At 41.8% G+C, this 576,716-nt stretch overlaps 2 protein-coding genes and 1 long non-coding RNA gene across 10 annotated transcripts; 1 reads left to right on the top strand and 2 right to left on the bottom strand.

Annotated features, from left to right (window-relative positions):
* Nucleotides 1-65,006: 65,006 nt before the first annotated feature.
* scml4 (Scm polycomb group protein like 4) lies at nucleotides 65,007-197,410 on the top strand. Of its 2 annotated transcripts, none has more exons than XM_043687078.2 (8): nucleotides 65,007-65,197; nucleotides 65,558-65,805; nucleotides 91,191-91,320; nucleotides 136,173-136,373; nucleotides 153,379-153,567; nucleotides 167,022-167,288; nucleotides 176,398-176,561; nucleotides 197,109-197,410. In XM_043687078.2, exons 2-8 carry the CDS (start codon nucleotides 65,614-65,616, stop codon nucleotides 197,115-197,117), a joined length of 1,152 nt encoding a protein of 383 aa, XP_043543013.2. In that variant the 5' UTR covers nucleotides 65,007-65,197; nucleotides 65,558-65,613; the 3' UTR covers nucleotides 197,118-197,410. The 2 variants fall into 2 exon arrangements, with proteins under 2 accessions (XP_043543013.2, XP_043543011.1); XM_043687076.2 differs by lacking the exon at nucleotides 197,109-197,410 and adding an exon at nucleotides 180,042-189,900.
* A 14,044-nt stretch (nucleotides 197,411-211,454) lies between these two features.
* On the bottom strand, nucleotides 211,455-566,034 carry sobpa (sine oculis binding protein homolog (Drosophila) a). 7 transcript variants are annotated; one of them, XM_043687068.2, is made up of 9 exons: nucleotides 565,491-566,034; nucleotides 460,642-460,780; nucleotides 417,121-417,309; nucleotides 357,490-357,641; nucleotides 341,616-341,681; nucleotides 301,579-301,653; nucleotides 301,217-301,237; nucleotides 257,635-259,354; nucleotides 211,455-212,245 (listed from the first exon to the last, which is right to left on the bottom strand). In XM_043687068.2, the coding sequence occupies exons 1-9, from the start codon at nucleotides 565,584-565,586 to the stop codon at nucleotides 212,037-212,039; spliced, it is 2,667 nt and encodes an 888-aa protein (XP_043543003.1). In that variant the 5' UTR covers nucleotides 565,587-566,034; the 3' UTR covers nucleotides 211,455-212,036. The 7 variants fall into 7 exon arrangements, with proteins under 7 accessions (XP_043543003.1, XP_043543002.1, XP_043543001.1 ...); XM_043687067.2 differs by having other exon boundaries at nucleotides 212,112-212,245; nucleotides 257,373-259,354; nucleotides 565,491-566,033; XM_043687066.2 differs by lacking the exon at nucleotides 211,455-212,245 and having other exon boundaries at nucleotides 257,222-259,354; nucleotides 565,491-566,032.
* LOC148150651 (uncharacterized) lies at nucleotides 496,528-542,397 on the bottom strand. Its single transcript, XR_015751951.1, has 3 exons — nucleotides 541,974-542,397; nucleotides 517,593-517,730; nucleotides 496,528-496,947 (listed from the first exon to the last, which is right to left on the bottom strand). It is a non-coding gene; the product is annotated as an uncharacterized LOC148150651 (long non-coding RNA).
* Nucleotides 566,035-576,716: the final 10,682 nt, after the last annotated feature.

Raw genomic sequence — 576,716 nt, 5'->3', positions numbered from 1 at the left:
ACTGAGTGTGGTATCAAGGAGCCCTAACAAAACTGGAACCAGTGAGGAATGAGTATCTCTGCTGTTTGGAGTCATATCTGCCACATTGGAAGATGGTTGTGGTTGTTGGAGGTCAGTCATCTCAGCTCGAGGACGTCTCTGCAGGAGTTCCTCAGAGTAGAGTCCTAAGTCCAACCATCTTCAGCTGCTTCATCAATGACCTTCCCTCCATCAGAAGGTCAAAAGTGGGGATGTTCACTGATGACTGCACAATGTTCAGCACCATTCATGAATCCTCACATACTGAACCAGTCCATGTTCAAATGGCTGAATTTGTAAGCTACCAGAAGGATATCCTCTCTAACTATACATTTTAAATAATTGCATTTAATAATGATTTGGAGATGCCGTGTTGAACTGGGATGTACAAGGTTGAAAATCACATAACACCAAGTTATAGTCCAACAGGTTTATTTGGAAGCACTAGCTTTTGGAGCTCTCCATCAGGTGGTTGTGGAGTATAAGATTCTAAAATACAGAACTTATAGCAAAAGTTTACAGTGTGATGTAACTGAAATTTTATAATGAAAAAGAGCTGGATTGTTTGTTAAGTGTCCCATCTTTTCGAATGACCATGTTGGTTTCAGATCTGAAACCAACAAGGTCATTCGAAAAGATGAGAGACTTAACAAGCAATCTTGGTCTTTTTCAAAATAGTTAAAAATCACACAACACCAGGTTGTAGTCCAACAGGTTTATTTGGAAGCACTAGCTTTCAGTGCACTGCTCCTGATGAAGAACACCCACCTGATGAAGGAGCAGTGCTCTGAAAGCTAGTGCTTCCAAATAAACCTGTTGGACTATAACCTGGCATTGTGTGATTTTTAACTTTGTACTTAATAAAGTCTGCTAATCACTTACAAAATTGTAGCTCTCACATTACTCACAGATACCACACTAAGGAACTCCTGCAGTGATGCCCATGGATTGAGTTGGCCAACTTCCAACAATCAGTGCCCTCTTTCCTTTTTCTCGGGAGGACTCCAGCAAGAATTTTCCCTGATTAACTCTAATTTGCTGGGACTTCTTGATGCTACACTCAGTCAAATGCTGCTTTGATATCACTTTCACCTCACCTCAATTACTTCATAGAAAGATTAACTCATAGAATGTAAGTTCTTTTGGTGAGAAGAGGCTTGAATACTGCTGGATATAGATCTTTTAAATGAGGGGACCTAGAATAAACATCTATCGGAGTAAGCTGAGAACTATTAGACGCATAATTAAAGTTGCCATCTTAAATGAGATTAGATATTAGAAGAAAACGTTTTGTATCATCCAAGTTTTAATGTGTGGCAAAATGTCTCAACAAAAACAGTGAATAATCTATTAATTAACTCACTCAAAGAGTTGGACGACTATCTGCTTGACAATAAATTTGATTGCTTTGAAGGTATGTCTTTTGAAGGAAGGTTGAATCACGTTGAATTTTTAAGTGTTTGGTATGGTACCACACATCCAGCTACTTAATAATCTAAGAGTCCATGATGTCAGAAGCAGTAAATTAACATGGATAGAGAGTTGGCTAACTAATAGAAACTAAAGACTTGGGATAAGGAGGCCATTTTCTGAATGGCAACCTAGAACTCATGGAATACCACAGAGATCAATGGCTGGGGCCACAATTATTCCTGATATGTGTTAATGACTTGGATAAGGAAAGTGAATGCACTATAGTCAAGTTTGATGCAAAATAGGTGGGAAGGCAAATGGTGAGAATGATACAATGAGTCTACAGAGGGATATACACAGATTAAGTGAGTGAGCAAAAACTGGGCAGATGGAATATAATGTGGGGAAATGTAAGGTTATGCATATTGACAAGAAGAAAAGAGAAACTGAATGTTTAGGGTGTAGGTTTGCTCGCTGAGCTGTAGGTTTGATATCCAGATATTACATTACCTGGCTTGGTAACATTATCAGTGGCGACCTCCAAGTGAAGCGAAGCTGTTGTCTCCTTCTTTCTATTTATATCTGTCTCCTGGATGGGGTTCCTGGGGTTTGTGGTGATGTCATTTCCTGTTCGTTTTCTGAGGGGTTGATAGATGGCATCTAGATCTATGCGTTTGTTTATGGTGTTGTGGTTGGAATGCCAGGCCTCTAGGAATTCTCTGGCATGTCTTTGCTTGGCCTGTCCCAGGATAGATGTGTTGTCCCAGTCGAAATGGTGGTTTTTTTCATCCGTGTGTAGGGCTACGAGGGAGGGAGGTTAACAAACTTAAAAGACCCAGTACAACCCATGGACAAAACCAACGTCATCTACAAAATTCCATGCAAGGATTGCCACCAACACTACGTAGGACAAACAGGAAGAAAGTTAGCCACCAGGATACATGAACACCAGCTAGCCACAAAAAGACACGACCCTCTCTCCCTCGTAGCCCTACACACAGATGAAAAAAACACCATTTCGACTGGGACAACACATCTATCCTGGGACAGGCTAAGCAAAGACATGCCAGAGAATTCCTAGAAGCCTGGCATTCCAACCACAACACCATAAACAAACGCATAGATCTAGATGCCATCTATCAACCCCTCAGAAAACGAACAGGAAATGACATCACCACAAACCCCAGGAACCCCATCCAGGAGAAAGATATAAATAGAAAGCAGGAGACAACAGCTTCGCTTCACTTGGAGGTCGCCACTGATGATGTTACCTAGCCAGGTAATGAAATGTCTGGATATCAAGTCTACAGCTCAGCGAGCAAACCTACGCCCTAAACCTCAACCTGAGCTACAAACCTTCACAAACCTTGCAAACTGAATGTTATTTAAATGTAGAAAGACTGCAGAAAGGTACAAAATTGCTGACTTTGGAGACCTTGTGCATGAATCACAAAAATCACTAGTATCCACTTTCAGCGGGTAATAGAGGAAATCCTATTGTATGTTGATCTTCATTTCAAAGGGAATAAAGTGTAAACGTAGGGACACTTTGCTAAAATTATACAAGATCATGGTCAGACCAAGCTGAAAATACTGAGGAAAAGCTTTGGGTCCCTTATCTGAGGAAACATATATTGGCATTGGAGGCAGTCCAGAGAAGATTCACTAGGCTAATAAGGAGTGAGTGTCTTATGAGGAGAGGTTCAGCAGATTGGATCTGTACTCGTAGGAATATAGAACAATGAGAAACAACCTTATTGAAACACACAAGACATGACAAGGTAGATGCAGAAAGATTATTTCTACTTGTGATAGTGTTGAAGGGCATAATCTCATAGTAAAGGATCTCACAAAGACAGAGATGAGGATAAATTTCTTCTCCCAGTGGGTAGTCAGTCTATGGAATTCCTCCCCTTAGAGGGTAGTTGAGGTGGGTCATTAAGTATATTCAAGGCTGAGATAGACAGATTTTTAATCAATGAAGGAGTCAAGGGTTGCAGGGAAAAGGCTGAAAAGGAGATTTGAGGATTTCCAAATCATCTATGATCTCATGGGATGGTGGAGCAGACTCAATGTCCTCCTCCTTCTCCTTTGTTTCAAGGCTTTAATGTATAGACAGAGATAACTAAAATGTCCGTCTCTCCAAATGGTTTTTAGGCTGATGGGCAGTGAACAATGCTTATAATCTAAAAATCAACAAATGCTGTCCTTGGCAGCAACATGCACAGTTCAACAAAGAAGGATAAAAAGAAAGTTGGGTTGTTTATGTCTGGAAATATGTGAATGCTTTGACCACTGGCTTCATCACCTTCAGTGTTGTGGATCTATTTTATGTGGGAAGTCTCTTTTCAAGTTTAATGAAATGGTGTAGAGAACCTGATTGTTTGAAAGGGGTGTCTGATCTACTCATCCACGTTTCCTTATGTTTCAGCTTAAATAATGAGGTGACTCCTGGAACTCACTCAAATGAACGTGTCTTCGACATAACTGGCTCTTGCACCATCCTTTAGCAGTAAAATGGAAAAAGCGTCAAACGCTTTAATATTATTTTTATTTGTTGCACAAAAATATTACCACTCTAGATTACTTAGTTGTCCATCCCTTATAAACTCCTAAGCCCATGAACTCTGTACATATGAACATAGATACATAAACACAAATCAAGTGTAGGCCATTCAACCCCATGAGGAGAAAGTGAGGACTGCAGATGCTGGAGATCAGGGCTGAAAAATGTGTTGCTGGAAAAGCGCAGCAGGTCAGGCAGCATCCAAGGAGCAGGAAAATCGACGTTTCAGGCATAAGCCCTTCTCAACCCCATGAGCCTGCTCCACCATTCAATAAGATGATGTTGATCAGACGAGAGCCCCAAATTTGAGTTCCTGCCTATACCTAATAATCTTTCACCCCTTTGCATAACAAGATTCCATCTCTCCCTGCTTTCAAAACTTTTAAAGACTCTGCTTCCACCATCCTTTCAAGAAATGAGTTCCAAACACTCACAACCCCACGAAAGAACACATTTGTCTCATCTCTGTTTTAAATGGGAGACCCTTGATTTTAAAATAGTGATCCCTAGTTAAGGATACGTCTACCATGTCAAGACCCCCGTTTCAATCAAATTTAATCTAATAAACTCCAACATGTACAAGCCTAGCTTGTGCAATCTTTCCTAATAACACAATTTTCTTATACCCTGTATTAGTCTGGTAAAACTCTTTGAAGTGCCTTCAATGTATTTACATCGTCCTCAAATAAATGTGAACGACACCCCAAATGTGGAGTCACCAGTACCCAGTTCGAAACTGGGTTCCAACAAACGTGGCTATCAAAGATGACCCCACAAGCTATGCATGCAGATGACCCCCTTGGTATCAGTCAGCCATGACTAAATGTCAGTTGCCAGTAGATGTCTTTACATGTGCGGATGAGATCAACACCCACGCACGCACAGATAGGTAAATTCTGATTAACACGTCTACATGCACAAATGATATATCATCAGGAGTTCACAATCTGTCTTTTTTTATCAACTACACAAGACATTTATTTCCATCAAACCAAAAAACAGAAGTGGTCCTGTAAATATTCTTGGATTTGAAAAATTCAAGCAAAATTTTAGCTGGATTGTTAACAGAATAAGGCACAAGCTTTCCTGCCTGGTAACATTTACATGCAAGACAAGACTAGACAACAAACACTTACAATTCTTCTCAGAACAAGTTTAAGGAAATCCTTGAATTTAATTGTGCATCAAATACAACCAATCTCTTTGTTCTGTTTTTGTGAATTATTCTGTAACTCCATTCCCTGCATCAGATTGGATCTTTGGCTTTAATCTCTAGCTTCTGACAGTCAGGAGTTTGTCTTCACCCTGTCCTGTGATTACGTAGGTAGCACAATCTGCATGATAGGCAGCCTCCATTCCACTGCTTTCCAGTGACATAACACTGCCACACTGTGTTTCTGTGCCTGTGCAGTCAGTTGACAATAAACACAGTCATTCATAAATAGTAAACGTACATAAAATAAATATATATTCTGCGTACAAAGCAGACAGAAGATCCCAGTCTTGAAAACATTGAATGAGTCACCTTGAAGTATCCTTAAGATAGTGCTGTCTTGGAATGTAAGCCTTACTCTTTTCAGCAAAATAAATTTACCTGTCAAATATATTCCTGCTTTGTCCTCAATCCCCTGAAGCTGATGCCTTGTTAAGTCTTAGTCTGACATTCCAGGACTGGTGCCACTTCTTATGCTTCTTGCATTGATTATTTAAATCTAGCCATGACCTTTAAGAAAGGAAAAGAAAAATGAACAAGCATGCTGAGGTTTGCTTAAAAATCCAATGTCTGAACTTAATTCCTGAATTTAAACCAATGGAAATTATTTATGTAACATTTTCTGCCCTACGTAAGGTACAGTCACATTACCATGGTAAGCTTTTGCTCTGAAGCTATAATGCACCCTGTTTTACACAATGTTAGCCTGTGACAAATAAAGAATACCCTGGATTAATAGGAACTTTTATCCCAAAGGCTGAATGGTTTGAATAGTGAAGGTTTTTCATGTAGATCCAAACAAACTTCAGAACAGCAATGAGTGACCAGCAGGGGCCCACACTGAATGAGTAAACATAGCTAAATGTTCCTTCTTGATTTAATGCAGTCCGTTGCTATGATATGGAATGCAGTGCCTGAAAGGGTAATGGACTTGATTTCAATAACGACTTCCAAAAGGGGGATTGGGTACATACTTGAAAAGGAAAAAAAAATCCAGGCTATGGGTAAAAAACAGAGGAGCTGAACTAATTGGATACTCTATCAAAAATGGCACTCATTAATTTTACCTTAATGCCTCAGCACCCTAGACAAGGAGAAAATGGGAGGCTAAGTACCAATAAGGATCCTTTCTGACTTGCACTGATCGTCCATTAACTTTGCAAAAACAGCATCTCGAAAACCTAGCTAACCCAACCTTGAAAAAAACCAATCAACTATCCTCCATCACTTTCTGGGGAAGAGACTCGTTAGAATGACGACCCTCAGAGATTAGTTTGTTCTAATCTCCATCTTTAAAGTGACATTTCTTATTCTTAAAATATATCCCCTGGTTCTAGGCTTCTCCACAAGAGGAAACATCAATCTAGTATCAACCGTTTCTGGACCACTCAAGATCTTACATGTTTCAAGTAAATAAGCTTTCATTCATTCCAATAGGTAAAAGCCCAACCTGTTCAACCTTTTCTAGTGAGATAAGCCCTTCAAAATGAATTGAGTCAACCTTCTCTGAACAACGTTGAATGCAAGTATATCCTTTTCCAAATAAGGAGTCTAAAACTGTTCAGAGTACTTCAGACATGGCCTCACTAAGGCCCTGCACACTTCCCTGCCTTCATTTTCCATTTTCCTTCTAATAAACACAAACTTTCCATTGTTTCTCCTAATCACTTGCTCAACCTGCACATCAATATTTTGTGATTCATGAAAGTAGACATGCCGATTTCTCTATGCCACCAAATTTTGAAATCTCTCATGATTTAAATAATATGCTGTTTTACTAATTTTTCTGTCCAAGTGGAAAAGTTCATATTTTCCTACATTACACTCTATCTGCCAAACCTTTGCCCACTCACATGATATGTTTATATTCCTTTTCAGACTCTCTACCTCATTTTGACCAGCTAATTTCTTGATGTCATCAACAAAGTTAGATATCATGCTTCATCAAAAGCTTCATCAAAAGCATTGAAAAAATTACAAGTGTATGAGTCCCAAGCTCTCACCCCTGTGGTACACCACAAGTTACACCTTACTAACCCAAAAAGATCTATTTAGCCTTCCTATTTTTTTCCTTTTAGCAAATCAATCCTTTATCCATGTATAGCTCAGGCCATGAGATTTTATTTTGTGAGGTGTGTGTGTATATATTTATATATATATATATATATATTCAATATCACTCATTTTGCAGTTTGGATTTTTGAATTTGGACTAGTGGCATATGGATATTCTGTGTATCTGAAGGAGTTTAATTATTACCTTGCAAGCATTTTTGTTGATCTGGTGATGTCTTTTAAAAATCAATCTAAGAGAGAGAATTTTAGAGGTTAATGGCGATTTGTTTATGTCGGGAGAATTTATCACGAATAAAGTAAATAGTATAGTGCATTAAGTTTTGAAATAGAATATCTGGAATCAGGGAAACACCTATATCTTGGAAACAATTTATTTTAGTTTCAATTTCCCTGTCATTGGTTCCCTCATCATCTACTACCTGGATCCAGCCAGAGTTATGTTCTTCAGATCTTGGCCAGTTCAGTCAATCGAGATGGACCATTGGTGATGGACCCAACTGGAATGCATTCTGAGCCCTTGCCAATCTCAGTGCTTCCTTTAACTGGCTTTCAAGTTGGAAGAATACTGAGACATCAGCCAAAATTTGTCGGCGGCACGGTGGCTCAGTGGTTAGCACTGCTTCCTCAGAGCGCCAGAGACCCGGGTTCAGTTCTCACCTCAGGCGACTGTCTGTGTGGAGTTTGCACATTCTCCCCGTGTCTGCGTGGGTTTCCTCCGGGTGCTCCGGTTTCCTCCCACAGTCCAAAAATGTGCAGGTTAGGTGAATTGGCCATGCTAAATTGCCCGTAGTCTTAGGTGAAGGGGTAAATGTAGGGGAATGGGTCTGGGTGGGTTGTGCTTCGACGGGTCGGTGTGGACTTGTTGGACTGAAGGACCTGTTTCCACACTGTAAGTAATCTAATCTAAAGTTGGGAGGTGTAAGTGATAATTAGCAGAAGGTTGACTTGCCTTTATGTTTGACCTGATGCCTTGAGATTTCATGGGGTCCAAAGGACTCCCAGGGTAACTCCCTCCTGACTGTATACCACTGTGTCATCAGTTCTAGTGAGTCTAATGTGCCAATGAAACAGCCATACCTAGAGATGGTGCTGGTGGTGTCAGGACATTGTCTGTAAAGTATGAATCTGTCAGGCTATTGTTTGACTAGGCTGTGGGATTCTGTCTCCCTCCATTCTTGAGTAAAGTTGTTACATTAGCAATTATCCAATGCACTAGGATCCTTCCAGAATCTAAGGGGTTTTGGAAAATTATACTAAATGCATGTATTGTCTCTGCAGCTACTTATTTACAGGGTTGAGGTGTCAGCCGGTTTTAAGGACCTGTCAGATTTTATGTCCAATAGTTCTCTCAACACCTTTTCTGGGTTGCTGCGCAGTTGAGAGGGAACAGTGGTCGCTGTAATTATGACATGCACTCTGCCACATTTTAGTTTTGTTAATAATGAAGCAAATGATAATTCTTTATCTATCCTTCCAAATGCCCTGCGTAATGCCCAGACAGAAATTTAAATTATTCTTTTTGTCAAGAAATAGTTCAGCATCAGTCAAAGGTAGACATGCACACGATTGTATACCTCCAGCAAATATTGTATTAATGATATTCTAAAGATAATATTGGAGCAGTGAACTGGCCCAGTCAACAATAATGGAAATTATATCGCATTTATATAATATCTTACATTGCCTCAAGATCCTCCAAAACATTGTGCAACCAAAGAAATACTATTATAAAATACAAAAAAAGATAGCTCATTTGTGAGCAGCAAGGTCCTATAAATATTAATATGATAATGACCAGCTCATTTTTGCTGCTGATGGTTTTGGATAAATGTTGCTCAAGGCAGAATGAAAATTCCTCTAATCTTGACTATTGCTGAAAATGATCTATTTCTCACATTTGCAACTTTTTGCTTTTATTCCTTGCAGGAGAAGAGAGCACAACGTTCTGGGAGGGGCAGAGTACTGGGGATCCTCTATTGATAATCACCCCGATGGTCATGGGTGACGTGTACTCACCTGGTCCATTAAGGAGGACATCTTATTCTTGGAGGATGCTACTGTCAGAGTCCAAGTCTCCTGAGGTACTGGTGCTCGCCTGTGCAGAGAACTGAACCTCCACCTGTCAAGCCAGCACTGGCAGTCTCGCCTAGTTGAAACTGGATCTCTGCAATGATTCTCTGAATTTTATGGAGCCGAATGTGGCTGAGGGAAAGGTCACTTGCTGTTGGTCCTGAAACTGTTAATGTTATTGATGTTAGTGCTGCTGTTTCTCTCATCCCACATCACAGTTGTACTGGCTTCCCAGTCTGCTTGTTTGACTGAACACTCCCTGGTTGGTCCTGATGGAGTCCACACATTGGCTGGTAAAATCAGAATGCTGCATTCAAATCTGTATTGATTTCTAACAAACCAGCCAGGGTTAAACCTGGAAGTGGGCAAGATCCAGCTGGGTGCCCAATCGGACGTCTCTTTTTAGGATTTTAATCTTCACCCACAGTCAAGCTTGCCTCACTTTGAAAGTTAAAATTGCACTAAAAATTTAAAATGCATGTACGGCAATCAAGTAAAGAAGATGTTTGTCTTTATTACAAGGGCTTTGGAGTATAATAACATGAAAGCCTCAATTACAATTGCAGGACTTCAGTGAGGCCATGTCTAGACTATTGTGTATGGTTCTGGTTTCTGTCCCTAAGGGAGAATGGTCTTGCATTGGAGACAGTGCAAAGATGATTCTTGAGACTGATAAAAGAGTTGCCATGAGGGATTGAGTAGAATGGACATACATTAACAGGGGGATCGAGTTTAAGAGCCATGACATTTTGCTGCAGCTCTACAAGTACCTGGTGAGACCACACTTGGAATATTGTGTCCAGTTCTGGTCGCACTATTATAAGAAAGATACAGAGACTTTGGAGAGGTTGCAAAGAAGATTTACCAGGATGTTGCCTGGACTGGAGGGCTTGCCTTATGAAGAAAGGTTGAATAAGCTCGGACTTTTCTCTCTGGAGAGAAGGAGGAAGAGAGATAACCTGATCAAGATGTACAACATAATGAGTGGAATAGTTAGAGTCAATAACCAGAGACTTTTCCCCAGGGCAGGATTGACTGATACGAGGAGTCAAAGTTTGAAGATATTAGGAGAAAGGTATAAAGGAGATGTCAGAGGTAGGTTCTTTACGCAGAGAGTTGTGAATGCATGGAATGCATTGCCAGCTGTGGTGGTGGAAGCAGAGTTACTGGGGACATTTAAGCGACTGCTAGACATGTACATGGATAGTAGTGAGTTAAGTGTTGTGTAGGTTAAGTTACTATATTTTACATTAGAATTAAACCTCGGCACAACATCATGGGCCAAAGGGCCTGTTCTGTGCTGTACTTTCCTATGTTCTATGCTCTATGTTCTATTCTCTGCAGTTTAGAAGACTGAGAGGTGCTGAGAGCACTTGACAGGATGGATGCTGAGAATTTGTTTCCCTGACCGAAGAATCTAGAGTACAGGGGCTTTATCTCAGGATGAAGGGTCGACCATTTAGGATTGAGATGTGGAGAAAGCTCTTTAATCAGGATTGTGAATGATGGAGTTCTGTGCCCAGAGAGCTGTGGGGGCTTAGTGGTGAGGAACAAGGAGTTCAAACTGAACTTGGTCTGATAGTCTGTTGTCATTCAACACCCACACACATGTATTGTCAGTTATAACCCTGGCTGCTCCCCCTGGTTCCTAATGGAGGAGCAATTTGATGAATGTTAACACCCGAATGCTTTCTGTGCTCGTGTTTAAAAGCAAGTGACAGAACAGGGGACAAGTATTCATTAAAGCTTGGAATAATTCAAAATACATGCTGTTTAGCTACCTGGGAACCAATCAGAGAGTTGGGTTCAGGCCACAACTGCACAAACCAATCAGCTACTTGTTGCTGGCCACATTTCACTCAGCATAAACACCCTGGTATTGTGCCATCGAGAAACAGCTTCCCCACTGCTGTTGGAGCCTGGTGAAAGGAGATGGTGCTCCCATTGCAATTTTCACAAAGCCGATTCACAAGGGAGAAAAGCAAATGGTCTTTTGTTGAAGTGATCTTTTTTCCTGGGTTCAATAAATTGAGGTCAGAAGTCACACAACACCAGGTCATAGTCCAACAGGTTTATTTGAAATCACAAACTTTTATAGTGCTACTCCTTCGTCAGGTGAAGTGAAGAAAAACGTTCAGGCACAGAATTTATAGGCAGAGAGGTTAATGGACAAGACATCAAAAGATTGTACAAATGATGTTAAGTGGAGTCTCTGCAGTTGATCAAAACTGTTAGACTGTGTGAGTAAAGTGTCAACAGCTGAATAGTAAGTAAAGGGGATGATCTATAATCCAATTAATTGAGGCAGAGAGATAATTACAGAAAATTAAAAGTATGGTGGTGCTGGAGACAAACCAAACGGCTGGAATAACATGCTAGGTATAAGAGTTGCATGCTGAGGGTCTAACCGAAGTAATAAGTAATCCCAAACTGTACAAACTAATTAAGGTAAAGAGCTCATAGCAAGTTATCAAGGTAATGGTGTTAAAACAGGATAATAAGGAAAATTTTACAAATAAAGAACAGTATGATGGGGTTATATGTAATGTGGCATGAACCCAAAATCACAGATGAGGCCTTCTTCATGGGTACAGAACTTGCCTATCAGTTTCTGCTTGACAATTCTGCACTGTTGTGTATCTCAAAGGCCACCTTGGAGGACATTTACCTGAAGATCAGAGGTGTAGGGGTGATCTTGGCAAGATGTTCATCGTCGTTGATGATATATTGAATTCTGTGAAGAACATGGTGTAGTCTCTTCACTCTGGGGAAGTACTGGATGATGAAGATCACGTCCTGTGTCTGTCTTCTGAGGACGACATTGCAGTTACTCGCTGTGGTACGTCGGAACTGGTGATTGATGAGTTGAGCACTATATCCCGTTCTTATGAGGATCTTCAGGTGTCCGTCACGCTCCTTCTTATCTGAGCAGATCCTGTGTATGGGCAGGGCTTGTCCATAGGGGATGGCTTCGTTAATATGTTTAGGGTGGAAGCTAGAGAAGTGCCACATCGTGAGATTACTTGTGGGCTTGTGGTAGAGTGAGGTACTAAGGTGTCTGCCCTTAATGGACAAAGTTAAAAATCACACAGCACCAGGTTATAGTCCAACAGGTTTCTTTGGAAGCACTAGCTTTCCGAGCTAGTGCTTGGAATACACAACCACCTGATGAAGGAGCAGTGCTCCAAAAGCTAGTGCTTCCAATTAAACCTGTTGGACTATAACCTGGTGTTGTGTGATTTTTAACTTTGTACACTCCAGTCCAACGCCGGCATCTCCAAATCATGTTCTTGATGGAGTTGCGTGTGTCCAAGAATGAGACTGATTCTGAAAAGTAGTCCATGGTAGGTCTGATGGCGGGATGAAACTTGTTGATATTGTTGTATAGTTGTTTCAATGATTCCTCACCATGAGTCCAGACGAAGAAAATGTCATTGATATATCTGGTGTAAAGTGTTGGTCTGAGATCCTGTGCAGTGACAAAGTCTTGTTTAAACATGTGGCTGAAAATGTTGGCATACTGGAATGCAAATTTGGTCCTCATTGTTGTTCCATGTGTCTATGTAAAGAACTGGTTGTCAAAGGTGAAAACGTTGTGGTCGAGGATGAAGTGGATGAATTGTAGAATGGTGCCCAGAGATTTGGCAGGTTTTGGTATTGAGTACTGAGGCTGTTGCAGTGATGCCTTTGTCATGGGGGATGCTGGTGTAGAGTGCCGAAACATCCGTTGTGATAAGGAATGTTCCTGGTTCGACTGGTCCGTGGTGCTGAGTTTCTGTAAGAAATCTGTACTGTCGTGACAGACACTGGGGCCCCCCATACAATGGGTTTTGACACAGCCAGAGAGATTCTTACACAGGGTCACTTTGTCTGATATGATGGGACATCCAGCTCTGCTGGCTTTGTGTACCTTGAGAAGGCAGTAGAAGGCTCCTATGTGAGAGGTACACAGGATGAGAGTGCATAGGATACTCTGAAGGTCTGGATCAAAGGTCTCAATAAGTCTCTTGAGATGATGGGTGTGTTTTTGGTCAGATTGGCAGGTAGTTGTCAGTAGCGTCCTGGTTGTTCCGTTTGCCAGTATGCTTCTTTTTGAGAGTCCATTCTATTCTGTATAACATGGCTCCTCCGTTGTCTGCTGGTTTGATGACGATATTGTGATTAGTCACGAGAGCATGCGATGTGCTTGGGTGATGTTCCGTGCTATCTCGTGAGTGCGGCTGATGAATCTGGTGTTGATGCATCTGACAGCTTTAGCATACATGTCCAGCCTAAGGGGTGTTCAATTTGACTCTTTCTTCTTTGGTAGCTGCACTACAATTTGTACAGTTTTGGATTATTTGTTACTTAGATTAGAACCTTGGCACGTGACTCTTATGTCTATCACTGTTTGGTTTGGTTTGGTTTGGTATGGCTGTTTGGTTTGTCTCCAGCACCACCTTATTTTTAATTTTTTATAATTATTTCTCTGGCTCAATTAATTGGATTATAGATCAGCTTCTTCACTTACTAATCTTTACTCACACCGTCTGACACTTTTGATCACCTGCAGAGACTTATTATTCCCACTCACACCAGTTGAATGATCTTTTGATCTCTCTGCCCTTGATCTCTCTGCTTGTAAATTCTGTGTCTAAATGTTTTTCTTTACTTCAGCTGACGAAGGGGCAGCACTATAAAAGCTTGTGATATCAAATAAACCTGTTGGACAATAACCTGGTGTCATGTGACTTCTGACCTCGTCCATACCAGGCCAACACCAGCATCTTCACATCATCAATAAATTGATTTCGCATTCAGCCTAATACCTGCCCCTTGGGCAGCCATTCCTTTCCAGCGCCAGTAAGATTGAGTGGTCCGTGTGCACTAATATTGGGAACAAAACACTTGACTCTTTCAGTCTGGTGATTTCCCAATTCTCTCCTGTACACCACTTGCCCAAAGACATGCTACTGAAAATATTGGAAATCCATTAACTTCCTCCCACTTTTCCAAACAAAATTTGGTCAAATTATGGTTGTAACTTGGGTGATCCTGGCTGTAAAACCTATCCCACTGTCTTGTAGGCTGATGGCTGAACATCTAATCTAATCTGAACAAACTGTAACTTCACTGTATGACATTAATATATTCATATTCCATGACGCTGACTGCAGCACTTAATCAGGAGCTTGTAACATATTTTTTACAAGCAAATAACGTGGCAGAATATTTAATTAATGCTGTAATTAATCAGTAAGCTACTTGGCCAGAACAGTTGGTGGACCATCTCCTTTCAATTTTACAACTTCAAGGCAATATTATGAGTGCTGTGTGCTCCTTGCTGCACCCAGGACATAAAGGGGTTGGTATTGTGCATTCAATTCAGTATCCAACTACTCATTTGAATGTTGTTGGAAACGTCACGTCAATATCAGAAATTGCGACTCACACCAGCTAAATCAATTGCAATCCTTTTATCATCCTTTCTAAATTAATATTACATGCATCCATCCTTAAATTTAATTCTAGGCATTGTATGGCTGGATGCAAACACATTAATCTGTCTTTGATTGGTTTACTAAATTAAATTCAACTTGTTCCTTATTTTGCACTGATCATGAAGAGAAGTTAAATAATAATGCAACCAATATTTGCCCAGATATCCACAAGGATCTTTGTTAGACTCTGATATGTCTACTCTCCCAGGAACTATTACATTACAGTTACATTACTGAATTAATTACCTGAAACACAAAATCCCATCATTGCAGTTTACACATTTGATTCAGTTTTAAAAATGAATGCATTTGGAAATACAACTCTTTTACCAGTGAATGTGACCATGAACCTGTTAGATTGCTGCAAAATCCAACGGTTCATTACCGTATTTTCAGGAAGGAGACATTAACTGACTTGATCTAAATGTGACTCCAGTCTCACATTAAAATAGTAATTCTTAATTGTCCGGATAAGTAGGAATATGCAATAATTGCTGGCCTTAACTTTAATGTTCCTGATGAAGGGCTTTTGCCTGAAACGTCGATTTTACTGCTTCACGGATGCTGCCTGAACTGCTGTGCTCTTCCAGCACCACTAATCCAGAATCTGGTTTCCAGCATCTGCAGTCATTGTTTTTACCTACTTAACTTTAATGTGAATATCTAAAGAGCAAAGACAACAATATCTGCGGTCAGATCACTGATACCTTTGTATTCTCTAATTCAAAGGGACACCATCTCTGAATCATAGAATCATCGAATCCCTACAGTGTGGAACTTGGCCACTTAGCCCATCGAGTCCACACCAATCCACCAAAGAGTATCCCACCCAGACCCATCCCTCCTATCCAAATATGAATAAGGGAGTTCCTAAACAGTCTGAGGTCCTGAAACAATGACACCAGTTAACAAACCAGTGTGATGTGTAACTTTTACATAAGAACATAAGTACAAGGAGTGGGAGTGGACCGTCTGGCCCTTTGAGCCTGCTCCACTACTCAATAAGGTAATGGCTGATCTTTTCACGGCCTCAGCTCCACTTACTGACCCTCTCACCGTGACCCTTAATTTCTTTATTGCTCAAAAAAAAGCTATCTTTGCTTTAAAAACAATTACTGATGTAGCGTCAACTACTTCACTGGGCAGAAAATTCCAAAGATTTACAATCCTCTGGGTGAAGAAGTTCTTTCTCAATTCAGTCCTAAGTCTGCTGCCCCTAATCTTGAGGCTATACCCTCTTGTCCCAGATTCACCTGCTAGTGGATTCATCCTCTCTACTTCTATCTTATTTATTCCCTTCATAATTTTATATGTTTCTATAAGACTCACCCTCATTCTTCTGAATTCCATTGAATATAATATAATATATTCTCCTCATAAGCCAACCCTCTCAACTCCGGAATCAACCTAGTGAACCTCCTCTGCACCCCCTCTAGTGCCACTACATCCTTTCTCAAGTAAGGAGACCAAGCCTGCAGACTGTCCTCCAGGTGTGGCCTCACCAACACCCTGTATAACTGCAACATAACTTCCCTTCTTTTAAACTCAATCCCTTCAGCAATGAAGGACAAAATTCCATTTGCCTTCCGAATTACCTGTTGTACCTTTAGACCAACCTTCTGTGAATGATGCACAAGGACACCCAGGTCCCTCTGCGTAACAGCATGCTGCAACGTTTTACCATTCAAGTAATAGATGATCACACAACACTGGGTTGTAGTCCAACAGGTTTATTTGAAACCACAAGCATTTGGAGGCCCTGCTCTTTCCTCAGACAACTCAGGAGCAGAGGCTCTGAAAGCTTCCAGTTTCAAATAAATCTGTTGCACTATAACCTGATGTTGTGTGATTTTTGACTTGAAAATGTGTTGCTGGAAAAGCGCAGCAGGTCAGGCAGCATCCAAGGAGCAGGAGAATTGACGTAAGGGCTCATGCCCGAAACGTCAATTCTCCTGCTCCTTGGGTGCTGCCTGATCTGCTGCGCTTTTCCAGCAACACATTTTCAGCTCCGATCTCCAGCATCTGCAGTCCTCACTTTCTCCTAGTTGATTTTTGACTTTGTCAACACCAGTCCAACACCGGCACCTCCACACCATACTTTTAATGAGCCCACATGTTGCTACCTAACTATATTGTATTCCATAACACTTTGGTCTCCTTATTTGAAGAAGTAATTCAGCGAAAGTTTATTAGAAAGAATTCTTGGAATAAAGGGACTGCTTTATAAGAAAGGATTGAGTGGGTTTACTGACCCTGTACTCATTGGAGTGAAAAGAATGTGAGATTTTGATGGGGCTTGATCATATGGATGGTAAGAGGATGTTTCCCCTTGTGGGGTATCTGGAACTAAGGGAACGGTTTTTAAATAGAGGTTCCCCATTTGAGATGGAAAAGAGATTTTTTTTTTCTCAGCGCACTGTTAATCTTTGAGATTCAAAAAAATGGTGAGGTCATTAAATATGTACTTGGCTGAGTTAGATAGACTTTTGATCTACAAAACAGTCATGGAGTGATGTGGGCAGGCAATGTCTTAGCCCACTTTCAATGTAAATTTCTTATTTTAATTTGAGTTATCAGAGCTGAAATACAATTACTTTCATCATGTTATTGCAAATATTATGTATTAGCACAATCACTTAGTTGGATCACTGCACCACACATTAACTTTGTGTATTAATATGTTGTAAAGTGAATGAAATAGAGATTGCTTCATCTCAAAAATAATGTCACACATTCAGCTAATGTTTGCTGCCGTTTTTGAATCTGACTTTAGTATTTGCTGTGTTTTTTGTCTCATTAATACTATTCAGATTTCTATTTCTTGCTGGTAATTTTAACGAGGACAAATACTTATGTGGTGTTCCTGCAAATAACACAATGGAGGGTAGCCTCAGTGTGAAGACAGGACTTTTGTTAAAGGACTGTACGGTGGTCAGTTGTACCAACACTGTCATGGACAGAAGCATCTGAGACAGAGGTTGGTGAGGAAAAGATCAATTAGTGGGTGGCACGGTGACACAGTGGTTAGCACTGCTGCCTCACAGTGGCAGAGACCCAGGTCAATTCCCTCCTCAGGCAACTGTCTGTGTGGAGTTTGCACATTCTCCCCGTGTCTGCGTGGGTTTGCTCCAGTTTTCTCCCATAGTCCCAAAATGTGCAGGTTAGGTGACTTGCCCGTAGTGTTAGGAGAAGAGTTAAATGTAGGGGAATGGGTCTGGGTGGGTTGCGTTTCAGCGGGTCGGTGTGGACTTGTTGGGCCGAAGGGCCTGTTTCCACACTGTAAGTAATCTAATTCTCCAAAAAAAAGTAATCTAATTCTCGAAATAGTTTTTTCACTCATTTTAGTTCTCTCATCACTTGCCTTGAGTTGAGTCCAACAGATGTGGCTTTCAGGATTCAGCAGCACATACTTAATGCTATTAAAGTACTCTCAGTGCTGGACATTGATGTCTTCCGCCCAGCATGCATTCTGAAATCGTCAGTGTTTCTGCCAAGTGGTGTTCAACATGTTGTAGTCATTGTACACTTAATGGGAAGGATCATAGATGGTCATCGGCAGGACTTTTGATTTGATTTGATTTGATTTATTATTGTCACATGTACCGGGTTACAGAGGAAAGTGTTGTTTTGCATGCTATCCAGACATATCATACCTTACATAAGTACATCAGGGTAATAGAACAAAATGCAGAATATAGTGTTCCAGCCACAGAGAAAATGCAGAGAAAGATCAACTCTAATATCAATTACAGAAACATGGCTCAGGAATGGGCAGGATTGGCAGCTTAATGTTCCAGGATACAAATGCTGCAGGAAGGATAGAAAGCGAGGCAAGAGAGGAGGGGGGTGAGGTGGCATTTTTGATAAGGGATAGCATTACAGCTGTGCTGAGGGAGGGTATTCCATGAAATACATCCAGGGAAGTTATTTGGGTGGAACTGAGAAATAAGAAAGGGATGACCACCTTATTGGGATTGTATTATAGACCCCGTAATAATCAGAGGGAAATTGAGAAACAAACTTGTAAGGAGATCTCAGCTATCTGTAAGAATAATAGGGTGGTTATGGTAGGGAATATTAACTTTCCAAACATAGACTGGGACTGCCATAATGTTAAGGGTTTAGATGGAGAGGAATTTAAGTGCGTGCAAGAAAGATTTCTGATTCAGTATATGGATGTACCTACTAGGGTAGGTGCAAAACTTAACCTACTCTTGGGAAATAAGGCAGGGAAGGTGACTGAGGTGCGAGTGGGAGAGCACTTTGGGGCCAGTGACCATAATTCTATTCGATTTAAAATAATGATGGAAAAGGATGGACCAGATCTAAAAGTTGAAGTGCTAAATTGGAGAAAGGCCAATTTTGACAGTATTAGGTAAGAAATTTCAAAAGATTGGAGGCAGATGTTCGCAGGTAAAGTGATGGCTGGAAAATGGGAAGCCTTCAGAAATGAGATAACAAGAACCCAGAGAAAGTCAATTCCTGTCAGGGTGAAAGGGAAGGCTAGTAGTTATAGGGAATGCTGGATGACTAAAGAAATAGAGGGTTTGGTTAAGAAAAAGAAGGAAGCATATGTAAGGTATAGACAGGAGAGATCGAGTGAATCCTTAGAAGAGTATAAAGGCAGTAGGAGTATACTTAAGAGGGAAATCAGGAGGGCAAAAAGGGGACATGAGATAGCTTTGGCAAATAGAATTAAGGAGAATCCAAAGAGTTTTTACAAATACATTAAGGACAAAAGGATAGCTAGGGAGAGAATAGGGCCACTCAAAGGCGGCCTTTGTTTGGAGCCACAGAAAATGGGGGAGATACTAAATGAGTATTTTGCATCAGTATTTACTGTGGAAAAGGATATGGAAGATATAGAGTGTAGGGAAATAGTTGGTGAATTCTTGCAAAATGTCCAGATTACAGAGGAGGAAGTGCTGGATGTCTTGAAACGGGTAAAGGTGGATAAATCCCCAGGACCTGATCAGATGTACCCAAGAACTCTGTGGGAAGCTAGAGAAGTGATTGCTGGGCCTCTTGCTGAGAGATTTGTATCATCGATAGTCACAGGTGAGGTGCCAGAAGACTGGAGGTTGGAAAACATGGTGCCAGCGTTTAAGAAGGGTGGTAAGGACAAGACAGGGAACTATCGACCAGTGAACCTGACGTTGGTGGTGGGCAAGTTGTTGGAGGGAACCCTGAGGGACAGGATGTACATGTATTTGGAAAGGCAAGGACTGATTAGGGATAGTCAACATGGCTTTGTGCGTGGGAAATCATGTCTCACAAACTTGATTGAGTTTTTTGAAGAAGTAACAAAGAAGGTTGATGAGGGCAGAGCGGTAGATGTGATCTATATGGACTTCAGTAAGGCTTTCGACAAGGTTCCCCATGGGACATGGATTAGCAAGGTTAGATCTCACGGAATATAGGGAGAACTAGCCATTTAGATACAGAACTGGCTCAAAGGTAGAAGACAGAGGGTGGTGGTGGAGGGTTGTTTTTTAGACTGGAGGCCTGTGACCAGTGGAGGGCCACAAGGATTGGTGCTGGGTCCTCTACTTTTTGTCATTTATATAAATGATTTGGATGCGAGCGAAAGGGGTATAGTTATTAAGTTTGCAGACGACACCAAAATTGGAGGTGTAATGGACAGCGAAGAGGGTTACCTCAGATTACAACAGGATCTTGACCAGATGAGCCAATGGGCTGAGAAGTGGCAGATGGAGCTTAATTCAGATAAGTGTGAGGTGCTGCATTTTGGGAAAGCAAATCTTAGCAGGACTTACACACTTAATGGTTAGGTCCTAGAGAGTGTTGCTGAACAAAGAGACCTTGGAGTGCAGGTTCATAGCTCCTCGAAAGTGGAGTCGCAGGTAGATAGGATAGTGAAGAAGGCGTTTGGTATGCCTTCTTTTATTGGTCAGAGTATTGAGTACAGGAGTTGGGAGGTCATGTTGCGACTGTACAGGACATTGGTTAGGCCACTTTTGGAATTTTGCATGTAATTCTGGTCTCCTTCCTATCGGAAAGATGTTGTGAAACTTGAAAGGGTTCAGAAAAGATTTACAAAGATGTTGTCGGGTTGGAGGATTTTAACTATAGGGAGAGGCTGAACAGGCTGGGGCTCTTTTCCCTGGAGCGTCAGATGCTGAGGGGTGACCTTATAGAGTTTACAAAATTATGAGGGGCATGGATAGGGTAAATAGGCAAAGTCTTTACCCTGGGGTCAGGGAGTTCAGAACTAGAGGGTATAGGTTTAGGGTGAGAGGGGAAAGATACAAAAGAGACCTAAGGCGCAACTTTTTCATGCAGAGGGTGGTACGTGTATGGAATGAGCTGCCAGAGGACGTGGTGGAGGCTGGTACAACTGCAACCTTTAAGAGGCATTTGGATAGGTATATGAATAGGAAGGGTTTGGAGGGATATGGGCCGGGTGCTGGCAGGTGGGACTAGATTGGGTTGGGATATCTGGTCAGCATGGACGGGTTGGACCGAAGGGTTTGTTTCCCTGCTGTACGTCACTATGACTCTATGACTCTATGACTCTCATATATAAGAGGCCATTCCCATGTTCAAGTGGGATATGATGTCATGTGAATCCATAGGATTGGGAGTTATTGCTGACCCTCAGAGCTGCTCTGTCCTAATTGTCTACCAGTGTACCATTACCTCTGATAGGTTTGTCCTCATCAAGATGTGTCAGGATGGTGGTGGAGGAGTCTTGGAAATTGACTCTAAGCTATGATGCATTGAATATCAGTAAATCAGGATGTCATTGACTGGCTTATGGGACAGCTAGCTTGGTTTTGGCAAATTTCCCCAAAAACATCTCAGGTTCAACAGGACCAAGTGTGCCATTTTTAATAATCACTCTCTAGGTTGATGCCAAGGTGGCCTGTCTAACTTTTATTCTGAAGCAGTGTGATTAATGGAATAGTTTCCGGGTTATTTCAGTTAACAATATCACCGAAGATCCAGAATCATATGTGGGCCAGACTGAATAGGTCTGGCGGATTTCCTTATCTCAAGGTCATCATGAGCTTTTAACAACACCCTTGAGGTTTCAGAGTAATAATTACTGATTCTAATGTTTTAATTTGGATTTATTTCACTGAATTTAAACTTCACTGCAATTTAAATTCTAGCTACACTCAAGAAACATTTACACAGGATAAAACTGGCCATCTGATTGGCACCACACCCACAAACACTCAGTCCCCTCCACTGCCAACACTCAGTAGCAGCAATGCATATGATCTACAAGATGCTCTGCAGAAACTCACCAGGACTCCTTAGACAGAATCTTCCAAATTCATGATGCTGAGGATCTGAAAGGACAAGGGCAGAAGATACATGGGAAGGTCACCATCTACAGGCTCCTTTCCACGATACTCACCATCCTGGCTTAGAGTCATAGAGATGTACAGCTTGGAAACAGACCCTTCAGTCCACCTTGCCCATGCCGACCAGATATCCAACCTAATCTAGTCCAATTTTTGCCAGCACTTTGCTCATGTCCCTCTAAACTCTTCTTATTCATACACCGATTCAGATGCCTTTTAAATGCTGTAATTGTACCAGCCTCCACCATTTCCTCTGGTAGCTCATTCCATACTTGCACCAGCTTCTGCGTGAAATATCTGCCCCTCAGGTCTCTTTTAAATTTCCCCCCTCATCCAAACCTATGCCCTGTAGTTCTCAACTCCCCAACCCCAAGGGAAAGACTTTAGTATTTATCCCATCCATGCCCCTCAACATTTTATAAACCTCTGTAAGGTCACCCCTTAGCCTCCAATGCTCCAGGGAAAGCAGCCCCAGCCTATTCAGCTTTTCCCTATAGCTCAAATCCTCTAACTCGGCAACATCCTTGTAATTCTTTTCTGAACCCTTTCAAGTTTCACAATTTCCTTCTGATAGGAAGGAGTCCAGAATTGCACACAATATTCCAAATGTGGCCTAACCAATGTCCTGTACAGCCGCAACATGACCTCCCAACTCCTATACTCAATGCTCTGTCCAATAAAGGAAAGCATACTAAAAGCCACCTTCACTATCCTATCCACTTGTGACTCTACTTTGAAGGAACTATGAACCTGCACTCTAAGGTTCAACAACACTCCCTTGGACCTTACCATTACGTGTACAAGTCCTGCCCTGATTTGCCTTTGCAAATTGCAGCACTTTGCATTTATGTAATTTAAACTCCATCTGCCACTCAGCCCACTGGCCCATCTGATCAAGAGCCTTTTGTACTGATGTAACCTTTGCTGTCTACTACACCTCCAGTTTAACTAGGTCAAATCTAGTCGGCCAATCACTATCCCACTAGTTGTCTCCATTTCAAAGGCATAAAAATGTCCACTCAGCAGTAAACAGTTTGGATTTCACTCGGGCCAATTGGACCCTGAATACATCCTAGCTGCGGTAGGAAGGCAGTGTGCCAAATTCAACAGGTGAGTGAGTGTGTGCACTTCAGATCCAGTCAGCATCTTACTGGCATCAAGGAACCCCGGCAAAATTGAAATCAGAGGCAAACACTCCAGTGGTGTAGCACAAGCAAGTCTTTACTAGTACAAAGGAAGAATGGCTCGCCTCAACTACCACAATTAGTCCCAGGGAGTGTTTGCAAAAGTTCCTCAATCTCTTCACTTAGCTTCCTACTAAGGAAAGCTAAGGGCGTGCATTCATCCTTGCATGATGTTCAGCACCATTTGAATCACCCTATTGAAGTATGCAGCAAGATTTATACAGCATTTATACAGTGTCTAAATATGATTACATCCACCAACTGCTTGGAACGTGCTGTTCTAAGAGAAGCAGCTTCACTGCAGTCAAGAGGAAAGCAGCCCACTTGATTGTTGCAAATTATGGGGCAAGTGCCATTCTGTTCCACTGCACTTGAGAAATGAGATTATATTAACACCCTGCAAACCCAACAGCCCTAACACCCAGGAAGTGGGCAATGAGTGCCCCTTAAATATGCTGGTTTACTTGCATAGGAAAAGCCAGAGCCAACTTGCACTCTGGCAAGAGTCAACAAGGGTAATGGGTCTCACAGGAAAATTGTAAAATGGGGAAGTATATGTTACAAGTGTAGTAAGGATTTGTGTACACTGGTTGGGAAAATCAAATGATGCAAAAACTCAAAGTAATCTGTACAATGAAACAACAGGAGATCAAAGAAATGCTTTTGTTGAATTTCTCTTAATTTTTTTCCCTTTGATTTGTAATTTGAATCTCAATCATGAAATGCAAGTGGCTGGTGTTACATCTTTTAACAATTGTATTTTGGACGTTTGTTTTTCAGTGTTGTAGGTGCCTGAATGATCTGGGCGAGGAGAGAAATGTGGCAGAATTGCATCAGGCCTAATTCGCTAGCAGCAGCAAATTGCTGCACCTTTTAAATAAATTCCAAGCGAAATGCTAAGGTTCTCATTAGGCAGTGGCAAGTTGCCCATTACCAGGGATTATTGCTTGTTAACGACCTTATTAACTGCACATCACACCTCATTAATATGTGGCTTCCTATCCTGCCACCGGACAGGAGAAAAACTAGATACTGAAAATCCTCGACATGGAGGTTAGCATGGGCACCTGACAACTTCAGCTCACCTCTCACTTCAAAGGATTTCCATATAGGGGGCACTGTGCACCATCTCAGGGCACAATCCAAGTGCACCAGCCGTGCACACCCCTCACCCACGGACATTAGCATCCTATAATTACCAAATGCTCAGGATCCTCAAGGCATCTCTCTGACCCATCTTGCAGTTTTTTTCGAATGTACAGAGTTGTTCTGAGAACATCAGGTTGTAGAATAAGGCTAGAATTGGTTGTGAGGGGCTCCATAGGGACAGGATGGGTAGTTATTGATGTGAGTTTGAATCTGACAACAAATTTATAGGTACTGATAGCTTCTAGTGAATTACAAAATTCTAAATGTCTCTGAAAAATAATCAGCTCTAGTCTATTGGCCTGTGATTTTAGCTCCTATTTTATTAGAGTATTGAATGACAGAACAAAACTCATTGTCTCTTTGAATGTTATAAGTATTGCTGAGTAACTGTACTTATTTAATGAGGGTTAGTGGCAGAATGGCATTGTCATAAGATGCCGGATTGGTAATCAATAGGTCAGGATAATGCACTGGGACATGTGTTCAAATCCCACCATAGCAGCAAGTAGAAATTAAAATCCATCAATTATTCTGGAATCAAACGTGGTTACAGTGACTATTGAAACTATTGGCTTAAAAGTTCAGCTGATTCATTAATGCCCTTTACAGTAGAAGGTCTACTGTCCTTACCTGGTCTGGCTTGTTTGTAATTCCAGACGCACAGCAATGTGGCTGGCTCTTAACCTCCCTCTGGCAAGCTACTTAGTTTAAGGGCAAATAGTATTGGGCATCAAATGCTACCCTTGCCAGTAATGCCCACGCCTCTTTGAAAGAATTGATGAAGAATAAAGTACATGGATCTGTAGGCTATGCATTAGACAGAGATGATGCCCTTCTGTGTATCAGTGTAATTGTAGCTGATTGGATCACCAAGGTGTTCAGTTTGTGTTGGTTGGAAGAATTATACCTTCTGGTCACTGGCATCCGTTCAAGTCTGCAGATTTTCACAGGATAGGTAAAGACCTATTGTGCCTCCAAACTGGAGGCCTTTTTACTGTATATACCTATTAGCTGTGGCTCAGTAGTAGCACCCTGTTTCTGTGTTTGGAAAACATTAGTTATAGCCCCACACCAGAGATATGTTGCGAACTCATCAATACGGGGCAGTAGTGAGGCAGTATTATGCTGTCCGAGCCTCTATCTTTCACAAGAATGTTTTAAGATAAGGCCTTGTCTGCCCTGCCTGGCTGAAGAAATTCCTCCTCATCTCAGTGTTCCCTTCACACTGAGGCTGTGCCCTCATGACTTAGTCTCTCCTCCTAGGGGAAAAATCTTCTCCACATCCACTACATCCAGGCCTCTCAGTATTCTGTAAATTTCAATCAGATCCCTCCTCATCCTTCTAAATTCTATCTGGTGCAGACCCAGGGTCCTCAACCGCTCTTCATATGTCAAACACTTCATCCCGGGATCATTTTTGTAAGCCTCACTGGACCCCTTCCAAGGCCAACACATCCTTCCTTAGATATGGGGCCTAAAGCTGCCCACAATATTCTGAATGTCGTTTGACCAGAGCCAACAGGCAGATCCCCTGGAAAATGGGAGTGAATAGTTATCTCCAGGACTCCTATCTACTCCTTTTAAGGATCGGACTTTTCAGTTATCCTGGTGTCCTGACTGAGTGCTACTGTGTACATTCCTGTTTCAGCAAACTTGGGTTCCACCCCATGGTATCCAGGTTATACAAGCTGTTTGGTTATTCTCACCCAATCCCACCAAAACAGTTAGCAGCTCAAAAAACATTGAAAACTGACCATGTTGAAAATCGGTAGAAAATTCAGGCAGGGCAAGAAAATGATCCTGCTCAAAAGTTCATACCCGCTCCCATATTTATTTTTGAATGGCCTTTGGATTCTAAGCAACACAACTTATTGCCAGCAAAAATGTCAGTTAGTATTCAGCTTTCTTTCCCCATCATCATGAAACCTACCCCAGTGCAACTGTGAAACACAATGTATATTCTGCAGTCTGACTAAAATGGTTTTTCTCCCAATTAGGTGATGTGATGATACATGGCTTGAAGAGATGTATTTTATCCTGTTTTTTTAATGACAAGAGGTAGAGACAGAGGTGTCAAATAGTCTGGGGTTTGGAAGCCACCAAGGGGAGTTGATGGCCTAGTGGTATTATTCCTAAATTGTTAATCCAGAGACTCATGTAATATTCTGGGCACTAAGGCTCTATATTGGAGAACTGCATGTGAGACAGTCTGTTTTACTGAATTTGCCTTTGCCAAGGGTTTGTGCATGGGATATTACTGTATGAGAACAGTTGGTATATAGTAGTCAAATAGTCTATTACTCCATTAAGTTTCCCCTTAGAGTTAAGTTATTCCAATTTTTCTTCCTTCTGTTTGCATTTTAACAATAGTGTAAGAATAAAGTGTATTTTGCTTAAAGTTTGGCAATTTGACCAATCAAATTGCATTCGAAAACAATGCCTTGCACTTGCCTTTAAAAAGAAGAAAAAGTTAGGGTTAGGCTACTTTCTTAATATATTTTCAGGCAGGTTAGATCTGGCCCATAACCTATGTTGGCTTTTTGAGATTTAAGTATGAAGACTCCTAAATCCTCTGTGAGGCACCTTTCTGCAATCATTCTCCATTTAAATAATATTCAGCTCCTTTATTCTTCTTGCCACAGTACATGACTTCACAATTTCCCACATTATTTTGGAAAGAGAAGAAGGTGTTTGGTATGCTTTCCTTTATTGGTTAGAGTATTGAGTATAGGAGAGAAAATGAGGGCTGCAGATGCTGGAGATCAGAGCTGAAAATGTGTTGCTGGAAAAGCGCAGCAGGTCAGGCAGCATCCAAGGAACAGGAGAATCAACGTTTCGGGCATAAGCCCTTCTTCCTGAAGAAGGGCTTATGCCCGAAACGTCGATTCTCCTGTTCCTTGGACGCTGCCTGACCTGCTGCACTTTTCCAGCAACACATATTGAGTATAGGAGTTGGGAGGTCATGTTGCGGCTGTACAGGACATTGGTTAGGCCACTTTTGAAATATTGTATGCAATTCTGGTCTCTTTCTTATTGGAAGGATGTTGTGAAACTTGAAAGGGTTTAGAAAAGATTTACAAGGATATTGCTAGGGTTGGAGGATTTGAGCTATAGGGAGAGGCTGAATAGGCTGGGGCTATTTTTCCTGGAGCATCAGACGCTGAGCAGTGATGTGAAAGAGGTTTATAAAATCATGAGGGGTATGGATAGGGTAGGTAGCCGAGGTATTTTCCCCAGGGTAGGGGAGTCCAAAACTAGAGGGATAGGTTTAAGTTGAGAGGAGAAAGCTTTAAAAAGGACCTAGGGGCAACGTTTTCATGCAGAGGGCGGTGTATATATGGAATGAGGTGCCAGAGGAAGTTGTGGAGGCTGGTACAATTACAACATTTAGAGTCATAGAGTCATAGAGATGTACAGCAACCCGTCCATGCCTACCAGATATCCCAAACCAATTTAGTCCCACCTGCAGGCACCCGGCCCATATCCCTCCAAACCCTTCCTATTCATATACTCATCCAAATGCCTCTTAAATGTTGCAATTGTACCAGTCTCCACTACTGCTTCTGGCAGCTCATTCCATACATGTACCACCCTCTGTGTGAAAAGGTTGCCCCTTAGGTCTCTTTTATATCTTTCCCGTCTCACACTAAACCTATACCCTCTAGATCTGGACTCCCCGACCCCAGGGAAAAGACTTTGTCTATTTACCCTATCCATGTCCGTCATAATTTTGTAAACCTCTATAAGGTCACCCCTCAGCCTCCGATGCTCCAGGGAAAATAGCCCCAGCCTGTTCAGCCTCTCCCTATAGTTCAGATCTTCCAACCCTGGCAACATCCTTTTAAATCTTTTTTGAACCCTTTCAAGTTTCACAACATCTTTCTGATAGGAAGGAGACCAGAATTACATGCAATATTCCAAAAGTGGCCTAACCAATGTCCTGTACAGCTGCAACATGACCTCCCAACTCCTGTACTCAATACTCTGACCAATAAAAGAAAGCATACCAAACGCCTTCTTCACTATCCTATCTACCTGCGACTCCACTTTCAAGGAACTATGAACCTGCACTCCAAGGTCTCTGTTCAGCAGCACTCCCTAGGACCCTACCATTAAGTGTATAAGTCCTGCTAAGATTTGCTTTCCCAAAATGCAGCACCTCGTATTTATCTGAATTAAACCCCATCTGCTACTTCTCAGCCCATTGGCCCATCTGGTCAAGATCCTGTTTTAATCTGAGGTAACCCTCTTCGCTGTCCACTACACCTCCACTTTTGGTGTCATCTGCAAACTTACTAACTGTAGCTCTTATGCTCGCATCTAAATCATTTATGTAAATGACAAAACATAGAGGACCCAGCACCGATCCTTGTGGCACTCCACTGGTCACAGGCCTCCAGTCTGTAAAACAACCCTCCACCACCACCACCCTCTGTCTTCTACCTATGAGCCAGTTCTGTATCCAAATAGCTGGTTCTCCCTGTATTCCATGAGATCTAACCTTGCTAATCAGTCTCCCATGGGGAACCTTGTTGAACGCCTTACTGAAGTCCATATAGATCACATCTACCGCTCTGCCCTCATCAATCCTCTTTGTTACTTCTTCAAAAAACTCAATCAAGTTTGTGAGACATGATTTCTCACACACAAAGCCATGTTGACTATCCCTAATCAGTCCTTGCCTTTCCAAATACATGTATATCCTGTCCCTCAGGATTCCCTCCAACAACTTGCCCACTGCCGACGTCAGGCTCACTGGTCTATAGTTCCCTGGCTTGTCTTTACCACCCTTCTTAAACAGTGGCACCACGTTTGCCAACCTCTAGTCTTCCAGCACCTCATCTGTGACTATCAATGATACAAATATCTCAGCAAGAGGCCCAGCAATCACTTCTCTAGCTTCCCACAGAGTTGTTGGGTGCACCTGATCAGGTCCTAGGGATTTATCCACCTTTACCCATTTCAAGACATGTAGCACTTCCTCCTCTGTAATCTGGACATTTGAAAGGCATTTGGGTGAGTATATGAATAGGAAAAGTTTAGAGGGATTTGGGCCAAGTGCTGGAAAATGGGATTATATTAATTTATGTTCTCTGGTCAGTATGGACAAGTTGGACTGAAGGGTCTGTTTCCATGCTGTACATCTCTCTGACTCTATGACTCTACCTCATTCCTGATGAAGGGCATTTGCCCGAAACGTCGATTTTCCTGCTCCTCAGATGCTGTGCTCCTGCTGTGCTTTTCCAGCACCACTCTAAAGTGATCCTGATCTCCAGAATCTGGAGTTCTCACCCTCGCCTCTATGACTCTATTTGTCTGGTTTTAGCCCACTTGCTTTCCCTTTCTATACTCTTCTGTAGACTATTTGTGTCATCTTCACCACTTGCCTTTTCACCTAATAGTGTGTCACCTGCAAATTTGACTGTACTACATTTACTTTACTCATCCAAGTCATTGATATATATTGTAAATAACTGGAGAATAAAAATAGTAATCCTGCAATGCGCGACAACTGAAAGTGAAAATAAATTAGCAATATATGGTCCAATTACTATAGTAAGTCACTTGAATGAAAATTCTTAAATCCATTGTATTTTTAGTCTTCTCTGACCATATTGTCTTCAGAATGGTAATAGTTTATTAAATATTATGTTGATTTGTGGTTTTAATCTATGCAAAAATTTTCAGTAAGCATTTGTTTATATTTATTTTCAGTTATGTTTTTATTGACGTGTTGGCGCCATGTGTTGGGGATGTTTGCATGTTATTTATGGAAACCTCCAACGTAATTGCTTCATAGTGCAGTTCTCAAGGGAGCTGTGGGAATACAGTGTTTGTATACTTAAGGGCTACAGTTACATACCTCATATGTTGTAAAGGAGCGAGTATTTGCTATGTTTTCTGGTCCATAGTCCTGCTGAGGAACTGGTCCTGACAAAATCATGAATTATGGAATTTAACATGTGCATCTGTGATTTATTGTGCATTAGTTTTAATTCAGAACAAAAAAAAAGTCTGCTTTGGCATTGTTTCCCAATAAATGCTCCAGATCATGTAGTTGTGCACCATAAGTGCAAAACGTACTCCCATGTTTTCCCCATTTGCAAACTGCCATGCAAAATGTGCAGTGTCTGAGCTTTTGAGGAGATTTTATTAAAACTGCATTTTTATTGCATTGTCCAAAGTTGATTTTTTTTTGTGCTGATGAAGCGCTGATTTTTTAAAAGAAGAGAAATCTTGGTAATCTAGATAGAATGTTTGTTGAATAGTTTTGCAAGAATGAAAATAAGAGTTGGTGCTCAATTCAGGATCAAGAAAGTAAGGCCATCATCTTCTAGAATTAATTTCTTTGCACAGGTTTGTTGTTTGTGGAAAACTAAAGAAAACAAATTTTCACTAAATTGTAATGAAAATAAAAATGTTAGTATCTAATTCAAATAATGGACAGAGGAACGCCGTATGAAGCAGATTTGTTTTTTTGGTAAGAGAATTACAAACATTTATACCACGTGCTGGATTAGTGATGCTGGAAGAGCACAGCAGTTCATGCAGCATCCGAGCAGCAGTAAAATCGACGTTTCAGACAAAAGCCCTTCATCAGGAATGCTTCTCCGATGCTGCCTGAACTGCTGTGCTCTTCCAGCACCACTAATCCAGAATCTGAAACGTCAATTTTCCTGCTCCTCGGATGCTGCCTGACCTGCTGTGCTTTTCCAGCACCACTCTAATCTAAACTCTGGTTTCCAGCATCTGTCCTCACCTTTGCCTAGGAATTACTGTGCTGTCTTGCATGTTTTTGCATTTCTTATGCACTTTATGCTGCCCTCCGTATGATCATGTAGTTTGTCCTGTCCATGTAGCACCTTGGTCCTGGAAGAACTCTGTCTTGTTTTTACTATGTCAGTTGTATACCGTTGAAATGACAAATAAAGCTACTCTTGACTCTCTCGATTCTTGACTCTTTAATTCACATCAAAAGGTGTCATCAAAATGATTAACCATGATATCGTTAGTTACAGAGTCACAGAGCATGGAAGCAGGCCATTCAGCCCACAATGTCAATGCCAACCAACAAACACCAAACTTAACTAATCCCATTTACCTGTACTTGGTCCATTGCCCACTGTGCCTTGGCATTTTAAGTGCCGTTCAGATGCTTCTTAAAAGTTGCATGAGTACCTACCTGTGGTTGAAAGAAAGGTTTCCTCCAATCCTTTGTAAGCTATTTAGTCCTCACTTAAACCCTCAGTTTTTAAACATACCTGCCATGGGGAAGAGATTCCCTCAATCTATCTATGCCTCTCCTAATTTTGCCTACCTCAATCAGATCCCCTGGTATCTGAAAGAACAGAATTAGATGGGGAGGATTGGGGTGAGAGATATTGAAGGAAGTTTGTAAAGCAGGGTATCCATGGTAACACCATCTGCAGCTTGCACTTCATATTGGATAGCGCATAATGGTGAGATGGGAGTTGGGGAATGGCCACTAGGCCTTATCATCATCATGTAGGGATCAGGTTAGATATGGAGAGATGTATCCTCTAACGGAGGAATATAGCACACTCTTCAAAAAAAAGGGAGTTACTAATTTTAAACAGGATGAGAAATGTTTTTCACTTAGAGTCATGAGTCTTTGGAACTCACTTCCTTAGAAGGCAGTGAAATCAGAGTCCTTGAATCTTTATTAAAGCAATGGTGGGTAGATTTTTGCTAAATAAAGGTTATGTATGGTTATGTAAATTTGAAGTTACAATCAGATCAACAATAGATCCTATTAAATGACAGATCAGGTTGAAGGACTAGTCCCTGTTCCTTGTTTGCATATACTCATCATCATGATGAGTGCACTTGGTGATGCATCAGATTCCATTGCAACTGGCACCATGATAGGAGCACCATCTCCCTTAATCAGATTCAACAGATGAATGTGGGCTCAGCCCATTATCATCTCTTCTGCTCCCTAGTATTTGGTGCCAACTTGCCCTGAAAGTGAATGGGCAGTATGCCAGTGATGTGCCTGGCATCATTGAATAGTAGGAGGTTTATGATCACAAATGTAAGAGGTTATTGGTGAGATTGGTAGAAGATGTCATGTCTGAAAATGTGTTGCTGGAAAAGCGCAACAGGTCAGGCAGCATCCAAGGAGCAGGAGAATCAACGTTTCGGGCATGAGCCCTTCTTCAGGAATGAGGAGAGTGTGCCAAGCAGGCTAAGATAAAAGGTAGGGAGGAGGGACTTGGAGGGGTGTTGGAAATGCGATAGGTGGAAGGAGGTTAAGGTGAGGGTGATAGGCCGGAGTGGGGGTGGGGGCGGAGAGGTCAGGAAGAAGATTGCAGGTTAAGAAGGTGGTGCTGAGTTCGAGGGTTGGGACTGAGACAAGGTGGGGGGAGGGGAAATGAGGAAACTGGAGAAATCTGAATTCATCCCTTGTGGTTGGAGGGTTCCTAGGCGGAAGATGAGGCGCTCTTCCTCCAGTCGTCATGTTGCTATGGTCTGGCGATGGAGGAGTCCAAGGACCTGCATGTCCTTGGTGGAGTGGGAGAGGGAATTGAAGTGTTGAGCCACGGGGTGGTTGGGTTGGTTGGTCCAGGTGTCCCAGAGGTGTTCTCTGAAACATTCCGCAAGTAGGCGGCCTGTCTCCCCAATATAGAGGAAGCCACATCGGGTGCAGCGGATACAGTAAATGATGTGTGTGTGGAGATGCAGGTGAATTTGTGGTGGATATGGAAGGATCCCTTGGGGCCTTGGAGGGAAGTAAGGGGGGAGGTGTGGGCGCAAGTTTTGCATTTCTTGCGGTTGCAGGGTAAGGTGCCGGGAGTGGAGGTTGGGTTGGTGAGGGGTGTGGACCTGACAAGGGAGTCACGGAGGAAGTGGTCTTTTCGGAACACTGATAGGGGAGGGGAGGGAAATATATCCCTGGTGGTGGGGTCATGTGCCAATGCAATCACAGGACTTCACCATCCACGTGAGGTTATTAAACTTCTTCCACGCCTGTTTACATGGAAACATAGGAACAGGAGTACACATAGGCATAGGTCATGGAGCACTTGCATGTCTTAACCCCAGGGCTGAATTCCAGGAATTGGTTTCTGTAGTAACCTACTCTTTTGAGAGAGTGTTCTCTGCAAAAATATTGTTTCCCTTCCTTCCTTCACCCTGTGACATTGGCATCCAGTATTGCATCTATGAAGTGCGGATCTCTCCCTCTCCCTCTCTGCCCTGCACGCGGGGGCAGGGTCCGCCCTCCAAGGCGAGACCGTCGGCAGAACCGCCGGGTCAAATCCGGCTGGGCCAACCGGCCCCGGAGTCTCAAAGTCGGTATGAGCAGTCACATTCGCTCCCATCACAATTTGGACCACTTGCCACCCACTTTGATTGCAGTTGTATCAGTTATACTCAGCAGCAGCTTCCTGTGACTTAGTGCAGGTTGCTTTTAAACACGGACGACTTTTTTGGAGTAAGTTAGAGTGCATGCTGGTTGGCTGCACACTGTTAGGCCCCCCTGTTGTGCTCATATCCAGTCAGGCAGCAGCATGGGGTGTATGGGGCTGTACAGAAAATCATTTCAATGCAGAGACAAGGGAAAGTTTATGCGCTGCTTTTCTCAACATGAGAAGGTCATGAATGATTACCCTCTCATCCCAAATACATATGCAGAACAGCTTGTCTCTCTCCTTCTCTGTTTACTGTAGCATAATTTTAAAGGCATCAACTGGGCCACCGATCAGCTGTTCCATTTCACGTGTACAGGAGCTCAGTCTGTTTCTCCAATCCTGGTGGGGTATTAATTGTGGCTTGGCAGTGTGGACATTTGCAATTAGTTTGCGTAATTTTTTTTCCCTATTTTGAAATGGGTAGATGAGTTAAGAAGTTTTTTTTGCACACTAAATTTTTTTAGAATGCCAGTGAGAAAGTCCCAGATAGATCACTGGGATTCCTCTAAAGTTAAGGCGGACCATGGGTGAAGAAGATTCTTGATTTCAAAGATAGCAGCCTCGTGAATGGCTAAACATGAAATATTTGTGCACAGAATCTCGAGAGCTAACCTTAACGCTTTTGTTCATCTTGCTCTTTTAAAAAAAATCACGGCTCATTTTATCACTGTTTAGATTAGATTAGATTACATTACAGAGTGGAAACAGTCCCTTCGGCCCAACAAGTCCACACCGACCCGCCGAAGCGAAACCCACCCATACTCCTACATTTACCCCTTACCTAACACTACGGGCAATTTAGTATGGCCAATTCACCTGACCTGCACATCTTTGTGACTGTGGGAGGAAACCGGAGCACCCGGAGGAAACCCACGCAGACACGGGAGGAACGTGCAAACTCCACACAGTCAGTCGCCTGAGGTGGGAATTGAACCCGGGTCTCTAGCGCTGTGAGGCAGCAGTGCTAACCACTGTGCCACCGTGCCGCCCATTTTCAGTTATTTTCACAGTATGCGCACTGTTATTGGTTTCTGTCCTGTACTCAACTTATCAATGACTTTAAGATCAGAATAAAACTCAAAGCAAAAGACCCTCGATTCAGTTTTCAATGCCAGTGTTATATGTGCCATTGGAATGAGTCTGAAGTAACAGTTTTATGGAGGGGGCAATAAAAAATAACTTCCGGAGAATTTTTCAGATATTCAAGCCAAGTGCCAAAACGTTGCAGCCTCCCTCAGATCGCAAGAGTTGGATGTGACCAAGGTTCCTTAGTGCCTTGTTATTCATTTGCTTTCTTTAATTACTTTTATTCACTATCTATGCGCAAAGAAATCATTGTGCTGTGTATCTCACAAACATCTGGGGCAGGATTTTCCACTTTGGGGAGCATCCGGACGTTGGGATTAAATACAAATCCCGACACTACACTGCATTGGGAAGCCGAGAATGATTTTTACTCAATTGGCTTCTTTAATAGCTGCACACTATCCAACTGAGCACGGTTGGTTCTCCAAGCTGGAGGGCCAGTGGGAGTTTGCAGGTTGGTATTACAAATAAGGGAAAGAGTGAGAAATGTTTCCATCTTCTGGTGCCATCACAGCACTTACAGCATCACAATAAAGTGTAAACAGAGCTGTCAGACCACCATTGTGAAGGCGAACATCCTCCAGGGGACACTGTAACTGTAGCCTGGTTAAATTCTAACTCTTGAGCTGTGTTGAAGACCAATAATACATTTGCCTTACTTATTGATTATTGTACCTGCAGTGTTGTCTTGTTGTGAATTGTGAACAAGGAGACCCAGGTCACTTTGGACATCAACATTTAAGCAACATCTAACCATTTAAAAAATAATCCATCTTTCTGATTTTTCTTGACCAAAGTGCATAATTTTACATATTTTTCATATTATATTCTATCTGCCATGTTCTTGCTAATCTCTTAAACTATCCAAGCCCCTGCATCTTTCATACCGACTTACTTTTGTGTTTGAAAATGTTACAAATTGTTCGCAAAATCCAAAACACTTGTGAAGTCCTAGCACCAACTTGTCACCTGTTCATAACAGCCTGCCACCCTGAGAATGACCCATTTATTTCTAGTCCCTGCTTTCTGCCTGTTAACTAATTCTCAGTCCATACTAATAGATTGCTGATAATCCCATGCATTTTAATTTAAGTTAGTCATTTCCTCTGTGGAGCTTCTTTAAAAATCTTCTGAAAATCCACATCTGATGAATCTCCTTCAGCTGTGTCACATGCAACATCCTCAAAAATCTTCAACAAGTTTGTCAAACATGATTTCCCTTGCAAAAAATACAATGGATAAATATTTCCCTTGCATAAATATAATGGATTCTAATATTATCACCATTACTCACGTCAAACTAATAAGTCTGTGGTTCTCCATTCTTCTCCTCCTCCTCCCTCCCTCCCTTCCGAGATAGACGGGTTATATTTGCTACTTTCTGGTTTGTAGGAACCTCGCTGGAATCTAAATAATTTTGAAAGATAACAAGCAGTGCAAGCTCTATCTCTCTAGTCGCCTTATTTATCACTCTGGCTGGTGTCTTATCTAGTCAAGGCAATTTATCTCTCTTCAATTCGGTTAACTTTTCAATTACTGCCTTTTTACTAATGCTAATTTCTCTCAGTTTCTCAGTTTCACAAGTACCTTTTCTGGTATTTCTTCCTGACAACAAAAAGTAACCCTTTGATTCTCCAACGTTTCCCTGTTCTCCACTATAAATTCTTCCCAGTCCATCTATAATTATTCTCAGCCTTTTTCTTTTCGTGCATCCAAAGACGTTAAAGGGGAATGCATTCTCACTATCTTGCATTCATATTCTCTTTCCCTTTTCTTTCTGCTTTTGGCAAGGTCTTTCATAAGAGGTTCCTGGACAAAGTTAAAGCACACGGGATGGGGTAATATATTGGCATGGATTGATAATTAGTTGATAGACAGGCGATGGAGCATGAGAATAAATGGGTCTTCTGGCTGACAATGACTAGTGGGATATCGTAACAGTGATTGCTTGGGTTTAAGCTCTCCTCGATATTTATAAATGACAAGGATGAAACAACCAAATGCAACATTTTTGAATGAAAACTGAAAGAATTGTGGATGCTGGAAATCAGAAACAAAAACAGAAATTGCTGGAAAGACTCTGCAGGTCTGGCAACATCTGTGGAGAGAAATCAAAGTTAATATTTCAGGTTCAGTGACCCTTCCTCAGAACTTGATGGTAGCTAGCTGATGTTTTAATGCATAAGAATGTTCAAGGTGTAAATGATAGGTGGAGATAAAGCCCAAAGAGAGAGAGGAACTCATACTTGTGATGTTTATGATATACATAAATGATTTGGAGGTATATGTAAGTTGCCTCATTAGCAAGTTTGTAGATGACACTAAGATTGATGGAGTAGCAGATAGTGAAGGGGACTGTCAAAGAATACAGCAGAATATAGATAGATTGAAGAGTTGGGCAGAGAAATGGCTAATGGAGTTCAATCTGGACAAATGTGAGGTGATGCATTTTGGAAGATCCAAATCATACAGTAAATGGAAAAGTCCTGGGGAAGTTGATGTACAGAGAGATCTGAGTGTTCAAGTCCATTGTTCTCTGAAGGTGGCAATGCAGGTCAGTAGAGTGGTCAAGAAAGCATACGACATGCTTTCCTTCATCGGACGGGGTATTGAATACAAGAGTTGGTAGGTCATGTTACAGTTGTATAAGACTTTGGTTTGACTACATTTGAATACTGCGTACAGTTCTGGTTGCCACATTACCAAAAGGATGTGGATGCTTTGGAGAGGGTGCAGAGGAGGTTCACCAGGACGTTGCCTGGTATGGAGGGTGCTAGCTGTGAGGAGAGGTTGAGTAGAGTAGGATTATTTTCATTGGAAAGAAGGAGGTTGAGGGGCGACCTGATTGAGGCCTACAAAATCATGAGAGGTGTAGACAGGGTGGATAACAAGAAGCTTTTTCCCAGAGTGGAGGACTCAATTACTCGGGGTCACGTGTTCAAAGTTAGGGGAGATATGCTTGGAAAGTTCTTCACGCAGAAGGTGGTGGGTGCCTGGAATGCATTGCTAGCGGTGGTGGTAGGGGCAAGAAGATTAGTGTCATTTAAGATGTATCTAGACAGATACATGAATGGGCAGGGAGCAAAAGGATACAGATCCTTAGAAAATAGGCAGCAGGCTTAGATAGAGGATTTGGATCGGCGCAGGCTTAGAGGGCCAAAGGGCCTGTTCCTGTGCTGTAAGGTTCTTTGTTCTTTGTTCTTAGATGGACAGACAAATTTCCAAGTTTGCTGATAACACGAAACTGAATGGGATTGTGAGTTGTGAGGAGGATATAAGAAGGCTTCCAAATGAATTAAAGTGGGTAAACACATAGCAGATGGAGTATAACATGACTAAATATAGTTTGGTGTGAAAAACAGAAAGAAGAGTATTATTTAAATGAGATATTGAGAAATGTGAATGTACAAAGTGATCTGGGTGTCCTTGTATATCAGTCAATGAAAGTAAACAGTCAGGTGCAGCAAGTAAGTCGGAAGGCAAATAGTATATTGGCCTTGATTGCTGGGGGGCTTGATCCAAAAGTAGGGACGTGCCTTACTGCACTTATAGAGGGCCTTGATGAAACCAGACCTGGAATATTGTGTATAGTTTTTTTATGCGTGTACCCAAGAGAGGACATTATTGCCATGGAGGGAGGGCAGTGGAGGTTCAATAAGCTGATACTGGGAATGGCAAGACTGTCCTAGAAGGAGAGACTGTAATCACTAGAGTTTAGAATGATAAGAGGGGATATGACTGAAACATATAACATTCTAAAAGGGTTGGTCAGACTAGATGCAGAGAGGAGTGAATGAGGACCAGGGGAACACCGTCTCAAGGTACAAGATAGACCATTTAGGATTAAGGTGAGGAAAAATTTCTACAGTCAAAGGGTGAGGAAGCTGTGGAATTATCTACCACAGAAGGCTGTGGAGGCCAAGTCTCTGAATATATTCAGAAAAGTAACAAATCAAGTTCCAAATGTTAAAGGCGCCAAGAGAAAGCAGGAATATGACTTTGAGATAGAGGATCAGCCAAGAAATTATTAATGACAGAACAGGTATGCAGGTCCAAATGGCCTACTCCTGTTCCTATTTTTAATATTTTTATGTTAATCAATTTCTTGGAATGTGGCCTAGGGGGTGTGCCATAAAGTGATTATGCAGCACTGTCCACTCTGCCCTCAGTCTGCTCCTCCGACACTGCCTTCAGGCATTTATCAAGGTCCTGCATTAGTCTCTGATCAATGGCATTAATTCACCATTCAGTTAGCTTCCCAAGCTAAGTGGTGCTTTGCATTTTTTACTTGATCTATCCCCCAGTAAAATGGCTTTGATTTGGGACCATGGCAGGGGACTGGCACATCAGTTTTTGGCAGGAAATTCCACACTTGCCCTCTTCATTACACTCTCATATTGGAGCCAAAATCTCCATTATTTTCAGCTCATTTCATAACAGGGTCCAGTTGCACTTTTTGTGATCATGAATTGAGGGCTTGCTTTAGATTTCCCCACATTTGAGTTTCCATATACTTTAACAAAAATGGAGACATATAAAGTGGGCTGTGATATGCTATGGATTATTTTACACTTGCATAAAGTCAAAGGTGCCCCCTGCAACCAGTCACATAAATCTGTATTAATATCACACTCTCACATTGATATACAATTCTACAGGAGCTCATTGCCTGGCACTGTGCCCAGATGGAAATTTTATATCTACAAGTCTAGACCAGACATAGATATTTTCTCGGTAAAAACAATGACTGCAGATGCTGGAAACCAGATTCTGGATTAGTGGTGCTGGAAGAGCACAGCAGTTCAGGCAGCATCCGAAGAGCAGTAAAATCTTCGTTTTGGGCAAAAGCCCTTCATTAGGAATACAGGCAGAGAGCCTGAAACGTGGAGAGATAAGTGAGAGGAGGGTGGGGGTGGGGAGAAAGTAGCATAGAGTACAATAGGTGAGTGGGGGAGGGGATGAAGGTGATAGAGAAAGTGAGGGCTGCAGATGCTGGAGATCAGAGCTGAAAATGTGTTGCTGGAAACACGCAGCAGGTCAGGCAGATCCAAGGAACAGGAGAATCGACGTTTCGGGCATAAGCCCTTCTTCAGGAAGGGCTTATGCCCGAAACATCGATTCTCCTGTTCCTTGGATGCTGCCTGACCTGCTGCGCTTTTCCAGCAACACATTTTCAGCGATGAAGGTGATAGGTCAGGGGGTGGGGGAGGGTGGAGTGGATAGGTGGAAAAGAAGATAGGCAGGTTGGACAAGTCATGGGGACAGTGCTGAGCTGGAAGTTGGGTTCTAATCAATGTATTCAGAGATGTTGTTACGTATTTCTGGAGCAAGTGGGACTTGAACCAAAACTTCCTGGTTCAGAGATAGAGGCACTACCACTGTATCACAAGAGCCACACCCACCCCTTCCCTCATTCCCCCACTCTGCCCCCCACCCAAGATCATGTACAATGTCTGCAATTGTGACCTAATGAACCTCTGATTTAGCATTTGTCTGATCGAAGCAAGTCACACTGTTCTCCTCTGCATTCTGTTCTTCCTGCGGTTACAATTTCTGTTTTTCACTCAAAAGAAAAGGGCAAGATGATTAAACTGCTGCTATCTGTTTCGATGCGTCCAATTGGATTTTTGTTGATTGGAGTTTTAACTAATTCATCCTTTTGTACCTATTATGCTTTTTTAAATGCCATATTAGTCTTTGTGGCTAAGTAAAATTGCATACATGTTATTGCTTCAGGTGTGATATGCCACGCCTGCCATTTCCCTCATTATTTAATTGCTGTCATTGCTCCAATATGTGCAACAAACATTGTTTTAATCAGCACCTTTTAAACCAGCACTTTTGGTAAAGCAGCCAAAATTATATATCTAAAATATCACAAAGTTTACTGTGTTATTTTATCCAGTTATTAAAGGTTTTAAATTTATTTACGTCAATATAACTATATTTGTTGTTCGATCAAATAGCCACACAAAATATCACAATTGAATAAATCTCGAGTCAATTTCTCCTCAATTGCTGTGATCTATCACCATGTCTGAGGAGCTAAGGATATGAGTGAGAAGGCTTTCTGCTGGTAAGTTTTATTGCATTATTATGTAAATAATTTGTGCTGTAAATAAAAATGTAATAGTGACATATATAGCACCTGCTTTATGGAATATTTTATCAACAAGTGCACTCCTGGTCCCATAGGTGCCAGTTAACAAAAGGTTTGCTGTACTTGCATTCAGTAATATGAATAATGTAATTCCTAGCCTGATTGAGTGAAACAATGGCCCAAATCCGGATGAATACTCAGCCCAATGCCATCTGAAGGGGACCTGTAGCTTTCATAAGTAGGCTATAACAACAAGGCTCTTCAGTCAGTGAAACTGAACAATCCTCTCTGAAACACAGAGTCTAAACCAGCAACTACATAAATCTGCCATTTTAAGTTAGGTTTAAACCAAGTGCAGAATGCAGAATAAAGATCGGAAAAAAATTGAGTGGAATTACAAAAGAAAGATAAATAGGAGAAAAGAAGTAAATAAAACTTCTTTTGAAATCTCCAACACTAAAAACATCTGAAGGAATAAAATTGCACAGCTGTATTGTTAGACTTTCAGATTCAGATAAGTTCTTTGGAATAATTATGATTGATCATGATGTTAAAATTGATCTCACATCTAAACACACCATCCCTAACCTGAAACTTAGGTTACTCTAAGCAACCTGTTCAGAGATGTTATTACACACCTGTGGAGCAGGGTGAACTTGAACCTGGGTCCCCCGGGCCTTGGGTAGGGACACTACCACTACCACTACCACTACCCTGTCTAGTGATTTACGTAATGACAGGAATACATTTTAATGTTGTCTTCCTGCTTCCTGCTTAGTTACTGGCCACGTTAACACACGACTGGCTGCCAATGGCAGGACCTCTAACAAGGAGTGGCGAGGGACATTGAGGGTTGGTCTGCGGAAAATCGGGAAGGGAGTGAGAAATCCGAACCCTTGGGAGGGCAAAAGTAGGAAATTGGGTCTCGGGGTGGGAGGTTGTTGATTGCTCATCAGGGTGGGAGATGTGATCAAATGGAAGTGAGGCTCAAGGTTTCCATGGGAGGCAGCTACACTGCTGCTCCTCCTGGTCAACATGAGGAGCTGAGAAATCTACTCATACACTCCATTGCCAGCTACTCTTTCACTGCCAGTTTCCTAGGGGGCAGTTGTTAAATGTGGACTGAGCTCTCAATTTCACTGTTCGCATCTGATCTAAATAGGTAACTGACGTGTCCCACCTCTCCTTGCATGAAACAAACATTGCTGCTTTTAAAACCTGCAATGGTTGCATACATGAGATGTTGGTGATGCTCGTCACCCAGCCCCCTAACCCCCTTCACCCACTGGCTGTTAATAATAAAGCCAAAACCTCATTTTACGCTCAGGATCACATCAAACTAATGGCTACAGGGCAATGTAAAGGTTGAGATTTCCGAGCAGTGTAATTATTCCCTCGTGACAGTGTTGTTAGCAGAACAAGGAGGAATGGAGTGCATAAATCATAAACATATTACCCAAAGCATATTACACCTGGTGCATTTTCTACCTTAAGGCGCAGTGTTTCTGTAACACAGAATATTCAGAAAGCGACTCTCAGTCAGAGGTCGTTGAGCTGAGGCAACTGAGTGGAGTGACAGGTTAATCCCGCACTGCATTTCTGTCCAAAGTTAAAAATCACACAACACCAGATTATAGTCCAACAGGTTTAATTGGAAGCACTAGCTTTCAGAGCGCCACTCCTTCATCGGGTGGTTGTGGAGAACATAATTGTAAGACATAGAATTTATAGCAAAAGTTTACAGTGTGATATAACTGAAATTATACATTGAAAAATACCTTGATTGTTTGTTGGGTCTTTCATCTGTTCGAATACCATGATAGTTTCACTTCTTTCATATGTAAATCACAAAACTGTTTTTTAAAAGTTACATTCTCAGGTTAACTGTAACAGTTGGTGTTAGCCAGACAATATGTTGAAGGTGTTAGCCCCCTGCGTTCTCTGTCTGTGAGATAACAGAGTCTTACATGAATTCATGCAGTGTTTGAGCAAAGTAGAATGTAACTCTGCAAATTCACCCTACAAATGTATATCTATGTGTGTGCATGTGGGTGTATGTGTCTGTCTGTCTGTCTGGGATGGGGGGTGGTGAGTGTGAGAGAGAGTGTATATGTGTGTATATGTATGTGAGTGTAGAGTGTCTAAGTCTGTGAGGGGGTGCATGTGTGAGTGTGGGAGTGTGTTTAATTGTTAATGTTGTCCCCTTGTTTAAGAAGGGTAGAAGGGATAATCAAAGTAATTATAGACTAGTGAGCCTGACTCACTGGTCTATAATTACTTGGATTATCCCTGCTGGAGAAGATACTGAAGGGCCTGATCCTGTGCTGTAATTTTCTTTGTTCTTGTTCTTTGCATAGTTTTAGCAAGACTTCACTTTTATAAACTCCATTGTCTTTGTAATAAAGGCTAATGTTCCATTTGCTTTCCTTATTACCCTCCGAACTTGGATACTAGCTCCTTGTGATTTATGCATGTGGATTATCAAATCTCTCTGTGCTGTAGCTTTCTGCAGTCTTTCTCCATTTAAATAATTTCAGTTCCTGCATTCCTCCTGCAAAAGTGCATGGTTATGAGGTCTACACCACCTCAAACATGCTGGAGGGTGTTGGCCATTGTTTTCAAACAAATCCAAGAACAATGTCTCTTCATTGCAGTCATCAAATTGTTAGAACCCTGCCACAGAATTTGATTTCTCTGTGGAGAAAATGCTGGAAAATCTCAGCAGGTCTGGCAGCATCTGTAAGGAGAGAAAAGAGCTGACCTTTCGAGTCTAACTGACCCTTTGTCAAAGCTTTGACAAAGGGTCAGTTAGACTCGAAACGTCAGCTCTTTTTCTCCTTACAGATGCCGCCAGACCTGCTGAGATTTTCCAGCATTTTTTCTTTTGGTTTCAGATGCCAGCATCCGCAGTAATTTGCTTTTATTTTGATTTCTCTGCGTTCTTTGCCTTTCTTTTGAAATTAGCTTTGCTGGAGTTTGTATACATTCTAATGGATGGAGCAAATATTGATGTGCCTAATACGTTTTTCTCACTTTACTTTGTGTGCATTCCTTCTTTCTGTCTCCATGAAACATTCCAAAGGGAGCACACTGCACTGTACTAATATGTGGCTTGCAGATAATGATGCTTTTGTACAGTAGAAAGGCATTTCTCTAATATCTGTTTCCATTACTTTTTCATGCTTTAAACTTGACCAAACGAATTGCAAGTCATTGCATTTGTTACTGTGCTCTTGATCTTTCATGGAAGTTAATTTTCCAAATTTAGTTGATTTTAATGCACTTATTTCATTTCAGTACAAGAGAGGTGTATGCAATGTGTATGAACAGAACCCATCTCAGTGATAACTTGCAATCCTTAGGCCTCATTTTAAGAATGTTCTGTGCTTGAAATCTCAGTTGATACAGTATCCACAATATAATTAACCTTCCACCCAAGTAATTGGAGAAAACTCAATGCATCAATATCTCACTGCTACCAGACAATATTCAAACTTCTTTGCCAGCAGCTCACGGTTGCTCACACACTTGAACAAATTAAATGCATGAAATCCACTCAACGGGAGAAATGACCATTGAATGCTATCACTGAGATGGCTGCTGTATTTAAACAATGTCGAGGATATGAAGCTTTTATCTATTCCTTTTTGAGGTGGCTCACTTTTTCTATCCCTTTCTTCATTTCCTTCATCATTGTCTCTCGCTCTTGGTAAATTTATGCAGTTTTGATAATGATCTTCAAACAAACATGGCATCAATGTCAATATCTTATATTCAATTGCAGGTTATTTTCGGCCTCTGCGAAAAAGACATCGGAAATGTAACTTCAGCATCCTGTTTCATATAAACCTTCAAAATATTCACACACAGATTGAGTGATGTGAGTGATATTTTGCTCTGGTCTACTCCGAGTTAAATGCTATTTATTCATAGGCTTCAATGATACAAATTAACTTGGTAGGTACACTTGTTAGTACTAAATCTAAATTCATGCAACATGATCTTGGTATTGTAAATAGGAGCAAACTTGCCAGTCTCAAAGCAGCTGTGATGATCTGTAAGGAGTTATCATGGCGGTTAAGAGCTGTTTATTCTGATCTAACTGATGAAAAGTTTTTCTTATTGCAGTTGTGGTGCATATAACATTTTGGACAGATGGTTTTGTGACACTGTAATAACATTTGCTTCTCTGAGACGTCCAGATTGGATCTTTGTAGATTACGTCATGGAGAGAACATGAGATTCCTCTTTGCTCTGATGCATTACTGCAAGTGTGCATTGGAGGGAAGCAGGATTTCACCTTCAGGTTAGCTCCTGTAACTGCATCAACTGAGCAGGACATTGGGAAAAGCATTAACAGAATTAAAGTCTGTACCTCAGAAATCCAATAGATCATTTGCCTCAACAATGTTCATTTATAATCCACAGGAACCTGCCCCCTTTCTTCATCTGACACTACCAGTGTCGTCCTCTGTTCAGAAATCAGAATTAATGTAAGGCAGCAAAAATCAAATATAGATATTAAATCTTTTTAAAAATTCATTAATGGGATTTGGGCACTACTGTTTAGGTCAGCTCTTAGGTTAAGAACTAACTACAGACCAGTAAGGATGGCAGATTTGCTTCACTACAGAGCATTTGTGAACAAGATAGTTACATTGTCATCATTAAACCCACTCCTTATTCAGTTTTCACTGTCTGCCATGGTGCTATCAAACCCATGTCCCCAGAACATAGGCCTGTGAGGTGTTCTGAAATGCTGGTCCAGTGACATTACCACTGGTGCCCCAGTGACAGAGCTGTGCAACAGAACCAGTCCACACAGAATAAGTATTGAGAAAGAAGTAACATGGAGAGAAGTACAAATGAAAATACCCTCACAAGGCAGAAGAACTGACTGTAATTGTGGGGAAGAATTTATAAGAAGGGACATTGTCAAATGCATGAAGTTCTTGGATAATTGTCCAGACCAGGTGATAAGAATATTCAATGAATTGCACCATATGGTATATCAACATGTCCAGACACACTGTCCAGTTCTTCATGTTCTCATGTTATGACAATAAAATGCTTAAATGAATAAGCATGCTAATGTACTCTTAATGTCCCATCTGCTGTTTTCACAGATCAAGAAGAACACAGTAATATTCAGTAGATAGCAGCAGAGGAACAACTAGCAGAAAATCATTAGCCCCAACCTGCGTGAATGAAGGAATACAGATAAGGGAATTTAGTGACAAATAAATAGTTATATAGATGAGGCAACAGAGGTAGAAGGAGTCCCTGGTGATGAAGGTGTTGCAGTCAAATGAAATGTAGTAGGACTAGAGCAATGGTCCAATATTCCATTCAGCTCTCTTGAGCTGTCTAGATATGGAACCTTAATCACCCGCTTTCTAATGGAGGATGTTCTAAAACTATACTCAATACTCAAAGCGAGTTTTGAGAAGATTTGTAGCTCAGGTTGAGGTTTTGGATGTAGGTTTGCTCGCTGAACTTGGAGGTTCATTTCCAGATGTTTCGTTACCTTACTAGGTAACATCTTCAGTGGGGCTCATGCGAAGCAATGCTGAAAGTTCCTGCTTTCTATTTATACGTTTGGGTTTCTTTGGGTTCCAAGCTAAGCGAGCAAACCTACATCCAAAACCTCAACCTGAGCTACAAATCTTCTCAAAACTCACTAAGACCTATGGGCGCAAAATGCTAAAACTGGCCTGAAAATGGGGAACAAATGCCATCCGACAGATTGCCACCCTCTAATAGCTGTACTTGCTGCACAAATGCCGAAGGAAACAGGTACTACCTAAATGTCTTCAATACAAACCTCCCCTTAACACCCCACTAGCCATAAGAATAACAGAGCAAAACGGCCACAGAATGCTTCGAGAAATGATTAATGATGCCCACAACAGACTTCATAAATACAACCGGGAAATTTTGCATCAAAAATCTTTACTCAGTCATGCAACAGACCATGAGTGGACAGACACAGTACAACAAGCCGTAGATATCAGACAGCGACAAACACAGAAAATGAAAAAACTAGACCTGCAGAAAAACCTAGAGTAACTTACACAAAGTAACAACAATGACAACACAGAAGCATGGATAAAAAACTTATCTGACCGACCCTTAACAGACACTGAAATAGCCGTCTTAGTAAGAGGATTAAATTACAACTGTCAGGATGCGGACAAGAAAGATTTCTTAGCAACACTAGAAATAACACTAAAAGACAACCAACTCACAGTAGAAACCCAACAAACCATCAGACAGGTAGTCACACCAACATTAAGTAGAAAAAAAAAGGAAACACACTCAATACACAAGAAAGGAAAGCACTGGAAAGACTAAAAAAACGAGAAAAACATTGTTATCCTACCTGCAGACAAAGGACGCTTGACAGTCATTCTAAATCGAAGAGACTACATTGAAAAAGCAAACGCACTACTTACAGATATCAACACTTACCAACAAGTGGTGATAGACCCCACCCCACAACTAGAGAACTGAATCACAGCCCTACTCAAAAAACGTCAGAAATCTGAACAAATAAATAAGACCGACTTCCAAAAAATGAAACCAGACGGATCCAACATACCACGCTTCCACGGATTACCCAAAATCCACAAACCAGGAGCCCCCCTCAGACCCATAGTCTCACTACCTGGAACACCAACTTACAGATTGTCCAAGGAGTTACACCAAAGACTAAAACCCTTAGTAGAAGACTCACACCACTCCATCCACTCCACCCAAGAATTCCTGAAGACCATCAAAGACAGAACCCAAAGAAACCCAAACATATTAATAGAAAGCACCAATTTTCAGCATTGCTTCACATGAGGCCCACTGAAGATGTTAGCTAGTAATGTAACGAAATGTCTGGAAATGAACCTCCAAGCTCAGCAAGCACACCTACATCCACAATACTCCAAGTGTGGTCTTACCAAGCCCAGGACAGCTACAGTTAGACTTCCTTGCTCCTGTACTCAAACGCTCCTGCAAGAAAGGCTAACATACTATTTGCCTCCCTAACTACTTGCTGCACCTGCAAGCTTGGAGTCCCAGTTACATTTCACTCCACTGAATGCTTTAACATCCCAAGATGGACAGGTATTACAGATTGTGTTAGGGTTACCAGGCCCCCAGTCTATCATCATTTAAATAACACCCTCAGTCTGCCTTTCTTACTGAACTGAATAACTTTACCCTTATCCATGTTATATTTCACCTGCCACATGTTTGCTGACTCACTCAACTTGTGTAAGTCACCCAAATCCCTCTTCACATCTTCCTTACTACTTACAATACATTTTATGTCATCAGCAAACTTGGAAATGTTGCATTTGATTTCCTTGTCCAAGTTGTTGATATACGTATTGTGGATAACTGGGACTCATCCCTTGATCCCTACAGTGTCCCACTAGGCACTGCCTTCCACTTTGAAAAAGACCCATTTATTCCTACCCTATTTGCTGTTTGCTCCCTCACCTTAGCAGCTGTTCTGCACCAAAACGTTCTCCTGTATCAGTGATCATTGATGCCGCATCCAAAAGCAATGATTTCTCACTGAGTACAGCAAAGCAAAACTCTAGCATTGAACCAAGTACAACAATATCATCATATAAGTTTGTTCGCTGAGCTGAAAGGTTCGTTTTCAGACATTTCATCACCATACTAGGTAAGATCATCAGTGAAGCACTGATGTTATGTCCCGCTTTCTATTTATGTGTTTTGGGTTTCCATGGATTGGTGGTATCATTTCCGGTTCTTTTTCTTAGGGGGTGGTAGAGGGAGTCCAAATCGATGTGTTTGCTGATAGATTTCCAGTTGGAATGCCATGTGTCTAGGAATTCTTGTGTGTGTCTCTGTTTGGCTTGTCCTAGGATGGATGTGTTGTCCAAGTTGTAGTAGTGTCCTTCCTCATCTGTATGTAGGTTGGCATCTGGGCTTGATGGCAGTCTTTTCCTATCGTGCAGCAGGTAAGGTGGAAGTGGGTACCACTGGCAGGACCTTCCATTGACGCTATATTTGGTGCTCAACTTTGGACACTGAAAGACAGGGACAGGTCCTTGCGCTATGCTCCTTGACAATGATAATTCAGGACATGGTGTGGAAAGGGGAGCTGGGCTTCTCCTTGCTGATAGGAACCTGGAGGTGTTGGTGAAGACCAGGTCAGTGATTTATTCTGCCGACTGTCAAAGGGGCCAATGCCTCTAGACTCAGATCTGAGATAGCAGTCTGCATCACTGGTGAAGGGGAGCACACAGCAGTGCAGGAAGAAGATAAGCGATCATCTGTGCTCTGTATGTGTAAGTGCTACCACTCACTCTATCTCTGTCACTGCACACACCTTTGAGCAAGGTTCATTGACTGTGACTCTTACTGTTGCACTCACCGTACCTCCCCGCCACCTCATTCTCCTGACCTGTGAACCTTCCTGTTCCCAAACTCACAGGGCACACTTCACCATCTCTTCTGCTCCTGCGGCACCACCAATTGCTATTCCTTCCACTTCATCGAATGTAAAACATTACAGCATAGGGACAGGCCCTCCAGCCTGCCATGTCTGCACCGACCATGATGCCATTCTGAACTAATCCCACCATGATCTGTATCTCTTCATTCTCTTCCTGTTCATGTATGTTTAAATGCCACTTAAACATTGCTATCATGTCTCCTTCTACCACCTTCCCTGGCAGCATATTCCAGGCTCATACCATCCTCTGCATTAAAAACTTTCTTTACTCACCTCCTTTAGAATTTTCCCCCTCACCTTAAACCTATATCCCCCTAGTATTTGACATTTTCACCCTGATAAAAAGACTCTGACTCTCATTAGTTTTATATACTTCCATCAGATTGCCCCTCAGCCTCAGACACTGCAATGCAGGCACTCCAAGTTTATCTCCTTATAGCTAATTCATCCATCCAGACAACATCCTGGTAAGCCTCTTCTGCACCCTCTCCAAAGTTTCCATATCCTTCCTAAAATATGGTGACCTCACTGTACACAACACTCTAAAGTTTTATACAGCTGCAAAATGATTTGCCAACTTTTATCCACAATGTCCCAATTGATGAAGGCTAGCACGCCATATACCTTCTTTACCACCTTATTGCCACTTTCTGGGACTTGCACCCAATATCCCTCTGTATATCAGTGCTGCTAAGGGTCCTGCCACTTACTGTCTACTTTCCTCTTGACCTCCCAAAATGCATCACCTCGCACTTCAATCTGACTCATTTCCTTCCCTTTTGTCTCACTGCATTAAAACAGGGCCCACAACTGATCCAGGAGGTACAAGACCAGCAAGGACAGTGATGGACTTTCAGCTCCTCACTCCATATGAAGAGAAAACTTTGAGTTAGATGGCTGCTAATGGGGGAATACGGAAACCTCAAAGTCCAACTAACCCAGCAAGTTTCATTGTGCTGTGTTGTGTAATGCTCCTATCTTGGATCATCTCTGCATTCTTCCCCAACCCTCGTCCTCACGATCCTGAGTCCTTCCCCCTCCAGCCCTCATTCACTCACTCTTTCCCCCTCCCACCCGCTGAGTCCCATTTCAATATCGTGTTTCTCTGTGCTGCCTAACCTTTGAGTCTGTTGTGATGATCTGGAACTGTGCATGTGCATGTTTCCAGATGTGAGCACCTGCTCAGTTACTCACAGTTGTGGATATCAGCTGATACTGCCAATTAATAAACTCATTTATTTTTGGTTGGTTAAATTTGATTCTTTTTAAAATACAAGTTCACTGGGGGCTGGGAGAAAACTATCTTCTTCAGATTTGAGGCAAGGCCAAACACAGCAAGGCCCATGTCAAAGTGAGGGAAGATAATCCGTGGGGAAGGTCAGAAAGATAATGCGATTTTATTGAATGAAATAGCAGAGCCCCCACATCTATCACAATGAAGTTTCGTGCTAGGACCTCACAGTAAAGCATGGAGGCTTCCCGAGGAGCTCACTGTTGTATGGATGAAGAAAGAGTCTGCAGAGAAAATGATCAAACTGACCACTGCTCTGTGGTACAGGACGCCATTCAAGATGGGGAAGCATAAAGAAAGGTGATAACAGCATGGGATTCTATAAACAGGGAGACAGATAGCGTCCTCTGTGAACAGGATGGCAACTCTTGCTTGGTGGCTTGCCCACCTAGTTCCAAGGTAAAGGAAATCCCATATCGACTTGAACGAGTATTGGAGAGAGAGGGGGGGGATCCAGTTGTTGTGATCCATGTTGGCACCAGCAACATAGGCAAGAGGTCCTGTTTGGGGAATATCAGCAATTAGGAAGAAATATTTTTAGAAAAAGGACCTCAAAGTTTATAACCTCTGGATTATTACATGAGCCATGTGCAAATTAGCAAAAGAGATAAGAAGATTAAGGAGGAAAACATGTGGCGAAAGGAGTGGTGTGAGAAAGAGGGGTTCCATTTCATTGTGCTGTGTTGTGTAATGCTCCTATCTTGGGTCATCTCTGCATCTCTTGGGTCAGTATTGGAACAGAAGGGAACTGTATCATTGAGATGGACTCCATTGGAACTGATCTGGGTCCGGGATCCTAGTGGAAACGCAAAACAGGGTGGTCTTTAAACTAGTTAAAAAGGTTGGGGGGAGGCCACAGGACAAGTTAGTAAAATTTCCAAAACAAGTAATAGGACAAAGAGTATGGAAAGGGTCAGCAGACAAGAGAACATTTGTGAGAAGAGAGATAGTCAATGCAGAAACTATACAAACATGATAGAGCACTGAATGGAGCCATTGGGTCTGTCTTGTTCACGTTGACCCCAAAACACCCACACGTCCTTTCTAATCCCATCTTCCTGCACAAGGCTCATAGCCCTGCAGCCTACCGCTCTTAAGGTGCAGATCCAGGTACTTTTTAAAAAGTGTTCAGGACCTCTGCCTCCACTACCAAGTCAGACACTGAGTTCCAGACACTCGACACTCTGCATTAAAAACATTTTTCTTACATCCCTCTAGTCCTTCTGGCACTGAGCTTGGATCTCTGACCTCTGCTTTTTGAACTTTCTGCCAAGGGAAACAGGTTCCTCCTATCTATGCGATCTCTCCTGCTCACAATTTTGAATACCTCAATCATGCCACCCCTCAGCCTTCTCTGTTGCAAGAACAATCCCAACCTCTCCAAACTCTCCTCGTAGCTACTATTCTTCAGCCCTAGCAACATTCTGGTAAATCCTCTCTGCTGGTACTTTAATGCACACAGTGTATGAAACAAGGTAAATGAGCTTGCAGTCTTCATTCTTGCAATTGGCCCCAACTGGCTGTCAAATTCCAAATGTTTATTCTACCCTGACAAAAGTAAATTACTCCTCCCACTTTGCACAAGACACCACCCGTTCTGTGCAGTTGACCTTCGATCTAAAAAGGTAGGGTTCTTATGCTGTGATCCAATAAGTGAAAATGTAGGCTCTGCCTGAGGCACAGGATGATTCTGCCATCCTTTGTGTTCTCTTTTGCGTTGTGTGGTGTGGATGAACATTCAATTTCCCCCATTTTCTGCTGAGCCCGTTTATATAGCAGTTAATGCCTCCACTTTACCCCCAGTGCCTATGGATTAGTGAATTCCCGAGTGCTTGCTGGCCATACAGTCTCCCCATGCGGTGGCTCGAGTGACTGTGACAACCCCAGCTCCTCGACCTCCCAGCCCCTTCCTATACTGTGCAAGATCCCAGCATTCCATTTTGAATTGCCCCTTTTCACTTCGAATCATTCCCTCACTGACCCAGGAGGAGGATCATTTCCGTGGAATGCTTGCTGATGGTGTTGTGAAGACAGAGTGGAATGAAAGCTGGGACTTTCAGTCGGTGAGCAGCAGCCCCGCCAAGCACCATTCTGACTTTCATGTCGAGAATTTGTACTGTCTAGTTTCTTGAGGAAAATGAGGAGAATTGTGAAATGAGGAAATGGTGTAGAAATGAGGCACATTGGGCTATTAATAAGATAAAAGTACCTGGAAGATGTTACTCAAAAGCTTAAAGAGAAAATTGAGACTTTCTTGACATCAAGATTTCCAATTTTTTCAATTCTTCCCATATTTTCCCCAAACCATTCACTCCCAATGTCGCTGCAGGGATGGGGAGAATTTCACCCGAAGCATGCCATCAGTCTCAAAGAAATTCCTGCCACTTGACTGGATTTTTCAACATGCAGTTATGTGCAGTTGCTAAAGTTGTTCATGCATTAAAGTTTCACTTCCCACTGTTGAATCTGCAAGCATTGAGCATGTTGTAAACATCAATGGGTTTTTTTTTGTCTGCCGACCAGATCCTTGGGTTGGTTGATTGGCTACTTTTCAAGGTCTTTTGAAGCTTGCTGCTTATTCTGAGAAATTTCAAACCGTACTGTGCATGTGGGTTCACACACCAGCTAAAACAACCCAATGAGGGAGGAAGCTAAACTTGAATCAAGACTGTGGGATAGTGAGGACTGCAGATTAGATTAGATTACTTACAGTGTGGAAACAGGCCCTTCGGCCCATCAAGTCCACACAAACCCGCCAAAGCACAACCCACCCAGAACCGTTCCCCTACATTCACCCCTGCCCCTAACACTGCGGGCAATTTAGCACGGCCAATTCACCTAACCTGCACATTTTTGGACTGTGGGAGGAAACCGGAGCACCCGGAGGAAACCCACGCAGACACAGGGAGAATGTGCAAACTCCACACAGTCAGTCGCCTGAGGCGGGAATTGAACCCGGGTCTCTGGCGCTGTGAGGCAGCAGTGCTAACCACTGTGCCACCGTGCTGGAGAAGTCAGAGTCAAATCCAAACTATACTTTATTGGTTCTTGAATGAAGACTGTGATGACTCTCCATTATTTGGAATTTCACTAAAAGAAACCTTAAGATGTTAAAAAGAGACGTAAGGAACTACAACTCATACAGGACTTGTCTATTCATTTTCTGGTTTACTTGAATTATTCAGTTCTAACAGATGATTGAGTCAGTGGGTTAAATGAAAAGAATACTGAGAATGCACTGTAATAAATCTCAGACAGGACGCCAGTGATAAAGGGTGCCTGCCAGCAATTATGTACAAGGTGATGCATAAATCGATCTGTACAGGTGATTCCACAAACCACGAGAACCAATTACGCTGGCCCCAAAAGAACAAGCAATCGATTTCAAGCATATATTTAAATAAAAAGAATAATTGCCTTCAATTTCCTGAGGGGCCATAATTGGCAAATTGTGTGTGAATGTTCTATTCCCTGTTACTCCTGTTCTGCCGACAGCTGCTTTCACCTACCAATTTGTGCCAAGCTTATTTGCATATACCAGAGGTTAAAACTTTGCATAATGCAGTAAGTAACATTAACAATCATGGGCCCGAGGACTGAGCAGAAACTACATCATACTTTTTTTTTCCTTAAGAATGAAATTTGAAGTTTGAAGCCATCTAGCCATAATTTGTTCACATTAGGTACAGCAATATTAAGCAATGATGATAGCTTTTAAAATTATAGCAATACTTAACACTAATGCCATGAAAATCTACTCAAAGAAAGAGAGAATTCTGTGCTGGAAGGCTAGGTAGCAGAATGAAACAGCTTGCTTAACTGCATGTCCAAAGTTTGAAATAATTTGTCTTCCAGGGTAATCTAGAGGAAAACTAGCACTTTTAGTGTGCTACATAATTGACCAGGCCTGCTGCATGATGGTGTATGAATTTCAGTGCCAGTGCAATGCTAGGCTGCACACTCTGACCATTGGCTGATTGAATCAAACAACCCGTTCCTACAGTTTTTTGTAATAGGCCGGATACAGACCAAACTCAAACAGTCCGTCCTGACAAAACTCACGAAAAAATGTCTGCTGTAGATGTGATTCTGTGATCAGGCAGTATTTGCTGAACAGTTCAGGGTGTGCTAATAGCCACACTAACAATCAAGTTAAGATAATTAGCTTGTCATGTGGGTCATTGTTGGAAGTGCCAAACATTCATATGCAGGCACAATGAATATACTCATTCCTTGTGCTTTTTATGAATTATTTAGAATGTTGGGGACTTTGTAATTCCTGTCGCTTTCGCCAAAGTCACACCTCAGCCAAGCAGAGTTGACTTCTACCAATCAATATGCTTTTTTCTAGTGGTATAAATGGCTATGATTATTTGAAATTTAACATTCTTGCTTTTGAGCAGTATTCAAGGTCCCTAGATCCCGAAGCTCCATCCCACCATAACACTATAAGACATACGAATGGAAGTAAGGCCATTTGGCCCATCGAATCCAGTCCGCCATTTAATCATGGCTGATGGTATTTCAGCTCCAATTACTGCACTCTCCCTGTAGCCCTTAATTCCTTGCGAGATCAAGAATTTATCAATATTTGCCTTGAAGACTTTTAACGTCCCAGCCTCCACTGTGCTCCATGGCATGGAATTCCATAGGTGCACCACTCTCTGGCTGAAGAAATGTCTCCTCATTTCCGTTCTAAATTGACCCCTTCTAATTCTAAGGCTGTGCTCACGGGTCCTAGTCTCCCCGCCTAACGGAAACAACATCCCAGCGTCCATCCTTTCTAAGCCATGCATTATCTTGTAAGTTTCTATGAGATCTCCCCTCAACCTTCTAAACATTAATGAATACAATCCCAGGATCCTCGGTCGTTCATTGTATGCTAGGCCTACCATTCCAGGATCATCCCTATGAATCTGTGCTGGACACACACTAGTGCCAGTATATCCTTCCTGACATATGGGGTCCAAAATTGGACATAGTATTCCAATGGGGCCTAACCAGAGCTTTATAAAGACTCAGAATCACGTCACTGTTTTTATATTCCAACCTACTTGAGATAAATGACAACATTACATTTGCTTTCTTAATCACGGACTCAACCTACAAGTTAACCTTTAGAGAATCCTGGTCTAGCGGTCCCAGATCTCTTTGTACTTCAGCCTAATTAATTTTCTTACCGTTTAGAAAATAGTCCATGCCTGTATTCTTTTTTCCAAAGTGCAAGTCTTTGCATTTGCTCACATTGAATTTCATCAGCCATTTTCTGGACCGCTCTCCTAAACTGTCTAAATCTTTCTGCAGCCTCCCTACCTCCTCAGTACTACCAGCCTGTCCATCTAACTTTATATCATTGGCAATCTTTTCCTCCAGTCCCTTCATCCAGATCATTAATATGTAAAGTGAACAGCTGTGGCCCTAACACTGCCCTACTGGGCACCACTTTTGGCTGCCATTCTGAAAAAGAAATTTTCATCCCACCTCCCAGTCTCCTGTCAGACAGTCAATCCTCAATCCATGCCAATAGCTCAACTTGAACACCACTTACCTATTCAGTTTCTTAGTTTCTAAGGTGTGCTTCTATTTCTTCCCTACCAAAGTGAATCACCCCAAATTTCTTAGGAGGTATTTGTTCTTAAATCCAAATGATTGGTAATATTTCTTTTGGTTCTCATGAGTATGGCTAACAGGTCAGATTGCTAAACTCACTGCCTCTGTGCATCTACTTCTTGCTTACCAACAGTGGGCTAGATGTCAAATGGATTACCCACTTGGCCAGAACCAATGAAGGCCACTCAGTTGCCAATTGCAGGGTCCCCTGTCACCATGGCTTATATCTTACCAGGTAAACACAGGCAGCCGGGCTCTAAACTTTGAGACCTCCACCCGCGCACCCCCCCCCCTCCTCCCAGCCCCAAAGCAGTAATCACTGACCCAACTTGTTCTCCACCCCCAGGACATTCAATGACGGCTCTATATTCTGGTCACTGGGTAACCATCACTGGAGAAGCAACATTCACATACTCCCCTCCAATCATAGAGATGTACAGCACAGAAACAAACCCTTCAGTCCAACTCATCCATGCCAACCAGATATTCTAAATTAATCTAGTCTCATTTTCCAGCACTTGGTGTTTTAAAAAATTCTCAAGGTCAGGTTCGTAGGAGAGTAGTCTGACACAGAACAAACGACCAAGAGGCGAGTCTGCTAGAATATGGGCATTTTATTCCCCGCAGCGTCGCCACAACCAGGTCTCATACAACGGGTCTGGCTTATACTCACTCTACATGTTACCGGAACTGGGAGCCGTCAGTTCTCGTAGAGCGGTTGCCAACAACCCACGCTCGGCGGTTAAACGTAACCCCGGAGCAGACTCACCGAACTGGAGACTTTTCCAGCTGATATACTCTTTTCCAGATATAAACATTCATGTGAACAGCAGAGCAAGGCTAAAAAACACATTCCATTCTGGTTACATACAGATAAGAAGATTCACACGGGGAGGTGTGTAATAAGATTCACACGGGACTAAGCAACACCTCCATTCCGGTTAGATTCACACATGTATTGGGACATAATTTTTAACCGTTTCACCACACTTGGTCCATATCCCTCTAAACCCTTCCTATTCATATACCCATCCAGATGCCTTTTACATGTTGCAATTGTACCAGCCACCACCACTTTCTCTGGCAGCTCATTCTATACATGCACCACCCTCTGCATGAAAAAGTTGCCCCTTAGATCTCTTTTATATCTTACCTCTGTCACGCTAAATCTATGCCCTTTAGTTCTAGACTCCCCATCCCAGAGAAAAGACCTTGTCTATTTATCCTATCCATGAACCTCATGATTTTATAAATCTCTTCCCTCAGCCTCCGATGCTCCAGGGAAAACAGGCCCGGCCTATTCAGCCTCTCCCTATAGCTCAAAACCTCCAACCCTGACAACATTCTTGTAAATCTTTTCTGAACCCTTTCAAATTTGGGAATCTGACTACAGTCCTAGTTTCTGGGGCTGAGAGAGGTGCCAGTCATTCCAACTCTAGCCATGAATTCCAATTCTGAATAATAGTGGTCTCAACACTGATCCTTTGGTACACTGCTTTCTACCTTCCTCCAATTGGAATAATTGCACTTTAGCCTTTTTTAAAATTTTAGTCAGTTTGCTAACTGTTCAACTACTTATCTTTTGGCTCCACAAGCCTGAATCTTTGTTGACAGTATATCAGGCAAATAATGATTTATAAAGAGGGTGCAAATATAATGCTTGAATGTCCACATAGAACAACGCAGTCTAGGTGCTTCGGCCCTCAATGTTGCACTGACCTACGGCCCATCTAAACTGATCTAAAGCCCATCTAACCTACACTATTCTATTATCATCCATATATTTATCCAATGACCATTTAAATGCCCTTAAAGTTGGTGGGAGCCGAATAAATTGGTGTAGCTTCCCACTGTCACTGGGGTTTGGGGAAGAGGGGTTGGAGGGGGGATGGAAATTAATGCAGCTTTATGTCAAGGAAGGTATGTTTGGTCTGCGGAATGAAAACCAGAAAATGATTGCTTTTCATTAATTTCAAATGCACTGGTTTTGATGAATGCTTGATCCCTTTGCAAAGCAGCCTTTACATCAAGCACCCTCCATGGCTGGTAAGAGAATAAATAATTCTAGGCTGACAGGTCAATTTATTACATGGAAAATTGGGCATTCTCCCACACTAGTCATTCCAATACAGAGTGGCAGCTGACAGAAAAAGATGATACCTTATGTAGAGATTGCTCCTCTGGATTGGATTTGGTAAACATAGGACTTGACATAAACGAGAATACATCAATTGATTCTCATTCAAAAGATGCAATATGATGGTGGGAAAGGAAGACAACCAGAACATTACCTCAGAAAGAAAGGTTTTTCAATATCGAAAAGATTCTCCATAGAATTTAGATGCATGCAATATTAATTTAATTTGTGATGAATGAGTTCTCAAGCCTACAGTGTTTCTGAATTATTGACTAATGGGTACTAATCAGGAATCCATGATAGCTGGTAGTACATGTAAAAGAAGATTCATAGTTTCTCTCTTAAAATGGAAGAACATTGAATTTTAATTCATCAAAAGCAAGTGATAAAATGAGGACTGTTTGCTGCCGAAACATTTGTAATGTTGCAATTGATTTTCACTTCTTGCAATTTTCAGCCAGGATGTTCTGTAGTAAAAAATCTGGCTTTTCTTTAATTGATTAGACTCCCATTTGCTGCGATAAATATGAAAATGAACAGTATTCTTTTGCAAATATCTTGCACAAATTGCTGATTACTTGAATATGGTTGCACCAGGTTATATTTCACTTTTTCAAATTTTTGTCCCAGTTACACTTTGTAATTGTGCATAGATTCTGCTTTCATTACTTGTTTCTGTTAGACCATTCCAGGTCTTAACAATATTCTGCATTTTATAATTACATAATTTTAACCTTTTCCTTTGGTAAAGGTCAGTGGAACTAGATTTTCTTGCTTATAAAAGCACAAAAAGTAGGATCAGGAGTGGGCCATTTGGCCCTTCGAACATGTTCCGCCCATTCAATATGATCATGGTCGATACTTAACCTCCTGATTCCTGTTTATATTCCTTAAAAAAACTTTAACATCTAAAAATATATCAATCTCTTTCTTCAATCTACTCAGTGGCCTGGACTCCACTGCATTTCCTCATCTCAGTCCTAAATGCTCTACCACAAATCTTAGCACTTTGACCCCTGGTGCTAGACTCAAACCAGGGGAAACAGCCTCCCTGTAACCAGTTTGTCGAGCTCTGTTAGAATTCTATACAGTTCAATCAGGTCCTCTTTCATTCTTCTAAACTGCAGAGAATACAGACCCAGTCGGTTCAGAAAAGACTTACAAGGATGTTGCCAGGGTTAGAGGGATTGAGCTACAGGGAGAAGCTGAATAGGCTGGGATTATTTTCCCTGGAGGGTTTGTGGCTGAATGGTGACCTTTTGGAGGTTTATAAAATCATGAGGGGAATGGCAAGGGTGAATAGCGAAAGTCTTTTCCCCAGGGTGGGTGAGTCCAAAACTAGAGGGCACAGGTTTAAGGTAAGAGGGGAAGGATATAAAAGGGGCATCAGCGGAAGTTTGGTTTATGTCTGTTAGTACGGTATTTTAGCAAAATCATTGCAGCAGAATGGGAGCGATCCCTGATGAACTTTTCAGACAAGGAATTTACACTCCTTTTAACAAAGATTTTCATGCTTTCTTCCTTTCATCAACCTGTGTATCTGATGTCTGTTCCTCTGCCCTTTTAAAGGTATAACCCATATGGTAAGATGCAGGAGCGAACAGTGTATCCGTCTAAAGGAGCAGTGAGCCATTTTATTCCTTTGATCAAGCTCTGCTGTGGAGTTTCATATTTTCTTTTACATCTTCCCTGTCCATGTAGAACTCCCCCATTGAGAGGACAGACTACTTTTAGGCCCCTGCCAATCATAAAATCGCAGAGTAATAAAATACAGAAAGAAGTCTTTTGGGTCATTGTGCCTGTGCTGCTGGCTTGTGGAAAGAGCCATTCAGTTATTCCCACTCAGCTGTCCTTTCCCTACTGTCTGGAAAACATTTCCTTTTCAAGGATTCATCTTATTATTTTTTGAATGCACTGTCATCCCAAATCAACAAAATTCATTATGCATTTGTTTTTCCTCATCTGGCCTCTGTTTCTTTCACTTATCACCTCAAATATGTGCAGTGTTGTTACTGACCCTTCTGCTAATGGAAATCAGCTGCTTTAATTTTCTGTTTATCAAAAGTACATGCTTCATTGCCTCTCTGCAGTTTGATTTGAGAACTGTGAATGCGAGATATGACAGATAAGTAACATCCAATTCTACCTCATACAAAAGCAAAATACTGCAGATGCTGAAAATCTGAAATAAGGTCAAAATAGGCTGGAAATTTTCGGCAGGTCAGGCAGTGTCAGTGGAAGAAAACAGAGTTTGTATTTCAGGTTAACATTTCCTTTTATCAGATACAGATGAATGCTCTCCGGAATGTCTATCTACCTGAACTGTTAATAATTCCCAGTGATTGAAGTTTCTGCCAGTGAGAAGTAGCAGCTTCATTGTAACATTAGCATGTGAGGAAATGGTGCCATTTAACAGTCTGAATGGCAGAAGTGCACACAAGTTTCATTTTGTCTATACATGATGTTGCTGAGCTGTACTTTGCAATTCAAAGGAATTTAAAGGCACAATCAGTAAAACGCAGTTGAAATTTGAAATTACTTCATCCCACAAACATTTGCTGAGCTTCTGCAATTTTAAATGTTGTGTGAACATAGAACATAGAACATAGAACATAGAACATAGAAAAGTACAGCACAGAACAGGCCCTTTGGCCCACGATGTTGTGCCAAGGTTTAATCCTAATGTAAAATATAGTAACAACCTACGCACCCCTCAACTCACTACTATCCATGTGCATGTCTAGCAGTGGCTTAAATGTCCCCAATGACTCTGCTTCCACCACCACAGCTGGCAACACAATCCATGCATTCATGACTCTCTGCATAAAGGACCTACCTCTGATATCTCTTTCATGCCTTCCTCCTAATATCTTCAAACTATGACTCCTTGTACCAGTCAATCCTGCCCTGGGGAAAAGTCTCTGGCTATTGACTCTATCTATTCCACTCATTATTTTGTACACTTCTATCAGGTCTCCTCTCTTCCTCCTTCTCTCCAGAGAGAAAAGTCCGAGCTTATTCAACCTTTCTTCATTAGGCTGCCTCCAGTCCAGGCAGCATCCTGGTAAACCCTCTTTGCACCCTCTACAAAGCCTCTGTATCTTTTCGATAGTAGGGTGACCAGAACTGGACACAATATTCCAAGTGTGGCCTCACCAGGGACTTGTAGAGCTGCAGCAAAACCTTGCGGCTCTTAAACTTGATCCCCCTGTTAATGAAAGCCAAAACACCATATGCTTTCTTAACACCCCTATCCACTTGAGTGTCAACTTTGAGGGATCTATGTACTTGCACATCCAGATCCCTCTGCTCCTCCACACTGCCAAGAAACCTGTCTTTAATCCTATATTCAACATTCGTGTTTGACCTTCCAAAATGCATCACTTCGCATTTATCCAGGTGGAACTCCATCTGCCATTTCTCAGCCCAGCTCTGCATCCTGTCTATGTCGAGCTGCAGCCTATACGATCGACGACACCTCCAACCTTTGTGTCATCTGCAAATTTACTAACCCACCTCTCAACTTCCTCATCCAAGTCATTTCTAAAAACTACAAAGAGCAGAGGCCCAAGAACAGAGCCTTGCGGGACTCCACTCAGTACGGACATCCAAGCAGAATACTTCCCATATGGGTGAGATGGGTGTTTTTTCTAATTTAGATAAAGGAAAGGGGGAAGAATGAAGTATATAATGAACACATTTTGCTGTCTCTTTGTCTGATGTGTAAGTGAACATTCCTGGATTTGGGTTGGGCAGGAGCGATGCACACGGTAGTTATGGTGCACACATTGCAAACTGACCTGCAGCCAAACCATAGAGTAGGTGCAGCATTGCTTGTCACCACTTCAGGCATGTTCCAAGCTGGCATATGGGATATAAGTGACATCAGTTTGTCTTTAGTCTGTACATGAGTAAAGCATTGCATCATACTCCCAATGAAAACCGGCAAGAGCAAGAGTTATTCTCAAATGGCAAATTTTTTCAGAGTGCAGATTCTACATGCAATCCTCCATTCCTTGGAATGATAGTGCACAGGAAGAGACCATTGTGCTATCGCTGGGCTCCCTATAAGAGCTTCCATTCTCTTTACCACTCTCCATATTCTTTGAGACCTTACTTTTAAAAATATTTACCTGTTTCTGGTTTAAAACCTCTTCTGGATTCTGTTTTCATTGCTGTTTCCAGCCTAGTATTCCATATCCTAATAGCTATCTGTGCATTAAACATTATTTTGGTCTCTTCTTTCGGCCATTTGGTGAAGATTTTAAATTTATGAACCTCAGTTACCATCATCAATGAATAGGGATAGTTTTTTGTTTCCCTGATAGTGGAAGGTCATACATTGTAAAGAGTTCAGGAAGAAAATGGAGAGTCATACATTGTAAAGGTGACCAGTTGGTTTGTGATCAGGCCAATGCATGTGAATTCCCATGTTCCTGAAAATGTCTTTATTTTATGGCAATCCACAGATCTTGTGTTACTTTAATATGCTAAATTGAAGCACATTAGAAAATGTGCTAAATTGAAGCTTTGATGGTACAGGCTGCAATGCTGGCTTGTGCCAACCTTACAGAAGCTATGAATGCCTCGAATAGGTATTGCTGAAATGGGAGCAATAGTTGCTGCCACTAACTGTGCTGAAGCTGTAATTCAGAAACTCTCACTGCGGATAACCTCACATGGTCTCAACTACATCCATAGAGGGCCATCACGTATATTGTTTTTCCTTCTGACTGAACAACTAAATGGACTACTTTTATACTTGAACAGTGTCTGCATACAATACAACTCAACTGACAGTAAATTCTATGTCATTGTATTCAATCATTTGGTTCTGCTACTGCTTGTTACTCTTTGCTGACATTGTGTGACTCATGTTTATGTTCTTGTGTTCATTCTTCTTGCTCCTCCTGTGGCTATAGTACATGAAGCTGTTGCTTGCTCTGCAGTTGGCCCCACTGTCCCTATTCTAGGAAGGAGAGCTACAGTTTTTGTTTTTAAATGCTCTTCTCCAGTCCTGACTGCCAATGCAATGTATATACAAACATTGATCACTAGCTTGGACTCTGTACTGAAGTCCTCTATAGTTCATCACGGTACCTGTGGAACTGCTCCCTGTGGAACAACTTGCACCCATCAACATGGGTTATTCAGAAATCCAGACATTTAGGAGATAAAATTAGAAGGAACTTAGCATAACTTTTTATTTGTACGGCACTGACACAGGATTCTATACCGTTCAGGCCAGGAGTCAAGCATTAGTAGTAATACACTGGTTCTGATGTTACAACCACCTTCCTATCTAAAGCTACATACCTCATTTAAAACAAAACATCTTAATTAAATAGCATAATTTGGAATGGTGCAAAGTTGCAGTCATGTTATATTTTAAAAATATTGAATTTATAGATTTCAATGTAACAGAATCCCTGAACTTATTTTATGAATAATACAGTGCTCTGCGTTCGACACTGAGATTATTTACATTTGTAGTGCCATTTGTAGCATTAAAATGGTCCTGTTGAAGTTCACAAGGTCAATATATAGTCAGCATTAATGTCTTTTTCTTCCCATGCAGTATAGCTACCTCAGATGAGTTGATTTTCATCTTATCTTGGTTACTCTGAGACAACAATCTGACAGGCATTGGGCTCAGCCACATCACTTGTAACTTTCTGTGAACCTTCGAGGGAATCTTGTCATTCATTTAGCCCCGTAGCACTGCCCACTGTTGTGTGAGCTGGTGAAGATGTGTTGCCACACATTAAGCTTCCCATATGTGAATGGGAGGGCGAGTTTTGTTAGTGACAGACGGTGGAGTGCTGACTTGACATTTTCAGTGTGGTTTCCATGGAAACAATGGAGGAGGGCCAAATAGGGTAGCCTAAAAGAGTAACACTAGAAAAATGCCTGATTGAGAACCATTGTATTTCAAGTAGCATGAAACAGCATGCTTCTGCAAATGATAAAACAATAGGGGAGAGTTGCAGAGAGAGAAAAAAAATACAATAATTTAGAATTCTGTGCTATTCCATCTCAAATCACAGGGAAATAAAGAATGGGCAATACATTACATTTTATTTTCATAGTTGTAAATCTGATTTATTTTTGTAGATTGTATTCTATGTTTGTTATATTTATTTGACATTTAAAAGAATATATTTTCTCTCTCCTCTCTCTTGACAGCACATTTCCTTGTTGAGCTGATTGAGAGGAAGGAAGATATACCACATACAGGCTTCATTTTCTGTATGTAATATGTATTTTTTTTCTTTTCTGAATGCACAGGGTTGGTTGGTTTCCGGACATGATGTGGTTTAAGCTGTCATCGTAATGGAAATTCACTGTTGTAGCCATGGCAAATCGAGTTTCTGCTCTGCCCTGAATGCATTAGTTTAATGAGATGTTTGCAGCTGGAACACTAGGCTGCTGGAGTCTTAGTTTACAAGGAGAAGCGTTGCAAAGATGGGCTTTGCCAGTTTATTGTGCCTGTGCAATAAATGTGTTCCTGCCTTGACTACCTTAGAGGTTTAATATTATAGTCTAGCTAACCAGGTAATAAGAACGAGTGAATGGTTTGTCTGCATGGCTGCAATCGTTAATTTAAGAAGTGTTGGTTTAGTAGCATAAGTCAATACAAACAGATTTTATCCTGGTGTATATAATTTAAGTACATACGTTATTAAGATGTACAGATAATTACATTATGAAGGTGGCTTGTTTCATGGCTATACATCTATGTATTGTATATATAATAGTTTAAACTGGCACGAGAAGTCTCAATGTGAAAAGAGAATAAAAATTTATTGCAAAAATAATTGAGAAATTCGCAGCAATTTTTTTAGATCATCTTTACCCTGTCATTTAATTTCCTCTCTCTCTCTCTCACTCTCTTTTTGTCATTTGTTCTTCTAGTTGCTATCCTGAAAAGCATTGCTACTCCCTCGCCACTACAATCTGAAGAGAGTGAAATGCAGTCTGCAATGAAAGTGGCTTCAGAGCATACACCAGGGCGACGAGGGAGGAAACCAGGAAGAAAACGGAGACAGGAGCTCCTTCAGTCAGCTTTCAAACTAGCTGTGCAAAATGTTGTGGCAGCTCCATCTAAAATTGTTTTACCGCTGAAAATACCCAAAAAGAGAGGACCAAAGCCGGGAAGCAAGGTAAATATGGTTGCATCCCTGTGACTTTATGTTATCTCTGTAGTATGAAGGATGCACTGTGCATTTGCAAATTGGCTAAGTATATAAAGTCACTCAGGCATGTATCAATAAGCACTGTCATCTAAGCTTACAAGTTCCAATCTCCTTTTTAAACAAACTAAAAAAGACACAAAAATGACAACAGAAATGCCGTTGTGCTGAGACACAGAATCTAAATAAGTTTTCAAGTAAACACCTATCTATTACTTTTACTATTCGGTAAGATCAGGATGTAATTGGTGATTTGCATGCATTACATAAGGGATTATATATGCACATCATAAGCTGAACTCTGATTCAAAATCTGTGATGAAATGTTGTTGCTAAAGTGTAATCAATTGCCTGTCTTGTTCTTCGCCAAATGACATCAGTAATTCGGGGAAAGATAATGAACCCCATTATGATTGAATGGCATTGTTATAATAAATTTCTAAATATTGTTTAACACTGAAATAGAGAGTATTACTTGGAATGCACTGAGTTGCACATCAGATCCCCTTTCCCACCCTCCAGTAAAGATTTCAGTAACTAAATTTCTCATACAACATGGAATAAATAACTGCAAAAGCAGTTTCCTAATAACTTCAATTCACAAGAACTCCAAATTAAAAGAAAATGTGAAAGTGGACAGCAGAGATTGCCAGGATTAGCACTGACTCTTGTAAACCTGTTAATATCTTTTTCTCCAGTCTGTGTTTGCATATTAATGATCTCTCTCATACTTGTTACTAAGGAAACAGGGTATTTTAATTTTCAGAGATTGTCAGCCTTAATCATTTCACTGTGTTTCTGCAACTACCTTAAAATGTGAAAGCTATCAGTCCAAGGTTTAGATTTTGATTATTATTGCGACTTACTAGAAAAATCCCTTACTGTATCACCTTGTGTTATGAACTTCATTGATAGAATAGATGAGGGAAACAGCTTGCCTTTGATGTCAGTGGCACACATTGCTTTTACAAAGCAGTAATTTTCCTAAGTGCTTTTAATAAACAACATATTTGTATGTTTGTTACAAAAAACAAATGCACGAAATTTTCCCAAGGTATTTACTCTGTTTAACATCAGGGTTAGGTTTACATCCAGGTTAAAAAAATCATTTTTGAGAATGGTCCTTTTTTATTTTAGCAACTTAAACATTAATCCCAGATTATTTTTATTAATGGTGACCCCCAGCCTTCCTTAATTCTGAAATTAATGAGAAAAGAAATTGACACGAGTACCTTATGGATCTATGAAAACATCTGGATAAAGCATCGTACAGATTTTTTACTAACAAAGGTTTATTTTTCTATAATTAACTGTTGACTGCTAAATTATTTTCCACTAATTTTCATGAATTCAAAAACCAGTTAACAGCCAACACTGAAATGAAGATAGAGAACTAACGTAATATCGCAGTTGCCTCACAGTATAGCACTCTGCTTCCCTAATCTAATAACAATGACTGTCGTGAAAAATATTGCAGTAGTTAGCCATTTTTTAAAAAAAAAATCATTGATTTTTAAACTAATGGTGTAAAAAAGAAGTTCGAACTGAAGTGGACCTGTCCGTTGTCCAGGAAACGGTTTTACCCTGACATATTTAAAAACAGCACACATGTTGCAATAGCCATTTCTAAAAACAGCTTCTACTTAACATTTAGAGCACAGCTAACGTGTAGTTTGTGGAAGAATATTCTTTGTATCTAACAGAAGTAGGTTGTAAAGCTTTAGTAAACAATCAAAGCATTGCTATGTTTTTCATACTATTAATTAAAACAATATATTTTTCTACTGCTTATTTCTCTTTCTCACTTTATTATGCTGCTCTTTTTTACCACCTTCTGTCAACACCAGATCTGTCAACGTAAAGTGAATCCTAGTCATGATATTCCAGTTGCAAGTCGATTGTGCACATGAAGTTCCACTTCATACCTAAAAGCAGCACATCAGTCACAGGAGACAGTCAGCCTATGATCCAGACTAGCTGCACTTTCCTACTACTGCTGTCATGGCTGCCATGAAAAAGCAGATTTGCTTCAGTTGTTGTTAGAGTTGGGGTTCCCAAACTATGGGCCATGATTCCCACGGGGGGTCATGGGATGGGAGTTTGGGGTCATGAGCTTCGAGGCAGCAAAGAGGGACATGGAGCTTGGACTGAACTTTCACATCTGGGATGTCCCTTTAGTTTGCAGGGTTTTTTCTGTTGGTTGGGGAGGCTTACACATCTGTTCTGTGACGTCCAATTGCTACATCTGTAAAAAATGTGACGCTTCAACATTTTAAAATAGTTTTCCCCTCTGTATACAAATATCCCTCCCTCCCCACGTTCCTTATTGATGTCTTACTTGGGATTTTATCAAAAATGTTCTGAAAATCCAAATGCACCACATCTACTGATGTACCCTCGTCTATTCTACAAGGTACATCCTCAAAAATCAGTAATGGGCCTGTCAAACAACATTTCCCTTTCATAACTCCACGTTGACACTGTATAATGCCATCAGTATTGGGAACAGTATCCTGTTCCCAAATCCTTTAGAATATATTCCAGCATTTTCCTGTCTATTGATATTAGGCAAATTGGTCTAGAATTCTTATATTTTTCCTCCCTCCATTTCTAAACAGTGGGTTTACATTTGACACCCTCTAATCTGCTGGGATTGTTCCAGAATCTACAGAAGTTTGGAAAATGACAATGAAGGCATCCACTGTCTCCATGACAATCTCCTTTAGCACTCGGGGATGTAAATTATCAGGTCATAGGAATTTATCAGCTTTCAGTCCCATTAATTTCTCCACTCCTATTTTCTTACTAAGTTTCTTCAATTCCTCCTTTCAAATAGATTTTTGCTTCCCAAGCATTTCTGGGGAAAAAAAATTGTCTTCTTCAATGAGGACAGAACAAAATGTTATTTTATTGCTCTGCCATTTCCCTGATCAGTTCTCCCATTTCAGTCTATGAGGACCTACATTTGTCTTCACTGATCTTTTCCTTTATACATTCTTCGAGAAGTTCTTGCAGTTAAATGGGTTAGAATGGGTTGGCAGATGGGCTATAATTTAGGAAAATGTGGAGTTGTTCACTTTGGCTGGAAGAATTTAAAAAAGAGTTTTATGCAAATGAGGAACAAATAGAGAATTCCAGGGTGCAGAAGCATCTGAATATGAGTGCATGTGTCTTAAAAAGTTATAATGCAGGTACAACAAATAATTAAGAAGGCTAATGGGATGTTATCCTTTATTATGATTGAAATTGAACATAAAAGAAAGGTTGTCATGCTGAAGTACAGTGCATTGGCACGAGCAGTACTATGTGCAGTTTTGGTCTCCTTATTTAAGGAAGGGTGTAAATTCTTTGAAGGTGCTTCAGAAGAGGTTTGCTAGATTTGTACCTGGAATCAGTGGGTGGTCCTGTGAGGATAGGTTGGTGAGGCTGGCTTGTTTCCAATGGAGTTTATAAGAGTGAGGGGTGAATTGATTGAAATGTATAAGATTACAAAATTATCTTGACAGAGTGGAGGTTGAAAGAATGTTTTCTCTTGTTGGTGAGGCTAGAAGTAGGGAGCACTGTATAACAATTAGGTTTCACCCTTTATGACAGCGATAAGGAGAATGTCTTTTCTGTCAGGTGATTGTGCGACTTTGGGATTCTCTACTTCAGAAGGTAGTGGAGATGGAATCATTGACTACTGTTAACATAGAGGTGATTAAATTCTTGTTAAACAAGAGAATCAAAGGTTAGTGGCAAAGGTTGGAAAATGAAATGTGAAACATGAACAAATCAGCCATGGTCTTATTGATTAGTGGAGCAGCCTTGAAGAACCCCAGGTTTGTGTTTTGTAGGTGGAGGACGGGCTTTACCAAGTCAGGAGTCAGTTACACATTGCAAAATGTTTATTCTGTTATCTGCTCTTGTAGCCACAGAATTTAAATAGCTAGTCCAGTTATGTATCTGGTCAGCGGTAACCCCCAGGCATTGATAATGACAAAGTTGATTGCAATGCCACTAAATGTCTAGGGGAAGTGGTTAGATTCCTTCTTCCTGGAGAAGGCCGTTGCCTGGCATTTGTGTAGTGAGGCTGTTACTTGCCACACATCAATCCAAGCCTGGATATTGTCCGAGTCTCACTACATATGGACATGGACTGCTTCAGTATCTGAGGGATCGCAAATTGTAGTGACCAGTCTGCAATCATCTGCAAACATAACCATTTCAGAACTTGTGATTGAGGGGAGGTCATTGATGAAGCAGCTATAGATGTTTGGGCCTAGGACACTACCCTGGGGAACTCCTGCAGAGTTGTTGTGGGGCTGAGATGACTAACCTTGCACCACCACAGCCATCTTCCTTATGTGCCAGGTATATCTCCAACCAGCAGAGAGTTTAACCCCTGATTCCCATTGACTTGTTTTATGAGGGTTATCGCACTTGCTGAGTTGTTGCCTTGATACTGTCAAGGTCATCTCACCGCAACTCTGACGTTCTTGTTAATTGATGTTTGATCCAAGGCTCTAATGTGGTCAGGAATTGAATGGCTCTGGCAGAACCCAAACAGTTTGCAAGTTAGCATGTTATTGCTGTGAAAGTGAGGCAGTAGCTACATCTTCCATCACTTTACTGGTGATCAAGACTAAAGCTGATGTTTGGCCAGAATGAATTTGCCCTGCTTTTTGTAATTAGAACACACGTGGGCAATTTTCCTCATTGTTTGGTCGATGTCAATACAGTAGAAGAGCTTGGCTAGCGTACAGTTCATTCTGGAGCATAAGTCTTCAGTTCTATTGCTGAATCACTGTCAGAGCCTGTAGCTTTTGCAGTATCCAGTGCTTTCAGTCATTTTTTTGTATAATGTAGAGTGAATTGAATTGCCTGAAGACCTCAGGAGGAGGCCAAGACATATCATCCATTTGGCATTTCAGGCTGCAAATGTTTAGCCGCCTGATCCTTCATAATAAAGTAGTGAACACATGAACGTTGAAAGGCTTGCAGATAGCTGGAAATCAGAAACGAAGACAGAAGTTGCTGGAAAAGCTCGGCAGGTCTGGCATCATCTGTGGAGAGAAAGGTTTCGGGTCCAGTGACCCTTCTTCAGAACTCAATACATGACTGGCACTGCATTATTATAGAAATTGAGCCAATTGCCCATCCTCCACCAGAATACAATGATGGTATTAATAGATAATGATTTTTTCTTACTGTGTATTTTCAGACTTTCAGTCCTTTCACAAAACATTTTGAAAGAACTTGATTTTCTATCTTTTGTCATTGGATAAAATCAAGCTCAAATTTATGTGTTATGTCTTCAGTATGTTTTATTCTCTTAATCCAACTATCTTTACCTTTGGAGAACTGTGATACAAAAAAATTCTGTGGAAACAGACCTTTTCCAGTGCTTATAGAACAAATGAAAACTGCACGAGTCATAGAGAACTACAGCCTATAGAAAGAGGAGGACTTTCAGCCCATCACATCCACACCATTCAAAAGCTATTCTAATCACATTTTCTCGCACTTGGTCCATTGCCTTCTACGGAGAGAAAGTGAGGTCTGCAGATGCTGGAAATCAGAGCTGAAAATGTGTTGCTGGAAAAGTGCAGCAGGTCAGGCAGCATCCAAGGAACAGGAGTATTGACGTTTCGGGCATAAGCCCTGAAGAAGGGCTTATGCCCGAAACGTTGCTTCTCCTGTTCCTTGGATGCTGCCTGACCTGCTGTGCTTTTCCAGCAACACGTTTTCAGCCATTGCCTTCTATGACTTGCCATCACAAGTGCATATCTAAATACTTTTCAAAAATATTATGAAGGTTTCTGACCCTCCCAGGCAGTCAGTTCCAGATTCCCACCACCCTCTGGAGTAAGAGACTTTTCCTCACATTCATCTTCTGCCCCTCTGGTCAGTAATCCCTCCATCAAGGGGAAAAGTTCCTTCTATCTATGCGCCTCATAATTTAGTACATCTCAATCACCTCCTCCCTCAGTTTTCTCTTCCCAGCCTCAGAATGAGGTGGCATTGGTGGGAATATTGGGATTATTGGGTGAAATTGGCATGAATGAGGTCCTTAACATTGAGAGCAAATGTGCCATTCTCCAACCAAGTGTTAAACAGCAAGATGCGTATGTCTTTACAGAGTGACCAAGGATCTATTTCCATCCGTCACATTTTAATATCTCATAAAGTTAATCTCACCTCATTGATGTACAGTTTCCCATTCTCCCACCTGCTGAGTAGAAACTGAGTGGAAACAATTCCTGATTTGAGTGGCTATCTGGTGACTCCTGATTGCTCATCCAACCATCCATCTTGGATACCAGTCACCAACATCTCACACTGCACTATCAGTGACTGCACGTATCCACTGTACACAGACATTGGCACAGGTTACCTACCAGCCTCACTGCATCATCATGGCACATCTCTGACGCATTTCAGCACTGCATTATAGAAGACACTGGCACCTCTCATTGCAATTCTGCTGGCAGGATATTTTACACACAGGGACAGGTATCCTCCAGTTCATGGACTGCATCAGAATGCTATTCACAGCTCATCACTTGTTCTCTGAACACTCTTTCACTTTGCACCTACTTCTTTGCTCATAGAATCTCTGCCTTGACTTCCATCACCCCCTGCTGTCCCCCACCTCCCCCTCCACCCCACCATATCACCCAAGATTAAAGGTCAGGGCATCTGTAACTCTATAGTCTGGGAGTAGGCCACAGTCCACCCTATGGGTTCATTGCAAACCATCTAAACAGTCACGGTGAGCCAGTCAGGGAGCTGCACAGAGATTAGTCAGGGGTCTGGACACACATCATTCAGGGCTGGCTGTCTAAATCGGTCAAAGGGGTGGGCCATTACTAGTCCCACAGTCCATTTGTATGTGTGCCCATGTGCCTGTGTGTGTGTGTCTGTGTGATTCCCCTCTGACTGGGGGTTGCCTCTTGGATGTGTCCTGTCTTCTTTTGAGAAAACGCATCTGAAGTGATACCTGTTTCTTTGCTGTTTATGCTGAGCACAAGTGGCTGGATGGCTGTGTGTATATCAAGTCGGCAATGCCCATGGAGGCAGTCAGACCTAATATGCCAGAGGCAGCACCATGTAACAAGCCTGCCCACTGCTCCTGTACCTCCACGTGCATTTGGGTGATGTTCTGAATGGTGAACACCATGTGCTCCTCTCCTGCCTGGGACTGAGTTGGCATTTGATCTCTGGCAGTTGTCCAAGTGCCACTGGCCTGGGGCATTTCTTCCTTGGGCAACTGTGGAAATGTGACAGTCCTGATGTTCATGCAACATGTCCTCCTAACTGTATTGTAGCTAAAACACACCCTGAGGTGTCTTTGTCTGAACTGAAGGAGGGTGCATTCTCTGAGAGATCTGCAACTTCTTCCTCAGGGGTGGATGTGGAGATGTCTGTTTGGTCTGCTCTCTTAACTGTGGACATCATCCTCTGGTACATGCAGGAGGCAAGCGAGAAAATGTAAAAATGGATGGAAGATCAGGCTTGTTAAGAATACATTCACATTGGCTGTACTGGGAGCACAGCCCAGCTCAGCGCAGCCCAGCAATGGACAACAGTTCTTGCTTGGTTACCAGGAAATGCACATTTTGGCATCATCACAATCCTGGTCATGGTCCTCACCAGTCAGAACCAGGATTCATGCCTTGAAGTGGGGTAAAGAGCTAAATGTTGGACTCCTCACTCCACCTCTATCATGGTCCTCTCCACCTTATTTTGGGCCATTTCTCCTGGAATGAGACAAAGGGAGGCATTGAGTGAGATGAAAGTGCCTGGCACAGTTGCTGATGCCAGTATAAGAACAGAAAAGGTGGTGAAGTATCTGAATTAGCAGGTGAGCTGGCAGTGAAGAGGAAATTCAGGTTTGGGAGCCTTAGTGGGGAACTAGTGCGGGTGGGGGGAGGATGGGTTAGTGAGTGAGCGAAGATGTTGAGGTTGATGTGGAAGTGCAAACAGTAAACCTTGGTGGGGGGTGGGTGCAGTAGAAGAGAATGAGTGAGTGTGAGGTAACAGAAAGAGGAGAAGGTACACTGCTGGATATGCCTCCAGACCATGGGAATAAAACTGACCCAGGATCAGGCTGGTAGGTATAGTGCCCTCGGCATGTCCTGAGGGAAGAGGACAATCTTCCTCCATGCCACCCTGTCCACCAGCACCTCCAGGTCCCTGCCAGCAAAGCAGGCTATTAATGTTCCTCTATCCATCAGGGCCTGGGCTGCCCACACTAACTGTGCAGAGGGCTGTGACAGCAGGAGCATTGCTGTTCTTTGACCGTGGTGCTGCCAGAAGGCCAGGATGTCCTGAGGAGTTCTGCCTGTGGCAAGAGGGAAGATATCTGAGTGGGGTGTCAGAGGCTTATGTGGAAGTAATGAGGCAAGTTACGGAAAATAGTGTGAGCTCATCAGATCCCACAGAGGGAAACCCTCCATGAAACTTGCTAAAGTTAACACTTAGACAATTTCTGATAAAATGCAGCCATTGGTTTTTATACAGGTCTTTCACTTGTCAATGAATGTTGCAAAAGGACTGTCCTTGGTTTATTCTTATGTTTTCACCAGAGTACAGGCTCTTTCTCAGCAGGAGGAAGCAATTAATCACCCCAAAAACTTGGATTTACCAACATGATGGAAGCATAATTAAGAGGTAACCTTAGTTGAGAGGGTTGGAAATTCATAATCCCTATAAAGAAATTCTGATGAATATGGAAGTCACAGTGAGAGTATCGCATTCACCACACCAGTCTATAGATTGTAAAGATATGCAATAGTTAGGTTACTGTTAGATTTATATCTAACTTCATAGTTCACGTGTTTGGGCATACAGTTTTATAGTTTTAGGAAAGGAATTTGACACATAAATTCAGTTCGGTAAAAAGCTAGAAACATGACGTTTGCAGTGATTCCTGTTCGAGGTCTACGTAAAACTTTGGAACTGAAAGGTAGTTAATTTGCTATTCTACACAGGAACAGGGTGCATGTGGAACATTGCCATGGAGATGGGTGGAGCTTAGTGAGATGCTTTGTTTTCAGTTTATTATAGTGAATTCAGTGAGTGCTAAGCTAGCTTGGGAGAAGTTTAGAAGCAGCTAAGAGACTGTGTCAGCTTTGGATCTAAAGAAGCTTGAAGAAAGTGAGGACTGTAGATGCTGAAGGGTCAGAGTAGAAACATATGGCGCTGGAAAAGCACAGCAGGTTAGGTAGCATCCGAGGAGCAGGAGAGTTGACATTTTGGCCATAAGCTCTTCATCAGGAATGTCTAAAGTAGCTTGTCGATCTTAGGAAGCTGAAAGATAAAGCTGGGGATTCACCAGACATAGAACAAGTGTCAAATCTATCATCTATGATGGAACCTGTGTTTGGGAGCTGACATTTACAATTAAGCAAAGTGCAAAACATAAAATTGACTGGAAGATTTGTTCAAATGGGCGCTAAAGGAAGAAACCAACACTCATAGTGCAAAGCCGTGAAACTAGATAGAGCTGGAACTCTGGAAATAACACAGCACTTGGCTGTTTAAACCAAGAGGGATTGCTAATGTTCGAAGCCACTCCATGAGAGTACCATTTAAAATAGAAATTAGGAGGAAGTTATTCTCTCAGGTAGTAGTGAATCTGTGGAATTCTTTTCCACAGAAGGCTGTAAAGGTTGGATTGTTAAGTATATTCAAGGCTGGGGGGAAACAGAGAGATTTTTAATCAGTAAGAGAATCGAGGGTTATGGGGAAAAGGCAGGAAATTGGGGTTGAGGACTACGAGATCAGATATGAACGCCTTGAATGTTGGGATGGATCCGATGGGGTGTATGGCCTACTTCTGCTCCTCCATCTTATGGACTTACAGAGTCACAGAGAGACCTGTCAAATTGTGGAATCCAGAGCCGTGAGGTTTTAGAAAGCACAGTTGTGAAAAGCTAATGGAAGGAGCCACATACTGGGAGAGAAATCCTGGATTTTGGTGTTTCTCCTTTTTCTAGGCACCCTTGTCCTCCCAGAGATTTCTCACTCAAAGTTATTACGTTACTCAACAAGCCAAATCCATTGTTTGGCCAATAGCATTACTTCAGGCCAGTAACGCCTACAAAGTCTTGGTGGTTTTTTTGGGTTGCTGGGTGGCTCAGTGGTTAGCACTGCTGCCACATAGCACCAGGCAATGGGGTTCGATTCCAGCCTTGTGTGACTGTCTGTATGGAGATTGCACGTTCTCCCTGTGTCTGTGTTGGTTTTCTTCGGTTTCCTCCCACAGTCCAAAGATGTGCAGGTTAGGTGAATGGGCCATGCTAAATTGCCCATAGTGTTCAGGCATGTGTAGGTTAGGTACATTAGTCAGGAGTAAATGTAGAGTAATAGGGTAGGGGAATGTGTCTGGGTGGGTCACTCTTCAGGGGGTCAGTGTGGACTTGTTGGGCCAAATGGCCTGTTTCCACACTGTAGAGGATTCTGTGATTCTATGAAAAGCCCGTTATCAAAAATAAACATCAATAGAATCCCCCAATCTTCTGAATATTTCAATTATAAACATGTCAATTGCAGTTACAATCTTTGCATTGGAAGTATTATTACTTACAAGATGCTTCAATAAAGAACACGACATAATTCTGGCAGGATCTGCAACCTCCCATCTATAGAATCCATCTACTAGGCTCCGTTGTCAAGGAAAGGCCGCCAGCATTCTCAAAGATCCATCCCACTCTTGCAATGCTTTTCTACAACCTCTACCATTGGGGAGAAGGTACAGAAGCCTGAACACACGCACCTGCTAGGTTGGAAACAGTTTCTACCCTACTGTTGTTAGAATACTGAATGGACTCACAAACTCCTAGCATTCGCCTGTACCTGTGTTTTTGTTTTTGCCGCTGTTTTCCTATTATTTACTTATCTATGCGACTTAACTCTGTGATCTGCCTGTATTGCTCACAAGACAAAGCTCTTCGTACATGTGACAATAAGTTCAATTCAATTCAATTCAACTAAAAACTACATACCACCTTAAAGTTCCCAGATTCACTAGAAGGAGCACAAATCATTAAAACATTTCAGGATATGTCATAGGAACAAAGGAACAGGAACAGGCCACACAGCCCCTCACATCTGCTTCACCATTCAACGAGATCATGGAGAATTTGTGGCCTAACTCCATATCTCTGCCTTGGGCCAGTATCCTTTGATATTCTTATTAAATAAAAAATTGTCTATCTCAGATCTAAAGTTAACAATTGAATTAACAGTGACTGCTGTCTGATGTAGAGAGTTCCAAACCTCCACTAACTCCTCTTTCTATGTAGAAATGTTTCTAACCTTGGTGGTCCTGAATGTCCTCGACTTAATTCTTAGTCTATGCCCCCAACTCTAGAAACATGAAACAGTGGAAATAGTTTATCTTAATCTACTCTTTCTTTCTCAGTTAATGTCCTGAAGACCTTGATTAGATCAGCCCTAACCTTCTAAATTCTAGAGAACAAAAGGCCTAATTAGTAATCTCTGTTCATCACCTAACCCCTGAAGTTCAGGGATCATCCTTGTAAACCTGTGATGAACTGCCTCCCAGACCAAAACCTTCTTTCTAACATATAGTGGTGCCTAGATCTGCTTGCAGTACACCAGTGGTGCCGAACTAGGATTTTGTAAAACTAAAGTATAACTTCTGTATCCCTACACTCCAGCCTTTCAGATAAGAAGGGCAGCATTCCATTAGCTTTCTTGACTATTTTCTGCACATGTTCATGTCATTTTAAAAAACCTGAAACCTCCAAACCTCGTTGGACATCCACTGTATTTAACTTTGTGCCTTTTTAAAAAATACCCTGATCTATCCATTTTCTGTCCAAAATGGATAACTTCATACTTGATAATAGTAAATTCCATCTGCAACGGCTTTGCTCATTCACCTAAATGATCAACATCCTGTTGTAATTTTACGCTGTCCTCAGCACTGTCTGCGATGCTGCCCAATTTTGTGCTGTCAGCAAATTTGGATATTTGATTTTTTTAATGTGATTCTCCAAGTCATTAATGAATATTGGGAATAATCGAGGCCCCAACATAGATCTCTGTGGAACCCCACTCGTCACGTCCTACCCATTATTCCAACCCTGTTTCCTGCCACTCAAGCAATTTCCCACACATGTCAGTAATTTGTCCTCAATCCCATAAGCTTCCACTTCAGCCAACAGTCTTGTGCAGGATTTTATCCTATAAACACCATCCATTGACTTACCTTGAAAATTCTATAAGGTTTGTCAGACATGACCTTACCGAACCCTTCATGAAAAAATGCTGACTCTCCCAGATTAGTTGAAATGTGTTGATGTGAACAGTTCCCTAACCTTGCTTATGCACTGTCCGCTCCAGATATCATCTAAACTGATCCATAATTCCCTGGCTTCCCTTTGTCATCCTTCTTAAAGAGTAGAGTGACATAAGCAAATTTCCATTCGAGAGTGTGGTGCTGGAAAAACACCGCAGGTCAGGCAGCATCCGAGGATCAGGAAAATCGACATTTCGGGCAAAAGCCAGAGGTACAACTCCTGAATCCAAGGAACCCTGAAAGATTATGGTTAGGGCATCAGCAATGTGTTCTGCTACCTCCTTTAATACTCGTAGATGGAAACCTTCAGGTCCTGGGGATTTGTCACTCTTCACTTTCATTCATTTGACCATTATTGATGATTTACCGAAACTAATTTCATTTAGACCCTGGCCCTGATCCTCTCTTAATTTCTTGTGGCAAGGCATCCTTTTCTTTCTGCTGTCAATACTGAAGCAAAATAGTCATTCAACACATCTGTCATTTCCCCATAGTCAGAGAGTCATGGTGTCATACAACATGGAAACAGACCCTTCAGACCAACTTGTCCATGCTGACCAGGTTTCTCAAAATATACTAGACCCACCGTGGGCCTGTGTTTGGCCCACATCCCTCTAAATCTTTCCTATTTGTGCAGCTTGTTAAAAGGCTTTTCAAATGCTTTAACAGTATCTGCATCTACCACTTCTTTGGCAGTTCATTCCACACACCCTCTGTGTGAAGAAGTTGCCCCTCAGGTCTCCTTAAATCTTTCTCCACTCACCTTAAAAATATGCTCCCTAGTTTTGAACTCCCTCTCCCTGGGTAAAAGATCTTTGCTAATCACCTTACCTTTGTCCCTCATGATTTTATAAACCTCTATATGTTCACCCCTCAACCTCCTATGCTCCAGTGAAAAAAGTCCCAGTCTATCTAGCTTATTCTTATAACTCAAACTCTCCAGTCCCAGCAATATCTTAGTAAATGTTTTCTGAACCCTCTCCAAGTTGAGAATATCCTTCCTATAACAGGTGACCAGAACTGGACACAGTATTCCAGAAGAGGCATTACCAATATCCTGTACAACCTCAAGATGATGTCATTGACAATATCTCCATCACAGTCCTTAGTAGACCAATATGAATTCAGCCACTTTTCCTTTCCATAACTATAAAATCTCTTATTTTTTTAATGTCCTTTGTAAGTTTCCTTTCATAATCCTTTTTAGCCATTCTTATAAGCTGCATTATCTCCCTTTATATTTATCCCATTCTGTGGGATCTATCCTGCATTTATAGGACCTTTCTTTCAATTTCATGCTGCTTCGTCCCTTCTTAGTTGTCCATGGCTGTTTTCTTATGCGAGCTTGTGCTTTCCTCTCATGGGTACATATGCTTCTGAATGGCATTAAATGTTTCCTCGAACACCCTCCACTGTTTATCTGCTGTATTAGCAGAGCTTCCAAGTTTATTGTAGATAGGCTCTACCTCAGCACTTTAAAGTCTGCCTTACTTAAATCCAAAATGGCTTATCTTCTACACACGCTTCATGGAACTCGATCATGCTATGTTCACTATTTGACAAATGCTCACAAGGTCACTAATTAAGTCAGACTCATTGCTCGAACCAACATTGCTTGTTCTCTTGTTGCATCGAAGACAAATTGTCCCAGACACAGTCTAGAAATTTACAACCTTTCTCTTGTCTGTCTCTCCCAATCTATGTTAAGATTAAAATCAATCACAAATACTACTCTGCCTTTGCTACATAAGTGCCTAATTTTAGCATTTATACAATCTAGCACTTCTGAGCTTCTACCAGGTAGTGAGATATAACACTTGTGGTTTTAATTCCTTTGCAGTTCCTCAGTGCCACTCATAAGGTCTCCATTGAGTACTTTTCGCCCATTACAGCCTGCCTCACCACAGAAGTGATTGTGTTTCTGATCAGTAATGCTAATTCTCCCCCTTTGCCATTTTCTTTATCTCTCCTGTGCACATTATAACAGGGTATGTTTAGTTCCCAGTCCTGACCATCCTGTAGCCCTGTCTCTGTAATGGCTACTATATCATAATTTTCCATTTGAATCTGTGCCTGCACCTCATTAATTTGTTCCTTACATTTTGTGCATTTGCATAAAGGACCCTAATTTTGGCTGTACACTCTATCTTATCCTTCAACATGTTTTTATTATTTCTCCCCTGGTTTACTCAATACAGGTCGCACTGCTGTAACGCGTGTATTGTTAAAGGAAATTTGCCAGTGATGAATTGGGGACACTGTTTCTAAAGCATGAACTTTTAAAGCATGTTTTGGTTATAATATGATTCTGGCCCCATTATTTTAAATGGTGCTGTGATGACATAATTTTCTTATAACAGGGGATTGCACAAGAATGGAACTACCGTGACATAGCAGAATCGATTGGACGTGCTTTGTAGTCTTGCCTTGCTCATTAAACTGGTCCTAGTTGATCATCCTATTAACGTGTACCTTCTTTTCACATCCTCATATTTTATACTTGTTCCAAAGTGGACAAAATTTGAAAGGTGATATCATAATCTTAACATTCAATAGCTTGATTTGCTAATCCTGAGACACTATAACATGGTTACTTCATTGATGCATTACAGCAAGTAATCCTCTTGTAGGCGGCACAGTGGCACACTGCTGCCTCACAGCGCCAGAGACCGAGGTTCAATTCCCGCCTCAGGCGACTGACTGTGTGGAGTTTGCACATTCTCCCCGTGTCTGCGTGGGTTTCCTCCGGGTGCTCCAGTTTCCTCCCACAGTCCAAAAATGTGCAGGTCAGGTGAATTGGCCATGCTAAATTGCCCGTAATGTTAGGCGAAGGGGTAAATGTAGGAGAATGGGTCTGGGTGGGTCGTGCTTCGGCGGGTCGGTGTGGACTTGTTGGGCTGAAGGGCCTGTTTCCACACTGTAAATAATCTAATCTAAACCAGCTGCAAAAACATCAGGGAAGTCTCCACTGAACCAGTCACAGTAAGATCTATTGCTGGTTGGTACATGCACCTCTGTTACACTTCCAGTTGGTTATTTGTAGATATTTCAAATCAACATTTTCAGTGATGTTATCACACACCTCTGGAGGAGGAAGGACTTGTAGGTAGGCCTCCTGGCTCAGAGGTAGGGACACTGCCACCACACCACAAAAACACTACCTCGTACACTGTCAGCTTTCAAAAAGTGTATTGATTGCTGAAGCTTTGAGATAAGGAGCAGCGCACTACAAAGGGTTTATTTTTGAATTTCCTGCATTGATGATTAGATACTGGTGCCATGTTCTGTTTCATTTTAGAACAGAAGCAATTATCTTTAAAAAACATCTTTAACACTATCTTTGCTCAACACCTTAAGCTATTTCTTTTCATTTCTATTTTGCCCTGGCTAGAATTTGACTTCTAGTTGTTGAAGATTTTCCATGCTAAATGTACTGTGCATGTATTACTTGCTGAAGAAAGTAAGTTGTATTTTAATGGATTTAATTTGAATTGAGTGGTTTGAACAGATAGTGCCTTCAATTGCTTACATTCCGAAATGGAAGTAAAGCTTTGAATGCTACAAGTATGCAGCATGACTGTCAGAGAAAGTAAGATCAACAGTGGGGCCACAAAACATCATCAAGGTCACTCGAAAAATTGGCCTTTCCTTTTGGCTCAGGTGCTGATCAAAAGCTGTACATTTCCCACATGAAATCGCCCATAAGACCAGAAGAACAGAATTAGGCCATTTAGCCCATTGGGTCTACTCTTCCAGTCAATCATGGCTATTATGTTTCTCAATGTCATTCTCTTATCTTCTTTCTATTACCATTGGTCCCCTTACCAATTAAGAACCTATCTATCTTTGTCTTAAATTCAAGCAATGACTTGGCTTACAGAGCCCTCTGCAGCATTCTGTTCCACAGATTGAGTTGTGTCTGACTGAATAAATTCTTCCTCATCTTAGTCCTTCACTCTGAGGTTGTGCCCTCAGTCCTAGTCTCTCCTACTAGTGAAAACATTTTCTCCACCTCCTCTCTCTTCAGGGCTGTCAGTATTTTGTAAGCTTCAATGAGATCCCTCCTTATCCTTCAAAACCCCATTGAGTACAGATCAGAGTGCTCAACTTTTCCTCATATGACAAGTCCTTCATCCCTGGGATCATTCCTGTAAACTTCCTCTGAACCCTCTCCAGCACCAACACATCCTTCCCTAGATATGGTGCCCAAAACTGCTTACAGTATTCCAAACGTGGTCTGATCAGATTCTTTTACAGCCTCAGCAGTACATTTCTGCTATTGTATTCTAGCCCTCTTGAAATGAACACTAATGTTGCATTTGTCACTCTAACTACCAAATGATTTGCATGTAAACCTTCAGAGAATCCTGAGCTAGGACTCTCAAGTCCCTTTGTGCTTCTAATTTCCAAAGCCTTTCCCCATTTAGAAAATAGTCTATGCCTCTATTCTTCCTACCAAAGTGCATGATCTCTCACTTTCCCACATTGTATTCCATCTGCCACTTCTTTGTCCACTCTGCTAGCCTGTCCAAGTCCTTCTGCAACCTCCCTGCTTTGTCAAAATTATCTGTCCCTCCGTCTATCTTTGTGTCATCTGCAAACTTAGCAACAATGTTCCTAGTTCCTTCATCCATAATATTATTAAAAAACGCGAGTCATTGTGATCCCAGCACTGATCTCTGCTGAACTCCACTAGTCACTGGCTGCCTTCCTGAATAAGACATCCTGAATTAGCAACAATGCTCCTAGTTCCTTAATCCAGAACATTAATACATAACATGAATAGTTATGGTCACAACACTGACCCCTGCTGAACTCCACTAGTTACTGGTTGCCATCCTGAAAAACATTCCTTTGTCCTCACACTCTGCCAGTCAGGCAGTAAAGTTTGTTTTTGCTTAAAAACGCAGTAGGGGGATCCAAGATGGCGGCGACCCAGTAAGACTGAGTCTATAGTGCTCCTCCCAAGACTTGGGCACAGTGGGTCACCTACCCCCTACCAAGCTTACCAAATCATTTATAAATCATTTATAATAGTTTAGTAACTGAATTAGTGGTGTAATATTATATTTAAGCAACTTTATCCTAAGTTAAAATGACTAAAGGGAAGGGAGCCCGCAGCTCTCAGCAAGCAGGAACCCCTCCCCCACACTCTCCAGCTGCAGCAGAGGCGTCCACAGCCGCCCCGGGGGACTTACCAACAGTAACAAGCCTTGTGGAAATGCTTTCCAAGCTTGACTCGAAGATTGATGCCTTTATCGTCGAATCCAGGAATCGTTGGGAGTCGCTCTCGGCCGCGCTGAAGAAGCACGACCGTGAAATTGATGAAATTCAACGCCGAGTCGGAGGGGCGGAGCTAAAGGCCGCGACCTCGGAGACAACCGCTCAATCGACCGTGGATCAGGTCCGGACTCTCGAGCAGCGAGTCCGGACCTTGGAAAATCATATTGACGACCTCGATAATCGAGGTCGTCGAAAAAATATTCGTTTGCTGGGCCTTCCCGAGCAGGAAGAGGAAGGCCAGCTTACAGCATTCCTGGAGCAGTGGCTGCCACAACTTTTAAATCTGCAAGCTGGATCAGGCCAGGTAAGGGTGGAATGGGCCTACCGGGTAGCAATACGCGGGCCCGGCTCGAACCAGCGCCCGCGCCCGGTCCTGTTCCGGCTGCAGAGCTACAGGGAGAGGCAGATACTCCTAGAAGCCTCTAGAAATCTCGGAAAAGACCCCCAAGCTATGATCTACAAAGGATCCAAGATCATGCTATTTCAGGACTTTTCCCCGGCTCTGGTTCGAAAGAGGAAGGCATTCGATGAGGCGAAGAAGCGTTTAAGGGACTTAAATGTACAGTACTCCTTACGCTACCCAGCGATGTTACGCTTTAACCATGAAGGATCTGTATATAACTTTGGATCACCAGAAAAGGCTAAGGAATTCTTGGACTCTCTTAGATAAACTGTAGGACATAATGGATGTTGGTCTGCCTTCCCCCCCCCGTTTTGGTTTATATCCCCTCCCTTTTTTTTTCTTTTCTTACCTTATTGCTTAATATTATTATGGGGGGTGGGGAGAGGGATTTGATTTTCTCCCCCCCCCCCCCTTGGAGTTGTTTTCTGTTATTATTTTATGTATATATGAGGGGTGTATGTATATGTGTGTGTGTGTATGTATGTATATATATATATATATATATATATATGTATGTGTATGTATATATATGTATATATAAGCTGGGGGATTTGGTTAATGTGGGTGGGGGGAGGTGGTTACCTTATTCGATTTTACCTCTGTCTTTAGGAGCGGGGTTGTTTTTCCCTTCGTTATTTTGTATTATCATATTTAATTATTATTTGTTGAACTGGTAATTTTATAGTTATATGTTTATATGTGGTATTAACATTACCAAATATACCCAGGTGTTGGTAGGGGTGGGGGTGGGGTGCTCACTGTTAACTCTAGCTTTGTATTATATTTGAATTTTCCTCACTTTATTGAGGAGTGCCTGGGTCAAGGGTGGGGCATTGGTTGGGAGAGGATATGAGGGATTTTTGGAGAGGAAGTGATGCCCCCTGGGAACAAGGGGGAAAGTCTCCACTTAGATACGTTTTATATTTTTTTTATTTAGAAATAGTTTTTTACTGTATTGTTGTGGGTGTATTAAAGAGGGTTTATTTTTGTAAATTTTACATGTTCCATGCCCGGGATGTTCAGGATGGGGTTCCCCCTCCCGAGGGGTCTCGGATTGGCCCAGAGGATTATGGTTGATCAATCGGTTAAGTGGTGCACCTGGAATGTCAAAGGGAGTAATTCGCCACTTAAAAGGAAGAAAATATTATCAAATCTTAAGAAGGAAAGAGTTGATATAGCTCTCCTACAGGAGACGCATCTGTCAGATAAAGAACACTTGAAATTACGACAGGGCGGATTTGATCAGGCCTTTTTTTCTTCTTTTAGCTCAAAAAGCAGGGGAGTTGTTATTCTTGTTCGGAAGAATTTCCCTTTCAAAATCCTAAAGCAGATAAAAGACGAATCTGGACGATATATCTTGATTAAAGCTCTCATAAATGGAGAGGAATATGGGATTTTAAATTTGTACTGCCCCCCGGCACACCCCTTTAAATTTATAACGGAAGCCTTCTCAAAATTGATGGCTTTTGATGCCCGTCATATAATTATAGGGGGAGACTTTAATTGTATTATGGATCCGGAAATAGACAGGATTCCCAAGAGTACTGCAGGAGTATCTCCCAGATCTAGACAATTGATGGATCTGAACAAAGAATTAGGATTAGTAGATGTATGGAGATGTCTTCATCCACAGGGTAGAGATTTTTCTTTCTACTCTAATCCACATAAATGTCATACCAGAATTGATATGTTTTTTGCCCCCTCAATTTTTTTAAATTCCATATCATCCTGTAAAATAGGTAATATAGCAATTTCTGACCACGCTGCTGTATATATGGAAACTAAGGCGAAGAACAGTGGGACATCCCCTCGGCATTGGCGTATGGACCCCTTCTTAATGAAAGATAGTAAATTTGTAAAGTACTTCTCTCAAGAATTTAAAACTTTTTTAGAAATTAATTCAGGTACAGCTAGCAACCCGTCAATGATGTGGGAGACCATCAAAGCTTACACGCGAGGCTTGATCATCTCCTACTCAGCGACCCAGAAGAAATTAAAAGGAGAACAACAGCGTTTGCTTGAAACCCGCTTAAAAGCGGCTGAAACAGCATACATTGATAGACCCTCTATTATTAAATTGCAAAGGATTACAGCTCTTAGGACAGCTCTAAATACTACACTTACTCAAACGGCTAAGAGGGAAATATTATTTGCAAAGCAAAGATTATATGAATATGGCGACAAACCGGGTAGATACTTAGCATTTCTTGCAAAGAAAAAAAAGGCCCCTCAGACTATTATGTCTATCAAGGAAAGTACGGGTATTTTGACTCATGATCATAAAAAGATTAATGCGACCTTTAGAAAATTCTATTCTGAGTTATATAAATCACAGGATTGTGAAGATAGGGCGAAGAGGATGCAGTCATTTTTTAAAAATTTGACTTTTCCAGACCTAACTCCGGAACAAGTATCGGTCCTAAATGCTCCTCTTACACCCCAAGAAATAGTTGATGCAATTAGGCACCTTCAAAATGGTAAGACGCCGGGCCCAGATGGCTTTCAAGCTGAATTCTATAAAGAATTTACAGAAATACTGGTTGGTCCACTTATGGACATGTATAACTATGCATATAGTCAGGGCTGTCTCCCGCCTTCGCTGAAAGAGGCAAATATCTCTCTTATCCTCAAAAAAGGAAAGGACCCAGAAGATTGTACATCATACAGACCAATATCCTTGCTAAATGTAGATTTTAAAATCCTCTCTAAAACATTAGCACTGAGATTAGAAAGGATACTGCCACATATTATAAAGGAGGATCAGACGGGGTTTATTAAGGGCCGTAGATCATCCAATAATGTTAGAAGGGCTCTGAATATGATTCAAGCTTGTCATCAGGGAAAGATACCAGGAGTAGTGGTTTCATTAGACGCGGAAAAGGCATTTGATAGGGTCGAATGGTCATATTTGTTTTACACATTGGAGAGGTTTGGTGTTGGACAGGTGTTTACCAAATGGATCTCAACATTGTATAGTGATCCCAAAGCAGTTGTGGTTACCAATGGATTAGGCTCGGATAGCTTCAGTGTGGGTAGGGGCTGCCGTCAGGGATGTCCCCTCTCACCATTGTTATTCACGCTAATAATTGAACCACTAGCAGAAGCTATACGAGCTGATCCTAATATAGTGGCCCCAAGGATTGGTACAGGTAAACATAAAATTACCCTTTATGCAGATGATGTTCTTCTATTCCTCAGTAACCCTTTGATGTCCATACCCCGCTTAATCCAAGTTATTAATACATTTAGTGCATTCTCAGGCTATAAAATTAATTTTTCAAAATCGGAGGCTATGCCAATGGGTGGCCTTGCTGTGATACCCCGCTTAGCGGACGGTTCCCTTTTTCCCTTTCGCTGGTCCCTGGAGGGTTTCTTATATTTAGGCATTTTTATTACTCCAGTATTTGGTCAGTTGTATAAGGCTAATTTTGTGAATTTATTGGAAAGGATAAGGCAGGACCTCCAGCGATGGGGAGACCTGCCAATTTCCTGGCTGGGTAGAATAGCATTAATCAAAATGAATATCCTGCCCCGTCTCCTATATCCTATGAGAATGCTTCCGGTGATGCTGCCGAGGACAGCTTTATGTAAATTATACGGCTGGCTGAGTTCCTTTATCTGGAACCATAGGCGGCCCCTCATTAAGCTGAAGAAGCTACAGCTTCCACAGGCAAGGGGTGGATTGGACTTCCCAGATTTTAGGAAATATCAATTAAGTTCCCTATTAAGTTATATAGCTGATTGGGTCTTGTCTGATCCACAATCAATCTGGTTGGACATCGAGGCTTCTCAAGTAAAATACCCACTTATTAACCTTTTATTCTCAGACAAGAGGAAAATCATTACAGATCACTGTAAAAACCCTATAATACTGAATACAATCAAGGCTTGGAATATAATGCGGCAAAATGAGGGTAATTCACATAAAACAACCCCCTATGCACCGATAGTGGGAGCATGGGGATTCCAACCGGGGTTAACAGATGCCACTTTTAAACTCTGGAGAGCCAGGGGTATCTCATGTCTCGGGGATTTATTTAAAGATGGGGTCCTGATGTCTTTCGGACAGCTGCGTCAGAAATTCGGATTACCCAATGGAGACCTCTTTCGATACTTCCAAATTCGAGATTTTATACAGAAGAAGACTACATTATTAGATAGTCTTTATAAATCCGATAGAGAATGTAGTGTCCTACGACCAGTGGGGGTATCTTCCGTCAGTAATATTTATCATTTGCTACATGATGAAGTATCGGGAGATATGGATAATCTGCTTAAAACATGGGATCAGGATCTGGGACTAGAAATCTCCACAGAAACGTGGAATGATATCTGGGAAAATGCTAGAAGAATTACTATTTGTAACAGAACCCAGGCTATCCAGCTGAAGATACTTCATAGGGCCCATATAGCACCAGTTCGATTGGCAAAATTTAAGGCAGGAGCATCTCCAATGTGTCCTAAATGCAAAATAGAGGTGGGCACTCTTGTACATTGCTTATGGACCTGTCATAAGATCCGTGGATATTGGACTAAAGTAGCAAGTACCCTGACAGAAATTTTAGGAACGGAAATAAAAGTGGACCCCGTATCTCTCCTATTGGGCTTTTCGAACTTTCCCTCCCTGGACACGTACGGGAAGAGACTATTTTCTATTCTTTCTTTCTGTGCAAGGAAAAATATTTTGATGAATTGGGTGGCGGAGGGCCCCCCTGGACTTTCAAATTGGCACAGACTAATTATGGAATGTATTCCCCTTGACTTCCTTACAAACATGGTGCACCGAAAGACCGAATTATTTTATAAAATATGGCAGCCCTTTTTGAATTACATAAATACAGATATTTCGGCTATCCTAACAAGGGCTTTTATTTAATTGAGACTACAGACCTGGCTGGTCCGCGGCCCCTCGGGGGAGGAATCCCGCACGAATACGGGTTTATCATATCTGATGTTAACACATCCCGAGCATGTAAGAGACTTAAATATACACCCTGGTTAGTTGTAGGTTAGATTAGTAGATAGTTGAGTTTTGTCTGTTTGTTCTTTTTTGTTGTTTTTTTTTTGGCTTTTTTTTTTGTTGTTTTGTTTTTTTTTTGTCAAATTTTGGCTATTGTATATTTGAGCTAATTGTATATCAATGTTTATATCTGAGAGTTTTGTTTATTTTTGTAAACTTGTAAAAATGTTAAATTTCTAATAAAAATATCTATAAAAAAAAAACGCAGTAGGGCAGGACTTATACAGTTAGTATTAGAGCCCTGAGTAGTGTTGTCAAACAGAGAGAGATCTAAGGGTGAAAGTTGCATCGCAGGTAGAAAGGATTGTTAAGAAAGTGTTTAACACACTTGCCTTCATTGCTGAGACCATTGTGTAGAGGAGCTGGGACATCATGTTGATGTTGTACAGGATGTTGGTGAGGCCACATTTGGAGTACTGTGTCCAGTTCTGGTCACCCAGTAAAGGATATTATCTTATTGGAGATGGTTCAGAAAAGATTTACCAGAATGCTGTCAGGACTGGAGGGCTTGAGCTATAAGGAGAGGTTGGCTAGGCTGGGTTCTATTTTCACTGGAGTGTTGGAGGCTGGAACCTCTTATAGAGGTTTGTAAAATCGTTAGGGGCATAGATAAGTAAACAGACAAGGTCTTTTCCCTGGGGTGGGGGAGTCCAGAACTAGGGGGCATTGGTTTAGGGTCAGATGGGAAAAGTTTAAAAGGAATCCATGAGCAACTTTTTCACGCAGAGGGTGGTGCATGTATGGAATGAGCTGCCAGAGGAAGTGATGGAGGTTGGTACAATTACAACATTTAAAAGACATTTGGATGGGAATATGAATAGAAAGGTTCAGAGGGATATGGGCCAAGTGCTGGCAAATGGGAGTAGATTAATTTAGGATATCTTGTTGGCATGGAAGAGTTGGACCAAAGGGTCTGCTTCTGTGCTGTACATCTCCATGATTCTATGGTAGATACAGGTCAGCTACAACGATTAAAAGATAGGTGCATGAACAGGAAAAGTTTAGAGCAATCTGGGCCAAATGCAGACAAGTGGGATTAGGTTAGTTTGGGAAATTTGGTCTGCATGTGCGAGTTAGACCAAAAGGTCTGTATCCGTGCTGTATGACTCTATGACTCTATGATTCTATTCTTCAGAATTACTGAAGCAAGTCACCTTCAGGCAAGTGGAGATTATAGGCTTCAATTCATCATGATGCTTGCTTCAGTTAACTTCTCGTTTTCTACACAGTAAAGTTTGTTTTTGCTTAAAAATGTGAAATCTTGTGGTGCAGGTCTGTTAATTGGATGGGCATTTAGATTTCTTCTTTCAGTGTTAACAGTCCCTAACAGGATCATAACACCACTTCAAGTCGTGAATTAGACACGACACTTCCTGTTTTGTATTGGTTTTTCTCTTCGTTCCACATCAACATTTTAGCAAATGGATTTGGATCTGTTAAGAGTTTTAAATTGCGAGTGTAGTACAGGTTAACTGCTAACTGCTCCATTTGCACATCCTTACAGATCTCTGGGGAACATCCCTTGTCACATTCCACCAATGTTTTATTCCTGCCTTTCCTATCTTACTTCTCCAAACATTCCCGAATGATAGAAATCTTTTAAAACTGAGTTGCACAACAGTAGGTTGAGAATTTTGGTTTAAATGTCCATTTTCTGACATTACATCACATTCCAGTTTGCTGGTTATCTTTAGGGCCAAACTAGTGTAGAATATACATTATCACCAAATAATTCCTTTTAATCCTTACACAATATTATAACCATGAAGTCTGACATACAATTTCTATCCCAAATAAATGATAAGCATAACTTATGCTTTGTGACCTGTTAGGGTGCATATGTTAGGTACAAAATAAGTGAATCTAAGTTGCAGCTCACTATCCCTTATAATGTACCTTCTGGAGTCAGTAAACTATTCAGAGTGAAGGGTCTTTTTTGGGCTTCCCACTCTCTAGAAGTGGCCCCTGGCTCTGAAGTATCCTGTTTTTCACAATCAATGGTGAAATTCTGCCCCTATCATCAAATCCAGGCCAATCCATTGAATTTGTTAGAGTTCTGCAGCTGGCCACAATGGTTAAATGTCAACAAAAAATGCAATACATAGTTTATTTAATATTTCTAAAATGCATTTTGGAAGTGCGTCATTGGCTATGAAATGCTTGATTATGCCCTGCAGTTGTGGAAGGTGCTTTATTGATGTAAGTTCTTTTAACTGATCTGCTTCCTCACAAGTCAATGAAGAAGTCTTCTTGAAAGTAATGATCGCAGGCAAAAGTAAGCTGGATATTTTTTGGAAGTTTCACCGGTACTTTCAAATTCTCTCTTGTTATGGCAGAGGAAGCCTCGCATTCCACCAAATCCTCCACCCATCTCGCCCACCTTAAGCACTCCAGAGCCAGATACCAGCACCATCCCCCAGGATGCAGCGACCGTTCCCAGCTCAGCGATTTCGCAAGCATTGACAGGTAGGAGGGGAAACAAACTGCTAACTATGGGTTGCCAGGGGCAGTTTAAGGAAAGGTATCAAATTCAGATGAAATTGCGATTAACGTGGCAGTCAAAGTTCAGGATTTAAACTAAAACAAAGAACTGTAGGTGCTGGAGGTCTGAAACAAACACAGAAATTGCTGGAGAAACTCAGCAGGTCTGGCAGCATCTGTGCAGAGAAAACAGAGTTAACGTTTCAAGTCTGGTGACTCTTCATCAGAAGTCTGAGTTTATCTGAGCAATTTTTGTTTTTATTTCAAGATTTAATCCATGGCAGCACAAAATGGACCTGTTAGGTATAACTGATATAGTCAATGCGTTAAACTAGTTACAGTTGACTTGGTGCAAAGAATTTGGATGAGTTTTATGATCTTGATCTGTTTACTAATTCATTCCATTTTGGTTCTTTAAATGAAAGTTTGACTCTCTACTTTGGGGGAGTTAGTAGAATAATCACTCAATAGTACAGTTGCGTCTGTTTATGACATAGAGATCGGAGTTCATGTTTTTAAACAATTTGTCTTGAGACCTGGACGATGCTAGCAAGGTATTACACATTGTCCATCCTTTGGTGCTTTAAGAGTAGTGGTTTGACACAATCAAGTGGTGTGCTAGACCATTTTTGAGGGCAGTGGACTTGGAGTACCAGGTGGGCCAGACTGGGTAAGGATGGCAGGTATCCATCTGAAAAGACACCAGCAAACCAAGTGAGGTTTTCTGATAATTACCAAAAATCTCACGGTCACCATTACTGACACCAACTCATCTTTAGAGATTTGTTAATTCATTCAATTCAAGTTCTATCAGCTGCCAAAATGTAGCACTGCAGTAATTCACCAAAGCTACTTCAAAGACATCTTCCAAGCTCAGAACTGAGACCAAGGAGTCTGCCCAGCAACTGTAAAGTATCCATAGGAGAGACCAAAGCTGGGTACAACTGTAATAGCATTTAATTAGATGCCGAACTGCCATACCATCCCTGAGTGAATGGGACTGAACAGTTTACATTCTCGTCCCCTTGTTTGAGATAATATTCAGGCTTCAGCCGATGAGTGGCAAGGAATATTCACACAACTGAAGTGCATGGATTTACCATCTTTAATAAGAGAGATTGTAACCCTTTTCCCTTGACATTCAATGGCGTTGCTGTTATTTAATCCCACACTGTTAACATTTTAGGGGTTATCATTGACCAGAAACTGAGCTGCATCAGCTATATGAATACTGCAGCTAAAGAAGCAGGTCAGAGGCTAGAAATCCTGTAGCAAGTAAATCCTACACCTCCTGACTCCTCAAAGCCTGTTCACTGTCAACAAGACACAAGCCAGGAATACTCTGTACTTAGCTGGATTGGTGCAATACTCAAAAGCATGATACCATCCAGGTTAAAGTGTCCCCTTGATTGGCACCACATCCACCAGCATCATCAACAATCACTTACTTCATTGTCAATATACAGTGGCAGAGGTGTGTACCATCTACAAGATGCACTACTGTAACTCACCAAAATCCCTTTGGCAATGCTTAATAACACATGGCTTCTGTTATCTAGAAGAAAAACAGCAGCAGATATAGTGACATCACCTCCCCACTCCCAAAGCCACTCATATAGGAATATAGGAATTAGGAATGGGAATAGGCAGTTCAGCCCTTCGACCCCCTCGGCCATTTAACATGATTGTGGCTGATCTTATCCCATTCTCAACTCCACTCTCCTGCCTGCTCCCCCTAGCCCTTTATTCTGCTTCTCATCAGAAATCCATCTTTTTTTTTCTTGATTCTGCCTCTGCTGCTCTCTGGGGCAGGGAGTTTCACCGATTCACAACTCTCTGAGAGAAATTGTATCTTCTCATTTCAGTTTCCAACCTTCGCCCTTGCACTCTATATCAATAACTTCTTGTGACTGCCCCACAAGGGAGAACATATGTTCAACACCCACCTTATCAATCTCCTTAAGCCTTTTAATTCCTTTCATCCCTGGAATCAATCTGACAAACTTCCTTTGAACTGCTTCCTGTGCAACCACTTCCTTCCTTAAGGGGGCCAAAAACAGATCACAATATTCCTGGTGTGGTCTCACCAATTCCTTTTAACAACACTTTTTTACTTTTATAATCCAGTCCTTTTGGAATAAATACTAGGATTCCATTTGCCTTCCCTATGTTATGCTGCATCTACATACCCACTTTCTGCAATGCATGTACAAAAGATGCCCAGATCCCTCTGCACTGATGTGTTTTGAATCTGCTTCCCATTTAAGTAATAATTTGCCCTTTTACTTTTCTGGTCAAAATGGGCAAAATCCACATTAAACTCCATCTGCCAGATTCTGGCCGAATCTCGTCGCTGAACAATATCTATCTATAATACACTTTATCTTTTCATCACTGCCTGCTTTTCTACCTATTTTAGTATCATCTGTGAACTTTGCAATGTTATACTGCTTGCAGATCATTTATTATAGGTTGTAAATAGTTCAAGTCCGAGATCTGAACCCTGTGGCACACCAATAGTACAGTTTGCCATCCAGGGAATGATCTGATTATCTCAACCCTCTGTTTTCTGTCAGTCAGCCAATCCTCTACCCAAGCCAATACACTACCCTTAACCCTCCGGGACCTAACCTTCTGGGTCAGTCTTTTATGCAACACCCTGTTAATTGCCTTCTGGAAGGCATCCTGACTAGGAACTTCATTGTCACAGGGTAAAATCCTGAAACTCTTTTTCTAACAGCTGCATGGGCTGCAGTGGTTAAAGAAAGTGACTTAACACCTCTTTCTCAAGAGCAGTTAGAAACAGTATTGTTTTTGCCAGTAATGCCCTCAACCTGTGCAACAATTAAAAGAGAATACCAGTTTTTGCCTTTTAAGAAGCAAGGGAAAAGAAGAGAAAGCAAATAATTGCTAAGTTTCATTTTTTTTTCTGGTGATTGCTTAGCAATGGGCTGAGGCTTACTGGCTAAGTGTTAATCTCAGGGAGTTTCATGGAGCTGAGTGAGTTCAATTCACACAATTCTCCTCTGCTCACCTTATAATGTAAGTACAAGGTCTCTGGGATAAACTGGCCATGGCTAACCATGTTAAGGATAGTATTAAATTGAAAACAAAAGATATATAATGCAACAATGATAATTGGTGAACTCGATGGTTGGGAAGGTTTTAAGTGCCAACTAAAGAAGACCAAAAAGTAATACAGAGTGAGAAAATAAGCCATGAGAGTAAACTGGCAAGCTTTTGGTTGAGAGAGGAACAAGACTGGCAGTTAAATGTTCCAGGATTTAGATGTTTCAGACATTATAGAGAGAGATGTAAAAGATGGATGGGAGCTGCATTATTGATAAGGGAGAGTATCACAGCTGTACTGAGGGATGACACCTTGCAGGGCCCATCCAGCCAGGCCACATGGGTAGAGTATGGTTTCATAAAGAGGATATCATACCTGACAAATTCATTGGAATAGATATTTGTGGGGCCCTGTGTTCTAGATTTGGCTCATAAATGTTCAGTTCAAAAATGTATTGTCTATGATTTTGCTGGTTATGTGAGCTGATAATGGCATAGCCAAAGGAATGGAGCCTATGGACTCACACTAGGACAGAGATGAGTGAAATAGAATTCAGTGCTAAATAAGACCATAGGAAGAAGGAGCAGAAGTAGACCATTAAGCCAATCAGGTCTGGCCTGCCATTCAATGAGATCATTGGTGATCTGATAATCCTCAACACTACATTCTAACCCTTTCCCCCAACCCTCAATTCCCTTACTGATTAAAAATCTGTCTGTCTCAACCTTGAATATATTTAATGACCCAACTTCAGCAGCCCTTTGTCGTAAAAAATTCCACAGGTTCAGCACCCTCTGAGGGGAAAAAATCCTTCTTTCTGCCTTAAATGGCTGACTCCTTACTGTGAGATTATGCCCTCTAGTCCTGGACTTTCCCACAAGGGTAAACAACCTTTCTGCATCTACCCTGTAAAGTCCCCTGGGAGTCTTGCATGCTTCAGTAAGGTTGTCTCTCACCCTTCTATATTCTAAATTGTACAGGGCTAATCGACTCAAACTTTCCTCACAAGGCGGTCACTCCACACCCGGTATCAGCCCAGTGAACCTTCTGTTGTCTGCCTCCAAAGCCAGTTAATGTTTCCTTCCAGAAGAGGCCCAAAAATATCCCAGCTGTGATCTGACTAGTGCCTTGTATAGTTTTCACAAAACCTCCCTATTCCCTTAAAACAGCTTTTCCTTTGGAAGAAACGTCAGCGTTCCAATTGTCTTCTCTATTACCCGCTCAACTTGGATGCTAGCTTTTTTGAGATTCATACATGAGTACTTCCAAATACCTCAGGATTTCTGCAGTCTTTCTCCATTTAAATAGTATTCAGTACTTCTGTTCTTCCTGCCAAAGAGCATAACTTCATAATTTCCTACATAATATTCCATCTGCCAAGTTATTGCTCACCCACTTATACCTGCCTAACTCCCTCTGTAAACTCTTTGCATCAACCTCACTTTGCCTTCCCACCTGCTTTAATGTCATCCAACTTGTTACATATTGTAAATAATTGTGGCCCTAACACTAATACCTGTGGCACTTCACTTGTTTCAGGTTGCCATCCTGAAAGTGCCTGCTTTATCCCAACTCTATGTCTTCTATTATTTAACCAATCCTCTAACAGTGCTAATATATATCCACAATACCATAGGCTCTTATTTTATTAAGTAGCTTTCAGTGATCAGAAAGACAAATAAACATAAGGGAACTCAGATTAGATTGAGAGGGTGAAAATAGAAAGGTTAAGTAGCAAAAATAATTTACGTTGAAAGTTTGCTATTTTTAAAACCTCCAACATCAATTTAAAACCACAAGGAATGAGAACCCACACTCTTAATTGTACACTGCCTGAGCATTAAAATCGGATAAGTCAACATTAAAGAATATTGCACTGCGGAAAGGGTTTGTATATTATTAATTGCTGTGTTTAACCTTCTGCACTGAACAACCTCAAGAATATCGCTAAGAAGTTAAGAATGAATTGCTGTTTTTGTAAATCTGATGGTGGTTTTGTGCAAATCAGTTGGTAACTGGTAGCAATTGGCAAATCATGGAACATGCCTTGCTTACCAGAAGTTGTCAGCAAATTAGCACTCATATTATTACTTTCTTAGCAAATTCTGGGCTACAGTTTTCAATGTGTTTGGTATGGAAACATTTCTTGTTTAAAATATAAAATGCTCTACAACTCAGGATTTATATAAATAGTTCATTTTGTTATAATACCACAAAAAATGACATGAAAATGTTATTTTTTCAAGGCTAAGCAAAGCTGCTAATATATAAATCAGGTTTTACTCTTGGTTTAATGATTTTCTGACCTTAGAGAGATTAGTTAGTGTCAAATTCCACAGAAAATGACTGAATGAGCAATGAGTTGGAGAAGTTTTAAATATAATTATAAATCTATATGTTCATACTATTCATATATTAATAGTCTATTCTTTTTGGAATGTCTTTCTCTCTTCATGGTCCCAGCAATGGTTCTTACAGAGCAAGAAGACATTTGATAAAACCACTATCCGTAATTTATAATCATTTAATTTAAATAGATTAAATATTCTGTCCAACTGGGGAGATTTGAATGTCCAATATAGATTCCAGCCAGCTGAATCTCCCTGCCAATAATGTTAAGGTAGGAAAAATTACCTGTACTATTTATCCATCATTATGATAGTGTGTTCTTTGCTAAATATTCATTTAGTAAATGTATATCAAAACAAATCAGAAATGGACCACATACTTGCTCATGCTTTAGTTTGCACATCATCTGCAATTCCAATGTAAGATACAGAAACCATACATTAATTTGTCAATCTTAATTTTCATAACTTCACACGATAAAATTTGGAAAAATTAAAAACACCAATGCTTTAAATTTCATTGTGATGGCATCAGATTTTGGGCTAAATCTTATCGGGACCTGAGTGACGTCTTTGGACAGGGAAATATTAGCCCAAATATTTTAGCCCAAAATCTGATGCCATCACAATGAAATTTAAAGCATTAGGCTGTAGTGAGGTGGCAGAAAAGAATGAAAAATCTGGTGAAGCCTATCTCAACATGGTGAGCATTTCACTGCTTCGTTTACGTTTTTGACAAGTAGTGGGGCGAGTTTCTCATTTGGCAGTGGTGGGGTGCCAATTAGGTGGGAATTATCGCTTGTTAAACACCTTTTGAATGGCCCAACTAGCTTTGTTCATAATACTTCCCTGTCCAAAGATGTCAAACAAATTAGATGTCAGCTTACCACTGGCTGTGAGGCACTTTCGTGTTGCTCAGCACCAAACAGCACATCAGGGCACAACCCATGGCCACAAGCTGCTCATAGCCCTCATCCGCAGACACCGACATCTGACATTTTCCAATTCCTCATGCCAATCGTGACACCTCCCCAATACATTTCAGGAAGCACAGGCCTGCATTGAACAATGGAAAAGCGTTGACCAATGGAAAAGCGTTGACCAGTTGCTGTAAGGGGTCTTAGCGAGCAGAGGTAGACAACCAATGCAGGGATTGGATCAGGCTGTATCTCAGGGCTACTCCCTTACTTTCTTGGTGCTCCATTGGACCTGTGCATAGAAACATGGGAAAATGGGATTGGAGGCACAGGAAGGGAAGAAAGGGAAACTCAAGTACCCATTCTTTAGAATTAGGTGCTGTAAGCTGGGAGGAAGGGACATGACAATCGTAAAGGGAGGCAACTGTATTTGTACGAGGATATACAGGCATCAATGGGAAGGAGGTAATGCAGGAGGATAGGTTTGTCCAGTCAGGAGCAGTATGTTTCAAGGCGGGGATAGTGTATGACCATAGTTGACACAGTCACCCTCATATGCCAGGGTCTGGTTGGAGGGAAAGGAGCACAGGTGAAGGTCCATGTAGATGGCTTGGGTGGGGACAAGCAAAGGTGCAAATCCATTGAGCTTCATGGGAAGGGCTACCAGAAAAGCAGCCTGGATATCAAGGACCTCACTGACACATAGAGGTGGAGGCCAGGAGCCACTGCCTGAAGAACACTCACTGTTGCTTTCCATCTTGCTGGGGACCCAGGTTCAATTATAACCTCAGGTGACTGATTGGGTGGAGTTTGCATGTTCTCCCTGTGTCTGTGCGGGTTTCCTCAGGGTGCTGTAGTTTCCTTCCACAGTCCAAAGATTTGCAAGCCATGCCAAATTGCCCATAGTGTCCCGGGATTTGTAGGTTAGGTGGATTTGTGGTAGTAAATGACCTCAAAGAGCTCTTATTCTGGAAAACATGCTGAGAGGAATGGCAGATATCATGAGGTGCCAGTTCAGGCAAGCAAGCTAATACCACAATTAATAGCTAATATCCTGGTCTTATCTGAGCAGTTGTAAATGAATCTCAAAGGAAACAACTCTTCTAACAGTAGTTATCAGTTGCTATAATACAGTACACATTGTACTCAGACCAAACTCTAGTCACTGGGCTGCAGTTTTATGATGCTGCTCAGGATTTAGAACATATGACACAGGAGCAAAAGTCGGACATTTAGCCAATCAAATCTGATCACCATTCAATGAGATCATGGCTGATCTCCAATCCACTTTCTTGCCTTATCCCTTTAACTTTCATTGCCTTAATTACTAGAAGTTGCTGAGCCACCCAGCCTTGACAGTCCTCTGTCATAAAGAATTCCACAGATTGACAAATGTCAGACAAAAATTCCTCCTCATCTCTGTCTTAAATGGAGACTATATTACGACACGGGGCAAAGAATTATCCCAGAGGTTACTATTTAAAGTAAAAATTAATGATTTTATTCTTTAAGTCCAACAGAGAATATTAAAATCAACAATGATTAACAACTCCTTTCTCTTAAACCTATCTTTTACCTCCTACTCCACAGTACCGGTCCAATAAAAACCCCAATATGGATTTACAAAAAAAATTCAAATTTCAAAACCAGCCAGCTGTCGAATCTTCTCTTTGTTTCTTCCTCTGTAGATTTTGCTCTGTCGTATTTTCTTTGGTATTTTGCATCACAGGTCTTTCATATGAACAGGTACCTTTCAGAGAACAATTTGGCTAGCATCAAGACTTGGTGGTTTTCTTGGCAGTTCTGCTCCTAATTGTTCAAAATGTTTAATTTTATACCCCAAACGTCGAATCATTTCATTGGTTTGATGTCCTCCCAAACTGTAAAATTCTGATTTGATTGGATTTTTGTACCTGGAGCATAATTTAAACATTGGCTGAATTTGAATTTGAATTTGTTCCTTGGCACCAGCTATTTGTGTCAACCAAGCATTACATTTTTACCTTATTCAGTGCACTCTGTGATTTCAGAAAGTCCTTGCTAGCTTCCTCTCTCTCGAAGGTATAGTACACCTCGACAGCTTCATAACAACTAACTGAGATTAAGCTCTCTGGTAGTAGACTCTCTCAATAAAAAAAAACTTTCCACATCAAGCCCCTAACCTTCTTGTGTGCTTCAAGAAGATCTTCTCTCATTCTTCTAAATTCCAAAGAGTAGAAGCCCAAACATAAAGGGGAATCCCTAATGTCTTCTACAGGCATATAAACAGTAAGAGAATGGTTAAAGGAGGAGTTGGTTAGAGACCACAAAGGGGATTTACCGGTGGTGGCAGGAGATGTAGCTGAGGTATTAAATAAATACTTTGCATCTACTTCCTCAACCGAACCTGACCAGGCCATGGTGACAGAAAGGGAAACTCTGTCACTAGAAGCAATCAAATTTAATAAGGAAACAAAGCCTTAGATAGACTGTTGGTGGTTAAAGTTGTCAAAGCACTGGAACCGGATGAGATGCATCGAAGAATTTAGACTATAGAACATTACAGCACAGTACAGGCCCTTCGGCCCTCGATGTTGCGCCGACCTGTCATACCAATCTGAAGCCCATCTAACCTACACTATTCCATGTATGTCCATATGCTTGTCCAATGATGACTTAAATGTTTTTAAAGTTGGCGAATCTACTACCGTTGCAGGCAAAGCATTCCATATCCTTACAACTATCTGAGTAAAGAAACTGCCTCTGACATCTGTCCTGTATCTATCACCCCTCAATTTAAAGCTATGCCCCCTTGTGCTCGCCGTCACCATACTTGGAAAAAGGCTCTCCCTGTCCACCCTATCTAACCCTCTGATTATCTTATATGTCTCTATTAAGTCACCTCTCAACCTTCTTCTCTCTAACGAAAACAGCCTCAAGTCTCTTAGCCTTTCCTTGTAAGACCTTCCCTCCATACCAGGCAACATCCTAGTAAATCTCCTCTGCACCCTTTCCAAAGCTTCCACATCCTTCTTATAATGTGGTGACCAGAACTGTACACAATACTCCAAGTGCGGCTGCACCAGAGTTTTGTACAGCTGCAGCATAACTTCGTGGTTCTGGAACTCGATTCCTCTATTAATAAAAGCTAAAACACTCTATGCCTTCTTAACAAACCTGTCAACCTGGGTGGCAACTTTCAAGAATCTGTGTACCTGGACACTGAGATCTCTGCTCATCTACACTCCCAAGAATCTTACCATTAGCCCAGTACTTTGCATTCCGGTTACTCCGACCAAAGTGAATCACCTCACACTTGTTCGCATTAAACTCCATTTGCCACCTCTTAGTCCAGCTCTGCAGCTTATCTATGTCTCTCTGTAACCTACAACATCCTTCGTCACTATCCACAACTCCACTGACCTTAGTGTCGTTTGCAAATTTACTAACCCACCCTTCTACGCCCTCATCCAGGGCGTTTATAAAAATGACAAACAGCAGTGGACCCAACACCGACCCTTGCGGTACACCACTGGTAACTGGACTCCAGGATGAACATTTCCCATCAACCACCACCTATCTTCTTTCAGCAAGCCAATTACTGATCCAAATGGCTATATCTCCTGAAGAAGGGCTTATGCCCGAAACGTTGATTCTCCTGTTCCCTGGATGCTGCCTGACCTGCTGCGCTTTTCCAGCAACACATTTTCAGCTCTATATCTCCTGCAATTCCATTCTTCCGCATTTTGTACAAATGCCTACTGTGGGGAACCTTATTGAACGCCTTGCTGAAATCCATATATGCCACATCGACCAGTTTACTCTCATCTACCTGTTTGGTCACCTTCTCAAAGAACTCAATAAGGTTTGTGAGGCACGACCTACCCTTCACAAAACCGTGCTGACTATCCCTAATCAAATTATTCTTTTCTAGTTGATTATAAATCCTATCTCTTATAACCTTTTCCAACACTTTACCAACAACTGAAGTAAGGCTCACTGGTCTATAATTACCAGGGTTGTCTCTACTCCCCTTCTTGAACAGGGGAACCACATTTGCTATCCTCCAGTCCTCGGGCACTATTCCTGTAGACAATGATGATTTAAAGATCAATGCCAAAGGCTCGGCAATCTCCTCCCTGGCTTCCCAGAGGATCCTAGGATAAATCCCATCTGGCCCAGGGGACTTATCTATTTTCACACTCTGCAGGATTTCTAATACCTCTTCCTTGTGAACCTCAATCCCACCTAGTCTAGTAGCCTGTATCTCAGTATTCTCCTCGACAACATTGTCGTTTTCTAGAGTGAATACTGTCGAAAAATAGTGCTTCCCCTATCTCCTCTGACTCCACACATAACTTCCCACTACTATCCTTGATTGGCCCTAATCTTACTCTCGTCATTCTTTTATTCCTTAAATACCGATAGAAAGCCTTAGGGTTTACCCTGATCCTATCCGCCAACAACTAGTCATGTCTCCTCCTGGCTCCTCTGAGCTCTCTCTTTAGGTCTTTCCCGGCTACCTTGTAACCCTCAAGCGTCCTAACTGAGCCTTCACATCTCTTCCTAACATAAGCCGCCTTCTTCCTCTTGACCAGAAATTCCACTTCCTTTGTAAAACACGGCTCCCGCAGCTTCCTCCTTGCCTGACAGGTATATACTTATCTAGGACACTCAGGAGCTTTTCCTTGAATAAGCTCCATCCCCTGCAGTTTCCTTCCCCATCCTATGCTTCCTAAATTTTGCCTAATCGCATCGTAATTGCCTTTCCCCCAGCTGTAACTCTTGCCCAGTGGTATAAATCTATCCCTTTCTATCACTAAAGTAAACATAACAGAATTGTGATCGCTATCACCAAAGTGCTCACCTACTTCCAAGTCTAACACCTGGCCGGGCTCATTACCCAGTACCAAATCTAATGTGGTTTCACCCCTTGTTGGCCTGTCTACATACTGTGTCAGGAAGCCCTCCTGCACACACTGGACAAAAACTGACCCATCTATAGTACTCGTACTATAGTGTTCCCAGTCAATATTTGGAAAGTTGAAGTCCCCCATGACAACTACCCTGTCTCTCTCACTTCTATCGAGAATCATCTTTGTTATCCTTTCCTCTACATCTCTGGAACTATTCGGAGGCCTATAGAAAACTCCCAACAGGGTGACCTCTCCTTTCCTGTTTCTAACCTCAGCCCATACTACCTCAGTTGACGAGTCCCCAAACATCCTTTCTGCAACTGCAATACTGTCCTTGACCAACAATGCCACACACCACCCCCCACTTTTACCATCGTCTCAGTTCTTACTGAAACGTCTAAATCCTGGAACCTGCAACAACCATTCCTGTCCCTGCTCTATCCATGTCTCCGAAATGCCCACAACATTGAAGTCCCAGGTACCAACCCATGCTACAAGTTCATCCGCCTTATTTCGGATGTCCCTGGTGTTGAAGTAGACACACTTCAAACCAACTTCTTGCTTGCCGGTGCCATCTTGCATCCCTGAAACTTGATTTCGGACCTCCCTACTCTCAACCTTTTTATACTCGAACTACAATTTTGGTTCCCATTCCCCTGCTGGATTAGTTTAAACCCACCCCCAATAGCCTTAGCGAATTATCCCCCCAGGATATTGGTACCCCTCTGGTTCAGATGCGGACCATCCTGCTTGTAGAGGTCTCACCTACCCCAGAAAGAGCCCCAATTATCCAAGACTCCAAAACCCTCCCTCCTGCACCATCCCTGTTCAACTCCTCTCTCTCCCTATTCCTCGCCTCACTAGCACGTGGCACAGGCAACAAACCAGAGACAATAACTCTGTTCGTCCTCGCTCTAAGCTTCCATCCTAGTTCCCTGAATTTCTGCCTTAAATCCCCATCTCTCTTCCTACCCATGTCGTTGGTGCCTATGTGGACCACGATTTGGGGCTGCTCCCCCTCCTCCTTAAGGATCCCAAAAACACAATCAGAGACAACACGAACCCTGGGACATAGGAGGCAACATACAACCGTGAGTCTCTCTCGTCCCTTCAGAACCTCCTATCTGTCCCCCTAACTATGGAGTCCCCAATGACTACTGCTCTGCTCCTCTTAGAAGGAAATGAGGGTAGAAACTGCAGGTGCATTGGCCAAAATCTTACAGTTATCCCTGGACTTGGATGAGGTGCCAGAAGACTTGAAAATTTCAAATGTTACAGCCTTGTCAGAGGAAAGCTGTAAGAATAGCCCCAGCAATTACAGACCAGTCAGTTTAACTTCCATGGTAGGGAAACAATGATTCAGGCTAGAATTAGTAGCCACATTGAGAAGAATGGGTTGATTAGGAAGAGTCAGCAAAGAATTCTGAAGAGAAAATCATGTTTAACTAACTTCCTGAAGTTGTTTTGAAGAGGTAACAGAAAGGGTTGATGAGGAAAACACTGATGATGTGGTGTAGATGTAATTGTGAGGAAACTTATTGTCATGGCATAACAGAGGCATAGCAACATGGATAAAAAATTGGCTGAGTGATATAAAACAGAGATAATGGTCAATGGACATTTTTCCAACTGGAGAAAGGTTTGTAGTGGCGTTCCTCAAGAGTTGATATTGAGCCACTTGCTTTTCCTGATGTATTGTATATTAATAATCTGGACCTTGGCATGTAATGGCAATTTCAAACTTTGCAGATGACATGGAACTTGGACAAATTGTAAACTGTGAGGAGGATAGTGTCGAACTCCAAAAGGAAATTGACAAGTTGTGGATTGGGTCGCTAGGTAGGAAATAAGGCTCAGTGCAGAGAAATGCAAGGTGATGCATTTTGGTAGGAGGAACAATATAAAATAGGAGGCACAATTCTAAAGGGGATGCAGGATCAGAGAGATTTGGGTGTTTATGTGCACAGATTACTGAAAGTGGCAGGACAGGTGGAGAGTGCAGTAATAAATCAAATAATTCTTGACTTTATAAATACGGACATAGGGTACAAGAGCAAACAATGATGTTGAACTTGTGCAAGACACTAGTTAGACCTCAGCTGGAGTACTGTGTACAGTTGTAGGCACCACACTGTAGGACAGATGTTAATGCATTGGAGTGAGTGCAGAAACGATTCACAAGAATGGTTCGAGTAATGAGAAATTCCAGTTATGAGAATGGATTGAAGAAGTTGGAACTCTTTTTCCATGGAGAGAAGAAGGCTGAGAAGAGGTTTGATTGGGGTTATCAAAATCATAAGTGTGCTGGATAGAATAGACAAGAAAAAACTGTTCACTATCAGAAAAAAGAACAAAAATGAAAGAGCTTTGATTTAAAGTGACATGCAAAAGAAGCAAGGGTGATGTGAGAAAATGCTTGCTCATTCTGCGAGTAGAATGCACTGTCTGGAAATATGATAGAGGCAGGTTCAACTGAGGCATTCAAGAGGGTATTGGATGATTATTTGGAAATAAATAGTGTAGTGTGAAAGGGCACAGAGTCAAAGTAGATTGACACGATGTAATGATGCTTCTTTGAGGAGCCAGTGCAGGCATGATGGGCCAAATGGTCTCCTTCTGCACTGTTACAATCCTGTGATTCTGTGAATGTTGTTGAACTGCACTAGTTAGAATTTGTGAACCTGAGGCCGACAGACACAGTGCCTTCCTTGGGACAATCAGAAACTGACAGCTCTTGGCAGATTATCAGAGCAGTTTGGAGGTAAGATTGTCAATATTTATAGCATTATAAGTTTGCTTGCTGGCAAAGGTTGCGATTGTGTTGCTGACTGTGTAACAATGACGAATTGTGAGGCAGAAAGTTGGTCCAAAGCAACAGACTTGTTTGATATAGCCCTGTGATTGATTAAGAGGTTATTTAGGATGAAGGTTAGCATGCCTGCTGTGCAGTTTGTGAGTGGAAAATCAAGTGAATTACAACTTAGGACAGAACCTTAGCGACTGATATTCAGATCAACGCTCGTGTGTGTACAGTTTCACACCATATCAAAATTTGTCGTGGTTTCTCGTCTCTGCTTGCAAATTTACAGCACAGTCACTGCTCAATGACCAACTTCAACACAAAATTCCACCCCTTAGAAAGTGACAAATAAAAGCTGTCAATATTTTATATCATGCATATATAAAGTAACCCACATTAGAATGCTGAAAACACATCACATGAGATATTCAAACATAATATATGAAACATAGCATGTATTATCTGCAATTTGATCTTCGGGTCACACTGCAAAATAAGCTTTAAAAATATCCTGTTGTGAAAAACATTTAGTTCAAAGCTACAATAACACAAACCCAGATGTCCCATTACATTCCAGGTCTGTCCTTAGTTATATGACAATGTAATCATAAGCTCTTAAAGACTGAGATGTTTGTGTGGTCTGTAGTTTATTGCTGCTTTCTGCTGACTCCATTCAAGATTTGCGTGATGACTGCGTAATTTTCTTTTTACACCCTGCTGCTGCTGCTTGATCCAAAAGATTGGTTTGATACAAATGACAAACTTTCCAAACGTTGCTGATTTAGTAACTTTGTAAATAAGGCACTGGGCAAATGCCCTCTGTGGTTTCATATGGATTTACAAACTGGGAAGATCCTAGCTTCAGTCTTACTCTGTGCTGTGTAGAGTTAGGTGTGAGAATACAGATATCTATATTGACCTCAGTGGACTGCAGTCTAAGAAGAAATGACCATGATAAAAGAATACATCTGGACATTCAGAATCAGACCTAGCCTTAGGATGGCATGGTGGCACATTGGTTAGGACTCCTGCCTCACAGTGTCAGGGACCGAGTTTGATTCCACTCTCGGACAACTGTCTTTGGAGCTTGCACATTCTCCCTGTTTCTATGCAGGTTCTCTCCAGGTGCTCCCTTTTCCTTCCACTGTCCAAAGACTTGAAGCTTAGATGGATTGGCCATGAGCAGTGGGATGTTCTTCAGAGGATCAGTATGGACTTGTTGGGCCAATTGGCCTGCTTCCACACTGTAGGGATTCTATGTTCTATTTAATCACATGAAAGACCACATCCAATCCATCCCGGCTCATCCCTCCAGAAGAAGCAACAGTTACTCATCACAGCCTCTGCTTCCTTGATGATCTCAGACCTCACTCCTTACCTAGAAGTCCATTCCTTGTGATTGGTCTTTGGGAAGAATATTATTTTTTCCTTTAGATTTAAATTTGCCTTCTACTGGTCTGTTCTGTAATAGTTTAATATCATCGTTTGGTTTGGAGTAGCAGTCCAGATTGACAATTTCTGCCTTATCACTATTTTAGATTTCCTCTTTTTGTGACAGAAAAGCCCAGGCATTTCATAGTTTCCTAGTATCTGTTGCTAAGGTCAGCCTTGCAGTGTTTTCTCTGTAACATTTTATGCGGTGTGAAAGTCTCCATTAAATTTTGATAACCAATTGTTCCCTGTGGTTGCAAAATATGATGAGACATCCTGAAAATGGTCATGTAAGCAAACTACTGGATTGTCATGGACTCCTGTTTGACTATACCTCAATACAGTCATTACTTTGACAAGAGAGAAAAAAAAGGTGGGTAGTGGAAGGAAAGCACTTAAAATTTTAAAACAAAAATATACCCATATTTATGTTGCCCAGTATCCCCAAGTACACAGCATGGAAAGGATGTAAATGTAGAAAGTTCTCAAACAGAGATTTACTGCCCATCTCCTACTGTCTGACTAAATGGAAACAACACTGTTGGATTTCTCACAGGATCGGCAATAAAAATGAATGTTGGCAAAATGTTACAATTGGAAAATAAAAATGAAGAGTACGGATTTATTGTGAATTTGGGAACACGACTGATTGGTTTGGCATGCAAGACCGTTCCCTCCGTGACTGCCTGGTCAGGTCCACGCCCCCCTACAACTCACCCTGTCCTGGCACCTTCCCCTGCCACCGCAGGAATTGCAAAACCTGTGCCCACACCTCCTCCCTCACCTCCATCCAAGGCCCCAAAGGAGCCTTATACATCGATCAAAGTTTTAGCTGCACATCCACCAATATCATTTATTGTATCCGTTGCTCCCGATGCTGTCCTTTACATTGGGGAGACTGGACGCCTCCTAGCAGAGCGCTTTAGGGAACATCTCTGGGACACCTGCACCAATCAACTACACCGCCCTGTGGCCCAACATTTCAACTCCCCCTCCTACTCAGCTAAGGACATGGAGGACCTGGGCCTCCTTCACCGCCAATCCCTCACCACCAGACACCTGGAGGAAGAAGGCCTCATCTTCCACCTCAGAACATTTCAACCCCAGGGCATCAATATGGACTTCAACAGTTTCCTCATTTCTCCTTCCCCCACCTCACCCCAATTCCAAACTTCCAGCTCAGCACTGTCCCCATGACTTGTCCTACCTGCCTATCTTCCTTTCCACCTATCCACTCCACCCTCCCCCGACCTATCACCTTCATCCCCTCCCCCACTCACCTATTGTACTCTATGCTACTTTCTCCCCACCCCCCACCCTCCTCTCATTTATCTCTCCACCCTTCAGGCTCTCTGCCTGTATTCCTGCTGAAGGGCTTTTGCCTGAAACATCGATTTTCCTGCTCCTCAGATGCTGCCTGAACTTCTGTGCTTTTCCAGCACCACTCTAATATGCAAGGAGTGAAGCAGAGCGCTGGATAATGAAATTGAGAGGAATGGAGGTAATTGAACTTATTAATGATTTGGAAGTGCCGGTGTTTGACTGGGGTGGACAAAGTTAAAAATCACACAACATCAGGTTATAGTTCAACAGCTTTATTTGGAAGCACTAGCTTTTGGAGCGCTGCTCCTTCATTAGGTGGTTGTGGAGTATAAGACTGTAAGACACAGAATTTATAGCAAAAGTTTATAGTGTGACGTAACTGAAATTACATATTGAAAAAGACCTGGATTGTTCGTTAAGTCTCTCATCTTTTAGAATGACCATGTCTGTTTCAGTTCTTTCGTATGTAAATCGCAGAACATTCAAAAGTTACATTCTCAAGTGAACTTTAACAATAGGTGCGATGTCGGCCTGATAGTACGTGTGTGTGTGTGTGAATGTCTGTGTGTCTGTGTGTGTGTGTATAGTGCAACCGGGTCACCTGTAGTGTGACATCAACCCAAGATCCCGGTTGAGGCCATCCCCATGGATACCGAACTTGACTATCAGCCCCTGCTTGGCCACTGTGCATTGTTGCGTGACCTGAAGCCCACCTTGGAGGATGGTCACCCGAAGGTCTGAGGTCGAATGTCCTGGAATGCTGAAGTGTTCTCAGACTGCGAGGGAACACACCAGTCTATTGATTGTTGTACGGTGTTCGTTCATCCATTGCTGTAGCCTCTGCTTGGTCTCGCCAATGTACCATGCCTCAGGGCATCCTTGCCTGCAGCGTATGAGATAGATAATGTTGGCTGAGTCGCATGAGTACCTGCCACATACATGGTGGGAGGTGTCCCTACGCATAATGGTGGTATCCTGACACGTCTTGCAGCGTCCACAATGACAAGGTTACATGGTGTTGTCCTGAAAGCCGGGCAGTTTTCCAAAAGCAATAATCTGTTTGAGGTTTGGCGGTTCTTTAAAGGCGAGAAGTGGAGGTGTGGGGAAGGTCTTGGCGAGTGCTCAAGATAATATGTTGCAGGCTGCAAAGAATGTGGCGTAGTTTTTCATCCCCTGGGATGTACTGGACAACGAAGGGTACCCTGTCAGTTGCAGCTCGTGTCTGTCTCCTGAGGAGGTCATTATGGTTTCTTGCTGTGACACGTTGGAACTGGTGGTCGATGAGTTGAGCATTAGAACCCCGTTCTTATGAGGGCATCCTTGAGTAATTCCAGGTGCCGGTCAAGTTTCTTCTCATCTGAACAGATCCTGTATATGCATACGGCTTATCCATAGCGGATGGCTGTTTTAATATGTTTCTGGTGGAAGCTGGAGAAGTGTAACATCGTGAGGATATCCGTGGGTTTGCAGTAAAGTGTGGTGCTGAGGTGCCCATCCTTGATGGCGATGCATGTGTCCAAGAATGAGACAGATAGTAGAGAGAAGTCCATGGTGAGTTTGATGGTGGGATGAAACCCGTTGATATCACTTAATGTGTTTCCATCAGGATGATATGTAAACCATGTCTCCTTTTTTTCTACCAATAGTCTTGCATATCTAGTACTTTGTTGATGAAACTTTGGGCTAGTGGATTTTTGCAACTTCTAAGTGCAGTTATCTAACTCTCTTACCTTCTTATAGTGGGTGAGGAGCCTCATGTTGATAACCTTTTACCCATTATGGCCCTTTTTGCCCTGTTCTGGGCTGTTTTCTCCTGAAATGAGAGCAAGGGGAGGAATTGAGCAAGATGAAAGTGGGTGGCACAGCCATAGAATCCCTACAGTGTGGAAGCAAGCCAATCAGCTTTTCGAGTCCACACTGACTCTCTGAAGGGCATTCCCACCTAGACCCACCCTGTCCCTGTAACCCTGCATTTCCCATGGCTCATCCACCTAACCTACATATCCATGGATTCTTTAAGCATGGCCATTCCACCTAAGTTGCATATCTTTGAATTATGGGAGGAACACACAAGGACAGAAGGAGAATGTGTAAACTCCACACAGACAGTCACCTGAGGTGAGAATTGGACTTGGATCCCTAGTGCTATGAGGCAGCAGCGCTAACCACTGAGCCACTACATCACGCGCTGGTACTAGATAGTGGTGATAAGGTATCGGGACTGAGTGATTGACAGTGCAGAGGCCTTGCAGAGTTGGTATGGGGGAAGGGCTAATAGAATGAGTGAGTAAAGATGTTGTGGGAAACACTGAGAGAGTGGTAGAACGTAAGTCTTGCTGGGAAATGGATGCAGTGACAGGGATACAGTCAGTGTGAGGTAGCAGAGAGAAGAGTGTGGCACTTACTGTGGCAGAAGTGAGATGGTCATTTATGGTCACTCTGGACAATAGAAATGGGACTGAACTGGATGGCGACCTCAGAGCAAACTGCCGGGGTCCGGTGGCGTGGCCGCCTTTGCCAGAAAGAGGATGGTCCTCCTCTGAATTGCCATAACAACCAGGATATCTTGATCTATGCTGGAGAATTGTGGTGCCATTTCCTCTCCTCTGATGTCTTCCAAATGAATATCTGTCTTCGGCAGGACAGTTTCAGAATGCAGCTGCTTGTCGCGGTGTATTGCAGTCTTTTAAAGATGGCATGGTCGCCAGGAATGATGGTCTTTTGGTGGCTATCTGGTGAGTGGCAAGTCATCTTGTGAGTGGTGAGTGGCAGGATGAAGCTAGAATCAGGCCAGAGGGATATCACAGGTTTAGGGGCAGGAGTTAGTGAGTTGTCTTTGTCAAGCTATTACGAGAGATCTTGCCAGGCCTCAGGGAGAGAAACCCTCTGTGAAACTCAACAGAACTGACACTCAATCAGAAAATCAATCTTCAGATTCAGACCTGTAGCCTCATTGGTCATAATTCCATCTTTTATAAAAGTAACACAATGAACCTAAGGATTATTCTTACAAAAATAACTTATAAATGGCAGCTAGGGTGGATTCAGAAGGAATTGTTGATTTGGTTTGAATTTGAATTACATTTATTGTCACATACCCTCACATGAGTACAGTGAAAAGTTTACAAGTTACCACTTATGGCATCATTTTAGGTACAAAATTGATAAGGACAGATTCATGCAAGCATTGAACAAGCCAAGCATGTACTGAAGCAGTGGCAAACAGCAGGATTCAAACCCATGTATGTCAAACTCAAAAAAAGCAGCAGTTCATCACCTTAACCATTTGGCCTTCTCAACTAAGCCTAACCCATTTGCATCTTTAAGGAAACAAGAGTGTTCAGTTTGCAGTATAAAGTCTAACAATGAATAAGAAGTTAGTTGAAGAATAGAAGATGATGATCTCGCAGAGTAATGTCCAGGGGAAAGAACAAATCACCGGTAGGTTTTGGGTGACTTCAGTTTCTCACTGTCATACGGAATATAGACTTAGTTGAATACAAAATGTTCAAATTTGTAGGGAACACCAAACTGAGAAAGAACTGGCCTTGCTTTAATGTAATATCCTTCACACCATTCGACCAAAGTGCCTCTAGCCAAAAGAATGGGGAGATGAATAATAAGACATGCAGTTAATTTCAGACAAAAACAAGGCACTCGATGTAGGAAGCGATGGTGGTAGGAGATCCACTAGCAATGGTAAGAGGCATTTAGACAAGCACATGAACAGGCAGGGTATAGGGGGATATGGACCATGTGCAAGCAGATGGGATTAGTTTAGAACGTCATCATGGTTGACAGAGGGGGATCATTTTGCGACAGCAATCATAATACCATTAGATACAAGATTGTTATGGAAATGGATAAGAATGGGCCTGAAATTAAGGTTCAAAACTGGGGAAGGCTGATTTTAGTAAGATCAGATATAACTTGACCAATGTGGACTGGGAGGAGAAATGTTTCAATAAATCTGTGTAAGAACAGTGAGAAACCTTCAAGAAGGAAATAGGGAGAGTACAGGGCCAATATGTTCCAACAAACATAAAATGTGGGACCAAAATATCCTAGATACCAAGGGAGATACAAGATTGGAAAAAGAGAAAATGGGAGACTTATGGCAGATACCAAGGGTTCAAAACAGCAGAAGCCCTAGAGGAGTAGAGAATGTGAATATAGAACATTACAACACAAGAACAGGCCCTTTGGCCCATTATGTCTACACCAACCATGATGACATTCTAAACTAATCCCATCTGCCAGCACATGGTCCATATCCCCCTATACCCTGCCTATTCATGTGCTTGTCTAAGTGCCTCTAACCATTGCTAGTGGATCTCCTACCACCTCTGCTAGCAGTATATTCCAGGCACCTACCACCCTCTGTGCAAAACATCTTACCTTGCACATCTCCTTTAAACTTTCCCTCTCTCACCTTAAACCTATATCCCCTAGTATTTGACATTTCGATCCTGGGGAACAGACTCCACCCTATCCATGCCATTCATTAATTTTTTTATACTTCTATCAGGTCACCCCCTCAGCCTCTGACACTAGTGAAATCAATCCAAGTTTGTCCAACTTCTCCTTGTAGCTGATGCACTCTAATCCAGGCAACACCCAGGAAAAACTTCTCTGCACCGTCTCCAAAGTCTCCATACCCTTCCTATAGTGTGGCAATTAGAACTGAATACAATGCTGCAAATATGGCTGAACTAAAGTTTTATGAAACTGCAACATGACTTGCCAACTTTTGTACTTATTCCCTGATTGATGAAGGCAAGCATGCTGTATGCCTTTTTTATTACCGTATTAACTTGTGCTGCCACTTTTAGGGAGCTATAGGCTTAATATATACTTTCCTTTTACATTTGACTTCCTAAAATGCATCACCTCACACTTGTCCAGATTAAACTCCATCTGCCATTTGTCCACACAACTTTCCAATTGATCTATATCCTGGTGTATCTTTTGACAAGTTTCCTCAGTATCCACAACTCCACTCATTTTTATGTCATCTGCAAACTTACCAATCAAACCACTTACATTTCCACTTACATTTTCGTCTAAGTCATTTATATACATTTATATAACAACAGAAGTCCCTGCATTGATCTTTGCGGAACACTACTGGTCACAGACCTCCAGTCAGAAAAACACATCTCCACAACTACCTTCAGTCTTCTATGGCCAATTTGGCATCCAATTTATCAATTCACAGTGGATCCCATGTGACTTAATATTCTGGACCAGCCTACCATGAGGGACCTTGTTAAATGCTTTAGAAAAGTCCATGTAGACACCATTCACAGCCCTATCCTCATCAGTCATCTTCGTCACTTCCTCAAAAAACTCAATTAAGTGTGAGAGACAAGACTTCCCCCACACAAAGCCATGCTGATAGTTCATAACAAGTCTATTCTTTTCCAAATGCGAGTAAATCTTCTCCAATAATTTTTCTATCACTGATATAAGGCTGACCAGTCTACAATTTCCTGGATTATCCCTGTTACCATTCTGGAAAAAAGGAGCAGCATTGACTATTCTCAGTCTTCTGGGACCTCACCTGTGGCTAAAGGGAACACAAACAATCTCTGTCAAAGCTCCAGAAATCTCCTCCCTCACCTCCTTCAATATCCTGGAATAGATCCCATCAGGGCCTGGGGGCTTAGCTGTCTTAACATTTTCAAGATAACCAACACCTCCTCCTTCTTAATATTTTCACATCTTGGAAAATTAACATACCCATTCCTTGTCTTACCATCATCCATGTCCTTCTCCTTGGTGAATACTGATGCAAAAAAGTACTCATTAACTTCCTCTGGCTCCATGCATAACTTCTCTTTGTCCTTGAGTGGATCAACATTTTCCCTAACTACCCTCTTGCTCCTAATGTACTAAATGCCTTGGGATTTTCCTTAAATCTACTTGCCAAGAACATTTCATGGACCCTTTTAGCCCTCCTAATTCCTTGTTTAAGTTCTTTCCATTTGCATGAAGGAACTAAGGATACTGTTGCTAAGTTTGCAAAGTACAAAGTTAGGTGGAGGAACAGGTAGTGTTGAGGAAGTGGGAAGGCTACAGAAGGACTTGGACAAGATGGGAGAGCAGGCAAAGTATGTGGAAAAGTGTGAGGTTATGTATTTTGGTGGGAAGAATACAGATGTTAATTATTTTCTAAATGTGGAAAGCCAAAGCACAAAGGACTTAGGAATCTTAGTTAAGGATTCTCTAAAAATTAACACACAGGTTCAGTTGACAGTTCGGAAGGCAAATTAAATGTCAGCATTCATTTCAAGAGGGATGGAATATAAAGACAGAGGTTTACTGCTGAGGCTATGCAAGGCTTTGGTCAGACTGCATTTGGAATATTGTGAGCAATTTTGAGTCTTGTATCTAAGGAAGGATGTGATGGTGATATAGGAGGTTTACAAGAATGATCCTGGGGATAAAGGTCTTGTCATATACAGAGCGGATGAGGAGTCTGGGGCTGTACTCGATTGAGTTTAGAAGGATGAAGGGGGAGCTGACTGAAACTTACAGAGTTCTGAGAAGTCTGGATTGAGTGAATGTGGAGAAGATGATTCTATTCATAGAAGAGACTAGGACCAAACAGCATAGCCTCAGTGGGAAGGGAGGACCCTTTAGAACTGAGATGAGGAAGGATTCCTTCAGCCAGAAGGTGCTGAATCTGTGGAACTCATTGCTGCAGAAGACGATGGAGGCCAAGTCATTGAATGTATTTAAGACAGAGATAGATAGGTCTTAATGAGTAAAGGGATCAAGGTTTACAAAGTGAGGGCAGGAGAAGGCACGCTCATGTATACTGGCCCTGAAAGTATTTAAAGTGATTAAGAAGGCATATTGATACTTGCCTTTATTTATCAAGATATCGGGTTTAAGAGCAGGCAGTTCACTGGAATTGTAAAAGGTTTATTAGGTCACAGCTAGAGTATTGTGTGTAGTTCTGGAATCCACATTATCAGAGGGATATGACTACACTGGAAAGAGTGCAAATGAGATTTACCAGGATGTTACCTGGGCTGGAGAGTTTTAGTTAAGAAAAGAGAATGGATAGACTTGGGTTTGAGCAGAGGAGACAGAGGGGGGACATGGTTGACAAGGTAAAATTATGAGAGGCACAGACATGGTATATAGGAACTTTTCCCCTTGGTGAGGGATCAATGACCTGGGAGCATGGATTTCAGGTAAAAGGCAGGAGGTGTAGAGGGAATGTAAGAAAAACCAGAGGGTCGTGTGTGTCTGAAACTCACTGCCTATACTGGTGGTAGAGGCAGGAACCCTCCCAACATTGAGGTAGTATCTCGATGTACATTGACAAAGCCAAACCATACAAGGCTATGGGCTGAAAGCTGGGAAACGGGATTAGAATATTTAAATGGCTATTTTTGAGTCGTGGACTTTTTGGGTCGATGGGCCTGTTCCCATGTTGTAGACCTCCATTTGTGTACGACCACATAAAGACAATTCAATTAAGAGTGGGAGAGCTGTTTAGCAGGGAAAAGCAGGCAGTGGATGTTGGAGAAGAGGGGTACTAGGAGTGATAATACTTATATATGGATTAGATAGCCAAAATGCCGAATGTCATTGTGAAATATATTGGCATATATACAACTCCTATCAGTTAATTACAATTTCAATTTGGCTTTAAATATTTTATTTGACATAACTGTGCAAATCACTCTTCTGCGTCAATATTTGTGAGTATATTTGAACTAGATATTTAAGTCTTTCACATAGGGCACTGCACATGCAAAGGTGGACGGAGAAAATAATGAATAATAGAACATAGAACATAGAACAATACAGCACAGAACAGGCCCTTCGGCCCACGATGTTGTGCCGAACTTCTAACCTAGATTAAGTACCCATCCATGTACCTATCCAAATGCCGCTTAAATGTATGATATCATTGGTTAAAATGTCTTGATCTACAACAAATGAATGGACACAATGTTTTCTATTCTGTTGGTACAACTTACCTTTTCAAGGTAAGAGAAAATAGCGAACACGCTGCACTTCCCCATGGCTATCAATAGATTTGTTCTCCTCAAATAAAATAATATTTATCTACTTTCCTGCTTTCAAACCTTCTTGGTCTAATCAAAACTTGTTCTTGCTGCTTTGTGTTTATAGATGCACCGAATGTCTCTGTCTCTGTTTTTACCTCATGAGAAATGTCATATGTCAGACAAAGCGCCTCTGAACACTTGGCGCCAGAGATCTCCCAACGTCTTGGTGTTTATCAAACAGTCAAGGCATGACAATGAATCATTTGTATTTACAGTCCGAGGAAATGACTTTAGTGCCCTATTAACATTGTGACCACACTTTGTCTTTTTCTGAAACTCTGTTTCACTTAAATATTATGATGAAGAATTAACAAAAAACAAATCTGAAGCATGACCGTGGCTACATTTTTGTTTTCAGCCCCTTAACATATGTAGAGGGTTATAAAGCTATTGAAATTCAGCAAGGGTTAGTCATAAAGTACAGGAGCCATCAAATGGAGAAGTTCAAATGGATTGTGGTATGGTATATTAGAACCATAGACATTCATCAGGAGACTGGCAAGTGGGATAACTACTTGCAGAAAATCCAATGTTGCATTTGTCAAGCCAGTTAATGGTGACCTCACTGCCTGATCTTTTTGAGTTGATGAGGAAATTTCACAAACTTTTAGCATCACTCTATAACTCTCAGGTCATTCGCAACAAAAAACAGTTACACATACGCAGAAGTATTTTGCTATGTTTGACTATTTTCCATTCTGTTAACCTCAATCAGAGAAGGTTGTTGATATTTGTAATTTTAATTATTTGCACAAACTGAAATATTGCAAATATGTACATTTCAACCCCTTTCTGGGCAAGGACGGTGACTGCATGAGAATATAACACTTCCACCATCAGTATAATCACAAGGACGTGAAAGTGAAGGAAGGACTTGACATGAGTCACTGACGTGTTGGGTGAATATTTAAAGAAATAAAAAAACTGAAGAGATATACTGCTTACTCGATATCTACTTGCCTTGAGATTGCCCCAAAATGTACGTAGCTAATGATGTTTTGTTGAAGTCTATTCACTTTTAGATTAGATTACTTACAGTGTGGAAACAGGCCCTTCGGCCCAACACGTCCACACCGACCCTCCAAACAGCAACCCACCCAGACCCATTCTCCTAACACTACGGGCAATTTAGCATGGCTAATTCACCTAACCTGAATTTCCTGAAGAAGGGCCTGTGCCCGAAACGTCGAATCTCCTGTTCCCTGGATGCTGCCTGACCTGCTGTGCTGTTCCAGCAATAAAGTTTCAACTAATTCACCTAACCTGCACATTTTTGGACTGTGGGAGGAAACCGGAGCACCCGGAGGAAACCCACGCAGACACGGGGAGAATGTGCAAACTCCACACAGCCAGGTGCCTGAGGCAGGAATTGAACCCGGGTCACTGGTGCTGTGAAACAGCAGTGCTAACCATTGTGCCACCGTGCTGCCCAATAGCAATGGAACAATGAAACAATGGAATTAAGTTGTGCACACCAAATTCCCACAAACAGTAATGTAATGAATAACAGGTTTTTTGCTTTTAATTGATGAATGTTGGCCAGGACAGTTTTTAAAAACTCCCTGTTCTACAAATAAAGCTATGCTATTTTTAATACATTGGTTCAATATCTTGTTGATTGAGGGCACTTCAAGCATTTGTCAAATTGTCTTCGATGCTCTTTCAAAGTATGGAGAGGTGTCTGCACCACCTTCCCTTGATTTGACGGTGAGATCTGTTTAGGCTTGTAGGTTTCAGTTACAGATCTCCCTGTGACTGGACAGGTCAATTCCGTACTCATAGCTATTAGGGAATCCCAAGAGGTCACGGATGTGGAATACGGGAATTGCTTTTCTCTGCTGCTACTCTGTCTCATTATTAAGATGTTCTAACGCAAAATTGATGGACAAGTTGTTTTGAATGAATTGAAGCAAGACTCCGCCCCCAGTCATTCATCATAGTGTTCCAGTACTTCATTGGAGAACTTCAGAGTGTCGTTGGAGGGATTTCTTTGTCCTTTTTAGAAAGTTGACTATTTGTGGATGAGGCATCTCCTAGCCATTTGGACACTGACCAGTCTGTTGTTATTGATTTTGCAGGAGTTTTGCTTGAATGCTCAAAGATGTGGCTTCAGTAAAGGCAATGGCGTTTGTTTGACTGTGTTCCTGTTGGATCTGGGGAAATACAGCAGATGCGTTGCTTGTGGAATTTCTCAAGTGCTCTTATGTGTGACTGATACACAGTCCAGCTCTCACGGCAGTCCAAGATTGTGGTGACAACTGCTCTGTGAAGCTGTTTGTTGTCAAACACACATCGCTGTAGTTTCTACAAGAGTGACCTGGTGCAGCTGACTGGGCATTGGATTTTCTCATTAACGAGGGCCTTTTGAGAGAGGTGGCTGTCAGGGTCTGCGAAGTGCTCAACACCTTCCAGGGTTTTTCCTTCAACACATATGGCAGGTAGAATATTTCTCTGGCCAGCAGTGGGTTGATAAATGAGTTCTGTTTTTGACAGTCTTCATGGACTGAAACTTGTGCATGCACAATTGAGAAGGCTGACAGTATCTTGCAAATCCTGCAAATGCAGAGTGAGCAGTGATACCACAGCTATCCACAGGCTGTCGATTATGTATATGTTCACTTCAGTTTTGATTTAGAGATATCAGATGCTAAAGAGATTTCCATTGAGGTAATATTTAATTCTTACACCATGAAGTGAATAATAAAATAATTAAGTTCATTAATTCTGAAAAACTCTTTCTCCCCATGCATTTTGTTTCTTTCAATGCCGCCTTGCCACTGTACAGCTGAATATTCTTTGCTGAAGGAATGACCTGACATTGAGTGTTATTAGGCTGGAGTTTAAAATGGTGATCTGTATTGGCCAGGTTCTCCGATATTCCTGACATTGTCTAAACACTGTTTCGTATTTTTGTTTGATTGCATACTATTCATAAATTGGTAACTTCTTGTCACAGACAATACTTTGAGATGCTGGATGAGTCTGAAGCAAGGGAGCAAGACCTGAGAAAGGAAAACTAGGCCATTTGGAATTGATGTGAGGAATTACTTCCTGACAATAAAAACAGTAGTGAAAATCTTTACTCCTCTTTCCCCATAAAGTTATTGAATACAGATCAGTTGAAAGTCACCAAACTTAAGATTGATTAGTTAAAGTATTGAAGCCCTCAGAGGTTTTAATGGAGTTACGATGCAGATCAGGCATTACCAATGTTGGAACAGGCTTGAACATGGCATATCCACCTTTTCAATCTTGTGTAACCACAATGACAGATTGTAAAAGCTAAACTGTAGTTGTTCTACACCTTAAAATTATTTTTACCACATCCTAATCTACCTCTGTATCACACAGTATCTGTTTTCTTTTATCTACTTCTGTATTCACTACATCTAGCACAGCCTTGTGATAAAACTGTTAAACAAAACAAGCCGAGAGAGAGAGAGAGAGAGAGAGAGAGAGTTACTTGTGAAGGGTCACCCCAAAGCATGTATTGCAACATTAACAGTCTCCTTGTGAGGTCATCTCAACAGTGCCCTTGACGTGGCTTAACATTTTAATTGTAACATATTGTGTATTTGGGGTTGAAACAAGCTATACTTGTCTGCTACAAATAAATGGAAGAAAAAAATATTTATGGTGGAAATTTGCCCAAATTAAATACTTGCTTAGTTAAATCGAGCATTAGAGTTGGAGGAAAACCGTATTGAGATGAAAGGAATCTAACATTTGTCCTGTAAGCGGTAACTATCGTGAGATACATAGGATATCAGAATAACACAGGAGTAGGCCATTTAGCCTTAAGCCTGTTTTGCCACTCAGTAAGATCATGACTGACCCAAAATCTAATTCCAGACTTGCTTTTCCCCATATTCCTGAATACCTTCAGAACTGTCATAAACTGTGCAGTTCTTCTGATGATGATGCCAACAATAATGATAGTGTCCAATGCTAATAGAAGTGTGTTAACACAGTTTGTCCACTGGAAGAAGTGAACAATGAAATACTTTATTGCAATAGTTAATGACAGCACTCTAGGAGCTATGTATGGGCACGGAGTTCACTGTGTGATGTCAAAAGTAGGGAGGCAACAAAAGGAAACTGGTGCTGACACAAAGGTTAAATGGACTATTCCTCTTTAAAGATTGATTACATAGCTTGATTACATAAAGATTTTACAGGCCAGTTAGTCTTACTTCGGTGGTAGGCAAAGTAATGGAAAGGGTACTGAGGGATAGGATTTATGAGTATCTGGAAAGACACTGCTTGATTAGGGACAACCAGCACGGATTTGTGAAGGGTAGGTCTTGCCTTACAAGTCTTATTGAATTCTTTGAGGAGGTGACCAAGCATGTGGATGAGGGTAGAGCAGTGGATGTAGTATACATGGATTTTAGTAAGGCATTTGATAAGGTTCCCCATGGTAGGCTATGCGGAAAGTCAGGAGGGATGGGATAGAGGGAAATTTGGCCAATTGGATAGAAAACTGGCTAACCGGTCGAAGTCAGAGAGTGGTGGTAGATGGCAAATATTCAGCCTGGAGCCCATTTACAAGTGGAGTTCTGCAGGGATCAGTTCTGGGTCCTCTGCTGTTTGTAATTTTTATTAATGACTTGGATGAGGGAGTCGAAGGGTGGGTCAGTAAATTTGCAGATGATACGAAGATTGGTGGAGTTGTGGATAGTGAGGAGGGCTGTTTTTGGCTGCAAAGAGACTTAGATATGATGCAGAGCTGGGCTGAGGAGTGGCAGATGGAGTTCAACCCTGCCAAGTGTGAGGTTGTCCATTTTGGAAAGACAAATAAGAATGCGGAATACAGGGTTAACGGTAGGGTTCTTAGTGAGGTGGAGGAACAGAGGGATCTTGGGGTCTATGTTCATAGATCTTTGAAAGTTGCCACTCAGGTGGATAGAGCTTGTAAGAAGGCCTATGGTGTATTAGCGTTCATCAGCAGAGGGATTGAATTCAAGAGTTGTGAAGTGATGTTGCAACTGTACAGGACTTTGGTTAGGCCACATTTGGAGTACTGTGTGCAGTTCTGGTCGCCTCACTTTAGGAAAGATGTGGAAGCTTTGGAGAGGGTGCAGAGAAGATTTACCAGGATGTTGCCTGGAATGGAGAATAGGTCATACGAGGATAGGTTGAGAGTGCTAGGCCTTTTCTCGTTGGAATGGCGAAGGATGAGGAGTGACTTGATAGAGGTTTATAAGATGATCAGAGGAATAGATAGAGTAGACAGTCAGAAACTTTTTCCCCGGGTGCAACAGAGTGTTACAAGGGGACATAAATTTAAGGTGAAGGGTGGAAGGTATAGGGGAGATGTCAGGGGTGGGTTCTTTACCCAGAGAGTGGTGGGGGCATGGAATGCGCTGCCCGTGGGAGTGGTAGAGTCAGAATCTTTGGTGACCTTTAAGCGGCAATTGAATAGGTACATGGATGGGTGCTTAAGCTAGGACAAATGTTCGGCACAACATCGTGGGCCGAAGGGCCTGTTCTGTGCTGTATTGTTCTATGTTCTATGTTCTATGTTCTAAGGACTCCCCCTGAAGACAGTGAGCTGACGTTTTAACCAAAAATTGGCTAAGAGTCAATGTCGCCAAGGGTTTCATGGAGGGTTTCTTTCCCTGAGCTCGAGCTAATTATCGCTTGCCCCATTATGTATGCACTATGCCTCTATGATTCCCTGTTCAAGCTATCATCCACTTAGCAATGGCAAATGCCCTCACCACTGTTGGGAATCCTAGCGTTGGTGCCATATTTAGATCCTAATGGTCGTTAGGTCAAGTGCTGTCAGCAGGAGCTGCCCTTCACAATGTACATTGTGGGAGGGCAATGAAAAGGAAAAGCTTCCAAGAGTAAATGGGGAAAAGGGGGGGACATTTCATTGCAAAAACAAGCTTGTGTTTGTAAATGTACTGCTGTTTCACGTCACCAGTTGTCTGAGTGAATGTCATAGTAATTGCAGTTAGAATAAACAAGGCTTAGCACCATATCGCATTAGAACCTGGACTAAGGGAGTGCTACTCTTTCCTTAACATTCCCCCAGCATGACATCTTATCCTTGTTCAATGTGAGAACATCACATGTTATAAGGCCTTCTCTATGTAGAGAAGAAAAAACACCAAAAACAAAGTATATGCTCCAAGAACTTCTTACCTTTCAAGCAGCAACAAATGCATACTGATGGATCATCATTGCTCCCTGTTCTATTGGAAGTGGGTGCCAGTTAAGTCCTTGGCTTGTTGACCTAATACTGCACCCAATACTGCACTGCTCAATCATGTTTAAGTGATAGTCCTTCTGCTCAATATCCTCACCTTCATCCTGAATATTGTCGCCACTCTCCCTACTCTTCAATTCCATCATATCTCCTCTTTGCTTGCTCCAATCATGTAGAGCACAGCATGCTAAGATTATTTGGACACTCTATCTGGACTGGACTGCAAGGTAACCCTCAACACTACCTCACACACCCCCAACTCCTCATCAGATCCATTATTCTGACTTTCAGCCGGCCTATTGTCTGCTCCACAATGGCCCCAGTGGGCTGCATTTTGTTCAGACCAAGAATAAAACACTTACTCCAGGTGTGGTGGCTGCCATTTTCCATTTCTATTGCACATTTCTGATTCGTATGACAATGGAAGGCAATGCCTCACACACATTGTTCAGGCGCTGGGAAAATTCAACCCAGTGTGTCAGAGCACATAGAGTCACAAGCAACAGCAAATCATTCAAATTCTCTTCTGATTTAACTCTTCTAAGATTCATGGCCCAGATGTGACCCATTGTCCCACCTCTGCCAGGGAATCCCAGCAACACCTCCCACTGCCCAGTCCCATGTAGTACTGGGATAATAGCAGCAGTGGTGGGAGTGGCCCTTAAGTAGGCATTGAATTCTCTCTTAAAGCCTTAAATTGGCAGCAGGGCAGGAAGGCTATCTACCCCAGATTTGATCAGGCTGGAGTTGGGAAGGACACAGAGTCCCTAGCTGCCACCCTCCCACTTGATGAAATGCTGCCCCTTCAGCAAATTCCCAATGGGAAGATCATTGAATTCAGTTTAATAGATCAATTTCACCAATACTCAAAATAGCAGGTGTATTTAAGATGTTTTCAGGCACCTTCAAAATTTATATCCTTGGAACTGATTAATGAATAATATTACTTGCTGAATTAAAGTAGGAACATAGGAACAGGGGTAGGCCATTTGGCCCTTGAGCCTGCTCCACCATTCAGTGAGATCGTGAGATGTCAACAATCACTTACGGGGGACTTTATAAAGTGCCTTCTGGAAATCTATGTGAACAACAAACATAAACATTGCCTGTCAACTACCTTAGTCACCTTTTCAAGAAAGTTCAATGAGGTTTGGCAGGCAAAACCTACCTGACATTAATCCATGCTGACTCTTCCTACTTAACTGAAAGTTTTTGGGATTTTCAGTTACTCCATCCTTGAATATAGATGCCAACAATTTCCCCACCACAAATGTTAGGTGAGCTGGTCCGTAATTCCCTAGCTTTCCTCTTTCACCTTTCTTAAAAAGCGGAGTGACGTACATTTTCCAACACAGCAGGATGACTTGTGTATCTAGGAAAGTCTGAAAGATTATCATTATTGCATCTACAATGTGCTCCCCTACTTCCTTTAATACCCTCGGATGGAAACCATCAGGTCCTGGGAATTTGTTACTTTTTTTCCATTAATTTCCTCATTTTCAATATACTACTCACCTAAACTTTAATCTTGACTTGGAGGTGCCAGTGTTGGACTGGGTAGACAAAGTTAAAAATCACACAACACCAGGTTATAGTCCAACAGGTTTATTTGGAAACCCTAGCTTTCGGAGCGCTGCTCCTTCATCGGGTGTTTGAAGGAATAGCGCTCTGAAAGCTAGTCTTCCAAATAAACCTATTGGACTATAACCTGGTGCTGTGTGATTTTTTGAAAAAAACTCTAACTTTAATCAGTCCATGTCTACAATCTACAAGAGGCAAAGAAGCACATTTGGAGGAGTGACAAGATGTTGGTGAATGAGACTAATTTTAAGGCAGCTTTTAAAGGAGGAGAGTTTAGAACATGAGAAATAGGAGCATGACTATGCCATTCAGCCACTCAAGCCTGACCTGCCATTTTATAAGTTCATGGCTGACCTGCCATATCCCTCAACTCCTCGATATTTTAAAAATATATCGACTTCCTCTTGAAATAATTTCAGTGATCAAGCCGCCATAATACTCTAGGGTAGAGAATTCCAGACACTTGCAAAATAAATTTCTTTGCATCTCAGTTTTAAATGAGTATTCTCTTATTCTGTAACACTTGTCCCTAATTTGAGATTGTCCCATTAGGGTGAAATAACTCCACAGAGGTCAGTGTCCCATCAGCAAATCACCCTTTAGTTGCATTATACTGGTCATTGGTCTGGCTTCCTCAGAGCGAGCTCTGAGTGAACACAACCCCTGATACTCCTGTTTATATCTGTCAGCCATGGCTCCCTGATTGGACCAGCTTAGCAGCCCCAGTCAGAGGGACTGTTATATTCTATGAGGTCCATCTGGCTGAGCTCATTACAATCACCACATGGGGAAATATTTTCTCAACATCTACACTGTTAGCCCTCTCAGAATCTTGCAGGTTCAGGAAGTTCATCCTTCATTCTTCTTAACACCAATGAAATGGTTAGTTGAAAGATTTAGGGAGGAAACTCTGGGTATAGTCTAAATGGCTGAAGGTACGGCTGTCAATGATGGGATAAAGAGATAAAGTTAAAAATCACACAACACCAGGTTATAATCCAACAGGTTTAATTGGAAGCCCAACTTTTGGAGCGCCGCTCCTTCATCAGGTGATTATGGGATAAAGGGAGCAAGAAAAATAAATAAGAGACCAAGACTATAAAATATTTAGTTCAATTAATGGGGTCCGTAGATCTCAAGAGTACGTTATTGAGACAGGGAAGGCCACTGAGGGACCTATAAGCCTTCAAATGTTAATATTAAAGTTTTGGAGTCACTGGAGCCCATCACATCAGCAAGGCCAGGGGTAAAAGATAGCTGTTTTGTAACAGTCAGGTTTTACAGGAAGCTATTTGGGTTTATTGAATCTGCAGATCACAAAGATATGGATGAGGATGTTAGAGGTTGATGGGTTCACATAGATGGGTTCATGTAGAGGCTGAGGTGAGTGATATTCCAGAGCTGGAAGTGGGTAAAATTTATGCTGGCAAAGTTACAGTGTCAGACTGTCTGCTCAGTGAGAAGTCTAGTTCGCCCCATGAAAGAGATGGCTGTCACTGATTTTGTGATAGGGATTATAGACAATTCATTTAGTCTTCTTAATGTTTGGTTTGTTGGACATTGTACATCACCCACAGACCTGTGTGACATCATAGGAGCAATAAACGGCAGTGATGGCAGAGCTGAGCTGGATATCATCAAAATTACATCTGGAAACTAATACCCCATCTTCAGATGATAAAGATAAATGGAAGTGTACTGAGAAGCCATGGATAAAGATGCTAACGCTATGATCAGACACATAATAGTATAATGAGCTGAAGAAAGCTCATATCTAAACAAGCTCATATCTAAGTCAAAAGTTGCAGAGAGCAGGTCAGAGAATGTCATTTGTGATGATTGGAAATGTGAAAGGGACAGAAACCTGATTAACAATATTCAAACAATGAGTTGCAGGAGAGATAATTATGAAATTAAGAGGTGACAACTTTTCAAAATAATTTGGAGAATAAAGGAAGTTTAAAGATGGGGCAGCAGTTTTCAAGGAGCTAGATTCTAATCAATTGTACACCTCAGAAGCAGGTGAGAATTGAACTGAGGTGTCCTGGCTCAGAGGAAGGGATACTACCACTGCACCACAAGAACCCTAATAGTTTTCAAAGATGGCAGAGTCAATGTTATTTTCAAAGACGGGCAGTAATAGCAGCAGCATGGAGTGGGGCAGGAGATTATTAGTGGTATTAGGAGAGAGACCTAGTTACAATGTTACATTGGAAGAAAGGAACTTGATTGGTCAAATCAATAAATTTTACATCATTAATATGAGAGTTTTTAATATGCTGGTTGAGAAATCTCTTCTTGTAAAGTTCTATTAATCTACGTTTGCCAGCTCGTCTGCCTCTCCTTATTTGACTGTATACCCATTTATCTCTCAATTTTAGGAAGCATCCATCATACTATGTACCTGAATTTATAAAGAGAAAACATTTCAAAGACTGCAGTCGATAAGCAAAATTGATGACACAACCCACACGCGCGCGCGCGCACACACACACACATACACACACACACACAAAAAGTTATCCTCTGGGTAGATATAAAAGGTTCCATGACACTATTTTGAAGAGCATCAGAGGAATTATAGCCCATGTCCTGGCCTATACATATCCTTCAATCAATATTACACAAGTCACTACCCCTGGTTATTAACACACTGAGGACGTCACATATTGGCTGCTGTGTATTGTATATCATGACAGTGAAAAATTGTTTGTTATTTGAATAGTGCTTTCAAATAACATGCAGTCATAGAGTCATAGAGTCCTACAGCACAGAGACAGGCTCTTTGGCCCAAACTGGTCCATGCCGACCAAATGAAGTCGAGAAACATGCTACAGCAAGTCTTTTATTTATTTACACATGTAATTTTACATATTTTACCCATGTCATTTTCAGAGAAAAGTTAATTGTGGGGAGTCTTTCTAAAGCATATCTTTAGGCTAACAGGTGTTATATGACTCTAATGTAGCTAATGTAGACTCCCCTTCAGGTTCAGGATGTGGTACTGAGGTTAACGTATGTGGCAACATGCGCCATGTTGTCAGGAGTGAAGCTTAAATGACTGCTACAGTTTTTGCAGTCCACCCACACTGATTGTATCAGGGTGGCAGGTGTATATTTTTTAAACAGAAAATATTCTTATGTTACTTCTAATCCATTTACAAAAAGAAATTTCAGTTATCTCTCTGTTCCTTCCTCTCTCTCAAGACACGAGGTAAAATTTGGATCAGTATCAGTGCCTTTTAAGGTCCCAATATGGTCTAAGTGAACTCTCCCTACAGTGTCCTATACACTGTTGAGGGCATTAATGCAGTGTGAATGCATGCCAGAAGTAGGTAGACTAGGGAAAGTATGATATCAGTCAATGTGTGCTCTGATATGATGTTAGCACCACTATTCTGGAATGCAGCTAATGGTGTCCCAATCACTCATAGGTCAACACGGACAGACAGTAGAAGGACACCCCAACAGGGCTACTTAATGGGACCATTCACTATTATCAGCATAGCTGCAGAGTGTTTCTTTTGTGAATATTGTAGTACAAATGTTTGGGACTCTCCACAATTGTTGCAAAACATGCGTCAGGATTGGTGTGACAAGTGTTGTGGAATCCCTTCTGCTGTACCATGCTTTTGTGAATTCATATGGGGACTGATCCTAGGACCATGCCAGTGCCTATTGCTTGGCAGCTTAGTCAATATACTCACTGGAAAGCCTTTGACTATGAATAAACCATTATAGAAGCGGTAAGCTGGAATAAACATTCAGCAATGCTTACATTGGGCTAGAAATTTTGATCTTACACAACCCTCCAGCTATCATAATTTTTCTGAATTAACTTCATTACTATTTCTAAAAACATGATTAGGCAGTGGGATCAGGGCCATAGGCGGGAAAACCCATTCCTCAGTCCAGCTCGTGGTTTCTCGTTCAGGTGGCAGATGAGGATAAAGATGATGTTACTTCACATTTCTGAATTCCACAAGGTAGATATTACTGGGGTGTATCAGCAGAAATATGTACCAGCAAGCTTTTACCTTCAAGGAGTAAAATCAAGTTGACAATCTGCCTCTTAACATTTTTAAATGCAGAACATAGTTTGTGAATTGTTTGGAAGGTATCACGTATATTGCAGACATAATCAGGCCACACACAATGAACTGATGTTTCCCAAAAATTGGCTAAGTGTCAATTTCAGGAGGGTATCCCTCCTTTTGAGCCTGGGGTATTTTCTCAAGAAATTCATGCTGTTTACCCTCACAGAGTAAGTACCACTCCTCTCTGCTGCTGCATCCAAGGTTTTTGCACTCGCCAACAGATGAACTACTCACCACAGCCAAGGCCTTCTGGTATTTTCCCTGCTGCCATATTTAAACACCAGCTGTGCACAAAGTCAATCCCAGCAGCTGCCATTGATAGTTATAACGTGGGATGAATCATACCAGAGATGACTAACAGAGGCACATTGCCACCCTGAATACCTACCAGGCGTCTTGAGGTCCTGGTGCTGTGGGAAGTGCAAGGTCCTCTTTCTCAGAACTGTCAGAGGAGACCATTGCACCAGAACTTGTTCTGAAGTTGCAGTGCAGTGTGCAGGGCCTGCCCAGCAATGCAGGAAAAAGATGAATGACTTCTTGCACTTGCAAATGTAAGCTGCACCACCCTCTCTCTGCTACCTCACCCTCACTGTCTCACACTGCTACTTTCACGAGAAGTAACTTCTCCTCATGCAGTTTTAGGTCTATAATCCCTTATCCTAAAACTATGACCTCACAGTCTAGATTTCCCCATGTGTCGACCATCCCTATCCTGTCTACCTCTGCTTTGTTAATCCCCTCTAGAATATTATACACCTCAATTAGATCTCTCATTCTTCTCAACTCCAGAGACTATTGGCCTAAATTGCTCAACCTCTCTTCATAAGACGAGCTCCCGATCTCTGGAATCAGCCTCCATTGAACTGCCTCCAGGAGACAGAGTGATGCCAGTCAGCACTGAGACTGAGTATGGATTACATTCAGGTCCTCTCAGGACATCCAGGAAGTGGCCATCCCCTCCATTACTTGCAATGCCCCCACCCGATGACAGTTCAAGCAGAGAAGGGTGCAGCTACTGCTGGACAGGAAACTGCAGGATGCCTCGGTCTTTGAGCTGCAAACACTCTGAGGATCACTTGCCCAAAATTCCAAGACCAACAGGTTTCACTCTAGAACAGGACCCTTCCACCCCCAAGCTATGGATCCCGGGACTGCAACTTGATAGAATGGGTGAGTAAGGAAAGTGAAACCTCCTCAGTGCACCCACATGGTATGGATGAAACTTCATTGGAAATACATCATCCCATCTTTAAAATATGGTCACTTTTCATCATCAGCTGCACATGAGGCTGTCACTGTAGCTGCAGTTGCAAGAGTGAAGGTTTTTCTATCCTTAATATTACATGATGCTCTGTCCCAGTCTGAGTGATAACTGTCCTTTCCCTGGTGCCCACACCCTCGCCTGAAACTTTGTCATAATTGAATGAGGGAGCATTGGATCTTGTGAATATTTCCATCCATTTGTAAACCTTAATTTCTTTATTAAACAACAGGAAAAGCTCGAGAAAGATCTAAGCGATTAACGGCATTTGTGGTTGAGGTTACACAGGGGATTCTGGCCTCTGCAGCATCAAAACATTTCCCCTCAGTGAGAGATGACCTCATTCAATGAGACTCCGAGTTGTTGTGGCTGCCGCTATAGTGCTGTAGGATGGTGAACAACATCCTCATTGTCTTACTTGGCACAAGGCTTGTAGCTGCCCTGGATCCTTATTGGCTATCACACAGCCTCAGTGGATCCTCCAGTTGTCTCGAGCAGAGAACCTGCTGGATTGAACCCCCAGACAAGACCTGGATGGGAACCTGATGTGTGGGAGAGAACTTACAGCACTTCCAATGGAAGAAGGAGCTATGTTGCAGATACACTGGAGAACACGATGTAGCATTCTAAGCACCGCCTCAAAATAGAGTATCATCTGCATCTCATCAGCATGGCATTCCATAGAAGACATGAGACTGTAGCTTTTCTGCTCTATCGATGAATGAGCATGAAGAAAGCCAATGGAGAGACCCGAGATGCAGTCTGCTCCAGTCTGCGACATACATGTGTGGGTGCTTGTCCCTTCACACAGAGTGGCCTACTAGCAGCACCAGAATGCAAAGCCAGTCTGCTCCAAAGGCCAGTACACAAGTGGATAACTGTATTTTAAGTGCATCAGCGATATGCCATGATGAGATGGTGAGGCTGGTACATGCCCGATGCCAACCTCTGTGGAGTGCCAGTGCCCGCTGCCAGTAGAGTGTACTCTGAGATGTTGGGGAATGCTGGACACACTGACACCCATGGGAGCAAAGCTGGAGCTGCCAGGTTGCCACTGTCAATTTCACATCACCGACCAGTTTCTCTCTGCTGCTTGGAGAAAAGCAAACTTCATACAAAAGGTTAGATATAATGATGTAACTGCATGCAGACACACTTCATACTGCTCACTAACATGGTTCTCATTTCACCATTCAAACCTTGGGTGGGCAGCCAGACTTCTTTCACTCAAAGTTGAGAATCTCAATTTTCCAAACTCACCATCTTTTCCCAATGGTCTTGGCATTGCTCACATTGTTCAGGAGGTCAGAGATTTCTGGGTAAGTATGTTTACGTGTTTTCCAATGTTTGTTAGATGGTGCTTTGTTAGTCAATATATTAATTTCTCTCACTTTTAGAGTCATATTCATAGAGATGTACAACATGGAAACTAACCTTTCAGTTCAACTTGTCCATTTTTGTTTGACAATTTTGACTCAGGAATAAAAATCAATGTTTAGAGAGAAAGTGAAAACTATCGAGATAACCCTTGCCTATTTATAATGATTACACATACTTTAGGAACAAAGTTTATTTTCTGTATGGTTCCTGTGTGCATAAATCTTGAATGCATGATATAAGCATAAGAAATCTTAGGAATTAGAAAGCAGCATTAAACCAATGGGCCTCTTGCTTTTACAAGGTCAATCTTACCTTTCCATTACTCATAAAATTCCTGAAGCCCTTCTCTTTTTCAAGAAAGCATCAAATCTTTCTTGAAGCGACCGATATCGGGCTTCCCTGGTTACCTACCTATGACTGTTTTGAGCTTTGGAAGAAAATATTTTATCTGACTTCCCTGAATTTGTCATTGTAAATTCATAAACCTTGCTTCTTTACCTAAACTGAAGGCCTTTGAGCCTGTCCTCGAACACAATTTGTCTGGATCAATTTTAATCCTCTTCATAATCTGCAAAGCTTCAACTCGATTAATTCTGGCTTTTCTCTAAAACTAAAAAAAATCAAATTTCTCATAAAGCATTTATTGGGTATGAGACATGTCAGTGGGAGGAAAATTCTTCATATTACATAAGAACATAAGAAATGGGATCGGGGTAGTCCATATAGTACATCGAAACTGCTCCACCATTCCAAATGGTCTTGGGCTCCAACTTCACTTTGCTGTTTGCTCTTCATAATGTTTGATTTCATGAGAGAGCAGAAAATGTATCTGTCTATCTCTGTCTTAAATAAATTATGTTGCATTCGTAACCAAAGGGATAGTGAATTCGAAGGTTTACAACCCTTTCAGTGGAGAAATTTCTGCTCATCTCTGTTCCGAATGGTTGGTCCTTTATTCTGATACCAGACCACTGCAGAAATAAGTTGCTTTTCCAGCAGAAAACTGTGTCAATACATCACATTCCAATTTACACCACCACTGGGAGATCAAAAACAAGCTGAAAATATTTATTCAGCATTTCTGCCATTTCTTCACTTCCATGCTATTTTCTCCTGTCTCTTATTTGTAAGGCATTAATGTTTACTTTATCTACTGTCTTCCTTGTTATCTATTCATAAAAGTTTTTATAATCTCTTTTTATACGCTTGGCTAGTTCACCCTTATTGTTTTTCTTTCAGTTTTATCAACATTTTTGTTGGTCTCAAGAACAGGCCAAAATGGAGGACTACAGATGCTGGAAGTCAGAGTCAAAATACGCAGCACTGGAAAAGCGGAGAAGGTCAGACAGCATCCAAGGAGCAGGAGAGGCGACGTTTTAGACATAAGCCCTTCATCAGGAATGTCCACTCCTGATGAAGGGCTTATGCCCGATAAGTCGATTCATCTGCTCCTCAGATGCTGCCTGACCTGCTGCGCTTTTCCAACGCCACACTGTCAGACTTCTATTCTTTGCAATGTTCTTTGGAAGCTGTGGATGGATCTGTCTTGCTGCATTTTTGTTTTTAAATAGAGCATATTTTATCAGACTTACTGAATTTTTTTTTAGTTATTTTCTATTGCTTGTTTACCATTGAATCCTGTATTTATCCAGTCAACTTTACTGAGTTCTAAGATCAGAGAAACTAAAAGCACTTTTGGAAACCAAGGAGTTCGTTGGTGAAACTCGTGAGTCTGGAGAAAGGCTGTTTAACGCTGTTGGAGATGTAAATATTATTCATGTTGGTCCCAGAAACAAACATTTGGCTGTGAAGATAAAAGATAATTGCTTTTCATTTCTGTTTAGCATATCCCAAGTATGCCACATTGCAAGGAAGATGAATGGTGTGTTTGAAGGGCAGTGGGTGAATGCAATGAATTAGGGAAGTTCGACTTCTTATTTATCGGTGTGTTTCACTCACTGAAGATCACAGTATGCCATTCACTTTGGGAACAGATAGAGACAGTTGCATTTAAAGAGCTGAAAGAACAAGGAAGATAAATGTTACCTCAAAGAATAGCTGGATCTCTGAGGAAATTATAAAGTAAATCCTAGGATTTTTCCAAAAGGAATAATGACACTGTTGGGTATAATTAGGAAATAAAAAGCGAGTAAGTAATCTAATCTATCTAAAAAAAACAGATATTTCTTGAGAAGCCCAACAGGTCTGGTGGCATCTGTGGTGAGAAAAGCAGAGTTCACATTTCAAGTCCAGTGACCTTTTTTCAGAACTTCTGCACTTGAAACGTTAACTCTGCTTTTCTCTCCACAGATGCTGCCAGACCTTCTGAGTGTCTATAGAAATTTCTGTTTTCATTCCAGATATTCAGCATCGACAGTTCTTTTTTTGTTTAAAAGTAAAAAAGGGAATTAGATTAATCACTCAGTCTTGACAAAGCATAGTTAATAATGCTTGCTTTCTTAATATACTCTAAAGGTTGTTTTGTCTGAAAACATGAAATCTTGCAGCATAATTTATTTTGGTTAACCACCGCATGTTCAAGGTAGACAAGCAGGAGGCTGGAAGAACAAAGCAAACTAGGCAGCATCAGGAGGTTGAGAAGTCAATGCCTTGGGTGTGACCCTTCTTCAGGACTGGGGGTAGGTGTAGGGGGAACTGCAGATAAAGGGGGAGTTGGGGGAGGGTTTTAGGGTGGGGAGAGGGGCGGAGTGGTAAGGTAGGAATAGATGAACACAAGAGGAGGTTGCGACCTGGTTGGTTGATGGGAGGAATGAATCCGGTTGGTAGCTGGAAGGTAGGGTCAATCAAAAGGATGGAAGGGAGAAGGAGGGGATGGGAAGTGAGTCGAGGGATGGGAAGGGAGGTTATTTGAAATTAGAGACCTCAATGTTGAGTCCTCTGTGCTGTAGGCTGCCCAGGCAGAAGATGAGGTGTTGTTTCTCTGGGAGGTCCAGTTGGCCCCTGCGAGCCTGGCTGAGATGCTCAGTGAAACGTGCCCTGAGTTTATGTTTGGTCCCCCCCCCCGATGTAGAGAACACCACAATGGGAGCACCGGATACAGTAAAACTAGATTGGAGGAGATGGAGGTTAACCTCTGTCTCACCCTGAAGGACTGTATGGGGCCCTGGATGGAGGTGAGGGAGGCAGGTCTTGCATCTTTTCCGGTTGCAGGGGAAGGTACCTAGGTGTTGGGGATTGGGGGAGGTGGGTGGTGGCAGGGAGTTGGTGGGGAGAGTTGCGCAAACCAAAGACTGTCGAAGGGAACAGTCCTTGCGGAAGACAGAGAGGGGTGGGGAAGGGTAGATGTTCTTGGTGGTGGGGTCTAATTGGAATTGGCAGAAGTGTTTAAGGATGATACATTGGATGTGGAGACTAGTTGAGGTGGTAGGTGAGGACAAGTGGCACCCTGCCTTTACTGAGTTTAGATGGGGTGAGCTTAGAGCAGTGGAGCGGGGAATTGAAGAGGTGCATAGGAAGGCTGTTTGGATGACAGAGGGCGGAAAAGCACATTGTTCAAAATAGGTGGACATCTGGGTTGCTTGGGAGTGGAATGTCTCCTCTTCCGAGCAGATGTGGTGAAGGCAGAGGAATTGGGAAATTAGATTAGATTCCCTACAGTGTGGAAACAGGCCCTTTGGCCCCACAAGTCCACACCGACCCTCTGAAGAGTAACCCAGCCAGACCCATTTCTCTCTGACTAATGCACCTAACACTGTGGGCAATTTAGCATGGCCAATTCACCTGACCTGCACATCTTTGGAGGAGGAAACCAGAGCACCCAGAGGAAACCCACGCAGACACGGGAGAATGTGCAAACTCCACACAGACAGTCGCCTGAGGCTGGAATTCAACCTGGGTCCCTGGTGCTGTCAGGCAGCGCTGCTAACCACTGAGCCACCATGCCACCCAAATTCTTGCAGTTCTTGCAGGATACTGGGTGAACAAGATGTCATCTAGGTAGTTATGGGAGTCTGTGGATTTACAATAAACGTCCATCTGGAGACTGTCACTGGAAATGGAAAAGGAGAGGTCAATAAGGGAAAGGAGGTGTCCAAGATAGACCAAGTGAATTTAAGGGCGGGATGGAACTTATGGGCAAAGTCGATGAACTGCTTTAGTTCAGCCTGGATGCAGGATGCTGCACTGATGCAGTCATCGATGTAACGACAGGAGAGTTGGGGCATGGTGCCTGTAGGTACTGAAGGGGGACTGTTTGTCGTAACCAACAAACAGGCAGGCCTAACTGGGGCCCATCTGTGTGCTCTAAATCAAAGCCCGCTTTGGAAGTTAATAGTCCCTACAGAGACCATAGGAGCATGCTTGAGAATTACCTTTGTACAGATATGCTCGGGGGCCTATAACACCTAGCATGTTTTTTGATTCCTGCTATTCCTCATCTCCACTTATACTGATTCTACACCATGATATTCTGAGCCAAGATTCTTTCTCACAAATAACCCTAAGCCATCCTTTCCTATCAGGCTACCCTTCTTTTCCATTTTGCCTGATTTATGTTTTGCACTGGAGTATTTATTTTTCAAACTTGTAACCATTTCTTGTAATGGTGGTTTAATCTAAACAAATCTAAGAAATCTTATTCTTATTTGTGCCACTAGTTCACCTATATTATTCAGGATGCGCTGTAGGTTCAAAGTGTCTTTAATGTTATTTTGCTTTGATTATATTTGACTTATTGTTGTCACATGTAATGGGATACAGTGAAAAGTGTTGTTTTGTGTGCTATACTGGCAGACTGTACCATACAAAAGTGCATCAGGGTAGCAGCAGAGCAGATTGTAGAACACAATGTTACAGCTGCAGAGAAGGTGCAAAGATAGAGAGAAAGAGAGAGAGGTCAACATTAACATTTGAGAGGATAATTCAAAAGTCTGATAACAATGGGGAACAAGTTGCTCTTGAATCTATACATACGTATATTTAAACGGTTATATCTTCTGGCCAATGGAAGAGAGTATAACCATTACAACTATTGTTGCAACTATTCCCTGGATGGATCTTGCCCTCTGTTCCACCATGGCAGCTGGACACTCACTCCATTTCTGACCACTCTGCTTTTCTTTGCCCATATCACGTCAGTGCTGTTTTTAACACCGTGATACCAAACAATTTTGGCAAGATTTCCCCTTTTATAGCACCATCAACATGTTATTGCAAATAATCGAATACAGGAAATCTTTGGCCACACATTTGAGATGTGGCTACTCCACAAGCTCAAGGGGAATTCAGATAATAACATCACTTACTGAAGCTGAAGATTGAAAATTCTGCTAGACGTGTTCATTATTGGGAATGTCGAATAATAATTTCTCCAGGAAATTTTTCAAAAATTTGGAGTTTTATTTGAGCTAATTGTATTGCAATATGCTGCCACGCATGCTTAACATAGCTGATCTTTCCATGTTGCAGTTTGCATATATGTCAACAAACATGCCTGTGCTGGGCCACATCTTGATAAGAAGAAGTTGCAGCAGCTACCAGACCATTTTGGCCCTGCCAGAGCATCCATGGTCCTTCAGCAGGCTGTCCAAGCATGCATTGACTGCGCCTATCAACAAAAGGCAGTATTTTCATGTCTGAAGCAAGGCCACGGAGGAGAGCTGATATCAGGTATGGGATTGAACATTCTTAAGATCACTTATACAAGTTAGCAACAAAAATAAAGTAGTTCTGCTGTAAAAACAAACTGTTCTGATCTTCTAAAAGTGATGACACATTATCACATGGTCTTAGTAGGAATGCTTAGAAGTCGATATCCATTTAGCATCAACTGCTACATCGTCTGTGTTGTTGCACCTTAAACTTATTTGTGTTTTTAATGTAAGCATTTATCTGTAAAAGTAGAGTGTTTTGCATATTATTTGTGAATACATACAATATCTGGTCTTAGTGGCTGCACATGTGCTTTAAAACAGGAGATCATTGAATGCATTTGCAAAATATTACAGAAATTTGATTGACTCAGATATTACATCCGTAGTCTCCTATGTTGATTATAATGGTTGTGAATGAAAAATAATTCCTTTCACAAATCCTTTTGCATCCTTTTGCAAGAAAGCTATAGAATAAAAGTACAGATTAATAACTAACATATTATTTACAACTAAATTATGCAATGATGAACCTCAATACAACCTCTGAATTTCTACATTTGACTCCAAAGGCTGATGACAGAGTTGTCAGTTCCAGAGAATATTGATGGTGGCTGCTGTCAATTGCACTGTCGGGATAACAACAAATTTTGGATCATTTATGAATCAAGGTTGATGAGGATCATAAAGTTACCAATTTGATGGCTGTTTGTGTTGAGATTACTTTGGGCATTAGAGATACTTTAAATGTTTCCTTACACTAATGAGTACAGGAACAGCAAATAACTAGTGACTGTAAATTATAAAAAAACACCTTGCAGTAAATACTCAATTTAGCTACTCCTGAGCACACAATAATTTAACTGATGCAAACCCATGACTTCTCCAATTGATTCTCACAATTATTACAAAGCAGTGAAACATGACGCAAGAAAGTAGGTCTCGAATTGAGTTTCCAATATTGAGTCACTGTTTTCAGTATGAATCAAGTGCAAAAGACAGGGTGTGGTAAGGCCAGCCATTCTTATCCAGGAAATCAGGGGTTAACAGAGGACAAATCAGTAAAGTCTCCTGCAAGTCAACAGGGCATTGGCAAAATCCTGGGCTCAACTTCCCAGTCAGCTCTCTCAGCAAGTGAATTGGGTTGGCTTGTTATGTCCTAACAGGGAGCTAGCTATATTTCCAGTGCTGTGCAGATTGTTTACATGACCCATTTTCTTGTTTCATGTTTCTTCACTTTAACATAATTGTATTAATCAATTTGAGAAGTCATGGGTATGCTTACGATTAGATTAGATTATCTACAGTGTGGAAACAGGCTATTCGACCCAACAAGTCCACATCAACCCTGCAAAGAGTAAATCACCCTGATTTGCATCAGATAAGTTATTGTATGCTCAATAGTAACTAATTTGAGTATTTACTGCAAACATTTTTGATGTTATTTAGCATCACTATTCATTTGCTGATTACTCTGCTCACTAGTGTAAGGAAACATTTAAAGCATCTTCCAATGACCAAAGTAATCCCAATGCAATCAGCCACCAAATTGGGAACTTCGGGATCTCTATCAACCCATGATTCACAAATGACCCGGAATTTGTTGTTATCTTGACAGTGAAATTGTCATCAGTCACCATCAATATTCCCTGAAACAAAAACCAAAATTACTGGAAAAACACAGCAGGTCTGGCAGCAACTAGGAAGAGAAATCAGAGTTAATGTTTCGCGTCTAGTGACACTTCCTCAAAATTGTCTCTGAAACTGACAGCTTCCACCAGTGAGGACTGCAGATGCTGGAGAGTCAGAGTGTCAGAGTCGAAAGATGTGGTGCTGGAAAAACACAGCAGGTCAGGCAGCATCCGAAGAGTAGGAGAATCAACGCTTCAGGTGTAAACCCTTCATCAGGAATGTGTGTGTGTGTGAGAGAGAGAGAGAAAGCTTCTACCATCTGCCCATATAGTTAAAAGTGGGCATTCAGAAGTTGTTGTCAGCAATTCCTGCTTCACTGTAGGGTTCAATGTTGCAGTCTTGTCATAGAATCACAGAAATCACCAATTTGACTTAAACTCCAAATTATTATACTCTATTCTCACCAAGAAAAGTATTGAAAATGTTAAGCCATTTTGAAGAGCATAAAATTGAGTTTTTGTCACATGCTGAGTCATACTAGTGATTGTCGAATCTCTCTGACCCTGAAAAAAATCTAATTTTAAAAACTTAGAGTATCATTCCTTCATTTCATGATTTTAAAAAAATCTACAGATTATTAAAGTAATAAAACTGAATTTTTATTTTATATTTGCTTAGATTTCAGCCTCTACCTTAAGCCCATTGTAAACAATGAGAGCATAAAGTTACAAAGGGATATTGATAGACAAGATGAATGGGCAAAGATGTAGATCAACGTAAGGAAGTGTAAGGTTTTCCATTTTTGACCAATAAAGAAGAGATAAGGGTATTTCCTAGACGGTATGAAATTAAACACAGTGGACGCCCAAAGATACTTGGAGATTTAGGTGTATAGATCCTTAATATGCCATGGACCTGGGCAGAAAATATTTAAGAAAGCAAATAGAATGCTGGTCTTTATATCTAGAAGATTGGAATAAAATGATGCAGAAGTTATGCTGCAGTTATACAAAGCCCTGTTAGTCCTCACTTGAAGGACTGTGAGCAGATCTGGTCACTACACCTTAGGAAGGATATATCAGCCTTGGAAGGAGTACAATGTAGGTTTACAAGAATGATATCCAGACTTCAGCAGTTTATTTAGGAGGAGAGATTATATAAAGTAGGCCTGTTTTCTCTAGAATTTAGATCTTATTGAAGTCTTCAAGATATTAATAAGGAAAAACAGGTTGGATAAGGATAAACTATTTCCACTGGTTGGGGATTCCACTGGTTGGGTCATAATTGGAGAATTAGGGCCAGACCATTCAGGAGGGATGTTAGGAAGCACATTTACTTCCCAATGATGGGAGAGGTTTGGAACTCTCTTCCACAAACAGCAGTGGATGCTGGATCAGTTGATAATTTTAATCCCAAATATATAAATTTTTGTTAAGGAAAAGTGCCACAGATCAGCCATGATCTTATTGATGATGGAATAGCCTTGAGGACCTGAACGGCCTATTCTTATTTCAGCTTTCCATCCGTATGTGCCAACTTTGTTTTACTCTCTGTAAAAATATTAAAGCAAGCGAATAATCAACTGTTTTAAAACTTCCTGGTTTACAGCCTGTAAGAATTTTACAATCCGATTGAGTTCTCAGTTTGCCTATCCTGTTTGTTGTTAGTCATGAACGTACTCCTATAGCTGGTGCTGAAATGAAATGAATGTTGTCATTAGAGGAAACTGAGCCTGCCAAATCCTTGTGGGCAGCTTTCTTTGAGGTCAGAGGTAATCACTGTTCCTTCATCATTGACCACAGAATCTCAGCCATTTAATTGGTATTTGACTAATGTGTCAAAAAAGTGAATTAAAACAAGTAGTCAAACTCACTTGTAATAAAGATCAAATTTGTATTTCCCTCCTAATTGCTTGGCTGTTTACGTTTGGTGACTCATGGACACCAAAGTACTGTAAAATGTCACCATTGCAAAATACATTTCACCATTCCAAACCATTGAAAACACACACATAGAGCTCTATCTAGTGGCAAAGTTAAAAATCACACAACACCAGGTTATAGTCCAACAGGTTTAATTGGAAGCACACTAGCTTTTGGAGCGACGCTCCTTCATCAGGTGGTACTGGAGAGCTCAATCCCAACACACAGAATTTATAGCAAAAATTTACAGCGTGATGTAACTGAAATTATACATTGAACAATCGATTGTCTGTTAAGCCTTTCATCTGTTAGAATACAGTGATAGTTTCACTTCTTTCATGTGTAAATCACAAAACCTTTTTTTATAAAAAAGTTGCATTCTCGGGTTAGCTGTTAACAATGGTGATAGCTAGACAATATGTTGAAGGTGTTGGCCCCCTGTGTTCTCTGTCTATGACCTGATGTTTAGATTGATTCTAATCTAAAAAGTGAGATAACGGATTTTACATAAATTCATGCAGTTTTTGAACACAGAGTTCTACATGAATGCATGCAGTTTTTGAGCAAAGTACAATGTAACCCTGAAAGTACAAATTCACCCACAAAGTATGTGTGTGCATGTGGGTCTTTGTCTGTCTGTGTGTGTCTGTCTGTTTGGGTTGAGGGTTGTGAGTGTGAGAAAGTGTATGTGTGTGTGTAGTGAGTGCAGAGTGTTTTAAGTCTGTGAGGGGGTGGATGTGTGAGTGTGGGAGTGTGTGTGTCTGTAAGGGTGTGTGTGGGTGTCGGTGTGCGCGTCTGTGTGTATGTGTGTATAGGAGTGCCTGTGTGTGTGTATAGTGCAATGGTGGTCACCTGTAATGTGACATGAACCCAAGGTCCCGGTTGAGGCCCTCCCTATGGGTACCGAACTTAGCTATCAGCCTCTGCTCGGCCACATTTCTCTGCTGCCTGTCCCGAAGTCCACCTTGGAGGATGGTCACCTGAAGGTCCGAGGCTGAATGTCCTGCACTACTGAAGTGTTCCCCAACTGGGAGGGAACCCTCCTGTCTGTTGAGACAGATACCCACACACACCCTTACAGACACACACACTCCCACACTCACACATGCACCCCCTCACAGACTTAAGACCTCTGCACTCACTACACACATACACACTTTCTCACACTCACAACCCCCAATCCAGACAGACTGACAGACACAGACAGACAAAGACCCACATGCACACATATATTTTGTGGGGTGAATTTGTACTTGCAGGGTTACATTGTACTTTGCTCAAAAACTGCATGCATTCATATAGAACTCTGAGCTCAAAAACTGTATGAATTTATGTAAAACTCCATTATCTCACTTTTTAGATTAGAATCAATCTAAACACATTGGAATAGACAGAGAACACAGGGGGCCAACACCTTCAACATATTGTCTAGCTATCACCATTGTTAACAGCTAACCCGAGAATGCAACTTTTTTAAAAAAAGGTTTTGTGATTTACACATGAAAGAAGTGAAACTATCACTGTATTCTAACAGATGAAAGGCTTAACAGACAATCGATTGTTCAATGTATAATTTCAGTTACATCACGCTGTAAAGTTTTGCTATAAATTCTGTGTGTTAGGATTGAGCCCTTCACTACCACCTGATGAAGGAGTGTCGCTCCAAAAGCTAGTGTGCTTCCAATTAAACCTGTTGGACTATAACCTGGTGTTGTGTGATTCTTAACTTTGTACATCCCAGTCCAACACCGGCATCTCCAAATCATATCTAGTGGCAGTTTGTGAAAGTAATCTCAAACAGTAATGCAATCCACATAGAAACACTTTAGAGATCTGGGTTGACCATTACAGTTCAATAAGTTATGAAATGGAAGTGAACAAACATAGCAATTTTAATTTTTCCCCTTTATTATCAATTACTAGTTATTAATTTACTTAAAAGAAGTTGTTATGATTGTTATACATGCATCCTCTTCACAATCTATATCAATGTTTCAGATGTGGCCATGAAATGTAATATTTTAAAGTTTGTAGATGACACAAAATTAGATGGGAGTGTAAGCTGTGAGGAGAATGCAAAATTGCTTCAAGGAGATTTTAAGAGAGTAAGTGAATTGGCAAAAATGTGGGCAGATGGAATACAGTGTGAAGAGATGTGAGGTTATCCTGTTTGGTAGGAAAAGCAGAAACAGAAGATATGAGTATCCCCTTTCTGGAGGTGGTGAGAAAGATGGCAAAAACAGCTTCTTAATTGGATGAGTTTGCAATGTACACAACTGCTTCCTCCTCACCACGTCAGCAATTAAGTGCTCGCCACAAGTTAAGTTGACAATTAACAGCTGCTTAAGGGCCTCAACTCACTGCCAGCCTTTGATAGCCCTTTGAGCCTGCTCTACTACTCATTATAGCTGTGGCTGATTATCCAACTCAGTACCCTGTTCCCTCTTTTCCCCCATACCTTGTGATCCCCTTATCCCCAAGTGTTATATCCAATTCCTTTTTGAAACCACACAATGTTTTGGCCTTGACTGTTTTCTGTGGTAGCAAATTCCACAGGGTCACCACTCTCTGCATGATAAAATTTCTCCTCACCTCGGTCTTAATTACCCTTTTGGTAGACAATAAAAGTGACTGGCTTCCTAATAGGACAACCTGCCACTCAAGTCAGGGACATGCCAATTTGACCAGTTATGGACTAGGGGACAAAAGGGTGGCCACTTCTTGCTGTCTCATCCCTGAAGCTTAGGTCTCCATCAATGATCACTCATGCACAGTAATTGCTGGTCTCTGATTAGCTTGAAGCTTCTGGCAATTTGGGACATCAGCATTGAGGCCCACGAATGGCCGAACAGCTCACTGGTTCAGCTCCTAACTACCTGATTGGTGTTTAATCTAACTCTCCTCTTGTGGGAGAACCTGGAATGTGGGGCTTGCTTTAAAAATGAGGGGTTTACCTATTTAAGACAGACATGAGCAATTTGTTTTTTTATCTCTGAGGTCTGTGAGTCTGTGGAATTCCTTCCTCAAAAGGCAACGGATGTAGAATCTTTAAATACTTTTAAGGCCGAGCTTGACAAATTCTTGATGATCAAGGCTTGAAAGGTTATGGGAGGAAGCAGGAATGTAGAGTTTAGTTTAAAATCAGATCATCCATGATCCAATTGAATGGCAGAGCAGGCTCAAAGGGCCTACTCCTATTCTTTGTTGAGATGATCATAAGGTTTCCCCTTGGTGGGGTCAGGGAATCAAACACCACTGCAGACACCGCCCCCATACTTATTACATGGAGCAATACATTTCAGTCACAAAGTATTTCTTAAAGAGCAGGAGGATAGGCAATGGTGAAATTTCACGGCACTTTGGTGTCCATGAGTGACCCAAAGTTAACAGCCAAATAATTAGGAGGGAAATACTATTTTGGTCTTTATTACAAGTGAGTTTGACTATTTTCTTTAATTCACTCTTGGGATTGTGGGCTGGCCGGTATTTATTGCCCATCCCTTGTCTAAAATATTTGATTGATTTTTTTGAGGTGGTTACCAGGTGTATAAATGAGAGTAGTGCCATTGCTGTAATCTACATGGACTTCAGTAAGACTTGTGACCAGGTCTCATATGGTGGACTGGGTAGGAGCTAAGAGCCCATGGGATCCAGAGAAATTTGACAAATTTGGATCCAAACAGCCAAGTGACAGGAAGCAGAGGGTGATGGTTGAAGGGTTTGTTAGTGACTGGAAATCTGTATCCAGTGTCGTACAACAGGGTTAGATGTTGAGTACCTTGTATACATTAATGATCTAGATATGATTGTAAATGTTATATTCAGTAAGTTTTACTATGTTATGAAATTTAGTCATGTAGTTAATATTGAGGAGGAAAGCTTTAAATTACTGAATGCTGCAGATAGGCTGATCAGATAGGTTGAATGGTGACAAGTGGAATTTAATTTGAAAAGAGTGAAGTGATGCCTGACTAACAAGGCAAGGAAGTCCACAATGAATGGTAGTCTCTAGGAAGTACAGAGGATCAGAAGAATTTTGATATGCATGTCCATATATCATTGAAGGCAACATGTCAGGCTGATGAGATGGATAAGAAGGCATATGGCACAACTATCTTTATTAATCAAGACAACGAGCACAGGGGAAGATAGGTTACAATTGAGCTTTACATGATATTAGTTAGGCTATAGCTGGAGTACTGTGTGCAGTATTGGCTGCCACACTATAGGAAGAATATGATTGCACTAGAAATGTTTCAGAGGAGATTGTAGAATGTGGCCTCGGCTAAAGGATTCAGCCTGGATAAGCTTGGGTTATCTTCCTCAGAACAGAGTTCAAAGTTCTGACAGGCTTGGACAGGGAAGGTAGGGGAGAACCTTATCGCTTTAATGGAAGGGTCAATAAGCAGGGGGGAGCACAGTTTTAAGGTAGGGAGCAGGAGGTTTAGAGGGAATTTGAGGACGTTTTTTCACCCAGAGGCATATAGGCATCTGGAATTCACTACCTGAAAGGGTGACATAGGTGGAAATCTGTAATAATTTTGAGAACTATTTAGATGAGCACTTGAAACACCATAGCACACAATGCTATGGGCCAAGAGCTGAAAAATGAGCTTAGAATAGATGAATATTTGATGACCAGCATGGACCCGATGTGCTGAAGGATCTCTTTCCGTGCTGTTAAAAACTCTCTGTCTCTAAATCCCATCATGACAGCTGCTGAAATCTAAATTACAAATAGATTTTTAAAAAATCGGGAATTGAACATTAGTTATCAATAATGGTGACCATGAAAGTATCATTGATTGTGGTAAAAACCCATCAGAATTGCTAAGGCCTTTTAGAGAAGGCAATGTTCTACGCTAACCTGGTCTGGCCTAAGTGTGACTTATTATAAGACGTGATCCCATTGAAGTCGACAATGTAAAGAAAGGAATAGGTAGGATAGATGCAGTTAAGATGTTTCCCCTTATTGGGGAGTCTGTGACCATGGAACACAGTTTTAAAATCAGAAGGAAATCATTTAGGAAAAAAGATGAGGAGGTTTTTACTCAGAAGGTTTTGAACCTTTGGAATCTTCTACTATATACACCAGGAAAAGCTCTATCATTGAACATGTTCAATGTCAATACTGGTGTTTTGAAATCTGTCAGGGATATAATTGGACAAAGGGACAGTGTGGGGGTGTGGCAGAGCTTACTGAATGGGCTGAATGGTCTACTCTGTTCTAATGTTTTTATGTTCCAGACCTACAGTAATGTGACTGACTTGAAATGGCCTAAAGCCACCATGTTCAAGGTAAGTAAGGCCAGACCACAAAATACTGGCCTTACCAGCAATACTCGCATCCCACAAAATAGTTCTAAAAAAGGCAGACCAATCAAAAGATGTGCAGGTTAGACTGATTGGCTATGCTAAAATTGTCCACAGTGTTCAGGGATGTGTAGGCTAGTTGGATTAGCCATGGAAAGTGTGAGATTACGGGTATATGATAGGAGTCTAGGTCTGAATGGGATGCTGTTCAGAGGGTTTGGTTCGGACTCAATGAGCCAGATGGCCTCCTTCCACACTGCAGGGATTCTATGATTCCATGCTGTCTCTTAAATGTATTTCAACAGGCAGGCAATAGGAATTGTGCCAGATGTTAGAGACATCTGTAGCCAAAATTGCACTGTTCAATCTATGAACCTAAGAGAGCAATGGAGCTTAATATATTCAAAGTTCAGATAAAATGATTTTTGGACTTCAGGAGAATCAAGGGATGTGGGGACTTGATGATCCCTCCCAATTTTGACCTTGCATTTTACTCTAAGGCACCTCATGGATTTTGTCATTTTGTTTAATTTCAGAAATTTTGGCAGCTTTGACCCCCTGCTTCTTTTTATATACTCACTCAATCTCTTTCAGTAACATTTATTAATAATGTAGCTATTCTCCTTCTCCTAGTCTGCCAGGAAAAATAAAGGCACAGATGACAGTTGTTAGCCAGGGTACTTGATTAGGGATGAAATTGCATCCAATTATTTAATAAATGGGCATGGATTTGATACATATGACAAGTGACAGCTTTGACCTGATGATTCCAAGGAAGCCAAGCCTGTCAATTGTTAAAAATGAGAGAATTCCAAAAGAATGGAAGTTGCAGCTGTTTCATACATTGGAACTACTTTGCTTTATAGAAAAGGCGAGACAATGAATGTTAAATATTGACTTCTAACTTGCTTTGTCTAATTCATAATTAAGATCTTGCACAGAGACTGAATGAATTTTCCTTGCAAGGCTAATAAAAGGTAGAAGACCCTTGAGGTTCAATAACTTATTTGATAAGGCACACTTAGCAAAATGAAATGGCACAAAATACTTCACAGCAGCACTAAAAAAAAGCAAATATGTATTTGTTGCAGTATGGTATGGGTTTATTACTATACCTGTACTGTACCTTTAAAAGTGTCACATGACATCACAGCCTGTGCCATTTTGGTTAAAAGATATCAGATCACCTTAGTCTCTCTCTCTCTCTCTCTCTCTCTCTCTATCTGTGTGTGTCATGGAGTCAGCATAGTGGCTTCAGTCAGTCAGTCAGCTTCACAGTGTGTAATGTTCAGTAACATGAGAACAAGTCAGAAGTCACATGTGACACCGGGTTATAGTCCAACGGGTTTATTTGATATCACAAGCTTTCAGAGCACTGCTCCTTCATCAGGTGAAGTGACTTGAGGAAGCACAGAACTCAGACTTTGGGTATCAGTGTTTGTTATTGTAATGTAATATAAATGAACTTCAAGGATTCTAATCGAACATTACCCAGTCTTTATTGTATATGTTACAAGAACTAATACATAGAAAACCATAAACCACATCATAATGACAGTAAGCTGGCACTAAAAGCTAGTCACGGTTGGTAGCTAGTGCCAGTAAGTGGATACTACAGGCTGAACCTGTTATATAATCACAACAGGTGGACCTTCTATTGGTTTATCAGTCTGCACAAGTGGTAACATGTTTGTCAGTTGCAACACCAAATGTCAAGATGGCAATGTGGATCGCATTCATTTTGGTCACAGCCGAGCGGAGCAGATTCAGTGAGCTCCATCAAATAATGACCAGAAGCAACATCTGAAAAAGATCATCATTGGTGGGTGGTCTGAACACTTCGAACAGGTTCACAAGCAAATAGCTTCAGCCTGCTCATTCCAAGATGTTTTAGGAATCTCCAAGAATGTAATCTTCAAGTGAAAGCCAATCATAATTCCACAAGTGCTACATCAAAACATACCAGACCACATGCATATAGGTCACATGGACACAAAGAAACCTTGAGATCGGTATCTGACTCTATGTTTTACCTTATTAATAAGATCTTTGATAATTTAATCAAGTCATATGGAACATCTATTGCATCACCCTCAAATATTGAGAGAAGCTCTTCATCCACGCACGATTCCTTTGGTGCCACTGTGCAAAATTGTTACTGATATTTTCATGAACAGGGACATTATTATATTCTGAAAACTGACCATTTCACCAAATTCCTTTTTCTACAAAAAATCAAGGATATCACCAGTGCAATGGTTGTTGACACATTCACTGCCATATTCACTATGTTCAGTGCTCCTCAACAAATTGTGTCTGACAATATTCCACAGTACATTAGTGATGTACATGTATAGGAAATGAGGCATTTATTAATATATTATCTCACTATCATCAGTCAACTGGTTTCTCAGAAAGCACTGTTCATATTGTAAAACCCATGACCATGAAATGTAGAGCTATTTGCCAAGATTTTCAGATAATTATGTTAAATCCACATGCTGTTTCTTCAGATAAGTTTACCCTCACCAACATGTTTAGGACACATATCAACATGGGTCTTCTGTCCCACACATGCTCACCAGCCAACCACACATGAACAACATATTGTTGGAATGAAGGGAGAAAATGATATAAGACATGATAAGCAAGCACACTGACAGTCTTGAATCAGGACAAAGCTTCAAAGTTCGAGATTTTGTCTCCTGTCTTGGTCATATACATTGTAATGAGTAATGGTCAAATTCTGCAAAGACACAGGTGACATGTCTCAACAGTACATCATTATCCACCCATCACACGCAGGTGATTCAGATTCTGAGGATATCATGCCAGAAAATGACCACGCATCAATGAGAAATAGTACATCTCCATCCATGATGGCAGATAGCACACCGCAAAGTGCAGCTAAACCATCAAGTCATGTAAACTGCATAGGACTACATGTGGTCATGCTGTAAATCTACCAAGGTGTTATCTGAATATACAGAAAATACACAATGTATCGAGACAATATATCTACGTGCATCATTGTATATGTTTATTGAGTAAAATGTTCCCATTCATTAAGGGAAAACGGGAGATATTGTACTATGTTGCTACATCCTGATCTCCTGAACCAAGGTCATCTCTACTGATTGCACAACACCATCCTTGATGAACAGTGCATAGGCAGTTTAGCTTTAGGACAGTTACAGGACATCAATACATGTGACATTCCAGTATAAAGATACTTGCCTCACCTTCCGTCGCTTCCTCTGTATCATGAAGACAAGGCAATATATTTAGTCAGTCAACTATGTGTGTGTGTAATGTATCAGTGAGTACAGAACCCAGGAAGGAAGAGGGTACTTTTTTTGACGATATCTCCCGATAAGTAGCAAACCCAAAAACAAAACCCTAATATTTCTCACTGTTTAAATGCCTTTTTTGTAAAAAATGAGAATGCCACTTGTGCTTACCTGCCCACAACAGCCACTTTACGGCATGGCTGTGTGATATCGGCGTCAACTGAGCTTTAAACAAGCTAAGTTGACCCTAAATCATTTTGGTGCTTGCTCACCCACTGTATTGTGGAGGTGAGCTCAGGAGAGGGTGGGAAGGTGGTTGATTAACTACCCAGCCTATATTACATGCTCCTGCCAGGTATGTTTTTGGTGGGGGGGGGCATGTAACATCCAGACTATTAGCTCTATTTCTCTCCACAGATATTGCCTGATTTTTTGTACTTTCCCCAATATATCTTGTTTGCAAATAATGGTGTGGGAGAAATGAGTTCCAGGTGGAGGGGCATTTAGATGAGAACTGGGGAAAGTGGGCATTGTATAATTGGGATGGTCTGCACCTAAACTGTGCTGGGACCTAGTATTCTAGTAAGCTGTATCGCTAGGGAAGTAGAGAGGCCTTTACACTACCAAGAATCTTACACTACACTACCAAGAATCTTACCATTAGCCCAGTACTTTGCATTCCGGTTACTCCGACCAAAGTGAATCACCTCACACTTGTCCGCATTAAACTCCATAAATTGTGATTTCTATTTCTATACTGTGCCTCTAAACTCCCACAAGTCACTTATTTTCCTGAGCGTTCCTCATCTTCACTGAAAAGGATTCCACATTCTAAACTCCTGAACCAAGATCGTCTCTAATTATTGCATCTTTGAGTAGTAATGCTACTCCTCTGCCTTTACATAGCTTCCTGTTCTTCTTGAATATCATATACCCCATAATATTTAGATTGCAAATAATGGTGTGGCTCTTCCACCCAGGGAAAAGACCTTGTCTATTTACTCTATCCATATCCCTCATGATTTTATAAACCTCTATAAGGTCACCCCTCAGCCTCTGACGCTCCAGGGAAAGCAGCCCCAGCCTATTCAGCTTCTCCCTGTAGCCTCAAACCCTCCAACCCTGGCATCTCACAGCATGTTCTCCAGCCCAAAGCAGTTATCCTAAACTCTGGCACTGGCAAACAACACTGTTGCTTGCACTCTTTGCTGCAAAGAACAGTCAATCAGCCTCACTATACTGTCCCGTACTACCACCATATTCCTTCTTGCTGCTCTATGTAAATGATTTCCTGTACCATAGTGCCATGCTTGGTTAGATCATCTGCCTTACAGTTCTCACTTCCATTCAAAAAAGGCTGAGGAAACCTCTTACTTGTTGGACATTTGGAAAGGCTGCTTTGGTGCACCTGTCCTCTGGGTGCCCTTACCTGCTCCACTCGTAGACACATTCTCCACTCGTAGACACATAACCAAATCAGAAAGTCCTGTCCTAAGGTGTCTGAGCACCTCCTGAAATAAAGTATCCAGGTAACTTTGCCCCTTCCTGTTGTTAAAAATGATGTTAGAGTTAAAATGTTTCAGTTTTACTTCTATGTCTTGCAGACAGTGAAGAGGGTTACCTCAGATTACAACAGGATCTTGACCAGATGGGCCAATGGGCTGAGAAGTGACAAATGGAGTTTAATTCAGATAAATGTGAGAAGCAGCATTTTCGGAAAGCAAATCTTAGCAGGACTTACACACTTAATGGTAAAGTCCTAGGGAGTGTTGCTGAACAAAGAGACCTTGGAGTGCAGGTTCATAGCTCCTTGAAAATGGAGTCGCAGGTAGATACGATAGTGAAGAAGGCATTTGGTATGCTTTCCTTCATTGGTCAGAGTATTGAGTATAGGAGTTGGGAGGTCATGTTGCAGCAGTTCAGGACATTGGTTAGGCCACTGTTGGAATATTGCGTGCAATTCTGGTCTCCTTCCTATCGGTGAGATGTTGTGAAACGTGAAAGGGTTCAGAAAAGATTTACAAGGATGTTGCCAGGGTTGGAGAATTTGAACGAGAGGGAGATGCTGAACAGGCTGGGGCTGTTTTCCCTGGAGCGTCGGAGGCTGAGGGGTGACCTTATAGAGGTTCACAAAATTATGAGGGGCATGGATAGGGTAAATAGGCAAAGTCTTTTCCCTGAGGGTGGGGAGTCCAGAACTAGAGGGCATAGGTTTAGGGTGAGAGGGGATAGATATAAAAGAGACATAAGGGCGGCACGATGACTCAGTGGTTAGCACTGCTGCTTCACAGCACCAGTGTCCGAGGTTCGATTCCAGCCTCGGGTGGCTGATTGTGTGGAGTTTGCACATTCTCCCCATGTCCTCCGGGTGCTCCGGTTTCCTCCCACAGTCCAAAGATGTGCAGGTCAGGTGAATTGGCCATGCTAAATTGCCCATAATGCTAGGTGCATTATTCAAAGGGAAATGGGTCTGGATGGCTTGTTCTTCAGAGGGTCAGTGTGGGCTGGTTGGGTCAAAGGGCCTGTTTCCATACTGTAGGGAATCTAAGGGGCAACTTTTTCACGCAGAGGGTGGTACGGGTATGGAATGAGCTGCCAGAGGAAGTGGTGGAGGCTAATACAATTGCAACATTTAAGAGGCAGTTGGATGGGTATATGAATAGGAAAGGTTTGGAGTGATATGGGCCAAACTCAGTCTTCTTTCAACTGTGCAGTGCAGGCAGCTTTCATGTTTCTTTCTAACAGGGATATGGCAGGTGGGACTAGATTGGTTGGGATATCTGGTCGGCATGGACGAGTTGAACCGATGGTCTGTTTCTATGCTGTACATCTCTATGACTCTATGAGCTCCTGATGCCTAGGAATATTGTCCCATCACACACTCTCTGGAAAAGACATAATATAAGTAAGTTACAGAATGTGGAGCACATTATTCATTAGTGTTGTCAAATTCCCCTCCAGTATCCCATCAGATCAGCAAAGTGTTTTTTACTGGAGCATTAGAGCCACATCTTGAAATAGTTCATTCTGAAATTTAGCTCATATTCCATCCACACTCACGCAGTAATTATCTGATACTTGATCTGCTTAAGTATTACCATTTTTATTTAAGAAGAGACAAGTCTTGTTTTGTTAACAACAAAGGGTACAGCATTGTTCGTAGTTTCTAATTCAGAGTTTAATTTTCTTTTTACTGAGACCTAATAATCAAATAGCAAAACAGAGCATTTAACACAAAGAGAACTATAATCACTGTTTCTGTTTGAGTCCAAAAAGATTAACATAATTACTTCATTTCCCCCTTGAGAATTGAAACCTCACTCTGTAATCTGGCAGAACCTCTCTTTCCCTTTTCCTGTGATTGTTAGGTCTGTGCCACCTTTGACGCAGGCAGGTGCTGACTTTGATGTTACAGGCATCGCAACCTTATGTAAGGCAAATGTGCCCTCACCAGTTGTGGGATTACCAAACTCAGTCTTCTTTCAACTGTGCAGTGCAGGCAGCTTTCATGTTTCTTTCTAACAGTCAACATGATCAGCATTAATCTGTGAAGCATTCCACAAAGAATCTGCCCAGCATTAATATCAACTTGCTCACTTTGTTTACCCTGCAATGTACACTCCCAAATGGTCATGCATGAAATCAGTTAAATATGTTTTTATAATGGGAATGCAATGTTTTCATCATAAACAACAGCTTTTGTGTGGTTGACACAAATAGGATTGAGTATGGGAAGAGTCATGAAAAGTAACCCATTTAACATAGGCCAGACCAGGAAACAATCTCAGATATCCTTCTTAAAGGACATTAGTGAACCAGATGTGCTTTTATGACAATCCAATAGCTTCATGGTCAGCATCACTGATGCTCACTTTTTATTCCTGATCTGTTTGTTTTGCTGAGTTTGCTGAATCCAGCTGCTGTTGTGAGATTGGAATTCATTTTTGTGGTTTAATAGTCCAGATTGGTTCATACATTCAGTGACATAACCTCTGTGCTAATGTTACCTCATTTAGAAACAATAAGGAAGAAATTAATTCATGATGAGGAGGTGCTGGTGTTGGACTGGGGTGGACAAGGACAGAAGTCACATGACACCAGGTTACAATCCATCAGATTTATTTGAAACCACAAACTTTTGAAGAGCTGCCCTTTCGTCAAGTGGACTAACACGAGACGAAGGGGCAGCGCTCTGAAAGCTTGTGATTTCAAATAAACGTGTTGGATTATAACCTTGTGTCATGTGACTTCTGAGATTAATTCATGCAATAATAGAGTACATAGGAGGTCCTTAAGCTCATCAAGTCTACATTGTCGAAGCTACACAATTCAAATATCATATTGTGATCTCATCACCAACATCAGCACCAACATTAGAAGCTTTAATGATGTGTGACTCTAAAATATTGCAATGTATATTGGTTCTGCTTAATTGGTGTCATCAACTGAGCAAATAAAAGATTAAGTAAACTAAACAAATGTAAATCACTGTTTGAAAGCTCATGGTCATCATATATCCTTTAACAACCTTCAGGCTGCATTTTCAGTTTAGTTCAGGGGCTGTGTCTTGACTGCTAGCTCATCAGTCACACATTATAACCTGTGGACAGCATTTGGAAGGGGAGCAATTTCATAATTTCCACAAACTTATCGCTTCTTTTTCATTGTATTTTCCTAAGTGAGTTTGAATTTGTAATCTTGACCAATGTGTGAAAAGACCATTTAAAAAAAAACTCAGCCAACAAGATCATGGAAATATATAAATCCTGTTTTGCTTTTGGAAAGGGACTGGTGCAGTGGGTTACACACTGGTGTCTCTAGTTTGGAATCCAGCCCAACTATGACTCTGAAAATCTCTTTGTTCTAGCATCGTTTGATGGAGAACAGCACACATTGAGTCTGCCAGCAGTCAACAGTATTGTCTTCATTCTGCGCTTCCTGGAGAATCTGTGCCACAGTTTACACTGTGACAATCTGTTCAGCAGTCAACCATTCACCATGTACAATGCAACTTCTCAGACACCTGTGGAATATGTACACGAGAGAATGCACACAGGTATCTCACTGTAAATGTGCTTTTAATGGTTATTGATTAATCTGTCCCTTGTTGGACCTCACAGTTTTTGATGCACTGATGCATTTCCAAATGTTACTTAAAAATGTTAGAAAAAATTATCTGTGTCAAATTAATATCCTGAGGAAGGGGGGGATACCTTGGGGGTGCTTTGTGCTCTGATTTGCAATCATCGTCAACAATAATTCACTGCCTGTCCATTGTTATTCCAGATTTCTTGGTGCTCAGTTTAGCTGACAAACAGAAAAGCTGCTACTGTGGTTTGGGTATCTATGGAGCTTTTAAAACTCAGTTGATGAGAATAATTTCCTGTAGTACAATTTATTAAATTAGGAAGTGTTTAAATCAAATTGTGGCTTTCTACTGTGCAACTGGGGTATACAGTCCAGAAAAAAAATATTAACTGAATCAATAGTTTGTGGTTTGCAAAGAGTGAATTTATCACTATCAGAGTCTGACAGTGGATTGTGTGCTTGTGCGTGTGTGTGTGCGTGTTTGTGTGTGGGTGGAGGGGGGGTAGGAGGCAAGTGGGGTGGAAGGAGAAGGAATGAAGTCAGGGTGGGGGTCTGTTACTGCTTCCAGATTTTTTTAATATGCTAAGGGAGAATAAGGCTATGCTAGCATTCAGATGAACAGTGTGTTCTCCCTAATTACCTTCATCACGAAAAATAGCTGCATGAACATTGGACTGGTGGCCTCTGGTACTGACAGAATGTAGTTTCTTCAGGAAATGGGGAGGGGAGAAAATTTGGGAGGTAGTGGAAGTAAGTTTTAACATACGGGCATATTAGTGAAACATGTAAAATGATTTTGTGATCCAGTTAAGCTTTCTTCTTATATTGTCATAGACTCCTGTAGATGTATGTGTTCTGGCTATATATGTATGAATACATGATGACCCCAGGTCGGACTGAAATCAAGAGCTTAAAATTGCTTGGTCTAGATTTGAAGTGAGGTTGATGGATGATTAGATTAGATTCCCTACAGTGTGGAAACAGGCCCTTCGGCCCAACAAGTCCACACCGACCCTCCGAACAGCAACCCACCCAGATCCATTCCCCTACATTTACGCCTGCACCTAACACTACTGGCAATTTGGCATGGCCAGTTCACCTGACCTGCATATCTTTGGACTGTGGGAGGAAACCGGAGCACCCAGAGGAAACCCACGCAGACACAGGGATAATGTGCAAACTCCACAGAGACAGTTGCCCAAGGCGGGAATTGAACCCGGGTCCCTGGCGCTGTGAGGCAGCGGTGCTAACCACTGAACCACCGTGCCACCCGTTGATGGATAGTGATATCCTCCAATGATCAGAGACATTTAGTCAGAGAGAATTGTTAGAGCTTTATTCTCTTAAGGGTTTCCTTGAGCTTATTCACCTCCATTAAGTGGGGCAGTGCTCATGTTATGACCATAAAAAAAGGAAAAGGTGAAGACCATTCAGCCCCTCGAATCTGCTCCATCATTCAATAGGATCGTGACTGCTCTGACATTTCTATTGTTCCCTTTTCTGCCCTTTCCCCGTGACCCTTGATTCTCCTACTGATGTGGTGGTGAGACAACGATGACCAGAAATAGGAACATGCTCGGTCCTCCAATTGGTTTTTCAATGGGCTCTTAAGTCGCTTGCTTTCTTGTAATTCTGTTGAAGCTGCCATTGTGTCTAATAGTCAGAACTTGGAGTTATCTGAACGGATTTGATTTATTTATTGTCACATATATCTTGTTACAAAACGCAGTGAAAAGTGTTTTATAGTGTTGCCACTCTAGCACCATAATAAGACACAGAAAAGTAAATCAAAACACAGAATATAAGGGCATAAAAATGAAGAAATAAAGAAACTGCTGAGAACAAATATCTGACAGTTCTGTACTAAAGCAGTATTAGGACTGAGGATGAAGAAATCATTTTAACTATTAGGACAGAAAGGGAGTTAAGGGAGGAGGGGGAAGTGGCATTTTTGATAAAGGATAGCATTACAGCTGTACTCAGGGAGGATATTTCTGGAAATACATCCAGGAAGTTATTTGGGTTGAACTGAGGAATACAGGGAGAACTAGACATTTGGATACAGAACTGTCTCAAAGGTAGAAGACAGAGGGTGGTGGTGGAGGGTGTTTTTCAGACTAGAGGCTTGTGACCAGTGGAGTGCCACAAGAATCAGTGCTGGGTCCTCTACTTTTTGTCATTTACATAAATGATTTGGATGCGAGCATTAAGAGGTATAGTTAGTAGGTTTGCAGGTGACACCAAAATTGGAGGTGTAGTGGAAAGCGAAGAAGGTTACCTCAGATTACAATGGGATGTTGATCAGATGGGCCAATAGGCCGAGAAATGGCAGATGGAGTTTAATTGAGATAAATGCGAGGTGCTGCATTTTGGGAAAGCGAATTTTAGAAGGACTTATACACTTAATGGTAAGGTCCTAGGGAGTGTTGCTGAACAAAGAGACCTTGGAGTGCAGGTTCATAGCTCCTTAAAAGTGGAGTTGCAGGTAGATAGGATAGTGAAGAAGGCGTTTGGTATGCTTTCCTTTATTGGTCAGAGTATTGAGTACAGGAGTTGGGAAGTCATGTTGTGGACATTGGTTAGGCCACTGTTGAAATATTGTGTGCAATTCTGGCCTCCTTCCTATTGGAAAGATGTTGTGAAACTTGAAAGGGTTCAGAAAAGATTTACAAGGCTGTTGCTAGGGTTGGAGGATTTGAGCTATAGGGAGAGGCTGAACAGGCTGGGGCTGTTTTCCCTGGAGCGTCACAGGCTGAGGAATGACCCCAAAGAGGTTTATAAAATCATGAGGTGCATGGATAGGATAAATAGACAAAATGTTTTCCCTAAATTGGGGGAGTCCAGAACTAGACGGCGTAGGTTTAGGGTGAGAGGGGAAAGATATTAAAGAGACCTAAGGGGCAACTTTTTCACGCAGATGCGTGTATGGAATGAGCTACCAGAAGAAGTGGTGGAGGCTGATACAATTGCAACATTTAAGAGGCTTTTGGATGGGTATATGAATAGGAAGGGTTTGGAGAGATATGGGCCAGGTGCTGGCAGGTGGGACTAGATTGGGTTGGGGTACCTGGTCGGCATGGACGAATTGGACTGAAGAGTCTGTTTCCATGTTGTACATCTCTATGACTCTATGACTGTAAGTATTATTCTCAAATTGGGCGGATAATTTAAAAGTGCTAGTTTGCGCCAGCCACAATCCACAAATTCTAACTATCTATTTGTATTTCTTCTGTTGATATGTAAATTAGTTAAGGTAATATTACAACTACGTCAGTTTCCCTACCAATAAGATTTAAATGGATGCTCTCTTGAGGCAATAAATAAAAATAAAGCTGGAAGACTAAAGTAGAAATAATTGTTGCAAACACGGAAAAGACGGGTTAATGTTTCAAATCAGGGTTGGTTCATTACTAATGAACTTACAGGATATCAAAGTTTTATTTTGTTTTAAATTTAAGAATCATAAAACAATTGGACATTGATAGAACGGGTTCAGGATACCAGTATTTGACTCACACATTTAATAGTCGAGATAAGAATTAATACAATTCAGTGCAACTCTAACTAGCGTGCAAGGCGTAGGTCATTGAGTTCTGACCAGAATTAGGATTGAAGAAGAAAAATATAATCATCTTCATAAGGCTCTTTCCCTTCTCTCTGCTTCCTCTCGACAACCTACTTTCCTTGTTATCTTGGTGTCATTGGCAAATTCAGCTACCATACATTCATCAAAATCATTGGCATAGATAGTAAATAGTTGAAGACTCAGTACTGATTCTTGAGTTACCCTATTATTCACTGTTTGCCAACCTGAAAAAGACACATTTATCTCTATCCTCTGCTTCCCACTAGCTAGCCAATCCTTGATACAAGGCAACATGTTAACCCCAATACAATGTGTTCTTATCTTGTGAAATTGCCCTCGATATGGCACCTTATCAAATAAATGCTGGCAATCCTAATATACCCCATCTATTGGTTCAGTAGATACACCTTTACTTACTGTGAATATTATGTTGTCAGAAAACTCTAATAGATGTGCTAATTTCCCATTTCACAAAGCCATATTAGCTCTGCCTCATCATGTGTGATTTTCTAAGGATGATGCTACAGGCTCCTTAATACAGCCCTCCAGCCCTTCCCTGTGACAGATGTTAGGCTAAATGGAGTACAGTGTTCCACTTTCTGCCTCCCTTTTTTTCTTACATGAAGGTGTTATATTAACTATTTTCCAATATGCTGGGACCTTTCTTCAAACTGAGCAGTTTATAACATGCATTTACCACATGAGCTACCATTTCTGCTAAGGCCTCAGGGGGTGCAGGCCGTTTGCTCCTGTGGACATTTCAGTCTTTAACCCCAATAATTTTTCCAGCACCATTTCCCTTGTGCTGATAATTGCTTAAAGTTCATTCCTCCCAATCATTTCTTGATTTTCAATTATCTTTGGATGTTTTCTGAGTCTACGACTGTAAAGAGAAAGACGAAGTCTGGATTCACAATCTCCAACATTTCTTTGTTTTCCATTATAAATTCCCTAGACTTGCTCTCCAAAGAACAAACACTAGATTTCCCTATTCAAATACTTCAAGAGACTCTTAGTTGTTTTTATATTACTGGGTAGTTTTCTCCCATACTCTGCTGTCTCCCTTTTTATCAGCATTTTAGTTATTTTTGCTATTTCTTAAATTCAGCCCAATCTTTTGGCTACCACTCATATTTCTGATTTGTACAGTGTTTCTTTCAATTTACTCCTAACCTTAACTTTCCTATTTAGCCAATCCTCCTTCCTTCTCACTGCATAACTCTTTACTGAGTTAAATATCTCCTTCAATATTTTCCACTGCAAATTTACTGTTCTATATTCTAACCTTGTTTCACAATTCACCTTATTTAGTCCTGCCTTCATAAACTCATGATTAACTTCATTTAGGTTTTAAAAAAATGGACCCACATTCATCTCATTAAAGCCGAACATGAAATTCTGTCATGTTGTGATCATTGTCACCCAATGTGAGGTTATTGACTAATCTTGTCTTTTGTTCATTACCAAATCCATGTAGGTGGTAAAAACAATTACTGCAGATGCTGGAAACCAGATCCTGGATCAGTGGTGCTGGAAGAGCACAGCAATTCAGGCAGTATCCGACGAGCAGCAAAATCGACGTTTCGGGCAAAAGCCCTTCATCAGGAATCCTGATGAAGGGCTTTTGCCCGAAACGTCGATTTTGCTGCTCGTCGGATGCTGCCTGAATTGCTGTGCTCTTCCAGCACCACTGATCCAGAACCAAATCCATGTAGCCTGGTGGCTCTAGCATGCTATTTATCTAAGAAATTGTTCTGAAAGCACTCTTTCATTTAATCTTCCGTGTCTCACTGTCCACATGTAGATTGAAGTCACACAGAATTATCGTGGTACATTTTTATATGCTCCATTGATTTCTCCCTGTATTTTCTATCCTACAGTGTAACAATGGTAAAGTAGGGGTGGGGCGGTCTACAAAACTACACTCACAAGTGGCCCCTCTCCATTCCCCCCTTATCTCAAACCAAACTGATTTGATAACATAATCTTTTGAGTTAAGGCTTGTCTCAATCCTGAACTAATGCCATCCTGAATTAGCAGTGGTATCCCGCAGCGTTTCCTAGCTTCCTATCATTCTGATATGTCACATGTTGTTCAACAATCAGGTCCCAGATAGTTGCCTTAGAACCATGTCTCTGAAATGACTATAGATCATACACATTTATTTCTTTCTGTGCTGACAATTCATTCCTTTTGTTACAAATGTTGTGTGTGTTTAGACCATACAATTTTTTTTAACCATTTTTGCAACCTCTGCCATTGCAGTCTAACATTTCGATGTGCTGTCTCTTTCTGTCACACTTTGGTACCCATTATCCAAATTACTGCCCTTCTCTATTGTTTTGTTGTATCCCTTTCCTTTACCACATCTCTGCGCACTTGACCTTCCCGACTTTTTACTGTAAAACTCTCCTGTTAAAATACAGGGTAAACCTTCCCCCATCCCCCGCTAATTTAAAGCCAGCAACGCAGAAATAATTTAACCTGTTCTGTAATCTGTTAAAATCCAAGAGGCAAGAAACTATTCCCAAAAATCACAATTTAAAGTAAAAATTAACAATTTTAGTTTTTAAAGTCTAACAGAGAATAGTTAATTAACAACTATTTAAAACTCCTTTCTCTAACCTATCTTTTACTTTCTCCTTGACAATACTGGTCTGATAAAATCCCTGATTAAGATTTACTAAAAAAATTCAAATTTCAAAACCAGCCAGCTGTTGAATCTTCTCTTTGTATCTTCCTCTGTAGATTTGCTCTCCAGGTCCGTGTTGATGTTTTTTTCTCTGTGCAACCTCCTTCTCAAGACAAGTACCCCTCAGAGAGTTCTCACTAGCAGCCTACATTTGTTGGTCTTTTGGCCATTCTCCTCCAACTGTTCAATTTGTTTTCGGTATTATACCCCAAAGCATCGGATCATTCCATTGGTGTTAATATTGTCAAAATACTAAATTCAAACTTGACTTGAGTTTGGTATTTTGGGGCATAATTTAAACTGGCCGAATTTGAATTTGTTTTTGTTTCCAGGCAACCCAGCTAATCTAGCTGTTTGACCAAATGTTACATTTAAAATTTTCCAGTACACTGTGTGCTTCTCTAAGTCCTCGCTAGCTTTCAACTCTCTTAAAGGTACAGTACCTCTTTACACCTCCATAACATTCCCTAGTTATATACAATGTGCCAGAATACTGGTCCCAGCACAGTTCAGGTGTAGGCCATCTCAATAGTACAGCGCCTACTTTCCTCAGTTTCCTGGGGATTTATCTTTGTCTTTGTTAATCTCTTTCTCTTCACATACCTGTTGAACCTTTTACTATTAACTTGTATGCAAGCCTACTCTCATACTACAATTTTGGCTGTATTAGTCAGTCACCTTGCCTCCCTTTGCTGGAATCTGATCAGCTCCTAATCTTCAGGTATCTGCTTTGTTTGGCCAATTTGTATGCCTTATCCTTGGATTTTAATCCATCCCAAATGTCCGTTGTTAGCCATGGTTTGACCATGTTTCCCATTTCATTTTTATGTCAGACCGAGATGAATAGTTTCTGCAGATTGTCCACGTTTTTTCTTTAAATGTTTGTCAGTGCCTATCTACTGTCATCCCTTTAAATAAAAATATCCGATTTATCATCACTAGCTCATGCCTCATACCATTGTAATTTCTGTTATTTAAATTCCTATATATCACTGCCACTTAAATGGCTTCCTATATCTCAGTGCCATGGTCACTTGGTGCATCTCCCTTGTGACAGCCATCCGTATCTAAAACCCTCCAACCTCAAACATTGATAAGCTCTTTTACAGTACATTCCTCCGGTCAGAGAGAGCTATCATGGAGCAGCAGGTTACTGCTAACCAACCAGAAGACGTTTCAGCAGAGTATCATTTCACCTATCCTCTGCTGCACTTCACATTCCAGTCTGTCTCAGAGATAAGAATAGCTTGTACAGTTGTACCAATCTCCTCCACTCAGGCATCCCACTATGTAGTGCTCCAACAGATGCAGCACCATCTGCCTTCTCAGCCCCACATCTTTCCACAGGGTAGATGGAAGTTCCACTGAGACCCAGGTGGAAGGAGACCAGATCCCCATTGCAGACTTGACAGGTGGACAAGGATCAGCCATCTTGACACTTGTGAATATCAGTGCCTCAGGGGACTCTGGCCCTCAAGGCAGGTCATTGCTCATGGTGGAAGACCAAGTGCATCAGGCAAACTCACATTCCCAGTGGCTGACATAGCTAGAATTTAGAATTGGAGGCATTAGCTTCCTGCCTCCCCCAGATGAGCCAAGTTGTGTGTGTGTGTGTGTGTGTGGGCACAATGGTTTGAGGAATGACTCTTTGAGAGGATTGCTGCGAGACATAATTGTGTCAGGCAACAGGCTATGTAAGCACTGACTGTTCAGGTGGCCGGCCATGTGAGCTGCCAACACAGAGCTGACTGAGTGCAGCTGCAAGTGTGTTTGCCTGGGGCATGCTATGTTAGGCATGGTTAATGTGCAGGGATTTGGCACTTGAAGGTGCTATTCCATTCATCTGTCATGCCCTTTTTGTGCCTGGTCTCCCAGTTGGAGGGGAAACACATGTCTGTTTAGATGCAGAGGTTGTTATCATCTGCCTATATTTGTTCATAAAATCTGCAGCTCTTCAGACAAAACCTCCAGGTAAGAGGGATCTGGGCAGCAGTAAGATTGGAACCAGGTGGATCTTGTTAACTACAAGATTCCCCTGCTCCTTTGATGCTGCCTAACCTGCTGCGCTTTTCCAGCAACACATTTTTAAGTACAAGATCCTTGACAGAGGTTGTTAACTTGGGCCAGTCAGGATGCCCCTGATGAAGTTCAGCCAATATCTGGCAGTGACCTTTAATCAGGATAATCAACCTTGCTCCCCATAATAATATGACAACCTCTTCGGTGATCTGGTCTCTCCCGGTCCAGAAAAGGTTCGATCTGGTATCTCCGGGTCCAGAAAAGGTTCGGTCTGGTTTGAGGAATGACTCTTTGTGATGGTCCTTCTGTTTCCCCCATTCCCACCGGTTGTTTTAGTTTAGCCAGGACAGCATCCTTTTGTGTCCACAGTTGGATATTGTCCAGTGGTGACAGGAAGGGTATCCAGGAAACCAGAACGGACTCTTCCAGGGGAGGCACCTTCAGTGAAGTACTTGCCAGTAAGTGGCAACTCAAGGCATCCACATTAGCCACTTGGTTTTCTGGACGGAGTTCTAACTTGAGAATAAGGGCCCAACACTGAATTCTACTGGAAGCTATAGGCAGCACCACCTTGTCTTCCTTCAGTAGCTCTAGCAGGGGTTTGTGATCTGTTAATATGATAAATTCCCATCCATGAAGGTACTGATGGAACTTCCTCACACCAAAGATGACCGTCAAACCTTTCTTCTCTATCTGGGCATATTTGAGTTTGGCATGAGCCGAAATCCAGGAAGCATACACTATTAGGCGTTCCTCTCCGTTGGGCCACCAGTGAGCCAACACTCCTCTGATACCGAGCAGGAATGCATTGCATGTCAGCACTATCTCTCAATTCGGACTGTAGTGGGCTAGCACCTTAGATGACAAAATAAAAGGCTAATGTTTGGCTTTGTGACCATTTCCAATGCTGACAATTTCCAATTTTTCAATAGCAGGTGTAAGGTTGCCAAGGTGGAGGCCAGGTTACATATGAATTTTCAGTAATAATTCACCAACCCGAGGAAAAGTCTGAGTTCCGTATGCAAGAGGTGGGCTATGGTCTGGTACATCCGCCGTGTTAGAGTCCAAGTTAGACTTGGGGAGAAAACATCACAGGAAAAGCTACCTGAGAAAGAGCAGGCCTACATCTCTGGATTTGGGGGGAGAGGGGTGTAGTGATTCGAACTTGGTGGAGCTTGTTGACTATGAGATCCTTGATTGGAGTTGTTACCCTGGCCAGGCAGGAAACCCTGGCTGACCTATATAAACAGGGGATTTAGAACTTCCTCAGTTTAGGGACTGACTCTGAACTGGCTGTCCACAGCCGGTGTATTGTACATTTGCAAATAAAGGATGGCTTGGTGATAGGATACAAGCCTCTGTGCAGTTATTTCACTCACTAACCCTACGGCTGCAACAGCCCAAAAACATCCATGTGCTGCTGAGGTCCTCTACAACATGTTGCTGTCCCTTTAAACAGAAATCATTCCTCTGACTAACTGGCCAAACCATCCCAACCTGTCCTCCCTCATTGGTCACAGAGCCCAAGGCGGGATCTTGATTGCTCACTTTCAGGAAAAAGCAATAGCAGGGCAGGGAATAATAATGCTCAAGTTCCTGACCAGACTCTCGGCCAAAATCTAGGATGGTAAGATTCTGCCTGCATGCCATTATTCATGTGAAGAATGATTGTGACAGTACTTTGGTCTCTGGCTGAGCCAGCAGATGTCTGCAGGGGGCAGTGTGCTGACTAGATAAAAGCCAATGTTTGTATCAGTTCTCTGTAATCCTCTTTCCATTTTATCCTCCTTTAACACAAGACCAGAGTGCCAGTGCATTCAGAGTAGCAGTGACTCAGCAAGTGTCGTTAATTTCCTTGACAGTTCTTGAACACTGTTTAATTGTTATCCTTTTTCAATGACTATGACAACAGGTATTGCAACCCGTGTGAATAGATCTTTTATTCTATCTGTAGTTTGCGGTTCTCTTCGCAATTAAAGACTTGCTTGTTGTATATTTAATTGTTTTCAACAAGCTCAATATTTTAGAATGCTGTTAATTTTATATTAGCAGGTCAAGGAGATGAAAGAGTTCAGAAAAGATTGACAAATATGTTGGGGGGTTTGAGCCATAGGGAGAGGTTGAATGGGCTGGGCTGTTTTCCCTGGAGTGGCAAAAGCTGAGGGGGTGACCTTATAGAGGTTTATAAAATCATGAGGCGATGGATAGGGTAAATAGACAAGATCTCTTCCTTGGGGTGGGGGAGTCCAGAACGACAGGGTATAGAGTTTAAGTTGAGAGGGGAAAGATTTAAAAGGGACCTAAGGGACAACGTTTTCAGGCACATGGGATGTGTATATGGGATGAGCTGCCAGAGGAAGTGGTGAAGACTGGTACAAATACAACATTTAAAAGGCATCTGGATGGGTATATGAATAGGGGAGGTTTTGAGGGATATTGGGTTAATGTGACAAGATTTATTTCGGGTGTCTGGTCGGCATGGACGAGTTGGATCGAAGGGTCTGTTTCTGTGCTGTACATCTCTATGATTCTAAATGTCATTCTTTATTAAAGCGATTGAATTAGGTAAAGGTAAATTTATAATCTTTGATGTTTTGTCATTTTTTTTCCTTCGGAGGATGTATTGGTCGTGACAGTTGTTGACTGACTATATTTGTAAATATTTAATGCTATTAATTTGAGAATATTCTACTTCTGTTCTAGTTTCCATATTTTCTTTGAGCATGGGTTTGCTCTTTTACGCCCGAGTGTAGCCACCCTGATCAGCAAGCTCAGGAGAGAAACAAATTTCTTACTACATTGACCCCACAACCAGTCACATATGTCCCCCATCCCCACAAATACCATTCCCACAACCCCACCTAGCCTGCACATCCCTGGACACTATGGCCAATTTAGCACGGCCAATCCATCTAACTTGTACATCTTTGGACTGTGGGAGGAAACTGGAGCACCTGAAGGAAAGCCTCACATTGGCAGGGAGAATTTGCAAATTCCACACAGTCACCCATGGCTGGAATTGAACCCAGCTCCCTGGCCCTGTGAGGCCACCATGCTAACCACAGAACCACCGTGCCCCATGACTCTTTAGGTACTGAAACAGTCCATGTTCAAATGTGGCAAGCCCTGAAACATATCCAGTGTCTCAGCTGTCGGAATATTAGCTCAAAGTTGATGAGTTAGAATCTGAACTTCAGACACTGTGGCACACCCGTGGAGAAGAATGTTACCTTGATGCTGTGTTCCAGGCAGTTACATCGTGGAGCTTAAATATTTCTCTTGTCAGCGATAGGAGGGTGGGACAACGTGAGGCAGGTAGTGGGATCCTGAACATGGCATTGGAGAAGCCTCACTCTTGACCTTGTCCAATCGATATGAAGTACTTGCTTCCTATGTGGATGAGGAAAGAGTCTGTAGGAGGATGGTCAAACAGGCAAAGTAAAAGAAAAAGCATACAATGATGACGAAGGCTTTAAACTTGTAAATGCTGATGTGTACATGGACTTGAGTGCACTTGTACAAGAAATGCAGAAAATTAGCAAGAAGGTACAGCAGTCAGTTGTGAAGATAAATGGCATGTTAGCATGGATTGACATACAAGAAAAAAAGAAAGTCATCTAATAAATAGGGTTTTGGTGAGACCACAGCTGGAATACTGCCTGTAGCTTCGGTCTCCATGTCTCAGGAAAAATATACAGGTAGTTATTCGATAACGCAATTGTTGTGTTCATGTGCAATTCTGCATAAGAGAAAAATTGTGTTTTAGAATCAGCCCTTAAAATGTTGGCAATGTAATCGTGTTATAGCCAACACACGTTCTAAAAGTTTGCGCTTTGGAAACTGTGTCTCCAATCTGTCCATCGCGTTACAGCGAAGTTGTGCTAATGAAACGCGCGTTATAGCAGAACAACCTGTACTTTCATTGGAGGTGGTATGGCAGAAGTTGACTGGATTGGATGGGAGGGCTGAATTGTGATGAAAGGCTGAGTAATTTCAGTCTGTACTCTCTGAAGACTGACAACTGAGCTCATTGAAATATACAAGGTTCTGAAGAAGCTGAACAGGGTTTGTACTGAGGGGCTGGATAGAAAATCTTGAAAATGGGAATGCAGTCTCAGGTGAAGAGGCCAATATTTAGGACTGAGATTAAGAGTAATTTCTTCACTCTGAGAATTATGAATCCTTTCAATTTGCTGTTACATAGGGCAGAGGTGCTTCGTCATTAAGTATATTTAAGACTAAAATAGCTTTTTGATCTCCCAGGAATCAAGGATATAGAGAAAGTGGAGTTGAGACCATTGGTCAGCTTTGAATTCACGGTTGGTGCAGGCTTGAGAATCTGTATGGTCTATCCATACTGTTAATTATTATGTCATAACATACATTAAAAAAGGTATAAAGTAGCTGCCCTTTTTTTACATGGCAGACTTTGTGGATGTACAATATCTTAATCAAAACAATACCGAAGCAATAATTTTTAAAATGGAATTACATAAGCTGAAGATTTCCATTTTGTACCCATCAGAACTAGCACACAAGACACAGACTTGAAAGAAAGCGACACTATTTTATATTGCACCATCTGTGGCACAGAGATGCAGTAAGAACAGTTAACCATTATTGCCCTGATCAATCAGAATCTACATTCCTGGTCTGGGAATTAAACTGCTAAAGTGAATGTCTAGTTTTAAGGCTGTTGCTTACTTCCTAGCTCTGATGAATGCAAGATAAAAAGCTTCAATTTCTAGTTTCCTTTTAGAAAGGTTCAGTTTCTCTACTATAAAACATTTACAGGCCATCCCTGAGTTGCGAATGGGTACTGTTCTGGAGTCTGTTTGCAAGTCGATTTGTACGCAAATGGGAATGTAATGTAGGCCAATATCAAATCGCCGTTTGTAAATACAGGAAATGTTCATAGTTGAGTCTTTAAAATTACACTCCTGCATGGATTGCGTGCTTAAGTGTTTGCGTACGTAAGTTGGAAGTTATAAAGGGGGGACCCCTGCAATTGGATGAGAATTTGATAATGGCCCTTGTTCCACGCTGGGATAACAGCTAAATAAAAAGTGCACGTTTAATGATAAGGCCTTAGTATAGTGTCCTTTGTATATGTTTTTCGCTGCAGAATCTGTGATACCAGAGGATGACCTCATTGGAACTATAGAAACCAGGTATAGTGTGGACTCAATGGATTCTCCTGTGCACTTGATGAATCCCTCTAGCCCATCAAGGCGTAACTCTGGAGAATACAGGAGTGCAGGGTCCGCACTCTATAACTACCGCTCATCCTATCAGTCTTCCAATGGACCGCCTTCAGCAGGCCTGCGGCGACTCTCCTCCAGCCCAGGTACAGGAGGGACCTTTTATGAATCAAAAGGAAGAAGTAATCCAGGTATGTTTCAAACTGCCACTGCCTGTTTTAGAGATATGTTTAACTTTGTTGTTAGTAATGTGAAATTTGTGCCTTAAGTACCCACAATTCGCATGAGCATGAGGGTAATAAGAACATAAGAACTAGGTGTAGGAATAGGCAATTCAGCCCCTTGAATCTGTTCCAACATTTAATATGATCATGGCTGATCTCATCTCGGCCTCAACTCCACTTTCCTACCCAATCTCCATAACACTTTAACCCATTACTAATTAAAAATCTGTCTATCTCCTCCTTAAATTTACTCAATGTCCTGAGATCCAACCTACTCTGGAGTAGTGAATTTCACAGAGTCACAACCCCTTGTGAAAGGTAATTCCACCTTCTCTCTGATTTAAATCTGCTAACCCTTATCCTAAAACTATGACTTCTCATTCTAGATTGTCCCACAGGAGGAAATATCCTCTCTATGTCTGCTTTGTCAATCCCCTTTAGCATCTTACATCCTCAATTAGATGTCCTCTTATTCTTCTCAACTCCAGAGAATATATGACCAATCTGTTCCTCATTAGATAAATCCCTCATCTCTGGATTCAATCTAGTGAACTTCCTCTCAACTGCCTCCATTACAACTACATCCCTCCTCAAGTAAGGGGACCAAAATTGTACACAGTACTCCGGGTGCGGTCTCACTAATGCCTTGTACAATTGCAGCAATACTTCCTTGTCTTTATATTCTATTCATTTAGCAATAAATGCCAAAATCTATTTGTCTTCCATATTACTGGCTGTACTGACATATTAGTTTCCTGTGATTCATACACAAGGATTCCCAGATCGCTCTGCACTGAAGCACTCGAAAGATAATAAGTTGTCTTTTGATTCCTCCAAACAAAATGAATTAACCCACACTTATCTATGTTGAAATTCCATCTATCAAATTTTGGCTCATTCATCTAACCTATCCATACATGTTTGTGAATTTCTTATTTCTTCATTGCAATATTTCCCACCTATTTTATTGTCATCTGCAAGTTTGGCTATAATAACTTTTATCACCACATCCAAGTCATTAATAGAGTGTGGGAAAAGATTTGCTAACCCACGATTGGCCAAATTGTACCAGGACACCCAGAATTCCTGAACAGCTCACGAACTGAGTCAGATGATATGCAGACAATGGAATCCGCTTTCAAGCTCCCATGACAGAGGCTCAAAGCCCTCAGGGCAGTTTCACAACCCAGCAGCAGCAAAGCCACACAAAGAGTAGGACAGACAGATAGGCACCACAGGACAATGGAAGCACCTCACCACTCCTAGGTAGGTGTTACTCCTAGTAACACCTACCTAGGAAGATAAATGGAACCATGATACTGTCAGGATGTTGCATTGTGTGAAGGAACAGGACATTCATCTATAAACTGTTTTCCAATTAGCACCCTTGCAACTAAATTACTCCATTTTCAGAAACATTGTATTTTCCCATTTCTTAATCAGTGTCATTGTGCAGCATTACTATAAAACTGGTCTCATCCTCAGCTCTGGGAGGAGAAATCAAATTCTCTGTGCAAACTGTCAGTTCTGTGTCAGCCAGTCTGTTTTCTCCTCCTAGCGATATCGCCTGCAATAAACTTTTTGTCAGTTTCACTTCAAGCTGTGTTTTGTGATCTCTAACCTTTGGGCAAATTTCTCCGACATGGAGTTTCTGAATATTTGGGACCGGAGGACCGAACCCTCTGACACCTCACTAGTTACATCTTGCTAACCAACTCTCTGCTTTCTGTTGGGTATCTAATCCTTTATTTAAACTCACAAATTACCCCTAACCTCAACTGATCTTACCTCTACATTACCATGTATTCAGCAACTCATCAAATGCCTTCTGGAACTCCAGATATACTACATCTCCAGGTTCCCCACTCTTCAACCTGCTTGTTACATCTTCATTGAACGCTACCAATTAGTCAAACACGATTTATCCCTCATTAAATCGTGATGAATCTGATGGATTGTACTTTAGCTTTCCAAATATCCTGTTATTACTTCCTTAATAATGGATACTAACAATGTTGAGTGAATCCTTAGAAGAGTATAAAGGAAGTAGGAGTATACTTAAGAGGGAGATCAGGAGGGCAAAAAGGGGACATGAGTTAGCTTTGGCAAATAGAATTAAGGAGAATCCAAAGAGTTTTTACAGTACATTAAGGACAAAAGAGTAACTAGGGAGAGAATAGGGCCCCTCAAAGATCAGCAAGGTGGCCTTTGTGTGGAGCCGCAGAAAATGGGGGAGGTACTAAATGAGTATTTTGCATCAGTATTTACTGTGGAAAAGGATATGGAAGATATACTCTGTAGGGAAATAGATGGTCACATCTTGCAGAATGTCCATATTACAGAGGAGGAAGTGCTGGATGTTTTGAAACAGTTAAAGGTGGATAATCCCCAGGACCTGATCAGGTGTACCCGAGAACTCTATGGGAAGCTAGAGAAGTGATTGCTGGGCCTCTTGCTGAGATATTTGTATCATTGATAGTCACAGATGAGGTGCCGGAAGACTGGAGGTTGGCAAACGTGGTGCCACTGTTTAAGAAGGGTGGTAAGGACAAGCCAGGGAACTATAGACCAGTGAGCCTGACATCGGTGGTAGGCAAGTTGTTGGAGGGAATCCTCAGGGACAGGATGTGCATGCATTTGGAAAGGCAAGGACTGCTTAGGGATAGTCAACATGGTTTTGTGCGCGGGAAATCATGTCTCACAAACTTGATTGAGTTTTTTGAGGAAGTAACAAAGAGGATTGATGAGGGTAGAGCGGTAGATGTAATCTATATGGGCTTCAGTAAGGCAATCGACAAGGTTCCCCATGGGAGACTGGTTAGCAAGGTTAGATCTCAAAGAATGCAGGGAGAACTAGCCAATTGGATACAGAACTGGCTCAAAGGTAGAAGACAGAGGGTGGTAGTGGAGAGTTGTTCTTCAGACTGGAGGCCTGTGACCAGTAAAGTGCCAGAAGGATCGGTGCTGGGTCCTCTACTTTTCATCATTTATATAAATGATTTGAATATGAGCATAAGAGGTATGGTTAGTAAGTTTACAGATGGCACCAAAATTGGAGGTGTGGTGGACAGTGAAGAAGGTTACCTCAGATTACAACAGGATCTTGATCAGATGGTCCAATGGGCTGAGAAGTGGTAGTTGGAATTTAATTCAGATAAATGTGAAGTGCTGCATTTTGGGAAAGCAAATCTTAAGCAGGACTTATATGCTTAATGGTAAGGTCCTAGGGAGTGTTGCTGAACAAAGAGACCTTGGAGTGCAGGTTCATAGCTCCTTGAAAGTGGATTTGCAGGTAGATAGGATGGTGAAGAAGGTGTTTGGTATGCTTTCCTTTATTGTTCAGACTACTGAGTACAGGAGTTGGGAAGTCATGTTGTGCCTGTCCAGGATATTGGTTAGGCCACTGTTGGAATATTGCATGCAATTCTGGTCTCCTTCCTATCAGAGAGATGATGTGAAATTTGAAAAGGTTCAGAAAAGATTTACAAGGATGTTGCCAGGGTTGGAGGATTTGAGCTATAAGGAGAAGCTGAACAGGCTGGGGCTGTTTTCCCTGGAGCGTTTGAGGCTGAGGGGTGACCTTATAGAGGTTTACAAAATTATGAGGGGCATGGATCGGGTAAATAGACAAAGTCTTTTCCCTGGGGTGGGGGAGTCCAGAACTAGAGGAGTCCACACTAGTTCTCTCACTAGTGTGAGAGGGGAAAGATATAAAAAAGACCTAAGGGACAACTTTTTCACAGAGGGTGGTACGTGTATGAAATGAGCTGCCAGAGGAAGTGATGGAGGCTGGTATAATTGCAACATTTAAGAGGCATTTGGATGGGTATATGAATAGGAAGGGTTTAGAGAGATATGGGCCGGGTGCTGGCAGGTGGGACTAGATTGGTTTGGGATATCTGGTCAGCATTGATGGGTTGGACCAAAGGGTCTGTTTCCAGACTGTACATCTCTATGACTCTGTGACTCTATGACTCTTCAGTGCAGAATGGAGGGAGTGCTACACTGTCGTAGGTACCACCTAATTAGATGAACCCTTAAACCAAAGTCCCACCTGCCTTTTTGGATGGTGCCATAGATCCCATTGCACTATTTGAAGTGCAGGAAGAGGGATATAGTCAGAGTGCCATCTTCCAGGGGAGACATCAAGCAGAGCTCCTGTCTGCCCACTTAAATCTTATGACACTCTTTTAAAATGGAGCTGGGAAGATCTTCTCATGTCCTGATTACTATTTATTCTTCAACCAATTTTAGCCAAATAGATTATTTCTGAGTTATCTCATTGCTGATTGTGGAGCCTGGCTGTGTGTACATTCACTACTGCATTTCCCAACATTAGACCAATGGTCTGAAGATTGCTGCTACTTCAGGAGGGCAGTGTTGGGAAAATTCCTGATTCCACATACTAGACTTGGGGAAAAATGCCCCATACAGCCTGGTTTACACTCCCAGGGGAGGGGTGGGGAGAAGTCAGTATTTTTGAGAATCGGCCAAACGCCTCTGGGTGAGGGTGCAGGCTGAAAACACCCTACACTTTGCCCAAAAGACAAACAATGAAACAAAAGCAGCACTTGTCTCACATTCTTCACTTCCCACATACATCTCATGTATCATCCATGCCAACCCATGCCACATCCACCCACCTCCTATGGCCTTCATGCCCTTCTACCCACTCCTCATAGCTCTTTATAACCCCATGACCCTCAACACATTACCAATGGTACCACCTGCCTTCCATGCCAACCTGTGTCCTGCACCCACCTTAATATGACCCTTTATAGCTCATGTGCCAGTTTAGTGCAAATTGCCAACCCGTTATATCACTCAACATCTGTGGTCCTCCCTCCATACCAACTTACTTATGTCCACCATTGCCAGACTCTGATCTGTGCTACATTTCAGTGAAATAAAGTTCTAAATATCTCTTGATCAATTCACGTTTTTATATTTATTTTAAAAAGCACATTCATAGTAAGAATAATGAAAACAAATATTCATAGCCCCACTTCAAGGCATCATAAGCACTTGGCGCTGTCCATCAAACAAGAACTGACAGCTACCCCGCTGTGATATTATTGGTTGTAAAATCAATTATGAATTTCCTATTTTGTTATCCCTCAGGTTTATGTTAAACACACAAAGTTATGTAGGATGCACTAAAACTGCAGACAGTTTTAATAACTTTAAGGGATACGGCATTTAAATTCCTCAAGAGTTTGACACTTCTAAAGAACTTGATAGTTCCCTGGACAACTTGATCATTTCAGTGAATTTATTCACTTTTTACATCTACTTTAACATTCCCAAAGATGACTTTAACCTCTCCCATTGAGCACTTTGTTCCAACTCTCACCTGACATTTCCAAAAAATGTTCGTGGCCCTGTTTAAAATGATGCTCTTCCATTCCAAATAACTCAGCCAGCTTTAGACCTTACCCAGTAAAGTGCAAAACCCACAAGTTGTGTTTTAGAAATCCTACTCCTGAAAATTGGATACCAATGATTGTTATGGACCAGACCAAATCCCCTCAAAATATATTAAGAAGATAGTCTAGATGCTAACATTTTTCTTATTTTAAAGCATTGTTTTCCAGTTGTAATTCAATTAGCCAAACTACTTGACTTTAAGCAAAACACACTTTATTTTTACACGAGAGTTAAAATACAGACAAAATAAAAGAATTGGCTTAACCGTAACTCTATGGAAATGTGTAACAAAATGATAGATATATTAATTACTACTAATTAACTGCTCCAGTATAGTAACACTCCTTAACCACATGCTTCACAAAGGCAAATTCAGTAAAATAGATTGTGTCACATGCAATTCTGGCAGCAATAAGAAAACCCCAGCTTTTCTCTGTAATAGAGGAACAAGGGCTTCCACATCCAGGTTCAAGATCCCGGCAACTGCTGACAGTTCAAGCAAAAAGTCCTGGTTCTGCGGAGCTTGACCTCACCCATTCAGGGCTGTTCCAACTTTTAAAAAAAGTTCCCGATGGCTTCACAAGCTGTTTACTGGCTTTGAGCAGATTGCTCGGTATCTCTGTCTCAACCTTGCTCCATAAAAAGAACAGGACAAAATACATTTCTTAAAGCCATATATCGTCACATACTTTGATATGTACAGTTCCCACCGTAATCCAAGATGTATAAAATACAACTCGCACCCATTCTCAACCTAGTTGGAGTCTAGGGTTGTGAATGGGACTTCCTGAATTGGGTCACAAATGCTTATTCGACTAAGCTGGATATGCCTCTGTTGTTCAGGCCAGTTCATTTCAAATACACTTGATTCGCTGTAAACTATTTTCAGAATCCTTAACTTTTTATTTTACGTGATTTTTGCTTGGAATGGCTTGATGGACGAAATGCTCTATTCTTGTTTTATCTATGAAGTGGAACGACTTGGTCCAACTTTGTTTATGGCCTCTGAAGCCTTACAATGATAGAAACCTGATGGCACAGAAAGAGAACATTTGACACATTATATCCGTGGAGAAAGTGAGGGCTGCAGATGCTGGAGATCAGAGCTGAAAATGTGTTGCTGGAAAAGTGCAGCAGGTCAGGCAGCATCCAGGGAACAGGAGAATCGACGTTTCGGGCATAAACCCTTTTTCATTATATCCGTGCCTGCCAAAATACAGCATTCTAGTCTCATCCCAGGTGGCACGGTGGCTCAGTGGTTAGCACTGCTGCCTCACAGTGCCTGGGAACTCAGTTCGATTCCACTCCCGGGTGACTGTGTGATGTTTGCACATTCTCCCTGTGTCTGCATGGGTTTCCTCTGGATGCTCCAGTTTCCTCCCACAATCCAAAGATGTGCAAGTTAGGGGAATTGGCCATGCTAAATTGCCCATAGTTTTCAGGAATGTGTGGGTTAGGTGCATTAGTCAGGGGTAAATGTAGTGTAGTAGGGGAATGGGTTTGGGTGCGTTACTATTTGGAGGGTCAGTGTGTACTTATTGGACCAAATGACCTGTTTCCACACTGTAAGGTTTCTGTGATCACATTTTCCAGTTTTTGGTCTTTTGTGCTGTAGGTTGCTGCACTTTAAACACATATTTAAATAGTTTTTAAATGCTTTAAGACTTTCTGCCACAATCATTCTTTCAGGCAGTGAACTCCACATGCTGGGTGGGAAAAAGAATTCAACTCCTCCCTATTATTTCCATCGTCTACTTCAAATCTATATTCCCTGATTATTGACTTATCAACAAAACACAAATCACTCATTCCTCTCAATTTTACCCTCAACCATTGTTTTTAACCCTATGTTTGCTACTTTCCTCAGGTTTAATGTGCTTGGACTAAATGCCGAAATGTTATAGAATCATACAGAATGGAAAAAGACCCTTTGGTCCAACCAGTCCATGCCAAGTTAAATCCCAAACTGAACTAGTCCCACCTGCCTGCGCTTGGACCATATCCCTCCAACATTTCTTACTCAAGTACTTATCCAAGTATCTTTTAAATGTTGTAACTGTACCTGTATCCATCACTTTCTCTGGTAGGTCCTTCCACATGAGAACCACTCTATAAAAAAGTTGCCCCTCATGTCTTTTTAAATTATTTCTCCTCTCATCTTAAAACTATGCGCTTTAGTCTTGAAATCCCCCACTCTGTTATGTCCCTCATGCATTTATAAACCTCTATAAGGTCACCCCTCAACCTCCCATGCTCCAGTGAAAAACCTCCCAGCATATCTGGCCTTCCTTAAACTCAAACGCTTCACTCCTGGCAACTTCCTGATAAATCTTTTCTGAAGTTTCTCGAGTTTAATAATATCTTTCCTATTAATAGGGTGACCAAAACTGGACAGGGTACTCCAGAAGAGGCCTCACTTCACGCCCTGTAAAACCTCAATTTGAATCATCTCCTTTCTCAGCAGCTGTCCTTGACTCTGACACATTCCATATAGATTCCACCTTAACGCCTGCCCTGCTGTGTGCATTCAGCATTTTCACTTTCTATTACAGCACCAAACTGACTGTGTGCTGTCATGTGACGGTGCTCCATCGTTGATTCGCTTTCTCAAATGGATTTCTGATAATACCCCAGGCTCCCTAACACCTTGGCAGCTGAGATCACCTGCTGCCCACCACCAGCATGAGAGTCCACCCGTTGCCCTATTGAAACGTTGAAAGCTTCTGTGAAAATGAGTTAAAGTTCAGTGATGATATTCCTTCCACTATCTGAGCCCTTGTCTTCCACTCTTTTAAAAATAGTCAATGTGTTTTTAGATCGGTACTTGTATTCACAAGAAGAGTGACCTTGTTTGGTTCTGATTACAGAAAGCAGGAAGTGTGTTTTCTTGAGGTTTTCATTGGCACTGCCAAGAACAAGGCTTCAGTGTGTCAGCTTGGTTCTGGTTACTGGGAGGGAAGTGGAGAAACAGGATGTGGAGGGAGGCGGTGCTGGAGGAACAGGTCAGCTTATTGCGGTGTTATCAGATTAGAGGAAGTCAGCATTTGCATTTCAGACAGCCTTGGTAGACTTGACTTGTGGTCTCTATCATTGAATCTTAGAATGTCTGCTAATGAAGAGAGAAATGAAATATTTCTGGTTACCCATTAAATTGGAGGTGGAGCTGGAGAGACAGAGGCAGAAGAAACTCTTTGGGGCTTGGGGTGAGGTGGCAGGGAGTGGGTTGTATGTGTTGGGAGGAGGGGGTCTGCAAACTTGGACATATTTTGAAGCTTTGAGTCATTCCCAAGCCCAAACATTGAAGAATTGGCTAAGAAATTTATGTCAACTCAAACAATAGCCACTACATATGTGTCTACTTTTATTGGACACAAAGTCTGCTACCTAAATGTGTTTATTACATGGGAAATAAGGGTTCGTCCATAGCAGACCACAGCAATAGATAACACTGATAGTTCTTCAGAGTGAAGGATTAGCAAAGAGCATAATATTCAAAATACCATGAATAAAATGTAGAATGGACCTAGAATTCATGTTATTTGGATGTGTTGTTTGGTTTTGATTTTTGCTAAAATATAATAATTTGCTTCATGGACACTGAAAGGTTTTTTTTGCTGTTTCTTTAAATTTCTTCCCTGCATTGTATTAGCATCCAGTCCTGCCTCAGGCTCTGAACGACACATGCTTTCTCAGGACTCCCTACGGTCATTGAGCAGGCATCCATCTACCTGGACTGTGGAAGATGTGATGCGTTTTGTCAGAGAATCTGACCCTCAGGCTTTGGGTCCACATGCCGAGCTTTTCAGAAAACATGTAAGTGTTAATCTATGAGGTGACATAAAAATGAGGATGCTGTTACTCAGTGGTTATGTTACTGAACTTGTAATCCTCACATTCCTTCTTTCTCCACAGAATCTTTCTGAACTGCTGAGTATTTCCAGCATTTTCTAATTTTATTTTAGATTTTGTGTTTTAGCCTTTTAGATCTTAGTATTTTGCATTTGCACTAATCCAGAGACCAAGACGAATTACCCAAAGACCAGAGTTCAAATCCCTCCGCAATCACTAAGGATTTTAAATGCAATTACTTGAAAAAAAAATTAGGACCAACATTGATGACCATTAAAGTGCTGAATTGTCATTAAAAAATTATCTGGTTCACTAATGCTCTGATTTCCTCCCACAGTCCAAAGATGTGCAGTTTAGGTGGATTGACCATGCTAAATTGCCCCATTGCATCCAATGATGTGCAGTTAGGTAGATTGGCCATGAAAGATTTGGGGATAGTGTTTGGGTGGGATGCTCTTCGGTGTGTCAGCGCAGACTCAATGGGCCAAATGGCCTCTTTCCACACTGTATAGATTTTATGATTCTGTGAATGCATTTTAAAAAAGTAAATATGTCATCCTGACCTGGTCTAATCTATATGTAACTCCAGGCCTGTAGAGATATTATTGACTTCTAACTAGCCTCTGAAGTTGCCTAGCAAGCCACCCAGCTGCATTCAAGAAGGTGGTAGACTGTCATCTTCTCAAAGGCAACTAGGCTGGGTCGTAAATGTTGGCCTTGCCAATAATACCCATACCCCACCAATGAATTGTTTCAAAGATCTTTGACTCTGCTTCTGTAATTATACATCAAGGCTGGGTTTATTTTCTAATCAGGCAAAAGACAAGGACTGCCAATTTCACTTGTTATCCTCCAGACGTCAAATAGGTTTGAACATTTGTGTGTGTTAATCTCACACTGCTGTTTAATCCTTTGCAAGCGAAGTACAGTTCAGGGGATTAGGATGCTGGATCAGTTTGGCTGGAGCTTGGAAAGAGCTAAAGGCAGTAAACATTGATGGGAGTTGTATATAAGCTGTCAAACAGTATTGATGATGTACAGCGTGGTATCATTTAGGAAATTAGAGATGCATGTGACAAAGGTAAGACAGTAACCACAAAGAACGTCAAGCTACTCATAGACTGGATGAACCGAATGAGCACGTAATGCTGTGGAGGATGAATTCCTGGAAAGTGTTCATGATGTTTTTCTGAACAGTATGATGAGGAACTAACTAGAGAATGGGTTATTTTAGATCCGGTATTTTGCAGTGAGAAAGGGCTAATTAATAATCTTGTCATAAAGTTGTTTTTACATTATGTTTGAAAATTATGCCATTCGATCCAAAACTCAAACTTTAAATCTAAACAAAAGAAACTGTGAAGGTACAAGTTGACATTGGTAGGTTGGGAAGCTATATTAAAAGACCTGATAGTTCTGGGACAATGGTTGGCAATTGAAAAAAAGATATATCGTTTTACAACAAATATACAATTCTTTGAGGTACTAACACCCAACAGAAAAAGTGATCTACTGTGGTTAATAAAAAGAAATTAAAGGTTGAATTAGATCAAGGAAAGATGTTTCTAAAGTTGTCAAAAAATATTAAGCACAAGGACTGTGGAGCTCTGTGCTGCAGAGCAATCTATGTAACCTCATGATGAATTGCAAAATGTTAGTCACAGAATCATAATCTAGGCACAACAAGTAACTAAGAAAGCTAGAGGCATAACATGTAAGAGGTGATGCAACTGAAACATGTGGGATCCTGAGGCTCTTGACCAGGTTGATGCGGAGAGGATGTCTTCTTTTGTGGAAGAATTGAGATCCAGGGGTCATTGTTTAAAAATCAGACTTTGTCCATTTAAATCAGAGATGAGGCCAAATATTTTCTTTCAGAGGGTAATGGAACTCTCTTCCTCTAAAGCTGGTGGAAGCAGAGTCATTGAGTATTTCTAAGGAAGAGGTAGATTCTGGTCCAGCAAAAAGTTAAAAGGTTATAAAGGGCAGGCAATAGTGTGGATATGATGTTGTGATCAGATCAGTCATGATTTGATTGAATACTGGAGAAGACTTGAACAGCTGAATGGCCTATTTTTGATCCTAATTTGTGTGCTTGTGTGCTAGTTCAGGAAAGATTGAGGGGGCAGAGCCTGAATTTGCCAGAAATTAGAAAAATAAGGCAACTTCATTGAAACTTACAAAATTCTTCCAAGGTGGATGCATGTAAGATGTATGTCCTGGTCAGGAGGAGGGATTGAGGATCAAGACCAGTGGACCTAGTATCAGAATAGAGGGTAGGTGGTTTAGCACTGAAATTATTTCTTCACTCATAAAATAATAAATCTTTGGACCTTCCTACTCTAGAGGACTGCCGGCTCAGTCATTAAGTATATTCAAGACTGAGATCAATAGATTTCTAGATACTAAAGATATTAAGAGATATGGGAATACTATGAGAAAATGGTGTTGAACATATCTAATTGAATAAAAGAGCAGGCTCTTGGGCTCAAATCGCCTACTCCTACTCTGATTTCCAATGTTCATTTGCTACTTGGCTTAACTGACATTTAGTGAGGTAGCATTGAAATTTTGAAGTGAAATGATGAAATTTGCAATTTCATTTATAGGATGCACTGCAATATGAATGGATAGTATCAAACATGTACTATTACTGGCTAGTCATGTTTGGTAAAAGTTGACCTAGGTTGACACTTAGGTTGAAGTGAGAAGTCAGCACTTCCTTTCCTGATGATTAAACCATCGGAACTTAACATGCTCCTACCCTTGCTCTGGATGCCAGTGTGTGTGTGTGTGCATCTGTATGTTAAATACAGGATGTGCACCAGCCTTAGGCTTTCTTGTGAGCACACCACTACAGATGCTCCAAAGACTGTAGGTACCTGGTGGCAATAACATACAATAAGCAATAATACCAGTTGCTGCTATAAGATTAGGCCAACACGAAGTGATTCTATTGCCAGACTACCATCATGATTCTCTTTCGAGAAGATTGTGTAGGAATACAAAGTTAAAAATTACACAACACCAGGTTATAGTCCAACAGGTTTAATTGGAAGTACACTAGCTTTCGGAGCGACGCTCCTTCATCAGGTGTAGGAATACAGTGCTAACAGATCTATACTCAATGTTATTAGCAACCTGCTGGGGCATTGAAAATATTCAAATAGCCCAGGGAAGAGAAAAAAACTGCAAATGTTGGGAATCTGAATAAAACCCACATTTATTTGACTCTGAGAAATGAAATGACAGGTTAATGTTTTAGGTTCCTCACTGTCCATTAAATTTCAAAGTTAAGATGTTAGTCTGTGATTTCTTTCGCACCTGCCTTACACTCATAAACATCTTTTTTTTGCCTCAGCAATTTTTTTGTCACATTTGGTCAAAGTAAGCCACCTTTTCATGAGTTGATGTGCTTCTCTTCCACTCCACATTTTTTCCCAGGAGATTGATGGCAATGCTTTGATCTTGCTGAAGAGTGACATGATAATGAAGTACATGGGACTGAAGCTGGGCCCAGCCCTGAAGCTCTGCTACCACATTGATAAACTGAAACAGAGCAAATACTAAACCAAGATGTAAACGGGAGCAGAACGAGCAGATGACAAGTCATTGTTTTCTTTTATTTTTATTTTCTTTCTGTGAAAGTGCACCAGCACTCTGAAATACTTCCTACTATACTTGCTCAGTAATCTCCTGATACGTGTGATGAAGAGGAGCTGGAAGTAATTTGATGCCTTGCAGCAATACCACACACAAGGGCTGGTTTGTGGGTGATCTCATTTGTTGGTTCCATCTCAGCACAAACGTATCTAACTCATGTCAGCAGTGCATGCATTTTGATTTTTCACACGCAGGATTTGAGTGAAAATACCCGAGGTACGGTCTGTGCAGTCCTTTTTGTCTCACTGTTTTCCTTGTTGTTGACTCAATTATCTGGAGGTAGCATTTGAGTAAGTGGTTGTACAAATGTCAGATTGGGTGAAGCAATTACCTAAATGTAACATGTACAGTACAAGTATAATCTAATTTTAGTTTTAAGGTGAATGAAATTGCCTTTATGAAGTTATATTGAAATGTGTAAATAAGTATATAATTCTCCCCTGCTACTGAAAGGTTAATGTTTACTGAACAGATGTCACAGAACTCTATATGTGATAAAGTCAGAAGCTCGCAGAAAGCATTATCTATGGCACTCTGATATATGTTGTGCACAGTACATGATGTGTGGATGTAGGTTTTATTTCTGTTGAATTGAAGGATTTGTTTGGGGTTGAATCCTGGAGAGATGAAACGTGCTTGAGCTAAAAGCGTCACCATACTTGCATCTGTATACAGCGAAAGCTTGAACTGAAACTGATGTACTTAGGTTTTTTTGTGATTTTTTTTTAATGGAGTAATTCTCTATAATATTCAACAGAACAGGTCAGTGAACCTGTCAGGCTGAACTTAAACATTAACAGGCAATAGGGAACTCAAAATTGAACCAGGAATAAAAAACACTTGTGTAATCTGGTGGGAGGTTCGTTGCTCTTGACATCTCAGGCTTTAAGGAGGAGGTAGAGGGGCAACTATATATTCAAATGTAGGTTTAACAAACAAATGCACACACAGAGCCAGGTTTAAGCAGGAACTCCACACTCGGATAGATTCAATTGGTCAGTTTATACTGGTGAATCTAAGCTATCAGGTAAATGTTGGAACAGGGTGTAATTAGTGAGGTTATATATGAGATACTGGTGTCAAACGAGTGGCCATTCTATACCACAACAGTTGGTAACCGGAGTTGATTTATTGCTTGTAGGTGTGTTATATTTCTGCCAACCATAAGCCAGGTGCCCATTACAGATCCACCTGATGTTTGTTCCATTACAGTCAATACAAGGGGGTACATAACTGACATCTGATTTGTTAAGCCCATTTTAAATCCACATCTGAGGCTGAAAGGTGTGCTCATACAATTCTGCAGCAATTCACAAGTTTCCTTTCTGCCTGCCAGAGTTTTTGAATGGCCATGTTATAAAGAAAATCCCAGCATTTAAAAATAAAACCTGGCAATAAAAAAGTCCTTTAGCTTGTGAACACTGATACACCTTGTGTGTGCTGTACACACTATTTAATTAAAAACGATCATATTTCAGGATGTGGGGGAGTAACTCTAGTGAGAAAAAAATCAACAGAGAGCATTAATCAGAAAGTCATACAGGAAGCACTTTACATACATTCATTGGGAATGGGTAAGGCACAGTAGATTTTTAAACAATGCAATATTTTAAACTGCTGCTTGATTGAAGATCTCAGTCAATACATTTTCCAAACGCACAGCTGGATTATTCAATTCATGATGCAGAGCTTAGATGCTGCTCAAAATTGAACAGGAGATGCCCCTCTACCTCCTCCTTAAAGCCTGAGATGTCAAGAGCAACGAACCTCCCACCAGAAGATTACACAGGTTTTCTGACACAAAACAGACCTTTTGGAACCAACCTGTCCTGCCAGTGTTCATGCACCGCGTAAGCTTTTTTTTTGCATCCTTCTTCATCTAAATCCATTATCATAATGATCTAGTCCCTTCTCCACCTCAGGCTGCCGAGCTTCCCCTTATATCCTCTTCAACTGTTTCTTAGGAGCTGCACAGCTGCATCTCCCCTTGAGGCCATTGTCTATGCCACCTTTAGCAAAAATCACAACGGGAAGGAGGAAGATGGTTCAGGCAAGACTGCAATTTTTACTGCCCAACAGGCAGAGAGTTCAAGTTAGTCCTTGCCAGTCAGATTCATGCTGCAATATTGATGCAGCACTTGGCAATATGAAGGGAATGTCTCTATATTGGGCTCAAGTTAATATAACATTTCACAGGCTTCTCGTCAGAGACAATTAGGTACCAATTCTGTAGTGCTTTGCTTAAGTTTTTTTTTCATTACATATTGCCAGTAAGAAGAAAGGGCATATGGTTGAGTTGCTCCTTGATTACTGGATCACACAGCACACAACAAAGCCACTGCGTTCAGCTACTCCATTCGTGCATTAATACACTCAAGCCTTCTCCAGTTTTTGCTTATCTATCAGCATTAGCTTCTATTCCCTTCGCCCACAAATGCCTCTCTAGTCTCTCCTTAAATGCATCAGTTGCCTATTTGAGTGCTTGGTGGTGATTATTTTATAAATATATTTTATGTTTGTTTGGTTATTCAGCTTTCAGTGAAGTGCAGTACATTATCAATGATCCTATCACATAAAGGTGAGATTTTGTGCTTATTTCAGCAAGGGATGTTAGCATTAGTTCTGAAAAACATTTTTCCATTTTATATTCACTGTTCTCTTGTTTGGTTTGAACAATTCTGATGGAAGATAAAAATTTTGGATGAGTGGAATCTGTGGAATGCTCACCTTGCCCTCTCTCCTCCCCCTAATTCCCCCTGCCCCACACAGCCAATTTAACTGTCTGGATTCAGGCAACAGGAAGGGGAGGGTCTAATTCAACTTGAAACATTGCGCATAGTTATTTCTTCATATCCAACAATGCAAATTTATCTCAAAATCACAGGCTGTCAAATATGGCTGCAAAAATTCCATTAAACACCAATTTATCATCAACTAGAGTATTATGTCCAATCTAGGCACCATATTTTTAAGAAGATTGTGGAGGTGATTGTGGAGGGACAGAAAAGATCATGGGAATAGCTCCAGGCATGAAGGGTAACAGTTGCATGGATAGATCACAGAAGGAAAGGTTAAGAGAAGATTTGATAGAGGTTTTCAACATCATGAGGGGAAGGGGCAGAGTGGATGAGGTGAAACAGTTCTATATGATGGAAGGTCATGAGCCAATGGGCACTGATCCAAGAGGCATGGCAAAAAAAAAAGGGCACGATGAGGTAAACCAGGTTTACACACTGAATTGTAAGGATCTGGAATACTTACGAACATAACACGGTGGGGAGAAATTCAATCATGGCTTTCAAACAGGAATTCAACAAATATCTGAAGAGAAAGAAATTGCAGGGATATGAGGAAAAGGGTAGTGAATGGAACAGAAAAATAGCATGGATACATCAGCATGAATGGCCTCCTTTGGTGCTGCAGTGATTCTATGAAGATGAGCGGGAAGTAATAGAATGGTCAGAAAAAGCCAGAATCAGACATTTTTATGAAGATTCTCTATGGGTCAAGAGAGGCCGGAGTGTTTCACTGGATGTTCCGAATAATCCTTGGATTATTTATATTGTCATCGTTTCCTCTCTCGCTAGTGTCGGCTTTTGAACCTCCCTATTTGCACAAAGTCCTTGCTTCCAGTTCTCTCCCCAGGTTCAGTTTTCCACTCTGGTTGTCAGTTCCAGACATTCCTGCCAGCTTTGAACAACACAGACTGCAGGATTTGTAAAAGTAGGTAATATATATTTTGTTTCAAAGGAATAGTTCATTGAGATTGGGTGGGAATAGGATTCCTGTTGTCAGCACAATATAGTAGTGGCATTACTGACTGGGTCCAGTAAGTCATTGAGATTCCAACTTGAACACAAACAGTTCTAATGAAAGATCAGTGACCTGTTTTAACTTGTCACCATGTGACTTGAGCAAAGCAGAAAATCCTGCCAAACTCTTAATGAATCATTGCGAAGTGGTACAATATATTTTTATTTTTCTGTGGTTATAATTCACCACAAGTGGCTTACACTCGAGCGATATCAGAGAGTGATAATGACAAGGTGATTTTCTGAGTTTCTGAATTGCTCAGTTTACTCTCGTTAAATGCCATTCTTATGTAAACTACTTATATAACCAGCATCTGGATTCTCCAGTACATGGGATCTGTTGTACTGGACACAGGTAGCACTGATGGTGGAGGCTAATGTCCAAAATACTGTATCTGCTGTGAATTATTAACACTCACTATAATGAATAAGCAGCAAGTCAATCCAAGGGCAACAATTATACAATCAACATGTTGCTTGTAATCATCTGTATTATCAACATAAACCAACAGATGTATGCATTCAATGAACTGGCTGCCAAAGATTTAAATGCTAGAAATACATTCATATGAGGTGCTGTATATTTTCATTTCAGACTATTATTTCTTAAAACCTAATGGAAAAGTCTTGAGGGAACATTTTATGTATTAAATGTCTCCCCAATAACTATGAAAATATATACTATAAATATTCATTTTAAAAATTTAAGTTTCTATTCTCAACAGGAATTTGCCTTTATTTGGTCACCTACAGCTTTTACTAATGAATTCTTAGTAAGCGAGTATCACTGAAAACACTTCATTAATTGCCCATCCTTGACTGAACTGGGAAGTTAGTGGCAGTTCAATGACATGCAGTAACTTACAAGAGCAGCTCCTTAATCCTGGAGATGTTTATTCAATTTAAAGAGGGAAACACCCACAGAACACCCTGGGAGTCCATTTGCAGCCACCTGTAAATAACATTTAAAAAGAAAATCCCCCAAGACTTCGCCACCCCTTCAATTATCACTGAACACTGACTCTGTGTCTTGTGCAAAAGTAAATACATTTTGGATCCACCTTGACAAATCACTGCTGTGAATTTCCTCGGAGCTTCTTCCAGTCCATTGCTGGTGAAAACTCTGGTGGAGGTAGTCATATTTGAGGTTTTTGTTAGCGTTTACAGTGACCAATTACAAACACCATACCCCTCAAAGCAAGAGTCTCATTCCTTAAATAAATGTTCTGGTTTATACAGGTATTAATCAAATATACTCTGCGATATTGAAAGAATAATCAGATAATCAGATTTTCTTTAATACGAAGGAGCATTTTAACTTTTGCTGATAGTGTATGTACTGTACATGAGAAATATTAGATTGTCCACCCACACACCTTGTCTAACTATTACAGTCAAAGTGTTTAAAAGGAGGCCAGTCCAATATTATCTCACTTTCACTATTACTTAAAGTTGAAATTACCCCCATGGTGTGTATATGGGATTTACAATATTTCACAACTCTACTTATATTTGGTTTAATAGCTGCATAAGTCCATAAATACACCAGCACCAATGCCAATGGTGCACATTTGGCACTTTGTACGTTTGTATTGAAGTATATTTTACTAGTTGCAACAATTCTTTGCCTGTAGTATATCAGACAATCCAAGTATTTCTCAGAGAAGTGTTAAGATGCAAGACTACAGAACTTTAACAAACCAATATCCACATCTGTGTTTCTCCTGGTCATTTACAGTCTGACTAAATGAGTGAACCTTTGTGTTAAATTGTGATATAATTGTCCTTATCATCTGTTTTATAAACTATCTTGTGATATATTATGTATATTTACTCTGTGAAGTGTATAGTACCTTGTGAAATATGCCTGTAATGTATAATGTGTGTATTGCTTGGTGATGTGTACATTAACCTGTGATGTGTACATTGTTTGGTGACATATCTACATATCACCCTGTGATGTGTACATAATTCTGTGATATATGTACTCATTATTCGATCGTGTCACACATCCCTTAATTCATCCAACTTTGTTTCCTTTGTTTTTCTTTTTCTCTTTTATGTATTTCCCTGTCTCTGCCCCAAATGTTTGTGGTATTACATTTTTTAAAGAGTAATTTATTGTTATTCCAGACATTTGCTAAGAGCAATCAGTTAACCTGCCATTGCACTAAAGGAACAAAAAATGGAAAATATTTGACAGAGAATAGAGTGCAGCTAACCTAAAGGAAGGTTCATATGCCGCATGAACCAAGCACAAGAATCTAAAATATTATTTATGAACACATACAAACACATGTAGCTCTTCGACAAATTTGCTGATTTTATTTAGAGATGCCTCCAATTTTTCTCATGTTCTCCCACTAGTCATCTCCAATTATATATTAATAAACAGGCCAATATTTTATGTCGTGAGATAAATCATATGCATAGCACACATGTCAAAACTGGCATCAGTTACTCAGACTACATAATCTTACAGTTTGCAGGTCACTCCAGAATATGCAAGTATATGTTCACATTTTCCTTACACATAAAGGTACATCGATAGACACATGTATGCATGCACCTGTATACAAGTATACACCTGTGCATACACATACATGCAAAGCCAATCAAAGATTTATTCTATTTTAGGGCCTATTGCATTTTTACAGCTGAAATGCATGATGTCGTGTGACACTGAAGGGTTAACAGTTGTGATGTTTCTACAACTATATTGACTAATATCCACCAGAAAATTCTTCACTCAGTACTTATGATGTTGAATCACTTTATTTTATCATCTTTCAAATCTTTCACATTGGTTAGCAAGAGCATCACTGATTTATCATGCCTAATAACCCAGATTGGGAGGAAAGCTGTTTTCTTCTGCTGCACAAATGATACGGATATCCATATTGAACGATATTTATGACTGTCAAGATGTGGGACTAATTGGAACTTGGGTACTAAATTGTAATTTTTAAATCAAATGAGAATCTCTAATCTGCTGGAAATCAGATTCTGGATCAGTGGTGCTGGAAGAGCTCAGCAATTCCTGATGAAGGGCTTTTGCCTGAAACGTCGATTTCGAAGCTCCTCGGATGCTGCCTGAATTGCTGTGCTCTTCCAGCACCACTGATCCAGAATCAGAAAGACCCCAACAGTGTAACCTGCTAAAAAAGGAAGAAATTCAAATACTTATCTCTTTAGAGTCATAGAGATGTGCAGCATGGAAACAGACTCTTCGGTCCAACCCATCCATGCCGACCAGATATCCCAACCCAATCTAGTCCCATCTGCCAGCACCTGGCCCATATCCCTCCAAACCCTTCCTATTCATATACTCATCCAAATGCCTCTTAAAGGTTGCAATTGTACCAGCCTGCACCACTTCCTCTGGCAGCTCATTCCATACACGTACCACCCTCTGCGTGAAAAATTTGCCCCTTAGTTCTCTTTTATATCTTTCCCCTCTCATCCTAAACCTATGCCCTCTAGTTCAGGACTCGCCGACCCCAGGGAAAAGACATTGTCTATTTATCCTATCCATGCCCCTCATAATTTTGCAAACCCTCTATAAGGTCACCCCCCAGCCTCCGACGCTCCAGAGAAAACAGCCCCAGCCTGTTCAGCCTCTCCCTGTAGCTCAGATCCTCCAATCCTGGCAACATCCTTGTAAATCTTTTCTGAACACTTTCAAGTTTCACAACATCTTTCCGATAGGAAGGAGACCAGAATTGCATGCAATATTCCAACAGTGGCCTAACCAATGTCTCTACAGCCGCAACATGACCTCCCAACGTCTGTACTCAATACTCTGACCAATAAAGGAAAGCATACCAAACGCCTTCTTCACTATCCTATCTACCTGCGACTCCACTTTCAAGGAGCTATGAACTTGCACTCCAAGGTCTCTTTGTTCAGCAACACTCCCTAGGACCTTACCATTAAGTGTATAAATCCTGCTAAGATTTGCTTTCCCAAAATGCAGCACTTCGCATTTATCTGAATTAAACTCCATCTGCCACCTCTTTGCCCATTGGCCCGTCTGATCAAGTTCCTGTTGTAATCTGAGGTAACCGTCTTCGCTATCCACGCCTTGCTGAAATCGAACGCCTTGCTGAAGTCCATATAGATCACATCTACTCCTCATCAATCTTCTTTGTTACTTCATCAAAAAACTCAATCAAGTTTGTGAGACATGATTTGGCTCATGTTGCATGCACCTTCCACCAATTCCTATCGAATATTCAACAGAATTTTACCTGTTTTGTTGGAATTTCTAGTAGCTTTTTCATGAATGCTGCAGTGATGGTGACAAAGCACAAAATATCAACCCAATAGTTGTACTGCCATGAAGTATGAGGGGTAATTGTAGAATAAACCGCTGCTCACATATGCTCAAGTTCTGTTACAATGAATAGTTTCTGTTTATAAAAGTCACCTGCAGCTGCAATCTATCAAATTAATAGCAGCCTGGAATGTGACATAGACAACAGAGGGAGGTTTCACCAATAGATCTTTTATCCTCTGGTTGGTATCTTGTCCTATACTAGAAGCATATATAGATTTCAACCTTAGATTATTGTCAGTGCTGGTGTGAGATAAATTCATTTTACCAAATGCTTTTGCTGTGTGTACAACCTTTCCTCCAGCTATACCAAATCCAAGAACACATAATATTCCCCACTGTCCTTCATTGGAAGCAGTGCGTCTCACTGCTAAGATGGGCATCCTTGGACGGAGATTGGCTTTTCCAAATTAATCCAAACAATTTATAAAAAAATGGAAAATATCCAAATAGCTCTGGAAACTTTAAAAATGAAATTTTTTAAGGTAAGCAAATTGATGACATTTTGTATGGAATAGATTGCTGGGAATAATGAACGGAAGTGATATCAGACGAGAAAATTATTGCTTCCATTATTTTCCAAACAACATCTTGCCTGTAACCTTGAACCTGGCAAATGTAACCACGATGAGCAGTATTTTCCAGATTACTTACCTTTGTTTAAAAGAATTTGTCTATATGTTCATCTGTGCAGTCAGATATGGGAAGCATTAAGGAAATAACTACAACTGAAACTGCCTTACAATTCAGTTTACTTCACTTTTGGGACCTTGGGTCATTTGCAATTGTTTATCTTCATTGTTATACAATCATATTTTGTAAATTGTACATTTATATAACTTCACCATCCTTCATCTCTGAAGGAGAAACCTCCAATATTTTCAAATCAATGTTCAACACCATGGCATTACATCTGTTATCATATCTCTGTTTTCCTCTTCTGTTATTACCTTAATCCATCACTACCTCCTGCCATTATATGTGACTTCCATCTAAATGGTGTGAATGGGAATGATGATGGAATGGCAATGACGTCTCTGTCTCAATATGAATGCATGCAATGCTATCACTGCCTCCGTAGCAATGACTGACAAGATCACTTAAAATAATGGTGATGGTATGACTGCCTGTATATAATGCCAATTAAATGCATCTCTTTATTGCAATCAGTAACAATGGTATTATTATCTCTAAAGTAATGGATGTCACTATTATTGTCACTAGTTGCAGTACTGGAAATGATACCATTGCACTGGTATTTGCCTCTTCAAAAACCATTATCACTGGCATCACTGCTAATGTGGTAATCAATGGCACTGGCATCTCTATATATAGGAGTCTATATCAGTGGAAATTGCCTAATCCTCTTCATTCCTTTGGAATAAAATATGGTGCAAAAATTTGTTTGTGTAGCTTTTTACTGTATTTCTGAGAGAACTGACAATCATTTAATGTATTTGTTACCAAGTTTAAATAAAAAAATGTAAATGCACACGAATGGTTAGTTGTGGTCCTTAATATTAGTATTTGCTGCCTGTTAGTAAGTAACTCATTGGGGTTGAGTTTTTATACTCAACATTAAGGAGGCCAAGATTGGAACACTTCTCCTGTGTTCTATCACAATTTATTCCAGCTAAACACTGATTTAACTACAAAGCGATTCTCTTCAGCACCTGCAGTAAATTCCATAGTAGGACCTCAGACTCCATTGGCCCTGGCTGTATCAAATTGTTTGCAATCTCAACAGCTTTTACAATCCTGGGCTCTATCTCCATCACAAAGAATGTCTTCTTTCACTTTTGTAACATTCTTCCCTCCGCCTTGCCAGCTGCTGGAACTGTCCTCTGTGTCACTTCTAGAGTTGAGTTCCTGTTTGGCCTCACACTGCTGTACATTTCAGTGCACCCAAAACTCTACTGCCTGTATCTTTTCATACACCAAATCTTGTTCCCGTACCCCACCCAATGTATGATCACTGATGAACATCAATTCATGGAGCCCAACTATCAGTGCTGTGGCCTCAGACCTCTGTCTCTATAAACTCCTCTATACCTAAAACAATGTCTGTTACCCTATTCACAGATGTTGTCTGCCCTATTCAGTGTTTCGAAAGATATAGGAGTAGATGAAGGCCATTCCATCCATCAGTCTCCTTCTCCATTCAAGGGCTGATCCAATAACCTGTAACACCACTATCCAGCCTGTTCCCCATAACCTTTGATTCCCTTACTGTTTAAAAACCTTGAATACACTTAATACCTAGCCTCAACAGCACTCTGCAGTAAAGAATTCTACAAATCCACTACCCTCTGATAGAAGATATTATTTCTCAACTGTCTAAAATAGACCATTTATTCTGAGATTGTGTCTTTTACTGCTAGATTCTCCCACAACCTTTCCATATCTACCATGCCACGTCCCCTAAGAACCTTGCATATTTCAAGATGGTCATCCCTCATTTTTTTCTAAACTCTATTGAGTAAAGGCCAAAACTACTTAACCTTTCCTCATTAGACAGTCCCTCTATACTTGGAATCAGCCCAGTGAATCTTCGCTGGATAGGAGACTCAAAACTGTTTACTCTATTCCAGCTGTGGTCTGACTAGTGCCTTATATACTTCCCTACTTTGATAACAATTTCCTTTAAAATAAAGGCCAACATTCCACCTGCCTTCCCTATTTCCCAATTCATGTACACAATGTCCAAATCCCTCTATTGTGTAGCTTTCCAGAGGAGAAAGTGAGGTCTGCAGATGCTGGAGATCAGAGCTGAAAATGCGTTGCTGGAAAAGCGCAGCAGGTCAGGCAGCATCCAGGGAACAGGAGAATCGACGTTTCGGGCATAAGCCCTTCTTCAGGATTCTCTCCATGTAAATCATTGTCTGCTTCTGCATTCTTCCTGCCAAAGTATAATCTCACACAACCTTACATTATATTCCATTTGCCAAGCTTTGCCCACTTAAGCTTTCTATATACCTCTGCAGACTCTTTGTGTATCCTCGGCACTTGCCTTCCCACCTATTTTTGTGTCATCTACAAACTTGCTTATAGTACATTCACTTTTCTCATGCAAGTCATTAATATATATTGTAAACAATTGTGGCCCCAGCACCAATCCCTGTGCCACTCACTAGTTACGAATTGTCACCCAGAAAATGTCTTCTATTAGTTAGCCAGTCCTCTATCCAGGCTAATATTTTACCTCCAATACCATGGGTGTGAATCTTAGAAAATAGTTTAATGTATGTTATCTTATGAAATGCCTTCTTAAAATCCAAATATATTCAAGGATTCCCCTTTATTTATTCTGAATGTTTCCTCCGAAAATAATTGTAGTAAATTTGTCAGGCACGTTTTCCCTCCGTGAAGCCATGCTGACTCTACTTGATCATACTATTATCCTTTATTACAGAATCTAACATTTGGGTGGCACAGTGGCTCAGTGGTTAGCACTGCTGCCTCACAGCACCAGGGTCCCAGGTTTGATTCCAGCATCGGGCAACTATCTGTGTGGAGTTTGCATGTTCTCCCTGTGTCTGCGTGGGTTTCCTCTGGGTGCTTTGGTTTCCTCCCACAATCCAAAGATGTGCAGATCAGGCAAATTGGCAATGCTAAATTTCCCATAGCATTACTCAGAGGGAAATGGGTCTGGGTGGGTTACTCTTCGGAGGGTTGGTGTGGACTTGTTGGGCTGAAGGGTCTGTTTCCACACTGTAGAGAATCTAATCTAATTTTCCCAATAATGGATGCTAAGCATCCAAGATGGAGGATGGGAAAAATTTCTGGCTGTAACAGGCCGCTCCTTTTTTGAGGCATTTTAGGTGTTGGAGGTGATTTCCTCCCATTCCAGGTGCAGCAATTACTGTGTTATATGCTGTTGCATTGTTTTGGAACTTTGGAGGAAAAAAAATCGAAACAACAGCACTTTTAAAAGGGAGAGGACAAACAAAGGCAGCACATGGTCAGGTAGTGCAGGAGAGAAAGGAAGGAAGGAAGGGAGGAAAGAAAGAGAGAAAGAAAGAAAGAGTGGGTTATTTCTTGTTTTGTTGAGATATGTCTCTTGATTAAACTTACAAATATAAGCCATAAGTATTAAGTTAGCCTGGAGCAATGTTTTGTAGATGAATAAGACAATGGTATTTTGTGGGTCTGTAGATTGAAAGAAGCAAAAATGGCCTTTAGTAGATTGATATGCTCTTCTTGTCGGATGTGCGAGTTTAGGGAGAGCTTATGTTTACTGAGGATTATATCTGCAATGAGTGCCGTTGGTTGTGAATCCTATCAGATTGAATAAATCGGTTGGTGAGACAGTTAGAGGCAATGAGAAATTTACAAGAGCCAGGGGATGTGATAGATGGCAGTTGTAGCAAGGGAGAAAAGTTGCAGATACAGTCACATAGATGGTTTAATTCCAGGAAATATAAGAGAGATAGGCAGGTAGTGCAGGAATCTTCTGTGGCTATCCCCATTTCAAACAAGTATGCTGTTTTAGTAAATGTAGGGTGTGGTAGATTCTCAGGGAGCTGATACCGAGACTGGCTCTAATGCAATGAGGGGTACATTGAGTTCCAAGCGATTGATTGCGTTAGGGGACTCTCTAGCCCGAGGCACAGACAGACATTTCTGTGACCAGCAGCAAAAAATCTGAATGGTGTGTTGCCTCCTGGTGCCAGGATCAAAAATGTCTCAGAGAGGGTGCAGAATGTTCTCAAGGGGGTGAGGGACCAGCAAGAGGCCCTTGTACACATTGGAACCAATGGCACAGGAAGGGAAAAGGATGAGATTCTGAAGGGAGAATATAGAGAGTTAAGCAGGAATTTAAAAAGGAGATCCTTGAGAGTAGTGATATCTGGATTACTCCCAGTGCTGTGAGCTAGTGAGGGTGGGAATAGGAGGATAGAGCAGATGAATGTATGGCTGAGGAGCTGGTGTGTAGGAGAAGGATTCACATTTTTGGATCATTGGAATCTCTTCTGGGGGTAGAAGCGACCTGTACAAGAAAGACGGATTGCATCTGAATTGGAAGGGGACTAATATCCTGCCAGGGAGATTTGCTAGAGCAGCTCAGGATGATTTAAACAATTAAGATGTGAGGTGGTGGTGGTGGTGGTGGTGGGACCCAGGGAGATAGTGAGGAAAGATTTCAATCTGAGACTGGTGCAGTTGAGAACAAAGGCGAGTCAAGCAGTCAGGGCAGGAAGGGACAAAGCAGAGAACAATGTAGGACTGATAAATTAAACTGCATTTATTTCAATGCAAGAAGCCTAACAGGGAAGGCAGATGTACTCAGGGCATGGTTAGGAACATGGGACTGGGATATCATAGCAATTACAGAAACGTGGTTCAGGGACGGACAGGACTGGCAGCTTAATGTTCCAGGATACAAATGCTACAGGGAAGTACAGAAAGGGAGGCAAGAGAGGAGGGGGAGTGGCGTTTTTGATAAGGGACAGCATTACAGCTGTACTGAGGGAGGACATTCTTGGAAATACATCCAGAGAAGTAATTTGGTTGAATTTAGAAGAAAGGGATGATCACCTTATTGGGATTGTATTGTAGCCTCCCTAATAGTCAGCAGGAAATTGAGAAACAAATTTGTAGGGAGATCTTGGTTATCTGTGAGACTAATAGGTTGGTTATGGTGTGGGATTTTAACTTTCCAAACATAGACTAGGACTGCCTTAGTGTTAAGGGTTTAGATAAAGAGGAATTTGTTAAGTGTATACAAGAAATTTTCTGATTCAATTTGTGGATGTACCTACTAGAGAAGGTGCGAAACTTGACCTACTCTTGGGAAATAAGGTAGGGCAGGTGACTGAGGTGTTAGTGGGGGACCACTTTGGAGCCAGCGACCATAATTCTATTAGTTTAAAAATAGTAATAGAAAAGGATAGACCAGATCTAAAGTTGAAGTTCTAAATTGGAGGAAGACAAGGACTTTCAAAAGCTAATTGGGGACAGATGCTCGCAGGTAAAATGACGGCTGGAAAGTGGGAAGCCTTCAAAAATGAGATAACAAGAGGCCAGAGACAGTACATTCCTGAGATATTTGTATCATCGATAAGCACAGGTGAGGTGTTGGAAGACTGGAGGTTGACTAACATGGTGCCACTGTTTAAGAAGGTGGTAAGGACAAGCCAGGGAACTATAGACCAGTGAGCCTGACATTGGTGGTGGGAAAGTTGTTGGAGGGAATCCTAAGGGACAGGGTGTACATGTATTTGGAAAGGCAAGGACTGATTAGGGATAGTCAACATGGCTTTGTGCATGGGAAATGAGGTCTCACAAATTTGATTGAGTTTTTTGAAAAAGTAACAAAGAGGATTGATGAGGGCAGAGTTATGGACGTGATCTATACGGACTTCAGTAAGATGTTCGACAAGGTTCCCCATGGGAGACTGGTTAGCAAGGTTAGATCTCATGGAATACAGAGAGAACTAGCCATTTGGATACAGAACTGGCTCAAAGGTACAAGACATAGGGTGGTGGTGGAGGGTTGTTTTTCAGACTGGAGGCCTGTGACCAGTGGAATGCCACAGAGATCGGTGCTGGGCCCTCTACTTTTTGTCATATATATAAATGTTTTGGATGTGAGTGCAAGAGGTATAGTTAGTAAGTTTGCAGATGACACCAAAATTGGAGGTGTAGTGGACAGTGAAGAGGGTTACCTCAGATTACAACAGGATCTTGACCAGGTGGGCCAATGGGCTGAGAAGTGGCAGATGGAGTTTAATTTAGATAAATGCGAGGTGCTGCATTTTGGGAAAGCAAATCTTAGCAAGACTTATATATTTAATGGTAAGGTCATAGGGAGTGTTGCTGAAAAGAGACCTTGGAGTGCAGGTTCATAGCTCCTTGGAAGTGGAGTCGAAGGTAAATAGGTGTTTGGTATGCTTTCCCTTATTGGTCAGTTCATTGAGTACAGGAGTTGGGAGGTCATGTTGCAGCTGTACAGGACATTGGTTAGGGCACTTTTGGAATATTGTGTGCAATTCTGGTCTCCTTCCTATCAGAAAGATGTTGTGAAACTTGAAAGGGTTCAGAAAAGGTTGATGCCAGGGTTGGAGGATTTGAGCTATAGGGAGAGATTGAATAGACTGGGGCTGTTTTCCCTGGAATGTCAGAGGCTGAGGAGTGACCTTATAGTGGTTTATAAAATCATGAGGGGCATAGATAGGATGAATAGACAAAGTCTCTTCCCTGGGGTGGGGAAATCTAGAACTAGAGGGCACAGGTTTAGGGTGAGAGGGAAAGATAAAAAGGGACCTAAGGGGCAACTTTTTCACACAGAGAGTGGTATGTGTGTGGAATGAGCTGCCAGAGGAAGTGGTGGAGGCTGGTACAATTGCAACATTTAAAAGGCATCTGGATGGGTATATGATTAGGAAGGTTTTGGAGGGATATGGGCTGGGTGCTGGCAGGTGGGACTAGATTGAGTTGGAATATGTGGTCGGCGTGGACGGGTTGGACTGAAGGGTCTGTTTCCACGCTGTACGTCTCTATGACTCTCAGCTAACCTGTTTGTAGTTACATGGTTTTTGTCTCCTTCCCTTTTTTGAATAAAGGTGGTATGTTGAAAGTTTTCCAATCCTCTGGGACTTTTCCAGAATTTAAGTGTTCTCCAACAATTTCTGTTTTTCTTTCAGATCTTCAATGTTCACAGTAATCCCTTGTATGCCCTCCCTTCACTCCATTATTGGTGGCTATGCTTTAGCTACCGAAGCCCTGCACTCTTGAATTCATTCCACTCAAATCCTTCCAACTTTTCATCACTCATTTCATTATTCTTCCTAAAGATAATAGTTTTCAGCTGAGCATCCATTTTCTTTAATATGCATTTCCTGTGATACGCTTTGGGATGTTTTATTCCCAGTTAAAAAGTGTGAGATGAATATGAATTGTTGGATTAGTTCAAATTAACAATTGACACAGGCTGATCAAATCCATCATGTAAGATCCTCACAAGGTAGCGCTACAATGGAGAGGATTCATGTGTATGGTTTTAACAACCAAACAGATGTATACTCCTGTGCCTATAAACAGACTTGGATAATTTCCGTGATGCCTACTGAGTGACATAGCGAAATGTGGAGCAACACTACATCCACCCACTGTTGTAGGAATGTACAGCACACTGAAATTTCAAGCATTTATTTTTTTGGCTTCGTATGCAATACATGGAGGGGAAAAAAGTCACAAATACATTTTTTACATTACAAGGAAAGAAACACCCCATGACGTTCTGCTTTCAGGAATTGAATGGCACGCTTAATCTGAAAATTAAATTAATGGCACATTATGCTTGTCTACAGATAATCTTGTTCGAGGTTCTTGTGACTGCACGGCCCACCATTACAAAGAGCTGGAATATCACTCAATATCTTGGTTCTGTGTATATGGACTGAAGGATTCCGTTTCTTTTATGCAATCAATTTCTTTTATTTATTTAACTTTTTAATAAATAATACTATAGAATGTTTAGGAAGCATACTGAAATGAGATATAAAAACATTGTTTACATTACATAACTACATTTGAATATACAAGTAACGCTCTGTTAAAATCGGACACGCAAATGTTCTGGAACCATTTAACACTAGGATGATAACTTTAGGATGATAAGTGACACTGAAGCAGGCAGTCACAAAATAATACAATTACACAAGCAGTAAATTAAGGCAGCTGTTTTCTTCATTTCAGAAAAAATAAACTAGGAAGGAGAAAGTTAATGTAGCCCAATGCAAATTGAAGTGTTTGCCAGCAGACTAAAGAATATCGTTGCAGACAAAGAAAGGAAAGACCCACAGGGCTCACTGAATTTGTCTTTCTTCCTTGCAGACATTTCATTGGAGATCTATGCTTTATCCTTTTGAATTTAAAATCAAACTTAAAATTAAGAGTGTAAGTTATTCTGTTGTGGCATTTTTGGCAGTTATTGATGTAGAAACTAAGATTCGCAACATGCTCTAATTTACAGGAATTTACTGGCTAATAAAATTCATGTTTGGAAAAAATGCTGAGATTAGCGTGTGTTTTTCTATACAGTATACCTATGTATACAACACCAGTATACAAGTATACATCTGAATACACGGTACAGATAACAGGATTTGAAATTTGGTCTTTCAGCTATTTCTATTCAAACACTGCAGCTGTGAGAAATCTCCGCATCTTCTGGTTTGATGAGATTTCAGTTTTATTTTAACACAGTGGGTAAATCAAAAAGTGCTGGCGAAACTCAGCCGGTCCCACAGCCGCTGAATTCATCCAACACGTTCTGTTTTTATTTCACATCTTCAGCACCTGCAGATCTTTGCTCTTATTTTAGTGCCTAACTTAAGTTTCTTATGCTAAAAATCAAATTCCAAGGCCAGTGTGTACACATATACAAAGTGGCACAATTTTCCTCTATGTGTAAGCTGGGTGTGATGAGCTGAGTAAAACATTTTTCTTTCATTTCACACACACACGGAAATAATTTTAATGTTTGCCAATAGTGTAAAGTGGGTAATGTCGGCCACTCAATATTCACAGAAAGTTGGGAGAAATAGCTAATCAGTTTTACACAGTTGCCAAAAATTGTAGTTATTCTGCATTTTGGCTGCAGTAATTATATCTGTCTATTGTACATATAGATATGTTCAGTGAAAATTCACAGATATTGTATAGAAGTTTTAAAATATCTATAATTGCAAATGCTTTCAAGGGAATGAAAAGATGGGAATATGTTATTATATAGATGTCTCAGAGCATAGGTCATGTGTCTACCTGAATGAATATCCCGTTTTTCTCGACGAGCTCCATGTATCTTTGCCAGCCACTAATCCACACTGTAGGAGGTTAAAGAATTGTTGAGATTTTTCAATCATGGGTCTGGTTAACTTTTAAAATCACAAAGTTCAGAATTTAAAGACAGTAATGCAAAGACAGATTTGGACCTGAAAGGGAACTTGGCACCTAATAACAAAGTCCATCCAGCGGGTGGGTTGGGCAGACTGCCTTCTACTCCTGATGTTGCCCTTGGTTGAGGTATCCAGAACCAAGCAAAATCTTAAAATACGAAGGGGAATGCCACCTTGGTCCAAGATTAGGAGAGTTTTATTTATTGAGAGGGATATGCACCTTTGGCATTCTCTAGATTGAGAAACTCAGTCTTTTGAGTATGTTTTAGAGATTGATAGGTTTCTGATTACCAGTGATACACAGAGTTATGGTGATGGGGTGGGTAAAAGACATTGAAATGGGTAATCAGCCATGATTGGACTGAATGGTGGGGCAGGCTGGGTGGGGCGCAAATGGTCTCCTCCTCCTCCCAATATCCTAGAAACAGAGTTGAACGATTTATTCTTTGCAAACTGTGTCTGATCTTATCTGAGGTGATTTCTTCAACCGAAACCTCAAAGGAGTCGAGATGCGTACAAGTTTTGCATACACTTTTGTTCATACATGATCAATTTTATCAGCATTAGGAGATTTACACAATTTGATGTCTATTGTTGAGAATCCCATGCAAGTAACATTCCATTCAGTCTCTGTACATACATCTATTTGGTGAAAATAGATAAGTCCCCTGGGCCTGATGGCATTTATCCTAGGATTCTCTGGGAAGCAAGGGAGGAGATTGCAGAGCCATTGGCCTTGATTTTTATGTCCTCTTTGTCTACAGGAATAGTCCCAGAAGACTGGAGGATAGCAAATGTGGTTCCCTTGTTCAAAAAGGGGAGTGGGGATAGCCCTAGTAACTATAGGCCGGTGAGTCTCACTTCTGTTGTGGGCAAAGTCTTAGAGAGAATTGTAAGGGATAGGATTTATGCACATCTGGATAGGAATAATGTGATCAAGGATAGTCAGCATGGTTTTGTGAAGGGCAAGTCGTGCCTCACAAACCTTATTGAATTCTTTGAAAAGGTGACGAAGGAGGTTGATGAGGGGAAAGCGGTAGATGTGGTATATATGGATTTTAGTAAGGCGTTTGATAAGGTTCCCCATGGTAGGCTACTGCAGAAAATATGGAGATATGGCATTGAGGGTGAGTTCGAGGTTTGGATTAGGAATTGGCTGGATGGAAGAAGACAGAGGGTAGTAGTTGATGGCAAAGTTTCTTCATGGAGTGCCGTCACTAGCGGTGTTCCGCAAGGATCTGTTTTGGGACCATTGCTGTTTGTCATTTTTATAAATGACCTGGAAGAGGGGTTAGAAGGTTGGGTGAGCAAGTTTGCGGATGATACGAAAGTCGGAGGAGTTGTTGACAGTGAGGAAGCATGTGGCAGGTTACAGCAGGATATAGAGAAGCTGCAGAGCTGGGCAGAAAGGTGGCAGATGGAATTCAATGTAGCTAAGTGCGAGGTGATTCACTTTGGGAAGAATAACAAAAAGATGGGGTACTGGGCTAATGGTCGGATACTTGGTAGTGTGGATGAGCAGAGGGATCTTGGTGTCCATGTACACAGATCTCTGAAAGTTGCCACCCAGGTAAATAGTGCGGTGAGGAAGGCATATGGCGTACTGGCTTTTATTGGTAGAGGAATTGAGTTCCGGAGTCCTGAGGTCATGATGCAGTTGTATAAGACTCTGGTACGGCCGCATCTGGAATATTGTGTGCAGTTTTGGTCGCCATACTATAGGAAGGATGTGGAGGCATTGGAACGGGTGCAGAGGAGGTTTACCAGGATGTTGCCTGGTATGGAAGGAAAATCGTATGAGGAAAGACTGAGGCACTTGGGGCTGTTTTCACTAGAGAAAAGAAGGTTTAGGGGTGACTTGATTGAGGTGTACAAGATGATTAAGGGGTTAGATAGGGTCGACAGTATGAACCTTTTCCCGCGTATTGAGTCGGGTATTACAAGGGGGCATAGCTTTAAATTAAGGGGGGGTAGATATAGGACTGATGTTAGGGGTAGGTTCTTCACTCAGCGAGTCGTTAGTTCATGGAATGCCCTGCCAGTAACAGTGGTGGACTCTCCCTCTTTATGGGCATTTAAGAGGGCATTGGATAGGTATATGGAGGATAGTGGGTTAGTGTAGTTTAGGTGGGCTTGGATCGGCGCAACATCGAGGGCCCAAGGGCCTGTACTGCGCTGTATTCTTCTATGTTCTATGTTCTATAAATGGAAAGTAACACAGTTGCGTCAAGAAGAATTATTCAACTCTTTGCCTTTTCAAATCTCTGGGGGATGGGCAGCATTTGATCTCAGACGAGCGGTAGGGGAGGATTTTCCAAGTTCAAGGCCCAGACAAACACTGCCAGTGACTTTCTGACCACTCACATCAATGTGTACCCTACTTTCCATCTTTGTACTCTCAATAATGTGAGCTTTGCTACTGGAAGTCTCAATGATACCTTCTATATTTGTAAGATGGAAGAGCACAAAATTCAAACCACAGTGTGCAATTTTCCAAGCATTAACTGTCACTGGTTAGAAAGGAAGAATTTCTCATTTTTTTGCATGAAGCAAAACAAAACAGTTAACATATGGACAGGAGTAGGTTACAGAAAACAATTAGGAGCACAGAATTTAGGAGCAGGGCTAGACCATTTGTCAAGGAAGTGGCTGATCTAATTGAGGTCCTAATGGTATATTCCTGTCTGCCACCATAAATCTTAACTCCCTATTTCTATCAACTATCTATCTAATTCAGCCTTGAATAAATTCAGTAACACAGCCTGACTGCTTTTCTGGGAACAGAAGTCCACTAGTGAACCTTCAAGACAAAACATTCTCCTCATGTGCCTTAAAAGGTAGACCTCTTATTCTTGAACAGGTTTCCCTAGCTCTAATCTTCCACAGAGATGGAATTGAAGGCATCTTGGTTGAAAGGTCAGTAACAAGGGGACATAATTTTAAGTTGCAAGGCAGGAGATTTAGAGGGATGTGGAATGCACTGCCTGGGAAGGTAGTTAGAGTCATCAAGATGTACAGCATGGAAACAGACGCTTCGGTCCAACCCGTCCATGCCGATCAGATATCCCAACCCAATCTAGTCCCACCTGCCAGCACCCGGCCCATATCCCTCCAAACCCTTCCTATTCATATACCTATCCAAATGCCTCTTAAATGTTGCAGTTGTACCAGCCTCCACCACATCCTCTGGCAGCTCATTCCATACACGTACCACCCTCTGCGTGAAAAAGTTGCACCTTAGGTCTCTTTTATATCTTTCCCCTCTCACCCTAAACCTACGCCCTCTAGCTCTGGACTCCCCAACCTTAGGAAAAAGACTTTGCCTATTTATCCTATCCACGCCCCTCATAATTTTGTAAACCTCTATAAGGTCACCCTTCAGCCTCCGATGTTCCAGGGAAAACAGCCCCAGCCTGTTCAGCCTCTCCCTGTAGATCAGATCCTCCAACCCTGGCAATACCCTTGTAAATCTTTTCTGAACCCTTTCAAGTTTCACAACATCTTTCCAATAGGAAGGAGACCAGAATTGTACGCAATATTCCAACAGTGGCCTAACCAATGTCCTGTACAGCCACAACATGACCTCTCAACTCCTGTACTCAATATTCTGACCAATAAAGGAAAGCATACCAAACGCCTTCTTCACTATCCTATCTACCTGCGACTCCACTTTCAAGGAGCTATGAACCTGCACTCCAAGGTATCTCTGTTCAGCAACACTCCCTAGGACCTTACCATTAAATGTGTACGTCCTGCTAAGATTTGCTTTCCCAAAATGCAGCACCTCGCATTTATCTGAATTAAACTTCATTTGCCACTTCTCAGCCCATTAGCCCATCTGGTCAAGATCCTGTTGTAATCTGAGGTAACCCTCTTCGCTGTCCACTACACCTCCAATTTTGGTGTCATCTGCAAACTTACTAACTGTACCTCATGCTCGCATCCAAATCATTTATGTAAATGACAAAGAGTAGAGGGCCCAGCACCGATCCTTGTGGCACTCCACTGGTCACAGGCCTCCAGTCTGAAAAACAACTCTCCACCACCACCCTCTGTCTTCTACCTTTGAGCCAGTCCTGTATCCAAATGGATAGTTCTCCCAGTATTCCATGAAATCTAACCTTGCTAATCAGTCTCCCATGGGGAACCTTGTCGAAGGCCTTACTGAAGTCCATATAGATCACATCTATTGCTCTGCCCTCATCAATCCTCTTTGTTACTTCTTCAAAAAACTCAATCAAGTTTGTGAGACATGATTTCCCATGCATAAAGCCATGTTGACTATCCCAAATCAGTCCTTGCCTTTCCAAATACATGTACATCCTGTCCCTCCAACAACTTGCCCACCACCGAGGTCAGGCTCACTGGTCTATAGTTCCCTGGCTTGTCGTTATTACCCTTCTTAAAAGGTGACACCACATTTTCCAACCTCCAGTCTTCCGGCACTTCACCTGTGACTATTGATGATACAAATATCTCAGCAAGAGGCCCAGCAATCACTTCTCTAGCTTCCCATAGAGTTCTCGGGAACACCTGATCAGGTCCTGGAGATTTATCCACCTTTAACCATTTCAAGACATCCAGCACTTCTTCCTCTGTAATCTGGACATTTTGCAAGATGTCACCATCTATTTCCCTACAATCTATATCTTCCATATCCTTTTCCACAGTAAATACTGATGCAAAATATTCATTTTGTGTCTCCCCCATTTTCTGTGGCTCCACACAAAGGCCGCCTTGCTAGTTACCCTTTTGTTCTTAATATATTTGTAAAAACCCTTTGGATTTTCCTTAATTCTATTTGATAAGCTATCTCATGTCCCTGTTTTGCCCTCCTGATTTCCCTCTTAAGTATACTCCTACTTTCTTTATACTCTTCTAAGGATTCACTCAATCTATTCTGTCTGTACCTGACATATATTTCCTTCTTTTTCTTAACCAAACCCTCAATTTCTTTAGTCATCCAGCATTCCCTACACCTACCAGCCTTCCCTTTCACCCTGACAGGAATATACTTTCTCTGGATTCTTGCTATCTCATTTCTGATGGCTTCCCATTTTCCAGCCGTCCCTTTATCTGCGAACAACTGCCTCCAATAATCTTTTGAAAGTTCTTGCCTAATACCGTCAAAATTGGCCTTTCTCCAATTTAGAACTTCAACTTTTAGATCTGGTCTATCCTTTCCCATCCCTATTTTAAAACGAATAGAATTATGGTCGCTGGCCCCAAAGTGCTCCCCCACTGACACCTCAGTCACCTGCCCTGCCTTATTTCCCAACACTAGGTCAAGTTTTGCACCTTCTCTAGTAGGTACATCCAGATACTGAATCAGAAAATTGTCTTGTACACACTTAAGAAATTCCTCTCCATCTAAACCTTTAACACTATGGCAGTCCCAGTCGATGTCTGGAAAGTTAAAATTCCCTACCATAACCACCATATCATTCTTACAAATAGCTGCGATCTCCTTACAAGTTTGTTTCTCAATTTCCCTCTGACTATTGGGGGGGTCTATAATACAATCCCAATAAGGTGATCATCCCTTTCTTATTTCTCAGTTCCACCCAATTAATTTCCCTCGATGTATTTCCAGAAATATCCTCCCTTAGCACAGCTGTAATGCTAGCCCTTATCAAAAATGCCACTCCCCCTCATCATTTGCCTCCCTTTCTATCCTTCCTGTAGCATTTGTATCCTGGAACATTCAGCTGCCAGTCCTGCCCATCCCTGAGCCATGTTTCTGTAATTGCTATGATATCCCAGTCCCATGTTCCTAACCATGCCCTGAGGTCTTCTGCCTTCCCTGTTAGGCTCCTTGCATTGAAATAAATGCAGTTTAATTTATTAGTCCTACATTGTCCCTGCCTGCCCTGACTGTTTGACTCACGTCTGTTCTCAGCTGGACCCATCTCAGATCATCTCTTTCCTCACTATCTTCCTGGGTCCCCCTCCCACCTTACTTGTTTAAATCCTCCCAAGCAGTTCTAGCAAATTTCCCTGCCAGTATATTAGTCCCCTTCCAATTTAGGTGCAATCCGTCCTTCTTGTACAGATCAGTTCTACCCCAAAAGAGATTCCAATGATCCAAAAATGTGAATCCTTCTCCCATACACCAGCTCCTCAGCCATGCATTCATCTGCTCTATCCTCCTATTCCTGCTCTCGCCAGCTCATAGCACTGGGAGTAATCCACATGTTACTACCCTTGAGGACCTCCTTTTTGAATTTCTACCTAACTCTCTGTAATCTCCCTTCAAAGTCTCAACCTTTTCCCTTCCAATGTCGTTGGTTCCAATGTGGACAATGACCTCTTGCTGGCCCCTCTCCCCCGTGAGAACATTCTGCACCCTCTCTGAGACATCCTTGATCCTGGCACCAGGGAAACAACACACCATTCAGCTTTTTCTCTGCTGGCCACAGAAACGTCTGTCTGTACCTCTGACTACAGAATCCCCTAACACAATTGATCTCTTGGAAGCCGATGTATCCCTTGTTGCATTACAGCCAGTCTCAATACCAGAAACTTGGCTGTTTGTGCTACGTTCCCCTGAGAATCCATCACCCCCTACATTTTCCAAAACAGCATACCTGTTTGAAATGGGTTGAGGCGGATAACCTTTTAAAAGTACGTGGATGAGCACTTGAAAATGTCATAATATTCAAAGCTATGGGCCTAGTGCTGGACAGTGGGACCAGTATAGAATCAGTGTGACTTTGGCAACATGAACTTGATGGGTCAAAGGGCTTCCTCTATACTGTATGATTCCATGATCTTATTTCAATATTCTTTTAAACTCCAAAGTTTCTTTTTCTTAAACGATAAGTCCTTCATCCTAGAAACTGAGCTGAGAGACTTTTCTCTGAATTATTTCCAGCATAATTCCTTCATTTTTCAAGTACGGACACCAAAACTGTGCAGAGTACTCCAGATGTGATTTCATCAGCGCACTCCACAGCTTCAGCAAAACATCCCTATTTTTATATTTAATTCCTCTTACAATAAATGTCAACATTCCATTTACCTTCCCAATCAGTTGCGGTGTTTGCACACTAACTCTCTGTAATTCATATGTCGGGACACACAGATTTCAACATACCACTGGGTTCTGCAATCTTTCTCCAATAAATAACTTGTCAAAGTGGACAAGTTCACATATTCCCACATTAAACCCCATCTACCAAGTTCTTGCCCACTTACATAACCTCGCTGCACTTATAGGTTTATATGTCGATATATCATTGGAGTCTGAAACACCCTAGAGAATTGCAAACATAGTTGTGGTGAAGTATCTGTATCCTGTTTTTATTGGACTAACACATGGATTTATGTCATTGCAATTTCAATTCAGTTGTTTAATGGCCATACTAAACAGGCTAATAACTGTGTTGTAACAGCATTGGAAACAATTCACAGAAGAGCATCAATCATCATATATAGCTCAGCCTAAAATAAATCTCCAGCTTGCTGGTTAGATAACATTGAGAACTAAGGGAAATAACTCTTATGAGGAATAGGAGAGGTGAACAACGCTGCATATTTTCCATATCATTCAGATTATTTCTCACTTAAAACCTTTTGTTATTAGGCACATACGTCCAGATAACTATCAATGGCAAATTAATCTGCATAAGGACCAGCAGCGAGTAGGAAGTGGCAGAGTTTGACTGCAGTGTGTCACTGGGCCAGAGTGATTGCAGCCCTCCAGCTTGTACATGGTCACATAACGCTAACATGCAGGTACAGCGGCCAATGAAATACAGTAAACAAAGGCAGAAAGTGTTAAAAAAAACTCAGCAAGTCTGGCAGCATCTGTGAAGAGAAAAAAAAATGACCAGTAACCCTTCAGAACTGAAGATGGAAGATGGTAATATTAATGCATATGACCAAGGAGGGGGGAGGAGTGTGAGACAAATAGGTGGAGATGCGTGTGTTGCTGGAAAAGCACAGCAGGTCAGGCAGCGTCTGAGGAGCAGGAGAGTCGATGTTTTGGGTAAAAGTCCTTCATCAGGAAGATGAAGAGACAGTGGCCAGAGAGAGAGAAAGAGACAGAGAAAAAAAAGGGAAAGCAGACAAATGGATTGCTGATAGGAGTAAATGCTAAATGTGTGCTAACAAGGAGTGTAAATAGTTGAAAATGGATTGACTGTGCTGGGAGCAATCTGTGCAGAACAGGACCTGAGGCTGTGGGAGCAGGTAAAGAAAATGGAAAAGAGCATTCACATTCCAAAATTGTTAAACTCAATCTAGAGTTCTGAGTGTTGAAAGATACCTGGTGGAAAATGAGGTACTGTTCCTCCAGGTGGAGCCTTGCTGGGCCACTGCAGCAGACCTGAGACAGAAATGCTAGTGAGGGAACATGGTATTGTGTCACGGTCACAGGCAACAGGAAGCTCAGGGTCATTCTTAACAGACAGAGCGTAAGGTGTTCCACAAAGTGGTCACCCAGTCTGAGTCTCACCTCCCCTATGTAAAGGGGACCACATTGTAAGCAGCGAATACAGTTAACTAGTTTGAATGAAATGCGGGGAATCACTGCTTCAGTCTGAAGGTCTCTCTGGGGCCTTGGACAGTGAGTAGAGAGAAAGTAAACAGTTATACTTTCTGCAATTGCATGGGAAGGCACCATGGGGGCTTGGGAGGTGTTGGGAGTGGAGGAGAAGTGAACCAGGGTGTCACAGAGAGAAGAATGACAAGGGAGGAGAGATTGAATGTGTGTCTGGTGGTGGCCTTCTGCTGGACGTCACAGAAATGGTGGCTTATCATCCCTCACAGACTGGTGTAATGGAAAGTGAGGACAAGGGGACCCTGTCATTGTTGTGGATGGGAAGGGATGGGATGAGGGCAGATGTATAGCTAAGGGCCCAGTCAACCATGAGAGCAGGGAATTTGAGAAAAAAGATGGACATGTCTGAAACCCCATTCCCACTCCAAAGAAGTAACAGAGATGGAGAGGCTGGGAGAATAGAATGGAGCCCTTACGGCAAGCAAGGTGTGGGGAATGTATTGTTGAGATAACTGGAGTGGGTTTGTAATGGATACTGGTGACTAGCCTACCTTCAAACATGGAATCAGACATGTCAAGGAAGGGAAAGTAGGAGTCAGAGATAGACCAGATGAAGGTGAGGGAAGGCTGGAAATTAGAAACAAAACCCATGTGAGTACTCACAGCCATACACTTGACCTGAAGAAAGTTTTTGTTTCAGACCTCCAATATCTGCAGTTCTTTGTTTAACTTTTGGAATACAATAAAGTTTGTTGAGGATGCATTTCCAAATAATGTTGTAGTTGGTGAATGATAGAAGATGCCAGATGACATACAGAGGGTAGGACTTTACTCTCCCTTACATCCATCCCTTTTTCAAAAATTTGAGAAGCCGTGATTTAACTAAACAAGGCACTGTTGGGGTCACATTTGAATAACTTTGTAAAGATCTAGTCTCCCTGCTTAAGGAGGGATATACTTTCACTGGAAACAGATCAGAGAAAGTTCACTAGGTTGACTTCAGGGATGAAGCGGTTGGTAAATGAGGAAACGTCAATCAGGTTGGGGCTATACTCAATGGAATTTAGAAGCGTGTGGCATGATCTTACTGGAGCATACATTCTGAAGGTAGTTGAAGGGTGGATGTGGAGAGATGCTCAATATTCAGAACATTGAAGAACAATGCTGGGGGAATATAGAACTAGGAATCAATGTCAAAATAAGAAGTTTCCTATTTAAATGGAGATGAGGAATATTTTTCTCTTACAGTAACTCAAGTCTTATAATTCCCTTCCACAGAGGGCAGTGGGAGGTGGGCCATTGAATGTTTTCATGGCTGAGTTAGATAGATGTTTGATCTACAAGGGAGTGAAAGACTGGAGAGTTCTGGAAGGAAAGTAGAATTGAGGCCACAATCAGATCAGCCACAAACATACTGAATAGCAGGTTCGGCTCTATGTCAGAATGGCTTACTCCTATTTCTTGCGATTTATGATGAAAGTGCTGAGCACTCATTTACCCATGCTCAAGACCTCTGCAGACATCCATTAGAAAGTAGTAATGTTTTTGCAGTGGAAAGATTCTAGTGCTGTCGAACTGCAAAATCATTAGAAGCATTGAATCCTCGCTAGCCATATTAACCCAGACCATATACTGTTTATGGCCATCATTTACATACCCAACATATCTAAATTCATAAATAATCAACACATTCTAGGGGGAAGAAACATACAAACTGGAGTAAAGCAAATATCTCATTTAATCCAGAAATTCTAACAGTTCAATACAGTTGTGTATGTAACAAAAGCAAGGAAATTGAGACAGTACAGTGACTAAGCAAAGAGCATCCCTGGTATTTGCACGATCCTGCAGGAAGCAACATAAAGCAATTCAACTTTGTAGGGATGGGTTGGAAAGTGAGGGAAATTTATATTGCAGCCTGGCTGAAATCAAATTCAGAAAATAAATTCTCCCATTGCCATTAGAACAAGAATAACCATGTATGTTTAAACCCATCTAAAACTATAAGTATTAATGTTAGGCAGTCTAATCAAGCAATCCCCTGGTCAGATACAACAGTTTGACAGAGTAAAGCTTCTTCTTCGTCAATCTGAGACACAAACTTGGTTTCCACACCAACCTGCAATCTCTCACAGGCATGGATTTCCATCCCATTGATCTGAATTCAAGGACAGGCATTTCTTTGGGAGGGGTTTCTTATGAGTAGTTGGCATAAAGTTGGCAGCAATTGCAAGATCGGAGATTCTGCTAAAGTCTTTGCCAATCAGGCACCAAAGGCAGACATGCTTACTGAGCAGAAGGAACCCTGCAAGGAAATGCTCAATGCAAGTCTCAGAGTGACATAGTGTGACAATGCAGCCAGAGCCTTTTGGTCACTTCAATTCTTTTAAAACAGCCACATGCCATCAGGGAGGTCCTTTCCTTCAAAATCTTTTGTTTTTGGCTATAGTTTGCAAACTAGGTACTGGTGTGTGAGACCAGAATTGTTACTTGTGTCTCATTCACCAGCCTTCAATTAGCTCATTGGGGAGATGTTGGTTGAGTTACTGGCATTATCACTGGACATGTAATGCAGAACCCCAGGCTAATGTTCTGACAGCATAGACTGGAAACCCCCATGGCAGCACTGTCAAACCTTGTGAACCAGATGAGTTTTTACTAATGGCCTTTAGGGAAGGAAATCTTACATCTTCATCTGGTCTGGCTACAGATGACTCCAGACTCACAGCAATGCGATTAATTCTTAACTGTCCTTTGGGCAGTTATGAATGGGCAATAAATGCTGGCCAATGTTCATAAATCCATACACGAATAAAGTAAAAAGTAGCTATACTCTGGGTCTTTGTTTTGAGTATGGGCATCTTAGGGACTGAGGAATAAAGAGAAAGGAGATGGAGGAAAGGGGTGGGAACCAATAAAACAGTTGTAAACCCTAACCTCATATAAGGCTGAGAGACCAGGGAGTGGTGTTTATTCCTGAAAATAAGCCATGTTGGGTGAAATGGAGAAAGCAATTCGTTGCTCAGACATGTAATCTCCCTCTCTGGGCCTACATACTTTATACAGCTCCTCTCAGGCACTCCGCCATCAGCTTCATATTTCAGCATCAAATCTATGACTCAACAATTTCCAATCTGGAGGCGGACTTCACATTACCATTCAGAGCTGAGAGAAGAAAAAAATGCTTTCTATTTTTTTTCGGGGATCTGTGATATTTCTGGGCAGGGCTGAAAGCCACCAGCCTCTCTGCAGTCTGAAGCAAAACGTCTGGGAGAAACGTGGGGAGAATTTGGGGCGGGGGTAAAGTAGCTAGCAGCTCGGCTTTGCTTTTTTCCTTGAAACTTTCTGTCACCCGATCCCATACATCAGCAGGCTGCAACCAGTTGCTAGGCAGTTCTAATATTTCTGAAAAGTTACACCAGGAAAAATAAAACCTGGATTGGTGTTTAGGGAAAAAAAAGAGAAAGAGAGAGATGGATAAACATGTAATAATTAGATTCGAAAAGATTAAAAACAAGTGAATTATACATCCATAAAACAAAACTTATTGAAAGGATCAATATTTACTTACAGAACTCAGATTACATCGCCCCTTCCCCTCCCCAAATCATCATGTTTGCTCTGGTCTCAAGTGGTGCAGAAAATGGCATTTTTGCCAGGGAACAGAATGAGAGGCTGTGCCTGCTCTTTGCTGCACAGTTTGCAACGACTCTATGAGATCCAGACACTAAAGTGCCTGCAGTGCTTTGCAATTCCAGCTCGTGTGAACATTACTGGCTTAACTAGACCGCAAGGGGTGGAAGTGGGGGAGCTGTAAAGATGCCATACCGCTGTAGATGACTACAATTAAACAAAAAAAAAGTTGATATGGTAATATTTATCTGACTTTTAAAAAAAATTACATGAAACATCGAAACAAACTGTTTGATTGCACAACGTAAGTCACCATGCAAAATGAGACACCTACATCAAGACACCCATAGTCTTTCAGGGCAAGCCCGCACCAGGTCCTGTGGGCTGCACTGTGCACTCCGGGCTGGGCCTACTGTAGTGCAGACAAATATATCCTACCCTGTTTCCTCCACCAGCATCCGCGGATTCAATTGCACATTTCTCTTTTGAACTCAAGACAGGAGAAAGCAAACGGAGGAATAACAATAACGACAAAATAATACGAGACGCTCATTCCCACTCTACTTTTGCAGTTACTTTGTCCTTTTGCCACGCTGTTCTTCGTACAGGGGCTGTGTGCATGGGGAGGGGGGCGGAAAATTGGATGGCAAGGGGGTAAGTCTGTCTCTCACCAATTTCCTTTAACACTGCAAGAATCCTCAGGATTTGAGATTTCACTTGAGGCCTACCAATTGGTCCTCCTCTGCGATGACATTTCCCCCTTTCAGGGGACGAATCTTAATGCTCCTGTGCTCCCTGAAGGGGAAAGGAGACTGAAAAAAAAAGTCTAAACACGACGCCCAGAGTATACTGAACAGAACAGCTCAGCTTTCCTTTGGCAAAGTACTGAACAGCCACAATACATATCAGAGAGAGAAAAAAACAGTGCAGCTTTCCTATAATCAAACAACATGGAAATGAAGGACCATTACTGAGCATTTAACACAGAAAGGGTTTTTTTTTGGGGGGGGGGGGGGGAAGAAAGAGGACAAAAAAGCTGCAGAGAGCAGCAACAAAGACGCGTGAGAGGAAGGCGGCTGCTAACACTGACCGGGACGTCTGCATCTAGCTTGGCGAAGACAAAGTTCGTCAATTTGACAACGGTTCGATTAAAACAAATTTTTATAAAAGTGCCTTGTTCTCCTCCCTGAAGGGGGATCAAGCCGCTGATCAGGAGGTAAGCTCAGCACCTCACCTTCACACACACAGCTGCTGGTTCTTATTCCAGGTCAGTCATAGGAGGGAAAATAAAAGTTTAATTAACTAATAATCACTCAACGGAAAGACAAAACACACCTAAAATTGGTCCGTGCATCCTTTGACAGAAAGAGGGAGTGTGTTTTTTTTAAAGGGGGGGGAGGAACTTAAGAAACAAAAGTAGGTGAGCAAGTTAAATTGCCTGGAGGGCCATAGGTGCAGGGAGAGGTCACAAGAGCCTAAAGTTGGGATGGGGTAGAAGTAGGAATGCCAAACGTTTCTGTTCTGATGGCTGAAGATGCTGCTGTAGACCCACTAGTGGGACGTGGAGGAGACACTGGAGTCAGTTCTCTCCTAGACGGAGTTGTTCCAGATGGTTTCTTTCAGCTCTGAACACTGGAAGTAGTGCCGCTTGCGGTGGGAGGTCACCTGGCTGCTCGCCCCCTGCCGGTCCGGGCGGCTGCTGTCTGGGGAGCTGCCGGCTGCCGGCGTCTTGGTGGACGGGAAGTTGACTGCACTGCTCCATTTCTCCAGGCTGCTCAGCGGATTGTCAACCGAGATTCCTGGAGAGGAAGAGAACGCAACGGTGGGTAAATCAGTCCCGGTTCTTTAATTTCCCTTGTTCAGCTGAATTTAGAGCACGACAGTACTGCCTGTCCCGTTAACTCACTGTTCACATGGCAAGAACCAAGACCAATTAATTAATAATCACTCAAAAGAAGGACAAAACACAACTTCCTCTAACACTGAGAGGAGGGTATTGGTCTTCCAGTTACTATCCCTATCCCTATAATTCAAAGCCGTTTTCACACAAAAGAACCCCAACGTTTGAGTTAAACAGGGTAATTACCACAGCGACATGGGAATTCAATGGGAACTGACATTTTATTCTGAAGAGCGTAGCTAGGTTGAGGAACCTCAAGAGGAAAGTGGACCCAGTAAACAAAGAAGGGAAGTTGGAAAGGGATAAACTGGATTAAAAGAAACAAGATTACTAGAACTTTCATGGAAAATGTATGACACAAATGGAGGCCATTCAGTCCATCATATCCATTCCAGTGTTTCTGTAAAGCAGAAACACTGGCACAGACTTGTTGGACTGACCAGTCTATTTCTGTGTTGTAAGTACTAAGCAATTCTATTAAATGATTTAAAAAGATAAATTACCAGAGGACTTGAATGAAGTGACTTTGAACTGAGAAGAGCAGATCATACAGGAAAAATGTGTGAGTCACATAGTCCACCTGCTCCAGCACACATCCCATCAACTTCAAACCAAACGGGGGACCTATCATTTATACAAACTTGCATCTGATACATTACAAATTAATCTGCGATACCGATACACATAAGAAGGTTAACACTTTATGTCAAAATACTGAACAAACATAACATGTGCAGATTCATGCATGCCTCAAAGACCCACTCTATAATACTCACCATTAGAAAGCTAAAGAAAGAAATATTTGAAAAAAGAACATGCACATATTTCAACAATACCAAAAAAGAGAAGAATCAAATGTAAAGGTAATTAACAATTTCATCAAACCAGTTTTAAAAGCATAAAATAATTCACATATCACAGCATATTAATGCCTTACCTTTTTATTTGAGTTGGGAGATGGGGAATACATGATGTTGCAGTATTCCTTGCCCAATCTTGGTTGCCTTGAGACAACCACATAATGTGGGATTGATGCCATATATAGTCCTAGTAGGAGTGGCAAATTCCCTTCCCAAAAGTGTATTCATGAATTCATGAACCAGTTGCAATTTTATAATAATCCAGCAGGTTTTATGTTTTTTTCTGGTGTGACAAATTACTAGATATCAATTCCATAATTTGTCATTGCGGTATTTTAACAAACAACTTATGTGTCACTAGCACAGTACTGTAATGACCATGCTGTCATATCTGACTTCCATTCTATTGAAGATCAATAAAAGTTGGTTATGTCACCTATATATTAATCCTCATTTACTAAGGTTCAATGCTGATAGTACAAAGCCTATTTTGGTTGCGGGTTACTTATCTTCAGACACAAAGTATTTTCCAACGTTTATCTAACATGATGCAATGGAATACTGGAAACCTGAAAGAATGAAATATAGAATGAAAAATGGCCTTTTACCCCATCGAGTCACAGTCCTCTATAGATTATAAACAATCTACTCCACCTCTGTAATTCTCAGAATGAAGATATTGTCTGATCCCCAATAGCCATCAAATATGACTCCTGAATATTCATGCATTCCCATATATCCACTATTCAATATTTTTTCTGAGGGTCCAACAGGATTGAGTTTCATTCTGTGGAGTGTTTGATCATCTGTGTCCTCATTCAAATGCCTCTATTAATGAATTTATAAAAGTGTTGCTTATAGATGTCTTTATTAATTCATTAAAGCCAATACAATGAGGGAAACATCATACCAGATATTGAGACAGATTCATTTTGACAGGATTAATTGACAATACCAACTGGGAGCCTGTTCCACATTTCAATTGTTCTGTGGGAAAATTTGTAGTGAAAATACATGAATGTGGACACTGTAATGAGTTTAGCCAGGTGGACATCATAGAACATGAAATTAAAATGAAAGAACTGTGGATACTGTAAATCAGAAACAACTCAGAACTTCTGAGAGGATCACCAGACCTGAAACTTTAACTCTGATTTCTCTTCACAGATGCTGCCAGACCTGCTATGCTTTTCCTGCAATTTTTGTTTTTGTATCATAGAATATGAGTTCCCTGATTGGGGTTGTTAGCCTGGTCCAATTAGGGAGCCTTGGCTGACTGATATAAACAGGAGCGTCAGAGGTTCTGTTCATGCTGAGCGTTGGCTTTGAGGAAACTGGACCAGAGTCAAATATTATGCAAATGTAAATAAAGGGTGACTTGCTGACAGGATACTGGCACCAGTGGAGTTAGTGAGTTGGGATTTTCTGTTTATATAAGGTATCAACTTAATAGAATGGAGATGGGAATGGATGGTTAAATCCCTGCAATACTGCACTGCTTGGCAGCTCCTTCATACAAATTAATGAAAACAGGCATTTGCCGTCCAGGTATACTATTCTGCATACAGTCTTCATATCTGGTATTTTAGGCACAAGTGCTAAAATCCAAAATCTGTCACTGATGCTTGAATGTACAGCAAAACATTGCTTTAAAAAGGTAGCAAGCAGGATAGATAAAGAGGAAGCAGTAGATTTAATATATTTGCATTTCCAGAAGGTATTTGATAAGATAGCACATGTCAGTCTATTTAATAAAACAGTGCCCATGCTGTTGGGAATAGTATTTTAGCATGGATAGAATATTGACTAACCAATAGAAGTTTAAAAATCACAACACCAGGTTATAGTCCGACAGGTTTATTTGGAAGTACTAGCTTTCAGAGACCTGCTTCTTCATCATGCAGCTGTGGAGTAGGATATAAGACACAGAATTTATGGCAAAAGATCAGTGTCATGCTACTGAAATGATATATTGAACAAACCCAGATTGCTGTTAAGTCTTTCATCTTTTAGAATGGGTTGCAGGTTTCGGTTCATTAATACATAATTCCCAGAACTTCTTTCTAGTCATATTTTTGAGATAACTTAAGGTTTTATAAATAAAAGTGACATCTCAGCTCAGACATTGCATTCAAGGTGTGAGCTTAGAGCCTTTCTATCTCAACCTTGAGCCAGAGTGGTTCCATTTCCAAAGTAGCAATTTATAAAATGTTACATGGATTGACTGCCTGCATACATTTTACCTCGACATCATAACTAATAGAAGAAAGCATGTTGGGATAAAATGGGTATTTTCAGGATATTAGTGAAGTGCTACAGGGATCAGTGCTGGGACCACAATTATTTACAATATATATTGTATTACTTGGATGGGGGAGTGAATGAACTGTCACCAAGTTTGTGGAAGACACATAAATAGGTAGTAAGGCAAATGCTGAGGATGACATGAAGAGTCAGAGTGGGCAATAAATTGGCAGATTGAGTATAATGTGGGAAAGTGTGAGGTTCAGCACTTTGCCAGGATGAACAGAGGATCTGAGTATTATATTTAAATGAAGAGAAACAAAGGATTTGCAAGCCTTCATTATAAATCACAAATAGCTAGCGTATGAGGTCAGTGGCAAGGCAAATGGAATGGTGGCCTTTATTTCAAAGGAATAGAGTACAAAAATATTGAGGTTTTGTGAAAACTAACCAAGGCACTAGCTGGACTGGACCTAGTATTTTATGAATAGCTTTGGGCCTCTTTTTGAAAGAACGATATACTGGCTTTTGATTTCTCTTTTGCTGTTACATTCTCTCCATGTGTTTCTTCCTGGTGTGGAGAGACTTCTGTACACAATGGTGCAAAATTATGTCTCAGATGCCTTCTGCAGCAGTATAGAATGACTCTGTCATAAACTTTTAAAGCCATACGCAGTGGTCTGAGGCAGGAAATTTATCTGTAGATGGTGACGTAACTTGGCAACAGCCACCATGTAACACAAAGGTGACTCGTCCATTGCTCCTCTGTGGAGCTGAGGAACGTGAAGTGCTTTTTGAAGATTTGGCCTCATGTGAAGGGCTGTCTCCCTTCCAATTGCTCTAGTTCTCTCCCATCAATTTCTGGAAGCATTCCAGCATTACTGGAATAAATTAGTTCCAAAGTTGATCAAAGTAGAAATAGCAATGTCTTCTCTGAAGTCAGAACTCATTTGTCACGTACAGGAAAGTAATCAAACAATGGCCCTCTCACTCAGATCCCCTCTCACTCTTCTAAACTCCACTTAGTACAGGCTCAGATGAACCAACCTTTCTAATACATCAGCCATAGGTCATGGCTGATCATCAAACTCAATGCCATTTTCTCACACTATCTCCATGTCCATTGATGCGTTGAACATATTTAATGACTGAACTCCCAAAAACCTCTGAAGTGCAGAATTCCCTCTGAATGAAGACATCCATTGATATCATAGTCCAAGATGACTTGACAGTTATCCCAAGACAGTTTTGCAGACAAGGGAAACAGCCTTTCTGCATCCACTTTTTTCCCAGCTCTAGAGAGGTCCAGTTTCCTCGTTCTCTCTTTACAGGAAAATCCCAACATCCCAGGCAATATCAGCTGAACCTTTGCTGCCAAACGACCATGAAAGGTACAAGGAGACAAAATCCATCTTCACATTGAGGATACCCTCCATGGAGTTGTCTGAGACTACCCCTGTGTTAAGTGGGAGAGATTTTGAAAAGACATGGCCTCTCAAAACTGAGCATCCACGAGATGCTGTGGGCCATCAGCAACAATAAAATTGTATTCAACCATACTCTGCAATCTAATAGTCCAGCATCAAACTAATGGCCCAACCATGGTTCAATGAAGAGTACAGGAAAGACATGGCCAGGAGTAGAACCGGGGATACCTAAAGACCAAGAGTTAACCTGGTGAAGTTAGAACCCAGGACTGCTCGCATACCAAACAGCAGGAGCAGCATTCACAAACAGGGATAAGCAATCCCACACAATTGGATCAGATTGGAGCTCTGCATTCCTGCCATATCTAATTGTGCATTTTTTGGACAAAATCTATCAGGGGGGAGGAAGCTGCATAGATATCCCTGTCCTCAATGATGTGGTATCCCAGAACATAAAAGATAAGGTTGAAGTATTTGCATCCTTCTTTAGGTTGAACTGCCAAGTAGTTGATCCACTTTCATCTCCTCCAGACGTCCCCAGCAACACAGATGTCAGTCGTCAGCCAAACTGATTCACTCCATGAAATATCAAGAAACGGTGGAAGGTACCAGATTCTGTGAAGACTATGTGTCCTGACAACGTTTCGGCAATAGCACTAAAGACATGTTCTTCTGAAGTAGCCTGCTTCTATTTGGGCTGTGAATGTACAGCTCCAATTCTGGCATCTGCTTGGCAATGCAGAGGATTGTCCAGGACAAGTCCAACTTGACCACTACTGTCCCATCAATCTACTCTAAACCATCAGCAGAGTGATGGAATGGGTCAGGAATGGTGCTGTCAAGCAGAACATGCTCCACAGTAAAATACCCTCTAACGCTTGGTTTGGGATCTGTCAGAGCCACTTCGCTCCTGACTTGCTCCAAACATGGACAAAAGAACCAAACTCTGAGGTAAGTGCAAGTGACTACCCTTGACATAAAGGTGGAATTTAACAGAGTATGGCATCAAAGACCAGAAACAGAATTGGACCAGCCATAGAAATATTATTTCTACAAGATCAGGTCAGAAGCTAAGAATTCTGTGGTGAGTAACTCACTGTTTTACTCTTCAAAGCCTGTCTACTATCTACAAGGCACATGTCAGGAGTGTCATGGAATACTCTCCACTTTCCTGGATAGATGTTGCTTCAATAAAACTCAAAATTCGAAACCATTCAGGGCAAGGAAATATCTACCTCCTTCAGTTACTCCTTTTCGTCACCAAGATAGAATGGCAGCATTGTGTACCACCTACTAAATGCACTGCAGCATCTCACCAAGTCTCTTTCAACAACATCTTCCAATTTCATAGCTTCTACTACCTAGAAGGACTAATACAAGGGAACACCATTTGCAAATTCCTCTCCAAGCTATACAGTATCCTGTCTTGAAACTATATTGTCACTCCTTGAGGTCAAAATCCTGGATTTTCCTTTTTAACAGCACTGTGGGTGTTCCTACACCTCAAGGACCGCAATAGTTTAAGAAGGGAACTCCAGAGAAATTAACAAATGCTGTTCAAATCAGCAACACTCTCATCCCATGAACAAACATGTTTTTAAAAAATCCTTCCTTTGTTAAGGAAACTAAAACTGCACACAATACTCTAGGTCTCACCAAGGCACTATACAATGAGAATCGTAGAGATGTACAGCATAGAAACAGACCCTTCGGTCCAATCCATCCATACCGACCAGATATCCCAACCCAATCTAGTCCCACCTGCCAGCACCCAGCCCATATTCCTCCAAACCCTCCCTATTCATAAACCCATCCAAATGCCTCTTAAATGTTGCAATTGTACCAGCCTCCACCACATCCTCTGGCAGCTCATTCCATACACGCACCACCCTCTGCGTGAAAAGGTTGCCCCTTATGTCTCTTTTATATCTTTCCCCTCTCACCCTAAACCTATGCCCTCTAGTTCTGGACTCCCCAACCCCAGGGAAAAGACTTTGCCTATTTATCCTATCCATGCCCCTCATAATTTTGTAAACCTCTATACGGTCACCCCATAGCCTCCGACGCTCCAGTGAAAACAGCCTTAGCCTGTTCAGCCTCTCCCTGTAGCTCAGATCCTCCAACCCTGGCAACATCCTTGTAAATCTTTTCTGAACCCTTTCTAGTTTCACAACATCTTTCTGATAGGAACGAGACCAGAATTGCACGCAATATTCCAACAGTGGCCTAACCAACGTCCTGTACAGCCACAACATGACCTCCCAACTCCTGTACTCAATACTCTGACCAATAAAGGAAAGCATACCAAACACCTTCTTCACTATCCTATCTACTTGCAATTCTACTTTCAAGGAGCTATGAACCTGCACTCCAAGGTCTCTTTGTTCAGCAACACTCCCTAGGACCTTACCATTAAGTGTATAAGTCCTGCTAAGATTTGCTTTCCCAAAATGCAGCACCTTGCATTTATCTGAATTAAACGCCATCTGCCAATCCTCAGCCCATTGGCCCATCTGGTCCAGATCCTGTTGTAATATGAGGTAATCCTCTTCGCTGTCCACTACACCTCCAATTTTGGTGTCATCTGCAAACTTACTAACCATACCTCTTATGCTCGCATCCAAATCATTTATGTAAATGACAAAACGTAGAGGACCCAGCACCGAGCCTTGTGGCACTCCACTGGTCACAGGCCTCCAGTCTGAAAAACAACCCTCCACCACCACCACCCTCTGTCTTCTACCTTTGAGCCAGTCCTGTATCCAAATGGCTAGTTTTCCCTGTATTCCATGAGATCTAACCTTGCTAATCAGTCTCCCATGGGGAACCTTGTCGAATGCCTTACTGAAGTCCATATAGATCACATCTACTACTCTGCCCTCATCAATCTTCTTTGTTACTTCTTCAAAAAACTCAATCAAGTTTGTGAGACATGATTTCCCATGCATAAAGCCATGTTGACTATCCCAAATTAGTCCTTGCCTTTCCAAATACATGTACATCCTGTCCCTCAGGATTCCCTCCAACAACTTGCCCACCACCGAGGTCAGGCTCACTGGTCTATAGTTCCCTGGCTTGTCTTTACCGCCCTTCTTAAACAGTGGCACCACGTTTGCCAACCTCCAGTCTTCTGGCACCTCACCTGTGACTATCAATGATACAAATATCTCAGCAAGAGGCCCAGCAATCACTTCTCTAGCTTCCCACAGAGTTCTCGGGTACACCTGATCAGGTCCTGGGGATTTATCCACCTTTAACCGTTTCAAGACATCAGCACTTCCTCCTCTGTAATCTGGACATTTTGCAAGATGTCACCATCTTGTCCTTAGTATTTTGTCCTTAATATATTTGTAAAACCCCTTTGATTTTTCCTTAATTCTATTTGCCAAAGCTATCTCATGTCCCCATTTGCCAGTCCTGCCCATCCCTGAGCCATGTTTCCGTAATTGCTATGATATCCCAGTCCCATGTTCCTCACCATGCCCTGAGTTCATCTGCCTTCCCTGTTCGGCACCTTGCATTGAAATAAATGCAGTTTAATTTATTAGTCCTACCTTGTCCCTGCCTGCCCTGACTGTTTGACTAACGTCTGTACTCAGCTGTCTTACCGTCTCAGATCGATCTCTTTCCTCATTATCTCCCTGGGTCCCAACCCCCCACCTTACTAGTTTAAATCCTCCCAAGCAGTTCTAGCAAATTTCCCTGCCAGTATATTAGTCCCCTTCCAATTTAAGTGCAATCCTTCCTTCTTGTACAGGTCACTTCTACTCCAAAAGAGATTCCAATGATCCAAAAATGTGAATCCTTCTCCCATACACCAGCTCCTCAGCCATGCATTCATCTGCTCTATCCTCCTATTCCTGCCCTCACTAGCTCGTAGCACTGGGAGTAATCCAGATATTACTACCCTTGAGGACCTCCTTTTTAAATTTCTACCTAACTCTCTGTAATCTCCCTTCAGAGTCTCAACCTTTTCCCTTCCAATGTCGTTGGTTCCAATGTGGACAATGACCTCCTGCTGGCCCCTCTCCCCCGTGAGAATATTCTGCACCCTCTCTGAGACATCATTGATCCTGGCACCAGGGAAATAACACACCATTCTGCTTTTTCTCTGCTGGCCATAGAAACATCTGTCTGTACCTCTGACTACAGAATCCCCTAACACAATTGATCTCTTGGAAGCTGACGTACCCCTCATTGCATTAGAGCCAGTCTCAACACCAGAAACTTGGCTCTTCATGCTACGTTCCCCTGAGAATCCATCACCCCCTACATTTTCCAAAACAGCATACCTGTTTGAAATCGGTATATCCACAAAAGACTCCTGCCCTAGGTGCTGACCTCTCTCACCCTTCCTGGAGTTAACCCATCTATGTGACTGTATCTGAGACTTTCCCCCCTTCTTATAACTGCCATCCATCATATATTGTTGCTGTTGCAAATTCCTCATCGCTTCTATCTGTCTCTCCAACCGATTCACTCGATATGATAAGATTCGCATCCAACAGCATTAGAAGAAAAACACCTTCATTCCTCAACTTAAATCCTCTTGCAATACAGGCCAACATACCACTTAGCTTCCTAATTACTTCCTGTACCTACATATTAGCTTCCCTTGACATACAAAGAAGGACATCCAAGTCTTTTTGGACATCAACACTTCCCAAATTTTCACCATTTAAATAATACTCTGCACCTCCATTCCTCCTACAAAAGTAGATGACCTTGCACTTAGGCACATATTAGCGTGGACAGAGGATTGGTTAGCTAACAGGAAACCGAGGCTGGTCATAAACAAGTCATTTTCAGATTGACAAGTGAGTGTCACAGGAATTAGTTCTGAGGCATCAACTATTTACAACTTATCTTGATTATTTAGATAGCAGGAGAACAATTATGGTAGCTAAATTTCTAATCGGTGAGGATAGGTAGGTAGGTAAGTTGTGAAGAGGGCATTAAAAAGTCCACAAAGGGTACAACTAGATTAAGTGAGTAGGCAAAAAAAAAGCATATGTAATATAATCTGGGTAAAATTGAACTTGCCTACTTTGGCAGGAGAAAAATAGAAAAGTAACCAATTATTCAATTAGAGAGAAATTGCAGAAATTCAAGGTACAGAGGAATCTGAGTGTCCTGGCAGGTGAATCACAAAATGTCCACATGCAGGTATAGCAAGAGATTAGGATGGCAAGGAAAATGGAGCGTAAAGGTTTGGATGTTTGCTACATATAAAAGGGGCAATAGTGAGACCACATTTGGATTAGTGTGCATGGCTTTGGTCTCTTCATTTTAGAAAGCATATAAATGTGTTCGAATTAGTTCAGAGAAGGTTCACTTGATGGACACCCTGGGATGGGGATGTTATAAGACATAGGAGCAAAATTAGGCCATTCAGCCCATCAAGTCTTTTTTGCCATTCAATGCGATCTGATAATCATCAACTCCACTTTCCTGTCATATTCCCCATACTCCTTAGTGATTAGAAATCTATCTCAGCCTTGAGTATACTTATTAACACGGCATTGACAGCCTCTTGCAGTCAACCCTTCTCATAGAGACAGACCCTTCATGCCTGGGATCAGCCTTGTGCACTTTCTCTGGACTGCCTCCAATGCCAGCATATTTTTCTTTTGAGACAGAGACCAAAACTGTTCACAGTATTCCAGAATGGTCTCACGAGTGTCTTGTGTATTTTTGGCAAGACCTCCTTCTTTTTGTACTTCATTCCACTTTTAATAAAGGCCAACATTCCATTTGTCTTCCCTAATACCTGTTGAACTTGGATACTAGCTTTTTGGATTAGTGGTGCTGGAAAAGCACAGCAGTTCAGGCGGCATCCGAGGAACAGTAAAATCGACGCTTCGGGCAAAAGCCCTTCATCAGGAATACCTTACTAGCTTTTTGGGATTGGTGCATTAGAAATACCCAAATCTCTCTGCAGTTTTTCCCAATTTAAATAATATTCATATCTTCTATTCTTCCTGCCAAAGTATATTACCTTATTTTTTTCCCAGTTTATTCCATCTGCCAAGTTTTTGCTCACTCACTTAATCGGTTTGAATCCCTCTACAGACTCATTGTGTCATCCTCACAACTTCACTTTCCACCTATTTTTGTGTCATCTATGCACTTAGCCATAGTATATTCCCTTCTGTCATCCAAATTTTTTATATTGTAAATAATTGCAGACCTAACACTGATTCCTAAAGCAGTCCATTCGTCAGAGATTGAATCCTGAAAATACCCTCTTTATTCCAACTCTCTGTGTTCTGTCATGATGAAAGATTGGGCCAGGATCCATTGGCATTTGAAATGAGAGGTGATCTTGTTAGGTGAAGATCCTCAAAGGGCTTGACGGGGTGAATACTGGAAGGGTGGGCTAAATTTTACACTCCTTTGGCCACGTCTGAGTTGCGGTGATTTTTCTGGAATATCTGTCACTGTGGGGCCAGATATTCCAGAACTGGCCAGCATCCCTAGCACCATCTTGAAAAGGACATTGTGCTCCCAGACAAGACTGGAGCTGCCCTGCATGTTACTGATATTTGTCCTGGAGGTGGCAAAGTCCTGAAGGTCAAACTAGATGGGTTAGTGCTGATGTAGGACATCCTCATCCGCCAGGACCAGCAGTAGAGACCATGCCATCAGACCATGCTAGCTTGATGTAAGGCTGCCACCCAGTTTAGAGCTGAAAATGTGTTGCTGGAAAAGCGCAGCAGGTCAGGCAGCATCCAGGGAACAGGAGAATCGATGTTTCGGGCATAAGCCCTTCTTCAGGCTTATGCCCGAAACGTCGATTCTCCTGTTCCCTGGATGCTGCCTGACCTGCTGCGCTTTTCCAGCAACACATTTTCAGCTCTGATCTCCAGCATCTGCAGACCTCACTTTCTCCACCCAGTTTAGAGCACTTTCAGCAATCTGGAAGAATGCCCTGCTATGGCAGGATCACCACCTCCTCTCTGATAAATCACGCAAACTCTGTCTCTGTTCCTGTACTCACCTCCCACCAAGTCTCCTGCTTGAGCATTCTCTCATAAATGGCTGCACTCCCATTTCCACTCCTTCTCCTCACCACCTCGCCCCCGGCACCCCCAACCCCAACATCACAAACCCTGCATTGCCCTCTGCATTACTTACTGTGGGAGAAAACCCGCTTCCCTGTCCACCCACAGAATGGCCACAAAGAACATAAAGAACCATGTCTGCCTAAGCTGCAACAGAAACTACCCAGAGTGCCTCAGCCTTGACTAAACAGGCTAACTAAGACACTAGGCAGCAAACAGGAGATGACTCAAGCCACTTCCAGACTGGGGAGTACACTTCCTGAGACAGCCTAACAATAGACTTCCTAGCCCTCAGTAAACACAACTGCTCCTGAAGCATTAGGGGCAGCCTCGCTCCTCACACATACTAGAACTCCACAAAGGCTACTTAGACTGAAAGGCACCAAGGTAACTTGCTTGCAGACAAACCTCAATGTAAACCCATTGATACCAGAATGAGAAACATTAGCACCTACTCTCACAGAGGATTGGAATCTCCTAACTCAGTCATGGACTGATTGCTGTTATCAGACGGCTGATTGTCCTCCCATTGATTGTTCTGTAATTCCCACCACATTACCCCGTACCCCTATTAACCTGCCTGTGCCCACTGCTCGAAGAAGGGAACCCTTGATCTACGCGTACAGAATGTCAGTTCTGTGTCAGCCCAGTCAATTTCTGCTCCAGCGATACCACTTGTAATAAACAGCTGGTCAATTTCAACTGGTCCACGCTTGTACAGTCTCTGTTCAATTGGGTAATTTCTCTAACACTTACTCATTTATTTGGGAATACCTGTCCCATCCTCACTCCAAGAGGAAAACAGCCCAACAGTAGGCAGACAATGTCATGATGGGCAAGATGGGGTGACGTGAAACATAAACAAGAAATTGTTGGAGAAACTCAGCAGGTCTGGTAGCACCTGTGGAGATAAAACAGAGTTAACGTTTCAAGTCAGGTGACCTTTCTTCAGATGTTTAGATGGATGATGTTCTGCCCGTCATTTGGCTGTTCACTCGTTATGAGGGGATCCTAACTGGACCACCCTGAGACTGGCATTAGAGGCTGCCTTTAGCTGGAATCCCTGAGCGCAACCTATCCCCTTGACTTGACTGAGGCCTGTTGACAATGATGTCAAACTTTGTGTCTGTGCGAAATGGCACAGCAAAACAGCAGTAACATTAGCCTCATCTCTCAATGGCAAAACACACAAAAAAAGGCAAAGCCATGCAAGGCAGGGATGCCGTGAGCATTCACGTAGGCTCAGAGGAAAGGAGCACTCTGTCAGCAAGTGAAGAGCTCAGAAGGAGATGCAGCCTGTCCCAGTGTTGGGTGAGTGTCCCTGAATGCACTGTGACCCCGCTGCACAATACAATCATGCTGACGCAGCCTGAGGAACAGCATTAAGTGCAGAAATGTGCTATATGTAGAGCAGAGAAGTGCCATGAGGGTTCATAGAGTCTATTTCATGTCAGATGTCAATGCCAATGTCCAAACCTATTGCCAGTGCCCATGGAACGTTCCCAGAGATGTTGGTGTCTGGATTCCAAGAGAGAGGTCATTTAAAGCAAGTGACTAAAGCACTAAATCCACCAGGTATTTACTTCTCAACGACGAGCTTGTTTGGCGAGGTGGTAAGATGGAAGGCTCAATATTAATGATGTCCTGATGAAGGGCTTTTGCCCGAAACGTTGATTTTCCTGCCTGACCTGCTGTGCTTTTCCAGCACCACACTAATCTAGACTCTGATTTCCAGCATCTGCAGTCCTCACTTTTGCCTCAATATTAATGAGGTCAACTGGGCTGTTAACAAGACATTTGACAACTGGTAATGACCATCAATTGGCATCCCGTTACTATTGAATGAAAATCTCATTACGTTGTTCCCTGTGTTGAGTGGGCCTCACTGCCCACACATCTTGATATTGTCCACTTTGCTCAGACCCTGATAAGATTCTGCCCAATGTTTCCCCTTGTGGGAAACAACAGAACTTGGGGACAGAATTTAAAAATAAGGCGTCTCCCACTTAACAAGGACATTTGTTTTTTCCCCCACTCAGAGGATTGAGCGCCTTTGGAACTCTTTCCCAGAGAGCACAGGGGATTGGATCATTAAATATGTTTATGGTAGGGGTAGACAGCTTCTTGACTAACAAGGGAGTCATTGATTATATGAGTTAGGTGGAAATGAGAAGTTGAGGCTACAAATAGATCAGCAATGACCTGATTGAATGCCAAGACAGGCTCCAGGGCCTGAATGGCTTATTCCAGCTCCTATTTTATCTGTTCTATGTGACTCTACGGAAAAGTCCAAATACACCACAGCCACTTGTTCTCCCATATCTACTCTACCAGCAACATCCTCAAAAATCTTTGCCAAATATAACTTCCCTAAATCTATGTTCACTCTGATCAATATTTGCTAAATGTCCAGGTGTCATGTCCTTTTGTAAAATATTTGAGTATTTTCTGCACTGCTGAAATCAGGCTAAAAGATGTTTTCTCTATCCCTTCTTTCCAAATAGCGGGATTACACTTGCAACCTTCCAATCAGCACACACCATTCCAGAATCTACAGGATATTAAAACAGCCATATAAGATGTTTAGGATTGGTCGTTATAAACCGGACCTATTATTTTTGCTATTCACTAGCACCAAATGTTGCCAGATGGGTTTATTATGTGACAAGCTGGACAGAAGTGCCATAAAAATAGCATTGGGTTCACTTAAATATGATAACAAGATTCCTGAGAGTGAGAATGAATGGATAATTACAACATAGTATTTGGAGCAGCCCTTCCCAATGTGGAGAGGACTCACCATAGGCATGAGGTGGGCTTGGAAGAGCCTGGTTGGTAAATAAGTCCCTGAGGAACCTGTTTATGATATAAAAAATAGGCCCAGTACAATCACATTTCTCAGGCCATTCCCCTTCTGCTGTACTCATACTCTTGTGGCACTGGGTTAGGGAATAAATCAGTATCCCTGAGAAGAAAGGCTCATGTCACCGGATTTTGAAACAATGATATCTGCCACATCTGACCTCTATCTCCTCTGGAACACTGGGCAGCACCTCGAGTATCAGGAAGTCTGCTGAATATTTGATTTGTCTTGAATTTCTTTGACTCAAAACAAAATTGATGGATGCATAAATGGGAAGTATTTCCGTTTACTATGCTTCCTCCAGCATCATTTCCATTTTTAGTGACTTTGGAGGAATTCAACTAATGGACTATAACTGGAGGTACAAGACCTAGAGTTAAACCTGTGATGTCCCACGTACTGAATTCGTGAATTTATTAATCCACTGAAGCATCAAAAAATAAGAATGAATCTGGGAATATTCTCCTTTGCAGTGAATAGAAACATTAATGGCAGCCTGGCTGCTTGCCCATCACTGGTAATCAGTGTGTGGTTGGGTAGATAAACCTTTATCAAAAAACATTCTTGTGCAGGATGCAATGTTGAGGCCAAGGAGAACATGGCCCATGCTTCTATGTTCCTAACATCAGAGGCTACCTCTATGACAATCCAACACAATCAAGGAAACAAGTAGCCAACATAATAAATGTGATGTGAGCTGCTGAATATACTGTGCAAAAGGGGAAAAGTAAAGCAGTTGCAGCAGGAGTCACGTGAATGCAACAACAGTTTGCTTTGACATAATGTCTTTGATGTTTTTAAACATCCTAAGGGATTTCAAGTGAGTGTTATGTCAATATGCCTTACACATGGCACCAAGCCACACTAGGAGATATTATGACAGATAACCAGAAGTTGATCAAAGAGGGTGGGGTTTACAGAGCATGTCAAAGGAGAAAAGAGCAGGACAGTGTAAGAAAGTTGAGGAAATAAATTTCAGCACCTGTAGCCAAGGCAGATGAAAGCATGGTCACCAATAGCGAAGAGATTAAAATCAGAGTCGCACAAGAGAGCAGACTTTGAGAAATGCAAGCATCTCGGGGTAGGATGAGGTGGGATTGGATGGAGGCAGTTTGGGTGAGGCTTGAAGGTTACCTTGGAATGGACATAAGGTAGAGCCTTGTACTAAATGTGATTCTTCTAGATCAAAGACTAGAGCACATTTAAGATTCCCATTGACAGCCATGGCATTGTTAACAGACAGAATTACTGGATGGCGGACCCACAGTTGTAAACCACTACATTTTTCAGGAGAAGTGACAAACTGTTCACCAGGAACCTGAGGAAAAGCCGCTTCATCAGAGGAGTAAAATACTTCAGAACAGGAACATGGTAGTAAACAAAGACAGAAATTGCTAGAAAAGCTCAGCAGGTCTGGCTCCACATGTAAAAGAGAAATCAGAGTTAATGTTTCAGCTCCAGTTCTGAGGAAGGGTCACTGGAACCAAAACATTAATTCTGATTTCTCTTCACAGATGCTGAGCTTTTCCAGCAATTTCTGTTTTCGTTTCTGATTTACAGCATCCACAGTTCTTTCGGTTTTTAACTTGATCTTAACACTCATTCATTACTTCATATATAGTCTATAGAGTCTATTTTCAGTAGGCTGCATGATGTAGACATTTAATGCTGCACCTTCACCTTTAGGATGTGGATTGGATTGAGAGTTAAGGCCAACGTGTTTGGATTGTTTAAGAAGCAGATGAATATCTCAGCAAAAGAGGCTGGCTGAATGTTCCCAAAGAGAATACCTCATTGATGTATGGCATATTCATCAGACCACATTGATAATTGTACATACCTACACTCAAATCAGAACATTATCCACTTGACTATTCATGCTATCAGGCTGTTCAACAACATATCACTTCTATGACAAATATAGCATTTAGCTAAGGTAAATGTCACCATTAGATCAAAGTTAGCACTTTAATCTCTGAATTACAAGTTTGTGAGCTCAAGTCCCCATCCAGGAAAGAATAAGAAAATAAATGTGGCTCAAAATCCAGTGCAGGAGAGAACAAATGCCACATTGCCAGCGGCACTTTCTTTCAGATGAGATGTTAACTTGAAGTACTGTTTACCTTCTCAAATGGACATAGAGTCAAAGAGATGTACAGCACTGAAACAGACCCTCAGTCCAACTCGTCCATGCTGATCAGATATCCTAAATTAATCTCGTCCTATTTGCCAACATTTGGCCCTTATCCCTCGAAACCCTTCCTATTCAAATACCCATCTAGATGCTTTTTAAATGTCTAATTGTAACAGCCTCTACCATACATGCACCACAGTCTGCATGAAAAAATTGCCTCTTAGGTCCTTTTTAAATCTTTTCCCTGTCACACTAAATCTATGCCCTCCAGTCCTGGACTCCCCTGCCCTGAGGAAAAGACCTTGACTATTTATCCTATCCATGCCCCTCATGATTTTAGAAACCTCTATAAGGTCACCCCTCAGCCTCTGACACTCCAGAGAAAACAGCCACACCCTATTCAGCCTCTCTCTATAGCTCAAACCCTCCAACCCTGGCAACATCCTTGTAAATCTTTTCTGAACCCTCTCAAGTTTCACAAAATCCTTCCTTTGGCAAGGAGACCAGAATTGCACGCAATATTCCAACAGTGGCCTAACCAATGTTCTCTACAGCCACAACATGACCTCCCAACTTCTAGACCCAATGCACTGACCAATAAAGGACAGGAAATGCTTTCTTCACTATCCTATCTACCTGTGACTCCACTTTCAAGGAATTATGAACCTGCACCTCAAGTTCTCTTTGTTCGGCAACACTCCAGGACCTTAGCATTCGGTGTTTAAGTCCTGCCCTAATTTGCTTTTCCAAAATGTAGCAACTCGCATTTACCTAAATTCAACTCCATCTGCCACTCCTCAGCCCACTGGTCCATCTGATCAAGATCCCGTTGCAATCTGAGGTAACCTTCTTTGCTGTCCAATTTTGGTGTCATCTGCAAATTTACTCAGTATACTTCCTATGCTCACATCCAAGTGATTTATATAAATGATGAAACACAGTGGACCCAGCACCGATCCTTGTGGCTTTCGATTGGTCACAGGCCTCCATTCTGAAAAACAACCCTCCACCACCACCCTCTGTCTTCCGACCTTGAGCCAGTTCTGTATCGAAATGGCTAGTTCCCCCTGTCTTCCAGGTGATCGAACCTTGCTAACCAGTCTACCACAAGGAACCTTGTTGAATGCCTTACTGAAGTCCATGAAAGATCTCATGGTACTGTTCAAAAAGAATTGAGTGTTGTCCTGGTTAACATTTAAGTCATTGCTGATTGAGGCTTGTTGCCCTGATACAAGTTGGCTCCTGCCTTTGTCTACATCACAATAATCACTTCAAAATTACTTGTGCTCATCTGAAGATGTGTGGCTTTCTTATCTGGTGCCTAATTTTTTTAAATGACTTAGTGATGGGGAATGAAGACCATTGCAAGATACCAGGTGAGAATCCATGTGATTTTGATCAAGAAAAGTGAGGAGTTCAGTTGAACATGGAAATGATTTATTTTAAATGCAACTTAATAAGATGTTGGAACATCCACAGAAATGTAGTTTGAACTGCCACGTTCTAATTTGTGCAGACCATTATTACTGAAAATGATTTATTAAAAAAAAATTAAATTAAGAATGATTTTGAACTTTGTTGCTGCTGTAAGAACTCTGCAAAGCTATTGTAAACATTATGGATGGCATCTTGTTTTCAGTAATGCAGAGGACGTTGGATGCCTCTGAGTATATTACAAATAGTAATCCAACCGAGGGGTTCAGATAACAATATAAACCACCAGAGCAAAGCATGAGTACTTTATATTTGTCATCTGAACCCCCTCGATCAGATTACCGCCATATTTCACTGACAGGCATCTGGTATTATTTATAATGTATGGTGGATAGGGAATATTTTTCATATAAAATAGAGATTTTATTGCAGTGTAGGTTGTTAATAGGAATATTTCTGGTGTTTATAATACTCCTAGCAACCGATTAAGTAAAGCCTTATGACTTAACACTTCACAATTTATGACTTTTTCCATTATTAGCAGATTTGAGATAGTAAATTGTACAAAATCACTACATATTAAAGGGAAGGAAATATCATTATGCAGAAAATTAAATGTATTTTGATAATATAAAATATACATTTCTTTCAGACATCTAGCAAGAAGCAGTTTGTAAAGTATTTAACACCCTTCTCTCATCTCTATATTCCCTCAGGTAAATTAAATACAGCACTTAAATCAATCTCTGGTAAACCTGCTCAGTTGGATGCAGAAGATTACAGAACTTTTAAAAAGCACATTTTCCTAACAATCCTGTCAATATTTATATCTGAACATTAAGCCTCATGACTGGGCATTTATATAATTGCTGGATGTGAAATCTTGTATGTGAAAACTGATCATAATGCTTGATTGCCAAACAGGCAATGTTTTCTGTCATTGTCCATGTGGTACAATTCTAAGCCACATCAAGAATTGGATTCCTCAATACAAATATTTGTGCTGTAACTGAACTGAGACTTTTTTTTGAGAAAACAGAAATCAAAATTGTTCTTGATGAACCCCATTATTCATATAGGTTTCTGACAATGAATGACATCAGCCTATTACTGGGATTGATGAAAAACCTAAAAAATAAATAACACACAGAAATAACGACATAAGTCAGACATTGTGATCACTATGATGTGGAGGTGCCAGTGTTGGACTGGGGTGGACAAAGTTAAAAATCACACAACACCAGGTTTAAGTCCAACAGGTTTATTTGGAAGCACTAGCTTTCGGAGCGTCGCTCCATCATCAGGTGGTTGTGATGAGCTGATGAACCACCTGATGATGGAGCGACGCTCCGAAAGCTAGTGCTTCCAAATAAACCTGTTGGACTTAAACCTGGTGTTGTGTGATTTTTAACTTTGTGATCACTGTCATCCTGTCGTCAAACCATGCATTGTGCGTAACAGTCATGTCATCATTCATATATTGTCTCCTCAATCTGAGATATTTGTATCATCTTGGTGCCACTGTTTAAGAAGGGTGGTAAGGACAAGCCAAGGAACTATAGACCAGTGAGCCTGACATCGGTGGTGGGCAAGTTGTGGGAGGGAATCCTGAGGGATAGGATGTACATGAATTTGGAAAGGCAAGGATTGATTCGGGATAGTCAACATGGGTTTGTGTGTGGGAAATCATGTCTCACAAACTTGATTGAGTTTTTTGAAGAAGTAACAAAGAAGATTGATGAGGGTAGAGCGGTGGACGTGATCTATATGGACTTCAGTAAGGCATTCAACAAGGTTCCGCATGGGAGACTGGTTAGCAAGGTTAGATCTCATGGAATACAGGGAGAACTAGCCATTTGGATACAGAACTGGCTCAAAGGTAGAAGACAGAGGGTAGTGGTGGAGAGAAAGTGAGGGCTGCAGAAGCTGGAGATCAGAGCTGAAAATGTGTTGCTGGAAAAGCGCAGCAGGTCAGGCAGCAAACAAGGAACAGGAGAATCAACGTTTCGGGCATAAGCCCTTCTTCAGGAATGAGGAAAGTGTGTCCAGCAGACTAAGATAAAAGGTAGGGAGGAGGGACTTGGGGGAGGGGCTTTGGAAATGCGATAGGTGGAGGGAGTTCAAGGTGAGGGTGATAGGCCGGAGTGGGGTGGGGGCGGAGAGGTCAGGAAGATGATTGCAGGTTAGGAAGGCGGTGCTGAGTTCGAGGGATTTGACTGAGACAAGGTGGGGGGAGGGGAAATGAGGAAACTGGAGAAATCCGAGTTCATCCCTTGTGTTTGGAGGGTTCCCAGGCAGAAGATGAGGTGGTGGAGAGTTGTTTTTCAGACTGGAGGCCTGTGACCAGTGGAGTGCCACAAGGATTGACGCGGGGTCCACTACTTTTTGTCATTTATATAAAAGATTTGGATGTGAGATTGATGTGAGATTAAGAGGTATAGTTAATAAGTTTGCAGATGACACCATAATTGGAGGTGTAGTGGACAGCGAAGAGGGTTACCTCAGATTACAACGGGATCTTGATCAGATGGGCCAATGGGCTCAGAAGTGGTAGATGGAATTTAATTTAGATAAGTGCAAGGTGCTGCATTTTGGGAGAGCAAATCTTAGCAGGACTTAGACATTTAATGTTAAGGTCCTAGGGAGTGATGCTGAACAAAGAGACCTTGGAGTGCAAGTTCATAGCTCCTTGAAAGTGGAGTTGCAGGTAGATAGGAAAGTGAAGAAGGCATTTGGTATGCTTTCCTTTATTGGTCAGAGTATTGAGTACAGGAGTTGGGAGGTCATGTTGCGCTGTCCAAGACATTGGTTCGGCCATTTTTGGAATAGTGCATGCAATCCTGGTCTCCTTCCTATCGGAAGGATTTTGTGAAATTTGAAAGGGTTTAGAAAAGATTTACAAGGATGTTGCCAGGCTTGGAAGATTTGAGCTATATGGAGAGGTTAAATAGGCTGGGGCTGTTTTCCCTGGAGCGTCGGAGGCTGAGGGGTGACCTTATAGAGGTTTATAAAATCATAAGCGGCATGGATAGGGTAAGTAGACAAAGTCTCTTTCCTGGTTGGAGGAGTCCAGAACTAGAGAACATAGGTTTAGGGTGAGAGGGGAAAGAGACCTAAGGGGTAACCTTTTCACGCAGAAGGTGGTACTTGTATGGAATGAACTGCCAAAGGAAGTGGTGGAGGCTAGTACAATTACAACATTTAAAAGGCATTTGGATGGGTATATGAATAGGAAGGGTTTGGAGAGATATAGGTCAGGTGCTGGCAGGTGGGACTAGTTTGGGTTGGGATATCTGGTCGGCATGGATGGGTTGGACCAAAGGGTCGGTTTCCATGCTGTACATCTCTATGACTCTATGACTAAGCCCCGGCATGAAGGGTTCCCCTTGACATGTGCAATTTCCTATGGCTTCATGAAGGAGAAATCTTTCCAGACAAATTTACTGGAATTCTTTGAGGAGGTAACAAGCAGAATAGATAAAGAGAAGGGGTAGAGCTGAGTCCACTTACAACATTTAAAAGACATTCAGACAGGTACACGGAAAGGAAAATTCTAGAGGGATATGGGCCAAATGCAGGTGAATGGGACTAGTTCAATTTTGGAAATCTGGTTGGCAAGGGTGAGTTGGGCAAAAGGGTCAGTTTCTGTGCTGTATGACTCTATTGGAATGGATTTAAATGTATTTTGGGTGGCAGCAGTTGGCATAGGGCTCTAATAGGCACAGGGAGTGGGTGTATGAGGGGCCAAGGTTGGAAGCCTATATTTAAGAGCACAGCTTGATAAAGTTCCAGTGAACTGGAGTGTGAAATTTAAATAGTTCACCTCAGCACGTGACAGCCTGTGCCTGTCTCTGATCTTTGTCTCAGAATGGCAGGCAAGACACTAGCATGTTACCATAGCAAAGATCCTGGCATTTAGGGTACTTTCACCCTGAGACAGTGCAGCTAGCTGAAAATTTCCCAATTCAGGAGTGAAAATCCATGTGGATGTCATAGTCCTGATTACTAATGAAGAGGAGCTAAAATATGGATAGTGAGTTTTTTGGGTTGGATTTTGAGGTTAAAAAATACTGAGAATATCAATGTTCACTTTTCTTAAAGTAATTCTGATAACAATTTCCAGCAACTGCACACATGATTACAAATATGGAAGTTCCTCCCGAGTTGCTCTGCTCGTCCAGAAATATCTCACCTACCAACTCGGAATTCGAATTCATGCAATAATATGGAGTTGCTGCACTTACAAGGCAGCTGGACACTAATTGTGCCAGAAAAAAGTTAGGTCTGGTACATTCAAATGCTAAAGTGAAGTGAATTTTTAAATGGTGTTCTAGGTTTAATAACTGTCAAACCACCTCTCTAACATTGGACATTGCACAGTTATCATTGTGGAGTTTCATTCCTTTAAATGTTAAGTATTGAAGATGCTAAAAAAGTAAAAACAATTTGTTAAATTGTCTTTTTGCCTTAATTTCATTTCTTTCTGCTTGACTTTATTTTGTTTTGCGAACATGGCATTTGATTTGAGTATTGTCACATGCACTTCCTCGTTCAGTATACTTTGCTCAGTAAAAATCTTTCAGTCTGATTGTTTGAGGAGACACATGGTTGTTTGCACTATTCACACAGTCTGAGAGTTCCTGTAGAAGGTGTTACTCTGTTTTAGATTTCTAATCATTCTTAATATTCAGTGCAAAAGCATAGAAGGTCTTAGTAAGTGCGGTGAATGGTGTGTGCTGTTTGTTTGCTGCTGGTCAGGAATTCTAGGTCATAGCAAAAAAAATTGTCAGATTATTCCTAATTGTTTGGCAAAATTCTTCTTCAGTTAAGTCAACAGTTTGGTTTAGAAGGAAGTAATCTCAACCTTCGAACCAACAAAATCTCCCCACGCACTTTTCTACATTGTTGCTGTATAGTTAAATATAACCTGAATGTTTGCCAAGAAATCAGCACTACAGAATGGCTTCCTCAGCTACCTGCCAGTCTATTCAGCTGATAGAAAGGATGTTTAATTATTGGTATTTTCTCTCCAGTTTATTTTGAGCACATGGATTTGTGGGTAGTGAGTAGGGATTGGGGGTGTTGGTGGACGTGGATGGAAGAAGCCATATTCCCTTGTGCAGGAACTTCATTATCGGGGTTCTGTGAAGCAATAAGATTTTAAACTGGAATATCTTGACTGTATTTCACAAGAGGCTCAGCAGCTCCTTATTAAAGTGCTAAACTATGATCATCACTGCTGAGGTCTGACCAGGGGCTTTCCATTATCCAAGTATCTTGCTGCAGGTTATCAGAAGCTGCTCTGCTTGCATGCACTTTGAATGTTGTAAACTTTACAGGAGGATGTGTTCTGTTAAGATCCCAAATGAGCAATACTGGGAACATGAACGCGGATTGTCTAAACAGCTGCACTTTAATTGGAATCGAGAGAAATATAAATTATGAACATTTGTAACTTTAACTCAAAAGCAGTGTTAGTGAGGAAAGTGTAAAATCTCAGTGAGGTCAGAAGGATAGGAAAGAGAGACATGAGCGATGGGAATGTGGGCAATTATAATTCTGGCTCTTTTGTTAAACATTGTGATTTCCCTGCTGAAAAGAAATAATGTAGATATTCAGACATGATGATCTAATTTAACCTGCCCTGTGTTAAGCTGCGTTGAGTGCAATGGGGTGTACTGTTGAGACTCTACTGAATGTGATGTGCAACATTGGCCATGACTTGGTTGTATCCACTGTTAACTGGCTTTCCTTATGCCCTAACATTTATTTTAGATGTAACTGCGGCCAGCTTTCTATCTGAAGTTAGTAAGAGGTTGCTTGAAGATAAACAAAGCCCCGTAGCCACAAGCGCCCTTTGGTTTAGATTAAGCACGTGAACCCTGAACTCATGGGCATTAAGTTCTCTGACAGTTCTATGCATCTAGCATGTCTTAATGCCATGTGGAAAGGGCATGCAGTGGCTTTGAAATGGTGTTGGCACACTTGCCTCTGAGTGAGAAAGCCCCATTCCAGAAACCATAACTTCGGCTGATATCTAAGTGCAGTGGAGGGAGGGCTGCACTCTCAGAGAAGTGATGCACCAAATGAGAAATTAAGTTAATATCTGCTCTTTCATGCCCATCTGCAAGGAAGAGCACAAAGGGCTACCCTGGTGATTAGACAATAACCTTCCCTTGCCGAAACCAACAAAATGAATTATCTGTATTGTTCTTAGCGTTGTTTGTAGGATCTTGGTGTCAACAAATTGGCCAGTACATTCCCCTACATCACAAAAGTTTTAAAAATATCTAATTGGCTGTGAAGTGTCAATAGTAACCCTCGGGTCATGAAAGATGCTACTGAAATCCAAATTCTTTTTCTGATACAGTATTAAAATGGCAATCATATTCACCTATTGTGGTCAGCATTTCCAGGTTGCTGCTTTTGCTTAATTACTTCTCAAATTTGAATCTTAAGAAAATGCATTTCATGAATATTAACGCATACATAAAAGAGGTATGTCAGACATCAACTCAGTTACAATTAGAACTAACTTACTTCTGCTCAGGACAGTAATACTAATGAGTGAATTCAACAGGTACAAACTTACTTCAAAAATTAAACAATGGTCAGATCTAGACTGCACTGAAGCATAATACTTGTTAATTGAGTATACAACTTGCATTCATCCAGGACAGAGTCCATATACATAAAGCTGTTATCCATATATGGAGAATTTTGCCAAGAAATGGCATTTCAAAACTATTTCATATGATTTAATTCTAGATCACTGGCATACACAGATGGGAGAAATAGATGATTATGATTTAGGCATTGTGAACATAATTAAAATTTACTGCTGGCACAGAAGTTCGGGGATTTGGCTATCAGAAAAGATGATTTGCAAAAAAATGTGGGAATGCTGGTAAGCAGAGTCATACAGCACAAACACAGATGGTTTGGCCCAAATCTTCCATGACAACGAGGTTTCCTAAACTGATCTAGTCCCATTTGCCTGCATTTGGCCCATAACCCTCTAAACCTTTCCCATCCATGTACCTGTCCAAATGTCTTTTAAATGTTGTGATTGTATTCACCCCTACCACTTCGTCTGGCAACTCGTTCCATATAAACACCACCCTCTGTGTGAAAAAGTTGTCTCTCTGGACCTTTTTAAATCTTTCCCCTCTCATCTTAATCCTATGCTCTCCAGTTTTGGACTCCCCTACCCTGGGGAAAAGACTTTGTCTATTCACCTTTTCTGTGCCTCTCATGATTTTATAGATCTCTATAAGATCACCCCTCAGCCTCCTACTCTCCAGTGAAAAAGGTCCCAGCCTAACCAGCCTCTCCTTATAACTCATGCCCTCCATTGTCGATAACATCCTTGGAAATTGTCTTTGCACCCTTTCCAGTTTAATAACATCCTCCCTATAGCAGGAAGACCAGAATTGTACAAAGTACCCAAATGTGGCCTTACTAACATTCTGTACAGCGGTAAAATAACGTTCCAATTCTTGTACTCAATGCCTTGACCAATTGCTAATTGCCTTCACCATTCTGCCTACCTGTGCCAGCACTTCAAGGAGCTATGTATCCCTATGTCTCTGTTTGACAACATACCCCGAAGCCCTATCATTAATTGTGAAAGTCCTGCCCTAGTTTGTCTTACCAAAGTGCAACGCCTCGCATTTATCCAAATTAGACTTCATCTGCCATTCCTCAGCCCACTGGCCCAGTTGATCAAGAACTCATTGTAGAATTGATAACCTTCTTCACTGTCCACTACACCACCAATTTTGGTGTCATCCACAAACTTACTAACCATGCCTCCCATATTCTCATCCAAATTGATTACTTAAATGATGAACCATAGTGGACCCAGCACTGATCCTTGCGGCACACCGCTGGTCATAGGCCTCCAGTCTGAACAACAACCCTCTATCACCACCCTCTGTCTCCAACCATTAAGCCAATTTTGCATTCAGTTGGGTAGCTCTCCCTGGATCCCATGTGATCTAACCTTACTATCCAATCTATCATACAGAACCTTATTGAAGGCCATGTTAAAGTCCTCATAGACAACGTCTACCACTCTGCCTTCATCTATCTTCTTGGTCACCTCTTCAAAAATCTCAAACAAATTTGTGAAATGTGCTTTCCAAGCAAAAAGCTATGCTGACTATCCCTAATCAGTCTTTGCCTTTCTAAATGCACATAGATTCTGTCTCTCAGAATCCCGTCTAACAACCTACCACCACTGATGTCATGCTCACGGGTCTATGGTCCCCTGGCTTTTCCACATAGCATTTCTCAAATAAAGGGCACAACATTAGCCACACCCCAGTCTTCCAGCAGCTCACCTGTAGCTATCAATAATACAATTAGCATCGTTGCTGCAGGGCCCACAATTTCTTTCCTAGCATCCCACAGTTTGCTGGGATAGACTTGATTAAGTCAGTGCATTTATCTACCTATATGCATTTTGAGATGTCCAGCATCTCCTGTTTTGTAATATGAACTCTTTTCAAGACATCACTACTTATTTCCCTGAGTATCCTTATTTCCATGTCTTTCTCCACAATAAATACTGATGCCTAGTATTCATTTAGTATCTTGTCATCTTCTGTGCTTTCACACATAGATGGCCTTGTTGATCTTTAAGGGGCCCTACTCTCTACCAGTTACTCTTTAGACCTTAATTTTATTGTAAAAACTCTTTGGATTTTTCTTAACCTTAAATGCCAAAGCTATCTCATGTTTCCTTTTGCCATCCTGATTTTCCTCTTAAGTGTACTCATGCACCCCCATTCTCCTCAAATGATTCATTTGATCCCAGCTGCCTATACCTGATATATGCCTCCTTCTTTTTCTTGACCAGAACCTCAATATCTCCAGTCCCTCGGTGTTCCCTACACCTGATAGCCTGCCCTTCACACTAACAGGAATATACTATCCTGCACTATGGCTATCTCACTTTTGAAAGCCTCCCACGTGTCAGATGTCCCTTTACCTGCAAACCACCTCCCCCATAACTTTCTAAAGTTCTTGTCTAACACCATCAAAATGGGCCTTGCTCCAATTTAAAACTTTAACTTGTGGAGTAGACAGACAGGTGATTCTATAAATCAGTGTTGCTCATTGCAATGCCATGGGAAGGGAAAGAATTTTACAGGGGTGCGAGTGACTAGATTTCTCGTATGATCAAGTGACAAGTGTGGCAATGCCCAGCTTGACATTGAGGTCATCTCAGTCCGCCTTTTACATATTTCACAAGCGACATGGTGAAATTCTCTCCAAGCAGTGTAAGTTGCCAATGGATAAACTCAGACCAGGCTGGAACACTCTAGTGTCATAGCCTCCACTGCTGGTCCTGGGGGAGGACAATGTCCCTACCTAGCAGGATCTCTAGGACCCTGCCTGTAACGCAGGGTGCCAACTTTCCCCTGCCTGCTATGTCTGATGCAAAGGACAACTGTGCAGGGTGGCTCCGGCCTGACAGTGCTTGTCCAGGTGCAGGATGGACTTTTAAACATGACATAATTATAACAGACGATGCTTAATTCCTGGATATCTGCTGAGTGATGATTTATTCTGGGAGTAGCATGTGGTAAGATGGAGCAGAAATCAGCTATGAACGAAGACATAGGGACTTAGTAGGTCATTAATGAGGTAAAAACAATGACTGCAGATGCTGGAAACCAGATTCTGGATTAGTGATGCTGGAAGAGCACAGCAGTTCAGGCAGCATCCGAGGAGCAGTAATGAGGCAAGTTTTGTCAGATACAGCAAGGGAACCTTCTGGGCCTCCAGGCTGCAAGCCTTTCAAAACTTTAATACAACTTGGACTCGGGCCAAAAACCAAAATAAGATTCAGAGCTATGAATGTTGAAAAGTATGGATGAACAGCAACATTTTGAAGTCCAGGTATGTAACTCCCTCAGGTGGAAGAGAAAATAAATGGAATCAGAAAATGTTTACAATATTTTGGGTACGAGCTGATGTACGAGCATTACTGATGTACGAGCATTACTGAAGAATGACATTTTGTTGAAACTTTTTATTGTGCACGCATCAGAATAATTGATTCATTTTACTAACGTAAAAAAAACCATTTATGGTGTATGAAGGGACAATGCTCACTGGTTGACAAGTGAATTGTAATTGGCAGAGGCACTGCCATGGGGAACATAAAAAGTTAGGTAATGACTGACAATTAACTGCCAAGCTTTGTTTAAATTTTAAATCATGCAAGTTGACTATGTTATTCAAAGCATTGATTTGAAAAAATGCAATAGAGAATTGCAGTCACCTATTTTATTGTGTGTGCCGCACAGCTGTTCAGTTTGCAAAGAACGGGGCCTTTGTGAACTTACAGTCTAAACACACGCACCATATTATGAACCCAACTAACCATCTGAAGTTGGTTGTGAGCATAATTCTTCATATATTCGGGATTATTTTGTAAATGTTGTCTAATCACAGAATCACAGTTAACTTAGTTTGTCATTAACAGAGTGCTGTCAACAATCCAAACAGATATTCTGCCGTTCACACAGGTGAGTAATGAAATATATGAATTTAATTGCAGTTGTGATGCTAGCATACAGTCTGTCATTCCAATGACTGGTCGTTCACATCAAGTAACATGTCCCAAGTAACAAGTAACAAGAAGCAGGACGTTCATTGTGCCCCATCAGTTCTCACATGCAAAGTACAAAACATAGCGTCCAACATTAGATGTGATTCTGTTATTGAGTAACTTGAGCTAAATAACCATTAGTATACACTGTACCAAGAATTATGCTGACAATCAATCAATTTAGAACTCATGCACACTGTCCTTTACAGAAAGAATATGTACAGATACTGCACCTGTTCCAACTTCCCAAAATCTGGTTCATTTTTCAGGGTAATTCCTTTATCAATGAGAGTCAAACTACCTGGTTTAAAGTTTAAATGAGCTCAGTAGCTACTATCAGCTTGCTGGTGTATTGCCACTGTCAAAGTGTGGCACTGGAAAAGCACAGCCGGTCAGGCACCATCCGAGGAGCCGGAGAATCGACGTTTCGAGCATTAGCCCTTTCTGATGAAGGGCTTATGCCCGAAACATTGATTTCCCTGTTCCTCAGATGCTACCTGACTTGCTGTGCTTTTCCAGTGCCACACTTTTCAATCCTGATCTCCAGCATCTGCAGTCCTCACTTTCTCATATCCCCAATAGTATTGTCATGACAAACAGAGTCCACTTGTCAAATTCTACACAAAAACAGAAGTTGCTGGAAAAGCTCAGCAGGTCTGGCAGCATCTGTGAAGAGAAATCAAAGTTAACGTTTCGGGTGCAGTGAATCTTCCTCAATATGTTAACTTTGATTTCTCTTCACAAATGCTGCCAGACCTGTTGAGCTTTTCCAGCAACATCTGTTTTTGTTTCTGATTAACAGAATCCTCAGTTCTTTTGGGGATTTTTGGCAACTTCTCCTGTCGTTTTCCCAATACACTGGTAATTCTGGCAATTGTCCCGATGAGTGCACAACAAAACGTTTCAATGAAATGTGTATTTTTACAGAAGTACTTGATGCATATGACATCAAGGAATTTGACATTAAAGATGTTTGTGGAAAACACTAATTAGGTCAAGCTAGGAGTGAGGTTTTGGGAACCCCAGTATAGAATCCACATTAAATCAATAAAATGTGGACAGCACAGATTTATCAAGATGATAGGAAGATTAGAAAACAATTGTTGAGGATAGATTTGGGCATAAGACTGAGAATAATGAGGAACTTTTAATGAGAGTAAATAAGGAAAAACATTTCTCTGGTTTCTGAGTCCATAGCAAGGGGTCATTTATTTTAAATTGTTGCTGCAAGTCAGAGAGATGTTAACGAAATTGTGATGCAGAGGTGTGTTGGTGTATGGAGTACTTTGACACAGGGAAACGCTGAGTTGGAAACTATTGCATCACTTTACTTTGAAGACCTTTAAAACTCCTTAATGCAACCGTACATTTTCCAATCATCTCCACAGAGGCAATACTAACTTAGTGAAGGGAAAAGGCAGGGTAGATAAGGGCAGGTTATTTCAAGTAGTTATGGGACTAAGAATGAGGAGCAATCAATACAAGCTTAAATATAAGAGATTTGAAACAGGTTGTGGGAAAAGCTTTGTGGAATTGCTAGGCTACGGAATTAACTTCCAAAGTTAATGACAGAAATTATGTAAACATTCAAGATTAGATTAGACTGATGGATAAAAGAAAAAGAGCAAACTCAAATCCAAATAAGGTGGATAAATGTGATCAATTCATTTGCCCGAGTGCTGTGTAAACAATGTCAGAAAATGGGTGGGTCAAATTATCTGTTGGAATTGTAACTTCTATGGACTTGTAGGTGCACACATATATGCGTGGGTCACTACATGACACAGGGCTATTGTAAATTATTTGCTTAATATTGTTTCTTCTGAGTTTTGAGATACATCTGGTAATTCACCTTCATTGAGATCCTTTGCTCTATTTCTCCATGTGGCAGGAAATGTCAAGAATGCTGGAAATTATGGTCACAAATTGTAACCTTGAAATAACTACACACACCATATTGTGTATACCCAGCTCTTGTTCAGTTGTGGCTACTGCTATGTAACTTGTTTTGCCATCTAAATGTGTTGGATTTCACAGTTCTCCAGATTACTGTTCAGAATTCAGGCAAAAAGACATTAAGGCACTGGTGAAGGTCCAAACAAATTTACAAATACGATACCACAACTCTGAGGTTATACCTACTAGAAAAGACTGAAGACACAGTTGCTTTTAAGAGAAGGCTTGTTAACTAGAAAGAGTGCAAGGAAGCTCATGAGAAGCTTAAACACTGGCATAGATTAGTTTGGTAAATGGCCTGTTTCCATATTGCAAATCCAATACAACAATTTTCAGTACATTGCTGTGTAATATAAGCAGATAATATAAGTAGATCATTCGATCTCACTTCACTCAGTAAAATAGCCATTTGCTACAACAGTGAAATATTAGTTAACAGCAGTCACAAAAATCACATTTAGCAAGTGGAAGCTGAAAGATAGCAATTGGAGATACTATTACACATACAGTCAAACCACAGGAGACACCAAACCTGCCTGTTTAATACAACTTACTGTAATAGTAGGCAGTGGAATCAAATGCTGGGTTGTGGGGTGAGGATTGAGGAAAACCCTTAAGTTGTGTATTATGTAGATTTACCAAAGAAAATTCCCTATGCAATTTTTTGATTCTAATACTTGTGTATAAGCTTTGGTCTCAGAACTGATGTTGGAAGAAGAATAGGTGACATAACCTCAATTCAGTTGAATCATAGAATGATACAGCACAGATGGTGCACACATAGAATGATACAGGCCATTCTACCCATCAAGTCAATGTCTGTTTGATAGAGAGATCCAACTCAACCCATTCCCCTTACCTTTGAACACAACCCTGTAATTTTCTTTCCTTTCAAATTTTTGTGTGGCACAAAATGGAATAGTTGATGTTATGGAAGGAAGAGCATGAGCAAGGGCCAAGAAAGAAGAGCAAGGACATGTCTTTCTTCCTCACATAAACAATAGATGGTTGACAACTTAGAGTCAGTTTTAGACTCCCACATTGTTGAACGTTAATCTGTTTTGATGCAGAGGATGGAATCTCATCCTCTCTTCGATCATGAAACCTTCCTCCAAAAAAAGCAGTTTCCACTTACTGGCCAATTCCTTTCCACACAGTACAGTTATTGGGGATGTGATGGCATAGTGGTTGGCATTGCCGCTGGACGAGTGATCTAGAGGCTCAGTCAATGTCCGAGGGCCCCAGGTCCAAATGCAACCTCAAAGGATTGTGGAAATTGCATTCAATTTTTCAGAAGAGCAAGACTTAAACGTTTAATGGTGACCGTGAAAATCACTATCAATTGTTGTAAAAACCCAGATTGGTCTGTGGAAGGAAATTGGCCATCCTTACCTCTTCTGGCTTACATGCAACTCCAGGCTAAAAGCAATGTGGTTGACACTTAATCACCCTTTGAAATGGTCTAATACTTGGGAAAAGGGATTGTCAACAAATGCTGGCCCAATAAACAACACCCATATCTATGACTGAATAAAAAATAATTGAAGCTACATTGAGACTTTAGCACTGCTGAACAAACATGGCTTGATATCCTCCTCAACAAAAGGAAATAAAACCTGTCATCTGATAACTGATCTTTTCTCATCATGAATCATCACACTCTCTCTCTTGTGTTGAACTCTTTGACTGGGTCTATTATGATAATCAGAGGTCCTTTCTTTCTTGGACAGAATGCAGAGGAGTCTTACAGAAATGAAGGACTTCAGTTATTGTGGATAAACTAGAGAAGCTTCCTCTTAAAACAAACAACTTTAAGGGGAGATTGACTAGAGTAATTCAATATTCTGGAAGTTATGCACAATGTCAATGGGGAGAAACTATTTCCATTGGTAGAAGAATCAATAATCAGGCTGAGAATAATTAATAAAAGTTGAAAAAGAGAAAGGGGGTGAAAAACTGTTTTGCAGTGAATTTTCATAACTGGAAGACACTACCTTGAAAGAATGGAAGTGGAGCCAATAACAAAAAGGAATTAGGTATCGATTTGGAAAGGAGTAACATTTACATGGGCCTATGGGAAACGAACAGAGGGAAAGAGCTGAAGAATGGGATTAACTGGATAGCCCTGCCAAAGAGACACCATGCTGTAAGATAGTATGATTTCTACTAAGTTGAAAATGTAAGGTCCTAAGCATTCTTCAGGTCAAAGTTGAAGTTCTAAATTGGAGAAAGGCCAATTTTGATGGTATTAGGCAAGAACTTTCGAAAGCTGATTGGGGGCAAATGTTTGCAGGTAAAGGGACGGCTGGAAAATGGGAAGCCTTCAGAAATGAGACAACAAGAATCCAGAGAAAGTATATTCCTGTTAGGGTGAAAGTAAAGGCTGGTAGGGAATGCTGGATGACTAAAGAAATTGAGGGTTTGGTTAAGAAAAGAAGGAAGCGTATGTAAGATATAGACAGGATAGATCGAGTGAATCCTTAGAAGAGTATAAAGGAAGTAGGAGTATACTTAAGAGGGAAATCAGGAAGGCAAAAAGAAGACATGAGATAGCTTTGGCAAACAGAGTTAAGGAGACTCCAAAGGGTTTTTACAAATATATTAAGGACAAAAGGGTAACGAGGGAGAGAATAGGGCTCCTCAAAGATCAGCAAGGTGGTCTTTGTGTGGAGCTGCAGAAAATGGGGGAGATACTAAATGAGTATTTTGCATCAGTATTTACTGTGGAAAAGGATATGGAAGATATAGACTGTAGAGAAATAGATGGTGACACCTTGCAAAATGTCCAGATTACACAGGAGGAAGTGTTGGATGTCTTGAAACGGGTAAAGATGGATAAATCTCCAGGACCTGATCAGGTGTACCCTAGAACTCTTTGGGAAGCTAGAGAAGTGAATGCTGGGCCTCTTGCTGAGATATTTGTATCATCGATAGTCACAGGTGAGGTGCCGGAAGACTGGAGGTTGGCTCATGTGGTGCCACTGTTTAAGAAGAGTGGTAAGGACAAGCCAGGGAACTATAGACCGGTGAGCCTGACATCGGTCGTGGGCAATGTGTTGGAGGGAATCCTGAGGGACAGGATGTATATGTATTTAGAAAGGCAAGGACTGATTAGGGATAGTCAACATGGCTTTGTGCATGGGAAGTCATGTCTCACAAACTTGATTGTGTTTTTTGAGTAAGTAACAAAGAGGATTGATGAGGGAAGAGTGGTAGATGTGATCTATATGGACTTCAGTAAAGCGTTCGACAAGGTTCCCCATGGGAGACTGATTAGCAAGGTTAGATCTCATGGAATACAGGGAGAACTAGCCATTTAGATACAGAATTGGTTTAAAGGTAGAAGACAGAGGGTGATGGAGGGTTGTTTTTCAGACTGGAGGCCTGTGACCAGTTGAAAGCCACAAGGATCGGTGCTGGAACCTCTACGTTTTGTCATTTATATAAATGATTTGGATGTGAGCATAAGAGGTATGGTTAGTAAGTTTGCAGATGACACCAAAATTGGAGGTGTAGTGGACTGCGAAGAGGGTTACCTCAGATTACAACAGGATCTGGATCAGATGGGCCAATCGGCTGAGAAGTGGCAGATGGAATTTAATTCAGATAAATGCAAGGTGCTGCATTTTGGGAAAGCAAATCTTAGCAGGACTTATACACTTAATGGTAAGGTCCTAGGGAGTCCTGAACAAAGAGAACTTGGAGTGCAGGTTCATAGCTCCTCGAAAGTGGAGTTGCAGGTAGATAGAATAGTGAAGAAGGCGTTTGGTATGCTTTCCTTTATTGGTCAGAGTATTGAGTACAGGAGTTGGGAGGTCATGTTGTAGCTGTGCAGGACATTGGTTAGGCCACTATTAGAATATTGCGTGCAGTTCTGGTCTCCTTCCAATCGGAAAGATGTTGTGAAACTTGAAAGGGTTCAGAAAAGATTTACAAGGATGTTGCCAGGGTTGGAGGATCTGAGCTATAGGGAGAGGTTGAACAGGCTGGGGCTGTTTTCCCTGGAGCATCAGAAGCTGAGGGGTGACCTTATAGAAGTTTACAAAATTATGATGGGCACGAATAGGGTAAATAGGCAAAGTCTTTTCCCTGGGGCCAGGGAGTCCAGAACTAGAGGACATAGGTTTAGGGGGAGAGGGGAAAGATATAAAAGAGACCTAAGGGGGCAACTTTTTCACGCAGAGGGTAGTATGTGTATGGAATGAGCTGCCAGAGGAAGTGGTGGAGGGGTACAATTGCAACATTTAAGAGGCATTTGATGGGTATATGAATAGGAAGGGTTTGGAGGGATATGGGCCGGGTGCTGGCAGGTGGAACTAGATTGGGTTGGGATATCTGGTTGGCATGGACGGGTTGGACCGAAGGGTCTGTTTCCCTGCTGTACATCTCTATGACTCTACGACTCAATTCTGAACCTATGCTTTCCAGGACCCTGGAACCTCAGATTTACCACAATCCTATCCCATTTCACTAATCTGCAGATTTTTTTCAAAAATGAAGCTTAGTCTGATGCAACAATTATTTCTCAACACACAGTGGTGTGATCCCAAGACTATTATCACCAAGTATATTGAAGAATTTCCACATCACCTTCATCGTGTTCTCAGTTTATGGGATCTGCAAGGATTGCTGAAACAGACATATGTACAACTAGAATTTGCAGCAATAAAGACTTGAATAAAGTATTGTCTCCTTTTAAAGCATGCTGAAATATCACATCATAATTTGCTTCTCGGATTAAAAAAAAAGGTATGGACTGGAGAACCATGCATTTTCTCTTCAGGGAGAAGTCATGGAGGGAGGATAATGTGAGACAGCCTATTACTTCCTCTGTCCTAAACAGCATATATAAAATGTAAACATTGTGCCTTTTTATGGTGACTTAAATAGGAAAAGGAACAAATTAACAACCAAAAATGATGCAAAGATTATTGCCTGTTTTGAAAGCTGGTATCCTGACACTCATTATATTGCACAGACCAATCAGCTATTTGTAGCAGTCTGAATATCCATGTGTACACACCCTTGGCTTCAGCTCATCTACAGCTTCTTCTACTAGTGCTTGAACCAGCAGCTCTGTAAACAGTGCTTACAATGAGACCACCAGACAAACAAATTGGATGGGCAAAGTCACTGCAACAGATGCCATTTGAAGTGGGAACAACAATGCAAACATGGAATTCCTTCAATATTGCAATATTCATGTTTACAGAACTTCCCTGTACAAATAATCATACAGTAGAAGAGGCCCTTCAGCCCATCAAGTCTGCATAATGACAAAAATTATTCAAAACCTATACAAATCCAACTTTTAATCACTAGGCCATAACCTTGAGTGTTATGACATGTCAAGTACTCATCCAAGTAGTTTTTAAAGGTTATGAGATTTTCTGCTTTAATTACCCTCCCAGGCCATGTGTTGCAGATTCCCACCACCCTCTGGGTGAAAAGAAAATCCCCCAAATGTCTTTAAACCTCCTGCCTTTAATCTTACCATTAAACCCAAGTTATTGAACGTTCAAATAAGGGGAATAGTTGCTTGCTATCTGCCTGTTCATTCCTTCATAATCTTATACACCTCAGTGAGGCTCCCTCTCAGCCTTCTCTGCTCTGAAGAAAACAATTCAAACTTATCCAGCCTCACTCCTAGCTAAACCGCTCCATCCCAGGCTACATCCTGGTGAACCTCCTCTGCACACCTTCCAGTGCTATCACATCTTTCCAATAGTGAGATGAGCAGAACTGCACACAAGTACTCCAGTTGTGTCTTGAATAAAGTTTTGTGCATCTGTAACATTACCTGTAGCAATTCCAGCAACTTCTGCTTTTGTTTCTAATTTCAAGCATCCATAATTCTTTGGTTTTTGTAGTTTTTATCCATCATAACCTCCTCTGCTCTTTTAATCTATTCCATGACTGGTAAAGCCCATATGCCTTCTTTTGATTTCGTTTGATTTGATTTATTCTTGTCACTTGTATCAAGATAAAGTGAAAAGTATTGTTTTGTGTGCTATCCAGACAAATCATACCTTACTGAAGTACATCAGAGTAATAAAACAGAATGCAGAATGTAGTGTTACAGCTACAGAGAAGGCGCAGAGAAAGACCAACTCTAATATAGGAGAGGTCCGTTCATAAGTCTGATAACAGTGGGAAGAAGCTCTTCTTGAATCTGTTCGTATGTGTTTTGAAACTTTTGTATCTACTGCCCGATGGAAGAGGGTGAAAGAAAGGAAAACCAGGGTGGGAGGTGTCTTTGAGTATGTTGGCTGCTTTCCCAAGGCAGCAGGAAGGGTAGACAGAGTAAATGGATGGAAGGCTGGTTTATGTGATGGATCGGGCTGCATTCACACAACTCTGTAATTTCTTGCAGTCTTGGGCAGAACGGTTGCCATATCAAGCTGGGACATATTTATTCTATTAACCTCTCTGGCCACCTTTAGGGATCCGAAGACAAGTACCCTAAAATCTCTCCATTCTCGGAGCTTCCTGGTGTCCTGCCATTCACTGAGTACTCCCTTGTCTTGTTAGGCTTCTTCCAAAGTGCATCGCCTACTCATTTAGTTTTCAGATGTACTAAAACTTCATACAATTACATGGAATGCACAGAATTGAATAGGTCATTTGACCTCAAAAAAGAAATCATGCCAGTTTTCATGCTCGATGCATGTTTCTTCTGCTCCTTTTCGCCTAATCCACTCAGCATATCACGTAATGCAGTAAAGCTATTGGGGGTTTTACACATTGGGCCACCTGAACAGTTTAAAATCCTTTAATCGGTTCTTTGAAGTAATGCAGGACAAGGAAGCGCTCATAAATGTGAACATCTCCAAAGTAATTTATTTTCATCGAGACAAAATCACAATGTGATTTAGATAATGCATTACTTACTCCTAGCTGATATTACTCCTTTATCTTGACTCTGCCACACAAGTTCTGCACTACGTTCAAATGGACGTTTGGGTTTCTGCTGATTTCAGGCCTCTGACATGCACAAACAATCCCCGAGAACACATCAGCACATGGAGACTGATCTTAGTAGGTTGTTAAAACAATACCATTTATGTCACAAAATTTGAAACCCTATAAACAAGAAGAGTATTGAGTTTGGAAAATCTCTGATGCAATATACCTGGTTTCAGAACTGGCTATGACAACTGTGCTCAGAGTAATCAAAGCAACTCAGAATTTTAACTAAATTCAACCCTGAAAAATGAAGGATGGGGAGGAGCAAGGTACAGTATTTTTTTACATGGCTTGAGTCACCAAAGTAATGAAATTATTAAATTTAAATGTACTTCAGGATCTCTAACATAGGAATGGTTGTTTTTTTTTTAAAAATACAATTTTCATTCAATACTGCACTTTTTTTAATAACAGTCTGTCATTTTCCTATTTCCTGAATATGTTATCTATTTTTGTTATTATATGATTATTATGTGCTTATAACCAGATTACTAAGTATATACAGAAACGTTTTGATGCACGTTAAGCTAACTGGCTTATTCAGCCTTGGTGCTGTGAAATGTTTCTTGTTTTCATTATTATCAAAACCACAAGTGATTGAAACACGCTTCTTTTAATTTAATTTAACTTCTTTAGTTCAAATTATCCAAAGAAGGTGTAGTGATTGGAACGAGGTTGGCCAATTGGATGTCATTGAGTCTGAGTTCCTTGTTTGGGCTGTTAACCTGATCCGATCAGGGAGTCCTGGCTGGAGTCACAGGGATTCTCCTGTCTCTAGGGACTGGCTCTGAGCTCGCTGGTCAGAGTCCTTGTATTGTGCATGTGTAAGTAAAGGGTGACTCGGTAATAGATACTGGCTCCCATGGAGTTATTTCAGAAGTGAATGTTTCTTACCCATATAAAGAGCACAATTTCTTAACAATAAATTTCTACATGACTTTGTTATTCATGCCACTTAATTAAAGTTATTCAATAATTCAAATCATTTCAAAAGACAAACTGTAAATTTCAAAAGTACAAGAGATGGTACCAACTTCTGACCCTTAATTACAAGCCATTATATAAAGTTTCGCCAAACGTAACGCTACAACGCTCTCACATTAACAGATCTTTTGGATAGTTGTTTGTAATTTATTTAAATAATGTAATGTAATTAGATTTTATGCTTATGATACTGGTAAAAATTTCAGTTTGTTGGAAATACAAAAAGGTCTCCACCAGAGGAAATAAACACAATAACCATAACTAAAGACAATGAAAATTCCATGAAGCCAAATAGGTCTACAAGACAATCCATCTCCTGGACCTGATGGAATAGATCCTAGAACATTAATGAAAGTAAAAAACAAATGACAGTGATAGTTGATGCATTGGTAGTTACCTTCCAGAATCCCCAGATTCTGGAAAAGTTCCAGAGGATTGGAAAACTGCCAAGGTAAACATCTTTATTCAAAAAGGGACGAAGACAAAAACCTGGTAACTGTAAACCAGTCAGCTTAATGTCCTATACTATGAAAATGTTAGATGGATGTAATTATATATACGTTATATGGATGTAATAGCATGTAATATTTAGAAGTACATAATATAATCACACAGGGTCAACATGGTTTCATGAAGAGAAAATCAGGCTTGACAAATTTATTCCTTGAGGTAACAAACAGGATAGATAAAGGGGAAACAGTAGATGTAATATATTTGGATTTCTAAAAGCTGTTTGATAAGGTAGTACAAATAGGCTACTTAATAAGTTAGCAGTCCATTGTGTTTAGGGTAATACTTCAGAATGGAAAGACAATTTGCTAACTAATCAAAGACAGTTGCGATAAAGGAGATATTTTCAGGGTGACAATCTGTATCTAGTAGTGTACAATGCCTCATGGATCAGTACTGAGGCAACTATTATTTACAATATATATAAATGATTTGGATGAGAGAAGAGAATGTGTCATAGCCAGGTTTGTAGCAAGTGGAGAGCTAAATGGTGAGGAAGACAAAGAATCTACAGACAGATTAAAATAATGGGCAAAAAATATGCCTTTTGGAATATACTGTTGGAAAATGTGATGTTATACACTTTGGCCGGAATAATAGAAGATCTGAAAGTTATTCAAATGGAGGAAGACTGCAGAAAGCTGCACCACACAGCAATTTGGGAGTCCTTGTACATAAATCACAAAAAGGTAGTGTAAAAGTTCAGCAGGTAACAGGGAAGGCAAATGCAATATAGGCTAAATTTCAAAGGAAATACAGTATAAAAACAGGGAAGTCTTGCTAAAGCTGTACAGCACTGGTCAGACTATACCAAGAACATTGTGAACAGTATTGGTCCCCTTATCTAAGGGGAGAGATACTGGCAGTGGAAGCAGGATAAAAATCCCAGGTATGATGGAATTTTCTGATAAGGAGAGGTTGAGTAGGCTAGGTCTGTACTCAATGGTGCAAAGGCTTTCATTATTGAGCTATAAAATGGAAAATGGGAAAAGGCCTGATTTAAAAGCCAAGAATTGTGGGAAGGATGACATGTACTTTTTAAAGGTTACCTGACACTTATTATGAATGCTGATTACACAGTTGCTGGTTAAAGCAACGAGAGAAAGTTTACTGCAGATGAACTGCAGCCTTGGAGTTTATACAATGGAGATTCAGCCAGCAACAAGTAGCTGACTGATCTGGGGACCTGTTACTAGTTTTCAATGGCAAAGGCCTCCTACCTGCCAACAACTATGTGAATGTCTCCCAGGTAGCTGAACAGCTTGTGGGTGTGAATAATCAGTCAGAAGCCATCGGACCTCCGGAAAGGGGGGAGTCGTTTTCCTATTTGCAGTTAAAAAACACCTCAAGCCAATAGAAAGCCAGTTTATTTCCCCTCATCAGCTGTTGTACAGTGCATGCCCTTAATCAATAAATCAGAGACTTTATAAGTGTGAACCAGTTACCTCGTGCCTCTGTAAGTAAGTGAAAGTACCTGGAGAAGGAAAATCAAGGAGCAATCTGTCCAGACATGCCAAAAGGCTCATCTCCATGAACCAAGGACCACTGAACTGCCTTCTGGCCTTTCACTCTACCCATGGGAATAGTAGGGCATGATTTCCAGCAAGCTACACTAGGGCAGAACAACATGAGTTTAGAAGCATGAGAGATTAGGTTCAAAAGGATTTCACAGGGTTGAGGCTGAGAGATTGCTTCCCCTCGTGGGACAGTTTAGGACCAGTGAACATAATCTCAGAGTAATGGGTTACCCAGGAATGACAAGGATGAGGAAACATTTCCTCTGTTATAAGGTAGCGATTCTGGGAATTCTTTCCTGCAGTGGGCTGTAAAGGCTGCATTCGGTGTACGCACATCTGAGATAGACATTTTTAGTCCATTTGTAAATTTCTTAGATTAGATTAGATTACATTACAGTGTGGAAACAGGCCCTTCGGCCCAACAAGTCCACACCGACCCGCCGAAGCGCAACCCACCCACACCCCTACATTTACCCCTTACCTAACACTACGGGCAATTTAGTATGGCCAATTCACCTGACCTGCACATCTTTGGACTGTGGGAGGAAACCGGAGCACCCGGAGGAAACCCACGCAGACACGGGGAGAACGTGCAAACTCCACACAGTCAGTCGCCTGAGGCGGGAATTGAACCCGGGTCTCTGGCGCTGTGAGGCAGCAGTGCTAACTGCTGTGCCACCATGCCGCCCACTAAGTCATTAAGGGAATCAAAGGAAAAGGTGATACAGCAGGAAAGTGAATTTGAGGATTATCAGATCAGTCAGCAACTTAGAGATGTGCAGCATGGAAACAGACCCTTCGGTCTAATTTGTCTATGCTGTCCAGATATGCTAAATAAATCTAGTCCCATACCATCCAGATGCCTTTTAAATATTGTAATTCTACCAGCCTCCACCACTTCCTCTGGCAGCTCATTCCATCCAGATATGCTAAATAAATCTAGTCCCATACCATCCAGATGCCTTTTAAATATTGTAATTCTACCAGCCTCCACCACTTCCTCTGGCAGCTCATTCCATCCACACAACATCCTCTGCATGAAAAGGTTGCCCCTTAGGTCCCTTTTAAATGTTTCCCCTCTCACTTTATGCCTATGCCCTCTAGGTTTGGACTCCCCCAAAGAAATGACCTTGTCTATTTACCCTATCCATGCCCCTCTTCTTAGCCTCCAACACTCCAAGGAAATTGCCTCGGCCTGTTCAGGCTTGCCCGATAGCTCAAACCCTCCAACACTGGCAACATCCTTGTAAGTCTTTTCTGAATCCTTTCAAGTTTCACAACATCCTTTCTATAGCAGGGGGACCAGAACTGCATGCAGTATTCCAAAAGTGACCTAACCAATGTCCTGTACAGCCGCAACATGACCACCCAACTCCTATACTCAATGCACAGACCAATCAAGGCAAGCATACCAAACACCTTCTTCACTATCTTGTCTACCGGCGACTCCACTTTCAAGGAACTATAAACCTGCACTCCAAGGTCTCTTTGTTCATGATCTCATTGAATGCTGGAACAGACTTAATGGACCGAATAGTCTACTTAAGCATCTATGTCCTATGATCAGAGCCCATCTAATTTATGCCACAAGAACAGTTCAACTAATTTGTAATACATTTATTCCACATTTCCATTGCACAATGCTTTCAGATATTTGACTAAAACAACTTCCTCATCCCATGTGTGCAGCTTTAATCATCACAATAATAAAATTATTACTGTAACTTGTCATAGTCTCCGTTCACATCCCAAAAAAGTTCTCTCATCAAGGTCCATTCACAATCTACAAAATCCTGCATATTGTACAGAAGATAATTTTGTAATTTTAGTTGTTTGAAAGCTCTCCGTTCTACTTTCTGTGTCCTCATGTAGGAGCTTAAATTCCTGTCTCCATTAAGGTAGCAAGCTAGTCCTCCAGTGCAACAAGAGACTTTCAGATGTGTAGCTGTAATGCTCTTCAAAGATGCTCTGTGTAAAATTATGGGAATGTTAACACACTCAGAAGAATTATAATAGTCCTCATTGGAATTAAATGCAAGAATGTGCAATTTGTACTGCTAATTACTTTAAGGTTGTCATTTATACTACCATTCTGTCTTGTACATGGCACATTTCCTATACACAGACAGCACCTGACTTAAGTCACTTTTACTCACTATTCAGTCCCCTCAATTAGGCAGCCAGTTTGTTCAATCCATTATCCCTTTAGCATTCAATTAATTGTTCTGGAATTTATGCATTCAGTCATAGCAAAGCTGTCAGAATTCTCTGTCATTATAGCAATAAAACTGACAGGAAAATCTGGTGTCTTTTCACAGATAGTTTAAAGTGAAACTCAGTGATTCTCAGCCCATTCATGAGTGCACAGTTAAAACCTTGGAAAAAAGAGAGTGTTGGAGAAACACAGCAGGTCTGACAGCATCTGTTAAGAGAAAAACAGAGTTAATGCTTCGAATCCACTGAGCCAATGTTGAAATGTCAGTTGAGTCAAAATATTAGCCTTGCTTTTCTATCAACAGACCTGCTGTGTTTCTCCAGCTCACTCTGTTTTGTTCCAGATTTCCAGGGTCTGTAGTTCTTTGAGTTTATTTTAGAAATAACTTGACAGGGACTTGCACCTTTTACACTGCTAGCCCCAGTACAAAGATCATCAAAACTAAAATTGTGCCTTACTGCAAGAGATGTAACTGAGTTTTTGAGTGTACTTAGTCATAATTATTGACAACAACCTCTCTCACTCATTAAACTTTATTTGTAAAGAGTAATCTTTCCATTTATAATATTTCTTCAGCTTCTAATTCAATCTCCATTTTTAAAATTCATTCTTTCATGGGTTGTAAGCATCATTGGCAAGATCAGCATTTGTTGCCTATTCCCATTGACTGAATGGCTTCCTAGGTAATTTCAGAGGGCAATTCAGAGTCCAGCACATGCCAGGGGTCTGGAGTAACAAGGATGGCAGATTTCCTTCCCTAAAGGACATTATTGAACCAGATGGTAGTTTCGTGGTCAATATTAGTCTAATTAGCTTTCAATTCTAATTTAAAAAAAAGAAATTAAATTCCACCAGTTACCATGGTGGAATTGGAATCTATTTTCCCGGTATATTAGTTTAGGTCTTTAGATCGTGAGTCCGGTGAAATTATTAGTACACCACCATCTCCACCACGTGTATAGTTCCAATTATTATTTCACTCATTGTGAAATGATTCAAAAGTAAATAACAATCTGTGCTCAGTGATTTGCTGTCTTTGAGAATTCTTTAATATAATTGGCTACATTACCTGCTCAGTGACATTATTGCTAGATTTCGCTACAGCCACTGTTGGAAGAAAATTAAGGCAAGAATATCCATGCCACAGCAATCACTAGATCGTTCCAGACTTTCTTTGAAATCACCTGAGACTATTGCTAGCTCATCACTGATGACAAAATCCGCACAATCTCAAAAGGAGCCTATTGTAGTCAAAGTGCTACTTTAGTAAAAAGTCTTTATTTTTCGTGATGAGAGTTTAAAGAAGACAACATTTTTTCATTTCAATGTGGGCAGAAAACAAAATGTAATTATACCAAAGAATTTGCAACTTTTATTTTTTTTCCTGATGGACACCTGCTGACCAACAAAAAAATTCCCATTTGTTTTTCTCGTTGACAGACCGGATTTGTCCCTGGGAGGCCCCAAACTGTGCAGTTACTTAAAGGGGGAAAAACTGTCTTCAGAAATGTGGATGTTTATGATTGCTAGCATATTCACTCAGAGCCCTTTCTGAATCCAGTGATAAATAAACATTCAGTAACTTTTTTCGTTAGGGCAGTATTATTGCTATTCTCAGTTTTCAAATACTGATTTAAAGGAAATCGCTGTCTTCTTTATATAAGAACAAGGACTCATTTTTCTCCACCACCAGCCACCCATGACCACAACAGTCTTAAACCTGCCAAGTAAAAGTAGCTGTATGACAAGTTCATTATGTGTACAACTTGTGCCCTGTCAGAATTGTAACACGGAAGACATCTAAATATAATTAATGCACTTAAAATGGAATGATTATCTCATTTTTTTATCAGGTGAATAAAAGAGAACATTTCTTTGAATTCTCGGCTTTAAAATGACATACACCAAACTTTTGATTAATCAACATACCCAGGAGAGTGAAATATCACAGAGTGTTGCCCCCATGGAAGGCATGTTTTGGATCCCTTGATATTAGCACCATCAAGCTATCCGAAAAACTCCAAAAATCACTGCCAATTTGAATGTATAAAGCCTTATTGGAGGAAACATGTTGTGCTAATTGGCCTAAAATATTTATTTTTTTTTGTTAACATTACAATTAACCATTTTTGAAATGCTCATTGCCATAAGGTCAGATGTGACTGTATCTTCTTTTGTATTGCAAATGTGTTGCCTTCAGGTTTTTGTAAACGCATTTCAAAACAAACCTTTACTTGTTCTGGTTTCGAATCCGGAGACATCTGCGTTTCAGTGGCGGTTCACTGTCCTCGGGCCCTGTGTTGAGTACTGGCGTTGAGGTTATGCAGGGTGCTATAGCAGTCTTTTCAGTCGCTTTTGGCACAGGCTGAATCAAGCAGCCCGTCTTGGGTACTACTCTCAAGGCATATGCATGGTCCTCATCTGCAGGATTATGATTTACCTCCTGCTTGTCCACCCCACCCAGGGGTGATTCAATTGAGGCCTTCTTACCTGCCTCTAACTCCAGTTGACAGTTTGGTGTGCAGTTGTTTTCTTTGACTGACTCCAGCTCGTTGACAGCGATCTCCTCCTGTTGTTGTTGTTGCTGCTGCTGCTGCTGCTGCTGCTGCTGTTGTGGTTGTAGCTGCTGCTGCTGGTCTGGTCTTTCTTCTGAGCAGTGGGAACCATCCACGTTTTTTGTGCCATTCACAACCAGATTACAAGGTGTTAAATCAGAGTCACCTCCTGAATTTAGCTGGATAGTGCTGCAGTGGGAGGAATCACTACATGATAACACCTTTGATTCAATAGGGTTCAAATCAGGAAAATCCCTACAGTCAAGACAGTTCCGTTTATCTGGACTAGAAACAGTCAAATCTACAACACTTCTGCCTTCATTCTCAAGTTTCACAGAAGGATGCAAAGGCCTATGACCGATGTGATTAAGTCTGCTTCTATGGCTCATGGTCAAGTCTATGACTCCATCTTGCGGAAAGTCTACCATGTCAGCATAAGAAAAATCACTTTTAATTGGACCATTAGGCTTGACCGTTAGATCGACAACCTCACTCCTGCTGGTGTCGAGAAGTATGGCTGGCTGGTTCAAAGAATGGCTTGAGCAGTTAGCTGAGGCTTTAGTGGACTTGGAAGGCCTCGGCTGCATATGATCTGATGTCAATGAACTACTTGGCTCTTTTGTGTCATCTTCATCGTTAGAAGTGCTTGGAATGAGACTCTCAGCATTGCTGGAAATACCATTGGTGGATTTGGAGTCAATTGTGTGTGGAATTGGAATGGGAATGGGAATCGGCACAGGCAGTGGAACGATTACAGGATAGGGGACCAGGAGCGTTGGAGGGGGGACCAAAGGAGCAAGTGATGGCACCCCAAAGTTTAAAAGGTGTGGGATATGCATGTGGCCATTTGGCATCATGTTTATGTGTGGAAAGGAAACATTTGGCAGGGGTGCTCCTGAGGGGAGTAACCCTTGATGGTTTCCTGGCACTGTGGGTGTAGATGGATGATGAAGATGTGGCGAGAGCATCGGCCTGTGCATGGGGCTGGAATTAGGACCTATAGTTCGGGAACCCCCTGTTGGAGGACCAAGCCCTGAAATCATGTGGTTCGACAGAGGGCTGTTAGGGCTTGGAGTGTGAGGTCCCCGGATAAATGATGGGCGAATCTGATGCATCATCTGCTGCTCCATGAATATTGGCAGAGGCACAGGACCTCGGTTTGTCATGACCATAGAGGGATTACCTGGAGGGACACCCACTGGAGGCACTAAATTGGCTGGCTGTTGAAGCTGCATTGATGCAATATTGGAACTTTCATTTGCAGCCACTGCCTTCGAGATGGGGGTGTGAATTTTGGCAGTAGAACTACTGGCAGGATCGGATGGGGACAGAGTAGCTGATGCAGAATGGATGGGGACTTGAGTCTGCGAGGAAGGTGCCACAGGAGATGGGGCCTTTCTCCGAGCATCTGACAGTGGCATGTTCCAAGACTCTGGAGTCAGTAGTTGCACGCCTGGGTTATCAGATTTATTTTCCACTGGAGGATGCCCAGCATTACACAACCCAGCAGGAAGGTTGGCTTGGGTCTCTTTGTAAAATATGTCCATTTTGTACTGATTGAGGCATTTTGCACTGCAGAATTGTAGCCGTCGTTCTCCATCTCCAAAGTCTAGGTACTCTTTTGTGTGCCGAATGTGCTTGCACCAGTCACATACCTGTGGTCAGAACAATTGAAAGCACATTAGAAAGTGTAGCTACTCCAAAACAAACATGATGTTTGGTGTAAGTATGAAGTTATTTAATATTATTTAATTGCCTAAACAGATTAATCACTCAAAGACACTACATTGTTTTCATTGAAAATAGAGTGAATTTGATAGCCATCCAAATTACATGACATTAATATAAAATAGTTGATTATGGGCCTTTATCTTACTGACTTAGATTTATAATAACAACAGCTTGCCTTGATATAGCACCTTTAATGTAGCAACGTGTTGTAAGGCTTATAACTTTCCAACTGTATTGCCAAAGTTTTCTCGATGGTATAAATAACTGAAAAATAGAGGCTACTGTTTCTTGAAGGGATAGGCCTACAGAAAGGGTAGAAGCATCAGGGTTTTGAGTTTTGAGTGGAATGGGGAGATGAGGGAGTAACTGAAGTAGCCAGCAGTTGCATCAGGCTGATCTCTCCCTTTTCCAAAATCGAGAACTTAGCTTTGGCAAACAGAGATAAGCTGAGGTTGTGGCTAAGGGGAGAGGTGGAAATCTTATAATACCAAGAGCAATAGTTGCCAAAAACAGGAGTGATTCATATATCACAGTAAGCTACCGTTTAGTCCCCATTTCCACATTCATCCCCTCTGGTAGGTTCCAAAATGATAATATTGAGTAAGTTATATTTAATGAATTTAATCGGTTATGATCCCAGATAATGATAGTACTGGACAAGCCACATCCTAGATTGAAACCTGTCTTGATAGATCCTTACTTAGTTATTTCACATGGTGGTTAGTCACAGACGTTTTCATATGATGCTGCAGATTTCCTTAACAAAAGTACAGCAGTTTACTACACAAAAGAAGAACTTTGAAAAAAAGCTGTCTAAATATGGATGGCATTCATCAAGATCTCAAGCACACAACAAATAAAAGTTTCAACGTACTTCCTCCTGACACTATGCATCATGGAGACTCAAGTCCAGAAAAATTACACCCCATCTCATCTCTACATTTCTATTTAGCTAACTCCTTACATTTTAATTTCCATGGACTGTGGAGACAATTCAATGAGTCCATTCAAAGTCTGCTGAGATCAACGTTTCACAAGCCTGAGACACTAACCCTTGTCAGCTTTAATAACCTGCAGATTTCTAACCAAATTCTCTAAGTTTGGAAGCTTTATAAACTAAACCCTTCTTCTCAGGTGACTGGTTCTTTTAACTACCCTGAACTCTTTTGAGGAGTGAAACAAAATGTGTTTCTGAATTCAACCCTAAATTAAATTAAAAACTTGTTCAATCCAACATTCATCTGATCTGAAAAGAAAGCTAATAACCTTTAATGTTCATGCTACCTACCATAAGCCCCACGGTATAAACATCTTTCCATTAACACCACAGGGGTCAGCAGTCATCTTTTCTGACAAATGCTAAATTTAGTCACTGGTCAGAAAAGACATGACTTTTTTTGAAGAAAACCTTTCATAGAAATAAACAACACCCACCTGCCTCTGTTTGAAATCCAAATTAAAATAAAAACCTTTTTTACATAATTTACACAGCTTCATTACTACAAAGAGACTACACAATTTTACTGCTTCACATAACCCTCTTTGCAAATACCTGCTGAATTTGCACTATAGAAATAACACATCACAGGCTCTGACAATATCATTACAGCTCACTTCTCAATATAGCATTCAGGACAAACCAATCAATGTGTGTGTCGAAATGGAGATGGTTAGACAGCTTAGATTACATAATTCACCCTCTTCATTTCTATATTATTTCTCAGTGGAAATTGTTCTCATATTTCATTAGTCAGCAGGCACTTGCTCCTCACTGTTGTTAGGACAGACGGGAGAAACAGGATGAGATGGTGAAATGAGAGCAATAGAAATGGGGCAATCAGCCATATTTCTGGCTGCCTTGAAGGAAATGCCACGAACACCTTGGATATGCCCTCTCACTTTGGGTTGTTCCCTTCTTTCTTCCTACAGTCGGACGCAGCAATTTCTATGGGTTGCTCTCCACAATATATCTAACAGTGTTACTGAAGAAGATCAATTACTACAATGCTCAATGCCAAGGATCAATCACTACCAAATGCAATAACTACCAAGGATTACCACAACTTTATGAACTTGCAACTTTGGAGCTTTGAAAGTTCATTTACTAATGCAATCACTGCTTGCAACTTAATGTGAAAAAAAAGGTCCTACCCCTTTATTGGTCATAGTTTATAAATCTGTTTAATACACTATGATGACATGCATAGACCCCTATCATTATTTAATTCTTTGCAAAACACTGTTCTCCATAAATAAATGAAGCAAATAAACAAAGTCCACATATAGCTGGATCACAGAGATGTAGAAATGGACTTATCATTTATGAAATTGGTACACATTATCCACCAAAAATACAAATTCATAAATGCGGTTGCTTCTTGTCAATGAAAGCTTATGCAACTGCCCAAATTTAAGTATTAATTGGGTGGTTAATTGAGTATAAGGCCTAATTAATATTCACTTCCACATGTACATACACACTGCTCTACATTCTGTTTAGAGGGATAAGGAGGGAGGAAGAGTGACTGTTGCTTGAAAGATACGTATAGACAGACAGGTGAGGAGGGCCAATCAGCAAACCGGAGTTCATAAATTAAGATAAAAGTCCACATTTTCCCAAAACAACTTCCAACAGCTTCTTAACTGTTAGTTGAGTTTATGCCCTCGTGGCCAGACATAGGCCTTGGCTGCAGATGACAGGTGTCATAGAGTCATACAGCATGGAAAGAGACCCTTCAGTCCAACTCATCTGCGCTGACCACATACCCTAAACTGATCCAGTCCAATATGCCAGCAATTTGCCCAAATCCCTTCAAACCTTCAGTATTGTTGTACCCATCCAGATGCCTTTTAAATGTTGTATTTGTACCCACCTCCACCACTTCCTCTGGAAACTCATTCCATACTCACACCACCCTCTGCATGAAAAAATTACTCCTCAGGTCCCTTTTAAATCTTTCCCCTCTCACCTTAAACCTGTACCCTCTAGTTTTGGACTCCTCTGCACAAGGGAAAAGACCTTAGCTATTCACCCTATCCATGCCCGCATGATTTTAAAAGCTTCTATAAGGTCACCCTTCAGTCTCGGATGTTCCAGGGAACTCAGCCCCAGTGTATTCAGCCTCTCCCTATAGCTCAAACCCTCAATGCCTGGCAACATCCTTGTAAATCTTTTCTGAACCCTTTCGTGTTTAACTACTTCCTTCCTATGGCAAGGAGACCATAACTGGAATTCCTTATTTCACTAACATGCATCATGAGTATTGCTGACAAAAATAGATGTTTGATAGAAGCTTTTGAAAAGAGGAACGACAACATTTGTTACTATTTGAGAAGACAGCGCAGATGGGTTGGCATGGGCTCTGATTGGTAGATACATTGTCATAGAGGATGCATCAGTTCGAACAAAAATATTTTTAAATTAATCTGTTTATACCTGTTATGACTCACATTTGGAAACCTGAAATGTGGAACTTCAAGCCCTGATGTAGAGACACTACCACTGCACCACAAGACCACTATTCATCAGTTAGGTGATGACTGACAGTTAACTGCCAAGCTTTTGTTTAAATTTAAACTAGGCAGGCTGTCTCTGATTGATCAAGACATTTCCTTAAGGATGAACCAGAGAATGGCTATCACCCAATTTGTTAGGTTGAAACAGACTCAATGTGGGAATGAGTGACATTAGCAGTGTGGATGAAAGCAGCACGGAGGTGGCATGAACATGGAGGAGGAGCAGGCATCGCCACTTCCACCAGGAGCCAACCTGAGGTGTGACAGTACAGGGAAGCAGGTAGATGATCGGTTGGTTGAAAGACTGTGTGGAAAAAGGCTGACTCAGCCACATAACACAGCCAGGGGCGGGGGGAGGGAAGTGGGGAAGGGGGGCGGGGAGCAGGGACAGCAGCTTCAGAGTTTGATACAGTGGGTGGGGTGGGGTGGGGGAGTGAATGGAACCATGAGTGGGGAACAGAGGCTCAAAGGCTGTAGCTTGGAACCTGACAACAAGAGTAAAAGGTGCAAGGGATATTGAAGTGCAGTCAGAAAAAGAGGGTGGGTGTGACTGGCCAATTGTGGCCTGTTGATGGGACAGCAACAAGTCTTTACTAGTATTCCAGACACTGTCCATATGGAGCACCGTCTCTGCTTCAACTCTGATCCACAGGCAAGCAGGATGTGGGCTCAGGTTTGGGGGCACAGGGCTTCAGGGGAAACAATATTTGTGTACATCTATCTCTTACCTTGTAGTGGAACGTGGACCATCCCTGCAGTTGGACAGAAACTGCACTCCCCCAGGACTGCGTGGTAGTCAGTGTGCAGCAGCTACCCCATGTTAAAAGATCCTGTTAAAATGGAGCTTGGGACCTGCGACAAAAGCAAACTCATGGACAACCCCAGCAGGACCCGAACTGAACAACAGCATGGCTATCACAGCTGCCTTGTGAACCAAGACACAGATGCCCTGAGTTATATCCATCAGACAATAATAGATCAGCTCAGACAATAATGGATCAGTTGGTGACACTCACTTCTGGAAGAGTAACCCTGAGGGAGAATGTTGTTGACTCCATGGAGTTGGGCTTTGTCAGAAAATATAAACCAATAGACTGTCTCTATGAACCCCACTGTGAGATAAGAAAATACTTCATGACCCTTTGACTCATCCTAACTCAGAAACAGTAGACCAGTGTGTACATCCCAATCCGAAAAGTGACAGATGAAGCCAAAGAAGAATTCGTCTTCAGCCCTGACCAGTCGTTGTCCTGTGTCCCAAAGGGAAATGAGTTGACATGGAGATTTCAATGCCAGAGTTGGGAGGGGACTAATTTCTGGAAAAGTGTCATTAGCAAGGGAGGCTCAGGGAAGGCTGGGTTTCATAGAATCCCTACAATGTGAAAGCAGGTCATTTAGCCCGTCAAGTTCACACCAACCCTCCAAAGGGCTTCCCACCCAGACAACCGACCCCCACCCCCCAACTTTATCCCTGCATTTCCTATGGCCAATCCATCTAACCTGCACATCTTTGAACAGTGGGAGGAAACTGAGCACCCGGAGAAAACCCACGCCCATATCCCTTAATTCATTTGCTTAACAAAAAACATTGATCTCAGTTTTAGAACAACTGATCTAATATCAACGGCCATTTGAGGAAGAGTGTTCCAAACCTCTCCCACCCTTTGTGTATGGAATTGCTTCCATATCTCTCCTGAATGGTCTGACCCTAATTTTCAGACATCTCTCTTCCTAACTTTGAGGTCCAGGTATCATTCTTGTAAGCCTACGCTATACTCCCTCCAAGGCCAATATATCCTTCTTAAGGTGGAACCCAGATCTGTTCACAGTATCCCAAGGGGGGGACTAACCGGGGTTTTGTATAACTGCAGCATAACCTCTGTAGTTATACTGCAGTCCTCTAGATACAAAGGCCAGCATTCCAATAGCATTCTCGATTATTTTCTATATTAGATTAGATTAGATTAGATTACTTACAGAGTGGAAACAGGCCCTTCGGCCCAACAAGTCCACACCAACCCGCCGAAGCGCAACCCACCCATACCCCTACATTTACTGCTTTAACCTAACACTATGGGCAATTTAGCATGGCCAATTCACCTGACCCGCACATCTTTGGACTGTGGGAGGAAACCGGAGCACCCGGAGGAAACCCACGCAGACACGGGGAGAATGTACAAACTCCACACAGTCAGTCGCCTGAGTCGGGAATTGAACCTGGGTCTCTGGCGCTGTGAGGCAGCAGTGCTAACCACTATGCCACCGTGCGTATTTGTTCGTGGCATATTAAAGATCTGTGCACCTGAACTCCTAACTCTCCTTGTAGATACTACTCCATACCATCTAGAAAATACCCTGATCTATCCTTTTTCTATGGCTAACTCACACTTGCTTATGCTAAACTCCGTCTGTCACAGTTTTGCCCATTAATCTTGTCTATCAATATCCCTTTGTGATTTTATGCTATCATCAACGCTGTTTACAATGCCACCTAATTTTATGTCACCAGCAAATTTGGATATATGATTCTCTATGTCATTATCCAAGTCATTAATAATTAATGTGAGTAGTTGAGCCCCTAACACAGATCTTTATGATAACATTTTGATAACTTTCTGCCATTTTGAATAACTAGTCATTATCTCTACTTTCTGTCATCTGCCACTGAATCAATGTCCCAGCCATGTCAGTAATTTGTCCTCAGTTCTGTGGGCTTCTATTTTAGTGAACAGCCTCTTATGTGGGACTTTATCAAATGACTTCTGGGGAAGTCCATATAAACAACATCCATGGACATTCCTCTGCCCACTAGCTTTGTGGTTGTTGGCAATCACTCTCTAATGGATAGGATAGTCCACTCAGAACACTCCATGTCAGTGGTCATACATCCTTGCGAGGCTGATGAGCCCCATCCTTGAGCCACACCTCTGACCACACAAGTTGGCAGGGGTTCCCAGGGGGTGGAATGGGTCCTTGGCCTTGAGATTGCTGGTATTCCTTTCTCCACTTTCTCTTCAGTGCTTTCTCTTGACACCGAGTGTTTGAAGAGAATTGTGTCCCTTTATACAGGAGCTTCCTCCAAGTCAGTTTCTTCTGAACAACAGTCTCCCACGTGTTGACATTTACATTGCATTTCTTGAGGTAACCCTTTATCCTCCTCTAATTCAAGTGCCTTCCTTCAACTGGGTGAAGATGATTTGCTTTGGCAGTCAGAGTTTAGGTATCCTAAGCAAATGGCAGTCCAGTGGAGTTGGTTTCAGATGATCATGGCCTCTATGCTATTAAGTTGCTTGAAGGATGCTGATGTTAGGATACCTGTCCTTCCAACTGAAGCTGAGACTATGCCTCTAATTATAAGGCACTGGTCAGACGGCATTTGGAATACTGTGAGTAGTTTTGGATCCTGTATCTAAGGAAGGATGTGCTGGCTTTGGAGGGGGTCCTGAGGAGATTTACAAGAATTAATCCAAAGGTGAAGGACTTGGGTCTGTACTTGATATAGTTTCAAAGAATGAGGGAGGATCTCATTGAAATTTACAGAATACTGAGTGACCTGGATAGAGCAATCATGGAGAAAATGTTTCCACCAGTAGGAGAGACTAGGACCCAAGGGCACAGTCTCAGAGTGAAGGAATAACCCTTTAGGAGTGAGATGAGAACAATTCCTTCAGCCAGAGGGTGGTTAATCTGTGGAACTCACTGCCACAAGAGGCAATGGAGGCCAAACCATTGAGTGTATTTACAATAGAAATATAGAGACAGAGATTAGCAAGGGGATGAAGGGAAATGAGAAGACGTCAGGAGAGTGGGATTTAGAAACATATCAGCCATGATCGAATGGTGAAGCAGACTCAGTGGGCTGAATAGCCTTATTCTGCTCCTGTATCATATGGCCTTGATGGTACTTCTCAAGGGTCTTGAGGTGGCGTCTATACGTAGACCAGCTTTTGAAGCCATATTGAAAAGCTGGAAGGATGACTGCCTTATGTACAAAAATCTTGGTGTCTGCATGAATGTCATTGTTGATGAAGACTCTCATTCTTAGACATCCAAAGGCAGCTCTCACAAATTTGATGCAATGTTGAATCTCTGTATCAATGTCAGCCTTACATGAGAGGTAGCTTTCCAGATAGGGGAAATGTTCCATGTTCTTTTCCCATGTTTCTCTGCTGATCTTAATGGTGGGAAGGACTGGTTTTGACCTGGACAGGTTGGTAAAGGATTTGGGACTTCTTGAGGTTGAGGCTGAGACCAATCATTTGGTATGCATCTGTGACGGTGTTAAGTGAGGCTGGAAGATTCTCTTCAGAGAGAGCTGAGACAATATTGTCATCCACAAACGAGTTTGCATCATTTTCTTCTTGGATTTCAACTGTTTCAGATCGGAAAGTATTTTGTCCATCCTGTGGACAATGTCCACAGCACTGGGAAACTTATTCTTGACAAGATAAAGACTGGTGGCGATGAGGCTGGAGAAAAGGGTAAGAGCGTTCACACATCCCTGCTTGACCTCTATCTTGACCTCAGGAGGATTCTGTCATATTAATGTCAGCCATTACCAGCATCTTGTCCTGGAGGCTATGGAGGATGTTGACGAATTTCACTTGATAACCAGACAGGATCTTCCATAGCACTTCTCATTTGACCACTGCCTTAGTTGCTGCTTCATAGCATTCAATGAGGTTTATCTGTCATGTTTACATGCTGTGTCTCTCTGATTAACTAAGCATGTTCATGTTAGTCAAGGAAACCCGGGTATGATAGGTTTGGAATGGATATTGGTGAACAGCCTACACCCGGAAATGGAAACAAAGATCAAGGAACAGAAAGGAGGAGTCACAGACGGGCCAAATGACATTTGGAGAAGGATGGAAATTAGAAGCTAAATTGATTAGATTTCCCAGTTCTGGATGAGAGCAGGATGCAGAATCTGTGATGCCATCAATGTACTAGCAAGTGTGTTACGGAAGTTCCTGTACTCCACCATACACCACTTTCCCACCAATTACCTCCATCTCCATACCCCATACCCCACCTCTATAACCCATCCTACACCTCTTGCCCCCACACGCCAGCACCTCCCTCTCCACCCCCATTTCCCACCCTCCACATCTATCCTTTCACTCCACACTGCCTTCCTCTCAACCCTCACACCCCTGCCAATACCTCTGCTCACACCCTCCCTCCTGTACCCACACCCGACCCTACACCTCTGCTCACCCACTCCCCCTCCCTTCTGTACCCATACCCCACCCTACATCTCTGCTCACCCACTCTCCCTCCATCCCATACCCACACCCTACCCTACACCTCTGCTCACCCACTCCCCCTCCCTCCTGTTCCCACACCCCACCCTACACCTCTGCTCATCCACTCCCCCTCCCTCCCATACCCCACCCTACATCTCTACCCCCAACCCCACTGCCTCCATCTCCATCCCCAAAGCTCACCCTACATTTCAGCCCCCAAAACGTTTCCGCATCCTCTCCACCCCATACCCCTATAGCTCTACCCTACACAGCCCTAGCACCCCACTGCCTCTCACTGAGTAGGACTGCAACATGTTTCACATGTTCATGGAAGAAGCAGATGACCTTTAAGACCATCCTGATGGGGGATAGTTCTTCTATGGCGAAGATGAGATGGCTGAGGTGGGAGGAGACAATAATTGGAGAGGAAAGGATTTGGAAGTTCAAATGACTTGAAACAGCTTCAAGCTAACTACTCTTCAATGGCAAAGTGTCTTTCAGGTCAGCTCTCCTCAGGCTTGCTACTTTGTTGGCCTCTGACTTACACAACCTACTTACACCCAACAAACTGACATAGGCCAGTACAAACAGCCAACTAATACAAGCATAATTACTATCTTAAAAGCTCCAGGACACCACCACTTTTGCACAGATTAATTTCTCAACCAGCAGTTGGTTAGTACTTGCAAAGAGAAATGCAAAGCTAGCTAGCAATTAGCTTGCTGAAAATTATAACTCGGTGTGTTCTCCAACTCACTGCTTGCAATTCAGGGTAAACTGCACTCAGCGGAATTTCACATTCCACTTTAGCTGTATGTCAATTTTTACATGTACAAAGCCATTGTCTTTACACAAACAATTTGAGAGTCGTTGATGGTAAGATCACTTTTACAATTTTCATAACCGTCCTGATAATCTGCTGCTCTTTGCACAAGTCAATAGTCAAGCATGCACTTTGTATGAATTGAAATTTGATCTTATCAATGGGAATACGTGCTGCAGGGCAAACAATGAATATGGATACTGTATAGATTTATATACTGGAAATTATATGAACTATTCACCATATCCTCTTGAGCTTTCTGACAGTGGAAAAACCATGCTGTCAAACCATGCAACTTGAACTCTCACATCATGTTTAGACGTTAAGTGTTATGGATGTAGAAACAGGAGTAGGCCTTCGAGCCTGCTTTGCCATTCAATGAAACTTAGCTGATCTGGTTACTGACTCAACCACATTTTTCTGACTGCCCGGCCCAATAGCCCCTGTTCTCATTGTCTATCAACAACCTATCTAACCCCGCCTTGAATAAATTCAGTAACTCAACCTCTAGAACTCTCTTGGGAAGAGAATTCTACAGACAAATGACAGAGAGAAATAAGTTCTCTTCATTTCACCTTAAAGAGATACAGTGCCGCCATCTGTTCTAGGTGCCTCACAAGAGGAGATATCCTCCTAGTATCTACCCCATCAAGTCCCCTCAGGATGTTATATGTTTCAATAAAATCACCTCAGTCTTCTAAACTCTAATGGGTATAGGCCCAATCTGTGCTAGACAAACTCTTCATCCTAGGAATGAAACACATGAATCCGCTCTGAACTGCTTCTGCTGCAATTAAATCCCTTTTCCAATAAGGAGACCAAAACTGTACACAGCATTCCAGTCCACCAAGTGGGCTCACCAAGGGCCTTTGTCTATAACTTGCCTATTTTCCATTCCCTTTCTGAGAAATCCCAACATTTCATTTGCATACCAAATCATTTGCAAGACCTGCAAACTAACATCTTGTCATTCACATAACAGAAAACATTTATTTATCTTTGTACCACTGTGTTCTGCAATCTCCAGCATTTAAGTAGGATTTTGCTTTTCTAATCTTCCTGCCAAAGTGGGCATGTTCCTATTTTCCCATATTATATTCCATCAGTCAAATCTTTGTTCACTTGTTTAATGATTTTATACCCCTTCCTTCCTCCTCTTGACAAATTTCTTTCCTACCTTTCTCTGTTATTGCCAAATTTGTTCCCATATATTTGATCCCTTCATCCAAGTCACTGATATAGTCTGTAACTAGGTGAGGCCTCAGCACTGATGCCTGTGGTATTCCACTAGTTTTGAAAAGTGTGGCGCTGGAAAAGAACAGGTCAGGCATCATCTGAGGAGCAGGAGAATTGACATTTCGGGCATAAACCCATCATCAGGAATTATGCCTGAAACGTCGATTCTCCTGCTCCTCGGATGCTGCCTGACCTGCTCTGCTTTTCCAGCACCACACTTTTCAATTCTGATCTCCAGCATCTGCAGTCCTTGCTTTCTACTAGAATAGATTAGATTACTTACAGTGCTTTGGTGGGTCGGTGTGGACTTGTTGGGCTGAAGAGCACAGCAATTCAGGCAGCATCCGACGAGCAGCAAAATCGACGTTTCGGGCAAAAGCCCTTCATCAGGAATAAAGGCAGAGAGCCTGAAGCGTGGAGAGATAAGCTAGAGGAGGGTGGGGGTGAGGAGAAAGTAGCATAGAGTACAATAGGTGAGTGGGGGAGGAGATGAAGGTGATAGGTCAGGGAGGAGAGGGTGGAGTGGATAGGTGGAAAAGGAACTAGGCAGGTCGGACAAGTCCGGACAGGTCAAGGGGACAGTGTGGGCTGGAAGTTTGAAACTAGGATGAGGCTTCCTCATTTCCCCCACCTCATCCCCCATCTCATGAAGGTGATGAAGGTGTTGTCCGACCTGCCTAGCTCCTTTTCCACCTATCCACTCCACCCTCTCCTCCCTGACCTATCACCTTCATCTCCTCCCCTACTCACCTTCTGTACTCTATGCTACTTTCTCCCCACCCCCACCCTCCTCTCACTTATCTCTCCACGCTTCAGGCTCTCTGCCTTTATTCCTGATGAAGGGCTTTTGCCCGAAACGTCGATTTTGCTGCTCGTCGGATGCTGCCTGAATTGCTGTGCTCTTCCAGCACCACTGATCCAGAATCTGGTTTCCAGCATCTGCAGTCATTGTTTTTACCTTGTTGGGCTGAAGGGCCTGTTTCCACACTGTAAGTAATCTACATTTACCCCTTCACCTAACACTACGGGCAATTTAGCATGACCAATTCACCTAACCTGCACATCTTTGGACTGTGGGAAGAAACTAGAGCACCCGGAGGAAACCCACGCAGATACGGGGAGAATGTGCAAACTCCACACAGACAGTCGCCTGAGGCTGGAATTGAACTTGGGACCCTGGTGCTGTGAGGCAGCACTGCTAACCACTGAGCCACCGTGCCACATACACATACCATGCCACAGATGCAGTTTGACAACCTGAAAAGTACACATTTATCCTTACTCTCTGTTAGCAAACCAATCCTTTATCCATGCTACTGTGCTCCCCATGTACGAGGTGCTCTTATCTGATGCTGTGACCTCTGATGCGGTATACTATTCAAATACCTTCTAGAAATTCAAATGCACCACATCGATAGGTTGTCTTTTCACTAGCCTGCTTGTTATTTCGTCAAATATTTTTAACAAGTTAGTAAAATGTGATTTCCCTCAGACCACTGCAAGCCAAATCTCACTAGCTAAATGCAAAGGTTTTATCGCCCGATGAGGTATTTTCTGTAATTTTTAAACAACATACAAAAAAGAAAAAGGAATTTTCACATAGCCCTGGTTCATACAGCAGCACATCCAACCAGAGTACATGAATTACATTTATCTACTTACTTTGGTGTCGAAGCAACATAATGTTCTAATGGATAGGCATCCTTCACAATCAAACAGAACGGTCTCACATCAGTTTATAGTGACAAATGACAGCTTCAATTAGCATGCTTAGATGATGCACTTTCTCTGTGCTCCTACCAGCTGCACAGTCCACTTACCATAGTCCGTTGCATTACGGGGAGAAGGTTTTGGGCTGCATTTTCATCCTGGTTCAGGAAACCACGACCTGTACAATTTACAGCTTGGTAATATATTATTACCAATGCACTCATGTAACTTTACATTGAACTTTTGTCTTTTTACTCAGGGGCTGGGTTCACAGAGCATTTTATGAGTTCTGATGCAGTGCAAGAGGGGTATGTGTCTTGACGTCACACAATCCTCTGACAGAAAAATGCTTCTCCTGTTCTCTGCCCTAAAAAAGAAAATCACAAATTTTCCAACAAAGCCCTCTAATTCTGGATTCACCCATACAGCAAAACATCCTTTCAGTGATGACTTAGTCAAGGCAATTCAGGAACCTATAGATTTCAATCAGGTCACCCCTCACTGTTCTAAACTTCAGAGGAAACTAGCTCAGTCTGTCCAGCCTGTCATCATAGAACCCAGCCCTACTCTTTGAAAGTATTAAACTAGTAAACCCTCTCTGGACCATTCCCAATGCATTTACAAACTTCCTTAATTGAAGAGACCGATACTGTACACAACATGACACATGTGGTCTCACTGATGCCTCATAAAACTGAAACCTAACATTAAAATAAAGAACTGTTGTTGCAGGAGATCTGAAACAAGAACAGAAATTGCTGGAGAAACTCAGCAGGATGGCAGCATCTGTGGAGAGAAAGCAATGTTAATGTTTCGAGTTCGGTGACTCATCATCACAACTGGTAGCAGCTGGGAAAAAGTGGTATTTATCAACCTGAAGTGAGAGATGGGGGAGGAGTGGGAAGGGGAAGGGTGAATGGATAGGTGGAAATGGAGCCCAGCACCCAGCAATCTCATTCTCACCTTGAGATGGTCAGTGTCTCTCAGGCTTTCCCTTCTGCCAAACTGTTGGTGCTCCACCTAATTCCATCCACACCATACATTATTACCAATGCACTGTATAGAAGATCTGCTTTTTCTTCCCCTTTATTAATTCATAGGATGTAGGTCTAATTGCCACTGAACTTTCGTAGGACAGTTTAACAGCAAACCACATTGTGATGGTCTGAAGTCACACGTAGGCCTGATTGATGTTGGTCATTATTGAACCAGATATCAATGATAGTCTATCACATATTCCCGACTTCTATTTAAAAAGTCATTGTGGGATTTGAACCCATGTTCCCAGAGCAATAGGCTGAGGTAAATAATATCCAATGACGTTACCACTATGCCACCATTTCCTGGTGGGAGAGGTTAGAAGTGCAGTTAAGAATTGAAAAGAATGCTTGGCTGCACTAACACAGGTTTTGTGTTGAATATCCGGTTCAGTGAGTTCCCTGGCAGTCACTCATTGCAGAGAGGTTTCCCATCAGTCTCTTAGCTTTGCTAAACTTATAAGGTCACAGAGTGATTAGGCCACAGAGTCAGTTTGATCATTGTCATGCATAACTGGTCAAGCAAGCATCCATAAAGACATCTCCTTAAATCATCTACAACCATGGCCAAAAATAATCCCAGTAGGAATTGACTCAGTTCCTTGTGATCTGTTATATAGTCAGCTCTTTGTGAATTATTTTCTGAAATTATTTTTCCTTTTTAATATTTTAAGTTTATACTCTGGCTTTACATCATAAACAATGCAAACCATTCATTTTACAGCGTCATAGTCCTTTAGATCCATCTGGGGGCATACAGGAAGGTCTTTACAGTTAAGTGATCGCAGTAGTATTCCTGCCTGTAGACAAATATCCCACTTACGTAGCATGCTAGCAATTCAGAACCACTCAGCATCCTTCTATGCCATTTCCTTTTGCAAAGTTTGAAATTAGAGTGAATTTAGTAACAGCAAAAGATCATTCAGCCCCTCTAGCCTGTTTTGCTATTCAGTGTGACCGTGACTGATTGGGGATCTCAGCTCCAGTTACTCGCCTTAAAATCATATTCTTTAGTACTCTTGTCTAACAAAAATGTATCAATCGCAGTATAACAGTAAAGAATTATATTCTTTACTATAATTTACTACAATAATCTAGAAATTGTTCATGCTTTCTCTGTCGGTTCAAATTCATGTTGGTGCTATGTTTTCTTTTCCTGCTCCTCTGACAGAGCCTTTTCACATTGATCTCTATCCTGTGATGGCACATTCGCTCTTATTTATCCTTGTGTTAATTCCGTGCCTCCTTGGGTTTATCTTACTCCTTTGCAATCACTCATTAAGCACCTTTAACTGTACAGGCTTCCTAGTCCTTGATCTAAACAAATAATTCTAGCTTGCAAACCCCGTTTTCCTTTGAGCTAGGTAGAGATTATTACTTAAATTTAATATTTTATACAAATTTTTTTAAATCCACAAATCATCATTTTGAGAACGTCAGCCATTGTGAGTCAACTGCTTTTTCAACATGCCTTACTTAATTGCTCATTGTAAGAGTTCCTGAAGAAGGGCTCATGCCCGAAACGCGATTCTCCTGCTCCTTGGATGCTACCTGACCTGCTGTGCTTTTCCAGCAACACATTTTCAGCATTGTAAGAGTTAGTCTGATTAGATAAGCTTTGTTGCCGTTGATTACAGTTTGTACCTGATATTCCTGGGATATTGTGCTGCAAAGCCAACAGTGAACCTTTATACTACTGGGTATGAACTGGGTGGTGTATAGAAGTGCCCAGGATGGGTGGTGCAACATAGGAGCCCAACAGCCAGGCTACAGAAGGCTGCTATGTTTGTGTCAAGGGCTGGGGTCCCAGATCAGAAGCAGAACCAGGTCTTGAGTTTTCTGCCCTTGACTCCTGGCATATATCCATTTTTGTTGGATTTGTGGATGAGACATTCCTGTTCATATTTCCTGTGTCTGTCAAAAGCACTTGACCAGTTCCTATTTTAATCTATTCACACATTGGTCGCTCAAATCATTTCTGTCAAAAATGGAATGAGAAAGGTCAAGGGGTGTGCCTCTTTAGAGAAATGTCACAGTAAAAGACTGGTGATAGATTTATAAACAAAATGTGAAAATAAAATCAGCTCTGACCTAATAGTTCCCATGTGTGCAGTTTGTGAGAGAAAGTTCACTAACAGCAGTCACTGCTGTTAAAGGCAAGTCACATTTGAAAAGTTATATTGAGGCTTTTGAAGATCATTTGGAAAGATGGAAAGAATATACACTAAAATTGAATTTCCAGAAAACATTAGTGATTTGTTTGACATGAGGTTTGTTCAAACAATACAAGTTTATGATTTGAACAATGCAAATTTGTAATTGATAGATACATTGAAAAACAAAGAATTAAGGTAAATGGATAAAAGCAAAATCCTGTATACTGGTAGTGCTGGAAATCTAAAATAAGAACAGGAAGTACCAGAGAAATTCAATAGGTTAACAGCATCTGTGGAGAAGGAAAAGAGTTAACATTGTAATTTCTTTGGAACGGAAGGGGGCTGGCTTGACAAAGGGGGAGGAGAAGCAAGTGGTAGAGATGGTGAACATGCCCTGAAGGAAGGTCTAAGGGAGTGCTAGTAATTGTAAAGGAGTGATAGAGATATGCAGTATATCTGAATGGTAGGTTTGAACAGGAGAAGGTGGGTCAGCTTTGCTGAGAGCAAAGTAAACAAGATGCAGGCATAATCATAAAGGTGGACAGCGTTCAGGCTCTGAAATTGTTGACATAATGTTGAGTCTTAAAAGCTAAAAAGCGCCTTAGTAGAAAATGAGGTGCTGTTCCTCCGGCTGCTTTGAGCTTTGCCAGAATACTACAACAGGCTTAGGATGAAACCGTCAGTGTGGATGCAAGATTGTTCATGGAAATGGCAAGCAACAGGAAGGTTTGGGGGGTGGAGGGGGTCATTCTTATGCACAATGCAGAAGAGTTCTGCTATATGGTCACCCAGTTTGGGTTTGGTCTCACCAACCTTAAGCAGACTGCTCACTCCTTGCCTTTACTGGCCAAATCCTGTTCCTCCAAACCCCTGTCAGCCCCATTCCCACATCAGTCACTTGTGACCTGGCATCCAGCAAAAGTATTGGCCTTGAGTAGGTTAGATCTGCAGCAAACATCCCATCCCAACTCATAGACCCATGTTTCCTCATTGGTGACAGCACTCACTTGCCAGTCAGTTTACTGCTTTGGTGGCCACTGTGCAGTTGAGTGCCAGATGGAACTAAATATAGTGGGCCTTTCCCAAAGGAGCTGACACAGAATGGGTGTGAGAGCCCGTCACTTTCATTAATTAATGCTCCTTATTTCATTAAAACATACAGTCAATTGAACTGATATTTAAAAATCTATTTAGCCTCAATTGCTTTTTGGGGAATAGTTACAAATTTCCACTACCTCATATGTGCATAAATGGCATCTGGTAATAGCCATTGTTATAATTTTAAGTAAATATTTGGTTGTCACACCAGTTTCACTCTATCTACCCTATTGATTGCTTTAATGAGCATGTTAGTTTTATTAATGTCCTGAAGGGCTCTTGCACACCACTGAATGTTGTCTTGTCCCCATCACTGTATTGTTTTTTCCATTTATATCCTGCACCACCAAATCACTCTCGTTTCCCATGAATTACCAAGTTAGATACAAAGCCTGTCAGGAGCAGTGCAATAGCAACCGAAGGTCAGGATGGAGGAAGGGGTTACCAGACCTTAGTGAACCACATGAGTTTTCCGAAGATTCAACAATACTTTCACAGTTATCATTAGATTTTTTTTAAAATTCAAATTCCATCATGGTGGGATTCAAACCCAGGTCACCAAAACATTACCTGGATCTCTAATAATATTATTACTATAATATTAATCCAGACTATTGCATCCCCTTAAACACTCCAGTGTTTTTTTATTAACCTATTTTCTAATAAGCATGTTCAGTGAAGTTATTCGCACACCGGGGTAGATGGGACTTGAACCCGGGCCTCTCAGTTCAGTCATGGTACCACAAGAGCCCTAAATGCCAAGCTCTGTTCACTTCTCTCAGTAAGCAGAAGAATGCAGAGAACAAAGGAGGCATTGCTGAACATTGCCATTTGAATACCCACTTCTCACATTACACCTGAGGAAATACTAAAGACCTGAGGGTTGTTAAGGTTTCGGTGAAGTTGGGGCTCACTAATTTGCTGTTTCTCTCACCCTTTCCCATACAAATGTTCACTCTCCTTTACGTGCCTTCCACCCCAGCAATTCTCAACTGCTCCATTTGTTCAGTCACACAGGCAGCAAATCATTTTAAATGAAGCAAATGGAGAAATTTGCAGATGTTACATTGGGACTAATCACTTTGCCTTAATCACGGACATTCCTAGTTACAGCATAACCCTGGAATGTAGATTATGAGAGACTGGGGAACCAAATGGAAGTTAAGAAAGAGGGTTCATAGAACACTGTATGAGCCCGGGTTGGAGTCAAGCACTATTAACATTTAAGCACCTAGAGTTTTCTTTTGGTCTTTAATGCATTTAATAACACTTGAGCCAAAATGAATAAATCCTGCTGCAGCTTTGCTGGTATGTTTTTAGTGGTCCTGTGAACGATTCTCAGGTGGGGTTAGATTTGATTCTAACTAATTTGCCCGACCACATCTATTACTGTACCTCAGCTGTTGCTCCAGCCTGTCTAATTGTCCAAAGCCATTATGATTCATCAGGCCCTGTTTTTATTTCATTTATACATGTTGCCATTATTCTGAAATATGGTATTAAATTACAGCATTACAGCAGCCTCAAAAATAATGGAAAATGCAGTAAAGTGTCAGAATTCTAGGTTTTCAGTGAGGGTGAAGCAGTTTGGAGAATGGCTGACAGACTTGGACAAGAACTTTCCCCTCCCTCCCTCCTGCCATTCAAATGTAGCTATGGGGAGTAAGTTAGTGACACCTCCAGCCCCAAGGCAGTAGTGGGATATTTAATTGGAAAGGTGGTTAGCAGGTAAGGACGCCACCACTTTTCTGCCATAGTCCCTGATTAATTCCATTGAGGGAAGGTTTGTGGATGGTCTTCATATTTGACAGCAAATTGTAGCCAAGGGCCGCTGCCCATTACCACTGGGGTTCACCCAGCAATGAATGGGGCTTTCACCATGCCGGAAGACCAAAACACAAACAAGGATCTGTTTGCTGGCAGATTCCCTTTACTAGGGTACCTAACAAAGGAAAGCGGTGTGGGGGAGCTGAGAAACACCTCTTGCCTGTGGTGCTGACCCCTTCTCTCTCGACTGAGTCTGCGGTGATGTCGGATAGGTGCAGTACTGGCAATATCCACTGCCTCCCAGTGATGCTGCTGAGCAATGGAGAGCAGCTAACCTCTGATTGGCTGGCAGACTGGACCTCCATCCCAGAGATCGCTGATCCTGGGGCAGGCACGAAAGGTGTCCAGTTATGTACCAGTGTTGTACTTAATCCAGTAGGCATTCACAAAGAGATACTGTAGCGTGGTCTTCTCCCCAACTCTAGCTGGTGGGCAAGACCCCATCACCTCCACTAAACACCACCTACTGCGAGACTCTTGTCAAAAGCTAAAAGAGCCTTCCAATACACATATTGCCCTGTTTTGCATTTTATTATGTCTGTAACTCTCAGTAGAGGCTGAGACAGGAGTTGCTGCTCCTTCATTTCAAAAAACAGGCTTCTGGGTCTGAGAGGAACAGCAGTGGTCTGCTCAGCTCCATAAAACCAGCTGTACTGGGATCCAGCCTGAGTCAAACCATCCATCTCACTGAGCAAGCTTCCTCCTAACTCAGTTCTACTTACGGACTCCCCTCTTTCTGACATCAAGGTTTGGCGTCAAGCCTTGAGGTGGGGACAGGAGGGCCCTCTAGACAGGTGCTAAAGAAGCTTGACCCTCAGGATGAGACAGTCCCGCGGAGACTATCAGGCAGCTGTTGGGGATACTCCACTGGCTGACCATCAGTAGTACACAGCAGGAGAAAACTTCTCTTCCCAGTATCATCGCCAAATAGTGTTCTTCACTCTCAGAAACAAGGCATCCCATGTCCCGTTCAGATGAGGAATACTTTCCACAAAGAAAATGGTCAGCATGCTAAGGATACTATAATTTACTGGAGGTGACTGGGAACATTTCAGTGCCATAAACGCTTAATGCATCAGCAACTAGCCTCATCCCTCTGGGAGCAAGTTTGAAATCCAACTCGGGCAAACTGGCTGAAAATCGACTGCAGCTGCTAGCTGAAAGGGCCCTAAGTGAGAGCTCGATCTGGTTCCAAATGTGCATGGGTTTCTGACACAAATTATCCCTCATTCAGCATTAACTAGTGACCTCACTCTATAAGATAACAAGTTGGTGGGAAGCAGAAACAAAATACCATGTTGGTATAGCACAGGGTACACTCCTGAGGTTAACGCTGAGACAGAGTAGATTTTGTATTAACAACCAACCTGGCAAGGCTCAGTGTTGATTACTCTGAGTCTGCAGTGGGAAGAGTTCCATTCCTCACCTCAATGAGCACAAAATATAACACAAGCCTGCATTCTGATGAGGCACCCCGAAGGTTTTCAGGACAGCCTGTAGCAGATGGTAAAACTACAGGCAACCTCACCTGTGAAGCACAGGTGGCCCCCTTCATTCCATCTAAGCTGTGCGGCCATGCAGAAACCCCAGACATGCTACACACAAGCAGCGATCTCTTCCCAATGTGAAAGTGCACTGCAGTTTTAAAGGGACTGTACAATGCAACACATGAGCCGTGCACAATTAAAGGTTTTAGAGGGAGGAGATTGGCACCTTCACCTTGTAAGATCATTTAACAGGAAGTATTGAAAGAAACGAATGCAGAAAATACAAATAAAAACACCTAACCCAACAAGAAAATATATGTTTTCGGTAAAAAACGCCCATAACTGGTGAAATAATTTCTGCAACAATGATGTTCCTTGAAGAAGCTCATCTGAGAAACTCACATGTACCCCTTTTGTAGCAGTGTGACAGCTGTTAAGCTAAAAAATAAATTATTCTGACAATAAGTGATTCCTTTGCACACCTAATTTTCACGGCTCACAGTGCAGCCTGCCTTGCTTACCCCTTCCCAGCCTCAAAACTCTTTGTCACTACGTGTTGCAAAACTTTGCCCTGAATCTCATTGAATGATGTTTTCTGACCACAGGTGGGGCTCTGCACCGGAAACACAAGTTTGGAAAGTATGTCTTCAAAGTATTTGGAAGGACCGGGGTGATATGGCTTGATGAGTTCGAATATGAAGAGGTTCATGTAGCATAAAGATTGGCATTGACCTGTTGGGCTGAAGGTAAACTATATAAAAGCAAACATGCCCTAAAAAGGATGATTATACCACAGTAATGGTTACTGAATTATAAGTATACCTGGCACTGAAAATTCCCTGATTAACTTTAAACACATTCTTTGAAAAACTACAGAAGTATGTCACACAAGGAATCACAGAGTGTCACTTGCAGAGTCTCACATGAAGACAGATACAAAACCAAATTTGCTTCTGCAGGTGCTTTCACGATAATTTAATACAAGAGCTTGAATTCTGAAAGTCATTTTAGCAATTTTACACTACGGCAATTCTTGCGGTTTATTTCAACATATTGGATCATAGTTCAGGATTCTGTGTTCAGGAAATAAGATCTGGAAGTCAGGCTAGAAATGTCAAGTATTAATGTTCTTCCCTTTATCAGAATGGTCATGCGCCCTATCTGTTTTTTGCTACACAGATCGATCACTATATTTCAACAGGTAATTAAAGATCAGTTGGCTTGTTAACAAGTCTATTGACTGAAAGACGCACTGGCCATTTCGCATTATGACTGGGTGTGGTGTAGTGGGCAGGTTGTTTTTAAAGGCAGTAAGGATAGGAGGCACCTTATTTGGGCAGGTGCCCTGTGTGGAACAGCCAGCAGATACCTCCTTGCACACTGTCTATCTGAAAGATCTCAGCCTCATAACCTGGTCAAGCGTTCCTCCCCACCCTGAAACTTCAGGACGTACCCAGGCTAGCCAGGATCTTCCTCAGGCCTCTTTCTTTATAGTCCAGAAAGCCAGGCAGGAAAAGGCAAATTTTAGAGCTGACTAAATATTTAAACAGCAGTGTAGAAGAACATGTACCTCTTAAGCCAATAAGTACAGTTTCACTGTGTACTTCTTCACAGGAGCGCAAGTGAATCACAAGTTAATGTCCACCACTTAATTAACCTGCTGTTGGAGAGGGAAGAATTGAGCAAGGACAGTTGGCATGGGTCTGTGAGATGGAAGTCAGCCCCAACAAATTTGATTGAATTTTTCAAAGAGGGGACCAGGATGTCGATTAGCATTGTGCAGTTTATATTGTCTATTTGGATTTCAGCAAAGCGTCTGATAAGGGCCCATGTGGGACATTGAAAGAAGGTAAAAGCAAATGGGATCCAGGGTAACTTGGCAAAATTGGCTTAGTGGTACAGCAGATGATGGTAGAAGGCATTTTGTGTGACTGGAGACTGGTGTGCAGTGGTGTACCATAGGTATCAGTGCTGGGTCTCTTGCTGTTCTATATTTAAACAATACTGATCAGAATTTGTGGGGGTTGGGGGGATAACAAGCACATTTGTGGATGACACAAAGAATTGGCCAGACAGTTAAAAGTGAGGGAGAAGATCTGAGGATACAGGATGATATAGATGGATTGGTCACATGGGCAAATCAATGGCAAAAAGAACTTAACCCTGATAAGTGTTAGGTGATGCACTCTGGCAGAGGTAACAAGACAAGGGGCTGCTCAATAAATAGCAGGACATTATGTTGCTCAGAGGAACAGAGGGATCTTGGAGTGCTTGTCCACAGCTCCCTGAAGGCTATAGGTCAGATTATTGGAGTAGTTAAGGAGGTGAACGGGGCACTTGCTTTATCAGTTGTGGCATAGATGATAACAGCAGGACATGTTGGAGCTGCATAGAACTTTGGTTAGGCCATAGATGGAGTACTGTATGCAGTCTTGGTCATCCGTTACAGGAAAGATGTGATTGCACTGGAGAGGGTGGCGAGGAGATTCACCAGGATTTTATCTGGGATGGAGCATTTAGCTGTGAAAAGAGGCTGGATGGGATCAAGTGGTTTTCTTTCGAGCAGAGAAGTTGAGAAGGGACCTGATTGCAATCTATGGGATTATGAGGGGCAAGGACAGGATGAATAGAAAGCAGCTGTTCCCCTTAGTTGACGGGTCAATAACAAGGAGGCATAATTTCAAGGTGATGGTCAGTAGGGTTACAGGAGATTTGAGGAAGATGTTTTTCACTCAGAGGGTGATGGGAATCTGGAATGCAGAGTCTGTGAGGATAGCAGAAGTGTAAACCTCAATACCCATAAAAAGGATATGGATGAACATTTGAAATGTCATGACATTCGAGGCTATGGGTCCAGTGCTGGAAAGTGGAATTAGTGTAGATAGGTTGGTGCAGATGTGATGACTGCAAGGGTCTCTTCTGAGCTGCAAATTACATGCATTTAAATATAACGAATATCCGATTGTTAGAGATCATGATACGTCACCTGGAGGAATAAGAACAGCCAAATGTGCTATAATCGATATAATGGCTGAAGTAATGCTCATGATATAGAAAATATCCAATCAATGCAAAAGGTGTGAAAATGCACTCATAATTGTAGCGCATTATGTCAGTATTTCAACAACATTGCTCAGCTTTTGGACTGTTACCATAGACAACAACAATTTATCTTTCTATAGTGTCTTTAGTGTAATGGACCATTCCAAGGTGCTTCACAGGAGTATTTCAAACAGGCCGAATCAGGAAGTATTAAGTTGGATGACCAAACACTCGTTCAAAGAAGTAGGTTTTAATGCATGGCTTAAGGGAGGAAAATAAAGTACAGAGGCAGAGAGTTGTGGGGAGGGACATCCTGAGGGTGTGGTCTAGGTAGCTAGAAGCAGATTTGAGAATCTGGAGGCGATTACACATTGGGACAATGGAAACTTGGGAGGGGTGAGGGGTCTGGAGTTATTTGAAAAGAAAAAGGAGCATTTTAAAATCAAGATGGCTGCCTGTGAAGCTAGTTTGGTGAGAATTGCTTTGCACCTAGTGGTTCAATGTACCAGCTCAGTTCCTGCAATCACTCATGTGAAAGGAGAATCCTGATAGGAATGGGTCACGACAAGTCATTATTACCGAGGGATGGCAAGGATTACTGTTCCAAACTATTGGAGCACAGCCAGCTTTCTAATTTTACATCGCATTTGTAATCCATGCATCCGCGTCACCCTTGAGGTTTATTTATTCACAGGATGTGGCATCAGTGGCTGGGCCAGCATTTCTTACTCACCCCGGGAGAAAATGGTGCTGAGCTGCCTTTTTGAACATAACAGTCCATGTGATGTGTGGACTCATGTGGTGTAGGCTTGGAACTCTTCCCCATAAACAGCAGTTGATGCTAGATCAGTTGTTAGTTTTAAACCTGAGATAGATAAAATTTTGCTCAGCAAAGGAGTTAAGTGATAAGGGTGGTTTATGGAGTTAGGCCACAGATCAGCCATGATCTTATTTAATGGCTTAACAGGATTTAGGGGCTGAATGTCCTACTTCTGTTTCTCCGACCTCTGGAACGCTGTTAGAGAGAGCCACAGTGTTCTGACCATGATAGAAAAGGAATGGTGATATATTTCCAAGTCAGGTTAGGGTGTGGACTGAGGGGAACTTGCAAGTGATGATATTCCCATACATCCCTCGCCTTTTTCCACCTCAGTTGTTAAGGTCAGGGGTTTATAAGATGCTACCTAAGGACCCTTGGTGAAGTATTGTAGTATGTCTTGCAAATGGTAAACACTGCTAGTACTCCACGTAAGTAATGGGGGGGAGTGAATGTTGGTGGATGCTGTGCCTATCAAGTGGGCTGTTTTGTCCTGAATGGTGTCATGCGTTTGAGTGCTGTCAGAGCTGCACTCATCCAGGCAACTCCTGACTTGTGCCTTAAAGTGGATCAAGATTAGAGTGGTGCTGGAGAAGCACAGGAAGTCAGGCAGCATCCAAGGAGCAGGAAAATCGACGTTTCGGGCAAAAGCCCTTCAGGCAATTTTCCTGCTCCTCGGATGCTGCCTGACCTGCTGTGCTTTTCCAGCACTACTCTAACCTTGACTCTGATCTCCAGCATCTGCAGTACTCACTTTCGCCTTATAAAGGGTGTACAGGCTCTGGGGAAATTACAGAGAAAAGAGAGGAAATGATTATGGAGGGCAAAGGAATATTTGCACCGCTTCCTCCAGCTAAAGCAAACATTGAAGGTAGTAAGTGTCACAGCTTAGAAGAGTAAAACAATGATCAGTATACAGTATTGCAAAAAATCATGATGTATCAACATGCAGTAGTTCCATCAACAAAAGCAATCAGTATATCTCCAGCAAGGAAGAATCTAACCATCACACCTTGATATTCAATATCATAATGATCATTGAATCTGCTACTATCAACACCTCCCAGGGATTACCATTATCCAGAAACTGATGGTGTCTTACTCACTGCAAGATGCTTAGCTTCTGACCTGCTCTTGTAGTCATGGTATTTTTTGGCTACTCCAGTTCAATTTCTGGTCAATGGTAACCCCTGTGACACCTACTCCCTCCCGAGGAAGCAGTATGAATATCCCTTTTCCTCCATAATCATTTCCCCTCTTTTCTCTAACTTCCTCCTTTCTAATCTTTCCGAAAAGTGTTGCCTTTTCAACGGGGCGTGATTTTATAGTTGCCACTTCCACTCTTTATATGCAAGTCTTGGCAGGCTATTTGACCATGAGGATCATCACAACCTGAACTACAAAGGCAGCTGTACTAATCTGCCGTGACACAAACATATCTAGCTGCAGATCTGAAGTGGAAACCCTGATCAGTTTTCTTTTCCCAACCCATGGTTGTTGACCTTAACTGCAGCAGGTCTGCCACTGGCTTATTTGCTAACTCAGTCGAGACCAGGGACTGCACTAATCTCACCATCTGCCATTCAGACTGCCAGCAAGCAGGATCTTTCAGCATTAAGGGTCTTGGTGGTCTAGAGGCGGGACAGCCCTCTCCAGTGCAGGCACAGGGCAAAGTCTAAATCAGGCAGGATCTGCATCTATTCTCCAAAAGCCTCTTCCTGAGGCAATGTGCACCTTCTCTTTACAACGGAACCATCTGACTTCTTGAAACTCCTCCCTCATGCATTATCCACTTATGAATACAACTCACAAGCCCCAAAGAAGAAACAAGATGAAGGAGCATTTAATGAATGGCAGGACACTGGGTAGCTTACAGGAACAGAAGGATCTTGTGGTAATTATTCACAGATTCATCTCCCTCCAAAACAGATATTGGATACTGTTGGGGGAGATGGCTCACCAGGGGAGGGCAGCAGTTGCCAAGATCATGGCATCGTGGCAGGCACTGCTGTTCAGAAGGTGGGAAAAAGAGTTGTAGGGCCATAGTCATAGGAGATTCTATTGTAAGAGGAGTAGGTAGGTGGTTCAGAGGCCGAAAACGGGACTCCCGGATGGTATGTTGCCTCCCAGGTGCTGGGGTCAGGGATGCCACAAATTGGCTGCAGACCATTTTGAAAGGGGAGGGTGAAATGCCAGTTGTCGTGGTGCAGATAGGCACCAATGATATAAGTAAAAAACGAGGCGAGGTCCTGAAAGCAGAGTTCAGGGAGCTAGGAGAGAAGTTAAAAAGGAGGACCTCAAAGGTAGTGATCTCGGGATTACTACCAGTGCCACGTGTAGTAGAAATGAGAAAATAGGCAGGATGAACACGTGGCTTAAAGGATGGGATAGGAGGGAGGGGTTCAGATTTGTTGGACACTGGGACCAGTTCTGGGGAAGGTGGGACTATTACAAATTGGAATTTTACTTGGGGGAGTTTTTGCTATTGCTGTTGGGGAGATTTTAAACTAATGTGGTAGGGAACTGGGAACCAGAAGAGAAGACAAGTAGACAGTGAGGTGGAAACTGGAGACTGTAAGAATCATGAAAATAGCATTAATAAAGGGAAGTGTCGGCAAAGAGCAGGTGAACGCAAAAGAACTGGTGGCCTGAAGTGCATCTACTTTAATGCAAGGAGTATAGTGGGTAAAGCAGATGAACTTAGGGTTTGGATTGGTGCCTGGGAGTATGACGTTATTGCAATCACAGAGACGTGGTTGAAGGAAGGGCATGATTGGCCAATGTTCCAGGATCTAGACGCTTCAGAGAGGACAGGGAGGGAAGTAAAAAGGTTGGAGGGGAGAGTTGCATTGCTGGTCAGGGATGATATCACGGCTGTGCTAAAGGAGGACACTATGGAGGGCTTGAGTAGTGAGGCAATATGGGTGGAGCTGAGAAATAAGAAGGGTGCAGTTATATTGTTGGGGCTGTATTACAGGCTTGCCAACAGTGAGCGAGTGGTAGAAGAACAAATAGGTTAACAGATTATGGAAAGATGTAGAGGCAACAGGGTAGTGGTGATGGGAGACTTTAATTTTCCCAACATTGACAGTAAGTGTATCCCAGTCAGAGGTCTGGATGGGGCAGAATTTGTAAGAAGCATCCAGGAGAGTTTTCTAGAGCAGTATGTCAATAGTCTAACAAGGAAAGGGGCCATATTGGACCTGGTATTGGGGAATGAGGAGAAAGTGAGGTCTGCAGATGCTGGAGATCAGAGCTGAAAATGTGTTGCTGGAAAAGCGCAGCAGGTCAGGCAGCATCCAGGGAACAGGAGAATCGACGTTTCGGGCATAAGCCTGAAGAAGGGCTTATGCCCGAAACATCGATTCTCCTCTTCCCTGGATGCTGCCTGACCTGCTGCGCTTTTCCAGCATCACATTTTCAGCTATTGGGGAATGAGCCAGGCCAGGTGGTAGAAGTTGCGGTGGGGGATTTCTTTGGAAACAGTGACCACAATTCTGTAAGTTTTAGAATACTGGTAGAGAAAGATGAGCGTGGTCCTAAGGGAAGAGTACTAAACTGGGCCAAGGTCGATTATACCAAAATTAGGCAGGACCTGGGTAATGTGGATTGGACACAGCTATTTGGAAGGAAGTCCACATTTGATATACGGTAGGCTCTCAAAGATAGGTTAAAGATACTGCAGGATAGACACGTCCCGTTGAAAGCAAAGGATAAGAAAGGCAAGATTCGTGAACCGTGGATGACAGGAGAAATTGTACGATTAGCCAAGAGGAAAAGGGAAACGTACATAAGGTCCAGACCTGGAGGAATATCGAAAGAGTAGGACCAGTCTTAAACGAGGAATAAAGCGGGCTAAAAGGGAGCATGAAATAGCTTTAGCGAGCAGAATTAAGGAGAATCCCAAAGCATTTTATTCTTATTATAAGAAGTTTGTGGGTAACTCGAGAAAGGATTGGTCCACTAAAGGATAACGAAGGAAGGCTATGTGTCGAACCTGAGAGAATGGGTGAGATTCTGAATGATTACTTTGCATCAGTGTTCACTGAGGAGAGGAACATGATGAATCTTGAGATTAGAGATAGACGTTTGATTAGTCTGGATCACATTGACATAAGTAGGGAAGATGTGTTGGGTAGGCTAGAGGTTATTAAGGTGGACAAATCCTCAGGACCGGATGGGATCTATCCCAGGTTGCTGAGGGAGGCGAGAGAGGAAATATCTGGGGCCCTGACAGATATCTTTGTAGCATCCTTAAATAGAGGTGAGGTGCCGGAGGACTGGAGGGTTGCTCATGTTGTCCCTTTGTACAAGAAGGGTAGTAGGGATATTCCGGGTAACTACAGACCAGTGAGCCTGACGTCAGTGGTGGGAAAGTTGCTGGAGAAGGTACTGAGGGATACAATCTATTTATATTTACAAAAGAATGGGCTTATCAGTGATAGGCAACATGGTTTTGTGCGGGGGAGATTGTGCCTTACAACTTGATAGAGTTCTTTGAGAAAGTGACCAAGTTTATAGAGGAAGGAAGGGCTGTAGATGTCATAAACATGGACCTAATAAGGCATTTCATAACGTTCCCCATGGTAAATTAATAGAAAAAAATGAAGTCACATGGTGTGCAGGGTGTTCTAACTAGGTGGATGAAGAACTGGTTGAGCAACAGGAGACAGAGAGTAGTAGTTGAAGGACGTTTCTTGAAATGGAGAAAGGTGACCAGTGGTGTTCCACGGGTCAGTGTTGGGGCTACTGTTGTTTGCAATATACATAAATCATCTGGAAGAGGGCACTGTTGGTATGATCAGCAAATTTGCAGATGACATGAAGATTGGTGGAGTAACAGAAAGCATAGGGGATTGTCAAAGAATTCAGGAGAATATAGATAGACTGGAGAGTTGGGCAGTGAATTGGCAGATGGAGTTCAATTCAGGCAAATGTGAGGTGATGCATTTTGGGAAGTCTAATTCTAGAGTGAATTATACAGTAAATGGAAGATCCTTGGGAAAAGTTGATGGGCAGAGAGATCTGGGAGTTCAGGTCCATTGTACCCTGAAGATTGCTGCACAGGTGGATAGAGTGGTCAAGAAGGCATATGGTATGTTTGCCTTCAGCGGACGGGGCTCTGAGTATAAGAGCTGGCAGGTCATGTTAAAATTGCACACGACTTTGATTCAGCTGCATTTAGAATACTGTGTACAGTTCTGGTCACCACATTACCAAAAGGATGTGGACACTTTGGTCACCTCACTACAGAGAAGGTTTATGAGGATGTTGCCTGGTCTGGAAGGTGCTAGCTATGAATAGAGGTTGAGTAGGTTAGGTTTGTTTTCATTATTAAAAAGGAGATTGATTGGGACCTGATTGAGGTCTACAAAATCATGAAAGATATAGACAGGGTAGATAGAAATAAGCTTTTTCTCCAGGATGAAGGATTCAATAACGAGAGGTCATGCTTTCAAGGTGAGAGGTGAAAAGTTTAAGGGGGGATACACGCGGTAAGTACTTTATACAGAGGGTGGTAGGTGCCTGGAACGCGTTGCCAGCAGAGGTGGTAGAGGCAGGCATGGTAGATTCATTTAAGGTGTGTCTGGACAGATGCATGAGTAGGTGGGGTGCAGAGGGTTACAGATGCTTAGGAATTGGGTGACAGGTTTAGGCAGTAGATTTGGATCAGCTCAGGCTTGAAGGGCTGAAGGGCCTGTTCTTGGACTGTAAATTTTCTTTATTCTTTGTTTTTGTTTAGATCCCTGAAGTCCATAGGACACATGATTAGGATAGTTAAGAAGGCATTTGGGACACTTGCTTTCATCAGTCGTGGCATAGTGTATAAGAGCAAGGAGGTAATGTGGGAGTTGTACAGAGCAGCTGGAGTACTGTGTGCAGTTCTGGTCACCTCACTACAGAAAGGATGTGATAGCACTAGAGGGGATACAGAGCAAGTTCACCAGGATGTTGCCTCAGATGGAGAAATTGAGTTACAAGAAGAGACTCGATAGACTTAGATTTTTTTTGTAAGAGCAGAGACTGAGAGGGGACATGATTGAAGTGTATAAGATTATAAAGGGTATGGACAGAGCGAATAGAGAACAGCTGTTTCCCATTGTTGAGGGGTCAATCACAAGGCGGCATTGTTTTCGGGAGATTCAGAGGGATTTGGGAGAAAACGTTTTCACTCAGCGGATGGTGGGAATTTGGACTGCATTGCATGGAAGGTAGTGGAGGCCGGAAACCTTACAACCTTTAAAAAAAAATTGGCTTAGCACTTGAAATATCATAACATTCAAGGATATGAGACAAGTGCAGGAACTTGGGAGAAGTGCAACTTTGGTGATAGTTATGTCGATTCAGACTCGATGGCTGAAGGGTCTTTTCTGTGATGAATTAATCTATTAATGAACACTTGACAAACCTCATACACCATAAAGGTCGATATCAGCAGAACCTTCCAGAAATGCCTTGGGAATCAGAAGGGACTAGCCGGTTAGGAGGTAGAGGGTGGGATGAGGATTAACAGAAAAATAAGGAGTGGAGCAAACTGTACCAGAGGGAGGCAGGCTAGAGAAAGATTAAACAGCCCCTGCTTAGGTGAAAAAATATATTTACCTGGGATTGGAGACATCTGTTTTTCGTGCATAGATAAGGTTGGAAATTTAATAATAAACTGTGCACATGACTAGATATGTATAAAAATTGGTTTTCTTGTATTCAACATAATTCAGTTCTCACTAGTCTGGGATAAATTCTTCCTGCATTGACTTGAATAAATGATTGCAAACCCATACTCAAGACTCCCTTGGCTGACTATTAGAACAACAACAGAATAACTTAGTCACTGGCCCCTCCTGATGGCAAGAACTTTTCAAGAAAATATTAAAATCCTTGAATAGTCAATGCTGGAAATAAGTACATAAATTGAAATTAAGGAGCTTTGTATCAAGAATAAAAACTATAGATTGACATTGAGAAATACACAGAATGCAATGACTCCCCTGAACCAGCCACACAGCTCAGCATGTCACCTCCCCTCACACACAATCACTTATACAGCAAATGGAAAACAAGCCTGCATTATTTGTTACCTCGGCAATTTAAGATTGAATGGTTTCAAAATAGATCATTACTTTTTTCATATTGTTTCACTTGGTATAAATTGGCAAAAAGACATCTTTGACTGCTGTATTGATCCGTTTTGGCTTCGAAGAGTCTCCAATGTCAGATACAACTAAATAAATAAATACTTTCTAATCCAAACACATTCCTAACAGCTATCTGAAATTCTCCACCAATTTCAATCGCTGTCAATAATTCATTATCTTACAAGTGCTTAAGTCACTGTGGGTGGGAATGGTGTGCCACTTCAAATACTATCACACTGATTACTGCTGTCTCACCGATTTCACTGCAGTAACAGAGGAATACATTCAGTTACTAAATTATTCAATCACTAAGAAAAATATTACCTCGGAAACGTGTAACTCAATTTATTTTGCAGGCATTATTGGTAACCTTATTTCCACAAGGGTCCTCTTTACCCATTTGAAAGGCATATTCTGCTTGGATATAAAAACACTTTAAATGATAAGTAGCATTGGGTACAAGAAATATTTAATTCTGACTAAACTTCCTGCAAGAAAGTGTGGTGTCTACCTGATGAAGGAGCAGCACTCCGAAAGCTTGTATTTTCAAATCAATGGCTGTCAGGGGGAAATCTCTCCAATGGTTGGAGTCATACCTGACACACAGGAAGATGATTGAGGTTGTAGGAGGTCAGTCATCTCAGCTCCAGGACATTGCTACAGGGGTTTGTCTGGATAGTGTCCTAGGCCCAACCACTTGCCTGGATACTCCTCACTTGCCTGGATGATTGCAGCTCCAACAACACAACATCCACAAGCATCCACTCCCTCCACCACTGATGGTCAGTAGCAGCAGTGTGTCCTATCTACAAGATGCATGCAGAAATTCACAATGATTCTCAGACAGCACCCTCCAAACCCACGATCACTTCCACCTAGAAGGACAAGTTCCCTTCCAAGCCACTCATCATCCTGACTGAGAAATATATTGCTTTTCCTTCACCTTAACTGAATCAAAATCTGGGAATTCCCTCCCTAATGGGATTGTGGGTCAACCCAGAGCAGGTGGATTACACCGGTTCAAGTAGAAAGCTCACCACCACCTTCTCAAGGGCAACTAGAGATGGGCAATAAATGCTGGCCAGCCAGCAACACCACATCCCACAAATGAATAAACAAACAAAAACTTCAAACTGCACCAGCAGCTCTTATTGTAATGCTGCAGCGAGGACACTCTGTGTTCAGAGCCACTCACCCAGCTCATGGACTGTACCAGGCTTCATCTCTGGGTTCTTCACTCACTGCTTAAAAATGTGTTGCTGTAAAAGCGCAGCAGGTAAAGCAGCATCAAAGGAACAGGAGAATCGACGTTTCGGGCATAAGCCCTTCTCCTGTTCCTTTGATACTGCCTGACCTGCTGCGCTTTTCCAGCAATACATTTTTAAGCTCTGATCTCCAGCATCTGCAGTCCTCACTTTCTCCTTCTTCACTCACTGTCATAGCACTCACTCACTGAGCCAATCTGGCTGCTCCCAGCAACCCTGCCTTGCATTGCCTTCCCTTTTTGCACTTAGAATCCTCAGCCAATGATACAAGCCTCATATTATTTGTTTTGCCTTGCTGTTCTCCAGAGGAAGGAAGCTTGTTGTGCTTGTCAGCAGGCCTCAGTCAGGTCAAAGGGGCTATTTTGCTCATTCTACCCAATGGGTCCCAGTACAGTAAACCAAAGGAAGCTTTCAATACAATCCAGAGACATGCACTCAGTCCATCAGCCATTCAGCTCAAAGTCAGGTTGCTCTCCAGATAAAGGGCAGTCCATACCTATTTTGATTCTTCCTGCCCAACTTTGTGCTGCTTTCCTTCTAGAATGACAGAGGGGCGGGTACTAAGGGAGACAAAAGTGGGTTGGCAGTTGTTACTTTTGGTGCAGGTTGGGAGGTGAGTAGGCAGTGTTGAGGGCATGCAGGCGATGGGGAGTCAGGAGATGGGTGGGTGAGAGTAAGTGAGGGGAGATAATGTGGGTGATAGCTAGACCCTTGGTGGGAGATAGCAGAGATAGAGTGAGTGTCAGGTATCAGAGGGAAGTTGGTGGCACTTACACTGGTGGAATGGAGAAAGTCATGTAGAATAACAGGCTGGCAGAAATTTACTTTTGCTGTAGCACTTAGTATTTCGAATTCTCATCCACCTATGACAGGATTAAAAGGCTGTCCGAATGACTTGTGTCATTGATGGCACTCATTAGAGTTGCATTTTGTTGTCACAGCCATTGGAAAGATGTAATTTCTGCAAGTTCAAATAGAAACAGAGCAACAGGAGTAACCATTCAGCCACTCGAACCTGTTATGGATTCGATTCAATGAGATCTGAGATATTTGTATCATCGATACTCACAGGTGAGGTGCCGGGAGACTGGAGGTTGGCAAACGTGGTGCCACTGTTTAAGAGGGGCGTAAAGACAAGCCAGGGAACTATAGACCAGTGAGCCTGACCTCAGTGGTGGGCAAGTTGTTGGAGGGAATCCTGAGGGACAGGATGTACATGTATTTGGAAAGGCAAGGACTGATTCGGGATAGTCAACATGGTTTTGTGCGTGGGAAATCATGTCTCACAAACTTGATTGAGTTTTTTTGAAGAAGTAACAAAGAAGATTGATGAGAGCAGAGCAGTAGATGTGATCTATATGGACTTCAGTAAGACGTTCGACAAGGTTCCCCATGGGAGACTGATTAGCAAGGTTAGATCTCATGGAATACAGAGATAACTAGTCATTTGGATACAGAACTGGCTCAAAGGTAGAAGACAGAGGGTGGTGGTGGAGGGTTGTTTTTCAGACTGGAGGCCTGTGACCAGTGGAGTGCCACAAGGATCGGTGCTGGGCCCTCTACTTTTTGTCATTTACATAAATGATTTGGATGCGAGCAGAAGAGGTACAGTTAGTAAGTTTGCAGATGACACCAAAATTGGAGGTGTAGTGGACAGCGAAGAGGGTTACCTCAAATTACAACAGGATCTGGACCAGATGGGCCAATGGGCTGAGAAGTGGCAGATGGAGTTTAATTCAGATAAATGCGAGGCGCTGCATTTTGGGAAAGCAAATCTTAGCAGGACTTATACACTTAATGGTAAGGTCCTAGGGAATGTTGCTGAACAAAGAGACCTTGGAGTGAAGGTTCATAGCTCCTTGAAAGTGGAGTCGCAGGTAGATAGGATAGTGAAGAAGGCATTTGGTATGCTTTCCTTTATTGGTCAGAGCATTGAGTACAGGAGTTGGGAGGTCATGTTGTGGCTGTACAGGACATTGGTTAGGCCACTGTTGGAATATTGCATGCAATTCTGGTCTCTTTCCTATCGGAAAGATGTTGTGAAACTTGAAAGGGTTCAGAAAGGATTTACAAGGATGTTAGATTAGATTACATTACAGTGTGGAAACAGGCCCTTCGGCCCAACAAGTCCACACCGACCCGCCGAAGCGAAACCCACCCATACCCCTACATTTACCCCTTACCTAACACTACGGGCAATTTAGCATGGCCAATTCACCTGACCCTGCACATCTTTTGGACTGTGGGAGGAAACCGGAGCACCCGGAGGAAACCCATGCAGACACGGGGAAAACATGCAAACTCCACACAGTCAGTCGCCTGAGGCGGGAATTGAACCCGGATCTCAGGCGCTGTGAGGCAGCAGTGCTAACCACTGTGCCACCGTGCCGCCCACGGAGGATCTGAGCTACAGGGAGAGGTTGAACAGGCTGGGGCTGTTTTCCCTAGAGCGTTGGAGGCTGAGGGGTGACCTTATAGAGGTTTACAAAATTATGAGGGGTATGGATAGGATAAATAGACAAAGTATTTTCCCTGGGGTTGGGGAGTCCAGAACTAGAGGGCATAGGTTTAGGGTGAGAGGGGAAAGATATAAAAGAGACCTAAGGGACAACTTTTTCACGCAGAGGGTGGTACGTGTATGGAATGAGCTTCCAGAGGAAGTGGTTGAGGCTGGTACAATTGCAACATTTAAGAGGCATTTGGATGGGTATATGAATAGGAAGGGTTTGGAGGGATATGGGCCGGGTGCTGGTAGGTGGGACTAGATTGGGTTGGAATATCTGGTCGGCATGGACAGGTTGGACCGAAGGGTCTGTTTCCCTGCTGTACATCTCTCTGACTCTATGAGATCGTTGCTGATCTGTGATCTAACTCTGTATGTCTGACTTTGGCCCATACCCCCTAATACTTTTGCTTAACAAAAATTCATCTATCTCAGATATAAAATTATCAGATCCTGCATCCAGTTATAGGAGAGAGTTCCAAATCTCTACCATCCTTTGAGTGTAGAAGTGCTTCCCAACATGAATGACCTGGCCCTAACTCCTAGGCTATGCCCCTATTTCTAGAATCCTCAACCAAAGGAAATAGTTTATCTTCACCTACTCTGTGTTTTTCTGTTAATACAATCATACAGTCATACAGCACAGAAACAGACCCTTCTATCTGACTCATCCAAACCGACCAGACATGGGAATCTGACCTAGTCCTATTTGCCAGCACATGGCGTCTAAAGCCTTCCTATTCATGTACTCATCCAGATACCTTTTAAATGTTGTAATTGTACCAGCCTCCACCACTTCCTCTGGCAGCTCATACTATACACGTACCACGCTCTGCATGAAAAAGCTACCCCGTAAGTCCTTTTAAATCTTTCCCCTCTCACCCTATACCTATGCCCTTTAATTTTGTATTCCTTACCCTAGGAAAAAGACCTTGGTTATTTACCTCATCCATGCTCCTCATGATTTTATAAATCTCTATAAGGTCACCTCTCAGCCTCTGACACTCCAAAGATAAAAGCCTCAGTCTATTCAGCCTCACCCATATAGCTCAAAGTCTCCAACGCTGGCAACATCCTTGTAAATCTTTTCTGCACTCTCTCATGTTTAACAACATCTTTCCTACAGAAGGGTGACCAGAATTGTATGCAGTATTCTAAAAGAGAACTCACCGATGTCCTGTTCAGCTGCAACATAATGTCCCAACTCCTATCCTCAATGATCTGACCAATGAAGGCAAGTGTGCCAAACACCTACTTTACTATCCTGTTTACCTGCGAATCCACTTTCAAGGAACTATCCAGCTGCACCCCTCGCTCTCTTTGTTTGGCAACACTGCTCAGGGCTCTACCATTAACTGTATATTCCTTGCCCTCATTTGCCTCACCAAAATGTAACACCTCCGTTTTGTCTAAATTGAACTCCATCTGCCACTCCTCAGCCCATTGGCCCATCTGATCAAAGTTCCATAGTACTCTGAGATAATCTTCTTCACTGCTCACTGCACCAACCATTTTGATGTCATCTGTAAACTTTACTTCTATATTCACATTCAAGTTATTTACATAAGTGAACAAAAACAGTGGACTCAGCACCGATCCTTGTGGCACACCACTGGTCACTGGGCTCCAGTCCTAAAAGCAATCCTTTACTACCACCATCTGTCTTCTACCTTCAAGCCAATTTTGTATCCAATTGGCTAGATCTGCCGGGATCAAACCATACTAACCGTTCTACCATGTGGAAGTTTATTGAACGCTTTGTTGAAATCCATTTGGACTATCACTCTGCTTTCATCTGTCTTCTTTGTCACCGCCACCCCATCCTGAGTAGCACTAGCAAATCTCCCAGCAAGGATACCAGTTCCCTTCCAATTTAGGTGGAATCCCCTTATACAGGTAATTTCTACTCCTGACAAGTTCGCAATGGTCCAAAAATGAGATTCTTTGCCCCCTGAACCAGCTCCTCAGCCAGGCATTCATCTGCTCTATCCTCCTATGCCTTCTCACTAACACATGGCACTGATAATAGTCCCTCCAAGATCTACTTCTTAACCTACTGCTTAGTTTCCTATATTCTCTGTACAGAACCTCAACTCTTTCCCTACCCTGTCATTGGCATCAATGTGCGCAATGACCTCCTGCTGGTGGCTGTCCCCTTTCAGAATATTCTGTACCCTCTCCAAGGCATCCTTGACCCTGGTGCCTGGGAGGTAGCACACCATCCTGATGTCTCATTGACTTGCGCAGAAACCTGTCTGTGCCCCAGACTACAGAATCCCCAATATCTTGAAGATTTTAATCAGATCACCCCTTAACTTTCTAAATTCTAGAGAAAGCAAGCCTAATTTATATAATTTATCCTCATAACTTAATTTCTAAAGTCCAGTTATCATTCTTGTAAACCTACATTGTACTCCCTCAGATGCCAGTATATCCTTCCGAAGGTATGCTGCCCAGATCTGCCCACAATACTCCAAGTGGGGTCTAAACCAGGATTTTGCATAACTGCAGCATAACGTCTAAATTCTTTTCCTCAAGTCCTCTAGATATAAAAGTCGACATTCCATTTGCTTTCTTGATTATTTTCAGCTCCTGTTTGTAACTTTTAAAGATTTATGCACCTGAATCTTAAAGTGTCCTTGGACATCCACTGTACACTTCATGCCATCTAGAAAGTACCCAGATCTAACCTTCATTTGTCCAAAATGGATAACCTCACACTTGCTTACATTGAGGTGCCTCACCATTTACCTTGTCTATCAATATCCCTTTCCAGTTTTATACTCTCATCTACACTGTCACCTAAATTTGACAAGAATGACAAGACGCAAAATTTCGTTGTAAGTAAAGAACACCATAAAAGCAAGGAACTACAGAAGCTATGTAACTTTTCAAGTATCCTCTGGATTTTTCCACAAGGAAGCAGCCTGTGTAACTTTGCCTTGTTGTGATTGTACAAACATTGTAAGACCTAACAGATAAAGGAACAGTAATCAATTGGTGATGATGACACTATAAAAGGACAGCATTGGGAAGAGACAAGAAAGAAAGGTGGTTATGGGCAGAGAAAAAGGAACAGTGAGGCATCATGAAAACCTAAGTGGGTGAACAGTTATCTGGAGTGAGATGAACAGCCTGTGGCCAGCAAAAACAAGACAATTTAAAGTGATTGAAGGAAATATATGTTAACATGATTTACCTACTTCTTACATCAAAGGTAAAGAAAATACAGTGACAGGATTGGAAGAAAACCTTCAGAATTTGCTTCACAAAACCACCCAGTGACCACAGCCAGTAACGACATTTTGAGTAAAAGTATTGCCATCCTCACTTACAATGGGAAAAAAAGTGGCACAGATTTGTCAACTGACTAGAAAGTGTGCCTTAATTAGAATTTCAAAACCAACAATCAATTTCCCATGGGACAGTGTAGGTCAAAGAATATGGTCACTCTCTTACCAGCTTCTGAAGTCTTCACTTCATTTCCTCTTTTTGTCTATCTTTCTCTTTTTCTTCTCTCCTCTTAATGCTTCATTTTTTTTTCGTCTTCTTCTTGTGATTTCTCTCCTTTCCTTTCAGTGGGGCAGGTGGTAGTTGGGTTGATGCAGTGTGACGGAAAATAAGCCATCAATGACTGCAGTGTACATCGGCGTTAGGACAGTAGGGTAACCTAGCCATCCTAGCCAGCTTCCTTCTCATCCCCAATGACTTGCTCTTCCCCTCTACCTGTGAGTGTTATTGCATGTCCTACCCCTTTGCCTTCCCACTAATTACTTTCCTTTCTACCAACCTTTCACTCGCATCATTAATTATTATTCCAACTTATGACTAGATTTCGAAACTACTTAACAGGCTGCAAAGCACTTTGAGACAATCTGAGATTGAAAGGCGCTATATAAATATAAGTTATTTCTTATGTTTACCTCTTTTCCTTTGAATTGCATGTTCAACCTCTTTTTCTTTCTTTCCTTGATTTTGATGTTATTGCCTTCACCCCTAACCTTCCAACCTTACACTCTACTCTTGGTTATTCCTTCCTAGAACGGATAACCAGAGGTCAGAGATCAGAGGTACTCCTCAACCTCTCCGACTTCATTCACCATCATGTTATGTAAACTTTCCCAAAAGGGGGTATGGTTCAACTTTCAAAATTTAGTACTCTCTGTTCTCAAACGAATCAGATCAGAATGATGAAAGAGACTGCCTGCTTTTATCTCTATTTCCCTTGGCCTTATTGACATTGCAAATGGAATCTTTGTTTCAAAGGTATAATTGCTCATTGTTGGCCTATTATTCTAAACATTGTCAGTAAATGGGTGAGAAAATCACTTCACTTCAAAATTCAACTAAAATTCTTATGACGATTGCAATTTATTCTACCTTTGAATAAAAGGGAAAAATTGCATCAGCGCAACTGAGTGAATAGTGCTGATGTATCCAAGTAAAGCTCAAAGTGCCATACCTCTGGGTAAAACATAAAGCCCAGCCCTTAGTTTTTTGAAAAGTGAAGCTTTTAATGAAGATAGCGAAGATACAAAAAAGCAGTTCAATAGATAACCTTAACCATGTGAGTACTGTATTCATTTCATATTTTATTAACCCTTATTTTGGGAACAAGAAATTTTAATCACAGCAGACAAACAGAAAGAAAAACAGGCTGTATTTTGAGTGATTTGTGTAAACTGGTGAGACTCGTACAGTTCCAAATATATGAGGCAAAACCCATTATATATGCAAATGCAAAAATTTGAAATGGGAAAATATAGACAAAAAACATGACAGGATGTGCAGACTGGCATAAGTTGCTTTGTATGGAAGAGGAAGAGATTGGAAGACAGATAATTATACATATAATTCATACAATTATAAACGACAAGATAGGTGCAGAGACATATAGGTGTATTCTATGCTTTTCTTTTGGTTACGGTTTCTTTAAAATAGGAAGTTTTGAGATTCAACTAAAAGACCAGGGGTTGATCCATTCAACCATCCATCCACCTGATCTCCACGATGGTCTCCACAAACATGTTACTGAGGATTTGGCTGCAGTAGCTTCAGGTTACAGAGCTTAGTGGAGACGATCATGGTAAGGACAGGCAAAACCGAACTTCAATAATAAGCAGTCATTTCAACCCTTAAAGTCTCCATGTACCTTTTGAATAAATAACTTTTGATTCAAAAGTGCAGGAGTGAGACCAAAACTGTCTCTGCGCATTTCCCAGCGTTGTCAGCACACAGTCTGCTAGGGTTCAGTGAGACTGTTTTGAATTTCTATTGGCTGGTTGGGCATTGATTGATTGTCCGGTAGAGGACCAATAGACATTTATCACTGCTGGTCTATGGCCAGAATGTTGATCCCTATTTCTGTTTATGTAGTTTTCTGGAGAGTTATTCTAAACCATGGAAAGTATTGCCTCAAACTATGTATTACATAGAATGATAAATGGATCTAAGTTGTTCATCAAAAAACCTGTTATTACAATATCAGTTTTATTTTACTATTTACAATCAAGTTCAATTTCTGGATGCACAGTGTCATGTCTCTCAAATGTCACTAAGTTATGGTATATCTTTCATATAAGTCTCTTCTAGACTCAGTGCTAACTCTACATTCACTGTGACATTTAGAAGAGATGGCATTTCAACCAACATACTGGCCAATTGTAGATTGGCATAATAATGGCATTCAAACACCAGTATTGGACAAGTCAAATATAATGGTTTCACTTTCCCAATGTGAATTATCAACAGACACAAGCATTGGTGTTTGTTCAAGCATCACTTCCACATTGACGTATACTCCGTACTGTAAACGGTCATGAAGTTATGAGTCAAGCCACAAGGACATTTCTAATTCTCAAGAACCATTTCCAACTCCAAATAACACTCTTAAGAGGTACTAAAAGTGTTGAGAGAAAAGCCTCAGTTTGACATTGTATGAGAGATGTTTGAAAACTGGCAACTTGGAAGCAAATATCGTCACATCCTGTGATATGACCATTTTACTCAGAAACTCAGCACCTACCAACTTACAACATTAGTCCCGCTTACAATAACATGCATTCAGTACCAAGTCCAAAAATACACACAGAAACTGACTTCCAAACGTTTGCTAAATACAATCTCAATCATCAAGATTTATACAAAAACCTTTCTCAAGAAATATATATTTTTAAAAAGCACTCAAATAAATCTGAATTTTACAATTCCATGTAAAATGGTAGAGAAGCTGAAAGATGGGACTGCAATTTACAAAACTGAGTTCAGTAAAGTCAAAACTTGAGCCGTTTGCAGATGCTATTTGAGTTTAAGATTAAATTTCGCCTTCATTATCATAGAACCATAACACAAAAGCAAGCCTTTCAGCCAATCAAGTGTCCATTGAAAAGCATCCCACCCAGACCCACCCCTTACCCTATTCCTGTACCTCTGCGTTTCCCACAGCTAATCCAACTAGCCTATATATCCCTGGAATGTGAGAGGAAATTGGTGCACCCAGCAGAAACCCAAACACAGGGAGAATGTGCAAACGTCACACAGACTGTCCCTCAACAATGGAACTGAAGCCAGGTCTCTGATGCTGAGACAGCAGTGCTAACCACTGAGCCACCATGCTGCACTTGTGCTCCTCTCATCTATAGTAATATTATGAAACACATGTTTATATATTGTAGTATATATATTTGGAAAGCATGTGAATGACAATTGAAGTGGAATTGGATTGCCACTGACTGAAGAGAGAGGAAGGAGGCTTTTGTGATGTCAGTGCTTCAGATGATTGACAGGGGAGTACAATCAGGGAATTAATGTGCAGTTCTAAAGCAGAATTAAAAGGAAATTAAAAATTATTTAAATATATTATAATAATAAAAAAGTATTCTTACTGTTGTGTCTTTTATTCTATCCTAAAAAAAGAAAAGAAAAAAGTTTTAATGACAAATGCAATGAACTTTACCCTTTACAGTTTCTAAAATAGCATTAAAACTACAAAATGTTGGATTGCATTTAAATAAACTAAAAATTACGTTGAGTTAGAGTTTGTGCAGAAGTTCATGTGCTCTGTTGTAATGCATTTATTCAAAGTCTCATGTGTGTCATGTAACCGTTTCCTCTGTCAGCATGAGTTAGTGCTTACCATCAGGGTGAACAGTCTGAAATGCTCATTTCCGCATATACTATGTAAAATAGCTCACGTTTTTAGAAAAATGTAAATGCAGTGCCTAGTGTGGTACTGAGCCATACAAACCAGAACGCTCCCAAGTTCAACCTCTGTTCCATGCGGAGTCTGTCGGGCGCTGGTGGGGGATCCTCGATTCTTGGGCTAAGGAGGGGAAATAACAATCAGGGTTTCTGTTCCTGATCATCGTCCAAAGAAAGAAAATGCAGATTAGGAGCATAAGGTGAGGGAGGGCTAAACTGGGTTATGATGCTGCCACTTCTCTTAACCCTCTATGCTTCTAATGGAATAGCCTATTGACATGCTATCAGGTTTCTCAAATGAAGAAGCAACTTGCTCAACTGTTGCAAACTACAGGAAATAAGAATACCAAATAAAATCCAAGGTATTGAGGGGTAAAATTATCTTTGAATATCTCAGTGGTAGTGTGGCACCAGGGAGTAGCTGATGTGGTGGCTTCTTTGTTATGTCTATATGTAGCTTGTTTCCTGAAAGGTTTTTTTTTAATTGAGTGGCCCATTGTAATTGTTGCCTTAAACAATGAAACAACATTGATTTGTAAATCACTAGTTATTGTAATGATGAGAAATTAAAGGATATAAAGAAGAAATATGCAGATATTTCAACTAATTATCAGTTAACAGTGGGGTATTTATAAGCAGCTAGACTACAAAGTGTTACTTGAGTGACCTGGAATGAAAATTAAAAATCAGACAACACCAGGTTATAGTCCAACAGGTTTATTTGGAAGCACTAGCTTTCTGATCACTACTCCTTCAACAGGTGGTTGTGGAGAATAAAATTGTAAGATACAGAATTTATAGCAAAAGTTTACAGTGTGATGTAACTGAAATTATATATTGAAAAAGACCCAGATTGTTTGTTAAATGTCTCATCTTTTGGAATGACCATGTAAATTTCAGTTCTTGCATATGTAAATCGCAAAACGTTTTTTAAAAGTTACATTCTCAAGTGTTCTTTAACAATTAGTGTCATAATAGCCCAGATAAGGTAGTGAAGGTGTTAACTCCCCGTGAGAGTGTCTGTGCCACAATGGTCAGACTGATTCTAATCTAAAAAACGGATTTACAGAATCATACATAGATTCATGCAGTTTTTGAGCAAAATAAAATGTAATTCTGCAAGTACAAATTCACCCCTCAAAATTATATGTGTACATGTGCATGTGGGTGAGTGTTGGGGGGGTGGTGGTTATGAGTGTCTGTGAGACGGTGAGTGTAAAGGGGTTTAAGTCTGTGAGAGGGAGCGTGTGGGAGTGTATGAGAGTATATGACAGGTGTGTGTGTGTGTGTGTGTGTGTGTGTGTGTGTGTGTGTGTGTGTGTGTGTGTGTGTTGTGTGTCTGCGCGCACGTGTGTGTGTCTGTTTGTCTATCTGTCTGCGGGACATCTGACCTCAGACCTTCATGTGACAGTCCTCCAAGGCAGACTTTGGGATGGGCAACAATGAAAAGTGGCTGAGTAGAGGCTGATAGCCAAGTTCAGTACCCATGGGGATGACCTCAACCTGGACCTTGGGTTCATGTCACACTACAGGTGATTGTAAGATTCTGTAAATCCGTTGTTTAGATTAGAATCAGTCTGACCATTGTGGCACAGACAGTCTCACGGGGAGTTAACACCTTCAATACCTTATCTGGGCCAACATGACACCAATAGTTAAAGTGCACTTGAGAATCTAACTTTTAAAAAACGTTTTGCGATTTACACATGAAAGAACTGAAACCAACATGGTCATTCTAAAAGATGAGCAATTAACAAACAATCCAAGTCTTTTTCAATATGTAATTTCAGTTACATCACACCGTAAACATTTGCTATAAATTCTGTGTCTTACGATCTTATACTCCACAACCACCTGATGAAGGAGCAACGCTCTGAAAGCTAGTGCTTCCAAATAAACCTGTTGGACTATAACCTGGTGTTGTGTGATTTTTAAATTTGTCCATTCCAATCCAACACCGGCGTCTCCAAATCATGGAGTGAAAATAGCAGACTAATTAGAAACTCTAATATTGAATTCCCTACAGTCCAAACAGGGAAAAAAAGTACTTACAGAAGTGCTAGTTACTTAACAACATTTGTCCCCAGTCAGTCAGATTGTTTCTTTATGACACTCGGGCAGAACTGCCTATACACTAATGAATTTTCTCTGATTGATTGTAAGCACATATAAATTAGAAGCATTCAAACCCTCAAGCCTGTTCTGTCATTGGATAGGATTGTGATTGACCTGATTGTTGCCTCTGCTTTCCTGTCTGATCCCTTTACCTTGTAACTCCTGTGCCAATCAAAAACCTATCCAACTCAGCCTGAAACATACTTGATGAATCTGCCTCCACTGGTTTTTGGGGAACAGAACTGCACAGTCTAATGACTGAGAGAAAACAAATTTTCCTCATCTCCATCTTAAGTGTGAAGTACCCCTAATTTTCAAATTGTACCTTCCAGTTCTTAACTCCCATAAATGGAATACCCTGTCAAATCCTATGGGATAACACTTCAAAATGGGTACAGGCCCAGCTTGTCCATCTAAGATGCTGGGGTAAGTTGACTGAATCTTCTCTGCACTGTTTCCAATGCAGTTATTTTTTTTAAATAAGGAGACCAAAACTGTACCCACAACTTCAGATGCTGTCTCACTGATGTTCTGTGCTTCAGTAGCAAAAATTTATTATGTTTTAATTCCATTCCTCTTGCAATAAATAACAAGTTCCATTTGCCTTCCTATTTACTCACTGTACCTGCATGCTAACTTTTTGTGATTTATGGACCATGTAACCCGCATCCCTCTGAAGAGCAGAGTTTCTGCAAACTCTCCCTATTCTTATACTACATTTCTTTTCTCATCCTCCTGTCGAAGTGAACAATTTCACTTGCGGAGGTTACACTCCATTTGCCAAACATTTTGCTAACCCATTTAACCTCTCTATATTGCTTTCAAACTCATGTTTTCATCACAACGCACTCTCTTATGCATTTTGTCATCAGGAAATTTAGCAACCAAACACTCGGTCCCTTCATCCAAGTCCTTGATTTAGATTATAAATAGTTGTGGCTAAAGCACTTCTGTCATACTCTACTCATTATAACTTGCTAACCTGAGAAGTATCTATTTATTCCTACTCTCTGCTTCCTGGTAGCTAACCAATCCTTTATCCATGCTAAATGCCACCTTTACACTATGTGCTTTCATTTTATGCAGTTACCTTTAATGTGGCACCTTATCAATACCATTTGGAAGTCCAAGTACACCAAATTTACAGGTTATCCTTTATCCACAATACTGGTTACTTTCTCAATGAACTCTAATAAATCAGTCAACCATGATTTCCATATAGGTAATGAAGGGCTTTTGCCTGAAACATTGATTTTCCTGCTCCTTGGGTGCTGTCTGAACTGCTGTGCTTTTCCAGCACCACTCTAATCCATGATTTCCATATCACAAATCATGTTGACTCTAACTGATTGCATTAAATGTTCTAAAAGCAGCCTTCACAACCCCTGAATAGTAGTTTCTAGCACTTCCCCAATGATAAATCTCAGGTCAACAGGCCTATAAGTTTTCTGCTTTCATTTCTGTCCTTTTTTGAATAAAGGAGTTACTTTTGCTATTTTCCAATCTAATGAGACCGTTCTAGAGCTTAGGGAATTTGGAAAATTACAATCAAGGCACCTGCTAACTCTGCAGCCACTTCTTTAAAGACCTTTGGAAGAAGTCCATCACGTCCTGGTGTCTTTGCTGAAATATCTCTTTAAATGTCTTCGCTTGCATCTCACTGACCCTCCCCTATATTTGATTCACTTTAGCCAAATCGATCTTCATACCCTTATAATTGACTCTATTCAAGTTTAGAACATTCTTTCCCTCAAACTCCATGTGAAATTCAGTCATATTATGATCATTGCTACTTAGAGGCTGCTTTATTGTGAAGTCATTAACTAATTCTGTTCCATTGCACATTATCAGGTCTGATGTTCTGTGCATCAATAGCAAAAGCTTTCCTATTTTCATATTTCATTCCCCTGATCTCTTGTTGACTCTAGAACACATTACTCTAAAACCTTATCCTCAGAATACTATGAACTCATCTTCTGGGTTTGCTTTGCCAATTCATTTCATTCAAACTGTGCTTAGATTAAAATCACCGATGATTACTGCCATACGTTTCTTACAAGCCCACTGTTTCTTCCTGTGTACCATGTTCTGCAGAGTAGTTACTATTAAGTGGCCTATAAACTTCTGCTCCAAGTAACTTCTTACCTTGGCTATTTCTTGTCTCTTTCCAAATCAATTCTACAAACTGTATTCCCAGATATTAGATATGCAAATAAAGCTGGTTGTGGATTCTGAAGTGTAGAGCTTTTAATTTCCATGAAGACTTTTGAAAAATACTTAACATGTCTCTACATGGAGAGTGGCTTCTCTCAATTGAATTGGACACCAAACCTGACTCTGGATAATCACAAGGTACTACTGTAATAGTGATAGAGTAAAATTCATTATATGGGTGCGTAATAAATCAACATCAAAACTTAAACAGTCACTCCAGTTGTTGGTAATGCCCCAATTAACTCAAAATTCATAAAGACAAAACTTCTCTTATACCGTGATTCAATATGGAAGGGACAAATTGCAGGGATTCTGCACAAAGAGAAAGGGAACGTGCAGTAAAAACTAGCAACCCTGAAATTTCCTTGGACAGACACTGGCCTGGTGGTAATACAGAGGCTAATGATGTAGTTTCACAGGTTCAAATCTCACCATGGCTGTGGAATTTAAATTCAATTTACTTATAATCTGGAATTAAACATTAATCTCAGTAATGTGAAAGTATCATGAAATTATTAACTTGTCATCAGAATTGATCTGGTTTACTTGAGCCATTCAGGGAAGGAAATTTGCCATTCTTACCTGATCTGATTGACATATAACTCCAGACCCACAGAAATGTGGTTGACTTTTAACTGCCACTGAAATACTCTAGCATTCCACTCAGCTCAAGGGCAACTGGTGATGGGCAACAAATGTTGCCTTTGCCAGACGTGCCCACATCCAATGAAAGAATAAAAATAACATTCTGACTGATATTAGCAGATAAAAAAAATGAATATCCACTCCAAATTTTTCAGTAATTATTAGTAATAGCATCCTGGGAGTGCAGGAAGATGGACACGTCTCCAACAGGTCTTGGGAGAACTTGTGAGAAATTTTGTGGCAATGTTTGAGCCACTTTTTTTTGCTGATATCACATTTACAGTAAATTCTGTTTTGAGTGGAGTGAGGAGATAGTGGTCAAATGTCCCACTCCATTACATTTCAGTGCCATTCTCCCCAATGCCACTATATGTTGGCAGAAAGTCTGCAAGTATTCCTTATGAATCCTATTAGAAAGACCTCCTTTAGGCTCAGTGAAACCATTCCTTAGCCAAGAGCTGGTACAGATTATACCGAGGACGAAGTAACACTCCGAGAGGAGGTAAGACATTAAAGGGAGGTTAAAGGGAACATAGCTCTTTAAACTCAGTCCAGAGTGCATTTGCAGAATTATTATTTGCCATTATCCCAAGTCTCTGGGTTCCCGTAATAGTACAAGTATAACTTGCTGGTGGCTATGCCTGTGTGATTTACAATACAATCTGTGCCAAAGTTTGGTATTTTCGCAGCATACCCTCAAAGTGTGGCTCTCAGACGTTCAAGTTCAATATGTATATTGTTCGTATGCTGGCACTCAACAGCACAATTTGCTTGTAATATACATTCTTTCAATTGATTTTGTCTTTATTTAGTTATTTGTCAATCCGCTGTGGCTTTGCATGCACAAAATGGACGCTCTCAATAATACCCCTCTCTTTCTCATTTCCTTTCAGCCACTGCTTCTCTCCTTCTAACTCTCTTTTTGTTTTGCTTGTAACTCTGTCCCTTTGTGATTTTGTACTTTTGTTCTTCCTGCTGGAAGGTGTTGAGTGATAAGAGTGTAGTGTAACAGATAAAGGAGCCACCACATCAATGTAGGTTATATTTAGAGTTGCTTGGGGGGAGGGGGAGCGCAGCGGCCAGCGACCAAAATCTGGTCATCAAAACTCTCTTCTCATTCAATTACTCCTTCAATCCAGCTGACCAGGGCTGATACTTCACGGAGAATTAGCACAATGTACATCCACACATTACATAATTCCAATCCAGATGAGAATGACAGTTCTGGGCAAAATAACAGTTCCAGGTGTTCAGGACTGAGGGCTTCAAGGCCTGAAATCTTTAGTGAAGGCAATAAAAGACACAAAAGGCAATTAGATGGGTGACTTTATCTATTATTTAGTGAAATATGTAACTTTATTAATTTTTTTACTCTGTTCAGTTTGGACAACCGAAATTTCAAAAGCAAATTATTTTTTTCTTAAGAATGATTTGTTGGAATATAATGGCCAAATTGCATGATCATAGGGTACTGCATGTTTACCACAGAATAGCAAATATTGTATATCATATGAATAGTTAAAGTGAGTATTCAATAAAAGCTGAGTATGATATAAAATTAAAAACAACCAAGTTATATTTTGAGATAAAGCAGCGACACAAGGTACTGAGTAATTTGTTCACAAGATACTGGTAAATTTAATACAAAATGTAAACAAAATCTAATTTCTCCTGCATGTGCGAAGCAGAAAAACAGAGGTTTAATTCAATCATAACTATTGAATTTTTTATACATATGGCAGGTGCTTATAAAGCAGCCAGTGAGTCAATAAACGATCACACTGCCAGTCAGTTCAATTTCAATCTCACTGGAGGGTTTGTGGGAACTGGAATTTTATATCAGTTATCATTTACAAATCCTAACTCTCGGGGCGAGTTGTGGGATTTGATTTCTACCTTGTACACTACAAGGATTTACAGTAAAGTAGAACGATGATCGGCAAATTAGCCCAAAAGTAATTTATTTTGTTGAATCTTCTGCCAGCTTTAGGCTTTGGAGGATAGAATAATAATTTGAATCAACTATCAATACTTCAACAGAAATATTTGAAACAGTTTGGTTGAATGCAAGCTAATTGCACATTGCTTAGTAAACTACACAAGGATGCATAATGTTATACCAATGATACTGCATATAATTTGCAGTGTTAAATAGCTGATCCATTTAGAGTCATCAAATCATAGAGCACAGAAACAAACTCTTCAGTCCAACTCATCCACGCCAATGAGACATCCCAATTTGACCTAGTCCCATTTGGCAGCACTTGGCCCACATCCATCTAACTTCTTTCTATTCATATGCCCATCCAGATGTTGTAATTGTACCCTGCCTTCACCATTTCCACTGGCAGCTCTTTCCCTGCATTCATCACCTTTGAATGAAAAAGTGGCCCTTTGGGTCCATTTTTAAATCTTACCCCTCTCACCTTAAACCTATGCCCTCTAGTTCTGGACTCACTAACTGAGGAAGAATACCATGGCTATTAACCCTATCCATGCCCTTCATGCAGTTTTCCAATGTCCTATTTAGTTGGAAATTAACATCCCAATTCCTATACTCAATATTCTGACCAATGAAGGAAAGCGTGCCAAATGTAATGAGAATTTTAAAATAAAGAATACAAAGGTTTTGCTTTTTGTGTGCATGATTTACTGGAACATAGACCATCATATCCACCAAACCTGTTTTATTATTCAAAGAGATTGTAGCTGATTTGTCACCCAATTATATAAATGTGTCTTTGCCTTCTACCAATAATACCTTTGCTTAAAAAGAATCTTCAATTTCGAATGCAAAATGAACAACTGAATAAGCATCAGTTGCTTTTGTGGAAGCAAGGTGCATACTTGTGTCACTGCGCGTATGTAAGCGTTTCCTAACATCACTCCTGAAATTATTGGCATGAATTTTTACACTATTGAGCACGAGACCTAAACTCCTCGACCAGCAAGAATAGGTTCTCTCTAAGCACCTTATTTGTTTCCCTTGGCATACTGAAAATTTCAATCCATTCAACCTTTAAACTTCTAAATCCCAGAAATACAGTTGGACTTTTAAAATAGTGCATTCGTTATTGGATTAGCAATTATAGGTGAAGAGTTATTAAATATCAGCAATGTTTTGCTTTCTTACTTTCCCCAAAGTTTTCCTGTAATCTGAAAGTGTTCTGTAGAGGAATAAGACAGTGCTATTTTCTAGGTCTGCAGATTGTAAGAAGCAAACATGGCCTTTAGTAGAGTGATATGCTCTTCTTGTTGGATGTGGGAGTATAGAGAGAGTTTACGTGTTACTGAGGATTATATCTGCACTAAATGCCATTGGTTGTGAATCCTATCAGATCGAATGGATCGGTTAGACAGCCAGTTAGAAGCAATGAGGAATTTACAAGAACAAGGGGATGTAATGGATGGCAGTTATAGGAAGGGAGAAAAGTTGCAAATAGATGGGCTAACTCCAGGAAAGTTAAGAGATATAGGCAGGTAAAGCCGGAATCTTCTGTTGTTATCCCCATTTTAAACAAGTACGCTGTTTTGGAAAGTATAGGTGGTGACGGATTCTCAGAGGAATATAGCACAGTCAAGTTTCTGGTAATGAGACTGACTCAAATATACTGAGGGGGAAGGCAGTTCCAATAGATTAGTTGTGTTCATGAACTCTCTGGTCCGAGGTACAGACAAGATGTTTCTGTGGCCAGCAGTGAAAAATCAGAATAGTGTGTTGCATCCCTGGTGCCAGGATCAAGGATGTCTCAGAGAGGGTGCAGAATGTTCTCACAGGGGAGAGGGGCCAGCAGGAGGTCATTGTCCACATTGGTACCAACGACAAAGGAAGGGAAAAGGTTGAGATTCTGAAGGAAGATTACAGAGAGTGAGGCAGGAATTTTAAAAAGTGATCCTCGAGAGTAGTAATATCTAGATTATTCCCAGTGCTGTGAGCCAATGAGGGAGGGAATAGGAGGATAGAGCAGATGAATGCATGGTTGAGGAGCTGGTGTATGGGAGAAGGATTCACATTTTTGGATCATTGGGATCTCTTCTAGGGTAGAAATGGCCTGTACAAGAAGGACGGATTGCACCTGAATTGGAAGGGGACTAATATACTGGCAGGCTGCTCGGGAGGATTTAAACTAGTAAGATCGGGGGTGGGACGCAGGGAGATAGTGAGGAAAGAGATCAATCTGAGATTTGAGAAAAGAAGTGAGTGAAACAATCAGGGCAGGCAGGGACAAAGCAGAGAACAAGGTCAGACTGGTAAATTAAACTGTATTTATTTCAATGCAAGAGGTCTAACAGGGAAGGCAGATGAACTCAGGGCATGGTTAGGAACTTGGTACTGGGATATAATAACAATTACAGAGATGTGACTCAGGGATGGACAGGACTGGCAGCTTAATGTTCCAGGATACAAATGCTACAAGAAGAACAGAAAGGGAGGCAAGAGAGGAGGGGGATTGGTGTTTTTGATAAGGGATAGTATTACAGCTGTACTGAGGAAGGATATTCCTGGAAATACATCCAGGGAAGTTATTTGTGTTGAATTGAGAAATAAGAAAGGGATAATCGCCTTACAGGGATTGTATTATAGACCCCCTAATAGTCAGCAGAAAATTGAGAAACAAATTTGTAAGGAGGTCTTAGTTATCTGTAAGAATAATAGGGTTATGGTCGGGGATTTTAACTTTCCAAACATAGACTGGGACTGCCATAGTGTTAAGGGTTTAGATGGAGAGGAATTTGTAAAGTGCGTACAAGAAAATTTTCTGATTCAATATGTGGATGTACCTACGAGAGAAGGTGCTACTCTTGGGAAATAAGGCAGGGCAGGTGACTGAGGCAGAAGACTCACACCACTCCACCTACTTCACCCAAGAATTCCTGAAGACCAAAGACACTAAGATAGAAGAGGATGAAATAATGGTCTCTTTTGATGTAACTGCCCTGTTTACATCAAACAACATTAACCTGGCCAAGGAAATACTGACTACACTATTCGAAGACCCAAAGGCACATACACCAAACACCACTAACTTCATCAGCAAGGACAGTATTGTTATGCTAGTGGACCTATGCCTTATCACACACTTCACCTTCAACAACAAAACCTACAGACAAACCAATGGAACACCCATGGGGTCTCCGATATCAGGGTTCTTAGCAGAGGCAGTAATGCAGAGACTTGAACAACAGCTCTGCCAACCACCCAACCCAAACTTTGGGTCCGCTATGTGGATGACGTCTTGTCATCACTAAACAAAACAAAATAGAGGAAACTTTCAAGACCATCAATAATACCCTTACTGGCATAAAATTCACTAAAGGGGAGGAAAACAACAACAAACTGCCATTCCTAGTTGTCACAGTAGAGCGAAGAGCCAATAGGGAACTTCAAACCAGTGTCTACAAGAAAGCAACACATACGGATCAAATATTGAACTACAGAAGCAATCACCCCAACATCCACAAATGAAGCTGCATCAGAACATTATTTCAATGAGCCAACACACACTGCAGCACAAAGGAACTATGCAGAACAGAGGAAAATCATCTATACTGAATGGGTACCCAATGAACACAGTCGGCCGATTTCTCAATAACAAACCCAAACAAGCAGACAAAACACGTCCAGAAACCCTAGCCACTCTCCCCTACATCAAAGACACCTCGGAAATGACTGCCAGACTACTCAGACCCCTTGGCATCATGGTAGCTCACAAACCCACCAACACACTAAACCAGCAGCTAATGAACTTGAAAGACCCTATATAGACAACAAGCAAAACTAATGCCATTTATAAAATACCGTGCAAGGACTATAACAAACACTACATTGGACAAACAAGCAGAAAACTAGCCACGAGAATACATGAACACCAACTAGCCACAAAAAGACATGACCCTCTCTCACTAGTATCCTCACATGCAGATGAGGAAGGACACCACTTTGACTGGGACAACACACCCATCCTAGGACAAGCCAATGACAAGCATGAGAATTCCTAGAAGCATGGCATTTCAACTGGAACTCTATCAACAAACACAACGAGTTCAACCCATCTACCATCCACTGAGAAAAAGAACAGGAAGTGACCTCACCACAGGAAATGACATCACAGACCCAAAGAAACCCAAACATATAAATTGAAAGCAGGAACTATCAAAATTGCTTCGCCTGAGGCCCACTGAAGATGTTACTTGGTATGGTGATAAAACGTTTGGAAATGAGCCTTCCAGCTTAGCGAGCAAACCTACATCCAGAACCTCAACCTGAGCTACAAATCGTCTCTCGCTGAGGTGTCAGTGGGGGATCACTTTGGGGCCATAATTCTGTTAGTTTTAAAATAGTGATGGAAAAGGATAGAGCAGATCGAAAAGTTGAAGTTCTAAATTGGAGGAAGGCTAATTTTGACGGTATTAGGCAAGAACTTTCAAAAGCTGATTGGGGGCAGATGTTCGCAGGTAAAATGATGGCTGGAAAGTGGGAAGCCTTCAGAAATGCGTTAACGAGTGTCCAGTGACAGTATATTCCTGTTAGGGCGAAAGAAAAGCCTGATAGGTGACGGGAATGCTGGATGACTAAAGAAAATTGAGGGTTTGGTTAAGAAGAAGAAGGAAGCATATGTAAAGTATAGACAGGATAGATCGAGTGAATCCTTAGAAGAGTATAAAGGCAGGTAGGAGTATACTTAAGAGGGAAATCAGGAGGGCGAAAAGGAGACATGAGATAGCTTTGGCAAATAGAGTTAAGGATAATCCAGAGGGATTTTATAAATACATTAGGGCACAAAGGGTAACTAGGGAAAGAATAGGGCACCTCAAAGATCAGCAAGGCGGCCTTTGTGTGGAGCCACAGGAGATGGGGGTGATACTAAATGAGTATTTTGTATCAGTATTTACTGTGGAAAAGGATATGGAAGATATAGACTGTAGGGAAATAGATGGTGACACCTTGCAAAATGTCCATATTACAGAGGAGGAAGTGCTGGATGTCTTGAAACACATAAAAGTAAATAAATTCCCAGGACCTGATCAGGTGTACCTAGAGCTCTGTGGGAAGCTAGGGAAGTGATTGCTTGGCCTCTTGCTGAGATATTTGTATCATCGATAGTCACAGGTGAGGTGCCGGAAGACTGGAGGTTGGCTAATGTGGTGCCACTGTTCAACAAGGGTAATAAGGACAATCCAGGGAACTATAGACCAGTGAGCCTGACCTCGGTGATGGGCAAGTTGTTGGAGGGAATCCTGGAGGGCAGGATGTACATGTATTTGGAAAGGCAAGGACTGATTAGGGATAGTCAACATGGCTTTGTGCATGGGAAATCATGTCTCATAGAGTTGATTGAGTTTTTTGAAGAAGTAACAAAGAGGATTGATGAGGGCAGAGCAGTGGATGTGATCTACATGGACTTCAGTAAGACGTTCGACAAGGTTCCCCATGGGAGACTGATTAACAAGATTAGATGACATGGAATACCGGGAGAACAGATCTAGCTCAAAGGTAGAAGACAGAGGCTGGTGGTGAAGGGTTATTTTTCAGACTGGAGGCCTGTGACCAGTGGTGTGCCACAAGGATTGATGCTGGGTCCACTTTTTCTTTTGTTATTCATATAAATGATTTGGATGTGAACATAAGAGGTACAATTAGTAAGTTTGCAGATAACATCAAAATTGGAGGTGTAGTGGACAGGGAAGAAGGTTACCTCGGAATACAAAGGATCTTGGTCAGATGGGCCAATGGGCTGAGAAGTGGCAGATTGATTTTAATTTAGATAAATGTGAGGTGCTGCATTTTGGGAAAGCAAATCTTAGGACTTATACACTTGATGGTAAGGTCCTAGGGAGTGTTGCTGAACAAAGAGACCTCGGAGTGCAGGTTCATAGCTCCTTGTAAGTATAATTGCAGGTAGATAGGATAGTGAAGAAGGTGTTTGGTATGCTTTCCTTTATTGGTCAGAGTATTGAGTACAGGAGTTGGGAGGTCATGTTGCAGCTGTACAGGATGTTGGCTAGGCCACTATTGGAATATTGTGTGCAATTCCAACTTCCTTCCTATTGAAAGGTTTCAGAAAAGATTTACAATGACGTTGCCTGGGTTAGAGGAATTGAGCTATAGGGAGAGGTCGAATAGGCTGGGGCTGTTTTCCCTGGAATGCCGGAGGCTGTGGGGTGACCATATAGAGGTTTATAAAGTCATGAGGGGCATGGATAGGATAAATAGACAAAGTCTCTTCTGGTCAGGGAGTCCAGAACTAGAAGGCATTGGTTTAGGGTGAGGGGGAAAGACATAAAAGAAACCTAAGGGGCAACTTTTTCACGCAGAGTGTGGTGCATGTATGGAATGAGCTGCCAAAGGAAGTTGTGGAGGCTGGTACAATTGCAACATTTAAAAGGCATTTGGATGGGTATGTGAAGAGGAAGGGTTTGGAGGGATTTGGGCTGGGTGATGGTAGGTGGGACTAGATTGGGTTTAGGATATCTGGTTGGCATGGACGAGTTGGACCAAAGGGTTTGTTTCCGTGCTGTACATCTCTATGACGTTATAACTCTACTTGTTGCACAGTACCCCAGGGTACAGAAATAAGAATGCATTAAAGTTCAGTCACAACATTTTTTTTCAAGTGACATTTGGCATGAACAGGGAATGACCTGTTTCCTTGAAATCATTAATGAACTAATTGTGATTTTGTAATAATCCATGGTGATTGAATTCACTTTCATAATCTCCTCCTGGTAGGATTTACACTTGTACCTTTAGGTTGCTATAGTAGCCTTTAACTTCCTGACATACACAGCACAAAGCTAGAAGATCTCATCGGGGTGCCAAGGAGATAGTTTCTTTTCCTCTCACTTTAAGAACTGTGCTTAGTATTTTTTATTTTAGGATTACAACTGGCAGGGGTCAGTGTTAAAATCCTCTGGATTTCCAGCTTTAGAGCTGGAACTTAAGGTTATTCCAACAAGAGGGGCACTTCTTCATTTTCATAACTTATGGATAGTCCAAATTGGCTGCCATTATCAAGTAGGCTTAACTCAGATTTAGCTGGAAGAGAGACAGCACTGCTCATCTGCTGATTACCAAGTAAGATCAATGGAAAACTCCATTCTTCCCAACTGTACAAAGACAAATGGCCATGGAAAACAACAGTCCCAGAATGAGGGATGCCAACCAGAAGGAATGCTGTGCTTTACATCTATATATTCTTTTTGTGGTCTGACTTTTAATACAGTAACATGGTAAGACCTGATGTAATTACCAAGGACCATAATGCGAGCAACCAAGTCACACAGAACAAGCATGTCTCCCTTTCAGTTCCAACTCTGTTCTCACTGTTTATGCTGATTCCAAATATGGAAGATGTGATTTGCTATCCCTAATCTCCACACCCACTTGGAGGATGGTTGAGGTGAAGGAGTAATCAGGCAGAGTTCACACTATCCATTCATTACTATCAGCAGCCTTCCATTGATAATTGTTGAGTGTTTTGCACAGATGAAAAACTGTGAGCAGTGAATACAAATTGGTATAAGAAACCTCTATTGTATAATGTTTTAATAAAATGGAGGCTGCCACGTTGATTCTTGAAGGTTGAGAACACTCCTTCCCAACCTTACCATTCAAGTTGTCCTTAGCTGTCCTAGTCCTGGATATCATTTCTGAATGAGCCTTCTTCAATAATTCACAATACTATTAGATGCAAAACCACGACTGGCAGTTGACACCAAGGGAGTAACTTTAAATCTCTCAAATGACTGAAGTACTTTATATATTGTATCTCATCCAATTCACACTGCGGAACTGTTTAAAAATAACTCCGTTTACTTTGGGATGTTTTCTTTTTGCTGGTAACAGTCCTGTGGCATTCAGTCTCCACTCTCTTCCTTCCTGCCAATCTCCCTGCCCACAACCAGCAACATTTCAGGCTTTTTGATATCGCCATGTCTTTTCATTTTTCACTCATAATGTAGCAAGGCACTTTTTAAAGAATAATGCTTCTAATGTTGGTTTCCATGCAAACCACTTGGAAAAAAAGTTAATTGTACATGACACTTGTAATGTCACCTACTTTGTAACTATCAAATGAATTGGAATGTTGTTCGTTTAAGGCTTGCTCAGGCTATAAGCCTTGACTTGATAAACTACAACATATTGCAGCAAATGTAGAACAAGTGCAAGGTGGCATTAAAAACAAAGTGTTGGAAAGGTTGCACAGCTCTGGCAGCATCCACGCAGTGTAAAACAAAGTTAATGTTCTGAGTCAAATCTGATTGTTCCTCGGAACTGCTCTGAAAGAGACTGATATTTGACTTGAAATGTTAATTCTGTTTCTCTCTCCACAGATGATACCAGATCTGCTATGTTTTTCAAGCACTTTAATGTTTTTATTTCAGAACTCCAGGGGAGGTAATGGCCTAGTGGTGGCCTACTCCTGCACCTATTGTCGACTGTCTATTATCACATGACTGTTAATCCAAAGACCCAAGTACTGTTCTGGGGACCCGGGTTTGAATTAAGGCAGATGGTAAAAACTTAATTCAGTCTTGAATGAAGAGTCTAACAATGACTATGGATCCATTGCTGATTGTCAGGAAAATCCATCTGGTTCAATAATGTTCTTAAGGGAAGGAAACTGCCATCCTTTCCTGGTCTGACCTGTAACTCCAGTCCCACAGCAATGTGGACGATGCTTCATTGCTCTCTGGGCAATTAAGCCTGGGCAATAAATGCTGCTGAGCCAGTGACACCCTCGTTCCATGAATGAATTTTTAAAAATCAGCAGTATTTTGCTTTTGTTACGGTGAAGGAGGAATGATGGATCAGAGATAGGTAGAACTCCCAGTTCTTCTTCAAATAATAACTTTAAGGTTTAACTAAACAAATTGGCAAGTTTGATGTCCATTTGATGTTACCTTTAGCAATGCAGCCTTCTTTCAGTATGGATGTATCACGTCCTGAGAGACTTCAGGCTGCAACTTTTCCATAGGAAGAATGTTACCAATGAGCCAAACTGACACAAATACTTTTTTATTACAGCTCATATCATTGGTGAAAAAGCCTATTAATTGGAAAACTAAAGCAATTATTTCCAAACAATTAAAACAAAACTACTTTAGTTTCAGAATTAATTTATTATGGTGACTGACAGATTACAAACCAAAATAGGATTCCATCCCTGTTTGAGATGTGGCTTTCTATTCTCTTTCCATCCCAGGCAATGTCCTCCTGTCTCATAAGGGTCCATCTCATAGATACCACCAGAGCTCTGATGGTGATGTCACACTGACCACCTCTTCTTTCAAATGAAGCCTCCCTGCCAACTCTGGTGTTACACCTCACAAGATGTCTGCATGTCAGGTTTTGGGATTTCGTTGCAGAAGGAAGATATGGAAAAGAATAACTATGTTTAATAGTGAAGACTCAGCTTGAATTGCCTTTAATCTTCATAGGAGAAAGTGAGGTCTGCAGATGCTGGAGATCAGAGCTGGAAATGTGTTGCTGGAAAAGCGCAGCAGGTCAGGCAGCATCCAGGGAACAGGAGGGCTTATGCCCGAAACGTCGATTCTCCTGTTCCCTGGATGCTGCCTGACCTGCTGCGTTTTTCCAGCAACACATTTCCAGCTTGAATCTTCATAGCCATTCTCTGTCGGAAAAGATGTACAACTCTGACAAAATGGCTAGAATATAGCTGTTAACTTAAGTTCCAAGAGGGGGAAATGGGAGAATGCTAAGGAAATTAAGGGCTAATGCATGCAGATAAGATTTTTTTTAAAAATATGAAAGAAAGCTAGTTTTGATGTTGAACTGGCTCTGTTAGATTTCAAATAATGAGCAATTCTTAATTCTGCTGTAGCAATCAGCAAAACTCCTCAGGTATTTTGTATTGGAAAGTTGTTGATTCCTTTTTCTGGTTGTAAACAGCAAGAAACTAAAAGATAGGAATCAAACAGAGGGTTTTAACAGACAAACACAACCATTTCTTTTAAAAAGGAAAAAGTGAACTTTCAAGAGACTAAAAGGTCAGAAGTGTGAAAGAACAGTTAAAAGTCATCTTTTTTTAAGTTGTGTAAAATGATCCACTAATGTTCCATTTTTTTTTGTTGTGCAAAGATAAGTTGAACAGTTTGACTTCTATTCTGTATACTCGTCTTACTGGGAAATAAAGCAGCTTATCGATTCATATCTAGCTGTATCTAACAAAGGCTTTGCTTGGTTGGACTTCAAAGAAATGGAGGAAGTACATGTGCAAATAACATTAATATCCAGCTCAGGTCACAAGGGGCTACTACTGTTACATCCCAGGGTCACATTATCACAGAAGTAGACAGAGAGAAGTGAGTCAACTTCCAACATCACCTCTCAAAATTTCCACACTTCAAAGCAGCACATTCTATCAATTTCATTCGTGGATTGTTATCGAAAGGGAAAACTGGCTGTCTTTTTTTTAAGCAACAAATAAAATTCCTTCTCCCTGCTTCTTTGTTTTAAATTCTTCATAAGCTCAGAGAATGAAAATGACATCTTTTCTCAACAAAAGCTAAGGAACAAGCCAGAATGAGTAGTATCAATTAATACTGACAGCAATTTAACGTAAAGAAAGGACAGTTTGTCAGTACTTTTTGTCTTGCACTCATTAGGACAACTCAGAAGAACACCAGTTTAAAGGAAAAAGCAAACTTTATACTGTATGAGGGGAGAGTGCTGATTGGTTGGAAAGTTTCTGATCAATTGAGATGTTACCATGGAGAATGCATCAGTTCATGGTAGGTTGACTCTAATTGGTCAAAGCAATGTCCTCAGAAATGAACCAGCGAAAGGCTGTCACCTATTTTGTTGAGTTGAAACAAGCACAATGAATGCTCATGATCTTCTGTCTGCAAAGAAGAGGGTATAAATAATAGAGCTTCCAGCACATGTAAGTGTGCCATATTGCAAACTCAACTGACAATCCTAAGTTAATTGTCAGTGTCATTCTTTGCACACCCATGGATCATCCAGCAAACTTTCTCCAATTGCAGAATCACAGCTAATGCTCAGCACTGTGCTGGGTGTATTGCAAGAGTGGACTAGTTGAGTACAGTCAGTTCTTTGCCAAAGGAATATGATGTCTGACTTGATCCAGCAGTCGTTGGGTTGTGTGGCCTACGTATCTGGCATCACGCATGTACCACATCACTCATTTGGCAGAACACCTTTTTATCTTGACAGCTATATCCTGTTAATTGTAAACACCACTTGCATTGCTACAGCCTGGTAGTGGCATGAAACAGGTAGCTTCGCCTGTTGCTCAGACAGTTGAAATAGATTAGCCTTCCAGGGTGACCAGAGGTAGACTGGGGACTTTTCAGGACCAAAGGTCAGTCTTAGGACAGTTAATGTGTATACAGTGGGAAGTTATCTGATCAAGGCAGCTAATAGCCTATGGGATGGATTTGATGCACATACTATTTCAGTATCAAGTTACACTGTGAACAAATGCCTTGGACTCTATTTATAAGGCTGTTGACAAGGTCAATCTTATCGCAAAAGGAACTGTAGAAATCCCATTTTGTGCACTGACCAGTGAAGGTAGGTTTGTGCTGGAATGCAATAGAGGCCCCCCCCACCCCCACCCCACCCCCCCACCCCCGTCCCTTCCTCAACCAGGATATCAAAGAAAATGTGCTCACCTGTGTGCTCTACTTCAAACTGGAATTTGAGCACAGGACAAAACCTTCTAAAACATGTAAGAAAATGTTTACATGCAGCTGTATATTCAAGTAAAGGAAACATGTCATCTGCATATCAAAAACACACAAGTGGTTGGAGATTAGATTTCATTCCATTGACGACATGTTCTTCATGGAATACAACAAAATGTTTGCAAGAACTGGTCCTAGTGGAGATCCCATCTGACAACAAAATAAGAGACAACCATTCATTTGTCCACTTCCCAGGACAATGTTTTGATCAATCAGATTAAACTGCAGTGTTTAAGATTTACCAAAAGCCTGGCAACTAACTGTCAATCATCATTAACTGCTGCATTCTCCATGGCCATACTTCTACCAATCAGAGGTCATGCCAACTAATCAGCACTCTCCTCTCATACAATATAAATGCTGGTTTTCCCCCTTCAATTACAAAATGTTCTGATAAGTGCAAGAGTGCAGGATGAGGTATTGTTGCTGGGTTGGTCATTCAGAGACCCAGAATAATGTTCGAGGGACATGGTTTTAAATCCCACCACAGATAGTGATATTTGAATTCAATAAAAATCTGGAATTAAAAGCTAGTCGATTGTAAACCATACCATCATCGATTGACATAAAAAAAATTGGTTCACTAGTGGCCTTTAGGGAAGGCAATCTGCCATCTTTAACTAGTCTGAGCTACATGTGACTTCAGACTGACAACAATGTACTTGACTCCTAACTGCCCTCTGGGCAAATAAGGATTGACAATAAATGCTGATCCATGCAGTGACAGCCACATCCCATGAATTAATGAAAAAACACAATATCATCAACAAAATGTGTCCTTTTTCAGCAATACTCAATTACTAGATGACCAAACAACTCATTTAATAACTATTTAACCATTGCGTTTCTGATTTGTGGTATCTACAAGATTTTACTTTCAGTGCATGAATGACAATTTGATTTGATTTGATTTATTTTCACTGTCCTGAGATGCATGTGACAAGTTTTGTTTTGCAAGCAGTACAGGCAGATCATATCACACAAGGACATACAGATCATAGGGGTGTTTAGAAGGAGCGAGGCAAACAAGGTTACGACTGTACAGGAGGTGCAAAAAAGCAAGACCAACATTAGATTTGGAATTAGAGAGGTCCATTGTAAATTGTCCATTGTAAAGTTTACAGGATTTTTGTGATTCTTGGGCCAATGCAATCCTGCAGGTTGTGTGGAGAAGAGTCACAAGACCATTTCCCAGTGTCTGAGAATTCACCTTGCAGCAATGAAAGGGAAATCTTGGACTTTTCGGCCTTGATTGACCTGAAACAACACTGCAAGTTAAACCATGATAAATGACAAGGAGATATCGAGTAGATCAGAGTATTCAAAGGAAATTTCAGGATTGCAATCAGAGTAAACTAAATTGTGACATTCCCCTGACCAGAAGAGGGATGAGTGGGATTTAAAGTAAAGCCTGGATTTGCCTGGTCAGCTGCAGCATAAACCTCCCTTCTACTCTGCAACTTCAGAGAAATATAATCTATTGTTCTGTAAATGTAGCCACTGTTCAGAGCAGGATAATAAATTTTGGGTTGTTATGCACTTGCAACCATAAGGAATTGAGCTGAGACTGCTCAAACTCATTTAACCTAATGTAACAAATCTGTCAGTGACCGCTGGATTCAAATGTCGCTAGAGAGGTGGAAGGATAGAATCTGCCCATATTTAGATTCTGGATTAGTGGTGCTGGAAGAGCACAGCAGTTCAGGCAGCATCCAAGGAGTAGTGAAATCGACGTTTCAAGCAAACGCCCTTCATCGGGAATAAAGGCAGAAAGCCTGAAGCATGGAGAGATAAGCTAGAGGAGGGTGGGGATGGGGAGAAAGTAGCATAGAGTACAATGGGTGAGTGGGGGAGGGGATGAAGGTGATAGGTCAGGGAGGAGAGGGTGGAGTGGACAGGTGGAAAAGGAGATAGGCAGGTAGGAACTAGGGCGAGATGGGGGAAGGGGAAATGAGGAAACTGTTGAAGTCCACATTGATGCCCTGGGGTTGAAGTGTTCCGAGGCGGAAGATGAGGCGTTCTTCCTCCAGGCTTCTGGTGGTGAGGGAGCAGCGGTGAAGGAGGCCCAGGACCTCCATGTCCTCGGCAGAGTGGGAGGGGGAGTTGAAATGTTGGGCCACGGGGCGGTGTGGTTGATTGGTGCGGGTGTCCCGGAGATGTTCCCTAAAGCGCTCTGCTAGGAGGCGCCCAGTCTCCCCAATGTACAGGAGACCGCAACGGATACAATAAATGATATTAGTGGATGTGCAGGTAAAACTTTGATGGATGTGGAAGGCTCCTTTAGGGCCTTGGATAGAGGTGAGGGAGGTGGTGTGGGCGCAGGTTTTACAGTTCCTGCGGTGGCAGGGGAAGGTGCCGGGATGGGAGGTTGGGTTGTAGGGGGGGCGTGGACCTGACCAGGTAGTCATGGAGGGAACGGTCTTTGCGGAAGGCGGAAAGGGATGGGGAGGGAAATATATCCCTGGTGGTGGGGTCTTTTTGGGGGTCGCGGAAATGTCGGCGGATGATTTGGTTTATGCGAAGGTTGGTAGGGTGGAAGGTGAGCACCAGGGGGGTTCTGTCCTTGTTACGGTTGGAGGGGTGGGGTCTGAGGGCGGAGTTGCGGGATGTGGATGTGATGCATTGGAGGGCATCTTTAACCACGTGGGAAGGGAAATTGCGGTCTCTAAAGAAGGAGGCCATCTGGTGTGTTCTGTGGTGGAACTGGTCCTCCTGGGAGCAGATATGGCAGAGGCGGAGGAATTGGGAATATGGGATGGCATTTTTGCAAGAGGTAGGGTGGGAAGAGGTGTAGTCCAGGTAGCTGTGGGAGTCGGTGGGTTTGTAAAAAATGTCAGTGTCAAGTCGGTCGTCATTAATCGAGGTGGAGACGTCCAGGAAGGGGAGGGAGGTGTCAGAGATGGTCCAGGTAAATTTAAGGTCAGGGTGGAATGTGTTGGTGAAGTTGATGAATTGCTCAACCTCCTCCCGGGAGCATATTCAGACCCACTTTTTTCACTACTTTTATCATTCAGATTCACTTTTATCCTTCTGGTTGAATGATTGGTGCTCTAAAATAACCACCCCACCCTCCACTAAAAGACAACTGAAAACACCATCTTGAAGTTGAATGAAATTTAATTACATGTTTGCTTTGTGCTAAGTTGGGAATAATATTGCACACCCTGATCTCTTCTCCCTGGCCTTTCTATAGCAGCGTCCTCAGAGGTAGAGGAACAGCTGATATAGATTGCTCCAGCTTTTTTTCTAATTTATAGCTTCAATAAAGTGGCTGTCGGAAAATGACACCTCATCCCAGGAAGCAGCATCACCAGGGAGTAAATTACCATCTAGTACAGCGGCAAGGCTGAATCAGAGCATAAAGTGGAGTCAGGATGAAACAAGTACTACCATCTTGGAGCTTGGCCAACATGATGTTATTCTAGCCCTAATTAAACTAAAGTGGCATTATAAGAAACGAGAGGATTAGATGCAAATGGCTGATTGCAGCGGCATTAATTTTCAAAATTAGCAGATAACAAGTTGCATAGATGAAAGAACGTCTCCTGAACCCCTCATTCATGTTGTATGTTGTCAGGGAGGAATGTCCAAATATTCACGGAAACATAGCTCCAGCCTATTGTCAAAGTAATGTCCCACGTAGGCAGTGGGGAGAGCTGGGATGCACAAACTGTGGAACAGTGGCATGTTGTGGGTCAACAGCCATGATTGGAATACAAAATGAAAAACAGATATGCACAAGGGACAGAATAGTGAATGAACAGTTAGGAAAAAAAATCACAAGTGCAGAGCAAGTAAACGGTAGCGCCTCTGTTATAATTCCTTCAAGAGCACTTAACCAGCAGCGTTCACAGAATCTAAAGTGCAAACAGACTGATTAGTATGCACAGTACATATAACTCCCCACAGGAAGTTCGCAGGCAGAGCCTGGTAGAGCCAGATCCCCTGAATTGAGCCTGGCAGCTTCTTTCTGACATAGACATCTCCACAAGAAGAATGGTTACCCTCAGTCACATGAAAGTTGTGTGTAAAATGCCAGCTGCCCATCAAAGTTGAGAATCTCCAGAGTTAGGAACAAGGAAATAGGTTCTCTACAAAGTACTTAAAAATAACTAAATCTTGTTCTGGAACTCGCTGTCATGAACAAATCTAAATTAGTAGATATAATTTGATGAGCTCATTCCTGGCAAAACTTTGGCTGGTTGTTTGGAAAATAAATCATTGATTATCATAAAAGATTTTTCACCTGTAAAGCCGGGTTTGGCAGATTTTGATTGACAAGGGAGTCAAAGGTTAGAGGCAGAGGGTGGAAAAGGGAATTAAGGCCACAATCAAATCAGCCATGATCTTACTGAATGGCAGAGCAGGCTTCAAGGGGCAAATGACCTAATCATGCTCCTATTTTTCTTGAAGTTATGACTGCCGGCATGATGAAAATCACTGACCTCGCTAACATGAAATAAATTTTGTCAAGAGGAAGGAAATCCAAGCATTCATTTAAGTCATCAGTTGACTAAATGGATTATGAAAAGGAATGGTTGGGACATTTTGTTATGTAAAGAGGCCTAGTGGTATTATTGCTGGATTGTTAATCCCAAGACCCAAGAATTGTTCTGGGGACCCAGGTTCAAATCCCACCATGGCAGATGATGGAATTTGAATTCAGTACAAATCTGGAATTAAGAGTCTCATGATGACCATGAATCCATTGTCAATTGTTGGAAAAACCCTCCTGGCTCTCTAAGATCCTTTAGGAAAGGAAACTACTATCTTTACCTGACTTTTAACTGCCCTCTGGACAATTAGGGATGGGCAATAAATGTTGGCCTTGTCCCGTGAATGAATGAAGAAAACCTTAATGTTGAGGACTGAAACACCGCTGTAAGCATTAATTGTTAAGTTTTATTTCTGAAAGAAATCTGATAATTGTATAATTGATTATAAGAACGACCAGGTAGAAGGTATGTATTGTCTGAACACATAGAAAAGATTATTTGTTGACTTTGGGGTGGTGACGAGAGTTAGGTGCTATACACTCGTTATGTTTCACTTTGAGGATAAATTAAAACTGAGTAGAGATTGGCTTGTGACCTCCTCCTTTACCAATGGCTGTTGAAAGCTTAATAATCATTGTTTTAATATTCTACGGAGCATCTGGAAGAATCAAAACAACATGCCTTAAAAAAATAACAATGATGGGGGGGAGGGGGCGAAGTTTAAAGGAGACGTGTGAGGCAAGAATTATTTGCAGAGAGTGGAAGGTGTGTGGAATGCACTGCTGGGAGTGTTGGTAGAAGCCGATACAATAGCAATGTTTAAGAGGCATTTAGACAGACACATGAACAGTCCAGAAATAGCAGGATATGGACCACATGCAGGCAGATAGGATTTGGAATGGCATCATGGCAGACATGTTGGGCAGAAGTGCCCGTTCCTGTGCTGTATTGCTGTATGTTCCAAGTTCTTTAATTACAATGTTCTCAATTTTAAAAGTAAATGCATCTTTTAAAGGACCATGTTTTGGATTTTTCTACGTCCACAACCAACTGTGTATCTAATTGACTTATGGCACTCTATTTATGCTGACCTTGCTTACATTTTGATGGTCTGTTTGTACAATAATATAAATGAGCTCAGGCTTCATTAGCTGCCTTCCATTAAAAGTCAACATCAGATTTACACAGAATTTTTAAAAATAACTGCAATATTACACACCTGCAAGTAAATAGTGCAATCTGCAGTGACACATGATGATAGTAATGATAAAATTCTCTCCCAAGAGGTGATATAATCTTAGTTCCTCAATTTGGTCCTGCTTCAATAGTGTAGCATTTACAACCATCTATACAAACGCAGTATTTATCATTTTATTTAGATATAAGTTGCATTATCACTTTAGAGATTGTCAATTGCTGCAAACATACTGGAAGACTTATTTCTCAAACTGCTAAGAGCACAATGATAACAGAAACATATCAATCTTGATGGAAGGTCAGAGACTGAAATTATAATTTTGCTTCTCTCTCTCTCCAGATGCTGCCAAACTGCTGTGTGTTTTTAACATTCTCTATTTTTGTTTCAGATTTCCAACCCCTGCATATACAAATTAATATTAAGTGCACTTACATCTGTCATCACCCAGAGCAGGTCACACACCTCATTTGCCAGTTACCAGAAAACTGCAAAACTAGTGGTGACTTGCTATGGAAGACAGCCAATGGAAAGTTGAGAGCTTACTTAGTTGGTGCTGTAAATATTATTGTCAGCCATGGCTCAGTCGATAACACTGAGTGAGAAGATCCTGGGTTGCTATTTCAGAGATTAAATACAAAAGCAAGGCTGACTCCCCATTGCAAAACTGAGGGAGTGCTGCATTGTCAAAGGAGTTAAACTGAGGCTCTGTACACTCTCTAGTCGACCTAAAATATTCTAAGGCACTGTTTTGAAGAAGAGCAGAGGAATTATCATTGCTGTCCTGGCTAATAGTTATCCCTCGGTCAACATCATAAAAACTGATAATGAGGCCATTGTTATATTGCTATTTGTGGGAGTTTGCTGTGCACATATTAGTTGTTACATTTCAAAAATACACTATTAGCTATAAAGTGATTTGAGATGTTCAGTAATCATAGAAAATGCTAAAACGTAAAAGCTTTTTCGTTGGACTAGTCAAACTTCATGAATTCTTTGCTCCTATCCCTGACCAATATTGCACAAGTAATTATAATGCGTACTTCAATAAAAAAATTAAAAATAAGTTAAAATGTAACTTTCTGAATAGACATTTCACATGCTGAAGCACTAAATTACATTTTTGTTGCATTCGTTAAGACATTAGAAGTAAGTCTCAGAATTAGAAATAAACTCATTTCAAAACATCTTGTCAGCATCACCAACATCGTACTTTAAATAAATAATTGTGTAGATTACGACTAAATCTGCTAAAATACATTTTCATCCATCATAACCATATCTCTGCATCCCTGTTTAAACTTCTACACTACTCAGAACATACACTTAAGATGTTTAATGAGGTGTCTTCTTTAAACGCTGGTTCTTTTACAAGTGGATTATTCTGATTGAAGTTGCATTCCTTTGCTAACAATAGGAACCCCAAATGACTTTGACGAGTTGTGATCCAGTTTAATATAGCACTTTGGCATAAGTTAGCACATAATTGGCTCAATTTAAGGGGGCTGCACAATGACATGATGTGGAAGATTATACCAGTGCCAAATGGGTGCTCTTTGGGAGTTTGAGGTAAAATTACTGTAAACCACACTCAGACGTGACCTAGTGTTGAGGCACTGAATAGAGGGCCTAGATTGCGCCTGGCTTGAAATATTTGATTTTAAATTTAGCTGCAAAAAGAGCTTAATTTCCCAGTACTACCATTCCTCATGCTTACAAGGTATGTTTTCCCAATTTTAGTTATTTGACAATCCATGGGTGTCTGAAGCATTTTTGACATTCTGTTACCTGAAGAGAAACAGAATTAAAATCCAGTTACTTTCTGATACGAAGCTGCTCTTCAGCAAATGACGCTGTGAATATTTTAGGATTGGGCTCAAAGGTATTTAATAATACATTGTTATACATGTGTCAAGAGGCACCATCACATGATATAGGCAGCATCGCACCAGTGGCTGAATGAGTAATAGTCATTTCCAACTTGAAAATATGACTTGTTAAACTCCTACATATCTTAAAACTGAAACTTATCCTTCAGTACTGTTTTCAGTGACTTAGCTATTGGGCCTGTACAGGATTCCATCAACACTACTTACAACAAAGTCATTAATATCTTAGAAATAAAACATCATTCACTGAAATTGAGGATGAGTTTTGCTGCCTTGGGACTTTCAAATGGCAACTACTGATCTCACAGGGAGCACTTCATTTGCAATGTTATATTGCATCTCTACAATTTAGGTACAGGTTTTGAGTAAACCCTTAGCTTTTTATTTATTCTCCTCGACCAATGTATTTCCCATCATTTTCTACAGTCTGTTTCCATACAGATCCAGTCATCTAATATACTGAAAGGATCCAGACACTGAGAATAAACAGGCTACTCAGCCACTGGGTGCCTCATAGCTGAAGTCTGAATCTCATCTCTACTTGATGTTTCTGCATTGTCATCTTGTGAGGTGTTTGCTGACACTCAGAAGCCCACTGAATAATATTTACTAGATTACTAGACTAATACCTGGAATAAGCAGCTTGTCTTATGTAGGAAGGCTGGACAGGCTAGTCTCTACTGAAAACAAATACTTGAGATCATAGTGGGTCAGGCAGCCTCCAAGGAGACAGAACAAGCTAACACTGAGTCTAGATGACTCTTCATTAGAGCTGACATGAAGTGTGGACAGGGCAGCATTTATGCAACAGTGGGGTGGTTGGAGTGCTGGGGGAGAAAGGATGTTGGTAGTTCAGATTAAATGATTGGAATGTGAGAATGGCAGAACAATGTTGTGTCTAACTGCCAGACTTGAAAGAACAGGCAGTTCCACTGGGGTGGGAGAAGGGGAGAGAGGACATGGTGATAGAACATGTAACAGGTAAAGCTAAAAGAAAGGAAAGGAATGGGAGCTGGTTCGCAAGTTGAAGATGTTGAACTCCATATTAAGTCCATAAGGCAGTATCCTCTGGTGTTTAGAAGAGGTGATTTAATTGAAGCATACAAAATGCTGAGGGACCTGACTGGATAGATGTTGAAAGCATGTTTCCTCTTGTGAGACAGTCTAGGACTAAGGGTTATAGTTTGAAAGTAAGAGAGCATTTAAAACAGAGATGATGAAACACTTCTCGCAGAGGGGGTTCAGCATCTTTAGAATGCTATTTATAGGCAATGGATTGTGGAATCCTTAAATATTTTATATGGCAGAGTTAGGTAGATTCTTGATTATCTAGAGATGAAAGATCATTGAGGAAATGCAGGATTATAGAATTGAGGTCAAAGTCAAATCAGCAACGATCTAATGGAATGGCTGAGCATGCCTGAAGGGTTGAGTGGCTTATTCTTGTACGTTCACCTTAGATATGTTTTGGTTGGGGCAGGGATTGCATCCATGAGGCGTGTGAAGTGCTGTAATATAGATTGGCATAACGTAGGCAGCAAAATGATCATCTGGCAATATATTCAACTGATGTTGATTCAAGGTCAAAGAGAAGGTCTTTTTCCTTGATGATTTGGAAATGCCGGTGTTGGACTGGGTGTACAAAGTTTAAAAATCAAAGTTGAAAGCTAGTGTGCTTCCAATTAAACCTGTTGGACTATAACCTGGTGTTGTGTGATTTTTAACTTTTTCCTTGATGGACTTGTGATGTGCTGTCTCTATCTCTAAGGAGGTGACACAATTGCAGGACAGGTGTGGGAGTGTGGGCAGGAGCATGTTTGCTCACGATATTCCAGGCAAGTTTTGAACACTCAAGAATGAAAGATTAACCATTGGGACATTCCATTTACAAACCGGAAGAATAAAATCTTAATGCATTTCAAAATTTCTACTTTGTTACATTTTCTTTGAACATTTTGCTTTGCATGACACACAGTAACTAGGCTGGGGAGAGGCTTTAGAAGGAGAAGTCATATCATGAAATCTCAAAGAATACAAGTAGCCAGAATGATCAACCCTTTGCTCCAGGGGTTTTATGAATGTGGTGGGCTTGCTGACCCACTGTCTATCATACTTGTGATTTCGGAATGCTTTTAAATGTACACCTCCCAGCAGGGATTAAATGGAGAGATCAAAGTGCAGAAACCTGCAGCAACATAGCGTCCAAAGCACCAATAACCTCTCATGATCCCAACTGAGATCACTTCACTGGGTTGAACGAGGATTCTAAGGCTCATTTGAATCTCCTAGTCAACTGAACAAATTAGTATGGAAATGACAATTCCTAATGATTGAATGTGCAAGGAATTGGGCAAATAGGATTCAAACCATTATTGTTTCATGAGTATTGGTCTATGTTCAGGTAGTAAATGAATGGACAAAGAATAATATGAGGAAGACATAGACAACCACCTACTCTAAACTCCTGATCGAAAAGCTGCAAAGATAGTGTTTCCATAGACCAGATATGTGCAGTCTGCAGCAGCACATTGCCCTGGCAATTACACTGAATTATACTAACCTCTGCACTCTTGCAATGCTCTAAACTCTTGATTGCCAACACCTTTTTTCAATTAGTTCATGGGACATGAGAGTTGCTGGCCAGGCCAATGTTTATTGCTATCCTTAATTGCCCAGAGTGCAGTTAAGTGTCAGCCACATTCAGCTGAATTCAAATATTACCATTTGCCATGGCGGGATTTGAACTCAAGGTCCTAGAACATTGGTTTGGGGTTCAGTAACATTAGTACTACACCACTGCCTCCTGCAGTTCTCTTGAGTGAATAACTGCTGAGGAACTATCAGTTCACTAATAGTGGATAATCGACAGGACATTGCAGAAAGTTTCCAAGCTTCATAGGTCTCTCTCTCTTTTTCATTTATTCTTTGATGAGAGGTGGGTGTCACTACTAAGGTCAGCATTTGTTGTCCACCTCTAACTGTTCTTGAACTAAGTGACTTATTATGTCATTTCACGCTCTAGTTAGGAGTCAACTACATTAGGAGTCACATGTAGGCCAGACTGAGTAAAAAAGTGAGATTACTTTCCTTAAAAGGACATTAGTGAACCCGGGGGGATTTTTATGAGGTCGACAATAGTTTCATGATCAAGAGTGTGGTGCTGGAAAAGCACAGCAGGTCAGGCAGCATCCGAGGAGCAGGAGAATCGATGTTTCAGGCATACGTCCTTCATCAGTATTCCTGATGACGGGCTTATGCCCAAAATATCCATTCTCCTACTCCCCGGATGCTACCTGACTTGCTGAGCTTTTTCAGCACCCCACTCTCGACTCTGATCTCCAGTATCTGCAGTCCTCACTTTCTCAATAGTTTCATGATTACCATTACTGAGACTAGCTTTCGATTCCAGATTTTAGTAACTCATTTTAAGTTCCACTAGCTGAGGTGGGATTTGAAATGACGTTCCCCTTGAGTATTAGCCTGGGCCTCTGGATTATGAATCACTACTCTGCCACCACTAAGAAGTGTGCATTTAGTACCCCTGAAAGACCCCTCCTTATACAGATATCGGACCTGGGTAAGTACTGAAAAATAGTTTCCTTTTGTCATTTCTGATCATCTTTATTTTCCCATCACACCTTGGATACTATTTCCTGTGTCATTTCCCCCACTCCCAGTAACAGTTTGGGTTTCCAATACCACCACAGGCAGGAGTTCTCAAAGTAGGTCGATCTCACAGAACTGCAGTCATGGACCTCAGCAGAACATGTTGTAAAAGATACATACCATATGTCCCAAACAGGCATTGCACTACAAGGTTCTCGTCTTTCTGATGGATTTACTCACTGCCTTTTCATTTATAGACACAGTGTGAATCAGGCTGAGATAAGATATGCATCGCCTTCTGTTGACTGCATGGGCTGAAAGAAAATCATCTTAGTTTTATCCCAACTCTGAAAGTGTGCCCATTACTACTTTGCAGTAAACTGATAACCTCACTCAGACTGACTGCGAGAGAATGGCTAGTCCAGAAGTGGAGCAAACTGGGGGGCTCTTCGCAGAGAAAACATGGGGGAAAAAAAAGGAGGAAATACACACAAAACAAAACCTCATGATATAAATGGTAAAAGGGTTATGAAAGTTAAAAGAGGTCAAGCACCAATACACAGCAGCACAGGAAGGGAAACTGAAAACCCAAATCCTGCAACTCCTAACATTGTCAACTTTATTCCAAACGCCTCATGTGAGATGATGGTGTGCAAATTCATACATCTCAAGGCAGATTTAAGATCAGGAGCAAACTTGTTGCCTCAGAATGCTGCAGAATTCAGAGCAGATTCCCAGCTAACAATGCTAATGCTGATGTCAATTCTAAACAGACAGATTCCTGATGGTTCAGGAGATTAGTTGAACCAGACAATCCAGGAAGTTAGGTAAAAACAAGGACTGCAGATGCTGGAAATCAGATTCTGGATTAGTGGTGCTGGAAGAGCACAGCAGTTCAGGCAGCATCCGAGGAGCAGTAAAATCGACGTTTCGGGCAAAAGCCCTTCATCAGGAATAAAGGCAGAGAGCCTGAAGCGTGGAGAGATAAGTGAGAGGAGGGTGGGGGGTGGGGAGAATGTAGCATAGAGTACAATAGGTGAGTGGGGGAGGGGATGAAGGTGATAGGTCAGGGAGGAGGGTGGAGTGGATAGGTGGAAAAGAAGATAGGCAGGTAGGACAAGTCATGGGGACAGTGCTGAGCTGGAAGTTTGAAACTGGGATGAGGTGGGGGAAGGGGAAATGAGGAAGCTGTTGAAGTCCACATTGATGCCCTGGGGTTGAAGTGTTCCGAGGCGGAAGATGAGGCGTTCTTCCTCCAGGCGTCTGGTGGTGAGGGAGCGGCAGTGAAGGAGGCCCAGGACCTCCATGTCCTCGGCAGAGTGGGAGGGGGAGTTGAAATGTTGGGCCATAGGGCAGTGTGGTTGATTGGTGCGGGTGTCCCGGAAATGTTCCCTAAAATGCTCTGCTAGGAGGCGTCCAGTCTTCCCAATAAGAGGAGACCACATCGGGAGCAACGGATACAATAAATGAAATTGGTGGGTGTGCAGGTAAAACTTTGATGGATGTGGAAGGCTCCTTTAGGGCCTTGGATGGAGGTTGGGGGGGGGGGGGGGGGAGGTGTGGGCGCAGGTTTTGCAGTTCCTACGGTGGCAGGGGAAGGTGCCAGGATGGGAGGGTGGGTTGTAGGGAGGGGCGTGGACCTGACCAGGTAGTCACGGAGGGAACAGCTGCTGTGCTCTTCCAGCACCACTAATCCAGGAAGTTGTCAGCTTTGTTTCCTCATCTGTGCTGAGTTTATTGGCCTCAGTCAGGCTAATGATATGTAACCCAACTCAGAAAGGGCACTATAAGGTGCGATTTAGGAATTCAAGAAATATAATTCAGTTGTGTTCTGTAGTTTGGGAGAGGGAGGTGAAATCAGCTTCACAACTGATCAGGATTTGTGAAGCGGAAATTAGCAAGTTTCTCTCCTCGGAAAGTTAAAGGGTCAATTGAAATGACAAGACTGCGAGTGAGAGATTTTGAGAGGTAAGGAATTAAGATTTACAAAGCCAAACTAGGTTAATATATTGTGAAATACATCATTCATTATCTACTTCAATGATGCAGCAAGCCCTGTGCACGGAGATTGGGTAAGGTTGCAGTCAGGGTCATCTGTGATACACTGTGATTATAAGGCCTGCCACTGACACTCCCTGTCTAGGTATACACACTTTAACAATGATCAGAGAGTGATTGGCATATGTGGCCGGCTGCACACAAATTACCTGCATTCAACCTCCCATTCCCAATCTCTCCTTTTGCTGTCTTCGACTAGGAGACTGCCTAGCAAGACCCAAAGTGCAGGAAACAAAACAAATCTCTAAAATGGAGAAATAAATCAGTAAGAAATGAAAAAGAGAGAAATCGTGTACTGCACAGATCAAGGAATGTTTTTGAAAACATTTCATTAATGTAGCTGACTTGTTGAGCAAACCGAAGCGCAGAGAACTGTCACAACGCTAATCAGCCGTATAAAAACAAGCAGCAGTTAGACAGGATTGTACAGACAAATAAATAAATGGGTAGGTGCAGAACCAAAAATAAACTCATAGGAAATAAGAGGAACCAGCCCTACTCTTGAATTAACATAGAGAGGGCATAAATACTGGAAAGGAGAGGGGAAGGAAGCGAAGCAAAAGTTGGAATTTTTTATGGATTGTGTTGCGTGGTGCTTAGATATTACAGTAAGGTTATTTTAAAAAGGTCATTTTTAAATGTGTACTTAAAAAAAAAGAAGTGTCTACATACATGTCAAGTCTAAGCGTTTTTTTTTTGGGTTCACCCTATCGGAATTCCAAGTAGTAAGTAAATGACCAATCTCCCTATGTTATACAGGACTGATTAATGGGAAACCCAGCAGGAATGGCGTATGTGAGCCTTGTAGAATCACTGGCTATTTGGCCAATTTTGCATGTGCTGGCTCTTTGAAAGCTCACTTCTTTTCAGCCTCATTTTAAATGGAGGAGGAGCTAGGTGTGCACATTTTGCAGCAGAGTTTTACCAATAGCCATGAAAAGAGGGATACAGCTTCAGCCTTAAAAGGGACGGACACAGTTCAGCATCTGTGGTGGAGCCAGGAAAGTTTCTTCTACAGAGTGAGGCAGAATCTCTAGTTTTCTAACATTGGTCTCTGTGCGGTAGAAACTGTAGCATGGTTTCACATTTACCTGAAGCTTGCATCTCCTGAATGAGTGTTTGATGGTTCGCCATGGTTGCAATCATAGCATCAACTTGAGCAGCAGTCCAAATGGCCTTGCATTGGATGGAGTTAGCGAGAGTGTGGAAAATCTGGGCCAGGCCATATTCATTTGATTTGAATCATACCTTTCACGTAGTAAAACATCTCAAAATGCTTCACAGCAATGTCATCAAACAAAATGTGACACTGATCCCCATTTAACCTGAACTGTAACTGGTGAATTGCAGAGGCTTCGGATATTCATCTGTATGTAATTGGTGATGTTTTCCTCATGTAAAGCCTAGAACTTGTGCTGGAAAAGGCACAGCAAAGGTTTCCAAGCATCATGGTTCTGACCAAAACTAGGGGCAGACAATTAGTTCCCATTCCTCCTCTCTCCTCTTTTTGAGCATGTTTGCATGTTTGCAAGCAACACTGAAGAAAAAGTAAGGCGTTGTATCTGTCATTAGTACTAAAGTACATATTAATGCAATTAGAGTCAGAGACTCAAAGATATACAGCACGGAAACAGACCTTTTGGGCCAACTTGCCCATGCTGGTCAGATTTCCTAAATTAATCTGGTCCTATTTGCCAGCACTTGGCCCATATCCCTCCAACCCCTTCCTATTCATATACCCATCCAGATGTTTTTTAAATGTTGCAATCGTACCAGCCTCCACCACTTCCTCTGGCAGCTCATTTCATTCATGCAGCCCTCTCTGTATGAAAATGTTGCCCCTTAGGTCCCTTTTAAATCTTGCCCCTCTCACCTTAAACCTATACTCTCCTCAGGGAAAGGAACTTGTCTATTCATCCCATCCATCCCACTCATGATTTTATAAACCTCTATAAGGTCATCCTTCAGCCTACAATGCTCCAGGGAAAACAGTCCCAGCCTATTCAATCACTCCTTATAGCTCAAACCCTCCAACCCTGGCAGCATCCTTGTAAATCTTTTCTGAACCCTTTCAAGTTTCACAACATGCTGCCAACAGGAGGGAGACCAGAATTGCATGCAATACTCCAAAAGTGGCCGAACTAATGTCCTGTAAAGCTGCAACATGACCTCCATTTATCAGGACATGTGGTCCAGATATATAGCACAGCAGTTCAGAATATTGAGAATGTTGTTATCCAGTGTGCTATTGTAAAGGAATTTTAATATCTCAAGATTTTTAAATCACAACAATGGGGCTGCCTTGTTTTAAAATTCCCAAGCACCGCTTCAATTTCACCTGCAGTTAAGTGAGGATTTTGTGAGACATAGCAACCAATTTTGAAAATTTTTTTCCCACTTTAAAACTGGAAAAGAAATATAGCAAATCATCCCGCAGTTCTTTAATTAAAACAGAGCTAAATTAGTATAATTTGAGTGGTTAAGTAAGAAGAAGAAAACTGTAGCAACTACACTTAAGATATGAACCACTACTTTACAATAATGATTCACCACTGGCACCACACATGGGGAAGAAAGACAACATATGGTTTTAAGTGACGCTGGTGATATTTTGATCAAGGCAGGCAGATCTAACTGAGTACTCATTTTTTTATATTTTTGTTATAAGTTCCCATATCCTTTTTTTTTAATAGAAATCACTATTAATTTGTCAGAAAGTAATTGCACCTTGTTCCCCATTATGGCACTATAGTGACTCCACCGGGGTAAAACTGTAATTACACTGTAACCAATTGACACGAGCAATTTCCACTATTAATATTCAGATACGTACTTATAACAGAAAAAGCTGACAGGAAATGAGCATCGGCATGAGATTTTAAGTATTAATAGTGTATCGTTAATCTTAACGCATTGGGGGAAATCGGGGTATGGTCTGGTCTTCAGGAGAAACAGGGTTGGAGGCTGGTAGGTATGTGAAGTAGGTTGTGCGGGTGTAATTCAATCTGCATTTAAAGTCACAATTTCTTTCCTTATCATTCTGCATCCATTATAAGTTTGTTAACGTTCATCTTTATAATAGAAACTGCCATGCACAGGAATTGCACCGTCTTCTCTCCCTCTCACCCCTCCTTCCTAAATGGGATTAAATATCATCTTTTTAATGATACTGATTTAGATGAATTAACCCGATAGGGTAAGTAAATGAAGTCACCCTAAAACTACAATCAACAAACCTAGTGGACGATGAATAAACCAAGAATATTTCATTACAACTTGAAGCAAGTTACAAATACAGTTATCTCAAAACCAACACCCTTGAGACAAGGCCATACTGAATTTTGGGTATTTCCAAATTTCAGTTAAGGCCCTAAGTGTTTTGGATCAAATTGAGTCGTTGGCCAAGGGTTGCTTTAGGTGGAGGACTGAGTGAGGAGTGAAGTGGTAAAGCTAATAACTAGTTTGGAGTCATATCATATCAATGGTCTAGAATTTTACTCAACTAAAATTGATGCATGGACTAGCATAAACAATGTCTAATTTTCAGGCACTGCCAGATTGTGGGCAGCCAGATTTACAAGTTTTGACACTTTGCTATCAGAACAACATTGATACTCTGCAACGGTCTGAGGGAAGAGCATCAAGGGGATCAGGATCACACCAGGAGCTTCACAGAATTCTCTTCACAAAAAAATGAAAATTCAACAACATCAGTTCGAGGTTTGTAGGTGCAGAAAGCCAAAGGCAATGTAAATATGACGCCCATTTAATTTGGAAGGTAATGCAAGGTCAACTTTTCCCTTCAAAACCACACTCTAATCCTCATTAATCTTTAGCTGCCTTCCATGCTCGAACCCACCTCTTTCCTCTGTACCTTTCTTGATATTCTGAAATAGGCTCATCAAGGAATTAATTCCTACCTCCATTCTTTATTCCCAGTGACAGCTGCTGGGGCGAATCTTACAAACCTCCTTGCCATCCCAGTTAACTCACACATTACACCCCTCAATGAATTATTGCAACAGCTCAATACTCATTGACCTCTCTATATTTCTACCAAGAAAGTCAGATCTCTCACAAATAAGAACGTAGGCATTCACTACTTCATCGACAACTGCGGCATTGTTGGAAGCTTAGCTTATGGATGTAATCTCCTCTTTTCAGAACTTCATGCAGTTCTTCCTTTAACCTGTCCTTTAAAATCCATCTTCTTCTCTATCTATCCAAAACTTAACTTGACTTTGACAAAGGAATGATTTCCATCCTTTCCACCTTCATCATTTAACCAAGCAACTGCTGAGCCTTGGAGATTACAGCCTCCATTTTCAGTGGGCTTAGTCCTTCCTGCTCACAGTTTACCATTCAACTATTTTTGCTTATGAAGGGCTTTTGCCAGAAACGTCGATTTTCCTGCTCCTCGGATGCTGCCTAACCTGCTGTGCTTTTCCAGCACCACACTCTTCATTCAATAATACAATACTCAAGGAATACAATACTCTACCATAAACCTTTCTACTTACTGTTTTCCCTTCAAGATCCTCCTTAACACTGTGATCATACTTTTAGATGCCTCTGTAATACCTCCTCTTTTGTCTCAGTGAGTTTTTTTCACTCATTAAAGTGCCTTGAGATATCATTCTACATAAAAGAAGCTATATAAATGCAAATTGTTATTGTTCTAGTATGCCTCAAGTAAGACTAAAGAGAACCAATTGTCCACTGACAGAGAGCAGAGAGCAAATAAGGACTCAATGTTAAAGGAGTACTTATTAACTACGTCAAAAAATATTTAGACAAAGTGTTGAATGGTTAAAGCAAGGTAGGGAAAATCAAAAAGTCCTCATAGCTCACTGGTTCCTGGGAGGACAGGCAAAGGAATAGAATTCCACCCTAATGCTCCTGGACAACATTAGGATCAAAATGAAAATTTGTTGAATGTGCTTGATTACCCCTGGAGACTGGGAAGCACTTGTCTACAATTCTCCCTTCAGGGGATGAAAAAGCTTTGGGAGAGTTCACAATAAAAATGCATTGTGCAGGAGTTTGAGAGCAGGAGACATGGGGTTGATTATTTTTGTCCAAGCACACTCTCATTCTAATGCAGAATATGTATCATTTATGTAGAGTCATAGCACGGAAACTGACTCTTTGGTCCAACTTGTCCACGCTGACCAGATATCCTAAACTGATCTAGTCCCATTTGCCAGCACCTGGCCCATATCCCTCTAAACCTTTCTTATTCATATACTCATCCAGTTTTAAATGTTGTAATTGTACCAGCCCCACCACTTCCTCTGACAGTTTGTTCCATATATACACCAGCCTCTCACCTTAAACCTATGCCTAAAGTTTTAGGCACCCCTACCTTGGGAAAAAGACCATGGCTATTCACCTTATCCATGCCCCTCATGAGTTTTACAAACCTCTAGAAGGTCACCCCTCAGCCTCTGATACTCCAGGGGGAGTATCTCTCACTGACACCTCAATTACTTGCCCTGAGAAGGTTAAGTATTGCACCTTCTCTCATAGGTACATCCCACATTGAGTAAGAACATTTTCTTGTACTCAGTTGACTAATTCCTTTCCATCCAAGCCCTTTGGCAGGCCCAGTCTATGTTTGGAAAATTAATATCCCCACCATCACAACCCTATTATTCCTTCTCAATGTTTGCTTCTCAATTTCCCGCTGATGAATGGGATCCATTTTTTTTCCCCATATTACGATAAAAAAACCTTCATGGCTTGTAAAATGACTGAGTGACAAGGCCATGCAGCCAACTAAAGCTGATGGACTGATATAGCCTGAATTCCTTGAAAACTTAGGTTGCTATGGAGATTTGCCACACTTACGAATTAGGAATCGGAAAACAAAAATATTTTCCAATTCTGGGAACATGAGAGGCAGACGAGGGTGACAGAAGGAGAATCTTGCCCTGAATATTTACATTCGCGCTCTCAGCGGTTGTTCTGAGTGGCATCAGCAGAAACCTGGTCACCTCCCCCTAGAACAGCTGGAGAAACTAGAGAAAAATTTGCCTCAGCTTTCAAATGAAATTTTAAAAACACACTTTCAATGCAGTAAGTTCTTTCTGAGCCCAAATGGTTAACCTGCATTGTTCCTCTGAACAGCTGCTGGGTGGCTTTACAACTTTCAAAGGAGAAATCTTTGTCTAAAAAAAACACAGACAAGTGTATTTAAATCTGTGGTGGGTGGTAACAATAATGCTGATGGTACAGCTGTGGACAAGAACAACTTAAAATCTAATCACAGTAGAAAGGTTTGGGCATAACGTTGCATGAAAAATTTGATTTAAAAACAACATAACTTGGATTTCTTAGGCCCAACACTGCATGTTAATTTTGAGTGAAGACCAGAGGATGAGAGTCACACGACGAGAGATTCACCAGTGACACACTCATTAGCATGTTCACTTAGCTGACATTTGCACTTGTTCCTATAATCATTTCACCTAATCCCTGTTGAGTCCCTCTCATCATCCGGAAGATCACTGGTTAGCTGCCTCATTCACATATGGTACGCATATAATTACACTCATTCCGTTCTGCAGTCCATAAATATGATGAGTTCCTGGCATGGGGCCACCATTTCATCTGCACTGTATAAGGGAGCCAGTATGTCACGGAAAAGGGGTGAGGTACAGTCAGAATTCAGATGTAAAGTAGCTTCTGTAAGCTCGAAAAAAAAAGCAATTTTTCCATGGAGATACATTTTGTATACAATTATTCTGTGCTACAAACTAAGTAATATTATTACAACAGTAAGCACTTATGTCTTAATTTTCTTTTTCTTTATCCTTGTTACTTTGAGAGTTTGTCAACCACTGTCAGACATCAGTTTTGCTTCATGATCAATCAGCCTGGAGACAGGGCAGAGATGGGCGTGTTGGGGGGGCGGGGGAAGAGAGATGGTGGATGGAAGGTGCCTTTCATGTTAAAAAAAAAACATGACAACTAAGACTGGTTCTCTCCTCCACCATCTCTCAGCCCACAGAGGAAATGTCCCACTGTGGCAAAACTTGCTATTTAGCCTTGGCAAGAGCTCTGGACAGCCAGTGGTGTGTGAGCTCAGTAGTTCCTATTTCAATCAGTAAATACTGATTGCAACTTACAATGTTGGACAAATCCCTTCTCGGAGGGTCTCACAGTCAGAGTGCTTGGATCTTTTGCAACTGGTTACACTCCATCCAGTGGGAATACATCCTCTAGTGCACTCATGAAAGTTTCACTAAAATAAAATTAAACACCATAACACCTCAGAGCACATTCAGAAATGAATAGGAATAAAAATAAAATATTATTTGTTATTGACATTAATCAAAGTATCCATGACAGAAAGAGATTGACAGTGAAAGAGAGAGAGAGAGAAAAAAATGAATGATATATACTGCCACATCCCTGAAGGTCACTGACACAGGACTGGGCCAAGTGACTATCTGTCTTACGTCAATTCTGGCACTTAGTGCTGAGTAGGGACAGACAAAATGAAGTAAGGTAAAGGCACCAAAACAAGTCCCATTAAAAAACCAACTCAGTCTGAACATTTTCCCAATTCAGTTTGTAGACTGGACTTTGCAGCTATTAAATTGATTGCTGAAGCAAAGAGAGAAAATATTTTTGCCAATTACCTTTTGCTGTGTTCCATTCTCCTCCTGAAAAAAGTGGCACTTAAATCTCTGAAGCATTCCACAGGGGTGAGCCACATTCTGGTCACTGTTGGGTGTCCTGCCCCCATATGTCTGCCATCTCTTACCAACAGAGGTCACTGGGCAGTGAGACCCTGGCTGACTCTAATCTCACTGCAGCCCAGAACCTTGGCTGCAACTACCTCCGGCTCAGCTGAATACAGCTACGTTGATACAGGCCAGGGAGCAAGCGTCAAATTTTCATCAAGTCACGTCCAGTTACAAATCACATAGTGCACTTGTTATCCCTCAGACTGGAGACAATCACTTGCACAAAGAAGCAGATATTTAATTTTAAGCAGAGGCTGATATGGCCTTGATTTAAGAACAATTTCTTTCATATTAATGACTAAGTTAATAAATGCTCAGTCACATTTTTAAAGACTTAAAACTATTTCTATATTATCAAAGTGATCATTGAATATCACCTGTTGAACACGATGAGATGCAGGACTACTTTCAAACGGCCAACCTTCCGCAGTAAATGGCATACTCTGGCCGCATCACATGAAATGATATAAATACAAGGTAAATATGTAGAAACTTTATCAAACGTTCACAAATACAACATTCACTTGTAACTATTAAAAATGAAGGAAAAACATTCCCAACATCACCAAATCACAGCTGACTTGGAGCCTATGTTTAACTTGGTCCTATGTTTAATGAGTGAAAGCTGAAAAAGCTGTCTATTCACATGCATGGAAAAGTACTTACACCAATTCATTTCCTCATTGTGAAAACTTGTAAACAAATTCTTGGCAAATTCAATATGGAGCATTTTTATTGCTGCAATTACATGTTGCATAGCACAGACAATCTGTAATAAAGGTTGCACCTCTTGATCTACACGTGTTTAGCTAATTGATTCTATTCACTACAACTCACACTACAGTCAGAGTTATAAAGGTACTAACATCTTAGGAGACCTGTGTGTAGTATGTTAAGTGTTCGTTTTCCTAACTCAGTGGTGAATCTAGTTCAACAGCCAAGGGCTTTTGGAATTCCACCAAAATGGGATACCACCAGCCTCTACAAAAGTCAATACTAACTCTTAAATATGGAAGTAAATGCAAGGACTGTGGTTTGTCTGTTTGTAATACTCTCGCATGCAACGTCTACTCAAAAGTATTTTGTTTTTAGTTTAAAACCTTGCTGTAAAACTGTCCATTTACCAACCCCCAACAGACACAATTGCTGCCTTGAAAGCAGGGATGGGGGAAATGGGGAATCAAAAGGGTTAAAAACGTTTTGGGTCTCTTCTGCTCATTTTAACTGATACTGATTTTTCAGGAGTTAAGAGAAATGCTAAAAATATCAACAACCAACTATTAAGAAAAGAACAAAAACAAGTACATGATTTGCACTATTCTGGCTTATGGTCAGCGTGGGATTTTTGTATGCCATTTTAAAAGGTCTTTTTATTTTGTTATACTTTATCTCTCCAACTTTTCACCTTACACTCACTTCTAATAGTGAGATTGGGATAGGCTTAATCTATTGCAGTTACAGGAATTCTGGTAGCGTTATATTTAGGTGTATGTTGTGGTCTTACAGGTAATGTTCTGCGTCATTCTGTTTCAAGGCTGCTCAGTGGCCTGCAGAAAAACCAATAAAACCCTAATGCTGAAAACCAAGAGATCCATGCTGACAACCTGCAAACGTGTTGAATTCCGTAGGAAATGGGTTTCAGGCTGCATGCAAATTGCACGGTTATGCTGACAAGAAGTGGTTAGTGTGACAATGATAACAAATATATGCAATGTGCACAGTTACAGCCAGCAGCCCAATCCCAAGCACACAGGTATCTTAATTTTAATAATAACTGAGTACAAAGTACTGGCGTCTGACCTTTATCCAGGGTCATAAAAGTGGTGGAGGTCTTCATCAGTAATCAATGTTCACTGCACTGTTCACTTTTAAAAATAAAATCTGAAGTGATAAACATGTTGGCAGCAAGAAGACAGCGCAACGCTCTGCTCAGTGAAGTTCCCAGTGCCTGGGAGAGGCAGTGGTATGGCGGTAATGTTGCTGGATTAGGAATCCAGATTCCTGGCCAATGCTCTGGGGACATGGGTCTGAATTCCACTGCAGCAGTGGGGTGAATTCAATAATGGGGGGGGGGGAGGCTCAGAATTTAAAGCTAATGGCTATTGTTGTGAAAACTCACCTGGTTTTCTAATGCCATCCAGGGGAAGAAATCTGCTGTCCTTACCTGGTCTGGCCGACACACCTACAGCAATGCGGTTGTCTGGAAGCTACTCAGTTCAAGGGCCAATTAGGGACAGACAATAAATACTGGCCTTGGCAAATACAAAAGGGTCAGGCTCAGAGATTGAAATAGCATTTGGGACACCGAGAACATGAGACAGAAACACACAAGGTGCCTTTTGCATACTTTAGTCCCAGGTGCTAATAAAAACACTAAGAAAAAGCTGTGTCTATTGACATAAAAGCGCATTATGCACTGCTTATATTTGTGTATTCAAATGGGTGATGCAGTGAATGGGGAGCGGGAGCTGGGTGTGGGGATTGATTGGAGAATGTGCCTGTGAACGGGGCAAAGGGGCTGCTGTGAAGGGGAATTCCACTCCCATCCATGTTCCATTCCCCTCCGGCCCTCACTCCCACTCCATCCGTATCCCCATCAAAGAAAACCCCTCAATTTTGGAATTGAGCATAGTTACAAGTTGACACTGGTTGCCAGCAAACACGGATAGTCTACATCTGACTTTCCCTGGTTATCCTCCAATTTCAGAACTTCCCACTTGTACGGGATAGGGCAGGAATTGAGTGCAAATGTGAGAGCAAGGAAGAAAGGACAGGATGCAAAGAGGGAAAGACATTGACAGGCAGGGAAAATGTCAGCGATGAAAGGAAAAGAGACATAAGCAGGCACATGAAGAGAGTAACCCGTACATTTCCAAGAAGATAGTGACACAGAGATAGAAAGCAGAATGGAAAGAAAGAAAAAGAACAACGTAGATCAAACACACAAATGCACTAAAGGTACATAAGCACAGCAAGAATGGAAAGTAGAAGACAAATGTTTGTGGTGGGGGGGGGGTTCACAGTTTGGAAAGAGAGACAGACAACAAAAAGAGACACTAAAAGAGATAGACACACGCACTGATAGAAGACAGACTGACAGACAACAGAATTATTGTTACGATCATAGTCTTCAAAACCAAAAAAAAGGAGAGAGAGTGAGAGAAATAATGTAACAAGTGACATCACTGGTTCACCAATGTCTTTAAGATGTCATGCTGCTCTTAGTATTGGATTAAGTAGTTGGATTTTAAAATGATCATCAATTAGCACTTCATAATATCATCCAATGTTCAGGTAGATATATCAGGGTAAGTGTTTGAAGTTTGAGCAGCTTTGGCTCAGGGTTTATGAGCTGGACACAATAACAGACACTGCAATCTATCTGGGATGGGGATGGTTACTTGGATTGTTTGAATATCTCGTAGGACATTGTGTTAGGATATGGCCAGTGATCACTAACATATATGTAAATATATAGGTTGGATCTCTCACTTGCAGAGAGCAGAGGACAGGAGTGTAGGAGTGTCAGCCTCTGCACTTGGGTCAATAGGTTTGAGGTTCCTGAAGTTTGCAGGCGGTGAAGGGTTGGGGGGGGGGAGGGAGGGGGTGCGGAGCTGCTTTGGGATGGATAGGCTAAATGATTATGGAGCTGTGGTACAGGAAACCAGCCAAGCAGGGGGCTGACAAAGGGAATGTAATGGTAGTAGGGGCCAGCATAGTCGGGAAGTTTGAGACTGTTCTCTGGAGCAAGGAGTGAGAGTCCAGATGGTTGTGTGGTCTGCCTGTTGCCTGGTTTCAGAATATCTGCTCTGGGCTGGAAAGGAACTTGCAATGAGATGGGTTGGATCCAAATATCCTGGTCTATGTATGCACCGATAACATAGTTAGAATTAGGAAAGAGGTTCTGCATAGGTGAAAGTGAGGACTGCAGATGCTGGAGATCAGAGACAAGATTAGAATGTGGCTGGAAAAGCACAGCAGGTCAGCAGCATCCGAGGAGCAGGAAAATCAACATTTTGGGCAGGAGCCCTTCATCAGGTTCTGCATAGTCAGCAAGAAGAACTAGGCACCAAATTAAGAAGCAACACCTCAAAGGTAATAACGTTTGGATTATTACCTCAGCCTCATACAAATTGGCATTGGGTAAACAAGGTGAAAGAGATGAATGCATGACTGAAAGACAAATGAGGGAGAGTGATGAGAGGTTCCAGTTGATGGGGCACTGGCACCAATACTGGGGAAAGCATGATCTGTACCAGTAGGACAGTCTCCGTACCTGGTCTGGTGTTCTTGTGAACCACGTAACTTGGGAAGTACAGGAGGTTTTAAACTTAAGAGTAGGGCAAGGGCCTACATTTGGAAAGTTGTGGTGAATCAAACAGGAATGCAACAGAGGAAGGAATTAATATGGAAAATAATAAACAGATCATAACTGGCAGTGACAAAGTATACATATCCATGAGTAGATCAGCAGATATGAAGAGAGATTACAAAAATAAAGGTCAAAACTTAAGACATTTGAATCAAAACAGATAGTAGTGCAAATTGAGGTAAATAAATACAATGTAGTGGTCATCACTGACATATGGCTGCAGGATGACTTGGTTTGGGACCTGAATATTTAAGAGTATGTGACATTTAGGAAAGACAGGAATCTATAAAAGAGTGGATTAGTGGATCTGTTAATTAAAGATAATTTTGGCAAAAGAGAGGGATGATTGAAATTCAGGAAACAAGGATATAGAAACAGGCTGTGTAGAGATGGAGAACGAAACTGGAAAGAGGTCATCTGGGAGAATTATCTACAGTCCCTCTAACAGTAACTATATGGTAGGACAAAGTATCGAAGAGGAAATAATAGGACTTTGTCAAAAGGATCCAACGATTATCATGGGATATTTTAAGCCACATGCATAGTAGAAAACCAGATGGGGAAAAATGGTTTAGATGAGGAAGTCATTGAAAGTTCAAGACAATTTCATCAACCAGCATGTTATGGTAGCCACCAGAGCATAGGTTAGACTAGAACTGGTCTTAACCAATGAGGTGGGATTAATTACTGACCTCATAATCACAGTGCCCGCAGATGTCAGCAACCATTGCAAAGCTCTAGAATGCAAAGAGATCTGGGTGTCCACATGCATGAAATGCAGAAGGTTGGTATGCAGATACAGCCAGTAATCAGAAAGCCAATAGTTTCTTATGTTTGTTATAAGGGGGGGATTGAATGCAACTGTAGGGAGGTTATGCTTCAGTCATACAGGGTTATATTGGTGAGACCACATCTGGAGAAGTGTGTACAGTATTGGTGGCCATACTGACAGAAGGATGTTAACATGTTGGAAGCAGGTTGGAGATGGTGTATTTGACTAACAGTTGGAATGAGGAAAGGCTAATAAACAGGCTATGCCGATACCCACTGGAGTTTAGAAGAGTAACTTAATTGAAAAATACAAGAAATTGAGGGGCTTGACCAGGTGGATGTTGAAATGATGTTTTCTCTTGTGTGAGAATCTAGAACTAGAGGCTAAAGTTTAAAAGCAAGGAGTGACCCATTTGTGACAGTGCCCCTAGAGGTGAGGATTTTTTTTTCTCTCTGATGGTTGGAGTATTTGATCTTCCTTAAAAGGCAGTGGTTGTAGAATCTTTAAATGTTTTTAAAGTAGAGGAAGATAGATTCTTGATTACTTGGGGGAATTAAGGATTATCGGGGCTTTGCAGGCATTTAGAGTTGAGGTTAAAATCTGATCAGCCGTGATCATATTGAATAGCAGAGCAGCTTTGAAGGGCTGAGTGGCCTACTCCTGTCTCTTTTTTTTATATGAAATCAGTAAAATAAAGAAGCCATCAACATTGCTCTTTTTAAAAATTTTGTCTTCGTTTTAAACTCAATATTTATATGGAACAGAACTGAGCATTTGTTCTGAATGGGATTCTGTACTATTTCAGCAAAAGGGATGGAAAATGACAAACAAGCATTTTTTTTTAAGAGACAAAAACCTGAAAAGATGCTGGAATCCAAAGTAGGCAAGTAAGAAGCTGGAAGAACACAGCAAGCCAGGCAGCATCAGGAGATGGAGAAATCGACATTTTGGGTGTAACTCTTCTTCAGGACTGAGGGTGGGTGTGGGGGGAGCTGCAAATAAAGGGGATGATGGGGGCAAGGTGTTGAGGTGGGGATAAGTGAAGACAGGAGAGGGTACAACCTGGTTGGTCAATGGGAAGAATGAACCCGGTTGGTGGCAGGGAGCAGAGGAAGGGAGGGGGAGGGGCTGGGATGGGAGGTTATTTGAAATTGGAGAACTCAATGTTGAGTCCTCCAGGTTGTGGGCTGCTCAGGCAGAAGATGAAGTGTTGTTCCTCCAATTTGCGGTTTGGTTTGTTGTGACAATGGAGGAGGCCAAGAATGGTCATGGTGGCAAGGGAGTGGGAACGGGAATTAAAATGGGCAGTGACTGGGAGGTCTGGTCAGTTCCTGTAAGCCTGGCTGCGATGCTCGGTGAGCCATTCCCTAATTTTACGTTTGGGCTCCCTGATGTAGAGAAAGCCACATCGGGAGCACCTGATGAAGCAAACTCCAAATAGACCCCATCACCAAGAACATCTTCTCCTCCCCACCCCTCTCTGCCTTTTGCAAGGATCATTCCCTTCGACAGTCCTTGGTTCCTGCCATCCACCACCAACTCTCCCGAACCCCCAGGCACCTTCCCCTGCAACTGGAAAAGATGCAAAACCTGTCGGTACACGACCCCCCCTTCACCTCCACCCCGGGCCCCAAACAGATTCCTTCCAGGTGAGACAGAGGTTCACCTGCCTCTCCTCCAACCTAGTTTCCTGCATCAGGAGCTCCTGATGTGGTCTTTTTTACATTGGGGAGACTAACGTAAACTTAGGGAACAGTTCACCGAGCATCGCAGCCAGGCTTGTTGGGGCCACCCTGACCTCGCAGTCACTGCCCATTTTAATTTCCATTCCCACTCCCTCTCTGACATGACCATCCTTGGCCTCCTCCATTGCCACAACAAACCAAACCACAAATTGGAGGAACCATACCCTCATCTTCTGCCTGGACACCCTACATCCCACAGAACTCAACACCGAGTTATCCAATTTCAAATAACCTCCCTTCCCTTCCCTTCCCTTCCCCGCCCCTCCTCCTCCTCCTCCACCTCCATTTCACACCTCCCTGCCATCTACTGGATTCATTCCTCCCACTGACCAACCAGGTCGTACCCTCTACCTGTGTTCACCTATCCCCAGCTCACCACCCTGCCCCCGCCACCCCCTTTATCTGCAGTTCCCCCCACATCCACCCCCAGTCCTGAAGAAGGGTTAAGGGTTACACCCAAAAGGTCGACTTCACCATCTGCTGATGCTGCTTGCCTTGCTGGATTCTTCCAGCTCCATGACTGTTTTTTTAAACAGAGGAAACTCTAGTGATTTCCTCAAGCAGTTAACCTTCGATAGTTATGAACCACAGTCCTGCAGACCTGAACAACATGAATGAGGTGAACTTTGACTCATGTGTGATATTTAACTGAACTGCTGAGCTAACCTGAATTAAATAGTCAATCTAAACATTCTGTAACCGACACTGAAAAGCTCCAAATCTTAGTTATGATCCAACTTGATAGTTCAAACTTAAAATGTAAGATCTCTGTTGCTGGATTTCAAGGTCAACAGCAACATGCCGGAGAGGAAACAGAGACCTTCTCTTTAACTCTTTGAGGACTGCAGTAGCATTTCTGCACCAATGCAAACAATCAAGAGGAAAAAAGTACTCAAGGTTGCAATAACTCGGATTAAGAAAACATTCTACAAGTTGCAAACATTTTTCCAATTCACTACATTCAAAATTTACGGAAATTTGTTTTGGTGGGGAGCAGGATGCTGTAAAACACAAAAGCTAATTGGATTTTGTAAACTGCAAAGGATACTCAGTACTCAAAGGGTTAAAATTTGCAGAGAAGATGCAGTCATCTGTGGAAGTACATTTCAACCAAGAGAATTTGTTAACAGTTATAACAACAGTATGGCAAATTATCAGCCTTTAATTGTTGATTTTCCTTTCCAGTAATGACAGATGTTCATAACTAAAACTGCTGAGCCCTAACCAATACAAGTCAGACTAACATTCTGTTTTCATTAGGATCAACTCTTAGAATCCTGTGAGTCCACTTGTTCAGTCAGGATCAGGTTCTCTGACTGATGATAAGTTTACTCATTGCCCTGTTCTGACATGGCCACGTGAACCTTCAAACATTGCACTACCTTTTGCTTAAATTTCTCCAGGTTATTTTCCACCTGATTAATATCCAACAACTTTTCCCCACATGCTATTCCCACCTCCAGATCAGGGGAAGACACAAATAAGACATTAAAGTATGTAGTTTTTGAAAATAAAGTAATTTAAAATGCTGACAAGATAAAGTTAATCAAAACAAGAAGACAGAAAGTTGAAGACAGAAAGTCATGCTCAAACTGTACAGTCCTTCAGTCAACCTACACCCTGAGCACTATGTCAAATATAGAGGTAAATGACACAAAGTGACTACAGCTGAAAATGTGTTGCTGGAAAAGCGCAGCAAGTCAGGCAGCATCCAGGGAACAGGAGAATCGACGTTTCGGGCATAAGCCCTCCTGAAGAAGGGCTTATGCCCGAAACGTCGATTCTCCTGTTCCCTGGATGCTGCCTGACCTGCTGCGCTTTTCCAGCAACACATTTTCAGCTCTGTTCTCCAGCATCTGCAGACCTCACTTTCTCCACAAAGTGACTGCATCCAAACATCAGAGGTGGCTCAGAAAAGGCTCACAAGGCTGATCCTAGGTATTAAAAACTGAGTTGTCAGAAGAGGGAAAGGTATTAAATGATATAAAATAGCATATACATAGAAAAGGTAGATCATTAAACTAAATTACAAAAGTGAATATTGGTGAAAAAGAAACATACTCTCGAAGCATTTTATCTTACAATTATCAAAACAGAACTGCAAGAACACCAAATTTTAGAAGGAAACTACAATTTATTCTGCATGAGAAGAGAGTAGAGGCTGATTGGCATGTGGACCCTGATTGGTGGAGGCATTGCCATAGAGAATGCTTGAATTGTGAAAATAGAGCAGGGGACACAGATTCAAAGTTATTAAAGCCCACCTTTGGACTGATGTTAGGAAGTTTGATTTTACACAGAGCAATCAGTACATTCAATGGAATTTTCAAGGAAAGCAGTAGAGGGAAAAGTGAAAAATTATTTAAGAAACAATTGAAATTGAAGTCAAGGTAACTCTTCCTCATTCATTTTTATTTGTGAAAGCAAAATTAAATTTTTTTCCCTTAAATATTACCTGTAAAGCGTCTATCTAATTTTGTATTAAGTTTTGTAATAACCCTAATAGCAGTCCTGATACGTGAATAATCTTATTATAAGAACAGTGTGGCATATTTCAACATGAAATCCAAAGATGTGTAGGTTAGGTGAATTGGTCATGCTAAACTGCCCATAGTCGGGGGTAAATATGGGGAATAGGTCTGGGTGGGTTACTCTTCAGAAGGTCGGTATGGATTTGTTGGGCCAAAGGGCCTATTTCCATACTGTAGGGAATCTAATTCTAATCTCAGAGTGAGAGTTTAGATCTTAATAAACTCAGGAAACTTGGAAAATTATTATTCCCCTGGGCACGTTAATTGGTTAAGAGCAACAAGTAATCTGAATGCTATTACCTTGTTTTTAAGGACATTAACAGAAATAACTGCTGGTGTCCCGTGCCCAAGTTACCCTTTACTTACATGTGGAAAGTACATGAGCTCTGACCAGCAGCTCAGGACCAGTCCCTAGACTGAGAAGACCTTCTGAATCTCCTTGTTATATCTGTCAGACAGAGCACCCTGATTGGCCCAGGTGAAAAATCCCAATCAGGGATCTCATAGTCGTTCCAAATCACTACACCCCCACCCCCGATCCCTCCCCAAACATCCAGGGATATACGCCCGTTCTCTCTCTTGTAGCTTCTCCTGGGATGTTTTCACCCCAGGCCAGGTTCCTCTGACTCTGGCAGAGACACGGGCAGCGTGTACTGGACCGTAACCCGTCTCCTGTGCCTAGAGCATTCCAGGAGAGTTTCCTCCTCTTCTTCATGAGGTAACAGTATCGAGGCTGCAGCCATCTCGAACTCTCAGGTTTCTTCGTTGCTAAACAGAGGGGGAAAGAGTCCCTGGTTTCTGACAGGCCTTTCCTGCTATTGTGAGGGCCAGGAATGTTTTGCTCCTGTCCCATTTGCTAGGTAATTGCTTTCAGGTAATCCACTTGTTCAGAACCACCTCACCTACCTGAACTTTGCATGTCCTGACCTCGTGTTGATCTCGCATTGTACCCATGCTGGGCCATTTCCATGCTTGACACCAGATTTAGTCCACTGAAGTAAACTGTCTCTCTCATGTAGAGGAGGCATGAAGCAAAGCATACCAGGCCCCTCAGAACATTCAGAAAGGCTGTCAGAAACTTCAGGTTATCCCCCTCCGTCAAGTGTTGTAGAAACCTCAAAATCCAAGATGGATGCAGCTTTGATACTGTTACCACCTGAAGAGGAGGAGGAAATCCTCCTTAGACACTCTGGGTGCAAGAGACGGACTATGGTCTGGTACATGCTGCCTGTGTCATTCTTTATTTATGTGTGTATGGTACGTTGTCTCTGACCAGCTCAGATTGAGTCCCTAGAACGAGGAGATGCTCTGAATTTCCTGTTTACATCTGTCAGCCAGGGCTCCAAATCAAGGATCTCATTGTCAATGAAATCCAACTGACCTTGGTTTCAAACACTGTATCAATTACTTGCAAACATCCTGCTTTAAATCAAAATCAAAAGTTTTATTCTTTCCAAAAAAAAATGAGCTATGGAATTTTGCAAAAAAGATCCACCTTTGAGGAAAGTATTAGTAATTTGGATCATGTATATCATTACATCGACTGACTGTAATCTAGGTAGTCCTCTGACTCCAAAATCAGAAGACAATAAGAATTGTATTAAACAACAGTATATCAGATGGAACTGAAAACTACCGCTTACATTGTCTCCCTTACTTCCCACTGATATCAAAAGGATGTGACCCCTGATCCATTTTGCTCCACTGATTCTAATATCTCCAGTGGGACCATTCAAAGACATGAAAAAGAAATTAAACATTAAACAATTATAAAATAAATGAGACAATATAATCTTTTCAAAGGGACTTAAAGTTTAAAGTTCTAACGTTGCAGGCTGATTTTTGACAGGGTGATTTCTTTCATCTCGCAGTCAGATTTTTAAATAACACAGAGAGAAAAAAAACAGACTTGAAAATCAAGGGAATCCTAAGAAATCAATTGGGCAAAGTTAAGGAATGACAATTTCACAATACATTTCCCCTCCTGAAATCCAAACTCCCCCAGCCAACGAAGATGAGGAGTTTGGTGATGAAATGGGGAACAATTCCTTGGTGCAGGCTTCTGCTTCTGCTACCCCCAAGTGCACAGAGGTTAAATGGGAATAGTTAGAAAATAAACTGGAAGCTCAACATGATGTTAGGTCAAGTGGTGTTCAATCTTCCCTCCTTCTATTTGCTGTGTTTTGTTCCTCTCCCACTGAGAGCAGAAGTATCTGTTTGATCCACATACTTGTGTGCATGTGTAAACCCAGCTTGTTTTACACCCTGATGCTTCCATTAATGCACCATACTAAACATTTGTGAAACCCTTTTCTATTGAACTTCAAGAAACAATGCAATCAGCTGAAGAAATCTTGGTGTGGATACTTAATAACGGCCTGATTTCAAGAAATGCAGATTCGTTGATTGGATTTCCTTTTCTACCATTTCTAAATAACTTATTAATATTGTATTTTAACTGACAAAACTGGTTATAGTTATAATACAGCTGCTTTTCCACAGTGAGTTTGATAAGTGCAGTCTGTGAACCTCTATCTGGATGTAAGTGGGATATTGGTTATAATTCTCCAAAGTTGGGCCATCCATACCGTACTCTGCTTAGGCAGAAGCTGAAGAGAGCTCACAACTGTGGTTACAGAATGCTCACCAGGCTCTTGAAGAGAAAGAACCTGAAAGGTGTCTTGCTGGAAAAGTACTGTTCTCAAGAACAAATCAATGACTGGCTGTAGCTGTGGCTGAAACAGCGAGAGACAAAGAGAAACCAAGTTTCCTGTCTGCACGGGTGCACACTAGCGATGGTCTCCTTAGCTCTCAAACCAGAATGTGTTTAGCATTTCCATAAGAATTAAACGGCAGCAGGGATTTTCTTATAAACTTGTCAAAAATAAAACAAGATAGCAGATGCTAGAGTCATTTTAATTAATTAAAATCATGTGACTAATTGGTCTCTGCTAGTAACTGCTTCCTTAACACTAATGGGCAGCTGTGTTAAATGAAGCTCAGAGGATGCACATACAAGCCTAGGATGCTAACAGCTGTGCTCAGCCCATACCTACCGACAGTACATATAGGTACTATAGAACAGGAAAGTGAGGCAGTTTCAGACACTGACTATGAAGGGAATCTTCAAAATCCTGTTGTAACAAAAATATCCACCAGCCTGCACATCAGCTAAAGACCACTTAGTTTCATTTGTTTTTGCTGCTAATGTCAGCATTAAACTGATTGACCACAAAAGTCACATCCGTCAACACAAATTCAACAGCTTCAATATTCTTAGTAATCCGATCCTGGGTGTGTGTGTTCTTTTTTAAGTGGCACAACTACACTCAATATTAATGCTTACACAGACTTGGATAAATAATGTGTTGAGTATTCTCCAGCTAAGCAAGATTGAGAGTTACAAATCATGAGGTAAACAAGACATTCACCAACCCTTCCTTTTTACTTATCCTCTTCCATTATTACTTCCCATTGACATCAATAGGATGTGATCCCTGATCTGAATGGTCCCACTGGAACTATTAGAAGACATGAAAGAGAAGTGAAACTACACATTGTGTTGTTTCAGGTTATATTAAATATGAAGCTGTATCATTCATAATGAAGCTTTTTTACTTGGAGCTGCACAGAGGGTTGGAGAGATGAGCAGGTTCAAGCAAACACGAACGAAAGTTTGTGATCCAGCAAAGAGTCACATTTGACCTGTGTATCCAGTACCATCCTGTTTTCCTGTTATTTCCCCACTTCGTTTAGAAATTCTTGCTTCTCAAGCAAATTCCATTCCCTTCCATGTCATCTAATGTGTCCAGTGATATTGTTGCTGTAATTTTCAATGTACTGAATGTTCCCATGGTTTAGGTATGCTGATCAATGGTTAAATTTAATGTACCTCACCTCCTAAGTTTGCAGGCTACATATCATTGAAGTTCCAAACAGTGAAAAAGATACAGATTTATGTCCTAGGAAGCTACTTCCTACGTTAGATTCCAAGTGATCCTTGATATCAACTTTACTAAAAGAAAGAAAATCTGAGGGCACAAAAAATTACATTTTGTATCTAGTCTCCCTCAGCTGTCAGTACAATGGAATGAAATATCAGAAAAGGAAGCCATTCAATCTTTTGTGCCTTTGTCAACTGTAAGAAAGAGCTATCTAATATGTCCCTTGCTCAGAACAGAAGGGTCACTGTACTCGAAATATTAACTCTGCTTCTCTCACTATAGATTTACCAGACCAGCTGAGTTTCACCAGCTATTTTTGTGTTTCAGATTTCCAGCATCTGCAGTTCTTTATTTTTATCTAATTAGTTCCATCACGCCTGCCCTTTCCTCGTTGCCCTGCAACTCAATCAGCCCCTGAAAAGCACACAACCTGTTGAATTAACAATAGTGTTTACAGCGCAGTGTGGCAAAAGCAGAAACTCCACTGAACATGTTATTTTAAAAAACTAGGTGTGTGTAAGTCAACAGTTCCTTCTGTGTTGCCCACACAGTCTGGTCTGCTCTCAGACACAGTTTCCTCTTTTAGAATGCGAACATTCAAAACATAAGAATCTGACAAAAGATTTGCAATGCTGGGAAGCAATGACTCGTCTCATGACTGTGACAGCAAATATATTTTTCAAGCAATCAATATTAAAAAAAAAACTAAGACAACTGAAATCATAAAAAATCAGTTTAAATGGAATTGGGTGGCTCACTTAATCCAAGACAAAGCCAAGTGCTGCTAAGTCAGAATTCCATAAGCTGACTGGAGTTGAGAAAACAGTTGTTAGCTGTTAGGAGGTAATCCTAATTTACTGCTAAATCAGTAATATATTTCCAAAGTCATTTTGAAAAGACTTCCATGAATGAAGATTCTTTTGAAGTTCAGAGAAATAAAGGCATCTTCTCTCACATGGTTTTCTTTAAAATAATCATTTTCAGCCTGATTGCACTTGGTACTGTGATATACTAACAAGAAAAATGTGTATGCCAACTGTGCCACTACAGGTATTTATAAACACTCTGAAAAAGCACTGTACTTCACTGCTATCACTCCTCATTCAACGAAAGTATCAGTTTGCAAAGAAAGTGCCCCAAAACTGACACTGTTACAGACCATCTCACACTTTTTACCAAGACAACTTCCATTCTTTAAAGCAATTTACAAGCAATGAAATCAGCAAGGTACAGGGCATGCATTGAAGAAAAAAAACATTTGCATGATAATGCTGCATCATTATTTCAAAGAACTATATTTTCCAATTCAGCAGTGAACAGTGAACAGTGAACAAGCCACAGAACAAATGGTGCACACTTCCATCACAGGCACTGAAAGATATATGAGAGCAAAGGAGTTATGGTACTACTGCAAATCTAGACAAATACCTTTCAGCAAGTTGCTGGCAAACTTTCCAAGTGAAAAGTAAAAAGCCCCCCTCTTTCCTGGTTGTTACAACAAGCCTCTGAAAGCATCCATAACCCACAGCCAACAAGAGTTCATGAATCTACATTGTCTAGCTAAATCAAAACTTGGTGCATTAAGTTTAACAGGATGCAGTTGACTGTCATAGCAATCTGATGTTTAAAGGCAAAAATCATAATCACATTTAGTTTTGTTTCTGCAATGTTGGAATTTTGGGCCTGCCTACTTAGTTACTGAACTAAATTGGTGCTCATTGATGGTCAAGGAAAAGTCAATGTGAACCTGTTTTAAGCCAACAATTGAGACAGAGTGGTGAAATCAGAATTAACTTGCGAGCATTTTGAATACATTCGTATTTATCACTGTGTCTGTTGTTTTTGAGAGATTGCACTAATGTCACACATTTAGTTGAGTGATTCACAGTTATTGACTTCTGGAAATCCTCATGAGCTGGATTAAATATTAAAATTAATAACCCACTTAAAGCAACCCCTCCACTGTACATCAATCTTTTGAAATAAACAGCACTTTCTCCCCTCTCTTTGCTTAATTATGTTTCACATGTAGGTGACACCAATATTTCCACACAGACCTTTTATACAAACATGAAGGACAGTTTCATTTCTTGAAACTAGCAGATCTTTCAGCAGGAAAGTTTAGACAGATACTGATGAACACAAGATTGATGCAATGGTGCTCATCAGACTACTACTGTGAATTCATGAATCAACATTTAACTCCTTTGAGCAATGAGTATCCTTTACAATTTCCCAAAAAAAGGTGCATGTAACACAAATAATCACAACATGATTGCCTGTCAAATTCCAATCCTAAATTCAGCAGAACTTCAGCAATGTATGGAAACATAAAACAGTCTTTAATTCATAGCACCAATTCATCTACAGTGAAACAGCAGACAGTTTGCAAGTCGAAGTACTCAGCAGCTTTACTTCGAGTGAAAGGGAATGGCAATGCAAGCACAGGATTTGCTTTCTAAACTGCCTGATGGATATTTTTCTCCCCATCTTGAACTAAGCTTTCCCAGGTAGAGCAGGGAGTTTAAGAAGGGGTATTGGGGTGGGTGGGAGGGGAAGCAGGATGGGTAAAAGTTGATGCTGTCCACCTTTGCCTTTCCAGACCAGCTCCTTTAAACCTTCAAGACCAGAGCAGAGTGCTTGTTAAACAGCAAGCACCACCAGTGGAACAGGAGGGCAGAAGAAATCACACAAAACATGAAAATCAAAACTCAAAATCTAGTGCAGAATTACTGTTGCAGTCCTCAAAGGGTTGATTCTGATGGCAATGAATCCCTCTTTGCACTCCCCTCCCCATGTAAACAACTTGGGCTCGGAATTGCCCGAGAACAATGTGAAGTGAATATCAATTGTTGGGAGAAGCTCTCTTCTCAGGTTTACTTCTTACCTTGTTACGCTTGAAATAAGCCCGTCTGCAAGCTGCAAAACACTTTTCACTGCAGAAACATTTCACCTCGCTCCCCATGCTGAGGGAATAACGCTTAATTCCCAGCTTCTGGCACCAAGCACAAACTATTTGCACATTTATCATTTCATCATCTGAAACACAAAAAAGAAGCATGCAAAACATCATGAGGAAAAGTATCATCACTGTGGGGCGACTAGCCCAATGCAACTCATTCCATTCCTGCCGCAGCACCCTGCATCATCTCCTGAATCAGAATACATAGATTGTAACCTCTCCAATCCAGAAGGCTATTATTTGGAAACATCAGTTGTCCAGATTTTTTGTTGCGCACACACAAGCATCTTACTGCAGAATATTAGTAGAATACTTTCCGAGTGACAATACTTTCATCAGTAAAACTTTGCTTATTACTGCCTTTTGCATTGTTATTAATGTTTTATTACTGTTGTATACTTCCGGTAAATATTTATACTTATGCAATTTCATTGTTGGAACACTTGTGATTGAGTACACGAACATGATTCTATAGTCCATAAAATTATGAAATTGGGTAATGACTGTCACACCATTCTGGATTGGAGAGGGTTAAACTGTGCAGGTTTTTAAAAGCAATTTTGATGTAAGTAATGGGTTCCTACACAAATTCTAGAACCCAGTTATTCTGAAATTCAGGGAAGAACAGAACTGTTTGGCTTTAACTCAATGACCCATGAGAATGGCGCAAAGTAGAATTTCAAATTATATCCCGCAATAATCATTCATAAACTCCTCTTTACAGCATTAAAACAGCATCATTTCATAGTCTGTACATGGCTTCGTAAATCTACAGCATAAGAAAAGTTAATAACCACATAATTCCTGCATACAATATTAAATATAATGCTGTTTTTTGAGTCATGAATGATCCCAGTTAGATTCGATCAGGTGAAATTATGCCAAGCAATGTTAGCATGTGGATCTTCCAATGCATCTATATGAAATGTTGTCGACTATTTTTTTGCCAAACACATTGAACCATTTATTTTGAAATGACTTTGTGGCTAAAAAGCATATGGACGATTTTCTTACAAAATACAAGAGTGCTGGACTGTTGGAGGTGCTGTGTTGCGTTGTGCATAAACTAATAAACCAAAAATCGTTTAAGTGTTCCGAAAGAATACCACAGCGCCATTCAAAGGAATACAGGTGAGTTTCTCCTGGTATCCTGGTTAATATTTATCCCTTGGCCAACATTAATCAAATGAAATTCTTTGTGAGGTCATTACCTCGTTTCTGTTTGTGGGAGATTGCTATATAAAAGTTAACTGCCACGCTTCCTACATTACAACAAAGACTGCACAGTATCTGTGTTGCATTACCTGCCAGGCAATTTGGGGCAGCCTAAGATCAAGAAGGGTGCTATAGAAATGCAAGTTCTCTCCTGCTATTTTATGATAATACTGCAGTACATAATTACATTCCAAATTATTTATGAAGCAATATGTGAACACAAAAATTGATAAGATGGATGACAGGATCTTTTTTCCTTGGGTGGGGGAAGTTCAAAACTAGGGGCCATATTTTTCAAGTGAGAGGAGAAAGATTTAAAGAGGATATGAGGGGCAACCTGTTTACACAGTGTTTCGTATGTGGAATGAACTACAAGAGAAAGTGGTGGATGCAGGAACAGTTACAACATTTAAAAGTCATTTGGATAAGTTTATGAATGAGTAGGGTTTGTAGGGATATGGACTAAGTGTAGGCAGGGGGACTAGCTTAGTTTGGGAAGGTGGTTGGCATGGGCTAGTTGGACCGAACGGTCTGTTTCTGTGCTGGATGACTCTATGTGGGCAGAAAAAGATCAACTGGCCTTTAATTCTGTGAGATTTCAGAACATTGTGGTTTAATCACTTGTCCCCAGCCTCTGTCCCCATCCTTTTATTTCCCCAGAATTCCAGGTGTTGATTGATTGTGTAACATCTACAGTGCAAAGGCCACACCTTTTGTTTGTGTGTGTGTGTGGGGGGGGGGGGGTGCAAGAGTGAAATAGAATTAATTGCAGACAATTATTATGATCAAAACATGGAAATAGATATTTGCTGTTGGAAGTTACTTGTGATGGATATTTCTCTTTCCCATCATTTCACAAGGATCTGAAAATTAAAATGATTTTCTGAATTATTAACCAAAGTAAGGATGTTAGCAACCATTGTTTATTTTAAACAAATAAAGCTTGGCATATGAAGAGAAGGTGAGTATTTAGCGCTGACATCTTTAATTCATCACAGTAAACAAGGTTCCATTTAAAGAATGAATCCAGTGCTGTGGTGAGCCAGCAGCTAATGCACTGTGAGCACATTTCCCAGCTAATCAACATGAAACAGCATTAAAGTATTTATTCGGGCCGCACACCTCACAATTAAATTTTACATTGTCATATCCAGTTCGAGTCAATGTCACACCCTCTCTCGTTGCACCATCTGGTCAAGCGACCATGAGCCCAAAATTGGACATTCGAATTTGATTCACAATTGGAGAAATTGAGCTTAACAGAAAATTGGCCAAACTAAATGAAACAGCAGCCAGCAGCTATTGGCGACAAAGAATAATGGAAACCAAGGTCAAAGAGACCGGAAAGGTTCAAGGGGAACCAGTTACAACCAAAGGGGTGTGCATTGAAGAAATTCCAGCTAGTGCCTGTGGTCGTGCACTTTACACCTCCACTTGGCCATAGAACATTCTGGAAGATTCAAAGTGAAGGGGATAAAAACATACCCCCTCAGCAAAAACTCACAGCAAGACTCAGGGCAGAAGGCTGTGTGGCAACCCAAGAGGAGCCAGGAAAAGCTCCACATCACCTGGGAGACCCACCTTCCTGGAAGGGAGCCAGCCTTGTGTCAGAGAGGAAGGAGATTCCAACAATCCAGCTCAAACACGTGGATCATTGCAGGTAAGATCCTATCTCAGACGGATAGAGCTAGATAATCAGTATATATTATGGGAATTTGGGAAATGCTCACATGGTGTTTTTAATGAGGAACATTTTATTAATAAAATTGAGTTGAACTGCAAACTGAATTCTGTGTCCCTTTGTTCACCTCAGTGACAAGAGTGTTAGGTAAAGTGTTTTTAACACGTAAACTGGTCAAAGCACAACCAATACCCCTGCAAAACAGCGGCACGGTGGCTTAGTGGTTAGCACTGCTGCCTCACCACGCCAGGGACCCGGGTTCAATTCCTACCTCGGGCAACTGTCTGTGTGGAGTTTGCACGTTCTCCCCGTGACTGTGTGGGTTTCCTCTGGGTGCTCCGGTTTCCTCCCACAACACCAAAAATGCGCAGGTTGCGTGAATTGGCCATGGTAAATTGCCTGTACTGATAGGTGCATTAGTCAGGGTGGGGCTGTTCTTCAGAGGGTCGGTGTGGCCCTGTTGGCCCAAAGCGCCTGTTTACACACTGTAGGGAATCTTGAAAAAAAGGGCTGTTTGGCTTGTGAAAATAAATCAGCCTATCTGTGGATCAGAACTATATGGTCTGTTTGTCTTCTTAAAGTAAAAGGGTTATATCAAATTCACACTGCTGCATTATCGTGTTGAAGTGCTGGTTTAAGGTTGCAGAGCACAGCAGATGTTGGTCTAAGAGTCCAGAAAGTTAAGCAGCAGATCTTAATTCAGAGAAAAAAATGCTTAAATTCTGGCCAATCAGTGGAAATATTTATTCTAAATGGATGAGCTTGGCCATTCCCGGCCTGAACTACCGGATAGAAACCTTTCTATTAAAGGCTTGTGTGTGTGTGTTTCTCTTCTATAGGGGGATTTAAGGAGATAAACCAGTGCTGTCCATCTTTCACTGTGCAGCACTAAAGAACAATGCTTCAGGAATAAAACAGAATGTCCTGACATCTTGCTCACAAGCCCAGCAGCATGTAAACAATTCTATTCTGTGAAGGATAGAATGATCACTTCTATTCTGAACAGACCACAGGTTCAAGCTGAATTCAGCAGAATCTTTACCTACATCGCAGTCAAAACATTATGGGTGGACAGGCGGGAAAGTGGACTTAAGACAGCAGTTTGAGCAAATATGATCTTATGGAAGGTGGAACAGCCCCACGGGGCCAAATGACCTATTTCTGCTCCTAATTTGCATGTTCTTCGTTAATGGTTCAGTACTTAATCAAATTAACATTAATTGTTTTTGCTTGAATGTAATTCTACATGTGTGCAGCAATTTGAGAAAAAAAGAACTTTGTTTCATTTCTAGGCTTTCTTGAGACAAGTTAATTTTATTCTCAGGTTGTTAGTTTTCCACCCTCAGTCTAATACAAATAATCTGTTTGCGTGTTCTCTCAATCCTCTTCTCTCAGCATCTATGGATAACACACAGCATTCTCATCCAGGGAAAGCATCAGGTGACCAGATAGTAATCCAGAGACATGGGCGGTCTTGATACCTTTGATGAGATAGGAAGGTGGCACGTGGAGTGATAACAGGCAGAGAGTCTGGCAAGGCAAGGCCAATTATAGCATTTCACAAACAACCGGAAACATCAATTCAGTGTGGAACAGTATAGCAGTGCTTCACAGGAGGCAACACAACACTGATGATGTCACCTAGAACAGGGACAAAACGTCTGCTAACAAACCTACAAACTTGGCGAATAGACCAGCAACGAGTCCAACCACCTCCCAGTCTACAGATCTTCACAAAAACTTTAAACTTCATGAGCAATATCTCATTGTCTTGTCTAGGAGCTGGTCAAGAGGTCAGCTTGGCTAATGGAACTGATAAAAATCAGTGATATCAACTATTGGGGATGGTCCCCCAGAAACATGGGTGTTGATTGATTGACATGAATATCACGTCTGCTTCTCTCCTCAGATGGTGCGCCACGCGCTGAGTGTTTCTACAATTTCCTGATTTTATTCCATAATGAACTATTACAGAATGCCACCTTGTAAAACTAACCCCCCAATAGAAGCAACAATGTTAGAGTTACTGCCTATAATCACATGGACCATTTCACCTCTAAACTTGCTCCTGGCATTTAGTATTCAGATACATGCCTATTCAGCTGCCTCCTCCCAGGAAAGGATGCCAGGCACAGCCTCACAGAAGAGTACTCCCCATTGAGCTAGCAGTAGCAAAGATCTATATCTAACACATTAATCTGTTTTTCCTCTTTTCAGGTTCTGAAGCTCCGACATTGCATTCACAGCATTTTCAACTTTTACTTATTTCCAAGTTTATCTTCCTCTCTGCATATTCAGTTGAACTTTGCTGCCTATTAGGATTGGAGAAATGTGAAAGCTCTTTGTGGATAAGATGTTTTGCTTGTTCAGTATAGGTGGTGGATAAGGAAATCTAGCATTGTACAACCTGCAAGGACTGCGAGAATTTATCAGGACTTTTGTTTTATTGCTGAAAAGACATATGCTGCTGAAGTTTTTCATCTTTCACGCATCAGGATAATTATGAGAATGTCAAATTTCAGATTATCAGAACAGCTTATCCAACAGGACCAAAAGGTATGGATTCATTTGTAGGCTGACTCTGACCGGCTGGGGTGGTGCCATGGAGAAAGCAGCAGGCATCTCAGGCTCTTGGGGTGTTTTAAAAAAAAGCTTGAACATGTTCCTTTTGTTTATAAAGAAGGTGTCTGTGTATGTGAATATAAGTCATGTCCAGCAACAGTAAATGAGCCATTATAGGAACTCAACTGATTGTCTTAAATTGGTTGTTACCATTGCTATTTAAATGTTCAAAATTGTTCAGCAAGTACCACCCCATCGCAACTGACAGTCAATTACTTATTTGGGGCTTTGTTAGTACGGGCTAGTTGGATATTCTCTGTCCACTGCCTATTATGAACAGCTGAATGATTCAATCAACCAATCATAGGCTTTATGAACCCAGCGTTTGAAATATGACACTCGTGTGTCCGTTTGAGTGCCTCCTTCGGCAATCTGACTCTCCTCTCAGAAATATACAATTGTTTAGCTGAAAACTATGTGGAAGTGGGTATTGCAGATGGGCCGGTGAAGGGCTTTTGTCCGAAACATCAATTTTCCTGCTCCTCAGATGCTGCCTGACCTGCTGTGCTAATCCAGCACCACGCTAATCTTAGCTGAAAACTGTATCCACTGCGGGTCAGGATTGCAAATTCTATTTTGAATTGCAAACCCACGATCTGTGAACTAACAAGGGACCTTTTGCACTTGTGAATCATAGAACAGAATCCCTGCAATGTAGAAGCAGGCCATTCAGCTCACACCGCCCCCTCCAAAGTGCATCCCACCAAGATCCACTCCCCACCCCACCCCTGTAACCCCACATTTCCCATGTCTAATCCACCTAGTCTGGACATCCCTGGACTCTGGGAAATTTAGCATGGCCAATCCACTTAAGTTACACATCTTTGGACTGTGGAAGGAAACTGGAGCCCCCGGAGGAAACCCACACAGTTACAGGAAGAATGTGCAAACTCCATACAAACAGCCATCTGAGGCTGGAATCAAACTCTGGTCCCTGGCACTGTAAGACAGCGGTGCTAACCACTACGTCAGAGGCAAGCAGGGACACACACACACATATATATAAATGCAAAGAATATATTAATATTGTTACAAGTGCTTCATATTTATTCATCTTTATAGAATTGTGTTTCAAGGATTGGTGGATATCTGGATTTTTATTTAAAGAGGTCAATAATGTCCATAATGTCTCTGGGTGGGGGATATCGATACCCACCACCAAGTGTGGCTTGGCAGCAGCACAGCTGATTGAGCTTGTTGGGTCTTAAAGGATATAGCTGCTAGACTAGCTCTGCGGCAGGTGGTGAGGGAACCAAAAGGGAAAGCCATACTTGACCTCATCCTTCCCAAGCTGCCAGCTGCAGATGCATCTGTCCATGATGAAATCGGTAAAAGTGACCACTGCACAGTCCTTGTGGAGATGAGGTCCCACCTTCACATTGAGAATAGCTTCCATCCTGTTGTGTGGCACTATCACCATGTTAAATGGGACTTCAAACAGAGCTAGCAATTCAAGACTGGGCATCCATGAGGTACTGTGAGCCATCAACAGCAGAATTATACACCAGCACAATCTGTAACTTCATGGTCTGGGATATCCCCCACTCAACTATTACCATCAAGCCAGAGGGTCAACTCTGGTTCAATAGAGTGTGCAGGACAGCATGCAAGGACCAGCACTTGGCATACCTAAAAATAAAACATCAATCTGATGTAACTAGCAAACATGACTACTTGCATGCCAAACCACCTAAGCAACAAGTAATAGAGCTAAACAATCTCACAACAAATGGATCAGATCTAAGCTCTGCAATCCTGGCCACATTCATTCGTGAATGGTGGTGGACAACGAAACAACTCATTGGAGGACGCTCCACAAATATCCCCATCCTCAATGATGGAAGAGCCCAACACATAAGATAAGGCTGAAGCATTCACTATAACGTTCAGTCAGAAGTGCTGGGTGGATGATCCATTTCGGCCTTCTCTAGTGATCCCCAACATTACAGATACCAGTCTTTAATCAATTTGATTCACTCCATATGATATCAAGAAATGGTTAGAGACATAGGATACTGCAAAGGCTATGGGCCTTGACAACATTCTGGCAATACTGAATACCTGTGTTCCAGTACTTGCCATTCCCCTAGCCAAGCTTTCCCAATATAGTTACAACACTGGCATCTATCTGCCAATGTGGAATATAACACAAGTATGTCCTTAATGTAAAAAGCAGGACAAATCCAACTCAGTCAATTACTGCCCCATCAGTCTCCTCTCAATCAACAGTAAAGTGATGGAAGGTGTCATCAATAGTACTATCAAGCAGCACCTGCTCAGCAATAACCTGCTCAGTGATGCCCTATTTGGGTTCCACCAGGGCCACTCAGCTCCAAGTCTCATTACAGCCTTACTTCAAATATGGACAAAAGAGCTGAATTTCAGCAGTGAGGTGAGAGTGACATTAAGGCTGCTCTTGACTAAGTGTGGCATCAAGGATCCCTAGCAAAACTGAAACCAAAGGGTATCGGGGGCAAACTTTCCACGAGCTGGAGTCATGCTGGTACACAGAAAGATGATTGTGGTTGTTAGAGGTCAGTCATTTCAGCTCCAGGACATCTCTGTAGGAGTTCCTCAGAGTAGTGTTCTCAATCCAACCACCTTCAGCTGCTTCATCAATGACCTTTCATCTACATTTCGGCCACGAGTGGGGATGTTTGCCAATGATTGCAGAACGTTCAACCTCATTCGCGTTTCCTCAGATACTGAAGCAATCCATGTTCAAATGCAACAAGATCTAGACAGTATCCAGGCTTGGGCTGACAAGTGGCAAGGAACATTTGTGCCACACAATTGCCAGTGATGATTATCTTCAATAAGAGATAATCTAACCATTGTCCTTGACATTCAGTTGTGTTACTATCTCTGAATCCCTCACTATCAACATCCTGAAGGTTACTATTGACCAGAAACTCAACTGGACTCACCACATAAATACAGCAGCTATAAGAGCTAGTCAGAGACTAGAAATGCTGAAGCAAGTAACTCACCTCATGACTTCCAAAGCTTGTCCATCGTCTACATGGCACAAGTCTGGATGAGTGCACCCCAACCAACACTCAAGAAGCTTGACACCATCCAGGACAAAGCAGCCCACCTGATTAGTGCTACATCTACAAGTAACTACCCTCTCCACCACCACATTCAGTAGCAGCAGTACACATTATCCTCAAGGTGCACTGCAGAAATTCACCAAAGACTCCCGACAGCACCTTCCAAACCCATGACTACTTCGACCTAGAAGGACAAAGGCAACAGATACAAGGGAACATCAAACCCTGCAGGTTTCCCTCCCAGCCACTCACCATCCTGACTTGGAACTATGTCACTGTTCCTTCACTGTCAACGGGTCAGAATCCTGGAATTCCCTCCCATAGGGCATTGTGGGTCAACCCAGAGCACATGGGCTGTGACAGTTTAAGAAGGCAGCTCACCATCATCTTCTCAAGGACAACTAGAGAAACTAGAGCCAGCAATGTCCACAACCCATGAATGAATTTTAAAAAAAGAAAAGAAATTATTTTTTTTTACCAAGGCATTTCTTGATGGCCACATATTTTGTAATAAGTCCTTGTTTACTGGAGATACTTTGCCTGGGTTTATGACAATTAGGTTGCAGTGTCTGGTTTCAATATTATTTGGATTAGTTAGTAAGAAAAGGCATTTACCCAGCCTGTTTCGAGAAAAATCCTTGTTATGGATACACTGTGATACCTGGAATAATGGAGCAGCTATTGTTGCATGAAAAGCCTTTGCAAGAATTTGTTGATATTTCTTAAACAACAAAGTGTTCAAATGTCCCCAGTAATAACTGCATGTGTTCATCAAAATCCACTTTGGTGTGCCAGGTCGTCAGGCCAACAGTCATCTGAACTTCTCAAACCTTATTCTTTTGGCTTTCAAGAACTAACCATTATTGATAAGATATTTTCCCCAAAATTGAATGATGGGGTTCAAAATCCTTTTTCCCTTTTACCTGGTGGGTGCTTGTATTTTGAGCTGTTTGGAGGGATAAAGGTTTACTTTTTCAAATTAAACTGTGTGATAACCCATTATTGCACCTTCATTGAACAATTTTTGTTTGTAATTAATCAATAATTTTGTTTACTAAAGAAATCTGATTGATGGATCTTTTTCTAATCAATCTACTCCGATATTGTCACACATCCCTGGAACAGGTGGGAAATGAACCTGGGTCTCCTAGTTCAGGGCTGAAAATGTGTTGCTGGAAAAGCGCAACAGTCCTCACTTTCTCCTAGTTCAGGAGCAGAGACACTACTAGTGTACCACAAGAGCAGGTGTGGAGTTGAATACAGAGAAAGCATGAGACAAATAAGAAAAATTTATGTTGTGACCATGGAGTAATGAATCTAATGTACTCGTCACATCTTGGTCAAAACAATATACATCAATACTCTCAAATTCTTTAACACACATAAGAAGATATGTTAATCATACACAAATCAATTGTACAAAATAAGAAAGCTGGAGGCCAATATAATAACATTTTATCCCAAAGCCATTATTATAATTCCCATTCAAATAGTTTAGTTAACGATTGTAATTGCTCCCATTTCTCATAATTCCCACTTCATGCAAGATCAGATGGTTAATCAGCAAAGCATAAGAATGCAGAGCAATCATGTAGGTAATGCATATTCCCAATGTATGTAAAATAGCTCAGTTCAGAAAACAATCCTTTCTTTTAGTCAAACAGCTGCTTAACAGCAATTCATTTGCCTTACCCATGTGGTTACAATTAAACTACATGGACTCTGTCACATTCTGTAGAACAAATATGTTCCCTCACCCATCTCTCCACCATAGGCCTGCTTTATAAATAGAATTTGCAATGTGGGACCTAGGTGGGGACAGTTTTCAGTGAAAACCTAATCTTAAGTTTCCACAATTCTTGTATTTTCCACAATTCTGTTAAACCTATTCGTCTGGAACCACTGACAGTAACAAAAAGATAAAACATCTCATCTGCCAAATATGCATGTGAAGATGCAGAAAATAGGAAAAAGACTGGAAATGCTGGAAATCATTAACAAAAATGGAAGATGCTCAAATTGCATTGCAGGTCCATCAGTATCTGAGAAGGGAAACTATACAGGTTGACATGTTAGTGTACTTCCTTGCTCCTGCTGACACAAAGAGCTGTATTCTTACTTCTGAGTCACAGTTCTGTGAGCTCACATCTCACCACAGGGACTTAAGTGTAAACTCCACACTGACAATCCAGTGCCATAATGACTGAGTATCTTTCAGATGAGATGTTAATTCAAGCTCCATGTCAGATGTGAAAGATCCCAGGGCACTAACTGAAGAGATGCAGAGGAATTCTTCCCAGTAAGCTGACAAATATTTATGTCCCAAACAATATCACAAAAACAGATTTAGAAATAAAATTCATTCACTCATGGTGTGGGGATGTCTATAGTCTATCCTTAATCACCCGGAGAAGATGCTTTTGAGCTGCCTTCTTGAACTGCTGCAGTCCTTTTGGTACAGGTACCCACAATACTGTTAGGGAGGGAATTGCAGAATTTTGACCCAGCGTCAGCAAAGGAACAGCAATATATTTCCAAGTCAGTCCAGTCAGATATGCTGCTTATTATCTTAATGCTGTTAGTGCACATACTAGGAGCACACTGACTCACATTTGCTACACTGCGAAAGTGATAATACAGTAGTCCCCCACGTACCTGCGGGGGATACTTCCATAACCTGCCGCGGAAGCTGGAAACCGCAGATAAGAGTGAACCTGTTCCATTAAATGGGAAATGTACTTTCCGGGCAGCCTCCTGTTCCCTCGTTCCAGAAGGTTCCCTTTAATATGCTTGTGCTGCTGGAAACTGCAGGTAACTGAAACCGCGAAAAACAATTCCACAAATACGGGAGTTGCCCCGTACTTCAAAAGTACTTCATTGGTGGTACAGATCCTGAGACCACAAAAGATGCTACAAATGAGAGTTCTCTCTCTTACCTGAAGCACTACGTATTATTTCTCACTTTAAATGGGTTGTGGAAGCCTGCTGTTCACTTTCAGTATTTAAAGTACTGTCTCTACCTACTCATCATTTATAATGAACTGTTTTGAAAAACTAACAAAAAGAAAACACCACAAAGCTAGGAGAATTCTTCTTTCCTCCAGTGCATTGCCCTCTCGTACACTGACGAGGAACGAGGGAATGAAGAATCTTCCAAATGACTCCATAGCTTTCGAAAGGTGACTCATTCCATCCTTGATCATCTCCTTTTGCTCACCTACTTGCTACATCTCCATTGTATCATCCAAAACATTTTCCCTCATTCACCGACAATACCAAACTTTACCTCTCCCTGTCTGTAAACTGTCAGAATCATACACTTGCCACAGCACAGAAATAGGCCATGCTGACTCTGCCAGCTGTGCAAGCTCTCTAAATGTGCAGTTTTCCTAATGCCATTCCCCTCCAATGCCTTTCAAGTACCTCAATTGAACCTGCCTCCATCGTGCTCTCAAGGCAATGCGTTCAGACCCTAATTGATTACTGTGCAAGAAAGGTTTTCCTCATGTTCCTTAAATCTAGGTCCATGGAAATGCTGGTCAGACAGCCAGTACCTGATGAACAGAAATTGCCTTCAACTTAAATTGTGAGAAGACAGAAACTTTCATCTTTCAAAGACACAATTCTCCTGGGAAATTGTCTGAGGCTGAATCAGCTTTGACCCTAAGAACACTATCCAGGACCACCTCTTTACAGTTCAGTGTCACTACCTGATTCTGTCCCTGTCTCAGCTAATCAGCTGCTGACACCTTCGCCCTGCTATTTCTACTTCTAGACTTGATATTTCTAATGCTGTTTAAATGTAAGTTTGGTGATGTTTATTACACAGCTTAATTGTTGATACAGTGTAAGATACCAATAGCTTTAATGGAGTTTAGATATTGCTATAAATCACAAGCATGAAGTCCATGGGGAACACTTTCCATTCAGAATGTTTCTCTAAATGTCTTACTGCTGCAGTTGCACTAAAATGACTTTGATTTTGTTGTCACATTGAACTCTGTCATTTCAGGACTTCCTATTCTTAGTGACATCAGTGACAGATAAAGGGGGGCTTGTGTTCGTCCCCAAGTAGCTACATTCATTGCAATGGGAACTGGCTTTTGTGGTCAGTCTGGTAGCAAATTCTCAGTCTCAGCATCATGGAATAAAGTTGTCAGCTGGATACTGTTGCACATTCAACCAGTAGAGGGCTTTCTGTAGTTGGGAAGCTCTGCATGAACTCTCAGGCCATTATAGAGAGCCAGGTTTCCACAGCAGCGAACAGAACTCCTTTGATTATTGTGCAGTCTGTCCCTGTAGCTGACATTGACAATGTTACTCAAGAGAAAGCAATCTGAAATATTAAGCAACCAAATTAAATTATATTTCAATGCTAGCATCACACATTATTTCTTTCAGATAGACAATTGAATAGAATCTTGGAATTTAATAATAACAAAGCTGTCTTTTCTGTCCACAATATCTTTGATAACTCTCCAAAAAAGAGAAAGTGAATGTTTTGGTTCAGCAGTTTCACTCTCACATTAAATGCTGAATTCTGCACTTTCAAGCCCTACCTCACAGATTAAAAGCATCCAATCAAAATGGGAGCATGTGCGACTTGGCCGGAATTGAACCAACAGCTGTTCAGGTCAACGTGAAGATTCCCATGCCACTATTCTCTGGTGACTCGACTGATATTTATCCCTCAACCAATACTGCCAAACAAGGGATTTTATTCGGAGCTTTGACTTAACAGTTTGTCCAACCTTTCCTTTTAAGTTGTTGGCAATGAATCAACCAAACCCAGAAGTTAGATCTATCCTTAAACACACAATTTCCAAATTTCCATCAGATATTGTCTTGACATTTTGGTCAAATTTGTATTTTTTTGTTCTCGCACCACTTTGGCCCTCTCATTCTTCGAAACAAATGCACAACATTTGATTGAAGGACAGTTCAACTGAGGTGAAGGTATAAATGAGAGCGCCTAGCTATTTCACTAACAATTAATGCACTTGGTTTTTCCTTTTCTTGTTCAAGTTGGGCTGAGTCTCACATTATTTTTGGGTACATCAGATTTTCTGGAGGAATTCTCACTATTAGTCCCATCGAGATTTCTCACTGTATCTTACCAAAGTCCACTCATTAATTACCAACCCCAACCTGATGGTATCTAACTAATATGATACACAGCTCCACTGTAACCTGTTTACTTGTGTATTCAATGCTTTGACTAATAAAGTTGTAAGTGTTCCATTTGCCTTTTTAACCACCTTATCTGTCCTGCTACAGAACTTTCAAGGATCTATGGCCATGCACACTAGGGTCCACCTGACTGTCTGTACCTCAAAGAGTCCTACCATTCAAGGTATACTCCCTTGCCTTGTTAATCCTCCTTGGCACAACATCGTGGGCCGAAGGGCCTGTTCTGTGCTGTACTTTATGTTCTATGTAAAATGCATCACAAACATCTCAGGACTAAGTCCCACTGGCCATTGTTCAGCCTGTCTGACCAGCCCATCTATGTCATTTTGTCATGTAAGGCTTTCTTCCTTGCCAGTTACCTGACCACCTAGCCATCTGCAATCTTACTCAAACATTCTCCTACATTCACATTTTGAACATTGATGTACACAGCAAGCAGCGAGAAGCCCAGGAACTGAACCCTGTGGTATGCCACTGGACACAGGCTTCTGATCACAACCTTCAACCATCACCCTCTTTTGGCACACTGGTCTTCATTGGTCAGGGCGTTGAGTGTAGAAGTTGGGAGGTTCTGTTGCAATTGTACAGGATGTTGGTGAAGCTGCCCTTGGAGCATTGTGTTCAATTTTGGCAACCTTGCTGTAGGGTGCCATAGGAAAAAGTGCAGAAGACATTTACAAGGATGTTGCCAGGATTCAACAGTCTGAGTTATAGGGACAGGTTGAACAAGCTAGGATGTTTTTCTTAAGGGTGTAGGAGACTAAGGGGGGAGCTTATAGAAGTGTATGAGATCATGAGAGGCATGGATCGGGTGAATACACTCAGTCTTTTTCCCAGGGTTGGGAAATTGAGGACTAGAGGGCATCAGTTTAATGGGAAAGAATAAAAGGGTACCTGAGGGGCAACCTTTTTTTCACAGAGCGTGTTACGCATTAGAATGAGCTGCCAGCAGAAGTGCTTGAGGCAAATATATTAAAAAGCATTTGGACAAATCCATGGATAGGAAAGGTTTAGAAGGACATGGACCAAATCCAGGGAGATGGACACGTTGGTCGGCATGGACCAGTTTGGGCCAAAGGGCCTGTCTCCGTGCTGTAGGACTCTATGACTACAACTCTCCTTCCTACCACTAAGCCAATTTTGGCTCCAATTTGCCAAATTTCCCTGGATTCCATGGGCTCTTACCTTTTTAACTAGTCTCCCTGTAAGACCTGGTCAAAAGCCTTACAGAGGTCCATGTTGACTACATTAACTGCACTACCTTCATCTATACATTCAGTGATCTCCTTGAAAAGTTCAAGCAAATTTGTGAGATGTGCTCTCCCCATTACAAAGCCATGCTCACTATCCTTGGCAAGTGGAGATTAATTCTGTCCCTCAGAATTTGTTCCAATAGCTTGCTTACCACAGGTGTTAGTCTCCTGGTTTATCCTGACTACGCATTTTGAATGATGCTGAGTGGGCATCACTTACAGGTAAACAATTGGACAATTCCAGACATGAGCTTTTATTTACAGCTGCCAAAAGGGAATGAAAAAATGAAACCAGCAGAGGCTGAGGTTTACCCTTACAATGCAAACCAAATGGTAGCACCATAACCAACAACTATTTTATCATTGATGGTCTATGCATCCAGATCTCACCTACTGGATCCAGGTTTCAATCTAGTTCTGTTATGGCTTTTAGTGCCCAACACCTGTTTAATTCATTCATACACAAGGAATGTTTCCTCCTCCTCCACAAAACCCTGCTCCCATTCTCTCAGTTCCTCAGCATCCAGCACATGGTTACATTGCCTATCCAAGTTGTACAGAGTACACCACACCAGAACATTGCAGCACACTCTGTCCGGACTATAACAGAAGGTCCCGCAGACTGGTCCAAGCAGCAGAACCACATCTTCAGCAGTTCCCCCTCTGCAGCATCCCTGACCCTGATAAAGAGATGTATCTGCACTTCACATCAGTCAGGGAGTTGTGCACTTGTATCATGAGCCGTGGTTGCAGGGTATGGCCCGTTCCCCCAAGTAACCATGAATGAGAGGTGCATAGGACTGGTGCCCTGGGATCCTGACCTGAGCTGCTGTTGGCTGCTGTGCAACATGGAGAGTTCTCACAGCCAGCGTTGAGGTGAAATTTCGGAATATGTGTAGTTCCTGAGGACCAGAGGAAGAGATTCTGCTCGAGAGCTGTCGGTTCGACGCAGCGGACGTGTGCTGGCGGGGGAGAAACCGCAGGGATCGTGCTGCGAGTCGTAGGAGCTGCTGGAGACCATCGCTGGATCGTGATTGGCCTTTGGAAAATCGTTGGGTTGTGCTGACCTGCTCTTGGTGGATCTTTATGCTGGCTTCGGCCTAACGCCAATTCAGGTACCAGCCAACCTCAGAGCTATGGCCTCAGCAGCCACTCGCAGCCTTGGCCAGGGCATTCGCAACACAGTCAGGGTGACTGTGAAGAAGGTGGAGGAGCACACACCGGTCGATCGAACAGTGTTTGTGAAGAAGATTTTGCTGGAGTGCTGCGGGTTTGAAGCAGCGGACGTGTACTACCTGCAGGATTTCCCTGCGGCAGGCTATTTTGATGTGACCTTCAGGAGCGTGAAGAATTGTGAGCAGCTCCTGAAGGTCTTCAAGGAGAAGGAAGGGGAACCTCTGTTCTCCATCTTGTCGGCGGTCCCGTTGTGTGTGCTTCCTGCGGAAAGGAGTCGGGTTGTAACAATCCAGATGTACAACCCTCACGTCCCAGCAGCAGATGTCCTGACCTTCTTGAGGAGATACGTCCAGGTCGAGGGAGAGAGTACCGATGTGGTCGATCCTTTCGGGATCTGGACCAGCAAACGACAGGTCAGGGTAACCCTGAGGGTCGATGCCAGTGGGAACATCCTCCATCCACCCTCCAGCTTTGCCATCAGAGGAAGCAGAGGTTATCTGACATACGCAGGGCAGCCAAAAGTGTGCCGAACCTGCGGGGAGGTCAGGCCACATGGCGGCGGATTGCAAGGTGACCGTCTGCCGAAACTGCAAGCAGGAAGGCCATCCGACCAAGGAATGTAAGGAGGCCAAGAACTGTAATCTGTGCGGAGAGGCGGGCCACATGTACAAGGCCTGCCCAAGACGAGGGGCCGCCACCTACGCACAGATGGCCGGAGGTGGCAACACGAGCCGTGGACCGCCCAAGACCAGCAAGGTACCACAAAACAGCACGGGAACGGTGTCTGGAGGCAACCAGAAGGAAGGGCGGGCTGTAGCGGTACAGACGGCAGACAGCGGGGAGGTGCAGCAGCCGATCCAAGCTCCTTCAGGACAGACGGAGGAAATGGAAGAGAAGGGACCAAAGGAAGCAGAGGATTGGATTACTGTGAAAAGCAGGAAGAGGAAACCTCCCAAAGCCACCCAGCGAGGGGGGAAGTGACACCTACGCGACGAGGACACATGCAGCTCTTCCGACGGTGAGGACGGGCGCAAGGAGGGTCGTCACCAGAGGAAGAGACAGAGCGCCGTGGGGAAAAAGGAGGGCAGCACCACCCAAGCAGGAAAAGACGATCCCTCTGAGGGGACGGGTAAAGGCCTCCCCCCACCCGGTGAGAACCAAGAGGTACCCACCGGCCCAAAGCTCCAGGTAACTGGGAGCAACGGTCCTGTGACAGCCCCACTGTCAGATGGAGAACTGGACCATGCGGACCCTGGGCCCGACCCGAAGACACCAGAGCGGGGAACTGGCTCCAGCGTGGAGCCGGACAGCTACCTCAGCCCTGGGATGGTCCAGCAGTTTGCCGTCACCACGGGAATGCACACAGCTACCCCAGAGGGGCAAGACCAGCAGCAAATGGACACTGTTAAAATGGGGATAAGAGTTGCCAGCATCAATGTGCGTAGCATCAAATTGGCTACGCGATGTGTTTCTACGATGGGCTTCCTGGCCAACGTTAAAGCCAACGTCCTGTTCCTGCAGAAGTGTGGGATACCGCACCTCAGCAGCTACAGGAGATGGTCGAGCTTATGGGCCCATGGGCCGTCAGTTTGGTCGGGGGGCAACGATAGCCGCGCCTCCGGCCTGGGTATCCTGTTGAGAGGAGGCAACTTCACCATCTCCGAGGTTAAGGAGGTGGTGGGCGGGCGCCTCCTTGTCGCCGACATCATGCTCCCCTGAGACTGATTAATGTGTATGCCCCAGTGGGTAAGAGTGAACGGTTGGCCGTCCTGCAGCAGCTTCCACTGTTGCTGGCTACGTCCAGGCCGGTCATTCTGGCCGGAGACTTCAACTGTATCATTGATGCAGATGAACGATCCGGCGGGGGGGACAGTAAACTGGACACCACATCCAGAGCCCTGATGGAGACGGTAAAAGATGCCAAGCTGCACGACGTCTTCAGCGCCCCTGCAGACGGAGCGCAGCGTAGATACACCTGGTCACGGGCAGACGGGTCTATCCACTCAAGGATAGATTACCTGTTTGTGTCCCGAACGCTCTCGGTCAGATCCACTGACGTCAAGCCGGTGTTCTTCTCCGACCACTGCCTCCTGCTGGCCGACTGTCACCTACAGGACGAGCAGCGGGCTGGTAAGGAAACGTGGAAGCTGAACACAAAGCTGTTGACCCCGGGAAACATTGAGGAGCTCAAGAGGGACTACGCAGGTTGGAGAACCGTGAAGCCCCTCTTTGAGTCCCCAGCGGACTGGTGGGAACAGTAAAAGGGAACATCAAGAGGTTCTTCATCTTCAAAGATGTTCAGGAGGCGAGAGAGAGGCGGGGAAAACTGTCCCAGCTCCAGGAAAGTATGCAGAACCTGCTCCTGCTGCAGACGATGGGGGTAGATGTCACAGAGGACCTCAAGGAGGTGAAGGGCCAGCAAGCCTCGCTCTTTGCTTCGGAGGCCTCCAAGATAATTTCCGGTCCAGGGTCCGCTCGGTGGAGCAGGACGAGACGTGCTCACGTTTCTTCTTCCAGAAGGTGCACAAAGAGAGCTCTGTGCTCAGCAGCCTGAAGGAAGAAGATGGCTCGCTAACGTCATCTCAGGCTGACGTCATGAGGATCAGTAAATCCTTCTACACCAGTCTGTATGACGCGAAGCCAACCGACAGCGCGGCCTCCCAGTTGTTCCTGTCCTCTATCACGGAGGTCCTAGATGACAGGACATGGGAGAGGCTGGACCAGCCGCGATCTCTGGACGAGCTGACCAAGGCCCTCGAGTCCTTCGAAAAGAATAAAAATCCCGGAAGCGACGGCTTACCGGTCGAGCTCTATTCCGCTCTGTGGGACTTGATTGGCCAGGACCTGCTGGAGGTGTATGTCAGTATGCTTCGGGCAGGTACCATGAGTGAATCCATGAGGAAAGGCATCATCACCCTCATCTACAAGTGGAAGGGGGAGAGGGAGGAACTCAAAAATTGGAGACCAATCTCACTGTTGAATGCAGATTACAAAATTCTGTCAAAGGTAATCGCCAACCGGGTCAGGTCTGCTCTGGGATCGGTGATCCACCCTGACCAAACCTGTGCTGTGCCGGGCAGGAAGATCGCTGAGAGTCTCGCACTCCTCAGGGATATGATCGCCTACGTGCAGGACAGAGGGTTGGACACCTGCCTGATCAGCCTGGACCAGGAGAAAGCCTTTGACAGGATATCACATACGTATATGAGAGATGTTCTCTCCAAAATGGACTTTGGGGAGGGAATCTGAATTGGATCAGACTGTCTACACCAACATTGTCAGTACAGTCTCAATCAACAGGTGGGAATCAGATAGCTTCCCAGTCAGATCTGGAGTCAGGCAGGGCTGCCCTCTCTCTCCTGCCTTGTTTGTGTGCTGCATAGAGCCATTTGCCGAGTCCATCAGGAAGGATGCGAGCCTGAGTGGGGTGACTATTCCTGGCAGCAGGGGCCTGCAGGTTAAGGCCTCCCTGTACATGGATGACGTCGCCGTTTTCTGCTCGGATCCGCTGTCCGTGCGCAGACTCATGTGCATTTGTGACCAGTTCGAACGGGCCTCGGGGGCCAAGGTAAACCGAGGCAAGAGCGAGGCCATGTTCTTCGCGAACTGGGCCGACCAATCCTCGATCCCCTTCACCATCAGGACCGACCACCTGAAGGTGCTGGGTATTTGGTTCGGAGGGGCTGGGGCGTGCGCCAAGTCTTGGGAGCAGCATATCAGCAAAGTGAGGCAGAAACTGGGCAGATGGAAGCTATGGTCGCTCTCCATCGCGGGAAAAAACCTGGTCATCAGGTCATTGCTATCATTGCTATTATTGCTATTATACGTGGCACAGGTCTGGCCTATTCCCAGAACCTGTGCCGCTGCAGTCACCCGGGCCATCTTCAAGTTTATATGGAGGTCAAAGATGGACCGGGTCCGAAGGGACTCACTGTAGAAAGATCTGGGCAACAGGGGAAAAAATACACCCAATGCCACCCTCACCCTGATGGCCACCTTTGTGTGTGGCTGCATCAAGCTGTGTGTGGATCCCCGGTACGCAAACACCAAGTGTCACTACGTACTGAGGTTCTACCTGTCCCCGGTGTTGCGAAGGATGGACCTGGCCTCGCTGCCGCGGAACGCTCCGAATAGTTGGACCGTCCCGTATCATCTGTCCTTCGTGGAGAAATTTATGAACAAAAACATCTTTGACCACAAGTCCATTAGGAAGTGGTCAGCACGTAGTGTTCTTGAGACCCTTCGGGAAAAGGAGAGGGCGGATCCTATTGAGCGGTTCCCTGAGCAGACTGTCAAAGCCATTTGGCAGAATGCCTCATCGCCAGAACTTTCCAACAAGCACCAAGACATGGCTTGGCTGGTGGTGAGAAGGGCTCTGCCTGTGAGATCCTTTATGCATGCCCGGACTCTCAGCCGCACCACACGCTGCCCTCGAAGTGGCTGCGGGGGGGACGAGACTGTCACACACCTCCTTCTGGAATGCGCCTATGCAGAGGAAGTCTGGAGAGGAATGCAGTGGTGTTTGTCGAGGTTCGTCCCGAGCAGTGCCGTGACGCGGGACTCCGTGCTCTATGGTCTGTTCCCCGGGACGCACACCGAGACGAACATCAACTGTGCCTGGAGGATCATCAACTCGGTGAAGGACGCTCTCTGGGTGGTCCGAAACCTGTTGATCTTCCAGCTGAAGGAGTTGACCCCGACTGAGTGTTGCAGACTGGCACATTCCATGGTCCAGGACTACGTGTTGAAGAACGCGCTGAAGCTTGGGGCAGCTGCCACCAAGGCGCGGTGGGGAAAGACCACTGTGTAAAGTCTGCCTGCCTAACGAAGAACAGGAAGCCCACGCAGTCAGTTGGGCTCTGCTGACACCTCAGCTAATTATATGGGCATATGATTGAAAAATGTACAGACCTGTATAAAAATGATAAATTCTGATCTCTGTATGTACATGTTTACATATGTATGGCATGACCAACTGTACAGACCATCAAATTATTTTATGCATAAAGTATATTTTTGAAATAAAAAAAAGTTGAGGTGAAATTTCCAATTAGCTGCTTTAATTTCCATGTCGAGATTTCCTGACGTTTTTATCTCTGTCCGTCTGTACACGCAAACAGGGAGTGTTTAAAAAAGGGATTAGAGTTTGCGCTAGTAGAGTTCGATGTTGAAGGTTCATAATGGTTTATATGTAGCAAGACTATTTATTTGTTTGCAATAAGTAGTCATTCTTGTAAAGTATTGAAACCTAATCTGTGCTTTCTGTCAACTTGGATCTAAAAGACAGGTAAACTAGGGAAGGTCCTTTTATAAACGGTTGAGATGATTTCGGAAATACTGAGATGAATTTCCAGTCGGCTACCCCAGTGAGGCATGACAACGCCTGATTTGTTTGGCGGGTTTGGTAAGACAGGAAGCTGAGTATTAATAGCGTGACTGTGCTGACAATAAGGTGCTTTAACATTCCCCTGAAATCAGCAACTCGCCACTGCCTTGCGGGAAACTTGAAGATGCAGTTAAGATACTCCCAGTATGGAGATAGATTTTGCCAGATTCGCGTCTAATTCTGCCGCAAATTTCATCGTAACCAACATTGCTCAGACCCTTACAAGATCCATGTCACATTTGGTAAATATGGCGTTAAAATAACTAAAATACTGATCAATTTATAAATATGGATCCTGCTTTTTCCACCAGCTCAAATTATGACTGAGGGAAGCAGTTTCAATGCAGAACAAAGAACCAGTCAAAAATCAACATAATCTACTAAAAGAGCTGGCAGTTCATGGTGTGTGGGAAGATGAGAAGGCCTGATGCTATTCGCTTCCAGTTTAAAATCTTCTAAATATGCTCTCCGAGGTATTATTCTTCCAAGGCAGCCGTCAGCAGCCATCTAGGATTAAACTGTCTAATTACTATCCATTAGACCAGGGCAGAGCACATCAGCACCACCTCCCCCCTCCCGTTTCCGAACAGGATAATAGATGATGCATGCAATGAGATTCACCTTCTCGCTCATTTAAAATCACAACAAACCAATTAGCTTCCAACAACCCAGTGTCTTTGCAAGGTGGTTCGAGAGGAGTAACAGTTTAGTGTGATCATCCTACTGAACTCCTGTTTTGATGCTACCGATTAAATTTCATGTGGAGAGATTATCACAATACAACAAGGGGGTTTTAAGGAAGGCACTAAACAAAAACACACACTTCTTTTGAAACTGGTGATTACACCAAACAGCTTCTCTCTATATCCTAGGACTGAATTAAAATAAACATAGGGGTGGAAAATAAACCTTGAAAGGATTAAAACATTGTAGCACATACTACATCAAGTCAGACCCTGTACTGAATCTGAACAGATGTTTCAGACAATTTGTGCTAAATTTCCATTGTGTTATTCAGACATGAGAAGATGATTAATTTAACTGCATTAGCACATGTCATAATACTAGATTAACCTTTTTATATAATCCTGCATGGACAAACATACTGACATTCCTGTCACTTTTAATGCTCAGGTACTTTCCTCTATATCAAAAATGCCACTTTAATTTTCAGAAAGCAGCGATGAACAGACATAAATAGATGAAAAGGTTGCAAAACAAAAAGAAAACGGTAAATATTGGAAATGCACAACAGCTCAAATGGAGGCTGGGAAAGATTTCACCTGGAACAGTAAGCTGTCTTTATCTGCCAGCCAGCTGCTGTCTACTCCACAGTCCAGTCACAATCTTACCTTGTTTACTATTTCACATAATTCCTCCTGCATGTTGAATATTCAAAATCAGGTTAAATATTGACAGGCATCTCCCTGACCTGGATTATCAATGACAACTAGGCTACAACTAACTTCTAAACTTACACTGACAAGCTGTCATCATTGTTGGGTCAAGATTTTAAAATTCTTCAGTTTACAACAAGCACTGTACTTCAAGATGAAGGCCTACCATCACCAACTCAGGTCTGCTGTGAAATTAGCAATAATGCTGCTTAGTTGCAGCTGCCTACAGCCCTTAAACAAACAAGAGTGGTCAGACTTGAGGACTGAGAGAAATTGCAGAGCAATATTGTGGCCATTTAGTTCATCATGACCTCTTTATCAGAGACCACGGACATATATTCACTTGAACTCCACAAGCTGCTCATTACCTCAGTTCAGTATATACTAACTCCCATTGCTGACTCCTCCTAGCTGAAAAAGTAAAGAAGTTTTATCACAACAATGAGCGTGAATTCAGGAGCTACAAAACAGCTAGCAATGTTCGGGATAGGGGTCAGTGGCATTGCTAGGGATGAGTGCTTTTTCCATTCTCTTATCTGAAGAGAATTTCGCTTGTGGTAACCAGACCTTTAACTGTAATTACAAGAATATAACTATAGGCTGAACTAAAGGCATTAAATAAAAAGTAAATTAATTAATTGAAATTCTCTCGAATTGATAGGGTAGGTGATGTGATGTTGCTGTATAATATGGGAGCTCTTGGACATCAGTGTGATCAAAAGCAAACACATATGCAGCAAGTGTCAGCAGTTTGTAGAACATCAGTTCAGTGTCAATGAGCTTTAGGCAGCATGATGCAACAGGGGAAGTCACAGTTACCGAGGCACTTTCATCCAGGAAATAGTCACACCCTTTGGTTTAGATCTTCTAAGTGAAGCAGGTACATGATCAAGAAGGTATTACATATCTCAATAATTTCAAAGTTCTTACAGCTATTATGAACGAAAGCAGGTCTTCAAGGTGGATGACTAAACTGGGCATGGCACCACACCACACATTTTTAAAATGTCTTCATGGACTGTAAATGTCACCAGCTAGGCCAACATGTATTGCCATTTCTGGCTATCCTTTGGTGGTAAGCTTCATTCTTCAACCACTGCAGTCTCTTTGGTGTGGCCACATGCACAAAGTTATCAGCCAGGGAGTTCCAGGATATTCATCCAGCAACAGTGAAGGAATTCATTATAATTCCAAATCAGGATACCATATGGCTCAGAGGGAAACTTGCAGGTTGTCTTCCCAGACATCTACTGCCCTTATACTTCTTGATGAGTGTATCTTTAAGGAGCCATGGTGGGTTGCTGCAGTACATTTTGTAGGCACAATGGAGTACCTGCTGCTGCTCTTGTGTGCAAGTGGTGGTAGGAACGAATGTCTAAAGTGGTGAATGGAGTGGCAACCACATTGCTGCCATATTCTGGATGACTTTTTGAGCTTGGAACTCTACTCAACTAGACACATAGAGAATATTTCATCACATGCCTGACGTGGACCTTGTAGGCAGGTTGAGGGAGTTTTGGGGAAGTACTTGCTTCAGAATTACCCACTTCTGACCTTTTAGCCAATGCATATATCAATAAAAATATAGTGGTGGTAGCAGACAGTATAATTAGGAGACTAGCCATCGTTATTGGTGTTTAGGAGTGAGACTGAAGAAGGTTGCATTGTCTGCTAGATTCCAGGCTTTTGGAAGATCTGCTCTGGGATGGAGAGGTGTCTGCAATGGAAAGATGAGAATTCAGTTGTCATAGTCTAAGTATCAAAAGCATAAAGAGGTTGAGTAAAGAGGTTTCTTTGATTAGGGAAAACACCCATAGCTTGAAAAACATTTTTTAAAGTTTCAGTCTGAAGTTGGATGTATAAATCACTTTCTCCTGAGAAAGGGAGAAGATAGTTTCACATTGTTAAAAAAATTACCTTAGTGTAAGAAGTTCAGGAAAAGTTCCAAACCAAAAGTGATTAGGTAAAATCCTGAAGAGGTTTTCTGAAGCTGAGAAAGTTTAAGCTCAGTGATATGTCATTCCCAGATTCTCACAGCTGAGAATTGAAGTCACATCTGAAAGAAATCCTACGTGGAATAGAGAGGGGCATTTTGCCTGGTATTCAATGGAATATTTTTGGGATTACTGGGATTGCATTTTCTGTGTGCATTTCAAAATCTTTATATGTGCTATATGTAAATAATAGGGTTTATTCCATTTTATCTTCATTATTTTGTAGACTATAGATATTTTATTGTTAAAACGGAATCTTCAGCAGTGCATGTTTGTTTATTTTTTCCAAAAAAACTAAAACAAATGTAAAATATGATCTATCAAACCAAATTTCAGTTTGGGATCTCACTTGGCAAGTAGTAACATCAGTTGGGATGATAACAATGCAAATTTATTCATTATGTCAAGATAGAAAAACAGCATATTATTTAGAGAGAAAGAGAAGGTAAAACTCTGCAGCACAGAATGATCTAGGTGCCATGGTACAAGAATCAAGAAAGGTTAGTATGCAAGTACAGCAAGTGGACAAAATGACAAATGGAATGCTTTCAAGGGCATTGGAATAAAAAGGAGGGAAGTCTTACAACAATTGTACATGCAGCACCATATCCTGGTTTTGTTTCCTTATTTAAGGAAGGATATAATTCTATTAGGAGCAGCACAGAGACGGTTCAGAGCTGGGATGTAGGCACAGTGGGCGGCACGGTGGCACAGTGGTTAGCACTGCTGCCTCACAGCGCCAGAGACCCGGGTTCAATTCCCGCCTCAGGCGACTGACTGTGTGGAGTTTGCACGTTCTCCCCGTGTCTGCGTGGGTTTCCTCCGGGTGCTCCGGTTTCCTCCCACAGTCCAAAGATGTGCAGGTTAGGTGAATTGGCCATGCTAAATTGCCCGTAGTGTTAGGTGAAGGGTTAAATGCAGGGGAATGGGTCTGGGTGGGTTGCGCTTTGGCGGGGCGGTGTGGACTTGTTGGGCCGAAGGGCCTGTTTCCACATTGTAAGTAATCTAATCTAATCTAATCTAATCTAATCTAATCTAATTCTCTCATGGTGTAAGACTGTGTAGACTGGACTTGTATTCACTGGAGTTCAAAAGAATATGAGATGATTTCTCTGAGATATTAAATCCTGAGAAGACTTGTCAAGGCAGATGCTGAAAGGATGGTTACCACTGTGGGACAGACTACGACTCAGGGACATTGTTTAAAAATAAATCATAGTAAGTATTACTGAATACATTACACATCTCATCATGATCATTATTAACTGCATAAGACTGTTTTTCACCATTTGGTGGTTTGTAATGTACATAATGATTACTTCTTTAAAAGATTTTTGAAAAAACACTATCTCAGCTAATTCAGTGCAATCTTCCTTTCACTAATTTGTAGACCCTTAGGTTTGTGACAACCAATTTACCACATTGCAATAATAACTGCCTTTTAAGAAGCATTTCATTGGATACATTCCCCCTTGCGAAGTCTGCCATTTAGGATGGAAATGAGTTAGAATTATTTCTGTTAAAATATCATGAGCCTAAGGAACTTGCTTTTCCACAGAATGGTAGAGCCAGGCTCATTGAATACTTTTAAGAAAGAAGCAGATTCTTCACGAGATAAAGAGTCGATGATTTCAGGCATATGTGGAACATGGAATTGAGGCAATAAACTAAACAATGCCATGAACTGTTGGCGGGCTTGACTGGTCAAATGGCCTAATCCTGCTCCTGTTTTACATGTGTGTGTGTTTACTCTCAGTGCTGCTATGAAAGGAGTTCAAGGATTTTAATCCAGTTACAATGGAGAAACATTGATGGAGTTCCAAATCAAGATGGTGCATGACTTGAAGAAGAAATTGTAGATTGTGGCATTCTTATGCATCTGTTGTTCTTGTCCTTCTGTATGGTAGAAGGAAGTCCCACTACTGGACATCAACATCAGAGAGGGGCACCCACGGGATCTACAAATTTCTAGATGGCCTGTGAAGAGTGTTTTTAATAAACACTTAAATACACGTACTTAGCTACCTCTTGCAGAAGGGCATGTAGCCTTTGTTCATCCCACTACAACACCAGCCTACCAAAGACAGCTCATCTGAAAATAAGCAGGAGGTAGCAATGAACCGGGAAACCAGTTTGCTGTCAGGGATGGTAAAATTGGCGGAACATCAGCCTCTGATCCCATTTCCATAGTACTATGAAAATTCATTTTCTGAAGTCGCCTTTGTTGTTGGACTTGACACGTTCAAGTGAGTGAATACAGTACAATACTGACTGTTCCAACTCCTGCCCTGAAACGTGCAGTTGAGGAGGACAGTCGACATGCAGTGGAGAGTGGTAGGGAAAGGGTTGATGAAGGGTCAATCAAGTTAGTGTTACACACATTGTAGATATATGTTGCCCCACAACGCAGCAGGATAATGGATAAAAGATTACTAAAGACTGGGTTTGAATGAGCAAAAATGCATCCATGTCCCATGGTATTTCTAGGTATTGAATGCCCACTCTATCATTTTGATATCCATGTAATAATACACTCTTGAATTGCTATTCACAACCTTAATGTTTTTATCTTCCTTCATTTGAATCCAGTGTGAGAGCTTTCATACAAGTTAGGAAAGTTACAAGCTATCGCAACAATCCCACATGATGTTCAGTTTTCCAATTTTGTCATCCTTTTCTGCCCTGCACATATGGATTAACTTTTGACAAATGTACATGAGTGAGAATGAATCAAGAAGAAGAATGCAGACAGTTCTGCATGGTTTAAATTCACTCTTACACATTGATAATGACACCTAGAGGCTGTAAGGAAATGCTAATGCAGTGAGCCAACATCTCGCTTTAGATTACACGATGAAATCACTTGCGATACACTTGCAGCTTACGGTAGTTCAGCTTTCCAATTGGTTTCCTGTCTTGAACATCACTGACAAGTATCTATTAGATTCGGTGTTTTATAGGACTCAAAAATCTGCCGACAATCTGCAGGATTTGAAAACCCAGCTCGATGTCACCCACTCATTATTTCCTTAATTATCTCCTTTTTCTTGGTAACAGGCCTGGTCTGTTACCAAGAATAAAAGTTTAACAGAAAACATTATACCCCCTAATCATGTTCATTATTAACTTTTTCCTTACCACTTGCTGTTTTGTAATGTATATAATGATTACTTTCTTTCTAAAAAGATTTTTGAAAGGATACTAGCTCAACTAATTCAATGTAATCTTCATTTCACTAATTTGTAGATACTTCACTGTACCCTTCAGCTTGTGACAAACCTACGGTGTAATAATAACTGCACTTTAAACAGCATTTCACTAGCTATGTTCCCTTTTGAGACATGTATGGTGCTATATAAATGCAAAGTTATTTTTCTCTTAGCCAATTCACTTGAGCATATGACTATTAAGAAATATTGCACAGCAGGAAAGATCTTTATATGTGGCAATGTTATTCATTGGGTATCGATTCTAGATTTGTAAACCATCACAATTGGGACTCTTTGTTTAGTCTCCAGTGAGTGAGTGTGCTTTCTACTTCCCCAAATATATATCAAATCCCTGCATTTAAGAAGATTTGATATCTGTTCTTTTCAAAGCAGATGCAAGAGTAACAAAATTAAACTGTGACTAAATGTATAATGTGTCCCGCTTAAGCTAGTATCTTTATCATGTGAGTCTGAGAAAGTTTGAAATTCCAAGTTGTTATGAAAGGAATAAAGCTGGACAATTAATTGGTTTTGAACCAAATAAATTTTACGATACAAAGTTGTAAAAGTAAAGCAATATACTATTTTATAAATATACCTCTCCACAAGTACACAGAACTTATACTCTGACATCCAGAATTAACATGAGGCAACAAATGTGGGTTAACAGGCAATTAATGTTTTTTCCTTTTATTTAATGCTACCTTTAACTTGTCTACTTAGTCACTGATTTAAGTTGTTCTATTAGAGTTTTTCTTCCTCACTGTAATACATCTTTTCTGCATATTCTAAAACATCTCATTGAATGTCTACCACCACATCTCTACTATCTATCCCTTCACCTCGATTCCAAGTTTACTTTAGCCAACTTTATCTTCAAATGCACTTAATTGCTTAGAGTTAAATTTAAAACACTGGTCTTACTTCTCTCCATCAAACTGAATGTGAAATTCCATCAAATAATGTTAACTGCTACCTATGTGCTACTTCATTATAAGAATGTTAAATTAATCTTGTCTCTACAAGATCAAAGGATATCGGAGCAGAATTTAGGCCATTTGGCCCATTGAGTCTGCTCCACCATTCTATCATGACCAATATGTATCTCAACCACAATCTCCTACCATCTTCCTGTAAACCTTAGTCCCATTGCCAATCAAGAACCTATGTCTTGGGCTCCACAGCCATCTACAACAATGAGCTCATCAGATTAACCATCCTCTGGCTGAAGAAATTCCTTCTCATCTGTTCTAAAGATCCGTCCCTTCATTCTGAGGTAGAGTCCTTGGGTTCTAGTCGTTCCGATTAATGAAAACATCTTCACGTCCACTCTACCCAGAGCTCTCAGTATTCTGTAAGTTTCAATTATAATCTCCTCATCATTCAAAACTCCATCAAGTATAGATCCAGACAAGCTCTTCATCCCAAGGATTGTTTTTGTAAACCTCCTCTGGACCCCCTCAAAAATCAACAGAACCTCCCTTAGACACAGGGCCCAAAACTGCCACAATTTTCTAAATATGGTCTGACCAGAGCTTTATGCAGCCTTGGCAGTTCATCTCTGCTCTTATATTCTAGCCCTCATGAAATGAATGTTAACATTGCATTTGCCTTCCTAACTGCCACCTGAACTTACATGTTAATCGTAAAAGTATCCTGAACTAGGACACTTAAGTCCCTTTGTGCTTCAGATTTACAAAGCTTTTCCCCATTTAGTAAATAGTTTGCACCCCTGCTCTTCCTACAAAAGTGCATAACCTCACTCTTTCCCACATTGTATTCCACCTGTCACTTCTGTGACCATTCTCCTCGCCTATCAAAGTCCTTCTTCAACACTATCTGTCCCTCCACCTACCTTTGTGTCATCTGCAAACTTAGCAACAATGTCCTCCGTTCCTTCATCCAGATCATTAATGTATAATATGAATAGCTGTGGTCCCAACACTATCCACTAAATGCCACCTTGAAAAAGGCTCTGTTATCTCTTCTGTTTTCTGCCAGTCAGCCAATCCTCTATCCATGACAGTACCTTGCCCCTAAGACCATGGGCTCTTGTCGGGACTAGATTGGGTTGGGATATCTGGTCGGCATGGACAGGCTGGACCGAAGGGTCTGTTTCCATGCTGTACATCTCTATGACTCTATGACCTTATCAAAGAATTTATGGAAATCCAAATAAATCATGTCAACTGGCTCTGCTTTGTCTAACTTGCTCAATACTTCCTCAAAGAATTCCAACAGATTTGTCAGGCATGACCTCCCCTTGACAAAGCCACGCTGACTCAGCCCTTTTTACTCTGCACTTCCAGGTACACTGCAACCTCATCCTTAATAATGATGATCGCCAATAAATATCCTTTTGTGAAGTATGGAGCATGTTCATAACTTAACCTTGGTGAGATTGATGGAATGGAGAGGGTGATTTCTCAAGATTAGTTATACAACTGTAATGCAGGTTCCTAAAACATACACTGAGCACATTCCCTGGCCTGTACAGTTTGTGAACCAATCAGCAGCATGAAGTTGGATATGATGCTGTCTGTTTTATGTCGTCTTTCTCAGCTGGTATGAAATGAATGTTAACATTGCATTTGCCTTCCTGACTGCCACCTGAACTTAAGATTGTGGGCCTGAGATCCATCCCACTGCAGATATACATTGGAGCTGAATTGGCAATGGCATCATCTTATAGATGGAAACAGTAAAACTCCAGATTATTTCAAGAGAAGTGGATTTTCACTGCCTCTTCTACTAATACTACCAAGACAATAGATTATCTAAAATTCCATTAACCTGCTGTTTGTGGGGATTTTCCACACGCAAACTGTAACAGTAAATACACTGCAAAACACCATGACACATCAAACAAAATTGAAAATGTGTTGCTGGAACAGCGCAGCAGGTCAGGCAGCATCCAGGGAACAGGAGAATCGACGTTTCGGGCATAAGCCCTTCTTCAGGAATGTTGTCCGAAACGTCGATTCTCCTGTTCCCTGGATGCTGCCTGACCTGCTGCGCTGTTCCAGCAACACATTTTCAGCTCTGATCTCCAGCATCTGCAGACCTCACTTTCACATCAAACAAAATGTCTAGGTGTTGTGTCAGCACGTGTTCTTCCTTTATTTATCTGTATGTTTCTCAGCAATGTTTCCTAGTACCCATTTTGAAGACAAAGAACCAGAGCCCAGATTTTTGACTGACAAATTATACTGATTCACAATCTGATTCATATTATATTTTATACCTTCTGTTCAGATCTTCCTCAGAAAAAAATAAATATTTCCCACTTACAGACCTTTACCACTCATTGCTAAAACTTAGGAAACAATTTTACAGGCTAATGGGCCGGACTGCAATTTCCTTTCAGCATCCTTTCAGATACACCATTAAAAACTGATTTACAGCACACTAACCTCAGAATATTGGTGTGGATATTTGATCCCGTCGGCAATTTCTGTCACCACTGCAACAGGTCACCTTGTCCTATGTGATAATTTTAACAAGCTTAAATATATATCAACCTGACATTCTGTCTTGTAACATTCCAAATCCCTTCATTAAAATAAATCACAATTTTGTAATTTATCTTCTTGATATGCATCAATAGAGGACCACTAGCTTCACATATATTATTGAGTAGTTTCTCAAAGTCCAGATACTGCTTCCACTGACACTTGTGCCCATCACAATCCCAATTCTAATTCCCAAAGCTGCAGCACCAGGCCTAGCTGCAATTTGATGATGAATATAAATAATTTTGATTTTTGACTAACACATGGGCGCAAATCAAGAAAATTTCATTAGTAGCTTCTGATATTTTAAGCAATGATGCACAAGCCAAAATTGTCTTTGAGGATTTTCTGAATGCAATTCAGAGAATGGAAACTAAAAGGGATACATCTACTGGTGCAATCTTCACATATTTTCAGCTTCATACATGTAACAGCAATGAGCTATTCATGAGATTATACAGTAATGGAAGTGGCAGATGAAATTAATTTGGACATTGTTTCACTCATATGATTGAACAGCTTATAAGAATTGGGTCAGCACTGTTCGCATGTTATGTTCCTGGCATTAGTTGGCATACCAGATATTGGCACTGACATTATAACCCCAATATTCCTCTCACTGTTCTTCCTTCTTGTTTCTTCCACTCCCCCAACCCCATTTACTCAAAACTGACTACATCTCTGATTTTTTTCTGAAATACAATGGTAGATTACAAGTTTGAAACACAAGCTTTGTTTTATTCTCTATAAATATTGCCAGACTGATGGACTATTTCAGCATTGTTTTGTTTTGATCTCAGTTCTACAGGATTTTACATTGTTTTGGTTCCATGGGGAAAAGCATGGTGGGGAAAGATATAGATTGTTCGCCAAAAAAAAATGGGAAGATACTCTAACATCAAACCACGACACACAGACAATTGGTATCTAACACCCAGAATTAACACGTGGCAAACATGGATAATATAACTTTTAATTCACACAGGATGTGGGTAACACTTGTTAGGGCAGCTTTTATTGCCACCCCTAATTGTTGAGGACATTTAAGAGGCAACTGCATTGCTGAGAGTCTGGAATCACATCCAGGTCAGATAGGAAAGGATGGCAGATTTCCTTCCCTAAAAGTTATTTGTGAACTAGACAGGATTTTACAACAGTCTCATAATTAGGCCATTTTTTTAAACTCCAGACTTTTGACTGAATTTCAATTTCACCTTTTACCATCTTGGGTTTTGCTCCAGTACTTTTTCACCAGTATGGCTGTAGCTTTTTCTAACTGCTTGACTCTCTAATATAGATATATCCCTAGATTTTCCCTGAGCTTTAACCTTGCTCTCTTGGGAGTTTCATCGACTACCAGTCCACTGACATTACCAGTACACTACCATCTCTACTGTGATCAAACACCCCATAGTGCGCAGCGCATAGCAAATGCAATCAAAACGGATTCCACAGATTTCTTAGTTAATTCCTTTCAGATAGTAGTGGCATGATGGGTCGTCAAATTCTGGTATACTTGACAAGGTATTAGAATTCTTCATTTTTGTTGATCTGACCTTGCAACTCCCTCTCAAGAGCTGTTAGAATATGGTCTGCCTTAATAATACCTCCTGTTCAGGCCAATAACACTCCTATCCTGAGTTTACACTCCAGTACTTCTTCACCAGTACAGCTGTAGCTTTCAGTCAACTGCTGGACTCTAAGACAAATGTGTCCCCAGCTTTTCCCAGAGCTTTAACTTCGCTTGGTTACATGAAGCAAATACAGTACATACTGCTTGTGAGCTTTCTAACTCTCACTCTCTCCGCTGCACTGAAGTATTAACACTTGCAGGCTTTCTCTAAGCCCATCATGGCTTCCTTCCACAAGTCAGTGACCTTCCAACTTTATCAGCTCCCCAGGACTTCTGAGTCCTGACTCTAACTCTTAGCTAGGCGAAAATGAGGACTTTCAGCAGATGCTGGAGATCAGAGTCAAGATTAGACTGGTGCTGGAGGTCAGGTAGCATCCTAGGAATAGGAAAATCGACGTTTCAGGCAAAAGCTCTTCCTCAGGAATACTTTTACAGCATCACTCTAATCTAACTCTTAACTGCTTACTAATTCAGAGAACTTGTTCCTGAGTTTGTTTTAACAGCACAAATCCATCCAACTACTCTCAATTCCTTCCCTGAAGGACCATTAAAAATCAGTGCTCCAAACATGGATTATGTTCCTGTCTCGAGAGTGCAATATTGGAAAAGCACAGCACGTCAGGCAGCATCCAAGGAGCAGGAGAATCGACGTTTCAGGCATTAGACCTTGAAGGGCTTATGCCCGAAATGTTGATTCGCCTGCTACTCGGATGCTGCCTGACCTCTTGTGCTTTTCCAGCACCACACTCTCGACTCTGATCTCCAGCATCTACAGTCCTCACTTTCTCTTATGTTCCTGTCTGTCCTTTTTGCCTGTGATCCTGGACCTGTTAATCAGTGATGCCCCAGTCTGCCCTGAGTGATTTATTGAAACCCGTGCAATAAACCTCACTGGGCAGAATTGAATATTGCCACTTGGCAAGAGTTATCCTGTACCCCTGAATGTTATTATAGTGCCACTTTCACAGAATGCTGCCTTTCAATGCCAGCAATGCTCACAAAAAGATGGATTAATCACATGCTGAAAACATGTAGCATTTTTGAAGACGGGAAATAGTTTAAATCCAGTCTGACAAAAAGTAAATTACATGTACTATTGATTCTCTCTGTCTCAAATGCATTTTCTATTTTTATTCTAGATTTCCAGCACCTGAAGTGTTCTGCTTATGGACTATTGAGTAATGGATAACTTTGTGTTTGGAATTCTGCAAATAAATAACAGGTTCAGCACTGTAATCTCAAACTGGATTCTGATGCAAAAACTGCAAAACAAGTGGAACACCAGGGTTTAATTACAGCTATCTATACATTGGCAGAGATGTGTTAGCCTTCATAATATTATTGATACTTTTTTCAAATTGAAAACTTGCATATTATATGCATGGAATTTACTGAGCATAATTGAGAGGGATCATACTAATGATGTCTGATGCCAATATTTCTACAACATCAGTTTGCTTTTTTTCCTTACATGACAAATATTTACATTGTAAAATATTAACTAGCTGTTTAATGTTAATTATATTAATTTGGAAAAGTAGAATTCTTTATTCAGGTGGCTACAACAACGCAGCAGATGTTTCATAATGTTACTATGCAGCAGCAACACCAGTATCCACCGTGAGCTGGAACCATCCACCAAGCCAAAAAGGCATTCTGCCAATCAGACAAAAAATTAATGTTGTATATGAATCGCAGTGCCAATGTGATGCCAGATGTGTAGGACATACGGCTCAAAGACAGACAGTTCATAACAACATATCCCTTTGGCTGTTCACAACAAACAATTTACTGACCATACTCAACAAACCTTTGTTTGCAAGACCTGCAATAATGTTTAACATTAGATCTGATTCTGTAACTGGACAACATCAGCTGGGATAATCCTGAGTGTTCAAAGAATACACTGACAATAAATTTAGGATTATCAGTCTTGCACTGAGACGCACTTACTGGAAGCCACGTATATTTATACACAGGGCCCTGTGCTTTGCAAACAGAAAGAACATGGACACACATTGTGCCTGTTCCAATACAACAAGACAGATGACAACCCTTTATGGGCTAATTTCTCATGACAATCCCTATACCAATCAGAGTCAACTTGCCAATTTTAAAATTTAAACAAAGCCAGCATTAACTGTCAATCATCATTAACTGGAGCACTCTCCATAGCGGAGCCTCTGCCAATTAAATTCCACTTATCAGCCAAACAGCATTGTCCTCTCTTGCAGTGTAAACATTGTTTTCCCCCTTTATTAATGTTTTTGTGAATTGCCCCAATGAGTGGTATACAAAGCTTCAACAAAATGTTTATAATACCCAGGTTCTGTTTTACAAAATTATTTCTTTTCCAGAGATAAATGTTTTGTTGCACTAATCTTGATAAGCTCCCTTTTTGTTTGAGAAATCACTTCCTATTCCATTTACTTCTTGTGGCCAAATACAAGACAGAAAACTTCTCCCTAGACTTTAACAAATGCTTTTTTCAATGGTGCACAGGCCTCTCAAGAGTCTAAATGCACCTGGACTCTCATTCGAATTTCACTTGGTAAATTCTGGAGTTTCTGGAAGCTTCAGTGTGGCTAAGTTCCAAGCCTCAGTCTGGAAAAGTGCAAAAGTGAGGCTCTCCAAGATATCAACGCTCTAATACTCACTACTGCAGCCACTTCAAGTAACACAGCATCTCAAAACTGTCATGGTGCAGAAGAAGGCCACTCGGTCTATCACTTCTGCATATGCCGTCCGAGCCTTTTGCAGGTAACTTGTTAAATAGAAATAATCTAATGCTCTCTTGGATGCCTCAATTTCAGTTGCCTTCACCACACTTTCAGGTAGTGCATTCGAGACTTTAACTAGTTGCTGTGTGAAAGCATTTGTTTTCTCACATCACATTTGTTTCTCTTGCAAGACACTTTAAAACGGTGCCCTCTAGTCCTTGGATTGGATTATGAGTGGGAACAGTATTTCCTTATCCATTCTGATCAGACCCCCTCAGGGTTGAAAGTTTCAATCAAAGCTCCTTTTAGCCTACTCCTCTATAAGAAAAGCAGTTCCAATCTATACTTTTTTCCTCAAAACTGAAGTGTCATTCTCATTAAACTCTTCTACACTCTCTCCAATGTGTCCATGTCCTTTCTATAATGTGACACCCATAACTGTGCACAATGCTCCAGCTGAGGTTAAACCAGTTATATATTCATAATAATCTCTTTGCTCTTATACTCTCTGCCCCTATTTATGAAGCTCAGACAATGCATTAAAGGTGTGAGGTTGGAGTCTGGTGGTATCCCAGTTTTGACTCACCATGTTCTACTTCCAAAGTAGGAATTTATGCCCCTATTTATGAAGCCTAGATATCCTGTATGATTTATTTCCACTCTACCTCTCCTATCACCTTTAATGATTAATGTGCAGATATACATCCAAGGTTCTCTATTCCTGAATACTCTTCACAATAGGACCCTTTATTTTATATTGACTCTGTGTCTTTATATCAGAGTCTAGCAGCTCACACTCCCCTGCATTCAATTGTTTCAATGCCCTTTTGAAGTTCTACAATGCTCTGTTCACAATTTATAACACTTCCAAACTTTGAAAGTGTTTACTACTGATTAAGGTCTATGATGTGGGGGAGCTGGTGTTGGACTGGGGTGACCAAAGTTAAAAATCTCACAACACCAGGTTATAGTCCAACAGGTTTATTTGGAAGCACTAGCTTTCGGTGCGCTGCTCCTTTGTCAGGTAGCTATGGAACAGGATCACAAGACAGAATTTATAGCAAAAAATTATAGTGTCATACAGCTGAAATGAAAAATTGAACAAATCTAGATTGCTGTTAAGTCTTTCATCTTTTAGAATGGGTTGCAGGTTTTGCATCATTAATATGTAAATCTCAGAACTTCTTTGAAGTCACATTCTCGAGATAATGTAAGGTTTTATAAAAAAAGGTGACATCTCAGCTCAGACAATGCATTAAAGGTGTGAGGTTGGAGTCTGTCTCTATCCCAGTTTTGACTCAAATGTTCTACTTCCAAAGTAGGAATTTATGAAATATTACATGGACTGACTGCCTGCAGGTTGTGGGCTTTTTGAGCAAAATCAAATGTATCCGCAAATATGTCTTTAAATGTAAATTCACCCCATAGACGTATATATGTGTGTGTGCGTGCATGAGAGAGAGAGAGAGAGAGAGAGTGCGTGCATGTGAGTGTGAGTGCACATGAGAGAGTGTGCGCTTGCGTGTGTGCATGCTTGGTAAAGTGTGTGTATGAGTATAATGGAGTATAAGCTTGTGGGAGGGTGTGCCCGTGTGTATGAGTGTGGGGGGTATACTTGTGTGTGTATAAGAGAAAGCGTGTGTATGAAACAGGGTCTGCGTGAGTGTGTGAGTATGTAAGAGAGTGTGTGTGTGTGAGAGAGAGAGTGTATAATGTAGTGAGGTCACCTGTAGTGTGACATGAACTCAAGTGGTCAGGGATATTCAGCCTTGGATCTTCGGGATACACAATAACTCAGAGTAGCTGAGCAGAGGCTGATAGCCAAGTTCGGTACCCGTGAGGATGGCCTCAACAGGAACATTGGGTTCATGTTACACTACAGGTGACCCCACTACACTATACACTCTCTCATGCGCACACACGTACGCAGACCCTCTCTCATATATGCCCTGAGTATTGTTTGCACGATTGGAGAGTTACAGGCACAGATTGCCTTGTGGTATTAGGATGTGACAAAACTGAAGATTTGGCTCAAGGAATGTCAAATTTGCTGGAGGTAAAATACAGTCCCTGAACAACAACCAATCAATGAATGATTTTTCCTGTGACGTCACTCTTATGGTTTCTTATCTTTTCCTTGTGCTGATTTATCTGGTGTCCGTTCCTTCTCTATTTGCATGCTTCCAGCTACCTGTTTCCAAATCCCCTCTCCCACTTACTGAAGGTGCTGGTAACCAGCCTTCTGTCTAATTTTCATTGCAGCTGCAAGACCCTTTGAGATCCATGTGTGGCAGTGACTTCTGGATCAAGAGGTCCAACACCATTCCCAATTCCTCCGCCTCCGTCGTATCTGCTCCCAGGAGGACCAGTTCCACCACAGAACACATCAGATGGCCTCCTTCTTTAGAGACGGCAACTTCCCTTCCCACGTGGTTAAAGATGCCCTCCAACGCATTTCGTCCACATCCCGCACCTCTGCCCTCAGAACCCACCCCTCCAACCGTAACAAGGACAGAACGCCCCTGGTGCTCACCTTCCACCCTACGAACCTTCACATAAACCAAATCATCTGCTGACATTTCCGCCACCTCCAAAAAGACCCCACCACCAGGGATATATTTCCCTCCCCACCCCTTTCTGCCTTCTGCAAAGACCATTCCCTCCGTGACTACCTAGTCAGGTCCACACCTCCCTACAACCCACCCTCCCCTCCTGGCACTTTCCCCTGCCACCACAGGAACTGTAAAACCTACGCCCACACCTCCTCCCTCACCTCTATCCAAGGCCCTAAAGGAGCCTTCCACATCCATCAAAGTATTACTTGCACATCCACTCATATCATTTATTGTATCCGTTGATCCCGATGTGGTCTCCTCTACATTGGGGAGACTGGGCGCCTCCTAGCAGAGCGCTTTAGGGAACATCTCCAGGACACCTGCACCAATCAACCACACTGCCCCGTGGCCCAACATTTCAACTCCCCCTCCCACTCTGCCGAGGACATGGAGGTCCTGGGCCTCCTTCACTGCCGCTCCCTCACCATCAGACACCTGGAGGGAGAACGCCTCATCTTCTGCCTCGGAACACTTCAACCCCAGGGCATCAATGTGGACTTCAACAGTTTCCTCATTTCCCCTTCCCCTACCTCACCCTAGTTCCAAACTTCCAGCTCAGCACTGTCCCCATGACTTGTCCAGACTTGTCCTACCTGCCTATCTCCTTTTCCACCTATCCACTCCACCCTCTCCTCCCTGACCTATCACCTTCATCCCCTCCCCCACTCACCCATTGTACTCCATACTACTTTCTCCCCACCCCCACCCTCCTCTCACTTATCTCTCCACGCTTCAGGCTCACTGCCTTTATTCCTGATGAAGGGCTTTTGCCCGAAACGTCGATTTCGCTGCTCCTTGGATGCTGCCTGAACTGCTGTGCTCTTCCAGCACCACTAATCCAGAATCTGGTGTCCAGCATCTGCAGTCATTGTTTTTACCAATCACCATGCACAGACCCTTGGAGAGGCTGCAGTTGAGTTATGCAGTTTACAGGGAATATTGCTGGTACCTGTCTCTGAGTCCTCCTCCTCTCCTACTCACCTGACAACTCAATAAACCGCTCACTTTCCATTTATAAACTGATCAAAGTTATTAGAAAAGTGCAAAGATAACAAAATTGTTGATTCAGAGCATTCTTGGAAATCTTGGCCAAGTTTATCTCTGGGAATAATGTTTTTTGGAAATTCTCCAGACATACATTACTGGTTTTGGGTGCATTTACTGCCGGGATGTTATTTAGTGCACTACCAACAGCGATCATAGATGGGACATTGTGGTATCACTATATCAAAAAAGTACAGCTGCACAATAAATGTGAATTCTCTGGTGTGTTAGGAGGGGCACCTTTCCTGGGTGATTTCTCCTGTCAGTGTTTATAAAATCAACGTAAGTCAGTTAAACATGTACCTGAAGTGATAATGAATGCAAAGTAGGTGAGAAAACAACATTTTGATTTCTGGATCATTACAATTAATTTCAAACTTATTAAAATCACAGAATGTACTGTTTCAGTCACTTGACAACTGTCATGAACATGTCACAATTAAATCTATTTGGATAGTAAGAAATATTAACATACTGATTATTTGTTGACTGAAAAATAATCTGTCTTCTGTTAAAAGTGTACTGTCTACATTTCATTACAGATGGAAAATAGTGAGTAGCATGTCCATGATTTTCCCAAAATGTACAATATTACTCTTAAACCCTTACTTCCCTTTTTCACTTTGAAGTGATGAAGCCATTGCACTATATTAAATGCCATCAGAGGCTGATGCTGAAATCCAAACAGAGCTGCTAAGACCTTTTTTTTGTGATAGTCGCATAAATTCCTAAGTTAATCTGCTCTCTTCTTCTGCTTTTGTACAATCATTTTTGACATTCATAAATTCAGCCAATAGTTTTAAAATTAATGTCGTGCTTGAAGAGAATGGTCTTTATTCCACTGATGCAGACAAGAAAATGTTGTTGAAATCCTAAATTGCTTTAATACATTTAAGTAAACAAAGAGCTTTAACATGTCACATACACAACAATCTGGAGTTCACCAGAGATATATTTCCTGTACAGAAACTGACTTTGTGGTAATGATTTAAAAAAATGAAGGCTCACTGAGGGCTGAAAGTATTACTTGACCTCACTTAAGGGAGTCAAAACCACCTCCTTCAAGAAAGTCAGAATTTGTGATTGCCTGATGAGGAAAATATACACAGGCTAGGCTTGAATCCTCTGGCATTTTGAGGGGTCAGAGGTGATTAACTGAAACATATAAAATCCTGAGGGGACTTGACTAGATGATTTTGAAAAGATGTTTTCTTTTGGAGAATCTAGAACTAGAGGTCAGAGTTTACAAATGAGGGGATGCCCATTTAAGACAGAGACAAGGAAAAGATTATTTTTTCTCTCAGAGGGTTGTGAGTCTTTGAAATTTCCATCTTCAATGGGCAATGGATATAGAATCTTTGAATATTTTTAAGGGAAAGGTTGATAAATTCTTGATTGCCAAAGAGATGAAAGATTTGCAGGAATGTCAAGTTGAACTAAAAGTTAGAGCAGCCATAATCTTCTGAATGGGGACGCAGACGCATAGGACTGAGTGGTCTACTCTTGTTCAAAGAGTATAGTGCTAGAAAAGCATAGCTGGTCAGGCAGCATCCAAGGAGGAGGAGAATCGACATTACAAGCATAAGCTCTTCATTGGGAATGCTCTCCTGCTCCTCAGATGCTACCTGATCGGTTGTGTTTTTCCAGCACCACACTCTTCGACTCTGATCTTCAAGCATCTGCAGTGCTCACTGTCTCCCTGGTCTACTCTTGATCCTCGTTCCCATATTTGTAAGAAAGTGTTTGAGTCTATATTTCTTCACAAACATTACTGGGTAGCTGGAGTCAGCAATGCTTCTATTCTTTCCAAATCTGTTCTCCATCCTTACGATGCATGCTCCACTTCCCTCAAAGTAACATCCCGACAATATGGGGGAAGGCGCTCCAGCTCTTAAAATTATCACATTTGTCTCTTCAATCTTATGATTTATAGGAAGGAAGATACCGGTCATTGGATTAAATGATACAGCAATTGGTTTTAACCTGCCAGAAGAGACATGTAAACATTTCTCTCCATATCGGAGACTTTTTTTAGATACTCATAGATCATTCTACATGTGCTGGATGAGCATCAATCCTGAAAAAGACAATTTATTTACTTTAAAGAACTATTGGACAGCAATAATAAGGACAAGAGTACAGGCAGCCTCAGTAACACCTCATTTGCACCACATTAGTAAAAACAGGGGAAATATTCCAGTGTAATAGACTTCTCTTCTAGCCAAGCACGAAGATTACAGACAACTAAAGTCACTCTGCCTGTGTGGGTGCAACAATCACCACAAATATTTTTAAACTGTAGTTGTTTCAAGCAAAAATTTAATAATTAAACACTGTACTTCCTCTCTAACTATGCAATTTTTTTACAGTGTTTAGTGATAGCTGCATAGAAATAGTCCCCACAGACCAGAAAACTGATCTCACTAAAACAACCATTTCAGGGTGATTTATCTGTATTTTGTGAAATGTCAGACGCTGTGTGGTAAAATCATGGTCAGAAGTCACACGATACCAGGTTAAAGTCCAACAGGTTTATTTGAAATCACGAGCTTTTGTCACCTGACGAAGGAGCAGCGCTCCAAAAGGTCATGATTTCAAATAAACCTGTTGGACTATAATCTGGTGTCATGTGACTTCTGACCTTTCCACCCCAGTCCAACACTGGCATCTCCACATTATGGCAAAATTGTGAACAATCTTTAAATTATTTACATTGAAACTTTGCATTAACCCCTCCCCTGCTCTAGAACAGGAGGACAGATCAAAGCCATTCCAGAAGGAGATATCATAGAACATAACTGACAATGCTGATTTAGCCATTGTACTGCACTTAGAAAGAAATGAGAATGGACATGGAAAAGGAGAAAGGTTAGAAAAGCAACTTGAGATTTCAGTAGATTCTAGATTGCCATGTCGGGGGAAAATAAACCAAACAGGACCATTGAGAAACAATTATAGAGGAGGGGGAGAGAAAATACAGTGGGATCACCCACACATTCATAATTGTAAAAAAAAAGTCATGACATTTCTAGAAGGCAGGGCAAGTTTCATATGAGTCAGATACCCAGCCAATGTCAGATTATAAATAGTTTTATCTTCAGCATTAAAACTAGAGCAATCAACCCTCAATCTCATGTAGAAGAATTTTAATAAAAATACTAATTTCCTATCCTTGTCCTCTAGCTATCCACATTTCATAAAAGAAGCAAGATTGACCCAAACACAGTCATTCAGTAAATGCAATAACCTTCCACAGCAGGAAGTTAACAATACATTTCAAATTGAGTGCACAAAAACCTCCCTGATACAGCACTCCGGTTTCCAAATAAATTATTAATTTTCTTCCTCAATGCAACTAAATGCAGCTGCTGCTGGACCAATGCATAAAATGTTCCAAATGTAAAGTTTGAATTCTAATCCCATTTAGGAATGACAAGTTTTAACAACTTGCTCACAATAAATCTTCCTTTATGTGTCCTGAGCAACAGGTGCTCAGTAAGTGAAAAAACCCAAAGGACTGCAAATGCTAGAAATCAGAAACAAAGTCAGAAATTGCTGGGAAAACTCAGCAGCTCTGGCAGCATCTGTGGAGAGAAAGCAGAGTCAAAGGTTTGGGTCCAGGAACCCTTCTTCAGAATTGATGGGACCGAGGAAAGGAGTTGCATATGTGCTGAAGATGGGGTGAGGAGAGAGGGAGGAATAAACAATAGGTGGAGATGGTTACCCAGACAGAGAAAAACCATTGGACAAGCAATGGAATGGGTATAGGGGAAATGAGTAGCTGTTAATGGGACCTCTCAGTGGCTGAAAATGGGTTGTTTGTGGTAGCAGCCCATGTGATGACAAGGCCTGGTGTGTGGGGGGTGGGGAGAGGACATGGGAGAAGGTACTCAGGCCCTAAAATGACTGAACACTATACTGAGCCCAGACAGATGCAGGATTCCCTGGCAGAAAATAAGGTGCTGTTCTTCCAGCTTGCACTGAGCTTCGCTGGAGCACTGCAGCAAGCCTGAGACGGAAATGTTGGCCAAGGAACAGGGTGCGGTGTTGAAGCAGCTGGCAACGGGAAACTAAGCATTGTTTAATTAATTTAGTTAAACATCACCGTGTTTACCAGTCAATAAGTCCAATTTGACACAACTGTGTGGCTTGCTAGGTCTTTTCAGAGAACAGACTCTGAATGTTAACTCTGTTTCTCTCGCCTGCCAGAGATGTTGCGTTTCTCCAGCATTCTCTGTTTTTGTTTAAGGAACGCTCTGGTTGATTTGGTCAATCTCTGGGACAAATGGCCTACATACTTAAGGTCACACTAATGCTGAAATATGTACAAGACAATGACATTCCAGCCTGCTGTATGGTTTGATATGATCATGGCTGATCATCCAACTCAGTACACTGTCCCCGCTTTCTCCCCATGCCCTTTGATCCATTTAGCCCCCAGAAGTATACCTGTCTCTGGAAAACATTCCACAGAAACCACTTTCTGTATCAGAGAATGCTACAGGCCCACCACTCTCTGGGTGAAGAAATTTCTCTTCTTTTCTGTTCGAAATGCATCATAAACTGTGACCTCAGCTCTGGACTCTCCAATCATTGGGAACATCCAACTTCCAACATTTACCCTGTTCATACATAGAATCCCTACAGTGTGAAAGCAGGCCACTCGGCCCATCAAGTCCACAGCAACCCTCCAAATAGTTTTCCACCCAGACCCACCACCTTAACCAATCCCTGTAACCCTACATTTCTCCAACTAATCTATCTACCCTCATCCCTGGACCCTGAGGCAATTTAACGCAGGCAATCCACCTAATCTGCTCATTTTTAGACTGTGCAGGGGAACCAGAGCACCTGCAGGAAACCCAATCAGATATATTGAGAATATGCACAAAGACAATTGCTGAAGGCTGGAATTGAATCTGGGTTCCTGGCGGTGTGAGGCAGCAGTGCTAACCACGGAGCCACCACACTGGCCATAGTCCTGTTAGAATTTTATAGGATTCTATGAGATTCCCCCTCATTCTTTGAAACTCCAGTGAATGTAGTTCTAACTGATCCACTTTCTCTTCATATATCAGTTCTACCATCCCAGGAATCAGTCTGATAAACCTTCATCACACTCATAGCCAGGATTTCTGCGGATAAGAAGAACAAAGCTGTATACAATACTCCAGGTGAGAAAGAACATTTGACAAGCCATCTTACAGTTTGCTTTTGACAAGCAGATTTGAGAGGAGTCCTGAGTGGGGTCCCTCCTGCTTTCCAATTTATCTGCCCACCAGGTAAAGCTTTGAGCCCTGTTTGCTGACTGTGATCACACATAGATAGTGAAATAACTGCACACAGAGGTGGGTGTCCTGTCACCAAGTCACCCTTTATTTACATCTGCCCAGTACATGGGCTGTGACCAGCCAGATCAAAGCCAATCCCTAGACCGAGGAGACCATCTAGATCTCCTGATTTTTCTTCTTTTTTTCTCTGTTCATATATATTTTTGTTATTTTATTAAGCAGTATAGTTTACAAACAATTAACATTAACAGCTGTATACAGAGCAGCAGCATTTTTGCAAGGGAGAGGAGCAGCAAAGACAGACCCCAAACCCTACCATTCAACCAGTTTCCAGGGAAATGAGGACAAATCACAAATCCCACTTTCAGTTATCACAAAAGTAACAGTAACAAATACATATTAGAGAGTCCAGTTAGATAAGAAACAGTGCATAGAATACAGCCCCATCTCAGCAACTAATCAAGTGCCCCCATCCCTCTCACCTTCCAGCCACGCTTCGGCAGCCCGCCCCTCCGCCCCTTCCAGCTCTTGGTCCGCACCCTTTGCTCCTTCTGGCTCTCAGTCTGCCCTGACACACCTGCCGACCACCTGTAGGCAGCCCATCCTGTTTCCCACAACCTGTGGCCCCCAGGACGACAGTGATCAGGAAGGCCTACCTACATTTTGGCTTCCCTAACTGCCCTTCACACCGTCCAGTCACCTCTGGACAGCCCGGTCCGGTACCTGCCCGGGGTGACAGCGCTGAGGACGGCCTACCCCAACGTACCATCTGGATCCCATCTACCCCAACACACCATCCAGCCTGTGAATCGCCTGTTTAATATTTTTTACTGAGGGGATTCTAAATTCCTTGGTTAATCTCCTGGTCATTTTTCTCCCCCCTTTATTTTCTTTTTTCTTTACTGCACCCCCACACTACTGCCTGATGGTGGTAGTGCTTATTTTTGAATTTCCTGTTTATTATCTGTCACTTGGCTCCATAATTGGCCCAGGTTAACAATCCCAGTCAAGGACCTTATTGCCAATGAGATCCACCTGGCCCTTATTCCAATTACGACAGATACTCTGCTGCAGACTGATTGTTTTTCACAGGAGTCCTAACCGATGCTGCCATCTCCATAAGAAGTACTAATTCTTCCATCTGCATCTTTAAATCAAAGCATTGAAATGATCTAATTCAGTCTGCAGCTAGTCAAGTCTCCAAATTACAATCTGGATACAATAGTTTTTTTTATGGACTCTTAATTTGACGAACCTATCAGACCCCACTCTGAGTAGCATGTGCACAAAAGTCATTGCACGTTGATCAATTTCCTTGATTAGATTAAATATAATAAAGGTAAGTTTTTTGGTTAAATTCAAGAAAAGATGTTTGAGTTAATCTGTTATGATCACAGCAAGTAATAGTTAATTACTCAATGAACTGGCAAATATACTTTTCAAACAAAAAAACCCTGTTGCAGTTAAATGAGGAGAGGTTTAAAAGGGAAGTCACTTGACCCCTCCTCACCTGGTTGGAACAACGCATATATTGTTCTTTAGTGTTGGAAATTAGCCATCATCATTTTGGTTGCTAAGCAGTCACAGCCTGCTGAGCTGAATGATTACCCATCACTTGTTTTTACGTCAATAGTCATGAAGTGTCTCAAATGCAAAATGTCAAAACATCTTTCAGATCCTTTTGTTCCTCATATTAACCATATTATAGTTGGACTTAACAACCTCATAAATCAGTGGGCGATGCTCTTCAGTTCCTGGTCCATTTGATCCAACAGTATATGGATAGATTAGATAATTATGCTCGTGCTATGTTTGTTGGATTCTCTTCAGTTTTTATTGCCATTCAAGCTTATAAAAACTTAATAAACCTTGATGTCAATCATATTCTTCAACTCTGGATCAGTGATTTCTTTCACAATAGGATCCAGTGTATGCTAGCCTCTGGGATTTACATGTCCCCGACATTGACAAATACTGGATCTCCTCAGTGCCATGTACTTTCATCTTTGCTTTGTACTGACAACACAAATTATTACCCATCAGAGCACTATCACATTATGATCCTGATTCTACCACATTATGCTAATACCACGACACCTGTGGTTCACATAACCAACAAAAGAAGTTAACTCAATGGAGAAGATTTTAAAATGGTGTGATGACAATTCTCTTAAGTGGAACAAAAACAAAAGAACTGGTCATAGACTTAGGAAAACAGACAATTAATGATATTGCTGCTGGGAAGATTTATGATGTGGACAGAGAAATAATGACTAACTACAGTATCTAAGTATCAAAGTTTACAGGAAGTTGAATTGGAGGGAACAATGGCAGCGAAATATAAAATACTTACTCAAAACCTTAGCCATTTCTTTATGACTCATTAATAATTTTCCAATCCAGCCCTCGAAGAAATCAATATTTAGTTTAGCTGCTGCCTTCCATTTTATGCAATTTAGAAGCTTTCTGTCTGTTTTTATATTTCTTGTTGGTTTATTGTTATAATCTAATTGCGGCATCTTCCTTTTTGGCATCCTTCACTAGCTTGTGAAATCATCCCAATTTCAGGCCCACCACTAATTTTTTGCAACATTGTAAATTTTCTTCGGTTTGATACAATCCCTAATCTCCTTAGTTGGTCACAGATGGCACATCCTTGCCATAGAGTAGCTTTCTGAACTAAAATCATATTTATTCAGATTTATGAAACATCCATTACTACTTCTCTATAACTTTACCTTTAACGTATTTTTCAGACCAATTTAACCAAATGTATCTTAATACCTTGTAATTACTTGCGGTTGAGTTTAACACACTAACTTAGACCACATTTCCCATCTTTAAACTGAATGTGAAATTCCATCACGTTTTAACCCATGTAGTTTAGAGGATCCATTATGTCATTAATTAATCCTGTCCCATTACACATTTCCAGATCTACAATAGGCTGCTCCCTGGTTGATTCAGGAAATACTGTTCCGAGGAAGTGTCACAAATAAACTTTGTTTACTCATCATCCTTGCTATCTTCGCCAATGTGACTGTCCAATCTGTATGACGTTTCAAACCACTCACTATATCTCTGTGCATTTTTTTCAAGTCCCAATTAATTCTTGATACTTCATCCTACAGGATGGCTATTGTTAGCAAGCCTATAATCTATTCCCTCAGGGTCAGCTAGCTAGTTTGCAATGCAGAGTGGCACCAACAGTGTGGCTTCAATTGCTGTATCAGCTGAGGTTACCTTCTTGACTTCACACTTCACCTAAGGCAAGTTGACCCTCAGGTTAAACTCGCCATCAGTCCTTTCTCTCAAATGAGAGCGCAGCCCTATAGAACTATGGTGACTTTACCTTAATCTACTCCCACAGGTAACGTCTGACCTTTGCTGGATCTTATCTCTACACAAATTGCCTCTACATTTTGAAAGTTTAAGCTGAGATCATTTCTTACAAATGTACTTATTTTTATTAACAGAGCTATCCCACCTCCTTCTCTTTTCTTGCTTGATTACATTATCAAATATGCTTAAATATTCAGTTCCCAGCCTTCTCTGACATTTCCATGTCTGTAATCATTATCAGATCATACTTACTTGTCCCTATTTCTGATTTGAACTCAATCGTGTTACAATTGCTGTTTGCATTCAATAAGGAGATTTTAACTCTGTCTCTAATTCTTTCCCTCATGTCTGCTGCCTTTCTTTGGCCAATTTTAATGCCCCTTCCTTGGGTCTAATATGATCCCTAATTTGCATGGTTAGCCATAGTTAAATCACTTTTCCCATTTTATTTTTGTGCCAAATGAACAATTGCTGCAATTAATCCATGTGCTGTTTAAATATTTGTCATTCTCTATCTAGTCATCCCTTTAAGTAACGTTCCCCAATTTATCAAAGCCAGCTCATGTCTCATACCATTATAGTTTCCTTTATTTTGATTCAGAACCCCAGTCTCAGAATCAACTACATCACGCTCCATCTTAATGAAGAACTAAATTATGTTATGGTCACTTTTCCCCAAGAGCCCTCACACATCTAGATTGCTAATTAGTCCTGATTTATTACCTAATACTGAGTCGAGCATGGCCTGTTCTCCAATTGGTTCCTCAGCAAATTGATCCTGAAAACCATCTCATACACACACCAGGAATTTCTCTGCTATGACATTGTTACTGATTTGGTTTGTCCAATCCACATGCAGATTAAAGTCATCTTAATTACGGCTGTACCTTTATTGCTGGCATCACTAATTTACTGTTTGACACCTTCCCCAACATTACCATTAAGTTGGTGGGCCTACATACAACTCTTGCTGTTGCTTCCTGCCCGGTCATATTTCTAAACTCTATCCAGACAGACTGTACGCTAATAGAGACAATATCCTTTCTCATTATTTATTTAATGTCATCTTTGACCAACAACACTACCCCACCTTCATATTCCCTTTGTCTGTCCTTCCTAAAATCTGAAAACCCCTGGATATTCAGCTCCCATCCCTGGTCAATCTGCAGCCACTTCTCCACAATCCCAATTCAATCATACCCGTTTTTATCTGTGCACATGACTCATCATCCACTCTATGCAAACAGTCTGATTATTAAGACACAAGATCTTAAGATTTGTCTTTTTGACGTTCTTAGTCCCATTCTTATAATTTTGCACTGTGGCTCTGTTTGATTCTTGCCTTTAAATTCTCTATCACCTTTCTCATTTATCACATTGTCTTGTTTTGGCCCTCATTTCCCTAGTTTCTATCTCCCTGTATAGGTTCTTATGGCCCTGAAATTTTAATTTTAACCCTCTCAACCACATTAGCAAGTACTTCCCGTTAAACATCAGTTCTACTCCTGCCCAGGTACAATCCAGTTTGAACCTGTCCCACCTCCCCTAGAACTAATCCAAATGCCCCAGAAATCAGAAATCTCCCACTCATACCAGCGGAGACATCCTGCTGCTTTTACTTTGATCAGCCTGTGGCACTGGTAGCAATCCCGAGATCACTATTTTTGAGGTCCTTCTTTTTATCTTTGCTTAAGTCCTTACATTCAATCCAAGATGCTGGCAGAGTACGGCTCCTAAGCCAGAGCTCGTCTGCTCCAGCCTTTTCTTTATTTTCCCTTTTCCATTTTTCCTTCCTTCTTTCTTCTTACCTCTCACCCTTGAGCCTCAAGTGAAATCATCACAGTTTTCCTGCCTCAGCATGGACTGGAGGCTAGGTGTCAGCATGGACTGGGTTGGAAGATCTGTTATTCTGAACTTTTAAATTTCTTTATTTTTCTCATTTATTCTTATGATTTCATACTTTTGTACCTAAGATTGCACAGAAATTTGTAATGCTGGGCTTCTTACTTGTTTATTTTTCACATTTTTTCCTTAGAATTTGTACTTAATAATCTGTACCTCGCTGTCTTTGTACCTATGATGATGCCCTAATTGTAAACCTTTCACTGTACTGACATGAGTGCATGTGTCAATGAAGCTAATTCTAATTCCATATTCAGCTTTTTAATGACCTTATCCCTTCTTACAGGTATGTTTTCAGCACCAGCATGCATCACGACTACTGGTTAGCCACTCCAAGGCATCCTTGTGCCTAGTACCCACGAAGCAACATACCATCCTGGAGTCTCATTTGCTCTTTATGATTGAATTCCATATCAATATAGTTTTCCCATACATATTCATCCTCTCCCTTGCAGCAGAGCTAACCAAGGTGCAATAAATTTTGTTGTTGATCAGCAACACTTACATAATTATAGACTATATTCATAGAGATAATAATCATAGAGATATACAGCACAGAAAAATACCCTTTGCCCATTGCATCTGTGCCAATCAAAACAACCATCTCACCATCCCATTTTCCAGCACTTTGTTTTTTGTAAAAGAAATTCCATTTTCCAGCACCTATAGAGCCATAGAGTGCTGAAACATTGGAAACAGCAGCAGTTTATGGAAATCAAATCAATCATACAATATTAGGAGGCACATGACTCAGGGTTTGGAAACAACAAAATTGTCAACATATTCGTGACAACCAGCATCAGTCTAATAACTTGTATTTTATAGCACAATCTCCAGAATGCCCCCACAAGCAACCTGATGTTTAGGAAGCATCTGCCACATAAACCTCTTGCAGAGTATTTATTTCAAAAGCCATTATATATATTGCATTAACAAAGTAAATCAATCTGCTTTCAAATAAAATGCATATTGTCACCTTATTCGCAAATACAGCAATGCACATGGAAATTCAGAACACGATGTAGTTATTTGATTTTAAATACTTGCTGATATTTTTCCTGTGCTTGGCAAAGCTGCTCGTTATTGAGCCATTCTTCACTCAGCAACAAGCAGTTCATGTACAAATGGTTTGCATTTCATACACAGACTATATCCCATTAACATATTCCTTTTTAAAAGAAAATTTGTTTCTTGGTTGTGCTGAATTTGAGAGTTGCAAAAAACCAAAAGTGAGGTTTTTTGGGTGATCAACCAAAAGGGTGATTTTTGCCGTGCGCTCATCAGGATACAATCACAAGAATACCAAGCTTTGAAGGGAACAACAATTTGAATGGCAATCAATCAACACCCTTTTGTCATGCAGTACAATGCAGATGCCTAACCATTTTCAGCTGCTTCAGCAATGACCCTCCTTCCATCATAAGGTGAGAGATGGGATGTTTGCTAATGACTCTCCAAATTCTGTCAACCACCTACAAGGCACAGATCAGAAGTGTGATGGTATACTCCCTACTTGCCTGAATAAGTACAGCCTCCAATAACACTCAGGAACCTTGACACCAGGACAAAGCAGCTGCTTGATTGACACTACATCCACAAGCATTCACTCCCTCCACCACTGGTGTGCAGTAGCAGCTGTGTGTACCATTTAGAAGATGCACAGCAGAAAGTCACCAAAGATCCATAGACAGCACTTTCCAAATCCATGAACACGACCATCTCGAATGACAGGGACAGCGGAGACATGGGAGCAATATCACCTGCACGTTCCCCTCTAAACCACTCACCATCCTGACTTTGAAATATATCATCGTTCCTTCAGTGTTTCTGAGTCAGAATCCTGGGACTCCCTCCTGAACAGCAATGTGGATATACCGACAGCAAAAGGACCATAGTGGTTCAAGGTAGCAGCTCACCACCAACTTCTCAAAGTAAAGTAGGAATGAGCAATGTCCAGCCAGCAACACCACAGTCCCATGTGTAAATATTTAAAAAATTGTTGTCCCTTTTGAGATTTGATACTCATATGATTCTGTCCTTATGAAGGCATGAAGACAAACTTTAATGGCATGTCTCTTTTCTCAGCAATACCCAGAAATGTTTGTTTGGATTTGTTTTTTGTTTTGAAAAAGTGTTCCTATGATGACATAAGACCTTACAGGTAGAGTGCATGCCTGCAATGCACACTTACAACAACATGCATTGAGGCAGCACCTTTAACAGTAAAATGTCATAATGCACTTTACAACAGCATGATCAAACACTGCAGGATGCTAAACTATATTAAGCATTTGTTAGGACCGATAACTAAAATCTCGATCTAAGGTAGTTTTGAAGAAGTATTAAAAGGGAAATAGAGGTTTATGAATTGAAGTGCAGAGAGGATATTCTGGAGATTAGTGGCTAAGCAACTGAAGTCTGTCAAAGGTGGACCAATAAACATTGGAAATGCATAAGAAATCAAAATTGGAGGATAGATCCGTCTGAGTTTATAGCACTAGGTGATGCTATAAAGCTGAATGGTACGGTAAGATAATTTTTATATGAGCAAATTTCTCAAGTAGGAACCAATGTTAAAGAGCAAGCACAGAGCAGTTGGTGAATAGAACTTAGTATGACTCAGGATACCAGGTGACAATCTTCCAACTGGAAGTTTTACAGAAAGGGAAATTTCTAATTCTGTTAAAATACTTCCCAAAACTGTCAATTTTGTGATACTTTAAGAGGTGACAGCAACTATAAAGAATCAATTTCATTGTCTTGAATAATTATAAGTATTGTCTTCCACAGCTGGCTACCCTTGGCCTGGAGGCCTTATTAACAAGAAGAAAGTATCATATGAAGGCTTTGTGGCCAGAGACAAAGGAACTGGAGTATGGGATGAACAGAGGAGGCATATTTACAAGGAGCTGTGTTTGAAAAGAAGCAGAAAACTGAAGACAAGACTAGAACAGGGATTGAGAATGGAACAATGCCACTGCTCTGCTTTAGTTTTGCCAAAGTTGACCACACTGCTTAATGAGGTTATGTAAGCGATAGGAGTCGCTGAGGAATATGTATCATCAAAACTGTTGTGAACCCAGCAAAGGAGGTTCTGTAAGAGTGTTCTGTTTGAGTGATGACTGTTTCTTGAAACTTAGAAGTAGTGGAGCCACTGGACTCCAAGTTACAAATTGAAATGTTGTTCACAATTTCTTCATTTTGAAGTTTTTTGGTAGATTTGATTATTGTGGTTTTTCCAACAACAGGCAACTGAGTTTTGGGTGGATTTGATTGGCACCACATCCACAAGCATCAATTCCCTCCGTCACCAATGCTCAGTAGCAGCAATATATATTTTTCTACCTGATGCACTTCAGAAATTTATCAAAGATCCTCAGACAGCACCTACCAAACCCATGACCACTTCCATCTAGAAGGACAAGGGCAGCAGATACATGGGAACACCACCACCTCTAATCCACTCCAATACTTCGCTGTCACTGTGTCAAAATCATGCAATTCTCTTTCTAAAGGCTTTGTGGATCTACCTACAGCATGTGGACTCCAGCGGTTCAAGAAGCCAGCTCTCCACCACCTTCTTAAAGTCAACTAGGGGGTATAAATGCTGGCCAGCCAGCAATACCCATGTCTGACATGTGAATTTAAAAAATAGAAAATATCATTGATGTTAACTGGAAGCTGTGAGGCTAGCCAGGGGAGCATTTGAACAGGGTAAAAACAATGACTGCAGATGCTGGAAACCAGATTCTGGATCAATGGTGCTGGAAGAGCACAGCAATTCAGGCAGCATTGAGGAGCTTCAGCAAAATCGACGTTTCGGGCAAAAGCCCTTCATCAGGTGGTTCTAAGAGTAACAAAGGATGAAGGTTTAGGCAGCAGGTAAAGTGAGACAAAGATGATGTTACATGACAATAAACAATATGGTGGACAGAGATTAATTTCAGGGTAATATACAACACCAACACAGTATGGGTGAGTCAGCTGATTGCAAGCAAGAGCCAATGAGTTTGGGAAAGGGCATGAAAACAGTGTTTAGTTGGAAGAAATTTCTGCTCATGCAGTATTGCATGGCAATATGGTCTAATGCATTGTTAGTGGTAAGCCAGAATAGGTACAGATGAAAGCAGGATATATGGTGTATCTGCCATCAACATAGTTAGTGAACTGAATGAATATAACTCATTTAGTTTGCTTCTGAATTTGTAATGATTCAAGATGAAGTAGATCAGCAGCCAGGATTTCTGTTTAAACAAGTTAAAGGTTATTATATTATCTGCTATTACTAAAGGTCCTTTAAGAATAAAAGGATAAAATCATTGACTTGAAATTACAGACACTAATATTAAAATACGTACAAACAGGACAAAAGAATGCCTGTAATGAAGTCCCAAGAAGTCTTTGGGGCCCTTGCTTGAGGCTTTTGTTGCTGAAGTGAAACAGTTAATGATTGAAGTCCAATTCAATTGCTGAGATACCTTTATAGTTTCATAATTAGTGTTTCATTGCACATGTAGACTCTGCAGGACAGCAGATTTTGGGAGAGAGAGAAGATTCCTGGCTTCTGGTTCAATGAGTGCAGCACCAGTTACTCTCTAGTGAAGACTATTAGCTACTTTGATCTCTCTCTCACTCACTCACTCTTTGGAGAAGCACTTCTCCCAGATGGTACAAGATGGAAACTCCCTTTGTCTAGGCAGTTTGCCGTCATGGGTAATTTATAACTGGCAAGGTAAGATAGCTGCTGTTACCAGGTGCCATTTGCAAAAAACTAAGTCATGTTCAACACAAGGCATTGGTATTCTGGAAAGAGCTCCTGTCCCACCTGTTCATGTCAATACCCAAGCTATTCTCACAATCAATCGCCAAATAACATTTTGTTATTCTGTGGACATTTCCACACTGGGTAAGTCTGTTAAGTTTGCAATCGTATGGGCAGGTGAATTGTATAAGTCATGTTTTTAGCATTTTGTGTTCAGTTACAATCAGACTGACATTTTTTACCAAAAAGCGTTAGGGCTTAAATTCTCGGATCATAACTGCATAATTGTGACAACACCTTCCCTCCCACTTCCACCTGCATTAATTCCTTCTTATGCTCTCATTGTGTTGCATGCTATATTAGTCTCATTGAGTTCCACAATTTAAACATCCAGATCCTGTACTAATAGGGAGGAAGAAACATCCCCCATCCTCAGCCTACCAGGCTGTGCTGCAGAAACAAGCTGATCATCTCAGTTTAGCCTCCTAATTTTTCATCTTTGGTGCCAAAACAAAATTTCTCTCAGTGCTAAATGCAATTCTAAATTGGGAGACCTTGTAGGTCACTGCTGATCCACTTTACTTTATCATTATTCCCTTATAAATAACACATTTTAGATTTACTGTACATTTATGATCCTTCCCCAATCTCCCTGTCACTTTATTTCTTGGACTGTCAGCTGGAAATAGCCTTAGTTTCCAGTAATCTCTATTCAAAGCAGCTCAAGGGAGTACATTCTGTTCTCAACACTTAGTCAAAACCTTATGTGATTCTAGTCAGCTATATTTCCAAGCTAATTTATCTCACAATTTCAGCTTTTGTTTTTCTTTCCTTTCTGCATTAATACAGTATTGATAACATTGCTATGTTATATCATAATTAAATAATATTGTTGAAATTCCTTTGTCCCAATGTTCTACCACATTGCGATGTTCTATTGATGCTGGACAATTAAAACAACTAACTCCAAGAAGAAGCTCCTTTAAAATCTCTATCCTCCATGAAGGGGAAGCATGACACTTCAAAAATAGACAAGCCTGAAAAACACAATGCCAGTCTTCAGTCAACTTGATTCGCTCCAAGTTATATCAATAAGCAGGTGAAACCACTGGGCAGAGCAAAGATTATCAGCCATGACGACATTGCAATGATAGTACTGGAGGCTTGTTCTCCAAAATTGGTCACCCCCATCACCCACTGAGAGGAACCTCAAAGGGATCCCATCATGAATCTTTCAGGGTACAGTGCTGTAAAGACTGTCTTCCAATCAGAAGGGTTAGGCTGATATTGCTATTCCTTCACTGACACTGGAGCAACATTACACAGTTTCTGGATCAGTGGTGCTGGAAGAGCACAGCAATTCAGGCAGCATCCGAGGACAGGCAAAATCGACGTTTCGGGCAAAAGCCCTTCATCAGGAATAAGTACCTTTCCAACAGCAGAGTGGGTGCATCTAGACCACTTGGAGTGCAGTGATTCAAGAAGGCACCTTACTACTATCTCCACAGGGGTAATTCAGGATGGTCTTTAAATTTTGGATCAGCCAATGACACCTGCACCCTGCGAGAGAAGTGAACTTAAAAGAAAGCTTTGATTTAAAACTAAGTTCAATGAGACAGAGTGTAATTAGTACCAAGAGAACTTTAATGTTGACCATCAGGTTCCTATGTCGTCACAAAGGTAGCATAGGCATTAGGCTGGCTCGGAAAACCGACACACACTTCATTTTATTCCCTCCTCCTAGTCTGTCTTCCCTGTGCCCAACACCTCCTATGTCTGAGTGTACACAAAAATATGAAAAGGAGAGAGAGAAACTGTAATCAGACAGTTCCATCAACCATCACCTTGCTCGATGATGTAATCTTGTGGACCAGCATCCCAAATCAAACGTATTGTTGACTTTGGGGGCAAGCCTATACATTGTCATCTCCCCTGAGAATAGACCAGGATAATCTAATCTCATAGCACTTCCTGTGTCACCTCTTGCTGGGTATAGAAGACGTTACGAGAGTGGACATTCTCTTTTTGTTGCTTATGTGACTCTTCGGTTGAACTGGAGTATTTGTCGTCAGTCTGTCAGGGATATAATTCCAGTTGCGTATGAACCTTCAAATAATGACATCATAATTTGATCCATTTGTATCTGTGTATTGTCATTTAATCACAAAACATGGAAACCAGAATCGCTTCCCCCCCTTCACCCTCATCTACTAATGAAAGTCTCTAGCACCAACTAACTGAGACAGAGCAGAGAGCAGCCCATGCTGTGACCCCAATGGTGTTGTCTTTGTTGTTCCCTCCACTCCTGGGGCAGGGTTAGTCACTGGGGTCAGATGTATTCCTGGATGTGTCATTGCACAAACAGCTATCGCATTCCACCCTGCCTCCACAGAGCCACCATTGATCATTCAAATTAGCCATCCCTGCAGCATTCACCTTACGATGCCATTCAGAAAGCAGGCCAGGAGGCAGGGATAGCATGGGCACCATTGCTTGTCTTTTTTTTTCTGGGCCTCTTTATTTCCTCCCATCTTTAACTCTCTTCTTCACATCCTTTGGAATTAGGGACAGGGGTCAAAATATTATTCCCCCTATCCCTGCACCGACATCATGCCCCTGACAAGTCTTGAGGGGTCTGGTTGAGATCTTCTTGAAGGCTACTTTTTGATTTTCATTGGCTAAATTTTCATTCTCACTCACTCAAATTATGAAGTGATGCTCACTTTTGAGCAACACCCTCGGTATTTTGCTGGTATATGGGATTTTGGACTCACACAGAAGCAGAGTCAGAAGAATTCATCAATACCCTCAATAATTATCAACATTCCATTAGATCTAATGCTGTAGCACACAATGAAAGCATCATAGGCCTCACATGAGCTTTAAAAAAAAGTCATAGTAATCTATATCTGGTACCATAAGCAAGATTTGTTTTCCTAATAAATGACACCGATCTACACACAATAGGCCATCATCTGAAACACCCCATCTACAGACTGTTGAGGCCACAGCTACTGTGTCTCCACTGCATATACACAAAGCTGGAAGATTTTAACCAGGCAGTTACTGTCCTTTTCACTGCATCTTAGATTTCAGTCTCAGATTTAAGTTGAACAATTGACTCAGTGTTCAATATTGATAACTACATTGCATGTCACCCAATATAGTCACTCAAACATTTGCAGTCTTAAGATGGAGGTTACAAATTGCAAAGAATTCATTACCTCTTTGGTTTACTTTGATCATATTCAACTGAGTATTCCCGTGTTGATAGATTTCAAAGTATTCACTCTCTTTTGCAGCCTCTTTCTCCTCACAGCCTCACTTTGCAGCCTCCCTTCCTCCCCCTATACTCTTCCCTCCAGCTCCACCCTCCCGTACCACTATACCACTAGCCTCCTTTCCACTTTTAAGCCTCTCTATTCCACTCCATATTACAGTCTCCTTTCTTACTCACCATGGCAGTCTCTCTGTCCTCTCCTTGAAGCCTCTCATTACCTGCCCCACCCTCCCCAAATCCTCTCTCTTCCCCTCCCCACCCCTCTCACAGACGCTGTCTCTGTTCACAACCCAGTTGCAGTGCCTTCTCTCACTCTTGCTCACTCTACACCATCCATTCATCCCCTACATTCGCTGTTTTAGCTTTCAGCCACAAACACAAAAGGGAACCAGCCTGTGACTGCAGAAGCACCCCCTCAGAGACGCTGTCCAAAGCCTCGTAGTAGAACTTTTCCATGTGATTGGAGACAGGAATATCCTCTGTCCTATGTGTTTTGGGTTCTACCATTTGGCCAATTAGCCCAAACCAGAGCTTCATAGAGCACAGGCCAGCAATTAGATGCAAGAGCATCCCACTTCCCAGGGCCTGTTGGAGAGTGAAGACTCATAATCCAACTGGACAATTTTTAACTGTCAGCCTGAATGTCATTTTGGTTCACCAGACATTTGCATTGTTATTAACTAAATTGTTCAATGACCTCTCTTTAAAAAGCACACATTTTGTTTTCTAATGGCTCACACAAGTGTTTCCTTTCAGGCTGCTTGTAGCTGTAACTTGTGGATTAGCCTATAATTTTGGAGACCAAAAGGCAAAGGTAATGTGATGGGAGTTTGATAATCCTGGGCCAAAGTCCTCAAGGTAGCAGTGTTGTTGACTGCTGTTTTTACTTCAAGTCCCATGATTGTATTTGGCCCAATTATACATATTTCAATCAAACTATTCAGACATGGTATATCAACCCCCTGGAATAGGTGAGATTGAACCCAGATCTTCTGGCTCAGACTTAGGGGCGCTACTACTGCACTCTTGACCTTACTGCATGGTTTCTGTGCTCCCATCAATCTCTGTGCTCTCATCAGTGTCTGTGCTCTCATCAGGAATCCTGAAGGGCTTATGCCCGTAACATTGACTCTCCTGCTCCACAGATGCTGCCCAACCTGCTGTGCTTTTCCAGCTCCACACTTTTCAACTCTGACTCTCCAGCATCTGCAGCCCTCACCTTCTCCTGATTCAGTGCCTTCCCATCTCTTCTCTGCACATGTACAAAATGGATTCTTACCTGTTGGCGGTTTCAATATTGGAGGTGGGATCAATGGTACAATGATGGGGACATTCCCATGATCCTTTGATCCAGCTGGCATTTCGGAAAGCCCGTTTCCTGCCGTCATTCCTGGAAAGCTTGCATTGGAGTTTGACGGTGAAGTAATGACACTTTCTTCAGATAATTTTAGTTTTGGCAAGGAGTTTTCTACAAATAAAGTGGAGAGAAAAGTAAAACATTATTAAACATTCATGTCCGTGGACAGTCATGAACATTCAAACTGTGGATCTTAATCAAAGGTTTGACTTGATAGAAGCTCAGCCACTACAGCAGCAGCTTCTTAGATTTTATGTGAAAAAATAATTTTGCTGAGTGCTTTCTTTTATTAGACATTTGAACAGACAGACTGACCTCATAGCTTTTATTTCCCACTGTTTTAATTCAGTGTCTTGAATTACTTGGAACTGCAAGTGAAAAATAGGTTTTGCAAATACTTCCAAGTATATCCTTTCTTCAGTGCATCATTATTTAGGAGCAGGTTTAGAGTGAGGCATTTCTTTTTTTCATTTCCAGGATAATGCCATTGCTCATCCCTAATTGGCCAGACGGCAGTTGAGAGTCAATCACATTGCTATGAGTCTGGAGTCACATGTAGGCCAGACGATGGCAGTATCCTTCACTAGAGGACATTAGTGAACCAGACAATTGACCATGGTTCTGTGGTCATTATTAGTCTCTTAATTCCAGGTTCTTGCGATTGAAGTCAAATTCCATCATCTGCCATGGCAGGATTTGAACCGGAGTCCTCCTGGATTAACATCCAGCCATAATACCACTAGGCCACCACCTCCCCTTGAAGGTATAAAAGGGTCAAGTACAAATTTGCTGTAGGAGGACACAAATACCAAACAATACCACACTTAATAATAATAGCTCAAGTTTTTGAGATCAATTTTCCTTTAAAGTAACATGGTAGAAGTCCTCCAAACTTTCTTGCAGTCCATCTAAACCAAATTTTTACTGAGCATTGCATCTCAGCCCTAGCCATCATAGGAACTGGTCAGAAATGCCTCTTTTATCTTTTCATACCTTTTTATTATTATGTAGATTCAATAATGTGGTAACATTCATTGCTTACTGTCCATCAAGTAATCTTCCATGCATGCAAACACATCAGCCCAAACATGTAAGTGGTCATGGGTTTGGAATGATCATTGATGAATTTCTGCAGTGTACCTTGTAGCTGGTACACACTGCTTCTGGTAGTGAAGGGAGTGGATCAAGCCTCTGCACTCCAAGGTAACTCATCATATTTGACCCACGTTTAGACCTTTCTAAGTGTAATGATGAAGCACCATATCAACATGTGGGTTGGCTTCACCTTGGGTGGAAAACTTCAGTTTTCAAGTCTTCCTTCCTGGTCTCCCAATTCTATGACATCCCCACCTGCCAGGATAGAAATTTCGGTTTGAAGCAACACATTGATACCAATTTAGAATGTTCCATACTTAGAAAAGCAGAAAATACTGCAGTTCAAGTTGCTTATACAAAAGCCTACTCGTGGCTATTCTCATGGTTTTTTTCTGGTCAAAGTGATTGCAATTTCACCTGTAAACTTTACCACTGTCCCAAGCCAAGATTATTAATATGCATCAGAATTAACTATTTTCCCAATAATAATAATATCACCGTGGATTTTCATTAATGAGGACATGGGTAGAATTTGGTTTGATGAAATATTTTGAATGTCAAACATCCCAAATTTTCACTTGAAGTACAACATTCAATTTTGGGCTTTGAACTACAGGTGAATTTTGATTAGAATCTACCAGGATTTAAAGGATTAGATTATTGGCTGCTTGCATGAACTAGAACTTAGAAAGTTAAGAGGTGATCTAATTGAAGTCTTTAACATATATTCTATATGGTAGACGTAGAGGCCATTTCTCTGCCTAGAGAACCCAGCACAAGTAGTTAGGAATAAAAAGCAGAAAGCCTCATGTCAAACAAAGAAAAGGGGAAATGTAGAACTGGCTTCAGTAACCATCAGCCCATTATAAGGTTAGAGGTGTGGCTGTACAATGTTCAGTGATCTTTGCAATTCCTCAGTGAATGGTGCATTCCTGTCAGGGTCCAATCACCTCTCTTTGACATTCAACAACATTATCATTGCTGCAACTGGCATTGTGAACACCTAGGGATCATTATTGCCCAGAAAGCCAACTGGACAAGCCCCATAAATACTGTGGATAACACAGCAGTCAGAGCTTGGATATTCTGTAATATGCGGTCGTTTCACCCACCCCAAAACCTCTTACCACCCCCAAAGTGCATGGCAGGTGTACAGCAGAGCTCCGAAGGCAAAAATGAGGACTGCAGATGCTGGAAACTAGAGTTTAGACCAGAGTAGTGCTGGAAATGCACAGCAGGTCAGGCAGCATCCGAGGAGCAGGAATATTGACATTTCGGGCAATAGCCCTTCCTGATGAAGGGCTTTTGCCCAATACGTCGATTTTCCTGCATCTCGGATGCTGCCTAACCTGCTGTGCTTTTCCAACACCACTCTGGTCTAAACTACATCAGAGCTCCTTCCAATGGTTGGATGAGCAAAGATCCAACAGCTTTCAGGAAGTTCAATCCTGCACAGGACAAAGCAGTTTGGGTGATTAGGAACACTTTCCATCTGGGTACTGCAGGTACACTGCAGCTGTGCAGGATCGATTTGGAGAAAAGACCATTGATCTGAGATGGTAACTCTCTATGTTTCCTCACAAGTGTCGCCAGATTTGCTGAGTATTTCCAGTAGTTCGGTTTTATTTATCCTAAAAATGGTTTCAATGGAATGAAAGCTATTCGAGTGATGACCATGTAAGAAGTGCAAATCCCATAAAAACTCATCAGGATCACTAATGTCATGTTAAAATCGTACAAGACGTTGGTTCGGCTGCATTTAGAATACTGTGTACAGTTCTGGTCGCCACATTATCAAAAGGATGTGGCCACTTTGGAGAGGGTGCAGAGAAGGTTTATGAGGATGTTGCCTGGGATGGAAGGTGCTAGGTATGAAGAGAGGTTGAGTAGGTTAGGTTTGTTTTCATTAAAAAAAAGGAGATTGAGGGGGGACTTGATTGAGGTTTACAAAATCATGAAGAGTATTGACAGGGTGGATAAAGACATGATTTTTCCCAGGGTGAAGGATTCAATAATGAGAGGTCACCCTTTCAAGGTGAGAGGTGGAAAGTTTAAGGGGGAGTACTTCACACAGAGGGTGGTGGGCATCTGGAACGCGTTGCCAGCAGAGGTAGTAGAGGCAGGCACGGTAGATTCATTTAAGATGCATCTGGACAGATGCATGAGTAGGTGGGGAGCAGAGGGATCCAGATGCTTAGGAATTGGGCGACAGGTTTAGACAGTAGATTTGGATCAGCTCAGGCTTGGAGGGCCGAAGGGCCTGTTCCTGGGATGTACATTTTCTTTGTTCTTGTTCTTTGTTCTAATGTCTTTAAAGAGGGAAATCCTTACCTAGTTTGGCTTACATGTGGCTCCAGCCCCACAGCAATATGATTATTTCTTAACTTGCACTGGCCAATTAGGAATGGGCAATAAATGCTAGCCTAGCCAGTGCCACCCACTCCATAAACGAAGTCTTGGTTGCATGACAACAATTTGGTACCTCCACAAAGTATTATTTGGACCTTGCATGCACCACATTTAATTGCAATTCCGAGTGAAATATTTGCAAGTTATCCTGCAAGTTTCGAATAATTTTGTCTTTAATTTCCTCCAGCCCCATACTTTGAGATATCTGCATTCATCTATTACTGGGCAAGTCATGAAGCCTGGCCTAATTGAACCATACATTTTAGTTTTGCTTCGGTTTGCCATGGTGATCACTGAATACGCTCACAAGAAACTCTTAACAAAAAAGCAGGGATCTTCATGACACACAAAAGAAAGTCATAAACAATATTACACTATACAAAAACTATTTGAAATGGTCTTATTAGAACCATTGGAAAGAAAGATTCAACCCTTTTAACCCCAACAACTGACAGGTGCTCAAACCTCAGTGAAAGGTCTTACTGGCTCCACACTAAAACTCCTTGTTTAACTGCCACAGCTGGAACTGATTTCCTTTTCCAAGTTCTGTACATTAATTCATAGCAATTTTCTATCATTAATGTCTCTTCCAGAGACCCTTAAACAAGCTGCTAATGCAATTCACTTACAACTGCACCTGGCCTCCCTGAATTCATGTCTTTCCTCTCTTATATCTCCCCAGTCTTCTGCTTTTGGGGTTTTCTCTGAAGCGACTCACCTCTGACTGGTTTGGAACTGTAAAGGACCTCTTCTCTTCCACTGAGCCGTTTTCTATCTGAATGAAACACTTCAGGGCACCTCTCTCTGAGTTGTAAACCTCAAGGCAGCAAACACTTTAGCAATTACAATGCTTGGTAGTCATCAGCTAAAATCTTAGAAAACCTCATAGTTCGAAAATGATTTTGTGATCCCTTCAAAAAGGTCAGATCTTCACATGGAACCAAAAATGAATACATTACGAGTCTTCCTGACACTAGTCTTTTGAGAATCCAGTTGGAATTGATCCACATTCATAACCATACCTTCAGTTGCCCTGGACCTGAGCTTTAGAGCTCGAAGTTTCTCCCTGAATCTCATCACCAAGCCACCTTGCCTTCTTCCTTTAAAACATTCCTCAAGCCTTCCTCTCATTATTTACAATAATACTTTATGTGGCTTCACATCTAATTTTGCCTCATAACATTTTATAGCCAGAGATTAGATTACTTACAGTGTGAAAACAGGCCCTTCGGCCCAACAAGTCCACACTGACCTGCCGACTCAGACCCATTCCTCTACATTTCACCCCTTCACCTAACACTACGTGCAATTTAGCATGGCCAATTCACCTAACCTGCACATTTTTGGACTGTGGGAGGAAACCGGGGCACCCGGAGGAAACCCACGCAGACACTGGGAGAATGTGCAAACCCCACACAGTCAGTCGCCTGAGGCGGGAATTGAACCTGGGCCTCTGGTGTTGTGAGGCAACAGTGCTAACCACTGTGCCACCATGCTGCCCTTTTTTACATATGAAAAGGTGCTGTATAAGTTGTGGTTATTTTTTGATCATTTATCATAGCATTCAGTAAAACAAAGAATTGTTCAAATTCATAACTGGACAATGGATTTGACTTGTATATAGAAGGCCAGATTAAAAGCTGAATTATTGATGCAGAGAGATGACTTTAGGAACAAAATATTCCTGGAAAAGCCAAGAATTGGATCACCAGATAAATAAATGTCTTTAGAAGTGCCATCTATAATAATCATAGAATCATGGAATTCTGACAGTGCAAAAGCAGGGCATTTGCCCCATTGAGTCCATACTGACCCTTCAAAAAGCATCCTACCCATAACCCAACCCGCTACCCTATTCCTGTAACCCTGCATTTCCCATTGCTATTTCACCTAGCATGCGCATCCTTGGACACTGAAAGCAACTTAGTGTGGCCAGTCCATCTAGCCTGTATATCAGTAGATTATGGGAATAAGTAACTTGTAGTAGTACCCAGAGGGATCCCACACTGACACGGGGAAAACGCGCAAACTCTACACAGACAGCTGCCCAGGGCTGGAATCAAACCTAGCTCCCTGGCATGGAGAGTCAGCAGCGCTAACCACTGAGCCACTGTGCTGCCCATAATCAGGAGGCAGTTACATACCTGCACTTGAGCCACCTTGTTATCGCTGAAGGTGCTATTTGGAACTAAGTGCTACTCATGGATTAATCACCCTCTTCTGCATTCATGTGAATAAAGTCAAGGGTGTCTACTGTGTCCTCAGCTCTTTGGCAGCATTACTCTCACACTACCAACATTCTGTCCTGCTTAAACTCTCAGAAATGACTGAGATCTGCACACATTATTAACAGTTGAATTAAATTAAATGCTTTTTTTCCTTGTTCCTGTTCTGCTAAGATTTACTAAGAAGAAATTTCTTGAATTGAAACAAGTGAATAATGCTGCCAAAGTTAATAATAAGGATGAGAAACAAATAAATATCAGCTACAGATTAGAACCTATTAAGCAAGGATTGGAAAGACACAGAGACTTCCATTAATTCCGTTCACAAAGTATGATACACCAATAAAATAATGAACAGGAGGTAGATTATGTACAGTAAAGAGTTAACTCCGGAGCATGTACCTAATAATCTATGACAATGATAATATCATGGTCACATGATGATGATGATGATGAGACGTTCCACAACCCCCATTGGGGGTTATGGAACCCAAACCACTCACTACTGTAATGTGAATTCAAGTCCCATATCAGGAATTAAAAACTGACCTGATAGCAACAATTAAACCATTGTCAAAACATCCATATGGCTCAGTAATGTCCTTTAGGAAAGAAAAATCTGTCTTGTTCATCTGCTCTGGCAGGTGACCTGGTTCAAATCCACAGCAATGTGTTGACTGTTAAATTCCCTCTGAAATAGTTACAGCTCAATGGTTAGCTATGCTAACTGCTCCAAATGCTGAAAAAATTAAATGAAACTGGACAGATTACCTGGCTTTGACCACACACACACACACACACACACACTCTAATTTTTGCACCCACATCCACCACTCCCTCAGGAAGTTCATTCCACACGTGAACCACCCCCTGTGTAAAAATTCGTCCCTCATGTCTTTTTTAAACCTCTTTCCTCTCATGAAATCCCCCATCCTAGGGAAAAGACAGCTACCATTATCTATATTCCTTATTCATTTATAAATTTCTATCAGGGTACCTCTCAACCTCCTACGCTCCAGTGAATAAAGTCCCAGCCTATCCAACTTTTCTTTATAACTCAAACCCTCCATATCCTGCAACATCCTGGTAAATCTCTTCTGAACCCTCTCCAGCTTGATAATATCCTTCCTAAAACTGGGACCAGAACTGGACACAGTATTCCAATGTCCTGTACAACCTCAATATGTTTTCCCAACTCCTATACTCAAAGGACTGAGCAATGAAGGCAAGTGAGTCAAATGCCTTCTTAACCAGGTAAAAACAATGACTGCAGATGCTGGAAACCAGATTCTGGATCAGTGGTGCTGGAAGAGCACAGCAATTCAGGCAGCATCCTGTCCTCGGATGCTGCCTGAATTGCTGTGCTCTTCCAGCACCACTGCCTTCTTAACCACCCTATCTATATGTGATGCAAACTTCAAAGAATTATATACTTGAACCCCTAGGTTTTCTGTTCTACAACACTACCCAAAGTCCCACCATTAATTGTATAAGCCCTACCCTTGTTTGTTTTACCAAAATGCAATACCTTCCATTTATCCAGATTGAACTCCATCTGCCATTTTTTAGCCCATTGACCCATTTGATCAAGGTCCTTTAGTAATCAAAGAAAGATTTCTTCACCGTCTACTGTACCACCAATTTTGGTATTGTCAGCAAACTTACTAACCATGCCTTCTATATTGTCATCCAAATTATTGATGTAAATAACAAACAACAGTCGAACAACAGACTGACATGGTGATGATCACAGCATCAATGTCCCAAACACCTATCATCCTTGAATAAGTCCTGTCCTACCTGCAGGACAGACACAGCAGAGGGCAGCACAGTGATATACAGTCAAGAGGGAGTTGCCCTCAGACTCTGGCCTCATGAAGTCTCACATATCAGATCAAACTTGGGCAAGTAAATCTCCTGCTGATTGCCTGGAACACCACTTGGAGGAAGCACTAAGGTTGGCAAAGACACAAAGTCCAATCTGGGTGGAGGGGTCTTAATGTCCCTCACAAACAGTAGCTAAATGGCACCTTTCAGTGGCACAGTGACTCAATGGTTAGCACTGCTGCCCCACAGCACCAGAGTCCTGCGTTCAATTCCAGCTCTGGCGACTGTCTCTGTGGAGTTTGCACATTCTCCCCATGTCTGTGTGGGTTTCCTCCAGGTGCTCCAGTTTCCTCCCACAGCCCCCCATTTGTGCAGGTTAGGTGGATTGACCATGCTAAATTACCCATAGTGTTCAAGGATTTGCAGTCTAGTTGATTAGGCATGGGAAATACAGAATTAAATGGATAGGGTAAGGAGTGGGTCTGGGTGGGATGCTCTTAGGAGGGTTGGTGTGGACCCAATGGCCAAATGGCCTGCTTCCACTCTGTAGGGATTCTAGGATTTCTACTGACTAAGCTGATGGTGCCTTAAATGATAAAGCTGATTGACTGGGTCTACAGCAAGTGACGAGGGGAAAAACATACTTGCCCTTGTCTTCACCCTCCACCTGCAGCAAACATAGCTGTTGGTCACATTATCAATAAGAGTGATCACCACACAGCTCTCTTGAAGACATTGTCACTGTATGGAAACTATCCACCATCATAAATGGAATAGACTTCACGCAACTCAAAAAATGGGCACCCATAACGTACTGTGAGCCATCAGCTACAGCAGAACAGTAGTCAACCAAACTCTGTAACCTCACAGCCCAGCATGTCCTCCACTCTCCCCTTACCATTAAACCAGGGGATCAATGCTGGCTCAGCGAAGTAAGGAAGAAGGCATGTTAGGAGCAGCACCGGGCATAGCTAAAAATTAGGTAACAACCTGGTGAAACCATACCACAGGACTACTTGCAGGCCAAGCTGTATTTGCAGTAAGCGATAGGCAGAGCTAAGCGATTCCACAACCAATAAGCTCTGCATGCCGGTACATCCAATCATGAACTCACTGGAGGAGGAGGCTGCCTGAGGATACCAGCATCACAGCTGCCAGCCTTCAGCTCATCTGCTTCACTCTGATGATATCGAGAAATGGTTGAAGGCATCTGATATGGGAAAGGCTATTGTTTCTGATGACTTTATAGTATTATTACTGAAGGCTTGTATTCCAGAACTAGCTGTATTCCCAGATGGAGCGAGTATAGCTAAAATGCTAGCATTTGTTCTACGTGGGAAATTGCCCAGGTATAACCTATACAGAAAAAGGTTATCCTACCTCGATAGGATCTACATAAACACCAACTGGCCACCAAAAGACATGACCCATGATCACGAGTTTCCATACATTCAGACAAAGAAGAACACCACTTTGACTGGGACAACACACACATCCTAGGACAGACGAAACAAAGACATGCCCAAGAATTCTTAGAGGCATGGCATGCTAACCAGAACTCCATCAATAAACACATTGATTTAGATCCTATCTACCTTCCCTTGAAAAAAAGAATTGGAAGTGACATCACCCACCTTAAGAAACCAAGACCTATAAATAGAGAGATGGGACATACCAACAGCACTTCACACCAGAAACACTCACTGAAAATGTTACTAGTATGGTGGCGAAATGTCTGAAAACAAATTTTCCAGCTCAGCGAGCTAACTTAGGTACTTAATTATGTATAATGGCTAAAGTAATACTTACAAAAAGTAGTTTAATTCAAACATGGATTATTTAGATTAGAAATAATTTTTCAGAATAAGTAGAAATTTTTCAGGGGACCAAGTTTGTTCATTCTAGTGAAAACAACATCACAATTGGCTTCTCAATTGAATGTGGATTCAAAGCGATAGCGACTAACCGAGCAAAAAAGCAGATGGATTAAAAATCCACTAACAGCATAAAGCGCTTTTCTTTAAAATATGCTGACCTGAAACAAAACAGGCCTTCAAAAAAAATGAGGCTTGGGTGATTTGTTTAGTTTACAATATTAGCAAGACAACACACAAATGTGTCTAATCTTTCAGTCTTCAAACATTTAACCAGAGGAGGTTAAGGTTCATCCAAGACTGGGTGTCGATCAGTCTTCGTTCTATGATATTCTCTATTCTGGAAGTTGTGGACATAATCAATATATTTAAGACTGAGGGAGACAGATTTTCGGTCTTTCAGAGATCCTTCCAATAGCCTTCTGATCAGATTCAGACCACCCAACTGCCTTCTTGACTTGACCAGACGTGACCTCCACCTAACCAGATCCTACTCCGACCATCCTATGAGCCTTCAGCAACCTCTCCAACAGCCACTTATACATCAGACTCCCAAACTATCTCACTAATCAGACCAAACGTGTAGTCTACCAGTCAAGTACATCCATCTTATCCCCCCATCCCAACTAAACTACCCCCTCCAATCAACCAATGCCCCATTCCGACCATTCGACTGGACCCTTGACTGTTTGATTAACTCCTTGACCAACAAACCAACCAATCTCCTTTCCAGATCTATGTAGTCTCACTCCAGACTAGATCCAGGTGTCACTGCCCCCACCCTCAGCCAGACCAGATTCACCAATTATCCATCCTGACCAAATTCATCTATGATTCCCATTGACCAAACACATTTATGCTATAATGTAGAATTATTTCATTGATGATTGTAGGAGTTCAAAACCGTGCAGTATTTCTATTTCCAAGGTATAACGTTTTCACCTTTTTGTTCTGATATGAAAGGTGCTACAGATTGTCACCATAACTTTAACAATGGCTCTAAAAGGATTACTCAATTTGCTTAAAGTTGTTTCTTCTTAAGTTGCATTATGTATGTATTCCACTACAAATGTAAATAAGGACTCACATAGTGTAAACTATGTGGGAGCCAAGGTAACTTGGCAAGTTGGATCCAAAATTGGCTTACTGGCAGGAGACAGAGGGTAGTGGTAGAAGACTGTTAGTGTGACCGGAGCCTGGTGTGCAGTGGTGTACCACAGGGATCATTGCTGTGTATCTTATTGTTTGTGAGATGGATGAGAATATAGGGATTTGATAAGTTAGTTTGCGGATGACACAAGATTAACCGCTGGTTAATAGTGAGGAGGAAGGGTACAAGAGCATGCAGATATATTGGTCAGATGGGGAGGTCAGTTGCAGGTGGAATTCAGCCCTGATAAAGGTGAGGTGATGCACTATGGAAGTAGCAGCAGGACAAGGGAGTCCTCAATGAACAGTAGGACAGCCTGTAGCACAGAGAAACTGAGGGATCATGGGATCATTGTGCACAGAGCCCTGAAGGCAGATGGACAGGTTAAAAAGGCAGTTAAGGCGGCAGACAGGACACTGTCTTTAATAACCATCATTTGGAGGTGCTGGTGTTGGACTGGGGCGGACAAAGTTAAAAATCACACAGCACCAGTTTATAGTCCAACAGGTTTATTTGGAAACACTAGCTTTTGAAGTGCTGCTTCTTCATCAGGTGGTTGTGAAGCAGGACCATAACACACAGATTTATCTAGGTTTATTATTTCAGTTGCATGACACTGTAACCTCTTGCTATAAATTCTGTGTCTTAAGGTCCTGCTTCACAACCACCCAATGAAGAAGCAGTGCTTCGAAAGCTAATGTTTCCAAATAAACCTGTTGGACTATAACCTGGTGCTGTGTGATTTTTAACTTTAATAGTCATGGCAGAGAATATAAGAGTAGGGGGCTTATTTTGAAGCTTTGCAGATCTTTGGTTAGGCCACATCTGGAGTACTGTGTACAGTTCTGGTCATTGCATTATAGGAAGGATGTGTTGCATTGGAAAGGGTGCAAAGGAGATTCACCAGGATGTTGCCTGCAATGGAGCAGTTCAGCTATGAAGAGAGGCTGGATAATCTCGGGTTGTTTTCTTTAGAGCAGAGAAAGCAGGAGGCAGACCTGCTTGAGGTGTATAAGATTACAAGAGGCATGTAAAGGTGGATAGTGAGCAGCTGTTGAAAAGTCAATAATACAGGGGCATGATTTTAAGGTGAAGGGCAGGATGTTTAGACAGTATTTAAGGAAAACGTTTTCATCCAGAGGGTAGTAGGAATCTGGAATGCACTGCCTGGGAGGGAACTTCACCACCTTTAAAAAATATTTGGAGAAACCCTAGAAATATCATAACGCTCAAGGCTAGGGGTCATTTCCTGGCACAATGGCTCAGTGGTTAGCGCTGCTGCCTCACAATGCCAGGGACCTGGGTTTGATTCCAGCCTCAGGTGACTGTTCTCCCTGTGTCTGCGTAGGTTTCCTCTGGGTGCTCTGGTTTCCTCCCACAGTTCAAAGATGTGCAAGTTAGATTAATTGGACATGCTAAATTACCCATAGTGTTCAGGGATGTGTAGGTAGATGCATTAGTCAGGGGTAAATGTAGATTAATACGTGAGGGGAATGGGTCTGGATGGGATACCCTTCAGAGAATTGGTGTGTGCTTGTTGGGCCAAATGGCCTACTTCCACACTGTAGGGATTCTATGCTGGAAAGTCGGACCACTGTAGATTTAAAGTAGTTTTTGTCAGTTCAGACATGATGAGCCAAATGGCCTCTTCTGTACTATAAGATTTTATTTGCCAGGAAAGCTGGAGGGATCAGCCTCTCAGCGATGAGAAAACAAACAGAACCATGATGGAGGGAAAATGTGTCAGATTTCCAACATGGTGAAGAATCAAATTAGGGCTAAAGACATGAATGATGATATTTTTAGTATTCACAAGGTTATGCTTTGAAAATGTCCATAAACATGGATAGGAAAAGTTTAGAGGGATATGGGCCAAATGCAGGCAAATGGGACTGTTTTATTTTAAGAGACCTAGTCGGCATGGACCTGTTAGGCCGAAGGGTCTGTTTCCATGCTCTATGACTTAAAGAGACATATGCTCAATGGAGTTTGAAATCAAGTGATTTTCGGAATATGTGAGGAAGAGTTGCAGTGGAAAAGATACCAATAGAACTTGTCCTGCTATACAGACAATTACAAAACAATCATGGACAGTAGAGATAATCACTTTGACGGAGTACACATTTAAGGTAAAGAAGTTAAAATTGTGGTAGGAGGCTCAAAGAAAATGTTATGAAGAGCATTTTTAAAAATATATAATATGCAACACTTTTCCACAAGTTAAACACAGGTGACAAAGACCATTTAATCTGTTTTATCTTATCCAGCTGACAGCTAAAATAAAAATTCCTTTCAGCACAGCACACGAACAGCTTCTGAATAACTACAGTCACCACTACCTTGCATGGAAATCTATTTCAAGTATTGATTGTCAATAAATTCTTTCTGCTGCTAATCCCATATTCACTCTGTCTTTTGTCTTGTGGCCATGACTTCTTATTCATGCTGGTCAATAATTCATTGAGCATTATATAGCTCAATGGGTCCCCTCTCAGTCATTTTATGAGCAAAGTGTTTGTGCTAGCACACTGAAAACAATTTCGACAGTATCTTACTTTCTGTTCTTTCCCCATAGCCCTGCAATATTTTCCTTTTTAAGAGGCGTTCCAATTCCATTCTTTCAAAGCTAAAGTGCAAAACCCAGTCTTCTCGCTTAGAAACATTGTGACAGAAGTAAATTGTTGACTCATCAGCCCCGGTCCTCTATTCAATGACATCATTGTGAGGTTGCAAACCAACTTCATTTGCCTCCCTTTACTCCATTCCCTTTAACACCAGAAGTCTTGGACTAGGGGGCACTGCTTAAAAATGAGGGATCACTCTTTTAGGATGGAGATGAAGAATTTTTTTTAATATTTAAACAGGTTGTGCAATGTTAGAACTCTCTGCCTCAGAAGTATTCAATAGAGGTGGGGCCATTGGATATTTTTAAGACAAAGCTAGATTAAATTTCCTATCTATGGTTATTGGGAGTAGATGGGAACATGGAATTTGGAACACAAACAGGGCATGGTGGAGCAGTCCAAGGGACTGAATAGCCTACTGCTCCCATTTCTAAGGTTCAGATCACTTAGATTCAAATTTAACAAGTGCATAAGGTTACATAGGCACTGAAACAGGCAACTTCTCCCAAGTAGTCCAGCTTGGCATTTATGCTGAAGCATACTCCTCCCACCATTTTCATTGAAATCTACTGTTGTAGCGGTGTATTCCCACCTCCCTTATGTATTTGCCCAGTTCTCCCTTAATTGCATCTATGCTATTTGCTTCAACTAATTACTGCGCTAGCTATTGTATAAAATAATTGTTCTGAAAGGGCTACGTTGCAGATTGGACTAGGGTCCGCCCAATCTGATGATGTCACAGTCTTGTTTAGGGAGCCAAGGAATCTAGCTCTAGGTTCAGATGGAGTCCAGCAGGTCATCCCTGGTTCCAGTTCAAAGTGCTGATAACTTGCCGAAGTAACTTGCACCTATTGTTATCATGCAATAAACTATATATTGTTAATACCTCAACGGCATTTATAACTTTGTATCCAGAACTACATGTCATATTCTAAGTGTGGTCAAAACAAATTTGATACCAATTCAGCGAAACTTTACCAACTATCAATTCTGTGACTTACTTTTAAAATGACCTTTCTAACCCATGGCCCAACTATTTTTATTCAGACAGCACTTTGTTTCTCTCCCGCATTTATTTTTGTTGAACTTCATTTGCTAATTATGCACCCAAACAAATTTATTAACAGCCTCCTTTGATTTCATAGAATTCTATAATCCCTACAGTGTGGAAACAGGCCCTTCGGCCCAACAGGTCCACGCTGACACTCTGAAGAGCAACTCACCCAGACCCCTGCCTTATTATCCAACATTTACCCCTGACTAATGTACCTAACCTACAAATCCCTGAACAATATGGTCAATTTAGCAAGGCCAATTCACCTGCACATCTTTGCATTGTGGGAGGAAACCGCAGCACCTGGAGAAAACCCCCGCAGACACGGGGAGGAAACCCCCGCAGACACGGGGAGAATGTGCAAACATCACACCGAGAGTCACCACAGACTAGAATTGAACCTGGGTCCCTGGTGTTGAGAGGCAGCAGTGCTAACCACTGAGCCACCGGGCCACCCCAAGAAATGCAGGCTCAACCAGGATAATTTGTTGAATCCTCCTCAATACTGACTATACACGCCACCCTGACCACAAATTAAAAATATTTCACAAATTCAGAAAAATGTTTTTCTTGGTGATATAAAGTTGAGACTAACAGTGGTCCCAGCACTTATCTCTGTAGAACAACACTTTCTATCTTCCGCCACTTCACTTCCATTCTCTGTTTTTGACCCATTTTGTCACTCGCCTTGTGTCATGAGCTTCATTTGTCTATTATGAAGCAACTTATTGAAGATCTTTTGAAATGGCAGATAAGTAAAGCCTACTGCTCTAAAACATAATAACTAGGAGCAGCAGTAGGCAATGTGATCCCATGAGCCCACTCTGCCATTTGATACTGGCTGATATCTTCCTGGCCTCGACTTTCCTACACGCTCTCCATAACTCCTTAACCCATTACGAGTTAAAAATCTGTCTATCTTCTCCTTAAATTTACTCAATGTTGCAGCATTCACCAGGGTCTGGAAAAGCGAATTCTCTCCAGCCTTGGAGAGAAGTGATTTCTCTTCCTCTGTTTTAAATCTGCTCCCTCTCACCCTAAAGCTAACATTAATATTCATTACTCTCTTCAGACTTCCTCAAAGAAAAAGGCAGTAAGGCCAATCTAGCAAGATGCTCCCCTTTGAACAGCAGGATGACCATTTCTTGCTGTCTATCCTATGTAACTGATTTATTTCTGAGATTCTTCTAAAATATATTTTGATTGGGTTATTCAATCCGTCCTTTTCTTTACCTTAAATGCATCTAACTGCACTCCTCTGCTATCTACGATCTTTACGTATACTTCTTTCCAACCATCAATTGTTCCATTATATCTTTAGTAATATTAATGTTTAGTTTGCTCTTTCCTTCTTTCAGAATATATTTTTCTTCTACTCTCATAGATCGAACTGGCTCGAGGAGCTGAATAGTATCTGTTATGCTGAACTACTGCACGGATCACAATTCTCCCTAAAATAGGAGAACCTTTTCATGCCCCTGAAATTAATTTAATCTATCGTTTGGAATATTTTTGTTTCTCATAACACAAAATTGAAGTGCATAAAGTAGGAAGCAGTGTTTTGCATTGTTCGTGTATGTGCTGCTGGGGAAAACACTCCCAAAGGACAAGTAGAACCTATGAATATCCCATAAATGTGCCAACAGCTTGTCAGCAAAAAGGTTGTGCTAACCTTTGGAATGGAGAAGCTGTTAGATATCAGGTAGATGATTATTTGTCTACATCAGTTCTGGATTCAGCCTGAATCAGTTCTGGATTCAGCCTGAGATTGCTTTGTGTTGGAGTTCCACAAACATGCAGTTAGATTAATAACAATGAAATAAAGAGAACATTGCATTTCACTTGTATCTTTCATGAACAGAGGATATCTCAAAGTGTATGACAGCCAATAAGGAACTTTTACAACGTAGTCACTGTCATAATGTGGGAATCGCAACAGATAAGTTACATATAGCAAGTCAAGCACCCACAAAACATTTATTCTCTTTATTTGTTCACAGAAAGTCCATTTTGACTGTCTGTCTCTAATAGCCATGGAGAAGCTGGTGGTGAACCCACCTTGAACTGTTGCAGTCCATGTCATTTTGCTACTTTGGTGGAGATAGTTAACTGAGACTAACTAATTATAGCCAGCCTGTCCAAGTGATCAGCCTCATCACTATCATTCGTAGCCTTAATATCGAATGTCATTCGCCCGTTGAGCAGCAATCTAATCCAGTTATGATTAACTCCTGTTGCACCCATTGGGGTTTGCACAAATTCATTGACTGTCATCAGACTATGACATAGACTTCTAACTGCCACAGCATGCAGCGGTTTAGTTTAGCCCATTACAGAAACATTATATTTAGACATCACTAATGGCTCAGCCAGCGTATTAGCTTATTGTTGTTGGAAGGACACCAAAAACATCCATTAATGGTACTTTAGGTCAGTGAGGGTATCATTCTAATTGCTCCAAAATTCTCCTCTTATCTCAATACTGTTGTTGACAAGGGAAAAAAAAGTCAACACCAGACAAAAACAAAAGGAAATAAAAAATCATTTGACTAAAAGAAATGTCTTTTGCATTTATCTTGGTGTCCTATATAGGATTATAGAATGAATTGCTTTTTTCTGTGCTATAGACAATGTGTTGATTTCATGCCAACTCTCTGCAAGTGCAATTCAGCTGAACCAAATCCTCTGCATTTCTCCCATAGCCCTGCAAATCTTTAAGAAAATCATCCAATTCCCTTTGAAAGCAATGATTGAATTCACGTTCACCACTCTTTTGGGCAGTCCCAATCCTTCCCACTCACTGCATGAGAAGGCTATTCCTCAGGCTGCTATGGTTTCTTTTGCCAAGCACTTTAAATCCTGTCCCCTTTAGCTCTTGACCTTCCTGTCAATGGGAACAGTTTATCCATAAATGCTGCATTCAGGCCATACATGATTTTAAACATCTTTAATGAATATCCTTTTCAAAGAACAACTCCAGCCTCTCTCAAACAAGGACAAAATATTATGAATGCTGAAAGTCTGAAATTAAAACAGGAAACGCCAGAAATATTCTGCAGGTCTGAAACCAGCTTAGGGGAGAGAAAAACAAAGTTGATGTGTCAGCTTCAAAATTTGTTAGAAATTTAACAGATTTAAGCAGGTGAAAAAGATGGGAGGTAGGGCAAGGCAGACAAGAATAGAACAGAAGGTCTATGATAGAATGGAATACAGGACAGTTTAACTTATAAAACATTCCATGCTAAGAAAGTTAATGGGGTGGTATTAATACTAGAATTAATAAAGAATGATTTGTCCAAGGGTGTACATCAATGGCAGAATAAGGAACAGCTGTGATTGAAGACAAGAAATGCTGAAAAAACATGATGAAGGAATTGAGTAGCCTCAGATGATAAATTCAATGTTGAGCACAGAAGCTATAAAATTTCTAACTAAAAGATATTGTGCATCTCGTTTCATCAATCAATGTGGCACTTGACAATCTTTAGGACTTAACACTGAGTCCAGGAAAGTCAGATTGTTAACCCTGTCCTCTATCTTTATTTTCATGGTTTTCTCTTTTAGAAATAGCCAATCACTATTCTGGCATTCACACCTAGTCTGGGAAAATCTTTTGTTTCTTTACTTGTTTTATTGACAGCTTTATGAGCATTTAATAAGATTAAAGGTTTGAAGAGGTTTTGAATGATACTTTTTAAAAGTTCTTTCACAGGATGTGGGTATTTATGGCAAGGCCAGCATTTGTTCTCCCTCTCGAAATGTCCTTGAGGTGGGCAGTGGTTATCTACTGTAGTAAATGCATTAGCGTTCATGAGTTCTGCGGATACTGCTTGAGTAGATTAGATACAGTGTGGAAACAGGCCCTTCAGCCACACCAACCCACCGAAGCGCAACCCACCCAGACCCCATTTTCCTACATTTACCCCTTCACCTAACACTACGGGCAATTTAGCATGGCCTATTCATCTAACCTGCACATTTTTGGAGGAAACCGGAGCACCCGGAGGAAACCTACGCAGACACGAGGAGAGCGTGCATACTCCATACAGTCAGTCACCTGAGGCGGGAACTGAACCCGGGTCTCTGGCGCTGTGAGGCAGCAGTGCCAACCACTGTGCCACCGCCCACCAGTAGGTATTGATGGTGCATAGATTCATCAAGAGAACATGAGAGTATTGAGGAACGTATGAGTGGATGAGGCAGTGGGGTTTTGTGGTCTAGAAGTTATGAATAAAACTGGGCCAATGTCACATGGGTGGAATGGCCATACATCGTGTTAGCCAAGGCATCCATCTGCCTCAGTTCACAGCCTGGCCCATCACTATCCTTTTAGTAGTACAGTATATTTCTAAATTTTGCCTCAAAGTCAGCAAGTTTTGAAATCATTGTCTGTATACCAAAGTCTAATTCATTAATACATTCCTGGAAAAAGACACATTGTGTCAAAGCATTCTCAGGGAGGTGATGACCTAGTGGTATTATCACTAGACTAATAACCAGAAACTGAACTAATGTTCTGGAGCAAATCTCATCATGGCAGATGGTGGAATTTAAGTTCAATAAAAATTTGAAATTAAGAGTCTCAAGATGACAATGAAACTGTTATCACCTGTTGGAATAGTTTATCTGGTTCACTAATGCCCTTTCGGGAAGGAAACTGCTATTCTAACCTGGCCTATCTTCATGTGATCCAGACCCACAGCAATGTGGTTGACTCTTAACTGCCCACTGGGAAATGCTGGCCTGGCCAATGATGCCCACTTAGAGTCATAGAGTCACAGATTTTCACACAGAGGGTGGTGCATGTGTGGAATGAGCTGCTAAAGGAAGTAGTGGAGGCTGGTACAATTACAACTTTTAAAAGGCATCTTGATGGGTATATGAATAGGAAGGGTTTGGAGGGATATGGGCCAAGTGCTGGCAAATGGGTCTAGATTAGTTTAGGTTATCTGGTCAGCATGGATGAGTTCTATCCAACCCGTCCATGCCGACCAGATAACCTAACCTAATCTAGTCCCATTTGCCAGCACTTGGCCCATATCCCTCCAAACCCTTCCTATTCATATACCCATCAAGATGCTTTTTAAAAGTTGTAATTGTACCAGCCTCCACCACTTCCTCTGCAGCTCATTCCATACACACACCATCCTCTGTGTGAAAAAGTTGTCCCTTTTAAATGTTTCCCCTCTCACCCTAAATCTATGACCTCTAGTTCTGGACTCACTCATCCCAAGGAAAAGATATTGTATTTACCCTATCCATGACCCTCATGATTTTATAAACCTCTGTAAGGTCACCCCGCAGCCTCCAATGCTCCAGGGAAAACAGCCCCAGCCTGTTCAACTCTGTAGCTCAAATCCTCCAACCCTGGCAACTCCCATGAAAAACTTAAAAAATGGATTTTCATCTTGCGCCTATCACCACAATTTGCAACTAACGTCAAAATAAAGGGAAAAATAACTGTGAGCCTCACTGACAATCTTGAATTCAATGTCAGTATAATTCTTAACACACTTAGAATTATTTTGTAAATATTGTCCAATTGCAGAACCACATCTAATGTTGAACATGGCATTTTGTCAGCACAGCTGATTGAGTACAGTCAGTACTTTGCCAGTTGCAATGCTTTTTTTAAAATTAATTAATTCACAGGATGTGGGCATTGCTGGTTAGATCCATCCCGAATCACTCAGAGGGCAGTTAACAGTCAATCACACAGCAGTAAGTCTGCAATCACATGGAGGCCAGACCAGCTCAGTTTCTTTCCCTAAAGGAATTTAGCAAACCTGATGGGTTTTTCCTGACAATTGGTAATGGATTCACGGTCATCATCAGACTCTTATTCCAGGTTTCTTTCTTTGGATTCAAATTCAACCATCTGCTGTGGTGGGATTCAAACCCGGGTCCCCAGAACATGACCTGGGATATCTGGATTGACAGTCCAGTGATAATACCACGAGGCTATCACCTTCCCTTTGGGATGTACAGCCTGTGTACCTGGCACACACATGCACTGACATTTGTCTAGCATAATTCCTCATTTGTATGATAGGCAGGGGCTGTTTTAGCTGGACTTCAGTGTCCTGTTACTGGGCAGCACCACTCACGCTACAAGTGCACAGCAGCACTGCAAAGAAACTGGCTTTACCTGTTGCTCAAACTTTATCTGAAGTAGATCGATGTGCAGACAGTACTTACATATACTGAAAGCCACACATATCAATAGGCAGAGCCTTGTTCTTTACAGACATTAAAAAAAAATGTTCATGCACTGCAACCCATTTTAACTCAAAAAAACAGGTGACAGCCATTCTCTGATTTATTTCTCAGGTTAGCGTCAACCTGCCGAAATTTAAACAAAGTTTTTCAGTTAACTGTCAGTTATCACCTAACTCATACATTCTCCAGGGCAATACCTGTACCATTCAGAGACAACTTGCCAACCAATCAGCACCCTCTTCAAAGGCAGTATAAAAGGCTCTATTTCTTCTCTGTTGGATTTTTTTTAACAATGAAAGCAAGGCAAAAAATGTAACAAAATATTTTTTTCAAAAACATTCAGGTTGTATACTCCTAAATATTAAACTCATACAAACAAATTCGAACCTCTATGGAACTCCTCTGTATACCTTCCTCCAGTTGAAGAAACATCATTCACCACTACTCTGTTTCCTGTCACGTGGCCAAATTGGGTTCCTTTTATTGCACAAGCTTTAACTTTGCTAATAAGCTTATTATGTGGCACTTTATCAAGTCCATGTGCACCACATCTACCTGCGACTCCACTTTCAAGGAGCTATGAACCTGCACTCCAAGGTCTCTTTGTTCAGCAACACTCCCTAGGACCTTACCATTAAGTGTATAAGTCCTGCTAAGATTTGGTTTCGCAAAATACAGCACCTCGTATTTATCTGAATTAAACTCCATCTGCCACTTCTCAGCCCATTGGCCCATCTGGTCAAGATCCTGTTGTAATCTGAGGTTTACCCTCTTCGCTGTCCACTACACCTCCAATTTTGGTGTCATCTGCAAACTTACTAACCATACCTCTTATGCTCGCATCCAAATCATTTATATAAATGACAAAAAGTAGAGGACCCAGCACCGATCCTTGTGGCACTCCACTGGTCACAGCCTCCAGTCTGAAAAACAGCCCTCCACTACTACCTTCTGTCTTCTACCTTTGAGCCAGTTCTGTATCCAAATGGCTAGTTCTCCCTATATTCCATGAGATCTAACCTTGCTAATCAGTCTCCCATGGGGAACCTTGTCGAATGCCTTACTGAAGTCCATATAGCTCACATCTACTGCTCTGCCCTCATCAATCCTCTTTGTTACTTCCTCAAAAACTCATCAAGTTTGTGAGACATGATTTCCCATGAACAAAGCCATGTTGACTATCCCTAAATCAGTCCTTGCCTTCCCTCAGGATTCCCTCCAACAACTTGCCCACCACCGAGGTCAGGCTCACCGGTCTGTAGTTCCCTGGCTTGTCTTTACCACCCTTCCTAAACAGTGGCACCACGTTTGCCAACCTCCAGTCTTCTGGCACCTCACCTGTGACTATCGATGATACAGATATCTCAGCAAGAGGCCGAGCAATCACGTTTCTAGCTTCACACAGAGTTCTAGGGTACACCTGATCAGGTCCTGGGGATTTATCCATCTTTACCTGTTTCAAGACATCCAGCACTTCCTCCTGTGTAATCTGGACATTTTGCAAGATGTCACCATCTATTTCTCTACAGTCTATATCTTCCATATCCTTTTCCACAGTAAAAACTGATGCAAAATATTCATTTAGTATCTCCCCCATTTTCTGTGGCTCCACACAAAGGCCGCCTTGCTGATCTTTGAGGGGCCCTATTCTCTCCCTAGTTACCCTTTTGTCCTTAATGTACTGTAAAAACTCTTTGGATTCCTCTTAATTCTATTTGCCAAAGCTATTTCATGTCCCTGTTTTGCCCTGCTGATTTCCCTCTTAAGTATACTCCTACTTCCTTTATACTCTTCTCAGGATTCACTCGATCTATACCTTACATGGTGGCACAGTGGTTAGCACTGCTGCCTCACAGCGCCAGAGACCCGGGTTCAATTCCCGCCTCAGGCAACTGACTGTGTGGAGTTTGCACATTCTCCCCGTGTCTACATGGGTCTCCTCCGGGTGCTCCGGTTTCCTCCCACAGTCCAAAAATGTGCAGGTTAGGTGAATTGGCCAGGCTAAAATTGCCCGTAGTGTTAGGTGAAGGGGTAAATGTAGGGGAATGGGTCTGGGTTGGTTGCTCTTCGGAGGGTCGGTGTGGACTTGTTGGGCCGAAGGGCCTGTTTCCACATTGTAAGTAATCTAATCTAATATGCTTCCTTCTTTTTTGTAACCAAACCGTCAAGTTCTTTAGTCATCCAGCATTCCCTGTACCTACCAGCTTTCCTTTCACCCTGACAGGAATATACTTTCTCTGGATTCTCGTTATCTCATTTCTGAAGGCTTCCCATTTTCCAGCTATCCCTTTACCTGCAAACATCTGCCACCAATCAACATTCGAAAGTTCTTGCCTAATACCATCAAAATTGGCCTTTCTCCAATTTAGAACTTCAACTTTTAGATCTGGTCTATCCTTTTCCATCATTATTTTAAATCTAATAGAATTATGGTCGCTGGCCCCAAAGTGCTCCCCCACTGACACCTCAGTCACTTGCTCTGCCTTATTTCCCAAGCATAGGTCAAGTTTTGCACCTTCTCTTGCACGTACATCCACATACTGGATCAGAAAATTATTTTTATTCATTAATGGGATATGGACGTTGCTGGCTTGAACAGCATTTTTTGCCCATCCCTGATTACCCTTGAAAAGGCGGTGGTGAGCTGCCTTCTTGAATGCCTTTAGTCCATTTGATGCAGGCATATTCACAACATTGTTAGGGAGAGAATTCTGAAATTCCAAGATTTTGACCCAGTGACACTGGAGACAAAATCAAAATGCAGTTGTGAATTGGATTGGAGGGAATTTTCATCTGATGGTCTTTCAATGTATCTGTTGCCATTGTCCATCTAGATGGTGGTGACTGTGGGTTTGGATGGTGCTGTTGAAGCAGCCTTGGTGAACCTTTGCAGTGCATCTTGTAGATGGTACTACTGTTGGGGAGAGTGAATGTTTGTGAATATAGTGTCAATCACAGCTCTCTCAATTCCCAGAGAACTCTCAGGACCATTCTCTCCTGACTGTATGACTCTCTGCCAACACATCTGGTAGGTCAATTCTACCAGTGCAACAGGCCAGACCTGGAAATGGTAATGGCAGCATTCGGGCCATGATCTGTAAAGTATGATTCAGTGAGTATGACTATGTCAGGCTGTTGCTTGACTTGTCCGAGAGATGGATCTCCCAATTTTGGCATTAGCTCTTGATGTTAGGAAAGACGACTTTGCAGGATCAACAGAGCTGTGTTTGTTTTTATTGTTTCCAGTGCCTTAGTCAATGTTAAGTGGTCTAACATGTTGCTTTTTTTAATACATTTAGCGGTTTGATACAACAGAATGGCTTGCTCGGACATTTCAGAGGGATATGGATCTGGAGACACATGTAGGCCAGCCCACGTTCACTCAATATTTGCGGAATCTCCTCCACCAATAGAATTTGAATCCATGTCCCTGAGCATTTGAGTGTTGTTTGGATTAATAGCTCAGCAACAATGCCACAATTCCTTTGCCGCCCACATTTATCTAACTAACAGCTAATTCTTTTTTCAGATTTTTTTTCCTAATGGCTTTCCAACCACAGAGGATAAACCGATTGGGCTGTAGCCATTAATTTTAGCCTCATACCCTTACATGTTCCATCCACAATATTTAGCACATCTGGGCAGCAGATATTCAGTTTATCAGTACAGTTTATAACAGGCAAAAACTTTATTTACCAATGTCAAGAACATAACTCATGTTTAATTTAATTAAGAAGCAGATGGACTCAATGAATTCCAAGAGATCAAACGGAGAGATCCACTTCATGTAATGAACTGCAGAAACCTATGAGATGAAAGGAGTAAGTTTTTCTGATGCCTTCTAAATGTATTAGCCACGTCAAAGTCTTGTTTCAAGCAATCATCCACAGTAATTAAGTTATAAATTGTGACATTGTTGACTGGTGACTGTGCAGTCAGGATACTGATCATGAATGTAATATCAATTTTACACTACTGTATTTACTTAAAATTCAGATTATGGGAGATAGAAAATTGAATATATTGAAAATTTACCCTAACGTACCCTGTATAACTGGGGCATCCTCAGACTCACGAAACCAATTTACTTTACCCTGATTTAACAATCAATTGGCTACATCGCTAGTCAGGTTATAATTCTGCCACCAGGTCAAGGATTTCACTAGCAAGTTATTTTGGAGTTTGAAGCGAGAAGGCACCAAGATAGCAGCAACTTAAGCAAAGCTGCCAGAGTGGGAACCAATGGACAGCAATTAGCATCAGAATCCTTAGTGAAATGATGCTTTTTGTCTTTGTCATTCCTCCTTGGGTCAATAGCAATGAGACCAAGCGTGGATTAGAGTTGAGCTGTTGAACTTGATTAACTGAGCATTTCATGGACCTGCCCTAAATCTTTCCAGTTACTCCTAATCTATAGACTTTAATTGATAATCAGGTACAATTTGCCATTAGTCTTTCATCACTTTTCTCCTTTCTTAAATGCATCAACATCTGCCAGTGGAATGAAACTGCTTGGTAAGCAAGGGGATTGGTGGCTGCTAACCTATCAACTGGCCACTCTTCACATGTGAGCCTCAGTAGTAATTATCAATGAGTTATTTAAGTTTCTCACAGAGGGGATAATAAAGGCTAAGCCACTTTTCTTGTCATCTAATTTCCACACTTCACACAGCAGTGAGAGCATAGCAAGCAGCTGGGAGAAATGGCGACATAGCAATAATATGACTCATGATCCAGTGGACCAGATGAGTGCTGTGGAGACAGGTTCAAATCTCACCATGGCAGCTGCACTTAAAAGCTAGTCTCAGTAATGTTGGCCATGAAACTATTATCATACAAACTCATCTGGTTCGCTAATGCCCTTTAAAGAAAGAAATGTGCCTACATGAAACTCCAGACTCTCAGCAATGTGATTGACTCGTAACTGCCTTCTGAAGTGACTTAATAAGGTACTCAGTTCAGGGCCTGCATATTTTCCCTCTGGTTAACTCATGGAATTAATTCTAGCCATGGTGTTTCCACAACTGCACTGGTAGACTCCAGTTCCCTCAGGACAGACTAATTAAGAATGCTATAATTTTTAAGTTCTTAGACAGATGAGTGGCTCACATTGTTTTGTCACATTAGATGCCAAGGGTTCCTGTAATGGAAGAGCAGTCACCACCATATGGGAGCATTGAGATATGGGAACAATGGGGATAACATTGTGGTGGGAGATGTTTAACATGGGAGGACAATGAAAAACTGTTCCATTCACAGAAAGCCCAGCCTGCTTTCTCCTGACATAAATTCCCAGTTTTCTGAATTACTAAGCAGAAAACCAGGCTAACACTACCAGGTAAAAAGAAGAATCACGTTGGATTCAAAACATTAACTCTGTTTCTCTCTGCACAGATGCTGGGTTTCTCCAGCATTTTCTGTTTTTATTTCAGATTTCTAACATTGGTGGTGTTTTGCATCTATTATCATCACCCTACTGTTAGCTCCTTATTTACCTTTTGGTTCTTCACTATCCATACCCATAGCAACCCCAGGTCACTTAAGCATTTCTTGTAATCCAATGCTGTCATAATCAAAGAAACATTTAACCCTTTGTCAAAATATTTTCAAGGTGGCTTTGTTCTTAAAAGGGACATCGCACATGAAGACAATATATGCTTCCCACAACATACAGGTCATCAGATGTTACCCCTCAAAAGAAAATAGCTTAACTGAAGGAAGGATATTTTTCACAACTCTCAAAATGCAACAAATTTTTATGTTATAAATAACTTTATTATACTGTGCGTATTGCATTTCTTTTGTCCAATGTCACAACTAAATGTTCTACAATGGTAGCAGAACTAACCAAATGTGGCAGTTAGGTTTTCAAGTTCAATTTGGATGAGGTCTTAGCGCCCTAATATTCTTGCAAATGAAAGATTTTTTTTCCTACTGGTGCTTCACTTTCTTTCAATCATCTCAAGACATCACTTTTCCCACTCTACACAGTCTTTACAGTTTTTCCACGCGTTTGGTTAAAAGCCCATAGGTAAGAGTTACATTCATGTTTAAAAAGGAATATGAATTGAGTAAAGTCTGGACCTTGTGATAGCAACTCTAATAGAACCAAAGGTTTTGTAACTTTTTGGTTTGGTGAACTTTGTCATGAACCACATTGCAGCTTGCTGGTAATCAATGTGGCATTTATAGACTGGCTGATCTGAACTACAACTTAAGGATAAGTTATTTGCCTTTCTGTTTCTTGCTCTCTGAATTCTTCAGTTTTATTTGCTTTTCTTCAAACGAAACACCAGACTATGACCAAGCCTTTCTTTGGTTCTAGTTTCAGATTCTTCATCTTCACACTCTGGGTTATTCTGCTTAGGTTTAAATGTCTGATCTACATTTTCTCACCCAGTTACAGGTTTTTGTAATGTTAGTGTGAATTGTTGTGAAGGACAATGGAATTCACTCATTTCTGTTTAAACCTGGGGTCAATTTTCTGCTGAATAAAGTCCTTTCCAGCTGTTTTAAGAACATAATTGAGATTATTTCAATTTTCAGCTAAGAGAGGTGGATAACCCTTTTTATTCATTTCACAAATTCTCCTAATTTCCTCATTTCTCTGTTTTCCATTGAATGTGAGCTCTGTCCTTTCAATATTGGTATAAGCTATTCCCTCTTTCAGTAATTTTAATTTGCATTCAAGAGCATGCATTTGTTCCTGTAACTTTGTAGTGTTAGCACTAAACCCAGCCTTTCCATTTTCCATCCAAACATGTGCTTCCTTCGTCTTGTCATTAAGTATAATGACCTTATAGCCGTTTATAAAATCATAAGGGCTATGACACAATTAATGATAATTGTCTTTTCCCTAGGATGGGGATTTCAAGATTAGATTAGATTTTAGATTACTTACAGTGTGGAAACAGGCCCTTCGGCCCAACAAGTCCACACTGACCCGCCGAAGCGCAACCCACCCAGACCCATTCCCCTACACCTAATACTATGGGCAATTTAGCATGGCCAATTCACCTAACCTGCACATTTTTGGATTGTGGGAGGAAACCGGAGCACCCGGAGGAAATCCACGCAGACACGGGGAGAATGTGCAAACTCCACACAGTCAGTTGCCTGAGGTGGGAATTGAACCCGGGTCTCTGGCGCTGTGAGGCAGCAGTGCTAACCACTGTGCCACCGTGTTGCCCTTTTTTACATATGAAAAGGTGCTGTATAAGTTGTGGTTATTTTTTGATCATTTATCATAGCATTCAGTAAAACAAAGAATTGTTCAAATTCATAAATGGGCAATGGATTTGACTTGTATATAGAAGGCCAGATTAAAAGCTGAATTATTGATGCAGAGAGATGACTTTAGGAACAAAATATTCCTGGAAAAGCCAAGAATTGGATCACCAGATAAATAAGTGTCTTTAGAAGTGCCATCTATAATGATCATAGAATCATGGAATTCTATGAGGGGGGTACACTTTTTTAAGGTGAGAGGAGAGAGATTTTAAAAAGACTTGCGGCATTTTTTTTACACAGAGGGTGTGTGTAGAATGAGCTTCCTGAGGAAGTGATGGATGTAGGCACAATTATAATGTTGAAACGACATTTGGGTCAGTACATGAATAGGAAAGATTTAAAGGAATGTGGGCCAGGAGCAGGCGGGCTGGACTAGCTTAGTTTGGAATTATGTTCAGCATGGACTGGTTGGATTGAAGGGTCTGTTTCTGTGCTGTATGACTCTATCATCTTTGCCACAGCTCACACATGCGTTCTCTTCAATTCAGGCTATTTTAAAACTTCTCCAATGAACTTTCCTCCTTAGGCAAATTATTCAATGCCCTTTCTAAGGGCATTGAGTTTCTGCCATTTTCTGTAATCAGAAAATTAATTTTAATGCCAGTGTATTCAAAGGATTTCATTTTTCCAAGTCTCAGAAATTATCCTGTGAAACTTTAGTTTTGACAGATCTAGCACGCTTTCCACAAAGCACTGAAGATAGCAATAGCTCATCACTGGGCCAGTCATTCTCCAGTATAAAATCTATACATTCTGTACAAAGTTAAAAATCATACAACACCAGGTTATAGTCCAACAGGTTTAATTGGAGGCACACTAGCTTTCGGAGCGATGCTCCTTCATCAGGTGATTTGGAGCCCTCCACAACCACCTGATGAAGGAGCATCGCTCTGAAAGCTAGTGTGCCTCCAATTAAACCTGTTGGACTATAACCTGGTGTTGTATGATTTTTAACTTTGTACACCCCAGTCCAACACCGGCATCTCCGAATCATACATTCTGTAGGTATGTTAGGAATTACCCACAGAAACAAGACAAATAATATAATGTTATGAAGACACTTCATATTTAATATTTTGTTTTAGGACTTAAATTTTGCAGGGTTTTGGAAAACTGCATTTATTTCAAGTTTTGTAGTTATACCTCAAGTCGGTTTCTTAAAAGTGGCTGTTGAAAGGTCACTGTGGACGTTAGTTAAAACAAATTTTCCTAAAAATCACATGACTGGTGATAGCTACGTCTTCTGCTGGGGCTTTTTGAACAGTGACTGGATGGAGAGGGATTTGAATTAGTTGAGGGGAAAGAAACCGTGAGGAAGGACTACCAAGCTCATCTCTCACATTTTCAGCAAAACGTCTCTCGCTGAGAACCTTATTTGTCCCTCTGGAAGAGTGATCGAAGGAATACCTCTAATTTTCTTTCCTCAGTAAGCTGTGTCTTCCAAGATTCCAGAGACAATTGTGCTTCATAAAGACTTAACACCAGGGTGACAGACTTCATACATTCTATGTTTTTGCCTTGAAGAATAACTCTAATGGCCAGGCATGTTTGTTTTTAACATAAACCACTACAGCGGGGTGTGTGTGTGTGTACACACTTATACTGACATGTTATGAACTGCCTATTTACAAATTATTGCATATGAATAGGATTTAACTTAAAAATAAAACAATGACTGTGTTTATAAAGAAAAACGCTATGAACATTCTTTTAATTTAAAGCCAGCTATAGAGAAAGTATCTTATTGGTCATCTTAGTAACTAAGGAAAGATTTTATTTTATCTTGTGATTCATGAAATGGTTAGCCTAAAGCAGCCACAGGTAAAGGAACAGATAAACAATTTCCAACAAAATCCCACATCAATATTTATGTATTCAGCAAACGTTTTGGAGAGTGCTTCATATCATCTTTTAAAATTCATTCACAGGAAGAGAGTGTTACTGGCTAGGACAATATTTATTGCCAATCTCTAATTGCCCAGTTTTAAGAGTCAACCACACCTGGAATCACATGGAGGCCAGATCAGGTAAGGATGGCAGTTTTCTTCTCTGAAGGACATTAGTGAACCAGGTAGATTTTTCTAACAATCAATAATGGATTTGTGGTCATCATTGGACTCTTAATTCCATAATTTATTTTAATTGAATGCAAATCCATCCATGTGCCATGGTAGGATTTGAACCAAGGTCCCCAAAACCTCTTGATTAATAGCCCACCAATAATACCAGTAGACCATGGCCTCCCGAGAGGGGCTTTTAGTGATGGGGATTTTCTTGTATCTCTGAAGATCGCTATCAATTTGCCCTCATCGCCAGACAAAATCAGGGTCCATTCACGTTTCGGCAGAAAACTTGTATCATTTTCCAAACCCCCAAGTTACTCCATGCTAAGCCATTAGGACAGTGTTCTAAAGAATGAAGCTGTGTGACTGTACTAAAGCTATAGATTTGTTTGTTAATTTCCAACACTCATCTTTAAATGTCCTTTTTTAAATAAATGTCAAAAATTACATTAACACCTGGGCCTGGTTATGCTTGTGAGTCACTTTGTAATCATCTGTCATTTCTGCGCCATCCCCGTAATTTACAAACTGTACATTTGTCTAGATGGGACCTTATCATGAGATGAACACTATTAATAAATTCTTCTTCCAGATCACTTCCCTAAGGTTCTCAAAGTCTTGTTCAACCTTTAATAAATGGCGCCAGCTTAACACCATCTTAAACACCAGCAAATTCCAGAAACATTTGACACTGTTCTCTTTGCAAATTTCCAATTTTTGGCTTCTGATTCTCATAGTGCAAAGAATGCTGTTTTTGATGTCTGTCATAATCACCTCATTGCTGTTCTGAAAGAGCTGAGCATACCTCCAAAGTGTTTCCCACAAAAACACACAATCTTATCCTCTTTAAGCTGTTTCTGCTTTGTCGCAACTTTCTCAAATAACACAAAGTATATTTCTACACCTTCTTAACTAAATTTATGTACCAAAGTGGTGTTGGCTTTGTGCCATGCTCACTTTTTCCTTCCAATGCATGAGCTTTGAGTCTTTCTTAGACCAATTCAAGTTTTTACTTTTCACTTTCTAATTGTACTTTTCTGGATGTGTTTTCAGTTGCAGAGGGGGTCAGTTAGCTCAGAGGCTGCACAGCTGGTTTATAATGCAGAGTGACACTAATAGCGCAGGATAAATTCCCGCACCACAAATGACTCTCCTTCTCAACTTCTCCACTTAGTCGCGGCATAGTGACCCTTGAGTTAAACCACTACCAGTTGCCTCTCTCGAACAAGAGTGCGTCCCTATGGTCTGGTAGGATGATGGAGACTTTACCTTTTCTGTTTTCACTAGCCAACCCCATCCCTCTTCCGAGTCAAATTAGTTTCATTTCACCTTTGAATTTAAGTTTTGCAGTTCTTTCTCTTTCATTCTCTCTTTTTCTCATAAAATGTATTGCTATTCAACTTGAAAATTAGTAGAAGCATCTTATTTGTCCTTAACCTTAAAATGCTGAGCCATTGCTTCAATAATCACTGTTCACCAGGCCTCTGATTTTGATAAACTTTGACTCATCAGCCTCAGCCTTCAGGTTGACTTTTCCAAGGCACCAAGAGGATATAAACATCCAAATTGGGAGCAGCAACAGGCTGTTCAGCCCCTCAAGTCTGCAATGCCATTCAGTATGATCCAGCCTGGTTTGATTGTAACCTCAAACCCACATCCCTCCTACCTTTCCATCCCTTACTAAACAAAAATCTATTTAAGTCTGCCTTAAAAACATTCAAGGATTTTGCTTCCACCACCTTTGCAAGGAGAGTTTCAAAATTAAATCCATTCTCTCAGAAATGTCTGAGCATTACAAGAGGCCATATTGATTTTACTGGGTGCGACAAAAATATAGATGAAAACCTACGGATTTAAATTCTGGAAATAACCTATTTCCCATCTCAGTGCTGAGATCAGAGATGTGTTTTCAATGAGTTCTGATCCCTATAAACACCAACAACTTTTCATTAAGTAAAGAATCCCCATAATGCCAACAAAAATGAAATGACTGCATATAATTTATTTTATTAGAAACCTGTGCTGTACAAACCAACTAATATCAACACAACTCAAACATTAATTAACAGGAAAAGAATGTTTTAATTTTTTGTCATTTGTAGGGTTAGTAAGTTTATGCATGGCACCAAAATTGAAGGTATAGTGGACAGCGAACAATAATTTATTTAAGCAATTCACAGGCAATTGCCTAACCATAGCGAAGAACAAGTTAATAATGATGTTAACAGGGATGGAAGAGATTGGTTCTTAAGTATATCATCAACAGATTACTTGTGATGTGGGAAAGATATTTTGGATGGTTTCAAATCTCCAGTGGAATAGCATGGAACAGAGTTTGTAAACAAAGTTTGCATTTGACAATTGTGATACCTTTAGAATGGCACAGAAAATGTGATGGACATGGTGCACAGTTAAACTGTGCATATAATATTAACCAAATTAAATTCCAGATTGACTTGAGAAGGTACAATGACTGATTGTTCTATAATTCAGCAGCTTTGTTTGAAGATGTCTTACTATCGATAAGTGACATTGAATTATTTCTTGCAATGATTAGTTATCAGCAGTAAGACGTCCTGATATCTCTGATATAGTGAGAAAATTCTCTCCAAATTTAAATAGATATCAATTGACTTGGATCATCTAGTGGAAGTCACGCTAACTCATTCCTGCAGGCATGCCTAACCAAGCAAGCAGGATAGCAGCAAATGTTGGCAATTCAGTCTTTGTCAGCTGTTCCCCTCCCACCTCCGATCACAGTTTGTCAACCACAGCAGGAGATCCTGTCCACAGACTCCTCAACCCCACTTCCTCCACTATCACTTCCTGAGTTGTGTCACAAATTTACTTTGCTTCTTGACGTCCTCTCTCTCTATTTACACCCAAACCACCTCAGGATTTTCAGTCCAGGTGGCATACCGACTGCTCAGTAAACATTTTTATTCCTGAGCTGCTGTCTCCAATCTTCTTGAGGCAGCACGTCCAGTTTCCATCAAACCCACCTTTTACTTTCATCATTCAACACCGGTAGTTTAATGACAGAAGCCACAAATTGTAAGGTCATTCAATAATCCGAAACTGTCCATGACATCAACTCCCCTAGCCGAGCTCTTCCAATACAGTTACACTGACATCTGACCAACGTCAAAAATTGTTCAGAATTGTCCTGTACACGAAAAGCAGAACAATTCAACCCGGCCAATTATGCCCCACAAGTTTAATCTCGATCATCAGTAAAGTGATACAAAGTGTCATCTATGCTGTCAAGCAGCACCTGTTCAGTGACGGGGGATTGGGTTCCACCAAGGCCTCTCAACTCCTGACCTCATTACAGCCTTGGTTCAAACGTGGACAAAAGAGCGGAGTTCTAGAAGTGGTCTGAGAGTGACAGCCCTTGACATCAAGGCTGCATTTGACTGAGTGTGGCATCATGGAGCTCTAGCAAAAGTGGAATCAATGGGTATCAGTGGGCAAACTCTCTGCTGGTTGGAATTATACCTGGCACATAGGAAGATGGTCATGGTTGTTCGAGGTCAGTCATCTCAGCTCTAGGACTTCTCTGCAGGAGTTTCTCAGGGTAATGCCCTTGGCCCAACCATCTTCAGCTATTTCATCAATGACCTTCCCTCCATCATTAGGTCAGAAGTGGGGATGTTTGTTGATGATTGCACAATGTTCAGCACCATTCGTGACTCCTCAGATACTGAAGCAGTCTGTGTCCAAATGCAACAACATCTGGACAATAATTTGGTTTTGACTGACAGGCGGCAAGCAATATTTGCACCACACAAATGCCAGGTTATGACCATGTCCAAGAGGAGACAATACAACCATTACCCCTTGATGTTAAATGGCATTACCACCATTGAATCCCCCACTACCAATATCCTGAAGTTACCGTTAACCAGAAACTCAGCTGGACTCACCACATAAACACTGTGGCTCCAAGAGCAGGCCAGAGGCTAGGGATCCTGTCGTGAGTGACTTACCTCCTGACTCCCCAAAGCCTGTCCACCATCTACAAAACACAAGTCAGGAGTGTGATAGATACTTCCTACTTCCTGGACGGGTGTCGATCCAACAACACACAAGATGCTTGACACCATCCAGGACAAAGAAGCACACTTGATTGGCAATGCATCCACAAACATCCACTCCCTCCACCACCAATGCTCAGTTGCAGCAGTATGCACCAACACTGCAGAAATTCACCAAAGATCCTGAGACAGCACCTTGCAAAAGAACAAACACTGCCATCTAGATGGACAAGGGCAGGAGATACATTGGAACCCCACCATGCACGTTCCCCTCCATGGCACTCACCATTCTGACTTGGAAATATATTGCTGTTCCTTCACTGTCACTGGATCAAATTCCTGGAATTCCCTTCCTAATTGCATTGTGGGTCAACCTACAGCAGATGGACTGCAGCGGTTCAAGAAGGCAGCTCACCACCACCTTCTCAAGGGCACCTAGGGACCGGCAATAAATGCTGGTCAGCCAGTGATATCCACATCCCATGAGTGAATAAATTTTAAAAAAATCATCATCACTACATGGGGAAACAGAGTTTTTATTCCTGTCCTGCACAATGACACTGTTGAAATTAAATCATTGAGGAAGGATGCAACATGCACCTGAGGCAGTACACATGGTCTCTAACTCCAAAGAGATCATTCTTACAGAAAGTATTCTTGCATATTCTGCTGTTCCCATGGAGATCTTTCTCAATAAAGCTGCCACTGCACTCAGGACGCAAATAGTGGCAAAGGATCTGTTGCTCAGTCATAGCTCATTGTTAGACAGATCACCAGCTGCAGAATCACACTGTGGTATTTCCTCCTGCCTTCTGAGCCAATTAATGTCACAGCATTGATCGAAACGTGGGCCTGCTGTGAGCAATCCCAGCTGTAGCTCTGCACAAATTCAGAAACATCTTTCCCCACTGCTAACATCAGATGATATTGCAGCGCATCAATTCTCATTGCCAAACCAAGTGATTGAGACACAAGCTGCGTCCAGGTTAAATTCAGATGCAAATGTTGAGTAATTGGCTAAAAGCTTAACTCTGACTGGAGCTGTACATAACTCACAACTGAAGCTTTTGTTGCCACGTTAGGTGGTTTTACCACATCTCCCATTTATTGACACAGGTTTTTGGTAGTTCTGCTTTTTTTAAAGCTTGTGTCTGAAAATGTGAGTACAATATATTTATAATTGTTTTGAAAGTGGATCACCAGTCAGCTTCAACCACTGGTGAAACTCACCTACAAAAATAGAAGCAAATGCTGGAAATCTTAAATAAAAACAGAAAATTCCAAAGAAACTCGTCACATCTCTAAGCATCTGAAGTTCTGAAGAGTCGTACTGGACTTGAAATATTTGCTCTGTTTCTCTCTCTGCAGATTCTGCCCAGACCTGCTGGATCTCCTCCGCTGTTGTGAACAAGTGATCGTGGATATGCTATATTACCTCATCCATGCTTTTAAGATCATGGAGGTGTTTTTTAAATCAACTGCATTCTATCTACGGTCTTTGGTCTACAGTGCAAGATGAAGAAAACACGGGAAGGAACAAGAGAACATCAGAAGGCTTACTTGAAGTTCTTTTCAAAACCTATGAGTACAACATGAGCAATTCTTGAAATGATTTGTTGAATCAGACAGCATGATGTTATCATGTCACCCACATGACACCTTATCAGCTTTGTAACTGCTGTAACTGCAAAGAAATGATTGTGTCTGCACTAATATGTTGTCTGTGCTGTTAGTTTGTATAAAAGCTTCACCAGACCTTCATTAAAAAGCTGAAAATCATTGCAGCGGCCCAAGCAAAGCAGATGCACCAAATGCTAGGGCTCCCATTTTCTCAGACATGTTTATCAAAGACCCCAAACAGTAGAAGCTCTCAAGCTATTATACATCTTCTGTAAGATATTCTTCTTAAGACTTAAAGGGACGGCTGGAAATTGGGAAGCCTTCAGAAATGAGATAACAAGAATCCAGAGAAAGTATATTCCTGTCAGGGTGAAAGGGAAGGCTGGTAGGTAGAGGGAATGCTGGATAACAAAAGAAACTGAGGGTTTGGTTAAGATAAAGAAGGAAGCATATGTGAGTATAGACAGGATAGATTGAGTGAATCCTTAGAAGAGTTTAAAGAAAGTAGGAGTATACTTAAGAGGGAAATCAGGAGGGCAAAACGGGGACATGAGATAGCTTTGGCAAATAGAATTAAGGAGAAACCAAAAGGGTTTTTACAAACATATTAAGGACAAAAGGGTAACTAGGGAGAGAATAGGGCCCCTCAAAGATCAGCAAGGCGGCCTTTGTATGGAGCCACAAAAAATGAGGGATATATGAAATGAATATTTTGCAAGAGTATTTACTGTGGAAAAGGATATGGAAGATACAGACTGTAGGGAAATAGATGGTGACATCTTGCAAAATATCCAGCTTACAGAGGAGGAAGTGCTGGATGTCTTGAAACAGTTAAAAGTGGATAAATCCCCAGGACCTGCTCAGATGTTCCCAAGAACTCTGTGGGAAGCTAGAAAAGTGATTGCTGGGCCTCTTGCTGAGATATTTGTATCATCGATAGTCACAGGTGAGGTGCCGGAAGACTGGAGGTTGGCAAACGTGGTGCCACTTTTTAAGAAGGGCGGTAAAGACAAGCCAGGGAACTATAGACCAGTGAGCCTGACCTCGGTGGTGGGCAAGTTGTTGGAGGGAATCCTGAGGGACAGGAAGTACATATATTAGGAAAGGCAAGGACTGATTCTGGATAGTCAACATGGCTTTGTGTGTGGGAAATCATGTCTCACAAACTTGATTGAGTTTTTTTGAAGAAGTAACAAAGACGATTGATGAGGGCAGAGCAGTAGATGTGAGCTATATGGGAGACTGATTAGCAAGGTTAGATCTCATGGAATACAGGGAGAACTAGCCATTTGGATACAGAACTGGCTCAAAGGTAGAAGACAGAGGGTGGTGGTGGAGGGTTGTTTTTCAGACTGGAGGCCTGTGACCAGTGGAGTGCCACAAGGATCGGTGTTGGGCCCTCTACTTTTTGTCATTTAAATAAATGATTTGGATGCGAGCATAAGAGGTACAGTTAGTAAGTTTGCAGATGACACCAAAGTTGGAGGTGTAGTGGACAGCGAAGAGGGTAAACCTCAGATTACAACAGGATCTGGACCAGGTGGGCCAATGGGCTGAGAAGTGGCAGATGGAGTTTAATTCAGATAAATACGAGGTGCTGCATTTTGGGAAAGCAAATCTTAGCAGGACTTATACATTTAATGGTAAGGTCCTAGGGAGTGTTGCTGAACAAAGAGACCTTGGAGTGCAGGTTCATAGCTCCTTGAAAGTGGAGTCGCAGGTAGATAGGATAGTGAAGGCGGCATTTGGTATGCTTCCCTTTATTGGTCAGAGTATTGAGTACAGGAGTTGGGAGGTCATGTTGCAGCTGTACAGGACATTGGTTAGGCCACTGTTGGAATATTGCGTGCAATTCTGGTCTCCTTCCTATCGGAAAGATGTTGTGAAACTTGAAAAGGTTCAGAAAAGATGTTGCCAGGATTGGAGGATCTGAGCTGCAGGGAGAGGCTGAACAGGCTGGGGCTGTTTTCTCTGGAGCGTCGGAGGCTGAGGGGTGACCTTATAGAGGTTACAAAATTATGAGGGGCATGGATAGGATAAATAGACAAAGTCTTTTCCCTGGGGTCGGGGAGTCCAGAACTAGAGGGCATAGGTTTAGGGTGAGAGGGGAAAGATATAAAAGAGACCTAAGGGGCAACGTTTTCACGCAGAGGATGGTACGTGTATGGAATGAGCTGCCAGAGGATGTGGTGGAGGCTGGTACAATTGTAACATTTAAGAGGCATTTGGATGGGTATATGAATAGGAAGGGTTTGGAGGGATATGGGCCAGGTGCTGGCAGGTGGGACTAGATTGGGTTGGGATATCTGGTTTCCATGCTGTACATCTCTATGACTCTATGACTCTACAATGACCAATTCTTTAAACTAAAACCTAATTGCATTACAGGAATAATATGTTAAATCGCTAAAATAATTATATGTGGGTATATGTGCACAAAAGATGCCACCATAGATCCCTCCTCCTTCATTGGGTTGAAGTGTCTATATGATTTATCATGATTGGCCATAAAACAAGAATGGGTTTCTCTTAACTAGATGTAGTTTACTGTATTGTGGCAACTTGGTATGAGTTCCGTGAGTAAAACAGACATTGTTCCTGCGAAAAGGAGAAAGTGAGGACTGCAGATGCTGGAGAGTCAGAGTCGAAAAGTGGGGTGCTGGAAATGCACAGCCGGTCAGGTAGCATCTGAGGAGCAGTAGAAGAATCGACGTTTTGGGCAGATACCCCTCGCTCTCCTGCTCCTTGGATGCTGCCTGACCTGCTGTGCTTTTCCAGCACCACACGTTTGACATTGTTACTACGAAGATTGACAGACACAGATGACACATAGGCCCCTACAAGAACCCGAGGTATTCTCCCAAACTTCCTACCCAAGACTATTTGACAAAAACAGAATAGGTGGAGCTTAAAACCATCTCCAAAATTAATCATTTCAGAACCATTACTTTATACAACATCTCCCCGCAAAGCTTTTTCTCCTCCATTATTAACATTTATACACATGATGTAATTACACTAACACTCCAACAACTCCCCACCAGTCTCTGATCTCACAAATACAGGTAGTCTGAAGCTGTTACAATTCTTTCAGACTAGGTGAAAGTGAGGACTGCAGATGCTGGAGATTAGAGTCGAGAGTGTGGTGCTGGAAAAGCACAGCAGGTCAGGCAGCTTCCGAGGAGCAAGAAAATCAATGTTTCCGGCAAAAGCTTTTGCCCGAAATGTCGATTTTCCTGCTCCTTGGATGCTGCCTAACCTGTTGTGCTTTTTCAACATCATACTCTTGATTCTTTCACACCAGTCTCTCCTTGGAGGGCTGGTAATGTTAGAACCATATAAATTATAGCACAGAAAGAAGCCATTCAGCCAATCATGTCTGCGCCAGCCAATAAAGTAAAAACTTGCCCCCTATTCAAACACCAACTACCAGCAGCTGGTCCATACTTCAGATATCAATCCAGGTAATTTTTCAATAAGCTGAGGGCTTCTGCATCAACTAGGCAGCCGATTCCAGACATCCGGCATCCTGTGGGTGAAAATGCTTTCCTTTATGCCTCTCTAATCCTTCCACCAATCAGCTTAAATTCATGCCCCCTCATTCTACTGTATCAACATCAGAAAAACTACCAGGTCTTATGTGGTGGTGTTGGCTGATGATGGAGCATGTTTCCCAAGATTACCTCACAAATATGGTGGCCAAAAATTATAGTGACGCTGACTTATCAGCAATATTAATTAGGACCATGGTATAGCCGTGGGAGTCAGTATGGGTGTCTGTGGGACCCTGGGAGGAGGAGACTGGGGGAAAAAGAATTTGGGTACTGTAGATGGTGCTCCCAGGGATGGGAGCCTCAGTGGAGGTGTGATGAGTGAGATAGAATAAAGCAGTGAAATATTATTTAATTTAAGTTATTTGAATTTAGTTTAAGTTAGTATTTATTTAATATGTTTGTAGATTAGTTAAAGTTAAGTAGATATGTTTGTTCTGGTAGAATAGTAGGTTGTTCATTTACAATAGTACTGTGTTATGGGCTTTGTTGTACTGCCGTTTTTTTCTGTTTTGATGGGTTTTTTTTGTGTATAAATGTTTTGTAAAAGACTTTAAAAGATTTTCAATAAAAATATTTATTAAAAAAAAAAGTGTCGTCTGGTGATTGACCTCTCTGCTGGAGGAAACGCTGTCTACTCTGTCAAGGCCCCTTGTAATATTGTAAATCACTATCAAATCAGTCATCAGCTTCAAACCCACACAGAGAATACTGGCGTAACTCAGCACGTCTGCTCTGGCAGCATCTGTAGAGAGAAACAGAGTTAAAGTTTTGAATCCTGGAATGACTCTTTTTCAGAAGGCTTCTGTTTCTCTCTCCACAGATGCCGCCAGACCTGCTGAGTTACTCTAGCATTTTCTGAATCTGTTTCAGATTTACAGCATCTGCAGTATTTTGAGTTCTTACTTAATCTCTTCTAAGAAAGATAACTCTAGCCTTTTGAATCTTTTCCCATTTCTGAAATGTCTAAGCCCTGACAACATTTCTGTACGTCTGATCTGTACTCTCTCAGAGCAATTATGTCTTATACAGTTCTAGCATTACCTCCCTGTTTTTATACTATATTCTTCATCCAGTAAATGAAAGTATTCTGTCTAGTTTCTTTACCATCTTAACTAACTGTCTTACCACTTTCAAGGACCTGTGCATAGGGTCACTGAAGGTCATTCACTTCCCTTTAATACCCTCCAGCTATCGTGTATTCCCTTGCATTTTTTGCCCTTTTCATATGCATTACCTCATTTTTCTCGAAACTGAATTCCATTTGTCACGTTTCTGCCCATTGATGTCATTCTGGAGTCATTGCTATCTTTCTCACTTCCAACTACATGACACATTTTGGGTCATCTGCAAATTCCTCAAATATGTTTCTCATGTTTAAATCTAAATCATTAATACATATAACAAATGTCAAGGGACCTAGCATTTAGCACTGTGGGATGCCACTGTTAACTGCTTTCCATTTCAAAAGCATTTATTGAGTATTATGCTTCATTCTCTGTTCCACATTCAACTTGGTTCCAAAAGCTTTACATCAAACATCAAATCACATGATAAAAGAGTATAAAATCAACCTCTGGTATACTGTTGTACTAGTCCACCAGATATTTTCTCATCCTTGATCATGGTACTGGAGAACCGCTGCTTCCTTAGCAGTATCTCTGCCACTGATGCTAATAAAATCTGCTTTGAAGATGAAGAATTGAAATGTTCCTCTTAAACTTGTTTATCTCATCCACTGACATCAAATTCAAATCAGTATTGATAATTTGTTCTATGGGTAATTTTGCTGCCTGTACAGGCAACGTGTTGCATTGCTCATTCTTGTTGTCAGTCTTTTTTCCTACTTGCAAACTCAACTGATTTCTGTCATCTATAGGTGCTTCACTCAAGACAGGAATGGAAAGAAGATTCCCTTCTCACAAAGGACCTATGCAATTTCCAATGGTAAAGCATCAACCACAGTCAAGTCTTAACTAGATGAAGAGGAATTTCTTCAGCCACAAGGTGGTGAATCTCTGGACCTCAACTGCTGCAGAAGGCTGTGGAGGCCAAGTCTTTCTGTGTCTTTAAGATCCAGGTAGATAGGTTCTTTATCAGCAAGTGGATCAAGAGTTATGGGGAGAAGGCAGGAGAATAAGGTTGATAAACATATTCAGCCATATTGAATGGCAGAGCAGATTCAATGGGCTGAATGGCCTAATTCTGCTCCTGAATCTTATGGTCTTAAGATCTCGTTTATTGCATGATAGGAATCTGATATAAACTACATTAGCTCGTTTGACATTGTTACAAAGACAATGAGAAGACATAGATGACACATCTGCCCCCTTCCAGAACCAGAACTACTCTCAAAAAGTCCCGACCCAAGAATGTACAACACCATTAGATTGGGTGGGGCTTAATTCAGTCTCTAACAGTAACCCCTTAAAGAATCATTATCCTATACAACTGTAGGATATGTAGTAAACTACAAATTCAACATGGTTCAACATTACGACTGCAAAATAGCAGCACATCATTTGTAATAATTAACAATAGCAACATTTGGAACCCTAAAAATCATGCCATAAGATGATGGAAGCACATTGAACACTCATTCTTTACTGAAGAGTTAGAGTCCAATAGGTTTCTGAGATATATTAACAGAAAAAACAATATTTTGGGGGTAAACAGGAAACACTATTATGCCCTGACCCTTTGCCAGAGTTCAACCCATTAATTTATATATCCAACTCATCTCTCAATCCCTACTTAGCAAGAATAAATCAAATTTAACATCAATGATTGAGAACTTTCCAGAAAAACTGTAACTACAAGAATAATTTGATAATTCAGCACAAGATTAATAACCTTTTAAGCAAATGCAGCTTAATAAGAAAGGCTGCACAGATTTGTGAGTGACAATCTCCCCTTGACATTCAATGGCATTACTGTTGCTGAATCTTCCACTATCAGCATCTTGGGGATTACCATTGACCAGAAACTGAACTGGATCAACCAAATAAATACTGTGGCTACAAGAGCAGGTCCTGACTCCCCAAAACCTTTCGAGCACCTACAAGGTAAACATCAGGAGTGTGATGGAATACTCCCGCTTGCCTGAACGAGTGCAATTCCAATAACTCTCAAGAAGCTCAGCATTAACTAGGACTGAGCACTCCACTTGGTTAGCACCTTGTCCACCAATTTAAATATTCACTTTCTCCACCATCAACTTCACAGCGGCAACAAGGTGCAACATCTACAGCCACTTTTATTCTTTAGATGAATACAAGCAAACAGGAAATGCCCAAGGGACTTAGTGCAGCTGGACAATTGCAGAAACAACATGTATTTATAACTACAAGATGTCAATTGGAATAACAAATCTGATTTTAAAATGTTGAAATGCCACTGTAAACTGGTGAAAACCTTATTCACAATCCCTAAAAAATATTGAAAGCCAATTTTAAGGTTGAGTTTACAATTGTTTTATGGGACACATTATGTTAAATGGACAACACTAGTAACAAATAGCAATGAATTATCATGAGAAAACACCTCCCAATATTGGCTAGCCTTCTTACAGAAATCTGCATCACCATTTAATGAAAATACATTAAAACAGCAAAACAAGGTTACGTTATGCATTGGGTCACAGACGAGAACAGGAAGAAAATATCTCTTGACAACAAAGACAGCGCTTTCATCAACACAATGAAAATGAGGACAGATTTAAGACATAGAGTAATTTTTGAACTGAAGGTACAAAATTAAACCGTAAACTCAAATAGTTCTCAGAGCTAAACAACCTGGGTCAGTAATCCACATTTAGAACAGAGGTTGTAAAACAAATGATCCTGAATGATTGCAAACACTCATTAATTATTTCTCATCAATCCTGATGCTATGCTATAGGGTACCAGTTTCCAAATATTTAACATCTCTATCTAAATTTCCTCTCTGATATTCCATTAGAGGCACCAATCCATTTATTTTAATCTATTATTTTTACTGAAATCCAGAAAGATTAATCTTATATTAAAGTTTTAAGCCTGGTATCCCACAACATAACTAGAAATCCAGCATGTATCCAGGTCTTAAGTTAACAAATTATGATGCTTGTTTGACACGAACAGCTTGACATAATTCTGAAAGAGGCTGAAATTAAAATCTGGCAAGCAAATGAATAAGAACCAAAATTTCAGGTCTAGTGTTCAACTAATACAACAATTTAATTGAAAATAAGCTTCTGGATGAACAAGACTGTACGTACATCTAATGCAACACCCCATCCACCATCAGACAATACAAATAAATGCCTCAGAAGGTCTGCTCTGGAGAGTTTCTGACTGCAGTTGATCAACACATGCAATGTATAACAAACACGGAACATGCAAGGCAAGACAGAGTGTTTCTTTACCTTTCAATACAGAAACATGTTGGCGGCCCTCAACATCCACAGGGTAGTTCTTAATTTCAATATCTTCCCCTTCCTTTAATTCCACTTTATCATATCCGTACCAGCCAAGGAGTTCGTTCATGGTGTTTTCTGCAAAATTCTGATAGAAAATAATTAAATGTAGGTGTAAGCAATTAAATAATTCTGCTAAGTAGATGCATTGACAAAATCTCTCTCCCATTCTGACAGAGCAGTTCACAAAATACCTTTGTCCACCTCCTGCATTGTGACACTAACAAGGTAAAAACAATGACTGCAGATGCTGGAAACCAGATTCTGGATTAGTGGTGCTGGAAGAGCACAGCAGTTCAGACAGCATCCAAGGAGCAGCGAAATCGATGTTTCGGGCATAAGCACTTCATCAGGAATAAAGGCAGTGAGCCTGAAGCGTGGAGAGATAAGCTAAAGGAGGGTGGGGGTGGGGAGAAAGTAGCATAGAGTACAATAGGTGAGTGGGGGAGGGGATGAAGGTGCTAGGTCAGGGAAGAGAGGGTGGATTGGATAGGTGGAAAAGGAGATAGGCAGGTAGGACAAGTCCGGACAAGTCATGGGGACAGTGCTGAACTGGAAGTTTGGAACTAGGGTGAGGTGGGGGAAGGGGAAATGAGGAAACTGGACCATCTCTGACACCTTCCTCCCCTTCCTGGACCTCTCCATCCCCATTAATGACGACTGACTTGACACTGACACTTTTTACAAACCCACCGACTCCCACAGCTACCTGGATTACACCTCTTCCCACCCTACCACTTGCAAAAATGCCATCCCGTATTCCCAATTCCTCCGCCTCTACCGTATCTGCTCCCAGGAGGACTAGTTCCACCACAGAACACACCAGATGGCCTCCTTCTTTAGAGACCGCAATTTCGCTTCCCACGTGGTTAAAGATGCCCTCCAACGCATCTCGTCCACATCCTGCACCTCCGCCCTCAGACCTCACCCCTCCAACGGTAACAAGGACAGAACGCCCCTGGTGCTCACCTTCCACCCAGCAACCTTGGCATAAACCAAATCATCTGCCGACATTTCCGCCACCTCCAAAAAGACCCCACCACCAGGAATATTTTTCCCTCCCCACCCCTTTCCGCCTTCCACAAAAACCGTTCCCTCCGTGACTACCTGGTCAGGTCCACGCCCCCCCCTACAACCCACCCTCCCATCTTGACACTTTCCCCTGCCACCTCAGGAACTGTAAAACCTGCGCCCACACCTCCTCCCTCACCTCTATCCAAGGCCCTAAAGGAGCCTTCCACATCCATCAAAGTTTTACTTGCACATCCACTAATATCATTTATTGTATCCGTTGCTCCCGATGCGGTCTTCTCTACATTGGGGAGACTGGGCGCCTCCTAGCAGAGCGTTTTAGAGAACATCTCCGGGACACCCGCACCAATCAACCACACTGCCCTATGGCCCAACATTTCAACTCCCCCTCCCACTCTGCCGAGGACATGGAGGTCCTGCGCCTCCTTCACCACTGCTCCCTCACCACCCGACACCTGGAGGAAGAACGCCTCATCTTCTACCTCGGAACACTTCAACCCCAGGGTATCAATGTGGACTTCAACAGTTTCCTCATTTTCCCTTCCCCCACCTCACTCCAGTTCCAAACTTCCAGCTCAGCACTGTCCCCATGACTTGTCCGGACCTGTCCTACCTGTCTATCTCCTTTTCCACCTATCCACTCCACCCTCTCCTCCCTGACCTATTACCTTCATCCCCTCCCCCACTCACCCATTGTACTCTATGCTACTTTCTCCCCACCCCCACCCTCCTCTAGCTTATCTCTCCACGCTTCAGGCTCACTGCCTTTATTCCTGACGAAGGGCTTTTGCCCGAAATGTCGATTTCGCTGCTCCTTGGATGCTGCCTGAACTGCTGTGCTCTTCCAGCACCACTAATCCAGAATTGTGACACTAACAGCAAGCCACATCATAAGGGGTGAATGTGGTTGTGCCTCAATGTGACAGTCACATATTTAAAAACGGATTAGCTTGAAATGCAATTAGTTTCATACTTGACATTTTTGAAAATTCATTCATACAAAATTCAGTGTGCTACAACAGTAAAGTTACCAGTTGCATGTACTGGCTCTGAGAATGGAATGTCTACTCGCATGATGCGCAAGAGAACAGTGGTAGAAAAGCTGACAGGAATTTTATTTTGAATAAATTTCTTCTTGGTGTCATGACATAACTGTTGCTGTGTGGACCTGTAAACGAAAATGAGACTTTCTAAAATAAACATTAAACACTCCAGGTATGAAAATGGATATCACTTATTTGTGTCACATCCTTCAGAGTAGACTTTTGTCATTTTTTCAAAGCCAATGCATATTATTTAGAAACGAAACAATTTGCAACATACATACTGTCAGTTTACAAATCTTAGTTCGCCACACACCACAAAGTAGATCTGAAAATGATGATGTTACTTGTCAAAAGCAGATTGGGCAAGGAGAAGTAGAGTTATTGATGTTACATAACAAACATGGCAGCCAATTTGTACACAGGAAAGTTCCAAAAACATATCAGGACAATGTCCAGTTCACTTGGCCAACAAAGGTATCGTGGTCAAGTCACTCGGGGAACAGTGTATTCCACTCAACTATGCAACACACAAACAAAACAACACAAACAAAAAACATTTAGTTTTAATGAGAAAAATGATAAATCATTTCAGGTTGTCTAAGTACCTTTGGCGAAAGTGAGCACTGCAGATGCTGGAGATAGAGTCGAGAGTGTGGTGCTAGAAACGCACAGAATGTCAAGCAGCACCCGAGGAGCAGGAGAGTCGATGTTTCAGGCAAAAGCCCTTCACCAGAATGACGAGGTATTCCTGATGAAGGGCTTTTGCTCGAGACATCAATTCTCCTGCCACTCAGATACTGCCTGACTTGCTGTGCTTTGCAAGCACCGCACTCTCGACTCTAAGTACTGATAGAACCATTTAGCAGCAGCAATATTCCATTTGGCCCTTCAAACCTACTTTACCATTTATTGAAGTCATGGCTGATTTGATAATCCTCAATTCTACTTTCCTGCCTTTTCTCCATAACCCTTGATCCCCTTGCTGATTAAAACACTGTATCTCAGCCTTGAACACATTTAACAACACAATGTCTACAGTGCTCTGTAATAAAGAATTCCATACATTCACTATCCTCTGAGAGAAGAAATTCCTCCTGGAATTTCCTCCATAAAGGCATTGTGAGTCAACCTACAGCACATGGACTGTAGAGATTCAGGAAGACAGCTCACCGCCACCTTTTTGAAAGAAACTAGATACAGGCAATAAATGCTGGCCAGCCAGTGACGCCCATGTATCTTGAGTGAATTTTAAAAAATCTTAGTTCTGATGGGTAATCACTTAGCTTGCAATTATGTTCTCTGGACTTAGTCTCTCCCACAACAGGAAACAAACTCTCCACATCTACCCTTTGAATCTTATAGGTTTCAGTAAGGTTGTGTCTCGTCCTTATAAACTCTATTGAGTATGGGCCCAACCTACACAACCTCTCCTCATAAGAAATTCCCTTCATACCTGGGGTTGGCCAAGTGAACCTTCTCGGGGACTGCCCAGTAATGCCAGTACATCTTTCCTTAGATAACGGGACCAAAAATGTTCACAGTGTTCAGGTGTGGACGAAATAGTGCCTTGTATAGTTCTATCACGACTTTCCTATTTTTGTAGCTCATTCCCTTTGAACTACCGGAAACATTTTAACAGCATTCACTGTTACTTGTTGAACCTGGATGCTGGCTTTCTTTATTTATGTACAAGGACCCCCAATTTGTTAAGTGTGTCCAGAGGGTTTTGTGAAACAGTATATGGGTAGTCCAACGAGGAGGTCCTGGTAATTGGAAATGAGCCCATCAAGGTGATCAAAGTTTCAGTGGGGGAGCATTTTGGGAATAGTGACCACAATTCCATAGGTTTTTGGATACTTATGGATAAGGACAAGAGTGGACTTTGGATGAAGGTGTTAAACTGTGGTAAGGCCAATTATAACCGAATTATGCAAATTGAAGTGTAGGGATTGGAAGCGGCTGTTTGAGGGTAAATCGGCATCTGACAAATGGGACTCTTTTAAAGACCAGTTGATTCGAGTGCAAAACAGGCATGTTCCTGTGAAAATGAAGGTCAGGAGTGGCAGGATTTGAGAACCTTGGATGACAGGGAAAGCTATTAGCTTAGTCAAAAAAAAAGGAAGCATACCTAAGGTCTAAGCAACTAAAAACAAAAGTCCTTGAAGAATTTAGAGAAAGTAAGAAGTAGCTCAAACGGGGAGTTAGGAGGGCTAAGGGGGCCATGAAATATTCTTGGCCAGTCGGGTTAAGGAGAATCCCAAGGAATGTCTTACATATTAGGAGCAAGAGGGTAACTAGGGAAGTTTTGGTCCACTCAAGGATAAGGAGGGATGTTATGTGTGAAGCCAGAGGAAATGGCTGAGGATCCTTAATGAGCACTTTACATCAGTATTCACCAAAGAGAGGGGCGTGAGGGATGTTAAGGTTAGGAAAAGATGTGACAGTACTCTTGGGCATGTCAATATAATGAAGGAAAATACTTTGGGTGTCTTGAAATACATTAAGGCAGACAAGTCCTCAGGGCCAGGGCATCTATTCCAGGATGCTGTGGGAAGCAAGGGAGGAAATAGCTGGGGCTGTAACAAATATCTTTGCATCTTCTTTGGACTCATGTGAGGTCCCAAAGGACTACTGAATGGCCAATGTTGTTTCTTTGTTTAAGAAGGGAAACAGAAATAATCCAGGCCGGTGAACCTGACATCACAGGTGGGGAAGCTATAGGAGAAGATATTGAGAGACAGGATTTATTCACATTTGGAAGCAAATTGACTTGTTGGTGATAGGCAGCATGGGTTTGTATGGGGAAGGTCATGTCTTGTCAATCTGATTGAGTTCTTTGAGGGGAGTGACAAGAATGATTGCTGAGGGAAGGGCAGTGGGTGTTGTCGACATGGATATTAGTAAGGCATTTGGTAAAGTAACTCATGGCAGGCTGGTACAGAAGATAGAGTCTCATGGGATCTGGAGTGAGCTGGCTAGATGGACACAGAACTGGCTTGGTCATAGAAAACAGAGTGGTGGTGGAAGGATACTTTTCAGAATAGAGATCAGTAACTCATGGTGTTCTTCAGGAATCAGTGAGGGGCTCTTTGTTGTTTGTAATACATATGAATAATCTGGAGGAAACTATAGGTGGTCTGCTTAGTAAGTTTGGAGATGACACTCAAATTGGTGGAGTTGCAGACAGTGAGGAGGACTGTCACAAAGAATACAGCAAGATATAGACAGAGTGCAGATTTGGGCAGAGAAATGGCAGATGGACTTTAATCCAGACAAATACGAGGTGATGCATTTTGAAAGATCAAATTCAGGAGTGAATTATACAATAAATGGCAGAATCCTTAGGAGTATTGACATACAGAGGGCTATGGATGGACAGGTCCACAGCTCCCTGAAAGTGGCAACACAGATGGATAAAGGTGGTCAAGAAGACAAACAGCTTGCCTTTATCTGCCGGGGCATCAAATATAAAAGTTAGCAAATTGTGTTACAGCTGTAGAAAATTTCAGTGAGGCCACATTCGGAATATTGCATGCCAGTTTTGGTCATGACACTACCAGGAGGACATGGATGCTTTGGAAAGGGTGTAGAGAAGGTTTATCAGGATGTTGCCTGGTCTGGAGGGTTTTAGGTATGAGGAGAGGTTGGACAAACTCAGATTGTTTTCACTGGAAAGCCAGAGGCTGAGTGGTGACCTGATAAAGGTCTACAAAATTATGAAAGGCATAGAAAGGGTGGATAGCCAGAGGCTTTCTCCCCAGCATGGAAAGATTAAGTATACGAGGGCACAGGTTCAAGATGAGAGGGGCATGTTTAGGGGAGAAGTGCAGGGAAAATTTTTCACCCAGAGGGTGGTGGGTGCCTGGAACACACTGAAAATGATGATTCTTAATTAGTTGCTGAAAAACACCAAGATAGGTAGGAATATGGATTAACAAAGATGAGCCCATTATCCTCCATAGTAAAAAGCCTCTGACTATCCACTGTATTTGTGTCTCTCTTAATTTTGTTAATCTCTGTCAGGTCACCTCTCAACCTCTGTCTTCACAGTGGAGACATTCCAAGGGGTGATGAAAGTAGGCAAGTTACCAATGTTTAAGGTTTATCTTGACAGACACATGAACATGAGGTGAACAGAGTGATAGATACCATGTATGAGCAATACGTAGTGGGTCGACTTAAGGACTAGGAATCAGTGCAGGTTTGGTGGGTTGAAGGGCCTGTTCCTGTATTGTATTGTATTTTATACTTGTTAGTTTACCCTCAGTTTATATTTTCCTTCTATTACTTTTGGGTCATCTTTGGTTGGTTGTTAAACCTTTCCCAATGTACTCGGCTTACCACTAAACCTTACCATTGCATATTTTCTCTCTCTTTCGAGTTGATGCTATCTTTAAGTTTCTTGGTTAACTGTGATTGGTTTCTCCCTTTCTGAGAATCCTTCTTCATCACTGGGATGTATGTTTATTTTGAATCATGAACTAGGTTTTAAAATTTTTACAATTGATTTTTTTTTAAAGGTTACTTTTAGAGGGATGGTAGTGAAGGCAGTGCAATGTTCCTCTTGCAACATGTTTGAGGTGAGGGATGCCATGGACGTCCCTGCTGATTACACTTGCAGGAAGTGCACCCATCTCCAGCTCCTCCAAGACCGTGTTAGGGAACTGGAGCTGGAGTTGGATGAACTTAGGATCATTCGGGAGGCAGAAGGGGTCATAGATCGGAGCTTTAGGGAATTAGTAACTCCAAAGATTGCAGAGAGATGGGTAACAGTGAGGGGGACTGGGAGGAAGCAGCCAGTGCAGGGACCCCTCTGCGGCCATTCCCCTCAAGAACAAGTATACCGTTTTGGATACTTGTGGGGGGGGACGACTTACCAGCGGTAAGCAATGGGGTTCAGGCCTCTGGCACGGAGCCTGTCCCCGTTGCTCAGAAGGGAAGGGTGGAGAAGAGCAGAGCAATAGTTATTGGGGACTCGATAGTTCGGGGCACAGATAGGCGGTTCTGTGGGGGCGAGAGAGACTCACGTTTGGTATGTTGCCTCCCAGGTGCAAGGGTACGTGACGTCCCAGGTGCAAGGGTACGTGACGTCCCAGGTGCAAGGGTACGTGACGTCTCTGATCATGTTTTTCGGGTCCTTAAGGGGGAGGGGGAGCAGCCCGAAGTCGTGGTCCACATTGGCACCAACGACATAGGTAGGAGGAGGGCTGAGGATGTTAGGCAGGCTTTCAGGGAGCTAGGTTGGAAGCTCAGAGTTAGAACAAGCAGAGTTGTTGTCTCTGGTTTGTTACTGGTGCCACGTGATAGAGAGTCGTGGAATAGGGAGAGAGAACAATTAAATATGTGGCGACAGGGATGGTGCAGGAGGGAGGGATTCCGGTATCTGGATAACTGGGGTTCTTTCTGGGGAAAGTGGGACCTCTATAAACAGGATGGTCTACACCTGAACCTGAGGGGCACCGGGGGGAGGTTTGCTAGTGCTCTTGGGGGGGCATGGGAACCTAGACTGTAGCTTTAGGGTGCAGGACCTGGAGTGTAGGGAGGTTAGGAACATGGCATCAATCTCAAAACAGGAAAGTGGCTTGAAGTGTATATACTTCAATGCAAGAAGTATACGAAATAAGGTAGGTGAACTTGCAGTGTGGGTTGGTACCTGGGATTTCGATGTTGTGGCTATTACGGAGACATGGGTAGAACAGGGACAGGATTGGCTGTTGCAGGTTCCAGGGTTTAAATGTTTTAGTAGGGTCAGAGGTGGGGGTAAAAGAGGGGGAGGTGTGGCATTGCTTGTCAAAGATCGTATTACAGCGGTGGAAAGGACGATGGATGAAGACTCGCCATCTGAAGTAGTTTGGGCTGAGGTTAGGAATAGGAAAGGTGAGGTCACCCTGTTAGGAGTTTTCTACAGGCCTCCTAATAGTCCTAGAGATGTAGAAGAAAGGATTGCGAGGATAATTCAGGAGAAGAGTGAAAGTAATAGGGTGGTTGTTATGGGGGACTTTAATTTTCCAGATATTGACTGGGAAAGCTACAGCTCGAGTTCGTTAGATGGGACGGTGTTTGTCCAATGTGTGCAGGAGGGTTTCCTGACACAATATGTAGACAGGCCAACAAGAGGTGAGACCATACTGGATTTGGTTCTGGGTAACGAACCAGGCCAGGTGTTAGAATTGGAGGTAGGTGAGCACTTTGGGGACAGTGACCACAATTCGGTGACTTTTACTCTAGTGATGGAGAGGGATAAGTGTGCACTGCAGGGCAAGAGTTATAACTGGGGGCAGGGAAATTATGATGCGGTGAGGCACGACCTAGGATGCGTGGCTTTGAAAAGTAGGCTTCAAGGCATGGGCACAATTGATATGTGGAGCTTGTTCAAGGAGCAACTATTGAGTGTCCTTGATAAGTATGTACCTGTCAGGCAGGGAGGAAAGGGTCGTGTGAGGGAGCCGTGGTTTAATAAGGAATTGGAATCCCTTGTTAAATGGAAGGGGGCGGCCTATGTAAAGATGAGGCGTGAAGGTTCAATTGGGGCAATTGAGAGTTATAAGGTAGCCAAGAAGGATCTGAAGAGAGAGCTAAGAGCAGCAAGGAGGGAACATGAAAAGTCCTTAGTTGGTAGGATTAGGGAAAACCCTACGGCTTTCTACAGGTATGTCAGGAAAAAAATAATACTTTTCGTCAGTATTCACTCAGGAACAGGACATTGTTGCCGATGTGAATATTGAGTCACAATTAATTAGAATGGACGGCTTTGAGGTATGTAGGGAAGAGGTGTTCGAAATTCTGGGAAGGGTGAAAATAGATAAGTCCCCTGGGCCTGATGGCATTTATCCGAGGATTCTCTGGGAAGCAAGGGAGGAGATTGCAGAGCCATTGGCCTTGAGTTTTATGTCCTCGTTGTCTACAGGAATAGTGCCAGTAGACTGGAGGATAGCAAATGTGGTTCCCTTGTTCAAGAAGGGGAGTAGGGATAACCCTAGTAACCATAGGCCGGTGAGTCTCACTTCTGTTGTGGGCAAAGTCTTAGAGAGAATTGTAAGGGATAGGATTTATGAACATCTGGATAGGAATAATGTGATCAAGGATAGTCAGCATGGTTTTATGAAGGGCAGGTCGTGCCTCACAAACCTTATTGAATTCTTTGAGAAGGTGACTAAGGAGGTAGATGAGGGTAAAACGGTAGATGTGGTGTATATGGATTTTAGTAAGGCGTTTGATAAGGTTCCCCATGGTAGGCTACTGCAAAAAAATACGGAGGTATGGCATTGAGGGTGAGTTGGAGGTTTGGATTAGGAATTGGCTGGCTGGAAGAAGACAGAGGGTAGTAGTTGATGGTAAAGGTTCATCTTGGAGTGCAGTTACTAGCGGTGTTCTACAAAGATCTGTTTTGGGACCATTGCTGTTTGTCATTTTTATAAATGACCTGGAGGAGGGGCTGGAAGGTTGGGTAAGCAAGTTTGCGGATGATACGAAAGTCGGTGGAGTTGTTGACAGTGAGGAAGGATGTGTCAGGTTACAGCGGGATATAGATAAGTTGCAGAGCTGGGCAGAAAAGTGGCAAATGGAGTTCAATGTAGTTAAGTGTGAGGTAATTCACTTTGGTGAACAAAAAGACGGGGTACTGGGCTAATGGTCGGACACTTGGTAGTGTGGATGAGCAGAGGGATCTTGGTGTCCATGTACACAGATCTCTGAAAGTTGCCACCCAGGTAAATAGTGCGGTGAAGAAGGCATATGGCGTACTGGCTTTTATTGGTAGAGGAATGGAGTTCCGGAGCCCTGAGGTCGTGTTGCAGTTGTATAAGACTCTGATGCGGCCGCATCTGGAGTATTGTGTGCAGTTTTGGTCGCCATACTATAGGAAGGATGTGGAGGCACTGGAACAGGTGCAGAGGAGGTTTACCAGGATGTTGCCTGGTATGGTAGGAAGATCGTATGAGGAAAGGCTGAGGCACTTGGGGCTGTTTTCATTGGAGAAAAGAAGGTTTAGTGGTGACTTGATAGAGGTGTACAAGATGATTAGGGGTTTAGATAGGGTTGACCATGAGAACCTTTTTCCACGTATGGAGTCAGCTATTACGAGGGGGCATAGCTTTAAATTAGGGTGTGGTAGGTATAGGACAGATGTTAGGGGTAGATTCTTTACTCAGCGAGTCGTGAGTTCATGGAATACCCTGCCAGTAGCAGTGGTGGACTCTCCCTCTTTATGGGCATTTAAACGGGCATTGGATAGGCATATGGAGGATAGTGGGCTAGTGTAGGTTAGGTGGGCTTGGATCGGCGCAACATCGAGGGCCAAAGGGCCTGTACTGCGCTGTATTTTTCTATGTTCTATGATTATCAACTATATTTTCCGCTGAACTCCTTCCCTTATCTATTCCAGCCAACGCTGCCTTCATTCCTTTATAACTACCTTTATTTAAGTTTAGCACAGTTGTTTCCACTCCTAGTTGTAATCCCCAAACTGAATGCCAAATTATGGTCACTGTTCTGCTGGGGATCTTTTACTCAGATTCTTTATGAAACCCATTGCACTACACATTCTCAGACCCAAATCGTCTGATCACTGGTTGGGTCTGCAACATTTTGCTGGAAGAAACTATCAGTTCTTTCTCATGGCTACCTCAGTCAACTTGATTTCCCTCATCGACAGGAAGTTTAATGTTATCATGGTTAATGTATTGTCTTTTTGACATGCCCACATTATCTCCTGATTTATTGTGTTCTCCAGTATAGGTACTATTAAGGAGCCAAAAAAGGACTTCCACTAGTATCTTCTTCCCTCGGTCAAATTTTATCTATTGATCTGATCCAAGATGATCTCGTCCTATCGTACTTATATTCCATTGCATACTAACAAAACTACACCACCATCCTTTCCTGTTGCTGGTTCCTCTGAAAAGTCATATACCCCAAATATTTAGAACATAGAGCCATAGAGTCATAGAGATGTACAGCACGGAAACAGACCTTCCAACTTTATCAGCTCCCCAGGTCTTCTAGTTCCTGACTCTAATTCTTAGCTGCTTACTAATTCAGAGAACTTAGAGTTGTAGAGATGTACAGCATGGAAACAGACCCTTCGGTCCAACCGTCCATGCCGACCCAATCTACCTGCCAGCACCTAGTCCATATCCCTCCAAACCCTTCCTATTCATAAACCCATCCAAATGCCTCTTAAATGTTGCAATTGTACCAGCCTGCACCACTTCCTCTGATAGCTCATTCCATACATGTATCATCCTCTGAGTGAAAATGTTGCCTCTTAAGTCTCTTTTATATCTTTCCTCTCTCACACTAAACCTATGCCCTCAAGGGCTGGACTCCCCTACCCCAGGGAAAAGACTTTGCCTATTTATCCTATCCATGCCCTTCATAATTTTGTAAACCTCTATAAGGTCACCCCTCAGCCTCCGACGCTCCAAAGAAAACAGCCCCAGCCTATTCAGTCTCTCCCTATAGCTAAAATCCTCCAACCCTGGTAACATCCTTGTAAATCTTTTCTGAACCCTTTCAAGCTTCACAACATCTTTCTGATAGGAAGGAGACCAGAATTGCATGCAATATTCCAACAGTGGCCTAACCAATGTCCTGTACAGCCGCAACATGACCTCCCAACTCCTGTACTCAATACTCTGACCAATAAAGGAAAGCATACCAAACGCCTTCTTCACTATCCTATATACCTGCAACTCCACTTTCAAGGAGCTATGAACCTGCACTCCAAGGTCTCTTTGTTCAGTAACACTTCCTAGGATCTTACCATTAAGTGTATAAGTCCTGCTAAGATTTGCTTTCCCAAAATGCAGCACCTTGCATTTATCTGAATTAAACTCCATCTGCCACTTCTCAGCCCTATGGCCCATCTGGTCCAGATCCTGTTGTAATCTTAGGTAACCTTCTTTGCTGTCCACTACACCTCCAATTTTGATATCATCTGCAAACTTACTAACTGTACCTCTTATGCTCGCATCCAAATCATTTATACAAATGACAAAAAGTAGAGGGCCCAGCACCAATCCTTGTGGCACTCCACTGGTCACAGGCCTCCAGTCTGAAAAACAACCCTCCACCACCACCCTCTGTCTTCTACCTTTGAGCCAGTTCTGTATCCAAATGGCTAGTTCTCCCTGTATTCCATGAGATCTAATCTTGCTAATCAGTCTCCCATGGGGAACCTTGTCGAACACCTTACTGAAGTCCATATAGATCACATCTACCACTCTGCCCTCATCAATCCTCTTTGTTACTCCTTCAAAAAACTCAATTAAGTTGTAAGACATGATTTCCTCACCACACGACCCCTGGAGGAAGAACGCCTCATCTTCCGCCTCGGAACACTTCAACCCCAGGGCATCAATGTGGACTTCAACAGTTTCCTCATTTCCCTTCCCCCACCTCACCATAGTTCCAAACTTCCAGCTCAGCACTGTCCCCACAACTTGTCCTACCTGCCTATCTTCTTTTCCACTTATCTACTCCACCCTCCTCCCTGATCTATCACCTCCATCCCCACCCCCCACTCACCTATTGTACTCTATGCTATTTTCTCCCCACCCTCACCCTTCTCTCATTTATCTCTCCACCCTTCAGGCACTCTGTCTGTATTCCTGGTGAAGGGCTTTTGCCCGAAACGTCGATTTTACTGCTCCTTGGATGCTGCCTGAACTGCTTTGCTCTTCCAGCACCACTAATCCAGAATCTGGTTTCCAGCATCTGCAGTCATTGTTTTTACCTAGTGGCACCACGTTAGCCAACCTCCAGTCTTCCAGCACCTCACCTGTGAATATCTCAGCAAGGGGCCCAGCAATCACTTCTCTAGCTTCCCAAAGAGTTCTAGGGTACACCTGATCATGTCCAGGGGATTTATTCACCTTTATGCATTTCAAGACATCCAGCACTTCCTCCTCTGTAATATGGACGTTTTTTTCCAAGATGTCACCATCTATTTCCCCTACATTGTATATCTTCCATGTCCTTTTCCATAGTAAATTCGCAGTACAGGCTCTTCGGCCCTCAATGTTGTGCTGACCTGTGGAACCAAGCTGAAACCTATCTATCCTTCACTATTCCATTCTCATCCATATGTCTATCCAATGACCATTTAAGCGCCCTTAAAGTTGGTGAGTTTACTACTGTTGCAGGCAGAGTGCTCCACACCCCTATTACTCCCTGAGTAAAAAAACTACCTCTGACATTCGTCTTATATCTACCTCCCCTCAATTTAAAGCTAAGTCCCCTCATGCTAGCCATTGCCATCCAAGGAAAAAGGCTCTCCCTGTCCACCCTATCTAACCCTCTGCTTATCTTATATGTCTCATTTAAGTCACCTCTCAACCTTCTTCTCTGTAATGAAAACAGCCTCAAGTTCCTCAGCCTTTCCTCATAAGATCTTCCCTCCATACCAGGCAACATCCTGGTAAATCTCCTCTCCAAAGATTCCACATCCTTACTATAATGCAGTGACCAGAACTGTACACAATACTCCAAATGTGGCCGCACCAGAGTTTTGTACAGCTGCAGCATGACCTCATGGTTGTGAAACTCAATCCCTTTAACCAATAAAAGCTAATGCACCGTCTGCTTTCTTAACAACCCTATCAATCTGGGTGGCAACTTTCAGGGATCTGTGTACATGGAAACCGAGATTTCTCTGCTCTTCTACACTACTAAGAATCTTACCATTAGCCCAGTACTCTTTATTCCTGTTGTCCCTTCCAAAGTGAATCACCTCACACTTTACCGCATTAAACTCCATTTGCCATCTCTCAGTCCAGCTCTGCAGCTTATCTATGTCCCTCTGTAACCTGCAACATTCTTCAGCACTATCCATAATTCCACCAACCTTAATGTCATCCACAAATTTACTAAGGGGAGAAAGTGAGGGCTGCAGATGCTGGAGATCAGAGATGAGAATGTGTTGCTGGCCACCTACTTGCGGAACGTTTCAGAGAACACCTCTGGGACACCTGGACCAACCAACCCAACCACCCCGTAGCCCAACACTTTAACTCCCCCTCCCACTCCAGCAAGGACATGCAGGTCCTTGGACTCCTCCATCACCAGGCCATGGCAACACGACGGTTGGAGGAAGAGCGCCTCATCTTCTGCCTGGGAACCCTCCAACCACAAGGGATGAACTCAGATTTCTCCAGTTTCCTCATTTCCCCTCCCCCCACCTTGTCTCAGTCAAATCCCTCGAACTCAGCACCGCCTTCCTAACCTGCAATCATCTTCCTGACCTCTCCGCCCCCACCCCACTCCGGCCTATCACCCTCACCTTGACCTCCCTCCACCTATCGCATTTCCAACGCCCCTCCCCCAATCCCTCCTCCCTACCTTTTATCTTAGCCTGCTGGACACACTTTCCTCATTCCTGAAGAAGGGCTTATGCCCGAAACGTCGATTCTCCTGTTCCTTGTTTGCTGCCTGACCTGCTGCGCTTTTCCAGCAACACATTTTCAGCAACACATTTTCAGCACAAATTTACTAACCCAGCCTTCTAAGCCCTCATATCTAGGTTTTTATAAAAATTATGAACAGTAGTGGACCCAACACCAAGCCTTGCGGTACACCACTGGTAACTGAACTCCAGGATGAACATTTTCCATCAACCACCACCCTCTGTCTTCTTTCAGCTAGCCAATTTCTGATTCAAACTGCTAAATCACCCTCAATCCCATGCCTCCTTAATTTGTGCAATGGCCTACCATGGGGAACCATATCAAACACCTTACTGAAATCCATATACACCACATCAACCGCTCTGCCCTCAACCACCTGTTTGGTCACCTTCTCAAAGAACTCCTAAGGCTTGTGAGGCACGACAGACCCTTCACAAAATCATGTTGGCCATCCCTAATCAACTTATTCCTCTCTGGATGATTATAAATCCTCTCTCTTATAACCTTTTCCAATAGTTTACCCACAACCAAAGTAAGGCTTACTGGCCTAAAATCACAAAGATTGTCTCTACTCCCCTTCTTGAACAAGGGGACAACATTAGCTATCCTTCAGGCTTCTGGCACTATTCTTGCAGACAATGACGACATACAGATCAAAGCCAAATGCTCTGCAATCACCTCCCTGGCTTCCCAGAGAATCCTAGGATTCATCCCATCCAGCCCAGGTCTTAGCTACTTTCACATTTTCCAGAATTGCTAACACCTCCTCCTTGTGAAACACAATTTAGTCTAGTAGCCTGTGTCTCAGTATTCTCCTTAACCGCATTGTCTTGTTCCAGTGTGAATACTGATGAAAACATTCATTTGACGCTTCTCCTATCTTCTCGGACTCCACACACAACTTCCCATTACTGTCCTTGATTGGCCCTAGTCTTTCTATAGTCATTCTTTTATTCCTGATATACCTATAGGAAGTTTTAGGGTTTTCCTTGATCCTATCTGCCAACAATTTCTCATGTCCCCTCCTGGCTCTTCTTAGCTCTCTCTTTAGGTCTTTCCTAGCTAATTTGTAACTCTCAAGTGCCCTAACTGAACCTTCACGTCTCATTCAAACATAAGCCTTCTTCTTCCTCTTGACAAGAGATTTAACTTCTTTAGTAAACCACGGTTCCGCGCTCTACAGCTTCCTCCCTGCCTGACAGGTACATACTTATCAATTACCCACAGTAGCAGTTCCTTGAATAAGCTCCACATTTCAATTGTGCCCATCCCCTGCAGTTTCCTTCCCCATCCTATGCATCCTAAATCTTGCCTAATCACATCATAATTGCCTTTCCCCCAGCAATAATTGTTGCCCTGCAGTATATACCTGTCCCTTTCTATCGCTGAAGTAAATGTAACTGAATTGTGGTCACAATTACCAAAGTGCTCACCTACTTCCAAATCTAACACCTGGCCGGGGTCACTGTTTGCCTGTCTACATATTGAGTCAGGAAACCTTCCTGCACATATCGGACAAAAACTGACCCATCTAAAATATTTGAACTATAGTATTCCCAGTCAATAATTGGAAAATTAAAGTCCCCTAATAATTACTGTGTTGCTCTCTCTCCTATCCAGGACTTTGCTATCCTATCCTCTACATCTCTGAAACTATTTAGAGGCCTATAGCAAACTCCCAACAGGGTGACCACTCCTTTCCTGTTTCTAACCCCAGCCCATACTACTGCAGAAGACAACTCCTCAAACATCCTGCCATCGTAACACTGTCTTTGACTAACAATGCCACACCGCCCCCTTTTATAACCATCTTCCCTGTTCGTACTGAAACATCTAAATCCCGGAATCTGCAACAACCGTTCCTGTCATTGCTCTATCCATATCTCCAAAATGGCCACAACATCGAAGTCCCAGGTACCAACCCATGCTGCAAGTTCACCCACCTTATTCTAGATGCTCCTAGCGTTGAAGTAGACACACTTCAAACCACCTTCCAGCTTGCCAGTGAACTCTTGCGACCTTGAAACCTCATTTCTGACCTCACTGCTCTCAACCTCCTAGACACTGGAGCTACAATTTAGGTACCCAACCCCCTGCTGAATTAGTTTAAACCCTTCCAAAGTGTATTAGCAAATATCCTCCCCCAGGATATTGGTTCAGGTGTAGACCATCCTGTTCATAGAGGTCCCACCTACACCAGAATGAGCCCCAATTATCCATGTATCTGAAACCCTCCGTCCTGTACCATCCTTGTAGTCATGTGTTCAACTCCTCTCTTTCACCCTATTCCTTGCCTTGCTAACATGTAGCGCGGGCAACTAACAGAGCCAACAACTGTTTGTTCTAGCTCTAAGCTTCCACCCTAGCTTAGAGCTTGAATTTCTGCCTTAAATTCCCATCTCTTTTCCTACCTATGTCATTGGTGCCTATGTAGACCACGACTTAGGGCTGCACCCCCTTCCCTTCAAGGATCCCAAACCCTTTCTCAGCTGTCATCTCCTTATAATCATGTCTCTGTAATGACTGTATTATCATAATAACCTGCATTTGTGTTGGTAATTCATTTATTCTGTTCCAAAGGCTGTGTGTATTTCATGAAATCATAGAATCCCTACAGTGTGGAAGCAGACCATTCAGCCCATCGAGTCCACACCGACCCTCTTAAGAGCATCCTACCCAGACCCACCCCATCCCTGTAACCCTGCATTTCCCATGACTAATCCACCTAGCCTGCACATCCCAAAACGCTATGGACACATCTTCGGACCTTGGCAGGAAACTGGAGCACCGAGAGGAAATGCATGCAGACATGGGGAGAATGTGCAAACTCCACACAGATAGTCGCCTGAGGGTGGAATTGAATCTGGGTTTCTGGCATTGTGAGGCAGCAGTGCCAACCACTGAGTCACTGTGCCATGAAAGAGTCATTAATATTGAACATTTAGCATTGGTTTGCCCCATGTTCCTTTTTGCTGCTGTTATTCCATGTTTTTACACTTTTGCCCCCCAACTGTTCCATTCCAGGTATTCATTATCCAAATTAATGGGATTAGATTTAGTTGGTTGTTTGTTTTGGAGGGGCACAGACTCGATGGGCCAAAGGGCATTTTTCTGTGTTGTGGATCTAGATGTCTTGATGATATAATGGTCTGCAATGCTGTCATGTTCTTTTGCTACGTAAGCCTACATTTCCCCTCTCCTAAACCCTCCCATTATTTTAAATCCTCTGCACAGCCATAGGTATTGCATTTGCCAGGAAATTGGCCCCAACACAGTTCAACTGAAGCACCTGCTCAAAAGTCTTTTGTGTTTATATTTGTCTGAATATTTGAAATGCTAAATCCCAATGAACTCAAAATATCATAGAAACCATGAATTTCTATTCTTCACCAGACCCTAACCCTTATGTCTCAGACCTCTGTCTGAACATCAGTGTTCCTTCACAATACACATCCTTACTGTCATGCAACAGTCCAATATCACAGATAAACTTGAAATTGGACTGTAAGCACAATAAAAATATTCCAAGCGTGTTTATGTGCCGGAGTCACTGTATGAAGTGCTTCAAACTAATTAAACATGGTCAAACATTATTTTTGTGTGGTGAACATTTTTATCTGCACTACAGAAAGGGAATCTTTTCCCAGATTGTCAGCAGGGAAAGAAAATGCTGGAGCCTAACACAATGGCTTGTTCACACCGTCTCCATGGAGTTCTGGCATTGAACGTGGAAAGAAGCAAGAGATCCATCTAATTAACTTTTCCTGATTAATTTGCCCACATGAAAACAGAATATCAAGTCACCAAGCAGCACCATTCTGGTACGTCTATACATACATCTTTAGACACCAGTTTATACAAAAGACATGGGGATTTTTGATCATTTGTTTAACTCCACACATATTGAAAATATACCAGATTAATATCTGATCTAAGTGCTTCTGACAGCACCATAAGTAGAAAGAGTATGTACGACAAGTATGTTTCCAGCAATAATCCAGCTCACTTAATTCTACGACTGTGGCAACAGCATTGGCTGTGACAGATCATTTACCCAGTGCAATACAAAGCAGAGATGAAAACTCAATTAACCCTGTGTCACTGAGTTTATTTGAAGGTCTCTTAATTGCTGTTATGATAATCTATTCCACTACAGTGGCTGTCAAATATTTTTATTTCAAAATACACAGCTCAATTTTTTTTTCTTATCGAAGGAGACAATTAGCCATTGAATGTTTACATTCCTCTCTCTCTCCCTCTCCAGAAATATCCTTCAACTGGTCCCAATCCTAAAGGGGTATCTCAATTCAGGGTCTTACCTTGAGGAAACTGCAAATGTGTTATTTTTAATTGAGATTACAAAAATAAAGAACTATAAATAAAGTTACTATAAATACTGGGCTGAGAGACATGGTGAAATATCATAATAAGTACATTGGAGTGTTTGGGATAAAGTAGCTCATTTTTTACTTAAAGCTTTTCAGTGCTTATTAAAAGAGTTGACAGAGGAATTGCAGACAAACTCACGATTATTATGAAGATCAGACCATTCAATTTCAATTCCATATTACATTGCATGAATGGAATCAACATGCCATTTAACAATTCTTAAACCTCTGATTTTCAGATTAAATTAATTAGTCTTTGAAAAGATGAATTCTCAGATTAAAGGCATGTCTGGTTACATAAAGCAAGCACAGAAAAAGTCATTCATAAAAATGTTTCATGGGACATGGGACATGGACATCCCTGGCTAGTCCAGCACACACTGCCCACTTCTAATTGTCCTTGTCAAGGTGGTGGTGAACCTCCTTTTTGAACTGATGCTGTCAGCACGATATACTGTAGGTAAATATACTGTTTTCTAAAGTATACTGTTTTCCTTATAGAGGGGACATGATTGAGATATATAAAATCATGGGAGCAAAGTTAGGGTAAACATGAAAGAACTTTTCCCTTAATGGAGGGATCAATAACCTGGGGCAGACATTTTGGGAAGGGGTAAGAGGTTTGGAGGGATGTGAGGAAAAACGTTTTCACCTCGGGGTGGTGGGAGTCTGGAGAGGTAGAAACACTAATGAGGTTAAAGAAGCATTTAGATGTGCACTTGCAGTGCCAAGGCATATGAGGCTGTGAGACAGGAGCAGGGAGGCTGTTTTTGACCAGCATGGATGCGATGGGTCAAAGGTCCTTGAACCAAGCTGTAGATCCCGATGACTCTAAAGTGCTGTTAGGGAGTTCCTTCAGTTTGACGAAAAAGGAGGGTGATAAATATTTCCATGTTAGGACAGTAAGGGGTGAACCTGCTACCCTCATCCTTCGAGATGGCAGTGGTCATGAGTTTGAAAGATTCTTAAAGAAGCACTGGGGAGCAGCTGCAGTCTGTCTTGTAGATGATACACACTGTTGCCACTGTACCCTAATGATGGAGAAAGTGAGTATCTGTGAAGTGGTGCTGATCAAGTGGGCTGTTTTGTCCTGGACAGTGTCAATCTGCTTGAGTGCTGTTGGAGCTGCACCCATTTAGGCACATGAAGAGTATTCTATCATGTTCATGTCTTGTGCTTTACGATGGAGAACAGGAGTGAGGAGTTGAGCTACTTGTTGCATTCAGTCTCTGAACTGCTTCTGTAACCACAGTATTTATGTACTTAGTTTAGCTCAGTTTCTGGGTCAATGGTTGCCTCCAGGTTTATGATAGTGGGGTATTCAGCAATGTTTAAAATTCTAAAGATCAAGGAAAGGTAGATACACTCTTGTAGGATATGACAATTACCCGTCACTTGTGTGAAGTTGCAATTCATTACCACTCATGTCCAAGCCTGAATGTTATTCAGGTTTTACTGCATGTGTTTGTATCTAAGCAGTTAGGAACAATACAGCCCACTGTACCATCATCAGCAAACACCCCTACTTCTGACAATATGATGGAAGGATGGTCATTGATAAAAGCAGCTGAAGATGTTTGAGCCAAAGTCAATACATTCAGGAACGCTTGTCATGATGTCTTGGAGTTGGTATGAAAATAACATAAGAAACAGGAGCAGGAAGGGCCCAAACAAATTTGTTCTGCCATTCAATCATGGCTCATCTTTGGCTCCATCAACACTTTACATGTATTCTCCCCTTATCCCTTAGTTCCCCGAGATCCCAATAATTTGTACATCACAGCCGTAAAACATGCAGTGATGAAGTGTCCATGCAGTGATGAAGGGAAGAGAATCCCAAAATAGAACATTTCATCAACTGAAGAAATTTTGCTCCTCTATGTTCTAAATGGATAGTCTCTTATCCTGAGACAGTGCCTTTGTGTTAAGGATTTCCTCAGACACGAGGCACACCTTCTAAGCATTTGACCTGTCAAACCCCTTTCTAAATCCTGTAAACTTGAAAGCAATTACTTCTCATTCTTTTGAACTCCCAAGAACATAGACTCAACTTACTCAGCCTCTTATTACAGGACAACACTCTCACTCCAGAGAATATCAAGGGAATGTTTGCTTGGACTAAGAAGTGGTAATTAACTGTCTCCAATATATTTGTTTAAGTAAGTAATTCTAAACAAACTTTTTAGACATATTGTGACACACCTCTGGGACATGCAAGATCTGAACAGAGACCTTCTGGCTCAGTGGTAAGAACAGTATCCTGAACCATAACACCCTCTAAGCTGTGAAATCCAGGAAGTAAACCCAAGTCAACAACTCTGCTCACCATGATGCCACCATCATTGACCACAATCTAGTGTGTGTATACTTCCTTAAAATTGGCTATCCCTAAACCTACTCACAGCAATCCAAATGTTGTTTCATCAAACAATCATGTATAATTGTAGTAAGATTTCTTTATTCTTACAGTCCAGCTTCCTTGCAATAAAAGCCAATATGCCACCTGCCTTTCTAATTGCTGACTGTCCAGCACAATAGCTTTGTGTTCCTTGTTTGAGCACTTGCAGGTCTCTCTGTACATCAACATATATACCTTTTAAAATATATTGCATTTTTCTATTCTTCCATTCGAAGTGAATAATCTCAAACTTCTCCACAATACACTTCATCTGTCATCTTGTTGTGCACTCCCTTACTCTCTACACATCTTCTCATTCTTTGTATGTTATTGTCAAAGCTTTATTTCCAACCTAACTTTATTTCAGCAAACTTAAGATATATTCCTCTTCAAATAACTAAGACGTTAGCGTTTATCTTGAGATAATGCACTAGCTACAGCTTGCCAATTGGAAAATGTACCATTTATTCCTTATCTTAACTTGCTGTCTGTTAACCGACCCTCCATTCATGCTAAATTATTATCCCTGAACAACCAGAACCATATTCCTTTATGCTAAGTATGACTCCAACCAGTGGAGAGTTGTTCCCCAATTCCACTTGACTCCATTTTTGCTGTGCTTCCTTGTCGCAGTCAAATGAGGGCTAATATCAAGGGCAGTCATTCTTACCTCCCCTTTACAATTCAGCTGCTTTATTTACATTCTCTCAGTACAAAGATGTGCAGGTTAGGTGGATTATCCATGGGAAATGCAGTGTTGCAGGGATGGGGAGGGGGCAGGGTGGGTCTGGGTGGAATGCTATTTGGAGGGTAGGTGTGACCTAATGGGTCAAATGGTCTGCTTACACACTGTGGGGATTCTATGATTCTATTCTATGATTCACACCAAGGCTGTAAACAAGTCTGGAGTTGATTAGTTCACATGGAATGCAAACTGAGAATTGATGAGCATGGCCATTGCTCTCTAAATGCCGAATATTGCATTGTCAACAAAACCTTGCATCGCTTTGTTGACGAGCGAGAGTAACTGACCAAAGTGGATTTGTCCTGCTTTTGGAGACAAGACATACCTTGGAAATTTTCCACTTGTTTGAGTAGAGACTAATGTTGGGGTGGTACTAGAACAGCTTGGCTAAGGGCACGGGTAAAAGTGGAGGAAAGGTATTCAGCTCAACCGTGAAGATGTTGCCAGGGTCTATACCATTGATGTCCAGCTGTTCCTTGACATCACATGGAGTGAATCTGTGATGCTGGGGGGCAAGGTGGGTACATCCACTTTCAATCTCAAGTTGAAGACAGCTGCAAGTGCTTCAGCCTTTTGTTTGGCACTTGTGTTGGGCCCCATTATCGCGGGTGGGCTTGTACAGGGAGTCTTCTCCATCTTTTCATTGCTTTCTTGTGCACCACCATTTGAGATTAGATATGGCAGCACTGCAGAGCTTTGATCTGATCAGTTCATTGTGGGATTGCTTTGCTCTTTCCATTACATGCTGTTTCTGAGTGAAGCATGCATGTCACCCTATGTTAGTGAAAGATTCTATAGGCCGTTACCTTACTTTTGTTTCTCTTCAATAGCCCTCAGAATTCACGCTTCAGCATGATGGTAATGGCACCAAAGACTAGTGTCCTTCTGGTAGCCAGCTCTGCAAGCATTCAGGCAAAACTCCTGCAAAGTCAAAGTTACGATGGAATGAACACATCCAAATGATCAAAAAGCATCTCCAAATCCTGATTTCTCAACTCTCAAATGGCCATCGCTCCAGGGCTAGACACATCAAATATTACAAATGGACCCTGAAGCTCTCGTTGAAGTGCAGCAGTGTTGATATTAATGACTAGGAGGAGCCCAAACTGGTATCAACTTGTCCATCAATCCATATCATGGTGTGTGTCTAAATACCTTAACTGATGGCATTAAAGAAGGACAGAAAAGGAAGCAAATGCTATGCTCTGGATCCCTTTGCCCCATGGGATTTTCTGGTCCAGCGGCCCACAGATCTGCAGGTTGAGAACTGGCTTTTCAGTCACATGAGGACACATGGCAAAAACCGCCAGCCTGCTGTCAAATCAAGGGCCAACTGACAATGAGAGCGTGTGGCGATGCCAGTCCACAAGGTTTCAGATGGTGGTCACTAAACATCATTCTGCTGCTGCTAATGGCTCACAGCCCCTCACTGGTGCCCAGTTTTAGCTACTTAGTCTTCTCTGAAATGATCCATTTAGTGAGGTCGAAGTGCCCTAAATATGACAAAGGACATACTCAGTGTAAAGACAGGCCTCATCTCTTCAAGGATTGTGCAGTGGTTTCTCCAACCATTAGTTTCAAGGAGAGATAATATCAAGCAGGTAGTGTTGGTTCCTTAACCTCCTACCACAGGCCCAGTTTTGCAGATAGATCCTTCAGGACTTGGCCAGCTTAGTCAATTGTAGTACTACTCAATGATGCTTGGTGATGGACTTTGAAGCTCCCCATCCAGAGTACCCTTGCTGCCCTCAGTGCCGCCTCCAAATGGCCGTGTAATACATTGCAAGACCTCAGCATTTTATTATATTGCTCTCTCTGCTGCCTTCTGTTGGGGAGGTATAAGTCAAGCCAGTTCAATAATGGCTACATGCAGCAGAGCATAAATTAGTCAAGAGAGAGCAATGGTTGGTAAATCTGTAGGCTTCAATATAGCCGAAGCCTGAGGTGACAAACTCCATAAATTTCCATCCAGCACAGGGAATACTTCATGTACTCTCCCTTCCTATAAAGAGCATCAGGCTACCTTTTAAATCTGTCAAAGCAACTCAACTTTATCCCACAGGGATAAAGCATTAGAGACTTAACTGATGTGCAAAGCTGATGACACCCTGTAATATTCTTAGGGTTTTTTTGATGATGATTTGAAATGCTCATTATTTACATCAAGTATTTTTTTTCCTCAAAAATAGTTTGATTATTTTCAAGTGGTAAATATTTGGCTTCATTTTGTCTTTTTTCTCAGCCATGTTGCTTTCAATCTGGCTTCATGAATGGAAGATAAAACCTGATCATTGAAATATGCTACTTGCACAAAATGCAGTCCATGAAATCGCCTTCTATTGCCAGAGGGCAATGTAAAAGTGGGGAACAAAAGCTGGGATATTCTTAGTTATTGGTGAAAATTTAACAATAATCTAAATAACCTCAAAACTAAATGTCGCCATTTTATGAGAGTCAGATTTGCCTTTTTGAATGACAGTCTTCTTTGGGGTTGGGAAATGGGGGGTTATTGATCACCAAGAAGATGCAATTTTGAATCAAATGGCAGGTTGAAGCATTAAAAATCTGAATTTCAAACCTAAGTTTTAATAGATTTGCCATTAGTGCAGGCGAACTCCACCTTAAACGAATTTAATGACTCAGCCTTCACTGATTTTTGGGAGAGAGAGTTCCACTGAACAAGGTTCCTCAGATGATTAAAATCTCTCATCAATCTTGGAATGGAGACTCCCTATGCCTAAACTGCATCCTCTAATTCTAGTCTCCCCATAACATGTAGCATCCTGCAGATGTTCACCCCATATTGCAACAATGATTATGGGAAACCTTCTCTGAGCTACTCCAAACACAATTATACCTTAGTTTAAATAAGGAGAACAAAACTACAAACAGTACTTGGGATAAGGTCCCACTAAAGCTCTTTACAGCTGTTTCAAAACTTACCTATTCTCTTCCATTCCCCTTGTTATGAATGCTTGAAATGTATCTATATGTTGGGAATTAGGAAGAAGCCTTGGTAAGCGAGTCGGTTTGATTCTATTTTATGGAAGGAATTCTGCATGATCTTTTTTAAATGGGTCATCTGTGCAGCATCTCAAGATCATAATGAATAAGACAGCAAGAGTCAATCCATCTCCATTCATCGATCAAAAGTCTCCATTCTCATATTCATTTCTTCTGTCCTCCAATTTATAGCTATTTGTTGATCAGATGACCACTCTGTGTGCATGAACTGCTGTTTGGACTTCCATTCCAAGCGCTGATGCGCTGGAAGAGCTGTCATGTGACTATTGACTAAGTTAATCATGTGTCCAGAGTGAGGATTTTCTTTCTGTGATGCTGACAAACCGGGACATTTGAGGAAAGCCTTGCCTATGGATTAGTCAAGAAAAAAGATCTACGTGCAAACCCAAAACCGGCATTTTGATTCTATTTTGTACTCTTTTATTCACTCACAGGATGTGGGCATCTCTGGCCAGGCCAGCATTTACTGCCCAACCCTAACTGCCCAAAGGGCAATTAGGAATCAACCACATTGTTGTGGGTCTGGAGTCACGTGTAAGCAAGACTAGGTAAGGATGACAGATTGCTTCCCTAAAGGACAAGAGTGAACCAGACGCTTAATTCCAGATTTTTTACTGAATTCAAATTCCACGATGGCAGGATTTGAACCTAGAACATTAGCTGAGTTTCTGGATTAATAATCTAGCGATAATACCCCCAAACCATTGCCACCCAGCTGTATAACCAGCTTCTGCAGTTTATTTTGTTGTAAGTTCTCATCAATGGCCGGAAGAACTACACAACACCTGGATTTATTTTAACAATAAAGAAGAAGATAAGTTTAGTTATGTTCTTGTCTCTGGAAAAATAGTTGACCTTTTGCATAAGTTCCGACTGTAAATCTTTGATCCTAATTGCCGCTCCCTGAAATTCAGCGCTCCTTAGTTGATAAGAGATAAAGATGACGATGACAAAAAGTGTCACCTAGATGCCACCTACCTAATTTAATCAAGAACCAGTCCAAATATAGAAGGTTCAGAACAAATAAGAAAAACAACGAGGCAGTATAAAAAGACACCAGCAATGAAAATGAATTAACATCCAAAGGGCTACTGTATACATAGTAAAGGGGCAATAAAAACAGTGGGGTCAATTTGGGACTGAATAGAGATTTATACGTGGAGGTTGGTGGGGAGGGGAACATGGCTGAGGTATTAAATGGCTACTTTGCATCGGTCCTTACTCAGCAAAATACAATGTAGTCATCAGATTACTTAAGGGCAACTTACGTTTAATGAACATACTGAAGTTTTGGTACATGCGGTACATGGACTTCTAAAAGCTTTTGATAAAGTGCCCAAACAACAGACAGTGAGCAAAGATCAATTCATAGAATAGAGGGTACAATGAAGTCTCTTGTGACAGAGTGATAGTGTCCCTACCTCTGAGCCAGAAGACTCAGGTCATGTCCCATCAGCTCCAAAAGCTTGTAATGACATTGTAATAACATCTCTGAACAGGTTGATAAGAAAGTATCTAAAAGGTACAATAGTGACATGGATGCAAGATTGTGTGAGTGACAGGAAACAGAAAGTAGTGGTAATTGGCCATTTTATTGTAAGTTTATTGTGAATTTCCCCAGTGATTGGTGTGAGAATCCACTTTCTTGATAAATTAGTGACATAAATTTTGGTGTACAAGTTGCAATTTTGAAATGTGCAGATAATATAAAACATGGGGATATTGTGAACAATGAGAAGGTTTTGTATAGAACTTCAAGAGGACAGGTAAAAAAGGTGAACAGGTGGCAGAGATGTGTAAAGTGATTCATATTGGTAGGAAGGATGTGGACTGACAATATAAACTCTAAAGAGGCTACAGGAGCAGAAGAATCTGGTATTACAGGTCATTCAAGGGCAGGATAGGTTAAGAGATCAGAAAGCAAAGCATGCATCATCACAGACTTTATGAAAAGGAGCACAGAATATAAACATAAGGAAGTTATGATTAAACTCTATAGAATACAGGTTCAGTTCTGGGCACTATACTTTATGAGGGATATGAAGGCAATACAGTGTAGAAAATATACATGAAAATAGGCCCAGGGTAAGGAACTTGGTTACATGACGAGACTAGAAAAGTTGGTTCTGTTTTCCTGAAGGAGAGAAGATTCAGAAGAGATTTAATGAAGGTACTTTCAAATCATGAGGCATCTCAAAAGTGTATGTAGGAAATGCTATTCCGATTGGGACAAGGACTGAGATCCAGGAAGCACAGATTTGAATCAATTCGCAAAAGAAGCAATGGTATTGATGGAAATCTCCTCTATGTAGGAAATGGTGAAGATGTGGAATGCACTGTTTGAATGTATGGCAGAAGTCGATTCAATGAAAGCCTTACGAAGGCACTTGCAGGACAATGGGGAGAAGATCAGGGAGCGGCAACAAATTACTTATTCCTTCAGAGTGTTAGCACAGATATGGTGGGCCGAATGGACTCCTTCTGTGCTGTAAGTATTCTTTGATTCTGATGCATTTTGACCTTATATGCAGATTAAATTATGAAACACCCAGCCTTACTGTGCCTCTCTGACTCTATAATCAACAGAACCATTTGCTTACATTGACCTCCCTCTGTTATTATATCCCAAACCAAGGTCGCCAATGAACAAATCTGTGATAGACGAAAATTGTGTCCGCTGTGGTTTAGTAGATAGCACACCCGTCTCTCAGTTGGACAGTTACAGATCCAAGCTGCCTTGCATTGTTTGAGCACAAAATTCAAGATTGCCATTCTGAGTGCTGTGCTGTCAAAGTTGCTGCCTTTCAGGTGAGGCATTAAATCGAGGCCCAGTCTCCCTGCTCAGGTAGGAGTGAAAGACCCTTTGGCACTATCTCAGAGGAGACAAGATGAGTTATCACCAGTGTCATGGCCAGCACATAACCTTCACCAGCACCGGCAGAAAATAGATTGTCTGGTCATCATCACCCTGCAGTTTGTGGGAGATTGTTGCGTAAAATTTGGCTGCCCTAAAGTCCTCAATTACAGTAGTGACTGCGCTGAATATACTTGTTGTGAACCTTGAAAGATTTCAGAAAAGATTTACAAGGATTTTGCCAGGTTTGGAGGATTTGAGCTATAGGGAGAGGCAGAATAGGTTGGGGCTATTTTCCTTGGCTCAGAGTAACCTTAGAGAAGTTTATAAAATCATGAGGGGTATGGATAGGGTAAGTAGCCAAGGTATTTTCCCCAGGGTAGTGGAATCCAAAACTAGAGGGATAGGTTTAAGTTGAGAGGAGAAACCTTTAAAAGGGACCGAGAGGCCAACTTTTTCATGCAGTGGGTGGTGCATGTATGGAATGAGCTGCCAGAGGAAGTTGTGGAGGCTGGTACAATTACAACATTTAAAAAGCATCTGAGTGAGTATATGAATAGGAAGGGTTTAGAGGGATATGGGCCAAGTGCTGGAAAATGGGACTAGATTAATTTATGTTATCTGGTCAGTATGAACGAGTTGGACTGAAGGGTCTGTTTCCTTGCGCTACATCTTTATGACTCTGTGACTCGAGACTTCATTGGCTGTAAGGTGTAAGAATTTCAGTGATTGTGAAAGAGTAAATGCAAGTTTTTTTTTTCCCTTTAGAGTGATTTTTAACAGCATGCTATATAACTCAAATGCACTGTGATTCATTGCTGATGATCAATACTTTCCTCCTCTTTTCATTTAATTAATTTTCTGTCAAGTCTCATCAAGAGGACTGGATTCAGTTGCTGAGGTGGTGTTGTAAAGAACAACATTTAGAAATGTTATACAGACCGCAGAAGATCAGAAGCCTGCATACTTTGCTGGGTGTAATTAATGTTGACATCTCTCTTAAGACCCAATTTCCCACCCCATCCACAGGGTCAATGCTTATCCACTTGTAATTCCAAACATTCATCTTAACCGAGCTTTGAAAACAAACAGATGATGAAAGCAAAAAAAAAATCAATGTTTAGCCACCAACCATCCAAAAGCAAAAAAATGCAGTTTTCAAAGTAGCATCAAGTCAAGAGCAGCAGCAGTTGGATAAATGGTAGAATTATTATCAGATGTCCCTCATTTAATATAGCTCTTTTAAAATAGTCTGAGTGAAAACACAAAAGGAACCCCATTACCAGTATGCAAAATAAACAATGGCAGTGAGCAAATTCACCCTTCAAAAACCCAAGAAAATTCAAATCAATTGGGGTGACATGGTGCCTCTGTAGTTAGTAATGCTGCCTTACAGCACCAGGGTCCCAGGTTCAATTCCAGCCTGAGGTGTCTGTCTGTCTGGAGTTTGTACCTTCTCCCCATGTCTGCATGGGTTTCCTCCAGGTGCTCCGGTTTCCTTCCACAGTCCAAAGATGTGCAGTTCAGGTGAACTGGCCATGCAAAATTGCCCATAGTATTAGTCAGAGGGAAATGGGTCTGGGTAGGTTACTCTTATGGTATGGACTTGTTGGACCAAAGGGCCTGTTTCCACACTGTAAGGAATCTAATCGAATCAAACCAGGGCGATCAAAGAAAGTCACCCCCCAGACATGGAAGGAGCAGAATCTGTATGGGGTCACCCGGCCAGCTAGAGGCAATTTCTCTCACAAGCCTGTGCCTGTAAATGAGAAAGGCCTTGTTACTGGGGAAACAGTGAGCAGTGAACATGCAGCTGGATCGCAGACAGCTCACTGGGGTGGAGTGGACAGTAAGGTTAATGGGCCAGAGGGGTCGTGAGGTCCCTGGGTGGGAGAGAGCAGCGAGATCTCGGAGTTGGGAAGGGTTGTGAGATCCTTGGGTTGGAAAGTCCCTGGCCTGGGCTTTGGGGAGCATGGCTCCAGAAAGGGAAATACAGGCTCCAAGGGGAGAAACCAAGATGGGAAAGAAAATACTTCTACACTTGTCAGTAAAAGCAATACTCCGGGATGGATCATGAAACTGTCCAAGTCACTGAGGTAATAAATTCCTTGCAAATGAAAGTGACTTTTCTTGCTCAGGTTTGCAAAGGTTCAGAAGCTACTACACAGGGATAAAATGCTGCAGATACTTTTGCAATGAACATAGTGCAACCTGGATAACTTAATGCCTTCATAAGAAAGATTTCAATTTAGGCGTTACCACATCCCAAAGCATTTCACATGTTGTGTGAGGGTCGAGGGTCACTGACTGTTAGAGATGTAACCATTCTGCTTATAGTAAGACCCCAAACAGTAATGATTTTCAATAGTGCTTGTTGTGACCTGAGGACATCCTGAAATGCTTTACTGTCAATTAAATATTTTGGAAACAAAGCCACTGTTGCAATGAAGCAAATATGATGAGGTAAATAATCAATTGATTTTAGGCTATCTAGACCCGACAACATGATCTAAAAATTAGAACTAGGTCTTTCAGGAATTAACTTAGGAAACACTTCTGTACACAAAGAGTGACAGAAGTTCAGAACTGTTCAAAAACAGCATGTAATGAGAGATCAGTTGTTAAATTTAGATCTGAGATAGATAACAGAGATGCAGTTTTTTAAAAAAACCTAACTTTCTGGTTAAAATCTTTGAGTTTTGCAGTTGATGATGAAAATATCTCAATGGTGATCTGCAGAATATATGTTTAGAGATTATCATTAAGTTATCCAAGTAATGGTGTTCATTATAATAGAACCCACAACATTTTCCCTTTATATTATAGCTCCTGAATTCACAAAAGCAAAAGCAAGGCTTGTTGCGTGCGTGTGCAAACATGCAAATTAAGAGCAAAAGTAGGCCATTCAGTCCATCAAGCCTGCTCTGCTATTCAGTAAGATCAAAGCTGATCTGATGACCACACATTCCCACCTACCACCAATAACTTTTCACTAACTTACTTACAAAATCTCTCTACCTCTGTACCTCATAAGTCTGTCCATTATCCTCAGGGTTTGGCTTTCATGCCCTTACTGTAGATGACTGCATTAACGAGATTACTTTGGTGTTAGTTGTCTGATTATTCTGGACATTAATTACATGATAAAAGTGCAAGTTCTATTTGGCACTCAAAGTAGTATTTCTTTTACTAATGACAACCCATCAACTCAAAATAAAAGAAATCCTCTGATCCTATCCCCAGAATTATTCTAGTTTATATTGTTTGGCAGTGTTACACTGATACATAATTTATTCAGTGCCCCCAAGTCAGAGGCAGAACAATGACAGAATGAATTAAGTGTGCCATTAACCTCTAAGTGAAAGCTGAATCAGTAACTATAGCTGATAGCGTTGTTATATACTCACCTCCACAACAGCAGCAATTTCTCTTTAATTAGAAGAACAAATGGAAAAGCAGGTAAAAAGTTCACCAACATTTGTCACCCATTAGTAATTTTGGTGTTTTACAAAGCTTACACATGTAGAGCACTGGGTCTGGACCACTGAGCCTGTTCTGTCATTCAATTAGATTATGACTTATTTGTACCTAAACACCACCTATCCATTCCAAGATTCTTAATATCTTGCCTTCCAAACAAAATCCATTCATCTCCATTTCTGTGCAGTGATTGAACATTAGTGTAATTACTACAGATTCCAATCTAATGAAAACAGCTAAATATTGGGGAAAATGTCACAGATCAATTGAATACGGACAATAATTCAGTTAATCTCTGATGAAGTAACTCCAAGTCCCAAGGGCTTGTGAATTATGTAGCCTGTTGTCAGGACTGAATTGCTTGCAGCAACCTTCAGATCTAAATGGCTATATTTACAACACGTGGCACTATGAGACTGGATAAGAGTTATTACATTATTTAAAATACCTAACTGAGAAAAACAATGCAAAGGAATCCAAGAGTTATTGTTATTTTGAATGCACCACAACTGTAATTCAAGACATGTCAAGAAAATTAGGACCTACTGAGGAATAAACAATGGCAAATCTGAAGCACCGTGCCTCTGTGTCCCTGATGGGGTGCACGGAAATGGTAAACTTTCAAGAATGTGATACCTGTCCCCATATCTGAAACACACCTGATTTAATAGAGATGGGTTGGGTTGGAGCCACAATTGGCAAATTTGCTCAAGAGGCAACAATTAAAATACATATGGAAGTACTTACAATCTGATTTTTGGCACTCGCTAGTCCGCTCTTATATTCTCTTCATTTCCTTATTAAATTTTTAAGCCTCCTTTGCTGAGTTCAAAAATATTTCCAATCTGCAGGCTCACTACATGTTTTTTTGCACTTAAATAATACTCTGCCTTTCTATTCTACCTGCCAAGTGGATAACCTCACACTTTCCCACAGTGTACTCTGTCAACCAAACTTTTGTTCACTCACTTAACTTCTCGACTTTCCTTTACAGAATCTTTCCATCTCCTTCACATCTTGCTTTCCTAGTTATCACTGTATGGTCAGAATGTTTGGCTACAATGCACTCGGTCTCTCCTTTCCAATTGTTGATAAAGATCATCGAGAGGTGCAGAAACATTCATCCCTGTGGCACCAGCCACTTTGCCAAACTTGCTGAGGGAGGCATTACAGCTGTGCTGAGGGAAGATATTCCCGGAAATACATCCAGGGAAGTTGTTTGGGTGGAACTGAGAAATAAGAAAGGGATGATCACCTTATTGGAATTGTATTATAGACCCCCTACTCGTCAGAGGGAAATTGAGAAACAAACTTGTAAGGAGATTTCAGCTATCTGTAAGAATAATAGGGTAGTTATGGTCAGGGATTTTAACTTTCCAAACATCCACTGGGACTGCCATAGTGTTAAAGGTTTAGATGGAGAGGGATTTCTGAAGTGCGTTCAAGACAATTTTCTGATTCAGTATGTGGATGTACCTACTAGAGAAGGTGCAAAACTTGACCTACACTTGGGAAATAAGGCAGGGCAGGTGACTGAGGTGTCAGTGGGGGAGCACTTTGGGGCCAGCGACCATAATTCTATTCGTTTTAAGATAGTAATGGAAAAGGTTAGACCAGATCTAAAAGTTGAAGTTCTAAATTGGAGAAAGGCCAATTTTGACGGTATTAGTCAAGAACTTTCGAAAGCTGATTGGAGGCAGATGTTCGCAGGTAAAGGGACGGCTGGAAAATGGGAAGCCTTCAGAAATGAGATAACGAGAATCCAGAGAAAGTATATTCCTGTCAGGGTGAAAGGGAAGGCTGGTAACTATAGGGAATGCTGGACGACTAAAGAAATTGAAGGTTTGGTTGAGAAAAAGAAGGAAGCATATGTTAGGTATAGACAGGATAGATCGAGTAAATCCTAAGAAGAGTATAAAGGCAGTAGGGGTATACTTAAGAGGGAAATCTGGAGGGCAAAAAGGGGACATGAAATAGCGCTGGCAAATAGAATTAAGGAGAATCCAAAGAGTTGTTATAAATATACTAAGGACAAAAGGGTAACTAGGGAGAGAATAGGGCCCCTCAAAGATCAGCAAGGCGGCCTTTGTGTGGAGCCACAGAAAATGGGGGAGATACTAAATGAATATTTTGCATCAGTATTTACTGTGGAAAAGGAGATGGAAGATATAGACTGTAGGGAAATAGATGGTGACATCTTGAAAAATGTCCAGATTACAGAGGAGGAAGTGCTGGATGTCTTGAAATGGTTAAAGGTGGATAAATGCCCAGGACCTGATCAGGTGTACCTGAGAACTCTGTGGGAAGCTAGAGAAGTGATTGCTGGGCCTCTTGCTGAGGCATTTGTATCATCGATAGTCACAGGTGAGGTGCCAGAAGACTGGAGGTTGGCAAACGTGGTGCCACTGTTTAAGAAGGGTGGTAAAGACAAGCCAGGGAACTATAGACCAGTGAGCTTGACCTCGGTGGTGGGCAAATTGTTGGAGGGAATCCTGAGGGACAGGATGTACATGTATTTGGAAAGGCAAGGACTGAATAGGGATAGTCAACATGACTTTGTGCTTGGGAAATCATGTCTCACAAACTTGATTGAGTTTTTTGAAGTAACAAAGATGATTCATGAGGCCAGAGTAGTAGATGTGGTCTATATGGACTTCAATAAGGCATTCGACAAGGTTCCCCATGGGAGACTGATTAGCAAAGTTAGATCTCATGGAATACAGGGAAAACTAGCCATTTGGATACAGAACTGGCTCAAAGGTAGAAAACAGAGGGTGGTGGTGGTGGAGGGTTGTTTTTCGGACTGAAGGCCTGTGACCAGTGGAGTGCCACAAGGATCATTGCTGGGTCCTCTACTTTTTGTCATTTACATAAATGAGTTGGATGCGAGCATAAGAGGTACAGTTCGTAAGTTTGCAGATGATACCAAAATTGGAGGTGTAGTGGACAGCGAAGAGGGTTAGCTCAGATTATAACAGGATCTGTACCAGATGGGCCAATGGGCTGAGAAGTGGCAGATGGAGTTTAATTCAGATAAATGCGAGGTGCTGCATTTTGGGAAAGAAAATCTTAGCAGGACTTATACACTTAATGATAAGGTCATAGGGAGTGTTGCTGAACAAAGTGACCTTGGAGTGAAGATTCATAGCTCCTTGAAAGTGGAGTCACTGATAGATAGGACAGTGAAGGCAGCATTTGGTATGCTTTCCTTTATTGGTCAGAGTATTGAGTACAGGAGTTGGGAGGTCATGTTGCGGCTGGACAGGACATTGGTTAGGCCACTGTTGGAATATTGCGTGCAATTCTGGTCTCCTTCCTATTGGAAAGATGTTATGAAACTTGAAAGGGTTCAGAAAAGATTTACAAGGATGTTGCCAGAGTTCGAGGATCTGAGCTATAGAGAGAGGCTGAACAGGCTAGGGCTGTTTTCCCTGGAGCGTCGGAGGCTGAGGGGTGACCTTATAGAGGTTTACAAAATTATGAGGGGCATGGATAGGATGGATAGACAAAGTCTTTTCCCTGGGGTCAGGGAGTCCAGAACTAGAGGGCATAGGTTTAGGGTGAAAGGGGAAAGATATAAAAGAGACCAAAGGGGCAACGTTTTCACGCAGAGGGTGGTACGTGTATGGAATGAGCTGCCAGAGAATGTGGTGGAGGCTGGTACAATTGCAACATTTAAGAAGCATTTGGATGGGTATATGAATAGGAAGGGTTTGAAGGGATATGGGCCGAGTGCTGGCAGGTGGGACTAGATTGGGTTAGGATATCTGGTTGGCATGGACAGGTTGGACCGAAGGGTCTGTTTCCATGCTGTACATCGCTATGACTCTATGAGAATGATCATCTCTGTTTTCTGCTAGTCAGCCCATCCTCTATCCATTTGAATATATTATCACCAAAACAATGACTTCTTGTCTTGTCTGGTGTTGCAGCCCATACACTTATATTTAATTCAAAAATCGACTCAGTGGCTGGACATGTTCCAAATTTCTGCAGAAAATTAAGATCCACTATTGTCAAAAATGGATAATGAACACTGCTGCTGTTTGCGACATCTGTGGCAAGAGGTATAGCACTAGAGTCAAAACATTAATTTGGATTAATGTTGGATTACATCTGAGTAATGCTGCAAGCAATCCATTCCTGACAACATATTCCTCTCTCAAAGATGACTGCCTCTCAAAAGATTGGAAAGTGTACAAAAAAAAACTTAACGTGGCATCCAGACATAGATTGCCTGAGATTAAACATTACTTCTATGATTCTATGATTCAAATTATGGGATACCATCTGCTGATTTTCAAAAGGCAGAGAATGATTAAGAGCACAATCGAATAGATTTTCATACAGATTGAATGGGAAATAGAGGCAGTGAGATACAATATTATCTAGAGTACATACATATATTCAGACATATACATAGTTGGGATATAAAATACAGTCTGTTCTGATGTAATGTGACAGTTCCATTCCTGTGCGATCCTGGGTTATACGAAAATCGCGCAATAGCAACACCATTTAAACCAATGGGATCGGAAACCACGTTCTCACCAATACAGGTGAGGAAAGTTTGTATTCTACAAATAATGGTCTAAATTCTTCAATCATGTTCAAAAATGAGTTTGTTGCTTCAGTATTCACTAGAGAGGGGGACCTTGTTGATAGTGAGAACATTGTGGACCAGGTTAATAGACTTGAACAGATTGATATTAGGGTATTCTGGGAAGAATCTAGATAGATAAATCCCCAGGACCAGATCAGATATATCCAAGGTTACTACGGAAAGCAAGGAATGAGATTGCTGCACCTCTGGTGATGATCATTGCATCCTCACTCTCCACAAGAATAGTACCAGCTGATTGGACGGTGGTGAATGTTGTTCCTCTGTTCAAGAAAGAGAATAGGAAAATCCTTGGGATCAGTCAGTCTTACGTCTGTGGTAGGCAAGGTACTGGAACGGATTCTGAGAGACAGGATTTATGATGATTTGGAAAAACATAGTTTGAGTAAAGATAGTCAGCAAAGCTTTTTAAGTGGCATTTTCCTGCTTCTCGGATGCTGCTTGACCTGCTGTGCTTTTCCAGCAACACACTCTCAACTCTGATCTCCAGCATCTGCAGACCTTACTGTGTCCCACAGGGACCTGTTCTTGGGCCTTTGCTCTTTATAATTTTTCTAAATGAAGGAGTGGAAGGGTGGGTTAGTAATGACACAAAGGTCAGTGGTGTTGCAGATAGTGTCAAGGGCTATTGCAGACTATAACAAGACATTGGCAGGATGCAGAGCTGGGCTGAGAAGTGGCAGATGAAGTTCAACCTGGATAAATATGAAGCGATTCACTTTGGAAGGTCAAATTTAAATGCTGAATACAGAGTTAACGACGTGATTCTTGGCAGTATGGAGGAACAGCAGGATCTTGGGATTCACATACATAGATCCCTCAAAGTTGCCACCCAAGTTGATAGGATTGTTAAGGCTTATGGCATTTTGGCTTTCGTTAACTGGGGAACTGAGTTTAAGAACTGCGAGGTTTTGCTGCAGCTCTATAAAATCCTGGTTAGACCACACTTGGAATATTGTGTCCAATTCTGGTTACCTCATTATAGGAAGGATATAGATGCTTTAGAGAGGGTGCAGAGGATATATATCAGGATGCTGCCTGGATTGGAGGGCTTGTTTTATGAAGAGAGGTTGAGTGAGCTCTTTTCACACTGGAGAGAAGGAGGAAGAGAGGTGACTTGATGGAGGTGTACAAGGTAATGAGAGGCATAGATAGAGTAGATAGCCAGAGACTTTTCTCCAGGGCAGAAATGGCTGTCACGAGGGGTCATAATTTTAAGGTGATTGGAGGAAGGTATAGGGGAGATGTCAGAGGTAAGTTCTTTATGCAGAGAGTGATGGGTGTGTGGAATGCACTGCCAGCGGTAGTAGTAGAGTCAGAGACATTAGGGACATTTAAGCGACTGCTGGACAAGCACATGGATGGCAGTAAATTGAGGGGTGTGTAGGTTAGGTTGATCTTAGATTAAGATAAATGCTTGGCACAACATCATGGGCCAAAGGGCCTGTACTGTGCTGTACTGTTCTAAGTGCTATGTTATACCAATTCACGTTGAAGAAATGTGCATTATAGCAAAACTGTTTGGTAGGTGTTACGTCTAAATTCATGAGACTGTGGGAACATTCTCTACACTTAAAAAATATCAAAATTCATGAATGCCTGCTCTAGAAATTAAAAATACAGGATATGTGAAAATCCAGGATTACATGATCAGCTGTAGTCAATGTGGTGTCAGATATCCTTTCAGATATCAATATGGAACCATGTGGTACAATGTGGTACATGCTGATTGTTCCCCACAACCCAATTTTCTGCCAGAGGTCAAGCTCAGTTATGATCACTTTCTACCTCATTCAGTCCAATAGTGGAGCCAGTTATTGCCATTGGCTAGATTGCTACTATTTAGTTCAGTTAATTGTCTGGGCTGACACCAATTATTAAAGTTCACTTGAGAATGTAATTTTTTTTAAAAGGTTTCGCGATTTACATATGAAAGAACTGAAACCAACATGGTCATTCTAAAAGATGAGGGACTTAACAACAATCCAGGTCTTTTTCAATATATAATTTCAGTTACATCACGCTGTAAACTTTTGCTATAAATTCTGTGTCTTACGATCTTATACTCCACAACCACCTGACGAAGGAGCAGCGCTCCGAAAGCTAGTGCTTCCAATTAAACCTGTTGAACTATGACCTGGTGTTGTGTGATTTTTAACTTTGTACACCCCAGTCCAACACTGACATCTCCATATCACAGCTAATTGTCAATAGTGTGGGTTCAATTCCCAAGGGCTCTCATTGTACAATGGCAGTGCCCCTATCTCTGCACCAGAAGGCTTGGGTTCAAGCCCGACCTGCTCCAGAGGTGGATAACAACATCTCTGAATGGCTTGATCAGGAAAACATCAAGGTTCAATTCTCATGTCCCTGAGAGTAAAAGGAAACTTAAACTCACCACTGAACAAGGAAATGGCTCAGAATGAAAATGAGCAGATTAATGAGCCAACAACCTGCTCTCAGGCAGACCAATTATGGAATGGAATAGTCCAATAGCCTCTGAGGTGAGAAATATAAAACATCACTTCACAATATCATGACTGGATTATGTTAATGCCATATTAATAAACAGGCATTTATGTTTCTGTCCTTAGCCTGCTGCAATTCTCCAATGAAACAAAATGCAAGCTGGACAAACAGCGCCTCATCTTCTGATTAGGTATTCAACATTTGGACTCAAGATTTCATTTAAAGACTTCAGGCCATGATCTTTGCACAACTTTCACTTATTTTCATCCCACTGTCAGTCTGTCACTTTCTTCCACGTACAGCTGGCCTTTTATCTGCTATTAACACCTACTCTGCGTCAATGCTTTGTTTCTTTGCTAGTACCATTACCTTTCCATTTGCTTTGTGTTTCCTTTGTCATTTAATCTGCTCTCTGTCCATTTCTTGAATTTTCCTACCTCATCCTCTCTGCTCTTTCAGCAGTTTAAAACCCAAGGTGTTTCTATCTCTCTTCAGTTCTAAAGAAGAGGCACACTGGACTCAATATTACCTCTGTTTCTCTCTCCACAGATGCTGCCAGGCCTGCTGAATTCCTCCAGCACAACCTGCTTTCATTTGTTTACAAATTGATTCAGTTCAACATAACATTTAATGCTTTGACCATGTACAATTTCATTGGCACCAAGAACAAAGCTCCTGTACTGTGTATCATTTCCATTCAATCTGACCTGCTTTGCAGGTCAATCATTACAAGACTCATTGTGAAAACTGGAAAAAGAATTACTGCGTTCATTGATCTTTTCAGATTTTTATTGTATCAGATCAGAAAATCTCTCTATTTTGCCAGTTATCCCTCAACCAACATCACTAAAACAGGCTGTCTAGTTGTTACAACATCACTGTCTGTAAGACCTGGTTGTGCAAAATGTAGGCAAAAGTGAGGATTGCAGATGCTGGAGATTAGAGTCTAGATTAAAGTGGTGCTGGAGAAGCACAGCAGGTTGGGCAGCATCCGAGGGGCAAGAAAATCGTCATTTCAGGCAGGAGCCCTTCATCAGGAAACATGCCCCTGCCCGAAACGTCGATTTTCCTGCTCCTCCGATGCTGCCTGACCTGCTGCGTTTTTCCAGCACCACTTTAATGTTGTGCAAAATGTAGTTGCAGTGTTCCTAAATTGCAAGTGTTGCCAGTGTTGAACAGACTATAAAGCATTTTGGCTATCTTGGATCAGAAAACATGCCATATAAATGCAAGTCTTCCTTTCTTTTTATTCACATCCTCTGCTATTTTATTTCTGCCTCATACTTTTAAGGAAGAAATGAACTAATTGCCCCTTTCTCCAGGATTAAATTCTAACAGATTCCCAGAGTTCATTTAGCCTCTCAACATTGTTTTGCATGTATGCAGTATCCTGCACCATGTACATAACCAATCAGCTTTTTCTTATGATACAAACGTTTGATGATGAGAGATGAAGACCTGAGATGAAATACTTCTCTTTTGTGTATGTACTAGAATTATTCAACCCAGTCACTCAACATGTATTCAAAAAATTCAAACTTTTACAGAGTAATTTTGCAAAGGTAGAGTCTTTGTTTCAAATAAATTGCGCATTAATTGCTGCTGACCATAATGACATCACTTAGCAAAATTGTTTTTTCACTGCTTCTCAGCAGTCTTGAGTTGTTTCCAGGTAGCTTACTAGGATGTGAAGAATGCATGGAATGTTCTAGCGATTGGCACCTACCTACCATGCCTTTCTGTGCAAAGCTGTCCAGCCTTCCTCAGACAATACACAATACTTGACCTGATGACATTTAAGTATATACAGTACACCATTCCATCTCTCTTCATAAATTTATAGCAATCATTTTGGGAACCCTTTACAATCTGTAAACTTAACTTTTGTACCTTGCAGTCGTACTTTTTATCTGTTTATCTTCAAGTTGTGCTCTGTGTATTGATTCCCAGTGCAGCAAGTCATTTTCCATTTTGCGACCCATTACCTTTGCAGCTCATTGAGACTGAGTGATGTGTTGCAAGCTGTGTGATCTATATATTTTATAATATCATTGTTGCTAGAGTTGGAGGGTTTGAGCTGTAGGGTGAGGCTGAATAGGTTGGGGCTGTTTTCCCTGGAGTGTCAGAGGCTGAGGAGTTTTGTAAAATCTTGAGGGCATGGATAGGATAAATAGACAAGGTATTTTCCCTGGGATGGGAAAGTCCAGATCCAGAGGGCATAGGTTTAGGGTGAGGGGGGAAAGATATAAAAGGGACCTAAGGGGCAACTTTTTCACACAGAGGGTGATACGTGTGTGGAATGAACTACCAGAGGAAATGGTGGAAGCTAGTACACTTACAACATTTAAAAAGGCATCTGGATGGGTACATGAATATGAAGGATTTAGAGAGATATGGGCTAAGTGCTGGCAAATGGGAGTAGATTAATTTAGGTTATCTGGTTGGCATGGATGAGTTGACTGTAGGGTCTGTTTCCGTGCAGTACATCTCAGTGACTTTATTTACTTTCAAGTTTAGATTTTTAAATTTTAAATTAGTGACATGTAGACTTTTTTTCTTGTGTGTCTGAACAGTTTAAGGATTAAAACTTTTAAGTATTTCTGTAGTTGATTTCTTTTAAAACAACTTGACAAAGAGGTCTGAAGGAGAGTCATCCTGGGTTTGAAACTCTGCTTCTCTCTGTCTCTCTGACTGACAAATGTGCTGAGTTTCTTCAATATTCTTGGGTTTCTATTAGATTTTCAACATCCATGGTATTTTACTTTTATTTGACAGAGAGGTAGCTTTCAGGACTAATGGGTTTTGTATACATTCAGAGTTTACAACTGAGAAAGGTAAATATTGCGCATGACAGCTTCTGTTAGATACTTCTAAACTTGTTTCTTTTAAATTTAGGGGAAACACCCATGGAGTTAAATGAAGGGCTTTGTTTTAGTTTCAGTTTGGGGAGTTCTACAAAAGTCCTTGGCTGATAATGAATCTATAAAACAATGCTCCTGAAAAAAGAGATTTATTAAAATAACTTATCTTTGACAAAGGAGTTTAGTAATTGTCACAGACCAGAAATGTCTGGATAAAACCCTGAAGAGATTGTTTGAAGCTGAGAACATTTAATCTAGATGAATGAAAGCTCCAAGATGAGGCTATCAGATTTCCCCAACTGAGGAATTTGGAAGTTATCCAATTGTTCCTACACCTCAGTTCGTTCTCCACAAATCTTTCATTGTCTTCCTTTTAATTATTGAATTTGACTTTGAAAATGGTTATTAATTCCGCTTCCATCTTCCTATCAGGTAAGGTATTCTAAATCAATTTAACTCCCTGTGTTACAAAAACAGGCTTGAAGAGTTTATTTAGTTTTGGATAATTTTCTGCTTGAGCAGTATGTCTTCATTGGCTAACAATGTCCAGTGACCTCAACATAACTGTTGAGAAATCACATTAACGATTGGTGAAATAAATGTGACAAGCTTCTCAAAATGGGACTTGCAGATAAGGAATAGATGTATTTCATACCACACTGGGTAAAATGACAAAAGCCTTCGTGGATAGTAATGAATAGAATGCTATGGAATGCTATGGAATCATAGATGAGTGCAAAGCTGAAAGTGGTCTTAGTGGCAGCTGAGAATTTCTACTACAAAGCATTTTTATCCTGAAAATATCCATTAAGGATTTCTCTGTTTCCTGTCACTTTGCTATTATCTGCTTATTCCATGAGAGATAACTTTGCTCATAGGTCTATCCTGTGGCACTGCATCTGCAGGAAGTGCACCTAACTCATGCTCCTCCAAGACTTCGTTAGGGAACTGGAGCGGGAACTAGATAAACTTCGGATCATTCGGGAGGCAGACTCTGTGATAGGTAAGAGTTACAGGGAAGTGGTTACTCCTAGGCACGAAGAAAGCTGGGTAAACTGTTAGAAGCAGGAGAAAACAGCCAGTGCAGGGATCCCCTGTGGTTGTTCCCCTGAAAAACAATTATACCGTTTTGGATACTGTTGGGGGGCGTGACTTACCGGGGCATGCACTAGGGTATAGGTCTCTGCCACACAGCCTGTCCCTGTTGCACAGAAGGGAAGGGAGGTAAAGAGGAGAGTGTTAGTCATTGGGAACTCAATAGTGACAGGATCAGATAGGTTTGTTGGGAATGAACGAGACTCACAGTTGATGTGTTGCCTCCTAGGTGCTAGGGTCCGTGATGTCTCGGATTGTGCCTTTGGGGCTCTGAAGGGAGAGGGTGACCAGCCTCAAGTCGTGGTCCATGTAGGTACTAATGACATAGGTTGAAAGAGACATAGGGATGTAAGGCAGGATTTCAGGGAGCTAGGGTGGAAGCTGAGAGCTAGAACAAACAGAGTTGTTATCTCTGGTTTGTTACCCGTGCCATATGATAACGAGGCTCGGAATAGGGAGAGATATCAGCTGAATATGTGGCTGCAGAGATGGTGCAGGAGGGAGGGTTTCAGGAACTTGGATAATTGGGGCTCATTCTGGGGAAGATGGGGCCTGCACAAACAGGACAGTCTTCATTTGAACCAGAGGGGTACTAATATCCTGGGTGGGAAATTTACTCATGCTATTCGGGTGGGTTTAAACTAGCTCAGCAGGAGGATGGGAACTGAGTTGTAATTTCAGTGGACAGGAGGATGACAGTAGGGAGGACAGGGACAGGGACAGGATTTCATGGTCACAGGAGTGTGCTGGCAGACAGCAAGCTGGTTTGAAGTGTGTCTACTTCAACGCCAGGTGTATCTGGAATAAGGTAGGTGAGCTTGCAGCATGGATAGGTACCTGGGACTTTGACGTTGTGGTCATTTCGAAGACATGGACGGAGCAGGGTCAGCAATGGATGTTGCAGGTTCCAGGTTTAGATCTTTCATTAAGAACAGGGAAAGCAGTAAAAGAGGGGCCTTGTTAGTCAAGGACAGTATAAAGGTGGCTGAAAGAACTTTTGACAAGGGCTCGTCTGCTGAGGTAGTATGGGTTGAGGTTAGAAACAGAAGAGGTGAGGTCACACTGCTTGGAGTTTTTTATAGGCCACCGCAGAGGTTCAGGGATGGGAGGAGAGGATTGGCAAAACGATTCTGGGTAGTAGTGAAAGGAACAGGGTGGTCATTATGGGGGACTTTAACTTACCCAACACTGACTGGAAATGCTTTAACTCTAGTATGTCAGATGGATCAGTTTTTGTCCAATATGTACAGGAGGGTTTCCTGACACGGTATGTTGAAGGTACAACAAGAGGGGAGGCCACACTGGATCTGGTACTTGGTAATGAACCAGGCCAGGTGTTTGATTTAGTTGTAGGTGAGCACTTTGGAGTGAATGACCATAATTCGGTTACGTTTAGTATAGCGATGAAAAGGGATAGGAACATGCCACAAGTCAAGAGTTCTAGATGGAGGAAGGGCAATTATAATGCGATACGGCAAGAATTAGGATGCGTAGAATGGGGTAGCAAAATGCAGGGAATGGGGACAATCAAAATGTGGAGCTGGTTTAAGGAACAGATATGCAGGTACAGTTACAATGTTTAAAACACATTTGTATAAGTACATGACTAGGAAAAGTTTAGAGGGCTATGGACCAAATGCAGGCATGTGGAACGAGGTTAGTTTGAAAATATGGTTGACGTGGAGTGGTTGGACTAAAAAGGGTCTGTTGCTGAGCTGTATGACTCTTTCCATACTCTGCTTTGACTTCCCTTATTTGCTTCTTCCCCTCCCTCTGAAACGTCTATATTCTGCCTGGTTCTCCATTGTATTTTCCACCCAGATTCTGATGTAAGTACACTTTTCGTTCTTTGTCCTAATTTCCGTCTTTTTTATAACTCAAGGAGCTCGAGCTTTATTTGACCTACCTTTCTTTTTTGATGGAATATACCTGGACTGTGCCTGAACCATCTATTGTGTGAATGTAAGATTGCTCAGCTGCGATTTTTCTTGTCAACCTTTCATTCCGATTTATGTGGCTCAGATCCATTCTTACCCCATTGAAATTGTCCCTCCTTGAATTTTTTAATATTATTTTTCACAACTAATCAACGAAGGTGTTGAAAGATGTTAGTCAAAACACACATTTTGTTCATTGCCCCTAAATTTTTCCTGCTCAGATTTCTCCCAGAAGCAGCCTTGAGATCAGTCTTCAATCTTTATGCTATATTGACATCCCTAACAGACGGTAGGAGAGGACAGGCTGTGATGGTGCCAACACTAACTCTTCAGCTCTAATGGTCATTTGGCCAAGGTACTAGTGGCAATCAATGTGGACAGAGCTGTCTCTCGGTATTGAATCAACTTCTTCAGGAATGAAGGGAAGAGAGAGAGATCTGGGGAATGAAACGGCTCCAGATTTCCTGAGAACACCAGCAATCTGGAAACGAATGCTGCCAGTGATTAGATTCGCTTAATCTGCCATCAATACTCCTCACACTTGCTGATTCAGGAGCCTGGCAAAGGCCACTCAAGTTGTCTGCAGACAGGGATAAAGGGACCAAGAAACTTTGGGCAGCATCCACAAAACGCTGAAACGTGTCTAATGTTCTCAACAGGGAGCACAATCCACTGTACAGCTCGTCAGCTCTCGAGGTGAAATTAGAAACTAATACGATATAACAAAGCAAGCTTTAATTTCACCAATGTGAAACCCTCCCCCCACCCCCCCCCCCAAAAACACTGTGGAATTGAAGCAACAGCTCACAAGGTATTCATTTCCTTTTCAAAAGTCCCACATCTACACTAACTCAAACGATAAATTACCAAATAACTGAGGAACTTATAAGAAACTGACGTTCACTTTGTGAGACTGTGTGAACAGAGTGATGCAAGTCAGCAATCCACTCTACAAATGTCCAAATGTTTATTCTTTTTCCATTGACTTGCAAGCATCCATTTCACACTTGCAAGCATATAAAGTCAAGATCGCCCCCAAGGAGAATCTAACCATAGGATTATGTAAAACTAACACTGTAAAACCAGGATGGCCAAAACAGTGCCTCACTCAAGATTATTGAGTGAACAAATCAATGCAGATTACTAGTCTCAGATTTGAACCAGAAGATAGATGCCAGGCTCGATTTCAACTTTGCAGCTCTGGCCAAGATATGATTCAGCAAGGTTTAATTCACTCCCAAAAGTGGAGATCTTGCATTTATCATGATGCAAATCCATGAATTGCAGCTCCCGACTCCCCCACAAACCATTTTTACTTCCAAACAATGGATTTCCTTCACAGTCTGTTCCACCCACGAGGAGGTTGAGCAGTTCATCAACTTCACCAACGCATTCCACCCCGACCTTAAATTCACCTGGACCATCTCTGACATCTCCCTCCCTTTCCTGGATCTCTCCATCTCCATCAATGAAAACCGACTTGACACTGACATTTTTTACAAACCCACCGATTCCCACAGCTACCTGGATTACACCTCTTCCCACCCTACCTCCTGCAAAAATGCCATCCCATATTCCCAACTCCTCCGCCTCTGCCGTATCTGCTCCCAGTGGGACTAGTTCCACCATAGAACACACCAGATGGCCTCCTTCTTTAGAGACCGCAATTTCCCTTCCCACGTGGTTGAAGATGCTCTCCAATGCATCTCATCCACATCCTGCACCTCTGCTCTTAGACCCCACCCCTCCAACCGTAACAAGGACAGAACCCCCCTGGGTGCTTACCTTCCACCCTACCAATCTTCGCATTAACTGCATCATCTGCCAACATTTCTGCCACCTCCAAACGGACCCCGCCACCAGGGATATATTTCCCTCCCCACCCCTTTCCACCTTCCGCAAAGACCATTCCCTCTGTGACTACCTGGTCAGGTCCATGCCCAACAACCCATCCTCCCATCCTGGAACCCTCCCCTGTCACAGCAGGAATTGCAAAACCTGCGCCCAAACCTCCCCCCTCACCTCCATCCAAGGCCCCAAAGGAGCCGTCCACATTCAAAGTTTTACCTGCACATCCACCAATATCACCAATATCATTTATTGTATCAGTTGCTCCTGATGCGGTCTCCTCTACATTGGGGAGACTGGACACCTCCTCACAGAGCGCTTTCGGGAACATCTCCGGGACACCCGCACCAATCAACCACACCGCCCCGTGAATGAACATTTCAACTCCCCCTCCCACTCTGCCGAGGACATGGAGGTCCTGGGCCTCCTTCACCGCCACTCCCTCACCACCAGACGCCTGGAGGAAGAACGCCTCATGTTCCGCCTCGGAACACTTCAACCCCAGGGCATCAATGTGGACTTCACAGTTTCCTAATTCCCCCCCCACCAGTTCCAACCCGAAACATCGATTTTCCTGCTCCTCGGATGCTGCCTGACCTGCTGTGCTTTTCCAGCACCTCTCTAATCTCGACTCTGCACCTAAAATGTCACTGAAGTAACTTGAATCATTTTCAAGCTGATGCACTTGCAAACACAGCATCTTTGCTGTTTTCTGAGTACAATTTTTTTTAAAGTTTGTCAGTATTTTGAATAGAAGATTGATCTTTTTCATTCTACAGCAGCAATATGCCAGACGGAGCCACTTTACAAATAATTCGCTTGTGATTTAATGATTGACAAGATCACTCAGCCAAGTCAGGAACTGCCCACCACGCCCCTTCCTTGTATTACATTGCTGCACATCTTTTATTTGTCTTCTCGGTTTCTTTCTTCCACCCACACCTCCCCTCCACATACCAAAAATGTCACAAGAGTTAAGATGGTTTCCTGATGTCGCCAATTATTTTGAACGTCCATCCCACAGCTGCCTAATTTCTTCTTTTTTTAACAAACCTCCAAACTACAACAGGAGGCCTGACACTAACCAGCAGACAGCAATCAGGAGGAGGTGTGGGTGCAAAGGTCTGCCACCCTGCCCTCCCACGGCATGGACACATAAACAAACACCGAAGCTGACCTGCCAACACATACAGAAACTACCCAGAGTGCACTACTCTTGGCCAAACAGGCTAACATAGAAACCAGACATGGCCAAGCTATAGCCAGACCAGGGAATACACTTCCGGATAAAGCTTTCACAATCAGCTCCCAGCCCAGATTCGCACTGCAGTCCCAACACCCTAAGGGCAGGCACCTTTTATCCAAATGGATACCGCGTAAACAAAGAGGCAGGCCGAGGGATCCCAAAAGACTTCGCTTTCAGGAGGAACACAATGGACACACCTGAATGCCAGGAGAAGGGACATTTACACATGTTCGCATAGACAGGAAATACAGTGAAGAATCCTTTAGAAGACTTTCGCACCCACTCACAGAGATAGCTGGAATCTCTGCATCAATTACCAATGAATTCCTACTGCCGCACACTTGATTAACTTCCATTCAGTTTATTCTTGTTTTAATCTCTTTACAATTTCCACCATTGTACTGTAGCTGCTTTACAATGACCACCTTTGTGTTGTACCTCTATAAAGCATGTCTGCATTGTCTGTTCTGGGAAGAGCATTCTGGCCATCTGTACAGAGAATCAGTTCTGCGTCAGCTTGGTTAATTTCTCCTCCATGATATCACTTTGTTTAATTAAACAGCTTGTCAATTTCACCACGATCCTGGTTTGTGGTCTCTGATGTGTTGCTGGAAAAGCGCAGGTCAGGCAGCATCCAAGGAGCAGGAGAATCGACGTTTCGGGCATGAGCCCTTCTTCAGGAATGAGGAAAGTGTGTCCAGCAGGCTAAGATAAAAGGTAGGGAGGAGGGACTTGGGGGAGGGGCATTCGAAATGCAATAGATGGAAGGAGGTTAAGGTGTGGGTGATAGGCCGGAGTGGGGTGGGGGTGGAGAGGTCAGGAAGAAGATTGCAGGTTAGGAAGGTGGTGCTGAGTTCAAGGGTTGGGACTGAGACAAGATGGAGATGGGGAAATGAGGAAACTGGAGAAATCTGAGTTCATCCCTTGTGGTTGGAGGGTTCCTAGGCGGAAGATGAGGCGGTTTATAGTAAATATCTGTGTTGATTCGGTCACTCGAGATAGAAATGGAAAGGTCTAGGAAGGGGAGGAAGGAGTCTGAGACGGTCCAGGTAAATTTGAGGTCGGGGTGAAAGGTGTTAGTGAAGTGGATGAACTGTTCAACCTCCTCGTGGGAGCATGAGGCAGCGCTGATACAGTCATTGATGTAACGGAGGAAAAAGGTGGGGGGTGATGCCAGTGTAGCTGCAGAAGATGGACTGTTCCACATATCCTACGAAGAGGCAGGCATAGCTGGGGCCAATTCCAATACCGAACCCATATTCCCAATTCCTTCGTCTCTGCCGCATCTGCTCCCAGGAGGACCAGTTCCAATACCGAACCCATATTCCCAATTCCTTCGTCTCTGCTGCATCTGCTCCCAGGAGGACCAATACCGAAACCAAATCAACACGGACATTTACTATAAACCGACCGACTCCCACAGCTACCTAGACTACACCTCCTCCCACCCTGCCCCCTGTAAAAGCGCCATCCCATATTCCCAATTCCTTCGTCTCCGCCGCATCTGCTCCCAGGAGGACCAGTTCCAATACCGAAAAACCCAGATGGCCTCCTTCTTCAAAGGCCGCAATTTACCCCCGGACGTGGTCGACGATGCCCTCCACCGCATCTCCTCCAACACTGGCTCGTCCGCCCTTGAGACCCGCCCCTCCAATCGCCACCAAGACAAAACCCCACTGGTCCTCACCAACCCCACCAACCTCCATGTACAACGTATCATCCATCGTCATTTCTGTCACCTCCAACCGGACCCCGCCACCAGGGATATATTTCCCTACCCTCCCCTATCAGCATTCTGAAAAGACCACTCCCTCCGTGACTCCCTCGTCAGGTCCACACCCCTCACCAACCCAACCTCCACTCCCGGCACCTTCCCCTGCAACCGCAAGAAATGCAAAACTTGCGCCCACACCTACCCCCTTACTTCCCTCCAAGGCCCGAAGGGATCCTTCCATATCCGCCACAAATTCACCTGCACCTCCACACACATCATTTACTGCATCCGCTGCACCCGATGTGGCCTCCTCTATATTGGAGACAGGCCGCCTACTTGCGGAACATTTCAGAGATCACCTCTGCGACACCTGGACCAACCAACTCAACCACCCCGTGGCTCAACACTTCAACTCCCCCTCCCACTCCACCAAGGACATGCAGGTCCTTGGACTCCTCCATCGCCAGACCATAGCAACACGACGGCTGGAGGAAGAGCACCTCCTCCTTGGAACCCTCCAACGACAAGGGATGAACTCAGATTTCTCCAGTTTCCTCATTTCCCCTCCCCCCACCTTGTCTCAGTCCCAACCCTCTAACTCAGCACCACCTTCCTAACCTACAATCTTCTTCCTTACCTCTCCGCCCCACCCCCACTCCAGCCTCTCACCCTCACCTTAACCACCTTCTACCTATTGCATTCCCAACGCCCCTCCCCCAAGTCCCTCCTCCCTACCATTTATCTTAGCCTGCGTGGCACACCCTCCTCATTCCTGAAGAAGGGCTCATGCCCGATATGTCGATTCTCCTGCTCCTTTGATGCTGCCTGACCTGCTGTGCTTTTCCAGCAACACATTTTCAGCTCTGATTTCCAGCATCTGCAGCCCTCACTTTCTCCTTGTGGTCTCTGATCCATTGGGTTCAAGTTCTTCGACAGGAGGTGATTGATGTCCCACTTGCAAGAGGAAGGTGACATTCCCTTTACGCTGTGCCATTAAATCTCGTTTCTGTATTTGTGAGTGAGGTATAGAATACAATGACAATTCAATGAACCCGTGTCACAACAACAGTTCAGCTGTCACAAAACAAATGCTCTGAGTCACCCATTTCCTCCTTCTGTTGGAAGAGTTGCAGTTCTTGAGGAACAGATGTTCCTCTCTCAGAGAGAGAGAGAGAGAGAGAGAGAGAGAGAGAGAGAGAGAGAGACAGACAGAGAGAGAGAGAGAATTGTTGCTGAGTTTAACCTTAGGGTCACCATGTCCCAACCAAAGGGTGAGTTTAAAGAGGTAGGAGTTTCACAGTGACCTGAGCTGGTATGCCACACTGCTGGCATCCATCTGCATTGTCAACCAGCCGTCTAGCCAACTGAGCTAAACGTTTAAGGCTGCAATTGTTCATAGAGGAGAATATTTGAGAACTATGAACACTAAGTCAATAAGATAGCTGCTCCAATTTCCCATCAAATATCACGCCATACTTTGGATCCTGAGTTTAATCCCTGCTGGATGTTGAGTTACCTGGTCTCTATGAAGAAACTATAACTATCCTTGTGTGTCTTTGAGCTCCACAGATGTTTAGGAAGAAAACAACTAACATTGTTGAGTAAACTCTTGTACCTGCCAGGGGATAGCAGGATGTCTTTTATTTATGATAATATGCAAGTTCTGATTTATTTTTTAAAAAAGGGAATTGCATTTTTATACTGTTTGATGTGACTTCAGGACCTTAGTGAAGTACTGTTGGAGGGTAATCTCTGTTGTCGAGCTCCCATAAACAGCAATGGTTGAAGAAGGATTAGATTAGATTACATTACAGTGTAGAAACAGGCCCTTCGGCCCAACAAGTCCACACCGACCCGCCGAAGCGAAACCCACCCATACCCCTACATTTACCCCTTACCTAACACTACAGGCAATTTAGCATGGCCAATTCACCTGACCCTGCACATCTTTTGGACTGTGGGAGGAAACCGGAGCACCCGGAGGAAACCCACGCAGACACGGGGAGAATGTGCAAACTCCACACAGTCAGTCGCCTGAGGCGGGAATTGAACCCGGGTCTCTGGCGCTGCGAGGCAGCAGTGCTAACCACTGGGCCACCATGCCGCCCTAGTTTGAATGAGGGATGGATACAGAGGAGAACAGCTCTACTCTTGATTGAAATTGTGCGAGGATCTTTCATGTCCACTTGGGAGCAGAGCTGGAACCTTAGTTTAACACCACAATGGAAAGGCACAGCACCAAGTCGATGCTCGGTTCAGTTCTGTACTGTTTTTAGGCAGAGGAAAGAATTCAAAGAAAGGCAGATTTGGGCTCATCCATGATCCAGTCAGCAGTTTCCCAATCCACCAGCTCTCCGTAACAAAGCAGCAAGGAGCTGTGGCGGTGAAAGAGAAGGAACTGGAGGGTTGGGTTAGAAACAACAAACACCACTTCCCCACACCCGAGGCATCCATTATTACACACTCAAACATAACTGCTTTGGACAGTAATGCTAAATTCGTCTTGTTAAATTACCATGTTAGGCTGAATCTTACACTTTTTGGCAAAGCACCAGTTGCATTGAATTTTTATGGAGAGTCTTTCACTGCTGGGCTGTGTCATATTTCTCAATGCATCTTACCAAACTACCCACCCTGCCCTGGTGGCACCTTCCTGCCCAATCTGACCCCCATCTTACAAAGCAAATTCCTGCAGAGTCATCCCTTACTGGGGATCCACTGACAGACCAGTATCCCAGGTATCTACCCTTAGAAGGCAGCTGTGCCCTTGGACCAATGTTGGCAACCTCGTATTGCCCCCACTGACAATGTCACGGTGGAGTGAGACACTCCCTTACACATACAGCACCACTCCCACAACCTAGGCACAATTTAAATCCCAGGCCACTCTGTCTACCTGTCCTCAGCTACATCCCATCAAAACACTCTCAGTAAATCAGTGTGATGCTGACCCCAGTGTTCACTATAGACCCACGCCTTGTCACTGTCTAGTTGGGGAACATCACGAAGCAATCAGGCAATTCCAAATGTGAGCTTTTATTTATAAACGTCAAAAGCAAGTGCAAACTAAAGCAAACAGAGGCTGAAGTTGACATCCACAATACATATGAACTGCTAGATTCCTCGCCAATGTCTTTTCTACAGGCAATGATATTCTGGGCACTCGCTCCTACCTACTGGCACTGGGGTCAGTCACATCCTGTCTGACTAGTAATGCCTGACCCAGCGAGCTCTGTCATGGACAAGGAGATCTTCTGCCTCCTCATTCTTCTCTGCAAAACGCTGCTCCCATTCTCCCAGTTCCTCCGCATCTATCACATTGCCACATGCCTGCTCCAATTGTGAAGCATACAACACACCAGAATGATGCAGCAGATTCTGTCCAGACTATACTGGAGGGTCCTCCCAGACTGGCCCAAGCAGAGGGGCCACAACTTCAGCAGCATTCTGGTCAAAGCATTTGCACCAATTTGTAGAAGGTGTGCACACAGACACACATTTATAAACATACACATACATGTTTGTGTAGGCCCAGACCACTGAGAAAAGCTGCATCTCCTTTTGCAAGGTGCCAATGCTGGCTTATACTGTCCACAGGTCACCAGTATGAAACAGATTCCTTTTGCTAACACAGAAAGTCATCTCGGGAAGATTTTTTTCTCCGAATAATATTATGCAGGGGGCCGGCTGCTCTATATAAAATAACAAGTAACAGATACTCAGGAGGGAATTCAAGGCTGTCATACAATCTCAGGTTTCAAATTACATTCATAAACTATGAGAGACATCATCTGAACCCCTCGATTATGTTACAGGTATTTAACTTCCTCCAAGCTATTATTCCATCTGTAAACTACTGTATACGTTGTTTCTGTAGATGTCTGTGTTGTACTGTCTGACCTCTTATACCATCACTTAGTATTTAAGGATATTGGTCATGGTGCATGATCACTTGAGATGCAGTGACATTGTAGACTGTAATGCAAGAGAGTAATTGTCAAAAAGATCTTCATACTTAGAGAATAAGCTGCAATTACATTTGTAACTTCACAAATTAAAAGTACATCTGTTAGACAAATTGCTCAATCAACAAAAACCACCATGTCACCTCACCGCCCACATCACCATGACTCCACCAACACTACCACGACCCACCATCAACGCCACCACTCTGCCAACACCACCACCATCACAACTCCGCCACCACTCCGCCAACACCAACATCACAACTCTGCCACCAACACCACTACTCCACCAACACCGTCACCAACACCACCACTCCGCCAATACCAACACCACTACTCCGCCACCTCCGCCACCACCGCAACCACTCCACCAACACCACTACTCTACCAACACCGTCACCATTCCGCCAACACTGCCACTCCGCGAACACCGCCACCACTCCGCCAACACCACAATTCTGCCAATACTGCCACCACTCCACCAACACCGCCAACACTGCCACACCACTAACACCACCATCACCACCACCATTCAGCCAACATTACCACCGTTCCGCCATCACCACCACCACTAGTCACCATTGGTCATGGTGCATGATCACTTGAGATGCAGTGACATTGCAGGTTGTAATGCAAGAGAGTAATTGTCAAAAAGATCTTCATACTAAGAGTATAAGCTGCAATTACATTCATAATTTCACTAATTAAAAGTACATCTGTTAGACAAATTGCTCAAACAAAAACCACCATGCCACCTCACCGACCACATCACCATGACTCCATCAACACTGCCACCACCCCACCATCACCGCCACCACTCCGCCAACACCATTACTACTCCACTACTCTGCCAACACCAACACCATCACTCTGCCAACACCGCCACCACTCTGCCAACACCGCCACCACCACCACCAACACCAACGCCGTCAACACTCCACCAACACCAACACTCCACCAACACCAACACCACCAACACTCCACCAACACCAACACCAACAACACTCCACCAACACCAACAACACTCCACCAACACCAACACCACCAACACTCCACCAACACCAACAACTCCAACAACACCATCAACACTATCACCATCAACACCAACACTACCACCACCGTCAACACTCCACCAATACCAACACTACTACTCTGCCATCACCGCCACCACTCCACCAACCCCGCCAACACCAACACTCCACCATCATCACCACTCCGCCAAAACCGCCATCACTCCACCAACACCGCTGCTGCCACCACTCTGCCATCACTGATCACCACTCCGCCATCACTCCACCAACACCGCCTCCACCACTCTGCCAATGCCCCGACCACTCTGCCAACACCTCCACCACTCTGCCAACGCCTCCACCACTCTGCCAACACCGCCACAACTCTACCAACACTCCACCAACACCAACACCACCACTCCGCCAACACCAACACTGTCAACATTCCACCAACACCATCAACACTCCAACACCAACACCACTACTCCACCAACATCATCACCACTCCGCCAACACCGCCATCAGTGCACCAACACCGCCGCCACCACTCCGACATCACTTCCGCCTCCACTCCGCCAACACTGGTCACCACCCTGCCAACACCGCCATCACTTCGCCAACACCGCCACCACCCCACCAACACTGCCTCCACTCCGCCAACACCGCCTCCGCCACTCTGCCAATGCCCCGACCACTCTGCCAACGCCCCCACCACTCTTCCAACGCCTCTGCCTCCACTCCGCCAACACCGCCTCCGCCACTCTTCCAACGCCTCCACCACCGCCACTCTGCCAACACCGCCTCCACTCCGCCAATGCCCCGACCACTTGGCAAATGTCTCCACCACTCTTCCAACACGCCACCAACGTCACCGATCCACCATCACCACCACCGCTCAGCCAACATTGCCACCACTCCGCCATCACCGCCACCACTCCACCAATGCCAACAAACCGCCAACACCACCACCACTTCGCCAACATCATCACCACTCCCCATTAGTCTAGTTTGTTTGAGAATGGGTTACCCCACTACCTACTCTTCCTCTTTTCTCTACCCACTCCAACAGAAAGCTCACAGGAAATCTTCATCACCAACAATGCTACTCAGATATATCATGGAGCAAGGTAAGTGACCTCTGTCAGGTAGGTAAAAACAATGACTGCAGATGCTGGATACCAGATTCTGGATTAGTGGTGCTGGAAGAGCGCAGCAGTTCAGGCAGCATCCAAGGAGCTTCGAAATCGACCTTTCGGGCAAAAGCCCTTCATCAGGAATAAAAGCTTTTATTCCTGATGAAGGGCTTTTGCCCGAAACGTTGATTTCGAAGCTCCTTGGATGCTGCCTGAACTGCTGTGCTCTTCCAGCACCACTAATCCAGAAAGTGACCTCTGTCACTCTATCCTTGAACCCACCATTCTCTCCACCCCATCAGCTGCCGTCCTCTCCTCCCCACCACCCACCACCCACCCTCCCTCCACCCAGCCCCCCACCAACCCAAAAACAACATGCCTCATCTCCAGGCAGTCCTTGTTTGTGATGGTGTGATTGAGATTGTGGTTTCATCCTGCTGGATGAGCCAAAGACTTCCAACACAACATTACGCATGTTATACGTCAGGATCAGTGCCGGATCCTCTACTTTTTGTCATTTACATAAATGATTTGGATGTGAGCATAAGATGTATAGTTAGTAAGTTTGCAGATGACACCAAAATTGGAGGAGGTGTAGTGGACAGTGAAGAGAGTTACCTCAGATTACAACAGGATCTGGACCAGATGGGCCAATGAACTGAGAAGTAGCAGATGGAGTTTAATTCAGATAAATGCGAGGTGCTGCATTTTGGGAAAGCAAATCTTAGCAGGACTTATACACTTAATGGTAAAGTCCTAGGGAGTGTTACTGAACAAAGAGACCTTGGAGTGCAGGTTCATAGCTCCTTGAAAGTAGAGTCGCAGGTAGGCAGGATAGTGAAGAAGGTGTTTGGTATGCTTTCCTTAATTGGTCAGAGTATTGAGTACAGGAGTTGGGAGGTCATGTTGCGGCTGTACAGGACATTGCTTAGGCCACTGTTGGAATATTGCATGCAATTCTGGTCTCCTTCCTATCGGAAAGATGTTGTGAAACTTGAAAGGGTTCAGAAAAGATTTACAAGGATGTTGCCAGGATTGGAGGATTTGAGCTACAGGGAGAGGCTGAACAGGCTGGGGCTGTTTTGCCTGGAGCATCGGAGACTGAGGGGTGACCTTAGAGAGGTTTACAAAATTATGAGGGGCATGGATAGGATAAATAGGCAAAGTCTTTTCCCTGGGATCTGGGAGTTCAGAACTAGAGGGCATAGGTTTAGTGTGAGAGGGGAAAGATATAAAAGAGACCTAAGGGGCAACTTTTTCATGCAGAGGGTGGTACATGTATGGAATGAGCTGCCAGAGGAAGTGGTGGAGGCTGGTACAATTGCAACATTTAAGAGGCATTTGGATGGGTATATGAATAGGAAGGGTTTGGAGGGATATGGGCCGGGCGCTGGCAGGTGGGACTAGATTGGGTTGGGATATCTGGTCAGCATGGACGGGCTGGATCGAAGGGTCTGTTTCCATGTTGTACATCTCTATGACTCTAATAAAATCTTATTTAGCATAGGTACATCAATACACAGCAATGTACATGCATTCCCCAATTATCTTTATACAGCAGACGCCTTGATAATCCAGTCTCAAAATATTTGACGTTTTCACACTTAATGTGTAGAGAAGGATATGGTACGAGCACTGTCGCTGCAGTCTGCACTGCCATTGCATTTGGAGTCAGTGTGCACTAGGAACTGTCTTTCATGACCCCATTTGTCATCTTGTGAATGAAGATCAGTGAAGTCTGGATCCTTTCCCCTGTGGGAACTCCTCACTGTAATGGGAAGCACATTTATTTCAGCAAAATGCGGTTGAAATGTTTGAACACATCATTCTTCAACACAAATCTGCCAAACTCTCCTAATAATTAATTTACACCAGCAGCTGCAAAATACTGTCAGGCCAATATAAGGACATTGCTTTACTAATTTTACACCGAAATATTTCAAAGTTTACTGCACATTTACAGATTCCCCCACGTCTCAGCCCTTCTAATAGCACACAACCAGTCGGACCAAAACCAAGTTGTGAAGGGGATGCAAACATTTTTCAGAGAGATATTGATAGATCAAGTAAATGGACAAAATGGAGTATAATGCAGGAAAATATGAATTTGCTCATTTTAGAAGAAAGAACAACAGGCCTGAGCATTATTTCAATGGAGAAAAGCTGCAGAAAGCTGCAACACAAAGGGACTCAAGAGTATTTATGCAGAAAACACAGAAAGCTAGCACAGAGTGCAGCAACAGGGGATCAGGTCAGAAGTCACAACACACCAGGTTATAGTCCAACAGGTTTATCTGAAATCACAAGCTTTCAGAGCACTGCCCCTTTATTAGGTCGCCTATATCTGATGTCGTTTGACTTCTGACCCTGTCGGGCACTTCCCCATCATTGCAGGTAATCAGGAAGGCAAATGAAATCTTGGCCCGTATTTCAAGGGGGCCAGAGTATAAGAGTAGGAAAGTATTACTTCAACTGCACAAGATGCTGGTGAGATCACATCTGCAGCACTGGAAGCAGTTTTTGTCATTTTAAGGAAATCCATCATTTTATTGGAGGCAGTTCAGAGAAGGTTCCCCAGGATGATCCCTGGTATGGAGGGATTGTCTTATGAGCAAAATTTAAATAGTTTGGGATTCTACTCATGGATGTTAGACAAATGAGAGCTGATCTTACTGAGACATACAGGATTATTAAGGGGTTTGACTGGGTAAATGCTGAGAGGGTCCCTCTTCCCATGGGGGAATTGAGACTTGATAAGGGAGCTTCAGGTGAAGGAACCCTCAGGAGGCAGTGACCATCATATGTTCGAATTTACTCTGCAATCTGAGAGGGAGAAGATAGACTCAGAGGTAACAGTATTACTGCTGCATAAAGGAAACTACAGAGGCATGAGGAGGGAGCTGGGGAGAATTGACTGGGAGAGGAGCCTTGCAGGAAAGACAGGGGAACAGCAATGGCAGGGGTTTCTGGGAGTAATTCAGAAGACACAGCAGAGATTCATCCCGAGGAACAAGAAGCATGGTACAGGGAAGGTGAGGCAACCCTGGCTGACCAGGGAAGGTGAGACAACCCTGGCTGACCAGGGATGGTGAGGCAACCCTGGCTGACCAGGGAAGGTGAGGCAACCCTGGCTGACCAGGGAAGGTGAGGCAACCCTGGCTGACCAGGGAAGGTGAGGCAACCCTGGCTGACCAGGGAAGGTGAGGCAACCCTGGCTGACCAGGGAAGGTGAGGCAACCCTGGCTGACCAGGGAAGGTGAGACAACCCTGGCTGACCAGGGATGGTGAGGCAACCCTGACTGACCAGGGAAGGTGAGGCAACCCTGGCTGACCAGGGAAGGTGAGGCAACCCTGGCTGACCAGGGATGGTGAGGCAACCCTGGCTGACCAGGGATGGTGAGGCAACCCTGGCTGACCAGGGAAGGTGAGGCAACCCTGGCTGACCAGGGAAGGTGAGGCAACCCTGGCTGACCAGGGAAGTCAGGGACAGCATAAAAGCAAAAAAGAAAGCACATAATGTGGCAAAGAACAGTGGGAAACCAGAGGATTGGGAAGCTTGAACACCAACAGAGGGCAATAAAAAAAAAGAAATTTGGAGGGAGAAGATTAAATACGAGGGTAAGTTCAAAGTTTGGGTGAAGATTTGTAGCTCGGGTTCTCGTTGCTGTGGTTCTGTTCGCCGAGCTGGAAATTTTTGTTGCAAACGTTTCGTCCCCTGTCTAGGTGACATCCTCAGTGTTTGGGAGCCTCCTGTGAAGCGCTTCTGTGGTGTTTCCTCCGGCATTTATAGTGGCCTGTCCCTGCCGCTTCCAGTTGTCAGTTTCAGCTGTCCGCTGTAGTGGCCGGTATATTGGGTCCAGGTCGATGTGTTTGTTGATGGAGTTTGTGGATGAGTGCCATGCTTCTAGGAATTCCCTGGCTGTTCTTTGTTTGGCTTGCCCTATAATGGTGGTGTTGTCCCAGTCAAATTCATGTTGCTTGTCGTCTGCGTGTGTGGCTACTAAGGATAGCTGGTCGTGGCGTTTTGTGGCTAGTTGATGTTCATGGATGCAGATCGTTAGCTGTCTTCCTGTTTGTCCTATATAGTGTTTTGTGCAGTCCTTGCATGGGATTTTGTACACTACATTAGTTTTGCTCATGCTAGGTGTCAGGTCCTTCGTTCTGCTGAGTTGTTGTCTGAGGGTGGCTGTTGGTTTGTGGCTGTTATAAGTCCTAGTGGTCGCAGTAGTCTGGCTGTCAGTTCTGAAATGCTCCTGATGTATGGTGGTGTGGCTAGTCCTTTGGGTTGACAAGGCAAGGAGCGTGCAACATTGAATTGAATTGAATTTATTGTCTCGTGTACCGGGGCACAGTGAACACGCAGAACACATAGTTAAGTAGCATAGATAGTAAATAAAAGGTAAACAGTGGCAAAAACAAAAAACATAGGTACAGGCAAATGCTAAGAGTTTGAGAGTCCATTCAGTATTCTAACAACAGTAGGGTAGAAACTGTTGAGAAACCGGCTGGTGCATGTGTTCAGGCTTCTGTACCTTCTCCCCGATGGTAGAGGTTGTAGAAAAACAATTGTCAGGGTGGGATGGATCTTTGAGAATGCTGGCAGCCTTTCCTTGACAGCGGGTCTGGTAGATGGATTCTATAGATGGCAGGTTGGCCTTTGTGATTGTCTGGGGCGAGCTCACCACTCTCTGTAACCGTCTCCGATCTTGAATGGTACAGTTGCCATTCCAGGTAGTGATACATCCGACAGAATGCTCTCGATGGCACACTTATAAAAGTTGGCAAGGGTATTCACCATCATGCCAAATTTCCTCAGCTGCCTGAGGAAGAAGAGGTGTTGTTAGCCCTTTGTAACCAGTGCGTCCACATGAAGAGTTCAAGAAAGCTTGTTGTGGATGACCACTCCCAGGAGCTTGACACTCTCCACTAGTTCCACCTCTGTGCTGTTAATGTGTAGGGGGGCATGAGCAACATCCCACCGAAAGTCAATAATGAGTTCATAGAGTCATAGAGATATACAGCATGGAAACAGACCCTTCGGTCCAACCTGTCCATGCTGACCAGATATCCCAATCTTTGGTTTTGCCGGCATTGAGAGCTAGGTTGTTCTCAGTGCACCATTTTTCCAGGTCTTCCACCTCCCATCTGTAGTCTGTTTCATCACCATCTGAGATTGGACTGACTATGGTGGTGTCATCATCGAACTTGGCATTGAGACGATCTGGGAGGGATATGTCATCATCTGCAATCTTGCACTGTCTCTCATTAGAACCTGTGATGTCATTCAGTCCTTGCCATAGTCGCTGGGTGTTTGTCTGGGTCTTCAGTTTGGATTGGTATTGGTCCTTGACTGTCTTTATGGTTCGGTGAAGGTCATACTTGGATTCCTTATATTTGAGTAGGTCTCCTGATCTGAAGGCCTCACCCCTGGTTTTTAGCAGAAGCCCTTTTTCAGGGACCAGGGTTAAATTCTTCCTTCACCTGGCCCCTGCTGGGCTGAAGAATCATGGGTCTGGCAACTCCTCATCTTTTGCTCCAGAAAGTTTCCTAAGCCCCACGTAATTCCAAATCACTTTCAAAATCTGGGATACTGGTCTTTAATTATATCATAAACCAGGTCAAAGTCCTGACTAAAGTTGATGCATTCACAGCTGATTCTTATTCAAACTCCAAAATTGGAACATTAGTCATATGTAGAGTAACACTGACCCCACAGCTATGTGGGAAAACACCTGCAAGATTCCTTCCCTGGCGATTCCTCCTCTATGCCAAGAGGAATTGCACTTTAGTCAATATCGCATTCCTGAAATATACTTAAAGACGGAGTTTCCACAACCATCTGCAGTAGAGAATTCTAAAAGATCACAACGCTCTGGGCAAAAAACATATTTGGCTCATCTTGCACCAAAGTGGCATTTACCTTTTTAAATTGTGCCCCCTGGTACTAGACTCTTCTGCAAGGAGGAACATTTTACCTTCATCTACCCTGTCTGTCCCTCTAAGGTTTTGTAGGTTTCAACAAGATCATCCCTCATTCTTCAACACCCTGGAGAATACAGGTGCAGTTTGTCCAGTGTCTGTTCACAGCCCAGCCTTGCCATTCTAGGAACAAGCCCAGTGAACCTTCACTGCACTCCCTCTCCAGCAATAATATCCTCTCTGAAATAAGGAGAGTTCCATATTCCAGCCATAGTCTGACCAAGCCCATATACAACTGAAGCAAGATTTCTCTATTCCTGAACTCAAAATTATTTTGCAATAAAGGTTAACATTCCATTAACCTTGCTAATAGCCTGCTCCATCTGCCATGTTAGCCTTCAGTACCTTATCAACAAGGGCACCTAGATCTCTCTTTACACTGCCAGTTTCCAACCCTGATTTTGGAAATACTCTGCACGCCTGTTCCTCCCATTAAAGTGGACTTCTCCCCATTCTTCCACATTTTATTCTATCTGACATGTTCTTGCCAATCACTAAGCCTTTCTAAATCCTCTTGAAGTATCATTCAATCTTCCACACAACACACATTCCCAGAGCTCCATATCATCCTTAAATTTGCAAATATTACTTTGGTCTCCACTTCCAAATAATAAATATAAATAGACAGTGAACAGTTGAGCCGTAAGTACTGATCTTCGAGGTAACTCATGAATGACAGACAGCCGAAATGAGACTGACCCATTTATTCCTACTCTCAGTTCACTATCTGTTAACCAATCATTAATCAGGGACAGCATAAAAGCAAAAGAGAAAGCAAATAATGTGGCGAAGGGCAATGGGAAGCCAGATTTGGAAACCTACAAAGGCCAACGGAGGACAACGAAGAAAGAAATAAGGACAGAGAAGATTAAATACGAGGGTAAGCTAGCCAGTAATGTTAAGAAAGATTGCAAGAGTTTCTTTAAATATTTAAAGGGTAAAAATGAGGCAAAAGTGGACATTGGGCCCCTGGAAAATGATGCTGGAGAAGTAGCAAGGTGGAACAAAGAAATGGCTGAGCAACTGAATAAGTACTTAGCATCAGCCTTCCCGGTGGATGATACAGATAATATCCAAAAATTGAAGAGAATCGGGAGGCAGAGAGAAGAAGGTGGCCATCACCAAGGAGAAGGTGCTGGAATAACTGAAAGGTCTGAAAGTAGATAAATCACCTGGACCAGATAGACCACAACCTAGAGTTTGGAAGGAGATCCCTGAAGAGATATTGGAGGCTTTAACAGAGATCTTTCAGGTATCTCTGGAGTCAAGGTGGATCCTAGAGAACTGGAAAATTGTTTAAGAAGGGAGCAAGACAAAGAACAGCTAAATATACAGCGATTAGCCTGACCTCGGCCGTTGGTAGATTTTTCAAGTCCATTGTGAAGGATGAGAATTCTAAAATACTTGGAAGTGCACGGTAAAACAGGGAAAAGTCAATATGGCTTCATCCAGGGACGGTCATGCCTGACAAATCTGTTAGAATTCTTTGAGGCGGTGACAAGTAGGTTAGACCAAGGAGAGCCAAAGCATGTTATTTAGCTGGACTTCCAGAATGTGTTTGATAAGGTACCACACAGGAGGCTGCTGAGTAAGATAAGGGCCCATGGTGTTAGAGGCAAGCTGCTAGCATGGAGAGACGTTTGGTTGTCTGGCAGGCAGCAGAGAGTGGGGATAAAAGAGTCCTTCTTAGGATGGAAGCCGATGACTAGTGGTGTTCTGCAAGGGTCAGTGCTTGGACAACCTTTCACTTTACGCATTGATGACCCGGATGAAGGAACTGAGGGCATTCTGGCTAAGTTTGCAAATGATACAAAGGTAGGTGGAAGAGCAGGTAGTACTGAGGAGGCAGGGAGGCTGCAGAAGGATTTGGACAGGTTACGAGAGTGGGCAAAGAAGTGGCAAATGGAGTACAATGTGAGAAAGAATGAGGTCATGCACTTTAATAGGAAAAATAGAGGCATGGACTATTTTCTAAATGGGGAGAAAGTTCAGAAGTCTGAAGTGCAAGGGGCTTGGGAATAGTAAACCAGATTTCTCCTAAAGTGAACGTGCAGGTTTAGTCGGTTGTTAGGAAGGCAAATACAGCGGTCATTCACCTCAAGAGGACTAGATTATAAAAACAGGGGTGTACTTCTGAGGCTTTTTAAGGCTCTGGTCAGACCACATTTAGAATATTGTGAGCAATTTTGGGCCCTATACCTCAGCAAAGATGTATTGGCCCTGGAGCAGTTCCAGAGGAGGTTCAGGAGAATGATCCAGGAAGGAAGGGCTTAATATATCAGGAAGATTGGAGAACTCTGAGATTATACTCAGTGGAGTTTAGAAGGGTGAGGGGGGATCTGATTGAAACTTTCAGAATATTGAAAGGTCTGGATAGTCTGGAGGTTGGGAAGATGTTTCCATTGGCAGGAGAGGTGAGAACCCAAGGGCACAGACTTAGAGTAAAGGGAAGACCCATTAGGACGGAGATAAGAAGAAACTAGTTTAACCAGAAAGTGGTGAATCAATGGAATTCACTGCTACAGAAGGCTATGGAGGCCAAGACATTGAGTTTATTTAAAACAAGGATAGATAAGTTCTTGATTGTCAAGGGGATCAAGCAGGAGAATGGGGTTGAAAAACCTATCAGTTGTGATTGAATGGCAGAGCAGACTCGATGGGCTGAACGGCCTAATTTCTGCTCCGATGTCTTATCATCTTATCCCATGGCTTTAATTTTTTCTCCGGGGACTTTATCAAAAGCTCTTTGAAAATCAGCCATCCTTTACCAACTTTGTTAGTAACATTTTCAGTAAGTTCACCAAATATGATTTCACATTTGCACATCCAGCAGGAATCACTAAGAAATGTCAAAGCTGGGTGGTCATTATGCTCTGTGTGATTTGCAGAGTGTTTTCTGATGGTTACAATTCAGTCAGGGACTTTCTGATAGACAAAATGTTGGTGACATGACATGGCACTTTCTGAGGAAGATATCATTGGACTCTTGTTTCCATTTTTACAGCTATCACCTCATGTGCTGTCCTTACCAATGGTGGCATTTTTAAAAAGTCAGCAGAATGTCATGATCAAACCACATTTATTACTTTGTTGCACATGGTTAGGTAAAGATCTGTTGCCGAATGGTCACTAGACTACAAAGAACTACAAGGACACACAGTTTAATACAAGTGCCTGTGTTCAGTCTCCTGAATGGCATTCCAGTGAGCAACAAAGTAATGCTTAGATTCACCATTCCTCTCTCAAACTCAGTTGCAGTCTTGCATACTCTAAACACAGAAACATAGAAAATAGGAGCAGTTAGCCCAGTTGGCTGGATGGCTGGTTTTGAATGCAGAATGATAACAACAGGCCGGTTGCAATGCCTGCACTGGCTGAGGTTACCAGGAAGGACCCATCTCCTCAAGCTTACCTCTCACCCGAGACACGGTGACCAGCAACTTAAAAACCCCACTCTCCAATGAGAGAGCAGCCCTATGGTTCTCTGGGACTATAGTGACTTTCACTATGGGAGATAAGTCTTATGAGGTATTCAGTTTGAATGGAATCATTTCTTTCTGTATTTAAAAATCTGTTCCTTACCCAACAGGAAATCATACATACATATGAAACAGGAGATGGAGCAAACTATTCAACCACTCCAGCCTGCTCTATGCAGTTTAAAGAACAAATTAGTCTCTGTTAGTAATGTTTGACTTTATATGCAGATGCAAAAGAAAATCAGAGCAGGTCCCATTCCTGTTCACACAGCTACCAACACACTTCTTAAGCCTTCAGTTTAACAATCCAAATAGCCACACTTAAAACAGACAGCAACATTTCAGATAAGATAGCAAGTCCATTTCACTTTGCTAAGTTAACATTTTCTCCCAAGACCAACCCTATATAAGGTAGACCTCATGCATTCTTTCCTCCTCATCACTTGACATCCTTCAGAATGACACCCACACAACATCCTGATCTGCTCAATGTTCTGCAGTACACAAGCATCAGTAAGCGGTTTTTCAATATACAAAACAGCAAGTAGGAAAAGAACTGAGCTGCAAATTAACCACTGATGTAAAACAAGTACATTTAGAATTAGTTCCTCCTCCAAGCTGGAAGCAAACTTCCACGTGCTCATGTCAAGATGTTAATTTATTTGATTATTTTAAATATATAATAGATGTACTTAAGGGAAAGCTGGATAAGTACTTTAAGAGGCAAGGAATAGAAGGATACACTGCAATATTGAGATTAAGTACTCAGAAAAGGATTAGGCTTTTGTGAACCATAAATTGGGGCAGATGCAATATTTCTGTGCTATACACTCTCTAGTTGCAAAACAAATCGCATTTGTGCAGTATTCCATTACAAGGACTGGATACTTCCTGTACACCTGGTAAATAATCCACAGTGGAGTAATTAAGAAGTTGCCATTCACATTGTGGTGACTAATTCATAGCTGAATAGCAGAGGCAGGATGAAGAACAAATTGCTCATTTGTCTTCTGTTTCCAAGGGCTGAAGTGGTGGGAGCAGAGCGGTGGAAGAAAACAATCATTTTATACTCAAAAACACACAAATATAAAGTTTACTTCAGCCACCTTGGGGAACTGTCCTAAACTCATGTTAAATCAGTCTGTTGGGCCCATTTCTGTTCCATAAAATCCACCTGTTAAACTGCAGGGAGCGTCAGCAACAATGAACATCTCAAGTTAAACATTGCTCTGGATGCACTGCATAATGTTAATTTCCCATCACTGAAGAAGATCTCTTCAACGCAAGACAGGCAATGTTGCCAAATTCAAAAGCTGCCTTTTACAGTTGGTTGAGAAGACAGCTTCCCACTCCTAATCTAGAACGTTGATTTAATTGTACAACAGACTCAGACATTTGTGACACAGGATGCAATACTGCAGGATGAAGGGGCGCAATTCCCTGAATGATGTTGTCTGTGTTGGGACATCTCTCCTTCTTAGGCCGTCCCTCGGCTTTGAAGGCGATTGACGTCCAGTTTGGTCCCATAGGCACACAGATGGCTGACAAGTCCAATGTGTGAACTGCAGACTCTGCCAGAAGGGACATGTGGTGCTTGAAGCTACACTAAGGTGAGGTACTGGGGGCTCTCACCGACTCCTAGATATTGCCGCTGCATGCTCCTGACAAAATCTCTCCATGCCTTCCTGACAAAACTATCACCATTCTGGATATTCTCATGCAGGGACTCCCATGAGTAGGCAGCAATGTTGGGTCTCTTCAGGGTTGCTCCACCAACATCTCTAAAGCATTCCTGCTATCCTCCTGGCTATGCCCTACTGTAACTGAGTTGCATAAACCTAAAACATCCCATCCAGCGGAGCTGGTTTTGACTGACCTGTGCTGCAATGTTCTGTATTTTGGCTTGTGGGTATTGTAATAGACCAGAATAACAGAAACAGAAGGCTGAATTCTCAGAAATCAAAGCAACCATTTTGAGAGTTTCCCTCGCTCCCTCCTTACTCCACCTACACCTTGCCAGCCACCAGCCACCCCACCTCCCCCAAACTCCTAGGCTTTGAAAGGCAGTATTTTGTGTTATAATGTTTCAGAAAGCTCAGTTTTCCAGTATCTCCATCATCGGTGACCATTTGATCGGTCCAGTGGCAGCCCACATGCAACATAGAAATGCAGAGTTGAACATGCAGTCACCTTTTTAACCAGAAGTGTAGTCTGACTGATTCGCCTTTTAGTTTGGAACCACTTAAGCAAGTTGTGACAACCAATTTGTGGCTCTGGCTAAGATCTGCTTGTTCAACTTGCTCCACCAATTTAATGTGCCACTTTCTAGTCCAGACAATTTGTGCTGTCTTGTACCTTTAAATCCTGGGCAAACAACAGACCCATTGGCTTTCAGTTCCAACAGCCAATTCTACTTCAATTATAATGTTCTCTGGCAGAAGACCGCAGTGAGCGTTCCATATTTGTATGGCAAAATCTGAACCAATTGTGACTTTCACTATCTCTTCTGCACACTATGTAACCCAGAAAGGATTTCAGAAAGTGTTCTGTCGTGAGATAGCTGAGAGCGTGCTGCCCTTAATCACATCAGTGAGATTAGAAGACAGAATTTCCTTGTTCATGAAGATTACTGTTGGCCCAAGGGTATAATAAAACAAAAATTTCCTGGTAATGCTGCTATAATGTCTGGTTACCATGTACACCAACAGCCTACAGTGCACGTTTCCTAATGTGATAGAAACCTCTTAAAACTAAATAAGGCAGCTTTTTGCATCGATATCCTGTTTGCATCGCATTGAGAAGATTCCTTCACAAACAAACACACACGCATACATGCACATACATAATCATATCTCAAACCAGCCAAAAATTAAAATTATACAATCAAAGGACCTGCCACTTTCAGCCAATCACTATGCAGGATGTCAAATTCTAAAGCATGATCATTCTCCCATAATCCTGAGGTAGTGCTTCATTGTCTAATATACTGTCTTTTGGATAAGATATTGAATTCTGACCTGTCCAGCTGAAGGTTTTATTTTAAGTCACATTAGGAAGATGGTGAATTAAGTAAATAATATCCATTTGAATATCCTTTAAGTATATTTAGATCAAATAATTACAGAAGCTTGCATGAATACTATCCAAGTCACTAGTAGCATGCATCAATATATGTAGTCAATCCACAACATTGTTCACCACAAATGACCAATACTACACTGAAACGTAACAGCAAAAGGAGGGAGACACAATTCGACCCTCTCAAAGTGATACAGATTTGAGTCAGAGTACAAAGTGAACTTTAACATTATTAAAGTACCAGGTTAACATCCCCAATCAGGGAGCCCTGGCTGACAGATATAAACAGGAGTGTGAGAGGTTCTGTTCACTCTGAGAACTGGCTCTGAAGGAGCTAGATCAGTGTGAAGTGCGGGTAATGGGATACCAGTATCTGTGAAGTTATTTCAGGTATATAGCTCCATTTGTGTAGAATATTAGAATTATTGGTATTCTCAAGTACTCTTTCAAAGCAATAATTCTGATAGCTTACTCTACTCTCCCACTGCATCATGCCATCATTGCTCTGGCACTTCAACATTCCCATACAGTTCCATGTGCAGTTTTGTTTTGGATGAAAGGAGAAATGATTGCGTATAAACAAAAACTACTTATTGCACAAGATGTTGAATTAATGGAATGAACTGCCAATTCAAGTGGAACTGATGTACATGGGCCAAGTGAGGAGGTTTTACATAAATACCTGGAGAAATATTTGGTGACGAGTTTGAGGAGAGCTATGGTGGAGTATGAGATTTCCTCAAAATTGAGCCTTACTTTGAATCATGGCAAGCTTCCTAGTCACCTGCGTTGCTGCGTACAAAGATCTATTATCATGCTGGAAAAATATCCTTCCTGGCACATTCGCTGGTTTTTAATTAATCACACTTTATTATACTTAATCATACTTGTCATAATGAATCGTAGCCAAATCTTATTTTGAAATATCATTTTTAAACATTCATTCTGTGGTTGCCTGAACCAATTACTTGAAACTAAACTTGAGATCTTCCTGTTCTTTGCCCAATTCTTGAAGAGTTAGTTCATTTCAGCCAGGATAAGAATCGCTTAATGCCTTTGAGCTAATCAGGAGTGGGATTGAGGGGAAAAAAAAGGCCAAGTAAAATGGATTTGAAATCAAATAAGAACAGGATCAAGGTCTGATGCGTGACCTTTGCAGATACTCATTACCAAGGAACATATGCACACAAGATCAGGAGAGTCCACTCAAATCAAAGCTGACCCTCTCATACAATAGAGGGAGTGTCACACTCTGAAATCCTGTCTTTTGGAGGAGATGAAAAACCAAGGCCCCATCTGAGGTTGCTGTCGATGAGTCCACGGCCTGGTTTTGAATATGTGTGTGGGAGCTATGCCCCAGGTCCTGGCTAATATGTATCTCTCAACCAACATGACCAAATTAGATTATCCAGTCATTTTCGCATCGTTATTTGTGAAAATTGCCACTGCCTCTTCCAAATTACAAAAATAACTACATTTCAAATATACTTTGTTGGCTTTAAGACAGTTCGCTGTCTTGGAATGGATGTTAGAAGTACAAGCATTTCTTACTTTCCATTTAGATCTTGGAGACTTTTTAACCATTCGATTAGGTCAGAATAGACTTGTATTTTAATTCAATTTATACCTTGCTTCGGTAACACTCAATAACCTTGTTCAACAAAATTGATATTTTCACTTTGCAGGTTTCTATTGTTGCAAGGTAGCAGAAATCAGGAATTAACTAGGCTTTCTGTGAAACATTGTGTTCTCACATCACTTCTGAAAAGACAGCTCTAATTTTATGATTATTGTTCCAAACTCACTGATCAGAGGAAATAGTTTCTCTGTATTCATTCTAATAAATCTTTAATCATCTTAAACACCATCAGATCATCCCTATTCAAAGGAATACAAGCCAATCTGCACAACATGTCCTCATATTTCAACCCTTTGAAGCCCAAAATCACTTTAGTAAATCTAATTTCCAAAGCCAATATATTCTTCCTGTGGAATGATGCAGAGAACTGATCTGAGTATTCTAGATGTCATCTCACCAGAGCATGATAAAACTCACACATTAACAAAGACCACTTGGGTGAGGCACCTAAGGGATCTAATGTGCCCTCTGAAATCATATGTCCTGGCTTTAAATAGAGGAGGGGAGAGGTTCTAAGAAGAAAACTTCTTCCAAGGTTATAAAAGTTCCATATGGGACATACTGCAATCTGTGCAGCAGGATTTAGTTGCATCTGCAATAGAAACCCCTGTGTGAAGTTTCAAAATAGATTCTTGGCAACTCTTCTGTAGTTGAGTCTGACAGAATTGCCTCCAAAAGCAGAAAATCCATCAATAAATTGTACACACATATCAATAAATAGACCATTCAAATCGATGTTAGGTAGCATTCCTGTATACAAAGGTTGGTCGATATTTGGAGCTCTCTTCCACCAATGGCAGTTGATGCTAAGGGACTTGTCCATTTTAAATCTCAGATAGATACATTTTTGTCAAAAAGAAAAGCACAGCCAGTCAGGCAGCATCCGAGGAGCAGGAGAGTCAATGTTTTGTGCATAAGCTCTTCATCAGGACTATGTTCACATTCCTGCTGAAGTGCTTATGCTCGAAACATCGATTCTCCTGCTTCTTGGATGCTGCCTGACTGACTGTGCTTTTCCAGCACCGCACCTTTTGACTCTGACCTCCAGCATCTGCAGTCCTCACTTTCTCCATAGGTAAATTTTTGTTAAGCAAATATACTCAAGGCAGCAGTAGAGAGTTAAGTCACAGATCAGCCATGATCTCACTAAATGGTGGAACAAGCTCAAAGGGTTGAATTGCCTACTCCTGTTCCTATGTTCATGGAACAATTTAGCTTTTCATTTGAAAGAGAGAAACTTTCATAAATTCACACGAGGGATATGGTGCCACCAGCTTGTCAGCATTTGTGGCCTGTCCCCAGTTGTCCTTGAGATGATGATGGTAAGCTGCCTTCTTGAACTGCTGCAGTTAATGTGCTGTAGGTTGACCCACAATGTCTTTACAAAGGGAATTCCAGAATTTTCACCCAGTGGCACTGAAGAAACGGCAATATATTTCCAAGTCGGGATGGTGAGTGGCTTGGAGGGGAACTTGGAGGTGGTGGGGTTCCCATGCATCTGCTGCCCTTGTCCCACTATTTGGGAGTGGAAGTGATCATGTATTTGGAAGGTGCTGGGCTAAGGATCGTTGGTGAATTTTTGCAGTGCATCTTGTAGATGGTATACACTGCTGCTACTGAGTGCCTGTGGTGGAGGAAGTGGATGCGATGCCAATCAATTGGGCTGCTTTGTCCTGGATGGTGTCAAGCTTCTTGAGTTGGAATATAATGTGGGGAAACGTGAGATCATGCACTTTGGCAAGAAGAATAAAAGAGCTGAAAATTACTTAAATATGGACAGACTACAGAAAACTACAAAACAGGGGAATTTGATTGTCCTCATGCAAAAATCATGAAAAGCTAGCGTAGGCAATAGGGAAGGCAGATGGACTGTGGAGATTTATTTAGAGTCCTGGATATACAGCACGGAAACAGACCCTTTGGTCTAACTCGTCCATGCCAACCAGATATTCAAAATTAATCTAGTCCCATTTGCCAGCATTTGTCCATATCCCTCTAAACCCTTCCTATTAATATACCCAGCCAGATGCCTTTTAAATGTTGTAATTGTACCAGCCTCCACCACTTCTTCTAGCAGCTCACTCCATACACGCATGACCCTCGGCACGGTGGCACAGTGGTTAGCACTGCTGCCTCACAGCGCCAGAGACCCGGGTTCAATTCCCGACTCAGGCGACTGACTGTGTGGAGATTGCACGTTCTCCCCGTGTCTGCGTCGGTTTCCTCAGGGTGCTCCGGTTTCCTCCCACAGTCCAAAGATGTGCAGGTCAGGTGAATTGGCCATGCTAAATTGCCCGTAGTGTTAGGTAAAGGGGTAAATGTAGGGGAAATGGGTGGGTTGCGCTTCGACGGGTCGGTGTGGACTTTTTGGGCCAAAGGGCCTGTTTCCACACTGTAAGTAATCTAATCTAATCTAAACCCTCTGCATGAAAACGTTGCCCCTTCAGGTCTCTTTTAACTCTTTCCCCTCTCACCCTAAACCTATGCCTTCTAATTCTGGACTCCCACTCCCAGGGAAACAGCCAAGTCTGTTTACCCTATCAATGCCCCTCATGATTTTTATAAACTTCTATAAGGTCACCCCTCAGCCTGCAATGCTCCAGCCTGTTCAGCCTCCCCCTCTAGCTGAAACCTTACAATGCTGGCAACATCCTTGTAAATAATTTCTGAACCCTTTCAAATTTCAGAACATCCTTCTGATAGGAAGGAGACCAGAATTGCACACAATACAGAATTCCAAAAATGGCCTAATCAATATCCTGTACAGCCACAACATGACCTTCTAACTTCTTTACTCAATGCTTTGAACAATAAAGTAAAGTATACCAAACGCCTTCTTTACTATCTTAGCTCCTTGAAAGTAGAGTCGCAGGTAGATATGAACCTGCACTCCAAGGTCTCTGTTCAGCAACATTCCCCAGGACCTTACCATAAAGTGCATAAGTCCTGCCCTGATTTGCCTTTCCAAAATGCTAAGGGAATGGAGTATAAACAAAGAAAAGTTTTGCTAAAATTATATAAGGCACCAGTCAAACCACATCTGGGACATCTGTGAACAGTTTTGGGCCCCAATCTAATGAGAAATATATTGCTATTGGAGTCAGTCCAGAGAAGCTTCACTAGTTTGATCCTGGGTCTCGAGGGACTATCTTATAAGAAGAGGTTGAGTAAGTTGAGCCTGTATTTTGGTGTTTAGAAGATTGAGAAGCATCCATGTTGAAAAATTGAAGACTCTGAAAGGACTTAACAAGGTAGATGCGGAAAAGGTTGATCCACCTTGTGGGCGAGTGAAGGACAAGATGCCCTAATCTCAGAATAGAAGGCCATCCTTTTAAGACAGAGATGAGGAGGAATGTTTTGCTCTCAGTTGGGAATGAATCTGTGGAATTCTTTACCACAGCGGGTTGCAGTGACTGGGTTATTAAATACATTCAAGGCTGAGGCAGGCAAGTTTCAAATCAGTAAGGGAAGCAAAGGGTAGAGGAGATAAGGCAGGAACATGGAGTTGAGAATCATGAGAACAGTCATGATCTTATTGAATAGTGGAGCTGACTCGATGGGCTGAATGGCCTCCTTTTGCTCCTATATCTTATGTCTTATGGTTTAACATACTTTGTATTTGTTCCTTTTGTGGTGTCATAAAATGAGAACTTACATTTTAAATGCTAATTACCTGCAAGAGCTTCTGCAGTCAAGTTGCCAATTTTTCCCCCACAAGCTGTTGATGCTTCCTATCTTAACGAAGGGGAATAGTCACTGATGGAAGAAACCATTCTTACTACACCTTACTAATAGATGTCAGTAGCTGTTGTATTTGACATACAGTATTTGAATGTCATTAGCCCCATCTACGGGCAGAATGTCAGTATTCCAGAAGAATTAGGAGATATTTAAGATTGAGATATGTAATTAAACAAGATTATATACTTGTAAGAGATTATGTGGAGAAATATACTGTTTCCAACAGTGGCTAGATGATAATGAGAGAGAATGAAAATGTTATGGACCAGACCATAGAGATGTACAGCATGGAAACAGACCCTTCGGTCCAATCCGTCCTTGCCGAGCAGATACCCCAATCCAATCTAGACCCACCTGCCAGCACCCGGTCCATATCCCTCCAAACCCTTCCTATTCATATACCCATCCAAATGCCTCTTAAATATTGCAATTGTACCAGCCTCCACCACATCCTCTGGCAGCTCATTCCATACACGCACCACCCTCTGCGTGAAAAGTTGCCCCTTAGGTCTCTCTTATATCTTTCCCCTCTCACACTAAACCTATGCCCTCTAGTTCTGAACTCCCCGACTCAGGGAAAAGACTTTGCCTATTTATCCTATCCATGCCCCTCAATTTTGTAAACCTCTATAAGGTCACCCCTCAGCCTCCGATGCTCCAGGGAAAACAGTCCCAGCCTGTTCAGCCTCTACCTGTAGCTCAGACCCTCCAACCCTGGCAACATCCTTGTAAATCTTTTCTGAACCCTTTCAAGTTTCACAACATCTTTCCAGTAGGAAGGAGACCAGAATTGCACGCAATATTCCAACAGTGGTCTAACCAACCTTCAAAATATTTTAAGAAGGTAGCCTAGACCCTAACTTCTCTTATTTTAGAGCCGAATGTAAAGTGCCTGTTCCAGATCCAATATTGAATAGTTGGTTAAACTATTCAATATTAAGCACAACACAATTTATTTAAACATTGGACTTAAAATACAACCAAAGAAAGAGAAATTTAGAATAACTTAACTCGATTGGAAACTTTAACAGAATACATACAGTAACTACTGCTAATTAACTGTTCCAATATAGTAACATCCCATAAACACAGCTCTTGGCAAAAAGGCAAATTCAGATACAGATTCTCACATGCAGTTTTGCAGTCCAGGAGGAAAAAATATCAAGAGAAAATTCAGAGACACTGGCAGCCAAGAGATATTCATTGAAGCTACCAACTCTTTTCAGATCCCAATAGCTTCTGATGCTGCTGAGAAACTAAAATGGAGAAATCCTACTCTGAGAACTGGCCTCGCCCATTCAGGCTGTTAAAAATACCCATGGCCTCCCAAGGTGTTTACTCAAACACCTTGCAACCTCTCTTCACAAAAAAAGGACAAAATAACCTCTTAAAGGGACAGCAATGTCACAAAAGATCATCAGAGTCGAAGCGTGTGGTGCTGGAAAAGCACAGCTGGTCAGGCAGCATCCAAGGAGCAGGAGATTTAATGTTCTGAGCATAATCTCTTCTTCAGAAATGAGGCTTGTGGCCCAAGGGGGATGAGAGATAAATGGGAGGGGGGGTTGGGGCTGGGGAGAAGGTAGCTAGGAATGCGATAGATAGATGAAGGTGGGGGTGAATGTAATAGTTTGGAGAGGAGGGTGGAGCAGATAGATAGGAAGGAGGATGGACAGATAGGACAGTCCAAGACACAGTGCCAAGTTGGAAGTTTGGATCTGGGATCAGGTGAGGGGAGGGGAAATGAGGAAACTGGTGAAATCCACAATGACCCCATGTGGTTGGAGTGTCGCAAGGCGGAAGATGAGCCGAAAAAAAATCTTATTTTATGCTAATAATATTAAATTTTATGTCACAAACTATTCTTGAAGTAGAGCTCAAATATTTGAAAAGGAAATTAGTTAACTATTTGAAAAAGACCAATGTCACAAGTTATAGAATGTGGACAGGAGAATGTCTGGCTGGGGTAGAGAAAAAACCTTGCACAGAAATGGATGGACGTCTTTAGAAACATAGAAAAATACAAGCAGGAGTAGGCCATTCACCCCTTCGATATGATCACGGCTGACCAGCCAACTCAGTGCTTTCGTCCTGTTTTCTCTCCCATACTCTTTGATGCCTTTTACCCAAAGAACTATATCTAACTCCTTGAAAATATTTAATGTTTCAGCCTCAACCTCCTTCTGTACAAAACATTCCATAGGCTCACCACTCTCTGGGTAAAGAAATTTCTCCTCATTTCAGTTATCTTTGGCCTATTCCATATGCTTAAACCATCACCCCTGACACTGGACTCCCCGGTCATTAGGAACATGACCCTTCCTGTTTACCATGTTTCACCTTGTTTCTCTGCTGCAATATTCTAGATATGAAGGTACAATCATATCAACTGTCTGTCAGGGCAAAGGTGGCCAGGTTAGTTGGATCAAGATTGAATTACAAATTGCACATAATGAAAAGTGTATATATTTATAAAAGGAGTTACTTATATTACAACCCAAGCCTGTGGGCAAACTTCTCTTACACTGCATCAGAGTTGTGTTTATAAAAACATTCAAGTTCTGCTTGAAAAACATAAAAGACTGAAAGTACAAATGGCTAATCATTAAACCTTTACCTTCCTGCAAAAAAGGTAATTTGGAAATAAATTTGGTCCTTTCCTTTTACAAATTGTTATTGGTACAAAAGGTTAAACGGAATTATTAGGCTCTATTAGGGAAATGCTCCAAAGATATACACATTGTGTCCATGATGCTCATTCACAATGGGCACACTGAAATATCCCATTTATTTCACTGACATGAATTCCAAAGAGATCAATGGAAGCAATGTTAGCTCAATGTTTGTCACTATGTCTTTTGTTTATGCAATTCTGGCAAATTTTAAAACTGGAAATAATTTAAGGAATTTAAACAGTAAGAGAAGCTGTGGCTGCATAATGGCCAAGTGTTTACATGTGTGGATTGTGTCAGTCAAAATTGCAAGTGGTTTATTTTGCATAAAACAATAAATGAGCGTTTTCCATTTATTCAAGAACCATAGTGTAATAATAAATAGATAGTGTATTTGTAAAGCAGCTTATGAGATCCTCAGGGTGCCTCAAAGCACTTTATTTCATAAGAATTGTTTCTGAAGTGTTATATACCTAGTTTTTTTTTGACGAGATTCATCAGACTGTTTGTGGAATGTTGTGCATTGAGACCAGCTGATGTCACATTTCCAGAATTCATTTGAAAGTAGAGCTAGGAGACTGAGGGTTTGGAAAAATACAATTTTCACCGATTACCTACTTTTTAAAAGGAGTTATCTGACCGTTTGTTTATAAACACAAAATGTATGAATACCTATAAGTATATTTCAAATGGAACTGATGACAATTATTTTGAACAGGCCCATTCTTTAATGCCCCAACCAGTAATGACAATAATATATAGTGATATTATTCAGTTTTCCTGAATCACATGCAATTTGTGCAATTTTTCCAAATTGTTGTGTGTTGTGGTGGTGGGGCAGGGGGCTGCGGGGAGGGGGGTGTGGGCAGGGATGGTGGTGGTGAGAAGATGAAATGGAGGGGTGAATGTTGAGTCCCAAATGATTGGGAAGAGAAGTGATACTGTAATCAACTATAGAATTATTGAATCCATAAAGTGCCGAAAGAGGCCATTCAGCCCATGGAGTGTGCACTAACCCTCTGAAGAACGTCCCATCCAGATCAAATGCTAATTACCATCATGAATGACACACACTATCCAATCTTTGGTTAGTTGCAATTTCCTTCAGCTCAAAAATTAGGAAATCCAATCTTTGTTTTGGTTCCTACCAATAACCTGGTAACCTCTCCACTCCTTTCCTTTATTACTCTCTCAAACCGAACTAAATCATGTACAGCTTCAGCTGGTTATTTGAAAGGATTGGTTAAGAGAGGAAAAATACAGCACAAGTGTAAGCTTGTGGGGAACATGCAAACTGATTGTAAAAGCTTCTACAGATATGGAAGGCAAGTAAGATTATGAAGAAAAATGAAGGTTCCTTGCCAAACAGAAGCAGGGGAAGTTAGAATGGAAAACAAAAGAGATGCTAAAGTTACCATAGTCTTGCTGCAGGGCTGCTCTTATTAAAGAGAGATGGCCAGTGGTGGTTGAGCCGGAGGGTCACCATGCCTCCAACGAGGGGAGAGATTGAGAAGGAGAGTACTTTGTGGTAACTGTAGCTGGTGAGGGAACTGAATCCATGCTGTTGACCTCACAAGCTGTTAACCCAAATGAGCTAAGTAACCCCCAAAAAAGAGAAGAGAGAACAATTTAAAATATATTTTGGCTCTGTCTTCAGATAGCAGACTTCAAAAAAATCTGTAAAATGCTGGGGAACACACGGTCAAGTGTGAGTGAAGAACTGAAGAAAATCTGTATGGGACTAAAGGCTGATAAATCTACAGAGAAGCTACATCCAGAGCACTTAAGAAAGTGGTACTAGAAATATTGCATTGTGTTACGACACGGGATAAACTCTCCTGCTTAAGTTAAACCAGCAACACAGAAAAGATTTATCCCGTGCAGTAATCTGTGAAAGCTCGAGAGGCCAAGAACTAGTTAAAGTAAAAATTAACAACTTTATTTCTTAAAGTATAACAGAGAATAATTAACTAACTTTTACAATTCCTTCCTCTAACCTATCTATCTGTTACTTTCCCTTCTATAATACTAGTCCAATAAAACTCCTGATTACGATTTATAAAACAACTTATCTCAAAACCAGGCAGCTTTCGTTTTCTCAGAATTCCAGTCTTCTTTTCTTCTTTTTAAGAGATTTCTGCTTCACAGGTTACTGATCGATAAAGGTACCTTTAAGAGAGCTACTTTTCAGGCAGTCTTTTTAGATGCTGGTAACTTGGCAGTTCTCCTCTCAACTGTTCAAGTTTCCCTGGTCTGATAGCTCCAAAGCATCGGATTGTGATATTGGCTTTTAAGATTGTCAATATACTAAATTCAAACTGGATTGGAGTTTGATATTTTTCAAGGTATAATTTAAACTGATTGGCCTAATTCGAATTTGTTTCCAGGCAACCATCTAATTTAGCTTTCCATCAAGTGTTGCGTTGTTACCTTATTGCACTGTTACCTTATTGCACTGTACCTTTTAAGAGAGCTGTCAGGTAGCTCTACCACCTTTTAACTCTCTTAAAAGGTATAGTGCAACCACATCTTCATAACAATCGGTGGCCATTATTCTAGATTCTATAGACTCTGGAACAGCTCCTATGGATTAAAGGGTAGTTAATATAATCCTACAATTTAAAAAAGGAAGGAAGAGAGAAAGTAAGGAATAATAGACTGGTTAGCCTAACATTGGTAGCTGGGAAAATGCTTGAGTTAAAACATTTGATGGCAGAACACTCGGAAAGCAGTGACAGAATAGACAGAGTCAGCAAGGATTTACGAAAGGGAAATCATGTTTAACAAATCCATTAGAATTCAAGGATGTAACTAGTAGAGTTGATAAGGGGGAGCCAGTGGATATAGTTTATTTGGACTTTCAGGAAGCATTGATAAGTTCCCACATAAGAGATTATAATGGAAAATTAAAATCAATGGGATTGAGGGTAGTGTCCTGACATGATGTGGAGGTGATATTGGGGTGAACAAAATCAGAAGTCACATGACATCAGGTTACAGTCCAACCGATTTAATTGAAATCACAAACTTTCAGTTCACCTCTCTTTCACCTGACAAAGGAGCAGTGCTCCAAAGGCTTGTGATTTCAAGTAAATCTGTTGGGATATAGCCTGGTGTCATGTGATTTCTGTTTTTGTCCTGACATGGATAGAGAACAGATTGGCAGACAGGAAACAAAGGATAGGAATAAATGGATCATTTTCTGAATGGCAGTCAGTGACCAGTGGGGTACCGCAGGGATCAATGCTTGGACCCCAGCTATTCACAATATAGTGATTCAGATGAGGGAACAAAATGTAATATCTCCAAGTTTGCAGACAGTAAAAAGGTGGGTGAGAAGGTGAACTGTGAGGAGGATGCAGAGGTGCTTCAGTGAGTTGGCAAATGCATGGCCGATAAATTATAATGTCAATAAATGACTAGATAATCCACTTCAGTGGCAAGAACAACAAGACAGATTGATCCCTGAATGGTGATAGATTGGGAAAGGGGAATGTGCAATAAGACTATGGGGTATCCTTGTACACCAGTCACTGTAAGTAAGCATACAGGTGCAGCTGGTAGTAAAGAAGGTAAATGGTATTTGGAGGATTCAAGTACAGGATCAGGGATGTCTTGCTGTAATTGTACAGGGCCTTAGTGAGGCCACATCGGAGGTAGAATGTTCAGTTTTCATCTTCTCATCGGAGGAAGGGTGTTCTGATAATAGAGGGAGCGCAATGAAGTCTGATTTCTGGAATGGCAGGAATGTCACATGAAAAGAAACTGGATTAGTTAGGACTATATTCACCACACATCTGAAGAATGATGGGCAACCTCACAAAACCTATGAAATTCTAGCAGGACTAAATAGGGTCAATGCAAGAAGGAGGTTTTCAATGACTGGGGAGTTAAGAACGAAGGGTCACAACTGAGGATGCATTGTTGGCCATTTAGAATTGTGATGAGGAAATATTTCTTCACCCAGAAAGTGGTGAGTCCATGGAATTCCCTACCACAAGACATGATTGAGACTCAAACATTGAATGGTTTCAACAAAGAGATAGATTTACTTCTTTACGCTAAAGGGTACAAGGCAAAAGTAGGAACAGGGTAACAATGATCCAGTGACTGGCAGAGCAGGTTTGAAGGGTCAAATGGCCCATTCCTGCTCCTACTTTCTACGTTTCTAGGTTTAACCCAAAGTCAATCTTTTGGCCTCATTCTCCCCTTTGACAGAAGTGCCTACAACCACTTTAGTAACTGTTCATCCTTGCAGCAAATCCACCATCCCATGCTGATGTCACTTCTTCGAGGGGCTGGCTTCTTGTCCTCTGTTCTCAGCTCCTCCCAGGGAAAATACTACATTGGAGCCAAAGTTGGTTCAGTGGCAAGGAAGCAAAGGTCAATTTTTTTTTGTGACTGCAATATTGTTTCCTGTCGGGTTCTGCTAGGCTCAGTACTTGATCCTAAATTTTTTGTAGCAATGTATCAATGAAATAGACTTACTCGTAGAGGCCGAATTTTTAAAAATGTTTACAGTTGGGCAGTTGATAATGAAGAAGAAAGCTGTAGACAGCAGAAAAATATTAATACAGGACTATTCAGGTGAGCATAAAAGTGACAAATGAAAATTAATCCAGGTAACACATTCGAGGACGACAAACAAGAAAAAGGAATGCACAATAAATGATAGAATTCTGAAAAATCAAAGGGGAACTTTGGAAAATATCGGCACAATCTTTAAAGGTAATAAGACAGGCAGATAAAGTGATGTATGAGAGATTTCCCTTTGTTTTACCTATTCTATGTTTTGATTAAGAAAGAGGTTATGAGAGACTTGCATAATAGACAAGTTAGGCCACAGTTACAGTGCTGGCTACAGTTCTATTCACTACCTCATGAGAAGAATGTAATTGTAAATCTCCTCTGCACCAAGTAGACCAAAGTTGTTGCCACAAATTGCATTTTTCAGCTTTGGGGAAAGATTGGATAGCCTGGCTTTACTTCCTGTGGAACAGAATTGGCTGAGGGGAGATTTAATCAAGGGATACACAATTATGCATGTCCCAGAAAGTGTGGAGAGTTAGGATCTATCTCCCTCAGCAAAGAGGCCAATAACTAACTGCCATAAATGTAAAGTAGTTGGATTGGCGAGTAGAGAAGAGGTATTGTTTTCACCTCGAGGATAGTGGAGTTGAGTTGAGTTGATTTGAGTTTATTGCCACGTGTACCAACGCACAGTGAAAAGCTTTGAGCTTGCGAGCAATACAGGAAAATCACATAGTTAAGTCGCATAGATAAGTAAATAATAGGTAAACAGCGGCAAAAACAAAAACACAGGTACAGGCGAAGGTTCAGAGTTTGAGAGTCCATTCAGTATTCTAACAACAGGAGGGTAGAAACTGTTTTGAAAGTGGCTGGTGCATACGTTCAGGCTTATGTACCTTCTCCCGATGGTAGAGGTTGTAGAAAAACATTGCCAGAGTGGGATGGATCTTTGAGAATGCTGGCGGCCTTTCCTTGACAGCGGGTCTGGTAGATGGATTTTATAGATGGAAGGTTGTCCTTTGTGATTGTCCGGGCTGAGTTCACCACTCTCTATAACCATCTCCGATATTGAATGGTACAGTTGCCATACCAGGTAGTGATACATCCAGACAGAATGCTCTCGATGGTGCACCTGTAAAAGTTGACAAGGATATTCACTGTCATGCCAAATTTCCTCAGCTGCCTGAGGAAGAAGAGACGTTGTTGGGCCCTTGTAACCAGTGCGTCCACATGAAGAGTTCAAGAAAGCTTGTTGTGGATGACCACTCCCAGGAGCTTGACACTCTCCACTTGTTCCACCTCTGTGCTGTTAATGTGTAGGGGGGGGGGCATGAGTAACATCTCACTACCTGAAAGGGTGATAGGAACAGAAACACTCAATGCATTCAAAAAATACTTAGACATACACTGGAAGGGCTGCAAACTAAAGTCCTGGGAAATAGGACTTCACTCTCTAGCTTTTTTGACGAGGAGACAATAATTCACCGTAATATTTTCTGCTTTCTATCTGTTTGCCGACACTTAGGTTCATAAAAAATATATTGGAGCAGACCAATAAGAGTAAGATAAGCTGAGAAACAAAACTGGCACACTGGATAAATCATCTCTCACATTCTGTTATATTTGGTGGCTAGAAGTGAGTGCAAGCTAGTTTCATTCCAAAAATCAAGCAATGCGGTCGTTACATTGATTTATCATTAGTGGTTAGTGGTAGATAATCTCGTGATGAGATGATTAAGCAGTTCATTTATCTGACGTTGGTTATCCATCCAAATCTCTATCAACTTCAACAAGTAGACCAGAATATCAGCTGTCACTCAGTGACTCACTCTCATCCATATGTCATAAGTTTGAGTTCAAAATTCACTCTAAAGTGAAAACTAAATTCAAGAATAACACTCTGGAGCAGTACTGATAGAATGCCTCACTGTCAGAGATGCCAGCTTTCTGATGAGATGTTAAGCTGAGTTCCTGTTTGCCCCTCAGGTGAATATAAGAGAGCCCTTGATACACTTTGAAGAAGGTTTGCAACCTCTGCAGAGTGGAGGGTTTTACTCCCTCCGCTACCTATGGCGGCATGGTGGCTCAGTGGTTAACACTGCTGCCTCACAGCACCAGGGTCCCAGGTTTGATTCCAGCCTCGGGTGACTGTCTGTGTGGAGTTTGTACATTCTCCCCGTGTCTGTGTGGGTTTCCTCCGGGTGCTCCGGTTTCCTCCCACAGTCCAAAGATGTGCAGGTTAGGTGAATTGGCCATTCTAAATTGCCCATAGTGTTAGGTGCATTAGCCAGAGGGAAATGGTTCTGGGTGGGCTACTCTTCGGAGGGTCAGTGTGGACTTGTTGGGCCGAAGAACCTGTTTCCACATTGCAGGGAATCTAATCTAATCTAAGAGTGGAGAGTTACTCTGGGGTGCTGGTCAATACCTATCCCACAATCTACATCACAAAGGCAGATTACCTGGTCGTTATCACTATTCTATCTGAGAAAATTTGTTGTGCACACATTTTATGGTGTTTTCTGTGTTGCAACAGTGACTAGACTTCAAAGGTACATGGAACACTGCAGTGGGAGTTGTAACACTGGGACTCCAATGCTTGTGAAAGGTGCGATAGAAATCTAAGTTTTTCTTTTGCTTATTCATCCAAAACACATGATCACGTAACAATGAACAAATATTTCATATGCATATATATGTCACCAGAAGGAAATTGCACAAAAGAGAATATCAGAACTGAAAGGATGATTTGGAGATGCCAGTGTAGGACTGGGTTGCATAAAGTTAAAAATCACACAACACCAGGTTATAGTCCAACAGATTTAATTGGAAGCACTAGCTTTCGGAGCACTGCTCCTTCATCAGGTGGTTGTGGAGTACACAATTGTAAGACACAGAATTTAAAGCAAAGGTTTACAGTGTGATGTAACTGAAATTATGCATTGAAAAATACCCTGATTTTTGTTAAGTCATTGAAGAGATTTGCCTAGAGGAGAAAGATCGACTAGAGTGATGCAGACATACAGCATACAGACTTTCCAGTCAATGCCAAGCATATTCCCAAACTAAACTAGTCCCACTTGTCTTTGCTTGGCCCAGATCTCTCCAAACATTTCCTATTCATGAACTTATTCAAATGTAAAAACCATAAGAATTATACAAAATAATCTGCAACTCAGGAGCTGCTGCAATATCCACACTACTCTAAGTCCACCATTTTTTTTAAATACTAAGGTCTTCTCTCTACAAAAGGGAAACTCAGATACAGGTGTAAGTTTATGAAAGGTTTTGACAGAATAAACACAAAAGTTTCTACTTGCGCCAGATAGGAGATCTCTGGACTGTAAAAACAAAACCATAGAACAATTACATAATACAAGGCAGCCATTTGGTGCATCATGACAGCATTGGTTCCCTATAGGAGCAATTCACTAAGACCTGTAACACTGCACATTCTTGATTTCCAGATAATAATCCAACCCCATCATGAATGATGTGATGAAACCTTCTGTTACCACACTCTCACCCAACTACTCACTGTGAGCTTTTCCTCAGGTCCCTTTTTTTTGTTTTCTTAAATCTACATCCTCAAATGTTCCCTCTTTCTCATAAGAACATATGACCATAAAGACATAGAAGTAGAAGTAGCCCATTCAGTTCAGTAAATCTGTTCCATCACACCATATTGATTTGCTAATTCTCACCATCACTTTCCTGCCTTTTCCCAAGAACCCTTTATTCCATTACTGATTAAAAAATCTACCTCAGTCTTAAATATACTTAAAAGACCCAGCCTCGACAGCCACCTGCAGTGAAGAATCCCACAGACTCACTGCCCTCAGAAGAAATTCCTCATCTCTTCTTAAATGTGCGATCCCTAATTCGGATTATGCCCTAGACCCTCCCACATGGGAAAACAACCTCTCTACATCTAACCAGTCAAGACCCACAAGTACCTTGTATGTTTTAATAAGGTCGTGTCTCATTCTTCTAAATCCCAGTGGATACAGGCCCAGCCTACTCAGCCTCTCCTGGTCCAGTTGTACCTGTTATCAGCCTAATGGACATTTCCGGACTGTCTCCAACACCGATGTATCTTTCCTTAGATTAGAGGCCCAAAACTGTTCACCGTATTCCAGCTGTGGTCAGACTACTGTCTTATATAGTTTTAGCTAAACCTCCCTCCTTATTCACTTCATTCCCTTTGAAATAAAGGCCAACATTCCATTTACCTTCCCTATTACCTGCTGAACTTGATTGCTATATTTTTGTAATTCATGGACAAGGACTCCCAAATCCCTCTGTTCTATTGCTCTCTGCAGTTTTTCTTGATTTAGATAATATTCAGCTCTTCTATCCATTTTACCAAAGTGCATAATCTCACATTTTCCCGCATTATATTCCATCTGCCAAGTTTTGCACCCTCACTTAACCTGTCTATATCCATCTGCAGACTCTTTGTGTCACCCTCAACCCCTGTCTTCCCACCGATTGTGTCAGCTGCAAACTTGGCGATGGTACATTCAGTTTCCTCATCCATCTGCCAATGGGAAGTAACAAAAACAGAAATTGCTGGAAAAGCTTGGCAGGTCTGGCAGCATCACTACAATGAAATCAGAGTTAACATTTCAGGTCGAGTAACCCTTCCTCAGACCAGATGCCAATGAGAGGTGCTTCTCCCCATCCACTTTATACAGCACTTACCTGAAGGGCTCTTGTGGAACAGTGGTTAGTGTCCCCAACCCTGGACTAGGAGGCATGGCTTCAAGTCCTACCTACTTCAAAAATATTGAGAACCAATCCGATTTTGAATACCTCCAGCAAATCACCTCTCAATCTTCTCTTCTCCAACGCAGACACTTCCAATCTAACTATCTGAAGTTCCTCAGCCCTGGAAACATTCTCTTGAATCTTTTCTGCACTCTGTCCAGTGTCTTCATATCCTTCCTAAAGTGTTGTGTCCAGAATTAAGCACAATATTCTAGTTGAGGCCAAGCCAATGATTTATACAGGTTTAACATAACATCTTTGTGTTTATGCTCTATTTTCTTAATTACAAATTCATTCACAAGATGTGAATGCTGCTATCTAGCCCAACAATTATTGCCCATCTCAATCACTATTGTGAAGGTGGTGGTGAGCTATCTTTCTGATTCTTGGAGGGTAGGTACAAATACAGTGCCACTATTTTAAACCAATGACAATGAATGAGTAACCATCTAGTTCCAAATCAGGACATTGTGTGGCTTGGAAGAAAACTTACAAATAATGGCCTTCTCATGCTTCTGTAGCCTTTGTCCTTCTCAGTAGTAGACTGTGCGAGTTTGAAAAGTGCCCTTCATTTTATGTTGCCTCTGTGTTTTTACTATTAAAATGAATTCCTTGGCCACATGGCATTTTATCTGTTACTTGCCTGCCTAATCCACCAAGTTCTAAAGTTCTACACTGTCCACGTCACAGTTTACAATACTTCTATATTTTTTAATCACCAGCAAATTTTGAAATTATGCCCAATATGGCAAGGTCGAGATCATTCATGCATTTCAGAAAGCGAAAGGATTCTCATACCAGCCCCGGTGCCTTGCAGCATAAACCCTCCTATTGTCTGAAAAGAGATCATCCGCCACCACTCTCTATTTCCTGTCACTCAGCCAATTTTGTTACATGTTACTTCTGTCTCTTTTATCCCATGGGCTTTAACTTTGCTCACATGACAGTTCTGCAAAACTTCAGTAAATGCTTTTTTGGAGATCCACATGTACACATTAGCAGCATTACTCTCATTTATCTTCTGTTGAAAATGTGTTGCTGGAAAAGCGCAGCAGGTCAGGCAGCATCCAGGGAACAGGAGAATCGACGTTTCGGGCATAAGCCCTTCTTCAGGAATGAGGAAAGTTTGTCCAGCAGGCTAAGATAAAAGGTAGGGAGGAGGGACTTGGGGGAGGGGCGTCAGAAATGTGATAGGTGGAAAGAGGTCAAGGTGAGGGTGATAGGTCAGACTGGGGTGGGGGCGGAGAGGTTGGGAAGAAGATTGCAGGTTAGGAAGGCGGTGCTGAATTCGATGGATTAGACTGAGACAAGGTGGGGGGAGGGGAAATGAGGAAACTGGTGAAATCAGAGTTCATCCCTTGTGGTTGGAGGGTTCCTAGGCGGAAGATGAGGCGCTCTTCCTCCAACCGTCGTTTTGTTGTGGTCTGGCGATGGAGGAGTCCAAAGACCTGCATATCCTTGGTGGAGTGGGAGGGGGAATTGAAATGTTGAGCCACAGGGTGGTTGGGTTGGTTCACCTGCACCTCCACACACATCATCTATTGCATCCTCTGCACCCGATGTGGCCTCCTCTATATTGGGGAGACAGGCCGGCTACTTGCGGAGCGTTTCAGAGAACACCTCTGGGACACCCGGACCAACCAACCCAACCACCCTGTGGCTCAACATTTCAATTCCCCCTCCCACTCCACCAAGGATATGCAGGTCTCTGGACTCCTCCATCGCCAGACCACAACAAAACGACGGTTGGAGGAAGAGCGCCTCATCTTCCGCCTAGGAACCCTCCAACCACAAGGGATGAACTCGGTTTTCACCAGTTTCCTCATTTCCCCTCCCCCCCAACCTTGTCTCAGTCTAATCCATCGAATTCAGCAACGCCTTCCTAACCTGCAATCTTCTTCCCGACCTCTCCGCCCCCACCCCAATCTGACCTATCACCCTCACCTTGACCTCTTTCCACCTATCACATTTCCGACGCCCCTCCCCCAAGTCCCTCCTCCTTACCTTTTTTTATCTTAGCCTGCTGGACAAACTTTCCTCATTCTTGAAGAAGGGCTAATGCCCGAAACGTCGATTCTCCTGTTCCCTGGATGCTGCCTGACCTGCTGCGCTTTTCCAGCAACACATTTTCAGCTCTGATCTCCAGCATCTGCAGACCTCACTTTCTCCTTTATCTTCTGTTACCTCAGTAACATTCAAGTGAGATGGTTAACCATCATTTGCTGCTAACAATTTCATTCTGGCTTTCCTTAGTCAATTGGGAAAATTAATTCTCAATGTCTTTTTCTGAAAATATCATTAATTAAATCCTGTAGGGGAATCAAGCGATTGCTCTTTATCCAGAAAATGGTTAGAACGTGGAATGTGTTAGCAATAGTTCAGGTGAATGGCATAGATTTAAGGGAAGCTAGATGAACACATTTAGATTAGATTAGATTCCCTACAGTGTGGAAACAGGCCCTTCGGCCCAACCAGTCCACACTGACCCAGATCCATTTCCATCTGACTAATGCACCTAACACTTTGGGCAATTTAACATGGCCAATTCATCTGACCTGCACATCTTTGGACTGTGGGAGGAGACCGGAGCACCTGGAGGAAACCCACGCAGACACAAGGAGAACGTGCAAACTCCATACAGACGGTCGCCCGAGGCTGGAATCAAACCAGGGACCCTGGGGCTATGAGGCGGCAGTGCTAACCACTGTGCCACCACGGAAAAAGGAATAGGAGGACATATCGCTTAGGAGTTAGATGATAAAAGGTTGGCAGGAGGGTGACATAAAGCATAAAAACCAGCATTGACCTTTTGGGCTGTAAATTGCATGTTGCACTGTGTAAAACAATGCATGTTCTTGTAATGGATCAGAACTATTCTATGTCTCTGAACCAGACAGTGAAGTACTACCATGAGACAAACAAACCAAGTAAATAGCCCTTCATTGTCAACCACGGCAACTCTTCAGAAAAGTAAAACCATAAAAAAAGCAAAGAGCCATATTTTAACATAAAAAGACAGGAACATATCTTTGGCTGCACTTGTTATCTCAGTTGCTTAGACAGTTACTACTGGGTAAAAAAAAAATCTGCTGACACATTCAGGATTTGTGTGTCTACTCTGTTTCATGTTAAGAATTTGGTCCTTCTTTCTCCTATGTTATCCACAACAATGCCTCATCCAACACCAACGCTTAAAGGGCAATAAGTTCACACTGATATTTTGGAATTAAATGCATTCACATGTTACCGAGCTCTGCCCAATGTCCACATAACACTTGGTCACCCATCCTGAATTCTCATCAGTACTAATGCAGAACATGCTTTGCACAACTATATCACTGAGTAAATTAGTGACAGATGGAATTTAAACCTGATAAATGTGAGGTGATATACTTCGGAAGAAGGAACAAGACAAGGGAGTGCTCAATGCATGTCAGATCACTAAGAAGCTTAGAGAAATAGAGGGATCTTGGGATGCTTGTACACCAATCTTTTGAAGGTCACAGGACAAGTTAATAGTGGGTTAAGAAGGCAAATGAACACCTGCCTTTAATCAGTTGTGGTACAGATCAAAACAGAAAGGTAGTTATGTTGGAGTTGTACAGAACTTTGGTCAGGCCATATTTGGATGACTGTATGCAGTTCTGGTCACAACATAATAGGAAGGACATGATTGTACTGGAGGGGTGTGGAAGAGATTCACCAAGATGTTGCATGAGAAGGAGCATTCCAGCTATGAAGAGACACTGGATAAGCTTGAGTTGTTTTACTTGGAGCAGAGAAGGTTGAGGGGAGACCTGATAATCAGGGACATGGACAGGCTAGATATAAAGCAACAGTCCCCCTTAATTGAAGTGTCAAGAACAAGGAGAAACACTTTTAAAGTGAAAGGCAAGAGGTTTAGACAGGACTTGAAGAAAGTTTTTTCACCCAGAGGATGCCGGGTGTCTGGAATGCTCTGCTTGAGACAGTACTCAAGGCAGGAAACCTCACAACCTTTAAAAAGTACTTGGATGAGCTTTTGAAGTGTCATAACGTTTAAGGCTATGGGCCTTGTGTGGGAAATTACATACAGAAACAAAAATATTAACAGAGTATTAATATTCATATTACATTGTCACGTATCAGTAGCTCTTAGAATTTGTAAGGAGCTAACTAATGTTGCATTATGGCATAGATTCCAGACCACACAGGCAACAACACGTGACCTTCTGGCATAAAAGATACTCACCTCATCTTCACTCACCCACTCTGTGTCAGAGAGTCAGTTATAGAACATAGAACAGTACGGCACAGTACAGACCTTTTGGCCCTCAATGCTGTGCTGACCTTTTATTCCATTCTAAGTTCAAACTAACCTACATACCCTTCATTGTACTATCTTCCATGTGCCTATCCAAGAGTTGCTTAAATGTCAATAATGTATCTGATTTTACTATCACCGCTGTCAGTGCATTCCATGCACCCGGCACTCTCTAAGAACCTACCTTTGACTTCTCCAATCACCTCAAAATTATGCCCCCTTCATGATAGTCATTTCCACCCTGGGAAAAAGTATCTGGCTATCCACTCTATCTAAGCCTCTCATCATCTTGCACACCTCTATCAAGTCACCTCTCATCCTTCTTTGCTCCAATGAGAAACACACTAGTTCCAACCTTTCTTATAAGACATCCCGTCCGGGCAGCATCTTGGTAAATCTCCTCTGCACCCTCTCTAAAGTTTCCACAACCTTCCTATAATGAAGTGACCAAAATAATATCCCAAGTGTGGTCTAACCAGGGCTTCATGGTGCTCCAGCATAACCTTGTGGCTCTTAAACTCAATGCCCCTGCTAATGAAAGCCAACACACCATATGCTTTCTTAACAACACTATCAACTTGAGTGGCAACTTTCAGGGATTTCTGGACACAGACCCCATCAGCCCTCTGTTCCTCCACAGTGCCAAGAATTCTGCCTTTAACCCTGTATTCTGCATTCAAATTCAACCTCCCAAAATGAATCACTTCACACTTTTCCATCTACCACTCATCAGTCCAGTTTTGCATCCTGTCAATGTCCCTTTGCAACCTACAACAGCCCTCCATAATATCCACCACTCCACCAACCTTCGTGCCATTGGCAAACTTACTAACCCACCTTTCTACTTCCTCTTCCAAGTCATTTATAAAAATGCAGAGGTCCCAGAACCAATTCCTGCAGAACACTACTGGTCACCAAGCTCCAAGCTGAAATACCTTCCACAACAGTCAGATGTGTGTATGCAATGTGCATCAATGTCAGGTAACTATAGTTCCTGGACTGTGTGTAGGTTTGCAATATTGTAGCAGAGTAAATAGTTATTGTTCATAAACTTTCAAGGCATCTGTCTCAATGAGAACCCAGTCTTTGTAGTGTGTGAACCGACATATAGAAAACTACATAGGGCATCATGAAAATTTCATCACCACACAATAGTATGTTAAGAATAGAAGAAACCTGGTGAATGCCAAACACAGTATTTTCAAACTAAGAGAAGCACATTTATGGTTTCTGAACAAAGTTAAAAAAAGCTAAAATTTCTCCTAATATATCCTTTATTACAATACATGATATTATAACACAGTTTTAAAATAAATAGAGACTCTATTTTGGGTTCTCCTGCATGTATGCATTGGTCCCGACACAGAAACCAAGGTCTCTGCTCTTTCTTCAGTACCATTGACTGTCAGTTAAGGACGTGGCAATGTTCTTCCTTCCATACATTAAGAGCAGTGAACCCCAATTCAGTGCCTTTCTCCAATGACATAACCTAGATCAAAGGAGCACAAAGGTAGGCGGGATGGGAAAGCTAATGGTTTATGGTTACAAAATCAATTTTTGCCATATTTTGTTTGAAAGAGATATATTAAAAGACATTTTGAGGCAGCCCACAACAAGTCATATTCTATTCCCTCTCCACCTTCCATCCAGCATACTGCATGTATGCTGAACCAGAACACAACATAAGGTATCTGAGGTATTGCAGAAAAAAGGAAATCAAAGGAATAATCGAGAGTCCCTAATGATTACATTCAGGGATGGTTTCAGCTGAAAACAAGATAATCTACAAACTTTAATATTACACATAATTACCATATTTCCTCAGAATTAGATACGCTTGGATGAGGATCATGCTTGAATTGAATTTCATCTGGTGGTTTACTAAAACAAATACCAGTTTATCATTTGTACCATGGTTCATTGAAATCACTGCAACAAAGTCTAAATGCTCATGAAGAGATATGTTCACAAAATTAACTTTAGTGTTTAAAGATGTTGAATTAGTGGACAATAGGAACAGAAATAACTAGATGATTATCTGAAGTCTGGATCACACCGAGCATGTGCTAGAAGAGGATGTAAATTGGGTTAGTTGAATATCTGGATATACAATAGATTTATTTGAAGTTAACAATGCCCATCAATAAATTTATTTTTTCCATTTTTGCTCACCTCCAAAATGATTGGGTTGCACTGAACAGACTCTCTGATAATGTACATAACACAATTTAACAGACTTTACATATTCAGAGTGATATTTTTGGCAACCACTTTTCAGTTTAGTATTTATCAATGACATATGGAGAAAAGCAGCAGCAATTATCCGAAAATATATTATCTTATTGCAAACTGCAAAATATCAGGTGCAAGTGAACAAGATTATAATTCATAGAATCATAAAGTGGAAGCAACCATTCAGCCCTTCGAATCCATATCAACCCTCTGAAGAGCATCCCATCCGGATCCACCCTCCTACCTTAACTCTGTATTTCCCATGGCTAATCCATCTAGCCTGTACATCCCTGGACAACTGGTAGTTCTTCTTAAAAGTTCCAGATCTCTAATGCATGATGTCCAACTCATGGTCTCAGCTATACGCTGAAACCTAAATAACTTAGGCCCATTTCCATTGGTTTGTTTTTTGCTGGTGTGTAGGGGCCCTGAAAGTTTGCAGTAGGCAGTTTTTGGTATTTGTGCCTCGTCAGTGGTTAGGTTCGAAATTCAAAAACAAAGAATTGATCTGAAAACCTATTACTGTGTTTGCCATGCCCAAAGCACAGGCAACTAAGACCAGTGGCTCTTCACCATACATAAATAAATATATAATAAGAAATCTTGGGAAAGCAGACACTACCAATATCAGATATATTTAATAATTTTATACATACTCTTCTGCACCATTTAAGTATTTCCTTATACTTTGCAAAAAAGCTGTTTCAACTTTTCTTCCTCTGCAACACTTACCTTTTTCAAATGTTGCCTGCATATTTTTCCACTAAATCTTTTTTTTCTCCTTCACTCCATCTGTCCATCATTCACATCTACAATTTTCAGATCAGGTATGTTTGTACAGTGTTTATAGCATCTGTATGGATTGGAATAGCTAAGGTCACGAGTTCAAATGCCACCAAGGTAAGTGGCCATGAAAACTGCTGTCTTGCCATCAAATTACAAATGGTTGAGGGGTAGTAACCCAGCCACAGCACACATGCCTCTGAAAGGTCTCTTAGCTTAAAATAATTATTTTTGAAGTTTTTAGAGGCTATCAGCAATGGCACATAGGCATTGTGTTCGCACAATGTTAAAGCAAACTTTCTTGATTCTGCAGAATCATCCTTAATTACATCCAACAGAATAAGCAAGCTCTTACGATAAAATAAAACAATGAACTGTGGATGCTGGAAATTGTCCTAGAGTCAGACAGCTTGGAAACAGGCCCTTCAGTCCAACCAGTCCATGCCAAGCATAATCCCAAACTAAACTAGTCCCAGCTGCCTGCTCCTGTCCATGTCCCTCCAAAGCTTCCTTCTTCTTGTACTTATCCAAATTTTCTTTAAACATTGTATAAATTACTAGAGAAACTCAGCAGGTCTGGCAGCATCTGTGGAGAGAGAAGCAGAGTTAACATTTAGGACCTAGTGACCCGTCTTCAGAACATTAAGGAAGGATTACTGAACCCAAAACGTTAACTCCAATTCTTCTCCACAGATGCTGCCAGACCTGCTGAGTTTCTCCAGCTTAAGCAACTGGCTGACAGTCATAATCATCTCAAACTCTTCCATCACCATTCCTCAGTATATCGATGGAACCACCACCATAGGTGGTCTATTAACACATGGTCCTAAATAAGATATATTAACTTGACACCTTCTTTCATAAACACACGGCAACTGATCATTTCTCCGTGAATGAAATAACTGAACCTTCTAATTAATTGGTGGCACATTTAACAACATGTTAACTGAGCATGCTTTCCAAATATCGAGACCCTATTGTTCATGACGACAAATCCAATAAGAAGGATCCCTAATATTCAACACAAACTGTCTCAACAACAGGTACATTTTCAGGAGAAAAACAGCCACCGTCAGCCTTCCCACTCCCAACTCAGTCTCCATTGCCAGTAAGTGAGGAATCCAGCTGTGGCTCAATGGAGATTATAGACACATATGCCAAGAACAACACCAGCTGTGCCACGGCACTAACTTGGTGAAACTGCTGCACACAGTTACCACCAATACCAGCCCCCTCCCCAAAATTTAGGAAGCCCAGTGCAAAAAGCTAAGCTGAAGGATGTGCAGTCTTCTTTAGACAAAAATACCAAATGGTTGATACTTCTAGGCTACTGCCCAACTATATCATCAACAGAAATCCCATTTGTCTTCCCTTTTGATTCACTTATTTTCTACTTTCATAGGACAGGGTTATTGCTGGCAAGGTCAATCATTTCTTGCCTATCCTTAAACGATCTTGAAAAGATGGTAATGAGCCACCTTCTTGTATCTTTGCAGTTCATCTAATACAGTCACCTGCACAACGGTATTAAGAAGAGAGGTGCAGTTAGTTGTACCAGTAGTAATGAAGCAATGGCCATCAGAATCCTGTTTTGGAACCAAGTAACTTAGAGAAGAGTTTACAGGCAGTGTTGTTCCCATGCATCTAATGCCCTTGTCCATCTGAATAGCAGAGCTCCCTGGTTTCGGAAGTACTGACAAAGGAGATTTGTGTTGGAGGGTGTAAGTGTTTAAGTTGGTGGATGGGCTGCTGAGCAAGCAGGTACTTTGCCTTGGATGGTGTTGGGTTTTTGGGTTGTTGCTGAAATGGGTCTAGAAGGCTGTTGTATTGATCACCCTTGCCTACTGCAGCAAAATCTGAACCATCAACATTAAGATCATTGAGAGCTCTCACCAGCAGTTCCTCCATCGAATCCTGGGGATCAAATGGAAGGACCACTGAGCCAACGCAAGCATCCTCCATGAAGTTGAATCAATAACGAGGAAGCAGTCCGTACTCATGAAGAACCAGCTCCTAAAGACAGGCCATTGTGACAGGATACCCCTGACTATGTCAGTTGGCAGATTCTCTTAACCCAGCTGTCTGCTGGCCAACACTCAGTGGGCAGGCAAAGAAAAAGGATAAAAGCATAGAGGTATTAACACACTGACTAAGAAGAGAAAGCTGCTGCTGACCATTCATCATTACAAACTCCTGACCCACCATGGTGCAAACCATTTGGAGACTCAGCGGCTCGAACACGTGTTGAAACTGAGAAAGGAGAAGGACTCAACCCTAGGACTACAAATCCCATTTCCTCAGTCAATGACATTCCCCTTTATAGAAAATTGTGCGTATGCAAATGGTGGGCTACTCAGTTACCCAATGACTCTTCCAACCTGACATGCATCTTCCTCGATTCCAAAGGATCACCAAGAGTGACTCATTCAGGCAAAGGGAGAGTAAGCCAGCTCATTCCTGATTGTATCCTCCCACCTGACATTGTAAGGTAACCACGCACCCTGAGCCCAACAGAGGCTATAGAGTCTGACAATATCTTGGCTGTACTGTTGAACATCTGCATGCCAGAACCAAGTACCTTTTCAGTCAAATTATAGACTGTGAAGTTGTACAGAAAGTTGTATGGAAACAGTCAGTGTCTGTTCTATCCACAAAAAACAGACCAGATCTATCTTGGACAATTACCACCAAACCAGCTCCCTCCCTATTAATAAAGTAAACGGCAATCAATAAAAGTTCATTCACAGTAATTAGTAAAGTCATCAGATGGCATTGATTCCCAAATAGCTTGCTACCAACCTGGAGTTTAGATTTTTGTGAGAAGCATTCAGACATAGCCTCCATCAGATCATTGATCCTGCAAGAGCTGAATGTAGAATATACGTATGAGTAGCTGCCTTCAATATCGAGGTGACACTCAGCAGGGTATGATGAAGTCCAAGTGACAAACAGATCTTTGGAAATTAAGCAAGTCAAGGAGTTAAGAGTCCTTTTGGACATAGAGGGCAGTCATCACTGTGGTTCACACCATTGAGGTGGAACAACTCAAGCTAGATATTTTCTAATCAACCTGTTCAACCTGTTCAGAGATGTTACAACATACCTCTGGAGCACATAGGACGTAAACCTGGGTGTCCTGGCTCAGAGGTAGGGTCACTACCACTACACCATAAGGAGGTTTGTAAAACATTCTCGCAGATGCTATTCTAACAGAAGCTATTGTGCATCTCTGGAATGAGTGGAACTTGAACATGGGCTTCCTGGCTCAGAGGAAGGGACACTGTCACCATGCCACAACAGTCCTGACTTAACAACTTAGTGCAGCAACCTCAGGCCAACTATCTTCAGCTGTTATAGATGTGACTTGTCCTCCAGCATTAGGACAGGATCAGGACACCTTACAGATGACTCTACATGCTTAAATCTAAGTTTGGGCTAACAAGAAGCAGGTAACATCTACGTGACCGAACTATCGAATAGTGATTGCTTCCTGCATGGAAAAACTGAACCTCGCTTTCTGAACTAAAACAGTGACACAATAGCTGAGTCATTTGACTTTTGACCAGAAGCTTTACTTTTAGCAATACTAGCAGCTTGGTTCCAAGAGCAGGGGGAAGACTCCAGCACCCTGAAAGCTCAAATCAGGAGTCTCGTACAATATCTTGAACAGGTGTTCCCACAATACCTCAAGAAGTTCAAAACAACCCAGGACAAAACGGTTGATTAGTTTGCAATCTCTACCGCTCAATTCAACATCTGCATTCTTTACCATCCGAGCAGTGGAGCTGCATTATGTGGTACATATATCAGATTGCTTTGTTCCCCCCACCAACCCCCTCCCCCACATAAGTCTATGCTCAAGGGTTGCATTGAAGCCCAGAAGCATTAACCTCACTGACTGGAAGGAGAAAGCTGCTAGCCATTTGCCATGGCACCTCCTGATCTGTCAAAGCACAAGCCACTTTTAGACTCAATGTCTAGACGCATGTTGGAACAGAGACAGACAAGGAAAGATGTGGAAGCCAACTCATGTCCTATTAACAATGAGAAAGAACAGAGCTGTAAAATCACAGGACCATCTGCAAAATATCCCTCCATTTGCCATATATCATCCAGTCTTCAACAGGTTTCACTGCTGTTGGTACAGGATGATGAGATTCCATCCCTAACACAATCACTACAAGAGCTGAGGCTGATCAAGAAAGCAACTCCTAATCACCCCCTCAGGGCAACTGGGGAGGTTGAGAACTGAATGATTACACTTTTGCTTGCACCTCAAACACATAACGACAATACTGGAGAGAATAATACCTATAGTGAGTTGGAGTCAGATGAGATATAGAAAAAGGAATACAGACAGAGAATGAAATATTAGATTTAGAGAGAGAACAAGCTCAAGAAATATAAGAAAAATGCCAATTTAAAAATTAAAAATCCACTGGGATCAATTGGATGCTTGCAGAAGTGAAACCTCTAATTTCACTGTTTGCTCTCTTGGCCTCCAAGGTTTTGTGACATTTCAGGACCATAAGTGGCCTCTCTAACAGGATCCATTTGAAATGAATTGCTAAGCCTAAATAGCTGTGGGAAGGTACATACTTGTTAACGGGTGGGATGGAGGGTTAACATGCTACTAATGGTAAGTGCCTTCCACTTGCTATTTCTTTAACTAGCAAATTCTGAGGCTTAGCGAGTTTTGAGAAGATTTCTGGCTCAGGTTGAAGATCCTGGATGTAGGTTTGCTCGCTGAGCTGGAAGGTACATTTCCAGACATTTCATCACCTTACTAGGTAATATCTTCAGTGGGCCTCAGGCGAAGTACTGCTGAAAATTCCTGCTTTCTATGTTTTGGTTTCTTTGGGTTGGTGATGCCATTTCCTGTGGTGATGTTATTTCCTGTGGTGAAGTCACTTTCTGTTTTTTTCTCAGGGGGTGGTAGATGGGGTCTAACTCAAAGTTCTAGAAGCATGGCATTCCAACCGGAACTCTATCAACAAACACATCGAGTTAGACCCCATTTACCACCCCCTGAGAAAAAACAGGAAGTGACTTCACTACAGGAAATAACATCACCACAGAAAATGACATCACCAACCCAAAGAAATCCAAACATATAAATAGAAAACAGGAATTTTCAGCAGTGCTTCGCCAGAGACCCACTGAAGATGTTACCTAGTAGGGTGATGAAACGTCTGGAAACGAACGTTCCAGCCCAGCAAGTAAACCTACATCCAGATTCTGAGGCTATATATTTGTCAATGGTCAACCTTGAGTAGGTCTCAATAACTAGTGACTGAAGAGAGCCACATCAGTCAGAATAGGGTAACAATACTCAAACTAAAGCATGACCTGAGCACTATTGTGGTGCAGTTGTAGTGTCCCTAACCCTGAGCCAGGAGGCCCGAACTGAAGTTTCAGCTGCTTCGGAGGTATGTCAATACACTTCTGCACAAAATGATTAAAAATATCCAAAATATGACACGTTGACCTTGTGGTGCACACCACAAACTCCACCTGCCCTTTTAACCAGGTTTATATTTTTTTAAACCATGAGTTGATCCCTCAGGTACATAGCTAATTTGTGACTGATAACCTGAGATTGAGGAATCTTGTGCCTAGGATTTTAACACAGCCCCTTTCACTGCACTCCGTCTGTGTACTCAGATTCTATAGTCCCCATAGTGTTATCTTGTATTCTCCTACATGACAGCCAACGACAAACAATAATGCTGAAATCCAGCTAAAGAGAAAAACAGAAATATGGAACAAGAACAGCTAGAGGCATACAATGAAAATTAAGAGTGAGCACACAAATTTTTACACTACACACTTGGACTGCAAAGTTCTGCAACATAAATGCAAATTTTTCCTTTGCAAATGGCTTGGAGAGGGTGGACGCTAGGAAATTGTTTCCGTTAGGCGAGGAGATTAGGACCCGAGGACATAGCCTTAGAATTAGAGGGGGTAAATTCAGAACAGAAACGCGGAGACATTTCTTCAGCCAGAGAGTGGTGGGCCTGTGGAATTCATTGCCACAGAGTGCAGTGGAGGCCAGGACGCTAAATGTCTTCACGGCAGAAATTGATAAATTCTTGATGTCACAAGGAATTAAGGGCTCCGGAGAGAATGCGGGTAAATGGAGTTGAAATGCCCATCAGCCATGATTGAATGGCGGAGTGGACTCGATGGGCCGAATGGCCTTACTTCCGCTCCTATGGCTTATGGTCTTATGGTCTTAAATACTGTATAACTAGAGTGCACTTGTTACATTTGGATAAAGGATTGATGATTGCAGTGCTGTTCTTTGTGGTAAAAGCAATTGGAAATGATGAATTGAGAGTATCACACAATCTATGAACAAAATATCAAAGCAATTTGAGGTTAAATTTGAATTTTGGTTCCAATATGTCAAATCAGACTAGTGGGAAAACTGAAAGAAGAAGATGGCAAAGCATAGAGCACAGGGGGAGGAGAGAAAAACAGCATTTCAATAGCAAATTCACCTAAGGACCTCAAGCAGCTCGACTTTCCTGGCAATTCATGAGGGGAGCTACATATTCACTGTGTGTTTGTTGAAGCTGGATAAGATTATGTTCTGTACAAGAATATACAAATGCAACCATAACGTACTACACACCTTAATGAACCATTATAGAACGCCTCATCGTCCGCCTCGGAACACTTCAACCCCAGGGCATGAATGTAGATATTTTCTAATCAACCTGTTCAGAGATGTTATTATGCATCTCTGGAACACAAGGAACTTGAACCTGGGCTTCCTGGTTCAGAGATAGGAGCACTACCACTGTGGAACAAGAGCCCAGAAAGCTAATTTCAGGAATGAACAGTTGCTTAGATGATCCCTAAATCACAGACCACTGCTGCATATGACATTTTCTAATCAACCTGGTCAGAGATGTTATTGCCCATCTCTGCAGATGGGACTTCAGATTGGGCCTCCTGACTCAGACAGAGGCACGAACACTGCACCAGAATAGTCCTTGAGGCAAGAATTCTGACACTGAATTACCAATGCCATCTTAATCATTATAATGTTAATTGATGATAATTAATGATTGAAACAAGCCACAGCAGTCAGAATAGGACCTCTGCAGTGCATGCCACAAACTCCACTTACCCTTTTAAACAAGTTTATATTTATTACCATGAGTTAAGACCTCAGGTAGACAGTTGATTAGTGACTGATAACCTGGCGTTGAGGAATCTCATTCTGAGGATTTGCATGGTTTCAGGGGTTGCAATTTTGAACCTCTCTTTGGCCTTCTCTTCCCCTTGGGGTTTTTTTTAAATCCTTCATTATTTATCCTTAGTAGATAAGTGTGGCGCTGGAAAAGCACAGCAGGTCAGGCAGCATCCCAGGAGCAGGAGAGTAGACATTTCAAACATAAGCTTTTCATCAGGAAAGCACATTCATGATAAAAAGTTGATTGATGAGGCAGTATTGGCAGGGTTAGATTTGTTCTGGTTTTAGTGTGCCGGACGTACTTAAGAAAAAAGCAGGTCAACTTGCTGGTTAAAAAAATTAAGTCAATAGAGTCATAGAGGTGTACAGCATGGAAACAGACACTTCGGTCCAACCCGTCCATGCCAACCAGATATCCCATCCCAATCTAGTCCCACCTGCCAGCACCCAGCCCATATCCCTCCAAACCCTTCCTATTCATATACCCATCTAAATGCCTTTTAAATGTTGCAATTGTACCAGCCTCCACCATTTCCTCTGGCAGCTCATTCCATACACATACCACCCTGTGTGTGAAAATGTTGCCCCTTAAGTCTCTTTTATATCTTTCCCCCCTCACCCTAAACCTATGCCCTTGCTTTCTGGACTCCCCACCCCAGGGAAAAGAGTTTGTCTATTTATCCTATCCATGCCCCTCATAATTTTGTAAACCTCTATAAGATCACACCTCAGCCTCCGTGCTCCAGGGAAAACAGCCCCAGCCTGTTCAACCTCTCCCTATAATCCTCCAACCCTGGCAACATCCTTGTAAATCTTTTCTGAACCCTTTCAAGTTTCACAACATCTTTCTGATGGGAAAGAGACCAGAATTGCATGTAATATTCCAACAGTGGCCTAACCAATGTCCTGTACAACCGCAACATGACCTCCCAACTCCTGTACTCAATACTCTTAGAAATCCAAAGTGGAAGCTTTTCTGCTCTGGACCACATGGATGGTATATTAACTAACTACAACATCAGAGCAACTCACTTCTGCCTTTGGAGTTTGCTTTTGCTATTTGAATAGAAATGATACAATTAGGGACATGAAGAATTGCTATTTCATTAATTCTACACATATTAAAATTCATTGTTCTGGTTTTGGAGTCAATTTAATAAATTGAATATTGCATTGAAATAACCTCCTGATGTATTTAAATTCACAGCATGGGAATGCGATCCCTTACAGAAATTTTTTCAAGTTGCTTGTATCAATAGCTTGGAACAATCAAAGTTAACATTCTAGGACAGTTTTAATTTGTAGCATCTGTTTATGTATCATATGTATACACTATAGGCCTCACTGTTTCACCTTGTAAAATATAATCAAATATCAGCAATACATGCAGATTTCTCAATGGCATGCCTGGGGTTTGAGTGCTGGTCATGGCCTACCAAACAAAAGAAACACAATCTGAGATCATGCTCCAACCTCTAAGCAAATCTGACCAGGTAGGTCGGTGTTGTTGCCCTTGTGTATCGATAACCTGTCTTTGGCGAATTGCTTGAACAAGAAACAGACAGATGGTATTTTTTTCCCTGGTTATACGGTAAGATACTTCCTATTAACTGATTGGAAAGCAGTATTAAAAGTGGACATATAGAGGTCCGAGACTCCAGTGGTTTTCACTTATCCATTTCATGGAGATAGGTGGCAGGAATGGGGATATGACAAGAAACCTCCCCTTCCCCCAGCGCCAGCCCCCCTCCCCTCAAAAAAAGAGCATATCTATTTCACTATGTAATCCAAGCGTTTCAATTAAGGGATAATTGAATACCAGACTGTTTCCCCTGTAAGTACTGAATATACCATTACCAAATCTGTAACAAAAACACAAGTTCAAAGATACAGATGCATTCTACAACATCTGCAGCTCTGATTCTCATTCTCGCCTTATTTCACTGCTTTAGATGATAACAGTAGCTGTACCAATTACCGCCAAATCAATTTCATAAACAGAAAGTAGTCATATCAAGTAACTCATTTCATTTTCAAAAAAATCTAGTCAAAAAGACAATTCACTAAATAATGTATAAGGCCAGTGACTTTCAATTCTGCCCTATAATAAACTCGCTGGGTAATATCATTATTCAAATGCAGATAATTATTTAAACTTGCAGCAAAGTATTTTCTTAAGCACTTCAGCTCAGCAAGTATATTAATAGAGTAATGCAAAGTTATGATCAACAAATCATGTATTCTCATAAATGTTGTACCTAAACAAGTATATTCCATCTCCCACTCACCCGTGCACCCCCCCCCCCCCCCACACACACAAACAAACCATACAACAATCAAGGGTCATTCATTGCAGCTTCACATCAAATGCATAAACATTATGTAACGACTCATACCAATGGTCTTTTTCTTAATCTAGGAAGGAGGACAAAAATCGCACCAATTCCCCTGTATTTGTGCTCGCAAGGGAAGCAATTTGATCCCTTGCTGGCTGTAACTTGAGTAGGTCACTGTACACTATGATAAAATTCCCTAATCCTGAGCCAAGTTACCCCGAGGGGCCCCTCCTCCTCCTCCTCTTCCCAAATGGCCTTTCTCATTCCTTTGCTCTCACCCCCCACCCCGCTCCCTGCCCCCTGCTCCCCCCCACCCAACTCCACCGCCCCCAGCACCACCACATCTCTTTCATTTTCTCTTACCTTAAAGCTTGAAAGCTGATCTGCTTTGCCTGCTCGTGTTACAGTTTTTACAGCTTAGGCTAAAGTCGACTGCCTATTGCTGTATGCATTCCTTTCTTTTTAGTTTACCCTGATTACTTTCCACGGTTATTTTACACTGATCCAGATGAAAGTCAGTCAAATGAAAGAAACACACTGAGACTTTCTTCTAGTTTTTCAGATATGAATCCACACAAGGGTACATTGTGTTCTTTAAATTTAACAAGAATCCAACAAGCTCATTTTTAATTATATAATTTAAGAATATTTCAGTCACAAATAAAGATAACATGAGAAGCATATTTTCTGTCAGAATTTGAACACTTCTACAGAGGTTTATTAGTTAGACTTGAATGATTTTTCACCATAACTAATAGACAGTTCCTGACTTTAAATTGCGTAGTCACTTTATGAAAAATACAGTAAGGAAAGGCAGTGATTTGTGGCATCTATCTTCATTAAAATGCATTTGAGAATACTAAAACCTGTGAAAAGACACTATTTGGACAGAATGGCAGTAACAAACTTATTATGAAGCTAGAAAAGTGAGACTTCTTTACAAAACAAGAGCTTATCTCCACCCCAAACAATCTTTATCCTGGATCACATTTACAAAAGTGAAAATGCCAAGCTATGAGCACACCAGTTCAGCTTATGCAGTTTCGCCCCCACCCTTTCAACTCCTACCCTCCCCATTCACAACCGCCCCCCCAAACACTTCACACAATGTTGTTTTTGTTTCTTCCTCTGCAGTTCAGACAAACATCTGTTATAGAGGAATGACTATCTCACAAACCGCTGAGTCTTGCTGCAGCCAAAGTAAACAAAACAATCCCAAAGAATCTAGCAACCATCCCGCACAGTCAGCCTTTATACCCACCAGGATAAAATTTCACAGCAACATGTTTTCATCAAAATTAGTTAATTTGTAATCCTAAACTCTAAATATTCACCCATAAAGAGCCATGATTTTTTTTAAAAAACGATTTTCCAAATTTCAACACCTCCTCTCAATGATGCAACTATTCAATGGAATGTAATGCGCAAGATTTTCTAACAGAAGATCAAGCCAGACTATACAATATCACACTTAGGTTCCAACTAGATTGGTGAAGAAAGTGATTAACAAATATGGCAAATAATATGAACTTTTTCTGACAAATCTCAATGCACATCTGCATGATGACTGAGAAAAGTACTTATTTTAGAACTAGTACATGTTTAAGAAACTGAAGCAAACTAGAATAATACGTTAACATCGTTCAACAAGAGTACCAATGCAAAATACAGTTTTATAAATAAAACAAGTTGCCAATGTACTTGATCAAGTACCTAGTTGCAGTACAACAATCAACAAGGACAATACACAAGGTAAAGTGACTTAAACTTAGAGATGTTCATTAGGTAGGTAACAGGCTGTAGTCTATCAGAATTTCTGGCCATCCATAAAATATTTGTACTAAAGCATTGTTCCCTTTCTGTTTCAAAATGAAAATCGACTATAATGGCACTATTTTTAACATGTCAAGATACCTTTCACATATTTAAGGACTTAACAACAGCATAAATGATCAATTGAACAATGAGTCCAACACACGCACATCTGGAGTACACCTCCTCAAACACATGCCTGCACCCTACTTCCAAACATCTGGGCACCGACAGGAGGCAACTCATTGTGTAGAAAATACTGTTGAATTTGCCGGGGGAGGAGGAGCGGAGGAAGCAGGAGGCGAGAAATCTTTCTTTAGCGAGAATAAAATAGCGAATATCACGATGAAGGGAGGTGACAGCTGTCTTTCGACGAGCACGAATATTGTTAACGGGAAACCTGTCGAGGTTTGGAAGCGGGGGGGGGGGGGGGGGAATGTGCTAGCTGAGAGAATGAGATTTAAAAGATTAACATGAAGGTTTGGTCTGTATCTTCACAGGGTCCGGGTACTGTAGTCGTAGCCTCTTCATTTCACTTTGACAATTTAATTACAGACCTGCCGCTGACTGGTATAAAGACAGCACCGAACCGCTGGAAATGCAGGAAGATGCCCACTCATTAACTCCAGCCATCATCACTGGATCACCAAATCTGCAACAGAGCTGTGCCTTTCTAAATTACTGTCACAGTATGTTATGTAGGACTCGATGTATTATTGTTAAATGGGAATGGGGGGGGGGGAGGAAGCAGAGACGCAAAAACCTCGGAGCGTTTCAGCTTTGATTTTTTAACATATTTCTTTTGACAAAATCATATCCGGGCTGTTTGAATGCCTATAGGTGTCCCACCTTTATTATTATTGTTAAACACTGGAGACAAAACATCCACAACAACAAGAAAAGCCAGACAGATGGGACGCGGAGCAATTGGGTTCAGACTGAGTCCCCGGTTGAAAGCAGTGACAGGAAGCCGTACCTTCATCTCCTCGTTTATTTCCCTCTTGACGGGGTGAGCCGGCTTTCTGCTTCTCTTGTTTTCCGGCGGTCTGCCCTCCTTCTCCATCTCTGCCATGGTATATGTGTGGAGTGAGAGAGGAGGGAGGGAGAATCCACTCAACCTCCCTCCTCCACCCCGAGCTGTCACAAAACCTTCTCTCCCACCGAAATGTGACGCCGGCGACTTTTGCCCGTGGGGTGGATTTTTTGTTTGCAATATAAGGATTTTTTTTCCCCTCCACCTCTTTCACTCTCCCCCCTCAATGGTCGGCTGTCATTGTTGAGGTGAGGAGAGCGGCAGTGGGGATGTGCCTGTTAACACCAGAGAGGACTGCAGCTGGACAGCCGAGTCAGCCATCTTCTGTATGCCCCCCTCCTCCTCCTCCTCCTCCCTCTATCTCTCTACTCCCCCCCTTTCCTCTCTCCTCTCTCTCTCTCTCTCGGAGTTTGCAGCCGAGCGGGCGGTGAGACGCCACTGGTTTGCGGACAGCCCACTTCTTGCAATGGGATCACACACATTCACAGAGAGAGAGAGAGACAGACAGATCCATAGAGAGGGAGAGGAGGGGAGGGGAGGGGAGGGGAGAAGGCAGGGCAGGGGAGGAGTCTCCTCTCTCTCTCTCCCCCCAACACAGTCTGACAGCAGCAAAGCAACGCCATGTTCCCGAGGTCACTGTAGCCCTCTTTCCGCTCACACCTACCCAGCACCCCCTCCCCCTCCAAACACACACATTATTGGGACACTCGGCTTCCTTTTGTCTTCGGGATAACTTTAATCGGAGATGCATCTCCGCGCCCGTCTTCTTAAAGGGATCATGTTCATGTAGTACAGTATTTTTTGTTATTTAAAAATATGCACGGCCAATTAAGGATGAGGTGGGGTGTTGGATTTTAATAGGCGGCTCTGTGCTTTGAGGAGTGCTGCTGGATTAAACTCAGGCCGGGAGCTGTACTTTGGACAGTCTGAGGGGTCACTCACTCAGCAGCCAGTTGTGAGTCGCATCTTCACAAGGTGTTATTTCGCTTATACTTTCACACTTAGCCCGCCGGTGCGGTGCAGCGTTGCCTTAGAAAGGTACAGCCTTCATAAGACAAACTGCGAACCCTCTTTGCTCTAATTTGCAAACACTGAGATTACAATAGCCGCGGTCAACACTCAGCGCTGGCTCATGGCTCGGATCTGAAGGATTGTGATGCACTGCTTTCCCAGAGGTTTGCCGAATAGTTTTCGTGAAAATGGTACCCCTTAAAATCGATGCTGTGAAAATGTTCAGGCAATTTGATGATTTGAATGGCTCTAATTGATATGTCTCTATAAAAATGATGCAAATTCTACAGTTGCTAGCAACAAAATACATCTGCACAGGTAATATCAACAGAGAGGGTCAACCTGAACCCATCCTGACCAGAGAAATCTAACTGCTGACAATACTGTAAATAATAAAATATTATCTCACTTACATCCAGTTTCTTAGCTAACTTCGAAACCTTAATTAGGTCCCTTTGCAAGAAAGTTTGTTTTTTGGCAAAATTCTCTTCCGCTGTGTGATAAATCCATGATGTGGTGATGCCAATTATACTGAAATATGAGTGCGATTACCTGTACACATTTGACGTCCGAAAAAAAACCGCGTAACAGCAGTTAACAAATCAATAGAACGTTAAATTATTTATTCAAAATAGAAATCAGAATCACGAATCAGATAGAAATCATTAGAGGTTAAGCTCTAAGTGTGCAGTGGTCTGATCAGATCACACCTTCAATACGCTTTCCCATTCCAGTTACCAGTACAATGGGGGTTTATTCTGACACAGCAGAAAGGATGCTACATGCTGTCAGTGCTTTTGGAAAGGCTGGAGAAATGTGGGAGTTTATAATATTGAAAGGAGGCATCTTATATAGATCAGCAAGATTGTAGATGTTATGGGGGGTTGAAAATTAAATAGAAAAGATATTGATTACAGGTTCAAATTAATACATGTAATTTAGAAGTGACATTGTGAAGTTCTTCACACACAGGGTGCTCAATAAAATAAACAAGTAAAGGCAAAAAGAAAATCATGTCACACTGGGGTGGGTGACTGCTGGGTGTTCCTGAATAGCAGAACTGAGATGAACCAAAATGCTGACCTCACCTTAGTAGCAGTTCTGATTATAATGACAAAAATTAAATGTTATTTTCCTTCCCATTATGATGCTCTTTAAATACTTATTTTATATTGTCAACAATAACATAAATAAGCTATTGATATGTGAGAATTTTAAATAAAGGAACAAAAAGGATACATAATTTATTACAGAAAAAAAGATGTTTGCCCAATTTAAAGGATTGCAGAAGCATTCTCTCATAGCTGAGCTCAATAAAACTAACATATTGTGAAGTAAATGTTAGGAATCATTTTTCTATCATTCTTACAATGCTTCCTACAATAGAGTTGTACAGTAATAGAGATGTACAGAATGGAAACAGACCCTTCAGTCTAACCCGTCCAGCCGACCAGATATCCCAACCCAGTCTAGTCCCGCCTGCCAGCAACCGGCCCATATCCCTCCAAACCCTTCCTATTCATATACTCATCCAAATGCCTCTTAAATGTTGCAATTGTACCAGCCTCCACCACATCCTCTCACAGCTCATTCCATACCCGTACCACCTCTGCATGAAAAAGTTGCCCCTTAGGTCTCTTTTATATCTTTCCCCTCTCACCCTAAACCTATGCCCTCTAGTTCTGGACTCCCCGATACGAGGGGAGTCCAGAACTATGCCTAAAAAGACTTTGCCTATTTACCCTATCCATGCCCCTCATAATTTTATAAATCTCTGTAAGGTCACCCCTCAGCCTCCGACGCTCCAGGGAAAACAGCCCCAGCCTGTTCAGCCTCTCCCTATAGCTCAAATCCTCCAACCCTGGCAACTTAAAGTAACATTCAACAAGACAGTACAAAGTTAATGTTTAGTGTAAGCATTAAAAAAGACTTAAATGTTAGCTTAAACAATTTAGTTTCTGGGATTTATGCAAAGTATAATGGTCCTCATCCTACTTTTCCAGTTTAGTAAACTGGATGGAGATTCCTGAAGGAAACCAAATAATAATAAAAAGCATGGAAACAAAGAGTGGTCAAAGGAATGAAAGGTGGTCATAAATTGAGTTAGATGAATGGTTGACTAGGTCAATAGATCAGGCACATTTCCCACGTTTCAAACCTAGTCCATGCAATACAGATCCCAAATTTTACTGAAATGTCTCGAGGTTTGTTTAGAGACAGGACTCTGGATCTCCTTTCCTTTGTTATGTTAGATATTTCTTTTCATATTTGAGACCTAACATTTCCAAAGTCTAAAAGTAAGGTAGGGGAGAAATATATAGATTACAATGCTTTCCTTGTTTTTCCCCAAATCTATCTGTGCTTTCAGAAAGTAATATCTGAAAGGTTATAAATGGCTGAAAAGAATTGGGTAACTGAAGGAGGAGGGAAGCAGACAAACACTGTGATGATCTATTAATCCAGAGACCCAGGTAACACTCTGGGGACCTAATTCGAGTCACACCATGGTAGATGATTGAATCTGAATTCAATAAAAATATATCTGGAATTAAGATTCTAATTAAGATTGTCGTTTTGAAAAAAACCCTTCTGGTTCACTAATATCTTCCAGGGAAACTGCCAGCCAGTGATGCCCTAATTCAGTTAATGAATAAAAAAAACAAATAGATCCCAATGCAGTAAGTGTCTCCAATTGTGTGAATTGAGATGAATATAGCTAGCCCTAATGATTATCTCTGTTTCATCCCTGCTGGTCAACAAAAAAAAAAATCAGTGAATAAAAATTTGAGTGAAATACTCCCAATTGGTCTGGAAGTAGATCATCATATTGGTAGCAACAACAAGAAAATAACTTGCTTTTGTGTTTTGCAGGTATTGAAAATGCACCTCAGAATTAATTATTTTTGAATTGTATTTCTAAGTGTATTACTGTGCAGGCGGACATGACTGCCAATTTGCCTACAGCAGATATAACATTCAGCAAATGAAACAAATAACTGGTTAATCTATTTTGGTGATGTTGGTTAAAGGTCACTTGTTGGACAGGACACTAACAGATATCCACTTCTCTTTGAATATCGCTAAGAGATAGTTTACATCTTCCTGAATAGACAGTTGGTTGAACATCTCATTGGAAAATGTCAATCCAACAAGTTAATAATCCTGTATTGTTGCAGGACACTTGATAATGGTAACTACTAGATTTATTCCATGCAAACTCGTTGACTGCTGTCACTGGAGCTCATTGGTTACATTCCCAAAACATTTTTAATATAACAATAAAACATAGTGCTGACAGTTATAAATGTTTCTAGCAATAATAGTTTCCAACATGCTTTTATAAAAACAATTGATACAAAGCTCCCAGCTGGATAAACGACAGTCTTCATAAGAATTCCTATGCTCCATGAATCACAATTGGCAACACATAGATACTGCTGTACTAAAATAACCTGTAAAATCTATGGAGCACACCCTCAGGATATCTATGAAATGCTAAGTCTAGATTTTGTTGGACAGATATCTGGAAGTACTTTGTTCACACTAATTCTGCCTTATTCTATTTCTGAGGTAATTCACTCCACACACCTTTGGGGTATCCTTTGGGAAAATACTTCATTCTAAATGCTTTGCTAGATGTTTTCTTTTGCATCTTGTTGTGCAACACTCCCTCCTTGATCAGTGATCATTAACATTGTGAAAAACCTTTTTCACCTTTATTTTATCAACTTCATTCAAAGTTTGAAATGTGCACATCATATCTCCATTTAGCCTTCTTTGCTTCCTCAGTGTATTCTTGTTGTACTTGGATCTGAGCCCTAACACCATTCTAGCTGGCTTTGCTGTACTCATTGCAACTATTCTGTAAATAGTGCCGCGAAAATCAGTAATCCAACTGTAGTCTTATTAGTGCATTACAGCACTTGATTTCCATTCAACATCTTTTGTTTTACATCTTAAAATAACATTGTGTTTGGACAATAGTTCCAATATCCTGCCAGTTATCTCTCACCATAGCACAAGAACCTTATGACTGTTTATCTCTTTTAATTAGAATTTAAAACTTTTCAACATTATATGTTTATTTATTGATGAGTGTCAGAAAAAAAAACAACCTGTGCATTAAATGCTTTGTCGTTGAATCACATTCATAATTGTGTAAAATGCATCAATTTTATTTGACTCACAACATGGTCATTTCAAAGGAGACCATAGCTGAGAGTAATGTGCTGATGTAAAAGTGAAATTCCAACATGTAAGGCCAATGAGCAATGGAACAGAACTATGACAGCCAAGGGATGATCTTCACCATCAACTCAGCAAGTAGCTGAACACAATGGCCAGCTACCCCCAGCCAACCTGTCCATTTAGGATGTTGGTCCTTATTAATATGCGACGAAAACCTTTATCTTCGTACAATAAAAGTGTCTATAAAGTACATCTTTATTGTTTTTTACATTTTTTGCCAATCTTTTCCTCTTATCTCACCTCACATCCTCCACGATAACACTCAACACTGGAACCCCCCAAAGATGTGTTCTCAGCCCTCCGCTATATTCCCTGTACAGCTCATACTGTGTTTCCAAATTCCAAACAAGCACCATCTACAAGTTTGCTGATGACACCACCATGGTAGGGTGGATATCAAACATTGATGAGGCAGAATACAGGAAGGAAATAGAGGGCTTGGTGATGAGGTGCAATGATAGCAACCTCTCTGTCAACATTGGCAAAACTAAAGAACAGATCATTGACTTCAGAAAGAAAGTAGAACATGCCATCATCCACATCAACAGAGCAGAGGTTGAGAGGTTGGGAGCATCAAGTTCCAAGGAATGACAATATATGACAACCTGTCCTGGACTTTCCACATAGATACGACGATCAAGAAGGCATGACAATGCCTCACCTTCCTCAGTCAGCTCAGGAAATTTGGCACATCCATAAGGGCCCTCATTAATGTTTACAGATGCATCATAGAAAGTATACTGTCCAGGTGCATAACCGCCTGGTGTAGAAACTGCACTGTCCAGGACCATAGAAACTACAGAAGATTGTGAGCACAGCCCAGAGCATCACAGAAGCCAACCTTCCATCCATGGACTCCATTTACACAGCTCATGGAAAGGGTGCCAACATCATCAAACATACCCCAGCAATGCTCTCCTACAACTTTTTCTGTCAGACAGAAGATATGGAAGCTTGAACACATGCACCAGCAAGTTCGAGAACAGTTTCTTCCCTGCTGTTATAAGTCTGATTAATGGACTCTCTAACTTGAAATAATGCTGATCTTGCTAATGTTGATCTTGCCTAGCACATGCCTTGTGCAATGTAACCTGCATTGTAACCAATGTAACCTGTCCAAGTTTTGTTTTCACCCTATGATCTGTATGTCCTTGCTTACTGTGATTGCCTGTACTGCTCGTAAACAAAGATTGTCACTGTACTTGGGTACATGTGACAATAAATCAAATCAAATCAATCAAATCTTTATTTTCTACTCTTTATTTATGCAAGCTTTCATATACATTCTTGAAATTTGTTTTTCATCATTTTTATTATTTTACTACATGCTGCTTTTACAAAGTTTCATCTATTTTATCCAAAGATGTTCAATCCTTTTTCTCAGTATATGATTTTCTCAGTATATTTTTCCTGCTGATTCATAGTTCAGTTTGATAATACTTTCTCCAAATTATTTGAGTCAAACCCCTTCAAGAGAATTGCATTCATCTCTGAACAATGCACCTCAGGGATAATACATTAACATTGAAGGGGTTATAGCACAAAATTCACCAGTTGATGCTGGTACTGTCACCTGACTAGTAATTCAGAGACTCAAGCTGAGGATAACACTTCAAATCACACAATGGTATCAAATTATATTCTTAAATTCTGGAATTTAAAGTTAGTTACAGTACTGGTGACCATGGAATTGTCATAAATTGCTGTAAAAACCCATCCGGTGCCTGAATGCCCTTTAGGGAAGGAAAGCTGCCAACCTTTGGTTTGGACTACTTGTGACCCACGGCAATATGATTGACTCATAACTGCCTTCTGAAATAGCTCAGCAAACCACTCAGTTCAAGAGCAATTAGGGATGTGCAGCAAATGCTCACATCATTAAAAAGGTTGTGATGATAAAGAGTTAAGTTAGATGGCAAGTTCTGTGAAATTTCTGTATATTCACATACGTATTGCGCACAAGACAAAGCTTTTTCACTGTGGCTTGGTAGACGTAACAATTCAATTCAATTATGTATAGAAGATTGAGAAGTTATTTAATTGAAATACTTCTCAGTATGTGGCCAGTACCAGCAAAATAGTATTTAATGTCTGTTCATAAATGCTATTGTTGGACCATATTCTTCCCACTGCAACCTAGGTGGTGATGATACTTCCAGACACTGTAATGTAGGAAAATCAAGGATTTTGACCCAGTGACAATGAAGGCATTGACAAATGAAGTTGAGGTATAGAACTACTATGGTACTGTAACAACACAGGGTAAAACCTTCTACTAATTTAAACCAGACACCCAGAAAAGCTCATCTCGCACCATAATCTAGTAAATTCGAGTGGCAAAGAGCTATCCCAACATCTCCATTTAAAAAATAAATTAATAATTTTATCCTTTAAGTCCAAAAGAGAGCATTAAACAACAACTATTTACAACTCCTTTCTCTTAAACCTATTTTTAACACCCACTCTATAATACTGGTCCGATAAACTCCCTCTTAAATATACAGTACATCAATTTTCAAAACCAGTTGTCGTCTTCGGATGTCGACCTTCCTCTGTAGATTCCTGTAGGTCATCTTCGGTCTTCTGCTCACAACTTTCTTATGGACAGGTACCTTTCAGAGAGCTATTCTGCTAGCAGTCTGTTAGTGCTTGGCTACACTTTGCTGTTCTCCCCAACTGTTAAAAATACCCGACTCTACATACCCCAAAACATCATAACGGCTCATTGTTTTGACATCATTCAAAACAGTAAAATTCAAATTCAATTGGATTTTGGTATCTGGGGCATAATTTAAACTGATTAGTCGAATTGGAATTTGTTGTGTACCATGGCAACACAGCTCCAGCTATTTGTTTCACAACCAAATGTTACATTTTTAAATTTTTCAGCACACTCTGTGCCAGCCAGAGATTTCGGCTCCCTTAAAGGTAAGGTATACATCTACAATTTCATAACACTTACTCCCCCCAAGAAAAAAATGAACCATCATAATGAAAAGATGGCTTCATTGTTTTGTATTCCTTAACCACTTTACCATGACATACATATAACTTGAAAGTAAGTTCATCTTAATGTCTTCCCATATATATGTAGAAGACTTGATCAACTAGGAGAAAGTGAGGACTGCAGATGCTGGAGATCAGAGTGGAGACTGTGATGCTGGAAAAGCACAACAGGTCAGGCATTATCTAAGAGGCAGGAGAATCAATGTTTCGGGCATAAGCCCTTCATCAGGAATTCCAAGAATGTAAAAGGATTGTCATCCATGTACACAACTGTCTCCGACACATTGTTCATGTCATACACATTAAAATGTTGTTAGTCAGTTTCAAACTTAATAGTGCTTCTTTGATCATGGAGTATTTTCTCTGATAGGTGTTGAGTTTCTTTGAAAAGTAACCAACTGGCAGTTCAATCCCATCATCATCTTCCTGGAGCAGTACAGCTCCAACTCCTATGTCACCAGTATCGATGGCAACTTTGAAGGGTTTTGAAAAGTTTGGTGTAGCTAAAACTGGTGCTGTGGTTAATATTGCTTTCAAATGATCAAATGCCTTCTGGCATTGTTCTGTGCACTGAAATCTTGTGTTCTTCTTCAGCAAATCTGTTAATGGTGCCATTACACAGCTGATATTTGGAACAAACTTCTTATAGAATCCGCTGAGTCCCAAAAATCGAAGCACTTCTTTCTTTGAGATTGGTTGTGGAAATTTCTCAATGGCCTACGTCCTTGCATTCCATGGGGTCAACCTTCCATGACCAATGTTATGTCCCAAGAATGTCACCTCCGCCTTCGTGAATTCAGTTTTGTTTAAGTTTATTACCAGTTTTACTTCCCGTAGTCGTTCAAAGAGCTCTGCCAGCTGTACCACGTGATTGTTCCTGCATTTACTAAAGATCACTACATTGTCCCAATAGACTAGACAGTTTTTTAGGCGGAAGTGAATACTGCAGATGCTGGAGATTAGGGTCAAGAGTGTGTTACTGGAAAAGCACAACAGGTCAGGCAGCATCCGAGGAGCAGGAAACTCAGCGTTTTTGGCTGTTGAAGGGCTTTTGCCCGAAATGTTGATTTTCCTGCTCCTCGGATGCTGCCTGACCTGTTGTGCTTTTCCAGCACTATACTCTTGCAGAGTTTGTTAATTCAGCCGGAACTCTGTTCATGAGTCTTTGGAATGTGGCGGGTGCATTCTTCATTCCAAAAGGTATCACTTTGAATTGATATAGCCCATTTGGGGTTCCAAACGCAGAAATTTCTTTAGCCAGCTCTGATAAAGGCACCTGCCAATAACCACGCAGTCTGTCCAACTTGGTGATGTAACTGGTTTGTCCAACTTTCTTGATACAGTCCTCCAATCTTAGTATTGGATATGAGCCAAATTTTGTTATGGCGTTGACCATCTGATAATCAACATAAAGTTGTTGAGTCCCATCAGGTTTGGGAACTAAGATACTCGGCAAACTCTACTCACTTTGGCTCGGTTCAATGATATCCTCATCGAGCATGGCCTCCACCTCCTTCTGGACCTGTCTGGCTTTGAAAGGATTAAGCTGATAAGAGTGTTTATTTATCAGAGCAGTATTCCCTATGTCTACTTGATGTCCAATAGCATTAGTCCTCCCTATCTAATTCCTACATATGTCCTCATACTGCAATAAAAAATCTTTCAACTGCATTCTTTGCTCCTGAGACATTTAGTTTACTATCTTATCCCACTCCTCAAGGACTTCTTTATTTTTTAACATATTTTGGGGCACATGAAAATCCACGACATCTGGATTTGATACTTCATTCTGCAGGGCAGTAATTAACACCTGTTTCTCCAGTTCTTTCTCTCTATGATAATAACCATCGGAAATATCCTTTGCCTCCTTTTTGGAGTAGCATTAACATGGATATCTTTTATTGTCTCGTCTTTCCGTTGCAAGTCCCGTAGCCTTTCAGGACTAAACACTTCAGCCTGACCCTCTTCCTGTTCAGGTTTTTCCTGCACCATTACATCATACAGGGTGCCTGCTAACAACCTCAGGTCCCATACTTTTCTCTCTAGTTTTTGTTTCGTGCTGTGACTTATGATAGTGGGACCTTGTTACTACACAGTCTGGGAAAATACCGGGATAGTTTTCTTTTAACTCCCCAGTTTCTTGGTCTTCCTTGGGCTTTTCCACAACAAGGGATGTCTCTCCCGCCATGGACCCTGCTAAATTGTTCCCAAGAATAAACTGGATTCCTGGAACTGACACTTTGTCAATCACTGCCATTGTTACTTCCACAGTCTTGAGTTGGCACCCCAACTTGATCTTACATAGTGGAATGCTAAATTTCTGTCCATCTATCCCACAAATTGCCACACTCTCAGGTGACAGATCAGAAAGAGTGCAAATCCACTCGTACTATTAGAGTCTAGTTAGATCCTGTATCTCTCAAAGTTGTAACTTCTTGCCCTTTTCCCCTTGTTCTTTCTGAGTAAACTTTACCCATAGGGGTGAATTCTTTATAGAGATCAGGTACTAACTCCATACCCAGCCCCTGCCTAGGCTGTGCATTCTCCTGCAGCTCCTTGACTTTTCTTGGGGTTTCCTTTCCTACTTTCACTCACGCCATTGGCTTAGCTTCTTTTACCACATCTTTTCCCACAATGCCTTTCTTTAATGATAAGCACTGTGACTTTACATGTCCCACTTTCTGGCAGTGAAAACACCTTTTCCCAGTGCCCTTCTGAAACCACCGGTGTTGTAATTTTCTGTGTCCCACTCCATTACAGTAAACACACCTGAGGTCTTACAACTCCTTTTTACATTCTTGGACTTCTTTTTAACCTGTGGTAAACAATTACCAGTGTTCTTTACTCATTGCTTTGTAGTGTAGGATCTCCACATCTCCCAACTTCTATCCCTCACAGGATGAA

Source organism: Chiloscyllium plagiosum, unplaced genomic scaffold, assembly GCF_037043375.1.
Source record: "Chiloscyllium plagiosum isolate Xiang-an unplaced genomic scaffold, Cpla_swu_hap1 HiC_scaffold_3, whole genome shotgun sequence".
In the NCBI taxonomy this organism is placed as follows: domain Eukaryota; kingdom Metazoa; phylum Chordata; class Chondrichthyes; order Orectolobiformes; family Hemiscylliidae; genus Chiloscyllium; species Chiloscyllium plagiosum.
Note: the sequence above shows the minus strand (reverse complement) of the source record. Positions and strands in the feature narration are given on the sequence as shown.

What these genes read in the sequence shown, in the direction of transcription:
- sobpa (XM_043687067.2), bottom strand. Translation starts at nt 565,586, where the DNA reads ATGGCAGAGATGGAGAAGGAGGGCAGACCGCCGGAAAACAAGAGAAGC. An exon ending in CTTATTTCAAGCGTAACAAG is followed by an intron (nt 341,682 to 357,489) that starts GTAAGAAGTAAA and finishes TGATGCGGCCAG; the next exon opens with AGTATGCCATTTACTGCGGA. An exon ending in TTGAACTTGGGAGCGTTCTG is followed by an intron (nt 301,238 to 301,578) that starts GTTTGTATGGCT and finishes TTCTTTTTTTAG; the next exon opens with GATAGAATAAAAGACACAAC.
- scml4 (XM_043687076.2), top strand. Translation starts at nt 65,614, where the DNA reads ATGCAGTCTGCAATGAAAGTGGCTTCAGAGCATACACCAGGGCGACGA. An exon ending in GATTTCGCAAGCATTGACAG is followed by an intron (nt 91,321 to 136,172) that starts GTAGGAGGGGAA and finishes TCCATGTTGCAG; the next exon opens with TTTGCATATATGTCAACAAA. An exon ending in CCGAGCTTTTCAGAAAACAT is followed by an intron (nt 176,562 to 180,041) that starts GTAAGTGTTAAT and finishes ATTTTTTCCCAG; the next exon opens with GAGATTGATGGCAATGCTTT.